The sequence below is a fragment of the Mauremys reevesii genome, linkage group 6 (genome assembly GCF_016161935.1).
Source record: "Mauremys reevesii isolate NIE-2019 linkage group 6, ASM1616193v1, whole genome shotgun sequence".
Taxonomy (NCBI): Eukaryota; Metazoa; Chordata; order Testudines; family Geoemydidae; genus Mauremys; species Mauremys reevesii.
The window spans coordinates 11,383,980-11,920,672 of NC_052628.1; the positions used below are offsets into that span (position 1 = coordinate 11,383,980).

A 536,693-nucleotide genomic window follows, 5' to 3' on the forward strand; every position below is an offset into this window, starting at 1 on the left:
CGTCTGTTAGTCTATAAGGTGCCACAGGACTCTTTGCTGCTTCTAGACAAAGTCAACTTAATTATTCAACTTACATGTATTGGCCTTATAAATTATGCCACTTTGAACACCATTTTTTTTCACATGAGACAATGAGAGTGTGAAACAGTATAACATGAATTCTTCACTTTTTTTGCCAATGATGTGATTGTTTAGCACATGCTTTGAGAGTTGATTTTTAAAGGTCTTAAAGAGTCTGCTTTAATAATTCATATTGATTCAGTAAGGGATAAAAATTCTTGACATGTTAGCAGAGTCGCATTTATATTGTGTACATCTTAATTATTGTGTTTGTTAATGCTGTTTCCTTTATAAATAGTAGAGAGCAGAAATTAAAGAATTCTTAAAAGGATATTGACAGACTGAAAATGTAGTCTCATAGACTTTAAAGCTAAAAGGGACAATCATGGATCATCTAGTCTGACCTCCTGTGCATCTCACATCACAGAACCTCACCCACCCACTGCAGTACCAGGCACATAACCTCTGGCTGAGTTACTGGAATTCTCAGATTTTGATTTAGAGACTTCAAGATACAGAGCATCCACCATTTGTTCTAGTTCAAACCAGCAAGCGACTTCAGCCCCATGCTACAGAGGAAGGCAAAACAGCCCCAGGGTCTCTGGCAATCTGACCGGGGGAAAATTTTTTTTTCCCAACTCCAAATATCATGATCAGTGAGACTCTGAGCCTGTGGGTGAGATCAGCCAGATACCTGGGCAGAAATTCTGTGTAGTAACTCAGAGCCCATCCCATCTAGTGTCCCGTCTCTGCCCATTGGGGATATTTGCTAAACGCTGATGCAATTGTAGGCAACCTCATCGTACCATCCTCACCATAAACTTATCCCGCTTAATCTCAAAACAGAAATTTTGCCCCACTACTCCCTTTGGAAGGCTGTTCCAGAACTTCGCTCTGATTGTTAGAAACCTTTGTCTAATTTCAAGCCCAAACTTGTTCATGTCCATTTATTCTTGTGTCCGCATTGGTGCTTCACTTAAACAACTCCTCTGCCTTCCTGGTATAAAGTCCTCGGATGTATTTATAGAAAGCAATCATATTTCCCCATGGCCTTTGTTTTGTTACGCTAAACAAGCCAAACATCTTAAGTCTATACAAAGAACGTATATATTACTAATTCTAATATTAGAAATATTTTCTTTTTTTTTCATTTAAATGTCAATGAGAAAATGTATTTGTTTGGGTCTCCTGCATTGATTCGACTTCATACTGCTATTTTGTTTGATAGCGTCAGAGAACTGGGGGGTGAAAATAGCTAGAAACAACCCTGAAAGTGGCCACTTTATTTCCACTAACCTACTGTAACCCACTGGTAAATGTGGGTTCTAGGTCTCCTTTGTTATGTTCATGGGGCACAGAGAGAAAAGTTAGATAAAAACATACTATACCTTTGCTGGAAGGTTGCAATGTAACACTTAGAATTCAGAATGGTAACATACAAACCCCCGAAACCAGAGACAAAGCAGGCTGCTTCTGACGGCAGAAAGGCCCACAACTTTCCCTAGGCTGGCTATCTGCAGACCAACTGCTGCTATACCCAGATCAGAGGCTTTAGCACAAATGAGAATCCTGCACATGATTTTAATCTGGAGAGTCCTTTTAAAATAAGTAAAGTCTGCAAGGTTCCATTTACAGCAGTGCAGGTGCAAAGAAGTGTTGTTAATGGAAACTGAGTGGGTGAGGAAGGAAAGCTAAGAAATTCAAAATTAAGGCTGAAATTCCAGACTGAACTAATTCTGTTGTGGTTACATATTTCACAAGTCATTCATTATATTTAAGGATGGGTGGCTATGTTTGCATTCAATAAGATGTGTCCTGAACTTTCAACCAAACCTGAGTATGAACCCTGTGATAGACCCAGGCCAGTTAGGTACAGCAGAAGGCAGATATACTGGCCACTGGATCAACAGTTTTCTGTTCCCTGACTGACCAGAGCAGGGGCTGCTCCAGGCTAATGAGAACACCTGACTCTAATTAACCTGCAAAGAGTCAGGTGAGGCCATTAAGCTAATGTGACCACCTGACTCTAATTAAGGCCCCGCTGATACTATAAAAGGGCTCACTCCAGTCAGGCAGGGGAGAGGAAGTGTGGCTGAAGGGCTGGTTAATGAAGACACCCTCAAATCATCAGTAAGGGAGCCCTAAGGTAAGGGAGAAGCAGGAGAGCTGTGGGGAAGTGGCCGAGGGAAATGTAGTAACTCTGGCAGTGAAAGGTTGGCTGCCAACAGCTGCTACCATTAGGGTCCCTGGGCCAGAACTCGGAGTAGAGGGTGGGCCCTGGTTCCCCCCAACCCACCACTACAGGAACATCTCCTGGGAGGGGAAGTCAGGCCCCTGTCAGGACAGGAGGCTAAACTGTTCTGAAATAAGCCCCCAGGGACAACAGAGACTGTGGGAGTTCTCTCACCAACCTCCTTGCTGGCCTATGATGAAAAGGGCTCAGTAGACTGTAACCCTGGCCCTAGAGAGAGAAGGGCTACGTGGAGGGTCACAGTGAGCCACTGAGGCTAGCGTAAACTGCCTAGAAGCGCAGGACCCACGGGGGGCAAGGTCAGAGCTCTGCCACAACCCAATCTTTTATGAGGATCATAGCATTTCAGAGGTCTTAAAAAATCATGTGCCTTTGAGTTTCCTGATTTTGTTCTGATCAGTTCTGATAGGTGTTTTGGGAGGGTGGGGTTGAGGGGGAAGAAAATCTTCTGGTTTCTTCCTGGCCCTGATTCAGGAAAGCATTCCCATTCAGGGCAACACTTATTAAGCACATGGTGACTTTAAGTGTGTGCCTAAGTCCTATTGGAAACAAAGGAATTTAAGCACATGTTAAAAGTTAAGCAAGTGCTTAAAAGGTAGCATGAGTAGGGATGGACATAAGCACATGCTTAAGTGCTAGCTTGACTCTGGCCCTGAGTTTGTACACCATATTTTGTTTGCAATTAACTTCTCTGAAGTGCTGGGAAGCAAGCAGTGGAGCGGGGCAAATTTTTTTGAATGAATAGCTTATTCACTGAAAAATGCAGTTTCGGTCAACCTGAAATTATTCATGAATTTGATGCGATAGTATCTGCCAAGGAAAAGTTTTTTTTTTAGGGCCAGAAAACCATGTGTATTTGTGCATGTCGATGCACCCACCTGTTCCCCTAGTGGTTAGGGCATGTCCCTGTGATGCATAAGACCTAGCTTTAAATACCCACTGGGGAGATTTGAACACAGAACTCCTGTCTCAAAGGTGACCATCCAAATCATGAGGCCATAGATGATTCTGGGGGTGAGTACTCTCACTTTCTCCTGTTGAAGCTGTGTTTGTAGCCGAGCTTGAATACTCATTGGGCCAGAGAGGGAGGGAGAGAGCGAGAGCTAATCTATCATGGCAATTAAGACACTCACCTGGGAGATAGGAGGTGGATTCAGATCTTCTCTCTGCCTGATTCAAAGCTGGGTCTCCCACATTCCAGGTGAGTGCCCTAACCTGTGAACAAAAGGTTATAAAGGGGGACAAATGGGCACAAACAAGTCTGGTTTGCTGGGCCTGAAATAGACTTTTCCAATTTGCTGACAAATTCCAAACACTTTCAGAACTGAACCGAATATTTTCCTAGTTTTTTTCAGATTGCTGGCAGAGCTGGCTGAACTGAAAAACCAATTATTTGGCCAGCTCTAGGGTACGATATGAAAGGGTTGTTAACCTGGGGCAATCCGTGGACTGTAGGACTAAATCTAGAGCTAACTCTCTAGTGGGATGAGTGCTTAGCTAATCAGATTGCTTGCATTTAGGTCTGAGTGACTGTCCCTTGTGCTTCCTGTTTGGTCTGGGTACTAATCAGCAACTGGACTGGACCTCTGCAGCATTTAGCTTCTAAGGCGAGATAACACGTGAGTAGGAGAAACAAACAGAACATATTGAGATGATGAAAGTTACACGGCCTAAGTGAGCAGCAGTAATTCCAGAATCTTGTGCATTCCCAGTTTGACATGTGTAGATTTTGGGGCTTGTCCCTTGCTAGCATGAAAGTCCCATGTATAGAGCTGAATTTTTGTGTGTGCTCAGGGTCCCCTAAACTTCAGAAGATCTTTACCCCATTAAAACCGGCAAGAGCAAAGGACAGTTGTTTCCCAATGGTTTTCCATTTCCACTTGAAGTTGGTATCCTTTTTTAAACATAATCTGTGAAGTAACTGAAGTGAATATTGAAAATATTCAGTGGTAAATATATACATTTAGCTCAAGCGACAATTTCCTGCTTACTAGGCTGTATTGCCAGGAGATATGGACAAGGGAAGGAAGAAAAGTAGAAACCGGACCTCGAGAATCTTTTTTTTATTGCAGGAAAAAATGCACGGACTGAATTTTCTAGCTTTCTAGATTGTCCAATTATAATACTGGTACAAGGTTTGCTCAGGACACACATTTGGTGCAATTTGAGCTAGAAGTAGAGTGAGCAGCGCACATAATGAGCGTGATCCGAGCTAGGCCCAGTCTAGACTATAAAGGTGTCATGTTGGGATATTGTCTTTTAATCTGGTAGTGCCCCAATTGTGTTATCATCTAGCAAGTTTTGTCTTAAAGGCCTGGGCTGGACCGACAGGAATTTGGAGCTACAGGAGCACAGCAAAAACAAGCCCTCCTTGTTTAAGTATTAAATCTAGATTTAGGCACCTGACTTTAGACACCAAAATATGGAAGTTTTAGCCAAACTGCCTAGCTTTTACCCAGGAATGCCAGAACACCGTGTTCCATTCATGGCAATTACTGACAATGCTGGGCAGGGGGTTCCTTATTCCATTTTAGGGCCACTACTTGCAAGGTGCTGAGCAGCTTGCTACTGGGAACTGCTGAGTGCATTCAACTCCCAGTGTAGTTAGTAATGCCACCCATTGTTTCGGGGAAACAAATCCTTATGGAAAAATTACAATATTTTTAAAAAATTCTTTTAATAATTATCTATCAAATTCTATACTATTATCTCCTTGCGATAGAATTATGTAGCTACAGGAAGGAAATAATTCTCTACTAAATTAATTCTTCCATTTTTTAGTAAATCCAAGAATAATTTCTTTTAGTTTCCTATTCAATTCTAGAAAACTCTTCCATAAGGCCTAGACCTCAAACACAAGTCTTCACAGTTACTGACAGGGAAAGACATTTTCAAATTTTTTGCTTTAAAATATTTTTATTTGTATGTGTATTTGGTTAATAATGCGGAATCTGAGCTTTTTCCCCTTGCTTTTTTTCCCTTTCATCGTTTTCAGGTTTGTGTTTTGGGCCATGTTTTAATCAATGCCTTTAAATCTACACCCGTAGCTTTCTGAGTATGTGTTCATTGGTGCATGCTGAGCCCACTGGAGTGCACAAATGGAATGCTTAGAACATGATTAGTGCAAGCAAACCTGGGTTTTGCATATGCAAATTAACTCAAAATTCCAGGTGTAAACATGAGTGGCAGTCCTGCAAGCTTGTATGCACGTGACTAACATTACACTTTCCAGTTGTCCCATAGAATTCAGTAGTGCTGCTCACATTTGTAAGTGTTTGCAGGGTGGGGACCTTAGGGGCTGGATCAGGGTCTCTAAAAACTTGGTCCTTAAACATACTCTCTCATGCACACAGGTGCTGAGTCTAGCTATTTTCTTTATTTTGAGAACACTGCTATTGTGCTTTTCTTTAGCTCCTGTGTCAATGTCTCCCTATATTAAAATGAAGTAGAGCTACAGTATTCCTTTGTCTTCAGTGGTACATTCAGACTAGTCTTCCAGAGTGATTTTCTGCCTGGCTTTGTTTCTTAATGCTAACTTGCGTTCTCATCATATTGTGTTTACTGCAGAAGAGTACATTTTAAATGAGCCAGCAATGTATCAGGTGGAATATCCGCTTCATGTCACTGTTAGTGACTCAGAATAGCAATTTGTCTTTTTCATACTGCCAATGCCTTATTGATTATGAGTATGACACTGAAAATCAATTTCTTACCCATTGTTTGTAATCTAGAATCTTGAATTCAACTGCTATCAGCCATGTAACCTGCTCTTAAGTATTATGACTTACTGGGCATGATGTTGGAATGTCCACTGACTTCAATGGGAGTTTGGGTGTTTTGCACATTATAGGGTCAGCCAGTACATTGCTAAATAGCAGGAATGGGGAAAATAAAAAAAAAGAAGTTTATGAAAGGCATATTTCCTTACTCCATCATCATATGCTTGCTGATTGGTTTTAAAGGGGCTGTTTCTCTAGTTTGCTTGAATGTCCTGTATCTGCAAAGAAACTCATTTTCTAAGTATATGTTCATATGTGTATAGTCTTACTGGGAACACAATCTCATTCGCAGAGGCTAATTTTTATTGTGTCGTAGAAACATGATGCCTGATTCTAGGGTATATAGAGGCAACCAAAGATGTAGTTCTGGATACAGTATATGTTCCTTCTGGGAAATACCTACTTGCAAAAGTACCAGATGTATTGCACTCTTCGGAATCTGTTGAAGTGGGGAGTCATACATGCATCATATTGTGTGTGTATGTATGTGTACCTACATATATTGATATATTCATATCTCTCTCACACACACACACTCTCTCTCTCTCTCTCTCTCTCATATAATGCAATATATCTACATATACATGCACAGCTTATATAGTCCTGCTAACTCGGGGCTAGATTGTGCATTGAGACACATCTCTGAACAAAGCATGGTGCACAAATTTCACCAATTAATGAGCAGCCATTGGAGGCACTGTGCCTAAGGGCTGCCCCCTGAGTCACAGTTGCTTCCCTGCATCCTACTTGCCCTGAGAGGTACTATTTTGCAGCTGGCCTGTACCTGCATCAAATGACTACTGCGCAGGTTCAGCTACACTGGCTGTCACATTGAAGAGGTGGAGCCAAATTTCCACCAATTCCCAGCCCCTCCTTGCATACTCCTTACCTTTCTGGTTGGGTCTGAGCGTGCCCTCACTCAGAGAATGTGCTTATGCCCTCAGAGCCAAGATCTGGGTAGCCCCTGTAGGGGTGCAAAGTAATGGCTTTTTTGTGCTATGTAGTCAAAGCCGCAACGTAGTCCTCTTGGATAATAATTTTAGGTCCATTGGTTCCAAAATCTAGTTGACTGGAAACAAGTGAGTTCAACTGTGGCTTTCTCTCCTTGTTTTCCCAATGCAGTTACATTTCTTTGAAGAGTCTGTCGTGCAACTACAGGTACACCTCTACCTCGATATAACACCACCCGATATAACATGAATTCGGATATAATGTGGTAAAGCAGCGCTGGGGGGGGGCGGGGCTGCGCACTCCGGTGGATCAAAGCAAGTTCAATATAACGTGGTTTCACCTATAACACGGTAAGATTTTTTTGGCTCCCGAGGGCAGTATTATATTGAGGTAGAGGTGTATGTTGGAGCTGCATGCACACTACAGAAAGAACAAATAGCTGTAATATTCATTCAAATCTTTAAACCGCGTCATTTCAACTGGCCGCTCATCCTAAACAGGGGCGGCTCCAGGCCCCAGCGCGCCAAGCGTGTGCTTGGGGCGGCATGCCGCGGGGGGCGCTCTGCCGGTCGCTGGGAGGGCGGCAGACGGCTCCGGTGGACCTCCCACAGGCGTGCCTGCGGTGGGTCCGCTGGTCCCGCGGCTAGGGTGGAGCTGCAGGACCAGCGGACCCTCCTCAGGCACGTCTGCGGGAGGTCCACCGGAGCCGTGGGACTGGCGACCGGCAGAGCACCCCCCGCAGCGTGCCGCCGTGCTTGGGATGGCGAAATCGCTAGAGCTGCCCCTGATCCTAAAAATAAACTTGTCAGGTTGAAAACTGCAGGGCTCATCCAGTCCAAGTCATGGCAATAGCAGAAGTGCTGAGGGTCCCCTTGAAAATAGAGTTCGGAGCTTCAATAAACTTACCTAGCCTGTGTGCACTGGCTTGGGCAATTGAGCTGCAGCAATGTCTCAGCAGCTTTTTTGTCTAAAATAAATGGTGCATAAAGGAAATGTAAAGTAGCTTGGTGGACAGGATTAGCTATGTGGTTACTGCTCTCACTGCTCTTCCTTTGTCTTTTTTAAATATTTGGTTCATAATGACATCAATAGCTGCATAATGTGTTAAACCTGAGCCTAACCAAAGGTTTGTATGAGAATGTGTGTACTTGGTCTTTACATCTAGAACAGAAGGCTATTCTGGCGTAAACTAGGGAAAGTTCGTGCTGAAGTGAAGTCACGAATAATGCTGTTTTCCTTGTTCTAACAAAGTTCCTTGTTCAGTGTTAGGGAATCACAGAATGATTACATTTCTTCTATCATTCGCACATAATACTGCATTTATTGTTTTTGTTTTCCACTTGCTAACTTGTGTGCACGAGCGCACACACACACGCGTGCGCGCACACACAATTCCACACTTCTTTTTTTGCTATTTTCATGTCCATTGACGGCCATGTTGCTATGCATTGTGCTGTTGCCATAACATGCTGCTGATATACAATGTGTTTTATGAGGAATCAAATCAATGCTTATCAGTGCACTGTCACTCAATCAATAGCACATCAAAAATTCATTCAGTAGGAGGGAAATGAAGGACTTCAGATTATGATGGCATTTTTTTCCTTAATGCTTCATAAACTTTTAACACAACAAGTTAAATGGTTTAATCCACAAAAGGTTGAGAGATCTCTGTGGGGTTTGCTTACTAAACTACAGTGACACTGAATTCTGCTAGTGCAGCTTAACATTGTTACATCATAGTGTGGGAACAGCAATACTCCCCCCGCCACATAGTGGAGGGAAATGAAGACTCAAATCAGTCTTCTCACCCCTCCCTTCAAAATTTATGAGGAAATCAACTGCCTTTCTGCTTCCCAGTAACTGCATGAATGAATCTGTGGGTTTGAAATGCACCTCCAGGACAGCTCATTTTCAGATGGCTCCAGCAATATTAAGTGGTCATTGTGGATGACACAGGGAATTCCTTGTGGTTTTGAAATACAAGAAAGAGTATCCAGGAAACACAGTGCATGGTCTCTTCTTATCAGGGAAGAGTGTCCTCTATTGATTCGTTTTCATTGCTCAGGTTCAATAAGGCTTTTATTTATGATTACATGGCTTATGCTTACTTATTTATCTGCAGTGTGCAAAGTGAGGTAAGAATCAAACCACTGCCTTATTTTGCCAGATAACAGGATTCTTTTCTTGCAGAAGTTAGACTCCTGGAGGTGCTACTGGAAGCTGGATCACTGTGTCAGACACAAACACAGCGCAGATACTGTGCGAACAATGAGCTGCTAAAAATGGCTAAATTTGACATACCTCCTCAGGGATGGACTGGGAGGCTCACGGGCCAGTACACTATGCTGCAAGATAGAGCTGGGTGATATTTTATGCAAAAACTTCTTTCACTGGAAAATGCAGATTTGGGTTGACCAAATATTTTGCAAATTCATGTCAATTCCTTCAAATTGTTTTGGATGGAAAAAGCTTTTTCAGTTAAATAGAAATGTTTCATTTGGCCTAATACAATTTTTTCCCAACACCCCACCCCAATTCGCTTCAGGTTAACCCGAAACAAATTTTTATTTGTGATTTTTTTTAAAAAAAAAATATTGCAAGCACACGGAAAATCAGATATTCACACAGCTCTAGTACAGACACAAGCTAAAGCAGACATACTTCCACCACTTCCTGTATAGATTTCTCCCCTACTTCCTCAGTTATCTCCTCTCCTGCCATTACTCTTCTCCCACTCCACGTAACTAACTACTCTCCTCCAGACCGATATTCCCCCGCCAAGGCACAACCCCCCTCCCTGCCCCATTCCTTTGTTCACCCAGTGTAAATGCTAGTTGTAGGTGGTGTCCAAAGAATGTTAGTTGCTGTTGGATTCTGTCCTGCTTTCCTCCAGCAAGCTTTTGGTAGTTTCAATTCACTCTCTACAAAATTGTCCACTAAGGGCTTGTCTACACTGCAAAGTTGTCCACAAAAACGTTTGTCTTTCATGGGTACTGAAAAAAGCCTCCCTCTTCCCCCGCCCCCGCGAAAGACAAACATTTTGCTGACGCAAGTGGCAGTGTGAATGTGGCTTCATTGGCAGGAGCACTCTCCTGCAGACAAAGCTAACGTCGCTTGCAGGGCTGGAAGTATTTTGTCAGCAAAAGTGCCGACAAAGTACCAAAAAAGAGCATTTACACACACTGACTTTTAGCGACAAGCCTTGTCTACACCACGCAGCTTTTAGCGACAAGCCCTTAGAAACTTTCTTCAGCCTTTATGTATTCATGGAAGGTGGAGTCCAGAAGCTATTACCTTAGAAGTTATCCCTGCCCAATTCAAGTTTAATCAGTGCTCCTGTTACAACAGTAAGTTGTTACTTGGGGGTTTTCATATAAACCAAATGGAAGTGAACATACATGATGGCACTCACTTAAGCTGATCTTGGAAAATCCATATTAATTGAAGTGACGTAAAACAATATACTGGAAGCCACATTACAGAAATGTAGATAAGAGCAAAGTAATTGCTCTATACATTAAGCAATTGGTAATAACTAAAACTGAAAAAACCCTTTAATTTTCTGATTCATATCTTTAATCAATTGCAGCATAGTATGACTGGATGTTTTATCTCTAGTGTCTCAATCGTTTGCTCAATAGAGGTTGCTCCCCTGCATTTGACTGCCATTGGATTTTTATTGACATTTACAGTAGTTTTTACAACATTCAAGGTGCATAAGTTAAACAGAAATGTGACGTCGTGACATTTCTGGATGGAAGTTGGCCATAAAGATGGACGGCAGGTGTAATATTCAATTTACAATAGTAAGAAATTACAGATTATGTACAACCCACTTTGCCTGTTTAGTCACTTTTATTGCACCATGTTTTCACATGACATCAGTAAATCATGCTACCTATACATACCATAAAAGTTAATGAATGAGAGGTGGCAAATATTCTACTACAATTAAAATGAGGTTTAAGCTGTTAAATACAGGCTATGGTATCTCCTTTCCACTCTTCAAAAATCATGGACTGGTAAAGTGTCTGCCTAGCAAAGTTTTTGTTTGTTTTTGTTTTTTGTTTTTCTGTTTCACCTAAGGTGTGAATTTAAAACAATATAGTTGTACTGGTATAATGAGTAACATATAGATACATATTTCAGTATAAGTTTTTTTTTTTTCAGTTTAGCTTAAACCCCTTCCACTGGTGTCATAAACTAAGCTGAAAAAAGGCACTGATACCACAATAACAATGTCCACACAAGGGATTACACTGGTATAACACCTGTATAAACATAACAGTAAATCTTTGCCATGTAGAGAAGGCCTAACTTGCATTAAGCAGAAGTGGAAAATCCATGCTGTTCCTTGGAACTGTGCTTTACAATTCAGATTGGTCAGTGGAGAGAATGTCATTTAAAATTCCATCTGCCAGATGCTGAAGGTCCTCTGCTACTACTGCTGCACCCTGCAGGATCCAATCCTTAGTGGTTATAACAGGTGACTTCTGGGTTCTCTTCCTGGCTCTGCTGCTAATTTTTCTGTGTAACCTTGGTAACTCCCTTTCTTGTGCCTTAATTTCCCCAACAGTAAAATGGGGATAATATTTTACTGACATCTTTGGGGGCTCATTTAGGGCTTGGCTATATGGAAAACCAGTGCACTTCAAGCCAGAGTAGAAACCTTAGCACTCCTCTCTGCCACACATTAAGTCGATGTGTGCACCCTGGTACCATACCGGTTTTTAACAGCAGGTCAAAGGGCACTACAGAACTTTTAATGTACGGTAGCAGGGTCCACATACCCAATGAGCAAGCAGCAGGCGAGAGCCCTGATGATTCATACTCCTGCTTGCTGTGCCTTTAATTCTGTGTATAGACATGTCCTTGGTTAATGTTTGTAAAGGCACTCTGGCATTAGAGCTGGTCAGAAAAAAAATTGATCAAAACTTTTTTCCCAGTGTAAAATGCCTTTTTGACAAAATAGAAATGTTTGATTTTTATTAACTCCTCCCTCCACAATTCATTCATAAAAAAGCGGTTCTACTACAATGTCACTACTTGTGTTAGAGTAGCATCTAGAGGTCACAACTGAGATTGAAGCTCGTTTGTGCTAGGTTCTGTACACACACCCCAGTAAGAGACAGATCCTGCCCTTAAGTAGTTTACGGTCTAAATTGATAAACAGTGAAAAGGAAAACAAGGGTACAGAGTGATGATGTGAGTTGTATAAAGTAACACAGTGTGTTAGTGGTAGATCTGGGAATAGAACCCAGGCCTTCTAACAGTCAGTCTAATATAGTGCCCACTAGTCCACACTGTTTCCAATAGCAAAGGAGATCCATTCTGAAGTGGTTTCAAACCAGTCTACAGAATTCTGCAGCAGGAATATAATACTCCATTACATTAGTATAGGTTGATCAGAAAAAAAATCTATCTGAACATTACAATGGCCTATTAAATTCTATAGGACTTTTCTACAGGTGATACTGAGGGCTCCACTTCTCAAAGTATTGTGCTGATTAAGTATTATTACTTGTGTTCTTCTCACATGGGTATCAGCGTGACTCACAGGGCTGCCCAGAAGGGGGGGCAAGTGGGGCAATTTGCCCCAGGCACCACAAAGGCCCCCACGAGAGTTTTTCAGGGTCCCTGAAGAGGGGTCCTTCACTTGCTTCGGGGGCCCCGGAAAACTCTCGCAGGGCCCAGGCCCCCGGAGCTTCTTCTGCTCTGGGTCTTCGGCAGCGGACGGTCCTTCCACTCTGGGACCCGCCGCCAAAGTGCCAGGTCTTTGGCGGCAATTCGGCAGCGGGAAGACCCCAAGCTCCCTGAATCCTCTGGGTGGCCCTGGTGACTCACTGTATAAGAAAAACATGGCCACAACTCTCCCGCTCACTGCTTGCCCCATCCTGCCCCACCCTATGCCTATCATCAAAATTGCCTCTTCATTTAATAATCTCATTACATTGCTCTTGGTCACAGGTTAAACTCATCAATGGATGATCTCACCACACATAATCTGGTTAGTTCATGGTGTGGTTTCTTTACTAGATAACTTATCATTCTAACCCTTAGGATGTGAAGTAACTATGGAGGTGACCTGAGAGGCGTTTTAGTATTTCTCAAGTTGATGGAGAATTTAACATTTAAACTCCAACTCTCCAGACCCACCCAAACAAAAATGTGGGCCCTGCTATAGTTAGAAAGCATGATGAATCCCTAATCTGCACTCTGTGCAATCCTGAACATAGATGGTATTTTGATAGGACCTACTCACTTGCACAGACAGACTTCCACTTTTCCAGAACAAAGGACTTTTGCTCATGCTAAGACAAAAAGGGATTTCATGATTGGTTATAAAGTGATAATAAAAAGTTAAAGGATATAGCACCAAAAAATAAAGCATTTGCATTGGGAAAGGCGAGTTGCTAGTATCTAGATGATCTAGTGATAGGTGACATATGACTACCTAAAAAAGATAGTACACATTATGTAGAGGCACAGGTTTTTTTTTCTTTCAACTTTAGTGAGGGTAAAAAAACCCTAATCTGTTTTGTTGGAGATGCAAAGTTTTCTGACTCTTGGTGTGTTTTTTAAATTGAATTTAAACAGAGGAGATGTGTTGGTGACTGCAGAAATTAACTGTCGGTGACCCTATTCTTTGACAGTTTTCAGAGTAGCAGCCATGTTAGTCTGTATCTGCAAAAAGAACAGGATTACTTGTGGCACCTTAGAGACTAACAAATTTATTTGAGCATAAGCTTTTGTGGGCTACCAGCCCACTTCATCGGATGCATGCAGTGGAAAATACAGTAGGAAGATATATATATACACACACAGAGAACATTAGAGTGTATATGGTAACACCCATTGTTTCATGTTATGTGTGTGTGTGTATGTGTGTGTGTGTGTATGTGTATATATATATATATATATATATATATACACACACAGAGAACATTAGAGTGTATATGGTAACACCCATTGTTTCATGTTCTGTGTGTGTGTGTGTGTGTACATACATATATATATATATATACACACACACAATCTTCCTACTGTATTTTCCACTGCATGCATCTGATGAAGTGGGCTGGTAGCCCACAAAAGCTTATGCTCAAATACATTTGTTAGTCTCTAAGGTGCCACAAGTAATCCTATTCTTTTTGCCTGTTCTTTGACTCACTTGATGTAACAGAAAGCACATACTCCTGCTTACATATCTTGCTTATATACGTTTAAATTTTGAGAGAACAAAAATGTCTAATAATGGATCATGCATCTAACCATTGTCCCCTTTTCTTTAGCCACCTGAAATATTATTAAATTACTTTTCCTTCAATCAGTTTTTTTTTCTGTGAAGAAAACTATTTGAAGAAGGGCTTTGCTAAAATACAAGGCAAAATTCAATATGTGAATTCTTGAAAGACTGATTCAAGATGGAGGAAGTTTTGTGTTCCTACTGATTGATAAATTCTGGAATGTTAACAGACTGAGTTTATCTTAAAAGACCTTCCCTGAGTTACTGAGGGAATACTTTTACCTCCAGAAAAACCAGACGTGAATCACCTACAATCACAAGAGGAAAGCGTACTGTGAAACTGAGTTTTCCTGGTGAGTAACTCAAAGGAACCTGGTTTTCTTGACAAAAGAGTTTATCTTGTACGGTAACTGGGAAGGATTAGCTCTTTTGAATAAGATGAATATGGTCACAGAAGAACACTGGAACTTTGCTCTCCTGTTTGTTTGAGGTCTCCTTATTTGTGAGTATTTGAACAGCCATTGTTTGCATTCATGAAACTGTTCTCTCATCCCCTGACTTCCACAAACTGATTCATCTGAATATTCATGTGTCATTCATGATTCATCATTGGTGGTCAGAAAGTTCCAGTTATCCAGTCACTGGTATCTTGGTAAACTTTAGTGACCTAATCGGGGACCGGAAACAATGCCATGAGAGGTAGATGACACACCATGCATAATGCATGGATGATAGCAAGTAGCCAAAGGTCATGAATGATCTCTAGTCTAAAATTTGTTCATCCAAACTACTTAATGGCTACTAACAAACAAATACATTTTCAGAAATCAGTGAACAATTCATGATCACGAAAAGGGCGACTTTTGCAGTGGATGTTATTAACCATTATAGTTCAACCAGCACCACGTAGAAGATTCTCCTTTTTTGAATTAAAATACTGCTTGAACAAAAAAAATAACCTGTTTTCTGTTGCAATGTCTAGGGCCTATCCCGTTTTGGCTTCATCTGTACACTTGGAATTGGACTAAGATCTCCAACTAACTTCACCTAATAACTATGCAGTCTTTTCTTTCATTTCTTTCCTGTGTCTTTTGTTGTTTATTTGTATTGCAGTAGTGCCTAGAAGCCCCAGTCTTAACCAATGACCTCATTATACTAACATTCTTCTCAGTCCCCATCCTGTACATCTTCCTTACTCTCCTTCTCCAATTGCCTTCATGCCTTCTATCATATGCCAAGAGCCCTCTCATTCCTCCTTCAAATTGCTATTTAAAAACCACTTCCAGGAAATCCCTCCTTCTGTCTTCTCCTAGCATGAAATTCAACCCTCTTCAGAGGACCAGCACAAGGCCTAGTACCACTTAATTCCCACTTAAGTCCTATTTTGAGAACTTAAATGGTACACATCTCCTCTGAGAGTAAATTTCACCCATAAGCAGTAACTCCTATGTGTTTTGTACTAATTTTCAAATAGGCAGCCAAAGTGCCATCTGGATCTGATTTGAAAGTTTTACATGGAGGTGAAACCCTGTATGCTGTGTCCCATAGCCTGTGCCATCAACCATCCAGTTCAGCTCAAAGTAACACGGAAAGATCTGTGCAAGTTCTCACAGTCTGAGAGAGGCCGGGATTTTTTTTGAGGGGGTGGGGTGGGGAGAGGTCTGTTAATTAGCTGTATTAATTACCGTTGCAGTAAGGAAAACCAGATCAGTCAGGATTTCATCTGAAATACAGCGGTTCTCCATAAATGCATTTTATGACCCTTATGGCAATCTGATGCAGTCCTAAGAGTTGTTTATCCAGTAAAAGGCAGCAGTGCAGTATGTTCTCAGGAACAAGCCCAGCAGAGATTAAAGGAGTAATTAATGACCAAAACCTTATGCTACGTGCTATAAAAACCTTTTAACTACGTTGGCTATGGTGGAAGTTTATATTACAAATAGAATGAAACTCCGCATTGGCTTTCCGAGGCACTTTCTTTTTTCAGATATATTATAGACTTGGGAGTTTTTCTTGGATAACTTCTGTACTTCAGTTGATCCAGCCCTTAGCCTCTCTGCCTTAGTTTCTGCATTCTGAAAATAAGGACAGTGCTGCTAATTGTTTGCCAATATCACAGGACAGCTGTGAGGATTTGTAAATTGTTTTGAAAATGAAAAGTGCAATGTATAGGTAAGCGGTAAATAGTCAGATGCATCTACAAAATGCACAAGGGCAAATTTAGCTTTTGCCCAGTCATTTGGTGATGTAGAACAGGTAACCATGCGAGTGAACATCCTTTACATGTACACTTGTCAATTATGGGTGCCCAGATATCCATTTTTATATGCAACACATCATCGTCTATTGGTTAGAACCTGGAACCAGGTGTTAGGAGAACTGGATTCTGTTTCCAACTCTGCCACTTGTTGTGGGATCTTGGGCAAGTAAGGTAATCTCTTTGTGCCTCAGTTCCTTTATCTGTACAATAGGAATAATACTCGTCCTTTCAGAGCCTCCGCGGAAAGGCACTAGATACATGTAAAGTATTAGTATTGTGAAATATGGAGGTACACGTCAGCTGTACAATTTGGCCTGAAATATTCCTTTTGGGAAAAGACAATAGCTGCCAAAAACCCTTCAAACCAGAATCCCTTTCTCTTTTCTAAATTCTGAGAAAAAGTAAATGTTTTGTAAATATGTGGACTATTTTTGAAAAGTCACACAAATACACACATGTGCACATGCACGCACACATATGGACCTCCATGGAAATCATCCCATGTGTAAAGTTCAGCAAGTGTGTCTTTGCTTGATCATTGAGCAGCGCCTTCCTTTGTAAGCTCTTCATGGGAGTCTCTCTCTCACTGTATTTGTACAACACCTAGTCCTATTCAACCCTAAAGCTGATGAGGGTATTATACTACCATAATACAATAAATAGTAATAACACAGGAGAAGTTTTATATCTAAAATCTTTTTGATATTAAAAACATTTCTATCCATGTTTGCTTATTGGAAACCACATTTTTTGCACAGCCCTACAATTGACAGTGTCTCTTTAAATAGGGGAAAGATAATTTCTCCACTTCAGGAATCACTGGGCAAAACTCTGCCCAATGTTGTGTAGGAAGGTCAGCCGAGATGATCATAGTGCTCCCTTCTGGCTTACAAATATATAAAACTGAGTATTACAAATGTGAATGTCCCTTGTGCCTAAACAAAAAAAAGACCTGGCTATGAGTCCATTTATAGGCTAGTCCAGTACAACTAAAAGCAAGCTAAGGTCTGAAATGAGGATTGGCTTGATTGGAAATAGAATGAAAGCTCTTGGAGAACATGTAGTTCAGGCTCATTAGTTACCATTAATATGCTATGTACACCTATGGCATTAAATACAGTAAATGATCATTAATAATGAGTAGGGCCCGACCAAATTCACAGCCATGAAAAATGCATCATGGACTGTGAAATCTGGTCTTTTGTGTGCTTTTACCCTATACCAGTGGTCCCCAAACTTTCACTGTGGCAGGCGCCCAATGACTAGCCGCCAAAATGCTGCTGAGGAGCGCGGCCGCTGGACAAGCAGCCGCCGAGAAGCAGCAGCATCAAGAGGCATTGCCGCCGAAATGCCACCAAGAAGCAGTGGCATTTGACGTTGCCGCTTCTCGGTGGCGTTTCGGCTGCTGCTTGTCCGGCGGCTGTGCTCCTCGGTGGCGGGGCGCTCTCTTGTCAGTAGGTGGGAGCACATAGATGCCCCAACGGGCACCACGGTGCCCGCGGGCACCACGTTGGGGACCACTGCCCTATACTATGCAGATTTCACAGGGGAGACCAGTGTTTCTCAAACTGGGGGTCCTGACCCACATGGAAATTACAGGAGGGTAACAAGGTTATTTTAGGCTGGTCGCAGTGTTGCCACCCTTCCTTCTGCGCTGCCTTCCGAGCTGGGTGGCCGGAGAGCGGCGGCTGCTGACTGAGGGCCCAGCTCTGCAGGCAGCAGTGCAGCAGTAAGGGTGGCAATACCATACCATGCCCTTACCTCTGCACTGCTACTGGCAGTGGCTCTGCCATCAGAGCTGGGCTCCCGACCAGCAGCCGCCACTCTCCAGCTGCCTAGATCTGAAGTCAGCACAGCCGCCAGCAGCAGCAACACAGAAGTAAGGGTAGCAGTACCGCAACCCCTCCACCAATAACCTTGTGAACCCCCACATACAACTCCTTTTTGGGTCAGGGCCCCTATAATTACAACACTGTGAAATTTCAGAATGAAATAGCTGAAATCATTAAATTTACAATTTTTAAAATCCTCTGGCCGTGAAATTGAACAAAATGGACCACGAATTCCACAGCGCTCTAATAATGAGTCCGTTAGGATTATTAGACTAAATGGTCTAGGACAGGGGTTCGCTACCTGGTGGTTACAAACGAGGGTCTAGGGATTGCTACCACCCTGTTCTGTGGGGGAATTCATGGCTAGATCCCACTTAGATGGGAGGGAAGGTCCTGACCTAGAAAATGCTGATAACCGTGGGTCTGGAACTATTAGACTGTTGATAACATTCACTTCCTTCCAACATTCATTTTCTTCCTTCTCTTCTAGACTGAAAGAAAATGACACAGCCGGGAAAGTTAGTGCATTTGCACAGTGTGTAGAGGGGGGAGAAAGTCAATCCCATCTTGTGGCTTTTCTTAGTTGCTCATTTGACTCTGAAGCACCCTCCAAAATTGATGCATACCACTTTGGATAGCTAGTATTTTGAGGGGCCATTATAGGAGGGGGAAAATAGCCCACCAGGCAAAGGAACTGGTCTGCAAGTCAAGGGAAATAATCATGCCCTATTTAGAAGTTCACTAAGAAGCTCATGTATTCATTTTCATATCAGCTCAGTGGAACATTGTGGGAGGCACAAGCACATGGGAGGGCTAGATCGCCCCTAGCAAGCACCTCGGCACGACTCTTGTTCTCCTGGATTATGTGTAGAAAACTTGCCTGTACAACTGTTTCTTTTGGCTCGAGGCTCCACAGTTCTGAAACTTCTTAACGAAAAAAAAATCATGTATCCCGAAAGGCCTAGGTCCATGATTTGAAAGCCAATTTTTAACAGTACGTCTAACTTTCAAGATCAGATGCCCTGAAGCAAAGTACAGTTCAGAAAGTTTGTTTTCACTCCACAGGAAATGTTTGGAACTTCCATTAAATTGTGTGCAGCAAGTTAGTAAGGGAGTGACTGACAGAGCAGCTAAAATAGGAAGAAAGGAATGTCTCTCTTGGGGGAGCGGAGGTGTCAGACAGCTGCAGCATAGATGGGACATATTTCAGCTCTGCAGTCCCATCACTCACATCTCTGAGAAGCTTCAAATGACAGACCCCTTACAGAAATATTAAGTCTGATTCAGATCTCACTTGCACCTGTTTTAGAGTGGTGTAAGTAACTGCAGTCACTTCAGTGGAGTTGCTCTTGATTTACAACATGGTTAGTGGAATCTGATTCAAACCTGCTGCCAGTCATTCTGGGACAGTTGTAATGTTGTATTATCCCATATTCATATAAAGATTCTTTCCCCCTCCCTTTGTTGGATCATTTCTATTCTATTAAATCCTCAGTGATGACAGTGGAAGTAGGTACTTTCCTCTCCTTGGCCCTAAAGATAAATAATACAGCATATGAATGACCTCATAGCCATACATGGATGGCAAATTTTTCCCCTACTGAACTGCAGGATGGAAACAATGTTAGATGACAGTTGTGGAGAAAGTTGCTTGGAATGTGAGGGGGAATATTACATTCGGAACTTAGTTCAACCTTTAATGGCATGCCAGTCTTTGTGAACAGTTACATAACAATGCTTGCAGTATATTAGATAAAAATACCATATGAGAGTATCATCACGTACATGTACTACAATATATCAGACTGGGCTCCAAGGGAGTTGCATGTGGACTGAGTTTAGCCCATTATAAATATATGGTACCCGGATGCTGGATCATTCCTTTGTAGTGATCTAATAAGATACAATTTGGCAACTGATAAGGGAACAGAAGGTGTGAGGCAGCTGTCTCTTCTTTAGGGTGGTGCCGTTATTCTTTGTATTATGGTAGTGTCCACAGGCCAAGACCGCATTGTGCAAAGCACCATACAAGACCTTACAATCTAAGTGTCAGAATATAAACAACAGGGAGAGCAGAAGGAAACGATGGTTCAGCTTGAAAAACAGTGGTCATGGCAAACTGGATCACTAACCATTGTTGAATGTTTTTATAGGGGTATCACAGCAAAGGAGAGTTTTCAGGAGGGACTACTACATAGGAGATAAGCAGCACAGAGGGGATGGGCTACGAAGGGCCTTAAAAGTAAAGACAAGTAGTTTGTGTTTCATGCTTTGGAGAAGAGGGAGCCAGTGATGGGACGCAAAGACAGAGGTGATGGGGTTGAAGGGACAAGCCGGGAAAATGACCTTTGCAATGGCATTTTGAATGGATCTCAGCAGAGTACAATGGGATTTGTCCAGGTTGGAGAAGAGGATATTGCAGTAGTTGAAACACAAAGTTAAAGCTAATTATTGATGGGCGCCACAAGTGTACATGGCTCTCCTTGGAACATGGAACCCTTCATCCATAGAGAGATTTTGAGTAATTCCTTGAATCTAGGGCTAGAGGGAGCTTGGTGCATGTTAATTGGGAAGGATCTATGAGATGCAAGAGGTGACATGAAGAAAAGCACAGAAGTGCATGGAAGAGGAAAAAAGCAGGGAGGCAGCAAGCTTGGGTCAAAACTACAATGGAAGAGGACCTAGGCTTATATATGGACAAGGGCTGTAGGTATGAACAGCTTTGAATATGCAGTGAAGAAAAGTGGGAGCCAATACAAGGATTCAAGGAAGTATAGACATAAGCAAATAGCATAGAGCGAATGAGAAACATTGAAAAGAGAATTAGTTCAAAGATGTTTGCTTGGAGTGGGTGAAACTTACCGACATGCGTGGGGACACAATAGGCCTTTGTGTTTCCCAAAGTAACAGAGTTAGGGTGAAAATCACAGGTGGGATTTCAAAATGCTCAAGACTGGGAGTCTTACGATTGACTTCAACAGGAGCAGGGTTAGGCCAGCACTGAGTCCATTTGAAAATAAGACACCCCATTGCACACGACACCTTAACTTTAAAAAGTCTTTGTTTCAATATTTTGAATCTATATTTTTTTATAATTTACACTGCTTGATTACTTTTAGCATTTCATTCAGGCAGGGCAATGAAAAAAAGCCTAGTCTATTTCATGTTTGTTCTTATTGATTGCTATTATTTATTCATTAGTTCATTTATTTGTGTAGTGCCAGCAGTGTGCATGGCACTTTACAGACAGATAGGAAAGCACTGACAATCATCATGCAAATGGCAAAAGAGAGCTTAGATTCTTCTTCTTCTTCTTAGTGTATGCACAGCATGCCTTAGGTGGTATGGGACCAGGATTTCTCACCAAATTTGGTCTGCTGGTTGGATCATTAGCCTCCCCAGCCCAGGCCGGGTACTGTTGGGGAGCATGACATGAACGTTGATCCATGCCCTCCCTACCCGCTGTTGAGATTCAACAGTGACCTGACTGAGCATGTGTCTTGCTAAGTGCAATATGTTAAGATTTTTAGGTCTTTTTTTTATTCTTTCCCAGACACTTGTCTGAGAGGAGGACTAGGGTTTGGCGGTTCTGATCAAAGTCCATGGCACCTATGGCGACAATCTAAGGGCCATTTGGAAGAAGTGTGTTATAAGGAGAGACTTTTATGAGGGAAGGATAGAAGCAAGGGAAGGATTCACAAAATCATTTCCTTGGATTTAAGCAAGGTAGTTAACAAAGCATGAAACCACGGAGAACAAATGTAGAACAGTATCGAACTATTAAAAGTACAGTACGTAATATTTAGATCCTAGCAATGCCGAAAGACTCTACATGGCATTGAGATCCTGGTGCTGTGGCAACATAGGCCACAATCCTTTAAAGATTTATGTGCACACTTAACTTTTATGCATTGTGGGTACTCGCATTGAAGCCAGTGGGGCTACTCACAGTATGTAAAGTTTAGCCCACATGTAATTTTTTGCAGAATTGAGGCTACTGTGGTAGATGAGGCCACTGAGAAATATTGTAAAGATGGTGAGCAACATGAAAATGTCACTAGGGGAACAAGACAATCAAATGTACGCAATTTTTGTAGTCACAGTGACATTTTGATATACTTTTGTTAGGGTTTTAATTACATCAGTAAAAATCAACTTTCCCAAATTGCCCCTTAGCTTAGGCATTAAGCCTCAGCTATTAATTGTATGAGTCATGGCAGAAGTTGTTCTTGAAGGCCTTGGTTTCTGACTGACCAGCATTTATATTATAGTCCACTTTATCTTTTGGAGTCTCTTGTGCGTTCAGTTGGAATGCACAACTTGAGACTCTTTAGTCAGGCCATATTTTCAGAAAGGGCTAAGCAGTTGCCCTCCAAAAATCATGCCCTTTTAAAGGTGTCTCTGGTTACAAGAGAACATAAGAATGGCCTCACTAGGTTAGACCAGTGGTCCATCTAGCCCAATAACCTGTCTTCTGGTAGTCGCCGGTATTGGAAGGAATTAATAGAACAGGGCAATTATCAAGTGATCCATCTTCTGTTGTCCAGTCCCAATTTCTGGCAGTCAGAGGTTTAGGGACAACCAGAGCATGGGCTTGTGTCCATGACCATCTTGTCTAATAGCCATTGATGGACCTATTCTCCATGAACTTATCTAATTCGCTTTTAAATGCAATGATTCTTTTGGCCTTCACAACGTCCCCTGGCAACCAGTTCCATAGGTTGACTGTGTGTTGTGTGAAGAACTACTTCTTTGTTTTGTTTTTAAAGCTGATGCCTATCAATTTTATCGGGTGTCCTCTGGTTCTTGTGTTAAGTGAAGGGGTAAATAATACTTCTATGTTCGCTTTCCCCACACCATTAATGATTTTATAGACTTCTATTATATCGCCCCCCTCATCATCTCTTTTCCAAGCTAAAAAGTCTCCTTAATCTCTCCTCATATGGAAGATGTTCCATATCCCTAATCATTTTTGTTGCCGTTTGCTGAACCTTTTCCAATTCTAATATATCTTTGTTGAGATTGGACAACCAGAACTTCATGCAGTAGTCAACGTGTGGGCATACCAGGGATGTATATAGTGGCATTATATTTTTTATCTTATTATCTATCCTTTTCCTAACATCCTGTTCGCTTTTTTGATTGCCCCTGCACATTGAGTGGATGTTTTAACAGAACTATCAACAATGACTCCAAGATCTGTCTTGAATGGCAACCGCTAATTTAGACCCCATCATTTTATACGTATAATTGGGATTATGTTTTCCAAGGTGCATTACTTTGCATTTATCAACATTGAATTTCATCTGCCATATCGTTGCCCAGTCACCTGTTTTGTGAGATCCCTTTGTAACTCTTTGTAGTCACCTTTGGACTTAACATTCTTGAGTAATTCTTTGTCTTCGAGGACATGTAGTCATGTAGACATGTATTCCATTTAGGTGTGTGCACGCCCAGCACATAGGAGTCTGAGAGATTTGCGTAGCAGTTCCCTTAGAGGGGTGGTGCTTACATCTTGTGTCCATAGCCCGTCCTCTGGCTACATGAGGCAGCACCACCACAACCCTCTCTCAGTTCACTTGTACAATCCATGGCTGGAGTCAGAGCTCTGTGGGCTTAAGCTCACAACTGCTGAACTAGTTGAGTTTTTCCCTTGTTGTATGTAGTTAGTATTACCCTTAGTGTTAGTTAGAATAGTGTTAGTTGTAGTTGTTTGTTTCCCTTGGTGATGCCCTCACCGGGGTTTAAACATTGTCCTTCATGTGCGGGAAGAATCCCCAGCTGCAATCTTCACAGACACTACTTGCTCTGTCTTGGCGAGGCCCACATCAAAGAGCACTGAATCATCTGCAGATCATTTAAGAAACAGACCCAAGTTGCTTGGGACTTTCTCCTTAAGCAACACCTACTCAGACAGGCCAGGCAGCCTGCTTTGGTGCTGAGGCCCTCATCAGGTCAGAGATTGCCCTCAGGTTCCAGGAGCGCTGCTGCTTCACATTCCAGAGCAGGTGCCTCTCTGAAGAAATGGAGGAGCTGTTTCCCATCCACTGTGTCCAGGAAAAGGTCACCATAAGAGCAGTTGAGAACCCACTCCAGGTCTCGCAGTGACTCTTCTGCCTTCCCCAGGAAAAGTATGGACTGGCACAGAGTTGGTGCCGGCACGCAGGATGGCACAGGTACCTCTAGCCCAGGGGTTCTCAAACTGGGGGTCAGGACCCCTCTGGGGGTCGCAAGGTTATTACATGGAGAGTCACGAGCGTCAGCCTCCACCCCAAACTCCACTTTGCCTCCAGCATTTATAATGGTGTTAAATATAGTAAAAGGTGTTTTTAATTTATAAGGGGAGGTTGAACTCAGAGGCTTGCTATGTGAATTACACCATGATTACCATGAGGTCTTGGCAGATACCTGCTGGGCAATCTCTTACCTTACTTATGGTTCTAATGAGAGAATGAAGTAGTATCCTATGTGAAAGGGGTCACCAGAACAAAAATTTGAGAACCATTGCTCTAGCCCTTTCCCAGTACCAACTAGGGAGGTTCAAAACCCTGTACCCTACAGTTCTAGCCTTTGGGTGTCTGTTGAATCAATTACTGATGAGGGAGGTGCCAGGACCGACTGTTTGCATGTCGGCAGCATACCAGAGAGCTACAGTCCTCCTCTGCCCTTTGGTCCAAGACTTTGCCAAGGCTCTGTCATCTATAGCTCCATCAATTAAACAAGTGGCTGAACCCTCAGATCTGTTGGCACTGCACCCCAATGGTCCCCTCCCACAAGTTGTGGAAGTAAGAACGGTACTGCGATCAGTACGGGGGAATCTTCTCCGCACCACTGCAGTTGGCACCGCAAATGCTTCCATTGTGGCTTTCACCATCCTCAATGTTGGTACCATCAGACACTCCAGTACTGCTCACTTAGGAACGAACAATGATTCTGGCACCGGTATGCTCAGTACCAACAGTATCACTTTCATTGGCAGTGATGCTTCCTTCCTCATTTTGGGTGACTGACAAGTCAGACCAGCTACTTGCTCCCTCTGGTTTTGCTTTGCCCTTATCTCCAGGACCCCACGGCTTCTCTGCATCTAAGTAGGGATCTTAATCCTCTTGCTGTCCATCACCTGAACAGCATTGGGGGCCATTGATGGACCATTATGGGTACCAGGGTTGGTGTGTGTGTCCCGTGGTGAGCCCCTGGTCCAGCACCTACTGGCCGCCAATGCTTTAGCCATGTCAGTGGTCTCCAGGGAATCAGTTAGACACCCCCGAGTTGTGTCTTACTTGAAGGCACAATCAGGTCTGCTATGTGACTGTTGATCCACAGCAAGACCAAGTACTGCCAACCTGTCACCCTGTTGAGCATCCAGAGTTGTCCTGTCTGGGTCCATCAGCCCTGAAATAGCATGTGGTTTTGGCTCAGTTAAGGGCCTTGTTTTCATCTCCAGACAATTCTGTGCTGCCTGGCTCATCCTTCTCTTTGGTAACGAAGTATTTTAAGGCATACTGTGATCTTTTGTGGGATGTAGCTGCTTCCCTTGGTATCCAAGCAGAGTTCTTGCAAGAGAACACCCACAAATTAGTGTATATCTTGCAGCTGTCTGCCCCTTGGAATTGCTCTCCCTATCCATGATGTGCACTGACTAAGTCCCTCTGGAGCACATTGGCTTTGGTACTGCCAGCAGCTAAGCACATGGAAAAGTGTTGTTTCATTCCCATGCAGGTATGCAAAGGGTTTTACTCCCTTCCAGCCCCAAATTCCCTAGTTGTAACTGCAGTGAACAACCACAGATTTAAGACTAGCCCTAAAGACAGATTCTAATGACTGGACCTCACAGACAGGAAGATTTACACCTCCTCTTCCTTACAGATGCGGATTGCTATCCTGCAAGCCTTGCTGTCTAAATGTGATTTTGTTAACTGGACAGCTGTGTCAGAGTTCACAGACCAAATCCCCAAGATCTTGCAAGAGGAATTTCAGGCATTTGTTACTAAAGGCTACTTGGAGGCTAAGATGTCTTTGCTAGCCATTGTGGACATCTTGGCCATGGGGATGGACTCTTCAGTCACCATGAGGAAGGCTTCCTGGCTGCAGAATTTGGGCATTGCCCCCAGTATCCAGCAAGCCATTGAGAATTTGCCCTTTGATGGCCAAAGGCTGTTTTTGGAGAACACAAAGGAGACACTGCACTCTTTCAAGGAATCCAGAGTTACCCTGTAGTCTTTGCAGGTGTACATGCAGGTGGTGCAGAAGCACCAATGTGGCATTCAATGACAGCAGCAGCAGTACTAATCATAGCATGCAAGCGGCCAGCCTTTCCCTCCTCCAAAGCACCTGGACTACCCCAGAAAGAGGGCTAGATCCCACAGGAGAAAGCAGTCCACAAGCCCTCTCCTAGTGCTCTCCACGCACCCATTTTGATGCCTTGGGCCAGAGCTGTTCCAGTCATTGCTCCTCCCTCCTCATCCCCTCCTTTGGGGACAGGCTGGCCCTCTTTCACAATGCTTGGGGCTCAATCACCACTGACAGCTGGGTCCTAAGCACCATCAGGTCAGGTTATACCATCCGTTCCTTTGCATACCTCCTCCCCATCTCTCTTCAGGGACCCCTCTCACGAGACATTGCTCCTTGAGCAGGTCCACTCGCTACTGGCTCTGGGAGTGATGGAAGAGTTTCCACCAGGGGCACAGCTTCTACTGGTCCTTTTGGTAGCCAAATCCAAGGTAGGAATAAGACCCATCCTCGACTTTTGCTGCCTCAGTAAATATATCAGGCACAGGAGGTTCCAAATGACCACTCTATCAACTCTCCTTCCTGCATTGTCTCAGAACTACTGGATTGCTGCTCTGGACCTTCGGGACACCTACCTTCATGTGGTGGTTTTGCTGAGCCATGGAAAATTCCTTTGGTTCATTGTGGCTGAATGCCACTTTCATTACACAGTGCTTATCTTCAACCTCTCTTCTGCCCCGTGGGTTTTTACCAAATGCATGTTCATTGTTCTGGCATATCTCAGGAAGAAGAGAATTCATGTCTTCCTATATCTGGAATACTAGTTACTGAGGGGCAGACCCAAAGAGGAAGTTGTTGGTCAGGTCAGTACCACACTGTGCTTGCTTGACTGTCTGGGTCTCATCCTAAACAGTGGTTCCCACTCAGAAAATCGAGTTCGTTGGGACCCTGTTAGTCCATGATGTCGAAATCATTCTGCCAACTGACCATTTTCAGACAGTTTGCCACCTATGCCTCATTCTGCAGTTTCAGCCTTCCATAACACTTCAGACAAGTCTGAGACCATTGGGCCACATGTCCTCTTGCACACAGGTGGTCCAGTTTGCCAGGCTGCACCTTCACCCCCTTCAGATGTGGCTTAGGATTGTTTATTGGCCAACTCTTCACCCTCTGGACAGAGTTGTCCATCTACCTTCACTAGTCTTTGACTCCTTGCAGTGATGAATGAGTCCAGGGAATGTTTCCCAAGGTATTCACTTTGTCCAGCCCTCACCAAATAAGTCAGTTGTTACCAACACCTCCCGGGTGGGTGGGGGTGAACGTGGGGTCCCTGAAAGTGCAGGGACTATGGTTGGAGAAGAAAGCTTCACTCTATATCAATGTGGTGGAGCTTTGGGCCATCTACAATGCATGTCACGATTTTCAGGACCATATTAGAGACTCAGTGGTTCAGATATTTACTGACAAAACTGCTGCAATATAGTATGTGAATGAACAAGGGGGAACAAGGGAACAAGGTTTCTCTGCCTGGAGGCGATTGGACTTTGGCAGTTCTGCGATGAGGAGAACATTACTCCAATAGCAGTTCAGTTGTCTGGGGTTCAGAATCATCTTGCGGACAATCTCAGGAGGTATCTTTCTCTGATTCATGAATAGTCCCTGAAGATGAGTGTCCTTCAAGTCACTTTCACAGCTTGGGGCATCCTGATGATGGACCCATTTTCTACAAGGGACAACAAGAAATGTCACCTGTTCTGCTCTCAAGGTGGCCTCCGGCCAGGCTCCCTGTCTGACACTTTCCACCTCAGCTGGCAGTGGGTTGTCCTGTATACCTTTCCCCCCGATCCCAATCATCTCTCAGGTCATCCTCAAGCTCAAGGCAGCTTGGGCCAAGCTCATTCTCATTGTCCTGGCATGGCCAAGACAATGCTGGCTCTCCAACCTTCTCACGCCATCTATTCAGCCTCCCATGCCACTTGCTTCCCATCCTGACTTACTCACTCAGAACCAAGGCTGCAGATCCTGCACTCAGCTCCCTTCATCTCCTGGCCTGCCCGCTGCATGTCTGAATGACAAGGAAGAGCAGTATTCAGCTGCTGTCCAACAGGTCCCCCTTAACAATACAAAGTCCTCCACCAGGATGGCCTATTAATCAAAATGGAAGTGATTTTCAGCATGGTCATTAGCCCACAGAATCCAACCAATGCTAGCCTCTACCCAGGATATTTTGGAATACCTGCTGCACCTTCAGTCATTGGGGCTTGCATTTAGTTCATTGAAAAAGCATCACCTGCATGTCATCCTGAAGATTAGTCTTCTCCAGTACCACGTTAGCAAGATTCTTAAAAGGGCTCTGGTCCAAGAGCTGGTTCCTCTATGGGACCTTACCTCAGTCCTAGCAGCCTTAATGGGACCTCTGGTTTAGCCATTGGCATCTCGTTCCTTTTCACTGCTGTGTCAGAAAATTGTGTTCCTACTAGTGACTACATATGCAAAGAAAGAATGTGAGTTGCGGGCTCTGATATCAGAGCCTCATTATACACAATTCTTCAAAGACAAAGTGACTTTAGACAAAATTTGTGGATCCGGTTGTAATGTGGTTTCTCAATTTCATTTGAACTAGGAGGTATATTTACCTGGGTTCTTTCCCAAGATGCATTTATCTCTGGAGGAGTAGGGTCTCCATGCCTTAGAAGTCAAGCCCTTTAGCTGGACAGGACTAAACTGTTTCATGCTTTGCCTCATTTGTTTGTCATATACAGATTGCATGAAGGGTCAAATGCTGTCTTCACTGACTATATCTCCAAGTGAATAACATCCATCATCAAGACTGCATGTGAAATAGTTTCTGCTACACCCCTGTAGTGGGTGCAACCTTTTTCTACAAGGGTGCAAGCAACCACCATTGTACTCCTCAGTGATGTTTCCATATTGTATATTTTCAGGGCTGCTACATGGTCATCGATACATATGTTCACAAACCATTATGCTATAACCATGTCTTCCAGGGCAGATGCAGGCTTTGGTACAGCGGTTCTGCAGACCTTGTTTAGGTAGACTCTGAGCACTGCCTCCTGTGGGGGGTACTCCTTGTGCGTCGCCTAGAAGAAATACTTAGCAGCATCTACTCAAAGAAGAAGGAATGGTTACTTACTGTAACTGTGGTTCTTTGAGATATGATGCAGACTTGTATTCCCTGATCCACTCTCAATACTCTCTGCATTGGAGTCTCATTTCCAGGTGTTCAGTGTGAAGGAACTGAGACAGGGTTGTGGTGGTGATGCCTCATGTAGCCAGGGGAGCAGCTACGGCCATGAGATGTGAGCACTGCCCCTGTACAGATATTGCTAGGCAAATTTCTTGAACTCCAGTGTGCTGGGCATGCACACACGTACATGCCCAAAGGGTTCCAAAGAGGATGGAACTCGGCTGTTCTCAGTGGTGGCAGATGACAGAACAAGGAGCAATGGTCTGAAGTTGCAGTGGGGGAAGTTTAGGTTGGATATTAGGAACACTATTTCACTAGGAGGGTGGTGAAGCACTGGAATGGGTTACCTAGGGAGGTGGTGGAATCTCCATCCTTAGAGGTTTTTAAGGCCCGGCTTGACAAAGCCCTGGCTGGGATGATTTAGTTGGGGATTGGTCCTGCTTTGAGCAGGGAGTTGGACTGAGGTCTCTTCCAACCCTAATCTTCTATGATTCTATGAAATACCCATCTGCATCACGTCTCAAAGAACCACAGTTACACTCTGTAACTGTTTCTTTTGTATCGTCTGTAAACTTTGCCACCTCACTGTTTACCCCTTTTTCCAGATCATTTATGAATATGTTGAACAGCATTATTTACCCCTCTCTACTGTGAAAACTGACCATTTATTTCTATGCATTGTTTCCTGCCTTTTCAGAAGTTACTGATCCATGAGAGGACCTTCCCTCTTATCCCATGACTGCTTGTTTGCTTAAGAGCCTTTGGTGAGGCATCTTGTCCAGGGCTTGCTGAAAATCCAACTACACTATATGTACTGGATCATCCTTGTCCGCATGTTTGTTGACACCCTCAAAGAATTCTAGTAGCTTGGTGAGGCATCATTTCCCTTGACAAAAGTCATGTTGACTTTTCCCCAACACATTGTGTTCATCGATGAGTCTGATAATTCTGTTCTTTACTATAATTTCAGATGATTTTCCTGGTTCTGATGTTAGGCCTGTAATTACCATGATTGCCTCTGGAGCATTTTTAAAATATAAGTGTTACATTAGCTATCCTCCAGTCATTTGGTACAGAGGGTGATTTAAGCAATAGGTTACATATCACAATTAGTAGTTCTGCAATTTCACATTTAAGTTCCTTCAGAACTCTTGGGTGAATTCCAATCTGGTGACTTATTACTGTTTAATTTATCAATTTGTTCCCAAACCACTTCTACTGACACGTCAGTCTGGGACAGTGCCTCAGATTTGTCACCTAAAACGGATGACTCAGGTGAGGAAATCTTCCTCACATCCTCTGAAGCGAAGTTGAGTTTGGTTGGACAGCCAAAATCTTCACTCACTCCAAATGGCCCAAATCTTTGAAAGTGCACAGTGAGTTTGGTTGCACCTAAAGGGGCCTGATTTAAAATAAATCAAATGGAAATAGTTCTATTGATCTTCAGTTTTGTAAAGGGTTATTTTTATAAAACTTAAATTTGGGGCCAGATTCAACCTGACGGTGTCTCTTTTCTGTATTGCCAACTTTCAGTCTCATTGCAAGTCTCCTGATATTTGATATTTTTCTTCAAGCCCTAGCCCTTGAAGTAAGTGAATATAACAGAATGTGAGCTTTCATTTTTTTTTAAAAAAAGTACATTTGTGGCTCTCATTGCAGAGAGAAGCTTGAAAATGTGACCCTTAAAGGTTCAATAGGCAAATAAACCTCCAGATGTGTATTTTTTAAAATCCTATGATTGTAAACCGATCTCCTAAGTTTTGGGAGCCTGACTCATGATTTTTGAATGCTTGGCCTTAGCAGTCCTACTTTCTACTTTGCCTTAATGTCTTGGATGTTCAGCATTCAATTCCTTGCTCGGCCACAGACTTCCTGTATGCCCTTGGGCCAGAGATGACCCATGCCTGCCGATAGTTGGGGGCTGGGGGGCGGGCAGAGAGAGGGCAGCCGACTTTGACAGCGCACAAGCCAAGCAGCAAATCTGGGGGGAGGGAGGGCATGTGACCCCACTTCCCCCCTGCCATGCGTTGCCCCTGCTGCCTCTGTGCTTGGTTGCCCATCTGAAAACAACAGGGATAATAGCACTTCCCTATCTCAGAGGGGTGTCGTGTGGGAAAGATTGTGAGGCACTTGGATGCTACAGTAATAACGGCCTTACAGATGTCTAGAAATAAAACAATTGGAGGGGGATGCAAATTAGCTGCTCGTCAGTCTTGACAAATGACCCTTTTAAGCCCAACTGCCAAATCGTCATTTGAACCTTTCCTTAGAAAAAAATATGCTGCAGGATATGATTAAATTAAAATCTAGTGTTTCTTCCCCAGAACGCTGTACCAAGCAAGCAAACAAGAAGGAAATCTATAATAGTAAATCAATGCTGTCCAAAGCCAGTAGGCACAAATAGCATTAGAGGTTTTTAATTATTTTTTCTTTACTAAATAGGAATGAGAATGATACTTTGCACTGATTTTTTGAGGGGAGGTGGGAGGTGGGGAGAAGAATCTGATGTGATATTTTTTTCTTAAGAACAGTAACTCCTAGATGTTTGATGAACTGCTGAATCCTGTATTTGGCTGAGATGTTGCTTGCTGAGGAGTATTGCTTGTAGATTTACTCATTACAGGGTTTTATTTTACAGTTAAGACATTAAATTAATATGCTTCCCACAATACCACCTCTTTGCACTATGTGGCTGAACAAGATGATGAGGAGGGAAGAAAAGAATTAAACCATCGCAAACAGATGTAGAAGTGTAGGGAATGGTTTGATTCCTGACTGGTGATTGTGTGTTTCATCTCAAGGCACCTATGTGTTGTCAGTGGAGTTACTGACAAACCTGGTTTACAGAGATGTAGGGACTGATTTTTCCAGAGTAAAATCCAGATAAATCCAAAGTAACTCCATTGACTTCCATGATATTACACCAGCAATGGATATGTAACCCAAGGGCAGGAATTACTGAATAGGAGGTGGCGTGCCCTCAAATGACCAGCTTTTAATATATAACCCTGCAAAGCTTCCATGAAAGTTCATCTTAAACCTTTTAAAATCCTCCTGCAATTTTGGTTGACCTCTATAATTCTTCTTCGCTTCCTGACTTGAACTGTTGTGTACATTACTGTGCCATTCAAGCTATGTCTACACTTGGAGCTAGGGATAGGATTCCCAGTTTGCATCGACATATTTGCACTAGCTCAATGAAAACTAGCATGCTAAAAATAGTTCTATGGTAGCACAGGCAACAGTGAGTGGCTGGGTGGGCTAGCCACCCAAAGTATGTACTAATGGGGGCCAGGCGGGTTTGTACTGCTGTGGCTACACTACTATTTTTAGTATGCTAGTTTGCTGACAGTATGCCTACGCACGCTGGGAATTACACCCTCGCTTCAAGTGTAGATGTAGCCCTGGTCAGTTGCCACATTCCCTCTCAGAGGTGGCCACATCTCAGTAGTGGGTGAAGTGATCTATCTACTTATCTGTCATAGCAATAATTTTGACCTTGCTTTAAGGAAGAATGTTGTTGGCGTGTAGGGGGAGAGAACAGGCCAAGATTTCCAAAAGTAACTAGGGATTTCTAGTGTTGAGGGCTAAAGTGCTGAGTTTTGAAAACCAGAACTACGGAAGGCATTTCAAGCTGGGCTCCCCAGAATCCAGCCACCAAGATCATTTGAAACCCTTGACAAGTGTCCCTTGGGACTCCCATTGTAATTACTGCTTTTTCCTATTTTCCCAGTTACATGCGGGGCCTTTTTTAGAAGAACCTGTGGAAATATGGCCAATGTTAATTATTATTACTGGTTATGTCACTCGGACACCACCATAACCTGTTCATCTCTATCTCACTACCTCTTACAACCCTTGCATATTTATAGATAGTAAGCCAAATTTGGAAGGAATAGTTTAGGGGGTGTGACAGATCTCTGAGTGAGTCAAATAAGCTCTATGGCATGCAATTGTAAACTCTTTGGACGAGCATTGTCTCTTACTATGTGTCTGTACAGCACCCAACACAATGAGGCCCTGAGCTTCATTATGGCCTGTAGGGGCTACTGTAATATAAATAATAATTACCCTCCATAGGTTGTCAGTTCAGATGGAAATAGGCCTTTAGAAAGGATATGATGGAGGAGTTGGCAGTAGCTTTGCGTATCCATTTAGAGGGGTGCTCTATTCATAAAGGGTGATGCAGAAATGCAAAGAAGTAAGTGGGAGGAACAAACAACTATCTGAGAATTGCCCGCCCCACCCCCGAGCTATTTAAACTGAAGGATGGTATTGGCACAAGAACAAGTGGGAATAAACAGGCCATGAATAAATTGAGGCAGGAAATTAGAAGGTTTTTAAACATCACAATAGCAAGGTTCTGGAATAGTTTACCAACAGGAATACTAGGGACAAATGACTTCACTCGTTTTAAAATGGAGGTTGATACATTTATGAATGGGATTATGGACAATATGATGGGATTGCCTATAGTAGCAGGACACTGGATTTGATGTCCCAGAACCTTGCTTCCAGCCCCATGTCCCATGTTCCATGAACCGATTAATATTTATTCTGACAGGTGCTGCTGGAACAAACAGGATTTGTTTTACCAAAACACTCTGAGCTTCACTAATTTCTTCCCAGAGTGGTTAATGTGTTCTCTCTTGGGGGCCTCACTCTATTCTTTCCCTAGGCCATTCTTGTAAAGCTGGGTCTCCCTGCTTCAGTGTCAACAGATGCTGATTTTGAAAGTAGTCATTGTCATGTGACCCACTACACAAAATTCATATTCACCAATATTGCCCCCAAATACTTCTGTAACCGTGCCTTCTTGGGCCACTACGGAGAGTGCCAAATTCAGGACCAACTGCTGAGAAATAGGGCAGATACACCCCAAGACTGGTAGTTAATCCCCCATAGGATATACCGAACCAGCAACAAAAGTAAACTTCTGTTTCACCACACGGGCTAACAAGAAGTCATAAAAGCAGTTTCCTTAGGCCTTCCAGTCCTTCTATTACCACCGAAAACACTAGACTTAGAGATGAATGGTTTTTTAAAACCAATCTCTTCAAATAAAAGGTTCTTCTGATCCCAAAGAACCAATCACACACCCAAGTCAATATATAACTTAGATCTTACCCAAAAATCACACTGATGCCAATCCTTTAGTATCCGAAATCTAAAGGTTTATTTATAAAAAGAAAGAAAGGTAAGAGTTAAAAATTGATTAAAGGAGTCAAATACATACAATAAATGCAAAGTTCTTGGTTCAGGTTTGTAACAGTGATGGAATAAACTGCTGGCTTAAGTCAAGTCTCTGGTTGCTTCCAAATCATTGGAATGTCCTCGATCCCTTGGTTAGAATGCTCCCATTAGTATAAGTCCATAGTCCAGACGTTTGAGCAGGAAAGAGGCAAAATGGAGCTGTTTCCAGGGCCTGCCGTGTGGAGGGAAACCCATTGTTTCAAACAGAGCCCTCAGTATAGCCACTGGAAAATCACGAGTGACAAGATGGGGTTTTGAATCACATGGGCAAATCACATGTCCATGCATATTTTTGCTTAGTCACAGCGCAGAAAATTATCGTTATCTGTAGATAGGCGTCTCCCATGGTCCATTGTCAATTAAATGTTCTTTTAATGGGCCACTCAATTGGAATAGTTCCTCCAAGATGTGCTGGCTAACTACCTTGTGGGCGTTGCTTAGTTGGCCTTTCAGTTATAACCACAGAATTAACCTAGTCTATAGTTTTGTTCTGCATTCTCAGTTCCCAGCTTTTCCACATTTTCAAGTTCATTTTTGCTTTATCTCTTAGGGCAAATGGAATTTGTCTTCGTGGATACTCACTGTAGAGACCGACTTGTCTACTGTTAATGCAATTTTCTCATTCCAAACATTGTAGGTCTTGGTATACATTGTAAAATCTTTTATTATGTTGTCTATGCTCTATGGGTGAAATTCAACTCTGTACAGAAAGCCAACATATGGTCTTCAAATGGAATCTAAGTGGTGCATAGACCTTTTCCTGGCCCTGACTACAAGGACCAAATTTACACTGTATGAGATTCTGTTGCATTTACACTCTGCAGAAGCGGGACCACATTTTGTTATGTGTTTGTACTAGAGCTGTGAGAATAACTGATTTTTCATTTCACTAACTGAACTGAAACACTAAGAGAAATTGTTTCAGATTAACCCGAAATGAACATTTTTCAATTTTTGTAAAGAACTGAAAAAGTTAAAAAAAAATTGTTTTAGGGAAATGAAACATTTTATCAACTCAGTGAAAAGTTTCATTTCATTTTTCAGTTTTTAAATTTTTTTTAAAATAAACAAAATTTGAAATAAAAAGTAAAATCAAATTTCAAAAATCTGTCTCTGAAAATGTCAACATGAAATGTTTTGATTTATCTATATTTATGATTATCAAAATAATTTGACAAATTTGACAAGAATTTGCTAAATATTTTGAGGGTGGACCCAAATCTGCATATTTTTGGTGAGAACATTTTGTCCAAAAATTTTCACCCAGCTTTAGTTTAAACAGCGCCGAGCCTAATGCGGCCCTGATCCTTGACTGGGAACCGTTGATACTGCTGCAGTACAATTAAATGATAATAATATTAGTCTTTCAACTAACTTGCTTTAGATTTCTATATTCTCTCTTTAGATACATTATATATATTTTTCTTGGAGAGAGATTGCATTGTGATCCTTTGTCCAGTTTCAAAGCTATGTATGGTTACCCATATTTGTCAATCTGAGGAAATTTCCTCTGCTGTCACTGTTCCCCAGAAGGAGATCTGCATCACTTGTTGTTCTCCAAGCACATGACCACCCTTGACTATAGTTGTATAACACTGTGGAATTTACGATATATTTAACCAAATGCAGGGCAATTTCTTAGTTCCTGCTGTTGCCAACTCAAAGTGAAGAGTTGTTTTAGCTTGGTAGAAAACATTCCAGTCCTATTTTGATACTTTTTTTTCTTTCATTGCTAGATTTCTGGTTAGGAAATGATGCTACATACACTCATCCTCAATGAGGGTTTGATCCAAGCCCCATTGAAGTCAATGGAAGGACTCACATTGACTTCAATAATAAGGACTGATCAATTAAAGCCTGAATTTGTATTGAGTATCACTGAGTCTGTAGATGCTTATGAGTAGGACTCTACTAAATTCATGGTCTATTTTGGTCAATGTCATGGTCACAAGATTTTAAAAATTGTAAATGTCATGATTTCAGCTATTTAAATCTGAAATTTCATGGTGTTGTAATTCGTAGAATCATAGAGGATTAGGGTTGGAAGAGACCTCAGGAGGTCATTTAGTCCAATCCCCTGCTCAAAGCAAGACCAACCCCAACTAAATCATCCCAGCCAGGGCTTTGTCAAGCCAGGCCTTAAAAACCTCTAAGGACAGAGATTCCACTACCTCCCTAGGTAACCCATTCCAGTGCTTCACCACCCTCCTAGTGAAATAGTGTTTCCTAATACCCAACCTAAACCTCCCCCACTGCAACTTGAGACCATTGTTCCTTGTTCTATCATAATTGTAGGGGTCCTGACCCAAAAAGGAGTTGTGTGTGTGGGGTCACAAGATGATTGTATGTGTGTGTGGGGGGGTATGCGGTGCTGCTACCCTTGCTTCTGTGCTGCTGCTGGTGGCAGCGCTGCCTTCAGAGCTGGGCAGCTGGAGAGCAGTAGCTGCTGTCCAGGAGCCCAGCTCTGAAGGCAGAGCCAGCACCAGCAGCAGCGCGGAAGTAACGGCATGGTATGGTATTGCGACCCTTACTTCTGTGCTGCTTCCTGCAGAGCTGGGTCCTCATTCAGCAGCCGCTGCTCTCCAGCCACTCATCTCTGAAGGCAGAGCAGAAGTAAGGGTGGTAATACCGCGATCCCCCTAACATAACCTTGCGGCCCCTCTGCAATTCTCTTTTGGGTCAGCACCTCCAATTTGAGAAGTGCTGGTCTCCTGTGTGAAATCTGTATAGCATAGTGTAAAAGCACACAAAAGACCAGATTTCATGGGGGGAGACCAGATTTCACAGTCCGTGACACGTTTTTCATTGCCATGAATTTGGTAGGGCCCCACTTACGAGGTCGGTTAAAGCTGAGTCGGTTTCCTGCAGCAGTCAGCTCCTCCTTTAGTCCTTTTGTATTCTGCATATAATCCTGACTTTTTTTATTAAAGACTCACATTGTTGCCCAAATTCCCATCTTGGAGCTTTACCAAACACAGATGCATCAGCCGGTTCACATTGCCCTCGGTTACAAATGAAGTAGACTCCAGGTATTTTCTTAAGAAAATGCTCTTTGAGTTAGAGAAGCTGTATCCATAATCGGTGCCAAATCCTCCCCTTCTTCTCTCCATCTATAAGCACTTTTCATCTGCAATACATACCTGTAGGTCCCAAATCCATCACCCCTTTTGTTTCCCCACCCCAGGAAGGAAGTATTCTGGGAGTTCTAATTACTGAAGGGGCTAATAGGAAATGCAGGCTGACGGCGAAGCTTTGTGGGGAAGGATGAGTAGAATAGAATAATTTCTCTTCCTGACGCAGCAGAGAGACCTGGAGATTGGCGTTGTTAAAGTAGAGGTTTTCCAACAGACTTATTAATATTATTGTGCATTTACCTTTCATCCTGGGAGACCCTCGGATGCTTTATACTGACTACTTACATATAGCACCAGTGAGGGCAGGAAAGATGTCTTGTTCAGGATTTCTGAGCTTTTTCGGCAACCCCGTTTGACATTAAATGTTTTTGCTACCCCTTTACATTTACTATAAAAGTAAGTGTAAACAAATAATAAGCCTATTACATTTTTGTGTGTGTATGTTTTGAGAGATGGACACCTGATCTTGAAGAGTAAAGACATACAGGGAGTGAGAGTTTCTTTGCAGTAGATTGTATTAACATTTTCTATCCCTCGACACCCGCCCTGATCCCCCCGACTGCATTTTGTGATCACCCTGGGGGTTGTGACCCTCTGTTTGAGAAACAGTGACCTAGTGGGTGACCAGGACTCAGGGGAGCCGGGTACATTTCCAGTTCAACCACAGACTTCCTGTGTGAACTCCAGTGTAGCACAGAGGTATTCGCTAGGTAAGGCATAGGTATAAATTAAGACTGACACAATGAGCCTACAAGTCTCAAGGCCTCTAAGACAGTAGTTTAGCTAAACTAATCGAGGCATAAAGCCCCCAAAACCCTTCTCGTATGCATTTAATCAGGAGTGGCCCTAGATCATAATATATCACAAGATAGAATGTTGTAAACAAGTATAACTAAACAAGTATAACTAAATTGCTGACAGGTAAGCACAAGATGCCAGCTGATAACAGCTTTAGATATTTTTAAGTTAGGAACATCAGCAGATGTCCCACCCTGTCACAGGGTCGGTGCAGGCTCTCCCACTTTTGTGCCTGCACCCTGTGTTTAGGCTGGAATAATAAAGAGTCTTCCACGCCGTGTTTTGCTGGCTCACCCAAGTGTCTTTATTTACATGTTTGTGCAGTTCCCCAGTCTCCCAACAGCTAGCACCCCACAGACCCTGCCCACACACCCTCCCTAACTAATCTGTATAAGTATTATACAATCAACAAATTAAACAACATTGGGTGAGTCACTTAATGTCTCCCTGCCTCAGTTTCCCATCTGCAAAATGGGGATAATGGCATTTCCCAGTCTTCCAGGGGTATTGTGAGCATAAAATGCATGAACATTTGTGAAGTGCTCAGATACTATGATGATGCTGGTCATGTAAGTACTGATAGACACCAAAATACGTTTGCATTGAGGGTAGGAAAGCAGCTAACTAAGCAGGACATTGCAAAGCAGGACATTTTTGGTCAAAGACTTCAAGGCAAACCCCCTGCTGTTAAGAGATGGGCCTTAGCCACAGAAGTTCAGACCTGAGTCCAAATTTCCCCAAAGGTTGAGTATGCAGAGCCAAGATTTGGGTTCACACTCATCTGCAACCTCCTACTGAAAGGAGTGTGTGTGGGGAGGGGGTTGTGATGACATAACTCATTATGTGAGAGAGACTGGAAGACAGAGCATTGAATGGACTTGAGTACAGCAACTGTCATACCAGTTGAAAGCAAAACCAAAAGGTGGAGATGAGGAGGTTGCAAGAGAAGCAAGAAGGCTGTGATTTAAATGTTAAGACTCTGTGTATTGTGTTTTTGCTGAATAGCTGCAGTGAAGGGCAGACAGGAGGAATGGAGTAATAGGTTCATCATAATGGTAACTTGTCTTTTCCTGCTAGATGGTAAGTTCTTCAGGGCAGGGAGAGTGCCTTTATCTTGGTGACTTCTATCTCTCTGTGCATACTGGCAGTGTTAAACAAATACTAATAATAAAGAGTGGAGTTCAGAGTAAATTATACAGTAGAATAATAGAAATGTAGGGCTGGAAGGTACCCCAAGAAGTTGGTAGACTAAAGAGAAATGAAAAGGCTGAATCCTCTGCTGCATGGAATCATAGAATCATAGGACTGGAAGGGACCTTGAGAGGTCATCTAGTCCAGTCCTCTGCATTCAAAGCAGGACTAAGTATTATTTACACCATCCCTCACAGGTGTTTGTCTAACCTGCTCTTAAAAATCTCCAATGATGGAGATTCCACAACCCTCCTAGGCAATTTATTCCCTTGCTTAACCACCCTGACAGGAAGTTTTTCCTAATGTCCAACCTAAACTGCCCTTGTTGCAGTTTAAGCCCATTGCTTCTTGTCCTATCCTCAGAGTTTGAGAACATTTTTTTTCTCCCTCCTCCTTGTAACAACCTTATATGTACTTGAAAACTGTTATCGTGTCCCCTCTCAGTCTTCTCTTTTCCAGATGAAACAAACCCAATTGTTTCAACCTTCCCTCCTAGACTTTTAATAATTTTTGTTGCTCTTCTCTGAACTTTCTCCAATTTGTCCACATCTTTCCTGAAATGTGGCATCCAGAACTGGACACAATACTCCAGTTGAGGCCTAATCAGCACGGAGTGGGGTGGAAGAATTACTTCTCATGTCTTGCTTACAACACTCCTGCTAATACATCCCAGAATGATGTTTGATTTTTTGCAACAGTGTTGCACTGTTGACTCATATTTAGTTTGTGATCCACTATGACCCCCAGATCCCTTTCCGCAATACTCCTTCCAAGGAAGTCATTTCCCACTTTGTATGTGTGCAACTGATTGTTCCTTCCTGCATCTAGCAAGGGTGGTGGTGGTGGAGGGGAGGTGACTTTTATTCAGCTATTCACTTCTCTAATCCAAGGCTGCTATAAGGCCAATTTTTTTAAGAGTGACTAGTGATTGTGGGTGCTTTGAATTTTGGAAAGCCCAATTTGGGAGCCCCTTAAAGGAACATAATTTTCAGAGGTCAGATCCTCAGCACTTCCTGGAAATCAAGTTTCTTTAAAGTGTCTCATGTCGGGCACCAAAAATAAAATAACTTACGCTGATTTTGAAAATCTTGCCAAACTACTCGGTGTAGCAATCCCATTGCACTCAGCCAGAGGACAAGTTCTATGTGCAATCCTGCTGTCTCATCTATCATAGAGTTGTTTCTAGTGAGGTTCTGCAGAGACTGGTACTAAGACTCATAGACTTTAATGCTAGATGGGACCATTATGATCATCTAGTCTGACTTCCTGCACATTGAAGGCTGCAGAACTTCACCCACCGACTCCTGTAGTAGGCTCATAACCTCTGGCTGAGTTACTGAAGTCCTCAGAACTTGATTTAAAGACTTCACCATTTATTCTAGTTCAAATCAGCAAGTGACCCATGCTGCAGAGGAAGGCAACTCTACCCTCCCCACTCCAGGTCTCTGTCAATCTGACCTGGGGAAAATTCCTTCCTGACCCCAAATATGATAGTCAGTCAGACCCTGAGTATGTGGACAAGGCCCACCAGCCAGAGACCTGGGAAAGAATTCTCTGTAGTAACCCAGAACCATCCTCATCTAGTGTCCCATCTCCAGGCTTTGGAGATATTTGCTAATAGCAGTTGTGAATGGGCCTTATGCCATTGTAGGGAATCTCATAATACCATCCCCTCCATAAACTTCTCAAGCTCAGTCTTGAAACAAGTTAGGTTTTTTGCCCCCACTGCTCCCCTTGGAAGGCTGTTCCAGAACTTCACTCTTCTGGTGGTTAGAAACATTTGTCTAATTTCAAGCCTAAACTTGTTGATGGCCATTTGTTCTTGTGTCCACATTGGTGTGTAACTTAAATAACTCTTCTCCTTCTCCGATATTAATCCCTTCGATGTATTTTTATAGAGAGCAAACTTATCTCCTCTCAGCCTTTGTTGTTAGGTTAAACAATCCAAGCTCTTTAAGTCTCCTCTCATAAGGTAGGTTCTCTGTTCCTCTAATCATCCTACTAGCCCCTCTCTGCACCTGTTCGAGTTTGAATTTATCTTTCTTACACATAGGAGACCAGAATATCACACAGTATTCCAGATGAAGTCTCACCAGTATAATGGTAGTAACACTTCCCCCTCTCTACTGGAAATACGTCACCTGATGCATCCTAGGACGGCATTAGCTTTTTTCATGGCCACATCATATTGGGGGCTCATAGTCATCCTGTGATCAACTAATACAATGAGATCTTTCTCCTCTGTCGCTTCCAAGTAATACATCCCCAGTTTATAACAAAATTATTTTTGTTAGTCCCTAAACGCATGATCTTGCACTTTGCACTATTAAATTCCATCCTATTTCTGTTACTCTAGTTTCAAAGTCATCCAAATCTTCTTTTATGATATTCCGGTCCTCCTCCATATTGGCAATACCTCTCAACTCTGTGTCATCTGCGAATTTTATCGGCACACTCCCACTTTTTGTGCCAAGGTCATTAACGAAAATGTTAAATAAGATTGGTCCCAAGACCAATCCTTGAGGAACTCCACTAGTAACTTCCCTCCTATCTGTCAGTTTTTCTTTCAGGGAACATTGAAAATAATTGGGTTTGAACACTGAACAGTTTTTCAGCAGTTTTTCTTTCAGGGAACAGCAGGGGAATCACACTTCTAGCTTGTAGTGTAGACATAGCCAATGAATCATCCCATCGTGATACTCCCTTCCTCTCCTGTCTCTGTTAGAGACAGGTATGCTCTTTCTATACCACCTGAGGATGCCAGGAAAATCCCCAGAGGATCCCTTTAAGTCAGTTTTCTGACTGCTTTCATTGCCCAAGCTGTGACCAGAGATCTGACCCAAAGATTATAAAGTGATATTTGTATAGAGGAAGTAGGTCAGTGGCTCAGACCAAAGAACAGAAGAGGGGTGTGTGTGTGGGGGGGGAAAATCCAGGTGGATGGGGAATGCACAAGCACCATTCTCCAGGTGAGGACCCTCCTGAGGTGAGGGCTATCCCAGGAGGAGTGAGCTGAGAACAGAGGGGAAGAGCACAGGGCTGTGAAGCCAGAGTGGAAGGAGCCACTGGAGAGAGCTGAAAACCAGGAGAGTCATTTTACATAACATTGCTGGAAGCACTAGCTGCCTACAGTAGGGTAATTCCAGGCCAGGAATATGTTGTAACTAGGGAAAGTAAAATAATAGCAGTGAGGCCATAATTCCTTCACTAATTGAAAGTGGTGTCTAGGAACTTTTTTCAATCTGGTGAGTACGTGAGATTTTCTATCTGTAGTTTATTAGGAGGATAATTAAGGATGAAATTAACATTAAATCATCATTTACTAGATAAGTGTGGGTTTCTTTTTTGCCTGACTCAAAAATGGGACTGAACTTTTGGCTTAGAGTCTTATCTCTCTACACCAATGGATTTTTGTTTTGAATCCTGCATTGAAACCAAATGCATTTTCACTTAACACTTGTTTGTCTGGTCACCCTGAATTCCTTCTGGCTCTAGTTGGACAGTAAGTGATTTCTGCTCGGTCAGAAAAGAAGAATAGTGCACATCAGCAAGCTGAAATATGCAGAAAAGTAACCTATTAACTCTAATTCGAGCCCTCCCAGTCACAGGCTGGGGTAAACTTCGGCTAAGAGCCACAGGTATGTTTGTCTGCTTTTAATCAAGAATGGCTCTGCTATTGCACTATATGAAAGATTGCCTCTTCAGCCTTGTTAGCTTATGATGATCCTGAGTTCCCCAATTTTTCACAATCCCCCTTTCTTCTGGTTGAAAATGTTAAGATGTTACTTACAGCAGCTGCCCAATGGGTGCATTTAAAATAAAGCACCTTGGTTAAAAAAGCAAAGGGCCTGGGTAATGGAGAGGTGTGGAACAGCTGGATGTGGACTCCAGTGTAAATAAGCCAAGGAAGTTTTCTGACTGGGTTGTGAGAGTGGTGCAAACCTCGCAACAATAAGGCCAGGATAGAGCAAACCTAAATGGATAATTAAGAAAAATCGGAGTGGGGACGACAGAGTGGTGATCTGTGACAGATACCAAAATAAAACAAAATATCCCTCTTGGATTTCAGTTGAGCAGGGAGGAGTAAGAATTCCTTCCCCCCCGCCCCAACCCCGATGGTTTAAAGAAGATGTCTGTGCTGTCAGGGGCTGATGAAGTGCTTCCAAGCCACAGGGCAGGGCTTCACGCTGCCTTCACACAGGGAAAGTTTTCTGAGCTTGTCTCTGCAGCAACACACATTCTCTCCGATTAATTCCAGCTGTGCGGTGCCATGCTGGCAGAGTCGTTATGTATTAGTAATGCTATCCGATTTGAGCAAATGGTCTCCCCTTGCACTGCTCTCTCTTTCTCACTAACATACTCTTTCTCTCACACACACTCAAGCCTTATTTCCTTTTCTTTCATATAATATGTACATATAAAAGAGCCAATATTCTTTCCTAGTAGCTTCCTTAAAGGAAGAAGATTTCAACGGAACGGCCTGTGCTTCAGATACAGTGTCCTCTTTCACATCCCCTGCAAACAACGTTGAGCATGTCTTTGCTGACAGTCTGGTCATTTACAGCCATGAGGCTGCAGGCCAGGGTCTGATGCCAGCTCCCCTGGTGTAAATCAGGACTCAGTCCATTGACTTGGAGTTGCTCCTTAATATACTCCAGCGTGAGTGAGGTTAGAATCAGGTTTTGTCTGTGTAGCTGCTTGTTATGAAATTTCAACACTGATCCTTAATTTGTCAGCACGCTCAGAAAAAAAGGTCAGCTTACCTTACACAGAGTTTGTATTTTCAAACTTCTAAGCTTTGTGTCTTACATCTGTGCTGTTTTAGTGATTTGCCTCTCATCTAGGAGCTTTGTAGAACAACATCTCTGTTCATGATCACATATTTATTTTTCCACAGTGGCATTTGGTAGATCACATGATGGTCATTTAATTTCCATGACTGACATTCCACAGGTCTGAGATTTCAATCCTCTGGGAGTGTTTCAAATAGTTGTGGTTTTACCCAGCATTAGAAAAATACATATACGTATTTTTAAAATAAATTCCTGAAACTTCATCACTGGTCGGGTGCTTAGTGGACAGCCAGCCCTCCACCCAGCTGTCCTTTGACATCTAAGATGAAGAGACAGCAATGGTCTTATTTTTGAGTCTTCTGAGTCTTTTAACTCTTCTTTATTATGTATCAGTGTTTCTTTTATTAATGTTAATATCCTAATCTTAAATGTCCATATACTCAACACAGTACATCACCTATGTTAATAATAGTTAGTGATTTTCATCCACAGATCTCGAAGCACTTTTATAAATCAGGGCAAGAATCATTGTCTTCATTTTATAAATGTAGGTACAGGGACTTCCCTGGGGTTATAGCAGGTCAATAGCACAGCTGGGACAAGAACCCAGGCTTTCTAATGTCCCTTGGCCGGGCCCTGGCCACTAGACCACACTGTCTTTCAACCCTGTTTTTGTAGCCGTTCATTAGCATACACTAGCACCAGTGTTATGAATTTGCAATCTAGGATGTGGAATAAGTTGATAGTTTTGAGTTTGGCTCCTCGTGGATAGGAGAACACACAATGAAAACCATTGACACAGAAGCACCCATTTCTTAGTGTCAAGGATCAAATGGTGCTGCAGTCTGATATACTTGCAGCTCCAGCAATGTTGGCCAGATGGTTTAAGGAATCTTGAGTTTCCAGTGCTTTCTTTGCACTGCTTTGTTTATCCAAGCTTGTCAAACTGGGTCCTTCCATCAAGGTTCAAATGGAATGTTAAAACATATTTTTAAATATGGACCAAAACTAATAGTAATCATAATAAAAGGGGGGAATTAATTTCAGCATTTAGGGGAAGCAGTGTGGCTTAGTGGCTAGGGCATTGGATGGGGACTCAGGAGATCTGTATTTTGTTCCCAGTTCTGCCACTGGCTTGCTGGATTGCCTTGGGCAAGTCACTTCACCACTCTGTGTGCCTCCGTTTCCCTATTGTAAAATAGGTATAATGATAATGATCACCTTTGTAAAGCACCTTGAGATCAACTGATAAAAATCTCCATATAAGAGCAAGGTGGTATTGCTCATTCCATGGTATGGTGTCATTGTGTGAGGAAGACCTGTGTTCAAGTCCCTGCTCTGCCACGGACCTCCTGTGCAACCTTGGGCAAGCCACTTAGCCTCTCTGTGCCTCAGTTCCACATCTGTACACAAATGATGATAGCACTGCCCTACCTCGCACAGGTGTTATGGGGATAAATACATTAGATTGTCAGGGGCTCGGATACTAGGGTAACGTGGCCATAGAACTACCTGATGCGGTGGGGCAGATGACACCTCCTCCCCTAACCAACTGACCAAGGGTTAAAGAATTCCTGACGTCACAATCAGCCCCAACCTGCTGCACCTGTGTGTCTTGTCAGGGCTGGGAGGGACCTCAGTGCAGTGAGGCATGGTACTTGGAAGCATGCAGAGGGTTCAGATCTTCCAGCCTGGGCCCCTGCGGCATGAACTAACATCTGGCTTGCAGATGCTGCCTGCCTGCCTGAGCCCTCTGAGGAAGAACACAGGCTGGCCTGTTGTCCTTTTGTTGATATCCCCAGGACTAGGTCCTAGCCTCTAGTCACACAAAAGAGGAGGAGCCAGAGGCTGAGATACTGGTTCCCTCTCCCTTGCACGGGAAAGATGGCCTGGCCTTGTGAAGACCATGGGACTATTTTCCCTTGGTGTGGACGGTTTCATAACCGCCGCAAGGGAGTGGACTTCTTACGAGGCGGTAGCCCAAACCCAGAACCAGGCCACCAGCTTGCTGCTGCCCAAAGAACAATGTGCAAGGGAAGTGAGGTGCTCCTCTGCACCCCACGGGAGCAACCTGGGGACACAACCTTGGACACGGGGATGGATGGATGATTAATTCCATCCTGAGAGTTATAGTGTCTAAGAATCAGTAAATGGCACCTGTAGCTAGTTTATCTGAGGCTTGTATTTACTGCCTCTCAAGGACCCCAGAACCTTTTGTAGAAGTGGGGGAGGCAAGGCCAAAGTGCCCCCCCTCTCTCTGGGAGGGGCTGCTCTGGCAGGGAGCCAGCTGCCTTCTCTTCTGGAGCCAGAGCAGCCCCTGGTGGGTGAAAGGTGTAACTGCAGTGCCACTCCTGAAGAATCTGTTATTCTATGGCGGGGAAAATCTGTGGGGGACATGAATTGTGTGCTTACGTTTCTTTTGTTAAAAAGTGGAGGCATGTCCCTCCCACTTTTAAAAATGGGGGGGGCCTTGCCCCCCAGTTCCAGCAGCGATGCTGCCTCTCCCTCTGGAAGGTAAGCACTGACACCTGCTAGATCCCCTGTAGCTTAAGGTGTGGGTGGATAATTCATTCAACTTAAAATGTAGAGCCCCTGTTGCTCCCTACCTCAATGTGCAGCAGTAGGCGTGAAGGTTCAAAGTACACGGTGCACCACAGGAAAATGGACAAGTCATTGTTATGCTGGATAGCATGCATTGTACCAAGGCCAGCAGTCCGTGGCCCCGAATGAGGAGAGCACATAAGAATGCCTTGACAGTGAGAATATGTATAAGTCCCATGCTGGAAGTTAAATGCTTTCCTGAATTGGCTCCTATGGTAGCAATGAATAACATACATGGAACAGGCAAAGTGTGGGTGTGGTTATGGCAAAAGGAGGCATGGCCAGTAGAGAGTAAAAAGAAATATATTCTTCTCCTGGCATCTGAAAGCTCATTGTGAAGAGTCACTAGGACAGCACAAGGCAAAGCAGTCCAACCAGCGTTATCTTACGAGGATGCAGTAGGGTGGACATTGTGCTGTTGGGTGGGATCTTGTGGCCTGTGTGATTGCAAGCTGTAGGCTGTCTGGTATCATTAATATTCGTAAAGTGCTCCGAAGTGGAAAAATGCTATACAACTGCTAAATATTAAAAAGTTGCTCAATCTTGTCCATTACAGTGCTGAATTTCTGACTTCTTGTTGGTGTGGTGTGTACTGTGAACCATTTCCTGGGCCTGTGATGACACAACTTCTGACGAAGTGGGTATTCACCCATGAAAGCTTATATTCTAATACATCTGTTACTCTATAACGGGGGTCAGCAACCTTTCAGAAGTGGTGTGCCAAGTCTTCATTTATTCACTCTAATTTAAGGTTTCGCGTGCCAGGAATATATTTTAACGTTTTTAGAAGGTCTGTTTCTGTAAGTCTATAATATATAACTAAACTATTGTTCTATGTAAAGTAAATAAGGTTTTTTAAATGTTTAAGAAGCGTCATTTAAAATTAAATTAAAATGCAGAGTCCCCCGGACTGGTGGCCAGGACCCAGGCGGTGTGAGTGCCACTGAAAATCAGCTCGTGTACCGCCTTTGGCACACGTGCCATAGGTTGCCTACCCCTGGTCTATAAGGTGCCACAGGACTCTTTGTTGCTTTTTACAGCTCCAGGCTAACACGGCTACCCCTCTGTAACTTGTGCATGTGTGTGTTGACTGGGGAACTGCACCATACCTACTTGCTGTATATACGTTTTAGGAGCTGCTGATTTAAGCATTTTCAGTTTATTCAGATTCACATTAGTCATAGACTATTGAACAGGATACTTGAGCATTCATTTCTGTTCCTGATGACCTGTGGGTGCTGTTCTGCTCCCTCTTCCGTAATACATGATCAGGTTAATTACTGTTTCTAACTGATTTCTGGACTGAGAGTGAGGTATTTTTAAGCTGCTCCATCAATATCCCTTTGCCCTCTTTGGGGCATACTACATGCTCCCATGGCTAGGTGTATTCACCTGCATTCTTGCTTCTTAAGGAGCTAGGGGTATATATCTGGTGAATTATGCCTTTTGTTTTAGTGCATTCTTGAAACAAATGGTTCCTTTTTCTTTTTTTAAGGTGAGATCAAAGCCTTAGAAATTTAAGGTAGGTCCAACAGGAATAAAGTAAAACCAAGACAATGGCACAAGGAGAAAAATAAATGCTGGTGCTCTTTAAGGTGAGGAAATAGGTTTCTGAAGAATAAAATTAGGTTATAGGGTGCCAAAACCTGCCGGGTTGCACTGAATAAAAACGGCCTTTGTAAAAATGATGCTGAGGACAGTGACAAAATAAAGTGCGCCAACTTTGTGGCATTGTATTTGGCCAGAAATAGTTTAGAAGCTCATAAGAGGAGGAGACACAAAGAGAAGTACAGGTGACGAGTAAAGATAAGAATTGTTCATAAATTGAAAGATGATAGTTTTCTTCTTCTATGGAATAATGCATGCAGTAATGTAACAAGTGCTTCTTCAAGGGCACCGAAGGAGTGTTGCACTTCAGATACTGAAAATAGAAAAGCCAAGAAGAATGTAGCCAAAATGCTTGAAGATGAGGGTAATAATATTTTATTTCTTTAGTAACTGCCATGCATAGGAGCACAAATTGACTCTGAAGATGTATTCTTGGAAACAGGAACAAAGGAATAAATAAAGGTAATCTGCAGAAATGAATTGGCAAGAAATTGTTCATATCAGTAGCAAAAGGAGGGCAAAAATATTGAAGCTTCCATTCTCTTTAGCTAGGTTCTGGGAGCTGCAGCCTTTCTTTAAGATGTGATCTCAATGTAAGGAGAAAAGTAAAGGTCTCCGGTGATGCTGCCAATGAACTGATTATTTAAAATGGGTTGTAATGAATGTATTTATTATCTCTACATTCATTATACATGCATGTCACTGACAAAGCTGTGCAGAAGATAAAATAGGCATGGGGCCAACCTGAAATCTCAAATATAAAATCTTGGCAAAAGTTTGGATTGGGGCTGAACTTTGAAGTTCAGATCCAGTGCAATTTAAATATAGAAATAGCTAAGGTTGCCACTTAATGATGGAAAATGATGAAGGAAAAAACCCCTGCAGTGACACATGTACCATTCATAGAATATTTGGGTTGGAAGGGACCTCAGGAGGTCATCTAGTTCAACCTGCTGCTCAAAGCAGGACCAATCCCCAGACAGATTTTTACCCCAGTTCCCTAAATGGCCCCATTGAGGATTGAATTTACAACCTTGGGTTTAGCAAGGCCAATGCTAAAACCATTGAGTTAACCCTCCCCCCATTGAGGAATGTGAGAAGAAAGGATGGCCATGTGGTTAAAGCACTGACTGAGGAGATCTGGGTTCAAATCGTGGCTCTGGGACCCAACCCAATGTGATTTTGGACAAGTCATCGTATCACTCTGTGTCTCCGTTTCCCTTTTGTAAAATAATTAAGTAATAATACTACTTTCGTCTGACTGAGCAGTAAGGTTGCAGCCTCAGCTAGGGCTAGCTGGAGCAAGAGAATTCCATTTTGAGACAATTTCAGCGTTTTGACACTTGTTTCCATTTTGATGCAGAACAAAACCAAGATGTTTTGAATTTATTTATTATGGAGAAAGAGAACGACCCCAAATTAGACAGAGCAGTGATTCAAGCCTAGGGCTCCAGCTCCTAGGTGAGGGCCTTAAGTACCAAGCTATTAGCTAGGCTGTGTTGGAAGAGCCTGGTTCAAGTCTTTGTTCTGATTGTTTTGAATCAGGGCATTAACCCTGGGTCTCCAACAGCCCATGTGAGTACCCTGACCACTTGGCTGTTCTTGGGTCTCTTTCTCTTTCTTATTTAGACCACAAATTCCATCCTGGCCTTAGAATTTTTCATCCAAAGCAGTCCTTTTCCATGAAAAGTATCAAACAGCTCTAATCTCTGCACACCCGCCCACCTCCCAACTACAGTTGGCAAAACCCTCACTTTCTTCCCCTTCCGAGCTCCTTCCTCCGTGCCAACAAGCTGTGAATTCATAAGATCAATAATTAACTCATCTAATTTACTTCCAAATGTGTCCTGTGTTCTTCAGCTTTATATTTTAGAGGGTAAGCTCCTTAGAGTATGGGCACTGCTCGTCTTTGTCTTGTACAGGACTGGACACGTAGCTGATTGAAAAATCACCTTGTATTTATTTACTAAGGCCCCAACGGAACATAAGCATCTTGTTCCCATTGACTCTCAATCAGAGGTGTGCCTCTTACTCCCATTTCTGCCCTTGACAATCTCCCCCATAAATAATAGCAATATTTTTTTTGTAACTAGCTGTTGTTTCTGGTAACGTTGCCTGTAATGGTTTTGTTAATAATCCGGGCTGAACTCAAAAGACTATGAAAAAAGGCTGGATCTCCCTTTTCAATTAATCAAATGCGTATTGGCCCTTAATATCAGTTTCCTGTTCAGTACTAATATGTGCTGGGTTGTGATCTGGGCCCCAGACAGTGTCAGCTTTTGAGTCCCTTTGTTCATTAAAAAGAATCCTATGCAATTCTGATTTTGGTCTCATGTACAGGATATGCTTTTATAATAGTAAAAATTCCAAAAAGGAATATTGTGGTTTTTCTCAGTGAATACAAGACGTCATTGAGAAGAAGGTTGGTCCAAGTGCTTAGTGTTTTAGTCCAGTCCCTACTCCATGTCTGTTCCTCACGCCCCACAAAATGGGGGTAGTGCTTCCCTACAACCGAGGGGTGTAGTGAAGAATAGGTATGTTAAAGATCATGGGGCTCTCAGATACTGTGCTAATGGTGGTCGTATCTGTGCCTACTACAGGAGCTCTTCTATTAAATCCTTGCTGAGAAACCTATATGCACTTGAAAAGTAGGCAGACTAGTATAGTTACTTAGCCCTGTCCAGTCCAGGTATGTGAAGATCTTCAGAGAAAAGGTGTGCTAGAGATCGCTTCAGTGAAAGAGTTTCACCTTGAACATTATCTCGTTTTTCAATTTGATCTTGCATCTCTCCTTGCCAAGCTCATGTTGCAGGATATTTGTTCACAACGTTTCATTTTAAATAGCAAAGGAATTTCTGAGTAATAAGAGATTTCAAAAATTCCTGATCAGATTTGGGGTAATATACAATTTTCCTCGCAGTAAATATTGTAAAGTGGGTGATGCACTAGGAAGCTCTCTTTCCTCTGAGTCATTACTTACCCACTGCATTGCAAACGGATCCCACGGTGCTTCTAGGTACCACATTTAATGTCCATATGTAGCCTAGTGGTTCCTGAAACTTCACAAGGAGGCAACATTGTCTAGTGTTCAGAGCAGGGAACTGGGAATGAGAAGAAAGGGTGCTATTCCCCACTCTTCTTGACTGTGTGTGACCAGGGATGTCATTTAGCCTCTCTAGTATCTCAGTTCTCTTTATAAAGTGGGGATAACAAAACCCACCCATGTAAAATCATAGGAGCTCCACAGAAGAAGAGTGGTGGATATCAAAAAGCCTTATGAAAAGCCTCACCAGTTTCGTAATGTTCTTTCTGCACTTGGATCATTTTAAAAAATGTGTTTGGGAGCCCCGTGGCTGTGAAGTCACTGGGATTGGTAATGAAATGAAGCTTCTGGGATGGTTTCATCTTTCAGAGTCAGAGCCCAAAATTGCACTCAGAAAATTAAAAAAGCCTCGGGATTTAAAAAAACAACAAATCTCACAGTCGAACATTTTCTGATCAGTTCTTTCCAGCTATCATGGATGTCTAGATTATGAACCAAACCTCCTCATGTTACTGCCTTTACCCTCATTGTCAGTGTAAACGCTCTCCCCTGTATTTGTCAAAACACCAGGAGTATTTCTCTGCATATATATGATCCTCCCCATCTGTCCTGCCAGCACTCCTCCAGATTTATTTTACCTATCACTTCTGTGCACTTTCTATATTTAATTCCAAGTCATTTTCCCAAGCTTAACCATGAGTGCATATGCTATGCATCCAATTCAATCATCTTATTATGTATGCTCCTTGCATTTGTATACATTCCTTTTAACTTCAATACCAGCATATGCTTCATTACTTTTCCCTCCGAGTGCCAGATGCATTAACTTGTTTTCTTGTTGCATAGGTCTCCATGTTTATATAGATAAGTAATCTACTGAACTGAGGAGTGGAATCTTTCTTGGTCTCTAACGACCAGCTATATAAATGTAGAAGAATGTGGAGAAATTGCAGTTTTTCTTTTTCCTGCATTCTTTCTAACCAGAATGTTACTGGTGCGAGCTGACAATATGTTGTGAATACTTAGCAGGTGTTCATCCCCACCCTTCCCTATTACATAGTGACTGGGGTATAGAATGACATTCATGACAGACAAAACACACATGGGAGTCTGTGGTTTGTATTAATACATAGCAATGTTTTGAGATAACTGCTCAGAGGAAGCATATTGGTTAAGGAATTCCTAAACGTAGGCTACAGACCTGCAAAAATTTTTAAGGCCTTCCCAAATAGATCTTTTATTTCTTTGACATAAATCTAAATATCTGTGGAACCCTAGCACGGCTAAAGGAATCAATACAACAAGCCACTAGGCTTGATTCCCTTCTGCCTTGTGTAGTTACCTACTCCTGTGCAAAGCAAGTGTCCTGTCAGAATGATAGTAATAATAGTATAATATATGGAGATATACCTATCTCATAGAACTGGAAGGAACCCTGAAAAGTCAAGTCCAGCCCCCTGCTTTCACTAGCAGGACCAGGTACTGATTTTGTCCCAGATCCCTAAGTGGTCCCCTCAAGGATTAAACTCTCAACCCTGGGTTTAGCAGGCCAATGCTCAAACCACTGAGCTATCCCTCAAAATCTTATCCTTACTTAGAACAAGGGTCAATAACACGCGATGCCATGTGGTGAAGCACCAGGCCTATTGTGTGTTGAAGGTAATTTAGAGCTTTATCCCTCCTCCGTGGGGGGACTGCATATCTTTCCAATTGGATTGTGTGCTCTTTACTTGACTATGGTAATTGACAAATTAGGAGAACCAGTCTCCAAAAATGCTAAGCAAAATGTCAATGGTTGGCACAAGTCTACTCTTCCCTAAAATCTCAGAAGACTGAAGTTGCAGAGTTTCTTGGTGATGCTGAGTTTCAAGGACAGGTAGACGCCGAGGTTTTTTTTCCTCTCTCCAACTAGCAGAAGCTAACAAAGATACTGAAGCCTTGGACCACTTGCCTTTGAACACTGCTAAGGTTATTCCACTTCACGTAAACGCCTAGTGTAAATGTTGCTATCTTTAGGCCACCCTCCCTTTTCATGCAGGGAGGGCACAGGTCAATTGCTTTCGTGCTCTGATCCACAATTTTTCTGTTCCAGTCTGTTGTCTTTGAGACTTGTCATTTTTGTGCCTTCCACTGCAGACAAGACTGATCTCTCAAAATGTGGTAACGAACTGTATATTTATTAGTACATTTTCCAAGCTTCCCATTATGTTCTTTATGTGGTTATGAATTCCAGTTCGTGAAGATCCCATCTCTCTGAGAAGTATTTCTCTCCACAAGCTATTCGGGTCAACAGTTTGTGGTTTCATGTTGCTATTTAACTGAAGCACATGGCGCATCACATAGTTCAGGTCCTGTCTGGTGTCTGCACTTTTATTCTTTGTGGGGCCAAATCCTAACTGATGCTGAATGTCTGAATTCCTATGGGCTTCATTGGGAGGTGCAGATTCCCAAGTCTGGGATATAATGACTGATGTAGCATTTATAGAGCAGTATATTGGGTGAAAGAGTGTGTGTTAAAAGAAATGACTGGGAGTCAGGAATCTGTGATTCTCTTATCAGCTTTGCCTACTGTCTTGATTGGTGACCTGGGGCAACTTGTTTAACTTTTTGCTTCAATTGATTTCTCATTGAAATGGGCATAACGATATTTACTAACCACACAATATTGTCCGGGAGTCTTAGTATAGCAAATCAATTGTAATGATTTCTTTATTTGCACTTCACTCAGCCACTAGATGCCTCTGTATCTAGAATTCTAGGCAGTGCAGTTCCTGGTAAACAATGTGTGGGGGAGTTGGAACTCAAGGTGCGCACAAGCTTGCTTGTGTTGGTATTTGTAGCTGTTTTCTTCAATATTGCCTGTTTAAGAAGGTCTGAGTTTCCATCTATTGTAACATTAGTGAATGACTGTAAGTGTACAAGGTATAGAAATGCAGTATATTATTGAAGGATTTTTGTAGGCAAGGGGAACTTTTTCACTTAAATATTGAATTATTTTGTTCATTTGAACATGCTGGAAAAAAATCTGCCTCTCAATTACACCAGAGTATGTCTATCAGCTTCAGTGGCGTTACTCTGACTTTAGACTGGTGTAACTGATCTCAGAATTCGGTCCACTGCTTTCTGTTCTGAACTGGACTGTTGCACTGCATAGGAAAGTAAGACAAGGTGTATAAAGTGTAGCCTCACCACTCTCACACCCACTTTGTGGCTGGGCATGGCGTAGCAGTTTTTCCTTGTCTTTCACTCCCTGCCCATGGCTGCTTTTGACCTTGCAGTGGTGGTCCTCTTCTCATGACTCAGCCCTCCAGCCAGGTCATGTTTTAATCCTGCTCCTTCTGGGTTACAAAGTCCAACAAATAAAAATCCAAAAGGTCTTCAGCCCTAACTCTGGGCCCTGTGGTCCTCACACCCTTTTCTTAGGGCTCTCCATTATCCTGGTCCCCTTTTCAGGGCCTCAGACCACATTACCAGTGGCTGGTAGAGGATCCCAGGCTCTCCCACTCCACTGGGTTCCAGGCCAGAGACCCTAGGACAGGCAGTGAAGGTTTACTGCACCAGACTTCTTGTTGCAAACTCCCTGGACTTCTTCCTAACAAGCCTACCACAGGCCTTCTCCTCCACAACCTCTCTAGGTTCACCCTACTTTCAGGTCTGGGATTCCCTGAGTCTTCTCCTGGAATCCCTCCAAAGAAACCCCAAGCCAACAAGTATTAACTTAAATCCACTTCTGCTTTCCTTGAGGTTGTTCTTTGCACCCCCATTAATTCCCTTAGCTCTATTCACCATTTAAATGCCTCCCAGGCCTCTCTCCCTGGAAGTCCACTTCCTGCCCTTATTTCAGGGCACACCACCAGAGCCTGTTCAGTGGCTGCTTCAAATCGCTCCTGGCCTCTTGTCCGACTTTCCAGCTTAGGAGAGGATCCCAGAGCCAACTCTCCTTTTGGGTTTCCTCCTTGGCCCTCCTAATCTCTCCATTTTAGTCCCAGAGTGATTGCTGAGTTCCTCCCTGCAGCCCCCGATTTTATAATAACCACTCAGCTCCTTCTCCATCTGGGCTTCATCTTTAATTACGTGTGGCTCACTCTCCAGGTGCAACTAGGTAGCATAAGTAGCCTCTCAGACCCCCATTAATCCATGCTTTGCCTGTGTGAGGTGCACACCCCATCACGTAAGGACAAGTATAGAAACACAGAATCATAGAAGATTGAGCTTGGAAGAGACCTCAGGAGGTCATCTAGTCTAACCCCCTGCTCAAAGCAGAACTAACCACAGCTAAATCATTCCAGCCAGGGCTTCGTCAAGCTGGGCCTTAAAAATGTCTAAGGGTGGAGATTTCACCACCTCCCTAAGCAACCCATTCCAATGCTTCACCACCCTCCTAGTGAAATAGTTTTTCCTAATATCCAACCTAGACCTCCCCCACTGCAGCTTGAGACCATTGCTCCTTGTTCTGTTATCTGCCACCACTGAGAACAGCCGAGCTCCATCCTCTTTGGAACCCCCTTTCAGGTAGTTGAAAGCAGCTATCAAATCCCCACTCTCTCTCTCTTCTCTTCTGCAGACTAAATAAGCCCAATTCCCTCAGCCTCTCCTCATAAGTCATGTGCCCCAACCCCCTAATCATTTTTGTTGCCCTCCGCTGGACTACCTCCAATTTGTCCACATCTTTCTATAATGGGGGGCCCAAAACTGGACACAATTCTCCAGATGTGGCTTCACCAGTGCCGAACAGAAGGGAATAATCATTTCCTTCAATCTGCTGGCAATGTTCCTGCTAATGCAGCCCAATATGCTGTTAGCTTTCTTGGCAACAAGGGCACACTGTTGACTCATATCCAGCTTCTTGTCCACTGTAACCCCTAGGTCCTTTTCTGCAGAACTGTCACTTAGCCAGTCGGTCCCCAGCCTGTAGTGGTGCATGGGATTCTTCTGTCCTACATGCAGGACTCTGCACTTGTCCTTGTTGAACCTCATCAGATTTCTTTTGGCCCAATCTTCTAATTTGTCTAGGTCACTCTAGACTCTATCCCTACCCTCCAGTATATCTACCTCTCCCCCCAGCTTAGTGTCATGCACAAACTTGCTGAGGATGCAATCCATCCCATCATCCAGATCGTTAATTAAAAGCATAAGTCTAAAAACTCAAAAGGTCAGGTTCTGATTTAATTACTGGTGTAAACCTGAAGTAACTCTGTTATTTTCAGATTAAGATCAGTCTCTGTCCCCAGAATATAAAATTTCCACACAAGTCTGCAGTATTAGACATCCTAGGGACCCAAGTACATACTGTGTAGGTAAGAAAAATTCAGACTGAAATCAATGAAAGTTTTGACGGTATAAAGTTTGGAAGCGAGTTTTATGCCCAGACTATAGTCTTGGGTTTATTTTTTCCCAGCAGTGGCAATGATCATACCTGCATGGTATCATCTGTGTTATGCTGTATAATGATGATACACCTGTAAGTGATGGCATATATTGAAAATGATGAAAAGGCTATGCCAAATTAACAAATCTATACATGCATTATAGCAAGATTTCAAGTTTCCAAATGGGGACCTGAAAAAAAATGTCGATAGACAGATGCTGATTTATTGAACAGGTTGTCCAGCCCATGTGTAAAATCACCGTGACAACAAAATACATCACGGTGTTCTGCAGCTCTAGCAGAGTTTCCTCATTGCCTACTGGGAAACATACCATACTTGTTCATTACCACCTCTTCTTTCCTGTGAGATCCATTTGCAAGTTGTCTCACTTTTAGAAAAACTGAGACAGAAAATTCTCTATCAGTTTTTCCCCCTTGAATACACCTAGTATAATCTTGTTTTGCGTGTGCTATGAGCTGTTTTGTCATGTGCATCATAGCAGCTGTGTGCAAGTATTGAAGGTAAGATATTGAGATGATGGAATTCTTTACTGGCCTGTATAAGGGAGGTGGGGGACCAGGTTGTAATGCAGGGGTTCTCAAACTGGGGGTCGGGTGTTGCGAGCTGTCAGCCTCCACCCCAAACCCTGCTTTGCCTCCAGCATTTATAATGGTGTTAAATATACAAAGAAGTGTTTGTTTTTAATTTACAAGTGGGGGTCGCACTCAGAGGCTTGCTGTGTGAAAGGGGTCCCCAGTGCAAAAGTTTGAGAACCACTGTTGTAATGAAACAAGAAGAGAAATGGATGCAGCCTCTTAAAGGTGTGCACACACCCTTACAGCTTCTCACAAAGCTGTAGAGAGGTAGGATCAAGGCTTTCCCCTGATCCAAAGGAAAGAGTCTATTGTCAAACACAGGTAGACTTGCTTTCCCGGCTGAGGACAATCTTAAGGGAGAATAAGCACTTGCTGTCACAGTGGTACTCCAGCTTTTCCAAGGACATGTACAAAATTAATGTTTATAAAAGAATATTTTCATTCAATTTTTTTCCCAGAAAAAAATGGCTTTTTCATCAAATTGGAAACTTCTGCAGGAAATGTCTGTTTTCAAAGATATTTTTCCAGTTTTCATTGAAGACCCAATTTTTTTAATGAAAATCCAACAAATCTTTTTGAAGATTTTTTTTATAAAAATGAAAAGCTTTTCAGTTTTGTCAATTTTTAATAGGAACCCACCCCCCACTTCCTTACCAGATCCAAACGTTACCCTGCCCCTGAAGACAAGTTCAAATGAACAATATACACAGCTCTGTAAGGAGTCAAGGAACCAGTCAGGATACAAACGTAACTCTGAATACAAGGCACTAAGAGATTATTGGGGAAAGGAACAAAAAAAGGCAACTCTAAAACTTCATAAAGCAAGCAGAAAATTGTTTTTTTTCCCCACAGCTTCCTCCCATGTCACCAGCCAGATCCCTGAGTATCAAAAGGTGTTACTAGTGGTCCTACTAGAAGATGTCTGCACAATTAAATGTCCTCTACTTCTCTCTTCAGGTCATGGGCTGGAAGGTGCAGCCAGTGTATAAGGAATAGTCTTAAATAATTACAGGAATCAAAATGCAAATGAAAACAGAAAGTGAGTGCTGCTTCAACACACCGTCGCACCCAGATCCCCTATGCTGAAGGGCTGGGTATCTGGGTCCTGTGCAAAGCAAAGGGTCCAAGCTGTCCTTCCCATGAAGAGTCTCTGAACCTAACTAGATGAGGCTTGCAAGTGCATCACTGCATTCATTCATGCAAGCAGCTACTCTATGCATGCACAAGATACTGGTCTCACAGTTCAGGGTAATTGCACCTGTATTTCCCCTTCCATGGTCCCTCAAGGGCACCCAGTCTAGGCTCCCAGCTCCTCAGCCATTCCTTCTCTTGAGTGGAGACCCCTCTTTCCCCCCTGACCAGGGTTTTCCACACTGTATAGTTCCCTGCCTACACTGGGATAGTCCCAGGAAGCCAGACTGCCTAACCAGGCCAGAATCTGTGCTTTGCTCTCCCTTCACAGTCTAATTGCCCATACCACACAGCTCTTTATAAGCAAACACATTTATCCTTAGGTGGAAGCATTACTCGGAAAATATATAAAAGAACCAACGGGCATGTTAAAAAGCTTATCCAAGGTCACTCAGCTTGGGCTGTGGTAGGTATCCATCCTTCAACCCTCCAACTGGGTTCTCCCCATGGCTACAAGTTCCTGACTGCCTGATTCAGATCCAGAACAACCATGAATGAATCCAGTCTTTCCTTTTTACAGCTTGGGCCTTTGACCGTGGCTTCATGTAACAAGTGATGAGCAGACAATGGCCAACCCCTCTGGGCATAACCGTTGGTGGGAATTTGCATTCACCTTTCCCTAGATATTCCCCAGGAAAACCACAGATCAATCCATTCTTGCCTGGCACGTTGTTCAATATGGTCCTTTCAACCCCCTGGTCACATCTGTTGATCTGTCACATCTTCCCCCTGAAGAGGTTACACACAATCCCGGCCCACAATAACACACAAACGTTCATTTAATGCAATGGACCCCAAAGATGCTCAAACAAAATTCAACAAGGTCTCCCAAGGACACTGCAGGCAACTGCCACAGCCGGAACAGGAGCTCACTGGCCAGCCCTCTGCAGGCAGCTCACTCCAGTGCTCGTTCACAGGCTAGGTAAAACTTCCAGGGACTGGACTAGTGCGTCAGATCTAAGGCAGATTGTGCTGTGGCAGCATCACAGGCTTTGCACTCTCTTCTCTCCTCTGCTGGGGAAGAGAGTGTGTTGGGCTGGTAGACACAACAGGATGAGAGGGGGCTGAAGAGAGCTGCCTCTGAGATCTGCTCCATAAATCTGATCAGCCATGTCTGTCCTTACTGGTTGCCCTGTATCATCCCACCCCCAGACACAGCACTGCCTGAAACAACAGGTTGCAAGAGCAAAGGGCCCACACTTTGGAGAACTCTGCTGCTTTACATGAGTGCTGCCTGTGCAGTGCCTCTCGCAAGAATGAGACGTACTCCAAGGGGCTACAATCCCTTTTCCAAATGACATTAACTGCTGATTCCCTCCTGCTAGAGCTACAATAAAATGGAATCCTTGCCATTATTTACTTCCTCACAAACAGGCTCATTGAGAGCAACGTGGGGCCTTTGTACATCGTATGTGCTCCCCCCCTTCACCCCAGTTACAGACATTTTGGGCAGGGTCCTGAGCTCGGGATCCCAGTACAACTCATCAGCCCTGCTCACCATTCTTTTAAATGAAAGAGTAGATGATATTGAGCCTGTTGTGATCCCACCCTGGTAAATAGCTTCCGTGAACCCACGTTTGCAAACCGCTGCTCGAAGAGAGTATAAAGCATTTGTGCTGCTGTCTTTGTGAGGGAAGGGACAGACTGAGATGATCTGATGACGAGCTACTCTGCTTCCTTCCCATTTAAATCTTGGGAGAGGGCAGAGGGAGCCCCCAGAAATTCTAGTGTAAATAGTTTTAAATCTTCCAATGTGGCTCATGCATAAAGTCACTAGAGATTGTGCTTTTAAGGAGGGATTTTTTTTTTTAAAGAAAATGTTCATTTAAAGGGCTGCTGTCGGAGCCTCGACCTGCTGAATTAGGAAGACTGTTCGGTCTGATATAAGTTGTTTATTCCTGCTTAGGGTCTTCAATGGACTAGCACTGCCCCTGGAGTATGTTTGCCTCTCACCCCCGAGTCAGCCCCTAAAAAATACTAATTGCATTGTTTCCACAAACCAAAAGATATAACCACACCACATGCACTAATATTCTTGTTTAAAAGTCCACGTTAAAAAAAGATGAATAGTATTTTGGAGATAAGGCTAAATTAGGGGTCCCCTTGAGCTTTTTGAGGCCCCTAACAAGTTGTCTGCTTGTGCCTCACACCACCTCTGGCTTACACTTAAGGCGAGACATACCATAGCCAAGGGTGAGACCCTTCTTCCTGAGTGGAAATGAACAAACCCCTGGAGTTCTTTCTGAGAGCTCTGACAGATCCACAGCTGCTGGGAACTCACACCTGGGCGCTTCTTTTACTTTCTGTCACACCATTTTCAGCCGACGTGACTGGGAATGAACCAATTGCTGGAAACTAAATGAAATTTCTAGTGGGCTGAGCGGAGGTTTGAATGGATAACTTAGTGCTTATCAGATGCACTCTGACAGAATGCGCAACCAAAATGTTCTGGGGGACATATTTAAGGGGAAATAATTATGAAAATCTTTAATTTCCATTTATAATTTAATTCTGCTTGACCTAAATTTGCTTAGTTTATGTAATATTCATACCAGAAAAAAATCCTCTCCGATAGCTCTTTAAGTAGTAGTTCCACTCCACTGTAAGTCTGAATCAGTAGTAGAAGGAAATACTGAATTGATGAATAAAGCCACGTGAAATATTCATAAGGAAATTCAAAAGCCTCATGATTTAAGCTTTTTTACATTGGTCCAGTTTTGCAAAATGTCCTATTAAAATATCATGAGGGAGGGGAGGCTCCCCTCAGAAACAGAGCTATTTTCGTGTTAATTCCTATCTGTGTGTGGAAAACCTTGATTTTTTTCCTAGCTCTTGAATTCTGAGGCTCAAAATTACATTTTGACCACGATCAATTTTCACATGGAAAAAAAAATCACCTTTGAATAGCGGAATTGCTGTTTCTTGATAAAGTTGTGAAAAGCAAGATTTTAGGACTGCAAAATTGCCTAGACTGAAAGTGTGAATTTTTGTGATCCTTTTCCCCCCTAAATTAAATTTAATTTCATTTTTGCACAACTCTCAACCTGAATGAATTGTAGAGTTTAGACTGTGGTGTGAAGCTCCCACATCTCTTCTGGTTCTTGAAACTGTCTCTCAATACATTATAGGCTATTACCTCAACGTGTTTAATTTGTTGTAGTTCAGTTTAAGTCAATAGAGTTAGGATGGTATCTACTAGCTGAGGATCTTATCCTATACATTGTCTATTGGTCAATAAACCTAATCTTACCTGTCTATGAATCTATAATGTGTTCATGTTCATGATACAGAGCATGACCAACATTATCACAAGCAATCAGGCTGTATGACAATAGTATTCTCCATGCCTTATGTCTTGTCAAGGAAGTGAGCAGGGTCAATATTTTTCTTTGTATATTTTCCATCCTCAAGAAAATGATTATTGTGGGTAGCAGATACAAACGGATACATCTTATGGGTTGTGGTGAAGGTGGTTGTTCCATTACAATGAGGAACACAACAAAAGTTGAAATATAAACATATAGGCCAGTCTTTCCTTCAGATATGTATCAGATCCTCTTTGACATTTGATTGCATTTTGATTTTTTGCTTGACATTTTCCAGCATCCTTTTGACCTGAGTATTTAGTCAAATTCAAGGCTGTTCCAGTTAGGAAAAGAAATTGATAGTCAGAAATTTTCTTAGGTGCAGTCCTGTTTCCCTGGACACAGTAGAAATCAAACAGGAGATCGTTTCTTTGGTCACTGCGCCTGAAACGCTTGCTCTCTTAGGCCTGGTCTACACTGGGGGCGGGAGGATCTACCTAAGATACGCAACTTCAGCTACGAGAATAGCGTAACTGAAGTCAATGTATTTTAGGTCGACTTATCTCGCGTCCTCATGGTGCGGGGTCGACTGCCGCCGCTCCCCCGTCAATTCTGCTTCCACCTCTCGCCACGGTGGAATACAGGAGTTGACGGCAGAGGGATCGGGGATCAATTTATTGCGTCTACACTAGCTTTCTCTTGGGGCCACATGACCAGCACTCCTGTTACTGTCTGCTTAGAATTCTGTCAGCTTCTGTCTCTGTCACAGGAATCCTCCGTCACTACCCGGTGAACTGCACTGCCTGGCCAGTTCAGGTGGTTTCACAGTCACAAACACACACCGGGTTGTTATCTTGCACCAAGGTGTGAATTTATTCTTTTACTATTTAGTAACACTGTGCAATGCAGGCTTACTGCAAAGGTAGGCTTTCTTGCAGCCCCTAATCCTCAGCCCAGGCTCACTCTTTGAGCTTCCTTCTGAGTTACCTTTGGCTTCCTTTTTCTTCCCTTATATTCTCCCTAATTACCCTGTTAGCCCCGTGATTGCCATCCAGGTGCTCACAATCTCCCAACAGAAAGTGTCAAATTGTCTCCAGCTGAACCTGCAATATTCTTCAGGCTGCAGCAATATCAGTGACAAGGGTGCTGCTGATAGTGCCCTGTCCCACTCTTATACACACCCGGACCCAAACAATGCCCAGCCGAGCCCCTGCCCTGTTCAGATTTCTGAGTCGCGTGGCATGTGCCATTGTTTTGGAAAGAGAAAGGGGCCTATGTCTGGGGAGGAGGCCACATAACCACCAGATTAGAATGGCTTCTTTACATGTATCCAAGGCAGTGGTTACGTCTGTCCCATAACAGCAAGGTTTAACCATCCCAGAACAACAGCAAACTGAAAGGTGAGATGGGTCCTAGGACCTATGGGTTACAGTAGACAAGAAGCTGGATATGAGTCCACAGTGTGCCCTTGTTGCCAAGAAGGCTAACGGCATTTTGGGCTGTATAAGTAGGGGCATTGCCAGCAGATCGAGGGACGTGATCATTTCCCCTCTATTCGACATTGGTGAGGCCTCATCTGGAGTACTGTGTCCAGTTTTGGGCCCCACACTACAAGAAGGATGTGGAAAAATTGGAAAGAGTCCAGTGGAGGGCTGGAACACATGACTTATGAGGAGAGGCCAAGGGAACTGGGATTGTTTAGTCTGCAGAAGAGATGAATGAGAGGGGATTTGATAGCTGCTTTCAACTAGCTGAAAGGGGATTCCAAAGAGGATGGATCTAGACTGTTCTCAGTGGTAGCAGATGACAGAACAAGGAGCAATGATCTTAAGTTGCAGTGGGGGAGGTTTAGGTTGGATATTAGGGGAAAAAATTCACTAGGAGGGTGGTGAAGCACTGGAATGGGTTACCTAGGGAGGTGAATCTCCTTCCTTAGAGGTTTTTAAGGTCAGGCTTGACAAAGCCCTGGCTGGGATGATTTAGTTGGGGATTGGTTCTGCTATGAGCAGAGGATTGGACTGGATGACCTTCTTAGGTCCCTTCCAACTCTGATATTCTGTGATTCTATGGTGTTAATGTTAAACATGGGGGGACACTGGTTTCAGTTTTGCAAAAATTTATCAGTTGGGTGTTGCTTTGTAAACTTTAAAACAAAATTAGGGCTGGTTGCAAATTTTCCATTGTAAATGTAAGACTGGACATTTTTTTTTCACAAAATACACTTTCAAGCAAATGGTTTGTTTTACATGGGAAATAATTATTTTTTGTTGAAAGGTGGAATGCCTGATACATGAAAACTTTGATTTTTTGGGGTGAAAAACAAAATATTTAAATTTTGAAGTACCATTAGGGTGGAGCTGTAGTACAGGTGCATCATACTTCTGTTGTTGTCTGTGGGCATTTCCCATGATGTGCCGTGGCTATGCAACCGCCCTGATACACCACTTCCCCTACCAAGAGGAAATACCGTGGTGCATCATGGGAAATAGTCCACCCCAGGGAGCCCAGTTTATAGAAGAGACTGGAAACATCTGTCTCCCAAACTACAACACCCATGAGGTACCACAGTGGCATTTCATACTCAAAATATTTCAGGTTTCCACCCCAATGTTTTGGATTTCAAATTTTTTGCCGTGAACTTCAAATTTGTTGTGAACATTTCAGTGAAAACTATATTTCCCCCCGCATTTTTGTTAACATTTTCCATGGGGTGGGGGGACGGACCTATTTTCTGATCAACTTTGCACAAAACCGAGGATGTTTCCTGTCTAGTTTCCTCTGGGGAAGTGACTGGTAATCTCTGATCTCACCCCTTTCAGGGAAAACCAGAATTTTTATGGAATAGTCCCAGGCGCTCACACTAGGTTGACTGTCCAGACTGAGTAGTCCTTCTGGGGTCTTCTGGCTAGTCCTCCCAGTGAGGTTGTAGGGGAAGCCAGTCCCTCCCTCTGTCCTGGGTTCCGTTGTGGCAAGTCATTAAGGTCTGTCTTGTCAAACCTTTTGCTTCTTCCCTGGGCCATTTCTCACAATGTGTCCACCTTCTCCTCAGGGGGGCTCATATTGACAACAGGGGTCTGCCCCAGTGCCTAGTATCAGTCTTCAAAGAAACAAAGGACAAGAAACTAAATGAACAGAAATAAAAAGTGGCTCCAGCTTCTTTGTTGTACCAGGATCCTCCAGATCTCTGTCCTACCAGACTGTGTTCACAGTCAGCCTAAGATCTGTCCACCTCCCCCGCCTTCTGAACTGACCTTCTCCCTTTTTGAGGATCCTTTTCCTAAACTGGCATGCCTCATGGGTGTGGCGGCACAGGTGAGGAAGGGCTGCGTGAGTTCAAAGTTGCTCTGACTCCCCTTCTTTCCTGGTGTGGGTTTTGTACAACTCGTCACAGTTCCACTGTCTACAAACCACCAGAGTTGTTGGGGAGCAGAGAAGAGTTCTTGAAATGTTTCTGATTTGGGCTGATCTTTAATTAAACCTTCAGTAGCGAGGAGGAGAAGCTGTGTAGTTTCTTCTCTTGTGTGCTTCCCCCTCCCTCCCATTGCTTTTAGAGAGTCTTCTCATGGGAATGGAATTCCTTCAAGTAAAATCAAATTCTCCCCTTGGTCAGAGGCACTGGAATTTTGCTGGAAACAAAGCTCTTGAAGTTATTTCTCTCTCTCTAAATGGTTTGCCCATACACTTTAGGAAGGCAATCCCTTTAATGTTTCACAGCACTTCTTCACTGGCAGCTACACTGTGTGCACTTTATTAGAGCATTTTTTCCCCCTAGATATAATGGCACCAATTAAATTACCTTCCAGCCTGACCTTAATCTGGCAGGAATGATTATTCCATGAAACAGTTAGGGCTCTAATTGACATGAAGTGCCTGCAAAATATGTCTTTTGCAGCAGCCCCTGTCAAAGTCACATTGATATGCTAATACCTATAGCTGGCAGAATCACTTCATAAAGAGAGACATTGAAAATTGAATTATTTCAATTTCAGTACCTAGGAATCTAGTGATCTGTCTGTATATGTAACTAAGTAGGTGCAGTACTTTATATGGGTAAACAGCTGTACGCGGATGTTGCCATGGAAACTGCTTGACTCATGACAATTGTGTTAGTGATGAAGTCATTAGTGGTGTGAAATGTACTTTGAGGTTGTCAAGTGTACACTCCAGGAATATTTCAACAGTATTAGTGGAGCCTTTTCATTTGCATAATTTTGGCTTTCGCATATGATCTCATTATGGGGCAAGGAAATGGTACAGCAAGTTGGGAATGCAGTTGTGCTCTGTGCAAATGAGTAGCCCTTGTGCAGTGTGGTGATGAAGTACAATAGATCCCCAAAATGAAAAATAAGTCTCTTTTTATATCATTTATTTTTCTACTAAATAGTTTTGAAACTTAGCACTGTCAAAAGGATGAGCTGCTTAAACTTTTATACTTCTAAAGGTCTAGAACTTGGGTCTGACTCTCATCTTTCACTGGTGTAACTACTGGTTTCAACGGAGTTACTCTTAATTTGCCCCAGACCACTGCATGCAGATTCAGGACCGTCATGTTGCTTTTCCCTCAGCTCGCTGTCCGCTATATATCATTTTATTAATGGGATTTCCTGTGAAATAACACGGAACAACAGACGCGGGTGGCCTTGAATTGGAACCGTATTACCCTATTTTTAAGGCTTTTTGTATTTCAAGCCCTGAGAAGCTTTCCCCTCCATTGGCAGGGAGATGACCTGTGAAGCATGCTAGTCCTTTGATTTGGTTCTCACCTAGCTGACTGAAGGGACTTATTTTCCTGTTTTTTGTTTTTTTTACTGAAATCTCAGTGCTGAAGGTAAAGGTGCCATTGGCTCACCCCATCCCAACTTCTTCTCCTAGCAGGGTAGAAGCCATGGAGGGGACTTAATGCTGCTAGAAGCAGTATCAACTTCTCCATGGGGTTTTCCCAGAAGCAATCCACAGACTATGAGAGGGAGTGCTTAGTAAAAAAACCAACAGCTGAGCTCTGACACCTTTTTAGTCCCCATTTGCAGAGCCTCCCAACCACATAGGGTCAGTGAAGTGAGACTTCCATGGGCAGGAAGGGAGATAGTGAGCATTCGGTGTGGAATTGCTTCTATCTCTTTCTAAGCCCAGGTGCCTCTGCATTGGGAGTGGAGTGCTGGGGACCATTTCAGATGTAAGAAATAACATTCAATGTCTGGTGTGATGGGTGGCACTCACTTATCTGAGTGCTCCTCTGTGCCCAGGTATGGTGCTGTCATTTTCTTCAGTTCCTTGCACCCCCTGCAGGCTATCAGTCAGCCTTGGTGGATCCCTTGTGTGGTCTTCTGGCCTGGTCACACAATCCAAACCCCTTTCAGGGTAAAACAAACTCAAATAGAAAAAGTTCCTTGCCCTTCAGGATCAATTGTAACTAAAATGATTTCTTACCCATCTAGCCTTAATTCCCTTTCTGCAATTAACTCAGCAAGGCTCCTCTCACACTCATGCCCTTGATTGTTCCCAGAAATGGGCCCTGGACTGGTTCCTTTGGTGGTGGCCTAGGGAGCATCCTTCTCCACTCTACTAGCTCCAAACAGGAGCTGTTTAGCTAGCAGCAGGAAGTTCCTTTTATTTTGGTCTACTGGGTCTTGATTGCCTGTTGCTGGTCCCCAGTCCTTCTTAGGGTACGTCTATACTACCCGCCGGATCGGCGGGGTAGTGTTCGACGTATTGGGGATCGATTTATTGCATCTCATCTGGACGCGATAAATTGATCCCCAAATTGACACCCGTACTCCACCACGGCAGGAGGAGTAAGCGTAGTTGATGGGGGAGCCACGGCGGTCAACTCACCACCATGAGGACGGCCAGGTAAGTCGAATTAAGATACTTCAACTTCAGCTGTGCCAATAGCATAGCTGAAGATGCGTATCTTAGTTCGAACTCCCCTGCTAGTGTAGCCCAGGCCCTAGTTGCTGGAGGACCAGATCTCAATGGTTCCCCAGATGCCTGCTCCTGGGATGCCTCCCTAGGCAAGCCCGGATGTCTAATATTCACTGTGCTTTTCCTCTCAGAGAACTATTTCCTGGGGCAGGGTGCAGCAGTGCAGCGGGGCCTCCAATAGAGGGCCACTACACCCCATCACACATGATTTAAAAAATTTATATTAAAAAGGCAAGATTAACTAATCAGTCTACACACACACACACACACACACACACACACACACACACACACACACACACACACACACACACACACACACACACACACACACACACACACACACACACACACAAAATGTCTCTGGAAGGAAGAGAGCAGAGCAAGAGCTCATGATTGTCATTTAGATAAGTTATCAGTCTACTAATACCAGACCTGGCTAGGAGATCTTATTTCTTGAAGGTGCCTGATCTATTGAAATGCAATCTAATGCTGTATGTTCACTCTATATGTTCAGCCTAACACTGTATAATCACCAGCCTCTTATGTATTAATTACAGCTTAGCTTTACAATGGAGATGAGCAGAAAAGTAAGCATGAAATCAAAGCTGGATTTGATTACCATACTTTGACAGGATCTTTACTAGTGAAGAGTATCTTTAATATTGTATTTTAAGTGTGGGTGTGTGCGGGGAGGGTAGCATTTCAGCAGAGCTGGATAACACAATAACAAACCATAGTAAAATATCAGTTTGAGATTTGAGTTATTCATAGAGTTCAGTGGCTTTCTGAATCAATTTGTTTTCCTGTCCAAAGTCTACCTAGCTCCCCTCCACCTGGTTAAAATGGCACACTTTCCCTTGGGAATTGGATGTATTTTCTGTCGTCGTTTAAAAAAAAATCTTTCTTCTTTTTTAAATTTGATATGATCTATAGGCATGGGTAGGATAATGAAAAAGTGAATAGAATGTGCAGATGAGACTATCTGAGCTTGACACAGCCAGTTCCATATTAGGGAGTGAGATCATACATCAAGGCACATCTCACACACCTGCGTTCCTTTCAAATCTGATTCCTTAGGAGAGAAAATTTGTCATGGGTGTCATGAAAGTCAGTTTTCATGACTTCCTAGTTTTTCTTCGCACCCCAGGACCCCCAGAAGTTATTGCTGTTGCCATGAGGTTCTGGGTAGGAGGGAAGATTTTTCCACTTCTGGTCCCTTCTTAGCCTCATCCTCCCATCCATCACAGGGTGGAGAAATTGAAAGTACCTCCATAGTCCTGAATGGAAATTTTTAAAATTGTGACAAAATCTGTGAATTTTTTTTGCCATGACTCCTAAAATTTCTCCAAATTATTTCCATGCCAGATTTGCTTCCCTATTTTCTCAGCAGCAACAACTTCGGAAGCTGGAAACTTGGTTTTTGGGGCCCAATACAACTGCAAACTGGAGACAGTGAGCCAGATCCTCTGGCACGTGAAGGCTCTAGTGGTGCAAAGCAGCCCTAAGGCCAGCTTAACGAGCCACTTGAGAATTCCCCATGTGCAGAGTGATCTCTAGGAGGCATATAGCTGCCATCAATCCTAAATCTGCAACTACATGACCACTGGCAGAAGATCCCCAGCAATCCATGGCTATTAAAACATCTCCTTGAGGCTATGCAGACCTGAAATGAAGTCCAGCATCAGGGGACAATCACCCAGCCAACCTAAAAAATGGGTGTGGAATGAGAAGCAAAGATTGTTTGACAGTATCTTCATACCTCCTACCCTTCCTGGATTGCACTGAATACAGCTTAGAATCTGGACCATTTGCAAGGGCGGTTTAGATTGGACATTAGGAAAAACTTCCTAACTGTCAGAGTGATTAAGCACTGGAATAAAATGCCTAGGGAGGTTGTGGAATCTCCATCATTGGAGATTTTAAAGAGCCCATTAGACAAACACCTGTCAGAGATGGTCTAATACTTAGTCCTGCCCTGAGTGCAGGGGACTGAACTAGATGACCTCTCGAGGTCCCTTCCAGTCCTGTGATTCTATTATCCCACAAAATACAGAGTGCAACTCAGAAACACCAGATTCTCCTTTTTCTCAGTAAGTAGCTCTTCCTCATTTGGCTGCACAGGATTCTGATTCAACTTCTTTCTGGAATGTGTTCATTGCAATGAGACACAATCCTTCCTGTCATGTTTTCTCACTCGGAGCCAAATGCTGCATTCTATGCTCAGTCAGAGCTTCCATTGACTTAATGGTTGGAGCTTTGCTGGAGGAAGGACTTAGAGATGGTGACCCCTCCAGTCACTTCAGCTCCCTATGCATCAGGCTTTGCAATGTTTTAATTTATTCTTGCCAGCATGCATGAGCTTTTAAACAGATTTTTTAACCTTAACTTTGATTTAATACAAAAATAAACGGTGGTGCGGTTAAGTGGAAAGAGGAATAGTTAGAGAGAGAGATTGTACTGTGGTGGACAAAGAAGGTGAGCACTGCACACTGAGGACTTCGGGCATGTATAAAATGACACTTTTGGCAGATTTTTAGGCTTTCCCGTCAATGAAAGCCTGATGGTTGAGTGGAAGTGAGTAGAGAGAAGCTTGATCATCTATTTTCAATCCTCTGGAGGACAGCTCTCTGCAGCAGTGATGTGCCTGTTTTTGTTGTTGCTGGGTTGTTTTTTTTCCTTCTCCCTATAAGAAACAGCAACAGAATGTTAACAAGCTTCATTTTCTGTACTCAACAACTAGTGAGTGACCTTTGACCACTTCCCTGGTTGTTTGTGTTCTTGATGCTGATAGAGCTGAATTTTCACAAGACAGACCTGGATAATTTTCATGGCAGTAACACTGTTGCAAACCAATTAACAAGCCAGTTTGATAGGGTAAGGTTGTAGAGATGCCTATGGCTACTTTAATAAACTTTCTTGTGTATCAGTATGATACTATTGATTTTTCTTAACTGTTGGACCAAAAGACTAAGGTTCAAGCTCCATAGCAGGATATTGGCTGAAAAAGCAAAAACCATAGAGATTTCATGCTGTTTATAATTATTTAGTCTTTTTTTAAAAAACAAAAAGATATATGCAGGCATCCTTTTGCTCTCACACATTTGTTTAACACTAATGTAAATAAAGCATTTTTGCACCAATTATGATGCAGAAGCATAAAGGTCATACTTTATTATTGGCATGGTTACCAGCAAGGTGGTAGGCACTTTCCGAACTAATGGGAAGACAAGGTCCCTGAACACCAAGACCTTGCTCTCTAGATAGACAATGTACAAACCCAGTGGGGGTTGGAGCTGGCAAAAGCAGTGAAACTAAGTAGGAAAAAAAGAGCAACGTTGGGAAAGGCTGGTGGTTTTCATCATTGCGTTACGGGCAGGTAGATGTGGATGGAGCTTGGTGACCAGAAGACCAGAGAGGAGGAAGATGCAGTAGGCAATATAAGAAATCATCAGGGGCTGGACAAAAGGGTTTTATAGTGGGAATGGAGAGGAATGGGCAGATTTTGGTGGTGTTGAAGAGATAAAACTGGTAGGATTAAGAAATAGCATCAATGTGTGAGCAGGGGCAGAGAGAACTTGAGTGGAAAACTTGCCACCAAAGGTACAACGATAAGGCATAAGGAAGGATGTGAAGTTTCCATTGGCAATATATAAAAGAGGATGTGAGCTGAAAGATGAGTTCAGTTTTAGACAGGATTAAAGAACTGGTAGCGAGACACTCAAGAAGAGAAGTCAGAATCAGTGGAGATACAAGCATGGATGGTGAAGGGACAGAGAGGTGGATCTCTGAGTCCATAGAGGTGGGAGTTGGAGTCATGTGATTGCATTTGGTACTCCAGACATAAAATGAGGTGAAAAGGGGCAAGGGGAGACTGTGATGGAGAAAGAGAGAGTGAGACTTTTAAAATCTGTGTATGGTATGAGTGTTTGAATGCACACATCTAGGGTGAGGGTTCCTGTCACCTTGGTATATAAATGTGTCTGCACCCCCCACCCCCAAATGCATTCAATTCTTGGTCCCTCAGTGCCAGAAACATGCAATCAAATACGGGGGCATTCAAAGAAGGACAACGTAGCTAAGGGCCTGGAGGAAAGGATTTCTGAGACTCAGTAATGGGATAAAATTAAGAAAAGAAAAATGCAGAGTGAACATCACTAACAAATTCCCAGTGGTGAAACCTACCAGTAATAGACTCTCTCAAGGCAAGCGGTGCAGAACCTATTCACTTGAGACATTTAACACTAGATTAGAAAGCAATAGACGATACAACCCAGGCAATAATCCTGCAGTGGTTGGTGGGATGGGGCAGACTGAATCTATAACATAGTAGATCTTTAGTTTTTAACGTCTATGGTTGTGTTTTTTGTTGTTGTTGTTGGACTATGGGATGATTCTGTGTGCTCGCATTTTGAGGATGTTACTCCACATCTTTCTCATCTCATGGGTGCCCCGTCATCTCTGGTTGCAGTGTTGCATGGGGTCCTTGTCTCTAATGCCTTCTTCTCAGACCTACAACAGCCTTTCTTAGCCTGCATCTTCTCCTGACTCCCTCTCTGGACTCCATTCCAGTCAAGTCACATCAAAGTCTAAACTCGTTCCAGGGTAGCACAAACTAACAGTCCTTCTGCCCCACTTAGGCTTCACTGTAGTTCCCTTGTTGGTTCTATGTCAGAACTTCCCCCTCAGGAGCCTAACCTGCTCCTGTAGCATTCTTCCTCTGATCTTTCCCGTCCATTAAACCTTTTCCCAAGGCTTCTCTCCACCAGAGAGGCCTGTATCCCCACAACTGTGCTCTCTTAGTCTACTTATAAGGCTTAGCTCCACCCCACATGTGCAGAACATCACCAATGGGCAGCATTGCCAGCTCCAAACACTCCAGAATCATGAGTCAGACCCTAAAAACCACGAGATTTTGAGAAAATAACAAATGCTGGGTTCTTTTACTTTGCCTTCTGAGTTTTCAGCCTTGAGGGTGCACTCTGACCATGTTTTCAAACTTTTTTCCTCAAACACAAGGTCTAGATACTTACAAAAAAAAAGAAAATTGAGATTCTTATGAAATCATTTGATGCCAGGAGCTGGGTCTGGAAGAAGAACAATCACAGGTGTTAGCATCATTGCTTAAAGAAGGGTTTTTTATGATCTAAAATGCCTGAAGGGATTCCCCCCGCCCCGCCACACACCCCACTTCCAGATGCAGGATTCATGAAAGGAGCCTTCCTTTGGGGAAAAAGGAATACTTTTAGCTCAATTCATTTATTTTGATTCTGCCATCTGAAAATTCACTTGGCTGAAGTCTATTCCAAGAAGGTGAATTCAACCTGATCTTAGGTGAAGTTTTCTCTGCTGTGTAGCCTTCTCCGAGAGGTAGCTGGCAGGCAAAATGTCATTTTTACAGCCTGCAATTTATGATATGCAGCTCCTCAAGCAATAGCAACCGCAAACGTTATGGATTTGGGGTAATCCCTACAAGATATTAGTTCCATAAACAAAAGTAAAATTGGCAGCTGCTGAATAATTTTGCCCCCACATATACTGTGCTACTTTGATGTTGTATTCTTTAGACCTTCATTTCAAAATTGGGAATGGTAAGAACAACATCTCAATGTGAATAAACTCAGAAACCTCTATTAAATATAATGTTGAACAAACATCTGCTATTTAAGGACCAGATTCTCAACTGGGGGAAATCAGCATAGCTCCACTCTCTTTGAACTATACTGTTTACAGCAGCTGAGTATCAGAATCTCATACTTCTTAGCTGACCAAAATGACAGAGTTCTGACTGTATTATAGGGTATATTGCCATTTGCAAAAGACTTTGGAAGCTACTTTCTCAACATGTGAAAGGGAAAAAAAGCATTCAGCAGCCTGTAGCATTTCAGTGAAGGGAAGGCATGCCATATGTTGGTGGAGTGAAGGCATATCAGATAACTGTTTTTCCACTGAATCATGTTACCCAAGATATGCCACAAACAACAGGTGTGTGAGTGTCCTTTCATTTCACTAGCACGAATGTAACATGCCTTATGCTGCAGCCTGCAGCCCCTACAGAAATGCCTGGAAGATGTAACATTCAGGTATATTTGATCGTGGTCTAGGTGAAAGAGAAAACATATGCAATCTCTATGCAAATATTGTATACATAGCCTACACTTTAGATTGGACTTTATGTGATCCTCTATGGATTTATAGACAATAGCAGCCCTCTTTCACATACTGTAGTTCCTAGATATATATGTAACATATAAAAATATGACATTTTCACCATATATCATTAATTATTTGTATCACAGTACCGCCTAGAGGACTGCCTGCATTGAGGCCCCAGCTAGGTCAGAAATCAATGGTGCTAGTCACAGGTGGGCTGGCCCTTTTAAGGGACCTGTGCTTAGCCCCACCTGCGCTTAGTTACCTGCCTTCCAGGTGATGGGCTTGATTTCTTATACCGGCTCTTGTGTGACCATTACATCACAAAGTCACTGATGAGGATATTAATACCTGGCTTAAAATGTGACCAGAAGAAGAGTTCTGTGTAAACTTTGAAAGCTTGTCTCTTTCACCAACAGATGTTGGTTCAATAAAAGATATTACCTCACTCACCTTGTCCAGTTTTTATATAGGACTTTTTACCGGTAGATCTCAAAGCACTTTGCAAAGGAGGTCAGTAGCAGGATTTGATACAGAATTCACTATAATTGGACAGGAGAAAAAGGAATCCCAGCCCAGATGTTTACAGAATAACAGCAGAATACAAAGATTAAAAAACAAAACCTTCTGAAATGCAAAAGATGACCACAGCAAATAACGAAATGCACACAGCTGCTGCTAATGGCACACTTGCATCGTGGTGTCATAGGGAGGGCTGGCCCTTTAAGGGAATAGGGCTTGGCCCGACTTGTGCCTCGTTATTCGCCTCCCAGCAGCGGGTTTGCTATGCTCTGATGCACCCCAGAATAGCAATCCAAAAAACCCACACAAATACACACCCAAAATTAAGCAAGGCACGCAGGTAAGTTATTACAGAACATGTAATAACCATGAACTGGTTAAGTCAGCAACAGTCTGAACAAAACATGGTAACAGTCCAAACAGCAGTTATGTAGCACTGGGCTGCACCCAGTCAATGCTGTGTGAACACACGTATCCTTAAACAGGAACACTGAGTTCAGGGAGCAGGAGCCAGGAAGGTAACACACATGCCAGTCACCACAAATTTCCTTGTCATCTCCCAAAAAGTTTAGTGGTAACTGGCCAAAAGCCCCAGGTGATGCCAGGGCCGCAGGTTAGACTTCTGATTCAGCCTTCTGTGCCACCACTCTGCCGCCACAGCAACACCACCCGGTAAATTATACCGCCACAGTGACAGACCATTACTAAGAGCAAGTCTACACTACAGTACAGCTGCTCCGCTGTAGCACATCTGCTGAAGATGCACTATGCTGATGGGAGATTGCTCTTTTGCTGACATAGCACCTGTGTGGACAGTGCAAAACTTGTGTTGCTTGGGAAGGGGGGTGCTTTTTCACAGCCCTGGGTGACATACATTAAATTAACTTAAGCAGTAGTGTAGACCTGCCCTAAATCTTGGTCAGTGGTTTTGGGATGGGGTGACCCTCAGATGTATTTCAAATGGTAAAACAATAACCCCTGAAATGAAAAATCTTTGTTTTGTTAGCCTTCCCGTTCCCTCTGGTTGCATTTTATGATCGAGCCAGAGGGCTAAATCCTTCAGAAGCACCGTGTTTGGCTCATCCAAGAGTGGGAGAGTAAAATGTCTGGATTTGGAAGAGGGGAAAGGGAGGCCTGGAGCACCTAGTATCAAGACGATCATGTCACAGCCTGTGCAGACTTAGTAAAAGACATTCCTTCTCTGAAGTGGTTATTGTCTTGTCTTAGCATGAGATGTAACAGATGCAGGAAACAAAGAAATAAAAAAGGGGGTAGGAAAGGATGGGGCAACAGTAATACTATACAAGCATTTTGATAGATTGTATAATTTTGTAGTTAGAGGATTTGGAGAAGAGGGTAATTGAAGCAAATATACAGACCAGTAAACAGTAGTCTCTTCTCACCACTGCTTGGTCAGCACTGGCTGGCAGTGTTGTCTAGGCATTTGGGGTAAAAATGAGTCCCGAAGGTAACTAAAGCATCCTTCAGTCCCGTCATCACTTTTGAGCTTAAGGCACAGAATCCCTGCAGCAAAACTGAGAAGGAGGCAAGATGTTTCTAGAGTCTTTGGAATTTACCATTGACAAACTCGTAGATGGATCAAGGACCATATGTAGCTCTATATCCATGCCTGCATTGCCAGTTGAAATCGGCGGGAGTTGTGTCTGTGGATGGAGGACAAGTTATGGCCCTATCTCCTGTAGTCTTTCCTCATGCAACAGACAGAGTGAGATTTTCAGGCATTCTGTAGTTGTGCATGCGTCTTCTAGTTCGCTATTCAAGTGTAGCACCCAAGCTTTTATAAATAACAAGTAATATCTTAAGGAAGGGACAAAAAGCATTCTGCCTTTAACTGTGAACATGTGTCCTAACTCTCAGCAGTCACATGGTGATTACTGTTTGAGTGGCTTCCTCTTCCTTCATCTGCTAAAAGCATTTGCAGAGCTGTATGGAAAATGTAAGTGATGGCAATTGCAGAATCTCATAATCTTCCCTTCTGTTAGAATCTGCTCTGCTCCAGACTGATGGACATTAGTGTTACTGAGCTACACAGCCAGCCAGATGCACAGGGAAAGGTCTGATGATAATGAGGAGGGATGTTTCTTCGGAAAGTGGCTAGCAGTGGTGAGTTTCCACATGTGGCCTGGGTTTGCATTGTCATCTTTTATTTTCTGAGTTTCTAGAAGGTGAATAATGATAGAAGGCAATGTAATTTTCCAAGTAATAAAAAAGGTCCATATACAACGGTCAATTTAGTCATCCTGCCAAGACATTAAGTATTTGGTTGTATTGGGGGGGGGGGGGAAGAACCTCCTTCTCTCCCAAAATATGGACACGATCCAGAATGCTGATGCTACCAGATGATACTTCACTTATGTGCGGCACAGAAAGAGAGGAGTGAGAGGTTTAAGAGAAGATGTTGGTGAGACATTGCTGATCTGGTGCTCTATTTCATGGGGATTTAGTAAAGAATGTGTAGGTTGGTCCTTAGGCCTTCAGATGTTCCAACACATGATCAGGTTGAACAGGATTAAGTGAAATGGTATCAGGGAAAATAAAATAAGAACATTCCTTTACCCCCTTTTCCAAACATTTGGTCATTTCTGAGATGGTCTCTTCTTGAAGTGTCTTACATTTAAGTTTCTCAAGGATCTTCCCCCCCCCCGCCCCCGCCTTTTATTTTTCATATACCTCTTTACTTCCTGGTTCTGGCCAATTGAGAACTACAACAGCTGCAATGCTATGGAAGAGGCTGCTCTTGCAATATTCACAGCCCCCAGAAGTAGAACACATGGGAGAGCCTCTGAGATGGCCTGTTTTCATGGGATTCCCTGGACAAATTTGAAAACTAATTTTGGAGCAGCTTCAGATAAGCCTCTGAACTGAACCTGACTGTGCTACCCATCATAGATAAGGCAACAATGCTGATGATAGAGAGGTGGCACACTTGGAGAAAGACAGAACTGGGAGCCAGTAGGTGTGAGCTCTGTTGACTCCTGCGCTTGAGCTGGCTGAAAAAGGAGAATTCCTCTCCATGAAATTTTTTGTCTTTGAAAAAGAGTCCCATACCATTTGGGGATGAAATATTAAACGTCAACATTTTTGTGGAAATGGATTTCAAGAAATATCATATCTTGGGAGAACTGAAATGAAATTTTTTGGCTTCTTGGATGCCCTGAGGGAAGGATCTTGACAAGATCCTTCCATCCCGCCACTCGGCCTCCACAGCAACACCACTAACTCCAGGAGCGAGAGGCAGAATGCCTTGGCACTGTGCCTCTGCATCCCCAAGAATTAGGCGGTAGGTGTGAAAACCTGCCTGAGTTTTAATGAAAGATTTGTCAAATCTGTCATAGATTTCAGCAAAACGTTTCATTCTACCAAACTGATACTTGCATTGCAACCAGGTCGTCTTTGGACAAGTCACTTCACCTGTCTGTGCCTGGGTATAATACTTACCTTCCTTTGTGAACCACAAGATCATCTTCAGAAGAAAGGTGTTATGGAGCTGTAAAATATTATTATTGCTCATGGTGATGAAGGAGGAATCCTCTGGCATTTCCCTATTTCTCCTCCTATTGACTTCTTGCCACCCACATCAATCCTACTTGGCTGGTGGGAAGGATGCTGTTTTCCCTAATGCCCATTAATGCTCCTTGAATCACCAGCCAGAACAGGTTCTGTGAGTTTGAGGAGGCAAACTTTTTCTTCACATGGGCTGGGTACCCTGCATTCACAGGAGAGCTGTGAGATTCAGCCACATCCTCAGTCATAAGTTCTGTCAATAGTGTTTTATTTGTATTTGTTCTTATTTTATTGGTGGAGTGCTAGTATTGTGGTCGGTGCCATGTAAACTGCATAGACGACAGCAATCCATAGATAAGTACTGTGTCCTTAATGAGAGAGAACTTGAGCTGTTCTGAATCCAGTGTCTATCACTAAGAGCTCAAGGATGTCTAAATCATATGACCTCCCATGAAATTAAATGGCAGACTGTCCCACAGCCAAAATATACAACTCTCAGTCCTTGCCAGTCCACCAAGATAGATTTCTTAGCTGTCACTTGAGTCCTTTGAAAACAACCTCTTTGTCAGCTGAAACGAATGGGCAGAAGAGACATATCTCTATTGTAGCACGCAGATTGATGAGCTATTTGAGAGAGAGAAGTTACACAAGCACGCTAGTTACAATCCCTCATAGTTATGAGGCTGTCTGTCATCTTTGCTTTCAGGCCTCATGGGACACTCATGGGCTTTTGCCAAGCCAACACACTCATTAGAAAGATTTGATAACTGGGAAAAGTAGATCTGACCTACACACAGGTGTTTGCAGAGTTAAAGGAAGATTCTCCTCCTCTCTATTTGAACAATTGGCTCAGCAGGCACCTCTCCAACAGCTGGCAGAGCAGTCAGCTTCCATCTCCAAGTGAGATTTTCTATGTGTCTGAGCTGCAGGTTGGTTAACCCAGGGTTCACAGTTAGAAATGTGAGACATTGTGGGAGGGAATCTCTGGAATCAATGCGACAAGCAAATAAGTGAAAGTCACTGAGAGATCAGCTGCTCCGGTGGCATCCTGTTTCTTCAGGAACAGCCAAACACACTCATCACAAGCATCCCCTCTGAATACCGGAGACTAGAGAAATTAAACCTCTACGGATTTTGATTTCTTTTAAATGGTATTGGATGAATACTAAAATCACTCTTCATCTTAGAAATAACACAGGTACTGGGCATTTATCTCTCTACATAATCCAGTAGTTGTACAGACATTAACAATTTGATTCATTCTCTCAACAACCCTGTGAGACAAATTAATAAATATTGTCCCAGTTTTACATATGGAGAAATGATCAGCCCACTGCCTTGCTCCTCATATTGCCAGTCACATCTGTGCAAAGTGATTGTAAAACGCCACCAGACTGGAATTCTCCATTCACAGCTAGGATAACGTGTCACACTCACGTTGCACAGGGGTCGATATGTGAACAAAGGGAAAGCGGTGGAGAACCAGGCCCAGTGTCAGAGCTGGGATTAGAACGGAAAAATCCTGCCTCTCTGTGCTCAGACTCTGTCTCTTTCCGTAAACCTTTGAACTTTTGGGTTCACGACCTCAGGCTTATTAGAAGTCCAAAAATCACCAAACTTAAAAGCCCCATTGGCTTCAAAACACATCACTCCGTCTACCCAACAACACAGGCCACCGAGAATATATCACCCTAGTGCTCCGTTTTCTTCAGTGGCTCCCCGATAAATGCCAGGTCAAATTCAAAGTTTCCATCCTCATCTTCAAAGCTCTTTAGGGTATTACCTCAGTGATAATGATCTTGAAAAATCGAATCTCAAGAGTGGAGCTGGGTTGGAAATGTCTTTCCCATGACACAAGAACTTTTGAGATTTTGAAAAGTTTCCTATCCTGAATTGGGACAAAAACTCAGTCTCAAATTTTTGTGAACTAAATATTCTCCCCAAAATGGAACTATAAGTAGCTTAATTTTCAAAACAAAATGTCATTTGGAATTGGAAAACTAATTTTTCATTTTTCAGCTTTTTTGCAAGTAAAATAAATTGTCAAAATCGACCCTTTGCTGTCAAAAGTTTCTGTTTTGACGAATTAGCATTTTTTCAGTGAAAAAGTGTTTCATCAAACAATTCCTGACCTGCTCTACACAACAGTGAGAGTCCTATGCTCAAGAGAGAGAGTTTTCTTGGTGATTGCCCAACATATCTGGAACTCACTTGCAGAAGAGAACTGGTTGATCATGAATTTCAACATCTAAACGGCAAAGTACTTCATTTCCTTTGTGACCAGGTGCCTGGAATGGACCACACTGATGATCTACTCAAGGCAGACTGCACGAAACAGGGTAGACAATTCTCAAAGACTGGTGGTTTATGCTATAATTAGATTAACCAAACCAATAAAAAAGGATCTTCTGTAGCACCACACTGGTAAATGAAAAGCCAAACGTAATCCCCTTCAGGCATTCCAGCCCTTGGCTCCCACCCAGACTGACTGGTCTAATCTAGTGAGAGGTTACTGAAAACCCTGTTCACCATATCTGAGGTTCTACCAATCCCAAAGGCTTAGATGCTTACCCCAGGTGAATATATATTTCAGATCTTACCCAAATATCTCGTTGTCAGTCCATCCTTAGTAAACTAACAAAAGATTGTATTAAGAAAAGAAAAGAGTTGTTGAATAATTAAGGAATCATATACATACAAGTGATTATCAGTGTTCATAGACCAGGATCATACTAGTGATGGAATAGACTGCTGGCTTGCCAAAGTGTCTCTGGTAGCTTCCAAAAGATTGGAACATCCTCAGTCCATAGTTCAAAATATTCCTTTTAGCTGTAAATCCACAGTTCAAAGAATTGGAGTAGGAATGAGGCAACATGGAGATGTCTCAGATGTCTTTTATACCCTCTGCCATGGGTATGGAAATTTACTGTCCCAAACAAAGCCCACAGCCCCTGTGTATGGAAAGTTACTGACAAAGATGGAGCCCAAGGTCACATGTCCATGTCATCCGCCCTTAAATGTTTTGCTGAATCATAGGGATGACCAATGGCTCCTTTTTGTCTGAGACGGTCCTCAGAGCTTTCTGGAGAGTGGATTCTTCTAAATGGCCCATTAAGCTTGAATAGTCCAGTCACAATGGGCTGGCAAGACTAGATGTAAACTACCTTATGGGTGTCACCCCAAGGCCAAACACATTTGAGATACAAATACATAGCCAATATTCATAACTTCAGATACAGTGATGATACATGGATTTAACCAGGATAATCAAACTTGATTGTAACTTTTCCATTGACACCTTACATGATACGCTTTGTATGAGATTTATTGCAATTGTATTATAGTGGTAGCAACGATACAAATGTTCATCTTCAGTCATACAGCATCACATCCTCCCATCCATTTTCTTGTCTATTTGGATGTGAGGTTGTTGGAGCAGGTATTCAATCTAAACATGCATTTGTATCACAAGGTCTCAATCCTTGATTGCGGCACCTAGGCACGACTGTAATACCATTCCAACTCCTTCCTGGATTTATCCTTCTCAAATTTGCTCAAACAAACCGAGACCATGCAGACTGGTGGGGGTGAGAGAGAGTGAAATCCTGGCCCTTTGACATCCTTAGGAATTTTGTTGTTGACTTCACCCTGTATCTGTGTTTACACTTCATAATGTATGCGGCATCCAGCTGTCACGGTGATGAGCGCTGCATTAGAACCTAGACACAGCTGTAAGGTTGAACCTGACAGTCCCTACCGTTAAATGACTTGGGCCAGGGGGCAGGGCATTCTCAGTGCAGTGCTCTGCAATTTGCTCCCCTTTTGGTGCAATGCAGCCCAAGTTTATTGACCGCTAGTGACATGATGGTTGGTCCTGATTTAATCTACATCTGTCCTCTTGCTCCCAATTACAGGCGCCAGCTCTCCTTCAAGGTCACTTCTTTTTTAATATTCCAGGCCTTGCAGTTTTGTTTTGTTTTTATTTTATTTTGCCACTTCACAGATTCAGAAAAATCTCAGCCCTCTAGCGTGTGGGTCTTGGGTTTGGAGCAATGCCAATGTTGTGCAGAGGGAGACTGCCCATCCATTGCCCCACTGGAACTCAACTGAGACACCTCTGGAAATCCTCTACCATGCCACTCTACTCCTGCGCCTCTTCCTGCCCAGGCCAGTAGAAGTGGTGAAAAGAAATGGAGGCAATGAACGTCTTTCAAATCTTGATGGGGCTTTTTAATGGGTCTTTGGAAATAATCAGGTTCCATTTTCTTAGCAGCAGTATGGACGTGGAGATGACTTTTTTCCTTGCTGCTAAATGTCTTCTCAATCTTAATATTGTTCCAAAGCCATAACACCTAAAACTGCATTTTTATGACTCCAAATGACCTTCAGAATTGAAGTCAAGGCTAACTTCTGCTTGACTAATATTTTGGATCATTAATTTCACTAGATATTCTGAGTTGTAATTTTATTAAGTTTCAGAGCATAACCATTTTTAATATTGCATTTCTTTCTAAACAGGATGGTCCAGATCCTAAACTGCTGTGAATCAGCATAGTGCCATTGAAGTGGCTGGAGCTAAGCTGAGTATCTGGCCCTGTGCTTTTTGCTTAAATTCTGATTTCAGTCAGTCGTTGACCCAAATTCTTGTAACAATCTATATTAAACATCCTATTAACCTTGGATCATGATATTTTGGTAGGAAGGATCGGATGCTCTAGTAGATGGAATGTTGTTAATAGCCTCGTGGTTGGAAATAATGTACATAGCAATGTAAATGTACATCCCCTTTACAAAATGATGGCCAGATTCCGTCAGGTCATGTGTCTTCTTTGCCCCATGTCAATTTGAATCTGTCCATAAGGACGGCATATCTAGCCCTGGGAAGATTACTCCTCCCCACCCCAGAGTGATCTCCTGGTTGGATAGCTATCTAATCTACCTCTGTATTCCATGAAGCTTCTATGTAATTTAGGCAATTTTATGGTCCCCATAGTATATGAGCACCTCACAATTTTTCGTGTATTTCTCCTCTCAAATGCCACTTAATGTGGAGAAACTGAGGCCCAGAAAGACTAAGTGGCTTGCAAAAAGTCTCACAAGAAGTCTGTGGTGGAGCAAGACACTGTATCTGGGTCTTCAAGTCCTAGGCAAGTGCCCTAAACACTGGACCATCCTTCCTTTCTAAGACAATGTGGCTAAAGAAAATGGGGATTTGGCCAGGATGCCCCTATGCTGTGTTCATCTCTGGCTGCAGTTTCAGCCCCATTGGCTGCTGGGGCACTAACCCGGTGCACAGTGGTCCCAGGATCCGGGGAGTGCAGAGCCAAGTTTTATGACACTTGCATGCATGCGCATCAGCCGCAGCCTGCGTGCTGCTCTGTAGATGTGGCAGAGTACCCGGCTCATAGAGTGAGGAACTGTCCCTGACTGAGGCACTACGCGTCTAAGCAAGCAAGGTAACCCAATGCAAGCCAAGACATGGAGCAATCACTCAGAGGTGGGAGGGTCTGGTTATTACTGGTGATGAGATAATGAGTCAGGTTTGGTGGCATATACACTATCAGAGGCTTCTTATTCAATTATCTGATAAACAGTAGGAATTTTATTTGACCATCCACCTTGCATTAAGCTGCCTAAATTGCATTCTCGGCCCTTCCACATAACTACAAGCAAAACTAATGGGACCAGAGCCTGACGTTGCACTCCTGGTTTATATCCTTATTTTAGTCCATTTGGGGGATGGACGAGTTGTGGCACAGATTTGTTAGGAGACATGGGAATAGAATCCATGAGTCCTGACCAGTAGACATTGCTCCATCTCTTTATCTCACCAAGGCTGGTTATTTCTTAGCAGGTACAATGTTCTTTATTCAGCTGCTATAAAGTCGTTCTGAAATCCTACTGTGGGCTTCATTGTCGATAAATGAACATGCCTTCAGTGTTACTTTCTGACCTACACACTTCTTGCGTAGAAAATTCTTCCAGCACTTCTTTGCCATTCACCCCTTCTGAGAGTCTTTGGTTTATTCCAGTAAGTTTGCTAAACCTGGTGATCCTTGTACAGAGCAGTGTCCCCTGGAGAAAAAACTGAATGAGTTTAGAAGCTTTTGTAATCTGGTTGAGCTGGCATTGGTCTTACAAACTAATGTCCTGTCTTCTATATTCACAATTTCAATTGACACATCGACATTTCTCTCCTCTTCTTTGTTAATATTATCAAGTTCAACTTGAAGTCGCATGTCTGCCAACGATGCTTTCTGTTTCCAACTCCATGACGAAACTATCCTACTTCTCAGGTGCAGCTTTTCCCTGAAGGGAAATAGAATGTGGTGTGCAGATGCTTTTCAGCTGAGCTCTATGCAGAGCTTTGCTGGTTTGATACATTCAGTGGAAATAAGAATGCGTTGCTTTGAATCCACAGATTTCAGAGGACTTTGCAAAGGGTGCTAAATGTTATTTCAGGGCTTGGTTGTTGAGGTGGACAGAAAGTTAAAGAGAATTTCTGGCAAGCGACATGGATGTCTAGAGGTTTGTGCGTTGGATTAAAGGTATGTATCACTGCAGCTGGAAAGTGTGAGTCCCAGCATGGATGGATAGACTCATGATAGCTCGGCTCAAGCTAGTGCACTAAAAATAACAGGCTAGTCCAAGCCACCGCCTGTGCCACAACATCCACACTGCTATTTCTAGTGCTATCTCAAGCTGAGCTAGCATAAGTCTGTCTACCTGAACTGGAAATCACACCTCCCAGCTGCAGTGTAGCAAAGAGCTCCTGTCGTCGGTAAGATTCAGTACTCACAGTGTTCTATAGTGGTATAAAGTTTGCAATTTAAAGTTGATCAGGGTGGGAGGAGAGAATTCACAACTTAAGAAATCTTGCTATTGAAAAGATAGTCTGAAGCTATGAGATAATTCAGTGCTGAATGTCCGATTCATCGTGTGGATCTTATCTTGGTTGATCTTGAGCTAGTTTTCAATACTGTGAAGAGAGTAACAGGTGATAAAAACCCATCTCCCTCAGAGCCTACTATCATACTCATGCTTTAGCCTGTGAGATCACCTAGATGCAGAATAACTACTGAAGGTAGCCAACACAGCAAAAAAAAAAAATTGGAATTCCAGGGTTGGAGAATTTCCTGCAAGAAAGTGACATTTGCAGGTCACACCTACGTTTTCCAAGACAACTGTGAAAAGAAAAACATCCACTGCAGCAAAATCTGGAGAAGCACAGCAGAACTGGACGTCTGAAGCTGAGCAGGTTAGAATAAGACAATCATTGTCGACTTCAGTCACCTTTTGTTTAGTTCTGAGACTCACTTAGCTATGGTACCACACAGTGGTGGAGCTAGGTCTGTAAAGGGCTTTTCAATCTTCTGATAAAAGGTTTAATATACATTCAAAATATTTATTATTTTATGTACAAGTAAGTCAACTGGATTCAGCCCCTTTTTCATTAACTAGCCACAAAGAAATTAGGTTTAACTTTTTCTGCAGGTTTTGTCTGGTCAGTCATCCAGTTGGAGTAACATTGTGGCCTGGATTCTCAATTGCCTTGCATGTGGAGTAGCCGTTTACCACCTGTGTGAAGAGGGTGTTGGATGGTGCCATTCTAATCTGTTAGCATTTTACACTTCCCTTGCACAGGTGTAAATGACTGCTCACAATGCTACTCAATGGTGAACCAGCTCCTCTTTGGACAGTAAGCTGGTCAACATTTGCTATATGTTCAATAGACTTTTGAAGGGAAAATAGGGACACAAAGCTAAGTGGAGCATAACACTTTGTCTTTGCAGATGGTTATCATTTCATTTCATTTTTGTTTTGGGTTTTTTTTTCTTCCCACCCTCCTCTGCCCCTGCCTGTGCAAACCACCAAATTTCACCTGGCTTGGGTTTAAAGCCACCAGGTTTATCCATGTGCCAGGTGGTTGCTTGAGATGTTCCTGAATACTAAACCATGTATCTGGAAATAACCCACTCACCCTTCACTAAATCCCCAACCCCCTTGGAGATGCAAGGGTTAACGCCCAGGAACAGGCACTTTCAACAATAAATCAACACTTTTATTTAAACTGGGTAATCCCTCAGTCAGTATCAGGGCAATTCTAGGAGGAGACCCCCTATAGGCAGTTACATATACACATTCCCCAACAATAGTGCAATATACCCAGCCTCAGATGCCTAAATATACAGATTAATGCTCTCTAAACCCATTCAGAGTCCTAGCAGCTCAACCCAGCCTGCTCTGTACCATTCAGGGTACAAACCAACCCTTTGCTGAAGTCATGGATGCTAGGGTGCTAAATCCTGCTTGCTGCTTCCTGGACTTCCCACTAAGGTCCTGCTGACCCTGGGTCAGACCTTTCTGCAGCAGCTTTCAGCTGTCCCCTTGTCTCTCTCTGTCTCCCCAAATAAAATGAAACTGCCCAATGCAATAGTGAACCTGGGCCAGGTTTCGTTTCTGGGTTGAAGCTGGCAGCGAGCTATGTTTTTCTTGGTTTGAGGGTTTCTTGTAAAAGTGTCATGTAATTCTAGTCAATTCATGAGGCTGGTCAAGGATAAACTTGCTAAAAATAAATGGATGGATGGATGAAGACCATTTAGAAAGATTAGCAATGTGCTCCTGCAACACTTCTACGTGTGTCTCAGGAAATGGCCCAGGGTACGCGATCTTTTAGCCCTCCTACTTCCTCAAACAGCACCACTGGCTCCCCATTCATTTCAAAGTCTAGTTCAAAACCAACCTCTTTGTCTTCAGAACCTTTTCTAGATCACACCAGCCTACTTCAGGGATCTTTTCTCTTTGTACCCTTGCTCATGTCTTGATTTGTGTAGATGGCCTCTGCCTTTTTCACTTTGCACCATCACAATATCACCTGCTGTGGATGCAACAATTTTCTCTTCCGCTCAAGCTTTGTCTCTCCTTCAGCGTCTTAGATTTCAACTGAAAGTGTAGGTCTTTGTCTATACCTTTTAATCTCAGTCTCTCTCTCCCCCTCCCTTTATGCTCTTAGTTCACTCTCTGTTATTTAACTCGGGGTTCAGTTTGAAAGATGCTACATAAAATAGTTGCATTGCATTGTATTTCTAAGGGAGCTTTCCGTGAAAGCTTTCCGTGAATATTAGGTTCAGGTTTCCAACTATTGGCATTCACTCTCTCTCAGAACTAGATGGGGGGAAGTATTGCCAATTTAGCTAATTTCTCATTTGGATTCCATGCCTTCCAATACATAGAACAATAATTAATAATACACTAGTGAAACACATCCAGAGGAATTTAGGAACACTCAGTGTTCTTTCCCAGATCATAGCAATGAATCTTAAGAAACGATCCAAGATTGTCTTGGCACTGAAAATGAAATATGTGATACTTTAGGTTCTAGAATGTCCTTTCATTAGTTTCCTTTGCATTTGCTCACGGATACTTTGGGCCCAAACTCAATTAATACTTTTCAGGGCAACAGATGGATACCCTTCGGAGTTAAAATCCTTGTTTATTTTTTATGACATTAACAACTACTTCTACAGAGCCCTTATTATTTGAGCTATGTGTCTTGCTGCATTCATGTCATTTAGCCTTTTTAAATGGTTCTTGCTTCCAGAAAATGTATGCTGCATGACTCACTCATAGATTATTTTACTAAATAGCACACTGTCAACTATCACCAGCATTATGAAAACTGTGGTTTCATTTGTACCCCGCCATGGGAAAACAGAATCTTTGAAGTCCTGAAACTGTATACATTATTTACTTTTTGTGTAGGTGAATAAATAACTTGATTGAAATGCTAGTTGTAAAAGATTCGGATATGCTGGCAGGCTTCCAAGGTTAGGATGGGGTTGGTTTTCAGCAGCAGTACTGCAGTTGCATTAACAGATGACCAGAAGTAGGTTTGGACTTGTAGCAATAAAGGTCCGGAATGTGATGCTGGGTGGAGGAGATGTTCTCTTGAAAGCAATAATTATTTGGGAACTTTGTGAACCAAGAAATTGAATGTCAAGATCCAACAGCAAATTGCCGTCACTGTTGCTTTACAGCAGTTGGTGTTCATATTGCAAATCCTTAAAAGGGGATTTCAATACTAGCATGAATTTGAAAGAGAGTATCTATATAGAAAGTAATTTCATTGACTAATCATTTAGTGTGCTCTCTGTAGTAATAATAATACTTTGCATTTATTGCTTATTTTGCACTCTCATCTGAGTCTCTGAAAGCATAGTTAAAAGATTATAGGGTCACATCCTGGTCCCAAAGAAATCAGTGGAAGCTACTGGTGATGAAAAATCAGGCCACTTATTTACATGTCTAAGGAGCTTTAGGCACACAAGTTGGAAAACTGGGGGCTACTTTAGATTGTGCAAGGTGTCACAGAAAAATGGTGGTACTGTCACACACAGAACCCTGGAACTCACTCCCTATTTCCTGCTGTAAGCAGCAAAGTCCATCCAGTCTGTCTTTACTCTTTCAGAGTTGGATCTGTTCACACACCCCAATCCTGGGGCCAGCCATAATTGGTCCAGTAACCCGTATAACTTGTGACCGCTTCCAGGCTGTTCTTTCTTAGGCCCACAGCCCCACTGAATCATTCCAGTAGCTGGGGATTGCCGAGGTGTAGGGACGCTCCAAGAACACCCCCAATGCATAGGTCCATTATGCTGAGTTTCCCTGTAAAGTAAGGATTCCTCCCTACAGACGAAGAATTTGTTAGGGAGTCATTTAAGCTTCCATCAGAGCTGCTTTGTACCACTGGAACAGCACAAAGCAGCCTGAGCTGGGTCCAGCAGGAGAAGATGGGCTGGGAATGAGCAGATTGCTGCTTAGCAAACATTGTGAGAAAAAATATGATACAAAGGAGAAAGTCTACGCAGCCTGGATCCACTCTTAGAACAGTCCTGGTGGAAACAGCTCCTAGGCTTCCTTGAGCAGCAGAAGAAAATCATCTTTGTGTTCTTCAACTGAAATGCTCCATCTGCTGCAGTTGGACCGTGTTTGGTAAGTTACCACTCACTGGCATGAGACACCACAGATTCCCTCTCTAGTGAGAATAGAAAATGAATGTGCCGAGGGTGTTATATCGGCTTGGCAAATGACGACCTTTTTAATGGAAGACAGAATTATTACAGATCTCCTAAATTGTTGGCTTCTTGGGTTTCATTAGGTCTCTCAACAGTCCTGCTGGAGAGACAGCAGTGGAAAAAATGGGTTGTCTTCTGTGTCAGGCACAGGAGAGCCTGAATCTAAGTACATCAGCAGTGTACAGGTCCTAGGATTCAGCTTTGTTCCCATTAGAGCATATGGAAAAAAAACCTATAGACCCCCTAAAAGCCCCAGTGAAAGCAGAGTTGTGCTCCGAGTCGGATCCACACCACTCAGTCATATTCTTGTTTGTACATATGATTTGAAGCTTTTGAATGTAAAGTCAGCCTGCAGGAAGTTAGGAGTCAAGAGGATTACGAGAAAGGAGCTCAATTGTTTATCCAAACTTTAATGTAAACTCAGTTACCAGAACCAACTACACCACAACAAAGAGCTTAGTTACTCTTTCAGCTAGTATTTCACAGAGCTTTTAGCAAAGCCACTTCCAGAGCTGTGTCACAAAGAGCTCTGCCTTACCTACTTGAGAACAATGGAGATCAGACATGAATGAGAGCAGAACCTGGCATTCTCAGTTGAAATGGGAACCATGGCAATTCTTTGCATGTATAGGTGAAAGAGTAACTAAGCTCTTTGTTGTGCTGCATATAATATGTTTAAACACGTAGATACCGAGATATAGATGCATGCAGTGGGATATTCACAGGACTTGTCTACACAGGGACACTCATGAATATTCATTCAAATTAACTTTGAAAGTAGATTGTTAAACCACATCAAATCCCTGTGCGGATGCATAACACCAACAGGTGGGATCGAACCGGGGACTTCTGGAACTTAGTGCATGAGGCTCTATCCCATGAGCTAAAAGCCAGCTGCTTGTTAGCTAAGGCAGTAGAGCAGACTCATTTTATCTCTCTAAGTGGTCGTGGTGCACTAGATGGGACAGAACACCACACCCAGTAGGTGTGTGGGCTACAGATGCTCTTATTCAGAATTAAATTGGCCTGCATTCTATTTAGCTTAATTCAGAAGTGAATTAAGCTAAATCAAATGAAGGACTTTTTAATTCTGACTAAGAGTGTCCACACAGGGGTTTAATGCAGTTTAATTAATCCAGTTTAAATTCACATCTTTAGTTAATTTTGAATAACTTTCCGGAGTGTCCCTGTATACACAAGCCCTGAGTGAAACACTAATTGTAGTGAAGGTGATTGTAAAATGTCACTATGACAGGCAGGTTTTTCCAGGTAGGGTCTCTTCTATGTCTTTACCCCAGGAATTGAGGCAAGGCCAGTGCTTAATTTGTGCCAGGGCTGAGCCCTGGTATCTTTAGGTTTGGCAGTTCATAGCCCTGGCACTTCTGGGCTTGTCACATCAGTTATGAAAGTAAATAAATTGCTTGAGCTCTGGCACTTAATTGAGCTCTGACACCTCGGTCATTACAAATTAAGCACCGGACAAGACTTATCCCTCACCCCTTGCAACTGCAGAATGCAGACACATCTGGGATGAAGGGAAACATCTGGGATGAAGGTCCAGCCCAGCCCAGCTTGTCTTCACTCTCCACTGAGAGCAGCTGCAGCAAGATTGGGAAACAAGAATTCTCTTCTCTTCATACACAATAGCACCTGCTCTGCTCTGCTCTGCTTGGAGAAAAATTCGAACTCTGTAATTGCTTGACCATATTAAATGATATGAGAAATGTATGTGGATAGTGAAGTTGTATCACTAAAAGCAATATCTGGGTGAAAATTTTTATTTGAATTTTTGTTTCTAAAAATAAAAGTTGTTTTGGTCCAAATGGACATTCAACAACAATTTTCATGTTTTTGTCCAAAACATTTCTCTCCCCCCGCCCCCAGCTTTTCACAAAAACAAAAGAGTAGATTTCATTTCCAGTCACTTTTTTCTGGTTGTCAACACCCAAAAAATAAAATCAGGCTTATTTTATGGAAACCCAAAAGCTTTGGAAGAAAGGTATCAATGACAACACACTTTTTTCTTTGTTTCCATCTATTTTTGGTGGGAACAAAATCTGTTTTAATCTCTGTTACGAACTTTGTACTGTGAGAGCAGAGGAGAAAGGAAAGGTGAGAGTGACGTCTTAGCACCGTGCTAGAGCTCAGGGCCAATATCAGAGCCACTAGAGGAAGCTCCTCTCTGTGTAAGGTGAACGTCCACTGGATTGTACTGCAGCAATCTGAGACTTTTACTCCACTCTCATACGTTTCACAACTTATTTTTCTTCACTGGATCTCTTCTTCTTACTGAATCAAATGAACGCTCCTTGTCCTCATGTGCAGGGGCCCTACCTAATTTTGCCCCCTTTTCATTTCAGTTCTCCTTTCCCCGCTCTTCAATCAATCTCTCTTCCCTTTTTCTCTCATCAGTAACCCCCACACCTTTGCTCCCCCAAACTGTTGAATTTTGTCTTGCATTTGTTCATCTTGTGTGAAATTCTAGCCTCTTGAAGACAATGGCAAAACTCCCATGGACTTTACTGGAGCCAGGGTTTCATCGCTTGCCTTGATCAGATTGTGGGCATGTTTTATTTTGTATTTGTTTATCTTGTCTGTGTTAGAGCGTAAGCTCTTTGGAGCAGGGGACATGTCTTATCTGTGTTGGTAAAGCATCGTATAAAGTTGTGCTACTATATAAATGTTTAATAATAATTAATACAGAAGATTTGTCATGGCGATATGAAAATGTGTTTATAGCTATAAATGAAGTTAAATTCTATATCTCGTGCCCATCTGCAATGGAGGCAGTTAAAAATGAAGAGAGGAAAACATTGCTTCCGCTATGAGAGACTGCTTATAAACAATGTTAACCAAATTATACTGCACTGTAAGAGCTATTACAGGGAAACGCTGATGCAGCAAGAAGTAAAGGGGATGAGTGACTGCAATGCAATAATAACTCAGGCAGGCATAATGCAAAGGGAAAATAGCACCTGTACCAAATGGACAGGAATTCTGTGGAACCTCCTTAGCAGGAAAAGAAGGTGCATGGCATTGGGCTTGGACTCATGAGATCTGGGTACAGTTCCCAGCTCTGCTAAAGACTTCCTGTATGACCTTGGGTAGGTCACGTCATCCCCATGTGCCTCGGTTCCACATCTGTAAAATGGGCATAATAATGTTCCCTTTCTCTCACACTGTGTCCATCTTGCTTATTTAGACTGTAAGCACATCAGGGCCAGGATTGTCTCTTAGGATGGGTCCCTGATCTTGGTTGGGTCCTTTAAGCAATATCATAATGCACATAATAAAAACTGATCTGTTAATTTGCCCAGAAACTTGGCAAGGGAAATAGATTCCTGTTGTTTTTGAGGCATTTTAAACTAAACTGAAGAGTATATTGTTGGGAGCTGTGGGAGTGAAGTAGAAGCGTCCCATAAACACCATAGACTGACACATCCAGGTGCCAATTAGCCAGTAACTCTTCTGGACTATGTAATAGCTTTAAAACGTGCATTCTTTTTGCCCTCCGGGAGTGCTAGAAATGGGCAGGGTCCATTTGAGAACATTTTCTAAAGCATCCATCTTACAAAAAGCGAAGATTATTTCTCTCCTGGAGGGTGCCTGGGGCAAGATTCTGATTCCGTCACTGTTGTTAAATACCTCCTAGCAACACTGTGAGAAATAAATTGGATGTGGCTTGAGAACTCATGGAACGAAGTAAGAACTTCATTGAGTATTGTAGCCAGCTGGATACAATGGTTTTGGGATGAATACCGATTCTAGTTCATAAGGTAACCACTGTGTGAATTCAGAACTTGTGAAATAGACCAAATCGACAGCCACAAAGCCCAAAGTCCTTTGTTTATCATAGCCCTGGTTCACTCTAAGATCCACAAGCCTGACCTGAAAGGAACATCTCCAGGGAGAATAAGATGCAGTTTTGTTGCCTTGGTTCAGTCAATCCATCACCTTTTTGCTTAGGCTGCCAACAATGACCCACTAGTGGTGGAGTTACTGGGGGTGGGGTCAACATTTGTCCATTGGCAACTCTTACTCTGTACAGCAACTGGCTCAAGGGGGCTATTGATCTCGGTTGCGGTCTCTTTGTGCTACTGTAATATATATATTAAGAACTGAAATGTAATGATCAATGTCCTTCCATGTGGCCAAGGATCACAAACCTTATTACATCAGATGCTAAGTACTGGAGGAGGCAAATAATTATTAACTAGTAACTTATTTAGTGCAATTTTTTTTCCTATTGGGAATCCTCTGCTAGCAGACTGCAAAATCTGCATATTTATTTGAAATTATTTAATACTTTTATTCTCCCCCCCCAAAAAATCTGTCTGCTAGAATCAGGGGTTCTCAAACTGGGGGTTGGGAACCCTTGGGGGTCACAAGGTTATTACATGGGGGGGGGTCACGAGCTGTCAGCCTCCACCCCAAACCTCCAGCATTTATAATGGTGTTAAATATATTAAAAAGTGGTTTTAATTTATAAGGGAGGTCGCACTCAGAGGCTTGCTGTGTGAAAGGGGTCACCAGTACAAAAGTTTGAGAACCACTGTGCTAGATCATTAAAAAGAAACAACTCGTGCATATTCAAAATTCATACTGTTAGTTACCTATATCATGTAGTATTGTTTCTGTTCCCAGTTAGTGCAGGTATCCAATATAAGGGTGAATTTCCAATTGTACCATTGGCTGTAAAGTTTGCAAATGAAAGTTGGATCTGAAAATCCAGTAAAGCTGATTTTCTGCAATATTTATGGCGAGCAAACACAAAGGAGGCACAGATTGAGCAGAAGGGAATTCATTAAATCTTCCTATTGACTATGCACAGAAAATGTTTCTGAGGTCCATGCCCAGTATTAATAACTGCTTTTTATTACTACCAAATCAGAGCTGCACTGAAACTCGCAATAGCAAATCTTTTTTTCACACTATATTTGCCTGGAACAAACCTCAAGCAAACCATTAGAACAATAAACCACTAAATGAAAATTCCTGTACAATAATAAATATTAGCTAGCAAAGGCTACTGCATTTTCTTTAAAGTATTTTCAAATGTGGAACACAGGGATGAGGGGAATACAAACAAAAATGAAGTAGGATCTTTGGACTGAGATATTTTGTGTTGCAATACACTGGAATATGTTGCAACACCGTAACTTGATATATATTTACCAAATTGTTCGGCACATTCATCATGTCCCCAGGGAATTGTTGGAGGGAACTAGCAGTACATTTTTCACTCCTTCCTTGTGCATTAGCAGACATAAGGTCATACTAGTATAGCAAAGATGGGTGCAGCCTCAGGCTCATTAGCTCTCAGCAAGCTAGCCAGATGAGACAGTGTGGTGTTTTCTTTTCATCATTCAAGCTTGAAAGGAAACTGTCGGCAGCCACTTGCTCTTAAAACAATGAAAATTTAGGTGACAGCAATCTCATTAGCTGAAGGGTAGTGTTCAGTGGAGATGAAGATTTCTAGGTAAAGACCTCCCTCTTCTGTGGCACACGTGCACACAAACTTAGCAGCAAACTGTATCCTTGAAATGCAAAAACCAACCAACCAAACAAAAAATGTAGAAAAGGAACAAATAGTTCTTTCTAAACTATTGACACCATGCATCTGTGAATTATAGTTCATGCAGGCAAATCAATTTATGGATGGATGCCTTGCTAGCAGAATAGGTGTGTGTGTGTGTGTGTTTATGCACCCACACACATACATACAGAGTACAGCAGCTGAATAACTCACCTTTGCCACCACGTTGATAAATTCCCCACAAACATTTTCTTTGTCTTACACAGAATCAAAACAGCAGAAAATAGAAAAGGACACTCATGCTGTTAACAAGAGTTGTCTGTGTTATGGTAGCAATGTGGGCGTAAATTGTAAATACATCTTGCCTCCTAGTTACCGTACAATGGCAAAAATATTTTATTTGTGGTTTAGGTAAATTTTTTTTCTTTTTTTAATCTGAATGGAGCTGGGCCCCATTTGGATTTCCTGGAGTCACATTTTTGGAGTTGAATTCTCTGGGTACAGAATAACAAATTGGTTAAGAGCCCTTTTCTTCATATATCACATGTGACCAATCACAGCATTAACAAGTGTTATAAACTGATCAGTTGTCTTCAGACTGGTTCTCAAAGATTAAGGGGAAGATTTCCAAAGGAACGAAGACCACTTAGGCGCCCAGATTCTTTTTGACCCTAACTCTTTGAGGCCCTTTGATGATCCCATCCTAAAGGCCTGAATTTCACCTTTACGTTACCTTTGTTTCGTATATCTTTTCCTTTTCTTAGCCTAACCACGAATGACATTTAGCTCCATCACAGATGAAACCTTAATTTTATGCCGCAATGACCTCCTGCCTCAACTGTTATATTTCCATCTTTTATGAGCTTCCTAATTCCTTTCTCTAAAGTTCTGTAGGGTGCAGTCACTCTCCAGGAAGCAGGAATTAATACTAACATGTATTATTTGTATTGTGATAGTGCCTAAGACCCCATTGTGCTAGACGCTTACAAACACAGAACACAAAGACAGTACTAGGAACGTACCACCCGAAGACCATTCGCGATCAGTGGCTTCCCAGCCGTCCAATTCAAAATTGTCATGTTATTTTCCCAAGCTCACTGTATACTAGCATTGCCCTGCTTCTCTGTCGTCTGCTCTAGTCACTCTTCCCTCCAATATAGGCCTGTTTTTTTTCTCTGTCATACAGCCTTGCACTTTGTGGGTCACGTTTTATGGTGCAGTCCCCCATCTATTTGACGCTTTGTGTCGTGCTCCTTCCAAGCTCATGACTCACTTCTCTTCAGACTTCTTCTTGAAACCATCCTCTCATCTTTGGCTTACAATTAATTTTCCCTTGATAGCATTTTATAAGATTGTTTCTTAAAAGCAAAGGCCAGCACCTACAGGGCTTACTCACCCAGTGCTCCCCTTTGCTTCACTGGGAGTTTTGCCTGAGTAAGGACAGCAAATTGTGTTCCAAAATCGATTGCAATGATAAGCCCAGAGCATTTTGTGTCAGCCTATCCATTAAACTCCTCATGCAAACTACACCAGTGCATAAAATAACCTTAATTGCCCGAATGCTTCAAAGAATAACAGACTTGGGAAAATGACTGCAACCAAAGAAAACGAGGTCAAAACAATGTGACTAAATGATTCCAAAATAATCGTTGGAAAGAATCAAGTTCACATCCACAGGGTTTATGTGAACAGATTGAAACCTGCCAGGCACCCAGCACAGCCACTCATCATAAGGGCAGGATTCACCATTGTTTTAAATGAGTCATAAAACCGGGCTAGAAAACAGTTTTCATCTGCTCTTTAAAGAGGTTTATCTGATTCACAGTAGCACTCTATTGATGCTTTAATAGTCAATTTGTTTGCCAGATTGTGTTCAACAGTCACACAAACTTTCGACACAGGCAGGCATCTGATAACTGGCAGAGCCTTTAAGACGCAGATTTAAGTGGGAAAACGGGCCTCGGAGATGAATACATTACACTTTTTTTAACTATACAAAAGCTTATTTGACTTTATAAAGTTATTTATTTAAAATCCTTGTGAGCCACTCATCACATGTTCGTCAGTTTCTCAGGGAAAGTAGCCTTGTGTCTTATTCTAGCAAAGAACAGTGAAACCGAGTTTAGGGCCTGCTCCAATTTCTATTGCGGTGAACAGGAGCATTTCTACTGATCGCAGCAGGACCTGATCAGCACCCAGAAGGCAGGACACAGTTAAAAACATCTGATAGCCAATGCTGAGTCGTGACAAGTTTGCATTGTTTTACGCTGAGGAGGCTTCACATAATAGCGAATTAAATATTTCTGAAAACCAAACAAGGAAGGTATCTGTGGACCAAGTACTTATTAACCTTGTGAGGGTCGGCCTACATCTGCTCACTTGGTGGCAATTTTCTGTCCATGCATACACACCAATCTCCTTCTTTTGCAATAAGAAAATATTAGGCTACGAACAACGTAGTTCAAGCCTTTCTGATTTTGACTTGGTTTCTAACTTGAAGGCATGATGGGTTCTCTTCATCCAGTTATCAGAGGTCTTCTGCATTTATGTCAGGTCAGAACCAAAGCCCAAGATCCCAATTCCCACCACCAGAGCTGGGGAAGATTATATCTGGATTTGGATCCAGATTCCATAGTGGACACTGTTTTCTCTCATGGGGCAAAATGAAGCTCTGGATACAAACGCTTCTACATATAGGAAAGTTTGAATTTGAAAATTAGTGGCTTATTCTGAATTTATATGGCACCTTTTTGTCCAGAGATCTTTGTTGCTTTACAAATTTTTATTTAAAGTCAGAGCACTACTGTGTGGTAGGTAAGTATTATTACCGAATCTAGCTATCTAAAGTACCTTTTATGTCCTCCATTGTGGTAATAGCTGAGCTCTTCATAATCTTGAATGTATTTAGCCTAATAAGAGAAAATTAGCCTGTGAAAAAATTTTATGCGATTATCCCCATTTTACCAATGGCAACTGAGGCACAGAGAGGCTAACTGACTTGGCCAAGTTCACACAAGAAATCTGTGGTGGAATAGGGAATTGAATCTGGGTCACCCTGATCTTAGGCTAGCGCCTTAACCACTGCACCATGCTTCATTTTTCTTTCAGGCAGGGAAACTGAGGCACAATAAGGTTCAGGAGTTACCTAACCCTGTAGTCAAAGACAGAACTGGGAATAGCTCTGGCTCATGCTCCACAGAGTGCAGAGATGGCAAGAATCCAGGGGCCTAATTCAGCTCTGCTTTAAATTCATTGCCTTCACTGGGCTTGAATGAATTTGGCACCGTGACTCTTTGTGAGATTTTAAGAGAAGCTGATGAAGGTGTCACTTCACAAAGAGCACTTCCCTGGGCTTACTTTTCATTTTTCCTGAAGGAAATATTTTCCAACGTGAAAGAACCAAAAAAGGGTATTTATTTTTTTCATATTAGAGAAAAGAAACAAAGAAAAAAAAGGAAAATCTAGAGACCTTCTGTGAATCCCACCCTGTATTTCATATTTCTCCAGTGAGGCTCACATTCCTTTATTCAGATTCCAAATGTAGAGAAAATTTGTTCCAAATGTTTTCAAAGCCGACCAGAAGCATCAACTTACATTCTTTCCAGAGTTTGGAAAAAACTGTGAAATCTTCTAAATGCTAATGGAGCATTGGGGAGTGAGGGGCGGGGAAGAGAGGAAGGGAAGGAAAGTCAGAGAGAAGAAAATGTAGAAAGAAATATTTTGATGATCTATTTGCTTTTATTGTTACAGTTATGACCCCTTGAGCAGGTCTGGAGAGACTGTTCCTTTGCCAATAACATATTTCCATTGGCAAGGTAGCCGGCAGTTCTTAGCATGATATTATGTAGCAGATTATGATTGAGAAATAGGCCGTAAAATTATATATTTATTGCAAGACTGTCAGTGAGATTTTTTTAGCGAGGCTAACTATATAACTCCCTTTGTGTTGCGTGTCTTGAACAAACTACCTATCTGCTGCAGACAGACATGTAGCCTTAAAATCTGGACAGATGTTACCTGTGCAAATAAAGAAGAAAATGCTCCAATTTGTGTTCTGTTTAAATATATACACAAACCCCCACGGTTGCTGAATGACTGCCTTTGAGAAGCAGCATGGTGTGCCAGACTCAGCTGAGAGCTAGGAGCTCCTGAATCCTGCTCCCAGATTTACCACTGTTTTTGAAAAGTAATTTAATCATCGACTTTGCCTTTTGTAAATTGGGGGACAGTCATTCGTACAGTGTCTCCTTTTGAGGGGTGTTGTATGGATTAATCAGCTATTTGTGTGCACAGTGTTCTGAAGATGCAGGTCTAGAAACTCATCAGGTATAAATCAACAAACCTCTACTGACTTACAGAGAGGTACACTGATTTGTATCAGCTGAAGACCTGGTTCATAAGATGCTAAGCAGCATTATGACTCTGCTGATCAAGTTTCCTCGGGAAAGGCTGCCAGTCCCAGTACATGGCAAGACCTTAGAAGTGGGGAAGGGAAGAGAAACAGAGCTGGTTTCCGCCAGATGAGAGAGTCACTCATAGTTAGAGTGGCTTGCACAGCTTCTTTTACAAGTGGATGGACAGTAAATGGCTGGTAGTCTGGGCATGTGTTAGTCCTTATGCTTTTGAAAGCTCTAATTAAGCCTGGCTCTCATTCTAAATCCCAAATGGAGAGAGCTGTTGTGCATTTGTTTTTTAACATTTTTTAGAAGGCTGGGGAATGCTTTGCTTAACTATTTCAGGAAGGAAAAGAAAATAAACTATTTGAAATGCTGGTAAATGACCATCATTCCCACAATATCTTGGAAAGTTCTGTTGCTTACTAGAGGCCAGGACTTTTGAACAACCAAGGAGACTGCTCCTGTAGAATTCAGAAATAGGGCCCTGACAGTTTTAAGTAGTGATCTATCGTCCAATTAGGATGGATGTATTCAACAAGTCTAATAGTTGTTTACAACATAGTGTATCTTTGTCTATTATTTCCAAGTTCCCAGTAGTCTAAGAGATAACACTGACCTCCTAAGCAAATCTATGTATCTATCAAAGAGTTGTGTAGACACAGCTCTGTCTGTTCCGCTGTTTGGACAGAACTGTTTAAGGGGGCTTATGCTAGCCATGCTGAATTGGTTTAAAATCGCACATGCTTTTGCTCCATGTCCTTGCTACTGCTATTCTACACTTTCAACATATTCCAGTGCATTCTGGGAGATTTCACAAGGACACTGGGGCATTGTGGGGCAGCAAAGGGATGGTTAATTTCTTTCAGCAAGTCTGCAACCACACTGGGACTAAAACACTTTGGACTGAATTGTTTTAGACTGAATTTGTTCTTAGACCTGCTAGAAGTGATGTTTGTTCCATATGGTTGGGTTGCTGGAATGCAACTTGTTAGATCACTGTTTCTGTGGAGTCAGAGTGTTTTATGAATCCCTAGAGAGGGTGAGGATGAGTCTTTGAATGGTAAATTCCTTTAGTGTAGATAAGGTTATGGGATTTCTGTAGCACCTGTTACTATAGTGCCTAAGCTTTTAGAGAAGTTTTAAAATTGAAGTGAGGAATAAATATATAGACCTGTTTGGAAACTGGTTTTTTTTTTTTTCTCCTGGATATATATAGGGCAGCAAATTTATAATACCAACAATTTTGTAATCGTGGCATCACTGATGCCGCGATTCTACCAATCATAGAGCGAATTGAAACCATCAACGATGGCACAACACCATTTAGTAAACATACTCATGAGAATCCTAAACTGCACCGGACCCCTGCTTGAACGCAGGATTTTGGATCCATGCGTGGTCCCACGCTATAAGCAAAATCGCGCTATGCAGGTGCACGTTCAAGCGAGGGTCCGCTGTACTTGTAATTTTATTTATAATCAAACTTGTAAATGTTCAATTATTTTAATGATATTTGGATTCATTTTAGTTCAAACTAATTTGTAAAAAAACTAAAACAAGTTCATATGGGGCCAGGAGCAGCAATTATTTCAGGGCCGGGGATGGCAAAATCATTAATCCGCCACTGACCAGTGGTGAATTAAATTATCTGATTGTTACCAATGTAGAGGCATGTTGCAAATGAAAAGGTTGCTTGATTAATATATTCCTTCTGTCTTTGGTACCCTTCCCCAAGACTGTAACAAGGATGAAGGAAATTTCTGAGGTGATTTGGATGATACTCGATATTCATTGACCTGACCTAAGGTCACAATTTAAAACAAGAAGATATACTTTATAAGGCCTGTTTTCTAAACATTTTAAATTGGCTACATAGTTTTTTTATTAAATGTATTTTTTTTGTGGAAAATTTAAGTTTATGGAATTTTTCAATTTTTTGTCAATAAACCAAAAACATGAAAAACAGAAAATGCTCAGCCAAAAGTCAAAAATTTTGTTTTTTGGCCAAAGATTTTTCAGTGTTTAGTTACTAAAAACCAAAAATAATGTTCAGTTTGGGTTTATTTTCCTATATCTAGGCCTAGGTGATAATATGCCGCTGCCACTGGTGGTAGCAACAGTGGATGATGTAATGTACAGAGGGCTCAGACCTTGACAACCAGGTAGTCTAGCCCAGAATGGACAAAACTCCTGAGCACGGTGTAGCGGTAGAGCTGGTAGGGAATGTTTGCATCTAAATGCTTTTGTGTTGCAAAATGCTGATTTATCTAAACCAATAATTTTTTTGTCAGAAAGAATTGATGGTGTTGACAAAATTTTTGATTGGAAATTTTTTTGAACAAACAAGGTTTTGAAATTGTAAAAAAAAGAAAAAATGTATGTTGATGTTTTCTAAACAAAATGTTGGCTTTCTAGTTTGAAGTAACTTTTTATTTAAAAAAATTAAGAATGGTCAAAATCAAAACATTTCAAAATGAAATATCCTGATTTGTGGACTGAGATTTTTGGCTTGTGAAAATTTCCAGCATTGGAAGTTTTCATCCCAGTTCAGGACTGGAACTCTTTTCATGTCTCTAGTCTAGTCACTATCCCATGTGGAGCTTCACTTGTAGCAAATTAGTTCTTTCTTAGCACCCTAAGAGAAGGAACCTCCGGGTCAGTAAGTGTCAGGGACTACAGGTCTTGAACCCTGGTCTACAGGGCTCACACTAGCTAATAAATTGCCATTTGCAACCCAGGAATCTGCTGAGAGTTGATGGAATCAAAGCTCAACCCCAACAGAGGACTCCAGTACTGGAATCTGATTGGCAGAATGCTGACTGTCCTGATTGGTTCACAGCGTCTATATAAATCCAGTACAAGAACAAGAAGCTGTCTATGCAACTGAGTTCTCCGTCCTGTGGACTGTGATACTTGCCTTTGCTGCTGACCTCCCAGTAACCTGACTTGCCTCCTGACACCTGATTCTTGGTTTGCCTTCTGACCTGTCTTGGACTCTAAACTCCTGGTATCTGACCTGACCCCCACCTCCTGCTCTGACCACTAGGCAGAGGTGAAGCATGGGGGGAGCATGGTGGGTCACATGCCCCCCCAGATTGCTTGGTCACATGATGTGGCTGGGCCCCCTCCTTTTGGGGCAGCTGAGCCAGGGAGCTGCAAGCTGCACCTGACAGGGAGAGGCAGAGGCAGGAGGAACAGTTGGGAGCTGCTTGGGGGACATGAGCTGTTCTGGGGTTGTGCTCCCCCACGATCAGCAGGCATGGGTCGTCTCAGTCACTAGGTCAGACCCCTTATGTCACAGCTGTGACAGTAATGGGGCACACTGGCAGAGTACTGCAGCTATTTGATTGCTGCTGTATCTATCTTGTGTATAAACATCAGAGGTCAGTTTTTAGGACTGTCCCTTCAGTGCCTTCGACTGGAACTAACTTCATTAATAAAGATTTCTAAAATCCTACGTGGCCAAAAGTCTTATTGTCCATCTTTCACAAATAAATGTGTAACAGGCAGGGCTGCCTGGTATAAAGGTTGCCTAATGCTTCCCAGTATTCGACTCTGTTGTCAGTTGCAAATAACAATCATAGAAATGTAGGACTGGCAGGGACTTGAAGAGTTTATCTAGTCCGGCCCCCAGTTCTGTGGCAGGATCTAGTATACCTAATACCCTGACACGTGTTTGTCTAATCTATTCTTACAAACCAACAATGATGGACTTTCTATAACCATGCTTAGAAGCCGGTTGCAGAGCTTACCTACCCTTATAGTTAATTCCCCCCCTTATAGCTAACCTACTGCAGATTAAGCCAATTATTTCTTTTCCCACCTTCAGTAGATGTGGAGAATAGTTGAACCCCATTCTCTTTATAACAGCCCTTAATATATCTGAAGACTGTTATCATGGTGTCCCATCTCCCTCAGGTTGTTCTTTTTTTCAAGACTAAACATGCACAGTTTTTTTGTTTTTTTTAAACCCCTCAGTTCTGGTTTTCTAAACCTTTTATCATTTTTGTTTCTCTCATCTAGATGCTCTCCAGTTTGTCCACATCTTTCCTAAAGCGTGGCCTGCAGAGCTGAACACAGTACTCCAGCTGTGCTCTCGCCTGTGTAGAGTAGAGCAGGGTAATTCCCTCCCGTAACTTAAACATGACACTCCTGTTAATACACCCCAGAATGAAATTAGCTTTTTTTGCAACTGCATCACATTGGTGACTCATCTGCAACTTGTGATCCACTGTAACCCCCAGATCCTTTCAGCAGTACCTCTGCCTAGCCAGTGAGTCCCTAATTTGTAGTTGTGCATTTGATTTTTTTTTTCTTTCTAAGTGAAGTATTTTGCACTTGTCTTTATTGAATTTCATCTTGTTGACTTCAGGCCATCTCTCCCATTTGTCAGTTTGCCAAACTTTAACCATTTGGGCTGAAATCTTACATACCACACGTCTGCCTTGAAGGAAGCTAGGGAAAAATGTTGATTTTGCCCATGTTAAAAAAATTCTGATGGCCTTTAATTTGGACAGCTCTTGCACCCCCATGCAGAGACTTTAAATTTGGCAGGGGCACAGCCGTTAAGTCATCAATTTGCCCTTTGCCATTCCTGTGGAAATCCACCCCAATTTGACCAAGTGAAAAATGACAGGTTGCACATGCTCAGTAGAGACTTCTTCAATTTTAGCAGCTAAACCCTCTGAAGCATGCTCCAGCCTCCCTCAGCTCCTGATGCTGAACAGACTGCATGGCTCATGCTCACAGACCAACTGAGCATGCTCCCTCCAGCCCAGGGCTACAGGTAGAGCAGCTGAATTTCTGTTTTGTGTGAGATTTTGACATTTTCATTCAAAACCATTTTTGGAATTGTTTTGCTGACTTACTGCTGCTGACCCACACAGAGACACACAGCTGTATATCAATCCACTCCCCTTTTTCTGCTATCACTAAACGAAGAAACATTTACCTGCTCCCTCATTTATGCTCAGTTAAAAGGTGGCTATCATGCCCTCCAGCATAACAATTTTGTCTTCAGAACAGCGTTGAATAGTGTGCAGTAAATAAGGCCTTGGGCCACATGTTGAACAACAATGATAAAACCAAACATTGATTTTATTAATTGAGCATTGTTCCTCCTATGCACTGAATGAGGCAGGGAACCTGTGGGGAAAAAAAGTATGTGATCTTGTCATTAAAGAGCATCTCCTAATGGGGGCCTAATTAAGGTTGCACAGGCAACCTCAATTATAGCATTTCCTAATTTTTGTGTGCTTGACTTTGCAACCTTAATGTTCTTTCAACATAAGTTTTTTGTGTCAATATAAATATTTTTTTTTTGTACAAATTAGAAAAGACTCTGCAAAAAAACTTAAAAACAAATTCACCAGCTAACTACCTCTTGGATTCTTACATTTGAAAAGGCAGAACAAAAAAATATATTATAGCTATCAATTAATTGCAGTTAATGCTAAACAAATTAACTAGATTTATAAAAGCATGATTAATCACAGTTTTAATTGCACTGTTAAACAATAATAGGTCAATTTAAATGTATTATAAATATTTGTGGATGTTTTTCTACATTTTCAAATATATTGATTTCAGTTACAACACAGAACACAAAGTGTACAGTGCTCCCTTCATATTATTATTATTACAAATATTTGTAAAAGATAAACAAAAGAAACTGTATTTTTTTCAATTCGCCTCATACAAGTAACTGTAGTGCAATATCTTTATTGTGAAAGTGCAATTTACAAATGTAGAATTTTTTTAACATAACTTCACTCAAATACAAAACAATGTAAAACTTTAGAGCCTACAAGTCCATTCAGTCCTACTTCTTGTTCAGCCAATTTTGTTTACATTTATGGGAGATAATGCTGCCTGCCATGTGGGCCATTTAACTGCCTAGTCTGCACCTGGAGGAGGAGCCAGGGAAAATGAGGATTAATTAGAGATGAGGCCTGGCTGGGCTGGAACAGGAGAGGCCTGTATAAGACCAGTAGCTGAGAACAGCTGGGGTTTGCAGAGAGAGAGAGAGAGGGGGGGGGGGAAGGCTGTAGTCACTCTCAGAGTGAGAGAAGACAGGGCAGGAAGTAGTGTAGGTATACAGTAGTAAGGTTCAGGACTGTGATGATCTTGGTTGCTTGTTGTAGGGTGCTAAGGCTGGAACCCAGTGTACAGGGTGGGTCTGGGTTCTCCTCTTAGCTGCTGGGGGAGTAGTACCATTAAGAGACAGTGAATGGCAAGACCTCTGAGACAGCGGGTCCCAAGATACTTTGATACATGCGCCTCCCCTGAAAGAGGAAAACGACAGTGAACTGTCTCGCTGGCCAAGTCCTGAAGAGAAAGCAGCTGACTCCCCAGTGAGTGAAAAAGACAGAGAGAGAGAGAGAGAGAGAATGATGGAGTGCAACTGCCAGTAGGTAAATTGGCCTGGCAGAGCTAATCTACAGATTTGACCAGAAGGAGGCGCTCCAATGGTGAGTCGGGCACCCCATGACAGGCCACCCCAGATATTTGTGGGGTTTTAGGATTGAGTCAGATCTGAGAACTTGGCTCTTTGATGCCTGGTATAATAGTACACCAACCGTGCTTGCTCTGGTTGCCACAGCAGGGATTCAAACTCTTTAATGTATGAAAAATAGTAACAACCTGGGAGGTAGGGGAGGGGGAGGGACTGTAATGTGTCTTTAAAAAAAGTTTAATTTCATCTGGGACCAAAAATACTAAAATGCCTTAATCATATGATGATCGCATGATGTCCCTACAGGGCAGGGTGAAGATTGTTTGGGTGCCCTAACTCTGCATTTCAACACCTTATTGTGTTTAGATGTCTCTTAAGTTTTACCTTGATGTTGAATTTTCTGATTCATCTAATACTTGTTTCTGGAGAACTACAAAATCCCTGTAATATATTTCCCCTAAATTACTGACAAATATTCTCAGCCTTAACTTCATCTTAACATAATTTTTATAAGGGAATTTCCTTGTATTTATATTTGGTTTTGCTGCTTTCTCTTAATTGAAGTTCTTAGGAAAAACTGCTAAGGATCTGGATATAAGAATGAGTGTCATCTTTTTCTGAGACTACCCAACTGCATGAGGGCTTTGGGTACACTTAATAATACGGTGCATTTAATTGTACTGCAGTTTCACTGCAATTCCAGTGTAATTACACTGTGATTAGGCTTAACACTTGTTACCTCTATAAAACGATAACTTTAACTATATGACTGACTTTAGGTACACAAACAGAATTGTAATTACTCTGGAGTTATTCTAGTTGATGCTTATTGTGGTAGGTATATAAATATATTGTAATAGAAAATAAGACTGAAATAATTACAGTGAAATACCAATGTAATGCGTGCACTCAGATTCTAAAAATGAAGCAAGTACATATGTCAGAAAGTATAATTTCAGAGTAATATCAGGATAATGTAATTAATCTGAACCTGAAAATGATGCTTCATACTGTAGATAACCTTCCTTTTTATATGAATTTGTAGTAATTACCAGTATCCAAAAACATAATTACTTTGTATTTATACTGGTATTCAGGTGTAATTACAGTGTAATTGAAGTTACTGCACTGTAAACTTTTTTTTTTAAATGTCTGGGTCTTTCGTTGGTCTCATTGGACTACAGAATGAAAAGGACTCCGAGAAACCTGAAGATCGGATTAAAGACCACATATAATTGTGTATACTAAAGTATGAGCTCTATCCAGCTTTTTCTAAGCATCTTAAGAACAAATTTGAAGTCTTAGGGACCTGATTCTGCACTGTTTGCCTCTGGCATAGCTCTATTGAAATAAGTGGAGGTTTTTCCTTTGTATACATCAGTTTGACAGAGTGGAAATCCAGCTATTTTGAGAACAGCTTATGAGGCTTGTTGTACTTCTCATTTATGACCAGGATATGGAAACCACAAGAACAGCATTCTTATGGTTAATAGCTGTCTAATATCACTGGTGATATAGTTCTGAAGTTCTTAACTGTTTGGCCTCTTACAGTTGGTATGGCTACTCCCACCGTTTCATGTTCTCTGTAGGTATAAATATCCTCTTTCTGTGTGTTCCATTCTATGCATCTGATGAAGTGGGTTTTAGCCCACGAAAGCTTATGCTCAAATAGTCTCTAAGGTGCCACAAATACTCCAGTTCTGATGTAGGTATTTCAATACTTAATTTCCAGTCTCAGAACTAATGAACCGTTAGCTGTGAGCTTCATAACCTTATGATGTTTGCTTATCTCCCTGATTCTCTTAGGAGGACGTAGTGTCATATTTTGAGGGTGATATCAGAAGGCAACTTCCCTTCCCCAGATGCTTTGTGGCTGTTCCTTAGAATTATAAAATCCTGTTAGGAGTTCAGATGGGCAGCCCTTGCTCATGTTGAGTAGGACTTACGTGAGTTGCTCCATTGACTTCAATGTATGTTTTGCCTGAGTTAGTGCTACTGTCTGGGCAGATTACAAACTGATCCAAACCAAAGAAAACTGAAATAAAGCACTGTAAGGTGTAGGGGTTTCTTTCTTTAAAAAACATTATTTACATAAAAGTATATAAGAAACCGATAATAGAAATAGAAGTGAACTCTAGCCCATAGACAGTGAGACCCTAGTCCTGCAGTTGGATCCATGCAAACGGACCCTTTCTACTTCCCATCCTGGATCCATTTGCAGGATTGACCCCTTGGAGGACATTGTATATAAACCTGACTCTCGTTTTCTGTAAATGTTTTTGCAAACAATCACTCATTCTGAATATTTTTGAAAGGCAAATTAAAAAGGCCTTGCGTACGGTTCAGTTTTTATCTTAACAAATGTTTTCAATTCATATGTTTTTGCAATAAATGCTCAGTTTACATCCAGGCTTAAACACTTGGTTTTCTTCCTGTGCTTTGCATAGGAGGTAGCAAAAGTTGGATTATTGATGGCTTCTGCTATCTTTAAACATTGAGCTCCCAGGCCCTGATCCTGCAAAGAAAACTGCCATTTTGCGTGGCTATTTCACTGGCCCTCTGCATGGGCTCAGGGAGAACCCACCTTACGCTTCCCCCCCCACACTTCCAGTATTGGGGTCTTAAATTGAAACCATAGTTTGCACTGAGTGCACGTGTAGATTCGATACCCCCGAGCTTCATAGTGGGGGCAAATGTGCAAGTAAAGCATAAGAACAATTGAAGATACTATTGTTTTATTAAGGAAGCTGTGGACAAGTGGTTAAAGGAGTATCGCTGACTTAAATCTCACTTCTGAATGATTTTCTGATTTTCTTTCTTTCTTTCTTTTTTCTTTCTGCTTTTCAGTAGATCACCTAAGATTGCTGTAGTAGATAGATATTTTCTCACAATTCTTTCCAATTTTCTAGTTTAATTTGTTTGACAGTACTTCAGAGCTGTCAGTCAGTTTCCCTTTGTGCATGGATCTTATACACAGCAAAGGGGAAGGTGGTTTTTGTTTTTGAAGGGGGAGAGGGAGACTGTACAACCACAACCATTGTGTGTGTGTGGGGGGGGGGCAGAAGGGGAATGAGGAGCAGGTGTATTTCCTGAAACACTCTCTCAATAAAGATAACTATTAAAAACAGAAGCAAAAGGCCAGCCAATGTTAATACTGTATCTGAGCTGGGAACCTGGTTGCTGAGTTATGGCCCTCCTGACTTATGAATGACCTGAGAAATTGGGTTTTATGATGGAAATAGGAACTGACCCTTATTAATGTCTCTGCAATAATGACTATTTATAGGGGGAGGGATAGCTCAGTGGTTTGAGCATTGGTTTGCTAAACCCAGGGTTGTGAGTTCAATCCTCGAGGAGGCCACTTAGGGATCTGGGGCAAAAATTGGTCCTGCTAGTGAAGGCAGGGGGCTGGACTTGATGACCTTTCAAGGTCCCTTCCAGCTCTAGGAGATTGGTATATCTCCAATTATTACCTTAATGCAAGTTGTAATAGTTAAGAATCCCTTCCAAGAGTGGGGGAATCTGTAACTCCATCTCTTATCGATGTTGTTTTTACCTAATAATGTTTTTACCTACTGTTTTGTTTGGAGAAGCAGTCTGGTCTGGTGTATGGGACTGTGGGCTGTTAGTTAGGAGATCTGAGTTCTAGTCCTGACATTAACCTACTGGGCTAGTCTTATCTGTGAGGTAAGGCCATGCTGTTATCCCTGTTTTTCAGAATGGGAGCTGAAGCACAGACAAGTGACTTTCCCTGTGTGACCTTGGGCCTTGACCCCAGCTCTCTCAAGTCCTAGGCGATTAGCCTGACTGCTGCACCATCCTTCCTTTCTGTGCATCTTTCCCATCCCCTCTTCAGGGCAGAGACCATTTCTTACTAAACCTAGTTTGTTTCACGTCTGAACTTAAGTTTATGGAGTGGGTGGTATGACGTAGCTGCCAACTATGGCATATGGCCCATCTGCGACTGCTATTGGCAAATATCATCTCTGGCAGCCAGAGATGGGACAATAGATGGGGAGGGCTCTGAGTTACTATAGAGAATTCTTTCCCGGGTGTCTGGCTGGTGGGCCTCGCCTACAAGCTCAGGGTCTGATTGATTACCATCGTTGGTCTTAGGCAGGAATTTTCTCCCAGATCAGATGGCAGAGACCCGGGGAGGTTTTATGTTCCTTTTCAGCATGGGGCCCAGGTCACTTTCTGGTTTGAACTAGGGTAAATGGTGGGTTCTCTGTAACCTGAAGTCTTGATCTGAGGACTTCAGTAACTCAGCCAGAAGTTATAGTTCTGTCACTGGAGTGGGTGGGTGAGGTTCTTTGGCTTGTGATATGCAGGTGGTCAGACTAGATCATGATGGTCCCTTCTGACCTTAAAGTCTGAGTCTCTTTTTTGAGTTTTTATGAATCTGGGTTTTTATGGTGCCTAGCACAATAGGGGTGGGGCCTCTGGGTTCTACCATAATACAAATACATAATACCAGAACTTGTTCCAGGTCCTGGACAGGTTGGCTCAGTAGCTTATGCACAGTATGTTCTGTATGAGCTCCAGACTCTTGTTCCAGCCAGTTTTTTTCTGGATCTCTGCCATGTCTTTTCCTCACTCCATTAATGTAAATGTGGTGTGAACACTATTTGAAAGAGCTATTTAGAAATCTCACCCTTGTGTGAGCAAAGGGTTTTACTAGTTAAAACAGAGTAAAGCAGTGCAAGGTGATCTATATAAGAGATTCAGCATCTTACACTTTTTTTTAAATGCGTCTGGCCTAATTTAATGAAAGGTGGTAAATAGCTATACCTTCTCTCTAGAACCACTTGGGGTGGTGTCCGTGGGAACCATTCCAGTGGTGTCCGTGGGAGTTGGCTGGGTGAAAAAGGGCAATTATTTTTATAATGTCCTCAATGCAAACTACAGCCTTTTGCTGCTTCTGTTTCTACACAGCTACACCCCCTTTACTTTAAGGCATTTGTTTGGGCAGCTAGACTCTAGGAAACCAGCATGACTTGGTTTGGATCAAGAATGAAATTCTTTTCTAGCGTGACAAAACCAAACAGCCTCTCTTAAATCCACCCATCTCTGCAAACAAAACAGGGCTCCAATATGCTTTTTGGTGAGGGAGAAAAATGCTCGCCTAATAGGCTTGCAATTAAAAATGTTATGGGAACTTGGTGGCTGAGAGTCCTGATCTTTTCTTATGTAACTAGTTCCGTCAAATGACTGTTCAATGGCTTACCTGAAATGAACTGGTGGTCTCAGTCCAGTTCTTAATGGGTTTACATGACCAATATTATGCTTGTTACAATTAATACTCTGGCTGATCTCAGAAGGCAATGACTAAATAGGGAGGAGAGAGCCAAATATGCTCTCACTGCAGAGGAGGAAGTTCTAGGAGACAATTGTGAGGTAGTGGCAGGATGGCTTCAGGACAGATTACAACGCCTTTGCTCAAGCAATATATATTGAGTAGTCTGAGGTCCTTCCATGTACAACTAACAGATTATGAAACAAATTAACGATACTCAGCACTTAACAGCTCTGCACATCAACATGCTGTACAAACATGTAGTAATTCATCCTCCAACCCCACTCTAAGGTGGTCATGTAACCTTTACCCACATTTTATAGAAGGAGAAAGTGAAGTAGGTAGGTGTGACAATCAAGGTCCAGCCACCCCAAGAGGCAAACAGAAGGATTAAACCCCTAGAATAAACAGTTAAACCAACTGATTGCATACTATAGTATCATAATATACAAATATATCGAGTAGTCTTTTACAAAAGCTTGCCATATTCTAAAAGTAGCACTTATACATATCTCATAAAGGCTATGACTGTGAATGTGTTTGTATCTAAAGACACTGTCAAGAAAACTGTGCTCACAAACTGTGGTGCAATTTCAGCTCCACCTCACAGCAGGGCAGCCAGCGCCTTCCAAACTGGTTTATTTACACAAAACCATATGCTGTCCAGACCGGGAAAAGACAATGGTGGCCAGTGGAGTTAATGGAAAGACATTGAGACAACTCAAAAGTGAAAATACCTCAGCTCTTGACCATCAAGTCAGAGGGAGTTTTCCCACTCTGACCAACCCTGAGTCACGGTGGACTGGAAACAGAGAAAGGAACTTGAGACAGTCCCACTCTGGAGGTGGGAGGTTGCCCAGAAATACTGGATTCCTTCTATAACTAGGGGCAGGGCGGGTGCAAGGATGTTTTGCACCCTAGGCGAAACTTCCATCTTGCGACACGCCCCCCTCCCTGAGCCCTGTGGCAGCTCCCTCCCCCACCCTGAGGTGCCCCCCTGCAGCAGCTCCCCCCTCCATCCTGTGGCATCCCCCCCAACCCCCCGGTGGCAGCTCCTACCTGCCCGGGGAACCGTGCAGCAGCTCCCTGCCCCAGCTCACCCCTGCTCCACCTCCTCCCCGAGCACACCGTCGCCACTCCACTTCTCCCACCTCCCAGGCTTGCGGTGCCAATCAGCTGTTTGGCGCCGCAAGCCTGGGAGGGAGAGAAGCAGAGCGGGGCGGCGTGCTCAGGGGAGGAGGCGGAGCAGAGGTGAGCTGGGGCGGGGAGTTCCCGTGCGTGCTGCGCCCCCCGCCTTACTTGCTGCAGGCTGCCCTCCCCGTGCGCCCCTGCTCCAGCTCCCTCCGCCTAAATGGCAATGACGACTGGGGTGGCCGAAGATCTGGCCACCGCGATCACCACCGAAGGACCCAAAATGCTGCCCCCGAAATGCTAGCACCCTAGGCGACTGCCTAGGTCGCCTAATGGGTTGCACCAGACCTGACTAGGGGGTATGCTGAGAAACGGTTTTAAGGCAATCGGTAACTCTTATTCAAAAAGGGATTTTAGCTAATATGAAAGTGTAAAGCCTAAGGTTGCATTTTTGTTTCCTGTGTAACTTACATATGTTTGCTCTCCCTTACAATTTCATCTTTGAATCCCTCATTTTTCTGTTTGAACTTGTTTATTTCCATCCCAAGCAGGGATCTGGTGTGCAAACTGTCTGGAGAGTGATGCCAAAGTGAGCTGACAACTCAAGGGCTGGATTCACACTTTTGGGGGTACACACCAGAGGGGAGCAGTCCAAGTGTCTGATAATTAAGAACTCAAGGAGGGATGCATTTGGGAGACCCAGGACTGAAAGGGCTGTTGATATATAACTGGAGAGCCAGGGTGAGACCTTTACTTGTGGGCAGACTACTGGAGTCAGGGAATTGAACCATAGATGCCCAGCATGAAGGCCCCTGAAATACAGGGCAGGCAGTGACAGAACTCGTTACTAGTCTGGACCCCAAAACATCACAGTAGGTTCAGTGGTGCGTGACCTTACAGGCAGTCAATAGTAGAGCAAAATTAGAATTTGGACATGCCTAGTCCAGTCTTTCTTGAGCTTCCCAGGTTAGAGCTAAATCAAACAGGATCAAAGCACTCTAGCTGCTGTGAAGGTTATAAATGGACCAGGAATTGTATTTTATCTACCTGAAAAGATTAGCCTTAAAGTTTCTAGAGAGATTCTAATAAATGATGAGAGGTAAGTGAAGACTAGATGTTACTGCGGCATAGAGTTTTGTAGCTCTGAGTTCCTGTTTCCTCTTGATGTTCCTAAGACTGGACCAGCTGCTACTCAGACTAATTCTAGAGCAATGGGGATTTTCTGCCTAAATGCTTTCAACCCCATGAATTCTTTCCTTCCATCTGGGAAGCTAAAATGCAAGAAAGCAAGAACTCCAATCCTCAGACAAAGCTGTTCTCCAAACCTGTAGCATGTTTGCAAAATTGCTTCTGGGATGTAAGCAAACCAGTCTGGTATCTTGAATGCTGCAATGTCTTTCTCGCACAACAAATCCCATCTTGCCCCATTTATATCTATTCAGACTGTTGTTGCAAAGTTCATTTTACTTGCTTGTTGCTTCAACCACATACCACTCTCCCCCATCCCCATCCTTCCACTGGCTCCCCCTTCTCTATGCATCAATCACATGCTGCTTGTCTTCACTTTTAAAGCTCTTTGTGGTGCGTACCCCACCTTACACATCTCTTATATGCCATCAATGTTGATTCCCACCTCCCTTCTGTCAATGATGCCAATTTTGATTATCCTTTTTGTTTTGCTTTTTGCAATAAGCACACTTTCTCCCATGTTGCCCCATGTGCATGGAAGGCGTGCCCTGTAAACAGCCAAAAGCCACCTCATTGTCCACCGTCAGAATCCTCCTTAAACCTGTCTGTTGCGATGCGCACAAAAAGCTCTACATTGGTTACACAGCTGGCTTGCTATGACCACTCTTTATCCTGCAGCTCATAATTATCTATGAATGTGCGTTTCCTCCATCTATTTGTTATAGATCCACCTGGTGGTGGTTGTTCCTATTTACAAGTATTCCCCTCTGGGCAAGCTTTTTGGGGCAGAGACTGTCTTTTTGTCTTTCACAATGAAACCCTGATCCTTAATTGGGGGCCTCTAGGTAACAAGCAATGTAGGCACTCGTATACTACAGTGATGGTGGCAATATAAGAAATTTATATAATTACTCAGTGTCTACGAGTTATGACCAAACCCTTTGACTACTGGTTATCTGCAACACAGTTTGAGATGATGCTATCCATTATTGTTGCATTGAAATCAATAGGAGCTTAGGAAGCGCCATGCCTGATGCTGCCAATAGTATGACAAGCGTATTTTAACTGGGATTTACTCAAAATTATAGGTTGATAGTAAGGCTAGTTAGAATCTTGCAAGAAATTAAAATTATACTTAAAAAAAAGTACCCAAATACAGGGGCGGCTCTAGGATTTGCGCCGCCCCAAGCAGAGCGGCACGCCGCGGGGGGCGCTCTGGTGGTCGCCAGTCCTGCATCTCTGGTGGACCTCCTGCAGACGTGCCTGCGGGAGGTCCACCGGAACCGCCTGCCGCCCTCCTGCGGGACGCCGCCCCAAGCGCGCGCTTGGCGCGCTGGGGTCTAGAGCCGGCCCTGCCCAAATACAACCTTTAAAACACATGTATAAGATTTACAATGGTGAACAAACATTCAGTAGCAGAGGAATAGATGAGGAAACCCTAGTAGTTTTCTTTTCTTTTTGTGTGTGTTTGGAGGGGAGTTAAGAGCTGACTGAGTTTTTTTTTTTTCCCCCCAATAAAACCTTTTTTATTGGGAAATGCTAATCTGTCAAAACTGACACTTTTTTTCACAGAGAAGTATTGGCTTAGATGGTGGTTTTTTGTTTTTGTTTTTGTTTTGTTTTTAGGTTTAGGATGAAGGGAAGCCCAGAATAGGCACTAGTCTGGTGTTTATGGCACTCACCTGGGATGTGGGAGATCAATGTTCAAGTCCTTGCTCTACCTGATTCAAACACTTTCATGAAAGAGTGTTTCACAGTGACCTAAAAAAACTTCAACCAGATCAAGTCTAGATGAGGATTAGGAAGAAACATCTCCCAGGTGTAGGTGTTCTTCCCCCCCCCCCCCAATTGTTGTCCACTACAGGGACTCTTACACCTTAGTCTGAGGAACCTATTGCTCAGAAACCGAATACGTGACTGGATGGACCACTCCAGTTCTGGTATGGCAATTTCTATGCTCCTGGACCCCTTCCAATGAAATCTGTAGTGATCAAACAACCATAAGCAGAAGGTGTAGAACCATAGAAAACAGATGTGAATCTATTTGAAGATGACAGGTCTGAGAAGTTACATCACCTCAAAGGTAAAGGGCTGCCCCAGGAGTAGAACCAGGTAGCAAAGGAATTTCATAGATGATACACTTCCATCCTGGAAATACATCTGGTGATGTAGTCTCCGAAAAGAAGAAATTGAAGCCCTGTAGCTCAAACTAGATTGGAGGATGAGCTGAGACAGTATATTGACAGGAGATGGGTAAGGATACCTGATGGGTATTTACTTTTCTATGGATGAAATCCTGACCCTACTGAAGTCAATGAAAGATTTGCCATTGACTTTAACAGGACCAGGGTTTCACCCTAAATCAAACACCATCAACCCAAGTGTTCGGAGATGATGTTTACCAACATTTTCTGAAGCTTTTTCAGAGTGGTCAGGCTTGGTGGTTTTAATTTTGAGCCAGTTCCTATGGCACCCAAGCCAGTTTGCTTACCCACCTGGGACCCTAATGACAGCTGGCGTGCCACCGTTTGCCACACTTATAGGGAACCTTGCCCATTGCAGAGTTCAAACTACATTGCAAACACACAATTCAGACATCTCTAATTTGAGCATCAACTGGACTTTGCATCGTCATGCTCTTTATGAAAAAGCAGGTTCTCCTTTTATGCTGCTGCTGCAGCTGAAAAAATAAATGAGGCATTCAAAGGGGAATCTTTAAACGTGTCCTTTTCTTCAGAGTCTTGAAAAATAAAAGGTTACCAAACCCTTGATACCTGCTGTTGAGGGTATTTGCACGTTAAATAAAGCAGACAAAAGAGATAAGCAATTTTGTTTTGGCCACATTCTAAATGTCAGCACCACTGTTTATTGTGTCTCGAAGTAATCAGTTGCACGGGAGGTCCAGCAACTATGGCTGGCCCTATCGATTGAAAATGAGAGCCATGGTTTCTCTTTCCTTAGTCACCTTATTACCTTCTACAATGACCTCTGCCTATGCAGTTGTAATGACAGAGCTTTTGAAGCATGGATCTAGTGAACACACATTCAATGTCTTTTCCATCCAATTAAATTTTTTTACTATCGTTCCCCTTTATCTAGCCTTTGTAATTGGATTCCCAGTTTCTCAATTTTCATGGCAGTGAGGGGGAAAATGATAGCTAGTAGCTGATAAAAATAAAATGCTATAATTTAATTTTGCTTAAAGGGTTCTTTCTTTCTTTGAGCTCATTTTTTTTTTAAATGTTCCATAGTTGGTGACCTAGTAAGATGTATCCAGTAGCTTTTATCTAATCAAAATATCTCCTATTCTGTAGGTATCAGGAGACCATGAAAATATACAATAAGCCACCAGGATTTTGTCATTGTAAAAAAAAAACCCAAGGAGGATCATAAAGTTTAAAGTCCGCAGCTGAAGGAGCTCTGTAGGTAATTGTGGAGGGAGGCGGCAGGAAAGTCAGGGCTCTTGGGACTAGGATCGAGTATGAACACCATCATAACAGGCAATACTGATTGCTCACTACTCTACCTATTGACTCCCATACTCAAATGCACTTCATTTTGTTAAATCTCTGTCTGGCCTTTAAGGCAGTGCAAAGGCTACAGGAAAGGGTCAGTTCTTACTGTTCTCTCTCTTTTTTTTTTTAAACTGCTTCCCTGAGCCATGTGCACATCAAGTGATCTTGAAAATGCAAAGATCAGCACCCCTAAATCATTGCCATGAGAACTGGTGTGTCGTCATTGCCAGTTCTTAGTACAGGAATGGCAAAGTCTTAATGCCTGCGAAAGTCAGTAGGAATCTGTAATATTTTCTGTTTCTGAGGATACCTTTGGTCACCCAAAATATTGTCAGTGTGTGGCTTCTGTCTTAGGGGGATGTACAAACACTTTCTTGGGACATGTCCAAGAACTCGGTCACCCTAAATAGTGTAAAATTATAAATGCTATGAAATCTTGTGATGTAGGGAATAAACTGATCACCACTTCTGTGGCTCAGAGCAGTCTTAACTTAGTTGGAATGAATGCATACTTCAGTATTCTCTCCCTGTTAGGGACCAGGGCATGGGAAGTCAGGCCTAGTGGTCAGAACAGGAGTCAAGGGTCAAGAATTGGAGCCAAAGGTCAGAACCAGGTTACCTAGAGTGAGGCATCTTCTCTGTTTTTCTCTCTCCAAGCTACAGGCTCCTTGGGGCTACCTTCAAGAAAACCTTAGTGTTTCCATTCATCTGCATCTCTGGCTGGGGTGCCAATCTTCTTTATAAAAGAGAAGGATGGATCTCTGTGACCCTGTCTGGGCTACAGGGCACTAAACAAGGTTAAAACCATAACTAGTACCACCTGCACTTATCCATTAGCTTTTTGAATGACTTTGGTGGAATAAAGTCATCTTGAAGTTAGACCTCAGGAGCATGTAACCTGGTGCTGATTAGAAAGGGAAAGAAGTGGTGATCAGTTTATTCCCTACATGTCATGGGGATACAGTTGATTGTCCCAGCCAGCAGACTTTTACAACACAACGCCCAGAGCAAAGTCTGACAAATTGGCTTCTGCTGTAAATGGTTTTGTGGGGTCCAGATGGGCACCCTGACGAATCTTTTAGTACAAACATTTTGAATATCTAGTTATGCTTTTTGGTCTGTACAGTACTCCAGCAACCTTCCAGCACTTCATCAGTGTGATAACTTCAAAATGTCCCTGACGATATCTACCTTGAGTATATCCTCTTCTTCCCCCCGCCCCAGAACATACACAATCCTCATGTACGCAGTGTCCTGGAGAGACTTTGTCAGAGCCATCTGGATGCTAAGGCTGAGAAGTGCAAGCTTGACCTGAGATACAATTGAATTCCTTGGGAATATCATCTCTCCTAAAGGGCTAATCATGGACACATGGGAGGGCAGGGGGGCATATCTAACTGGGCCACATCAAAGGACATGGACAGGGCATAGCAAGTTCTGTGCTTTGCCAATTTTTACTTATCAAGGTGTTCTAGCTCAGTTGCCCCTGTGATTTCCCTTCTTTGTATGGGAGTCCGGTTCCCCTGGTCCTCAGAAGCCCAGTCTGCCTTTGAACAATTAAGAGATTCACCAGGGTGCCCATCTGGACCCCACAAAACCATTTACAGCAGAAGCCAATTTGTCAGACTTTGCTCTGGGCATTATGTTGTAAAAGTCTGCTGGCTGGGACAACCGACTGTATCCCTATGCCTTCGTATGCTAACCCAGGTGGAGAGGAACTATGAGTGACAAGGAGCTGTAAGCTGTCAAGGCAGCCTTTGAGGAATTGCACCATCTGCTAGAAGGGACCAGATTCCCAGTCAGGTCCTTGCAGACTACAAAAGAACCTGGAATATCTCTGGGCAGCCAGGCACATTAACAAATGTCAGATCCACTAGTCTGTTGTCTTTGCCCAGTTTGATTTTGTAATCACCTATCATCTGCGGACAAGAAAAAGGCCAATACTCATCCTTATGGGATAGGGTATCTTGACTCTGGTAGGAGAAGTCCTTCCATGGGTCTTATTCCATGAGACACCATTCTTTGGTCACATTAAGACCTGTAACTTGGTGTCAAGCACTGTTAGGATATAGATATTCAGGCCTGTCTGCAAAGGCCTATACTTTAAGAATTTAGGTGTATTCTTATCACTTAGCTAGTTATAGAGGTATAAAAGAGAGAATCAAAACTCACTGTCTGTCTGTGTAATGGCCTTCTCTTACTGTGACAGTCTGAGGCCTGGTTCTTCGGCTAAGCACAGAGGCCAGCCATAAACTGGGAAATGTATGGTCACATTCCAAACTAGTCACATTGAAATAAGGTGCTATTGGCTGTTAGGAATACAATCCTGTCCTGATATTCCATCACCTCCAGAGAAAGGGAAGAGCCTGGAAGATGTGAAAGGAAACTTAGTTTGATAGCATCCTGTCTGGCAAGAACTAAGGAAGGAAACTGGAATCATGCTTGCTGGAAGTTCACCCCAATAAACATCGAATTGTGTGTACCTTTGGACTTCGGGTATTGTTGCTCTCTGTTCATGCGAGAAGGACCAGGGAAGTGAGAGGGTGAAGGAATAAGCCCCTAACCAGCACTATCTGCTGCCCAGGGCTGTGCACCTCTATCAAAGTATGAGTTTCTGTGATCTGTGTGTGTACCAAGACCCTCACTCAAAACTGCTTGGTCTTCACCAGTCCCTACCTATCCCACCTCAGCCATGGGTCACTGTCCTTGCAGACATCCAACAAAAATGGGGAGGTTGCTGTTGAATATAAAGGAAATAGAGAAACTATCAGGTATTCTAAATACTGAACCTTTTCTATGGTGCACAACTGTGGCCAAAAAGTCAAGTAACGGGGTCCTCCTACTAGAGATATAGATATATAATTTTTTCCCCTGTAGCAAGAACTTCCCAAACTTTTGAAATCCAGCAGTCCCAGGTAATGCAACCACAAGCGCTCCAGTTTCATTGAGTAACAGAAGTTATCTAATAAGAACAGCCATACTGGGTCAGACCAAAGGTTCTTCTAGCCCAGTATCCTGTCTTCCGACAGTGGCCAATGCCAGATGCCCTAGAGGGAAGGAACAGAACAGGGAATCATCAAGTGATCCATCCCATCACCCATTCCCAGCTTCTGGCAAGCAGAGGCTAGGGACACGATCCCTGCCAATCCTACCTAATAGCCATTAATGGACCTATCCTCCATGAATTTATCTAGTTCTTTTTTGAACCCTGTTATAGTCTTGGCCTTCACAACATCTTCTGGCAAGGAGTTCCACAGGTTGACTGTGCATTGTGTGGAAAAAACACTTCCTTTTGTTTGTTTTTAAACCTACTGTCTATTAATTTCATTTGGTGGCCTCTACTTCTTGTGTTATGAGAAGGAGTAAATAACCATTCTTTATTTACTTTCTCCACACGAGGCATGATTTTTTTTTTTAGACCTTTATCATACCCACCCTTAATCATCTCTTTTCCAAGCTGAAAAGTCCTAGTCCTATTAATCTCTCCTCATTTGGCAGATGTTCCATATCTCTAATAATTTTTGTTGCCCTTTTCTGAACCTTTTCCAATTCGAATGTATCTTTTTTGAGATGGGGTGACCACATCTGCACACGGTATTCAAGATATGGGCATACCATGGATTTATATAAAGGCAATATATTTTCTGTCTTGTGATCTTTCCCTTTCTTAATGATGCCCAACGTTCTGTTTGCTTTTTTGACTGCTGCTTCACATTGAGTGGATGTTTTCAGAGCACTATCCACAGTGACTCAAAGATCTTTCTTGAGTGGTAACAGCTAATTTAGACCCCATCATTTGATATGTATAGTTGGGATTATGTTTTCCAGTGTGCATTACTTTGCATTTATCAACATTGAATTTCATCTGCCACTTGTGTTGCCCAGACACTCAGTTTTGAGAGAGCCTTTTGTAGCTCTTCAGTCTTCCTGAGAGTAACTATCTTGAGTAGTTTTGTATCATCTGCAAAACTTGCCAACTCACTCTTTACCCCTTTTTCCAGATCATTTATGAATATGTTAAATAGGACAGTCCCAGTACAGACCCCCGGGGAACACTACTGTTTAGCTCTCTCCATTCTGAAAACTGACAATTTATTTCTATCCTCTGTTTCCTATCTTTTAAACAGTTACCAATCCATGAGAGAACCTTCCCTCTTAACCTATGACTACTTTGCTTAAGAGCCTTTGGGGAGGAACCTTGTCAAAGGCTTTCTGAAAATCTAAGTACACTATATCCACTGGATCCCCCTGGTCCACATGCTTGTTGCCCCCCTTCAAACAATTCTAGTAGATTGGTGAGGCATGATTTCCCTTTACAAAAACTATGTTGACTCTTCCCCAACAAATTATGTTAATCTGTGTCTGACCATTTTGTTCTTTACTAGAGTTTCAGCCAGTTGCCCCAGTACCAGCCGGTAATTGCTGGGGTTACCACTGGAGCCCTTTTTTAAAATTGGTGTGAGGTTGGCTATCCTCCAGTCATTTGATACGGAAGCTGATTTAAATGATAGGTTACAGACTGAAGTTAGTAGTCCTGCAATTTGAGTTCCTTCAGAACTTGGGTGAATACCATCTGGTCCTGGTGACTTATTACTGTTTAGTTTATCAATTTGTTCCAAAACCTCCTCTAATGACACCTTAATCTGGGACAGTTCCTCAGATTTGTTACCTAAAAAGAATGGCTCAGGTTTGGGAATCTCCCTTGCATCCTCAACCGTGAAGACCAATGCAAAGAATTGATTTAGTTTCTCCACAATGGCCTTATCGTCCTTGAGTGCTCCTTTAGCATCTTGATTGTCCAGTGGCCCCACTGGTTGTTTAGCAGGCTTCCTACTTTAAGTACATCAGAAGTAATAGCAAAAAAATTTTTGAGTCTTTGACTAGCTGTTCTTCAAATTCTTTTTTTGGCCTTCCTAATTCTACTTTTACACTTCAATTGCCAGAGTTTATGATCCTTTCTGTTTTCTAATGTGGTTGTTCTTATTTTGTCACAGTTAACATCAAAAAGTTCCTTTTGGTTATTATTGTATTCCAAAGTCCTGGTTGGGGAATCTCAAGGGAATGGTTCCGGCTATTGTGCTGCCTCCTCTGAGGGGGGTAGAAGAAGAATGGGGAAATTCTGCACCACTGTGTATATGCAGAATTCATATCCCCCACAGACTTCTTTGCTTCCTTGCAGAAAAATGACTTTCTGATAGGGAAGTTGTAAGAGTGGTCACATGTCCCTCTCCAGCAGAGCGGGTGCATCTTTTCAGGCATCCAGAGCAGCTGGAAAATCTGGTAAATCACAGAAGGTGTTGGGGCTGGGGATGCCCCGGCTGGTGGCTCCTACCCTGTGCTGGGCCCAGCTCCTAGTCCTGGCTGGGCTGGGTGTGGGGGTTCCTCTTCCTCCTGCAAGGAGAAGCTGGAGTCAGGTCACACCCATCCTCAGAAACCTTCTCTGGCTGCAGGAAGCTCTGCACCTCCCCTCCACTTCCTATCCCATCACTCCTCAGCTGCGGGAGCAGGGGTCATTGTACAGGGATCTGTTCCTCCTGCCCGCCACCCATGCATCTGGTCCTCCCTATACCCAGACGCCACTGTCAAACCTCACCCCTTTCACCCAGTACCCCCCACTGATCACTCCCCCAATCTGACCCCCCACCCTGCTGAGCCTCACCCCCTGAATCCAGACCCTCTCGCTGAGCCCTCCACACTGGACCCCCCACTAAGCCCTACCTCCCTCATACCTAGACACCCCACCCCCGCTGAGCTCCAACCACCTTCACCTGGCCCCCTCTGTAGAGTCCCATTACCCCTGCACCCCTCAATGAGCCATTGTTAATCCAGATCTTATACTTTCTGGCCTGGCCAGCTGAAAACACTTCAGCATACTTAAGTTCTTTGCTGCCAAAGCTAAATAAATCTGACTAATTAGACTGGCTGTAACCCTCAGAAATAATTTATTCAAGTTTGCAGAAGCTTCAGTATCCCCAGTAAACCAGTTCTACTGTCATGCCATTAATATGCTGTATTCCCAATAAAACTCTTGGGTGAATTAGTCTCCAAAAAGTTTACTGACATGCGTCATGTTGATTTCCCGGGATTAGTGTGCTACAGTACATGCTCAAATAAAAGTAAAAACAGTCCCGTGTCTCTTGTCTTGATAAGAGGCTGAATCCCACAGTATCTCACCTTTTGCGTGTTCATTTTCAAGTGCAGTGAGCTCAGTATTTGATGCAAAAATTCACATGCTTGTAAAATCATTTTCGGGGGGGGGGTTGGTTTGTTTTTGTTATTAGACAAGGACTAGAAAGCACTGCTGACTGAAAACATTTGAAATTTTTTGATGGGAGAAAAGGGACATTTTCCAACACTTTTTTTGTCTGACCAGCTCTGTGAGACTGATTATTTTCCTCCTCTGAGTTCCAGAAAAAGATCTACAAAGGCCCTTGTGAATGAATTAGTGACAGGAGTGTGGCCTGAAGGATGAGGAACTGGGAGTCAGGAAAACTGGCTTCCCTTCCTAGCAGGGCAGTGACAGAGCCATGATTTTGGGCAAGTCACTTCAGTGTCTTTCCTTTTCCAATCTTTCTGTCTAGTGTATATATAAGTATTAAGCTCCCTGGTGTCTTTTACTGTGTAAAAGTACTTACTGTGTAAGTACAATGCCTAGCTAAATGACACCCAGTTGTGGCTTCGAGGTACAACTGTACTATGCATAACACTAAAACTGAGAATAAATGCATGGTCTTCTAGCTACCAAAGTCTGACTAAGGCAGCATTTTCAGTGGCTCCCAAGTCAGCCATCGCTCTTCTATGCAGACTGCTTCTAGTTCTTCCATGTAAACAGGACCTATATTCTTGAAACCACTTTATGGAGGTGGTGGAGGCAATTAGCTTGGGTACTAACATGACATTTTTGAAGCCCATCAGGCTCCCCATGAAGCACCTTCTGACCACAGGAATTTGGCATGGCTGACACCCTTGAGCACGCCAGCTGCTCCGGAAGACTCTGTAGCTCTGTGATTGTAGTGTAGCTGCATTCAGCTGAGTGCCATGTAATTCTCCACTCAAGTTAATTGAATCTGAATATACTTAGAAAAAACATATTAAATCAGACAGCCCGGCAATAGAGTCAGATTAGTAGTTAGGACTTTTGGATAAAGGATTATATTATTGAGTTACTCTGTTATTTTGATTCCCCGTTTAGTTAACAATTTGTTGTACGGCATTTTAGTCAAGTCTACAGCAGGCTCCCTGACGGGCCTTATTCTAATAAGTAATGCAATTTGGAAAGGTAGGAAATTGCAGAAACTCGTTTAGTTTCAGTCATTGTTACTAGTTTGCAATTCTATATTGATTTTTTTTCTCTGTCCTATTATACATATGCTGTGTTCTCTAATGGATTTACAAGTTTGCTGATTAATGTGAGAAAAGAATCATACTTTGTTTTATTGTAAGGTAAATAATGTCTCAACTACAGCCTTTTCAGAGCATTAATGTGATGTGGCACCATCACAATCAGGCTGGGGGAATATTCACTGACTTTTTTTAATGGATTTCCTTCAGCAGTGATCACACTCTCTTTGTGTGACAAGTTTTGTACATCTAGTTCATTCTGATGAGAACATTCACTGACAGTGAGTTTCAGAGTCCGGGGTGCAAATTTGCATAAACCCCATTTTAAGTTCATCTGCCCAATTATTTGGACAGACCTGCTGTTGTGCTCGCATACAGTCAGGGAGCAGAAGCGATGCTGTGTGACTTTTTTTTTTCTGACCAATCTCAACTAAGCACTGCAGCTTAAATAGGGAATATTGAATAACTTCAGGGAACTGTTGTGGAACACTGAGGATGCTAAGTACCATGTAGGAGCATACTGCATAGATCAGGCATGGCCAACTTGTGGCTCTGGAGCCACATGCGACTCTTCAGAAGTTAATATGTGGCTCCTTGTATAGGCACCGACTCTGGGGCTGGAGCTACAGGTGCCAACTTTCCAATGGTGCTGGGGGGTGCTCACTGCTCAACCCCTGGCTCGGCCACAGGCCCTGCCCCCACTCCACCCCTTCCCACCCCCTCCCCTGAGCCTGCCCTGCTCTCGCTCCTCCCCCTCCGAGCCTCCTGCATGCCTCAAAACAGCTGATCAGGAGGTGCAGGGAGAGAGGGGGAGGTGCTGATCGGCAGGGCTGCTGGTGGGTGGGATGCACTAGGAGCAGGTGGAGGGGGAGCTGATGGGGGAGTGGGGGGGGCTGCTGACATATTACTGTGGCTCTTTGGCAATGTACACTGGTAAATTCTGGCTCCTTCTCAGGCTGAGGTTGGCCATCCCGGCATAGATCATATGTAGTATTCTAATGATGCCCAGCCAAACCAACTTTTGATGTTGCCAAAAAAAAAAAAGTTCCCTCATGTGCCTGTTTTATCTTGCAACAGGAGGCCAAGCCCCAGAGAGGGATTACTAAAACACCATTTGTCCATGCCCACTGCTATGCCTTTCCCCATGTACATACCATCATCAATAGCTCTCAATAGTAGGAATCCAAAAATCATAACAAGAGATGGTTTCTAGAGCTTGAACCCTTTAAGCTGTTAATCATTCAGGGTAGGTGAGCCCAATACACACACTACTGCAGGGTCTGTTGGTGTGTAAGCCTGTAGCTCTTTGCAGAGTCACTGAACTTTTCTGTATTGATAATTAAGTCAATAGGGCCAGATTCTGTGGATTTAGTCAATAGGGTTGATGTGACGACACAGTAACTGCTCTGAAATCAATGGAGTTGCTTGGGATTCGTGCTGGTGCACATCGAACTGTGGTGACTGGCCCATGTGTTATAACCTTGGAGCTAGATTGTACTGCTGCAGGACAGATTTACACCAGATGAAGTCAATGGAGCAGTACCAATTTACACAAGCTGAGGATTTGGTGCCTGTAACACACTTTGGCAGGGAAAGCCATTTTTGTGAAGTGCTTTAAGAATAAAATGTAGATGTGGGTAAAATAAAAAGTTTACAGGATCTACCAAAGGCTTGTCTAGACAGTTAGTGCATAGCAGGTTGGGGGGTAAATCTGCAGCATGCTGAGTGCCAATGGTCGAGATGGGCACCAGAAGTTCCCAAGTGCACGTTGAACAGGAGTAGTCCAAAGTGCATGAGGGAGCTTTCGGTGAGTGGTAGCAGGGTTCACACGGACACTTACTGTGCAGCACAATAGTGCATAGCAGATTTACTCCCCAGCTTGCCGAGCACTAACCTTTTGGCTAGACAGGCCCTAATGGACTTTCCATTTTCTTAAAAATTTCGGCTGACTTATTTTTTCATGTGAACACGCCACACTGTGCTAGATGCCTAGCTACAGGTGCAGTCTGCTAGTGCAAGGGAGCAGGAAATTGACACTAACAAAAGACAGAAGGTGAAATTGACCAGCCTAGATTCACTGACCAAGCAGAGTGAAGAGCACAATTGGTGAAAAGTAATTTTAAAAATCTGCATTCTAGTCTAATGACATGAAGATTTAACACAACTAAGAAGGCTTTATTTTAAACGTGCTTTTAAATACGATACGTGATTATTTTTTTCTTCAAAAAGAACAGGAGTACTCGTTGCACCTTAGAGGCTAACAGATTTATTTGCGCATAAGCTTTCATGGGCTACAGCCCACTTCTTCGGATGTTCCATTCTATGCATCCGATGAAGTGGGCTGTAGCCCATGAAAGCTTATGCTCAAATAAATTTGTTAGCCTCTAAGGTGCCACAAGTACTCCTGTTCTTTTTGCGGATGCAGACTAACACGGTTGCTTTTTTTTTTTTTTTTTTCTTGGTAGTTTCCCTTTAAAGTCTGGTCTCTAGTAATCTAAACGTGCTAAGGACTACCTTGCAGATTTCTGCATTTTGGATTATGTTCTTGTCCTAAAAAGAAATCTATCTGATGCTTGCGATTTCTCAGCCACAGTGTAGTGGCGGCAGCAGCACCATAGCTTCAGTTATCCCCTATGGTGATGTGACTTTTTTCACCCCCCATGCAACTATTCTTCAAAATGAGGGGGGTGAAAAAGGTGTGGGGGGGGGCTTATTTCCAAAACCCATTTCACAGCTTCTTTGTTTTATACAGTCTCCCCTCCGCACCCAAAATACCTTGAATAGCCCTTTTTGTCATCTCACTTTTCTTAAAAAAAAAAAAAAAAACCAAAAAAAAAAAACTACAGCTGCTCCTCTGAAGCCATCCAAATCTAATTAACTACAGAAGCTGAAGTTATATTAAGCTTCTCACTTTCTTGGTCTTAGCATCTCCATTCATATCTTCATTCAACGTGTTCACAAAAAAAGGAATTTCTAATAATTGTATCTATAGTCTTGGCAGAAGAAAGCCACTAATAAGTAGGCCTGTGAAAGCCGGGAGATCAGAACCTTGCTTGAACTTGGCAGGCTGGCCCCTACCAGCTTGCAGACAAAGAGGCTGGGGGAGCTGAAAAGCTTAGCTTTGCGTCTAAGAGAGCTGGTGAGAATTTGTTCAACCGCTGAATAGAGATCTTAGTTTGAGTTCTAAATTGTACCAGCACAGACTCATTGAAATGCCTTCTCACAGGGAAAGAGGGAGTGGAGGGAGGCAAGGGAAATTTGTTGAATATAAATGAGGCTGCGTGTAGTTGAAGAGCAAGATAGGCGCTCTTCAGAGATTTGTTTCTGACTGACGTACAGGACCACAAAGGAAATAAAATGTGTCCTTGGCAAGTGGCTCTAACAAGTAGTAAACCTTAATCTTCAAGGAACGAAGATGGTGTAACCTACCTAAATGGAAAATACTTTCTGGTCTGTAGAGTGCATTTGTTAATATATCTTTAACAAATTCTAGGCAGGGCAGAGGATACAGCCTGCTATCTCTTCATGTTATGAGCATCTGATACATGCAGTCTGCAGAGCCAAGAGAGCAGGCTAAAATATGTATCCTCAATCTTTTTCTCAGTGGGGTGGGAGGAGATGGACATGTCTTATCCAAGTGAAACTTATGTGGCCTTTTATTTTATTTAAAGTGAATTTAGTAACATGGTATTACACCACCATGGGTTCAGCTCTGGTGGCTACATTTTCAAGCTCTATAGTGTTAAAGTCACCTCTGCTACTTGCTTCGGACTTAGAGCCTTTAGGAACACACACAGACCGAGGGTAGTGACCACACAGACATTCACAAGTGCAAGGTCTGGTCTCTTTTACACGTTGGTTATGATTACCCGAGCATATAGAAATAGCATGAAGACCAGTGCACATGTTACAAATATAGTCCTACTCACACATCCTTAATGAAATTCTTAGGGTCTGATGGATGCCTTGCCAAGTGATCATCAGTAGAGGGATGGTTCTTGCTGGAGTTTTCCCCCCAGGGAACTCATTTAATCCCCCAAGAATATTGGGGTATACTGTTTTTCATAGCTTAGTTATAGTTCCTTTTATTCTCATTAGCATTTATGCACAACGTATACCCTGCGGTCAGGGCACATGTTAGAAGTATGTGACTACTGGGTATCTTGTAGGCAAAATTACTCTTGCCGTTAATTTTTTGCAATATCACCCATTGATGATATCACCTATTGATACATCTTTTCCCATAATCTTGTGGCATAGGGTCAGGCTTTGTTAAGCCTAAGGCCTAGTATGGCCGAGCTAAAATCTTACAGGCCTCAGCCTGTAGGCCTTGCATTTCAGCCCTACTTACTTAGATACCTAATGCATACTTATCACTCCAAATATTTATCAATCTTATAGTTATATAATCCTACAGTTTGAATCTTCACATTCATAATCATTGTAATATTGAATAAATAAAGTAATTGGCTACACTTCAGGGTCTGAATTCTTCTGCTCTGTAACTCCACAGAAGTGAATGGAGTTGCATCAGAGATGGATTTTTGTTCAGAAGTCTTTAAAAAAAGACCTCCATCCGAGTTAATTTAAGATAAATCAGATTCAGTACAGCAGCTGTACAGTCTTAGGTCCAGCTTCTGATACCTTTTACTTGCACTAACACTTTACACTGCAAATAGCCTTCTTGAAATCAGTGGGACTAGTCATGGCATAAGGTGCTATTTGAAGTGAATAAAGGTAGTGGAGGCTGGCCCTTACATTTCAGCAATGGGTGCCTTAGAAGGCCCTCAAATGGATAGAGGAAACTTGCACCAACAAGGCACTTGGTGAACCAAATAAAGATAGTCCCTGGACTTGAGTCTAAAAGGCAGACCCAGAGAAGAGGACTCATTGAAAAGGGGACAGAAGGATAACTAGAGATTGGGTTTGGTTTGTACCTATTGTTTGACTACTTGTGGACTGTGCCTCCTCTCTGTATAAAACATAAAATACCTTGGTGCCCTCTCTGAAAGAGAGTATTCACCAGGTTTTCTCAAAGGTCTGGAAGCCTCCTCCTCATAAGCTGTGGTTGAAAAAGATGCCATGCATTATAGCTGTAATGTTCAGGACAACAATGTTGTATACTGAGTGGAGCATGGCCTAGATACTATCACTTCTGGGGATCTATTCCTCGCTTTGCCATTGTTCACCATTTGACTTTGGGCAAGTCACTTAACCCCAGATTTAAAGATATTTAGATGCCAAACTCTATGGAAATTCCATGACAAATCTGGCCTTTAAACACTCGGGTCCTCTGTTTTACGCTCTGTAAAATGGTTAAGTGATGAAGACTTTGGATGAGAGGTGCTTTGTTAATCATGTTCTGGTTAATCAAGGTACCATAAGTATCCGATCGTACTGGAAGACCTTTTTCAGTGCATTTTTGGAATGTGCTGTATATTTCTTTTTTTTTTAGTTGCTTTTCTTCAAAGTGAGAGAACTTTCCTTTCTCATCTAAACCATCGCCTGCACAAACAATGGGTAATAGTGATAAACCAGTTCTGGTTTGTGAAAAAGTAGAGAGCTAAGTTCCAAGTCCCCACTGCTGCTGTGTTAATATTTGAGGGGTATTATCTAAGAGATGAGCATAATGGATTCTGTGTGATTGCCTTGCATCAGGTGTTTATGGTGTGCTAATCTGCCATTTAGTCCTAATGGCAGGACTGAATATTTCAGGTGATACAGGGTAAACTGGACCCATAGAGGTATAAGCCTTTTTTCTTCCCCCAAACTTGAAAACAGTCCATGGTGTTAGGCTGATAACAGCTTTGAAGTTGGCCTCATTGTGTATAGGCATTCTACTTTTATTTCATGTCTTAAGAACAAAAAAAACCCTCAGCATTTATTTTTATTGTCTGCTATGGCTTTTCCCATACATTAAAAAGAAATTGCAACTTTCCGTGTCTCTTCATTTTGGAGCCATTTTTAGCTCTCCTATATCCATGGATTCTCTTACATAGATAAGTAAGTTTACAACAGATACAAATTTCATTACTGTATGGTAATTGCATTTGTTTTGCTCTGCTTTGATGATAAATGTAAAGTACCCTCAGGCTATTTCATCCAACATATTATACAAATGTTGGTTATGGTTCCTGTTATCAAAAGTCAGTAGGCTACACTCAGACTCATCTGGAGTAACTGTGCACATGAGGCACTTTAAAGGGCTCTTTAGGGCTTTTGGTCACTTATTTCTGAGTGATGCATTATGCCCTATACCATTGATCATTACCTCCTCTGTGTTGATCATCCTCACAGATTCTGTAAACTTCTGAAACAATCTTGATTACCATATGGGTGAAAACAACTGCGAGTATTTTTTTTTCTGACTTGTTCATTTAACAATAACGTTGCCTATCCAATTAAAACCAGGACCAATGTTGCTCTCTCTTGCAATTTTAGCATGAGTCTCATGATATGTGGTATTTTTCTTAACATGACTCACTCCAGGAGCTGAAGTTCTATTTCATGAGAATCTCAACTTATTTTTCTTCTATCTTCTAAATAAAAGTTTGAGGCCCTCTTGGTTATGGTGAAAAGCTGAAAAATGTGAAAGGCACATTAAAAAACCCCCCAAAAGTCCATTTTAAAAAAAATCTTGTTTTTTTTAATATAGTTTCATAATTTTGGGTGGCCCAACTCATGATTTTGGAATGTTTTGGGGTTGCCAATATGGCAGAAAGGAGACCTCTCATTTGGTTAAAGAGCAGCACTAGAGGTGGTTGGATCTGGTTCCACTGACAGCATGTCAAACAGAACCATAGAATCGCTATGGATAGAAATTCCATGCTTTAATAAGAGGATAGCAGGAGGAATATACCACTAGCCCAGATACTGATGGCGACTGTGGAAATATTCAGGGATATTAGAGAGGCTACAAAAAGAGACAACTCAATAATAATGGGGGCTTTACGCTATCCCCATATTGACTGACTGGGGACAGTACATCCCATACTGAGGTGACGAGAGAAAATTCCTAGACACCATAAATGACTGCTGCTTGGAGCAGTTAGTCCTAGAATCCACGAGGGGAGGGACAATTCTTCATTTAGTCCTACAGGATCTGCTCCAAGAAGTGAGTATACTGAACTACTCAATAATAGCGACCATAATGTAATTGCAGCAAAGAATCCTGTGGCACCTTATAGACTAACAGATGTTTTGCAGCATGAGCTAAGCAGTGGAAATTTCCAGGGCAGGTGTGTATATATAAGCAAGCAAGAAGCAGGCTAGAGATAACGAGGTTAGATCAATCAGGGAGGATGGGGCCCTGTTCCAGCAGCTGAGGTGTGAAAACCAAGGGAGGAGAAACTGGTTCTGTAATTGGCAAGCCATTCACAGTCTTTGTTTAGTCCTAAACTGATGGTGTTAAATTTGCAAATGAATTGGAGCTCAGCAGTTTCTCTCTGGAGTCTGGTCCTAAAGTTTTTTGCTGGAGGATGGCCACCTTAAAATCTGCTATTGTGTGGCCAGGGAGGTTGAAGTGTTCTCCTACAGGTTTTTGTATATTGCCATTCCTAATGTCTGATTTGTGTCCGTTTATCCTTTTCCTTAGAGACTGTCCAGTTTGGCCGATGTACATAGCAGAGGGGCATTGCTGGCATATGATGGCATATATTACATTGGTGGACGTGCAGGTGAATGAACCGGTGATGGTGTGGCTGATCTGGTTAGGTCCTGTGATGGTGTTGCTGGTGTAGATATGTGGGCAGAGTTGGCATCGAGGTTTGTTGCATGGGTTGGTTCCTGAGCTAGAGTTACTATGGTGCGGTGTGCAGTTGCTGGTGAGAATATGCTTCAGGTTGGCAGGTTGTCTGTGGGCGAGGACTGGCCTGCCACCCAAGGCCTGTGAAAGTGTGGGATCATTGTCCAGGATGGGTTGTAGATCCCTGATGATGAGTTGGAGGTTTGAGCTGGGGACTGTATGTGATGGCCAGTGGAGTCCTGTTGGTTTCTTTCTTGGGCTTGTCTTGCAGTAGGAGGCTTCTGGGTACACATCTGGCTCTGTTGATCTGTTTCCTTATTTCCTCGTGTGGGTATTGTAGTCTTGAGAATGCTTGGTGGAGATTTTCTAAGTGTTGGTCTCTGTCTGCGGGGTTAGAGCAGATACGGTTGTACCTCAGTGCTTGGCTGTAGACAATGGATCTTGTGGTGTGCCCGGGATGGAAGCTGGAGGCATGAAGGTAGGCATAGCGGTCTGTAGGTTTTCGGTATAGGGTGGTGTTAAATGACCACCACTTATTTGCACCGTGGTGTCTAGGAAGTGGACCTCCCGTGTAGATAGGTCCAGGCTGAGGTTGATGGAGGGTGGAAGCTGTTGAAATCATGGTGGAATTTTTCTAGAGTCTCCTTCCCATGGGTCCAGATGATGAAGATGTCATCAATGTAGCGTAGGTAGAGAAGGGGCGTGAGTGGACAGGAGCTGAGGAAGCGTTGTTCCAGGTCAGCCATAAAAATATTGGCATATTTGCCACTGATCTGGAGATATATATTGTCATTAAATTTGAAATAGTTGTGTGTGAGGATAAAGGCACAGAGCTCAGCAACCAGTTGTGCTGTGGCATCATCAGGATACTGTTCCTGACAGCTTGTATTCCATCAGTGTGTGGGATGTTTGTGTAGAGAGCCTCTACATCCATGGTGGCTAGGATGGTGTTCTCTGGAAGGTCACCAATGCATTGTAGTTTCCTCAGGAAATCAGTGGTGTCACGGAGATAGCTGGGAGTGCTGGTAACATAGGGTCTGAGTAGGAGTCCACATATCCAGACAGTCCTTCAGTGAGAGTTCCAATGCCAGAGATGATCCAGGATTACCAGGTTTGTGGATCTTAGGTAGTAGATAGAATAACCCTGGTCGAGGTTCTAAGGGTGTGTTGATTTGTTACGGTGTTAGTGTAGGGAGTGTCCTGAGTAGATGGTGCAGTTTCTAGTGTATTCCTCAGTGGGATCTGAAAATTTGGTATTGGAGAGTTGTCTGATGGCCTCCTTTGGTAGTCAGACCTGTTCATGATGACAACAGCACCTCCTTTATCAGCCTCTTTGATTATAATGTCAGGATGGTTTCTGAGGCTGTGGATGGCATTAGGTTGTGAGGCAAGCGATGTTGTTTTTCCACAATTTCTGCCTGTGAGCATTCAATGTATAGGTCCAAACTGTCATTTCGACCCTCAGGAGGAGTCCATGTGGAGTTCTTCTTCTTGTGCTGTTGGTGGGAGGGTAACTGTGTATCAGTGCGCTGTTCAGTGTTGTCCTGGAAGTATTCTTTGAGTGAACTGTATCATGTTGGTGGGGGTGGCAGGGCAGAAGAGAGTCCCGAGATAGGACAGACTGTTCTTCTGGGCTGAGTGTGTGGCTGGATAGATTGACGATATTGCTGGGTGGGTTAGGGGTATCACGGTTGTGGCCCATGTGGCAGGTAGGAGTTTAGACAGCTTACAGTCCTTTTTCCTTTTAGAGAGGTGAAGTGGGTAATGTAGATCTCCTGTCTTATTTTAGTGAAGTCCGTTTGTATGGAAGTTTGGTTATTGATGAGAGTCTCTAGGTTGGAGAGCTCTTTTTTGATGTTTTCCTGTTTGCTGTATAGTATGCTGATCAGGTGGTTCCTCAGTTTCTTAGATAGAGTATGGCATAATCTCTCACTGTGGTCTGTGTAGTATGTAGATAGCAGTGGATTTTTTACCTTTAGTCCATTAGGTATGATGTCCATCCGTTTACATTTGGAAAGGAAGATGATATCCGTCTGTATTTGTGCAAGTTTCTTCATGAGGTTGATGGATTTCCACTCCATACGGCTAAATGCAGTGCCTTGCATGGTGTCAAGTATCAGAGGGGTAGCCGTGTTAGTCTGGTTCTGTAGAAGCAGCAAAGAATCCTGTGGCACCTTATAGACTAACAGATGTTTTGCAGCATGAGCTTTCGTGGGTGAAAATAGCAGATTTTAAGGTGGCCATCCTCCAGCAAAAAAACTTTAGGACCAGACTCCAGAGAGAAACTGCTGAGCTCCAATTCATTTGCAAATTTAACACCATCAGTTTAGGACTAAACAAAGACTGTGAATGGCTTGCCAATTACAGAACCAGTTTCTCCTCCCTTGGTTTTCACACCTCAGCTGCTGGAACAGGGCCCCATCCTCCCTGATTGATCTAACCTCGTTATCTCTAGCCTGCTTCTTGCTTGCTTATATATACACACCTGCCCCTGGAAATTTCCACTGCTTGCATCCGAAGAAGTGGGTATTCACCCACGAAAGCTCATGCTGCAAAACATCTGTTAGTCTATAAGGTGCCACAGGATTCTTTGCTGCTTCTACAGAACCAGACTAACACGGCTACCCCTCTGATACTTGACACCATAATGTAATTAAATTTAACATATGGAGCGGGGTGGGGAGGATAGTAGCATTTAACTTCAAAAAGGGGAACTACACAACAATGAGGATAGAAATTAAAAGGAACAGTTACAAGGGTCAAGTGTCTGCAAGTTGCATAGAAACTTTTTTAAAAACCCTATAGCAGACTCCAAACTATATATAACCTAACCAAACAACAAGAGTATTGAAAAAATGCTACCTTAGCTGGAGGCACCGACTTTCTGTGTTCCTGGGGTGGTGCTTGGCCCTGCCCCCACTCCACCCCTTCCTCCAAGCCCCCACCCCTGCACCACCTCTTCCTATCCGTGCTCCTCTCCTTTCCTCTCCGCCCAGCACCTCCTGCACTCTGCTGAACAGCTCATCGAAGTGGGTGGAAGGAGGGGGAGGAGCTGATCGGTGGGGCTGCTGGGACCAGATGGTATTCTGAAGGAACTCGGATGCGAAATTGCAGAAGTACTGACTGGAATGTACCCTATTGCTTAATTCAGCCTCTGTACCAGATGACCAAAGGATAGATAATGTAATGCTGATATTAAAAAGGCTCTAGAGGCAATCCTGGGAATTACAGGCCAGTAAACATAACTTCAGGTCCAGGCAAATTGGTTGAAACTATAGTAAAGAACAGCGACTCAGATTAGACACATAGATAAACGTGAGATACTGGGGAAGAGTCAACATGGTTTTTGTAAAGGAAGATCATGCCTCAGCACCATAGGCAGTGTGGGACTCTTGCATGGGGGGAGGCTGGGTGCGAGCATTAGAAGCATCCTAGAAGTGTGTGTGTGTGGAGAGGGCACTGATGCCAAGACCATGGCCTCACTCTGCCCTGAGGCCCCACCCCTGCTCAACCTCCTCTTTGCCTGCCACTCACATCTCCTCGCCTCCTCCCCCAAGGCCCTCTGCCTATCGCTCACTCCCTAGCTGAGTTTCTCCAGCATCAGCCCTGCACTGGCTGGCCCAGCTGCAGGACTCCTGAACGGCAGAACCACTTTTAAAAGTGGTGGGGCCATATGGCCCCCCTGGCCCTCCCCATTCCGGTGGGCAAGGGGGCTGCAGGGGAGGGAGTGGAGAGAGAGGCGGGGGGGGGACCATGATCTGGGCACTGGTGCCCTCCACCCACTTCTCAGGAGCTTCTGGCAGCAGCGCTCCAAAGGCAGAGGGCCGGCACACCTCAGATGTGTCACATCCAGCTTTTCTTGCCCTGTTTGGGGAGGCTTAGCCTCCCCAGGCCTCTTATACCCACCGCCCAGGCTCGCCAATCTACTATAATTCTCTGACAAGGTCAACGAACATGGATAAGGGTAATTCGGTGACTATAGTGTACTTGGACTTCTAGAAAGCCTCCGACAAGGTCCCTTGCCAAAGACTCTTAAGCAAAACAGGCAGTCATGGGGATAAGAGGGAAGGGCATGTCATGGATCAGTAACTGGTTAAAAGACAGGAAACAAAGGATAGGAATAAATGGTCAGTTTTCACATGAGAAAGAGATAAATAGTGGGGTTCCCCAAGGATCTGTACTAGGACCAGTGTAATTCAACATTCATAAATTATATGGGGGGAAAAAGGGTAAATAGTGAGGTGGTAGTTAGCAGATGATACAAAATTGCTCAGGATAGTTAAGTCTGATGGCAGAGAGTTACAAAAGAATCTCACAAAACTGGGTGACTGTGCAACACAATAGCAGATGAAATTCAATGTGGATAAATGCCATGTAATGCACCTTGGAAAACATAATCCCAACTATACATGCATACATACAATGATTGGTTCTAAATTAGCTGTTACCAATCAAGAAAGAGATCTTGGAGTTTACAAAATGTGTAAAAAATGTAAATTTAAAAAATGTACAGAAAAATCTTAACTTTAAATGAACAAAAAAGTACTGTATTTTTTACATTGTGGATAGTTCTCAGAAAACATCTGCTGAATGTGCAGCAGCAGTCAAAAAGATAACAAAATGTTATCATTAGGAAAGGGATAGATAAGAAGACAGAAAATGTCATCATGCCTCTATATAAATTCATGGCACACCCACACCTTGAATACTGAGTGCAGTTCTGGTCACCGCGTCTCAAAAAAGATATATTGGGACTGGACAAAGTACAGAGAAGGGCAACAAAAATTATGAGGGGGTATGAAACAGCTTCCATATGAGGAAAAATTAAAAAGTGTGGGACTCTTCATCTTAGAAAAGAGTTGACTAAGGAGGCATAAAATAGAGGTCTATAAAATCATGAGTGGTGCAGAAAAAGTGACTCAGGAAGTGTTATTTGCCCCTTCACATAACACAAGAAGCAGGGGTCACCCAATGGAATTAGTAGTCAGCAGATTTAAAATAAACAAAATGAAGTACTACTTCTTCACCCAACACACCATCAGCCTGTGCCATTCATTGCTAGGGGATGTTGTGAAGGTCAAAATTAAACTGGGCTCAGAAAAGAATTAGTTAAGTTCATGGAGAATAGGTCCATCAATGACTATTGGCATAGATCAGCAGGGATGGGAGTCCGTGTTCTGATTGTCCCTAAACCTTTGACTGCCAGAAGCTGGGAGTGGATGACAGGTGGACTTGATGACTTCTTAAGGTCCCTTCCAACCCTACATTTCTGTGATTCTATGACATGGGATGGGTCACTTAATGATAATTACTTTGTTCTATTCATTCTCTGAAGCATCTGGCATTGGCTGCTGTCAGAAGACAGGTTACTGGCCTGGATGGACCATTGGTCTGACCTAGAAAGGCCATGCTTATGTTCTTGTGTCCTGGGAAGCAGTGACTTTGCAAAAGATTTGGGGATTGTGTTGGATAATCAGCTGAAAATGAGCTCCCAATGTGACACTGTGACCAAAACAGCTAATGGGATCCTGGGATAGATAGGTTATTTTACCTCTGTATTTGGCATTGTTGTGACCACTGCTGGAAAACTGTGTCCAATTCTGGTGCCTAGAATTCAAGGATGTTGATAAATCAGAAGAGCTACACAAATGATTAAAGGATTAGAAAACATGCTTATTGTGATAATCTCAAAGAGCTCAATCTTCTTATCATAACAAAGAGAAGATTACAGGGTGACTTGATTACAGACCATCGGTATCTACATGGGGAACAAATATTTAATAGCGGGCTCTTCAAGTTATTAGAGAAAAAATATTATACAATCCACTGGCTGGAAGTTGAAGCTAGATAGACTGGAATTAAGGCTTATTTTTTTAACAGTGAGGGTAATTAACCATTGGAACAATTTTCCAAGGGTTGTGGTGGAGTCTCCATCACTGAACATTTTAAAATCAAGATTGGGTGTTTTTCTAAAAAATATACTCTAGGAATTATTTTGGAAGTTCCATGGCCTATGTTCTACATGAGGTCAGACTAAATGATCACAATGGTTCCTTCTGGCCTTGGAATCTATGGTTAGTTTCTGTTACAGTCCTTGGGGAGGTGGGATTAAGGGTTGGACACCTGGACGATTTTTGTGAGGAGCAGGTGTACATTTTCATAAAAATTCATTTTAAATAGTCTATAAGGAAAACCTAAACAAGGCGTCTTGTTAAGCACAGTTTGATTCTTTGCCCAGTACGGATATAATTGAAAATATATACATACATATAATATGAATTTACTTTCCAGAAGAGACATTTCTGCAAATATTTCAAGTGCATGAACACCAAGGATAGTGAAGAAGAGGAAGAACAGGAGAAAAGCGAGCTATGGAAAGTTTTTAAGATGTGCTAATGGTGAGATGTGGTAAACTGTGGAAAGTCTGCAAAGAGAAGTGGTGGAATCTGGCTTTATCTGAAGGATTTATAGCTAAACTGGAATAAAACCCTTTGTATAGACATTGTAGGGAACAATTTGACAGCAGTGGTGGAGAGAGAAACACCATCACACAGATCTTTTTCCATTTCTAATTTGCGTAATTCTATTTAATTTAATTTTCTGAGTGTTTTCCATGTATTCACTAATACCTTCTAATCCCTACACAATTGAAATATCGATGCCAGGCTTGTTAATGTCCTAAATTAAATCTGATTGTAAAATATGGCTGCAAATGTCACTCTGTGCGTAGGGTGCATCCAATCTAAAGGGCAGCAGTGTTTGGAAGTGCCAACATTCCTTCTGGTGCAATGTAGCGCTTCATTTAAAAAAAAATCAAACCTTTTGCGTTCTACGGCAAGCAAAGTCTGCAGCTGAGCCCAGCAATGATTAGGTTAATAATGGCCGCCTCACTCCATTCCCCTCGCTCATCCTAACATAACCACCAGACATTCTTCTTGTGGGTTTTAGTATGTCCCTTGAATGCCAACAGATGTTTTAATGCATATACCAATAAGTATTGCATACATCAAAACCACTTTTTATTAGTACTACTTGCCAGTACAAAGTTTACTACCAAGCTAGTAAATATTTTGTCTCTGACCACACTAAGGCTGAACCTGGCTTTTTCTTTTACCACTTCAGGTGTGTGGTCTCTTCTTACACGTTCATAGAAAGAAGGGGTATTACCCCTCTGGGGGAAATGTCTGCACTGCAGCTGGGAGGTGATTCCCAGCTCAGATGCACGCTAGCTCAAACTTTTTTAGCAGAGCTAAAAGTAGCAGTATGGATGTTGCTCAAATCTAAGATCAACTGATCCCCCTGGGTCAGAGTTTGGGTGCTTACCCTGCACGGCCACAACGTCCAGGCTGCTATTTTTACCATCCTAGCTTGAGGGGAGCTAGTGCAAGTCTGTTTACTGCCGTGGGAATCATACCTCCCAGCTGCAGTGTAGACATACCCTGACTAGAGTAGCATCTTTGTCTTCTAGGTAGACCGTGCAGCCTAGACAGAGACCACCAACTCCCTTCACGGTCTGTTGGTCACCAAAGAGCTACCAGATGGTAACATGTCTATCTCAGGTACTAACATGGCCCCTATCTCCATTGTATCTGAGCTCTTCACAATGTATTTTTTTTCCTCATAGCCTCCCTGTGAAGCAGGGAAGTACCATTATCCTGATTTTACAGATGGGCAATTAAAACCAGTGTCACCCTCAGCCATATGCATGTTACACACACACACAGTGTAGACCTTCTGGCAGGGCAGAGGTAGAGACCAGCCATTTCTGCTTCTTCTGGGAAAGCTCTGTGGCTGCAGGAGAGCTCAGGAGTGGAGCATGATACTTCACTGGGGCAGGCCAGACTAGAAAGTAGAGGCTGAGCATGGTGTGGATTGGGCAGCTGCAGGGATGGTTCTGTAGGGATTGGAGGTGGTGCCTAGGATCTTCCCTGCTCCTCCCGTACAGGAGGCTTCATGGCCGCCACTCTGCTCTCAGTGGATGACTCCATTTGTTCTCCTTGTTCCATGCAGGAGTTTTGTTAGAGAAGAAACTTTGGGCTGGAACCCACAGAGGTGCTGTGCACTGTGCATATCACATGAAAAATGTCTCTGAGTGCCTCTGTGAGGCACAGAGAGATTAAGTGGCTTGGCCAGGGTCACATAGGAAGTCTGTGGTGGAGCTAGGATTTCAGTCCTCCATATTTTGTACCGATGTGACCATTGCTGGAATATTGTATCCATTTCTGGTGTCCACAGTTCAAGAAGGATGCTGATAAGTTAGAGAAGGTTCGGAGAAGAGCCATGAGAATGATTCAAGGATTAGAAAACATGACTTCTAGTGATGGACTCAAAGAGCTCAAATTAGCTTAACAGAAAAGATTTGGGGTGACTTGGTTACAGTCTATAAGTACCTACATGGAGAACAATATTTAATAATAGGGTCTTCAATCTATCAGAGAACAGTATAACACTAGCCAATGGCTAGAAGTTGAAGTTAAACAAAATCAGACTGGAATGAAGGCATATATTATTTTTTGAGGGTTAGTAACCATTAGAACAATTTCCCAAGAGTCATGGTAGATTCCCTATTACTGACCAATTTTAAATCAAGATGGAATGTTTTTCTAAAACATCTCCTGGGATGAGTTCTCTGCTCTGCCACAAACTTCCTGTGTGATCTTGGGAAGTCACTTAGGCCTGGCTCCTCAAAGATATGTAGGTGCCAGCTCCCACTGAAACTAATGAGAGTTGGACACCTAAATACATCTGAGGATCTGGGCCTTAGGGTCTCTCTGCTTCAGTTCCCCATCTGTAAAATGGGTATAGTAGTACTTCCCTACCTCAATGGGGTGTTGTGAGGCACATACATTAAAAGATTGAGGTGCTCCAATACTGTAGTACTGGGGGTCATAGAAGTACCTTACATATATTGTTGTCAATAGGGCAGAGAGCGCTCAGCCGTTAGGCATATCACAGGATCAGGCATTTTTGTCGTAATTACAGCATAACTAAATTTTTGTGATCAGCATCCAGAAGTTTATCTTCCCCTGGAAAAATGTTTTTTAATTGGTATTTGTTTTATTATTCTGTGTAAGAATGAAAGCCCTAGATAAATTAGACATTTAGAAAGATTTTGAGGTGACTCAGGACTGATAGAGAGAAAGTAAATCAAGTCAACAGTATCGTCTGCTCTGTGGAAGTGGAGGCTGGGGATGTGTTCTGCTCTTTTCAGTTAACAGATGCAGGAGAGGAGTCTGGAAAGGTCAGAGATAAATGCAGCACTCACTTTGTACTGCATATTCACCAGGGCGGCACTTGAGAGACCAAAAATATACCTCTTACTGTCGGGCAGGATGCTGCAGAGATGGAAATGACAGAATAATTATGGGCAGGTCTGAGAGAGAGTAGCACTCGAAGGGTGGAACCCAAAATAATAAAATCGCAACCAACTCTTCTCCCTCCCCCTCACACACCCTCAGTTCTGTCTGAGGAAGTAAATCTAGGCCATCAGAGCAGAGCTATAGCAGCAGCATATTATCTTGAGAAATCACTCCCAGAAGGGAGCAGAAGGTTCACGAGGAGAGTGCCAAAAGAGGAGAAATCGCAGCACTGTCATTGGATCCGGCTGCGGTTGGAAGGCAGCCAAGTCTCCAGCACCTCTGACATCCTTGTGCATAATCAGAAATTCCTTTCAATTATGTGGGAAAAGTATCTTCACATTGTCAGCCCAAATGCCCCCCTGAAGAAATAGCCTGCCACAGAGCCTCTGAAGAAGGTCATGACAGAATAGTATCCATTCACTACAGCTTAGGGAGAATGAGGGAAGCGAGGGGCGGTGCGGGGAGGAGATTTACTATGCATTTTTATAATACTGTCTCTTCTAGCACATTTAATCTGGGGATCTCTAAGTGCTCAATTGACTAAGGCTCATATCACTGCTGGGAGACAGGCAGAGACCATTATCCCTATGTTATAGATGGGTAAACTGAGGCGCACAGAGAAGTTAAGTGAATTGCCCAAGGTCATCCAGGAAAGTGCTGAGAATAGGACCCCTGAGTCCTGACCGCCAGTGCCTTACACGGAGCATTAGAGGCAACAGGCACTCAAGGGGTGGGATAAAGGAGAACAGTTACCTGACTCTTCCTCTTTGAAAAGCTGCTGGTTTTGCTGTCTGCTCTGCAGTCAAACTGGATGCACAAAGATGCTCTGTGTGGAAGCTAACCGAGTGCTGTGTATGAGGCTTATCAAACCTTTGTTTAGATTGTAAACAATAGAACTGATTGAACATGAATTTCTTTCCCACGGAAAACTTTGACTTTTTGTTCAGAGAAAAAAAAATCCCCTCTCCTCCCCCACCCATCTGAAAGGGAACAAAAATCCATAGCAAGCAGATACTTTTCCAGCAAAATTACATTCAGTCAAAACCCTGTGGGTTTTTTGTTTTGTTTTTTTTGTCAGAATTTCTTTCAAAAATTGTTTGACCCTAGAAACCATCAACCATGTCACCTCTGCCAGACCTTGCCCCCTGCCCCCTCCCCCAGCTCTGCTTCCATCCGGAGGAAGAAGTGGCAGGAGTAGCTAAACCCCAGCAGGAAGCCAGGTGCGCTACCAAGAACTGAGACACATGTGGCACTCCCTCCTCCAGTAGAGCAAAGAACCCGCACTGCTTAGAGTGCTACTGTCAAGTGACCCTGTCCCACCTGAACTGAGACATGCCTTTTCCCCAGTGAAACTGATCCCCCCCACCCCAGACTCTCAGCTGGCTTCAGGAGCTAGTCTCTGATTCAAGGTATTGGCTGGCTTCTGTCCCTCTGCCAGAGAATCCTGCTGGTGGAACCTCCCAGCATTTGCCACCACTGGATGAGTCTAAGAAAGAGGCTTCAGCCATGCTGGACTGCAGAGCCAAGAGAGGTACTTCCATCCCCGTACCCAGGGATCTGCAGTGGCAGGTGTTTCTCAACACACACAAGCATGCGCACACGCACACACATGTTCATGTAAGGAGGAGCACAGGAGTCCCTGCTGCATTTCTTTATTCGGGCGGGGAAGATGGGTGAAGCATACACGGGCAGCTGTGGTGAAGCAGATAGGCTGGGGCACGGAATAGAGGAGGGTGATGGCTTTGGGGTTGAAAGATGACTACAACCCTTTCGCCTGTTCATCAGTCTACATAGGGTGTAAGTAGAGCTGGGCAGGAGCCAGATTACCCGCTTCATGGGCAGTCCTGTGGTTTTGAATTAACAAATTGAAATTTCCCATGAAAAGAAATTAAAAAAAAAAAAAAAGGCTTGGTCAATCAAAACATTCCATTTTGATAAAACCAAAGCACTTCATTCCAATTTTGACCTTTTTAACAAAAAAAAAAAAGTTGATTGTTTTGAAAAGCTATTTCGAAACCCAAAACAGAAATATTCCATTCCAAAAATATGCAGATGGGGTGTGTCGACATAATCAAAACACCCCGCCGCCCCCAACAAAACTGACACCACCTTCTAAACATGTCAATTTAAATGCAAGTAGCATTTTCCATTGAAACACCATTTTCACAATAATTTCCAGCGAGCGCTAGCTGTAAACTGGCCAGAGCAGGGATGGTGATTGGGCAGCACCTACAGAAGTATTTATGATGGTTAGACAGCTGGTGTGCTGTGACTGCTGCTTTTCATGCTGAGCAGTTTTTTGTCTCATTGCTTTGTGCTCCTTTTGTCTGTCTCTACCTGTTGTCTTTGATACATCGATTGCAAGCTCCTTAGTCCAGGGACTGTCTTTTCATTATGGATTTGAATAGGCCCGAGCACAAACTTATGGTAGGGTCCTTAGGCACTACCGTCATGCAAATATTAATAGCAACATTGCATTGTAGATGCTTCCATGTTACACATAACTAACAATAGTGATTACAAGAAAAAGAGCAAATACAGTAGATGCCATTTATTAGCAACCTCTCAGTTCCTTGCAAATGTTGCTCTTATCTGAAGGTTGCCAATAAGCGGAAAGCAGGTTTCCAGACCTGCAGCTGGGGGAGGAAGCACAGGGACATGCCTGCTCTGGCTGCAGCGCCACAAACCTACCTGTGGAGCTGCGGCCAAGGCAGGAAGCACTGGGACATGAAAAGAACCTCTCCCTGAAGCCCACAAACCTGCCTGTGGCTGTTGGGGGCAGGCTGCAGGAAGGGCGGCTTGCAGGGCTTCAGCCAGAGAAGGAGGTGCTGGGACATGCCAAGAGCAGAAAGGTAGTGTGCAGCCCCATGGACCTGCAGCACCCTTGCTTCCTGTGGAAAGCCCCAACATCTGGGCTGCATGCCCTGTCCCCACTGCTCCCCTTCCTGTAGCCTTCCATCTCGTCTGTGAGGCTTTTGCCAATTGTCAATAGGTGGCATGCCTGTTGCGAATATCCGAATCCTATTAACATTAAAGGATGGGATTGGTTCCTAGCAAAAATGTTGCTATTAGCTGGAGGTTGTTAATATTAAGTGGCACCCAGTGTAGTGCAACATTGACATTGGCCAAAGTATCAGAAGCACCTAAGTGGGTTAAGAGCCTATATCACTCTTGAAAATGGAATGTGTGCTCCAATGTCTCTAAGGGTCTGTCTACACTGCAGATGGAGGTAGGCTTTAATCTAGTTAGCATGGCTAAAAGTAGAGGTGAGGACAGGACAGCAGGACCCCAGCATAGGCTAGGAATTCAAGTACATACCCAGGGTTCTGGGCAGGGCTGGTACAGCCCACACTGCCACTGGTTATTCACTGCTATTTTTAGCTGCACTAGCTAGCTCGGGTATGTCTGCTGGAGCTGCAGTCACATTCCCACTGCAGTGTAGATCTACTCAAAGGCATCTTTGAAATCTTGACCCAAAGAATGGAATGCAATCAAGCCATGTATATCTTTGTCAGTGGTCCTTCACTATTCTTCAGCTAAAAGAGCTCATCCCAATCAGTGCTTAAGTGGCGCCATGGTTGGCAATTTTCATCCAAGAGGCCAAGGATGGAATACATAGAGAGAGAAAACGAATTTAGATGGTTCTATGACTGCTGTGCCCAAAACATGGGATTGAGGTACGCTGGTGGTGCAGCAAGTTGGCTGTTTTCCCATTCCCTGGCTAAATTGAGACTTCTTCAGGGCTGTCACTCTGGAATCTTTCACCAGAGAGATCCTCATTTAAAATAAATATATAGGAGGCTAGCCACATGCGGGAATGACTGGAATGCCAATATAGTACATAGCTAATAAAGGTACTATAGTGTACATTGCACTGGGTCCTGGTTTCACTTGGCTGTTTTCCATGAAAAACAGAAGTGACATTGAGTAACAGTGAATTGAAAATCACTTTAAAAAGAGGAAGAGTGTAAACCCTGAAAATACACTCTGTGAAGGTGTGAACTATGTTTATAAGCTGTCAATTAGATCTTTAAATGATTAACCCAAGGAAAGTATCTTGTTCCGTGAAGTGTTAGCTTTGTTCTGGCAAGGAATAGACTTGGAGCAAGCTGCTCCCTATAAATTCAAATGCTGATGTCTTACATGAACTAACGTTGACCCAGCAGGGCCACATGGACCCAGGAGAACTCTGGGCATTGCTAAGATCAGTTCACATGCACTCGGGTTGGAGTTCATAAGGGCACAAAGAAACAGCTATTGCTTTGGAGTAAGTGACTGGAGTGGCTGCCATATTGGTCCATTTATTTCTAATGTAACAAATCTGTGGGCAACAAGGACTTCATGGCTGTTACAATACTGCAAAATACGGTGACTCGGAATTCACACAGTCAGTGGGGATAGTGATTGGATCCTCCTGATCCAAAAGCAAAAGTGCACATCATTTGAGCTAAGGGGAATCTGTGCTGCTAGCAGCTAATAGAAAGCCTCTGACACACCACTGGGCAGATCTGATTCCATCCAGTAGAGGGAAGTAGTGCATTTACACACTAGACTTCTGAGATGTTTTGGGGAGCCAGATGGGGGACTGGGGAAAGCACGTGGAATTTTATGTAGTTGGATGCCCAACCAATTCATTGATAAACTGGGAATCGTGGTGAGATTTAGCTGTGCTGAGGAGGAGGAGGGTGGAATGTGGTCCCGAATTCTACTTCTGTTAACCAGTTACCTGGGAACGAATCACCTCAGCCTGAAGAAAATGGAGCATTACATGGATACTAAATGGAGTCAGTGCTCAAGTTCTCAGATTTTTTCATCAGATCTTAATAGAGAGACGAGCCTATCGGGGTCAAATAGATAGGAGGGAGCTAAATTGTAGAAGGCCTGGAAGGTGAGAGCTTCCCTCCTGAAGAGTTCCCAGAGGCTCTGTTCTCACTTATCTATTATACAACATTTCATAAGGACTGTGAGACCCCCCCCCCCGCCGTTAGGAGTGATTCAAAACACTGACTCTGAATGTTTCTGAATTGAGGAGGGTTGAAATCTGGTTCCCCAAATCTAAATTTCCTGGGCTTTTAGTTTAATCCCATATCTAGTTTTGATGCTATATGAGATTCACCAGGATTAACAATAGAAGGAGCAGTAGGGTACACCAAGTGCCGGATAGCCATGGGCATTTTAACCACAGTGGTGTGCAGACCGGCTTTCAGCAGGGTTAGGAGACATGGTGCTTAAAATGCCACCCGCCACTTGATCCTTGTGTAGAAAGAGGCACTGTGAGGCAATGCAGACCTGGGTTCTATTCCTGGCTCTGCCACTGGGCAGCCATAAGACCTTGGTCGTATCACACCACCTCTGTTTTCCTTCCCACTCTTTGGCTATCTACACGTAGAATGAGAGGTGAGATTTCCAGCCCGCATAGACATACTCCCGCCAGCTCTCACCGATCTAGTGCGTAGAAAATAGAAGTGTGTCCATGGTCGCATGGACCACAGTGAGCTATGGCGCATGCTAACCACCCTCAAACATACCCATGGGGTTCACACTGGTTTTTAGTCAGGTATGATGGACTTCACGTATGATGAGAAAATACAAAGACTAGGATTGTTTAGCTTGGAAAGAAGGATAATTATGGAGGGCTTAATTGACCTATTTAAGATGATGACTATTATAAGAAAAGCAGATCGCCCTTCCTCCTTACACTGTGTCATAATATGAGAACAAGGGGTCATGTGTTAAAATAAATGGTAGGAGCATTTACCTTTGTTTTAAATTTACCGTCTTCTAGTAGGCAGGCTGCCTGCAGAATTCACTGCTGGAGAGAGTCAGTGGATTTAAAAATGGCCTGGAGACTTAAACGTTTGCTGTTACGCATGCTGCCTTGAAGGCCCTGAGCCGTTTGACTCAAAGAGGATCTGGCAGCCATACTGCCAGTGCTTAAGAGTTGCGACTTGAAGGCCAACATGCTTCTCCATAGCACCCCCGCTGCTCAGTGAAGAAGCTGCACGTTCTCTTCCACCAGCTAGCAATGGCAGCAGACACACCAGCCTCCCAGCCATGCCTCCAAACCAGATCCTCAACTGGGTGTTCAATGGAAGGTTGGCTTGGAATCCTGTCCATTTGTTCTGAAGGGACATGGAAGTATGAGAGAAAAGGCTCCCTACATTCAATTTTTTCTCTATTGCCCTGGTTCAATATAGGGCAGCATTTTGCCCTAACACAGGAGTAATCACAACCAGTCTTTAGGCAAAAGTGGCTGCAGGCACTTAAGGAGGAACTGTCTCCCCATGTTCAGTGTGGCACAAATGGACAGGTGAGAGTGGGATGTTTTGATTTCCTTTGTTGCATCAGCCATTGCTTGGCATGGGGTGCAAGTCTAGATGAACCAATGGTCTAATCAGGTGTTTCGTATCCTGCGTTCCTCACCATAGTGAGCTTCATGACTGAGCTCCCTGTTAGCTTGCAGTAATGTCTCGTCATTGCTACCATACGTTAAAGTGCTTGGTGAACTACACAAAGGAAAAATCAGCACTGTGTTTTGCCGTCCAAGTTTCTCCAGCCTATATTATCTGTGAATCACAGTGCTGAGGCAAAATAGAAGTAATTGGATGGAGAGAACATCAGGACATAGTAATTGTTTTCCTCTGAGGTGAGGAAAGAAGCTGCAAAATATGTGCACTGTGAAATCTATTCAGACATGTTAAACAAGCATGATAAACTTGTGGCATGCAGAGAGAGTTGGGATAATTTACTGTTCTAATCATGGGGATGCATCCTCAAAGAAGACATTTATCTTTAAGCTACATTCTAATTCAAATCAGTTCACCACAAAAGTTGGATTAGTGCTACCAGTCACAAAAACAGTCATTATTTTACAGACTAAAAGAGCATTTTGGGGGTGAAACAGCAGGGTTTTTCCACTTGTGAACATGAACATTTATCTTAAACTCAATGAAAGAAATAAAGGCCAGAAGGGAGTAGTAGATCATCTAGTCTGACCTCCTGCACATTACAGGCAATCAGATTTCACCCAGTTATTCCTGTGCTGAGCCAGATAACTTGGGTTAGACTAAAGCAGGGGTCTCAAACTCAATTTACCTTAGGGCCAGTGCCAGTCCTCAAATCCTCCCAGTGGGCCAATGTCACTCATTCCGCCCAGAACCCACCCCCCCAAAAATCTCTGCCCCCCACCTGCCTAAGGCTCTGGGACGGAGTTTGGGTGGAGGAGGAGGTCTGGGGTAGGGGATTGGGGTGCAGGCTCTGGGAGGGGGTCAGGGGTGTGGCGCTTACCTGGGGCTCCAAGGCGGGGTGGGCTGGGGGGGCCTCCGCGTGCTTCTGCCCCAGGCACCACCCCCACAGCATCCCATTGGCCACTGATTGCCATTGGCCACAGGGGCGCTTGGGGCGGGGGAAGCACATGGAGGCACAGTCCCGCCCTGCCCCTGGGCCACAGGGAGGGGCCGGCAGCCACAGGCAGGGGTGGCTCTAGACATTTTGCCGCCCCAAGCAGGGCGGCATGCCGCGGGGGGTGCTCTGCCGGTCCGCTGGTCCCGCGGCTTTGGTGGACCTCCCGCAGGCACCGGACCAGCGGACCCGCCGCAGGCACGCCTGCGGGAGGTCCACTGGAGCCGCCTGGCGCCCTCCCAGCGACTGGCAGAGCGTCCCCTGTGGCATGCCACCCCAAGCACGCGCTCGGCATGCTGGGGCCTGGAGCCGCCATTGGAGTGAGCAGGCAGATGCCACTCAGCTCTGCTGCGCTGCCGGGGCCCCTGAGGGGGGAACGCCTGGGAGTGGCAGGTGGGGCCAAGCGAGAGACCCAGCCCTTAAACTGCTGGACCCCACGAGCCGCATTGGGGAGGCTCACAGGCCGCAGATGGCCTGTGGGCCAGGAGTTTGAGACCCCTGGACTAAAGCATTAGTCCTCCAGGAGACTAAACAAGCATAAAACAAGAATAACCCAGAAGCAAATGAAGCCCTACACCTTTTATATGCGGAGATGGCAAACAAAATGTATAAAATACCTTTAAAAAAATTTTAAAACTGGGCATTATTTAAAGCACATATTCTCCTAAAGCTCTGCCTGATTTGCTTCCATTTGCCTTTTCTTGTGTTTTTTACTTCATTGTATTTTCTATGGCTGCTTTCCACTCGTACTCTTGTCAAAGAAACCATGCTTGTGATCCTAGAGACCTTACAACACTTATTCCATCCATTTGGCTGTCCTGCCACACTCCCTCCTCCTTGGAACAGTATGTAGTTTGTACAGAAAGGATCATTCCTTTTAATTCAATTGGTCATTCCTCTCAGCCTGAAACTTACCGGAATGTCTCATGGCAACATCAAAATATGTTAACTGCTAGAAATGTGGAATGCCTGGTTGTTGTTTATATTTTTTTAATTTTTTTTATTTCATGTCATGCCATAACTTTCAGTTTATCATGATTATAACTATACAAAATAATTATTAATCTGCTGCCTGGAGGCCCTACCCAAGACTGGGACTACATTGTGCAAGGTGCTGTACATACACATCATCAGAGACAGTTCCTGTCCTAAAGAGTTTATAATCTAAATAGACAAGACCGATTAAAGAGTTTGAGGGGAAACAGAAGTGCAGAGGTGAGGTGATTTGCCCAAGATGACTCAGCAAGTCCATGGCAGAACAAGGAATAGAATCACTGACACCTGAGGCTAGGAGCCTGCCTGCAGGATTTTTGTATATGAATAATCCATCAGCCATCCAGATGAGTTCTCATAACAGATAATCATTTGGCTGCTAGCTGACAAAGAACTTAGATCAATTTGGGAAGAAAGGTGTGACACCAAGTTACTACTGTGAAAGCACATAGTTTCTTACAATAAATAATTGTGCTAATTTGGAATTCATGCCTCTCGATCAGAATACTAGTCCCTACTATACGGAATGAACTTAGGCTGTGTGCATTTTGAAAAGCAATGGGGAAACGGGTCAGCCATAACTGCTGTGTGTTCTAAATCACCAGTGTTGTACTGCACAGGTGTGAATTTATTCCACTCTCCAGAGGTTCTCCTCTTTGTGTCATTCATTAGATTTTTGGATCATGGTACCTTTGTCTTTAAATCCTTGGAAAGAGCTCTGTGTGCTCCTTTGTTGGCACATTTTTGCTTCCCTCTTGAAGCAAATCCCTGAGACTCAAAGAATTACTCATTTTGATCACTTCCATAAAGCTGGTTTCTGGCAGCAATTAGGCCTAACACAGAGACTTACTTTCTCACACTGACAAGTAAGAACATTTGCCACAACTGAATTTATTCTATGGACTGTGTTCCATATCTATCTCTACGAACGCAAGTAGCAGTAACATGGAATCCAAGTCCCTTAACTCACTTAAGGAGTCTAACAACTGCTGCTTCTGGGAATAAAGATAGATGTTATCCTCAAGTTTCTATTTACTCTGAAGACCTGTGTGTCTACATTTCCAAATGGTAATTGTGGGACAGGGTCCTAAACTCTGTGATTTAAGGGCTAAATGTTGAGCTCTAATTTTTTACCAGTGCAACTCCATTGCCTTTGAAGGAGGGTTCATGCAAAGGGTTTCAGTGGACTTCCACTGGTGTAATGGAGAAAGTTTTGGCTTTTGAATCCAAAGTAACTTCACCAACGTTGGTAATTACTCTGGACTTGCATCTGTGTAATTGAGAGCAGAATCTTTCTCCTATTTTATGTGGTTGTCCTGGAATGCTTATTAGCAATGGGCAAACCTCAACAGCTTCTACATGAGTGGAAGTTTCTGGGAGCCTCCATAGGAGTGCCATCAGGTGCCAAAATCCTACGCAAAGATGCAAGAGTTATTTTTGGTGACTTGCATCAGACTAGATGATCATGATGATCCCTTCTGGCCATAAATTCTATGAGTCTGAGTCCTACCAGTTCCAATCCAATAAAAGGGTATAGGTGTCCCTGGTGAACAGTAAACCAGGGACAAAGAAAGAGTGGGTTTTGCAGGGAAAAGCCCCAACAACAGCCAAGCTCAGCAGAAAGCTTAGGCTAAACTTTAACTTGTATCTTGTTGGGTAAGTGAACTATAAAGCCAAACCCCAGGAAGGGGTAACTTTGGACCATGTCCAGCACGTGAATGTTTTGGATCAGGGTGAGGGTTGTACCTGCTTATGGGACGCAGGCCAGATTTGTGTTGGATAAACTTAAGCACCTAAAAGTCTTGGTACTTTTCCTATGTAACTAGACCCCTCGAGTCTGCAGAACTGGGCTAGAAGTCATACAAGACTGTTCTCATTAGATGGCTGGTACTTCCTGCTTCTGTTCAGGCAACACATCAGACAAAAACAATGTTTTTCATGGCATTTCAGTCTCTGCTGAAAACAGGGGAAAGTTTTTAGTGTTTGGGGGTTTTTTGGTGGAGGGAGGATTGTTTTTGGGTTTTTTTAAGTGTGGCCAGTAGGGAAATTAACCAAATGTTTTTTTACTTTCCAGAAAGTTGGGTTTAATTTTCCTTCTCTGGTAGTGGTGGTGAAGGAGAGCACTTTATCAATTCAACATCCTCTGTCCCTAATTAGAACAAGCCACATATGGTAAAAATGCTGAACTCTTAGGGCAGTCAACAAGGGGGAAAAAAGGGGGAATGGGGAAGGTTGTTCATCAAGACCAGACCAAAATAAGACTGACCTTGTATCTTTCCAGCATCTGATCTGTGTTTCTAATATGTCTCATGGTTTTGTTATGAATAAAATGTATGTTAAGAAATGGTGGGCTACTTTAAGATATGAAAACAAACATGATCTGAAAACCACGTCTTGTCTAGCGATTGGTTTTCATTAATTGTTCCCTTCTTTAAGTTTCCAAGCAAAGGGTGAAAAAATATATATCTGGGCAGCAAGTCAACATTCCTTTAAAATGTGGGGTATTTTTTAAAATTTATTGCACGTTAACGTAGCAGAGGTAATTACAGCCAGCTTTTTGTATTATTTTTGACATTGAGCCTAAAGTTTAAACTGAGTCCTGTGAAGGATTTGACATCTATAAAGCAGAGTCAAAATGATGGTGTTTTCCTGTAATAGGTTATGAAGTTGGAAGCCCTTTGAGAAGCACCATTTCTTAGCTGGGTTTCTTTTCAACTAGATCAAGTCATTCAAAACTCAGACCACAAGAAAACACTGTTTCTCTGGAGTTAAGGCAGGGACCTGGGAAAGAGGACAGCTGGGTGTATTTTCTGTTTGAGCTTGGGCTAATATTGTCCAAAATGGCCACTGATTTTTTGAGTGCCATTGTTTCAAATTAGACACCCAAAATCTGTGTGTGTGTGTGTGTGTGTGTGTGTGTGTTTTAATTCGCGCTAAAGCATTAGACCAGGGATTGTCAACCTTTGGTTTCCCGCAGCCCGCATTGGCCTGGAATGGCAAACCGCGGCCAGTGGGAGCTGCGATCGGCCGACCCTGCGGATGCTGCAGGTAAACAAACCATCCCGGCCCGCCAGCAGATTTCCCTGATGGGCCACGTGCCAAAGGTTGCTGTTCCCTGCATTAGACAGTTCATCTGTAAAATGGGTACTTTTACATATACTAGTCTAACAATGGGGGGAAAAGTATTTTTTTCCAATAACTAAATAATTGATGGAGAAAATTCTAACAAATACATTATTAGTTGACCAGCTCTAATATTTACCTGCTTCATAGGAATGAGTCCAAGTCCAGTGGTTTAACCACAAAACCATCTTTTATCTCTAAAAACTCCTATTCTATAATTTGATTTTCAAGTGCAACACAAACCATATTGAACTTTGTATATTCACTTTTTTTGCTTTTCCCTTTTCTTCCATGTCCATTTTTCCCATGGGGTTTGACTGCTGCTGAGCACATGGACAATATTCAGAGAAAGATTCATAGCAATGCTCTCTAGCTAAGCAGTGTAAAACGAAAGAGGACTGTTAATGAATGGTTGACCAGGAACTCAAATTGGACAACTAAGTCAACTTGGTTATTAGGGGCCAAAACCCTAATATCCTATAATCTAATCCTGTGTCAAAGTGCACTAGGAAATTTTTAGTGCACAGCAGCAAGGTCCACACAGACCTCAATTTGCCAGGAAAGAAGGGTTTGTATAGACAACCTCTGCTGGTGGTTTCAATCCAGCTCTCCGTGGACAAGGGTCTACTACAAAAACAGCCACTGGGGAAACTAGAATGGTCCAGGGAATTACAGTTCGGATATAGAGCCCTTGTTTTAATGTTAGAGCTGTTAGCAAATGTTGTCACCATTTGGTGGCTGTATGGTGACATACAGTATTTAAAATGATCGTAATGGTCTCAGTCGAGCTCCATGTGGACAAGTTTGCCAGACTATGTGTCAAAATCAGTCCCAATTATGATGTTAAATTGTGCCCTGGCTGGCACACTGGGAGCACAGAGATTGAACTTTGTTTTTTCCTGGAGGTGATCCCATCAGGAATTGGATGGGTGCTGCGTGGGAAGCTCATTCTGCCTCTCTATATAGTTCTTGTAGAAAGAACTTTGGTCTCCTCACTGAGTCTTTTTTTTTTTTTAAAGTAGATTTCCCAAAATATTAGGATCTCAGATTCCCCACTCCCCATTCTGGCTACTATTAAAGTGGAGCTGTATTCAGCATGGAAGGGACCATGGAAGAGCCCTAGACTTAATTAACTCTCTACTGGGGCCAGACCCAATGTGCAGCACGCTCCACCTCTCCTCCCTATAGCCCTCCATACACAAATCCCTGACCCCATGGAACCGGCTTTGCAAGGACAAAGCAGTGGGGGGTAGCTTAGGTGCCTACCACACAGGAAAAGGGAATCTCTGTGATGAAGGAATCCTAGCCGGGAGGAGGGATAGTGGTTTGAGCACTGGCCTACTAAACCCAGAGTGGTGAGTTCAATCCTTGAGGGGGCTACTTAGGGATCTGGGGCAAAAATTAGTACTTGGTCCTGATAGTGAAAGCATAGGGCTGGACTTGATGACCTTTCAAGGTCCCTTCCAGTCCTAGGAGATATTTATAAACAGACAGATTGGAGATATACCTACTTGTGGTATTTTAGCCTATGCTGCAACACACATGAAACTGACAGGAAAAGCAGCATCAGAATAAAATGTCACACTGAACAAGGCTTGATCTTCAAGCACAGGGCACCAAGGTGAAGCTTTTAAATGATGGGCAACTATTAAAAAATAAATAATTCAGGCTATTCAAAAGCTTTTTCATATATTGTAGTCCTGAATGCATTAGATTCCTGCAGGCCAGGGAGTTAAAGGTCGAGGAATCTGTATCCAATCCCCCAGGAAAATGTTCCTCTTCCTAATCATCTATAAAAGATTGTCTTCATTTTAGTTAATTTTTCCATATGAAGTAATTTTAAAGAATAATCAGCTAGTTCAGTGATGATGCATGTTTCAGACCAGAACACAAAAGAGATAATAAAAGACCCAGCCAAACCTCCTCCTCCACATCATTAGTAGGTCCCTTACATCTCTATTTGTTCTCATATTTTTGTTTGCTTAAAATTAATTGCTTCTTTTTCCTCAAGAAGTTGTATTACAACTCAGCCACTTCTGAAGACTTTCATGGTGTTTACCAGGTTACTGCTCTCACACTCTGAACACAAGCAATTACTGCCAATTAAAAGAAGATGATGTGTGTGGACAAGCCCACACAATACAATACTCAATTAGCATCACTTTGCCCAGTTCAGTCCCCCCTCCCCCATATTAATTGTAACTATGAGAATGTGTTTCTGGGTGTGGGGGATTTGGCCTTTAGAGTGGGAGGCAGATGGGTAAGGTGAACAACCTTTAAACTCGCTGAACTTCAGTATGAAACTTGCCAATCCCCTGTCCTTTGGTAAGCTCTGTATTACTAATAATTCCATACACATCACTGGCATTATTGCCATACTGAGAAACAGGAGTGTAGCTCAGGAGACCTCAGTTCTAGCCTCAGCTCCTGCCACTGGCCTGCTGAGTGACCTTGGGCATCTATCTCTGCCTCAGTTCCCCCCTCTGTAAAATGGACTGACCTCTTTTGTAAAGTGCTTTGAGATCTATGGATGAAATGTACTTTAAGAGCTAGGTGGTGGTATTATTTATTATTATTTTATTATATTCATAAGCACTGCAATCAGAAAATGAAACGAAGTTGAAAGCTTAAATACCACCCTGCCATGCTGTGCCTTAGACTTTTGGTCTTAATTTTTGTCAATGAGTAAGAAAAATACCACAATACCTATTGGTCCTTCTTATACAACTTTCCATTCAGTAATTTACCTTACATACATTCTTCCAGATTGGCTCAAATTTTTTAGGTAGCAGTGAGCTCTGTAAAAAAGTCAAATTTGGACAAAACCATGTGGGAAAGCTTTATTTTTTAACAAATCCAGAACCCAAAAAATGTCTGAGCAGAATTTATGATGCTTTCCTAATAAAACTGGCTCTGGGCTGAGACCAACCATGACAAATTTTAACCCAAAAATAATATCTTTGCTAAAGTTATGATCAGCTGGAAAAGGAGGCTTTACACTGAATGTTTCATTTCAATGCCAGGCAATAGCCATCTGTAAGTCTCTAGCAATAATATTTGTCCTTTGTAATAAATAGCACCTTTCCTTCCAAGATCCCAAAGCACTTTGCAACATTAGCTAATAAACTATCACAACATCTTGTGGGGTAGTTACTTGTAGATATTTTTATTGCCCTGTTTACATGCGAGTAAAACTGAGGGTGTGTGTGTGTGTGTGTATATAGGCTAAGGTCCACATTTTGAAAAGTGTTCTGTAATTTGGGGGTGTATATTTTTGGGTGCCCAACTTTGGGCACTCAAATTAGTGGACACTTTTATAAATTTGTGTCTAAGTGTCTTTTAGGTAATCAGAGTGAGACAGTAGCAGATTTGGGAACAGAACCCAGCAGCTCAAACTCCAGTTTTTCCACTCTAGTCATTAGTCTACACTGCCCCATGCAGGTCTTAGGGTACTAAATGAACACAACATTCAATTTTAAATCAATGGCTCACTTGTATTTCAAAGCTGTAAGTGTGAGATTCATATATGTTCCTTCCAAATTGCACTCTCTGAAAATTCATCCTTCATGCTCAAACCTCATTTCATTGCATTTCCCTGTCGTTCCATCTCATGTTTGCTTAGTAATTACAGGACATAACTTTCCAGTTATCCAATCAAACTGCACTAATACAGGCCTGTGTGCACCTCCGTGTGTAAGAACCTTCTCTCTACCCGTTGGGAGCTCATTATTATACGTAATGTTGTATTTTTATTAGTCAGTCCTATGATTTGTGTGGTAAGGGGATTTGCAATATTGTTTCACGTACATCAAAGGCTGCAACGGAGTTTAACAAGAGCCAGCAGGTTATCTACAAGCCCCAGAACACTTGTTATAGGTGTGACTAGCCCAAACCAAACCAGGCAGCGAGTGTTTGCAGAAGTTATTCCAATTCCTTGCAGCAGTCGGCCCAGCAGCGATAAAATGGGAATTCTTTGTTTAAAAAATCCATTTCTCAAATATCATTTCAGACAAGATTTGAGTCAAGCAGCCCTTCTCTTTCTTGGCTCTGCTTCATTGGGGGAAATGAAGCATGCATGGTGACTTACGCAGCCCCAGCAATTTTCATTCATTTCATTCTCTACCTTTTCTAAAATAAAAATTAAAAAAAAAAACTGGAAAAAATTCTTCCAGCTTTTAGTTTGTCTTCCCAATTACATTCAGAGCAAATGAGCTAAAGGGAAAGAGGTTGGAAGGGACTTCGGGACATCATCTAGTCCAATCCCCTGCTCAAAGCAAGACCAATCCCCAACTATATCATCCCAACCAGGGTTTTGTCAAGCCTGACCTTAAAAACCTCTAAGGGAGGAAATTCCACCACATCCTTAAGTAACCCATTCCAGTGCTTCACCACCCTCCTAGTGAAAAAGTTTTTCCTAATATTTAACCTAAACCTCCCCCACTGCAACTTGAGAGCAATAGTCCTTGTTCTGTCATCTGCTACCACTGAGACCAATCTAGATCCATCCTCTTTGGACTACCCTTTCAGGTAGTTGAAAGCAGCTATCAAATCCCCCCTCACTCTTCTCTTCTGCAGACTAAACAATCCCAGTTCCCTCAGCCTCTCCTCATAAGTCATGTGCTCCAGCCCCCTAATCATTTTTGTTGCCCTCCGCTGGACTCTTTCCAATTTTTCCACATCCTCCTTGTAGTGTGAGGCCCAAAACTGGACACAGTACTCCAGATGAGGCCTCACTTATGCCGAATAGAGGGGAATGATCCCATCCCTCGATCTGCTGGCAGTTCTCCTAGCCTTCTTGGCAACAAGGGCACACTGTTGGCTCATTTGTCATATCCATTTTGACTAATGCCCAACTAGAGGCTCTGAAATCCAGAGTTCTAATCCCAGCTCTGCCATTCACTTGCCAGGTGATGTTGGACAAATCTTTCAACTAATCTTTTGTCTCAGCTTCCATATCTGCAGACTGTGGCTCATGATATTTCACCTGCAGGATTTCACTGCAGTCAAGTTGTCTGGATTATTTAGTTAATGTCAGTTAAACAGCTTTGAAAATGTAAAGCGTCCATCATTACCATCTATTTAAACATGTGTATGTCTAAAGAAGGGTTAAAAACATCCCCAGGTAATTATATCCCAATCTGGAGGAAAATAGCATGGGGAAGGGGGAATGAGCAGTCCCTTCAGAGTGAGTGACTATCTCCTCTTCTCTCTCTGTTTCTTCCTCATTCTCCGTATGCTGAAGTCTCCCAATAGATCTTTCTGCCCTGCAACATGTGGTAGGGTGAAGAGAGAGACTGTTTGCTAGGTTTTGGGAAAGAGAAGAGCGTGAACATTGTATTCTCTTCCAGCCTTACATTTCTATTATTCCATGATTCTTTCCTCCTGCATGCTCTCAAACAGAGGTATCAGAACACTGAGCAGTAGCCAGCACGAGTGGCAGGGATATGATAGCTATAGTTATTGGTTAAATCATCATAGCTCCATTGCAATCCATGGAAGTATGACCTTTTCACAGCAATTGAGGATCTGGTCCAGTTTATTTAATGCTAGAATCGCCACCAGCCTGCAATGCTTGAATTGCTACCAGCACCTCTAGGGTTACAGTCCAGCTCAATAATGCTACTAGTGTTAGCAGCCAGAGCTGTGTTTGGCATCTAACCATAAGAAATAAGTCATTAAACAGAACAGAAAATTAGTGGACACCACCGAGAAAATGTGGTGAAGATGTAGGAATTTCTTCATTAGGCGTATTTTTGGAAGACACTGCATCATCTAATTTTGATTAAGTCCTTACTCAGTGTCAACAGACACCTCTATCTGCCAGTGGATCTCCGTTCTTCCAACCTGTATTTTTCATACTGATCCTTCAGTCCTCAGCAGATTCTGAAAGTCACACTTAACCCTGGGGTGACTTCAGTTCAGCCACAAATTACTGGGCTCAGTGCAGGCATCACTGTGTGAAATTTCATGACCTGTGTCATGCAGGAGTCCAGAATAGATGATCACAATGGATGGCCTTAAAAGTTATTAATCGATGTGGACAAATGTTAAGGGATTAAGCTGAAGCTCCTAAATTTATTCTACTTGTCAACTAAGGATATGTCTGTGCTGCGATCACAGGGTGAGATTGTGGACACACCACAGCCGGCTTAAATCTAGCTAGCTTCTGCACCAGAGTTGTGAAGCTGCCCCATTCTGAGTTTCAACACAGGCTAGGCTGCCTAAGTAATTACTCGGGCTTCAAGGGTGTCACTGCTCCAGCGCCTGAGCTAGCTAGATTTGAGCTAGATCAGATACAGTAACTCCTCACTTAACGTTGTAGTTATGTTCTTGAAAAATGGACCTTTAAGTGAAACGATGTTAAACGAATCCAATTTTCCCATAAGATTTAATGTAAATGTGTGTGGGGAGGTTAGGTTCCAAGGAATTTTTTGGGGCAGACAAAAGGCATTATATACTGTACAGTACTGTACTGTACTGTGGTTGGGAGGTGCTCCTGGCTTACCTCACACAGGCACAGCCCGCTGCAGGCAAGGACACTAGGAAGCACCTTCACACCAGCAGTGGCAGCTTCCCCAGAGAAGAACAGGCACTGACTTTGCCGGGGGATGCTCCAGGCCCGCCTCTTCCCAGCCCTGCTCCACTCCAGGCTCTCCTCCTCTCTGGAGCATGCCACATCCCCGCTCCTTCCCCCCACCCCACCAGAAAGTCCAGCTGTTTGGCGGTGCTTAGGACTTTCTGGGAGGGAGGGGAAGGAGTGGAGATGCAGCACTTCCCTGCTCCTCCCTCTCCCTCCCAGAAAGTTCTAAGCACCACCAAACAGCTGTTTGGCGGTGGGGGAGGAGGTGGAGGAGGTGGAGAAGAGGAACTTGTGCAGTGCTCCCTTGTAAAGTCCCTGCTCTTCCACAGAATCTTACAAGCAGTGGACAGAGCAGGCAGCCAAACGACCTTATAAGGGAGCATTGCACAACTTTAAACCAGCATGTTCGCTAATTGAAACAGTGTTAAGCGGGAGGACGTTAAGTGAGGAGTTACTGTATGTCTACATGAGCTATGGTCAGATCTGTGACTGCAGTATAGACATACCCTGAATAAGATTCGATCACAGGTCTTTAAAGCTGAAATGTAAGTACTCAGACATCAAACCCTGAGTTTCATGGGTCAAACTAGAGAACTTCGCTGCCTCAACTTGGACTTGTGTTTTGCAATTTCAAAACATCCCTGCTGTTGGGTGTATACTCTGCTCCACATGCTGAGGGCTCGGTCTACACAGTACTGTAAAGTCTTTGTTGACTATTCGATAATTAGTTGTGGTTTAATAAGGTGTGTGTGAAGAAATTCTGAAGGCTGTGATTGGAAAATGAAAGAATGCTGTGTCCTGAAACTAGTGCCTCAAGATATTATATTGTGCTGCGGTGGTTTCTTCACTCAGCAACATGAGGCGACCTTGCCACTTGGGGGGAATGGGCAATTGTGTCTTGCAGACATCTGCTTTTGTAACTTCCTGTTTCCCAGGGAGAATCCACTTAGAGGCCCAAGTGAGAGGCCTCATGGTAATCCCAGGCCCTCTAATACTTCAATAGAAAGAGTTATTTCTTTAGACTGCTCATGTTTCTGCTGAATAAAAGCATCTTTTATTCTATCTGGTAATGGAACTAAGGAAGAACTGTGTGCAGACATGTATGTAGTTCTTGGCATATAGACCATTTCTTTAACATACAAAAATGTAGGTGGGGTGTTGTGTAATCTTTACAAGGCCCTTTGGGTCAATGTGCATTTTGAAAAGATTTTATTTTTTAAGAGTTTTTAAAACTCCTAATTTGACTGGCCTTAAAAAAAAAAGTCATTTATGGTGGTAATATTCCTTTGGATACTAAATACCAGCTAACTTTTTTAAAACAGGGGATCAGATTCTACCCCTGATGATGGGAAACGAAAAGGTTCTCATGGTTAAAGGGATAAGAAGATCTGGATTGTATCCACTGTTGCCACATCCTTCCTGGGTGACCTTGATGATCCCTGTGTGCCCTCCCATTGAACTCTCACTGAGGTCAATGGGATGTGAACATACTTATCTAGGGCAACAATTTTATGAGTTGTTTTGTAACAGAGGTTTCAGTCAGGACTGGAGCCTCTTTGTGCTAAGCTCTGTTCAAACGTGCAGTGAAAGGTACAGTATTTTGCAATCTTCAGAGACATTGGGTCTTCATTAAATACTATTTAAGTGCTCGGAATGCCTTGGATGAACAGTGTCGGGAAGTGCAAAGTATTGTTGTTTACTATTTTGGTGGGTCCCGCAAAAAAAAAAACCCACAACCATCTTGGTCTCCTTCTTCTGAGTTTTCATGGGAATGTGCTCCAAATGCTGAAGATGTCTTTTCTTCTTTGGTTAATGGAATCTGCCATACTGATTTCTGCTCCTTTCAAGCCACAATGGGAATTAGTTTTCCCAGTAAGAAAAGACATTTTCTTTTCAGTAAAGAATAGAGATCTGCAGCTTCAGCCCTGCAGATCTTTTGTATGCCCAATCTAGAAAGGATGGAAGGCAAGGACCAATTTGTTGATGGCCCTTGACTCTAGAACGCTCTTCCCTTAACTATTCCTCAGAGCAAATCTTCATCACCCTGCAGCACAAGTTCTTTGGTTTCATTTGTAGGGGAGTGTTAATTATGGTATTGTTTATTTCTTGGGGTTGGGTTGTTGGTGCCTCTCTGGACTCTTCTGGTGATTCATTAGGTGGCTTTTTACCCTCTCCGCCCCTCCATCAATTCTGCATGATGGTGGTTATAGATGCTATGTTGTTGGAAGCACTATCTTTCAGAAGAAAAGTAACTGATGACCTTTCTACTTGTTGTCATTAAAGATCCCATGGTCCTTTTTTGCAAAGGTACCTGTAGCAGATATTTGCATGGTGATCCATTCCATTACAACTCCGTCAATTGCTGGCCAAAAATCCCACCTTCCATCTTAATTCTATACTGTAGGGGGTTTTGTGCAACTGCATCCCCTCACCCAGAAATGACTGTGGTTCAGTGGCAGGTAAAGTGATCCCTGAGTGTAATTTGTAAACGGGTCTTCTGAGATTAAAGCAAATATACATAAACATAAGGGGTGAAATTCTAGCCTTGGTCAATTACAAGTCTGATTGACTTCAGTGGAGCCAGGATTTCACACAAGAGATTATCATTTTATTATTACAAATTGAATTTTTTTTAAACACAAAGAAATGTTAATTTGCCACCAAAAAGGGATCTATTCCCTTGCTTCTATTTGAGTTCACTCTCAGTTTTATATCAGTCCCATGTTTACATTACAGTCCCATTCACTGGCTAGCGGCTTTTCATTCTCTGCTGCATGTATCTGTATTTTCAACAGCTCTTTAAAAAATTGGATTGGCCACCACCTAATAGAGTGTGTGTGTGTGTGTGTGTGTGTATATGTATGTATGTGTATGTATATATATAATAAAAAAAATTTTTAGATTTTTTTCCTAATAAAATGGTTCAAAAGGCTGGTTGCCTCCAACTTTTTATTAGTTCACCCACCATGTTACTGGAGGGCAATACCTCCATTTTGTTCAATTTGCTTCATTCTAGAGTTATGAATTATTGCCAAGTGGGGTAATGTGCTTTAAAGTCTCTTTTTTTTAAAAAAAAAAAAAGCAAACCTTATAAATCATCACTATCTTCAGAAAACTAAACAGGAACTTGGAGGATTCCAGTGGCATCCTGAATTTTATTGTTTTAACAGGTCTCTGTCGTCTTGGTCTCTGGTATCCTCTTGTGAGCTGCCCTCTGGTGCTGAAATGCAGATCAGCATCACCCTGCTGACCTTTTAGCAGTAGAGGTGAAAATAGGAGTTTCTTGTTAACTTTTCCCTCCCGGTTTAAGTTCTCTGGCGTTTGCACCCCCCTGAGCTACTCTTTGAGTTCACTTTGGAGATCCAGCAAGGAGGGGGAAAAAGTGAGATGCGCCAAAGGCCTGGATCTTTTTGTTTTAAAGCAAAATATTTAGTCACCCTGCCCGGAGAGGGAGATTTGCTAGTGAGTTTGTCGTCTCCGCTCCAAGTGACATCAGACTGGGATCTCTGGCCTGATGCAGCCACATTTCAGCTCCCCAATCAACAGTATCTGCCAAGAGAGCATCTTCGGGTCTTAATTCTCTCCCCAGCTGTGGAGAAGCACATCGAGGAGGCACTGAGCATACTCTGACTCCCCAAAGGCCCTCCAGCACATGTGGCAAAGTCACATGCTTTTCCTCTGGAATGGGACAAAGGGCTGACAGCAATATAAGCATTATGGACCTCCCCGGGATGTGTTTAGCACATGCAGCTGTGAAACCCCTAAGGGTTCCATGTGGCAAAGACAGACTCTCTCGCCAGGTTTGTACAATGTCTTTTTAGCTTGTTAGGGAAACAAGTCAGCCTGCTTTTAGTACTGTGGGCTTTCAGAGGTGTTTTAAATTCTCTTTAGAAACTGGCAGTCTCCCATTTTCCTGCTATGGGATAAGCCTGTGAGTGCAACATTTGCCTTCCACCACGAGACAGCTTTGTTTGCGCTGCTATGACACGGTGCACATGGTAACCAATGCCTCCTTATGACACATTTGACTGCGTCCCGTAGACCACACACCAAGGTTTTTGTGACTGTCCAAAAATTATCAGTGGTAGTAAAGTAACATGTTTTCTCAGCGTAAGGTGATAATCCCTTTGGGAATGCTCCATTGCACTAAAAACATGGCACTGTGGCAACTTGGCATCTTAAGAGCTGGTGGTATAAAATGAACATTCTGCATAAAATATGTTATAATCCCTGCACAGCTGTTAGGCCCAGAGAGCCAGTCTTTAGCACCAGTGGGAACATGTACATTACATCACATAGTTAACCCCAATGCCAAAGGGATTTGGACACAAAGAGTTACAAAGTGGGTGTTGAGGACCACTGAGATTACACCCCAGGTGCTCACACACTGTGATGGATATGGGTGGTCAAAGGAGGATTTGGGAGAGATTTCCATGTATGAGGCAAGTTCTGATCATCTCTGGACCATCAGATAGGGTTGGGATGCCCACTCATGGATTCAAACTGCATACAGGTAAGGTGAGAACTCGTGGGCTAATGTTTCTAGACCATGGGATCCAGCCATGACCATCTGCCACCAGCCTCTGCAATGAAATGTAGGTCTAACTAGTGATATTGCTGACCTCAATTGGTGAATGAACTCAGCTAGACACAGGGACCCAAGGTCTCAGCAGCATTGCAACCCTGCTTGTGCTGAGCCCATGTTGATTCATCTTGTTTCCAGTCAACTGTTTGTCATCCTTCATATCCATCCAGTGCTTCAGATGCTTGCTGCTAGAAGTTTTTTGGAACTGGCGCTGATGCGACAGAGCACCACACACCTTGATGGACACATCTGGGCTTTGAGTCTTGTGGTTTCTGGTTTCAGAGGGCATAGTTTCCCCTCTCATACACTCCTTCCAAATTTCCCTGGTGCTATTCTTCTGATTTCACGCGAGCCAAACTGCAATACCCTGTGCCTCATAATAGATCATGACGGGCTGTGCTGTGAGATTTGCTGCAAGAGGTCACTATAAGCAATCAAGGCCTACACAGGGAACCTCAGAGCTCTCCTAGCCTCCTCTGACATTTCATACAAGTCTTAATTAAAGATGGTCAACAAGACCTCAACTGCCTTCAACTTCTGGTATAGGCAACCAGCTGCCCTAGCTCTAAGTGCCAGTAGACTAGATTATTGATCTGAAGAGACAGATGGAATCTGGATCAAGAATATTCACTGCGGCTGCAGAATTTGCTTCAGAGTTTCCTTTCTATTGTCTTGAGACTGTGCTCAAATTCAACTGTATCTAGAAGAGAATATCTCCATGTCGGGTGGTAAAAAGGTCCTTGAGGTTGAATGTAGTTTTGAGTGTTGGGTGAGAGAGAAGAAGAGAGCTGTTCTAGTGACAGCCTGAGACCCCAAAAGAATGGCCCATCCTGAGTCTTGGAGACCTCACTTCTTTTTTTTTTTTTCTGGAGAAAGAAGCATTCATAATGGTGTCTATCGAAATAACCATAGAAAAGTGCCCAATCAGGTGCTCTGGACCTTGTGGACATGTACATGGATATAGAGATACGTATCCTTAATAGCAGTAACATTTCTGAGGATGCTTTTTGAGGGGAGCTACAGGCGGATCAGGGACATAAACATTGGTATCATCAGGGCCGGATTAACACAGGGGCTGCAGCCCAGGGCCTCGGGCTAAGGGGGGCCCTGCAACAGGCCCACTGACAGAGAGGGCAAAGGGGACAATTGCCCAGGGGCTCAGGCAATTTAAAAGGGCCCAGGGGCCCCGGCCACTGCTGGCAGTGCAGTGGGGGTAAGGCGGCTTCCTGCCAAGCCTTGATCCACGCCGCTTCCAGAAGCGGCCCGCACGTCACTGTGGCCCCTGGACGGTGAGGTGGACTGTCTCCGCACGCTGTCCTCGCCCCAAACACCGACTCTGCAGCTCCCATTGGCCAGGAACTGCAGCCATTGGGAGCTGCGGGGGTGGTGCCTGTGGGCAGCGATGCGCTGTGGAGACCCCCGACCCTCCCTCCTAGGAGCCGCTGCCAGAGGGGTGTGCCATTCACTTTCAGGAGCCACCTGAGGGAAGGGCCAACCCCTAGCCCCCCAGCCTAGAGCCCGGACCCCCTCCCAGACCCCACATCCCCTTGGACAGGGCCCCACAAAATCGAATAGCCCTGGGCCCACAGGAGAGTTAATCTGGCCCTGGGTATCATGGGAATTCACAAAATGCTCTTGGATTGCATCTCTCATTGATGTGCAGTAGCAAACCTTAACTTAAAGGCCATGTCCTGGCCCATTCAATCCAACAGATGTCTCCAGAAGATCCCACTTGCTTCCAGCCAGGAAGTTTGAAAGGAAGTCAAATGGAGTTCTCTACCCATATTTGTTAAGCACTGTTACTTGGATCTGACCTCTAGACAGTAGTCAATATCTGGTCTACTGAGTTACAGAGCTACTTTCCTGGCCAGGGCTGTCCAAAATTGTCTTTCTGCCTCTATTAATTTTACTTGTCAACATACCCAATAGGAAGTAAATTATAAGTTGTACATATTTTAAAAGCCTCTAAACATTACTGCAGGTCTTTTTTCCCCCTCGCTGCAGACACTAAATGATAGTGTTCTTCATCTGTTTCTCATTCTTTATTGTTATACGGTATCTTTGAGTTTAGAGAGATACCTGGAACTTTTTAGTCTCCACAATTGGTGATCAATAAGGGTAAGATTTTGTCATGGTTATTTCTAGTAAGAGTCATGGACAGGTCGCAGGCAATGTCATGGAAGTCTGTTACCTGTCTCTGACTTTAACTAAATAACAAGGGGATGGGGCTGAGCACTGGGCCAGGGCTGAAGCCAGAGCCCCATCTGGGGTGGCTGACAGCTCCGGGGCCCCTGCCGCAGCCGCGGTGCACTGCTGATGCCAAAAAGTCATGGAGGTCTCTTAACGTCACAGAATCCGTGACCTCCGTGACAAAATTGTATCCTTACTGATCACCAACCATCTACTATCCTCCTCATGTAGCAGAAGGTTCTGTAACTTTGGGGGCATTCTCTCAATATTTTAAATAGTCCTTTGTATCTTCTTGTGGAAGTAACGGGTCTTTGGAGCATTAGGGAGAACATAAATTCTACTCAACACAAAGGATGGCAAAAGATGCCCTCTGGTGGAACAAACAACTTTGAGTTTTCAGTCTGGAGATTTCCCACGTTGGTTGTATGCAAGATCCTAGAGCAGTATCTATATATAAGCAATTCCACATAACAATAATACTTTGTATTTTCCATGTGAGGATCTCAAATGGCTTTATAAAAACTAATGACTTTAGCCTCATAACAAATATCTATATATGTATTTCTAGTGCATCACTCATTGTACAGTCTATTGTAGGTGCCAAATACAAGATTTAGAAAGTCATACTTATAGGATCATCTCCTCTATAGCCCCCTCGGGGCCAAACTGTACCATGTAGACAGAGCCCTGCATTGGGTAGAGATGCAATGGCCCAAGGAGAGCTTAGGAAGGCATTGTGCTTGTGGGAGTGGTCTGGTGCTTCCCCCTTACTCAAGGTGGAGGTAGGTGCTTTTACTCCCGGTTCCTATTTCTTCTGATGGGGGCAAGGGACTATCACTGTCATCTTACCCCTGTGAAGTAGGAAAACCTCCACATTTTACAGATGGGGAAAACTGAGGCACAGAATTTAAGTAACTTAGTCACACAGGAGAGGTTGATGGTAGCTGGAATGGAATCACAGATCTCCTTCCTCCCAATCCCATGCCTTTATCTCCAAACCACCCCTTCTTCCCCTTCAGAAGTAAGCAATCTCTTTACCTTTCTCTTGAAGTTTATCATGTGCTTGACAATAAGATAGCCTAGGTTTATAATTTGCTATGGGGAAGGGCCTTTTATCACAGCCTACTTGACATCTGACTCCAGAGTGTTTCAGCTAATCATTTCTGGAACACACAAAGAAAGAAAGAAAGAAGGTTATTTTTAACTTACACTCAGCTGTTTGCCTGGGTAACAGAAAACAATCAATAAACTGAGGCTCAGATTTTCAACAGATTTCTCTTTTTTGTCATGCTTGATATTAATGGTGACCTGCACTCTCTCCCATAATGATTGTCTTTAAAGTCTCTTTGGCTTTCAAGAGAGTGTTTCAGCTTTTTGAGTGCCTTTCTTGTGAAAGAATATAATACAGGGAAGTCTATTACCTTAGAATTTTTTTTTTGTGACAGTCAATACTGGAAATTAAACTGCTTGAGTTGGCTTTGTATTTTTTGCATACACAGCAAGGATAACTACACATCAGATTTATGGGCATTGTGAACAGGTTGCTATGACAACCACTCTAGCCGCTGTACACCAAATAACCTTGTCATGTGAACGTTTATCACAAGCACATCAAGTACTGGATTGCACTGTATGCTCTTTGGCTAAACAGCAGGATTTTTCTGAATAATAATTGGTCATGGGCCTTTTATACTATGAGTCAAAGTTAATCAGCCTCTAGATCTGAAATTGTGTCAGATCTGTGGTTAATCTGAGCGCAGCTATTCAGAATTTTGATGCTTTGTTTGAGGAAACTTATTGTTCTTTATAAAACAAAACTGTGACTTTTTTTTATATAATTGCCAGCCTTAACTTGGAAAGCCTGGGTACAAAATGACAGACCATGTCTGCATGTGTGGAACATGTTGTTGCACTGAGAATGAAATATGATTTTTCAAATCTTTGAGATATAAAGAATATTTTAAAAGAACCTCCTAAACCCAGATCCAACATACTAATTCTACACACCCACTTTTTTTTTTTTTAAGGAGAGCCCATGCACCTGGCCCTCAACTGAACCAGTGGAATGGCTTTGTATTAGTTTTAACTCCTCCCTGTATACCCACAGTTTAAAACCAGTCCCAGACTTAAAATATGTTTCTAGTTTCCAGTTTAGTGGGAAAGCTTAGTGATGTATGAGGGATCTGTGTATATGTCCTGCCAGTAATTTTTATGCAACAATTATATCATGAGCAAACTCCAGGCTCACAGACATAAGCTGGGAGTTTTTGCTTAAAAAAACCCACAGCAAAAAACCCATAAAACAGTGGCTGTAAGAGAGTTTGCAGAAACCTGTTTCTAATGTATCCTTTGTATTTTTAAATACTATGGTAGTGGGTTTTTTGCCACGTTGATTTAAATGCCTAAATCCATCAGAGAGCGAGAGAGTAGTTTTGCAGGTGAGTTTACAGAATAGCAACAGCAGAGTAAACCAAACGTTGGCAAAGCCTTAATGTAGCATTAATGAAAATAAATAAGGCCTTGGACTTATTTTTGTTCCTCTATTGTTATTAATTGAATGTCTTAAATGGTGGTCTAACACCTACAAGAGTCCCAGAGACACAGGGCCTTCCGCAAAGTTCACTGAAGTCAATGGAAAGACTCCCATTGATTTCAATTGGCTTTGGAAGAGGCCTATTTGGTACAGTACCTTTATGATGGCTATGGGCATAGTAACACATTGGTAGGGCTTTGGATTAGTGCCCATTCATATGGGATATTGAAAAATAGGAGGTGATGCAGAGAAGAGCCAAAAAAAAAAATTTGAAGGCTGGAAAAAATGTCTTACCAGGAGAAACTTTTTATCATAAAAAAGATTGAGAGGTGACTTGATTGTGGTGTATTTTCTCCCCAGGAAGGTACTTAGCCCATATACTAATGGGCTCTTTAATTTAGCAGAGAACGACAGAAGAAATCCTGGCTGGAAGTTAAAATTGGACAATTGCAAGTTATAAATAGGTGCAAATTCTTAAGAGTGAGGGTGATTAACCACTGGAATAAACTACCAAGCAAGTGGTAGATTTTTCCATCTGCTGAAGTTTTCAAATCAAGAATGGATGTCTTTCTGGAAGATGGGCTTTAGACAAGCACAAGTTATTGGGCTTAATAGTGGAGTAACTGGTGAAATTCTCTGGCCTGTGTCATACAAGAGATCAGGCTAGATGATCTAATGGTCCCTTTTTTGGCCTTAAACTCTATGATTCCATGAATACGTTATGTCTCCCATAATACAGGCATCCAGATTTTGTATTTTCAAGTTAAGACAATTATATGTGTAATCAAATCTCTGGGAGTTCTGCCAGATGCAACTTTGAAAAATGTTACGGAATGCAGCCACTCAGTAGCTAAAGACTAATCCAGCTGTGCTTCAGTTACCACACATACATACATTATAGGGGGCTAGTAACAACCCTGGTTATTAAAGTCGCCTAAGACTCCCCATTCATTCATTATTAAGGAGATAAGAATGTCCATATCGGGTGAGACCAATGGCCCATCTAGCCCAGTATCCTGTCTTCCAACAGTAGCCGGCGCCAGATGCTTCAGAGGGAATGAACAAAACAGGGCAATTATCAAGTGATCCATCCCCTGTCGTCCACTCCCAGCTTCTGAGAGTCAGATGTTTAGGGACAGCCAGGCCATCTTGGCTAATAGCCATTAATGGTCCTATCCTCCATGAACTCATCTAATTTTTTGAACACCATTATACTTTTGCCTTCACAACAACCCCTGGCAATGAGTTCCACAGGTTGACTGTGTTGTGTGAAGAAATATTTGCTTTTGTTTATTTTAAACCCTGTTGCCAATTAATTTCATTGAGTGCCCCTGGTTCTGGTGTTATGTGAAGGGATAAATAACACTTCCCTATTCATTTCCCCCACACCATTCATAATTTTATAGACCTCTATCATATCCTCCTCCCCTTAGTCATCTCTTTTCTAAGGTGAACAGTACCAGTCTTTTTAATCTCTCCTCATATGGAAGTTGTTGTCAATATCCTCATTTAATACCAGGCATTCAAATTCACCCATCTTAGTATTTAGACTTCTAGCATTTGTATATGAATTTCTCAATATTTAGAAGTTGGCCTTCATGTGATGTAATTGACTAGGACTCTTTCATTTGACTGTTTCCTTTCTTCTCCTACCTGTGCTTTTATCAACTTCTATCCTCTCCTCTTTACTAGGATATAGAGTATGCTCTTTAATAAATCCTCCCCTAAGGAATGACTGTCTGAACGGCGTGCTTCTCTGCACCTGTCAGCTTTCCCCCACAGTTCTTAGTTTTAAAAACTTCTCTAATGACCATTTTAATATTACATGCCTGCAATCTAGTTCTATTTTGGTTTAGGTGAAGTCCACCCTTCCTCTATGCTCCTCCTTTCCCAAAAGGTTCCGCAGTTTCTAATACATCTAAACATTTCCACCCTACACCTTTGTCTCATCCTTGCACTGAGTCCCTCCAGTTCTCCCTAACTGGCTCCTCATATGCAACTGGAAGCATTTTTAGAGAATGCTACTATGGAGGTTCTGGATTTTGATCTCTTATCTAGCAGCCTAAAATTGGCCTCCAAGACCTCTCTTACCTTTCCCTATGTCACTTGGTACCTACATGGACCATGATCATCAGCTTCTTCCCAGCATTGCTCATGAGTCTATCTAGATGTCTCAAGAGGTCTGCAACCTTCCAGGGCCGGCTCCAGGCACCAGCTTATCAAGCAGGTACTTGGGGCGGCAACTCTGGAGCGGGGCGGCACTTTCAGGTATTCGGCAGCAATTTGGCAGAGGGTCCCTCACTCCTGCTCGGAGCGAAGGACCTCCCGCCGAATTGCCACAGATCGCTATCGCGGCTTTTCCCCCCCTCTTTTTGGCTGCTTGGGGCAGAAAAAACCCTGGAGCCAGCCCTGCAACCTTCACACTCAGTAGGCAATTCACCATTTGGTTATTCTAGTCATCACAAACCCAACTATCTATATTTCTAACAATTTAATTCCCCATTACTATAACCTGTCTCTTCCTGATAACTGGGGTCCATTCCCCAGGCAGGGTCTTCTCAGCATAAGAGGATACCATGACATCATCTGGAAGAAGGCTCCCAAAATGGGATTAGTTTCCCTCTGCTCTAACTCAATGTTCTCCTTACTTGAGACTTTCATTCTCCTCAACAGCACAGAGATTGTCAGACTGAGGGTGGGACTGGTCTATTGTGTCCCTGAATGTATGATCTATGTACCACTTTGTCTTCCTTAGCTCCTCCAGGTCAGCCTGTCTGGTCTCAAGAACCGTGGTCTCTGAGGGCCATGAGTGGCTTGCACTGAATGCACACATACGCCACCTGCACACAAGGCAGGTAATTGTACCTGCTGCATTTAATGCTATAAACAGGATAGGCCACTCTGCTACTGGTCTACTGCCTGCATTATTTTTACTCTCTCAGTGGGGCTTACTGTTTGTTTCGTGTGGCGTTACATCCAACAAACATACTCTAAACTATCTGGCTCTCACACTTCCTCTCTAAACTCCCTAGCAAAACCCCTCTGTTCGCTATCTTCTCTGGGAATTTAAGAGCTGACTTTTTAAACCCCAGTTCTCCTTGAGTTAGTCCCCAAAGGAATCTTTAAAGGATTAGAGATTAAAGAATGGTAGGCTAAAGCCTTATTAATAAATTCTCAGTCTAGCCTAGAAGGCTTCTTGGCTCAGCCCATTGGCCCCAAAACAGACCACACTATAAACTTCAAACAAGCAAACACACAACAAACTAACCAGCAGACAACAAATTCACCCCAAGGGTTGCGTAGTCACTCCTACTTCACCTGGAGAAGTCCCTCACAAAACTCCTCCATTTGCTGCTCCTGTTTGCTGGAGGATTCATTACAGAATTAAAGAAATGAAATGACTGGTTATTTTTCTGGTAATCAAATTTTAAATATCTGCAGTAATTCTCCAACATTTTGGTTCTGTAGGATCATTTCACAAGAGCTTTACTGACCAGTCCCTACAATCAGAGCTGCTAGCCCTGTTAAACTCAATAGAGCTCCAAAGAGGTGCAGGGATTCTAGCACAGAGCCCTGCACCAAATATAGGCCCATTGATGTCAACAGGGCTTCAGCCAGATGCAGGTGAAGATCCAGTTGCAGGATCAGAGCTCTGAGTTAGGTTTTAACCAGGGCCTCAGAGGTGATGAACAATGGATCCTACTTGCAAGATAGCGGATTGTACTACAAGATGTATTCCACTTCCTGAAAGGCAGTGAACAGAATGCAGTTCCCATTCAGCTACAGAATGTTACGTACCTTGACATTACATGAAAGTCCAGGATGGCTTGTGCAGTGGTGGTAGCAGAAAACACTTCTTTCTGTCTGTTTGCCCAGTCAAGCATGTGCACTAATTACTGCAAACCATCAGTAAGTTACATTCATAATGAATTTTCTTTTAATCTATATTATTTCTTAAATGTATTGCTGAGTCTGGAAACTAAAGTCATCTATTTCTCCCTGAAGTAAGGGAAGCACAGACAGGAGTGTAATTTTCTCCCCGAAAATTAACTGCAACCTAGACCAAGAGCAGCCACCTCCAGGAGTTAGTGACAAATCCAGTCTTCATTCAAGTCTGGCCTTTCCACTGGGACTATCAGCAAAGGTGTCAATTAGTGCCAAGTATGGTCGTCCATTTTGGTGGAAATGGACTGGTTCTAGGCTGCATCCAGAAAGGGGAGGGGCCTATTTTCCATTTCCAGTATGGCTGGTGTATTTAGCCCAAGATAGCAGAAATGTAATGAGGTCAGGTGATCTCATGGTTTTTCTCCATCTTGAGTTGAAAGCTTATCAAATCAGCATATGAAATTTTGGTTCAGTCAAGTCCAAACCTTAGCCTAAACACCAGTCACCCCCATCCTAGTTCAAATGACAGATTTTCTGAGACCTAGACTAAGATGACCAAAGTCAATTCACACAGATTACCGAGGAGTTGATCAGATGGTAACTCTCACGTACTAGGTACCAATCTAGATTGGATTTATGACCCACTGGTGAGTGTGTGTTACAAGTCCCACCCTGTGCCTGACTTGCAAAGAATATGAGTTTGTTACAGTCCCTTCTAGAGAGTGTTCACTCTTTAGCTCAAGCTGAAGCTGCCCACACTTTTAGCACAGTAGGTCCCTGCGTCAAGCCCCGGTATGTTGGATAAGCAGATGGCAGGTGTCAGTCATACAGTAGTCAGGAGATGAAAAGTTCCCCATTACATTTCCAATTCCCAGAGCTATTCAAACCTCTTCCAACCATAATTGGAAAGGGTTTCACAATTTTACTCTGAAGGAAATAAATGGCAATATATTGATACCTGTTTTCTCACGTCACTGTATATAGTCTGAATAATTAAGGCTTGTGCTGCTATTTTCCAAGCAGACTTGTGCTAGAATTCTGTACCATACTTACAAATTACTAGATTCTTTTAATGCCCTAATGTTTTATGAGCAGTTTTACAGTCCTTGTGTTGTGTTGTCATGTCCTTCCTGAGAGCTGGTTGTTTGCACTGGCAATTGAAAGTCTGGATAAACTATTTGAAAGATAGCTCTGTTGCAGTTAGTGGGAGCTGCTCTTTAAAATAGTGGGTATGTATAGATGGCATGTCTGGAAGGAAAACTAAAAAGTTCATATGTTTAAAATTGTACAGAAGACAGCGAAAGCATGAAAGGTTAATATGCAGAATACATCAGAAGAACTATCATGAACTAAAATGCACAGACAGTGACCTAATTCTAAGTAGATGTTTTATATTAAGAAAATAAGTCCAAGTAGGAGTGAGGAGAATTTATCTAATTCCCTGTCTTTGTACTCAAGTGCTTCATTTTAGACTTTCCTTTTTAGTGTTAATCATCTCCAGTTAGATTTATAGAAAGGATGGAAAGAGGGGTTTTATTTTTTTTTGTTTTGTTTTTTTTACTTTTACTTAGCAACATGAGACAGTGGCTGGACCTGTAAAATTGCCCAAAACTGCAAATGTTTTCCCCAAAGGCTCCCAAATCCCTGGCAAACACAACTGCTTTCTAGTTTATTGATAGGCTGCTAGGATTTTTTTTAAAGAGCTTCAGTTAGGAAACCAGACGCTAGGAGAACACGTGAGATTGTCAATACGTTCTAAAACAAGCACATTAAGGATTTGGGAAAGAGCATTGGTGCCAAGATGCGATTTCAGTAATATTGGTGTAAAGCTGGAGTCATTCCATTAACTTCAGTAGAGGTGCACCAGTGTAACTTAGAGAAGAATTTGATCCCTTTGTGTCTGGGGAAAGGTGAGAGATACTGCAAGAGGACAGAGCGTCCTGAGAAGAGTATGCAGGAATGGCTGATGAAAAACATATGGAACGAGAGAGAAATGAATGGAGAGGGATGCTAACTAGCTGAGCTTGGTAGCTTCATCTTCATATTTCACTTGCTTGATGGTAATCTGGTTTTAGTGGTCATAGTGTACGCATTCTCAATTTCAGCGTAAAAAGGAGCCAAGAGGTCTTATGCCAACGCTCAAAAATCTGTGTAAAATATTGGAACTTTCCTTATGTGAAAGTACATGGCATTTGCTATATGGGGCTGGGGGAGCCTATGGCAAAGCTAACATCCAGAAACTGCAAGGATAGAATATCCCTTTGGGAAGCTACCAACAAGGTCAAATCAGTGCTGATGAGAGGATTGCTAATATATTGTCTGGTGAGTGGCAGGAGAAATCAGGAATAATGCAGAGTTTAGGTATATTCTTAGCACAACTTGGTGGAATTTTTTTTAACTCTGTATACACCAGGACAAAAATGGCAAACATGCAATCCCCTCATTCAGGAACCTCAACCCAAGCACCAATGCATGGTTCCCATGGAAAAAAATCTGCATTAAAAAATTGACTGTAGTTAGAGAAATTAAAGCAGAGAACAAACTCCCTTGCTGTTTGCCACAGCTTCCCCAAACAGAACCCACATCACAAAACTAACAGTCCAGCATTTATTGAGGCTAAACAGCACTTACCTGTTAGAAAAAGAACCTGTAGGACTATATGCAATCAGTGACTCCCCCATCACAATATATAGTGCATACATGCACGTCTATCCATTGCAATCTATATCTTACATTGGATATAAATTGACCTAATTCTGCACTCAATCCATTTTTCCCCTCCTTGACTTCATGGAAGCAACTCCTGACTTCCACCGGAGTAAGGGAGAGGAGGATAAGACCCATACAATACAGCTCAAAGACAATGGTGAACTTTTGAGAGGCACAAAGAGTTAGGAGCCCAACTTCCATTGATTTTTTTTTTCCAATGGGATTTTGGTGCCTAACTGCTTTTTGTTCCTTTGCAAAGCTGCCATAACATTTATAGCACCCCTTTGTTTGCCTTATGTGTTTAGGTCTATGGGGCAGGGAGTGTCTTCTCCTACGTCTATGTACAGTGCCTAGCACAATGGGGCTCTGATTTCACTGGAGGCCTGTAGGCAGTCCTGTAATACAAATAATTTTAGCCAGGGTGGCATAATATGTTCCAATATAATCAGTGCAGATAAACTTTTAATCAAACCATTAGTTATTCAGCTTTTATTTTAGTATCACCCTTAATAGTATTCACTACCCAACATTTGAGCAAAGTCCTCTCTTTCGGGGGAGCTGGTTGGCTTGAAGGATTAGCGAAGGCATATGGAGTAGAATGCATTTCAAGTCATCTATGAATATTTTTTTTTAAATTGGATATTTTTTCTATGCCAAATGCACTAAATAGCGGCAGGACATCCGGCCCATAACTCATTGAAATGAACATTTCCGGTCTTGATTTCAGTTCCCCTTAAATCACAAAGCCCTGTTCCCACTCCACTGCTGGGCTCCAGCCTCAGCAGGTGGTGATTTCACAGATGCTGGATGAGATCTGCTGGAGCTGGAGCTGTCTCATAGGAGCTTAAGGAAGCAGCAGTTTGGTTACATAGTGCAGTATTGTAGTGTTTCTATTCCTGCACTGTTTTCTGTCCCAAAGGTTATAAACTAACCACATTAAAAATCCACTTTGGAAAACTGCTACATAAACTGCTGTGGGCTGACTCCATTCTCCGGCAGGGCTCCGTGGTATCTATTGAGATTCAGGGCTGAATCTCAGTGCCTTATGATATATAGCCTATCCCTCACCACTGCCTTCTGCTGGACAGAATGAGGTCTGCTCAGTGTGCATTATCAGCCCTTATACTAGGGTAGCTAAATGAGATCTTCCTTTTGTTCCAGATGTATGGTACTCTGTTTTCGGAGCCAAATGTTCTAGGTTCTGTTACTGATGCTGCATGTGTGCCGCTTAACAGATGATTGGTTCCCATTGTTAGTAGTAGGTTACAACATGTATAGTGCACTTTGGGGACTTCATCTCCAGGATCCTGCCTCCAGAGCACAGGGTGAAGAGAAAATCTAGGGGCTGGCCAGAAAATCTCAAGCTCCTCACCTGTCAAAATGTTCTCACAGGCCCATGAGAAAGCTTTCCCAGCCTCCCCAGATAAGTGGAGTGTTGGACATTGATGATCTCCCTTGCATCTGACTTTGTACAGGGCAAAACTAAGTCTGCACAATTAGATGTAGGCTGAGGGATCTCATGGAGCTAATGTGACTTCAGAGGTGCCACAAAGAGAGGGGGGAATATTTTTTGTGCTGGATGCTCCCACCAATTTTTGCCATTAGGAAAGAAGTTAAATAAAGCTGGGGGATTTTGCAATTAAACTTTTTATTGGTCAGAAAATGTTGACTTGTCAAAACCAAAAGTGTTTTGGGGAAAGGGTCAGTTACTGTGAATTTCCTGTCCCCCCCCCCCCCCCCCGCAGTCAAAACTTCCTGTTTCAACATTTCTTAAATGGAAAAAGTAAAGGGTTTTCAGGTTGAAATGAGTTTTTGCTTCAAAATGTAAGTTAAAGTATAGTAAAAAAAAGGAAAATAAGGTTTGAAATCTAAATGGAACATTTTGATTGACCCACTCACACCTGGGTTGGGCCAACCCTGGTGCTCAGCCCCAGGTGCCAATCACTTGGGTTAATTTTGCAGGGAAGACGTACGCTGAGGGAGGAGCAGAGGCAGTGAAAAAAGGCATGTGGGGAAGGGTTTTGGGTTACAGGTAAGGGGTCAGCTGGGTTGCCCCAGGCAATCCTTAATATAAGACTCCATGAAAGCTAGTCCTGGCTTTGGACAGTAGTACTGCAGCTTAATGTATGTCTCTTCAGGTTGAGTGATCCCCAGTCCCAAATTCTGAATTCATAAAGTAACACACGAATATGTAGCACCCCGTGACGCCCATTCTTGCACAATATTAGCTGTGAACACGGCCATCTGCAAAACGGACTCTAAAAGGCTAGTGTTATGTAGACAAAGTTCACTACTGTAGTACATTGTGCTCCCTAGGGAGATAACATATTTTACCAGGAAAATACCCAACCAAAATAAAACAAATTCTTTATAAGGGAGTGTGTCATTTTTTGGACTGTTGAATATAAATTATGCATGTTTAAGAAGCTATAAAACTGGGACCACCGCGTGTAACTCTAAATGAAAGCTCCTCTGTGAAGAACTGTACCAAAAGAAGGTAAAATATTGGAATTAAGGAGGACAGAATGCACTAACATCATCATAAAGCATCAGGGCAGTGGTATATTTTGTTCCCAGATGAAAAGGTATTTTCTCCTCTGAACAGAATTTAGATTTATGTTCCTCTCTCCTATTAACCTTGTGAAGAGCTGTGTGTGGGAAACACCTTGTATCAGGACTGGAATACAACTCTGGTATTTAGCAGTACTGAACACATTCACCTGTAGTTTTATGAGTATGAGCGACTTAAATAATCCTAATTGCTTAACTCAGTTCCGTAGCTCATTTTCTGGTGGCTGCAAAATAGGAAATAGTCTTGCACCACAGCTTTCTGCAAGCGCTGATGGAGAATCTATTTGCACAATCTTAGCTGTGGAGGGGAAAGGTTGACTGTGTCTAAAGTGCAATGATAAACATCCTTTCGGTACAGAGTCATCCAAGGCATGCAAGCCCCCAAAGGCTCTTTATGCTAATCTTGTGGAGTTGACCTTCTCTAGCGATGCAAAAGTTCAGCCCACCACAGGAAGTCAAAACCACAACAAATGGAAAAAGTTTCAAAATGAGGGGTGTAGATCTGCCTGGGGAAAAGAGAGCTCATGTATCTGCTTTCTGAGACAGATTGATCCAAATTGAACATAGTGTTCCACATGAGAGTGTACTGTCAATGTGCATAATGGTATAATATTTTGGGATTTTTTTTCTATTCCTCTATTTATACCTGCTAACATATTGGTTGCTTCCCCCCCCCACACACACACAATGCTGATGCATGTTGAGCAGATGTTTCCACTGAGCTTTAATGCAGTGATATCCAGGTCTCCTTCATGACTGGTTATAGCTAATTTACAACTCGGCAAAGTAGAGAGGTAGCATTACCTTACATTTGTCAACACACAATTTAATCTTTCCATCATGTGATCCATTGGCCCAGCAATGGTAAGTCCTTCTGAAGCTCCTAACAGTCTAGTCTAATCTTAAGTAACCTAAATAATGTTCTCATTTGCAAATATTGCCATTTCACTTTTCCAAATCATGAACATCTTAAACCCTTGCATGGAAATTTGGGCCATCCCACAATTAATCTTTCGCCATATTTGAAAACTGTCCATTTTTTCTACTTTTTGTTTTAGCCAATTTCTAATCCATTCTGTTACTTTACTTCTCACTCTATAACTACTTTCACTGGTCACCGTGAAAAAGTGAATTCCGTTTCTAGAAATATTGCTGTTCCCAGTGATTTTCCTCTTTTTTTGAGTGTAGAGAATCTCTTTCAAATCAGCAGCATCTTTCAACATGCTCTCAATATTTTACACGTAACCCCTGCAGTTTCCTTTATCCATTATGTTATGGACACATTCAGAAACTTCTAGCACATTAGAGGGGCTAGCACATGAGAAGCTATAAGCGGTTTGTCTCTATCATATCATGGTCATGTGGGTATTTTGCTGTTCTTTTTTAATGATAATTTCAACCAGTTTTCCCAGTTCCGCAGTAAGGCTCACCTGGTCTGTTAATCCCAGAATCGTTCCTAGCCCCTTATCTAAAGATAGGTATAACATTTGCTACCTCCCACTCCTTGGGTATAGTAACTAAGGTGGTGATAAGGGAAGAGGAGCTTGTTCCCAACCTTAGTCTCTCTTGCTTTGAGAAGTGACTCTTTTTTTTCTCTTGTGTGGGGAAGGTTATTTTTAGCCTTCCCCTTTCTTTTCTCCTGTCTCCCTAAATGAACCATAGAACTTTTCTCCAAAGAGAGTCTTCTCTGGGCTATGGCTTATCTCAATTCTTCCCTTGCTCCCCAAGCATTCGTCTTTAGCAAGTCACCTGACCTCATTCCCCTCACACTGATTGGATTGGAAGTTCCTGGGAAGGTGGCAGGCCTAAGTGATTGTGGAAACCCTAAACTAGCATGAGTGATTTGCTCTTAAATGGATACCAACTCGTTGGGGAGACAGGTTGCTCCGCCTCATGGGTGACAGTGAGCTCTCATGATCTGAGCCTGGGACTAGGAGCCATGGAGTCCTGAGTTCTTATCCTGGGTCTACTAATGATTTGCTGTGTCATGTTAAGCTAGACCCCAAACCTTGCTGCCTCTGTTTCCTAGTCTGTAAAATGGGGATAACTTAGAGACAGCACTCTTTATCTTTCCAGCTCAGCTTTGCTTTCCTGTCCCAGGAACTGCAGAGCCAATTTTCATCCGTGCAAATTCTGCCATCAGATAAATACCCTCAAAAGCCAGTGTTCTGTGAGTTCCATTATTCTATGTGGAAAAAGAAAATGCATTTGTGAGTTCTCTAAAGGTAGCATATATTTTTACATCCTGGATTCATGTGAGATCGCATAGTGTATTGACTTGGGTAAGAAGCAATACAAAGGCACCCCCTTTCTGATATTAGGGTTTCACGCTCATTTAACTCATGTGAAAATAGATGACAACTCAAACTGTCTATGGGTCACATAACTGCTTTTAGTTGCATCAGATTTACAGCTGTGAAACTCCAGGTACTTCAATGTACTTACCACAGTTCATTGCAGGGACTCAGGAGTACACAATGGCAAATCCACCTGTGAGATTGGGGCCTTTATTTTATTATTATTATTTGTTTTATATCTTTTGCCAGCTATACACAATTACAGCAACCTGATGCTCACAAGCAATCACTTGTCTCACCATGGCATTCATATCACTAATGATCTGGCTACAGCGATGATCTCACTTAAGGTCATGTGTGGCTTTTGTCAATGCAATTTTACAAAGCAGTGTGAATAGCTTCCTTAGGGATGAGTCAGCATGGATTAAGATGGTGGTGTTCTTGCTCTGTATCAGAATTGAGGGTCTTTTTACAGGCTTCCTTGAACACCAGAGCATGTCCTAATTATCTTGCCTCACTTCTGATGCTCATTCGGTCCTCTCGGGTGAGCGGGGATAGGGTTTTTTTTTTTATCACAGAGCTTAGTGGAGCAGGAGGAGGAGTGTCTTCAATATTATTGCTTCTAAAGACAAAGGTCTGGTGAGGTTGAATGGCTAATAACTGACGGAACAAATGTGTGCATGTTGACTAGCAGGAGTAGCAATGCTAGACACTGAAGTCTCTGATATTGTATGTTCTGATAGTGCAGAATATCTAACAGTGTAGTGTTCTTAAATAGCGCTTTCAGAGCGTAGCCTTTTTGGGAAGGATCCTTACTAAGGGGGAAAGAATTCATGAAGAAATTGTGTACATTTCAGCGTAGATTTTTAAGGCCTGAAGAGACCATTATGATGATCTAGTCTTCCCTCCTATAAAACACAGGACCTAGAACCTCACCCAGGAATTTCTGCACTGAGCCCATAAATTCTGTTTGAACAATAGCATATATTTTACAAAGATGTCTGGTCTTGGTTTAAAGACTGCAAGTAATGGAGAACCCATCCTGTTCCAATGGTGAATTATTCTCACTGTTAACAAAAACAAAAACATTGCACCTTTTTTCTACTTTGTATTTCTTTAGCTTCAGCCTCCAACCACTGGATAATGTTATGACTTATCTAGTATCAGAAATAATTTCCCAACCTAGGCATTAGTAGACAACGATGAAGTCATCTCTTAACCATCTCTTGGGTAAACTAAATAGATTGAAATTCTTAAGTCTCTCTCTTTAGAAGATGTGTTTTCCAGAGCTCAAATCATTTTTGTAACTCCCTTTTCTGAACCCTTTCCAATATGTCAACATTGTTTTTGAAGTTGTTGGCACCAGAATAGGACATAGTATTCCAGTCATGGTCTCGCTGCTGGCATGTACAGAAGCAATACCATTCTTTACTCCAACCTGATATTTCTCTGTTTGTTCATACAGCATTGCCTTGACAGCACATATTCAGTTGGTTATCTACCATTACTCCTAAGTCCTTTTCAGTCTCATTACATTCAAGAATACAGTACTCCCATCTTGTAAGTGTGGCATACATTCTTTGTTCCTAGATGTGTGACCTTGCATTTTGCTGGGTTTAAAACTTTTGTGGTGTTCAAATGAGCCCCCCTTACCAAATGATCCAGATGGGTCTGCATTGATTTGTTCCCATCATTATTTACCACTCCATGAATTTTTGTCATCTGAAAATTTTACTAGCAGTGACTTTACCAATGATCTAGAAAAAAATATCAAGATATTTGAATAGCACTGGGCCAATAACAGATCTTTGTGGACGATGATTTCCCCCACTTTAAAATCCACCACGATAAAACATTTTTTCTTTATACACAAAAAATGTGGAATGAGCTGCTTATCCTCTTCTCTCATCTGATTCATATTTAGAACAGATTCCCCCACCCATACCCTATCTTGCAACTTTGGTTAGAACATTGATTCATAAGTACTCCAGGTTCTGTTCTTCTGAATTGTCAGTAAATCTAAAGAAGGCAATGATATCTTTGAAGTGGATTCCCACGTTCTCTCCCCCTTCTGCACATGTGGAAACCCACCACATGCGCATGCACACACATGGCTGGGATCATGAATTCGCAATCCCATGAAGTCTGAGGATCCACAGGGAATCATGTCCTCATTCTGTGGATTATGGGGCATCAACAGCTATGTCTACACTACAAGTTTGAAACTGCCTGCAATTGGTGGGTACATACCCAGCATGGCTAAGCCATGCCTCTGTCGCTGCTATGCATGCAACCACAGCTACACTGCTATCGATACTCGCATGAGTATGTGTACAGGAGCAGGACTGTCACTCCCTAGTTTGTAGTGCAGACATAGCCTCTATCAAGTGCCAATGATGGCCTGCACTGGCCCAAGCAGAGCTGGACGAATAGTGGATTGTTTGGTTCTCTAGCAATTCCAAAAAAATAAAAATAATCGTTTTGGGTCAAAATGAAACTGAAATTTTTCAGGATTTTCAGTGAATTGGAAACTAAAAATAGTTGTGGATCAAACTAAACATTTGGTCTGGCCTGAAACAAAATGTTCTGTTTTGATTTTGAGTGTTGTTTTTTGTGGTGTGTGTTTTGTTTTGTTTTGTTTTTTTTTAAATGTAGTTGAAGAAAAATGTGAAATCAAAAGACTTTTTGAACAGGATGATCAAAATGTTCCATTTAAAAAATGTGGCAATGAAACGTCTATATTTTGGGTTTGGGGGTTTTTTGGTTGATTTTTTGAAACAATCAGCAAAACCAACACACATTTAAAATCTCTTTCAGGGTCACGGAATCTGCATCTTTTTTTTCCTGAAAAACCATTTCAGATGAAATTTTTCACCCAGCTATACTAGCTTTCCGGCAGATTCCCCGGACCATGGTCACAGTGTCTTAGGCAGACAAGAATACAACCCTGCCTTTCAGTCCATGGAGGTAAGCCCCATCCTTAAACACTTACACAAGATCTTCATAGTGCTTTTACTAAAATTATGTATAGTTCTCAAGCAAGCCTCAGGAACCCAGGGGGGAAACTGAGGGTCAGATGATCAGAACTGCCTTCTAATATAGCATGATTCCATTTCTGGGGTGTTCAATTGTAGATAGTGATGTGATTCCATGTTGCCAGTCTCATGATTTTATTGCAAGTCTCATGGTACTTGATGTTTTTAAAGCTCCAGCTTCTGGAGTCACGTGAATATGTAAAATCTCAGCTTTCATTATAACAAAGTAAAAGTAACTGTGAGGGTTGGAAACGTATGGACAAAAGCTTAAAAATGTTACCTGAGTGCACCCTAAAGGCTCAGAAACCAGAAAGCAAATTAAAAGAAGCCAAAATGTGTTTTTAAAACACCCATATTTTTTAAGCCAATTTCACAATTATAGCACATAGGACTCATGACTTTTTTTGAATGCCTGGGGTTAGTAATACACCTCTACCCCATTATAACGCCACCTGATATAACACAAATTCAGATATAACGTGGTAAAGCAGCGCTCCGGGGAGGTGGGGCTGGTGCACTCCGGTGGATCAAAGCAAGTTTGATATAACACAGTTTCACCTATAATGCAGTATGATTTTTTTGGCTCCCGAAGACAGCGTTATATCGAGGTGGAGGTGTACTGGTTATTTACACAGGGACATGCAGAGTGTCAGGATTATGACTGGAATTATAATGCTTGAGCTATTGGCTCTGAATTGTGTTCTTCTGCCTGCGTGTTATGCTGTTATAAAAATGTAGCTTTAGTAGGTCACTAAAGAACTGCTTATTTGTGCCTCCATCCAGCCCTTGTCTCTGGATGCAGGAAATCCGATCCCCCCGGTGATATACTTGGAACATGATATAAATTGATATTACACTGTCAAACTTAACACAGATATAGCTGGGCAGGAAATGTTTTTTGTGTTTTGTTTTTTTTGCTATCCCAAATTGGGATGTAAAATTGAAATCTCAAATTTTCACAGACCAAAATTCTATTTAAAAAAACAAAAATCCGTTTGGGTCATTCACAACGTTTCAGTTAGATAATTTTAAACGTTTCATTCTATGTCAATCTTTTCAATTTTTATTTTTTTTTTTACTATTATTTAACTTAAATTTCAAAACAAAAAGTCATTTCATACTCCTCCCCCCCCCAAAAAAACTATTATTTTTGGAAAAGTTTTGACAATTTCAAAACATTTTTTTTTCAGTTTTTTCTCAAAACAGGAAATTCATCCAAACCAACGCTTTCCTGTGAAAAGTATCCGTTTTTAATGAATCTGCATTTTTCAATGGAAAAACTTTCATCAAAAAATTCCCAGCTAGCTCTAGTCACAGTCAGGGCTTTCAATCCAGCCTGCAGGATTTTCAAAGAGGCCCAGGTGAGTTTTAGGCGTTCAACGCTCATTGACGTTCAGTGGGATTTGGGTGCTTAACTCACTTAGGCTCCTTTGAAAATCCTAGACTATAAGAGAGTAATTTAATCGAGGAGCCCTATAGACACATTCATTTCTAAACACTCAGTTCAAACCCAAGCCAGATCAGTGGGTCCTGGGCTTGGGCTTGGCAAGTGGCTGGGTCATGTGCCCAGGCCTCATATGATGATAACTTAGGGGTGACACTTCCTATAAAAGGCAACCTGCTCAATGAGACAGATTGACAGAACTGCAGGTAATGCTGCGCTCAAGAGAACCTGAAGAAGGTCTCTCCAGAGAGTCCCAAGCTCTGGAGCAGGACTGGCTGAGCTCTCCTGTTCATAGGAAACTGGAGAGGTGAGAGAGACAGGATCTGCAGCCCTGCTACAATGGTGGATGAAGATATCTTACTGCAAAGTGTATTGAGAGGCCATGAGGAAGGGTGTTTATAGAAGGAAGTAGCCTGGATTGGACAGCATGGAAGGGAGTTGATGCTTGCACTTGCTTATGGGTCCAGGGGGGAAAGAAGTCCCTTTCTATTGCACTGAAACAGCAAGGCAAAAGAACTGCTGCTGAGCCCAGGAGGGGTGTGGACAAAGAGCTGAAGCCTAACACGGTGAAAAGAGTGTGTGAGGATCCACTGTGAGGCTGCTGGATATGTGTTTTGTTGGACATTTTGTTTACCTCCTGGAAGTGGGGATAGACTCCATAATTTGTCTGGACAACTTAATTGCTAAGAAACATGAGAATCAGTGCATACAAGAGAAGGTGATGGAAGGGCCAGGAGGCCACCAGAGCATGACATAGTGAGCTGACCTGAGTGGGTAAAATGAATCAGCAGCAGGGTCCAAGGTAGGATTCCTGTCAATATTTATTGTATTAGATATTAATATTCTATTCCCTTAAGCCCTTCTTTCCCTTCTCTCAACCTAGATCCTCTTTCATAGGGGCACAAACTGGTTCACTCTCCCTTTTTGTGGTCTTCCACCCTCAGGCTAGCAAAATAGATGCATGTGATTGGAAGATTTACACTCTTTACTCTTATGGAGTGAACATAATTCACACCAATGAGGACCTGAGGTCCCAGAGGTGATAGTTTAATGTTGTAATCGCCAACATACCCCGACCCATGTATCAAAGTGGTTAAACAAGTGACTTCAGTATATGGGCCGTGGGTGTAGAAGTCTGCCCTCTTGGCAGTGCTATACGTTAATTATTCAAGCGATATGGAGGAACATGTTAAGGGGAGAAAATGCTACATAATGGAAATTCCCTTCTGGTCTGACAGCAAATATGTAGACTCAATGTGTATTTCTAGTCAGATTGCAGGTACAGAGCAGTGATTTGCCACATTTTACTCCAGAGAGTGCACGTGCTATTGATGCTAAACAAGACTCTTGTATTTTCAGAGACTCAAAGGGCTCAATTTTTATATACACCTGATTAAGCTGCACTCACAAAGAATGGGTGTGCACTGGAACCCCACATCTGCATGTTGCCATGTATTTAGCTATGGGATTGTTATGCCTTGTTTTCTGTGTACTGCACCTTCAAAGGCCACCTAACCCTACGTATGTACCAATAGCAGCCATTTTGTATCTGTTTGAGTGCAGAGTGAAAGAAGGAGGATGCACATACCGTACTCTCTTATGGACACCATGCTTTTGTTCATAATTGTTTTTCTTCTTTTACTGTAAAGGTCATTCTGGCTGCAAGTATATGGTGGTTATTTGCATGCAGAAAATACAATACACATAATACCCATTTGTGCATGTAATTAGGCTATTTGCTCATGCTAAATAGTGCTTCTAACCTATCTAGGTCTCTTTCTTTGTCCTCAGTGGGTGTCTCAGTGTAGTATCATCCAAGCGCTTCAATTTTCACCTCTCTTCTTTTTAAACAGCTGTGGACAGGGGCGGCTCCAGGCCCCAGCATGCCAAGTGCGTGCTTGGGGCGGCAAGCCGTGGGGGGTGCTCTGCCGGTGCCGCGAGGGTGGCAGGCAAGCTGCCTCCAGCGGCTTGCCTGCGGAGGGTCCGCTACTCCCGTGGCTTCGATGGACCTCCCGCAGGCGTGCCGCCGAATCCGCGGGACCGGGAACCTCCTCAGGCAAACCGCCGGAGGCAGCCTACCTGCCATGCTTGGGGCGGCAAAATCCCTAGAGCCGCCCCTGGCCGTAGGGAACCCATTTCAAAGGCAAAAGAGAATTTTAAGTATAGAAACAAAAAGTCAAGGGAAACAAGAAATACTAATGAATAAGTGAATCATTTCGGTAAAATCAATCAGAAAGGAGCCAGAAAGGATCAAGACAGGATATAACTGATGCAACTATCCAAGGATGGAGAGTGCCATTGAGGGAAACAAAGTGAGACAAAATATCAGTGACTTGCTCTCAAAAGAGCCTGATGCCTTTATTTCCAAAGCATTCCTGTTTAAGTTTCCACTTAAGGACTAGCAAAATATATTCCTCCACCCTAAGCATCATGGATGGTGCCATGCAGCTTTCCTTGCTATTATGCCCTTTCCCAGTCATCCTTGCCATTCCCCTGTACTAAAATAAGCTGAACCTAATGGGTGGAAAATACAACTATTAAACTTTTTTTTCCATTTTACAAGCTCTGCAATAAATTAATGCCAAAGCTGGCATTCTCTGTGCCTGAAGCTATAAAAAGCGTAGAGTAGCATCTGTAACAGCAGTTGCATCATCTGGAGGGGGGAAGGGGAAAAGAGATAAAAGACGTGCAGATGGATTAGACAGTAAGAGGGGGAATTTTGCTAGTTCTAACCATTGTCCTTCACCAGAGGGTCAGTGCTTCATCTGGGTTTGAGCCAAGCCGTTGCTCCCCATCTTGCTCACCCACCCTTTCACCCTGCGTACATCATCATCTTTTTTTTTTTTTAATCCTTTTAAATAACCAGTAACTCTAGGGAGGAGGTGGTTTGGGCTGTAATTAGTGGGGCACGTATGGTGCCAGTAGCCAAAAGTTCTTCAAAGCTTGTGGTCTTCAGAAAAACAAAAAAAACCACTTGGTCTGTTTTTGCAATTCATTCACCAGAGAAGAGAACATACAGTGAGGCCCTTAATGGTGCTTAGCAGAATCCACTGCCTTCCCAGAAAGTACTGGCGGTTGTGGCAACATAAGAATGCCTGGTAAGGGGTGACTAAGGACCAGGCCGAACTACAGGCCTGGGGACTGGGAGGGTCGTGGAGTTATTTGCCATGATGTTGAAGTGAGGGGAGAGTTGGGTGGGAATGTGGGAAGTTCTGTTTTTGCCCTGCTGAGTTAAATGGATGGCCGGATTTTTCCAGGAACAGCTGTCCAAGTGGCAATTGTCAATATGGGATTGAATGAAGTTGGAATGGCCAGAGAAAGAGGGGTAGGTTTTGGAAATCTCTGTCTTGACATGGTAGCTGAGCCAAAAAAGGTCACTGAAGGAATAATATGGGTAGAAGAGAAAAGCAAAGATGGAATCCAGTGGGGATGGGACACAGTGGGGAAAGTGTAGCTGGAACTCTGAGAGTTTCTAGGGACCATAGATAAGGGCCTGATGATGCTGGGTGCTGTACATACACAAAGTCAGACAGTCCGTGCCTAGGGTGACCAGATGTCCCAATTTTATAGGGACAGTCCTGATATTTGGGGCTTTTTTTATATGGGCTCCTATTACCCACCCCCCATCTCAATTTTTCATCCTTGCTATCTGGTCACCCTATCTGTGCCCCAAAGAGATTACAATCTACGTAGGCAGCACAGAAAAAGTATTAGTGTCACCATTTTACACAGGCAATCTGAGGCAGAGCCAGGATTTGAATTCAGATCTCCTGAGTGCCCATTCAGGCTCTGAGCCACAAGAACAGCCATCCTCTTTAAATAGACCTAAAAATACACAACTGGAATGTGCCTTTTAGCTTACCCGTATCCAAGCCCTGCTATTAAAATTATATATACAAGACATTTGCAAGAGCAAGCTGGTTACCTATTAAAAGTTAGTAACCTGAAAAAATTGTCCTCTATTTAAAACCATAGGGCTCACCGTGGCTTTTAAATGGGCATAAAAGTTTATTTGGGTGCATAAATACTGTACAGTTTTTCCAAGGGAAAAAACCCCTGTCTGCAAACTGCTGAATGAAGCCATTAGAGTCAGCTGCATAACCTCCCATCCAAGTCTTAAACCAATGCCACTATAAACCTGATTCTTTTCACTTTAATAGAGAAACCACTGTTGTAGAAAGGAAACCCACTGTGGGGCAATTTGTTCTCTCGCCACACGTATATTGGCTACAAAATAGTCAGCAGCACTTAGACATTAGAAGGACCCCAGAGAAAGTTAACACAGATGATTAGCCCTAAAGGGCCTGTATGATGATGAGAAGCTGAGTGAATTAAATTTATTTGCCTTAGAGCGAGTCAGTGGAGTTGTGTTCAGGTTTACATTATTTGCATTTGGAGATCTCGCCGCATCAGTATAATGGGAGAGGGGATTAGTTTGCAACAGCAAATTTTGTGGTGATTATTTTTTTAATTCATTTTTTTTCTCGCTGCTGCTAGCTGATTAAGGAAAATAAGGGCATCTAGGATTCTAAGTGTTTGAAAAGATCCTTCAATGACTGCGAGAGACACTGGGCTGCTCGAAAATGTCAGCACTTTACACTTTATGTGGGATTGAACTGATTGCGACAGTGAAGAGAACAGGAGTGATTCAAAGGTGAACCAAAGGTCTCTGTTTGATATGTGAATGCATGTAGAACAGCGGCATGGGGGGAAAGGAGACTGGCTCTATAAAAGGTTGGGTTCGTTCTAGCAACAAAGCATGGCAGAGAGAGAATTTGATGTGTCTGATATTTGTTGCATCACCGCAGCACGTGGTGAGTTACCACTAAAAGTGAGAATAGGTCTAAATTGGGGTGGGCAGAGGTGCGTGTGTCACATGGTGTATGAGTAATACAAAGTAACCGTATTTGGTTTGGTCTCTGTGAATTTCAAAATCTGGGACAAAACACTGATCTTGTGTTACTTAGCTTACATATGGTAAGAAAGTGGGGACAAGTTAGTGGCTAAGGCAGTTGTTCTCATACAAGCAAATCACTTAGCGTAACATTTTCAAAAGTGATTTAGGCATGTAGAATCTGAGGGCTTCTCTATACATGCCAAATTGTACCACTTTAACTATCTTGGTATAGTTAAACCAGTACAAATCCCTTGGCCAGGATACAATTATACTGGTATAACAGTGTCTTATACCAACGTAATTATTCCCCTTCTTTTACGGAGAACCCCCCACTAGGAATTGTACTCACTTGCCTATTTTAATTAAAAGAAATCACACCCCTAACCAGAATAGTTAAATCAGTACCATACTTAAGTGGTGAACAGGGTAACATTAAGCTTGGAAGTCACTTAGGTGCTTTTGAAAATGTTACCTGTAGTTTCTCTCTGCCTCAGTTCCCCAGGTGTGAACTGGGGAAAATAGCACGGCCCAACCTCCCAGGGTAAATACACTAAAGATTATAAGGTCCCTAAGAAAAGTGCTTCAGTGTGATGTAAGAAATCTATGTTGAGGAATGTAGATAACGCTCAATGGTGGTTTTGTGCAACTGACCAGGATGACAACCATATTCAGAGCAGTACAGGACATCACAAACCATTAAGTGGAGGCTTTTTTTTAATCTTACTGATATTATTTTACTACTCAGATCTCAAGGGAATTAACCGGTTCCACATTTATTGTTTCCCATCAACTAACCATCTGCAGGCAACACCTTTTTAACAACTTGCTGGAATACATTTACTGGACATTTTGTCATCGTAGTATATTTGGGATATCAAAAAAAACAGCTGGTAGAAGGCCATAAACAAAGACTTTATTATATATTGTTTATATCATCGCTTTAGTTTTGGAAGGCTGACCAAGAGTGTTAATGCATGGCAACGTTAAAACGTATCTTTATTGTTGCCCGGAAGGCTAAAGGTTACTTCACTAATAATATGCAAATGGAGCCTTTACTGCACATAATGAATAATCACTTCAGATTAAAGGCAGAAATTTCCTTTAGTAGTACTTGCAATAAAACCCTTTGCATGAAGTTAATTATTAATTTAAAAAATTATCACTTCAGTGAGCCTGGATATATTATTTATTAAAAGTAATTAAAGTATTTATTAGGCAAGTAATAAATGATGGACAACAGCAACAGGGTGGCTTTACTGTTTTATAAAATAACCTTGGCCAATGTTTACAAGCAGTGACAGTAGCCCTCCTCTATTGTTATAACAGATTCATTATCTGCAGGATGACGGATGTAATTGCTTGCATGTGTCAATGATTTTAACTGGGTGGGGGAGGAAGAATTGGGAGTACAATAACTGGAGGCTTCATCAAGCCAGTGGTCTGAGCTTCTATTTATCAGTGATAATTTGCTTCTCCTGATGGAACATGAATTAAGGTTTCACATGACTCTATCCACCACTGACAGCCTCAACCTGCCCATATGCCCAGAGTACTAACTGCACGTAAATCAAACCTTAGGGTGTTTCCAATGAGAATGGCATTGACTCTCATTGGCAGCAGTGACAGTAGTTTCCATTGAGCAACCAACCAATGTTTCTCAAGCTGTAGCTTAAGTGTCTTGTCAAAAGAGTTAGATTTTATAGAAAGGAGAAAAAGGAGAGGTGGGGGGACAGCCACAGAGAGCAATGCTACCTGCCTTTTTTTATATTCCTGGAACAGTCCATCATGTGATCGATGGTTAAACTGTTTAAAGATAGTAGGCTCATGGTTAGACCAAGGAACGGGGAGCCAGGACTTCTGGGTTCTTTTCCTGATTCAGCCACTTACAATGTGAGCATGAAACTGTTATCCTTACGTGTGTTGAGTAGTACTTTTTCTTCTCAAGTAGGTCCATTAATATAAAGTCTACTGTACAAATGTAATTTCCCCCCTGTGTATGACAGCCTAGAATCAAGCATGAAGAGGGATTGAAAATTATTAAAGCTGACTCAAACATTTTAACAAAGATTTTTCATTTTTGTCAAAATTTTCCATGGAAAACTTGTGATTTTTTTTTTCAGCAAAACATTTCAGTTTTGCAACAAAATATTAAAACTTTTCTTGGGAAAACAGATACTTTTCATTAGTCAAACTCAAATTTTCATGAGAAAACAGTTTTAAATGGAAAAATGTTGACCAGCCCTAAAAATTATATTGGGTTAAGGAACAGAGCTTGCTATGTTGAGGGGTTTGCAATGGTGTTGCAGCCATGTTGCTACTAGGATATTAGAGAGACAAGGTTGGTGAGGTAATATCTTTTATTGGACCAATTTCTGTTGTAAAAGAGACAAGCTTTTGAGCTGCATAGAAAATGTGAAGGTTTCCCCCTTCATTCCATAGTGGAGGATGAGGAAAGAGAGCATAGGATCAGCAAGGGACTTCAGCATTCGGGATGGCATCAGATAGGCACCTGTGACCCAAACTGTCTCTATGCAAGTGAGCAAGGAGCTCACTGGTATCTGGTTGTGAGTTTCAGCTGGCCTGACCAGTTCAGTGTACCCCAATTCATTTAATGTCAAACTGTATCTGTTATGCCTCATGCAAAGTATCAATGGAAAACTAATACCATACTAATCATGAATATTCTTGCATGGTGTCAGGGCCAGTGCAACCTATTAGGCGGTTGCCTAGGGTGCTAGGATTGGGGGGGGGCGGCATTTTCTTCGGCAGCGACCACGGCGGCCGGATCTTCAGCCGCCCCGGTCGCTGCCGGCATTTAGGTGGAGGGAGCTGGGGCAAGGGGGTGTGGGGAGGGCCACCTGCAGCAAGTACGGGGGGGGTGGCATGCAGGGGATCTCCCCGCCCCAGCTCGCCCCTGTTCTGCCTCCTCCCCAAGCACGCCGTGGCTGCCTCACTTCTCCGGCCTCCCAGGCTTGCGGTGCCTAAGCTGATTGGCGCCGCAAGCCTCGGAGGTGGGAGAAGTGAAGCAGCGACAGCGTGCTCGGGGAGGAGGCGGAGCAGGGGTGAGCTGGGATGGGCAGCTGCCGCACGGCTCCCTGGGCCGGGGGAGGGGGAGCTGCCATGGCGGGGGGGGCACCTCAGGGCGGAAGGGGGTGCAGGGAGCCGCAGCAGGGCTCGGGGATGGGGGAGGGCGCAAGGTGGAAGTTTCGCCTAGGGCGCGAAACATCCTTGCACCGGCCCTGCATGGTGTATGTGCGGTGAACATCCCAGGGACAATGCAAATATGGAGGAAATGTCAAGCTAAAATTTGTTTACCCAACAACTCTGGGAAGTGGGTAAACAGTTTTCTTACAGACAAAGGATAAGCCAGTGCTTCCAGACAGGCATCATCAGAGTCCACTAGCAACCACGTGTCAAGTGGCCATTCATTTAGATTGGAGAGGGCAGGAAGAAATCTATTTTTTGCATTATAGCAAACTCCGGCAGGGGAAGAAATCAGCATAGACTGTCCTTTGCCACCAGACTCCATGTTGTTTTTCTCACAGCTTGAATGAACTTTATGTGGGGGGGGTGCATCTTCAAAAGATTCATTGGACTATAAAAGAGAGAAACAAAGAACCCTGTGTCAAGTATCAGAGGGGTAGCCATGTTAGTCTGGTTCTGTAGAAGTAGCAAAGAATCCTGTGGCACCTTATAGACTAACAGACGTTTTGCAGCATGAGCTTTCGTGGGTGAATACCCACTTCTTCGGATGCAAGCTTGCATCCGAAGTGGGTATTCACCCACGAAAGCTCATGCTGCAAAACGTCTGTTAGTCTATAAGGTGCCACAGGATTCTTTGCTACTTCTAAAGTACCCCGTGTTATCTTTCACCTAGGAAAATAAGGAGAACCAGCACCCTGTACTTCTGTGGTAGGTCCTGACTGAGAGACAGTCAGCCATGCTGGGCAAAGAGGGATAAATGAGGGGAAAAAACCTCTTAAACCAAAGCCGTACCTTCCCAGCTTAAGTTTTAGACTTTCCGATGCATGTTTTTCACTTTTATTTGCATGTAACCATCTCTCATTTATTTCTTTTACTTGGCCTCATTTAAAATCCTGTCTCCTTTTGTAAATAATCTGGTTTTACTTTTAACCTAAACCAACCCAGTGCTGTTTGAATGGACAGCACTGTTAACTCCAGTTAAAGTGATAAGCTGTGCAGTCTGTCTCTTCAGAGGGGCAAATGAGTCTTATTATTCCCCCGATGATCCAGGAAAGGGCTGAACTTTGCAGAGCAAATGGTTTGGGGAAAATTCAGGACTGGGAGGTGTTGGAGTCATCTTGTCAGGTGTAACCAAAGCTGGTGGATACCAGAATATGGCTGGGGTGTAACGAGCAGATTGCTGGAATCAGAATGCTGAGCCAGAGCTGCTGAAATGCACAGACGCTCATGCACGCTTGTCTGCTAGCTGTGGGTGTACAGGGCGAGAGTCACAGCAGCAGAGCATTTAAGGCATCCAAGGTTACAGGGCAGGTGGTGACCCAACCCCTCAATGGTCTGGATTGCACCCCAGAATGTGACAGCACCAGCCTCCTTGATTTTGTTTCGATGTCTTCTGTTTCTCCAGTATAATTAACCCTCAGGGAAGGCTATAGTATATGAGCTCAGTCAATATGATATAGGGTGTTGCCTTAGGTGGTTGCCAACTACTTGCTATTTGGTGGCCTTGTCATAGTATTTCTTCTGTTCTAGTTTTCTCATGTGTAGTTCTTCTGTAGCTATGTAACTGCTTCAGCATGAATTGTCTTTAATTGGCAAAGGTTTCTTTAACTGTCATCTCAAGAAGCTATTAGATGTTGGCACTAAGGTTTTTGTCCTTCAGTCTATAAGTCTCTCTAAACTGGTGGTCCTCGAAAAGCATCATTTTGTGTTGAGAGAGTCCCAATATTAAACGTGAATCCCTTGAATTTACTAGGTCTTTTTAATATCAAGTTCTTTGCTGTTTGAACTGAGTATTCTGCTAACCCATTTGATTGTGCATAATTTGATTGGATTATCCCAAACCAAGCAAACTGCAATGTGCATTGTTTTATTCCGTAGTCGCTTAATGTGTTGTGTAACAGTCCTGCTAAGAAGTAATCTTTCCCATTTAATTCAAATAGATCTTTGCTAGCCTTAGATCATGGGCTATCAGGAATCTAAAGACATTTCAGTGGTTCTTTTGGATTCTATTTCCCAAAATAGATTACCATTTTCTTGGTGTTCATTGAAGCCTGGGCAGAATAGGCTATGCCTGGCTGTATTCTTAAATTTGTCAAATAATCAGGTGGGAACTCTGGAGCATTTCTGACCTCATACTGTGTGATATTTTGACACAATGTCCCACTATTATGTAAAAGCAACAAAGAATCCTGTGGCACCTTATAGACTAACAGACGTTTTGCAGCATGAGCTTTCGTGGGTGAATACCCACTTCTTCGGATGCAGAGGCTACCCCTCTGATACTTGACACTATTATGTAGTAGTTTCATCTGCATATTTATTCTTAGATATCTTTTGGGCACCCGTCTGAGGTTACTTTCTCCAGATTTAGTAAGGTTGGATCATTTTGAATTTCTTGTTTGAAGTGACTGGTCAAATTTTGTTTTTGGAAATAGGTGGTACTTTACTTCAAACTTCTCTTCTTCCTGCACCTCCTTACTCTTACTGTTTTATAACTGCTCTTAAAAATATTTCTGTATAAGAAACTCCTTTCACATTTAATTGATTCTTTCACAATTTCACAGTCCTTTGCTGAAGTCCAGCTGTTGCTTTTTCATGTTGTTTTGTTTAATATGGCTTTCACAGTTTCCTAGTCTGTTATTATCTTGACCAATTTTCCACCACAAACATTTTGTGAGACCACTCATTACCAGAAACAATTGCGTAGGAGCTGATGGTGCAGAACATTGAACTTTCTGTATCAAGATGAACCTGCCAAAACCCTTGACTTTAGATGCAAAACTGAAAATACTCCTGCCTTTTGAAATCTAGACATGACCTCCTTATTTGTTCTTGCAAGGAAGATGTCTCATAGGAAACCCTCCGGGTTTTTTGTATGTTGCACATACCATTAAACCAGTCAGATGTTTGCATTCACTGAGTCACAGCTCATTTTACCATCTGGTCAACTTCAGCTTTTTACTTTCTCTCTGTACTAATAGGCCTTCTTAAGTGTGTCTATCTTTTGGCAGCACATGTGTATCTGTATCAATGTGCATCCTTAATGCATCCCTTTCTGTTAAACACATGATCAGCATCTTTAATGTTCATTGTGATGGAGTTTACCAGCCACACACTGAGCCAACGAGGAATAATGAGCTGCTGTGGTCCACTCAAACCCTCCCTCTGACACCTGCCCACCCTGTCTGGTAATGAAGGGGCAGCTACAGAGGGAAGAGAACAGACGTCCTATCTTTGCTCCTTATGGAAAAGACTAGCCTAGAATCTCTGTAGAGGCTGTTGATTGCCAGAGCCCTCTGGAGGAAGGTAAGCCTGACATAGGACTGTTGAATTTGTTTTGGGGACTGTTTCTGTTTTGCTACCTAAGTACTACCTAAATACTGCTGTCTGTGCCATCTGGGACAGGCCTGCAGGGCCTAATGAGATTGCTTCAGGGACCCTCCACCCAGGAGCTGTGCAGAGAACTGCCTCAATAAACTTTTGTGGACTTTTTGCATCCTACTTGAGTCTGTCTGATAGTTGATCTTAGACCCTGAATAGTATGGTCACAGTCATACTTTATACTAAGGGTACCTTCATAAATAGCTTACACAGAGTTATTAAATGATCATTTTAATAAACGGTGTATTATTAGTCAATTGCTTGCTAATCAGTAGGTTGTTTATAAACATCTATGACGTATTTTACTGATGTATTTGTAACCATCTTTATCATGTTAAACATGCCTTCAACATGCTTTTAACATCTATTAATCATTTATTAATCCTTTATTACATATTTATAAATGTACCCTTAATATAAACTGTGACCTTTTTAATAATACTTTTTGCTTCCTGTAGTTCAGTAGACTGCTCTTTGATTATCTGCATTTGAAGACTGCTCTTCCTCCTAATCATAGACTCATAGACTCTCTCAGGGTTGGAAGGGACCTCAGGAGGTCATCTAGTCCAACCCCCTGCTCAAAGCAGGACCAAACCCAACTAAATCATCCCAGCCAGGGCTTTGTCAAGCCTGACCTTAAAAACCTCTAAGGAAGGAGATTCCACTACCTCCCTAGGTAACCCATTCCAGTTCTTCACCACCCTACTAGTGAAAAAGTTTTTCCTACTGTCCAACCTAAACCTCCCCGTCTGCAACTTGAGACCATTACTCCTTGTTCTGTCATCTTCTACCACTGAGAACAGTCTAGATCCATCCTCTTTGGAACCCCCTTTCAGGTAGTTGAAAGCAGCTATCAAATCCCCCCTCATTCTTCTCTTCTGCAGACTAAACAATCCCAGTTCCCTCAGCCTCTCCTCATTAGTCATGTGCTCCAGCCCCCTACTCATTTTTGTTGCCCTCAGCCAGACTCTCTCCAATTTATCCACATCCTTCTTGTAGTGTGGGGCCCAAAACTGGACACAGTACTCCAAATGAGGCCTCACCAGTGCTGAGTAGAGGGGAATGATCACATCCCTCGATCTGCTGGAAATGCCCCTACTTATACAACCCAAAATGCCATTAGCCTTCTTGGCAACAAGGGCACACTGTTGACTCATATTCAGCTTTTCGTCCACCATAACCCCTAGGTCCTTTTCTGCAGAACTGCTGCCCAGCCATTCGGTCCCTAGTCTGTAACAGTGCATGGGATTCTTCCATCCTAAGTGCAGGACTCTGCACTTGTCCTTGTTGAACCTCATCATATTTCTTTTGGCCCAATCCTCTAATTTGTCTAGGTCCCTCTGTATCCTATCCCTACCCTCCAGCGTATCAACCACTCCTCCCAGTTTAGTGTCATCTGCAAACTTGCTAAGGGTGCAGTCCACACCATCCTCCAGATCATTAATGAAGATATTGAATAAAACCGGCCCCAGCACCGACCCTTGGGGCACTCCACTTGATACCGGCTGCCAACTAGACATGGAACCATTGATCACTACCCATTGAGCCCGACCATCTAGCCAGTTTTCTATCGACCTTATCGTCCATTCATCCAGCCCATACTTCTTTAACTTGCTGGCAAGAGTACTGTGGGAGACTGTATCAAAAGCTTTGCTAAAGTCCAGAAATAGCACATCCACTGCTTTCCCCTCATCCACAGAGCCGGTTATCTCATCATAGAAGGCAATTAGGTTAGTCAGGCATGACTTGCCCTTGGTGAATCCATGCTGACTGTTCCTGATCACTTTCCCCTCCTTTAAGTGGTTCAGGATTGATTCCTTGAGGACCTGTTCCATGATTTTTCCAGGGACTGAGGTGAGACTGACTGGCCTGTAGTTCCCTGGATCATACATGGGACAATCCTATTACTCCTTGTACAGACACATCAGTGTGGTTTTGCCACATGGGCTAAATCTGTGCCTGCTATACTAAACAAGTTTGATTTTCCGTTTTAACATTTGGCGGTCAGTCCTTTTGTACATGCTCAGTGTGATTAAGTTTCATCAAAGGTGTCCAACATGGAAGGAGAATGATGTCATGTATGCTAAAAAGCACCCGTCTTGCAAAGTTATGTCAATCGCAGTGTCAGTGGCTTTTTAAAATTATTACCCAAATCAGAATACATCCATGGGTCTCTTAATAGCCTTACAAAGTAAAACTCTAAAAGAGGCTGGTTGTGACTCTGAAAATAAATAATCAAAACATGGAGGCAGTGTCAAATGGTAACAGAGTTGAGTGCAATTTAATCACAAGTATCCCGTAAACCAATGATTAGTGACTACCCAATGTTAACATAGAAAAATAAGCTTGATTCATATAGTAGGCTCGCCTCCTGAGCACCATACACCCATAAAACACAATCCCCTTACAAATCCCACTTTGACGTACTATGTCTTGAACCACCTAGCATGCTATTGGTGTTGTTCAAGGTGCAAAGCGTAAGCTGAGTTGCCTGCAGTGACTCAAGAGTGTGAGTACCAACCTCAGGGCAGACTGTTAGGAAGCAGGGCACAAACCCCAAATTGGTTGTGAGTTCTCTACTTAGATTTCACCCACCAGTTATCAAGTGTGAACTCATCAGGCACTGCAACAGCCTTAATGTGGAGTCACAAACCTATTGGATTACCCCAGGGGACGATCTCACCACCAAGAAAGCATACCTTTGTGTTGGTTCCTTTAACCAACAATCACAGCAATATTCTGTGATCCAGTCCCAAAGGACCAGTCACTTATTCCCAATCAGTTGCCCCTTAGATTTTACACCACAGACAACACTTATAGCCAATCCTCTAATAAACTACATAATGATTTATTACATTGGAAAAGGAAATGAGTTGTTTACAAGGTGAACATAGAAACACAAATGAATTGCAATCTTGAGTTTCAAAAGGTAATAGAAGCTTCCATAATAAGCAAGCTCTAACTGTCCTTTAGGTCTAACCCAGTGTTACGCCTAGAAAGCCTTGACCACCAGAGTCCAAGCAGCACAGAGATCTAGTCCCTTCTTGTTAGAGGTTTTTATTTTCCCTCCTCCTGTGTGCTGAGAACTCGGCTGACATGAGGAATCCACTTGCATGACTCATCTTCATGGAGGGGAGGGAAAAACAACAAACACCTTTTGTCCTCTATAATGTCCCACAACAGTCCATCTGGTGCCGATGGTTCTTCCCTGTTGGGCAGGACAAAGCACCTTCTGCTGGAGACCAACACTTGGCATTAGTTAACGTCTCTCTTGCCTGATGAATTACAGAGTCACAGAGGCTTACAGTGAAATTGCTCAATGACCTTACAATATGGGGCACAGATTTTATAAGTGAGATCAATGCCGGCAGCAACTCACAAGCATTCAATAAAGTGTAAACATGAAACATTCTTATACTCCCAGTCCCTATTTTAACAATACCAACACACAGTTGAGCCAGACTGATTGCAGCTATGTTTTTGTCATTATTCCATTGAGACATGGGGGCCTTGGCATGAGTTAGCACCCTGCAGCGTCACAATAAGATTGCTCATCTGATAAGGTCTGCAGGATCAGGCCTTATATGAGCCATTCAGCTTTACATGCTCCAGTAATATCGGTCTTAAATGCATTCATCCCTAGGGTACCTGGGATAGCTGAGCTTTATAACTAGCTCAGCCATGCATCATAGGGAGGACTTCAGTCAGCCTGCATTACTGCAGTCATAATGAGGCTTATATACCAAAGGTCACAAAAGTTTTGCAATTGACTTCACTAGAGTCAGGATCTCACCCCACAGTACTAGTCACACAAGATAAAGGGATAAAGTGGGAAATAGTCAGACATATGGACAGATAGTGAGTTAAAGGATGTTCTAAAAATGGCCTTCGGTTTTTCTCATATTGTGAAAAAGCCATTTGTCATGGTTTTGATATGACAGACATTAAGCCTAGTCCCTTGAGCCCAGCATTCCTCTCAAATTTGACATTCTTCCACTAGTTGGCAGAAGGATGTTTGCTTTGTCCATCAAATAACTAAAATACGTATATAATATTTTTCACCTGCTTTAACTAACACCCTTCCCTTTCTCCCACACTCCTTCCACTCCTGAGTCTGGATTTCTTCAATCACTTCTCTAAATATTTGTCATGTAGAGTTTCCAGGAAGAAAAGCCTTAAACAGACCCAGAATTAGTTTAGAAATCGATTTGTCTTTTAGACTGTTTAGAAAGCCTTTACTGTGAGATGAACGTTTTTGTTATATATCATGCACACACTTGCACTGAGGCAGCCTTTATTTGACCTCTTAATCAATCTGAGTGCTGGCCCGGGATGGAGGGGGAGGGGAAGGAGATGCAAGATAGCTTCTATAAACGCCAAGTTGGCTCTGTTCCCCTGAACCATCTGCACTTCTCGCTATGGTCAGACTCAATGTCTGCTAATGGCCCCTTCTTCTACGATCCATTTATACATCTTCTTTTTTAGTTGAAAACAAATGCTGTTACTGGGCCTGCTTTGCTTCACTGCAGCTGTGAATTGCAGGCCTGGAAAGCCGGCCAAGTAGAAGTCAGACAGCTCAGTCTTTCTCCTTAGAGGAGAGAGTCCAAAACTGCTGATTTGGCCTCATTTAATCCTAACTTTTTATCTATAAATTGTAACATGATCCTGAAAGGGGGTATCTCAATATGATGTACTTTCCATTTCTCTTTTTCCCCTTTCTCCCTTCCTAGGACAGGAGGCTTTGCTAGGTTATAGAACTAGGCTTTGACACTTGTTAATCATTCTGCAGACGGGATGATACTTGAAGTCTATGAACAATGATGTATGGCTGATAAGAATGGGGCTGGGAGAAGTTTCCTGCAGGATGAGGCATTGTCGGGCCCTTAAGGCAATAATTCTTGTTGAGGTTTTGATGGTCATTGAAGGGCCCCTGAGTCCATGTTTTACCTGATTTTTCAAAAGTGTTGAACACTCAGCATCGCTCTCTGATGTCCGAGAGCGGGTGAGTGCTCAGCACTTTTGAATGCCAAGCCGCTTATTAAGGTTCCCAAATACGGATACTGGTCCTTGTCATATGTTGGAGCTAGGAAATAAAAACCAGTCATCTACCAGCACTGCTAGCTATCATACCCTTATTCTAGTACAGGGCCGCCCAGAGAATTCCGGGGGCCCGGGGTCTTCGGCGGCGGGGGGCCCCCGCTTAGGGGCGGCTCTAGACCCCAGCGCGCCGAAGACCTGGGGGGCGGCATTTGGCAGGTCAAATGCGGCAGGTCGACCGGAGCCCGGGACGAGTGACTGCGGCGGGTGCCGTGGTCCCGCGGCTCCGCTTGACCTGCCGCAGTCATGCCTGCGGGAGGTCCAGCCGAGACGCGGGACGAGCGCCCCCTCCGCAGTCGTGCCTGCGGCAGGTCCACTCGTCCCGGGCTCCGGTGGACCTGCCGCAGGCATGCCTGCCTGGAGCTCAACCGGAACCGCAGGGGCCCCAGAAAACACTCGTGGGGGCCCCTGCGGGATGCGGGGCCTGGGGCAAATTGCCCCTCTTGCCCCCCCCTCTGGGCGGCCCTGTTCTAGTATTGTTGACTACACTAGGTTTGTGACTAGCATGCTACAACCAGTGTGTGCCAATTCAACAAAGCCACAGCAGCATTTCATTTGTGATTCAGACTCCTAGAGTTCTCAAGCCTATGTGTGAGGACAGGGAAGAATTCAGGAACAGGAACAATCCTTTGCTACACTTCACCTTGTAATCAGTTAACCTTGCAAAAAAAAATTATTTTTTTCTCCTTTTTCCCCTGAGCAAGGATTTTTGGGGGAGGGGTGTGACCTTTTAGTGTGTCTTATTTACTGGGCAAAAAGCCAAACGCTACACTTCCGTCTCAGCTGTGGGCTGATCTGAACCTTGCTAAAGACAGTGGGTTAGAGTCATCACCAGTATAACTCCACTGACTTTGTCAGTCTTACACTCCAGGAGGATTTAAAACTCAGGTTTATTTAAAAAAAATAGTCAATACCCAGACCCAGTGCACCAAGCAGTGGCAGCTTCCACCTTCTAGCAAGTTAAGTCCTAATACGAAGTGGGTGAGGAAGGGCTCACAGGCCTGCTGTAAATGAGCCTTGCTGAAGTAAGGCTCATCAGGCTTTTCTGTGGCAGGTGTGCATTTCCCGGCAGACCCCAGCCTGCAGTCTATTCATGAGCTGTTCTCCCCACACCCTCGCCTGGGAGGCCCCCAAGGCCAAGTTTCAAAATTGCTTCCTTCAGTTTAATCCTGAACTCAATAGAACTAAAACAACAATAGAAATCTCGGTGGTGTAAAGTGCAAAAGCAAATTGCCGGCATCGCTTAGAAGTTAGAGATCAGCCGTGTCTCTTCCTCATCGTCTGTTCTCTTGAAATTGGGGAGGCTGTTTTATATGTATAGGCAGATCTTTGCTTGCAAGAGAAATCACACGCGCTCACGTTGCCAGGAATAACACTGTTATTTTTAATGGAAATAAGTCATTCATGACCCAAAGCTCTGAAATTGTTCCACACAATGTGCTGAATACATAAAGTCTAAGGTTTCTTTTTAATGAAATATGCTGGATTTTGTTCCACTTTTCAAAAAGATAGGAGCCATTGTATTGGGCTCTCTTCCTTATGGAAACCCGCCTCCTGGAGCTGTAAAGTGCTGACTGTAAAAAATGCTGAGGCAAAATTAGCAAATATATCACAATAACGTACAACTAATTGTCACCAACGAATGGTTATAACCATTGCAGGCACCAGCTCATAAGCACATTGAGTCAATCTGCTCAACACATCACTGTCTTTTGGAGTTTGGCCACTGCCAAAATTTGAATTACTGTGGTTTTCCTATTGGGCTTGAAAGAAAGAGGCCCCAATCCAGCCCTCAGGTACGTTGCCTGAAATCCCCATACGCATATATACAGGATAGCTAGCAAACGGCAAAACAGGCCAGGTGTTTCTAGGAAGCTGCGGCTTAAGGATCAGGTCTTCTGAAAGGTGTGCTTGAGCAGGAGCAGATAGAAATGCACTGTAGGAGAAGAGGACTAAACCCAGAAGCGCTATGAGTTTGTACTAGATGCAGTGGGAGCAGAATCAAGCTCTTTGTGACAACCTAGGGCCTGATCCTCAAAGGTATTTAGGTGCCTAATTTGATTTCCATAGGAATTAGGTGCCTAGATTCCTTTGAGGATCTGGACCCTAGTCCTTGGGCCCTGCTTTCCTTTTACTATCTAATATTCTTGTCCAAAGCTATATGCTGTGGGAATGGTACTCGGAGTATATTTCAGCGTTTGTAAGGGGACTACCCACTTCTTCGGATGCAAGACTTGCATCCGAAGAAGTGGGTATTTACCCACGAAAGCTCATGCTGCAAAACGTCTGTTAGTCTATAAGGTGCCACAGGATTCTTTGTTGCTTTTACAGATCCAGACTAACACGGCTACCCCTCTGATACTTGTAAGGGGACTGTTCCTTCACAAAATTGCCTCAAAATGTTGAACTGGCAGGAAACCTGTTTGGTTTCCATCGGAAGATACACTGAAAATGACAGCTCCTCACAAACCATTGTGCTTTCAACAAACCGACATGATCTGATGGAGAAAAATGTTCCAACCATTCTTTCCAGTAGGTCTTGGATTTATATCCAGCTTCCTGCAGAATACATGAGACCATGTGGTAGTGTCAGTTATTGTAAATATTATTGTCTACCTTGAATTGCAATAACCATGTTACTCAGCTGGTCTGATACTGATTTCTTTTGTTTGTCCATTTTGCAGCTTAATTGATCCAACAGGCTGCTTAGATTCCAGTGATTTCAATTCTCTACCTCCTAGAATGAAAGCAGGAGGAGAGAAAGGGACTCGTATCTGCATAGCAGTCTACCTTTAACCTCCACTCACCCAAACCTTACTGTATGCACGTAACCTAGTTATTCCATGCCCTCTTCTAGGGGGATCATTATGACTCAAAAACGGCCTTATTTTTGTAGTCCTCATTCATGTTGGTGAGCGTTTACTCTGCAAGTCACCTCGTTGAAGTCCATGAGATTAAGTTCAGGAAGAAGTGTTCATCAGTGATCATGTTGCACAGTCTGGCCTAAAGTCTGTTTATTGCTTTGGAATATTTCAGGATGAGAGCTTTGATATTCATGTAAAATGTCCTTCATTGTTCAAGGTGACTACCTCCCAAACGAAACCCCACACATAGCGTTTAAACATCACTGAGGCCTTGGCTACTACTTGAGAGTTACAGCGCTGTTAGTGGCTTTATAGCGCTGAAACTCACTCCCCGTCCACACTGGCAAGGCACATACAGCGCTGTATCTCCCTGGCTACAGCACTGCTTGTACTCCACCTCCATGAGAGGAATAAAGAGTTTGCACTGCTGCTGCAGTGCTGGGGTGCCAGTGTAAACAGGGAATAATCTTAGTACGCTGTAACTGACCTCTGGAAGCTTCCCATAATCCTCTTAAGTAAAGATTATTCTCTTTGTTTTGTTGTGATGCCTCTCTTTGTTTTGTTGTGAACTCTGGGCTCCCGAAGCTGCTTATCCAAAAAAACAAACACAGCTACTGTTTGCTGTGAATGAGCAGAGGCAGGCAGGGGGCTCCCTTTGGAACACCCACAGCTAGTGTTTGCTTGAAGAGAGGGGGAGGGAGGGGCTTGAGGAGAGAAGTGGCGTGGTAAGCGGGAGGGAGGGAGGGAGGGAGGGGGGGTCCATTTTGGTGAGGCTGCTTATCAGCTGCTGTTTGCTTTCAGTGAGTGAGAGAGGGGTGGGGGAGGGGGTTGGAACTTGCAAGGCAGCTGCTGACAGTGTCAGCTCCAAAAATCCACTCTCTTCCCCCCACGCTCCACCCCACCCCCCTCTTTTGAAAAGCACGTTGCAGCCACTTGAACGCTGGGATAGCTGCCCATAATGCACCGCTCCCAATGCCGCTGCAGATGCTGCAAATGTGGCCACGACAGTGTGCTGGCAGCTGTCAGTGTGGACAGACTGCAGTGCTTTCCCTACTCAGCTGGACGAAGACAGGTTTAACTCCCAGCCCTGTACAGCTGCAAGTGTAGCCATACCCTGAGTGCTGAGAACTATGGCTGTATTACAATAGTGCCTTGAGACCTCAGCTGAGATGGGGCACCAGCTGGATGCTCTACATGCATGTAGTAAAGACAGTCTCTGCTCCAGCGAGGTTAGTCTAAATAGACAAGACAAAGGCTGGGAGAAGCAGAGAGGGGAACTAACTTACTCAAGGTCACAGAGAAGGTCAATGGCAGAACTGGAAATTAAACCCAGGTCTCCTGGCCCCAAACCCAGTGCCTGATCCACTAGATCAGGCTATCCCCTGTATGTGTATATGATAGTGTGTATGTCCCACATGAATATATATTTCAGATTACTACCGAGATCACTACCAAATATGGAACAGCGTAGTAGGGGATCAGATACCATGTTAATGAGCTTGCTATAAAATCCTTGTTAGATGAGAGAGCGACAGAACGACCTTTAAATCCATCTGGTTTTATTTTGGTGTCTTATCAGTGTGTTAGTTATTCTTAATGTCTGACTGAGCAGCTAGTTTAATGATGTTTCACTTTAGATACTGGACCAACATATAAAATATTCAAGAGATGCATGTTCACATCCTGATGGTTTGGGAGAAGTCTCTATTTTGGGGCATAAAATGCGGGGATCTGCAGCATACGTTTTTGGTGACTTAATTGGTCTTCAACATCCAGTGCCAACAGCCATAGCACTTCATTCCTGTGCTCAATATGTCTCGTTGATTGTTACAATGACTGTCCTCGGTTTAGTGAGAATCAGAGGAAGCCACTTCTATTGCTGGTCAGAACCAGCCCCTGAATCCTTTCACATCCTTCTAAACATCCTGGACTCCCTTCATGTCCTTCTGAGAGACTGGCCCTTTCAGTTCTTTCTCCTTTTACTGCAGGGGGAGAAGGCAAATTAGCAAGAATTAATGCACTTTATTAAGAGCCCAACCATGCCTCTTTGAGTTACAGCTGTATTGTGGTGTGCATTGCTCAGGCATTTTGGCTGCAGAGCACAGATCAAAGCAGAACGCATCTCACGACACTGGCAGAGAATGCTGGAAAATAGCACTGATATCTCCTTTTCAGAGATTCAATTTCTACTTCCCCTCTGCACCAACTATACTCTCCCAGTAGGAATATTTGAAGGAGATGCAGAATAGGGCTATTTCCCCAACCTTGTTATGTTCTGGCCTGTAAAATGTATGTAAGTGCTCAGGACAATCAATTAATAGCTTTTCTAGGTAGCTTGATCCTTTGTGCAACCATGAAGTCAAAAGTTGACATCTTTCCTTTTATTTTAAGGGTACCGCCTATAGGCTTGGTCCCATGCTCTTCTTACCTACAACACTCCCCTTGACTTAAAGGGGGTGGTGAACAATACAGGAAAACAGCACGTAGTAGTAGTAGTAATAGTAGTATGTTTGAATCAGGGGCATCTGACGAGTAGCTAATGAGACATGGATGAACCAAGTCTGAAACAGTGGATCCTCTTGCACATTTGGTAATGCAGATTCTAACCTTAGGTACACCTGCCTATTGATGGAGTCACCTTGATATTGTAACATCAGAGGTATCTGAAGGAGTGAGGCAAGGCCACGTTATCTAAAAATCCAACCAACTTTTAATGCAGCTGAAGCCCTCACACACAGCAGCACCTGCCTCCACTAGAACTGGCAACAGGAAGCACCACCCATCGAAAGGACAATTTGGACTTGTCTACACTTCCCCGCAGTTCATAATATGGGGACACCAAATTGCCGGGCACACCAAATTGCAACAGTAACTCCCCTGTGTGGACACTTGAGCACAAATGAAAAGGTTCTTAGTTTGTGTCACTATAGTCCTCTTCAAACAGGACTGCATTAATGTCAAATAGGAACCTTTGAGTTCACAACTGCAGCATTCACACAGGGGAATTACAGCACAATGCTTTCGTGTGCATTGTTGTTCGTACCCCCGTAGTATGAACTTCAAGGCAGTGTGCCCTAGTCCCTTAGTCTCTCTCAAACCCAGCTAATCATAAAACTGGAAAGGAGCTCAAGAGGTCATCTAGTCCAGTCCCCTGCACTCATGGCAGGACTAAATATTATTTAGACCATCCCTGACAGATGTTTGTCCAACGTGCTCTTAAAAATCCCCAGTGATGGAGATTCCACAACCTCCCTAGGCAATTTATTCCAGTGCTTAACCACCCTGACAGTTAAGAAGTTTTTCCTAATGTCCAACCTAATGTCCCGTGCTGCAATTTAAACCCATTGCTTCTTGTCCTATCCTCAGAGGTTAAGAACAACAATTCTTCTCCTTCCTTCTTGTAACAACCTTTTACATATTTGAAAACTGTTATCATGTCCCCTCTCAGTCTTCTCTTTTTCCAGACTAAACAAATGCAATTTTTTCAATCTTCCCATATAGGTCATGTTTTCTAGACCTCTACTCATTTTTGTTGCTCTTCTCTGAACTAATGGGGAGGGGACAATATTACAATATTTTTCATCATTCTGTTCTAGATAGGTTTTTATACCATGCTCATCACTGTAGTATCTGAGCATCTTCCAGTAGTGCATTAAGTAACAAGACTAACATCTGTCGTATGGTGTTTATTCTTATCCTCTCACGTGGGGAGGAAAGTTGTGCAGTGGAGCATCCGCCAAAAGTAGAACATTGGAATATTATGCTTTAGTGTCTGAAAAGTTCATTGATTGGTGCAGTATTTTCTCAGCAGAAGGAACTATGGGCCTGAACCAAAGTACATTCTCCATTGACTTCAAACTCCTGTTCAAGTCAGTAGGTTTTGGATTACATCCTATTCCCTTGTGCTGATACCTATATATTGCAGTGAAAGAGAGGTACTTTTGTGAATTGTATCACAAACTCGACTCATTGTCTGTGATTACTTATGGTAGGGAGTCATGAATACAAGTAATTGTGTGGCTATTTTGATTCCAAATCATATGTAGTGTTGGCTGCAGAAATCTTAAGACTCTTGTTAAGCAATGTGCTGCTGTATTAATCAGCTTCAGTTGCACATTTTATAAACCATTATTTAACCATGCCCTTGATATGAAGAGCTCTAAAAACATGGTGGTCTAAATTCTCTTCTGGCCCAACACCACTGGTAGAGTTAAACTGGCAGAAGATGTAGGCTGTTATCTGAAGCCTTGACTACACTGGTATCCAGACTGCACTAGCTATGGTTGTGTTGTAATCTTCTTAGCTTATGCACAACATGTTTCAAGTGGCAAGTGACCAGGATTCATCACTGAATTTGGTCTGCTGGTTGGATCATTAACTTCCCCAGCCCAGGCCAGGTACTGACGGGGCGTGCAACATGAACACTGATCCATTCCCCACCCCCATGCTGTAATGATAATAGGGCAGAGGAGGAAGGTCTGCAAATATTTTCTCCAACTTTGAAAGCAAATTTTAATTCAGACACATGCCCAACCTTTTCATGTCCACACTCTGACACCTGAACTTTGCTACAATGAACACTTGTAAATGTTAAGATCAAATGATTGCATGTTCCTGCCGCAAATTGCAAAATGAGTCTTTGATAATATTTTTTGAAATGTGGAACTGAATTAATTCAGTGCAAAAGTCCATCCAGTCAGGGAACAGAAACAATTCCACGTGACGTATGGAATGAGCCAACACAAAGTAATCAGGCTCTAGGCAGGTGAAATCTACGTTTCCCTACCCAAGATGCAGGGCAGCAGTTCCACTGCCTCAGCATGTGGGCTGAATAACTGCCTTAGCCCATTTGTGTTTTGTGTTATGACCCCAAAGGGTACAGCTACAGGGACACCCAGAGAGATGGGTTATGGTTGGAACCCTCTCCGGATGGCACCCCCATTATTATAGCATCCGATCCCTGAGGTCCCTTCCAACCCTGATATTCTATGACAAACATCTGAGCGTTTATCCTCTCAACAACCCTGTGAAGGCGAAAGGTGCTGTAGACGGGCACAAGGAGACTAAATGACTTGCCCATAGGAATTCTGTAATTCCTCTGATTAGAGTCCATCTACTCCAGCTCAGATCCAAAATTGGTGATTTGGCATAGATGAAGCCTTTGTCCCAATACTGACAATAGAGAAATGATACTCTACTTAAAACAAAATCAGGGAGTCAGTCTCTGGCCTGCTCACGAGTTTGTAAAATACATGAACACTTTATTCTTCTACCTCAGCTGAATACAACTGCTTTGTCTGGACCAACTCCTGCTCCACTGAGGTCACTGGCAAATCTTCCACTGGCTTTGGTCTGCTGAAAACAAATGTATTCCCGTTCATAGGCAAAATTCTTCTCACAGAGCGGCCTGTTGGTGGTCTACAGTCAGGTGACCTTGTTCTGTGGTTCCCGTCAGTTCTCACAAATGTAGTGGGGTCAGGCCAGTACAAAACTTGGAGGGGGAACATTGCCAAGAATAACTTGGGTGAGGAATGACCCCATAACAATATTATAAGCAACATTAGGTCCAGGATTAAGCATGTGAAAGCTGAGGACAAAACGGTCTACCCCTAAATTCCAACCATACTACCCCAAAAAAGAGAGAGAGCTAATAAAACCTAAAGAATTAGTCCCTAGCCCAAGTAGAGTTTTTACCCAAGAGGCAGAGACTCCATGAAGCACCCTGGGGACTTCACTGTTGCTAATGACTTTATGTGGAGGCACTCCGGTACCACAGTCATGGGCAGCAATAGAAAACCCTGAAATATAGATAAAAGGGATGTCAAGTAATTACATTCACCTACCTTGATTTTCCCACAGTTTCATTTGTATACAGTATTATTCAGCACTTTCTTTCTTAAACAATTGTGTAGTGTTAGAGTGCATCCATCATAACAGGCAATAATTCGATTATACGCTTTCCACCCAAAGAGTGAACTAGAACGTGACAATAATTTGGAATTAAAAGGGGAGCATTTTAATTAAATTGTGTACTTCCGTTTCTCTGAGCTTACTCTCTTTGTCACTGAGTTCTCTCTGGTAATAGTTCATAGTGGATTAAGTCTTGCCAAAGTGATGTATTCTCAGAAATACCTGGATATTCAGATTCTGAATGTTTCACTAGTTTAACAAGAATGTGTCAAAGTCTGGGGAGTCAGCTTTTCTGAACCTATGTAGCCTGAAGTTTTAACATGTTGAGGTCTTCATGCCCTAATCAATTAAATGAGGTGGGAAATGGGAGAAAAGCAAATTACATGTTGTACAAACTGACTAAGAATTACTTTGCAAAATATTAGCAATGAAAAGTGTTTAAAGAGTTTCACCAAGCCACATTTACTGTCTTCCTGTGACACTTCACATAAATCCCCAGGATTGTCAGAGTATTTACATCACTGTTTGCAGTGTAGTTATAGCCGTGTTGGTCCCAGGCTATTAGAGAGATAAGGTGGGTGAAGTAGTATCTTTTGTGGGATCCACTTCTGGTGGTGGAAGAGCACCTCAAAAGTTCGTCTCTCTCAACAACCGAAGTTGGTCCAATATTACCTCGCCCACCTTGTCTCTCTTCTAGAATTTACAGTAATATATTTTGTCCCCTTTTTTTCTGGGAGTACTGGATTCTATTCCAAACTCTCTCACTCATGTTGTGGCATTGTAGGTGGGACAGTTGGCCGTTTGGAGGAGAATAGTGACGTTTACCTACCTATCATGATGGTTAGAGATAACCTTGAAAGCCTCCAATCCATGTTTTATCACCAAAGTACTGTGTATACCAGAAAATAGAAACATCTTAAAGCAAACCATTTTCAAAAACTCTTGAAAACATTTTTTCCCAGTGATTTTATACACACAGTGAGACTTTTTTTTTCCTCAGCTGTGGTCAGTATGGTCCAGCCAAGTTGTAGTGCTCTGTCATAGCTTTGTATGATAGGATTAAGACTTTAGAGACATACCAGTCTATATAGGCACCGACTCCGTGGGTGCTCCAGGACAGGAGCAAAAGATAGTGGGTGCTCAGCACCCACCAGCCACAGCTTTCGGCCATGCTGTTTGGTGGCTCGGGGAGGGTGGAGAGCAGCGAGTGGGGGGAAGGCGGGAGCCTTGGAGAGGAGATGGAGCAAGGGCAGGGTCTTGGGAGGAGGGGGGGAGTGGGCACAGGGCCTTGGGTGGAGTGGGGATTGTAACACCCCCAGGGAAAAATAATAGTGACCACCTCTGCCAGTATAGGTCAACTTTTTCAAACTTGAGTGCCTAAAGTGAGACCTTTCAATCCTCATTTAGGCACCTAAACAAGTGACCAACTTTCAAAGGTCCTGTGCACCCACAGCACCCTGTACTGAGGTGCCCAGCTATGGATTTAAATGTCTCACTTTAGGCACCCAGGTTTGAAAACGTTGCCCAGGCTGCTCTCAAACTGAGTCTTAAACAATAAATATAAAACTAATATTGATATAGCTCCCAGAGTCCTCAGTAGATTCTTGAGCTCTGTGCTTACAGACACAGTCAAAGAGCCTCGAGGAATTTATAATCTAATAGTGCATCAGTGGGTGTTGGCCATCTATCCAAATGGAGGTTTGTGGCTATTACTATGCCACTGCTCCTTTACCACATATGTTGTATACTGCAGCCAGAAGGTGTAAATCTATTCATTAGAACAGAGGAAAGATGAATGAATTAAACTCAAACCTTGATTCACTTCCAGTCCCTGCCATCCAAATTCTGGCATTCACACAGCCCCAACCATAAAGGCAAGTTCTCGCCATTGGTTCCTTTAATTTCAAATTGTATTGATGAGGTTTTGGAAATTCATGAGGTTTGTCACATGATGTCTGTTCCATTGCCATTAATCACACACAGTTGGTTTTTCTCCCAGTATGTCAAAAAAATCAGAGTTTAACACACACACAAAACAACCCTGGGTTTTATTTGCTCCCAACAAAATGAGGTTGAAATAAACATCATCTGAAGAGTGGAATCCTTCTTGAGCACATTCTATGATGAATCAGGGCTTCCTGCCTTCACTCTGGATTCCTCTTGGCCCCCTCTTACTTTCCAATCACCTCTTGCTAATAGAGCTAGTTGTCAGACGCCTTTTTGAATTTCCATATCTCTCTTTTTAAAATTAAAAAAAGAGACACCCATTGATACAGACAGCATCTTCCCCATGGCCAAATAACATAGGAGGCACCGTTGAAAGCTCCAGAGTGCAGTATGCTTGACAGGAATTCTTCACACAATATTGTAACAGACAAACACGCAAGGAGAACAACAGACTGTTACTGTGTTCAAAGAAAGCTTGATGATTTAAAAAGCGTGGGTGGGGACTGACAAATTACACACCAGGGCTGGGAGTAACGATAAACTATCTTGATCAAATACACTCAGTGTTATCGGAATATGGAATGAGTCCTTTTGCGGAGGATATATATTTTTATTTTTAAAGGTCTGTTATTTTGCTGTTCTTTGCTTGCATCTGTTAAATGCTGGAATGTCTGCAGGGATGTTTTGAAAAGCTGCACAATGTCAATTAAATTTGCCGAGCAGTATATCTTTTTGGAGTACGTGTGACCTTTTCTGTTTGTCATTTCCTGGGCACCACACCAAGTGATCCTCTTAGGATGCTAGCTTTGTGGAGCAGGCCCTGAGCAGCAGGGCTGCAGGAACTGCAGGTTTCTGGGATCGCTGCCAACCTCCAGATAATTGCCATCAGCAGGAAAGAGCTAGAAAAGCTTGGCTGAGTCCATCTTTTACAGATTGACCCCTTTCTGCCACTGTGGAATCACAGTCAGAGAGAAACACATCTCCAAAAAGAGAGACAGAGCGGGAGAGAGAAGGGAGGAAAACAATGATTATGGCAGGAAAGCTACATCTGCTCCAAACAAGGGTGACTGGGAGGTTATATGTACCACTTCAGCCTCACTGATAATTTTAGCATTGCCTGTGTTAAGACAGACAAACCTGAGAATGAAGATTTAATGTTTAGCTCTGTAATAATGAATTTCTATAAAACCCGAGCCAAAGAGAGGGGAGTTTTAAGTACCTGTTATTTCCCGACAGATGGATTAAATAAAATCTTCACATATATACAGAGAGAGATGTCAGGTGCTGGGTTGGGAGAATGGGGAGGGGTCGTGTGGCAGGAGGTCTGGGGGCAATAGAGGGAGAACTTTAGGGATCAGAGAGAGCCCCACTCCTGATCTTATCAAGGAGCTGAATGTGCAAAACTAAGGGATAGAGTGAGCACTTGTCCCTTATTTTAAGGGACCATCCTTTATTTCACTGATTTCCCCCCCCCACACACACCTATTTAAAGATGTATTAAAACCAATAATAAGTACCATTTTTAAATTTAAATTGAAGCTTATGAAAATTGCATTGTATGCTTGAGGGAAGTAGGAATATACACTTGAGAGAAAAATACATGGCATGCTAAAGGAAATGGTGTTTCCATAAAATGACCCTTAAAATAAAGCATAGTCCCTTATTTTTCATGTGGCTTTCCCTTATTGCCATCCAATGAAGGTGGTCACCCTGCTAAGGTTGCTTAATAGAGCAGTGGTGGACTGGGGTCTACTGGGGTGGGGCCAGGCAGCAGAATATGGGACAGATTTTTAATCCACAATAATCTCCTTCTCCCTGCCTCCTCGCTATGCAGATTTTAAGGTGCACTGGCTATCTTTGATCCCTTGGTGTCTCCCGGGTCTTTCTACCCTAAAAGTAGGGCTAATGTGCTGCAAAGGACATAAGGTATCTGCTATAAAACCTTGCACACCCTCTAAGGGATCTGATCATGCTTTTGAATACTATGAAGGGAAATCTGGAGCAAACGTCAAGAGGTTTGGAGAAACAACCCGAGGCTTGTCTCAGCCTCTTGCTTGAGTCTCAGGTCAATGGGACACTATAAAGGCAACATCTACACTGCTATGTTTAGCCATGCAAGTCCCAGCCCAATTGACTCTAAGACTCAGCACTGGGTTTTTCTTGGCAGTGTGGACATACCCTGTATGACAGAGGGTTACAACGGCGCAGTTCTCTTTGCAGGATCAGGGCCCTGGCCTGGAAACTGCATAAGTAGAGCTTGTTGAAAGTTACCAAAAGTGCATTTTGGGTGGGGAGGGCACTGAAACAGTTTCCAAACTCGGGGCAAATTCAACTAATCGTTTCAGATTAAATGAAACATTTGGGGAGGAAAATTTGAAAAAGTCCAAACAGTTTGTTTCTACCATTCTGAAACAGAACACTTCATTTTGAAATGACATTTTTGTTTTGGAAAAAAAAAATGGGGGGAGGTGAAAACACCCCAAAATTAAATTAAACACAAACCTGGAAACAAATTATTTTGCTTTCAGGTTTTCTCTTCATTTCATGTGTCTCTTGATCTGAACCAAAATGTTTGTTTCTTTTGTTTCAGAAGACAAATTAAAAAAAAATCAGTTTTAGTTTGAAACAAATCAAAAATTTGTTTGGATTTTTTTACTTAGTGCCCACGTGGAAAACTCCGTTATATTCGCTCGGCTTTGCTCACAAGCATAAGCTTTTCTAAGGAATTTCCCACGCCAGAGCTGTGGGTCGCAGACTGTTTTGATGACTCTGGACTGTCTTGCCATGTTTCAACACACCTGGTTCTGGTAGCAGCCTAAACCTAGATCTGGATTTTAAGCCGTGGAACCAGACAGCCTCAAACTTAGAAAGGAGATGGCAACCAAAATCCAGATCCAGATCTACCCAGTGGGAGAGACAAGGAGTCTTCCTTCCACCACACCTGAGTGTCCCAAGTAATAGGTCAGGTGGAAGTGCAGTGTTTGTGCTTTGATCACCCCTGAGCGCACACAGCTCTATTTACCCACCACCCAGTGGAGTTCAGTTGCTACAGGGGAAGAAGTGGGCTGCAACACCCCCCCCCCCAAATGGGTGCAAAAGTGGGTGAACCCAGGAAGCTCTGAGAGAGACAGTTCCCGGTGCTCCCTCTGGGAAGGAATCCCTTTCAATGCCAAGTTGTTTGATAACTATGTAAAGCTAAAGTAACACTCAGAAAAAGGTCACTGTAATGGAGCACCCAAGCCTGCAGGCAAGGCAGGAAGGGGTTAATGGGCTACTGAAGGCCCATTTATTCCAAACTGAGACACCTGGAGCAGGAGCCAGAATGCAAGGAAGAAGGTACAAAGAGCCCTGCTCTGTCGGAGGGGGAACAGTCAGAGAGGGAGGGAGGGAGCAGACCAGAAGAGGGTATACCCCAATCTGGAGAGTCACAGGGAAGCTCTCAAAGGGAGAGGGTCCCAAGGAGTCCAAACCAAGAAATGCTTGGGAGCTACCAGGGCCCTGGTCAGTCCTGAAACCTAGTGGAAACGCTTCTAGGGGTGGCTGAGGAAATCCAGTGTTGTGCTTCAAATGTGCCAAGCCTGGGAATATCAGCTGAGAATCATAGAAATGTAGGACTGGAAGGGACCTTGGTAAGTCATCTAGTCCAGTCCCCTGCACCCCGGACTAAGTATTATCTAGACCATCCTGGACCAGTGTTTGGAGGTTTTTAAGAACAGGTTAGAAAATGACAGAGATTCCACAACCTCCCTAGGTAACTTTTCCCAGTGCTTAGCTACCCTGATGTTTTTCCTAATATCTCACCTAATTCTCCCTTGCTGCAATTTAAGCCCATTACTTCTTGTCTTGTCCTCAGAGATTAGGAAGAACAATTTATCACCCTCTCCTTTATAACAACCTTTTATGTACTTGAAGATTGTTATTATATCCCTCCTGAGCCTTTCTTCACCAGACTAAGCAAACCCATTTTTTCCCCAATCTTTCCTCATAGGTCATATTTTCTAGACCGTTAACCATTTTTGTTCCTCTCCTCTGGACTTTCTTCAATTAGTCCATATCTTTCCTGAAATAAGGTGCCTAGAACTGGACACAATACTCCAGTTGTGGCTTCTTCAGTGCTGAGTAGAGTGGAAGAATTACTATTTGAGTCTTGCTTACAACTCTCCTGCTAATACATCCCAGAATGATGTTTGCTTTTTTTGCAACAGTATTGTGTTGACTCTCATTTAATTTTTGACCCTCAGATCTCTTTCTTCAGTACTCCTTCCTAGGCAGTTGTCAGGGTTCCCTCCCCACTCTGAACTCTGGGGTACAGATGAGGGGACCCACATGAAAGACCCCTAAGCTTATTTCTACCAGCTTAGGTTAAAAACTTCCCCAAGGCACAAATTCTTCCTTGTCCTTGGACGGTTTTGCTGCCACCACCAAGTGAGTTATACAACAATTCAGGAAAAGGACCACTTGGAGTTCCTAATTTCCCAAAATATCCCCCCAAACCCCTTCACCCCATTTCCTGGGGAGGCTTGAGAATAAAATACTAACCAGATAGGTTAACAAAGTGAGCACAGACCAGACCCTTGGGTTTTTAGGACACTAAAAACCAATCAGGTTCTTAAAAGCAGAACTTTATTATAAAGAATAAAGTAAATGAAGCACCTCTGTAAAATCAGGATGGAAGGTAATTTTACAGGGTAATAAGATTTTAAACACCAGAGGATTCCCTCTAGGCTCAACTTCAAAGTTACAAAACACAGGAATAAACCTCCCTTTTAGCATAGGAAAAATTCACAAGCTAAAACATAAGATAAGCTAACGCATTTCCTTGCTATTACTTACAATTTTTGTAAACTTGGATGCTTATTTCAGGTAGGGTTTTAGGAGATGTTTTTTCCTGCCCTGGTCCCTCTCTGTCCTGGAGAGAACAACAAAGAGAGCACAAACAAAAACCTCCCCTCACAGATTTGAAAGTATTTTCTTCCCTTATTGGTCCTTTTGGTCAGGTGCCAACCAGGTTATTTGAGCTTCTTAGCCCCTTAAAGGTAAAGGAGGGATTTTATGCTACCCTTAGCTGTATGTTTATGACAGCAGTCATTTCCCATTTTGTATGTGTGCAACTGATTATTCCTTCCTAAGTGTAGTACTTTGCATTGTTCCTTATTGAATTTCATCCTATATATTTTGGACCATTTCTCTAGTTTGTCAAGATCATTTTGAATAATGACCCTGTTCTCTAAAACACTTGCAACCACGTCCATCTTGTTACTATCCACAAACTTTATACGTGTACTCTCTATGCCATTATCCAAATCATTTTTGAAGATATTGAATAGAACCAGACCCAGGACAGATCCTGCGGGACCCCACTCAATATGCCCTTCCGGCTTGATTGTGAACCATTGATAACTATACTCAGTATGATTTTTCCAATCAGTTGTGCCTCACCCTTCTTCTTGCATCCGAAGAAGTGGGTATTCACCCACGAAAGCTCATGCTGCAAAACGTCTGTTAGTCTATAAGGTGCCACAGGATTCTTTGTTGCTTTTACAGATCCAGACTAACACGGCTACCCCTCTGATACTTGACCCTATAGTAGGTTCATCTCAAGTATATTTTCCTAGTTTGTTCATGAGAAGGTCATGTGAGACAGTATCAAAAGCCTTACTAAAGTTGAGATATACCACATTGACGGCTTTCCCCCTATCCACAAGGCTTGTTGACTTGTCAAAAGGAGGATATTAGGTTGGTTTGACATACTTTATCCTTGACAAATCCATGTTGGCCATTACTTGTCATCTTATGTCTTCTAGATACTTACAAATTCATTGTTTGATGATTTGGACTATTATCTTTCCGTGTACAAAAGTTAAGCTGACTTATTTATAATTTTCTGGGTTGTCCTTATTCCCCTTTTTATAAATAGGTACTGTATTTTCCCTTTTCCATTTCTCTGGTATTCTCCTACCCTCCATGAGTTCTCAAAGATCATTGCTAATGGCTCAGAGATCTCTGCAGCCAGTTCCTGAAAGTATTCTACAATGTATTTCATCAGGCCCTGCCAACTTGAAGACATCTAACTTGTCTAATATCAGAGGGGTAGCCGTGTTAGTCTGGATCTGTAAAAGCAGCAAAGAGTCCTGTGGCACCTTATAGACTAACAGACGTATTGGAGCATGAGCTTTCGTGGGTGAATACCCATTTCGTCTGATGCATGTAGTGGAAATTTCCAGAGGCAGGTATATATATGCAAGCAAGAATCAGGCTAGAGATAACGAGGTTAGTTCAATCAGGGAGGATGAAGTGTCAACTGCTAGAAGAGGGCCTCATCCGCATCCTCCCTGATTGAACTAACCTCGTTATCTCCAGCCTGATTCTTGCTTGCATATAAACACCTGCCTCTGGAAATTTCCACTATATGCATCCGACAAAGTGGGTATTCACCCACGAAAGCTCATGCTCCAATACGTCTGTTAGTCTATGAGGTGCCACAGGACTCTTAACTTGTCTAAGTAATTCTTAACTTATTTTCCTATTTTAGCCTCACATACTACTCCATTTACACTGATGTTTACTATGTTAGTCATCCAATCACTGCTAACCTTTCTGGTGAAAACTGAAACAAAAAAAGCATTTAACACTTCTGCAATTTTGTGTTTTCTGTTACTGTCTTTCCCTCCTCTTTGAGTTGTCCTTAGTCTTCCTTTGTCTTCTAAGGTATTTTTAAAAAGTTTTCTTGTTACCCTTTATGCCCCTAGCTAGTTTAATCTCATTTTGTGCATTTGACTTTCATTCATAATTTGACTTAATTTTCCCTTCTGTGTGACTTTCCAATTTTAATTTCAGGTCATTGAAGATCTCCTGGTTAAACCAGGGTGGTCTCTTATCAAACTTCCTATCTCTTCTATGCATTGGGATAGTTTGTTCTTGTGCTCCTTAAAAAAAACTTCCCCCTCTCCTGAACTCTTTTCTCCCCCTTAGTTTTGCTGGCCACAGGATATTGCCTACCAATTCTCTGAGTTTGCCAAAAATCTGCCTTATTGAATTCCACTGTCTGTGGTCTGTTGTTTTCCTTGCTACCATGCCTTAGAATAATGAATTTATCATTTCATGATCACTTTCACCCTAAGCTGCCTTCCACCTTCAAATTCTCAAACAGTTCTTCCTTATTTATCATAATCCAATCTAAAACAGTTTATCCCCTAATTACTTTCTCCACCTTCTGCAATAAAAAGTTGTCTCCAATGCACTCCAAGAACTTATTGAATATTTTTTGCCCTGCTGTATTATTTTTGCAGTAGATGTCTGGGTAGTTGAAATCCCACCGCACCACGAAGTCCTGTGCTTTGGATAATTTTGTTAGTAGTTTTGGAAAAAAAGCCTCATCTACCTCTTCTTCCTGGGTGGGTGGTCTACGGTAGGCCCCTCTCATGACATCCTTGTGTTCTACCCCTTTTATCATGTCTCAGAGACTTTCAACAGGTCTGCCTCTCACTTCTATCTCAACTTCACCACAACTTTGATATATAAGCAAAATCTCCTCCCCTTTTCCCTGCCAGCCAATGGAGAATGATCACCTGGGCTGCTGTTATAGGGCCGTTCCTTGCAGATAGTTATCAAAGCCATGTAAAGTAGACTCGAATCTTTAACATATTTGCCTGAATTGCTAGAGAATTAAGAGTAGATGCTAAGTGTATTTACTTGTGTTTAAATGTGGAGGAAAGTAGCACAAAAAATGGTGGAGAGGAAAGGCGTCATGAATCTAGACTGACAGCCTAGGGGGGAAGACCAACCGTTGATCAGAAAAGGAGTGGAGGAAGCTGGGTGTGCAAGTGAGAAAGCTGAAAGGAAGCTCCTGATCATCTTCAGAGCTTATGAGAACAGCTGAAAGACTGTTGAGAAGAGCTGGAAAACAGAAGCATCTCCCAGCAGAAGATTATTGAGCAGATGACAAAATTGGAGCAAAAGATAGCACCATGTAGGGTAGTGGAGGGGGTGTGGGAAGCAGCAGTGCTTGATGCTGGAGCAGGAGTTGACTGTGCTCCAGGCAAAGGTTGCCAGGAAGTGGAAGCTCATGATAGGCTGGAATGGTGTACAGTAGAGACTCAGGCAGCTCCTTATATAGAAACAGGAGCTCTGTGAATGACTACAGTCCCTCGTCAGCATGCCAGGGCCTGGGTAAGAGGCCAAGGAAGAAAGGGCTTTTCCCTTGAGGAAGGGGAGTCAGAAGACACCTGCAGTGTGGGTCCCATCATGAAGGGTCAAGGGCTGCAACGAGTAGCCACAAAGCACAGACAGCAGATTACCCTTTTAGAAAAAGGGCAGCTGGCTGAGGACTGTTGGGCAACTCAGGAAGAGAGAGATCACAGGGTAGTGAGCGAGAAGGAGAGCTGGAGACCTTGAAACCCTGAGGGAAGAGAACCTATGTACCATGACGGGGGCACTAATAGGTGAGAGGGTGTGTAGTGGGGTGTGCATGCCTCCATGCAAGGTAGGACAGGGTTAATGGGCCAACGAAAGCCCAATCACCTGGAGAAGGAACCAGTTTGCTTGGGAGGCGCTTAACAGGAAGGGTCCTGCTCAGTTGGAGGGGGAGGCAGAGAAAGAGCAGATGTGAGGCTCTAAGTGCAGGAGAGAAGGCTGGCCAGGGACGACAGGTGCCCAGCAGATCCTCCTGGAGGAAAGGGAAGATTTGGTTTACGTTGCTTTGTACTTGCGTTGGACCTGGAGTGCCCTGGAAGGGGAAGAGCTGTAAGTGGCCTAGGTCCAAGGACCAAGTCTCTGCAATCCAGAAGGTGTTGGAGACTGGACAGAGCAGTGGAAAAGCAGCTGGGACATGAAGGCTCAGTGGCTGCTGCACCACACAGTGACAGAAGGGGGCGCTCTGGGATGAGTCACACACCCCCAAAGTCAATCACCAGTTTCTTTCTCTCCCTGGCAGTCCAGCCCAGCCCATCGCCCACAAAAACTGCCTGCATCAACAATTTGTTAATTGTTTTATGGTAGCACCCACAGGCTGCAACCAGGACGGGGCTTGATTGTGCTAGGCACTGGCCAAACAGATATGAAGATCTGGTCCTTTCCCCAATAAGCTTCACTAAAAATATACATATATGCAGCAGCCATGAGCGCTGTCCAGGTGGCAAGCCATAAGCAGTATTCCTCACTCCAGAGAGCATGTTCATTGTGACAAATGTGTGTCCTACTTTTGTACGTGACATTGAATCTGAGTGAGTGACGCTTCACAGATGACACTTTCTGAGCACAGCAGGTGCTGCTAACGAGGTCTATATTTAAATTGTGGTTCTAAAAATGGCTTTGTGGGGCACTGTGTTTATTAGGTCTTGGCAATTTCCGGATCCAATCTGATCACTTTACAAGGCCTTTTCTCCACCTCCTGTCCATGCAAACTGACTCTGGAATCAGAAAAACAAGCTGCGTTCTGTGGTTTTTCTGTCGTCTATAATAACCCCAAACAATTGCTGTGTGAATATATATCATTTTTTTTATTAAGGTCAATGTCAGGATGACTCATAAAGCAGGCAGTATAGCCTAGTGGAGACTGGACTGGGACTCAGGAGACCTGGCTTCTATTCCCAGCTGTGCCACTGGCCTGTTGAGTAAAAGTCATTTCCCCTCCCTGTGCCTCAGTTTCCCTGTCAGTCAAACAGGGATGATGACACTGATCTGCTGAAGGAAAGTCCTATATCAGAGATTGATATTACCACTCTCAGTTACAGGATATTGTTTAAGAAAACTGGCCACATTAGTGCTGTTTGCCACAGTGAGCATCTCTGCACCAAGCCCCAAAGTGTCTGTGTGTCTCAAGCAGGTGGCTCCTTTGCATTTTGGGGGACCCCCATGGCAACGACGGTTTCCTGGGAAGTGGCGATGAGGGGCTAACTCAGCCGAATGCCCCCTTGGGGGGCATTGTTCTTGAGAAGACACACATTCATTTCTTAGTATGCCTCATCAGGTTGGTGTTCTGTAACTGTCAAATCCAGGAGCCACACTGAGACTGCCAGCTCAGGGCAATCTGCAAGGAATGGGGGAATCTCCAAAACTGGTGGTTTATTCTATAATTAGATCCACCAAGCCAATAACCAAACCGTTTCTGTAATACCACACTGGTTAACCAGCAGCCAAATGCAGTCCCCGACCACTGCAATCCAGCCTCTGGCTCCGACCTAGACATCCAAGTCTAATATAGTGAGGGGTTATTGAAAATCTTATTCACCATATTTAAAGTTCTACCAATCCCAAAGGACCGGACACATTGCCCACCAGTGCAATAAATATTTCAAATCTTACCCAAATACATGCTTACAGCCAATCCTTATTAACTAAATCTAAGACTTATTAATCAAAGGAAAATGAAGAGGTTATAAATGGTTAAGAGATCAATATACATGCAAATGTGTATAAAGCCTTTAGGTCCGTTTCATAGAAGAGATGGGGAGGCTGCTGATTTGCAAAAGTCTTTCTGGAGTCAATTTAAAAGGTTCTAGTCCAATAGGCAGTTCAAATGTGGAGTTTGTTCAAATTCTTCCATGAGAATTCCAGGGTAAATGCAGAGTAAATCTGGAGACCTCAGTATTGTGGCTTAGACCGTCCCTGTCAAAGTTTAAGCAGACCTGAAATAAAAAGGGTCAGGTCTGAAGCTTCCTTTATAGTTGAAGCAAGGGGGGGGGGTGCTGATAGGTAACTCCACCACTTGGGCTTTGATTAAACCAAGCTAATGGTGTGATCTCCATTCAGTGGGTCTTTTCTCAGACAATACATTAAGCAATAGCCATTCAAATTACTGAAACAGTTCACAGGTAGTTTACTATGTGGAATTACAAGTTTCAAAGAGAAATGAGGACAATATTGTTATTACGCCACAAATCCCATCTAAATGATAATCTCCCCTTTTGATCTCTGAATCAATAGAATATAATAATGAAGCATTATGAGACGGGAACAGGATTTTAGCATTTCAAGCTAATTAAATCACATTGTTAAATTCTAACAAGATACATGTAAACACAGGCAAATACGCTTAGCATCTACTCTTAATTCTCTAGCAATTCAGGCAAATATGTTAAAGATTACTATACTGAATAGTAGTATACTATCTACAAGGACCGGCCCTCTTTACCATTTCAATATCCTGTTGATATGTGCTTGTTGATTATTTGACCTGCTCAGGGTTACAGAGGGAAAAGGGCCCAGAATGTTTTAAGGTAGAGCTCCCTGAAACTCAAGAAATCTGGGGCTCCGTCTTGCAAATACTGCATCATATGTGCCACTTTATGAAGTCCTACTGAGTTCAATGGGGCTAGTCACATGAGTAAAGTTATTTGAAAAGCATAAGAATTTGAAAGATCAGGCCTTAGGTTTGCAAGGTTTCAGTCCTTACTTTTTCTGAATTGCCCTCCCAGTTATACTGAAGCTTCTCCCAGCTTGGCGCCTCTAGTTTCAATCCATCTGGAATATGAACCCTTTCACTTCCACATTGAGTTTCAGGTGAAGAAGATCCCATGTGTTTAAAGCAAAACTTAGTCAAAACTAGAGGTGGCCCTACACTAATCCATAATATCTGAACATCCTAATTTTGTGAGTGTGTGAAACATAGAGTTGCCAGCCCCCCAGGATTGTCCTGGAGTCTCCAGGAACTAAAGATTAATAGTCAGTTAAATATTAGGTTGTGTGATGAAACCTCAAGGAATACATCCAACCAGAATTGGCAACCCTAGTGAAATGTGGATCTGAATTTTGCACATTTGTATGGTTTTTAGTAAACATGGTTTGAAACTGAAAGTTTTCCATGTTTTTTTGTCCCAACTCTAAACCTTTACAAGTCAGCCTGGGTTCACTTGGAACTGGTGATGAGCCTCTGGAAGCGTATGAGACTTTTAACTAGTTTAGACTAAGTTTTGAGTTTGTAATGAAGCCAGAAATTAAATGAGCGCTGTGTGGTTTTGTAATGTAAATTTCACACGGTTGTGTTATGAGAAACTGATTATGCTGTAGTCAGGCGGGAAGACAAATACAACCAAATGTGTGTGTGTGTGTGTGTAATAAAACAATCTCCTCATGATTCACGTCTAATTCTGAATTGAATCAGATCATGAGCTAGTGACACATTTTTTTATCCATCTTGAAGCTATATATGAAGTCCTGACCTTATTGCTTCCATGATCTTAACCATCAACCAACCCCCAACCTCCTAAAAAAGCCCAAATTCCATTAAAGGCTGGGATTTTGGAATAACGACCAGAGACAAAGATGGAAACCAAATTACCAAAAAAGCAAAAGCAAAATGTTTCTTCTCTAAATGCAGGGGGAGGAGAAGTTTTAAACCAGTCTTGGTGGTTTTGTCCTCTGAAAACACTCATCTGAATTCACAGCTACCCAAGGAGAAAGCTACCAGCAAATCTTATGTGATTGGAGCTACAGAAGCCTGTCTGTGAGCAAAGTAACACTTAAAATGTGATTGCTATACCTGCTAGTAACCAAAGAGGTCTTCTGGAGAAATTAATTTCCTTGGATATATCTGAATCCAATCACGCAAATCTTGGAGCCCCAGCCTATGCATTATCCAGTATTCTAGCACATGAAATGGCATGAAGCACATTGTTTTCCAAAAACAGTCTCTCTCCTTTCCATCTATCACTTAAACAGTGAAGAGTTAAATAAATTCCACCTTGCTTGGTTTTCTTTATTTATTCACCTAAGACACAGGAGTAAGTTTGACATGGCTGAGCATGTTTGCAGGCTTATGAAAAAAAAAATTTACTAACCCAGTTTATTAGCTTTTCTGTCTGATGCCACCAGGAGTATGCAGAGATGTAAGTTTGCCCTGCAGTTCTGTTCTGACTGGAGCAGCATCTCCTGAAATGTAAATGTTATCTTAAGGTCATATGCTGATGAAAACCAGTGTTTTGCCAAACTTTAATTTCTTGGTCATTGGACAAAGCAGCTGCTATGCAGCTATATGGCACAAAGAAAGCTGTTAAAGATGGATGAGCTACATGTTTGATTTGCATATATTATACCACTTCCAAAGAAAACAAGTCACGGGGACTATTATTTATACAGTTAAATCAGATAAAATAAGCAACTTCTCAATAATATATATGGTACTTTCCTGCTAAGTAAAATTACTATTCTCCATTGTGTGTGTGTGCACACACACGCTAAAGAACCAAAGGAAATATTTTTAATGCCATGTTTCACTAATTTGCAGAAATCATGGCTGTAGAATATTATTGAGGAACTTACATGATTCAGAGGAAAACATAATTACACACCTGTATGAACTGTGTAACAACAGCATCTGCAGCTTACTGTGTAAGATAAACATTACAAGTCTTATCAAATTAACAGCTGGAGTCAGTTGATATATTATTGCATAATTTCCTGGTTTTCTATACTTTTTGTCCTCTCTAGAATATCTAGCATTGATCACTGTCAGAAGCGTGATATTAGTAGATGTCTTCTGTTGTGACAATGCCTAGGCGTATGTGTAAGGAAGCTGAGGTATTGCTTGTTTAAGAAACTTCGTTATGGCAGGTCTTACTAGGTGGCACTGTTACGCATAAAGAACAGGAGGCCTTGTGGCACCTTAGAGACTAACACATTTATTTGAGCGTAAGCTTTTGTGGGCTACAGCCCTCTTCATCAGGTGCATAGAATGCAACATATAGTAAGATATACACATACAGAACATGAAAAAGTGGAAGTCGCCATATCAACACTAAGAGGCTAATTAATTAAGATGAGGTATTATCAGCATGAGAAAAAAAACTTTTGTAGTGATAATCAAGATGGCCCATTTCAGACAATTGACAAGAGGTGTGAGGATACTTAACATGGGAAAATAGATTCAATCTGTGTAATGACCGAGCCATTCCCAGTCTCTATTCAAGCCTAAATTAATGGTATCTAGTTGGCATATTAATTCAAGTTCAGCAGTTTCTCGTTGGAGTCTGTTTTTAAAGCTTTTCTGTTGCAAAATTGCCACTTTTAAGTCTGTTACTGAGTGACCAGAGAGGTTGAAGTGTTCTCCTACTGGTTTTTGAATGTTATGATTCCTGATGTCCGATTTGAGTCCATTTATTCTTTTGCGTAGAGACTGTCTGCATTGGCCAATGTACATGGCAGATGGGCATTGCTGGCACATGATGGCATATATCACATTGGTAGATGTGCAGGTTGAATGAGCCTCTGATGGCATAGCTAATGTGGTAAGATCCTATGATGGTGTCACTGAGTTGGCATCGGGCTTTGTTGCAAGGATAGGTTGCTGGGTTAGTGTTTTTGTTGTGTGGTGTGTGGTTACTGGCGAGTATTTGCTTCAGGTTGGGGGATGCTGTCTGTAAGTGAGGATAGTCGCATAGTTACGCAGTCTCCCAAATTGATTTTCTTAGCACTTGGGGAAGTTTAGACTCTGAGGAAGACATGCGGTGGGGTGATGGTATTTTAGGCTATGCAAAGTAATGTACGAGACAGCATCAGGAGAGAGGGAACTGTATGAGCAGCAGGAGAGTTTGCTTTCTGCTTTGGGCTCTGATTGGAGTCAATTCTGGAGGCAGAGTTGCTCTCTGGGAATAAGACTCTCTTGGTGCTGGGCTGAAATGCCTGGAAGAAGGGATTACCCCGCATACTGTTTGACCACCTCGGTTCAGGACTGGTGTACACGTGTAAACAAAGCAAGTTAGACTTAGAATAAACCAAGATAACCGATTTCTCCTCTACAGTGGTGGTCAGGGATCACTCGGTGCTTGCAAGTGGTCTGTCTTATTGTGTGTGGTTGCCAATTGGCTGTGCACATCAAGAGCCGCAGAGTTTGACATGCAGACTCTGTCTGGAAGCTTACCATAAAGGCACAGTCCCCAATACCACAGCAAGGCCCCAGACGTCTGCTATCACTCAGTCGACAGGTGATAGTGCTGTGAGAAAGGGAAACCAGAGTTAGGAGAAGGCAATCATTTGCTCTTCTGCTGTCAGGCTAGTTTGCCATTTGAATTGCCATTTATAGAGGTCAACAGATGAATTTTGTAGAAAGCTGGCTGAATTTACATAATATTCTATAGAATTTTATGTATACTATGTACTATAAATTGGAACCAGACTAGAGTTCAGGAGATCTTGATTCATTTCTTTTGTGACATTGGGCAAGTCACTTAATCTGTGCCTCACGTCCTCATCTGTAAAATGGGAATAATGTACCTTTTTTTTTTAACCTTGCCATTGCCTGTCCTGTCTGTCTAGATCAGGTCTCTATATCTTACCTATTGTACGCTCTTTTGGGAGGGACTTTCTCTTTTTATACACGTGTGTGTATATATAGTTCCTGGCACAATAGTGCCCAAATATCAGTCGGGACCTGTACTGTAATAATAATAGTAAAGTATTGCTGCTCATATTTGTCTGTAAGCTGAATATAATTCACATGCTGAGGTTTACTAGACTTTGACTCTTTGAATTTGCAGTACCCACCTAAGATGCATGATCTGTGATATATAATTCTGGTGAAATTTGTTAGTGCTTTTAAAAATAAATAAATAATGGGACCAGAATTCATTACTGAAGTCGAGTAAGAGTCCAAGTGGAAATTCAACAATAAAACACCTATATCATATTATAGTAAGACATCAATATTTGCAATAAAACTTGGTCTGATAGGAGACAGGGTAAAAATAGTCTCTCCAGTTCCTAAAGTACAGTTCACCAGTGACAAAAGCTGAGCGGAAAGGCAGTTCCCAAAGTGCCTGCAGCAACTTGCTCAACCTCAGCGCACTGCCTTACTTACAAATAATTCCACTTCGCCAGGACCCCAGCCCTTTCCCAGAGCTCAGGCATGCAAAGGAGAGATCAGGAGAAGGACCAGCTTATACAATGAGGCTTATGAACACGTACATTGTGCAGAAGGGCTTTATATAGCTCTTCTTGTGCTCCCAGAACATCCATTAAAATCTACTGGCATTTTGCGTGTCCAAGATGCGTGATACTGCACTCCCAATAATTGTCCATCTATCTCTAATTGCCCTGGCACTGTAGCATTTGGACTCTGATCACATTCATATTTACAGGGTCTCATATTTATATTTGTATGCTCTGGTCTCCTAGGCTAGATGGCTATAACTGAGATGATTGGACTCACCGTGGGTATTGCAGATATTTTGCCTAAGCTGGACTTTGAAGCCTTTGAGCTGAGGTACCCATGATCATCAGAGCTGGCCTTTCTAACACTAAAAACCACTTGTAATGTTTGAATATTGGCATAAGTTGATGACAGCTGCAGAAGACGTGGGCAGGGAAGGGGAGAGAAAGAGGGAAGCTGCACCATTCTGTCTAGACTTGGCAGAATTTGATTTTTTAAAAAGAATTTTGACATAGCAATGTTTATTTCAAAGCTTTTTCATTTTTATCAATTCAAATTCACAGTTGCAGGAAATTATTGGGGGTCAGATAATGAGGGAGGTCAGACTAATTATTTAATACCATGAGACACTGACATTCAAAAAGTTAAACTTTATAAACATTAACAAACAACTTGACAAAATCACACATCAAAATATAAAAGGCAAATATCCTTAAATCAAACTCTACTAAGTTCTCAAGCAGCATTTTTCTTACTTCACCTATCTGTAAATTTCATTTATTATGGGTGGAAATATTTTTTTTGGTCCATTTGTGTGTGTGCGGTGAGATCAGCATTTACTCACCTTTACCTACGAAAACCAAATCCTTCCAAGTCTAATTATGTCTTTGTTATAGATAATGATGGTGCAGGAGATCCTGCAAAGAATAGAGAGCCAAGTTCAGACCCTGTCTTTTGGGGGGATTTTTTTTTTAACTACATAACTGGCAAAATAAATGCAACTGTTCTTTTGCTCTTGTTGACCTTGCAGAGCCAAGGCAGCAAAGAGGGAGTGAGCTGGATTCTATTTCTTGCCGTGTAACACCATTAGAATGGATTAATACGTAGGCTAGTCAGTTGTGCCTGTGAAGCCCCACTGATACCAATGGGGGTGTCTCTGTGGTCCTAATTTGCAGAGAATGGGGTTTCACAGGTGCCACTGAGGATTTACTTTGAAGAAAAACATGTTGCACATCTGGCATTGAGGACAGAATTTTGTCCCGCAGAACCTCTAGTCCAGATGATGATGCATGAGCTAGAAAGACCCCAGATTTCTCTCCGATCCAAGGCAAGTATGCAAGTTCAGGAAAAGAGGCTCTTTTACTTGTAAACTGAGCGTGTTGGATACAGAAATCAGAGATGACACACGCAAAATCACGCTCTGCTATTTTTAGTCTTTCAGTGCTGAGCAGCACTGCATGGTTACCGAAGCAGTTTGCTCCTTTTATTCTGACCCAGCCATTGCAGCCTCCACGCAAAGACCTTTTCAAAGGCCTCTTCCTTTGGGCAGCCAAGTCAGGGATAACACATGCTAAAATGCAAGAACCATTTTCCGTTGACTCTAAGCCCTTCACCAGAACATATATTTGCTAGGTCCCTAGCACACAGCAGACCTGTCGAGTGCCCGTCCCAAAGGTCTGGCAATGGATCCCTGTTGTCTAACACAGTAGAGCTAGACACATTAGACACATTCAGAAGTGATTTGGTCTGACATCTGTACTACCTTACAATGGTGCTGGTGATTTTATATGCTTAGCTACTGGGTGTGACAAATTATTTGATGTTATAGGTGAGCTAATCCTACAGGGCCTATTTTCACAAGATGGCTGCACATCTGGCCCCACAAAACGTGCACTTTTACACACCCAGTTGCACACTTTCTGCACATACTTAATGTCCTTGCATGTCAGTTCCCCTCAGTTTGCTGTGAGGCTTAGTTCACATTTGGAAAGCATTTCGAGGCCATCTGCTCAGAAATTGAGGAAGAGAAAAGTGCTGTCATGAGTGGTGAAAACGACTCAGCCCTTTCAAGGATCCCGTCCTCGTCTCTGGAAGACCCCGTTATAAACCCACATCTTTATACTTGACCTGTTTCTCCCTTTTACATGGATTCCATACCGAGAGCAGTCTTTGATACAAGGGTTTCCTTTCCACTTGACTATTTCAGTGCGTGCACAACTTTGCTTTCATAACTAGGTTCATTTCAGCCTTCAAGTCATTTAAGAGTGTCATCAGCAGCTTGAACATAGCACTCCGCCCTCTGAGCCAATAACAATGTGCTCAACGGCCCCAGAGTGGGTCTTGTGCTCTGTGATGTTCTGGATTCTCATCCTCAAGGGAATACATTACCAGCTACAGTAGCAGAATATTTTTCCTCTCCCATTAATAATTGTCTTGGGAAGGGATAATTAAAACAGGTTTGGAGGCTATGCGGGACCTCTGTCCCATTCTCCCCTCTCCCCGCCCACTTTTGGAGCTGAATGAGAACTTATATTCATATTTTCAGAGAACTCCTGAAGGTTTTTATACCCTTGTTATGTTCTTGTTGTCATTAAGTAAGAATTAATTTTCTCTGTTTCATTTTATTATACTGTATGGGGCAAACTGATATGTGGTGCTGGAGTTGCACCAGTTTTATTTTATGAGACTGGGCAGGGACCTGGGAAATGTGGGTTCAATTCCCGATGCGGTCACAAACTTCCCATGTGACATTGATCGAATGATTTTACTTCTGTGTCTGTTTCTTATCTGTAAAATGGGGATATTTCCTTTTCTCTATTCGTTGTGTGTCTGTCTTAGACTGTATGTTCTCCAGGGCAGGGAATCTCTCTTATTATGTGTTTGTACTGTGTCTAAGACAATAGGGTTCATTTCAGTTCAACCAACTATCTTTGTTGGAATCTCTAGGTGCTACTATAACGCAAGCAGTAATAGTGACAACTGGCATCTAGTGCTATCACCTGACTTGCTCCTGAAAATGCTCAGCCAAGGTAGGAACCCTTTACTCCAACTGGAGAACACTTGACTCCGGTGAGTCACCTCCTTGGAACTGACAGACTGCTCATGAATAGCTGTGAATGAGAGGTCCATAATCTGCACTGTTGAGAGTCTGATTTTTCCCCAGTTATACCAGTGTAAATGCTCCTTCCTCTGTGACTTAGTGCCCTGTCTCCATTTGCGTATCCATTTGTGGGTTTCGCAAACAGAAGGTTGCATGTGCATCCACAGAACTTGCCCTTCTGGCACCGAAATTTCGGTATAAAATGGCCTTTAATAGATATCCTTCAATTCTGAATTTTAAAAGAATAAACGAAGCAGTGGAAAATAAATGCATCTCCCATTTTTCAAAACCCAGTATTTTTTAACTAAATCTTATATTATTCATAAGCTGTTTTTTATTACTGTTCATTTGAGCTGCTAGAAATCATAGATCAGTTTCTAAACTACAGTGTCTTTATTATGAACACATAAATCATGCATGGAAAGGCCCTGACAGTTGATGATGTAAACTATCAGGAAGCAAAGCCCCCAAGCAGTGTAAAAAATGTATGTCACAAGCAAAGAAGTATGTCATCTCTCTCTTTCTTTTCTTATGGGTATTCTTGTCTTGTCGTTATCAGGGAAGATTTTTTTTTGCCCTTGTTTCCTTTATTTAAATGTCGTTAGCACCAAGATAATTTGCAGTGGTGTTTCAAAAAAAGGCAAGTGGAGCACAGCTTTCCACATTCGTGTGCACCCCCAAGAATGAGTATATTGTTTACACTACTCTGGCTTAAATAGCAGCTCTGTTGTGACCCCCCCACACCTTTGATCTCACTTATACCGATGAAAATCAGGACTAACTCAATGTCAGTGGAGTTTAGCTGGCACAAGACTAGCGTAAATGAGATCAGAATCAAACTCATTCTTTTTATGATGCCATTGAAAAGTACATACTTGAGTCTGACTTTTTTTTGTTTTTGGAAAATACTTGACTTTTCATAAAAAATCGGAAAACCAAAATGTTTCAACATTGAACCACCAAAAATCAAGAAACATCAGCCAAAAACTGATTTTTGGGGAGCCAAAACCCCCAAAAGCGGGAGGGGGACCAGTTGCTGGCAAAAAATGTTCAGTTCTTCAATAAAAAAAATTCTTGAGGAAAGCAGCCACTCGGTGGGTATTCAGTTAGTCAAAAAAACAAGTTTCTTTTGGTGGGGGAGGGTCATTTTAATGGATCCTTTTTGTCCAGGCCTATTGCATGATAGAGAAGAAATGAGAGCATCAGTAATGAGGTATTAACCTGTGACCGTTTGCTTAGCATACAGAGTGGGAGTAAAAGGAGGATGTCTGAATTTGGCCTAAAGAAAAGTTACCAGTTTTGCTAAACTGCTTTCTTGTGCTATGTACATACACCAATCTTTTGTGTGGGGAGGGATAGCTCAGTGCTTGGAGTATTGGCCTGCTAAACTCAGGGTTGTGAGTTCAATCCTTGAGGGGGCCACTTAGAGATGTGGGGCAAAAATCAGTACTTGGTCCTGCTAGTGAAGGCAAGGGGCTGGACTCAATGACCTTTCAAGGTCCCTTCCAGTTCTGGGAGATAGATATATCTCCAATTATCATTTTAAAAAACAAGTGCCTAAAATTAGGTTCCAAAGGTAATATATAGGCAGCTAAATAAATGTTGAGGACCCAGCAGCTCCACAGATGTCTAGATTTGTGTACACGCTTACTAAAGTTGTGCGAGCAAAACAACCTAATCACCATACCTGCCTGCAGTTGCACTAACCACATGGGGCAAAACTAGATTCACAAATGAATGCATAACACATGCATGCATACTTCAAGTGAACAAGGGATGTTTGAGTGTTCAGGACTCCTGAAAGCCAGGTCACTTATTTAGGTGTCTAAGTATAGACGAAGGAGCCTAACTGTAAGGGTCATCCACTTTCCATGCACTCCATCATGACCTAAGGTCATGCTACAGGCAACCTGCCTCAGTTTTTCCTCTGGGATTGTTCAGTAAACTCAAAACACTTTTGTCCATTCCCATCTTTTCTTGGGTTCTGCTTTGTCAAATTGACAAATGTTCAAAATTAAGTTGAAGTCCATCCATTCCCTGCAGGCCTTTCCTGCCTGTTGTCTCACTCCCCAAGTTTCAGGTTTCTCTGCTGGAACCTACTTGCTGCCAGAAGCCTCTGTACACCCTGAAAACTCTCTCTGTGGGGTGCTTCCTGATTTAGCCAGCCACTCCCAATCCTGTCTGTCTGGGGCAACTCCCCAGGCCTCATTGTCTCCCTTGCAGGAGCTTTCTCACTCTCTAAAATCTCTGCAATTTCCTGAGTAATCTCCCTCTCTACAGCTTCCTGCTATTTTTTATATGGAAACAGCTAATCTCCCCCAGGTGTGCATCTTTAGGAATGAGGGTTTGTTAGCCCCAAGCCCACCCGCCTTTAATAGATGAGCTGCCCCATTATTTTAGGCACCCATTCTTGAAAACCTCTATTTTTTGGTGATTATATGGAAGTCTCTGCTAGGATACCAAGAACAAACTGAAGTCCGGCCAAATTCCAGTGTGGTCATTTTGTTTCTCTTCTGTAGTTTCAACTGATTAAGAGCATCATAAGCTGTTTATGTAGCATTGCTGTGGCCTGGTAAACAGCTGTCCCATTCCGTCTCAGAGATGGCAACATTTGAGTGGAGGACGATGTTATACTTGGTATGGTGTCTTGATGGTGTAATTTGTGATGTGTTTTCAGATCCTGAAAGGTGCTAAGTTATTGTCCTCATTGGCTACATCTATACTGCTGCTAGGAGTGTGCTTTCCAGCGTGGATCAATGGCCACGCGCAAGTTCTGCTCAACCTAACCCACTAAAAATAGCTGTTGATTATCCCATGCTATTTTTAGCATGCTAGCTCGAATCTGTCTACCTGTGCTGGGATCAAATGTGTATCCAAAGTCACACAAGAAGCATGTGTCAGAGCTAGAAATCAAACGCAGATGTTGTTATTCCCAGCCCAGTATCTCAACCTCACCACCCTCCTTCCTCACTGTGGACCTGCTTCTGCCACAGCCACCTTCCCTGAGCTGATCTTCATGCACAATGCCCTCTTCTGAGTCACGGCTCTTTTTCAGGTGCACCACTATGTTATGCCTAGTGAGCTAAAACAATTCATTTACTGTAATTCATGTATCCACAAAGGAGAAAGCTCTTTCTTCTGTTGTCATTGTCTGCCATCAATCTTGCTGAGTTCCTGTGTCATCGTATTAACGATTTCTCTTCCCTACTGTTTTGTTGCCAATTATGTCATGTCTAATATTAATCAATTGTAAGCTCCTTGGGGCACCTTCTTTTGGCTTTGGGAGGTGCCTAGTACATCTTTGGGTGCCATTAGAAAGGATTAATAATAATGAAAACTTGGGCACACAACTGAAAACGATATGGGCAGAGCTGCATCAATCTAGGGTGTGAAAAAGCGCACCCCATCTGATATAATTGTGCCAATGGAAGCGTGCCTCCATCAGGTAAGCTAATATTGTTCAGGAAAGAAGGAGGAGAGAAGAAACTGGTACACATGGAGATTCCACTTTCAACTTCCCCCTTGAACACGTTTTGATCGAAATTCCCAGCCGTTAGTATTAGCAGGAGGGCAAAACTTGAATTTTGACGGCTACTCAAGCGTTTCTGCACTGACTAAAAAAAACCTTCTGTTGGTGTCGGCTTCATCTACATAATGGGGATATGCCAACATAGCCATGCCACTATAGTCTTAATAGGCTGATGTGAGTCCACCTTATAAAAGGGGCAGTTGGGTAGCCTGGAAGGGGCATGAAAAGAAAGAGGATACATCATTCTGTATGGCAGAGTAGCCGTCAAAATTCAGGTTTTGCCCTCCTGCTAATACTAACGGCTGGGAATTTCGATCAAAATGTGTTCAAGGGGGAAGTTGAAAGTGGAATCTCCATGTGTGCCAGTTTCTTCTCTCCTCCTTCCGAAAGACAACTGTGGATTCTTTTTCATTAATCATTTTGCTTCATCTCATCTACCGTGTTGATTTACAAGACAAAAGCAGGTTAAATGCCAAATCAAATGTTGCAGCTCAACTAGTAAGATAATTAGTAGCTGATATGTAAAGAGGAAGAATCCCAAGAAGCAACACTAAAAGCATGTGCATGTGATTCGTGACAATATTAATGGGAAGCCTCAATCCAGTGAGAATCAGCCACGCTTGCATTTTGTCCTTTCCTTCTTGCATTCTGTGAAATTTCTCCTAGGAATGCCCTTTACCAGGAGATTTCACACTGATGAAGGAGCTGAAGCAAAGAGGAAAGAAAAAGCAACTTAAAGAGATAAGCTGCTTATCTGTTTTTAGTTGAGTTGGATTTGCTGCTAGGCGGAGGTGGATGGCATCTGAACAAGAAGTGTAAAAGCTTGCAATGCTAGAAAAGTTTCTAGATGTGCATCACTGCCAAATACCCCATACAGCACATCACTACACATTTGTGAGTTGCTGTTAGACAAATCCAGCTATATTTCATTTTGCATCTCTAAGGCTTATCACGGTTTGGTTTTTGGATTCAAGGGATTGGTCAAGCATCCATTAAAATTAATGGGAAGATTTTCATTGACTTCAATGGGTGCTGGATCCAGCCCCAAGTCTGGATAGAGATGGACTAAAGCAACAACATTTGAATCCAGATTCTGATTTTGAACTGCCCAGCGTTTGGGGATGTTCAGAGCTGAGGTTTTGGTTTAGCCTATTATAAAGATAGACAGCCCTTTGGAAAATGAGGATCCAGGTTTGGACTTCTAATAACTTGAACATACAGGGAAGATTGAATCCAGGGTTTTGGTTCAGCTCATCCCGGTTGAAGAACGGAAATGTCTGATGCACTTTTTATGATGCATTAGCAGAAAAATATGGGGGGAGAGATGGAATTCTAAAACTGATCGATAGTGGGTATCTTTACAATTCAGTATGCACTGCCCAAAGTACCTATGGAAATCCGAGCATCTTCCTATGCTTAGATTAGAGGCGATGGCAGTACCTCAGCCACCCTGGAGCAACAAATGTTCAATTTTTAATACGTCTTACTTTTGAATGGCTCAGACCATCTTTGTTCTGATTGACTGGCTGATGGATACTCCTTCCTTTTGGAATTATCCCCCTGTGAAAGCACATAATGTGGTTACTGTGTGTAATCTCTTAATTAATTCATGAGGCCACACTCTTTAGAAGTAATGAAGATAATAACAACAACTCTTACCAGATGATAGAGTTCCCATTGTGGACAGAGAATATACATCGTTAACATCTCCATTTATGCCCATCTAAGTATCTCACTTTAGGTTGATTGTGTTATTAGTCAAACAAACAGTCCACCTAAGCTTGGCTGTTCCTAAAGTTTTCCCTGTAAGACCTCTCTACGCCAGGAGGAATAGCTCAGTGGTTTGCGCATTGGCCTGCTTAAACCCAGGGTTCTGAGTTCAATCCTTGAGGGGGCCACTTAGGGATCTGGGGCAAAATTGGTCCTGCTAGTGAAGGCAGGGGGCTGGACTTGACCTTTCAAGGTCCCTTCCAGTTCTAGGAGATTGGTATATCTCTTATTATTATTTAGATATTTAACCCTAACTCCCTTTGCCACTAACTGAGGTTCCTACTCCTCTTATCCTGGTTGGGAGCTAATTGAACCCACCTGCACGGATGAGTTAGCAGTAACTGCACTGCACTCTTATGAAGCCCCTAACAACATAGTGACTAGATAGATATGACTCACCTAATTATGCAGGTTCCTAGAGTCTGCCAATCTGTTACATAGCTATAAATCTCTTTATGCTGGCATTAATGCAGGGAGTATTTATCACTGTGCTGTGATTCATGGATTTTAAGGTCAGAAGGGACCATTATGATCATCTAGTTTGACTTCCTGCATGACACAGGCCAGGCTACATTTCACCCAGCGGTTCCTGCATCTAGCCCAACAACTTGATGTGATGCATCTGTAGTATAGTTACTACGCGAGAGAAGTGTCAGATTGATAGAAAGTCTCTCTTCATCCACGCAGCAGGTACAGCTCAAGCTTTTCCCCAACACTGCTCCTTGATCCTCGTAGCCAATGGTAACAACACTCAGTCACTGCCAACCAGATGTGCCTTTGAACCAGAGAAAGTCTCTGTCTCCCTTAATTAATCATCTGAGCCATTAAGATCCCATCTCCATATTTTTTTTTCTTATGCACTTTGTAGTGTCCTATGTTGTGTCATTTCATAGGGAGGAAGATCAGTCCTTAAAAGTGATTCCAAAGTTGCTTGAAAGGTAGGAGTTGTTTTACCACGGCTCTTCCCCCTTTAAATATCTTATGCTGAAACTCAGTAAATGCTGAGGCAACTTGAACCGCATTCCACGCAAGCTGGAAAGGAGCTCAGCTGCTGGGGATTCACAGAGGTCCTCTTCTGAGAGAATTAATTCCTCAGGTCAGCCTGGCCCTTCACACTCTTTACATCTACTCAACACCCTGAGTTCTGCTTGGGCCCTAAGATACTTTGCCTATCCCACTGGTGAAGTTCCTATTCAAAAAACCATTGCTCCTGTCACTCAGTACGGGGACTGGGCTGCCTTTTATGAGTATTTAAAGGGATCCTGTCAGGTTACAAATAATGGGCCAGATTCACTGGAGCACTGCTTAGGTGACACCAAAAAGTTGTAAACCCAGGTTCACTGGCTGGCTAACTCACGTTTGTAGCCGCTTTGAATCAGTAGAATGGCCCAAAGTAGCCAAAACGTATTGGTCAACCTGGCCTTAAATATGTATGTGTAATCTCCTTATATGGTGCTTTGTGTAATTATGAATCTGTGAGGCCTTTATTTTGTGTACTGCACCTTTATATTTCCAAGCACTCTTGCGTGCAGAGAAAGCAACCACGTTATAGAGAAGACGCATACTGTCCTCTGTCAAGAAGATGTTATTTTTATGTTACTATTTTCCTGAGTCTATACAAGTTATTGTAGGCTGACAGCGTGTGCTTGCTGTATGTGTATGGAAGAATAGAACATTTTGCTTTGTCAAAAGTAGCACCTCGGTATATGAAAACCAAACCAATTTGAAGAGTCATGTTTCCTTTTCGTCCTTTATGTGGTTGGCTTACATTTTGCCTCTGGCCCATCTTGGATAATGAAAGCTGGGCTGATCAGTTTGATACTCTAGCTCTCAGGTCCGTCACTTCCTGACTCTCGTTCATTTGGAGTGTGGCCTCTCCACATACACTGTAAGAAAGCTTCTCTCCTCTCTGCAATTCTTCACCATTCAGCAAACTTCTGCACAATGGTCGGTGCCAGCAGCATTTAGCCTTAAGATAGCCAGGCCAGCCCTGTAGTACTGTGAGCACTCTGGCCAGGATGGGCTGGGAATGGGACACTTCTCATTGAAGTTCAGCCACTTTGGAAGCACTGCAGGGCAAACGTCAAAGAAAAATGCTGCCGAGTTTCACAGGCAGCTGGGTGGCTTTAAGCTGGCTTTAAATCAGAAACAATAAGTGAAAGTGGACTGTGAAAGGGAGGGACGTAAACTACAACCTCATACCGAGATGGATACTATCCACGAGTCAGCTCAATCCAGCCTGTGGCAGTGACACGGAGGATTTGCAAAAAAAAAAAAAAAGGGCGGGGGGGAGCAGCAGCTCAGGTCTTCAGCCCTCGCATGGCATTTTCTGACGTATACACTCTCTTTCTCCCAAGGTGTTTAACCTTGGCTATCCGTAGTACAAAACAAGCAACATAAATGCTGTTTTGGAGCCTCAGCCCATAATCCTGCCTTTTCTTGGTCAGCCTCTCTGGTGCTCTTCACTCTAAATCAAAAACCAGCCGTGGAGTGCTGCTTTGAGCCCCCAGGCATGCCCCACTCCTCACTTCTCTCCATGTCTCCCTAGCACATTAAGGAATCAAGCCTTGGGCTTGCCATAAATAGCTGTGTGGAGTGCTGAAAAACAACCACCGTCAAATGGAGAGAGTGAACCTGCTGCAGAGATCTCGTTCGGAATATTAACAATAATGACTTTATACAGCACCTACCAGTCAAATATATCCCCGAGCGCCTCACAGTCTCATTGTACAAGCCGACTGTGCTTCCAGCTTGTCATGTAGTCGATGGGAACCACAAGTGTGTATTTGCAAGTAGCATTTGGGGGGGTGGGAGGTGTAACAAAAAAAGAAAGAACACCCTAGAGAGAGAGAGAGAGAGACATGGAGCAATTGTTTTATCTGCTGCTGAAGTGGCCACCCTCTCCAGGGTGAAATGCAGCAGCTGTTTTAGCGTGCAACAGTTTATAACTGGGAGCAAAGAACCCTGCATACAATAGAAAATGCAAGGAGAATTTAGGTAGATGGAATGCGTCCATCCACGCTGTGACTGGGCCAGGGCACTCTTGCGAGAAGTGCACGGAGTTTCATCTCTGTGGAGCAGCTTGACTGCAGCTGTTCAGTCTTTCTTCTATGAGCTGTTTTTCCTATGAGCTCTCTCACAGATGAAGCAGGGTTGGCTGGGGTAGTTCTTAGATGGACTATGTTTAAGGAAATCTAAGGTGCCGCTGGGAGCTGTGCTGGTTATTCAGTCGATTATTCGGTATTGGTCCAATTCCTCGGCATGGCATTGTAACTGTATTACAGCTAAGTGATGTGTTCACTTTTTAAGGTGGTATAACAAACATAGACTGGGACATCTGGCAACAGGACACTTGCCCAGTGGGCTAAGTTTTCTAGGCCCCAGAGCTGTTCCACTCACTCTTGTATGTACATTTCCAGACAGCATCCACCACGTGGTCAGCTGTTGACAAGCCCAGTGATCCCACTCCCATTCCTGACCTGCGAAGAAGGCCAGGTGAGATCTCACAGCCCAAACAGTTATCATATATAGTAGATCTTGTCGCTGGGTAAGGAGGGACTGGCAATAGGAAAGATTCGTTGATGCTGTAACAAGGTGGGGGGGTGTCACATGTATAGTGAGGTCTCATGTTAATGTGATGGAGTAGGGTATGGGGGGAAGAATAAGGAGGCATGCAGTGTGGAAGACAGGCATATGAATGAACAGGGAGTGTGGATGGTGGGTGGTTGAGACCAACCAACCAGATAGTGACGATGGGGAAGGAAAGAGAGTGTGCATAGTGGAAGACAGAAGAGATTTTAAAAGGTAGAGAGCAGATATGAGAAGAGAAAGAAAGGAGTGGGAGAAGGAGCAGGAGAAGACATGGATGGGAAAGAAATAAGAGATGAAAACAGAGGAGAATCAACTAGTAAAGGAAATCAGATTGAGCGAAAAGAGTCATGGGGCAGGGGGGAATACAGCATGAGATTGGACGATGTAATGAAGGAAACCATTCAGTGAAGGCAGGATAGTGCAGAGAGAATAACAGAAGGAAATGCAGTGAGGGTTTTTTAATCTTCTAGTTTAATACCAAAAATGTAGTAATAAAATAACAAACAATGCCATGTTATCTAAGCGCATGATGGGACAGTTCCTTAGCCATTTTAAACCAGTATAGCTCCGTTAACTTCAGGAGAGCTTTGCAGATTTACACCAGCCGAGGAATTGGCTCAATAGGTGTATACATCATGGATGTAATTGCAAGCCTGAACAGGTAAAGTGGTTTTCAGGATCAGGGCCAAAATCTCTCCAACTGGGCGCTACTTAAAACATTAAATTCACATAGGAAAAACCATTCCTCACCAATCTGGGAAGATGCTATTTCAGGAGTCGGCAACCTCTGGCATGCGGCTCACCAGAGAAAGCACCCTGGCGGGCGGGGCCAGTTTGTTTAGCTGCCATGTCGTCCCAGGCCAATTGGGGGTGGTGGGAAGCGACGGCCAGCACATCCCTCAGCCCGCGCCGTTTCCCGCAGCCCCCATTGGCCTGGGACAGTGAACCGCAGCCAGTGGGAGCCGCGATTGGCCGAGCCTGCCAGTGCAGCAGGTAAACAAGCTGGGTGCTTACCCTGGCGAGCTGCGTGCCAGAGGTTGCCAACCCCTGTGCTATTTAAAGGTCTGACCATACCACTTGCATACAGACCTAAGTGTAGTGTGCAGATCCTGGTGCTGGAGGCAACTCTGGGGAAGCCTTGTGCCTTGGATGGAAGCAATCCCTTAACAGCTGGTTGAATTTTTCAACAGATTTTTTTAGTTGAAATTTTGCTTTTGGACTGAAAAAAAAAATTGCTGATTTCCTACAACCTATAGAGCTGATAGGAATTTTTCAATTTAAAAAAAAATTAACTTTCAAAGATTTGAATGGTGGTAGTGTTGTGGGTTTTTTGGGTTTTTTTTTTTAATATATAGTAATCATTTCTTTTTAATTAGGGATATTTTTAAAACCAGTTCTACTCTCCTGCTCTCCCTTGGGTCTTTTGGAAGCAGCTCAGCTGAGAGTAAGAACTAGGTTCACATTTTCACTGAAAACTTTAGTTCGAGTTCATTACATCAGTGTTTTTCTAAACTTTGGCTAGTTGAGTTCCTCCTCCTGGAAAATGAAAACAAGCATGTCCACCCATTTAATCCCCATCATGTGGCATTAAAGGATTATGTTTATTTTAGATTTTCATAATGTGATGCATCCTCCTCTTCTTGACATTTCGCGTATCGTCATTGGTATCATATATATTGTGATTGCATCTACGTAGGCAATCAGGTCAAGCGTGTTGTTCTAAGTGTCTTAACCATTCAATAGCTGAGGGAAGGGCAGCCCTTGCCCATGGGTGCAGCCTGCAAGTATGTAGCCTACATCTTCTAACTGGCTACATCAGCAAAGTGGGGAGTTCTGAAGGACCCACTTATAGACATTAGCAGCACATCAGAACAATCACGTCAGATATGAAGTGAGCTTTACCCAAAGATGGCGTGGAAAGTCAAAACCAGGGAATGGATCGTCAGATCTGTCATGGGATAGGCATTGGCTATGTCTGAAGCTTGTTCTTGCCATCTAGTATGCTGTCTGGAGGTGAAATCAAAGTTCCTTACGGGAATTGTTCTTTGAAATGAATGGGGAAGTTCATACCTTGGAGTTATTGGTTTCGGTCTGTCTGCAAACCTAGGCAGATGCCATTTCATCCGTTATACTCATGTCATGTTTTGAAGGTTATTTTCTGAACAATAAGAACTCAGAGCTGAGACTGCAGAACAGAGTTCTCTCTGTGCCCCTCAACTAGCTCTTCATGTCTCCCTGGGGCACAGGCCCCACACTTTGGGGAATGTTCCATTATTTAATGCTAGTTTTTAAATGCTTCTATGATGACCCCAGGGATGAAGCTGGAACATTTCAAGCTCTATTAACGGAAGAGACTGCTGACCACGTTGTTCGTGGCTGAAGCCTTATTCATCCATAAACTTTGCTTTTTGATAGTTCTACTTGAAATAGAAATTAAAATGTGAATAGCGTTTGAAAAGGGAAAACAAAGTCATGGGAATCCAATCATCTTTAGGCTTTGTCTAGGCCAAGGAAATAGGTCATGTTTAAAAAGAGGTAGGCTAACACCATTTTAAACCTAACTTTGCACCCAGTGTAGACACCATTTAACACTTTAAAAATGGGTTAGCTGGCTGCGGCGGCCCTAGCCTCTCTCACTAGGGTCCACACGTTAGTGGGAGCTCATCTTTGCGAGATAATCTTTTATTAAAAGCATGCGGTAGCTTTCTACAATACATTATAACAGCACCGTTACAAGCAGTATATATTCAAATTAAACGGGACTTTATAGGCACGCCAAGCCATATAAGTAAGGCCACCATATTGAGCACAACGGCACTTTTTGAAGTAAAAGACAATGGTACTTTGGAACCTTGTCCTCACTTAACAAACTCCCAGATTGCATCATTAGGAGGGATTTATGGAACTGATCTGATGAATTTACTGGAGAACCATGGGGTGGGGATTTTGGTTCGCAGTACAGTATCTTTCTTTAATTCTCATTGAGTGGGCAATGTCTCTAGGGAAGAGCAAAATAGTGTGTCCTGTGTTTTAACAAACAAACAAAAAGCTTAAAAAGGTTTTATTCTCCTCGGTCCATGAGAACTGAAGGGGAAATTACTGGTTTGGGAATATGCCCAATATTTCAGCCATTATTCCAGTTTTAGTTCTGTGTTTCCTTTTTTCGTTCTTAGAAAAAAAATGCGTTAATAGTTCTAAGTGCATTCTGGCAGCTGTGGCCTGGGGCCTTATCAGACCTCACAGGTTAAGCATGGATAAACCTTGTCAAAATATAGATGGCAGATGCTATAGGAAAGCAGTATCAGTGATTCAATAGTTGGAACTTTTCCATCTCACTCAGTGTTGAACCAACACCGAAGCATATGCTGCTAGTGGTGCCTTCTTTCTAATGCAGCAGAAGCCTGGGGTGCTGATTACTTGTAGTCCGTAAAGATTCCCTGAGAGTTTTTGCAAGATAGGTGGTGGTAATATGGATCTGAGCAAAAGTACAGATAGTTAATTATATGTTTCTTTAAGTTCTTCCTATAGTTAAAGCTAACAGTGCTGGTCATGGAATAAAATTCTAGATAGAATAGAATAGGTTCAATGAAAGATAGTATTCTTCACTTTCTGTCCTAAACTGCCATGTAGTGCTGCTATGTGTTGTCAAACAATTGCAGTGTTCCATCCCTGAAACGCATGATGTACCTGTATGATTGCGTTCTACCATGTCACATGAAATTCTGCACGGGGGGGAGGATAATAGAGTGAGTTTTGACTTGTGGAGTTGCCTTTAGATTACTCAGATTATTATTGGAACGGAAAGAGCATCGTCCTGGCCGTCCAACTAGCAGGTGGTTCAGCTCTTCACAAGGACAAGAGCTTCTGCACAGAGACCCAGTGTCTCCTCACTGCTCCTTTGGCTCCGCCTTCCCCTTGGACTATTCCACCATGCAGCCTTTTCTGGAGATTGTACCAAAACGCTCCTTAAAGGGTGAAGATGAAGTCCACAGCAGTATGGCAGTGCAGTTGCTGAGGTGGCTGATGGATGTTGTATCTTGATAATTAACATACCTTATTGGGTTTCTCATGCTTTGCCTTTGGTTCTTTCCTTTGATCTCCCTTCATGCACACTAGCACTAAGAGTAGGGGTTGTTAGGCCTTCCAAGAGAAGTATATTTTGAGGAGAGGGAGGAAACATTGTAGGTTGGGCCAGAAGGGGTTGTAGGGAAGGAGGCCCAGAGATGAAGGGTTGATTAGCTCTGCAGCTTTCCTGGAGTGGAGGGGCAAGATGAGTGAAAGACGAGGGCAGTAAGGTAGGAAGAGGCTACAATTTGTAAAGCTCTGAAAGCTAGGAGAAGGACTGTAATTTTGGGGTAGACTGAAGAAGTCTAAGGTGGGTATCGGGAAGGAGAAAAATATGTTGCTTGCCCTTACAGAGATGGGTGCTCTAGATATGAAGTCAATGAGTAGTTTAAATTGACCTTACGGCTACAATGCTGGGAAAGCTAGTTTGTAAAACTTAGTGAAGTGCGAATTTCAAGTAAATTTGTAATGAACCAGTTTAAATGCTGCTGACTATTAGACTGTACATTCGCAGAAGGGTTTAATCCCATACCAATATCTTACCTTGGCATAATGAGGGGCTTTTCCTCAACGGCTCTCACCAATTAGCAATGTTTTTTATTATTGGGGTCATGCAGAAAGTACAGAACCGCAGAATGATTACCATGCTACATGGCAGCTTGGCCGTGCATTAAGCCGATTATTAATCAAGCTCCTAACAAGCCTGTTAGCCCTATTCTTTCCAGTAGGCCGAACATCCATCAATGAAGACACTCTCTTAAGTGTCAAGCTTCCAATTGCAACTGTAATAGTTATGAGATAGATTGAAAAAAGGCAGTGCTCAAGTGTATAGAAAGATGACTATTTATCTAGGGTCCACTTTTTTTGTAAAGCTAATGCAGAGGGGAAATAGGTGCATGGGGCCTTTTTGTTGGTTTTCTCTCACTTGCAGCCCCATGCCTTTTATATACTGCCTCACACCTGGGGAGGTGTCCTCTCTTTCCTCCTTTGAATCCATCTGTAAATAATCTAGGCAAAATATTCAACTGATGTACATTTTTGTAGCTCCCTTGACTTCAAAGGGGCTATGCTGATTGACACCGGCCGCAGAGCTGGCCCTTATTTTGTCAAACACAAGCGACATCACAATAACCATACTCGTGATCTAGATTCTTTGTGAATAAAGCTATGCTAAGAGCAAAATTCTTTTCCCTTCTTGGGGCTAGGGTTACAAGGGGTACTTGGGTATTGCAGCAGCTAACTTTTAGGAGTCCGGCCCCCTGGTAGAATCCACAGCCCCGGTTAGGCCCCCAGGCCCCCAGTACAACACACAAGGAGAGTTAGGCATCTAAGAAAGGGATTCGCTGAACCCAGTAACCAAAGCAAAGGGGCAGGGCTTAGGATCCAAACTGAAGGGAAGGGTGTATCTCCATTTGGGATTCTCAGCTGTGAACCCTCTCCTGGAGTTACTCACTGAAGCCAGGTCAGCCCTTTCTCATGGAAAAACTGAGGAGGTGGTGATGTCAGTGGGGGCAGTCCCCTTATAGCCATCTTCTCTTCGCCTGCCTTTGAGCACGTCTACTGGGTCAGCACAACAAGCGAGGGAGATGGAGGAACACTTTGTGAATCCCACCAAAGCTTAGGCAACCAGCAGCTCAGCCATGTCAGCATGTAGGCTTCTTTGCATATGCCCACTGGGAGGAACTAAAGCACCTACAGGGTTAGGCAGCAGCTAAGCAGTAGCTTTGTGAATGCCAGTGGCACCTAATTGCCCCTTTAAACACTTGAGTGCCCCTTGCAAATCCAGACTTTGCTGTTCTCTACCCTCACGTCCTGCTCCCCTTACTCTATTGTCATTGTTATTTACCTTCTTTCGATCATAAGCTACTCGAGGCAAGCACCTTGTCTTGTGCCATGTACTCTAATGGCATGTTTGTAATGTGTATTGTGTGTATGTATTCAAGGCGATGCAGAAATAGAGTAAACAGTTCCTGCGGCCCTGTAAAATGCCTCACAGATAGTTCCTGAGGGCAGAGCAAAGATGTAGACAGGGCCCAGTGTGTCTAACACCAGGCTGACGTTACACTGGTGTAAATGCCTCTGTGAATTTTACCCCGCACAGAGATCCATCACTGTTTGTGGGGGGTGCAAAGTTCCTTCCTAGTAAATTCACGACTCCACAAAGCAGATCATTTTTCACTTAAATCTGTTTTGAAATCCCCTCCCCCGTTCTCTGCCTTTTTATAAACAAAATATTTTCCTAGCAGTTATATATAAAACCAGTGATAGTTCATTGTGGTAGAAGATAATGATCTACACGCAAAGAGACAGACACATTTATAGGAAAGTGGAGATAACAAAGAGGCTGTGTTACAGGTCAGTGCAGGGACAATGAGGGGAAAATAAACTATCCCATATGAAGTTATAAAAGACACAGCACATTCCTGTGGCTGAAGTGCTGTGCTCTGCCATCTTAAGAACTGGGCGGCCTTCTTTTTCTTTATTCATCTCTCTTTCTTTCACTGGAGACCTGTTTGCATCACTGACTCCCTTTAGAATAGCAGGGCAGTAACTGTGTTACTGTAAATGTCTAAGTGATAGTCCTGGAGTCTTAAAGTTCTCCCTGAGCTACTCTGCAAGGTGAATTCCACTGACTATCACTGGGTTCCTGTTAAATAAAAACCCTAGCCTTCCTGCAGGACCACAGAATGTTTTTGTAAAAGTTATCTTTAAGGGGGCACTAGGGTTGATAGGTCTTGAAGGGTCATAGGCCAGTCTCCGAACCCCACTCTACCTTACAGGTCCCCTGCCACTCTGGTTGTTGTTACTGTGAGCCATCATTCATTATTATCTGGTTGGTTATTAAAATGATTATCAATGATACTTTTTATATCAGTCATTCTCCCCATTCTTCAGATTAGCTACTAGATGATTCATCTATACCAAGGATATCTTGTGGTGTTCAAAGTTTTTGTTAACTTGATAGAGTCATCAAGTTTAAGGCCAGAAGGGACTGCCAGATCTAATCTGACAGCCTGTATATCACAGGCCATCAACCCCACCCAGCACCCACATAGAGTTAGCTCAGTGAGTGGAGGGATAATTCAGTGTTTTGAGCATTGGCCTGTTAAACCTAGGGTTGTGAGTTCAATCCTTGAGGGGGCCATTTAGGGAACTACAGTAAAAAAAAAACTGTTGGGGGATTTGTCCTGTTTTGAGTAGGGGGTTGGACTAGATGATCTCCTGAGGACCCTTCCAACCCTGATATTCTATGAACCAGACAGACCCTTAATAGTGAGTGCTAAGATCTAAGATATTGTGAAGGCCAAGACTATAACAGGGTTCCAAAAAAACCCTAGATATGTCTATGGAGGATAGGTCCATCAATGGCTGATGGGCAGGGATGCAAAACCATGCTCTGAAGTGTCCCTAGCCTCTGTGTGCCAGAAGCTGTGAATGGGCAACAGAGGATGGATCACTTGATGATTACATGTTCTGTTCTTTCCCTCTGAAGCACCTGACATTGGCCACTGTAAGAAGACAGGATACTGAGCTAGATGGACCATTGTCTGATGCAGTACAACCATTCTTATGTTCTAAGATTGGCACCTAAGACTTCTCATGTGAGAGGTCCCAGACTAAAAGGCAACTGTTCAAACTTGCCCCTTGCTGACCTGGCTAATGTGTCTCCATCCTGACTTATGGAAGACATCTCTAGTGGTGTCTTGTGATAAAGGAGGATATAGATATAATAGGCATCACAGAAACCTGGTGGACTGAGAGCAATCAATGGGACACAATCATCGGGTACAAACAAATATATCGGGACAGACAGGACACAGGGGGGGGGGGAGGGCACTATATAAAAAAAGAAAGTGTAGATCAAAAAAAAAAAAAAAATTTAAGCGAATCCACAGGTTCCTCTCTAGTCTCTATGGATAAGAAATTCATAAATAGTAAAAATAATAATAGGGATCTATATTATCCACCTGACCAGGACACAGTAATAGATGATGAATGATGAAATGGAAATTAGAGAGGAATCAAAATTAAGAAAGATAATAATATAGGGGGGATTTCAATTATCCCCAATTTTCACATCACTTTTACTTCAGATGCAGAATGCAGAGATAAAATTTCGATTAACTTAATGCTTCATGCAGCAGGCAGCTGAGTAAAAGGAGAGGGAGAGAGAGGGGAAGATTTAATCCTGAGTGGGAGGATGGAGAGAGAGGAGAGGTAACTATATAGCAGGACCGCTTGGGATACCATAATACAATAGAATTCATCATCCATGTGGTGGTGGAATAATGGGAAGAACATCTCAACTGCCCTGTGGCCTTCAACTGTAAAAAAAAAAGGGGAATAAGGGGAAAAAAAAAAACAAGTTACAAACAAAAAAGAGAAACAAAGTGAAGGAAGTTTAATCCCTGGCCCTTAAGTGGCCCCCAAAGAATGTGATAATAGCCCATTAAAAACACAGTAAAAAAAGAAAAAAGAAAAAAAAGAAAACAAAAAAAAGAAAGAAGCAGTGAGAGATAAAAAGTAAAAAGAGAAAAAGTGGACAAAAAAAAGAGTTAAAAGAAGTGGAAGTCAAATACAAAGGGGCAAAAGAAAGGAAATGAGTGTAAGAAAAAAGAAAGCAAGAAAAGTGCAAGAAAAGCCAAAGAAGAGTTAAAGTAATAACCAGCCAAAAAAAGTACATCAGAAAAAGGAAGCCTTAAAACAAAGAAGCAGGAAGCCTGCTTGACAAAAAAAAAAAAAAAATTTGAAGATAAAAAAAAAAAAGGAGGAGAAAAAGACGAGCAAAGTCATTGCTGAGAAACTAATGTTAGAGATTCCCAAAGGATTCCTGGCTTTTGGAGTTTTGTAGGAGTCTTCAAAAGTTGAGCTGGTTTAGGTGTACAAAATGTTTTGGAATTAATTGATTGATTCAACATTAACAAGTCACACTTTTTGATTCACTTCCACCACATTAAAAGGTCAAACTCAAAACCAGAGAACTCAGTTAAGAACTATTAACTAAGGTTTCAAATGTGAAGTTTAAAAAATCTACCAACCCAATGAACTAACCTGTACAAAAAATAATGCACCATTTAAAAAGGGCTCAGGGGTTAAAAATGGCTACATTAAAAAAGGGCCTATTATGATCCGGGCAATCTAAGATCGTAAATAAAAAATAGACAAATTGTATAATAAAAACAAAAAAAACAGAAAAATAAAAAAAACATGGTTTCAAAAAAAAAAAAAAAAAAAAGAAAAAACAATCTTAAATAGTCAAAAAAGGTTCTCAAAACAAACACAAGGGATTACTAATCTATGGTGTAGTGTGATTTCATGTGGACAACATGGAGAAGGGGGACAAGTGGAATACGTGTACTTAGATTTCAGAAAGAAAAAAACCAAAGGTCAGGCTGAAGGTTGTTAAAGAGGAGAAAGAGAGGAAAAAAGGTAGGGATGGTTAATGGAATGGAACAAGGGGTAAGGGAAAGGAAAAGGGGAGAGGGTAAAGGGTCAGATTCCCTTAAGGGTCAGTTAATTATCCCTGGAGAAAGGGGGTGAGGTAAAACAGTGAGGTGGCAGTGATGAGATGGAACTAGTCTAGATAAGTAGAACATACAAAGAACAGTAGAGATGATAGAAAAAAGATCAAAACTAAGAAGACTAAAAAAAAAAAACAAAATGCAAAAAAATGAAAAAAAAAAAAAAAAATGCATTGGAAAAAAAATAAAACCAACTATACATACAAAATGTGATGATAAAAATTAGCTACAACAAAACAAAAAAAATTATGTATACAACATAGTGGGGAAGACTCTGAAGAGTCAGAAAGATCGTGGATAGGCACGCAGAAAAAAGAGCAGGATGTAAGGTTCATAGAAAAAGGAAATAAAGAAAAAGATAGAGAATATATTAATATAGAATATTAAATATTAAGTAATCTCAGAGACTGTATATGATCTCTTATTGTGTCTCCTCATAAGCTAACACCTCAAAAAGGTATTCTAGAGAGAAAGAGAAATCAAAAAAAAAGAAATTCTAGCACTAGAAAAGGTTCAGAAAAGAAGAACTAAAAAGATTAGGGGTTTAAAAGAGAGAACTAGGGAGAAGGAAAGACTAAAGAGGGAAATCATGGGTGATGATAAGAAAGATATAGATGGATAGAGATATATAAAGTCAACAACTGAAGAACAGAAGAATAGAATTATAGTATTTAAATATTAAATAAAAAAAATAAAAAACAAATAAAATGTCACCAGCAACAATCAACTCTTGGAACTCCTTTCCTGAGGAGGAAGGCCTTCTTCTATAACAACGTTGTGAACTAAAGGGGACTGGATAAATTCATGGTGGCTAGGGCTATAAATGGCTATGGGTAATAATGATAAATGGTGGCTAAGCTGTGTCCCTGGTGGAAGAGGATGGAGATGGCTGGAGAGAGAGATGGTCTGGATGGCTGCCAGGTTCACTCCGGATGGAGCAGGAGAGATCACACACTGTCGGTGATCAGAGGCAGGTGGGCAGGGGGGACTGGGCTGTGCCATATGTGGGCCCTTAGATATTTTCCTTTCTTTATGGTGAGTTGGTGGTTCAGGTTTCATCCCCATTTGGTACTTGGCTGTTCTGCTGAAACTCCCATGAAGGGTTCCAATTAGTACCAGATGTGATGATGGTTTTGTGACAGGGACTCCTTCCCATTGGGAACTGGAGTAATTTTTGCTATCAACCTTGCACCATGGGAGCTTGGACACAGACTTCAATGGAAGCTAGATCAGACCCTTCTGATTGGCTTGTTGTCATGTGCTTGACATCGGGCTACCCCAGAAGGTCTCTCCAAGTCTATATCTGAGACAGCAAAATTGGCAGTAAAGAGAATACATTATACCAATGTTCCAAAGACTTGCACTGGGCCTCATGATTTTTCTCAATGCAATTCAAGGTGTTGATATTGTTCTATAAAGCTCTATTTAATCTGAGTCCTACGTGAGGTCAGCCAATGAGCTTTAGAGATTTGATGTCTGAGGACTGGAATCAGGCCATGGACATCACTCTACCCCTGACCTCACTTCCCTGTTTGGTCTAATATGAGAGCCCAAATTTATTAACCTGCTTTGCACAGAGAATATGATGCATGTGACGAGAGATAATATGGTTAGTGAATGTTTAGAAACTGAAACCTACATTTCTCTTTGACCACTAAACAGTTATCAGATGGCAGCACCATGCCATCACTACCAACAAAAGCTGGATTAGAACAGGCAACCGATGCCAGGCAAAGGATATGATTTGTGAATGTTTTGGGCACCCATTACTCGCACTCATTTGAAATTATGCTCCTAAATCTCTAGTTCATTACCAACCCCCTGGCCCAAGATCTAGTCTTGTTCAAGAATTAATTTTTAACATGGTCCTTTTGAGGATCAGGAACACTGGGGTTAATTAGGAGGCTGGGGGTTGGGGAATCTGTTTGTGCAGCCTTCAAAATATAACCTTAAACTTAGTTGTCCATGCTTACTTAGTGAGACAAGGTGGGTGAGGTAATACTTTTATTGGACCAACTTCTATTGGTGAGAGAGACAAGCTTTTGAGATAGACAGAACTCTTTTTCAGATCTGAGACCTACGACCTGAATCCACACCCTGAGTGACCTAAATTATACCAATCCAAGCGCCAGTGTGGACAATGGAGAGCTTCTTCCACCAATATAGCTACCATCTCTAGTGGAGAAAGGAGTTAAGCTGACGGAAGAGCTCTCTCCCATCATCTGAGAACCTTTTCACCAGAAGTGCTATGGTGGCACAGCTGCTACAGTAGACATAGCCTGAGTACCTTTCCCCAATATGAAGGAGAGCTCTGTGTAGTTCAAAAGCTTGTCTCCTTCACCAACAGAAGTTGGTCCAGTTGGACCAATAAAAGATATTACCTTACTGACCTTGACTCTCTAATATCCTGGGACCAACACAGCTACAATTCTACATGCTTAGTGGCTATCCTCACTAAAAAATGCCACTTGATTACTTGCTTCTGTGATATTTTGGGCACCTTTTAAAGATTAGGTAAAAATTAACCTACAACTTCATACAAGAAATGGTTTTATGGATTCTTTATGGTATTTGCAAGAGTTTATAGCAAAGCATAGCTCAGGTTTTTTACATTCTTAGTGCAGCAATACTTCCAGCTACAAAGCCTTTAGTAGGCAGTAGCTCTGTGGCTTTTTACCCTTCTCTGTGTTCCCTGATATGCCAGGCTGCATTATTACCAGCTGACATTTCACAAAGGCCATTTTTCACACTTTGGATTCAGCACACCTTCTGTGATCCTCTAGTGTTCCGACTGGAATCTGCAATGTTATACAAAACCTTTCCCGGATCTCTTATTGTTTTTTATACTGATTTAACCTTGCTCTTCAGAAAACTGTGTGTGTGTTTATTGTTGGGTATTTTTTAATGCAAGTAGTAACTTTTTTCCTAATGTGATTGAAATTATAAATAGATTCAGGTAAAATAGCACCTCTTCATACACGGAAAAATGTTCCCACATTTAAAACTGAAAAGATCTTTTGGAAATGTTGAATGATTTTTTGCTCCAGGTTGGGGAGAAGTTGAAGCAGAAGTTCCAAAATCCTGCAAGAAAGGTCCGTCTAGTTGGACTTGTCATGATAAAAAGATAGTCATTCCCAAGTGGTATATGAAAGGATCGTCAGGGTTTAGCGCCTCAAATAAGGATATGATTGTGGGCATGTTATGGGGCTAGGGAGTCCTGATCTGTGCACTCATCCATGTCAACCAATCAAACGTCCTCCGTCTTTAATGCTAGTAAGTATAGACATCCATGGCATGTATTGACAGAAGGTCAGGCTCTGCTGACATGTCCCTTTTGTATGGCATGTCGTTTTAGGTTGCATCAATCTCATCATATTATCAAATGTGAGGCTGGACTCCACAATGTGAGTGTAACAACCTGATGAGACCCATGAGCAAGAAAATGAAGGAAGTGCTCTTCCCCCTAAAGCTCAGCTGTACAAATTGCAATGGAAAGGGAATTCTGTTCTTTAATAAATGAGCAGATTTATGTACACGAAAGATTTAGGTTTGGACACTTACCACTCATATGTTTCTTAGTCAGCAGGTGAGATGCCAGCGCTTGGAAGTTAGTGCCTTTAAACCAAAATGCTAAGTAAACCTTCCTTAATGAAGTCTCATGACCCCCTTGCAGATGTGTGAGTGTTATCCCCATTTTACAGACGAATAAACTGAGTCACAAAGGGGTTAAGTGGATCAGAGGCAGTGTCTTAAAAAGAACCCAGAAGGCCCAACATCCACTCCTCTCAAATCACAGTCATGAATGCTACTCACCCTGCATTAGCATTAAATGTGCATGTGTAGCTATATGGGGCGAGGAGGGGAGAAAAAGGAGTGAGGGATCACATTTTGGTAATGGGTTCCAATCCAAAACATTTATGAGATATGAGAATAGTTTTCTTCTTTCTCTACAAATTTATGACAAATATAAAGGCTGATCTGCAGCAGCTGTAAATCAACACAACTCCCTTGACTTCCAGGGAGCTCAGCCAATTGACGCTAGCTAAGGATCTGGACCATAAAAAACACGCGATGTATAAATACCCTACATACCACATGATGAGGTAGAATCACTCTTAAATTTAACAGTTCCTGCTAATCGTGTACTATACATATATCCTTTGTTCCACAAAGTCAAACCACTGCAGATCCTGTTTTTAACCAACAATTACTTGTCTTGCCAGTGTCCCTTCCAAATGAATGTTCCAGAAAGTTATTAAAATAAGATTCTCTGCATGTATATTTCGTTCACACATACCCCCAAGTCCAATTCCCAGATGGCATTTCTGAGTATTGACCAATCCTGCCAAAAGTAGAATCTGAATGAGTCCAGCTCACATGACTTATGGTTTCTTCTCTTCTTGCAAAGACCTTCCGAAGTGCATTCATGCTGTTAAAGGCACTTCCTTAGTGATTGTTGTCTTCCTCCCACCAAGCATGATTTCTTTGTTTCTTTGAGAGACTATTTTCAATGCCTACATTTAGGGAGTGGTTATTAGAGGAAGATTATTCCTTTAAGGAATAGAACTCCACTGTAGTAATAGCTTTGAAACAGGCTACGCTTCTCTGTTTTGACCCATCTTCTCTTAGACTTTAAGTAAATAGAAAAAGTCTATGACATCCTGTCAGTCCCCCACAGTTTATGCAGCACTGTCCAAGTTAGCACAATCTCATATATCATTGTTGGGAACAATCATCTGTCACAGACATAATTTGACTGTGTGGCTCTCTCCCGGGTACTTCAGAGTGGAATTCCAATCCAGAACTGGATTTCTAGTCAGTTTTGCTAGTTATAATATAATAATAACTATTAGTACTATTGTATAATGAGGAACAATCAATGTGTGGCTGAAACTTCAGGAGCGAAATGTCTGGTCTCTTTTCTGGTCTGCCAACAAGTGAGCTGCTCTACTCCTCTTTTAACTCTTCCTCCAGCCTGTGCATGTCTTGCAGGTGTGGGGGTGGAGCTGCCAGAGCCCAGAACAGCTCCTTAACCCCTTGTTGTCCAGCATGGGATTTGTATACCCCCTCACAGCCATACTGTATAGGAAGGCACAATCCCTACCTAAAAGAATTGAGGATCAAAGATTGATCTAAAGTCTGCTGAAGTCAGCAGAAGCTTTCCATTCACTTGAGTGAACTTTGGGTCAGGCCTTAAGAAGACATGCAATGTAAGAAAAGAGAAAGGCAGGAATTAAAACAGACATTTGAAATATATTCAATATATACATTATATACCTTGGAGAAAGAGAGAGGTATAGGTATAATATCTCTATTATCCCCTCTCCTATGACATTGTTTGTTGACTAATTTTTTTGTAGGCTTTGTGGCAGAAAGAGAGTCTCACACTTTGGAAAACTAGGCATTGCTCAGAACATACCCAGGAAATGACAGTATGTTCAGTAAAGCTGATCCCATAATTTAATATCAATTATCAGTGCTTAGATTCAGGGGACTATCAGTAACCTGGTAAGCCACAGGACTGTTGGTTCAAGGAAGCGTGAGTGCAGGAAGAGTAAAGGAGTGACAATGCAAAACGTAAAATTTAGGCCGATCTCTGTTTCTAACATTGAGATCCGTGAAGCGGTGGAATAGTCTCCCAAGGGAAGTGCTGGAAACCTCACTATTCTGAGACATTTAATGCTTGACTGTACAGAGCACTGGAAAACATACCTGAAGGGACAATTCTATGCTTGTAGGGGAAGATGGGATTCCATCTTTTCTATTTTTAATATCTGTGATTCAATGATAATCTGTCCCTGACCTTACAAGTGGATCTTTTTCATTTTTATCTTGTCATGCTATTCAGGTCATTTTTTTTTCTTTACTGTTGGGACTGTGAACAAAATGACAGTACAACAAACACCTTTAGATGGTATCTTTAGTTGCACTATACTCTTTTTCCCTTGAAATTACTGTTCCCATCCACTGAGATTTCTCTGAACTCCCCATTTTTTCCACCTGATTACAGAGGTGTGTGTGTGTGAGAGAGAGATCTTGGAGATAAAACAAGGGTGTAATGGGAAATCAGTGAAAGAGGAGAACAAGTTCCATTTTGAAACTTAATAATTGATGAGAGAGATAAGATTCCTTAAGTGCGGTGTCTCTCTCAGAGCACCGAGCAGTAACATAAAACTTGCATGTGTCTGTCTCTCTTTGCTTCTAAAATTTGTCATGTAGATTTGATTTAGGAAACTCTTCCTTGGAGAATAAAATTGATCATGAATCATTTTTTTCCCCAACTGGCTTTCTGTCTGAGCAGGGCCGGGTGTGTCTCATGGGCTTTGAAGGGAAAGGTGAGTAGGAGGAGTAAGGGGATAACTAGAGGTCTTGCAGTTATGATTTGGAGGGAAGCCTATTAGAATATATTTATTGAAGGTAGTTAACACTGTGAATTTTAATTTATTGTAGAGGTGCCCAGAATGTTAGATGGACACCTATTATTATTTTTATAAATTCAAAAAGAAAATCAACATAGTCAAGACCAGGGTGACCATTGCTGATATTCAGAAGGAGTGTGTGTGTGTGTGTGTGTGTGTGTGTGTGTGTGTGTGTGTGTGTGTGTGCGTAGGGGTGTCTACAAAAATGCACATGCACACCCTAAAACCTGTATTTACACAGGGAAATGGGAATTTGTGTCTGAAGAATAGTTAATTGGGCAGAAATCTGAGTCTCTGTTCATACACACCGTTTTTTCCTACCTCGTACATCATGGTTGGGAATGTAGTAAATCCTGCAAGCACACTTAGGTCCCTAATAATAACAACAATAATAGTAATTAACAAAAAGATCTTAGAAACTCACAGAATTACTATAAAATAATCTAAATGTATTCACAAAAAAATCAGTATAACAACTGTCTGAATTCACATGAGCACTCACACTCTAAGGATTACATTAGTAAGGCTTTTTTAAAAGAATTGAATAGATTTACACATATGAATTTGCCTTATATTTCAGGCCATGAGCCAGCCACTAACTAACAGTGGTTTTGACTAGTAGTAATATTTGTATTACAATAATACCTGTAGGCCTTGTTCATAGTTCAGGGCTCCATTGTGCTAGGCACACATAAAAGACAAAGGCAGTTCATGCACCAAAATGCTTACAGTTTATGCAATTGCAATTATCAGTCTGTCAAATACAATCTATATAACTATAAATCTATACGGAGGCTAGGCAGAGAGATTCACTGTGGGTGAGTTAATCCCCTAGCTGCCTGCTTCAAGGTTTCTTGTATCTTCCTCTGTAGCATCTGTTACTAGCCACTGTCAAAGGCAGGAGGCTACACTAGATGGACTTCCAGGCTTATCTGGCATGTCAGCTCCTGCACTGGGGTCCCGACCTATGGAAACATAGATACTCTCGAAAATGGCAAGTTCCTGCTCTGAATGATCACGTCAGGTATCTTGGTTACAATGAGTCGTGCCATAACACTTTGAAATTCTGTACAGCATTTGTTAGCCAAATGCCAGCCAAGTGAGTCAGTGCTGGGATAAGAGAAATGGCCTCCTTCATTAACTTCTCATAAGATTCAGTATCTCATTTAAGCCTTTCATTGTTTACTTGGCTATCATTCTAAGACATTCTGAGACTCAGTCATAGATCCAAACCTTTGCCGAGCAGATGACTTCAGCTTTGGCAGTGCCCAATCAGATAATAGAGGCTTATGTAATACGTGCTATTTGTTTCCAAAACAAATAAAGTTTTGATAACACTTGGATGTTACTTTCCACTTTGATCTAAAGAACTGTCTGCTCCTAAGTGGTCCCAAAAACTCCTCTCAGCTGCTTAGAAGATTTTATTGTACTCCAAAAAGTGTTGCCAAACTCCAGCTAGCTGAAATGACAAACCTTATTTAAACACAAGTTGTGTATCTCTAGTATACTGCAAAATATAATCACCATCGCTGTTTCCAGTAGTACAGGCACTAACATTGAAGCACCAAATGAAGCAATCTCTGCCAAAACACTTTCTTTGCTGATCTTAACCATATGAACCACTGCTCAGCTTCTCGCCACAACTTTGACCTCTCAAGTGATTGGTATTTGGAGTCCCAGTTATGAGGCTGGCCTTTATGCTTTGAATCTGCAGGCTGAATGCATGCCCTCATTAAATATACAACACTGAACAGCCAGTTAGGTTTGGAGAAACATAAGGACTAGCAGATAAAGCAATGGAGTAGGTCTAAGAGTCAGGAGACCTTGGTTCTGTTCTCAACTTCGTTACTGACCTGCTGTATCACTTAAAGACAAGTCATGTCACCTCTCTCCCTTTGTCTTATCTATTTAGAGTGAACTCTCTTCGTGGCCAGAATACCTTTTACCATTGGTCTGTAGAGTTCCCACCACAATGGGGTCCCAATAACAGCTGGGGCTTCCACGCTCTACTGCAATACAATGACTAATAATAATATGTGACTTTTAATGGTCTCTATTTAAATGGGAGATCTAGGAAGTAAATAGCCTATAGCCCCTTACTAGTCATCTGAGAGATCCAGTCTATTCAAGAACTGCTTATCGCAGCTTTTTTGACGATTCTCCTTACTAGATAATTTTATTGCTCTGAGAAAATTGGTGGCATATGTAGGTCAATGGGCTGAAAGATGAAAACATGTCATCTTCCACTCAGGATTCCCCGATTGATACCGATCAATTTCCAGACATGGATCCCAACATGTGGGTAAGTTCACTAATTCCTATTATCCTCCATTAGTTCTTGTAACTCCCCCGTTACTGGAAGGTTAACCATTAATGCAGATGTGCCTCATTGTTCCAGGCAAATTTTCTCTGTCTCCTTCTCTCCCATGGGGGCTGACTGTACATTATCACCCATGTCATATAAACTTGCAAAATTTGTCACAATCAAATGCATCTTAAGTCACTGGAATTTAGAGGTTGGCAGGTAACACTTCTTCTGGCTGTCTCCAAGCAATCCAGCAAAGGAAGTTAACCAAATAGTTCCCATAAACAACGTCACCATACCCAACTCAAATTGCTTGATATTCTTAAAGAACTAGTGTGCAAGGTTAGCCTACACTAAGAAAGTGTGGGTCTTTGTTCCCCTCTACTGGTTGGTCCATAGAAGAGGTTTATGAGTCCCTTGGTGTCTTGGGCTGATGAAGGTTAGTCCTTTAACTCAAGAAGTACCGGTACATGCTTTGACTCTGAGTCTTGGGCTCAAACCCCGTTGAATGTCCAATCAAGATTTGTTAGGCAAGCTACAACAGGTGTGAAGAGTCTCAACACCCCACATCAGTGGGGAAGGTGCTCAGATATGTAGGTGATGAGTGCAATATAAATACCTAAACAAACATCTTCAATAGTTATAAGTCACACTTTAATTAGGAGAGTTTAAATAGCTCTTTTTGTTCCTACACTAAAACTGGAAGTGACTAATTCAAAGTATAAACCCCGGAACAAAAGCATCTTGCTATCAAAATAAAATTTTTTATAATATTTTTAATCTCAAAGCAAACAGTCATACTCAGGGAAAATATTAATTTATGAAGACCCACAATACACTTGTTAGGTGGGAAATATTGTCGCCATTTTACAAATGGACATGCAAAGAACAGACCAGGATAGACCATGATGTTAGAACCTTGTTCACTCTGTAAGGTAACACAGGCAGGATTCAGATTCAGAAACTGAGTCATCAAACAGGATAAGAGGCTGGGCCAGGGTCACACAGCCACTCAGGGAGGAAGACAGAACCCAGCATTGGCCTGACTCTGTTCTCATTGAGGACAACGATCAAACTGCCAACACCGAAATCCTGCTAAAGAACCTGACTTTCCATCCAAGAGCTCTGCTTGAAGCTTATGGGAGCTGCTGGGAGCTCAGCCCACTTGAAAATTGGTCACTTACTTAGATACCTAACACAGACATAAGAGCCCAACTTTAGGCACACATTTTTTAAAATCTTGGCCAGGGGCCTCTGAAAATCTGACTCTGCAGATAAAAGAAAGTTAGTGCCTCTGTATCTTCCAAATGCAATGGAAAGGAAAGAAAGATGATCCATCACTTCTAGGCCAACAAGAGATACCAAACATGTAGGAGTCCAGCTCAGTAGGATGCAGGAAATATAATGCACAATCTCTAAATGCAAATATTTGGGTCTTTTGGGGAATCTCTGAATATTAAGTGTATACATCCATTTACAAAATAACAGTGTGCTAGAGCATATGCACACATTGCAACTGCAAACTAAAATAATACCAAGAGAAATAATCATTAAAGCAAAACAAACAAACAAAAACCCTCTCCAAAAAAACAAAAATTATATTAAGAAAATAAAATACAGAATGTCATCCATCTGCAGAGTTATATCCTTAGGGGTAGACCACAGACTGTATTAACAAGCAAACAGATCCATGTATAAATGAACATCATGCTGTGAAGGCAACAAAAGGAATGGGGTAGGTGAGGGCGTTTTTTGCAGATTAGCTGCTTAAGAACCAAAAATAATTCAATTTGGTCATTTTCACATGGATATGATGAGAGGACTGGAAGTTCTGTAGTGTGTTCCTACACACTCGAAAAACACTTCCTCTTTCTAGCTCCTCTCAGGACATTTGAACAGAGGATCCCATTCAAAGTCCTCTGGATCAATTATTTTTCATGGGCCTTAAGGCATGGGAAGCCAAACTGGGAGTTAAATGCTAATCATCTTGGCTGATGATGTGAGGCACTAAAGCCCAGATTTGTAAAGGTATTTAGGCATTGCTGCACTCAGACTAAATCCTATTGACAGTTGATGGGATTTAGGCTCTTAAGTATCGAAATCCCTTTTGAAAATGAGATTTAGGTTCCTAAATCAGTTAGGCATTGCAACGTTGAGCACAGCAATGCCTAAATACCTTTACAGATCTGGGCCTAGAGGTCCCACTCAGATTATGATGCTGCATTGCATGTTGGGATTTATAGTCTCCATGGAATAGCCTTACCATAGGTTTCTTACTAACCTCCATCAGTTAATGGTTGGCTTAGTCCTGAAGCACAGGGGGTTTGTATTAATTACATTGTATCCTATCTAATGTGACTATGGATGTTTTCAACTATATAAAAAAGTCTAATACATTTTTTTTATTTAATCTTCTAAACTCTTGGCCTCAATGTTATCTTGTAGCTGTGAGTTCCTCTGGTTACTTATGCATTATGCAAAACTAAATCAGCCCCAGGTTGAACAACACCTAAAGAGATAGAAGAATCAGCACCCTAGGAAAGGCAGCACTGCATTTTGGCACACAGGCCTATCTCCTGTGGAGACTTCAGACTCACCGAAAAAATACTTTCCCCACATTTGAGAGACAGTGAACGTGGGGCACTTATGGGGAGAACTGCACAGAAAGCAATTGAATGTACATGTAGGTGAAATGAAAACTTATGTGTCTATTTTAAGACCTGCTACATCTCTGGCTTCCTTTTCCCACTATTTCTGTGGTAGTCAGATCATCCTAGAGCCCATCAGCGAATAACTGGTATGCAGCCTCTGCCCATAGGGAGGGGCTGGCGCAGGCACACCCAAGTTTGCACCATACTAGGCAACATTTCCAAGCAGTGCTCCATTTTTACTATATCAACTAGTCTGTTTGGGTCCCAGGCTTGAGATAACCAGCCCTCCAGTCAGCTAGTGGGCAATAGTGCACAGCCACTTGCCTATCTCCAAACTTCTGTAATTGCATCTCTTTGCAGACCCCCAGCTTCCTCCGTGTTCTCCTTTTTGCACAGAGGGTGTTTAACACCAGTCCTCACACCATATGTTGCCCGGTTGGAATTCCCAACATGCTTTGTGCAGCATTGTATATCATCCAAATCGACTCACTTCCTGAGGTTTGGTAATGGGAGCCAATGCTCCGGTCAATGTCAATATGGCAACATCTGTGCTACAATAACAAGATGGAACCATGAAATTGCTGTTGCCTCAGAAGTCATGGTGATGACAGATGTATTCGAATGAAGCCATTTTAATTTTCTTTAAAATCTTAGATTGCAATGTAATTTGACTGGTGGATTGTCCATCATTTGAAATCTATAAATCAAGATTGGATGTCTTTCCAAAAGATCTGATCTGCCACAGCCACAAGTTATTAGGTCTGATGCAGGAATTACTGGGTGAAATTCCAAGGCCTGTATTATACAGGAAATCAGACTATATGAACATAGTTGTCTGTTCTGGCCTTAAAATCTATGAATTCTTGGCACAAGTTTCTTGAATATTTACCTGTTTTCTTTCTTTCTTTCTTTTCTTTCTCTTTAATGTGTTATATTCTAAGACTAGAGAGCAACAATTTTTGTGTTTCTCTGAATAGTTAAAATAAAGCTGCATTTATTGCCTGCAGTGCATAAGACGTTTTTGTGCACATTAATGAGTAATTAATTATGTTTGTTTAATAGATGCCTTGCAATATAGATTACATTCATGCATATTTTTTTTTCTGTTGCCACATCTGCATGATGTTTTGGCTGCATTTCCAGCAATGCCCCAAAAGTGCTAGGATCCTGGAAACAGAAATGGTATATAACCCTGCAAGCTTAGTACCGTGAGATCGTCAGCTGTTCTCCACTGAAGCGCATACTGCTGAGGCCACCTGGTGTACAGAGCAAAGCTGCAGTCCACTCACCATCCTCATGCTACTCCTTAGCAAAGCATGTCCAATGTAATTACACACAAAACCCCCACCAGGCTTAATAAGGGCTTGACTCGACTCCTTAAGAGCAAGGGTTGAGGCTGAATGTCTGTGCTCTTCAGAGGAATGTGTGAGACTGTAAAAACTAGTGGCAGGCAGCAGTAGTAGTAAGGATAATTTTTTATGTTAGTCTCTATCAGGCAGATTCTGGAGAGCATCTGAAAGGTGCAAGACCTGTAAAGCAATGCAGAGCTTCGGAGAGGAAAAGATTTTACTTTACATATATTAAAGAATGCTCAACTACAATTACATCGTGACAAAGTGCTTTCTTCCCCTCCCCATCAAAAAGCCCACGGGGCTGACCTGCCCTTCCAGATAAAGAGGGCTAGATGCAGCTTCTACTGCCATTCTTGGGCTGCCCTGAAGGCTGTTCTTCAAGATATTCCTTCCTCTGCATGAGCTGATTAGGTTTCCACTGCAGTGCTGCCCTCCCTTGCTGGCCCAAAGAGAGAGAGAAGGATAAAAACCCAGTTGGGTTCCTCAGTCCAGTGAGTCATTGATGTTCCAGATCTGGACTATGGACAAAACTTCACTTATGAGTAGGTTGATCCATGCTACTGACTTGTCATTGGTTTTGGGGTGGGGGTTAAGCCAGCTAATCACTTGAAAGGATATTTTGTGTGTCTGCCTGGGGTTGATGGTAGCGTTGCCCCTTTCGACATGAGCGGCAAGTCAAAATTCAGGATCCTGGGGGATGTTCCAGTTGGAAGTAGAAATGGGTGGAGTCTGGGTTTGGTTTTATTTATTTTCAAGAAATGTCCAAAGTCCTGCTTCTTCGAAAGCAGGGGGGGGGGGACCGAGAGCAAAAAGAGCAGTTTCTTAGTTTACAGCCCGAAGCATCTTCAGCCAACAGACTCAAAAGTGCTATCTCTCGCTTCTTACACTTACGCTGAGTAGGGCGACCAGACAGCAAATGTGAAACATCAGGAACAGGGTAGGGAGGTAATAGGAGCCTATATAAGAAAAAACTGGGACTGTCCCTATAAAATCGGGACATCTGGTCACCCTACGCTGCGGTTACACACAAACATACACATACATACACACACAACTCCAGTCACGATACCCACTGGAAACCCCCATCCACCCCACCTGGTGCTAGTTTCTGGCCAGACTCTATTAGGCCTTCTTTTAGGTGTGGCTCCTTAAATGTTTCTTACAGCTACCTTCAGTGAAGGGTGTGTTCACACCCTGTCTCAAAGAGGTTTGTGATCCAAGGAGTCCCTCTCCGCGCAACAGCAGAGACCCAGTATATAGCAGAAAGTGCAAAGAGTAAGATGAGCTTGCTTCATTAAAGACACAGCCATTCAAGAAGAATCTTGTGCTGTAATCCCTTCCATTGCTTTGCTGCTCAGTCCCAGCCAAGAAATGGCTAGGGTCAACCCAAGTAGAATAGTTTTGAACAGCTTCCCACATTTTGATAGTTCGCTAGGAGTATGAGCCCCCTGTATGTCATCTGCTCATTTGTTGAAACCACTCTCATCTACTTATATTTCAAAGCACTGGCTTCCAGCTCCGACAGCCACATCAGCATCTTTTATCAACATCAGTGTTTCCCAGCTAGGGATGTGTGGAGCTCAGCAGTTTTGTTTCACGAGGGGTTGTGTGAAGCTTTATGTCTGATTTTTTTTTCCTTTTCTTGTCTTGGAGTTCCTTGAGTTTCTAGTTGTGATGCCTCCTGTTTAGTACCCACCACTTTATCAGACATACAAGCAGCTAATGCACAAAGACAACCCAAGATGATTCAACAGACTCCATGACCACAAATGAATCCAGCGGGCTGAAATTCCTAGGGTATGCCACTACTAGGTCTCCTAAGGACACAGTCCACTACAATGGTATGAACAAACCCCAGAACACAAAGTGAAACTCAATTGAAACTACTGTATCTTTGCTTGACTTCAACCACACCCTTATGTTCTCCAAGATTCACTTGAAACTTGGGCCAGATTCTCTCGGACTCAAACCAGGCTTGCTGAGAGATGCACAGAACTTGGATATGCCTGCCCTGAGCTTTGATCTGTATATTGTATCACTCTGGCGAAGTATGATGTGCCCCCTATAGTATGTGGTAAGCAGAGAGCCTACAAACTGATATTGTTGCTACCGTTCGCTCAAGCAGTAGCCACCTTTGCTTTTGATACTGAGAGTCGGAAGTTCTGTCACAGCTGATGGCTCATGGTGGAGCTTATTACATAATGAAACCTGAATTCAGCCCATTAGTTTCCTTATGAACATTTTAAAATATTTATATAGTAGATTAACACTTATCACAGAAGGAGTATGGCCTAGTGCATTTAGAAGAGACTGGGAACCAAGAAGGGTTGCTTATATTGTAAGCTTTTTCAGTTAGGATGGTGTGTCTGTAGACAATGCCTAGGTGCATTATGCTCATTACTAGAAGAGATTCATTGATTCATAAATTAAAGCCAGACGGGGCCATTATGGTAATCTTTTCTGATGTTCTGAATGCCACAGACCATAGAATTTCACCCAGTAAATGCTGCATCAGGCTTATAACTTCTGTTTGAGTTATAGCACACATTATAGCAAGGTACCCTATCTTTCAATGAAGACTTCAAATGATGGAGAATCCACTACATTCCTAGCAAAGTGGTTCCGGTGGTTAATTACCCTCACTGTTAAAAATTGGTGACTAATTTCTAGTGTCGCTTGTCTAGTTTCAGCTTCCAACCAGTGGATCCTGTTGCTCTTTTTTTCTGCTAGATTAAAGAGCCTACTAGATTAAACTGTCAGAAATCTCTTCCCCATGAAGGTACTTGTAGATTGTAATCCGGTCACCTCTTAACCTTCTTGTGGATAAACTAAATAGATTTAGCTTCTTAAGCCTATCACTATTCAAATCATAGATAATAGCTCCTGCATTACTATCCTGGTTCTGACACTGTGTTGCGGCATGCTCTTGAGAAAATCACATAGGTTAAGTATTTCCAAAACTGGGTGACTAAAATTAGGCAGATGGATATATATTTAGTATCCTAAATTAATAGTCTGATTTTCAGAGGTGCTGAGCACTTTCTGTTCCCATTTAACTCAGTCTTTAGGCACCTATGTCTCCTTTTCTCACAAAATAAGAATAATACTTATCCAGCTCGTAATTAAGTTAACATTAACAATGGGTCCAAGTGGAGAAATGTAAAGCCAGGCCTGCACCTTCCATCGGTTCAACGGTGTTTGGTTCTGGGGTCTGGATTAGGGCGTGTCTTGTCGTGAGTGGTGTTACCAGAAAAACTTGTTGAGATGGGAATATAATGTATATTTATAATTTTTTTTTCTTTCTAAGATAAATAGGTCAGAGCATTCAGTTTAGGAAAAACAAACCCATCTTGTAAGGTCAGTGAACAAGTACTGGAGATTGATGCTGATGTTCTCCAAGTGCTGGAATTCATTTTACAGAGTTTGTCACTTTTCTAATTGAAAAGGCTGCCTCTGCAACATTAGGTAACTAAAAATACCGAGTGACGAAGCACAAAAAAGCCAACTACTCAGCAGCAGACATCGAGCACCCAAAGTGTCAGGGTTTGACAGCAATGGCAGTGAGAAATGGAATGCTGAGACCCAGCTGTAAACATGCTCTCACAGGTGCTCTGAAGTCCTGAGGTGTAGTATCTATTTGCTATAGAAGAAGAAAAGCAAGTGAAAGCTTGCAATCAGTGGCTGAGTATGACTATGTGGGGAGGGGGTTTATGAGCACAGACAATAACTGTGCATACAGACGAGAGGTAGTTACATCTAATACTACAGACTATTAAATAGAGACAAGGTGAGTGAGGTAATATATTTTATTGGACCCACTTCTGTTGGTGAGAGAGACAAGCTTTTGAGCCACACCGAACTATTCTTCAGATCTGGGGAAAGTATTCCCAGCATCACAGCAAAATACAAGGTGGAACAGATTGTTTAGCATAAGTAGTTAGCACATATTGCAAGGGACCATTCAAGGCACAGTGGCCTTTTCTTTCTCACGAACAGACGCTGGTTCAATAAAACATATTACCTTACCCACCTCATCTCTCTGATATTCTGGGACAGACACAGCTACAACTACACTGCATACAATATTAAATAGATAATACATGATGGGGTCCAGGCAGCAAAGTTGAGCTTTCTGTCTGAAATTCCCCAAAGCCTATGGGAAACAGCTCTGGGGATTTGGTTCTGTTCATCTCTATTGCACAAGAAAAATCATTTTACTCCATTTAAATTCTCAATCCAAAAAAATCATTTCTAAAACCAGAGGAGGTTTCCAAGCAGGGTTGATTGGGAATTTGTGAATGAAACTTTTTTTTTTCCAGTGGAAAATGCTGATTTATAGAATGCAAAACATTTTGCAAAAATTTGTTTTTCACAAAACTTTTATCAGAAAAGTTTTTCAGGTTGAGAGAGCTCCATCCTCCCTCCAGACTAGCCAATAGCCTGGTGGTTGGGCAGTCTGCTAGGATGTGGCAGATCAAGGTTTGAGTCCTTCAGCTGTGTGATTTTAGAGCAGGGACCTGGCTATTCTGGGGTGTCTGTTGCTCTCTTTGTAACACTGATTTGCAAAATCTTTTACAATGGTCTGTTTTGTTCCAGTGCAGAATGAAAATAAATTTTATTTTCACAAAATGGAACTGTTCTTTTCTGACCCACCCTATTGCCCAGAGACAAATCTCACCACTGAGGTAGCCCAAGAACTCAAAAGCAACAAAATCAATATGTAAAGACATCATAATTCATGCTGCTCACACAAGCAAATTATTCTTATCAAAGAAAAATAATTCATATTTCATCATAGTGTAACAACCGTTAACTCACCAAAATTAGACTAGTCTACAAAGTATTTTCTACATTTGGGTTTTTAACATCTTTATGTGGCTAAATGAAGAGTTGTTGGTTTTTTTAAAAACTTACAACCAATATTCTTCAAACACAGTCAGCACATGACTTTTCAAGATTTAACATTGTGGGACGTTTGGAAGGTAATTAAGAAGCCATTTTTGTGTGAGATGGAATCAGAGAAATGCTAGGCACAAGAGAAAAATTGAAATCAGGGCAATTTTTAATAAGCTGTAACTCAAAAAAAAACCAAAACAATTTGACATGATTTTCGTCAAGCTTCGCAGAGAAATTCTCCTTTGCATTCAGAACAAATCTGGCAATTTTCAGACCCAACTGATTTTTCCAAGCCAACATTAAAGGGGGATGAAAAATAAGTCTTGATTATTGAAGTTGGTTGCAATCTGTGCAGTTTATCATTAACATATTGTTGTAGCACCTAGAGATAACCCAGGTTGGGGCTTTACTGTGCTGGGTGTTATACAAACAGTAAGAGGCACTCCCTGCCCCTCCAAATTTAAAATCTGAAATAATTCATTGTTTGTTGGTATTTATGCTTTTATTTATATTTGATCTGATTTTGAAAAATGTAACAGTAATCAGTGAATAATGACCCCTATCATGGGACAGGTTCTTATCCTTTTCTAACCCTAACCTGTGTCTGGAGACTTTGGGTGTAAATATAGCTCATTCTTTCACCATCCCTCCTGTGTTTCACACTTTTAATACCCACAGCACTTCGTCATCTACACAAAAGTACAAAATGCCAACTACAGAAACATTGCCAAGGTCTTCCCTTCATTCAGCAATGAGACATTAACATGCCTATAGCCAACAGGGGAAATTTACAAGCAAAAGGAAGCTGTCATTTTTACCCCTTGACCTTAATGATATAGGACTGGATGACACCAAAATTTCCAGATAAATTTGTGACAGATAATATACTTGAAGACGCAATACATAGGAAGAAACATCATTTCTCTGACTACTGGTGAGAAATGGAATGAGACTCATGTTATGGACCTTGCATCGCACAGAAAAGCCTATTGCTATGTAACCTTTCTGCCAGGGGCTGTTGGAGCGAAAAGGATCCTGTTCAAATATCTAGGGGTTCCTTATGGAAATGTAACAAATAACACCAGCCAGAGCCCCCACCCAGAAACATGGGAAAACTAAATACTTCCCCGGGTGCCCTTGACACGCAATCCTTACCCAATCACAAGCACTGAGTCCAGAGGTTCAAAACAAAGATAACTTTATTTGGGGGAAAAGGGGACACACACCTGGGAAAGCCTGCAATATTCAATCAAAAATATTTAAACAGACCTATTAAGTAAGACTTCCACTCCCTCGGAGTGTCTTGGCAAAGTCTTAAATTCAAGGTCCGTGTTCAATAAAGCAATGCTCACTATAGGCACTTTCTTCTTCTGCTGTTTGTTGTCCAGAGTTTGTGGAGTCCAGAGTTCGGCCAATGTATCTCCAGCCCCTAATGGAGCGGCTGGCTGGCTGCCCTGCAGTTTTACCACCTATCCCAGCAGTAGCAATTGCAGCTTTTATTTATTGCTGGATAGGGGAGCCCTCGCCAGAGTTCTTCATCTATGCTGCTGTCTTCTGTGGCCCCGGAGGAAGCCAAGTGCAGTGAATTGACGTAGACCCACTGAAATCAGTGGCAGCATGCCAATTTACACCAGCTAAGAATCTGGCCCATTCTATCTACTATAACTCTGGATGGTCTCATTTGTCCATGTAAATCTGTAGACCTTTGTTCATCTTACTAAACTCTTAGTCTCCGTGATATCTTGTGACAGTGAATTCCACAGGTTAGTGATGTGTAGTGTTCATAGACGCTGACTCCATGGGGGCGCCAGGGCGGGAGCACCCATGGGGGAAAAAATGGTGGGTGCTGAGCACCCACTGGCAGCCCCCTATCAACAACTCTCCCTCTCCCCCAGTGTCTCCTGCCCCACAGTGGGCCCCACCAATTAGCTTCCCCCTCTTCCCCAGAGCCTCCCTCCCGTCAGAGGCGCTGGGGGAGGAGGAGGTAGAAGTGAGGGTGCAGTGCGCTCAGGGAAGGTGGTGGAACTGGGAGGGAAAGAGGCGGGGCGGAAGCAGGGCGGGGTGGGAAGAAGCAAGGCGGGGGTGCAGTATTGGGGGAAAGAGTGGAGTGGGGGCAGGGCCTGGGCGAAGCCGGGGGGAGCACCACGCAGCAGATTAGAAACTCAGCGCCTATGATAGTGTACAGCATAAACCAATACAAATTCCTTTCATCCATCTTATTTGTGCTGTCTTTCAATCTCATAGCCTTGCCCCATATACTTGTTTTATGAGAAAGGGGAAGCAGCCTGATGCACTTAAATGAAATCTAACCTAAAACAAAAAGTTAACCCAGCTTTTTTTTCAAACCTCCATAAAAGACTTTTGTCCCAGTTTGGCTCACATGGGGGAGGGTGGAAGGTTCAGGTCAGTTATTTCATCCTGCCTCTCTGGTTTACTTATCCCGTATCTAAGATGGCACCATTGATCCTGTCCTTTTTAAAGCTTGGGTCACAGCAGCATCTCCTAAAGTTCCAGGTAGAGCCATCTCAAACAGAACTTCCCTACTGTTCCTGAAATCAGTACAACTACCCTTAAATAAATATATATCAAATACAAAATAATAATCTCAGGAAACCTGCAGACTTGGCAACACTGCAGTGGAACTGTACAGAGCCTGAAAGATGCTAACAATGGCCATGGCTTTGACATACTGCTGATTTCTCCATCTCCCCTTTCCCTGTGCCCCAGTGGTGTCATTTCGAAATACATTACAGCGGAAAGAGTTTGGGATGTTTTAATTACATGTGACTAAAACTAGCTGTTGGTAGAATTAGGGAACCTGTGTTTACAATTTATAGATCTCAGCTTCTACTCTAGTGAGGCAATAAATAACATGAAATGGCCCCTTAGTATTAGAAAATTCACAGAGAGAGAGAGAAAGAGACACACGCACATGAACCCTCATAAGGTTTGTGTCCAGTGTGATATGAAATACAATACAATGTAAAAATTGTGGGGTAGCGGACAGAAGAGTGGTAATAAAATTTTTATCTACAGGGTGAGAATTTTGAACCTTCCTGCAAAGATTTTCCATTGTTTTACTGGGGGACTCACAGCATTGTGAGGTTGATCCAATTACTAATGCCTGTTTATTCTTAGCATGTTCTTTAGCAAATCAATGCCACTGGTAAGTATTATGTCGTATGATTTTTTGATGGGAACTACCTATTTCAAATGTACTGGTACAATGCTAACAGCATATTGACCAGGACAATGGGTGACTTGTAGAGGGTTTGTGCAGTCTAATGGAGAGACTAGTGAACTGGCAGCCAGGACTCCTGGGTTCTTTTCCTGGCTCTGTGGCTGTGTTGCTCAATGGACTTGCAGCGGTTACTTAAGGCTCAGTCCTGTAAAGCGCTAGATATTCTCGCCCTGATCCTGAAAAGTATTTAAGCATGGACTTTATTTTAAGCATGTGAGTAGCCACATTGACTTCAGTGAGTTACTCCTCATTTACACAGCTGCCAGTGAGAGAAGAATCAAGCCCTATGCGTCTCAGTAAAAGGGGTATAATTACACACATGCTGGAGTGCGGGGATGTAAAACGAATTAATTTTTGGAACGTGCTTTGAGATTCCTGAATAAAAGACACTACGGAAGTGAAAAGTATTAATATTAGAAACAGAACTGAACAAATAATTCATAGCAAATAACTATATGAATTTCACCTCTTTCTGTTTGTGGGTGAACTGTGAGCAGTTTGATTTTTTCCCCGAAGTGTATTCATTGTTTGATATTATTCCCCACATTTCTGGGGGAAAAAAAAAAAGTCTGTAAGTTGCTCTTAAGGAGTTCACTGCCAGAATTCATTTTCTAAAATCTGGACTTTGAATGGGAGTGGTTGGTTTTGATTTGAGACACAGGTCACATGATATTCTGTACCCTGACTAGATGAATATGCCTCTTAGAATCAGGTGTGAATATCAGGGGCGGCTCTAGGAATTGCGCCGCCCCAAGCAGGGCAGCACGCCGCGGGGGGCGCTCTGGCGGTCGCCGGTCCCGCGGCTCCGGTGGACCTCCTGCTGCCCTCCCGCGGCACGCCGTCCCAAGTGTGCGCTTGGCGCGCTGGGGTCTGGAGCCGGCCCTGGTGAATATTCATGTCTATGAGTTCAGCATTTAATTGCCATGTTCTCTAATATTCATGTACCATTCGCTGTTTGCGCAAAAAAAAAATCTATTAAACTTGTTTACTAGCATGTTCATGGAACACAAACAAGACGCACATTCATACGCCCACTGAGAGTGAGAGGGAATGTTACATTTCAAACGAAAAGTGGCAGCTGCCTGGCAAATGAATAGCTATATCATCCCCACACCAAGTTCATATATCGTAACTATCTGCGGGGGTCAATCTACAGGAGGAACACAAGACAGCCAAACAAAGCAAGGACGATATTGGCTGCATGTTCCTTGAAGAGAAGTCGTCATGTGCAGACAGAAGTGATAGGCCCATGAACAGGTCACCAGTCGCAAACAATGAAAAGCCTGGGGAGCAGCAAGCCCAGCTGCCAGGTGGGGGATCCACCTCAGCGACTGACCAGGCAACTGCAGAAGAAACTGCTTTGGGAACAAGAAGTGGCCATGTGAGCAGACAGGCATTGAGGTTCAGGGTTAATAGTTACTGCTGTGTCCAGTAAGAGGCAGAATAATCACCTTCTCATTCAGGAGTTTTTGTCTCCATGGATACCTGTCCTAGGTGTCTCAGTCTGAGGTTTTTACTAACTGACAGTTAGTTTGTGGTGTTTCTTGTTCGATGTTATTGCTGGTCAGAAAATGGGCCTTTTGGCTCTGGAAAACGTGGACTTTTCACCCTCCCAAAAATAATTTTTTTCCCAGACAAAATCCAACCTGTTTCTATTCAGAAATGTGCCCTGGTGCCTCTCAATAATTGTAGTTTAGGTGCCCCAAGTTCTTATTCTCCTGTATTGGCCAGGCTTCCTGGCTGGCCATGTCCCATGTTGCACTCATGGTGAGCATAGCCGGCTTCATCATGTGATTCCTTGGCCATGGTGCATCATGGGAGATGTAGTCTGGCTGGGGAGCCCAGCAGACAAAGGGGATATGAGGAAATAGAAAACTACCATGAAGCACTATAGCAGGATATCCAAATCAAAATATTTTGTTTTTTGGGCACAGGATTTTTGTATGAAAAATCAAAACTTTCTGCAGAAAGTTGACGTCAAAACCCAGTTTTGTGTGGAAAAAGAATCTGTTCAGAATTTTTGAACAGCACTAAATGATATTATGTTTTATCTATGTTTGATTTTTTGGAAAACAGTATCCGGTGAAGTCAGCTGATACTGACCCCCTGCCAAGTAACAGGAGTATCAACCTTTTAAAACCTTCAACTATGTCCTAAGACTAGGGCTAAGAAGGAAAAGAAAAGGCCAGTTTCTTTCTTTCCAGTACTCCAGTGTGCCATACCCTTATTACAATGATTACAACTGCTGTCTGGAAAGGACCTTAGGGACTATCTATCTGGCTAATTTTGTCATCTATAATCCAGTCCTATTTGTGGCTTGCACCAGCTGTATTTATTTAAGATTTCCCTTTATAAATCTCTTAATAAAAACCCATGGCAGAGACATAGAGTAGCTTTTGCACTGTAAAAAAGATCCCTGGTGGGGTTATAATTTATATTTTTAAACTGAAACCCATTGTCTGGGTTGTAAATTTTTAAACTGTGTAACTCTGAGCAGGTTCTATGATTATAGCCACTACTGTTCGCTTAGGATTCCTTTTTACTTAAGAAGCAGCAAAGAATCCTGTGGCACCTTATAGACTAACAGACGTTTTGCAGCATGAGCTTTCGTGGGTGAATACCCACTTCTTCGGATGCAAGAAGAAGTGGGTATTCACCCACGAAAGCTCATGCTCCAATATGTCTGTTAGTCTATAAGGTGCCACAGGACTCTTTGCTGCTTCTACAGAACCAGACTAACACGGCTACCCCTCTGATACTTTTTACTTAAGAGTGTCATGTTTTCATGGGAACAATTAAAACAGAGAATACAACTGTGATTTGTATAAGCATCTTCAGACAACATGAAAGCTTTCTAGAGTTAAATAATAAAATACAAGCTGAGAGAAGAGAAATTAAAAGAGCAAGGATCATCTTATGGTTCACGTGTTTGATTGGAACTTGAGCTCTGGGTTCTATTCAAGTCTCTGCCATAGTTGTCCTGTATAAAATTAAGCAAGTCACTTGGCTTTGATTCAGGGAATATGTGTTTAACTTTTAAACATCGGTTTACATCCTAGTGGCATCAATGGGGCTTAGGTACGTGCTTATGTGCTTCCTTATTCAGGAAAGCATTTATATTCTAGGGTCACAGTTCCACATCCATATAATAGGGATGATAATCCTTCCTTTTATCTGATCTGTTTAGATCATGAAGTCTTCCGCGAAGGCTATCTTATTATGTGTTTGCACAGCACCCTGGACAGTGGAGTCCCGACCTTGGTTGCCACTGTAATGTAAATAATAATACAGAATGATTAAATATTACTTCAAATGAGATTTGAAAAGAGTGAGGGAGCTGATGAGACATGAACAAAGTTTCATGTGGCAGGAGATAAGATGAACACTCTTGCTAAAACTGTAACAAGCTTTTTGTGAAGGGACAGAGATGAAGCCAGTGCTAGATGAGATGAAGGAGCAGAAAGAAGAAAAGAGAGGGAGGTGCTGCGTGGTGGGTGTTGCGTCTCCACAGAGGGTTCTAACAGCAAGGAGGGACATTTCAAACTGGATCCTGAAATGGATGGAAAAACCAGAGGAACTGCATGAGAAGATGCCAGTGTGGTTGTGCTCCTCTGTCCTTGTAAGAAAGTGGAAGCGGCACTCTGCACCTGCTACAGCCTGGACTCCTGGTCTTGCAGAAGCTGTGAAGAAGGAACTGGCAGTAGTTGCAGTTAGGAGAGGGATGAAGTCATGGGAAGGATTTGATTGGCACTGCAGTCCAAGCAATGGCGTGTCTGAGCAATGATCCAGAGGTGGAGCTAGGCAGACTTACAGATATGTGAGGGTTAGGTGATTTTAAAATCCCTTTTTAAATTGAAGGGGACAGCACCCATGGGGGAAAAGTGCACAGCTTCACTGACTAGCAGTATCCCATCCCATGAGAAAGAATCAAACCTGGCAAGATTTGGAGCCTGACTTTGCTGCTCTCAAGGTCACATGAAAGACTAACGCAGGCTGTTAGGAGTTTCTAAATTTAAAACAGACCCCATTTACCACATGGAAGGCAACAGAAGCTATTTATCCACTTTGAACAGACAGAGCTACTTAATCCTTCTATGATTAGAGGCTAGTGAAGTTAAGCTAATTCGGCTTCTGCAGGCGCTGCTCTGTTTGATGGAGGCAGGCCATTTTAGGGAAAGGCCTGCTGTTGCTCTGGCGAAACAAATAGTTCTCCCCTTTGAGCTAAGAAAAACTTACTATTGATTTTGGCTTAAGAGTGATAAGTGGTTTCTTTATGATTCTGATCATGTTTACAGAGCTATTATTTTGGACATTGGCCTCATATACAGTTGCGGAAGATTCAGCGCTACAGTATGTGTCACAGAAACTTACTGAGAAGTTTCCAAGATCTCTAATTTTTTGGCTCCAGAGCCAGGAAAAGTAGGCTGAGTATATGAAATTGTATCTCCACTGGCATATGGTTTAATAGGCCTGACAGCCTGTAGATATTGATTGTTTTGGGAGAAAGGTCAGGAAAACACAAGAGCCTGGCTGTTTTTCTACTTACGACCAAAGGTTTGGTTGATCATGAAAGACCGCATAGCTATCATCTAAATTCCTCTTTAAAACCAACAGCCACACAGGGCTGTGAGGCTGATTGCAAAGAGTAACAGTTGTTTTTTTAAAGCAGCTTATACGTTGAAATGTACAGAGACTCTGCAAGTGCCGGAGGGCCGCTGATTGGGAAGCCTAGTGTAATGGTCACAGTTGGCAGTAGTAGGCACAAACAACAGAGGTAGAAAAGCAACATAGGAGACACTGAGTGGCTGTTTTGCACTTGGAACATCAGTTTCCTAAGGACCAGTCATGCAAATACTTACTTACATGAGTCGGCCTATTGAAGTCAGTGGGCCAGTTTGCGTAAGTGTGGACTACTCGAGTGAGTAAGCGTTTGTACGATCCGCCTCTGGGACAATATATGGGGCAGGGAGAGGAGGGATGTGTGAATCCACAGCTCTGGGGTCTATTCCTAACTCTGCCTCAGGTTTCCTGGGTGATCTTGGGCAAATCACTTAACCTCTCCTACTTACCATTCTGTTTTTGTAGCTGTAAAATAAAGATATTAATAATTCCCTTTAAACAGCAATATGTTGAAGTTACATTAGAACTAGTAGGAAAACTGACATTTTTCCAGCAAAGAAATTGAACAAATTTTTTTCATTTGAAGTTTTTTGGACAAAATATTTGTTTTCCTGTGGGAACTTGCCAAACAATTTTTAAAAACTCACCCAGTATCAACATTTCAAAATGAAAGAACAAACTTTTTGACTTAATTTGTCAGTTGGTTTTGGTGTTTAAAAAAAATGAAATGACATTGTAAGTTGCAAAGAAACAAAACATTTCCTTTCATTTTGAAATGCGGACTTGAAACAAAAAGTTTCCTTTTGAAATTTCCATTGGGAAAACAGTCTTTTTTTCTGATTTGGTGTTAAAAATGACATTTTCCTGCCAAAATTAAGGTTTTTATTAAACTGTTTGGGTTCGGATGGGGGGTGTTGGTTGGTTGGTTGGTTTGTGGGGAAAAGCTTTGCTCACAAAAAAATTCAACCAGCTCTAGCTGTGAGAAATAGAACCATTAAAAGGAAAGAAGGAATGGAAAAGCAATGAACAGATACAGCAAATGGTAGAGTAAAAAGTCCTCTCAAATCAGAAAGGAAAAGGGAAGAAAGTTTGAACAAATAAAAAATCCTTAGAGTTTTCAGGGGAAAGGAGCAGTTCAGACCCCCAGCCATAGAACTTCCATTAGTCGTCATTTATTTTCAGTATTATGGCTGGTGTTTAGAATAAGTTATTCATATATTTCTCCTGTCTTTGAGTAGAATATTTCAGTCTGCCCTCAGTGGTCTACTTCAATCTCTTAGGCAGAATGCAAACTGGCATTTGAGTTCCTCTTGAACTGCCAAGTCATCTTCCCAGGGCCTAATGAACTCCATGATTGGGTGGCCATGGTATTTGGCATTTTCACAAGGTACCCCAGAATTTAGCATCCTTGTTGCAGAATTCAGTATTTAGCTGAAGCTGGCACTTTGTTGTCTGTCTCCCTGCCCTGCTGGGACCTGCCTGCAGCTGCCTCTTGCTAGGTCCCTTTCCTCCCGGGGTGGGGTGGGGGGGGGTGCTGGTCTATAGAACCAGTCAGGAAAGAGGGCAAGAAACCAGAGCTAAAGGCCAGTTTGCAGATTTCTTCCTTTCAAGTCACAAAGCCGGACAAGAGGGGTTGTCTTGATAGCATGATATTCATATGTACCAGTGTCAGATTCTGCAACCCTTATCAGTTGAGTAGCACTTACTCCAGTGAGCAGTTCCACTGCACTCAGTGGGACAATACTTGTGAGGAAGTGCTACTCAGCACGAATAAGAATTGTAGATTTTGGTCCTTGGAATGATAATTATGGGGCTAGTCAGGAATGTTCCGACAAAACGATTTTTCTTGGGAAATGTCAATGAAATGTTTCACAGGAAAGGGACATTTTTGACTAAACTTGCATTGGGAAGATTTCTCAGATCCAAGATGGAATTTCTGGTCCAAACTGGGTTGCAAGGGAAGAAAGGGAGAGAGAGAGAATATGGTCAGCTACTATGGTAATGAGGGGCACATAAGTACCTAAGATAGAGAAATTTAGCCAAGACATATTAATGAAACATTCTTGATTCGGGTCCTATCTTGCTGCCTCTGTCATGTGTGTAATCCCATTGTCATTTACTCATTTGAGTAAAGAATGTTCCTGTGAGTGAGGATTGGAGAATTAGGTTCCTAAATAATAGGTTCCCCTTGCTACATCTCAGGGGCGAGGGGAAGCAGTGCCCCATCCTAACATTGGATCATAGTCCTTTCCTCTCTCCACCCGGTCATTCTCCTCCCCAGTCCTGTCCCCAACCCTGTCCGCCCACCTCCAGTGCCTAGGAGGCACCAGGAGTCAGACACAGCACCTTCTCCCTTTGCTGACTGCATCTCAGTTTCCTAAGAGGACTCATTGAGCTCCATGTTGTTAAGGGGCCATGTCATCCTTTTCTGAATGTTAGGCCTTGATCATAGGAGCTGGATCACTTCTCTATCTATGCAAGAACGGTCACTTGGCACAAGAGAAAGCAATGGAGACAACAAACCAAGATTTTCAAACACGGGTGCCCAAAGATAGACTCCTGGCTGCTGGCTTTCCAAAGCATTCAGCATCCAGACGTTCATGCAGACTTGTAAGGGAGCCACGAGACGCTGAGCAGTTTTGAAAATCGGGCTATACTTATTCAGGTGTCTGAATGTGGATTTAGGTGCCTAACTGCAGGCCCTCATTTCTGGAAATCATGGTCCCAGCCTTTAAGTGTTGTATTATTTAGTGAGTAAGGTTTCAACAAGTCTGCCACATTGGGTGTTGCCTAATGGTTCGAGCATTGGCCTGGCCTGTGGGAGAGCCAGGTACAAATCCTGGCTCTGAATCAGGCAGAGCAGTTTTCTGTTATGCAGGAGGTCAGACTACATGATCACAATGGTACCTTCTGGTTTTATAATCTATTAATCTAATCTCTGAGCCTGCAGCAAGAATGATCTTTTCTGCAATCCAAACTGAAACGGAAAGGCAAGGCAGCTGAGAAAGGTTTGTAGCATTTGAAATTGCATCAGTTCTAAGTTTTCCTTCCCTACAGCTGCCTTGCTGGTGAAATCCAAGATTCTTGTCCACTGTGTATGCTTAAACCCTGCTGCACCATTGTATGCTCTTCAGCAGGAATTCTAGCTGAATCAGCCAGAATTCTCAGGGGGGTTGCACAGCAGTACTACTAATCAAACCCTCCTCCAGCATGGGCAATGGATTAAAAGCCACAATCTGACCCTTGTGGTCAGATTTTCCAAAGAACCCAGGGCCCAGCTTCTCCCGCTGTTCTTGGGGCTGTTGTCAGTGGGGATGGCTGGGTGTGGAGGAACACTTTTTAAAATGTGGCCACTTTACTTAGAAACCAGAACGGGAACATGTCTGAAAACGTGGCCTGTAATTTTTAAACTCCAGGAATTTGAGGCAGAAGTGGGGCTAAGGGACATATGGATAGTTAAGGTGGTTTGTCATTGGGTCCATAGGCAGTCTGTTCAATTATAGATTTTTAAATTATGTTTTGATACTATGGGTCTTTAAAACTATTAAAGTGCCCAGAACACTGGCTAGAGGCTTGTGGCCATTTGGGGGACTTTTGCTGGCCTTCTGCATAGAGATGAATTTCACCACAGAACTGTAAGGATTTGTATGTAATATGGAAGAGAACAGGTGTGTGTGTGTGTGTGTGTGTAAAATTTACATTTAAGAGTTACATTTTACATAAAAATGTAGAACCAAATTCATTACTGGCACCGTAGATATATCTCTACAGAAATCAATTAAGAAGTGCCCATTAAAATCAGCAGGACATTTGCCCTATAATTTTAAATCCTGATATGTCCTACCGGATCTGAAAGTCAGGAGAGTTACACATTAATGATAACAAAAGAATATGCAGTGTCTAATTGTGCAACCAAATTCAATATGTAAGATTGTCATACACAAGAGAGAAAGTAATATGTACACATGTATTAAAATCTATAACTTACAAAAGTGACTAGCATCCATGGAACAGGTACACAACCATTCTAAAAATCAATCCAATGGATTAATTTGCAAAGATTCAGTTTCTTTGTCACTTTCTTGACCTTTAAGGTAAAGCCTAATTCCAATTACTTCAGTTATAAAGTCCATAATTCTTGTAGGTTCTGCAGTGTGCAACACATTATCATTTTACAATGTTCCCCTGATTTGCAGCACAAAACATGCACTCCTTATGGGAATTTGTTGGCAAGCATTTGAGGCAGCTGGAAGTGATCACAAAGTGCAATTACTGTCTGTACATATCCACATCTGGAAACCAGTTCTTTGCAGATTTTAAAATAGCCTAATGAAGAATGGAACCTTATACTTGAAGAGATGGCAAGGGCGAAGGGGTCTCAACGCCAAATTTGTTAGAGAGCTCGAATAAAAAGAACATACTGTACAGAAATAAAAAATAATTAATGGAAAATTAATTATTGTCCAAATTGTTTGCGATCCTTCTTAGTGGATGGTGAAATATCATCCCTGGGCAAGGGTGCTGTGAGGTTCCCCATTAAATGAAATATTTAACTTTTACCATTATATGTTTAACACTGGCATTGGCGCAATGAAGTCCATTGGCTGATGTGATTGTCAACATGTAGACACATGGAGGAGTGGGTAGAAAGATACACAGGTTGGAGTGAAACTAGTTTGGAGATGTACTGAAAAAATGGAGAAGCTAAACTGGAAAACTAGAGGCAATCATTGACTATTAGCAGGAACATAACGAAAATGCTTACAATGGATTCCCTGTGACCCAGAAGAGACCCATTGTGTAATTTTTAATCTAAATGTATGGAATTACCTACTTAGAGGTGTCTTTACTCATACACTTCCCAAAACAAATTCTAGCTTTTCCTCCCAGTTTTTTCTGGCTTTGGTATATGTATTTAGTTTATGTATGTAATACAGTGATTTTTACTTCTCTCTGGGATGAGACATAAAACCACAGTTTTGACCACACAAGAGCATTAAAGATTCCATGGCACTTTTTGGAAGAGCATGTCCTGGCCCATATTCCCACTTGAGGAAATACATTCTGCTGACCTAAATTCAGCATATAGTTTCCTGTGGATTTATGCTTCACTCCCTGTCCTGTGTAGTCTCATAAATGCTATTAAACAAACGCAGCATTCCACCTTGAAGGTGGCTGCATTTCTTTGATTAGGTAAATGATCTGTGTGAAGTTTGTAAAATTCTTTGGAATCAGTCTGGATGAAACATTTTGTATCATTTCATTAATTCCTCGCTATTATTTCCCTGACTCCTTCTCAAAGAGCCCATATAAAGCATTGAGCCTTTCACTGATTTCAAAAAGAGTTGTGTGAGCACTTCTACCTTTGAATGAATTTTAATTATGTTAATAGTCTCAAACAAAACAGTGCATATATAAAACATAAATACAAGCAAATGATTCTGTACAAATATAAGATAATAACGGCAATGGTTTTGTAGCCATTCTAAGATGTCTTTTTCTTTGAAGGGTGGGGAGGAAATGGATGATGATTAAGGCGATGAGAGGGGATGATCAACCCAGAGTAGTTGGGTTTGGCATGTCAGAGTTCTGATATCTTGAACTACTGTTATCCATAAACTTAGGCAGGCATCGACTGGCTAGGTCAGAGGACAGGATGCTATGTTACAAGCATAAGCCACGGTAGACATGCACATGTCCTGCCCTCAGATTTCCTAACCCCTCATGACCTCAGTTCAGATTCTTTCAGGCAAAAATAAAGGCCATTTATGAGCTAGACCATGCAGGTTTTCATTATCCCATGCATGCTTGGTCAGTCCACCTCTGTACTGGGGAGCAGATCCCAAGACATTGTGTCATGACCTTGCTTAAAAAACTAAAGTTCATAGAGTTTGAGTTTGGCTTGGCAGAGCTCAGTGCCAGGGGAAGTTTGCCTGAGTTGCTTACTCATCTGTTCTCCTTAATATAGTCCTCTTCCTTCAAACCACAGTGACTACTTAAAGCTGGGTAGGGCTCCTCTCGCTGTATTCTTATTATGAGCTAAATTTAGATTAAACAGTCACATTAAAGATTAATAGACTTTTAAGGCCAGAAACCATCTACTCTGACTTCCTGCGTAAAACAGGCCACAGAATGACACCCAGTAATTCCTGCATCCAGCCCATAACTTCTAGTTGAGCTACAGCTTATTAAGAACGCTTAGAGGGATTACTTCTGAATCAGATATCAAAGTAAAGTAATGTGTTGCTCTGGGAATCTCTCTGACTTGAAATGACATTAACCTCCTTTCTCCCCATTTTGGGACATTGTACTTGAATCCACACCACCATTACTGCCAGCAATTCAATGAGCTTTGTACGACAAGCGGCTGGTATAGTAGACACACACAAGGTAACAGCAGTAGCCTGACTTGTTCCTTTTGTTTCTTCACCCTCCTTAGCCATTGCCTCTTCAGCACCTGTGACATGAACAACAACAACAAAATTCACACAGAGAGGGGACAGATCTAAAATCACGGCTCACTGAGACAATTTCCGCTCTCAGTACACCTAATTTAATGGGACGTTTATCCTTTTATTAATATTTTTACAGCAGGGCCTAGAGTCTGTTAATGCGTATATACATAATAAAAGTCTCTCCATTGTAGACGAGATAGACAAAGGGTTGGAGAAAGGAAGTAGTGTTGTTAGTAGTGGTTGAAAAATTTTCATCCAAAGTATTTTTAAATGGAAAATCAGGTTTTTGCAAAAAGAGGCTGCTTTCCATGGAAAACTTTGATTTTTTTGGAGGGGGGAGGGGGTCTAAATATTTTGGCCAAAAATATGAGTTGTTGTGCCGTGACATACCAGGGTACAATCCAGATCAAGGCATAGCCATGTCACCCCTGCCTTGTAACCTGGGGTGCCCTTTACAATGCCTTGCTTCTGTAGCCTCCAGAATGAGAGTCCCTCTCAACTATGTCTGTGTGCTACAGCCAGCCAGGTGGCCACACCTTGTCTCTTCCCACCCTTAAAGATTGCCATAGGGGGAACCCGGCACACAGAGGGACTCCAACACACTCCCAGTCTCAGATTTCCCCCCAGCAGTGTGTCTCTTGTACTGCCCAGCCCTCTCCTGGACAGTGCAAATATATTAAGTCCATTATTCCTTTAAGGGAATAATATCCACACAACTTGTTACCTCAAATGGAGACACTTGAACTTGAACACACTGAATTAGGTAAAACAATAAAACAAGTTTCTTAACTACAAAGAGATTTTAAGGGAGTACGAGTAATGAGGCATAAAGTCAGAAATGGCTACAAGAAAAGTAAAGATCAGATAGACACCAATAAGTGTTTGAACAAACTACATTAGATTCAAAGCAAAGTTTCGTCACTACATGCTTTCAGCGGTCTTACTGACCAAGCTCTATAGATCAGGACCCCTGCCCTCGAGTCCAACGGCTGCTTCCTTTGTCTCTCCAGGTGCAGTGAATGCAATGGCCAGGGAGAGAAAAAGGGGTATCTCCATCCTTCTTTTTATAGTCCCGTCCCTGCTTTGAGAAGCATTTCCAACTGGGAGCAAAGCAGCAGGCAGTCTGTGTGGAAGGGAACACCATGCTGTTTCTTTGCTAAGATGTAGAATTTTTTGTCCCTGCCCTCTTTCCTGCCAAAGAATGGCCACTTAGCATGTTATGCGCCATCACACGTGTTTACACATGGCTGAGGCATCAGCGTACCCTTTTTTTTGTTTGTTTTTTTTCCTGAGGAACTGGTTTGGCCAATCCCCAGCCTTATCTGGTCATAATTTCAGCTTATGTTTATAACTTCACATATAACACTGCTGCATGCATTTTGCCATGTTATTATTGACCAGCAAATTATGAGTTTTAAATTATACCTCACAAGGCATATCTTCTATAAACATCATTACAAAATGGTGCATAGGGTGTGAACACAGGGGTATATTCTGCCACAAGTGCTTCATGGGAATTTGCTCCTCATGGCCCCATTCTCCTCTGGTCTAGGCTTCCCAGCTGGACTCCATCTCCCAAGCTCAGTGGTTTGAGCATTGGCCTGCTAAACCCAGGGTTGTGAGTTCAATCCTTGAGGGGGCCATTTAGGGATTTGGGGATTGGTCCTGCTTTGAGCAGGAGGTTGGACTAGATGATCTCCTGAGGTCCCTTCCAACCCTAATAATCTATGATTCTATGCCTACCAACTCCATGAATGTACATCTTCCCCTCCCACAGAGGGGAAATCATGTTGTATTATGGGAGATATAGTCCAGGTTGGGATCAAGGCCTACAGGATCTCTCCTATGGAGAATGAGGCAAAAAGTAAAATTTTCATGAGGCCAAAATAATGTGGGTTTTGAGTTTTTATTGAAAAATAGAGATGTTTTTCCATGGAAAATTTTGATGAAACAAAGGGTTTTTTCATAAAAATCTCTGCAGAAAAACATTTTAAGGCCATCTCCAATTATTATCTCACTTTACAGATGGTAAAACTGTAGAACAAAGAAATTAAATGGCTTGCACAATATCACAGAAGAAATCTTTGGCAGAGGAGCAACTGAGCTAGAGCTAAGTGAAACTTTTCAATCAGAACTTTAAAAAAAATGATTCAAGCTCACTGAAACATTTTGCGAATATACGTCAATTTTGCCAAATTGTTTTGGTTTAAAAAACTTTTAAAAATCTACAAAAGTCTAAAAATTTAATTTCAACATTTTTTAAACAATATGTATTGACATTTGGATTTAAAATTTTGGTTCAAAATTTCCTTGAATGTTTTTTTTATTTTTAAATTTACAAATGTGGTAAAAAAAATCTCAAACTCAAAATGGGGTTTGGATCAAACAAATCTTTTTTTTTTCAATTTGTTGCAAATTTTGAAATATTTCATTTTCAGCTCAACCAGAAACAACCTTTTTTTTCCTTCAGAATTTCCATTATTCACACAGCCCTAAACTGAACCCATTTTCCGAGTCCGTGTCTGATGCCTTAACCAGAAAAGCATTAGTTTATCATGGATTTCTGTCTGCTGGGACAGGAATGTGGCTATTAACTCATTGCACATAGATCACCAAACAGCTGATCTAAGGTAGCAATTTTTCATCACTTTGGACATGAGATGGATTTGAACCAGTGATCAGGAATTGAAAGTAGCGGTATCTCATACCCCGAGGGAGATGTAACCCAGCTGAAGAGCCTGGCCTGAAAAAGAGACTGAGGCAGGAAGCACCAGAATTATAACTCCCCTAAGGCACTGTGGCACCCTAAATAAGTGTTGAACTGACTCTAAACAAAATGTTTTGGTTCAGTTTAACAAAACTGACCCAAAACTAAATATATCATTTTAATTTCACCAATGGAAAATCTAAACATTTTGGGAAAATGGAAATTTTTCTGAAAAAAACCCCAAGATTTTGGGTATGTTCATCAAAAATTATTTCAATGAAAAATTCCTGGCCAGTTCTAGTCTCATCCTAATCGAGATTGTCAGAAATCGTGAAGAATAAGGTTTTACATCCCTTCCAAAACTTGGATATTCTTGTTATCCATATAAATATCCAATCCCTGTGTGAATCATGTTGTTATTTATCTCTAGAACACATTGTGGCAATGAGTTTCAAAGTCTAATTTGTTGTGTGAAAAAATATTATACTGAAAACACAGCCTTACAGTGGCATTGAGGAGAAAATGATTTATTGTATCAAATTATGTGAAGAAATTAAATATATGTAGCCATATCTCTCTGTATCTTTTTAGAGAAGAGGTACAAATATCTAATAAACGAGGGTTGGCATGAAATTAATGACTTTAAAATTACTGAGATACTTAACTCCTTTTAAAATCTGTCTTGAACAGTGAATACAAGGAAAAGCCATTTGGATAATTAGAAAATAATGAAGACCTTATAAAAATAGTTATTTAAATAAAGCATGTGAGGGAATACTTGGAAAATATGAAAAATCAGTGGGTCCAAATGATATGTATTGTTGACTAATAAGAGAATTACTAACACTCATTAATTATGGCTAACAAAGTTATTGAATCACTACCAATTATTATGATAAATCATGAAGAAATGGTGAGAGTCCACAGAACTGGGGGTGGGGGGAAAATTACCACCAGTATGCAAAAAAAGGAAGGAAAAGGGAACCTGGTGATGGCTCTCATTATAAATCCTGAGCAGCCAATCGATTCCATTGTGTATTAGTCACTCGAGGGTAATGGCAAAACCCCATAATGTGGTTTTTACAAGCAGACTGGATAGAACGCAATGTGGGGAATACTCCTGGATTAATAATAATTACTTAGTACTTTACACATTCGGAGCACTTTACAAGGTTCCCCTAACATGCTTGTGAGGTGGGGAAGTAGAAAGGGCTCGTCCACACAGCGATTAGGTGAGAGGCAAGGTGAGGTGTAAATGTACAGCACTCCCCCTGGCCATACACTAACTGGCTGTGTGACCCCTGCGACTGTGCACTAAACTGCCATAGCAACAAGCCCTGAGTGATGCTACCCACATTTTACAGATGAGGAAAGTGAGACAACAGATTAAATGCCCAAGGCCACAGATAGAGGACTAGAACCCAAGTCACAATTACTGTCCTCCTGTATTTAGTGACCCTGTTTATCATCTCCAGGGACCAAATCCACCCTCAGTGCAACTCCATAGACCTCAGTGGAGCCCTTGGTTTCTAAAATGTGCAGCTGTAATGAGCAGTTAACCTGGTTAACTGAGTCGTCATGCAGGCAGGGTCTGAATGTCAGTTCACTATTTGAATCTTTCAGCCAAAGCTACCTTGATGCTGTTCACTCGAACAAATGCCTGTTGGACTGGTGACGTTAACTCCACATCCTTTGTAACTCCCAAGTCTGGGCTTCAGCAGGCCTCTTTAAGGTATGTCTCTACTGCAAAAAAACAAAAACAAAAAACAACCTGAGGCCGCGCGTCTCGGAGCCCGGGTCTACAGACTTGGGCTGGCGGGGCTCGTGCTATGGCGACAAAAATAGAAGTGTAGACGTTCCCGTTGGAGCTCAGGCACCAAAACTCAGCAGGGGTCTCGGAGCCTGAGATGCAACCAGAGCAGAAATCTCTACGCTGTTGTTATTAGCACCTGTGAGCCCAAAGATGTAGGCCCCTGCCCTGAGACTCGTTGCCCAGGGGATTTTTTTTTTTGCATTGTAGACATACCCTTAGTAACAGACACACACTCAGGAGATTTCAGCTATAACTATACTGACTGTGTGCTCTCTGTCACACACACGCACACAAACATGCAAAAATTCCACTGCCCTTTGGTTGACCTTGAGCCCCCATGTCCCCAGTCTTAAAGGAATGGTCTCAAATTACAGAACACAAAAGTAGGCTAACCCAGGCTTGTTTCTTTCATATTTTAGTGGTGTTGATCCCATGTCTTTTAGAGTTTGATAGACCTTTTGTTTTCCCTTTCTTACTTCCTTTCCTGATATCCCACTCGCCAGGGAAGAGTCACAGTGCCATTTAAAAGGCAATTATTGAGAAGAAAGATAGAAAATTATTTCCTACTTGGAAAAAGGAAGTTCATTTTTCTGGAGCTTTGGGATTAGTCATTTTACTCAATGAAAGAATCATTCAGTGACATCAGTGGGCCTTGGACCAGACCCACAAGCAACATGCAGTGGCCGAGAAGCCAGCTTCCAAGAAAAGCTACACCTCTCTCCCTTGGTGCTGCCCATTCATACAACACCGCTAGGTGCTTTTTTGCCCATGTCATCTCTTGCATTCCCTGTCCTCACCAGTCACTCTGTCAGATCTAAATGTCAAATATCTTTGTCCTCAGCCATTCGGGCATGGTAAAAAGCATTTTTGTTCCTTATACATGCTCTATTTTTGGAAAACTTCTATTATCTCACATGATTTAATTCTGGCCTTTACATTTTAAATTTTGCCATAATTTCAGGCCTTTTTTTAACCTCCTCTAAGTCAAATCATCCATTTTTCATCCTTGGATTTTCCTTCAGATCAGGTGTTCTCAGAGTGGTAGAGAGAAAATGGCCCAGATCTTGGGCTGTACTGCAGATGCTTTGCATAGCATCGCCAGTGTAAAACACTCCTAAACTCAGCTTCAGGAGCCCTAGAAGGATAACACCACCATAGGGAGATCTTTCAGTGACACGGAGCTAATGTAACAGCTTCTACACCTCTCCACCTCACACAGTCACAGATGAGGCTTTCTTGTGCACCAGCAATTTCCAGTGGCCCTTGAGGCCATTAGCTGCCAATGAAAGCTAGAGCACTCTTCAGGTTGCTTTATCTTACCCTGGGGACTGGCCTGATGCACAGCTGACCCAGGATGAAGCAAACCTGGAGGTACTTTTGTGTCTTCCCTCACATGCTTCTTGTCCATCGCTGAAGATCGTGGCTAGACCCGGTTGAAAAATCATAGCACTTTCCATCAGTAGATCTGAAAGCACTTCACAGACTTTAAGGTATTTATCTTCACAACACCCCTGTAAGGAAGGGCAGTGTTATTATCCCCATTTCACAGCTGGGAAACTGAGGCACAAAGAAGTTAAGTGACTTGCCCAAAGTCATATGGGAAGTCTTTGGCAGAGAAAGGAATTGAAGCCACATCTCCCAAGTCATAAGCTAGTGTCCGAACCACTAGACCATAAGTTTGGTGGGCACAGTGCAGTTCTTAGCAGATGATATCCATAACACACAAATCACCACCCTTTGCCCTGCTTGTCACCCTCCTGAGCACTGAGTGGATAGGTGAAGGAATGAACTAGCACAGAGACTGAACTGTCTTCTAGAGCGATGGTTCCTCCAGGTTAAAATTTCAGACACCATGACAGGGCAGCAAGAGGTCTATGTGTTACTCTCAGAGCTGTACATGTTTTCTGGTTTAAAAAAGGTTTCACATTCCAGGGCTGTCAGTCAAACCCCTTTTGCCAATGAATTAAAAAAAAATTCACCCACGCCCCAAGTGTGTGAGAGCAAAAGAACAAACAGTACACTCATTTTCTGAAAAGGTCCTCCATTCACAGATTTAACTTTCATTGCTGTCATTGGTAGCGGCACATATTTAAATTAAGGGCAGTACTGCATCTGGCCCTAAACGTTCAAGTCCTCTAGATTAACTATACTCACTTAATATGTTACTTTTTATGCCTTTAAAGTAAGATTCTACTCTGAAAAGTGACTTTGAAAAAAAAAATTATTTCATTGGACTCCATGCTTATTAGGTCTCCATGACCTCAAATCTTCTCAGTTTACATGGAGAATGTTTTTTTTACCCTAGCTGCCAGCTTTGCAAACTGAAAGTCAAACACCGTTCTTCCTGGCTCACTCATCCCCATTAATAAAGATTTTGCAATCAGAATGTTGTTTACACATTGATTCATTAGCCCCAACAGAATCTGGTTTACTCACCCAGAGCAGTGTTGGTCCTGCAATCTGCAGAACTAAAAAAATAAAAAGTACAACATAGTGTAAACTTTTTTTAGTTTGAAAAATAAGCAGATATGACTGAAAACACACACACACAAGGAGCAGGACAATTGCTTAAAAAGTTTGACATCGTCATTTTTCCAAGTTGTCAGAAAAACTTAAAAAATACACTGTAACTTCAGTGCATCTCCAACTCAAGCCAGCTAAAAGAAATAGTTCATTAATTTTAAATTTTGTTTTACTGAGGCAAGCCTATATTTTGGGAGGTATGTTCCAGATGGATTTCTTTTTGATACAGGATATTAAATACACTTGTAGAGTCAAGAAAATTTACTACTCAAAGTCTGGTATGCCAGGCAAGCTTTACTAATTGATTTCAGCTGAATTTTTGCCATGTGGCTTGCACCTAGTCAGTCATCTTTCCTATACCAATTCCCACAATCATTTCTAGAGACCTTCTGAGACCTCAGCAACAGAGAGTAATAAAGTGTCCTGATGGTGATACAAAATTGTTTGTTTTCAAACCAAGATTCTGAGGAACTGATCTTTACGGCCCTCATTCAGCAAAGCACTTAAGCACATTCTCAAGTGCAGCCCTATTCAGCACAACACTTTAGCACTTGCTTACGGTCCAGATTTTTAAAGGTATTTAGGCATTGCTGCCCTCAGCACAGCAATGTCTAACTGAATTAGGAGCCTAACATCTCATTTTCAAAAGGGATTTAGGCACATTGAAGCCAAAATTCCATTAGACTCCTAAAGCAGTTGGGTGTTGCAATACTGAGCACAGCAACAGCTAAATGCCTTTAAAGTCTAGGCCTGAGGGATTTGCTGAATTGAGACCTGTCTGGTTTAATGACATTGGTTGTAATTGGTGACTAACTTTAGTTTGTCAGGAGAGTCACAAATCTTGCAAAGCACTGTAATTTTATAAAGAAAATCTCACCACCAACAAAAAAGGCAACTGCTCTAAATAGACTTTACTATCCATTTAAATTAGGTTAAATAAGATTATGGTAAATTACCAAGTGATTATTCGCCACATTTTTATTCTAGCATGTGTGTCCCTCTGCAATAAGAAATATAAATCTATTTTAAATTGTTGCATCTCAATAAATAAGATCTTAATAATTGAGTGGTAGCAATCTCATTAAATCTTCCAGAGTCATTTAGTTGCACAAGTCATTGTTCGCTAGTTAAATTCCAACTGTTTATTAAAACATGTTCATTGAGACTCAACAGCTCTCTAATGATGATTCATAGCTGTTACATTTCAGTCAACTTATTCTCAGCACAGTAATTAAATGGTATTTCATTATTGTTCTTATTATAATTGGCAGGTAATAATGATACTGTGGCCTGCAGTTGTACAGTATCACATCAGGCTGTGATCTTGTCAAATCTCTTAAGATAAGCAGTGCTAGATATAGTTTGTACTTTTCAAGAACATCTAGGTGCTGCAAGAAGTGATGTGCATGACTGATATGCCTTCCTCCCAGTCTGTACTGAGCCAGAGCTATAGCAGCACGCTAGGAGGCAACGTGGCACTGTCTATCAAATGAGATTTAAAACTAAATGCATATACACAATACCTGTGGGTCAACTCCAGAGAAATCCTCAGCACCCCTAGTTCCCACTGAGCAGTTGTGGTAAGGAAAAGGTAGCCAATAAAAGTCAAATCTCGTACCTTTCTAGGTAAATGTTCTGGATTCATGGTATGATCAATTAACGAGAGATGTTTTGGTGACTGTAATGTTTCTGTCCGATGGCTCATTGACTGACTATGGCATCATTCAATACATTGCCAGAACTCAGTTCTTCATGGAGCTTAGAGGAGACTCCATCTTGATTTTGTAGTTTCAATTAAGATAACTCGAATCTAAAGGAGGATTTTCAAATATGCTCAGCTCTGGTCTGACTACTCCCCCTGAAGTCAATGTTGACACTTCCTTTGACTTTCGTGGCAATAGAGTTAGTTCTTAATAAAATCAGCTGCTTTTTAAGCTTATCTCCAGAGTCTCAGATGTGTATTTCCAGCCACTCTGAGGCTTGACCGCCCCTTTTTAACCAGGGTTTCCACCCCAAAATCACGCACTTTCCCTGGATTGATGTTTTCAGTTAGCTAGTTAGAGGTGTAAATACTCAGATTTGTGCCTGCAGTTCAAGAATCTCACCCAAGTAAGGGAAGCCACCCTTCTGAAAATATGTCGATGGGGTAAGTTCCACAGCTGGTGTAAATCTTCATAGCTTCAGTGAAGCCAGCAGAGCTACACCAATTCACACCAGCTGAGGATCTGGCCCATATTGTCTATTGCTCCATGTATAGCAGAGTAAATGGGCCAGATCCGGAGCTGGTGTAAATCACCATAGCTCCATTGCCATGCTGATTCACATTGCCAGCTGAGTATGGCCTCTTATGTTCTAATATTGCAGTTTTAAATAAAAAATGTAAAGGATCTGAGATGACAAAATTGTGCATCTTTTTTTCTTTTAAGAGCAAACATTATGTGATTAGTAAGAATCAGACTCCGATGTCACTTACATCAGTGTAAATAAAGAGTAGCTCCTTTGAAATCAGTGCAGACTGCGGTAGCTAAATCGGGCCGCATGAAATTGGAACATTTAAAATAATCTGACAGGCCTACGCATAGTGATATGTTAAAAAGACAGATGCGAAGGACAGATTTTGGAAAAGAACAAAACTCCAAGCTGGATGGGAATTTTAAAGCCTCCCAGAGGTTTGCTCCATTTGGATCCCAGGTTTTCATTCCGTGTTGCTGTTGTTTTATTTAGCACTTGGGACCATGATAAGGACGCCGTTGTGCTAGGTTCATCTTTAGTTAGAAGTTAGCAGTAGGACTCCAATTCTGCATGGGGTCAGGCTCTATTAAGCGAAGCATTTAAGCACATGATTAAACTTAAACTATGTGCTTCTGTGCTTTGTTGAACAGGGGAGGACCTAAGCACATGCTTTGCTGATCTGGAACCTAGGGAACTGGGTTGTAGTTAGATAGTAGGCTGTGGGCAGAAGGAAGAGAGAAAGAACTGGACAATACTTTGATTCTTTAAAAAAAAATCATCTGAATTGGGTCAGAACCATGTTAAGGAATCACTTATTTGCTTTTCCACGGTTGTCTTGTAGTAACATTATAGCATTAATTGTGAAGTATCCCCTGCAGCCTCAGTCGAGTCAGGTTACCAGTGCTGCCGGGCAATCTCCTGGGCTTTCAGATTTTTCTTCTTGTAATGATTCTGCAGCCAAGTAGGGTGTGACTTCTCGAAGGGAGTTAGGAACACACCTCGGCTGCTGGCAGTGTATGCATGCAGACAGCTATTTGGAGATGGACGGGTAAAGGGAAAAGAGTGCAGTCCTTGCTGAGCTAAAGTCAGGGGCGGCTCCAGGCACCAGCACGCCAAGCCACTGGGGGGCTGTGCCACTCACCGCGAGGGCGGCAGGCAGGCTGCCTTCGGCGGCATGCCTGCGGAGGGTCTGCTGGTCCCGTGGCTTCGGCAGACCCTCCGCAGGCAAGCCGCCGAAGGCAGCCTGCCTGCCGTGCTTGGGGCGGCAAAATGCCTAGAGCCGCCCCTGGCTAGAGTGCACGATGCACTCAGACTCTCCATGGAGGAGCCTCTAGAGAAGATCCAGGAGGGAACAATGTGAACGCTGCTCATGGAGCCAAAGCTGGGAAAGCTGCTAGTGAACATTCATTAAAACCTTTGTGCCAGAGAGCAACAAACAGCTTCTCCAGCCAGTAACAACAGGTTCCGGCTGCTTGTACTGGACAGGTCTAGCAGTCAGTCACTCACACTCTCACAGTGGTGCCTACTGAATCGCCATGCTCTAGACTTGTACAACATGTATGGAAGCCGGTGCCTCTGTAACCTTTGTACAGCTGTAGTGAATGAAAAGGACGGACTTGGGTTAAATCTGTTCTCCACAGTGTGTTCAGCAAGCTGAGTTCCCAGGGGCCATCTCTAAGTGGTAATAATCCATCCTTCTCCTTCCACTGTAGCCTGGGCAGATGTGTGTCTTGGCACCGACTGATTTATTTTTAAATTTATACAAGCAGAAGGCTGGTTTTGTGGCTGAGGCAATAGGGTTGCCAACTTTCTAATCGCACAAAACTGAACCCCCTGCCCTGCCCCTGGCCCCGCCCCCTGCTCGCGCCATCCCCCCTTCCTCCATTGCAAGCTCTTCCACGCCCTCAGTCACTTTCACCAGGCTGGGGCAGGGGGTTGGGGTGCAGGAGGGGGGTGAAGGCTCCAGCTGGGGGTGTGGGCTCTGGGGTGAGGACAGGGGTGAGGGGTTTGGGGTATGGGAGAGGGCTGGGGTAGGAGGTTGGGGTGCGGGGAAGTATGGGCTCTTGGCTAGGGTTCTGGACTCCAGGTGGGGCCAGAAATGAGGGGTTCAGGGTGCTGGAGAGGGCTCTGGGCTGGGGCAGGAGGTTAGGGTGCGGGGGGTGAGGACTTTGGCTGGGGGTGCAGGCTCTGGAGTGGGGCTGGGGATGATGGGTTTGGGGTGCAGGAGAGGGCTCTGGGCTGGGCTCAAGAGGTTCAGAGTGTGGGAGGGGTGCAGGCTTTGGCTGGGGGTCTGGAGGGGGGCGGGGGATGATGGGTTTGGGGTGCAGGAGAGGGCTCTGGGCTGGGCTCAAGAGGTTCAGAGTGTGGGAGGGGTGCAGGCTTTGGCTGGGGGTCTGGGGTGGGGATGGGGATGAGGGGCTTGGGGTGCAGGAGGAGGCTCAGTGCTGGAGCAGAGGGTTGGGGTGTGAGGGGCGGGTTGCGGGGGACAGGCTCCGGGAGGGAGTTTGGGTGCAGGAGGGGACTCTGGGCTGGGGGAGGGGGCTCAGGGTCCTGGTGGCACTTACCGCAGCTCCCAGGAAGTGACCACCAGGTCCCTGCAGCCCCTAGGCACATGGGCAGCCAGTGAGGCTCCAAGCGCTGCTCTCACATCTGCAGATGCTGCCCCTGCAGCTTCCATTGGCTGGGAATGGCAAACCACAGACACTGGGAGCTGAGGGGCTCCATGCTTGTGAATGTTCCAGGTAAACAAAAGGTCCAGGCCCGCCAGTGGCTTACCCTAACGGGCCAAGAACCAAAGTTTGCCAACCCCTGAAATATAGGGTCGGCTTATGAAAGGGTCATTCGGTTTTTGCTATTTTTACCTAACCATCTTGGGGGGGTCAGCTTATAAACGAACAGGCTAATGAATGAGTATATACGGTAATTGTTTAATAATTTGTTCCAGTATCTTTTCAGGTATCGAAGTTAGGTTGACTGGTCTATAATTCCCTGAGTCCTCTTTGTTTCCCTTTAGGTACTATGTTTGCCCTTCTCCAGCCCTCTGGGACTTCATCCGTCCTACACGAGTTCTTGACGATAATTGCTAACACTTCTGAGATTGCTTCAGCTAGTTCCTTATGTACCCTTGAATTTTATCAGGCCCTGCTGACTTGAATACATCTAATTTATCTAACTATTCTTTAACATGTTATTTCCTTGTATTTGTTTGCATTCCTTCCCCCTTGTCATTAATATTACTTGTGTTGAGTATCATCTTTCTCTTGTTTCTAATGTATTTATAGACCCTTCTCTTACTGCCTTTTATGTCCCTTGTCACATCTGACTCATTTTCTGACTTTGTCCCTAAATGTTTGTGTTATTCTTTTGTACTCCTCCTTAGCAATTCGTCCATGTCTCCACTTTTTGTACAATTTCTTTTTGATTTTCAAGTCATTAAAAAACTCCTGATTCAGCCATATTGGCCTCTTACTATTCTTCCTGTCTCATCAGGACAGTTGGCAGTAATGTTTTTAATATTGTCTCCTTGAGAAACTGCCAGCTCTCCTGAATGCTTTTATCTCTTAGGTCCCATGGAAAGAAAATCTTACCTACCAGTTCTGATTCTACTGAAGTCTTCTTTTTTTTAAGTTCATTGTCCTTATTCTGCTACTCTCACTCCTTCCTTTCCATAGAATCATGAAATGTATCATTATATGATCACTTTCACCCAAATTTCCTTCCACCTTCAGATTCGCAACCAGTTCCTCCCTGTCGGTCAGGATCACGTCTAAAGTGGCTGTCCCCTGGGTTACTCCCTTCACCTTCTGAAACCAGTATATTCCAAGAACTTATTGGACATTTTGTATTTCGCCGTGTTACTTTTCCAACAATGTCTGGGTAGTTAAAGTCCCCCAATGGTACCAGGTCTTGTGTTTTGGATAGTTCTGATATTTATTCTAGAAATGCCTCATCAACCTCCTTCTCCTTATTTGGTGGTCTATAGTAGACCCCTACCATGACACCACTGCTATATTTGCCCCTTTTATCTTTACCCAGAGTGTTTCAACTGGTCTGCCTCTCACCTCCTTCTGGACCTCAGAACAAGTGTGCATATTCTTGATGTATAAAGCAACATTTCCTCTCTTTTTTCCCTGCCTGTCCTTCCTGAACAAGCTTTACTCCTTCCTCTATACCAATATTCTAGTCATGAAATTTATCCCACCAGCCTTCATCAACCCACCCCCAAGATACACAGCAGGAGCAACATTTATGTCTCAGAAACACCCCCTCAGAGGCACAGTTCCTCCCAGGACTCCCCCAAGGAGGTGTGTGTGTGTTGGGGGGTTATGAGGCTCATTTTTGGTGGGTGCAGAATACTCCCCACCTGCCTTGTCAGCCACCTATGCTGACCAGTGCAGGAGAGGTAGAGCTATGGCATTCGCTGCTTCTCTCCATCCCATTTGCTCCCTGCAGGGAGCATCAGGCACATAACCTCTGCACTAACCACGATACCCCAAGCTAAGGTCCGAGTAATCTAAGATGGCCGTGTGTGGGGAGGGGAGATCCTCACCTCCATCTCTTTGAGCATGTAGCTATGGTAAGTATTTAGGGACAAGGAAAGTAACAGAGAAGGTTCAAACTGAGAATAGCAGCCATCCACGGGTACTACCTTAAATCTCAGTTTTGTACATGGGCACTTCCATTTGATAGTGGCCACCATATTTTGTCATTTCCAGTGGGAGATCATCAACCAGTAGGACTTATTCCCTACTGAGGTATCCTTTCTGAATAGCAGGGTAATTTGAGGAGTAGGGTCTGGAGAAGGCATGGCCAAGTGGTTGAGCTGGTAAAGCATCTGTCTCACCTGCAGCCTTTCAGAACAGGGTCCTCTGATAGGAGAGGAACCAGTTTGGCCCATTCCCCATTAGGATCAGCTCTATGCAGTTTCATGTGGAAAGTAGTGTCAGATTTCCATCAGTACCCTTCGGTAGGCAAAGCCAATCACTTATGAGCCACTGAGCAAGGAAGGGATTCCTTAAGTATGTTCAGGAAGATTTTTGGCCGTGTCTTGCCTGTTTGTGGGTAATGAACAAAAAATAATGCATCCAAGTAAAATACATTAGCGATTTTGTACACACCAATTAGAACCCTCCTAACATATTATTCCCCTCTGCTCACCTGAATTTTAAAAAGGCTAAGGCCTTTAAAAACACATGCTATTGTATCCCATTCCCTTTCACATCAGTTAGCCAAGTTGCCCTCTTCCTTATCTTCTTTAAGTGTTCAAAGGTAATTTTAAAGAAAACCTCATTTAGCTTTCATTTGACTTTGTTCAGCCTGTGCACAAATCAGAGCTGAAAGAGAAACGTGGGAAGGTCTGAGCTAATCAAAGCTCAAATCTCTACAATGTTTAAATATAAATCAAAATAGTTGAAGGCTCTCCAAAGCTTCAATTTTTTCTGAAAACACTAGTTCTTCTCTTTTCATGATGAGCTCTCAGTTTCATCCTCATCCCCTGAAGGTATTTTTCTAAGTATATTTTAGCCATTTTCTCCGAGACATATAGTTGAGCGGTTCAAGAATGATATTAAATTTTGACCTGTAGGTGCATTGTTATTGCTTCCAAGCAGGAACCCTTTGTCCAAATTAAGGTTTTACGGTTCAACTCCTAAACTGAAGTCTACTAAAGACTTTAAGGCTAAAAATGTTACTAGAATCTATTAAAATCATGACTCTGATCATCCATCCCATACCACAGTCACTGCTACATGCTCCATATGTCAGAAATGATAACGGGCTCTCTCCTCCACCTTTTGCTTCCGAAATCTGGAAGTCTACGAAATTAAATCTGCTTACCTGTCTTTATCACATCTTATAGCTCTGAAACGCAATATGGGTTAGGAAAGTTAAAAATATAAGCTTATTTCATACTCTTCCTATCCTTTTTTCTTCCCCAGTGTAGTTACTGCAAAACAGATCCCCACCCCAAAAAAGGGGCACAGAATGAAAGATATATTTATCCCTGGAGTCAATCATGACAGTAATTGAGTTTCCTCAATGAGGAGTTTTGACTGAAAAGTTTGGGCTCTGATTCTTCCCAGTATACGTTCTGTTAGTGCATGACACCAGGAAATAGTTTCTCTAAGGCTATGTCTAACTGGCACTTTTGTTGGTAAAGCTTTTTTTGGTCGGGGTGTGAAAAAAACACACCCCTGAGCAACATAAATTACACCGACAGAAGCACCGGTGTGGCCAGCGCTATGTTGGTGGGAGACGCTCTCCTGCCGACACAGCTATCGTCCTCATTGAGGAGCTCTCTCCCATTGGCATAAAGCAGCTACATGGTACGGCCCTGCTGCTGTGAGGTCTCTTGTGTAGACACAGCCTAAGAAAGCCAAGTTTGCCATAAATATTCACTGCTAGAAAAATAAAATTTACGCTCTATGTGCGCATGTGCTGACTTACTCTCACACACAATGTATATATATGAATCAGTGATGTACGTTCCATTTGTATCTGATTTGTGCATGCTGTGTAGAGTTCTGTAAATCAGGATTTAAAATAATGCCATACTGTATTTAAATCATCAGCTGTTTTATTAGCAAATGTTAATGGGCCAGATTCATCCCTGATGCAACTCCGTTGAAGCCAGTGGAGTTGTATTATAGGTTAATTTAGCTTAATATGTGGAAACTGGACATTAACACTAGGCTAAGGCCTAATTCTAGCATCCTTACTTCTGCTGAGTAATACTTCACTCTATGAGTAATTCCATGGAAATACTATTCGTCATATGCAATGAAGGCAGAGTCTAGTCCTAAATGACTTGTTCACTTTGTGTGCTTATGAAAATGGACACATCCAAGATAGATGTGTAAACTAAGGAATTGGAACACACCGGGCCAGATTCTGATGTCAGTTACACCACTGGGGCTGAGATCAACTCCACTGAAGTCAATGGGTTTTGCTCCAGAATATCTGAGAGCAGTGACTGGCCCCTTCTTAATTGTTTATACACATGTGCTGGCCTTCATACATAAAGTGAGTATGACACAATTCTAGACTGCTCGTTTTGAAAAGAAATGTAGTGAGAATGGGCTGTATCCATAAAGAATCCAGGCCTGTCTCTCCGGCTACAATAAAGTGTCAATTTTTAACAGTGAGGGTAATTAACAATGAACCAAGAGTTGTGATAGATCCTCCATCACTGGCAATTTTTAAATCAAGATTGGATGTTTTCCTAAAAGATCTGTTCTAGGAATTATTTTGGGGATGTTCTATGGTGTGCAGGTGGATAGGATAGGATAGGATAGATAATCACAATGGTCCATTCTGGTCTTGGAATCAGTGACGATATGTGTGTAACAAATCCCGCTGACGATGCATTTCCATGGCAGTTACATATGTACCTCTTATGGAAGGTACATATGTAGGTCAGAACATTTCAGGGAGGGGACGGAGTGGGGGCAGTAAGAGGGCCTTAGGGGAAGGGGTAGAATGGGGGTGGGGCCTCAGGGTGGAGTGGGGGTGGAGCACCCCTGGGGAAAACTAAAAGTCTTGTAAAAACAACAAGGAAAGTTTGTGGCACCTTAGAGACTAACAAATTTATTTGGGCATAAGCTTTCGTGGGCTACAGCCCACTTCATCAGATGCATGGAGTGGAAAATACAGGAGCAGGTATAAATACATGAAAAGATGTGATTTGCCTTACCAAGTGTGAGGTCAGTCTAATGAGACAATTCAATTGACAGCAGGATACCAAGGGATAAAAAATAACTTTTGAAGTAGTAATGAGAGTGGCCCATTTCAGACAGTTGACGAGAAGGTGTGAGTAATAGTAGGGGGAAATTAGTATTGAGAAAATGAGGTTTAGGTTTTGTAATGACCCAAGCACTCCCAGTCTTTATTCAGGCCTAATTTGATGGTGTCCAGTTTGCAAATTAATTCCAGTCCTGCAGTTTCACATTGGAGTCTGTTTTTGAAGTTTTTTGTTGAAGAATTGCCACTTTCAGGTCTGTTATTGAGTGACCAGGGAGACTGAAGTGTTTTCCTACTGGTTTTTGAATGTTATGATTCCTGATGTCAGATTTGTGTCCATTTATTCTTTTTATTTCTTTTCTATTTAGTCTTGTAAAACTTTTTTTAAAAAAAGTAAACACTAAAACTCCTCACACCTTCTATGGGCCATCTTAATTATCACTTCAAAAAGTTTTTTTTCCTCCTGCTAACGATAGCTCATCTCAATTGATTAGACTCTGCCTGTTGGTATGCATACTTCCACCTTTTCATGTTCTCTGTATGTATAAATATCTCCTGTCTGTGTGTTCCATTCTATGCATCCGAAGAAGTGAGCTTTAGCTCACGAAAGCTCATGCTAAAATAAAATTTGTTAGTCTTTAAGGTGCCACAAGTACTCCTGTTTTTTTTGCGGATACAAACTAACACGGCTGCTACTCTGAAACTAAAACTATGATAGACAGCACTTTTCGGTGGCAGTTTCTGTCTCAGATCCTTGACTTCTTTCGGTCAGGGCAGGAGTGCTTTACGTGAGGATGGGCAATGCAGCAAAAATCAGATCTGTAAAAAGGTCACTTCTGCCCCTTCCATAGCATTAGCCTATGATACAGCCAGCCACACTGCAGCGTGTCACCAAAATGTGAACAAATGACTGACTAAATACTCACTAATCAATGGCAGGTATCAAAACTATAATCTTCTTATTACTGTGTGGAACCTAGGTAAACTGCAAACCATACGTAGAGTCTCTGACAGGGCAGACAATACAGGGCATTGTATTCATCAGCCCTTACACCAGGTCCCATGGTATCTGGAATATATTAATTTTTAATGAGAAATGTTATCCTGTATAGCCGGCTATTGCAATGGGATCATTTATCAAGGCTGACACCAACCAGATACACTGTGAATTGCTAAGAACCGTTGTTAAAAAGAGGGGGGGAAACCTAGTGTTTATAAATGTCATGATTTTTAAAACACCACTACTTACAATCAAGTGCCATTACCGTGCATTTCAAGGAGTATTACGGCATTTGTATTGCCAGTTTGCAAATACAGCGTCTTAAGAAGCCCAAATGGATTTTCACGTAATTATTGTCATTAACCTGAAGGGATAAGTGTTCAGCCCAGAGGCTTCTTAGAGACAGCAAGTGCAGAAATGTCTCGTCAATGGAACCTTTGCGGCTAGCTCCCCACGCCACCTCTAAAAATGTACCCCATCGATGCCAAGAAGCTCCGGTGACATAGCGCCAGCTTGCCCTCTCCATAGTGTACCTGAGGGATGCCCAACCCAACGGCTGTACACGACCCACCAGAGCATTTCATAAGGCCCGCGGACTGCTTCAACACAATATACTAACAGCCGATGCATTAGCGTTTTGTCATCATGTTTACATCATTTCAGGTTGCACACGTGTCTAAATAGACAATACTGTACATAGAAACAACCTATCTAAATACATACGAAACAAGCTGAACTTAAAATATCTATCAATACCAGTGACTTTAAATCTTATTTTAAAATGTAGAATCTGTTTGGCCCACACAAGAGTGTGCTTTATGTGTCTCTCTTGTGTAATAAGGTTGGGCACCATTGGTTGTAACCCTTTTAGACTGAGCAGTTAGCCAGCATTTGGGGTCTTGCAGGCTGTTTCCATTAGGAGGAGAAATTGATGATTGAGTCAGGTATTTCTTTGGTGTGCTTCTGTTTTATTTACAAGGCATATACACAAAGTCCTGTTTGTCTGAACACAGTAGGGTCAAACAACAGGAGATAGTTTCCTTGTTCACAATTCCATGCCTGTTTTTCCAGTCAGCATTCTGCCAAAAAAACCTCTCTGTCTCTCCTGGCTTTTTCTCAAAGCCAAACTACTAGTACTAGTTATCTCCTAGTTTTCTGGCTGATTTCTAGCTGCTTCATTTACGTAGATATACAGCTGCAAGCAGCCCCTAAAGTCTGCATTCAGGCTATGGCTACACTTAAACTTCAAAGCGCTGCCGCGGCAGCGCTGGCCGCGGCAGCGCTTTGAAGCGCTAAGTGTAGTCAAAGCGCCAGCGCTGGGAGAAAACTCTCCCAGCGCTGTCCGTACTCCAGCTCCCTGTGGGGAATAACGGACAGCGCTGGGAGCGCGGCTCCCAGCGCTGGGGCTTTGATTACACTGGGGCTTTGTAGCGCCGCAATTTGCAGCGCTGCAGGGGGTGTGTTTTCACACCCTGCTGCAGCGCTGCAAATTTGTAAGTGTAGCCAAGGCCTCAGTGTAGTCTTTGACCAATGGATTCCATTGTTTCAGCTATCAGTAAACAGAGAGGCATTTTGATGTTCCCTAATTTAGTCTAAATGGAAGGTGGTCAGCATGCCCATCAGCTCAACGAGGTATTTGACCACCCATAGATCAACAACACATTTGCTTGGTGTTACCCTGCCTCCAGTATAACAATAGATTTCTTCTTGGTGGTTATAGTCTAGAGGTTAATTCTTTCAATGATTTTGGAGCTCAGGTCAGGACTTGGGGGGGTAAGAGAACCAGCGAAACTTACAAGATTTTGTCTGTCCAGCATCCATTTGTTTTTTGGGACCGGGGTCTGTCTTTTTCTACATTTCTGTTTGATAGTTATCCATAGCATGTAAACAGAAAATCCCACAAGATGTTTTGTATCCAGATCATCCTGTTATTTACTTTAAAATGCACATTATGCTCATCACCATCACATCTGGGTGCCTTTACAGATTAAAAACAACAGTAATGAATGGTTGTCAGCAACCAACAGCAAACACAACCCATCTCCACTGTAATCAAACCAAAATAACTACCCTTCACACAAGGCAGGTGAGGTAATATTTTTATTGGACCAACCTGTGTTGGTGAAAGAGACAAGCTTATGAGCTACAGAGAGTTCTTCTTCAGGTCTGGAAAAGGTGCTTAGGCCTGGTCTGCACTATAAAATTAGGTCAGTATAACCAGGCGTGTGACAAATCCATACTCCTAGGCAACACAGTTAAACCAACCTAATCCACAAGGTCAACAGCACAAGATCAGCAGGAGAATTATTCCATTGACCTAGATACCACCTCTTGGGGAGGTGGATTACCTCTGCTGACAGGAGAACCCCTCCCATTGTCATAGGGAGCATCTTCACTGAAGCACTGCAGCTGTGCTGCTGCTGTCTTTTAAGTGTAGACAAACTCTGAGTGTCACATCTCAATACAAGGTGGAACAGATTGTTTAGCATAAGTAGTTAACAAATATTCTGAGAGACCATTCATGGTGAAGTGTCCCGTTAACATCTCTGCAGTCATAGGACCAAAAGAGAGGGGGTTTGTGGGTTACAGATTGTTGTAAAAAGCCATAAATCCAGTATCTTTATTAAGATCATGATTTTTAGTGTCTAATAAAGTTATGAATTTAAGCTCCCGGGCTCTTTTTTTGAAAGTGTTGTGCAGGTTTCCTTGGAGGATGAGGACCGAGAAGTCAGATAATACTTAGGCCTACCTTAGTGCAGGGAACTGGACTAGATGACCCATCTAGGTCCTTTCCAGTCCCATATTTCTGTGATTCGATGATATGGACTGAAAAGTGAAAAGTGTTCACCCATGGATGATATGGTGTTTTTGTCTTTTATCATTTTCTGTATGAGTTCATTCAAGAGTGTAGTGATTGGTTTCACCCACACAGCTGTTGGGGTATTTAGTGCACTGGATGAGGACCTTGCAAGGTGTGTTTTTGAGAGTATTGATCATCATAGCAGTGGAGATGTTGTCTGCAGTTTTTGCATCTGTAGTTATGGCAGGGTCTGGTGCTGCTTTGAATTGTTGGGTACTGTTCTGGAGGGAACTTGCTTGATGAAGGTGGTAATCACCCCAAACGCACCAAGAAATCTGTTATCTACAGCCAGGCTCTCAGCTACCACAGAATATGTTCCAAGGAGAAAGTCTGGGATATACATCTTAACACATTTAAAACCACCTTCACCAAATAAGGACAGTCCACCAGAGAAGTAGATCGCTTCATGGAACGGGCCACCAAATACCCTGAGAGAACCTGCTTCAATACAGAAATAACACCCGCTCTGGCCACTTGCCCCTACCTGTCACCTACCACCCACATGGGTGGTATTCCAACCCATACTCAATGGGGACCACATCCTGAAAGAAATCCTTTCCAAACCCCATCTTCTGGCCATCAAACAACCTCACCAAGCTCATCATGAGAAGCAAGTTCCCCACAGACAAGGACCTACCATCTCAAAACGACATCAGACTCTGCCAGAACAACATCTGCATTGCTACCATAATCAATACCCCCCACAACACACCTTTCAAGATCCATGGGTCCTACACATGCCTATCACAACATGCGGTGTACCTCATCCAGTGCAATAAATGCCCTGATAACAACCGTGTGGGTGAAACCAGACAATCACAATGCTTTCAAAGGAACTTGCACAGAAAAATGAAAAACAAAAACAAAAATACTCTGTCACCTGGGGGTGAACATTTTTCATTCCATATCTGACCTCTCAGTCCTCATCCTCAAAAGAAACCTGCACAACATCTTAAAAAGGCGAGACTGGGAGCTTAAATTCATAACTTTGCAAGTCACTACAAATCGTGGTCTTAATAAAGACACTGGATTGCAACAGTCTGTAACACACTAACTTCCCCTTTGTTTGCCTTATGACTGCAGAGGTGTTAATGGGCCACTTTACCTTGAACAATCTCTTACAATATATTTTAACTACTTATCCTAAACAATCTGTCCCACCTTGTATTTAGCTGTGACATTCTGATTACCTTTCCCACCATTGAAGAGTTCTGTGTAGCTCAAAAGCTGGTCTCTTTCACCAACAGAAACACTGGATTTATGGTTTATTACAACAATCTGTAACCCACTAACAGCCCTCCCTCAGCTGCTTCCCTCACCCCCCCCCCCATCTCTCTATGACTAGAGAGAGGTGTTAACAGGCCATTTCACCTTGAATGGTCCTTGAAAATATGTGTTAACAACGTTTGCTAACAAATCTGTTCCATCTTGTATTTAGCTGTGACACTCTAGTTTCCTGGACCTGAAGAATCGCTCTGTGTAAGCTCAAAGGCTTGTCTCTCTCACCAACAGAAGTCTGTCCAATAAAAGATATTACCTCACCCACCTAGTCTCTCTAATAGGGTGACCAGATGTCCCAATTTTATAGGGACAGTCCTGATTTTTGGGTTTTTTTCTTATATAGGCTCCTATTAACCACCACCCCCCATCCTGATTTTTCACATTTGCTGTCTGGTCACCTTACTCTCTAATATCCTGGGACCCACACGGCTGCAACACTGCACACAACATGTCTTTCCCACACATACACCCAAGCAATAGGACTAAATTATGAGAAATCAAAAGTAAACATGCATTTTATATCCTAACCTGATGGACACCAAATGCTATGACAGACTTTGAGAGAGAGAGGTGAGGTCGTACTGCTAGGAACTGTAAATGTTTGCCCAAAATAAGATTAGTTAAGTCTTGCGCCAAAAAAGCCCCTCACTTATAGATGGCATTAAATTGACTGTTTCAATGCCCCACGCTCAGCACTAGGGTGCTTTCTCTCTGACTTCTAGGATGCCTTCAGTCATGGTCCCAATGCTTGCCTGGTGACCACAGAGAGAAAAATTTCCTCTCAATGTCTGCAACAAACAGGTCCTTGTTCCAACCTGATGTAATATGTACTTTCAGATTGCCATTCACAGTCTTTGTTTAATCCTGAGCTGATGGTGTCAAATTTGCAGATGAACTGAAGCTCAGCAGTTTCTCTTTGAAGTCTGGTCCTGAAGTTTTTTTGCTGCAGGATGGCCACCTTAAGACCTGCTATTGTGTGGCCAGGGAGGTTGAAGTGTTCTCCTACAGGTTTTTGTATATTGCCATTCCTAATGTCTGATTTGTGTCCATTTATCCTTTTCCGTAGAGACTGTCCAGTTTGGCCGATGTACGTAGCAGAGGGGCATTGCTGGCATATGATGGCGTATATTACATTGGTGGACGTGCAGATGAATGAACCGGCGATGGTGTGGCTGATTTGGTTAGGACCTGTGATGGTGTTGCTGGTGTAGATATGTGGGCAGAGTTGGCATCGAGGTTTGTTGCATGGATTGCAAAGAATCCCCTAGCTACCACCTGAGCTGGAACAAGAGCTGTACCAGGGGAAAGGATTGTGCCCAGGCCTGGAAGGTGTCCAGTCTGAGGAAAAAACTTACTGAAACATCTCTAAGGGTGATTGTCTCCAGTGGAAGAACAACTGACAAACCCTTGATCCAACCTTTAAATGAAGGAGAATAGTAACTGCACACTGCACCATAGTAACACTAACTCAGGAACCAATCCATGCAACAAACCTCGATGCCAACTCTGCTCACATATCTACACCAGCGACACCATCACAGGTCCTAACCAGATCAGCCACACCATCACCGGTTCATCATGCAGCAAAAAAACTTCAGGACCAGACTTCAAAGAGAAACTGCTGAGCTTCAGTTCATCTGCAAATTTGACACCATCAGCTCAAGATTAAACAAAGACTGTGAATGGCTTGCCAACTACAGAACCAGTTTCTCCTCCCTTGGTTTTCACACCTCAGCTGCTAGAAGAGGGCCTCATCCTCCCTGATTGAACTAACCTCATTATCTCTAGCCTGCTTCTTGCTTGCATATATACACCTGCCCCTGGAAATTTCCACTACATGCATCCGATGACGAAAGCTCATTCTCCAAAATGTCTGTTAGTCTATAAGGTGCCACAGGACTCTTTGCTGCTTTTATAAGATACATAGAGGAGACTCCCTGCTACATATGTTATAAGTTGGGCAGGATCACAGGTATTTCCATAAACAGCCTGTTTCTGCATGCACTGAAGCAGACATGCCAAACCCGCGGAAAAAATGCAGAAATTGGGCTTGTTTTTGGCTTAATTGGCTTGTGAGTTGTTTGTTGGCTAGTTTTTGGCTTGTCGCTTGTTGCTTCTTTTTTTTTTTTGATCGGCTCCCGGCAAGCAGGGGCAAGGGTGGGAGAGAGTCAGGGGTGCACAGTGGGCCCACCACAGTCCCAGACTGCAGGCTGAGGGGATCTAGTCACATAGAGTGTTGGGGTTTTTAGGGATTGGTTTGTGTTGGCCTTGTTTTGAAATGGGGTTAGCTTGATTTTTGGCTTATTGCGAAAGTCGGGGTGCTTATTTACTACGTGAAAGTTGTGCACTGAAGTCTGTCTGAAGAGAGTATTTTGTATGTTAACCACTTTCTATGTAGATCTGAGCTATGATACCAACCTAATGATGCAATTAGTGCTGTAGTTCCCGACATTAGTACAAACGATTGCTTTGCATGTAAGAAAGCAAGTGTTTTAACGCTTATGAGCTGGTGGCTACTGGAAACTACTTATTTATGCAAAGGTCTGTATCTTCACTGAGACAAGGTGGATGAGGTAATATCTTGTATTGGACCAACTTCTCTTGGTGAGAGAGAGAGACGCTTTCGAGCTGACACAGAGCTCTTCTTTAGGATTTGTCTTGTTTCCCAGACCTGAATCAGAGCTCTATGCAGCTGGAAAGCTCGTCTCTCTCATCAATGGAAGTTGGTCCAATAAAAGATACTACCTCACCCACCTTGTCTCTCTAATATCCTGGGATCAGCACAGCTACAACAACACTGCATACATCTCTCTTCACTGTCACTTATGCAAGCACTTCTATTTCTCTGTGACAAAATCTGTTGTGCCTGGTCTTTATCCTAGTGTCCCAGTAAGAGGGCTAGATGCACCTGTGTCCCCTTTCTGGTCTCCTTGTGTGCATCCATCCACCGCCAGCCACACCACTGGAGTGTTGATAGTCCTCCAGTGCCTTCCCACGATTGCCCCTGTGTGCCCAGCAGGAAAGATAAGTTCTCCCCCATTGGGAAAGAATGATAGAGCGGCTCAGCTTACTGCAGCACAAAGAGCCATGGGGTTTGCTCACAGACATCCTAGCAACACCAACGGGTGAGTGCAGCAGCACTGAGGGCACAGTAACTCGAGTGCGGCCACTCACACCTGGGCTAGGGTAACCTGGGTGCCCGAATCTGGGTGCCAATGAACCGTCTTAACTCTGCAATGAAGAGTGACCTTGCGTGTGTTGCAGTTCTCTCAATCAGACCCACTTCGTTCAGACCGGTTTCTGTCAGTGCTTAATTTGTGCCAGGGCTGAGCCCCGGCACCTCTGGGCCTGGCAGTTCAGAGCCCCAGCACCTCTGGGCCTGGCAGTTCAGAGCCCCGGCACCTCTGGGCCTGGCAGTTCAGAGCCCCGGCACCTCTGGGCCTGGCAGTTCAGAGCCCCGGCACCTCTGGGCTTGCTGCATCAGTTATGAAAGTAAAAAAATTGCTTGAGCCCCGGCACCTCTTCCATTACAAATTAATCAGTGGGTTCTGTGCTCCCCAAGGAAGGTGGGCTAGCACCATTAAGGCTACTCACTTTGAAACTGTTTTTTAATGATGCTTAAGTGTAAGCTGCCTGACAAGTATTAGAAAGGGCCTCCTCTCTCTTCCCTGCGGAGGATAGGCTCTGCTATCAAGTCAGTCCTTTCGGTGAAATATTGGCCCCATTACAGTGCACTCGCCACAGTAGTGACCGAGCCAGATTCAGTGTTTATTAAAGAGTAACCCCACATTTCACACCTAGATTGTGAGCTTTCTAGGGCAGGAACAGTTGATTCTTCTCATTTGCACAATGCATAGTACAATTAGGGTGACCAGATGTCCCGATTTTTATAGGGACAGTCCTGATATTTGGGGCTTTTTCTTATATAGGCTCCTATTACCCCCCACCCCCGTCCCGATTTTTCACACTTGCTATCTGGTCACCCTAAGTACAATGATGTTCTGATTGGAGACTGTATGCACTACTAAAGTGTAATTAGTATGGTACCGCAACTCTGGTTTTAACACTTTCTTCTTGAAATGACAAAAGAGAAAAGTAACCAGCCTGATTATTTCAAATTATAATTAGCAGCAGCTTTTAAGTTAGCTTTTGTGAGCTTTAAAAAAAAATACCATGTTAAAACTGTCTTACACTGAGAAAATAATTTTTATTCACTCTTCCGTAATGCAAAAGCAGATTTTGTTTAAACTTTCCAGAATGATTCCTTTCCTGGCTGAGACCAATTGTGGCAAATTTCAACCCCCCAAAAAAATTCTGTCAAAAAAAGTGAAGCGCACATGAGAACAGGGGGATTATAATGGAAGTAACATTCCCAGGGGCAACTTAACGGTAGTGCGTGCTACCAGATTTCTGTTATAATGCTTTCCAACTGCCTCTTACATAGCGTAAGGGCTTGTCTACACTGCCTTGCAATGTGGACTATGAGGGGGTGAAATGCAGAGCGCACTGAAGTGTTGCACTCCAACTGTTCCATGTGGACACTGCTGGTGCAAGCTGAACAGTTGCTAATTCTTGTTAACATAGTCTTCTTTCAAACTGGACTACATTAACGCAAATGAGATACTTTTTAGTTTGCTCCGGGAGCATCCACATGGAGGCACTCTCACTTGCAACTCTGGTGTGCTCTGCAATTCACACCCCTGTGGTCCACACTACGGTGCAGCGTAGACAGAGCCGTAGGCTTAGTCTACACTGCTACGTTTTGCCATCAGAGCTAGCTCAGCTAATCACGTTGTAGATGCAACTATGCAGCCAGAAGATTGCGTCTGGTGGCTTAGCTAAGGTAGCTTGGGAAGTGATGAAGCTATGCTTGCAGAACTCTTTCTGGCTGTTTCTGCTGTGTCACCACTAGGGGGCTCTGCCAGCACAGCTATGCTGGCGTAGGCTCTGTGCAGCAGTGGTTCTCAAACTTTTCATTTCACCAACCACTTGAAAACTGCGGAGGGTCTCGGCGGACCACTTAATGATCTTTCCAAATGTTGTTTGTACCGATAGCTAACTATTGTAAAGCGGTTTGGATAAAAGCGCTATATAAAGAAAACTTTAATAATAATAAACGTTTTTTGTTTTATAAATAAAAGCACACAACTCATATTTTAATATCAGTAGTCTTATCTTTCTAATGCGATGGATGTGCCCTCTCTCCCTTCCCCCCACTGCAGTAGCCCCCAAGCTGGGGCTGGGAAGGAGAGGGGTCTCTACCCTGCAACCGCAGCACTGGAGCTGGGGAAAGTCGCCTCTTTCTCTGGCTGCCGCAGCCCTGCACATCCCAAATTCCCCCACCCCTCTTCTCACCCCACTGCCCTCTCTCATCTACCCACAATTCCCCCCCAAGGCCACCACCTCACCTTACATGTGCGTCTTCTCCAGGGTCCAGGCATCTAATTAGTGGAGCCACGCCTGCGCGGCTCCACTAATTAGGTGGGTGGCCCTTCATTCTCTTGTGTGCAGCCGCCCAGGTGTGCACCTTGGAGGGAACTGTCCGCAGACCACTTGAATGGAGCTCGCGGACCACAGTTTGAGAACCTCTGCTGTGGAGTACATGAGCCTTGGATCACTCTGGAGGCATCTTCTATGTGTCTTTTAAGACTCAGTCATTGGGGAATTTAACAGTGCTTTCCCTTTAATCTTTAAGGTAGTCTCAAACCCCTCTAAGGCTATTTATATTCTGCCTTTTCCTTGTCACTCTTTCCAACCAAACATCTCCTTTGTATGGCTGCCACAAATGACTAGTAATTTTTGGTTGTCCAACTAGAGACGATTTTAAGGGGGCCTGGTTTTCAGAAACAGCTGAACACCAACCTCCTGAAAATTAAGCTCCTTTGATGGGTCTCAAAGTTGAGTGTCCAAATATTAAGGCACCAAAAGCCCAGAGTCGTCTTTCACCCAAGGTGTCTAAAACACAGAGCGTGGAATCAGTTGAACACTCCCTATAAAGCACAGCTATTTGAATGGAGCAAACTTTGTATGGTGCCTGAATGCAGACTAAACTCCCTTGCTATTTCACATACCAATAAATACTCTACAGTGCTCCATGCACTCTCTTTATGGATTCCATGCCACGTGCACTCGGCTTATTAATTAAAACATATTCTTTACTGTTTTCAATACATTAAATTGAACGCATCTAATGAATATCCAGCTGCACTTTTCCTTCTTTCTACACAATAATTTAGACTCATAAATTGCACTCGTTCCAAACCGGGAACATTTTGTCCATTATAAGGCTGCATTTGATAATGTATCAGGCAGCAATAATGAAGCTTGATTTTCATAAGCTTGGTAAATGGGAAGTGCTCAGAGCTACATGTTTTGATTAGCAGACTAAGCAAACCATGACATGAGCATCCTTATTTACATAGACTACTAAGGCTCCTTTTCACAAAGTGATTCAGTTCACCAGAGGAACACGTTAAGCTTATCCAGCCTGCCCTAGCTGAGATCTAGATCACCTCACAGTGGACATTGCTGACTCACCATACCTTGGAACGATTGCCTGTTGGGTACAAGAAAGTCAAAATGCTCTGCTCTGCTCTGCAAGAGATTTACCAAGATAAGCAAGGACACTTTTTTTTATTTGTTTCTTCTAATGTTCAGTGTGTGGAACTTCCATTGACATAAGTTAGACTCCCACAAGTGGAGCTAATGCAGAACGTCCTGGACAGAGCCACACAGCACGTGAGTTTAGAATTTTGCCCCAAAAGAAATGGGACATTTCATTTCTGCCCTCACCCTCTTGCCCAACCTTTTTCCACACCAGCTCCTAGCTCTTGCAAGCCCACGTCAATTTGCCACCACCCTCTCCTCATCCTTGCCCATGTCACCTGACCCCTGATAGCCACAAGAACTGGAGATATATATATATATATCTTGTGATATATAAAAATGCATCCCACTGACATGTTAAATTCCTGTTGTGGTATTTCCAGTGAACTCTGCCTATTCTGTCTTAGATTATAAACTTTTCTGGGCAGGGACTGCCTCCATCCTCTGTCAAACAAATACTTAAATGTTTAACAGTAAGTCAATATCCCATTTCCCTTACACACCAGCCAGTTACTATTACAGTATTGTATGTCTAACCTCTACCAGATGGGATCAGAACTTCTAGTCTGTATGTCATAGGCCCTATACTGCTAACTTCTAATAGAGAGTCTTCTTTAGATGAAGCAGTAGAAGCCTGTGCTTTTGGAGCAGGAGGTTGTGAATTATATTTGGCCTAGTAGCTGCCAGGGAGCTACACAGGGGGCACTCCATTACTCCCAAAAGAGTCAACAATTCCAGGTTTGGAGCCTGTTCCAAAGTCCACTGACATCAGTGGAAGCGACTGGGAAGTTGGCCACATAGGTTAAGGAGAAGGATAAGACAGACTAGGTGAGTAGGTAATGGGTGCGGATTGAAAACACCTCACAGATGAACTGACAGAAGGGGGTGAGGGTTGGAGGGAAGATATGACAGAATCACCAGGGAAAGATGGCACGAAAAAGGCTATAAAGAGTGAGGGCCCTACAAGACGAGCATCAAGCATTACTTTGGTCTCTTTATAGTTGCTTTCCTTCCCTGACCTTTGTTTTTTTGTCTGCTTAGTTTGTAAGATCTTTGTGGTTAAGACTTATCTAATTACATAGCTGTAAAAGGCCTAACTCGCTGCTGGGATCTCTGTTAATAACATTTCCCTGTCCCTGCGGCGACGTTCCGAGTTCTCAGGTTTGTGGCATGTTGACACCCGCACAACGTAGGTGGCTGCAGAATTGTTACCGTATGTGTAACAGCATTCCAGGTGGCCCGCTTAGCCTCCTGGCTTCACTGAGCCACATTCCTTTTCAGGTATGTATGCTGTAAGGGTGTTCCTGGTGCACCAAAGTTGGGTCACAGCCGTGCATTTGCAGTACAGAGTAACTGCTGGTTAAAAGAAGTGTTTAGAAAAATTCAGCCCAACATCTCCACTTCTTTTGGTAAGTCAGGTTTCCTGCCGAAGAACCAGCAGAGGGTATACAAGTGGGCAGAGAGTCAGTATGGGCCAATGGTGCACTAGACAGTGAGTCACGGCACTAATTTCAGTTCCTGGCTCTGCCACTGACCTGTTCTCTGACCTTGGGCAAGTCAGTTCACCTCTGCTTCCCCTCCCATCCTCAGTCTGCCTTTTCTCTTTAGAATGTGTTTGTACAGTACCTAGCATAATAGGTCCCTGATCTCCCGAGTCCCAGTCCAGTGCTCTAAGAACAGTCTTAAACATATGCCCAGATCTGGGAGTTGGAAGAACTGTGTTAATTCTGGCTCTGCTACAGATTCTTCTACATGGTGGGGAAAGTCACCGAGGGCCGAATTTTCAGCCGGGTATGGCTGGCGCTCTGGTTTTATTCAGAGACTTAAGTCATTGTGTTTAAAGCACTTTGGCTGGAAGGTCCTAGTGAAGTGCTAAGTATTATTATAAAACCAGGTATTTAGAATCTAAAGGGCATTTCTCAAAAGATATACAGTGTTTGTGATCAGTTTAATATGTGACCTGAACGACCTGATTGTGCACCTTTAACTGTTTACCCATGATCAATGTGCAGCAAAAATATGACCCCCGGTTAGACTCAGAGAAGCACTCAAAAGTTCAGTGGTGCTCCAGACATTATCTGAACATCCTGAGCATCTGCAAAATTATGCTGGAAATTTAAGGAGACTGGGCATTTCCCTCGCTTCTGGCTGGAAATGCCTTGACAACAGCCCATCTCCCCATAGTTTGGTTCCAGAAACCGGAAGTGAAAAAACATCATTCCAGAGCCTTAATAAAAGAAATCCAGTATAGTCAGAAAGGGAGCAGCTTATCCATCATGGGAACCGATGGGCGCCTTTATCTTCTTTCCTATGTCTCTGAGGTTTAGAGAGTACCTTGCAGAGCCTTTCCAGAGATAATCTGGCAGTCTTGGAATGTTTACAGTCCCATGTTTTCTGTTTGCTCTGCTGTTCCTTCCAAGGAAAACAAGATTAAATCCATCCCTGGGTATAACTCTGCTGGAGTGAGTGAAGTTAGCACAAGGGATGAATTTGGCCCACTGTTAGTTTGAGCTAATGTAAGTTGGATCTTGTGCTGTGTGTAGCTTGAAATTGTTATGCCTTTGTTTAACACCTTTAAATTCGAACAACTCTACCAATGTGGAGCTACAGTAGCCATGTTTTGTTGTGGTTGTGTTGCTGCAACCTGTACAGAGGACACACTCACACAGACATAGTTTTCCTGGCTGTAACATAAAAGTCTTTGGATAAACGGTTGTTCTTTGAGTATGAAAAATATAGGAAGCCTGACTGTTATACATGGGCAGATATTAACTGAGACCATTAAGTATTTTCTGTCTAGGACACAGATCTCAGACAAGACAGCATGGCACCTACCTGTTCCTCTGAGGCTGTATCTGAGTTAAGAAAGACTTGTAACTAGTACTGTGATTCAGGGGACACACAGACCAGGTGATGGTTAGTACTGCCACCAAAAACCGGTGGTCCCATGGCATAGAGTGGGAATTCCAGGTGGCCTTTCCATTTGGTTCAAGTCCAAAACAACACAACTTCTTTTGCATAAGTTATGAGACTGTGGACTCGTTCCATGGCCCAAGTTATTTCTGTATCTTATCACGCGCATCTAGAAAACCAAAGCATAATCTTTACAGCTATACATGTACTGCCTGGCTCTTCACCCCTCTGGGACTTGGAAGCAACATCAAAAACGTTTCTTAGGGTGACATGCAAAATTCCATCCCCGCAACTTCAGTTTCTCCGGCGTAATTGAAAACGGGCCATAGACCAGCTATAACATAGGGAAAGAAATTATCCAGATTCCCTGATGGGAGTGAGCTGTAAGGATGCTCTGGAAAATACAGAACTCCTCCCAGGAAGCTGTTACAGGAAACTCATTCAAACAACCATTTTCCCAAGCTTTGGTGCTCATTTCCCTGCTCCCATCACCTCCTACTATCTATTTATCACATTTTAAACTGTAAAAAATAAAATCAAATCACTATTTGTTTTAGAGTAAGGGGTGCAAAGAACAGTCATCTCCTTGGTTGGAGACCTGGTTATTATTTTTTTTTTAAGTTCGCTTAAACTTTGATAATTGAACAAAAGCAGACAAAAAATATTGCCGTTATCTGACGTACAGAAGTGTAACATGAAGTCTGCTCATTATGGGTAATATTTATGGCAGATCATAACATTAAATTACAACCTAGCCGCCTCAGCCAGAAATTTGTAACACCGCACATGTGCTTCTAATTATGGGCTTTTGAAGTTGTCCTGGTTATTTATTTTCAGGGGATTTAGTGCACAGGGCGATTAAAGTTTGCTCTTGTTAGGAATTCTGCAATCTTTAAAAAAGAGAGAGAGCGAGAGAGACTGCAAATGAACCTCAAATGATTATATAGATATGTGTGTGTGTGCGTGTGTGCGTATTCATATATTTTAAAAGAAACACAAAAGGGCCCTTTGTTTTAAATGCGGTTGGAGTCCAAAATTTGTGACCATAATTTTGTTTATAGGAAATCCCTTATAATGCTCGTTTAGTGTTTCCATATGGAATTCTCATCGGACTCTTTGCTTCCCCCCTCCCTTTTTTTTTTTATTTGGATAAGGAAGAGAAAAGTGAATGTACATTCCAAAGATGCATAGTCATTCCGGATCAAATTCAATGGATTCTGGCAAGAGTTGAAAAACACAGATGCAGTGTTTTAGGTCTCCTGCTGTGCAGCCTCCAGCTGTGAGTGTCTGGTTGAAGCACTTTGTAAAATCATGAAAACCCTATTAAATTCATGAAATATGATATACTGTATTTTCAAGCTAACTTTCCATTGAACTGTCCATGAGGATGGAATGTATCTGGCTCGCTTGTATATCTAATGCGTATATCTATAAACAACAAACCAACAGACATGTCAGGAGTTTCTGAAAGCCCTATTTTTCTCCACTTTTAAACTTGTCGTCCTTTCTGAACCACAGAAGAACCTGAGCTGAATTTTCTGGGCATAGTTCTGCCTGAGTCCATTGTACCCTTTGCGTCACTTGGCCATAAACATTAACTCTGTGCAATTAAAATCCAAAAAGGGCTCTGACGTTTCGGTGAATGAAAGTTAGCCTTTGACCTTTGGGAATGTGGCATTCTAGCTGCCTGCCTTTGACTGCCCCTTCCCAGGCAGGGGGAAAAATCCCTTTCCTAGGAAACTACCCAACTGAAAGCAGTTTGATATTCTGAGTTCATTTCCTATTGGACTATAATTCACATCATAAAAACATCACTTGTTTGGATTTGGGTTGGGTTTTTTTTTAATGGAAAAGTGAGAGAAGTCCCCTGAGGTGAATCATTTTGTTGTTAAAATTGTCCCTGAGACACAGGCAACTACAGCCTCTCACGTGCACAGACCACAATGTATAATGCATGGCAGGGTGAGAGAAGTATGTATTTCAGTAAGACTAGTCTGGCCTTGTTTACCCATGTGTCTGGGCACCCAACTGAGTGAAAGTTGTAACCAGGTTAATAAAATGGACTCTTGCTCATTGTACCACTGCTGCCTTTGTGTGAGGTTTTCTTTACCTCTGCGTAAGCCAGACAGAGCCCTCCTATAAAAATATGTTGTACTTCTAAGCGTCTTCCCCTTTATCCAGTAACTGGGGTCAGGTTGCCGGATCAGTTTTTTCCTAGTTTGCCAATCCAACGCTTCATAAAATCATAGAATCTCACGGTTGGAAGGGACCTCAGGAGGTCATCTAGTCCAACCCCTGCTCAAAGCAGGACCAACCCCAACTAAATCATCCCAGCCAGGGCATTGTCAAGCCTGACCTTAAAAACCTCTAAGGAAGGAGATTCCACCACCTCCCTAGGGAACCCATTCCAGTGCTTCACCACCCTCCTAGTGAAAAAAGCTTTTCCTAATATCCAACCTAGACCTCCCCCACTGCAGCTCGAGACCATTACTCCTTGCTCTATATCCACTCTGTCCTCCCTTACACAGTCTATCCTTCGTTTGGTTGGTGGTTTCCTTATTCTTCTCCCTTGAGCTCTGGTCTCAAGTGCCTGCCTAACAGGATTCCCTTCCTCTATCCATCATACACGCCCATACCATCTCCTCCCCATGCTGTGAAGCCCAGTGCAACAGTCTGGGAGCTGACCTTGTTTGTGAAGACGTCGCAGACCTTGGTCTCACTCCTGATGACATCGTTCCACGTGTGGTCCAGTGATGTCACCCCTCTTGTGGCCTTCAAACATCTCATTTCAACAGCCTCTCAAGTGCCTCTCCTCGGTCACCCATCTCTCTGATCTGTACAGAAGAACTCGTCTTGCCACAGTTTTGAGTAGTTGTCCCATAAATTGTCTGGGCATCTGTTCACCTTAAAGCGTGCCATGTATCTTGCACCTAAGCTACATCAGTCTTTTCCCCTCTAAAAGCAGAAAGGGTGGTGATGTTCTTATGCTTTGTAGCCAGAGCACTCACCTAGGATGGCGGGGACCAAGGTTCAGATCCCTACTCTGCCTGATGTGGGGACTTGAACCCAGCATTCCTATTTTCCTGGAAAGTGCACTAACCGCTGGGTTAGAGGGAGTCAGGGTGGTTGCTCTCAGTCCCTCCTGTTGAAGCTGCTCCTCTTTGTATGACACATTTAAATATTCATTAGACCAGCGTGGGAGTGACTCTATAGCCCAGTGGTTAGAGCACTCTCCTGGGAGACCCAGCTTCCAGTCCCTGCTCCAGAGACTGATCCAGTAGGCATTTTCAGAGCACACCTACCAGATCAGACCCCACAGGCAAGAGAGTCATTCCCTCGCCTTGTCTGAGGATCCCAACATGGCTTAGGTGTGAACGAGGTGCCGGGTGTCAAGACTGAGGCAGCTTTGTGTATTCCCTCAAGTAGAAATTAAGACACCTAGGGTACTTTAGCAGCAGAAATTTTAGGCACCAACAGGGTTAGGCAGCAGCTGAGGGCAGGGGAGGGGTTCAAGGTCTACATTTTGGATTTAGGTGCTTAAAATGGCAGTTAGGTGCCTAAATGCCTATGTGGATCTAGCCCCAATACTCTTTCGTCTGGAAACCAGGCTTGAAATTTCAGGATCTGTCTCCAGATCTCAGGTACTAGTTGATTCCAGATGTGTCACAATGGAGACAATGCGAGAGCAGCCTTTACTGTGGTATTTTGGTGCCTTCTACTTCCAGTCCAAAATTAAGACGTGTAGAGGAATGTGGATTCACTTCTTTTCTTTTTCTTTTTCTTTTCCTTTTTAATGTTTACTTTGTTGATTGATCTGTTGAACCTGGAAACATTCTAGACCTGGTGTTTGAGTTGGGGCTAGAGGTGCAGATTACCCCATAGCCACAAACTAAGGTCAGGGGCCCTTTTCAATTGAGATGAAGGACCTATTTTCATGATGATCCATTAGCTGAGTTTTTTTCTCCCTTAAGCCCAAGGGTGCAAATGTCCCTCACTCTTTCCATGGGATGTGCATGGTTGAAAGAAAACTCTTTCCATCTGCCTGAATATCCATATTAGGATAATCTGGCCTTAAAGAAAATGCAAGAAGAATGGTAGAGTGGTGGTGTATCTCTGCTTTGCTGGACACCGTTGTCGTGGGTTAAGTGAAATTCTTTTAAGGCCCACAAAGTATCACTGATGTTATGATTCATGGTAATAAGACTAAGCTGCAGTCTTGATTTTATAAAAACAGTGCGTCGTACGCTGCCAGATGTCAAAGGAACATTAATTAATGAGGTTTACGTTAACAGACATCTTGAGAGGATTAACGTGCAAAAATTAGATAACGAAGTGCATGCCATTTAGGCTTAAAGTGTAACTCCTGCTGGGTTATGTGAAAATGTTATGCATAAAGACACCTGTATTCTCTATAGTGCAACAAAATAATGGGGGATTTATTAGGCTTTACTAATTTGATATACGGAGTGGCAGCTACAGTATGCACATGGTTATTCCAATGTATTGCTTTCCGTGTGGCAGAGGTTTGTGCTCAAAGGAAAACTTTCAGGAGATGCTCTGGGGATGTTTCATGTGTCCTGTGCAAATAGCTTTTATTGTTCGCCCTCCATGTGCTGCCTCTACCCACTTTTCATTATATGGTTCTGGCCTCCCAGAATTCACAATTCTTGTTCCTCTCAACCCATTTGTTCAGTGTGTCCAGAATGTAGCTGCAATCAACCACCTAGCCTACCATTCTGACCATAACAAGCCTCTCTTCAAACCATGCACTGACTCCCAGCCCTGGTCTACACTGGGAGGGGGGAATTGATCTAAGTTACGCAACTTCAGCTATGTAAATAATGTAACTGAAGTCGACATTCTTAGATTGATTTACAGTGGTGTCTTCACTGCAGTGAGTCGACTGCTGCCACTTCCCTGTCGACTCTGCTTATGCCTTTCGCGGCGTTGGAGTACAGGAGTCGACGAGAGAGGACTCAGGAGTCGATTTATCACATCTAGACTAGACGCGATAAATTGATCGTCTCTTTCCACAGTTGACTACAGGGGTCAGCTAATGCCAGTTATGGGGCTAATAGTTTTCTGCTGTGGACATGTGTCTGCTTCGAGCTGGTCTAAGACGCCATTTCACTTCATACTGGCCACTGAACAGCCACCAGACTGACTCATTGTTTCTTTATACTCCCCCATTTATCTACATCCACCTGGTGTCTCTTGTCTGAGAGGCAGTGTAGGCTAGTGGAAAGACTCAGAATATTGAGAATCTGTTCCTGGCTCTGCCATTGGCCTGTTGGGTGACCTTGCACATGTCTCTTCACCTCTCTGTGCCTCACTTTCCCTATCTGTAAAATGGTGGTAATAACGCTGACCTCTTAAGTGCTATGTAAGAGCCACATTTTATTATTTGATTATTATACTTCGATTGTAAACTCACGGGGGCACAAACCTTTTTCTTCCGTGTTTGTACAGCACCTAGCATAGCGAAGTCCTGGTCCAGGCTCCTAGACACGATGGTCGTACAAACTATAATAACAATGATGATTTCTGGCCACTAACGATTTCACCTTGATTTGAGCAAGTAGTGAAAGGCTCCAGAACTCCTTGCTACCAGTATCCGGAGTTACTTACTGCCCCCAACTCAACACCTGGGCACATGCTAATGTTGTAAGAGTGGGTTGGTTTTTTTTATCACATCTCTTGTAGGCTGATCTTGCCTTCTCCCTTCCTCCCCAAGGAGAATGAAATATCAAAATGGAACATAGTGCCTACCAGTTCAACTCAGTGCAGTGCTGTGTCCTAGGTACCGTGGGCCAGAGCCCAAATTCTCTCAGCTTTTACTGAGGCAAAGCTCCCCGGGGTATTTGGCGGGGTAAGAGTGTTTCCACAAAAAATGCCATGACAATCTATTCTGAATCGCCCTCTGCCTAGTCTGTATTAGGGCGCTGCAACAGGGCAGTAGGGATACACTTGCACATTGCTAGTGGTTTCAGAAAAATCCCATTTTCATATTGATAATATATACATTTTAATAAAAGCAGTGGTCAGGTCGAGTAGAGTTCCCCAGTCCCACGGCAAATCCCAAGTGGCAAAAAAGTAATAACAACAACACTGATGATTCATCCGGAATTAATTAGAATTTCTGTATTGTTCTGAAAGCGCTATTGGCAGGAGCAAGGATTGCTCTATACGTTCAATGGCGAGGAGGAGAAGGAGGATTTGTATTACCGTCGTGCCTAGGAGGCCTTGTCATGCACCGGGACCGAATTGCGTTAAACTCTGTACAAACGCAGAACAAATAAGACAGCCCCGGCCCCAAAGACCTTATGAGACAAAACACAGCAGATGGAGCCAAACAGTGGAGTACAAAGAAACAGTGAGACACGACTGTTCAGCGTGCTAGACAGCCATCACAGCACACCAGTGGCCTAACCATTGTCTAGTTTAACGTTTTTGTGACTATTAGAACATTGGGCTAAACTTATCCCTGGCTAGCGTCCACTTGGGACAGTAGCATTTCATCACCCAGGCAGGGCCGGCTCCAGGTTTTCGGCCACCCCAAGCGGGGGGGGGGGTGGAAAGCTGCGCCAGCGCGATCACGCCGCTCCACTCTTAGGTGGCAATTCAGCGGCGGGGCCTTCTCTCCGAGAGGGACTGAGGGACCCACCACCGAATTGCCGCCCCTTAGCATTGGCCGCCCCAAGCCCCTGCTTCTGTAGCTGGTGCCTGGAGCCGGCCTTGCACCCAGGATAAATTGACCCACTAAGCCTAGAAAGCAATTGGATCCAGAAGGAAGAGGAAGGAGGGCTAGGAAGTAGAAGTTACCTAAGACTTGAGGAGCTATTCCGAGTCACACCTCTGCCGTGTGACAATGGCTAGTCGAATGGCAAGCGGAGGTTCCCGCTGACTGTGTCAGAACATGCTCCTTTACTGCAGTCTTCTCAATTCCCTCTCAGCCTCTTTTTGTCCATTTCATGGACTCGTTGTGTCCTTTCATAAACTGACTAAATGTAGGCCCACTGGGGCTGTCTTACTTGGAGAGAGCCTAGCACCCTGGGGCCCTGATCTTTGATTGGAGCATCCAGGCACAAAATATAGTGTAAAGAATAAGAATAATAAAAACAGTAGTTACAAATGGCTGAACGCCTAGTGTCAGTTCTTCCTCAGTACCCATTTTCCATAGTAAAAGAACAAATGGAAGAAATTAAGGGGCAGTAAAAATAGAACCTATGTAAGAAAATATTTCTTTACAGAGACTAAAGACCACCAGTGGCTGAAAAGCACTGGCTTCTGTTATGCCCATTAGTAGCATTTGTACTTTAGCGATGCAAGTTAAAGCCCTGATCCTGCAAATACATACGCACGTTAACTTTACACATATTTGTCATGCCAATGAAGTTAACAAGATGACTCACATGCTTAAAGTGAAAGGAGGAGCTTAACAGCTTGCAGGATTGGGACCTATTGGTGATGAGTGTAAACAAAGCTCATACTTGGTAGCATAAACTGATAAAACTTGCCAGCGTATCTGTGCGGGATTAGCTGGTGATACCTACTGGGGTCCAAAAGAAATCCCTGTCTTTCCATGTACAAACTTACTTAATTAACTGGGGATTAACATTTTCAAAAGCACCTAAAGGAGCCCGGCACTGAAATTCACTTTTGAAAATAGGACTTAGGCTGCTAAGTCACTTAGGTGCTTTGAAAATATTCCCCTAGGTATTTAATTGGGGTAGGCAATCACCTTCCTCTAAGAATGTATGCTGTAAAAAGCAAGAATGCCTTTTATAAGCACCCCTCTTCTTCCTTCCCTCCACCCTTTAGTAATCAATGAAGCTAATTCTAATAGGAGCAGTAAAAAATACTGATAGATTCATGACTATGTGAAAAAATTCTCCATTGTTGGGTTTGACTGTTCTTAAAAGGGACCTTAAGATGCAACATTCTCTTCCTTACAAATTACTGACCTCAAATTGCCATTGCCTCTGCAGTTCACCTTGCTTTATGCTCACTATCACTTGCCTGCCTTCTTGTGTTAGAATTTCCCTTGCTCCATGAAAAGCATTTGAACAACATCCAAATCTGAATATTCCTCTGCACTTCTATAGCGCCTTCGATGCACAGATTTCAAAGCACACCTATAGACATAGATTAACTCAGCCCCGCAACAACACTGTACTGGTGTTATGGACAAAGGATCCGATCCAAAATCTACTGAAGTCAAGGAAGAACTTTCCTTAACTTCAATAGGTTTTGGATCAGATGCATGAGGACTGATTCCATTTCCTGGCCTGTCAATCTGTCCCCTTTCATGAACACTAATTTTACTCATTTATTTTTTTAATGCAGCTCAGCTATCACTCAGATCCTTTCAGACCTGCCAAGTCATATGGATTTACCGCATGCCATGGTCCATAAAAATGAAAGGTCAGCTATTAATTGGTTTCAGTTTAGGTTTAGTGACTCCAGAAAAGTCCTTTTCACAGCCACCGTCCTTAATTTATATTTATGTTTTTTTAGACTTGTTTATTCCAAAAACATAATTCTCTGCTTTGCAGCCATTGATTTTATTAATAAAAAGATAATAAAACTGTAATGAGTCTTGAGATGCAAAAGTGGAAATGACACAGAGGAAGAAAAATAAACATTAAAATAGAAATATAATCAGATCTATAAAACCAGCCCTGGAGACAATTGCAATGTATAATGTAACTTTTATACCTCTTACTTTGCAATGCATAACTTTCAAATAAAATTAATTTAATTCTGCTACTAACCTTACCTAACCCCAATCAAGTAATAGATAGTAAGAAAAACAATTATATACCTGTGCCGTAAGTGTTCATTTAGTTCAAGTGATGATTCAAGTATTCTGAGTGCATAATAAAGACCTGAAACCCAAGCCCCAATCACAACAGTGGGAACCCCAGCAGCTCGTTTGAAATGATACCTCACTTAAATCGCACTTGAGCCATGTAAATAGAGTTTAAGTGGGACATCATGTTGCATAGACCTTGTGCTAACTTCTCTGCACAGAGGCAAATTTCACCAGTTACCCACAGACCCTGATTCAGGAAGATGCATTAAACACAGAATCATAGAAGATTAGGGTTGGAAGAGACCTCAAAAGGTCATCTAGTCCAATTCCCTGCTCAAAGCAGGACCAACACCAACTAAATCATCCCAGCCAGGGCTTTGTCAAGCTGGGCCTTAAAGACCTCTAAGGATGGAGATTCCACCACCTCCCTAGGTAACCCATTCCGGTGCTTCACCACCCTCTTAGTGAAATAGTGTTTCCTAATATACAATCTAGACCTCCCGCACTGCAACTTGAAACCATTGCTCCTTGTTCTGTCATCTGCCACCACTGAGAACAGCCTAGTTCCATCCTCTTTGGAACCCCCCTTCAGGTAATTGAAGGCTGCTATCAAATCCCCCCCTCCACTCTTCTCTTCTGCAGACTAAATAACCCCAGTTCCCTCAGCCTCTCCTTGTAAGTCATGTGCCCCACCCCCCGATCATTTTCGTTGCCCTCCACTGGACTCTCTCCAATTTGTCCACATCCCTTCCATGGGGGGGCCCCCCAAAACTGGATATAATACTCCAGGTGTGGCCTCACCAATGCTGAATAGAGGGTAGTGAGAGTAGTGCAACTGAATGGGACCACTCACATGCCTAAGATAAGCACATGCTTAAGTACCTTGCTGTTTTAAGTCCTTGCACTGCCAGGGCCCCAGTAAATTCTCCCCTATGCAGAGGGCTCAACATATGTTCTATACACTACTTAAATCTCACATAAACCCTATTTTAAGGGCTTAAGCAGTGCATAGGCTTTGGGAGGGCCCTCACCAATGTACTAAGCAGGAGTGTCAGAACTGAGCCCTAATTAATAAATCCTTACAAGATGCCTTTGAGGCAGGTAAGCATTATTATTCCATTTTCCACGGAAAAATTGAAGCTCAGAGATTTTATGGTCAACAGTTTCGAATATGGGGGGTCACAATGCAGGCACCTACATCTGCACATAGACATCTAAAGAAGTGGTCTGGCTCTTCAGTGCTGCTGACAACAGCTGGCCAGAAAACAAGAACTCTGCTTCATGAAAAAAAATCTGGTGGTTTGAAATTTGTTTCCATTCTGATGCAGAACAAAATGGAGGTCTTTTGAAAACTCGAGAGAGCAAACACGAGAAAACCTGGGGAAAGTCAATAGCCTAGTGACTGTGGCACTCCCTTAGGGTATGGATGACCTAGGTTCAAATCCCTGGCCTCAATCAGGCAGAGAAAGGACTCCCTTAGTCTCCCACAGCCAAGGGATTGCCCTACCCATAGGGCTATTGGTTATTCTGGGGTGGCACACTCTGTGGTTTTGACCGGAAATTCCATCCTGGACCTGAGCAACTTTCCTGACAAAAGTTTTGTCGAAACCTGTCCGTTTCCATGAAAACTTTTGGATTTGACAAATCAGCATTTTCTGATGAAAAAAACGTATTGTTGAAAAGTTCCCAACTGGCTTCAGCGCTGAGTGCCAGAATTTCACACTGACTTCAGTGGAAGGTGCTGTAGGCCAGGACCTCCAAATACCAGGCCATTATTTAGGTGCCTGACGATCAGTTCAGTGCTCACATTTGACCCTTAAATGCTCCATGGCACAGTTTCCCCATCTGTAAAATGGCAATGATCGTACCAGTCTCGGTGTTTCAGGATTAATTCATTATTTGTAGAGCACTTTGAGATCTTAAATGGACGGCAGAAGCACAAAGTATTATTCAAAATCCTAGGATGAAATAAGCTACGTACTGAGGAAAGTATCATTAAAATACTTAGAGAGACCCAGATAAAATTAGTCTAACATACACTCCTACGGAGTTCACTGGGCTTTGATTCAGACCCGTAATGGGTAACACAGAGGTGACCGCGAAGAGTAGTGATTTCTGTGCTAGATCATTTAATCTGTATATAGTAGGTATCAATAAAGCACTTTACAGAATTACAGTCTATAACACTTGCTGAAGGTAATATATACAACTCAACCAGTAATATTAATAATAGTTGTTGTTATTATGAATTATAGTTTCACTTGATTTTGAAAACTGACAAAAAGCCAGGTGTTTTAGCTACCTGGATAAATGTTAGTTTCTTTGATACTATGGTGGATGGATGTTGAAGTCAATGAATCTTTCCATTGATTTCACTGGGGTTTGATTCAGGCTCTATGTTACTGTCCTTTTCAGAACTTCAAAACTAGCTCCTATTTCCAGATTCTCAGCTTCTTAAATATTTTCAGCCTAAACACTTATCTCTCCCATTACCTCAGCCAACTTGTTGATATGTCAAATGAGAAACATGCTGGTAAGTTGGCTGCAAATGTTTCTTCTTCTCCTAGTGCATCCAAAACATACAGATTACACCATCTTGAACTCACATAAACCCTGATTGGGTTTATTGCAGGGCTGTAAAGCTGATCTGACTTTGCAAATTGATTTAGGGAAATGGAAACAAATCACTTGACAGCTTCCAAGTCAGCTTCTGCCGCCCAAACATCTTTCCTCCTTGAGCATTAAATGTGTTGGCCCTCAGTGAGCATCCACCAAATGGGCGTAAATGAGAACAAGCCAGGCAGGTCACACTGCTCTCACATGTGTCCCTTAGGGCGTTTATTACTCAAATGTTCCTCCGATCAGTTTTTGTTATTTGCCTTGTAATTCTCTGGCTTTCTCTGATGACATTGACTGATGGACACCAGTTTGTCCATTGACTTCAGTGGGCTTTGGATCAGGCCCCACAAGGCTGCCTGACCATCCTATAACCTTTTCTTCTAATGCCTATTGCACAGGATGGGAAAGATGATTTGCAGTCTCATGGCATGATTCATCCAAAGATCTCAAAGTGCTTTACAATCATAAGTTAATTCTCACAACAACCCTTTGGGGCAGGGGATATATTATCTTCCTTACGGGGGTTATATGGGCAAACTGAGGCTCAGAGACTTGTCCTAAATCACAGAGTGAAACAGCAAGAGAGGAAGGAATAGAACCAATGTGTCGCCAGTCCCAGTGGGCCTGCTCCGTGCTATAGCCCATAGAGGTAGCTTAGCATTTTATTTTACTTAGCAGTAATGCAAGGAACGTACAGGCCCGAATGCTGTAAAACATTGGCTTAAACAGATTAAAATAAGTGAAGCATAGGCCTATAATCTTTAGCACATCTTAAAATAGCCTGGCAGTTACCCTAGATTTTGGAGAACTGTGAATAGCTTGTTTAAGAGGGGAGCTGATACATAATGATGCCAGGCAACCGCAGGAATATTGACCTGATACTAGGCTTAGATATTTTAGGATTAAATTGTTTAACCACAAACTTGCTTTAGCCATAGTTGAGATATATGGTATTGAGCTAAAAGGCATTAATATGTTAATCTGTAGGATAAAGGCAGGCCAGTATTATTAGGGTGAGGATGTTAGATATGGGCATGGGAGGTGGGGCATCTGAATGAATATTCATGATAGTCCCCCAGGCTCTATAATAGGCCAGACCACCATGTAAGCGATAGTGAGTTTTTCATCATTGACCCTTCAGCTCTTCATTGTCATCATCTATCACCAACCTTCAGGCATTGGGGTCTGGACCATCAAACTCATTTGACATGCCAAATCATTTGCCTCTTACCAGCAGATCCCCAAGGAAGGGTAGGTGTATATAAGTATATGAGCATATGCAAGGAAGGATACCAAAAACTGTACTACTTCTGTTTATCTGGTTTGGCACTTTCTTGTCTTTGCTAGTTGTGTTAATAAAAGTTAGCTAAGGCTTTGCTTTGCGCTCCATGTGAGTGTCTTCGCTAAACACATCAGGGTTCCCCACAAGATATTGAACTTGTCAGTTTTAATTCTGTTGTCTGATTCTGGGACTAGCACCCGATTACCCCCAGCTCATTAAATTAATGTTAATTGATAACCAGTACAATTATTAACCATTAAAGAATGGGGCTACAGTGCACTAAGCAGCACTCTTTATCCGTTAACCACAGGGTTCATTTACTGTATTTCATTTATATGGCAAAAATAAAAGATCTGGGTGGAAAAGAAAGATCAAGCCCTCAAATCTGTGATTCCTGGCACCTCCAGATACATTTCTGTGTAGCTGGGTTCTTATATTGACCCCCACCCCCATCTGAGCTTTTCTTAAGAGTAAAAAGCAGGGTGCCTAGCTGTGTTTGTTAGGCTGAGAAATGAAATCATCTTGGCCTGATCTAAAGCCAGCGGAAAAGCTCCTGTTGACTCCTGTTGACAGGCTTTGGATCAGGCCTGTCGTAAGGAATTCTAGTCCTTGTCAAACACATAACTTGTATGCCAATTAAAAATATTTAGCTTCCAGCTTCCCTTTCCCAAAGCATTATGGGATCAATCCAGTTCCCAAAGAACTCAGAAGTCTCTCCATTGACGTTAAAGGGAGCTAAATCAGGCTCTATTCCAAGAAATGCATTTATCTTGATCTAACCAAAAGCAAGGTTCTTCTTCCTATGGCTGATGTAAACGTAGAGCAACAACTATAATTTTACATTCAGATGGTTATGCCAGATAATTGCGTATGGAGTAGCAGAGTGTATTGCTGTGATGCTTCCTTCGTATTTGTGAATCGGGCATTATTCCATGGTCTGTTCTGGGTTCACACACTGGAGAGTCTTTAATTTTCCATTTGTGCAGCAAGTATCCGCATCTGCCACGGCTTGTGTGGATATGATTTAGGGTTGCTCCTGAGCTTCGTGGGAGGTCAAAGCCAGGGATCTTCTGCATCAGGTCTTTCACGAGGTGTTTATTTGTGACTTCTTGTGAATTACATTTGGCTTTCCAAGCTTCGTCAGGACAGAAGTTGCTTTGCTGAAGGTTAATTGCACCAGTTCACGACTTCGGTGGTGGTGAGGAACATTGTTAAGGTCCTGGTGGATGGGAAGATGTTCGTTTTCCAGAAACCTCTGGAATTCCCAAAGGGTTGTGGCATCGCAGCAAATGGATGGGGGAGCAAAGTGCGACAGCACTGGTAGCCAGGGTTAATTGATTCATAGATGTGCCTTGCAGCTGTTAGTTCTGAAAAGCAAGAGTTAATTGATTCATAGGTTAAACCCCCTGTAGCTGTTAGTTCTGATGCAGTTATTCAGTAACTGAACACCTGGAAATAAATAATTGTAACAGTTCAGGAAAGTTGCCACCTATTTTGTGAAATGACTTCTAGGTTTTCCAAGTGGCTTTAACAGAGAGAAAATATATCAGATTTTACCTAATCAACTCAATAGAACCAGGGTGACTGAATTTTAGGGACCTTGCATCATGTCTTCAGTCTCCACAGGAACAACAGGGTGGAATCTTATTGTGGCTGGATTAAATCCTAAACCTCCTCATTTGTCTCAAGTTTAAACCGGGCCTTTCGCTGAAAACTCTTTCAATATTTGATTTGACTTTGGATGTGGACAGTATTTCGGCCCTATCTGAAGGCAAGTTACACCTGCCCAGTAGAACTATCCAGAGAGCAAAAAAGTGTGAATTCCAAGAGACTTGCTCCACTCCAGTAAGACTAACCAGGACCAGTCGTTCTCTTTAGTATCATTGTTGCTGGGCTATCCGTACCCCATGGTGTCACAATACTAATGCCCGTGTAAAGGCCAAATGCACCACAGCAGTGCTCAGCACACCCGGGCACAGAGGGACATAGGTGGCTTTACATCATCTTTCGGCCACTCCCATTCTGAGACTGCTGGAGCCTAAACTCGGGCCTGAATGCTGCTCTCATTTGCGCAAGCAAATAAAAGCTCCCAAGGAACCATCCCCCAGCCAGGATTGCCAGAGTACATCATGCTCAGGCCCTCCCCAGAAGTGCCACTTTTGCTACGTTGCCAGGAGCAGTTGGCCTTGGGATGTCAGACCAAAGCCGGGAATCCTCAACTTCTGCCTTCAGGCAGCTTTAAGTTCTCTTCACACTGCGCTAGTCGTGGGGCGAACGGAATGTTGGGGCTGAGAATCTCCTGCCTTTTTCACTGAAAATGGCTGTTCCTTATTCTACTATCAAGGCTCTCTGCAGAAAACATCCCTTCCTTACAGAATGGTGGCCTGCTGGGGCCCCATTCGGACATCTGTTTCACCTGTCCATAACATCTCCTCCATAATATACAATAGCAAGTGGCTTTTCTGTCCGCAAAGCTATAGACAAAAGCATGGTGACTTCCTATTGGACTCCTTCAACAACAAATAAAAGGAAGTTCTTCTTCACGCAGCGCACAGTCAACTTGTGGAACTCCTTACCTGAGAGGGGAGAGGGGCTAGGACTATAATTTTTGTTTAAACTGGATGGATTAATGGGGGGCTAATGAATGCTATGAGATGGGATGTAAGGGAAATGGTAATGGTCCCCTAGCCTCTGTTAGGTCAGAGAGATGGATGGGATGGAGAGAGAGAGAGATTGATCATTGCCTGTTGCTTTTTTCCCTCACTCTCAGGGCACCTGGCATTGGCCACTGTCGGTAGACAGATACTGGGCTAGATGGACCTTTGGTCTGACCCGGTACGGCCTTTCTTATGTTCTTATGTTCACTTTCACTATCAGAAACAACCAGGTGGCAATGGCAGGAAGCACAAGGCCATTTCATGGTCTTTTTCTCTATCCAGTATTAGATGCTACACAATACTATTTAGGCAGTAAAGGAATTTCACAAGGAGACACAAATCAGGAAGGTCTAGATGTATAGAATTGACCTGCACCTGGCTGTGTGATGCTCGGCCTGTCCCTATGTCAGGCTATGGCCTAAGCTGTTAGGGAGAAACCAGCTGTATATCTCACCTGCTCTTTTAGGATAAAAACACATTAGTACAGTCAATTGATACTGCGTGAGGAACATTGGAAAATGGCAGCTGAGTTTGAGTTATTGACATCTAATGCTGAATGACTAGCATATGAAGAACACTAAGGCTACAGAAATAGACTCATTGAAATGTAGGGCTGGAAGGGACCTCAAAAATTCATCAAATCCAGCCCCCTGCACTGAAGCAGGACCAATGAAACCTAGACCATCCAACCCTGACCAAGGTTTGTCCAACTTGTTCTTAAACACCTCCAATGATTGCGAAGGCTATTGCAGAGCTAACGAGAAAGTTTTTCCTAATAGCTACCCTAAATCTCCCTTGCTGCAGGTTAACTCTATTACTTCTTCTCCTACCTTCAGTGGACTTGGAGAACAATTGATCACCATCCTCTTTATAAGAGCCTTTAACATATTTGAAGACTGTTCTCAGATCACCCATCAGTCTGGTTTTCTCAGGATTAAACATGCACCGTTTTTTTAACCATTCCTTATAGGTCAGATTTTCGAAACCTTTTATCGCTTTTGTTGCTCTTCATTGGACTCTCTCCAGTTTGTCTATATTTTTCCTAAAGAATAACAAGGAGTCCGGTGGCTCATTGTTGTTTTTGTGGATACAGACTAACATGGCTACTGCCTGATATTTTCCTAAAGAATGGCACCCAGAATTGGACACAGTACTCCAGGTGAGGTTTCACCAGTGCTAAGTAGAGCAGGACAGATATATCCCTGACTTACCTACAGCACTCCCGTTAATACATCCCAGAATGATATTAACCTTTTTTGCAATTGCATCACATTTTTAACTTATATTCAATTTATGATCCACTATAGCGCCAAGATCCTTTTCAGAAGTACTATGGCATAGCCAGTTAGTCCCCGTTTTTGTAGTTATGCAACTTTGACTTTTCCTTCCCAAGTGAAGTACTTCACACTTGTCTTTTATTGAATTTCATCTTGTTGATTTCAGTTCTCCCATTTGTCACGGTCGTTTTGAATTCTAATCCTGTCCTCCAAAGTGCTTGCAACTCTTCCCAGCTTGGTGTCATTTGAAAATTCTATAAGTATACTCTCCACTCTATTATCCAAGTCATAATGAAAATATTGAACAATACGAGACCCCAGCTGCACAGCAAACCATTAATAGCTTCTCTTTGAATATGGTCTTTCAACCAGTTGTGCACCCACCATATAGTAATTTCATCTAAACTACATTTCCCTAGTTTTCTTATGAAAAAGTCATTTGGGACTGTGCCAAAAGCCTTACTAAACTCAAGATTTATCATGTCTACTGCTTTCCTTCCTACCCCCGTCCACTAAGCCAGTAACCCTGTCAAAGAAAGAAATTAGGCAGGTTTGGTGTGATTTGTTCTTGACAAATCCACACTGGCTATTCCTATTATCTAAGTGCTTACAAATTGATTGGTTAATAATTTGTTCCAGCATCTTTCCAGGTGTCACAGTTTGGCTGGCTGGCCTATAATTTCCCAGGTCCTCTTTGTTCCCAAGAAAATCAATAATTAAAGTGGCCGTAGACTTGGACAGTGTGGTTACCCAGGGGAATGTGCATAGGTTTTGATAAGGAACTAAACTTTCAGGGCTAGAAGCTCAGCTGGTGTAAACTGGCATAGCTCACTGAAGTCAAAGAAGCTCCCCTAATTTACACCAACTGCAGATCCAACCTTTAAAACTTTTCGAAGGAACCTCCTCAATTGTACCTAAAAAACACCTTATGGGTAAGTACACACTGACGTTTCATTTTGATTACTGCATGTTAGTGGAATCCTTTGTAGCCAAATATGTCACCGTGCTTTACGAGCATAGGCCTGATAAAACCTCTGCTACAATTTACAGTCCAATTTACGGCCTCTCCAGTGCTTCTGCTGCAACAGTGGCGATCTGCATTGCCCTTTATGTAGGGCTAGGGTTTGATAGCATAAAGCTAGCCCTCAGTGTTAGTGAAACTCCCCGGTCTCATTCATAATAAAATGACATTAGATCAATCTTTGTATTTGTTGTTTTTCACTTGTTTCAAATTGTCTTTTTGTTGGATTCTATATTATAATATACAATAAAAAGCTAAAATGGAAATACAGTGTTTTGATGTTGTCAAAACAAATGTTTCAAATGAACTGAAATTATTTCCCCCGCGGTTCCCGCTCCCCTCACTGCCCCCGAGCTTTCCTTTGCAGAAAATGTCAGCATTTTCAGGTTTTACTCCAATTCGGAACAAAGCCGAATTTTGAGACCCCTCGTGAAATGAGGCATCCGTCCTGCAGCCAGCTCATGGAGAGCAACGTGTAAACATACTTGACAATGGAGAGTTCAACGGTTTAAGCATGATGGGTGTTTGCTCTGCTTCACAACGTGAGCCAAATGCAGTGATGATGCAAAAGGTGGGGGAAGTTAGCTGTCAGTTACAGTGAGTGTCAGTGGCCTAACCATGGACTGTTACTCTGCACTGATTCGGTGCTCTGTATTCGCACCTGGTGTAAGCAGGCCTACTTCCCATCAAAGGGGCCAAACTCAGCTTGCAAGTACATCAGTGCAAATCTAGAGTATCTCTATAGAGGTTGGTGGATAATATCAATTACACTAATGTAATCACATTCAGTGCTGAGGATTCACGCCTGATATGCATTGGTGAAAATTGGACTCTGTTGAATTACTCTCTTCTTATACCAGTATAAATCCAGTTATGGGCCAGTAGAATCATGCCAGTTTAGGCGGAAGGGAGGCAACTGTGCAGTCAGCTAAATAGAGCTTACTCTTTCTTACACCCTCCTGTGTCACTTTTCTTGTTCTTCCCCCCTTCCTCCATGTTAGTGTCCGATGCAAAGCCCACTGAAGTAAATGGGGGTCTCTCTACTGAATTCAGTGGGCTTTAGAACAGACCCTGAGTATGTAAGTTCCATTCATGTTGCTCTTCCAGTAAACGGCAAAATTACCTATCTGGATTTTTATACCACCCTTGGCACTATGGTATCAGAATGTCTGTGCAAGTTGCAGTGCTTTTTTCCATTTACACAAGTCTGTAACTGGTAACACTGGTAGCACTGCTGGGGAGTTTGACCCATTGTCTACAACCTTTTGAAATATAAAGCTCAGTTGCATAGGCAATATAGAGGAAAAGGAATGTCTGTGTTATATGGGGCGCAACGTTGCAGACTTCAAAGGTTCAAATATTTAGCTTCTGTTGCTTCTTAAATATTGTCACCTGGGTGTCTCGAAAGCTTGCTGAGACTGCACCCAATACATCAAGATAAATGCATGCTTTGATCTGAGTGATAAAAACAACCGCTTTTCTGCATGTAAATGTTTATGAACTTGTGGGAAATTATGTCTCTGCCAGAATTGAAAATAAAAAGATTCAAGGAGTTTGCTTTATATTTGCCCTCTGCAGTTTTCTATTACATTTCTGTAACCCAATGGGGTTTTCAGGGAAGGCTCATGGTGTTGTAGTTACCAGGGAAATATATATTAAGTTGTTGCAATCTAAAGGAGAAAGTTCCTATTAACTTTCTATTAAGAAGTAGGTGATGTGAATTAATAGACGCGTTACCTGGATGGCTACTCTATTAAAACATTGAACTTATATAGCTACTTTCGTCCAACTTCAAGGAGCCCAAAGCACTTTCTGGCCAGATTCAGCAAATAGTAGTAGTTGTGAAGTAGAATACGCCTGGGTGAGTAGGGGTGGCAGAATCTAACCTGTCACAATCTAGACTGCACTGCGAGGCACAGTCATGAGCACCCGGTGGTGCATTGAACTGAACCAATCCAGGAGTAGCCCCAGAAACAGACACCATGTGACCAACTAGCAAAAGCCCAAGTTTAGATGCAGTTAAACTGGTAAAAAAAAATGTCCTGTTCCTGCTATAGCTTATTATATTCCAGGGAACTGGTAGAAACTATACCAGCAAGAGAGTTCTTTGGCTGGTATACACTGTGCCTACACTAAGGGGGTTTGCCAGGATAGCTATATCAACAAACCCTGTACCGTTCAGACAAGGCCTCAGAGATACCTCCTTTGGGCAAAATCCCTTGTTTTCTCCTTGCTCCAGGGAGTAGTAATTTACTGCTGACGTTTAGTAGAAGAAATTTACAACATCCCTTACATCAGCCCAGCCGCACTGGCTGGCAAGTGGAGCCAAGTCTCCACCCATTCCTCACTCACCTGCTCTGGAGAGCAGGAAAACCTCATAGCCCCACTTACTTCTGCATCCCTGCACTAAGAGTGTGGGTAGCCCATGTAGCAGTCTAAGGGGGTTTCTCACTCTCTTGCACAGGCACTTAGGCCAAGTCAAAATTAGGCCCTGGATTAAGTCTCAGAACCCTCATCTGAGGCAGGTTAAAAAGTATTATCCCCATTTAATGGATGGGGCAGTATAAACTGAGGCAGAGAGGTGTCACTGGTAAGTGACTTACCCAAGCTTTCCTTGTGAGTTGAAGAGAGGAGAACCCAATTGTGACTCGTAACCCACTGCTCTAACAGACCTTTTTCCCTCCTCGTCCTTTCAGCTTATCTTCTTTGATTAAGAAAGGCATTGATTTTGTTTGGCACTGGTGTCTGCATGTTGTCCGGAAGAAATGGACCTTGAGAGAAGCTTCTTTGCTTCAGTCATTTGGGGTCTATCAGTGGCATCAACAGGTAAAATAATGGAACAAAAGTCTTATTTTAGTAAGCTGGCATGAATGGCTGAAAGGTTGTACTGTTTTCTCTCTGTCTCTTTTTATTTCCATTTCATTTTTGCTGGTTTATTTCTTAAGGTCCATGTCTAAAACAAGCAGGCTTTTCTCGTTAGTATTCTCAACAGATTTAAGAGAGAGAGCGAGCGAGAGAGAGAGAGAGACCTATAAAGCCAAAAACGAAATAGAGAATCCAAGCGGAGAGGTATGCGTTATTGGACAAGTGTTTAATTTATGGAATTTGGCCGGCAGAACAAGTGTTTGAAATGGACTTCAATAAGTGTAGCTCTTAGTATAAATGTGGCTTGTAAAGTTGTTTTACAATCTGCCTTGCAGAGCGGTCGACGCCTCATGGAAAATGCTGAAAAACATTCTATTGAGCATCGCTGTGTTTATATTTCATATTTTCTCTATTTGTTTTCCCTTTGGTTTTCTAACTAAGACCATATGCAGAAAACAGGATCTTTGTGCCTTAAGATACCCACTCGGCCCTGCTACTTTATTAATAGAGAATATCTAGCAGCTAGAAAATACTTTGTACCTTCCACAGCTCTGTTCAAATAGGAACTAATTAAGCCTTGTTCTATTCTCTGTTTCCTGCCCTGACCTTGGGCAAGCCATTTCGTTTCTCTGGCCTCAGTTGCCTGTCTGTAAATGTGGATAATGGCACTTCCTCACCTTCCCTGGGCTGAAGTTAGGATAAAATCATTTCAGGATTCTGAGGCTACGGTTGTGAGATACTACAGCTGATGCGTCAAAACTAAAACTTCTATCAGAAACGTGTCAGTCTCAACAAAAAAATTTGTTAGGAAAATTCAGGTGCAAGAATGAGGAGGGGGACACATGGCCAGACTGACTAGCCCACCCCAGAATATTCAGGAGTCTGATGCACTCACCTGGCTGTAGGAGACCTAAGTTCTAGTCCCTGCTCTGAAGCAGGAGGTGAGTGCCAGGATCACTTGGCTGTAGAGTCAGTCTCTCCTGTTGGAGCCGTTCCAACATGTGTAAATAACTAAATATCTGTTGAGCCAGAAAGACTCTGAGTATGTCTACACTAGAATAAAAGACTCAGTGGATTCAAGCTGCGCGCTAGATTGCTGTGTAGATGTTTGGGCTCAGGGCATAGGTGCTGACTCTGTGGGTGCTCCGGGGCTGGAGCACCCACGGGGAAAAATTAGTGGGTGCTCTGCACTCACCGGCAGCCAAGCTCCCCTCACCCCCCCCGTCTCACCTCCCCTGGGCATGCCACGTCCCTGTTCCTCTGCCTACCTCCCAGTGTTTCCCGCCCAGCCACCACCAAACAGCTGTTTGGCAGCGTTAGCACACTCTGGGAGGGAGGGAGAGGGAGGAGCGGGAACATGGCACGCTCAGGGGAGGAGGCGCGGAAGAGGCGGGGCTGGGGCGGGGATTTGGGGAAGGAGTTGGAATATTGGCAGGGAGGGGTTGCAGTGGGGGCAGGGAAGGGGTGGCAAGAAGCAGGGCCTCATGGAAGGGGTGGAGTGGGAGTGGGAGTGGGGCTGGGGCAGAGGGAGGGGTCGAGCACCCACCGGAAAGAGGGGAAGTCGACGCCTATGGCTCAGGGACCCTCACCCCTCATGGGGTCCCACAGCCCAGCAGTCCAAGCCCTGCAAGCACCAATCAGCCGACCTTGGTTGCTGTGTAGACGTACCCTCTGTGGGCCAATGGTTAGGGCACTTGTGTGGTCTCTGGGAAACCCAAGTCCAAGGCCTGGCTCTGATTCAGGCAGAACCAGGACTTGAATAAGAGCAGAGACACCGCTCTTGGTCTCCCAGGTGCGTGCCTTTCCCCCCCAGGCTATTTGCTATTCTGGGCATCTCTTGTTTTTTTGCACGAAACATTTCCAAAGGTCTTGGTTTTGTTCCAGTGGAGCACAAAAAACAAACATCGAAGCCTCAACATTTCTCACAAAACAGAATCCTTCTTTTCTAGCCAGCCTTTCTCTGATAGTCATATTTAGCCACCCAAGTTAAGACGGCCTGGTTCCAAACTCTGATGGGTGGCATTTGTCCTTATACAGACATGCCAGCTTTGCTACATGGGTTTATTTAATGCTGCTTGTAGGAAACAAGCTCGGTTTTTTAGTTTAAGAGCTGTCACTAATCATTCTGTACCCTCTTGATTGCATTGCACTCAGCTCTAGTAGCTATTTTGAAAGTCTCTTTTTTGTTCTTTTATTTCCAGTGTCACAAACCAATCTGTTGTAGAGCCCTTGCTTCGTAGATTCATTATGACTCAGCCAAGCACTCTGTTGCTGTACCGGAACTTTGCCCTCCAGCTGTGCATTCATGAATTTTGCTTGCTTTTGTTTTCCTTTGCAATCTGTGCTGAGAGCAGCACCCTTTTACAGAATGCTTTCATTCACCACGTCCCTTGAACTTTTTTTGCCATGGTGTCCACATTTTAGGTGTTACTAACTCCCATGATTTTATCACGAGTCTTATGATATTTTTGAAGCCCCAGCTCCTGGAGTCAGGTGATTACACAAGAATCTCATTATAAATAAAGTAAGTTTTCTAGTCCTCATGGGTGCAGAGAAGAGCTTGAAAAGATGATCTCTTAAGGCTCAGATATCAGTAGGTGAATAAAAAGAACCCAGCATTTATTATTTTGTAAAATCGCATGATTTACAGGCCAATCTCATGATTTTAGGGGTCCTGACTCATGATTTTTGAAAGCTTGGGATTGGTAATACTGTTTGTTGCAAAGAAAAGCCATTTGTTCACTCTTGTGCTCTTCCTTAATGCCTTGTTGTGTATTTTTAATTGAATGCACTTCATTACTTTTACTTTCATTAACACTTTCATGTGGGAGAAACAGTTTTCATGGGCTCTCCAAATAGCCTGCTGTTCTCTGCAAAGTCTCCCAGTAGCCCCCATTTTGACCTGGTAATCGTTTACACTACAGATGATCCAATCTCTAGTCCATTTTTTAACTGTTCAAATTCCACACGACTTCGCTTCATTATGTAATAGTTCAGTAGCATAATGTTCAAGCATCTTACCTGGCTTGTTGGGAAGAAGCAGTGACATTCCTGCGTGGGTCACAATATTTCAAACTGTGAATAATTTATCTAGCTGCGAATAATGCATCCCCTGGGCTGCTTCTGCTGCAACATATTGCAGTTTGCCAGTGTCTCTGGGTCCGCCCTGCATTGTAATATGGAGAATTTCCCAATTCTCTGAGTTCTCTTCAGCACCATTTCCTTCCAGGAAAATTTAGACACTCTACTGTCATCTCTCAGTTCTATCCTTGGTTCCCTTCTAGAGGAAGGGATTCGTGTGGTTTCATTTGCTCTATTTTGGGACTGAGTTTCCTTTTGACATGTTGTAATAAAAAGATGACACACAGAAATGCTGGGAAGAGACTCATTTTTATTTCTTGGCCTCAGTCACCTGACATAGTTACATTGAGGGAAGATGGTCCGGTGGTTTGGCCATTAGTCAGGGACTTTAGAAACATAGGTTCCATTTCTGACCCTGCCGCTGACTTCCTGTGTGACCTTGGGCCAGTCACTTAATGCTTGTGTTTTGCTGTTTCTCAGGTGTAAAATGGGAAGGAAAGCACCACCCTGCAGTGGTGTTGTGAGTATAAATTCATTAGAATGGCTGAGAGGTGCTCAGATACCTCAGATATGGTAATGGGGCAGGTTAGATGTGACCATTTTAGGGGTCCTGACAGGTGATAAAATGGTCATGGGGCAGGTTAGACGTGACAGGTCAGTATTCACTGGCTCCATAGGCTGGCTGCAATCTTCCACATGGTGCAACTGCATCCGTAGTAAAGGGATCTGTGAGTTTCTGGTAGTATACTTTACACTAGGATATATCGCAGTGCCTGGAAAGCCTCAGGAGTCCCATTCTCTTTGGATTAAGGACCTTATGGCCTGGAGGCTCATCTGAAACGTTTACACCTGCAAACCATGGCTGGAAAGTCTGGACAGAACAGCCTTATCCAGAGATTTCCAGCACCTCCTGCTTCTGAATGGACTTGCAATACCACAAATGCAGTATGAACGGTGACGTTTCTACCGCTGTTGGAACCATGCTGGGCAGAGACATGCCAATCTGAACAACAATGAGGTTTGGTTTGCGTGGGCAATGGCTTTAGGCAGCTGTTGTTTTGGCTAAACCTCTCCCTAGTAGTTAGGCTCATCGGAGGGCTCTTCTGGGAAAAGGCATTAGCAAAAAATATTGTGATCGATATTTATCTTTGACACGTTCAGTGCCTACAAGACACAAGCCTATATTAATTTTGTTGTGGGTGAGGACAACCTCGGTGATATGCCCTCCTTTGGATTGTCCTGTGTCTCTCCTCTGCAGCTGCCCTCTAGACCAGGGGTTCTCAACCATTTTCTTTCTGAGGCCCCTCAATATGCTATTAATAACTCCAGGGCCCAGCAGTGGGGAAGAGACTCAGGGCTCTGTCCAGGGGTGGGACCCTTGGGCATAGGCGTAGTTTGACTTCTGTTTGCGGGGGCAAGGGCCAGCAGGGCTCGGGCCAGCTCCACACAGCAGGTCCAGGTAGGGACCTCCACCTCCACCCCAACTCACCTCAGCAGGCCACCCACCTGTCTGGGTTTGTGTGCCAATGGCTGATCCCCAAGGGCTCTGCCGGCCCTGGAGCCGGGTCCCCGCCTGGGCAGCTGACCGGCTTTGTGAGCAGTCAAAGAGGGCTGGGAGCTGAGGAGCAGCTGCAACCCCAGGCACCAGCAGCAGACAGGGGAATGCCCCGGCTGCCCACTCCATGACACCACTAGTCAGAGAAGCAGCTGCTTCTCACTGCCTGGCTCTGGCTTCCCACCTATGACCTGGCTAGAGGGGGCCTGAGGGAGAGGAGAAGGTGGGGGGATGGAGCTTCCCCCAGGACTGCCCCACTCTGGGTAAGGCACTGCAGTTTGGGGGGGCAACACCCTCATGCCCCCTCAACTCTGCCAATGGGCAGTGGGTGGGAGGAGGAGCTTGGGGTTTCAGGCCGTCGCTGCTCCCAGCTTCAGCCCCATGTGGGGGCACCAGGGATGGGGCTTCAGCCCCGTGCCACTCCCAGCTTCAGCCCCACAGGGGGCGCCAGAGATTGGAGTTTCAGTGGTGTGGCCCCATGGTCCCCCTGAATGGGCTCGCAGACCCCCAGGGAGCCACAGACCACGGGTTGAGAACCACTGCTCTCGATGAAAAGGGACGGAGCCTTCATTGGGGTTTGGCCCCTTTACACTGTTGCTGGGTGTAAACACAGCAGATCTTGCCACCAGCACATGCCTGCAGCATAGGGGACAAGTGGAGGATGTGGCTGGAGAAAAGGGGTCCGTCCCTACTCGACAACTGTTTTGGGCTGTCAGATTGTCCTGGCTATTGGGTTCATAAACAGCCAACTGCAGATTACTGTAGTTGAGGATACTCTAATTTGTACTAAGGATTGACTCAACCCCAGGCCAGCCCGAGATTACAGAGAGAGACTCTCTCCTTCCACTCCCAGGTCTTGTGCTAAGTGGACTTTGGCTGGACCTGGGAATAAAGCCTTAAACTCTTCAAGGCAGTGAGCTATTGTAGAGCAGAAATAGGATTTGTGCGTTCCTGCCACTCACTTGCCGGCTCCTCCTTCCACATCACACTGCTCATTTTATAATCTGCCTGATCTTCTTTTACCTTGAAGGGCTGCTGAGGCAGGTAGATTAGCCTTTCTGCAAATTGAGCATTGTTTTGGTTTTTTTTAACAAGTTCTACAGTTATTTAATTATGTTGCTTACATCAAGCCCCAGGCCAAATGAAGGTCATTAAGTTATGAACAATCCTGATGCTATGTTTGCAAGCTGTCACAAGAGGGAGCTAGAGCATTAAAGACAGACCTTTGCAATAAACTTCCAGTACCACATTGAACATTGGCATTTTTCTAGAGGTGGATAAATAGGCTGATATTCAGATACTATTCACATTCCTGGGTCGTCTTATTAGGAGATGCAGACCCACAAATATTTTTATCATTTACTATTTCCCCTCCCCATGCAATATCCCTTTCTCCAGCAGTATCTGAGGCCTGATTTCCTCCTTACGTAGACACATGGACTAGGCTTGTTTAATGGAAGTGCAAAAATGAAATCATCCTCTTGTATGCTAAGAGCGTAATTATCAAAGGGCACCCGACGGTGGTGCCCACACCCCGCAAAGCCAAGGATAAGCATTTTCAAAAACAACCAACTTGGTCAATAATTGGAAACCTTGCAGCCCAGCTAAAGAAAGGATGAAGCATGAAACTCCTGTGGATGGGGTGTGAGAAAGCATTTGTAGAGGCACGAAAATCCAGCATTAGAAAGTGGTGTAGGCAACCTGTCAAGTGATTAGAGCAGAGATCAGGTCTTTCAGGACTCTTGAGGGCTACACATGAAGTTGTATCGGTTTAACTAAGGCCTGGTCTACACTTGGGGGGGAGGGGGAATTGATCTAAGATACGCAACTTCAGCTGCGAGAATAGCGTTGCTGAAGTCGACATATCTTAGATTGACGTAGATTGACTTACTTCGCATCCTCGCAGCGCGGGATCAATGGCCACCACTCCCCCGTCGACTCCGCTTCCTCCTCTCGCCCTGGTGGAGTTCCGGAGTTGACGGGGAGCGCATTCGGGGATCGATGTATCACATCTAGATGAGACGCGATACATCGATCCCCGATAGATAGATAGATAGATCACTACCCGCCGATCCAGTGGATAGTGTAGACATACCCTGAAGGTGTGATTTAAAACCAGTTTAGTTAAATTGGTTCGATTTCATGTGTGGACATCCTTCAATCCATTCAAATCTGGCTTATATTGGTTTCACTCACCCCTGTGAATTCGCCAGTTTTAAGCCATTGTAAATGTGTCTCCACACAGAAGTTTGCACCCATTTAATAAAACCAGTTTAATTTTAAACCAATGCAAGTTTGCGTGGAGACAATCCCTGAGTTGTATTGTTGTTTCTACCACTGACTCACAGCCTGACCTTGAACCTCTCTTCTCCCTTCACTGAAATTCCGGCTTCACAAGGGATTTGTGAGGCTTGTTGTGTTCATTTAGATGGAATAAATGGGTCAAAGGTGTTGATATAACCCAGTGACAGTCCAACATTAAACAGTGTTAAACAAGGTTTAGGGTTTGGTATAGGGACCTGAGCCTGTTTAGTACCATGGCAAACCCACCATTAAAAATTCATGTAACCTTTTAGTAAAGATACAGAAAAGAAGGAAAAGCAGTTAAAGTATTTGAAATGTAAAATATTAAGTAGAGTTTACATTTTAACAACATCGCTTGTTTCCTTTCCCTTTAGCTGGAGAGAGAGTTTTAGAAGGAAAATTCCCCTTGTATGAAGTCTCAAAGATGGCAATAACTGTCCTTTTGGGTATAGAGAAGAAGTTAGCTGGAGCTGGAGCTGTTGTAATTTGCTGCTGCTGCTGCTGTTAAAGTCTAGTCCTGTTTCATCTCAAGTGATGATTGGGATTCCACTGGAGCTGATAGGGGTGGTGATGTCATCTGGATCCCGTTCTGTGGCCGAGTCTGGTCAGGAGATCCCTCAGGATTAGCACCAATGTCCCTAGGGACGGTGGAGTTGGCAGCCATGATGGTGAAGCTTCCTCCAGTAGCCTCCCTCTCTTCTTCACTGCTACACCTCCCCCCCCACAAAGTCTCTTTCCTTAAGGACCCACAAAGAGAATGGTGGGTAGAATAGGCCATCCCCTCATTATTTTGTCCACAAAATATACCTAGACTAATTCAGTCTTTCTGTCTCCTTTCAAATCTTTTCCCATCCACATAGTTATGGGGTTTTGTGACATCTTATGAACTTCCAGATGCTTTTTACAGTTGAGCTCACAATTAGAGTAATTTGTAGGCCCAATTATCACAACAAACTTTGATAGTGAATGGGGACGAAGAGTAGAGCTGGGTGAATAATGGGTTTTCTGGTTCACTGGCAATTTTGAAAAGTTAAAAAAAAAAATTATTTCAGGTCAGACCAAAAATGAAAATGTTGGCAAATAGAAGTCTACAACGTTTTCATTTTGAATCAAATAAAACATTTCATTTCGTGAAATTTTGTTTCAATTTTGACCATTTTTAATGTTTTTCTCATTTTTTAAAAATACTGAATTAAAGGAAATTTTGAAATGAAAAGCCATTTCAAACTGAAAAAGAGATGATTAAGGGGGAATAGGATAGTGGTCTATAAAATCTTGAATGGTACAGAGGAAGTGAATAAGGAAGTGTTATTCACACCTTCACATAACGCAAGAACTAGGGGTCACCAGATGAAATAAATAGGCAGCAGGTTTAAACAAACAAAAGGAGGTACTTCTTCACACAATGTACAGTCAACCTTTGGAACTCGTTGCCAGGGAATGTTGTGAAGGCCAAAAGTATAGGTGGGTTCAAAAAAAGAATTAGATAAGTTCATGGAGGATAGGTCCATCAATGGCTATTAGCCAAGATGGTCAGAGATGCAACCCCATGCTCTGGGCGTCCCAAAGAAGTTGGGACTGGACAACAGGGGATGGGTCACTTGATAAATTGCCCTGTTCTGCTCTTTCCGTCTGATGCATGTGGCATTGGCCAGTGTCAGAAGACAGGTACCATTAGCCATTCTGGGTCAGACCATTCTTAGTTTTTTATGGAAAATATGTGCCAGCTTAGACCCAGTCTGCCACTCCCATCATAGCGTTTTAGGAGTCCCACAAGTGCAGCACAGAGGGCCTCACACAAGCCAAGCCAATACGTGAATTCCACTCTGAGGGACTGTCTTTGCACACATTTCTTACACAGGTTTTAGCTCACATATATCCAATATGATTGTATGCAGAGGTAAGGATAATTCTGGAGGCACGTTACATGCAGTGCAATGTATATTCCACTAACAGATGTATGAGCATACATTGCACATATGGGCATTTTGATGTGTGATGCTTTACAGCCGAAATTAACGATCCTGTGACTCTGCCTGCAATTAAGCATGTACTTTGCCTACCTATTACATGCTGTGCTGCTGTGCATGTTTTCCTCTTCCTTATCCATGGCTTATATCACTTGTGAAATGACAGGAAGGATGAACAGATGTTCTCTGAGTGATATTTGTGATGCATCCAGTAGTTTTCTCTTCACAGACACTTTCCTGGTTGGCATTAAGCTCCACCATCACTGAGTTTAAGTACCACGCCTTCCCAGCACACACCAAGATCTCCCTCCAAGTGTGCTTCTTTGGGATCTGCTGGAAGAACAGGTATGCGCAGCTTCCATTCAGTCTTCATCTGGGGGTGAAATAAGTCCAGGCGAAGGTGATGGAAACGGGTTTTGAGGTATATAGTTCTTGCCTCCAGGAACGTCTGAAAAGTGCCCTAAAATCATTTCCACCTGCTGGCAGATGGATGGTCTATGTGAAATCCACTGTGGGGATGGAAGTCCAGTTCCTAGTGGGGACAGATCTACCTTTAAAAAACACAATAATCTTCTCAAATGGCACTATTTACAATTCTGGTTGGCCGTGTCAACAGAGAGACCAGGGTGTGCATGCACTATGGAGACTGAAGTTCTCTCTGCCCTCTAGACAGAGTCCCCCACACCAAGCTAGAGCTGAGACAGAATGTCTGGTGCTGCTCCCCTATCTAACGCATTCTCTGGATAAATAGGGGACGTCTGTCTCCAGTACTGTTAAGCTGGAGGTGGCACCTTTCATCAGTCCTCCTAAAACAATGGGAAGTGGTATCGCTGCCCAGAAAAATGTGGGGTGGTCTAACTGCACCAGTAGGATCACTCTTGAAGGCCCTTTGGATGTCGCTGGGCCTGGCCATCCTCCTGTCTTGTGCAATCTGTTTTTCATATGGTCTCCATATGAAGCCACACGAAACACACCGAAGGTACCAAAGTGCAGCATATTGTGCAGGGATAGCACAGCAAAACGACATCCATGCACAGCAAATCAGAAAAACATTGCTCAGCTTCAGTGATGTTATTACTTTGTTTAGCAGTGAGGGATTGATTTAAGATGAAGCCTGCAGTTCTGGTCTCCAAACAGGGAACTATTGGAGCTCTGCTTGTGTTTCTAAAATATATATATCTTGCATTCTTCCATCCGCTCTTACTGTCAGTCAAGCAATGTTCTTGATATTGTGACCAGTCCAATGAAAATCCAGCCTAGGCCTTTCGGTCTTAACTCATGCCATTATGGGAAAATAGATGCAAAATAATGATTTAAATACCTACTTTTCAGAATTAGCTTAACTCCTTTTCATCCTGGATTCCAAAGGCCTTTGAGTCTGATATTAATAGCTGAATCTCCATTTGGTGTCAGGTTTCCGTCCACAGCAAATGTTTCCGTTTGAGCCTTGAGAACCAGGGAAAGGGATTTCCACTTCAAACTCTTCAAAAATTCAGAATGAATTGGCTCTGTTAACTTTAACAATGTTCTGCCTTTAACAGTTAAACACTGAAGTTCTTCTCTTGGAGTCCTGGGGCATGGGTTTAAGGATGGATAAAGAAGTTTGGAAACAAGAGCTAGCTTCATAATTCATTGTGATGTATTTCCTCTCTTACCAACCCACAGCACGCCTTTATATCTTGATGAAATCCCTCTCTGGAGCTCATCAGGTGTGGCCACTTCTAATGAGCCAGCTGCCTGGGAAGGGAGTCCCCACATTCTGGAGCTCCTCTCTCTAAAGGGAATAAACCATGGAACATTCTAGACATGAGCATTTAAACTAGTGTGATAGCCACCACGTTAGGTGATATACTGGGGATTTCCACAGCTAAATGCAGGAGTTGCTACATCTTGAGCTAAAGATCGTTAGCTGGGGCTGAAACAGATTCTAAATCTCTGTAGATCACACACAAAAGGGGGCCTGTAACACACCCCTATCAGTGGGTTACACAAGCGGAGGCATTGCCGTGCCTGAGAACTTACTAAAAAGCATTACTAATGACAAGTGGTGAGAACTGAGAGGGAAGGACAGATTGACTTGGGGTGCAAAAGTGGAAGCAGAGTTGGGATGCAGGTTGCATTAGCAAGGGGGAAGTGGAGCAAAAAGAACTCAAAATTTCAATCACATTTAAACATCTCAAGGGCTTGTTCTGGACTAAACCTCCCAACTCTTTACGGTCCAGTCATCACAGTAAGTGATATGTGCCCATCTACCAAGGAACATGAATTTATCCAGCCAATCTGTTCCTTCCCTTCTTTAAGGGCCAGATTGCCACACCCATATTCATGTTGGGTAGCACCTTACTCCGCCAGTGGTCTCATTGACTTCAGTGGGGTTTCTCAAGGGGTAAGACTCATTTTTCATAATGAGTAGTGAATCACAGTCTTTCCCTAAGTACAGAAGAAATTTGCTGGTGCACAAGTTAGGAGATTGAAAGCAAATACATCCGAGAACCGTTTGAGAGTTGTGATCCATTGTTCCCTTTCCTCGATTCCTTAAGCTATGGAAGACAGTGAGGTTGTTAGAATCAATAATAACGGAGAAAGGAAGATGTACAATGAAAAGAGCACAATAAACCAGAGACCAGTGGGAAGTGGCAAAAGGAGAATCTGCAAAACACTTGGATATCTAACAGGAGAAATGAAAGCATGTGGAGACTGGCTGAAAGGTAAAGTCTTTGATTATCTGAAAAGCACCATGGATAATACATAACAACTAGCTCATTACACCAACAGCAATGTGCACATTTTCTGGGTGCATATATTGGGCATTAATCCATCTAACTCCCTGATTTGTGTACTTGGAGGCATGTTCAGAGTTTGGGGTGTACATTTTTTTACTAAGCATTTCATTTTCAGAAAGGAAGATCTTGCCATTACCATGACTGCCCACACAAATTGAGCATTTGCACATGCAAAAGGCCATTTAGACACCTAAACAACCATTTGTTATTACTATTATTTGTATTATAAGAAGGACTCATCAGGATTGGGGAACTAATTTAGATTGTAAGCTCTTTGGAACAGGGACTTTCTTTTCCTGTTAACAAGTGGCTACAGCACCTAGAACAATGGGGCCCTGATTCCGAACTGGGAGCTGCTAGGTGCTACTGCAATACCAGTTATTAATAAACAATAATAATTGTGATGAGTGCTGTGCAAATGTAACACCAACAGACCCTGGTCGCCAGTGACCTAGATCGAACTGGGGACCTCTGGAGCTTAGTGCATGAGCCTCTACAGCATGAGCTAAAAGTTAACTGGCTGTTAAGCAGACTCATTCTCTCTCTCTCAGTGGTCTCAGTGCCACTAGCTAGGCCAGAACACCACACCCAGAAGGTGTGTGGGTTACACATACATAAAATAAAAAGCAGTCCCTGTCTGAATACCATGAAGGACAGAAGTAGATGTCAAGGGTAGTATTAATAGAAATATGAAGTTGCATATAGTAGATGCATGAACAACTTGGAAGCTTTGTGGCATGTTTTCAGTGGTTTGGTTTTAGATAAAAGGATAAGATAAATTAACTAATCTCCCCTCTCTGTACAATAGTCACTGCAGTTGCATAAGCAATGAGTTGGCATTTTCTGTGAGCTCCTTGCATGCTTGTGCAGAGCAGTGTAAATATTATTGTGTTTAGCCCTCGGGCTTCTTTTTCTGAAAATGTGGAACTAAAGGATTGTGTGGGCCAACATGTAGTTGGACAGAAGTGTCAGGAATAAAGATTTAGTTCAGTACTGCTTGTGCTGATGTACATAATATGTCTTGCCATGAAGGGGCACATTTTCAATAATATTTAGGCACCTAATGACATATTATGGGATAGTGGGGTTTTCAGCAGTATCTAGGTGCCTAACTTCCATTGATTTCAATGGGAGGTAGATGCTTAGACACTCCTGGAAACTCCCGCTAGACATCTGTTCTTTAGGTGCCTAAATATCTTTAACAATCTGTCTTATGTCCTATGAAACCTGTGCCTCAGCATCCTGTGTCTGCATTTTTTCTATGGTAAAAGGGTTGTTCCTTACTAACGTTTGCTCGTCCATCTACACACTGTTTTCAGCCTTGCCTAAAACCCATTCGGCAACAGAGTTACACGCAGAAGTGGTTTAGTTTTCTCATTAAATGTATAGTGGAATCCTTATGCTGGCTGCCCTGCAAGAAAGACTAGTTGTGACTTTCATAAACTCTTCTTTAGTAATCTGGCCAAGTGCTTGATAGTGGTGAACTCTACCAACTGCAATACATCTCCGTTAGCTTTTCATGGGCCAGATGCAAAATATGTCCAGGCACCAATAAATCACAGACGAGTTTTACAGTCTTGTTGATACATTGCTGGCAACAGAGTGGAGGCAGACCCTGCGAAGCTAAGTGTGTTTCAAGAAAGCCATGCTGGAATGATGTCTTAGTCCCAGAATTTTTATTTGATCTCCTTCAGATACACCTCTAGTTGTTCAGTTTATTGACTGGGTCCTGCGGGGAATATCCCAGGTGATGTTTGTCAACAACCCGCTCAGTGGGTTACTTATTCTAGCCGGACTGTTGATCCAGAATCCTTGGTGGATGCTCACAGGCTGTTCAGGAACAGTTGTCTCGACATTAACGGCACTTATTCTGAGCCAGGACAGGTAGGTTTGGCCTTTGCATTTGGAATTTTTAAATAAATTGGCAACTGAACTTTAAAATATTGTGCTACCCATTAGTGGTGTCTAAGGCCCGTGTTTGAGCAGATCCATTCTTTGGTGATGCTGAACAGTGAGTTCAAGCTTTTGCTCGCATTACATAAACCATGGTTATTGCGCTGACTGGCCTATAATCTCTAATCCAGGAGACATACAGTCTAGTGCACTAAAAGCACTATAGACACCTCAGGTTCTAATCCTGGCTCTGGCACTGTCTTGCTACGTGGCAAGTCACTTACCCTTTGCATCTCCATTCCCTTGTCTGGTAAATGGAGATAATAACAAACATCATGATAGGGCTGTGAGGTTAAGTATATAAAAGCAGTTTGAGAGCCAGTGGATGGACGTGTTATTTGAGCTGTTACGGGCATTTTATCTTGGAGATCCAATGCTGCCCTCCGCTATTGTACCTGAGCACCTCACAGTGTTTAATGTATTTATCTTCACAACACCTGGCTGAGGTAGGGCAGTGCCATTACGTCCATTTTTACAGAAAGGGAACTGAGGCACAGAGATACTAAGTGATTTGCCTGAGCTCACACAGGAAGTCTGGGGTAAAACAGGATAAAACTTGGGTGTCTCCAGTCTCGGGCCAGCACCTGCACAACTGGACCAGCCTTCCTCTCCACAGGTTTTGGTTGCAGTTACATGAGGGAAGAATTGTGGCCCAAAGGTTCAGGTAAAATAATCAATGAGGAACATGACTGTTGTTTTGGGCCTCAAGTAGTTTAGTGAGCAAGGAGGGGTAGCTTTCTGGTTATGTGCAATCTAGAACAGATTTCTTTTACGTTCACATTTTCTGGTTCTGTTACGATGCAGTGTCTGTGGGGTATTAGAAATGTGCTGGGTACCCCACGAACTTTCAGCTGCCCTCTAAACATGGGGTACCAACCAACACCATTGCTATCGCACCAATTGTGCTAACCCCAGTTACTTACTTGTGTGAGTGGTCACATTGTTCACCAGCTCAGTATTGTCACTTTGCTAGATGTAGGACTACTGGAAATTGCATTTCAGTACAAGAAAGAGTGATTCACTGGGATGCAGCTCTAGTGCATACAGGGCCTTCAGGGCCAATTGCTTTCTAGTAACCATTTCAAGTCAACTGTCTTTCTCCCACAGATCGGCCATAGCAGCAGGACTGTTTGGCTACAATGGAGTCCTGGTGGGACTGCTCGTGGCGGTGTTCTCTGACAAAGGAGACTATTATTGGTGGCTTCTCCTGCCAGTTGTTGTTACATCCATGGCTTGGTAAGTGATACTGGTTTTATTTTCTGTAGACCAGGCTAAGTATTTCTAGTTCTTCTTTTCCTATATGGCTCTCAGTGAACACTTACTGATTCTAACAGGAGTTTTGCAAACACTTCAAGCACTTAGTTTCAGATTCTTTCTGTTAAATCCCACCCTATAGTTTCAGTTCTGATATTCACCACTTTCTGTCCTAAACTGTGGTGCCATTTTGCTGTGGGATGTTAAACAGCTTCTGCATTGCACCTCAGAGGCAGATGCACTTTTTTGTTTGTTTGTTTGTTTTTAGGAGTTATTCCTGTATGTGCATAGCTTGTGGTGAGCTTTGGCATGAAATGTAAATGGTTTTTAGTGAACCTATACAATTGATTACAGCGAATGGGCAAAATGCTTCCCCAGCTTACAACCTGTGCAAATGCATGAGGTCAGTGGACCAAATTCACTGTTGGTATAATCATGCCCACCAGTAAAACTATGCTCACTTGCATCACTAAATCTGACCCAGTGGATTTTCACAGGACTGAATTTGATCCTGCCTTTCTTAGGTCTTTAACTAATATGCCACAATATTAACCCATGTAAGTACACTTGATTCCAAGCAATGTATTCTTTAAAATTAAATTTAGCTTTTAATTGTGGTTTTTAATAATGTTACAGAATCAATTTTAATATAAATGTTTTAATCAAAATTAATTCAAGATTTTCATTTTAATGGCTTGTCTTAATAAGACGTAAATCTGTGTTGCCTTGTGCTCCTCTTACAATGCAAGATTGTGCCATGTTTTATTTCTATAGACTTCATAAATGAAGGTCTCATTGTACCAATCTCTTGAAACCCAGAACATTTTGCGGAATGTTGTAGCGTTTCTTAAATGCAGCCACCGGGGGCTTTTCTTGTGGCCACGCAACCTTCTGGGCAGTGATTGGCAGGGAGGGTACAAAGCAGCACCCCGTCCCCTGGGCCACCAGGAGGAGTTGGGCCCTGCCGGTCTGAGTGGGTGGGGCTCAGACGTCCAGCTTCGGCCCTGGGTTGGCAGGCAGAAGTCTCTGGCTGCGCGGCGGTGGGGTCCAGCCACGGGCTCTGACCGTGGGGCCTCGGGCTCTGGGCTTTGCCTGAACAGCGGCAGGCTCCATTCCCCAGTCTCAGGGCTCCATCCCTGGGCTGACCACCCCCCTTATCGCCCCTGGCCCCCACTGCCTCGCCTGGGCGGACCACTCCCCTCATCGCCCCTGCTGCCTTCCTACCCACCTCCCCATCCAAGGGTTAAGAGCGGGAAGAGGTGGGGCAGAGGCAGGGGCTTGGGGGAAGTAGGCAGGTGGGGGCAGGGTCTGGGGCTGAGCGGGGGGTTGAGCACATCTGGAGGAAGCCAGCACCTGTGCCACTGGAGCTGTTTACTGTTTCAGTGACCCACCTTAATCTTCCCCCACTGTGTTTAGTTTCTGGAGGAGCCGTGGTAAACTTCCCCCCGCCCCATAGAGTAGAACACAGTCACACAGAACAGAAGCCATTCTTAAATGTAATACAAAGGTCCCCAAAGTTACTGGGTTGCTATATCTGCCACAAAGCTCTTTGAAAGATTTTAAAATTTGACATTTCAGCGACATTTTTGTCGAAATTTCAAAGTTCAGTTTACAAAAGAGCAACGCTTTTTGTGAAAATACGATCCTACTTTTCAATCAGCTATAGAGCTATGGAGAAACATTAGAAATGTTGCATTTCAACAAAGAAAATGGAACAAACTTTTCACGAAAGCGCTGACCTCTTTTTTTTTTACTTGTTCTAGCAAAGGAGTCTTCTGAACATTGCTCTGATAATTGAAATCCTTTTAAGAGAAACGGCTTGATCTGAGATTGAATAGGGATTATAGTACAATGCATCTTTTCTATTGATCATAGCCACAAAAGGGGACATGGGATATTGCATTAGACATGCCAAATGTTTTTGGTTAAAATCAGCAACCAACTGAAAATCCCTCTAACACCCAAACTCACCTGTTAACTATTTTTTTTTAAATATGGGCTACATTGAGCTCTCTGCTAACTTCAATCGATTTGCACAGGTGTAACTAAGAGCAGAAGCTGACTGTGCCCGGTCCTCAGCTGGTATAAATTGGCATAGCTCTGAAGCCAATAGAGAAACACTAATTTCCACCAGTGGAGGATCTGACTGGCCTAGACTTTCCACGTTCTTTTAGATTTATTGATTCCAGTCAAGACTGGGAGATGAATTATCAATATGCCACAAAAAAGACTGTTTGTATGATATATTCATCTAGACTGAAAACCAGGAGGTCTGGAAATCTCCCAAGGAATCCTTTTCTTGTGAGATCTGTTGCCCAATTTCCTGCCCAAGAGGTTTGGACAAGGTTATATTAAGCATCCAAACTTTTGGGTGCTTCTTAGTAATGGATCTCCTAATATTTTGTGGCTCACTCACCACTGCTTTACATGCCAGAAATAAACCTAATTTATTAATCTTTTTTATAAGAAGGAAACTTGTACTTTACTTTAAAAATTAATGCGGCCTGGTTGAAGTGGTGCTGAGCAACATCAATTCTCATTGGTTACAGTTGCTCATCTGGGGATCAAGCCTTTAGACGGTGCTAGGTCACATTTTGTGAGTGCTTATCTCATGTAGGTTAAAATGATGTGAGAGATTCACTGTTTGGAGTCTCCTAAGGAGATTGGAGTTTTCTGAGTTTCACTGGGACTTTGGACTGAAATGGTGGGGCTATTTTTCACCATTCCAGCTGAGATGAACAAGTTGAAACTTTCTTTTTATTCTTCTCTTTTCAGCCCACTTCTTTCCAGCGCTTTAGGTTCAGTCTTCAGGAAATGGGACCTTCCTGTTCTCACCCTGCCTTTCAACATTGCGGTGTCTCTTTACTTGGCTGCCACTGGACACTACAACCTCTTCTTCCCTATGACGCTCATTCAGCCTGTAACGTCAGTGCCCAACATCACCTGGTCTGAAATCGAAGTGCCACTGGTAAGGTCCACTAAAGAAAGGAGAAATAGTCCACACTCTTGCAAAAGATAATACATGGGCTCTCGCCTCTAGGTAACAGGCTCAAATACAGCACAGGTTAATAGCATCTGAACTTCCTGAGCACAGAGTCATAGAATATTAGGGTTGGAAGGGACCTTAGGAGGTCATCTAGTCCAACCCCCTGCTCAAAGCAGGACCAATCTCCAACTAAATCATCCCAGCTAGGGCTTTGTCAAGCCTGAGCTTAAAAACCTATAAAGGAAGGAGATTCCACCACCTCCCTAGGTAACCCATTCCAGTGCTTCACCACCTTCCTAGTGAAAAAGTTTTTCCTAATATCCAACAACTCATAAAATGAATCAGTCATCTCTGCCCAGTTCTTAACAGAGGAGTAGCCACTTCACAAAAAAACTCCACCAAAATGGCATGATGCCCAATATTGGTGGTTTGGTGGAAAGATGAAGGATTCAAACTGACCATGGACTTTGACCTACTCCCTCTACTTAGAGGTGGGCCTCACATGACCAGATCTAAGGGTATGTCTACACTTACCGCGCGGGTCGACACGGTGAGTTCGACTTCTCGGAGTTCGAACTATCGCGTCTAATCTAGACACGATAGTTCGAACTCCCCGCGTGCTCCGGTCGACTCCGGAACTCCACCACTGCAAACGGCGGTGGTGGAGTCGACCTTGGAGCCACGGACTTCGATCCTGCAGCGTCTGGACGGGTAAGTAGTTCGAACTAGGGTACTTCGAGTTCAGCTACGCTGTTCACGTAGCTGAACTTGCGTACCCTAGTTCGACCCCCCACCTTAGTGTAGACCAGGCCTAAGGCAAGTTGCGGAGACAGCTTGAGGAAAACTTGCACTTCAACTGTGCTTGTCCTGTGGTTGAATAGACACTGTCAGTCAGACACCTTTCACCAGCAGCTGACCACTATATTTGGGGTCGGGAAGGAATTTTCCCCTGAGTCTGTTTGGCAGAGACTCTGGGAGGTTTTATCCCTTCCTCTGCAGTCTGGGGCATGGGTCACTTGCAGGTTTAACCTAGAGTAAATGGTGGATTCTCTGTAACTTTTAATCTTTAAACCATGATTTGAGGACTTCAGTAACTTAGCCAGAGGTTATGGGTCTGTTACAGGAGTGGGTGGGCAAGTTTCTGTGGCCTAGAAGGTCAGACTAGATGCTCATTTAAATCACCCAGGCCCCTAGGCAGTAGCTGCCTTTCCCCCCTCCCCATTGGCAGGCATGTATCCTTCATTTCTTGCATGTGTCTGCTTTAGTGTCCAGAGTCACGGGTAAGAATGCTCCCTGGCTTTCTCTTTTTCCAGGATTCCAGAAGATATTAGGGGGACCTAGTAAAGCTATGCTGACTCAGTAGATGCATGATGAAACTCTGGGTATTTTTTCAATTTTTTTTTTCAAATTTGCCGGTTTTATTTAATTAAAAGTCTGAGGAATTATTACAGTATCTAACACCATGCTCCAAATTCTAGAAGGACACTGAACATATATACCTGGGAGGAAACCCACATTCTGCAGAAGGAGCTATGATATTCTAGGGTGCAATCCAGACCAGCGAGAGGCTGTGTCATCCCTGCCCTGCAAACTCAGGTGCCTCACAATGCTTTACTGCTCTAGCTCCCAGCTGAACCCCTCACAAACAGCCTGCCAGCATGCAGGTCACACTCTGAGTGTCTGTGTATTGCTGCAGCCTGCCGGCCACACATCAGTCACGCACTGGCTTTCACCAGCCTTGGTTACCATTTGCAGTTAACCAACACACTCTCAGTCCTGGATTTCCCCCCAAACATGTATTCTATACTGTCTAGCCATCTCCTGGACAGTCCAGGATATATTACCTCTGTAGCCCCTCTAAGGGGATCAATATACAACAGTCTGCTACCATAAATGAAGTTACCCAAACAATTCACCACACTGGATTGGTTTTAATTGAAGAATAAAACAAGTTTATTTAACTACAAGGAGATAGGTTTTAAATGAGGACAAGTATAAGGCACTAAAGTCAGAGATGGTGATGTGAAATAAAGTTCCTAGCACTAAACTTAACAAACGAGACTTGGTTCAAGTTGATGTCGCTTACCACATGTTTCCAGTAACATTGACCAGCATCTGCTCCCAAAGTCCAGCGTCCGTATCTTTTCTCTTCTTAGCTCAAAAGGAGAGAGATGTATAGAAAGAGATAACTGGAGATGGTTTTGCCTGACACTTCTATTTCTCAGTCACCCTTTGAGATGCATTTTCCTGAGGGTCACCCCTAGGTAAAGTTCATTCCCGCTCTGAGGTTGGAGTCAAAGAGTCTGAAGGTGAAAAAGGTTCCATGCTGTTGTTTGCTAAGATGCAAATCTCTTTGTTCTTGCTCCCTTCCCTTGCCAAAGAATGGCCACTTGACTTGGGATTGCCTATCAACTTGGATGACACCTGACTAGTGGCATCAGCTTGTCCTTTGTCTTTGGGAAACACGTTTATCCACTTCCCCAACTTGTCTGGTAAACCCATTTCAGTCATGAATTCAGCTTATGTTCATAACTTTACATATAATGTTGCTACACACATTTCACTATGATATTACTGAGCAGCAAGTTATTCGTTTTCAAATGATCCCTCACAAGGCATATTTTGTACAGATATTATTACAAAGCTGTGTAGGATGTGAATACAGGGGTGCATTCCGTCACAGGAGCATGGACTGAAAATTATCTGTGACAATTCTGGTTCTTCCTTAAAATGAAGGAGATTCCAGGCTGTAGGCTATCCATTGTTATGAGCTATGGGGAGACATTCTGAGGCAAGGATGACTGGTCAGTTGGTGTGGCCTACATGTTTATAGGGATACTCCTCAAGGGTGGTCCTTTTCCGTGCACAAGAAGTGGGACTAGCTTGCAGAAAGGATCGTCACAGGGGAACTGTGTCAGAGATGCTGATGACTAAACCATGGGGTACGTTGTCACTGGTTTTGCACAATATGTCCACTACAGCTGGTTGGAAAATGTTTGTCAAAATAGCTTTTCAACAAAAACTGCCATTTTCAGCTAAGTAAAAACACTTAGCGAAATGTTTTTGATTTTTGCTGAACATTCCCAGAGGAAAAAAAAACTATTTAAAAATGAAGAAATTCATTTCTGAACATTCTTGTTTGGGGAAGTGTTCCAAAATTTCATTTCAAATTTTATTTCTATTATGTGTACATTATTTCACAACATGTGACTAGCAGTAGTGCATAACATGCACTACTGCTAATGAAATGTCATAATAGGATATCATATAATAGTTGAAAAAGTCTATTTTCATTTTATTTTATTTTTAAAATAACTAAGGGCAGCTGCTGCTTAGTACTGACTGAAACTAAGTACTGACTTATCCTCTTTTCTAGTGCGAAGTGTGTCCTGTTTGTGTTGTAATGCCACAGTTTGACACTTTGACCCCCTGGCTTTCTAACAAATAGACACTGGGAAATAATTGCCATTTTCCCTGGGTTACAATAATATAATAATGTGTCCTTTTCAAACCAATGCTGCAGCTGCTACAATCCATTCCGGTCGGTGTCGGCCAGGTGTATGGCTGTGATAACCCCTGGACTGGTGGCATCTTCCTGGTTGCTTTACTCATCTCTTCTCCACTCATTTGCTTGCATGCTGCAATTGGATCAGCAGTGGGGATGCTGGCAGGTACTAACCAATGACCATGACTTACCAAGGTTATTTTTGTCATTTCTTACATTTACCAGCACCTTGACTCCAGTTATTACATTGTTCTGTCCAACACTTTGTGGCTGGGTCTGGACATGGTTTTGATTTGCAGTCACATCCTTGAGCTTGGATCTGAATTTTGGGTTTTATTCAAACCCACTATGGCGAAGGCAAAACTCAGAACAAAGGAGTAGAGTTCCACAAGAGCTCTATTCATTGTGTATGGGTTTGCAAGATTTTGTGTTCTACCAAGGAGACCTGCTGTAGCTCTATGACCAGTTGTCACTAGTTATGTTATGAAACCAAGACGCTCATCTTGGAAAATGTGTACCCATCCAGCGACGGCAGTAAGTTTGTGTTGTGCTTTGGACCCATACGTGTTTTGCAGAAGACTCAGGCCATTTTCTTTCCATATTTCATCTGGTCTGGGATGGTTGCACAGGTCTAGTATTAATCCAAGTGATTCAGTAGGTTTTCCTACAGGGGAAGGTGAGGAGCGGAATGGGTGGGAGAAGGGGAATCATAAACAAGAAAGCGAATGGAGGCATCACAGTGGGAAATGGTTTAGTCCAAACAAGTGGTGATATGAGCATCCAAATTCAAGTTATCAGAGCTGATAATGTCTCAGGGTGGCCTGGTCGCCAGAGGTTGTGCTGCCCTGTTTGCTGATGGTGCTGAGGCCAGTGAGAAAACTCCAAGGAGCTCTTGTAAGGCCAACCCAGGAAAAGACCCTTAGATGCTGTCCTGCTGGTGAAAGCCCGTGTAGGTGGAGACTGACTGGGTCCCAGCATGCCTGACAGCTTGGGGCCATGGGAGATTGGCTAGGACATCCTGCTTACTTCACCGTTGCTGCCTTGGCTACAATTGTGCCAGGACTGGTTAATTTTCTTGAGCCAGAACGCCCATTGAGCTTAGAAAGAGTTTTGCCTGAGTGAGAACTTGAGGACTGGTCCAAATTCTGGACTCTGTTACATCATCATAGATATGGAATAAGCATAGCCATTGACTTCAGCCTATTTCCTCCATACTGGCAATGGTGTGACTGAGAACACAGTTATCTTTTAGTGCAGATATAATGGGAAAATAATTCTGTGTTGATGCCAAGGGATTTGTAAAGAATGATATCTGAGATCTAAAACTTGGCTAATGGCTAGATATCATAAACTGTGCCTTTTGCCTTACAGCGCTGACCATTGCAATGCCATTTGACAGGCTCTACTTCGGCTTGGGGAGTTACAACTGTGTGCTTGCTTGCATTGCAATCTGAGGCATGTACTATGCTCTTACCTGGCAGACACACTTGCTGGCACTTGCCTGTGGTATGTATCTGATGGGATGTGGAAAGCAGAAATCCAAAGCATACAGAATAGCTGTGGGAATTCTGCAGATTTAGTGTCAGGGTTGTGGCCGTGCTGGCAAAAACGCGCACACATCCACCCATGCAACAGAGACTTTGCAGGCATAATCTGCATAATTACACCCACAGTCAGATGTTCAAGCAACTGATCTGTGAACACAAGTCCATTTCCACACTTTTGTTTTAGCTTGAGGAAAACAAAAGCAAGAAAGAACAAAGGTAAATTCTCCATGAGAGAGCACAGTGTGTGTGTCTCCTCTGTTACAAGTTGCAGCAAGTGCAAGAGCAAAATGGCAAATGTAAGCATTCAGTACATAGCAAATAAAGGTGTGTCAGCTTCATAAACTACGTATATCCAGGAGTGTCACTTGCTATGGAGCCAGTGGGCCAGTTGCCCCACGCCAACTTAATTCTCTGCTCCCCCAGGACTTTTCATAGTCTGTATCAGTGTCTCTAAACCTTTCCAGACTACAGGAATCTGATTTATCTTGCATATCTCCAAGTCACCTCACTTAAAAATGACTTGCTTACAAAGTCAGACATAAAAATACAAAAGTGTCACAGTACGCTATTCCTGAAAAATGGCTTGCTTTCTCATTTTTACCATATAATTATAAAATAAATTAATTGGAATATAAATATTGTACTTATTGTAGTCTTTAAATCATGATTTGGAGCATTCAACAGCAGAGTCAAGGGAGAGAATTAGTTCAGGAGTGGGTGGATCGGCTTATGTGGCCTGCATCTTGCAGGAGGTCAGACTAGATGATCATAATGGTCCCTTCTGATCTTGAATTCTATGATTCTATGTACTTACTTTTCAGTGTATAGAGCAGAATAAACAAGTCATTGTATGAAATTTTAGTTGGTACTGACTTTGCTAGTGCTTTTTATGTAGCCTTTGTAAAACTAGAAAAATATCTAGATGGGCTGATGTACCCCTGGAAGACCTCTGCGTACTCCCAAGGGTACACGTACCCCTGGTTGAGAACCACTGATCTATATGATCCATTATGTCAGCCACTTTTTGCATCAACAGACTTTGCAGGGCTTAATATAATTGCATATTAAGTCCTAAACACAACTTTGCCCACCCCCAGCAGAATTTTTCTGAAAGACGCCCCTGCAAATGTGCTCGTTGAGGTGAAATGCTCACTCACTATCCATGCAAATAGAGCAGATGAGGCCAAACTAGCCTTAATGTCAGAGCGACTTCATACTTCACAGAGGAACAAATATAAACCACCTGCACGTGGGATTTGGACATCCTATTTAGTAGCCCTCCTGAACCAGAATTCTAAATCTAATCCTTATGCCAGCTAACAGTAAGTAAGCAGTAACTACTTTATAGTGTAGTTGCAGAGAGTGGCTGCCTCTGCTAATTTCATTGAGCAACTTTTAACTTGTTTCATAATCTCTTTGTTCTTTTCACAGCATTATTTTGTGCCTATGCTGGAGCAGCTCTTGCTAATATCTTGTGCGTGGTAAGTTTATATGAATTTTGGTTTTGTCATAATATCAGAACACAGAGACTTCTGTATTATAACAATGACAGTTTTGACAGCAGTGGAGTAAGAATTCTGCAAGCCAGTAGGGTTTATTGTATAGATTCTGTCTGGTGTATTGTGAGATTACAGTCTCTACTGCTGACAGTAGGAGTTCAGAGAACTTCAAGCCATGCTATCCTCTATGTGTGCACTTGTGTATATGATTGAATTCCAACAACCATTTCTGGAATGAGATACAACTTTTATTCTACCCAGACAAACTCCTTTAGGCAGATATTTTCTTTCTTTGTTCCCAGTTTTTCCTTGCTTTGTCTCAGTCCAATCATTTTTTTAAAGTTTGTTGCAGTCATTTTCAAGGATTGTTAATATATGGTAAAAATATAAAATGTATGCTCATATAACTCAAAAATAGCTGAAATTGGAACCATCAAACTATGCTTGTGTTTTAGATCTTACTTGGGGGATCAAAACTAAAGCCAAGTTTGAAGACAATAGGTTTGGTAGCTTTAAATATATGAATGTTTAAAGACAGCAATTTCATATATACATATTAAAATGTACCCATCTGGTTTCTTTGTTAATGCATTGTATCTAGAGTGGTTTAGAGCAGAAGGCCTGTATAAATAGGATGCCTCTTTTACATACACCTGAATTAAAGGTGTATCAGGAAAAGGATGGTTGGACCCAGTGTCCTCATTTTTAGAAGAATGCAGTTGGAGAGTCACAAGGACCCTAGAGTAATCTTGGTCAGATACATTTATGTACCAATTTAATTTTAGGCTTTTAGAGTCTCACTGGAACTTGCTCCCTTTTTTTCCCTTGTAACCTTGCCCGGCTTTGTATTGCTATCTGTGCCGCCAGCAAGGGGTAGGGATATGAGTGTGTTTGGGGGGAATATCGGGAAGGAGATACGAGGAATCCCAAAGTGCATCTTAGTTGTCAAAACTGTTCTTTGAGGAAGTACATTCTTCTCAGGCTTCTGACTAAAAGCTGGAGAGTTAAGCAAAGGGAATAATAAAAATGTGATATAAAATGCTGTCAACACATTCTTTTTCCCCTACCCAGATTGGATTACCAGCCTGCACCTGGTCTTTCTGCTTCTCTGCACTTCTCTTTTTGCTCCTAACTACAAATAACTCTGCAATCTACAAGCTGCCACTCTGCAAAGTCACTTACCCAGAAGCCAACCGAGTCTACTACCTGAGAATGAAAAGAAGAGAGCAGAAACCCACTGGTGATTAGCCAATACAAATGGGAGACACTTTGTGATCCCCAATGTAGCTGCACATACTGATCTCAAAAGCACATGAATCAGAAGTTTCCGTACTATCTGTCAAACACACACACACGTCAGCAATTCATGTCTTCAACAACTAGGTGTTATGCTATGAGGGCTGAGGTTATATATATCATATTTTGGAGGAAATATTTGTTCCTGTTCTGAGCCTCAAAAAATGCATTCAGGTAACATAATGGGTGTATGATACTAATTTGAAACAAATTATTATTATTCATAGTAATAATATTGTAGGAGTTGACTTTTATTTTACATTTGCATGGTAGGACAATAAGAACCCAAACCCAACTAGGATTTTTGGATGCTGCCATAATAGAACAATAATACTGTGCGAAGAACCTTGTGATGAGCTGTGGTTAAAATCAAGAAGAAGTTTGTTTGTAAATGCAACAGAAAGACTGACTGACTGATTTACTCTTTTGGCAACACATAAATCTTGTCTAAGCCCCCAAATCCCATAAATAAATCCATAATATAAATTGTTAAAATACTTTTTAAATTCATCATCTTTCTCTGTAGTCTGCTGTCTTTTCCTTATTGTACATTGCAGTTAAGATATTCATATTTTCCCTCTATCATCAGAGTAGGGAAATGACTTACTGATAATTGTGTTGGCCATTAACACCATCTTCTCTATCATACAAACAGGAAAATAACAATCCCCAACGAAAAACACAAAAGTATGTATCCATCTTACCTGTGTTGTACCACACATTCAGCAAGGAGCAGCAGAGGGAAGAACAGGTACTTGGAGGAAGACTGTGACAAATGCAGTTACTGTTATATCTTTTCTCTCTACTGTCCTATCAGGACAGCAGAGGTAATGAGCAATAACCAAGTCAAAGATTCCCATTGGATTGGTCCCCACAGCTGGCGGACCTACTTAACCAGATGAAGCACTGAACTTAGTGCCAGTTGTGGGATATTCCCTGGACATGGCGCTCTATTGCACTGTCCCTTAGAGTGATTATTTATGTGAGTGCAAAATGAGCGGAGAAGAGAACTGGTCTGGATTTTTTCAACGCAACATTTTTTGTTGGAAAATGCTGATTCATCAGAACCAAAACTTGTTGCAGAAAAGGGGTCTGTTTCGATACATTTTTCAACTAAAAAATTTTGAGAAATAGAGTTTGGAAAACCAGAATGTTTTGTTTCAATATTGTAAAAAATGCCAATGTTCTGGTTCAAAATGACTCTTTATTTCAAAATGCACACTGATTGTAGTAAAAAAAAAAATTTAAATTAATGGTCAAAATTAAAATGTTTTGAAATTATGAAAAAATGCTTCACATGACCAAAAATATTTGGCGGGGGGGTTCAGTTCATTAAATTTGGAGATTTCGACTTTTTGTTCTGATTCATGATGGAACATTTTGCATAATCTTGAAAATGTTCACAGGATAGGAAAACCATTCCCCTACCAGCTCTTGTCAAGAACTCTACCAAAATAGAATGGCAGCATTTTGGACCTGCTTTGCCCTCTCTTCACTAAAAAAGGCTTTGTGCCAAGCATAAACATGGACCCAAGCGGGCTTAAGGACTAAAGTCAGATCCTTCAAGATAAAGCTTCACCTAAAAACTGAAGAAGCATAAGGCTTAAGTGAAATGAAGAAGCGGAGAATGAGCTGATCTCGTACACCTCCAAATGTACTTGAAGACGAGGCAAAAGAAGAAAAATCCCAGAAGGTTTCTGACAGAGTTAATCAAAACTCTTCTGTCATAGTTGGCCAAAGAAAAACTAAGACATATTGGCTCACACTCCACCTGACATACCTCCCACTGACATTACATTCCCCCTAGCTGATATCCCATCATAATTACACAACTGAAAACTTAGCCAGCACGCTAGGGTTCACATGGCAATAGTTGCATGGGCTCTTTAATGTTTGTAAAAGATCCAGACTTCTGGCTTATGTCTCTCCCGCAAGGCAGAACCTCCAGCATCACAGCACTAATACTGAGCTGGTTCAATACCAACTCAGCTGGCAGAGTGCCACCGTAATGCTGGCAGACCTGGTGCCAGGTCTTGCCACGGTTGTAGGCCTCAGCCGAGCACGGACAAATTCATTGCAGGAAACCAGTTTCACCTGTGTGTTAGCATGATTCAGATGGATATTGGGCTGGTAACAATGTGTTTAGTGCTTAGACTTTTTGAAACACTTGTAAGTTGCTGCAGGCATTAATCTTAGTTATAATATCTTTATCACATGCTATAATGTAATATTTAAGTTTGGCTCGATAACTGTAAAAAGTTTGCTGTGAAACCCAGTCAGTAGGGATCATTTCCTGTCCATCCAGAGAGCCTATCAAAACTAAATGGGCTATTGTGGGATATCACAATACAAATAATATTAATTGTCCCTCACATCATGAAGAGGCTACATGCAAAAGGGCTTTTCCCATCTTCTTGGATTCTGGAAGAAGGAATTAAAAGTAGCTGACAAGAAAAGTTTTCATCTTTTGCTGTTTGGACTTTTTTCTTAATTAATTAAACTTTAGATTGGCTACAAGAGTTGTCTTTGGTGTGAGAACTAAGGTATGAATTGATGCTGGATAAGTGACTGGTCTCTTGGGACTGGGAGCAACCTGAATATTTTGTCATCTTTGGCGCAAGGACTCCAACTATCACGAAGTCCCCCTTGCCTGGGTGGCAAAATAGACTGGAATGCCAAGGGGACTGTCTGTGTCTCCCTGGTAAGACTGGTATAGTGCTTCAGGAGTTCACGCTTGTTACCAGGCCGGTGAAATCTAATTACAGAACACACAACCAGCTTGGGGTCTGTGTCCTGCTTCTTGGCAGTCTGCCCTGAGGTTGGCACTCCTGGTCGTGAACCACTCCACACAATGTGACAGTCACGTCCTGCAGAAAGCTAAGTTTGGCATTGAAGTCTCCCCTGCAAATCCTGACAGCTCTGCCTAGCGGCTGAGTTCTGATGAGATCCTAGGCTAGATGGAGCTACAAGCAGGGAAGCATTTCTCCAAAAAAGGAAAAAGCATATTTGGTAATTTCAGCCCCAGTTCTGCAAGGCTATAAGCACATGAGTAACTTTAAAGAAATATGTGTCATCTTGTTGAAGTCCATGGAGTAATCACCTCTATAAAGTGATTTGTGGAGCCAGGGCTTTCAAACTCTTGGCTAAGGGCCTTTTGACTCAAGTATTATCCACATGTTTGTCAGAGAGCCGAATGCAGTATTGTTGTAGCTGGGTTAGTTGCAGGATATTAGAGAAACTAGGTAGGTGAGATAATATATTTTATTAGACCAACTTCTGTTGGTGAGAGAAGAGCTCTGCATAAGCTTGAAAGCTCATCTCTCTCACCAACAGAAGTTGGCCCAATAAAAGATATTACCTCACCCACCTTGTCTCTCTAATATCCTGGGACCAACACGACTATAACAACACTGCATATGACGCTAGAAAGAGATTGACAAGTAAGAGATGCACCAGAGGTTACATACAGGTGACAATAGCCCACTTTAACAGTCAGGAAAATTGATGGTTTACAGGATTTGGACATTGTTAGAGCACTTAAATTGAGATATATTTACATGTCTATGAAAGCTGTTCATTTCCAGTGTTTAAACTGAAATCTACAGCACTGGAAAACTGTGTAGTAAAGGAGAGCTTTCTAACAGCAGGATGTTGGGCATCTGAAAGGCTCAGAGTGCTCTCAGCTCAGCACCTCGCAAGATTCCCTTATGCCTGCAGGAAACCAAAAATGACCAGAATTTCACTGCTAGGTCTGTACACTATGAAAGGCACATATTTGATAGCAGCACTGAGGAGCACAAACATCACTTAGTGAACTCTGTATGAGATTCACTTAATAACCCAGTGGCATCTCCCTCCCTGTGGCCCCAGCCCAGCAGAACATTTGTGATTCTTTCCAAGACTCCTGTGCCCTGAAATGTTCTGGATCGCAGTCCAATGGCAGGCTAGCTGGTTCTGTAAGAAGACTGGCCTGCCAGGGAAGTTGCATCTGTGTAGAATATAGCATGATGGCTACTATCAGCAAAGCCACCTGAGAACTGGAGAATTCAGTCCTGTGGTGAAAGGATGCCAGTCCCCTTAAAGTAATGGAATTTCACTGAGGCTGGATATGGCCAATGATGTTTGGATGCAGCCTATTTCGACAAATTCCCTTCCCTCCAGGTATGCAGTGGGATCGCAATTTAGAACTCAGATATACACATACACACAGAATACTCGGTATGCCAACGACACTAAAAGGTTACTCAGAATGAAGAGAGAAACAGAATGTTATCGTTTGTCATGTACAAAGCTTCCTACCCAGAGCAGTGCAAGAATCACTCATTAAAAGGTGAAAAGAAGAGAGAATAATGAAGGACCCTACTGAGGAGGAAAGAGGTCCGAGGAAAGCAAATAAGCCTCTTGAGAGGAGAATCCCAGATAATTGCCTTAAAGACAAAGGAGAGCACCAGAATCGCTGAGAGGAATTACCTGATTAGAGGAGTAGGAGAATTTAACTAACACCTGTTTTAGTAGTTTGTTCAGCAATGATGAGAGGTAAGTGTATGATCTACTACAAAGAGCACATCTCTGGAATGATGTGCTGATTAGCTGTCATTAACATCTTCATATATAGATACATGCTACCATTGCTCCCCCAGGTCTCCCCGCGATCGCCCACCACCAATGCAATGCACCTGTGTCCTGCACAGCCTTCTATCCCAAGGTGCTTTGCCCCAGGTGAAAAATGCAGCTGTGAACATTTAAAATAAAGCACCAGCAAACCAAGAGAGAAGTTAAGAGCTCCAGGCAATGGAGGAAAGAAAGCAGTCTTCAGCTGAGATTTGAAAGGCGATGGAGAGCGGATGTGGAAAAGAGCTACAAGGAGGAAGTTCCAGGTTTCAGAAGCTAAAGAGAAGGTGATTCGTGCCCCAGGAGTTGCTAAAACAGGACGAGCTTGTGCTTCCTTCAGACGTGAACTGATACAGCCCCAGGCCATCCAGGGATGCCAGCACAGAGGGACAACTAGAACAGGGAACAGTGATACTGCACCACCTATGAAAAATACCCAAAGCTGGAAGTTTTCATGCTACTGAGGCAACTGGCTGTGGTTTCATAGGATGATGGGGGAAGTGATGAAGAAGCTGTTGGGAGTGGGGACGCAAGGCAACAGTCTGACAAAGTGGGTTGGACTAAAGGCCGAACTATAGGTGAAAGGGGGGTGAATCCTCTTGAAGACTGAGGGAAAAGCCAGTCTCAGTCACATTGGCAGAGGGATGCATTACAGTGGAATTGTGTTCTTCCACCCAGGAGCACAGGGAAGGGATCATCTCAGTTTAGTGCTGCAGACAGAGATGCTTTGAAAATCAAAGGTAGGTTTCCAAAGGCCTAAGTGGTACTTAGGCACCTGACTTCCACTGAAAGTCTTGTACCCTTGAAAATATACTCCTTGATTCAGCCACAGGGGACCCATAACAGCCAGCCCCTGGAGTATGTGTACACGCCTATGGAGTGTAACCCTCCACTGGGCGGGTCTACACCTGCCCCTGAGACACCCGAGGGGCCTCTCTTTTCCCTTGCACTTTGGACACACTTGCACAGCTTGTCATCCCAACAAAGCATCATTGAACTGAACTCGATTGGAATTGCACCTGGCTCTTCCCATCCTCAAAGCACTTGACAAGCATTAACTACTCAATCCACGTCACGCCTCTAGGAGAGAGGGACTCAGACGCCCATTCTGCAGAAGATGAGAACTGAGTCAGGGAGGTCAGTGTCTTCCTCACAAGGCCAACGAGGGACTGAGTGCAGGAGATGGAACTGAAACTCCACTCCAGTCAGAAGACCACACCTCTCTTCTGCCTGATTGTTCGTTGCATGTTATTCTTGCATGCTTCGTCTCACTGCATCACACTCTAAGGGTTTCCCTACACCGCACGTGTACCTTCTGTTCCCCTTTTTTAAAATGCTACTTTCTGTAAGTAGCTACGTTTTCCCTCTGTGCCTTTTCCTCGGCATTAGACAGTCCCAGCAGGCATTTACCTTCTCACGTTGCTTTCTTTTCTTGCCCATCAGATGGTGTTATGGAGGAACATTCAATTGTATTGGAAGCAGATGAGTGCCAAGGAGATATCCAGCCAAAGCAGAGGAACATGTTTCAATTCGAACAGCAGTCTACCCGCTGGCCTGTGCGAAGGAGAAGTAAAGGTTCTGTTCCATCTCTTCCTGTCTTTCCTCTCTCACATGATCCTGGGTAGCCTTAATAACAGAGCTTGAGATTTTGCAAGCGTAACCCAGATATGTTTATATTTTTGAGGGGAGTTCATAAAAGGAGTTGAGTTTTTCTAGATCTCTTCCCCATAAATTCTGTTAAAACAACACTTCTCTATGGAAGTGGGAGCCTGGGCTGTCTGAACAATCAAGGAAGCCATAGTAACCAGGAGGATGAATAACAAATTTGGGTGAATTATTGAGTGCTCAGTTGAAGACACTTTCACGAGCCAGGTGCTCAGCACTTTCTGAGCATATCAAGTTGTGTTGTTGCCGTGTTGGTCCCAGGATATTAGAGGGAAAATGTGGGTGAGGTAATAAATAATAATTACATCACTCACCCAGGTTCAGCACCTAACACCACTAGTTGCTTGAAACCCTTGGTCCTCATCCAGATGCCTTCGAAATTAGGTGTTTCCAGATTGCTCTGCAAATTCATGTGCTCTACCACCTTACACCTCCTCAGCTTTCTGATGTTCTGTAATCGGCAGGATAACAAAAGTATCCTCATTTTGAGGGTGGGCTTCATTTGCTATTAAAGATCCCATCACAAACAAAGAGGATTGTTTCAATTTAGATGAAAGGAAAGCGTTTAAATGGGACTGTAGCAGGGTGGTCCCCTGCTCCTGCCCTGAAGGGCTTAAACAGCCCTGGGAAGGGGCTGTGGCTGGGGCAAGAAGCCTGGGCTGATTGGGGGAAGCAGGCTCAGCTGTGGCCATGCCCCAATCAGGCCCAGCTGGCCCCTATAAGAGGCAGTGAGCCAGAAGCCCAGACAGTCTCCCTCTGCCTGTAGAGGGAGAAGGGCCTGGCTGCAGGGAGCTAGAGGCAGGGTACCTGACTGGAGCAGGGCTGGGGAAAGGCAGAGGAGCTGGGGAGCTCCAGCCTGGAAAGCCCCAGGCTGCGGCCTAGCATTGGGCTAATAGGTACTGGGGGTTGCAGAGGGCAGCCCAGGGGTAGGCCAAGGCAGCAGGTCCAAACCCTCCTTGCCAGTGATGAGTGGCTGATACTACAGTCTGCCCCAGGACGTGGGGCTAGACAATGACTGGCAGTGGCCGTATACTGAAGCAAGGTGGGGATAGTGGGTGGGGGTTCCCCAGGGAGGGGAGACCCAGATTGGTGGGGTACTGCCAGGGGGCAGCACCCCGGTTAAAAGGGCACCGGGGTCCAGGGAGGGGCATGGGGCCCGAGAGGACAGGCAGATCACCAGCCTGCAGAGGGCGCTCCTGGCTGGAAAAAGAGCTAATTCCCAGAAGGCACCAGCAGGAGGCGCCGCAGGGGTGAGTCTGCTCATCTACAGGGACCCACAGCCTACTCAGCTGTTACTAGCTTTGGAGTTCATAGGAGTCTCTTGCAAGCAATACAGATGTTGCTGCAGCTGGAATTCCGAAACCGTATCCTATTGACAGGATTGGTCCATAGTAATCTTACCCCTGAGAGATTTTCATGGACTGCTATGAAAGGGTATAGGTGCAGCAGGGAGGAAGTAGAAGTTTCTCCCATCAAGATGTTCCCACTGGGAACTAGCTACCTTGGGCCATCAAGGTTCTCAAGTACCTGTGGCTTTTCGTATGAGGTTTTGGAGAGATGAACTCAGATGATTCATCTCTACTAAATTACAGAGACAAATCTAGTGTGGAGAGATGTCTGCAACCTGGGAGGGAAATCCCATTTTGATTCTCTCACCTGCTAGTATGGCTACAATGCCATGGATATTCCCATAGCTCAGGTACTTTTATGGGGCTCCTACTCCCGTGATAGCACTGAGATCCAACCCCCAGTATCTTCACTTACAGAGGTAATGGGGTAGTTTCTCATAGGGATGAGGGCTGTCCTCCCTCTTCGGTGGGCAAAATTTGTGCTTATGAACTTAGCAGACTTGGTTTGTGCAGCTGAGATGAACTGCAAACATGATGGAAGCGGGGGAATGGTCCTGCTATTGTGGCGAACTTTCCTGGCTTATACAGTAGCCCAGTGAAGTGGGCTAGCGAAAGGATCTGAGTCCTCGCTCCTACTCCCTTTATCCAGAGGTCTGCCTGACCTTGGGGGCTCCCCTTCCACTCTCCTGTGTGGCAGAGTCCTCGTAACCCCAACAAGGCTGGGCCCAGGATTCCTGGGGGGCTCAACCTTGTCGTGGTCACTCGGGGCATGGGCTAGGGTGTCTCCACTCCGGGGTGCTCTCTCTGCACTGGATGCTTCCCTGACCCACTGATCATTACATACAGTTCAAAGCAAATACAATTTATCAAGCAGCAATCAATTTAATAAAAATAAGAAAATACATGGGAAAGGTTAAAGGAAAACTCGTCACCCTGCTCTGTGGCATGGAGACATCCCAACCAGCGTCTCTGAGATGGAAGGGAAGTTCACAGTCTGTTCCTCACAAATCTCAGGCCCCAGCTGTGCTGCAGGGATCCTGTGGGTCAGACACTTGTTATGTCGGTGGCCACAAGCTCTCAGGCTGTAGGTAGCAGGACCCTTCTTCCCAGTGTGGTCCCTGCCCTGTCAGGGTTACAATCCCCCTCCAAGTCTGGCCTGCAGGGCCCCTTGGCTGGAGGCATCTCCTTGCACTGGGCCCGCTGCCCAGGGTCCCCCTCGCTCTCCACAGCTGCTCACCGCACTCGACTCCAGACTGCTCCAGCCCCAGCTCCAGCTCCATCACTCTGCCTCAGCACTGCTGCTGCTGCTCTGCCTCCAGCTCCCTGAGCTGCTTCTCTGGCCCCCTGGCTCTGGTTGCTGCAGCTCTGCTCCCAGCATAGGTCTGCTCTCTGGGCTGCTTCTGTGACTCTGCTCCCAGCTCTGACCTGCTTCCTGGGCTGCTTTTCTGTCCCCTCTCACTGGCACAGCTCTGTTCCCCAGCTCAGCTTGGGCCCCTGCTGTCTCCTTAGCTCTGCCCCACTCTGTCTGACCTCGGCAATTCCAGCTCACACGGAGGACAGGACTCCCGCTGGCCTCCTGACTTCCTGATTTGCCTGCCTGCCCTGTCAGTCAGGCTGACCTGGAGTATTGGCCTCTCCCCATTGTTCCTGGGGACTGTCAGTCTCAGGGTCCTGATCTCCCATCGACCCTTCCCCTTTCTTTTGGTACTGGGAGCTAGCCAACTAAACACCCCCACTGAGTGTTAGTAAGGGGACAACAGTCCCTTTACAATGAGCACCTGACTCAGACCCCTAGGCAGAGGCACAAGTATTCAGGTTTGTGACCACAATTCAGTTGCAGCTGCAAATTGAGTTGCAGATGGAAAATGCAAATCTAAAAATATAGGCTGCCATTTTGAATATGTGGCCTAACATGGGGCATTGAGGAGACAATATCTTTAAGCAGGGGCGGCTCTAGGAATTTGGCCACCCCAAGCACGGCGGCAGGCTGCAGGGGGTGCGCTGCCGGTCGCCGGTCCCGCGGCTCTGGGGGACCTCTTGCAGACGTGCCTGCGGGAGGTCCGCTGGAGCCGCGGGACCAGCGGACCCTCCGCAGTCATGCCTGCAGGAGGTCCGCTGGTCCCCCGGCTCCGGTGGACCACCCGCAGGCATGACTGCGGAAGGTCCGCTGGAGCCGCCTGCCGCCCTCCCGGCAAAAGGCAGCCCCAAGCGCGCGCTTGGCGCGCTGGGGTCTGGCGCCGGCCCTGTCTTTAAGAAACCCCCTAGCCCCAATTCCAGCCTCCAAGTCCAGTTAACATAAAAACATGGGAGCTCTTAGGTACCTAGCTACCATGCCCAGACTTGGATGTCAGAAAATATCATGAGAAAGTTAGCCAGGATATAAGGATTATCACCTACTGTTTCAGAATATACCACTAGGTCTTTAATCTTCATGTGCATAGTCCCCCAAATATGGGCAGAAAAGATTTCAGTTTAATGTGAACAGAAACCTTAACTGTGGTGACATCTGTTAATAAATCAGCCATATCAACTATGGAGACTGGACATATATTCTTTGCACAGCCAGAATGGCTGCTGCTATCAGCTCATTTTATAAATCCAGAAAGAGGTAGCCAGAGAGCCCTTAAAATACAGATCAGATTTATAGAGCTGGTCAAAAATGCTAATTATTTTCACGGGAAATGTTTTTAAAATGATTTCATTTTAAATTTTCCACCAAAAAAATCTATCTTTTGATGCAGCCTTTAAACCAACACCCCTGATGTTTTCTGTGTTCAAAAACTGAAGGGAAAAATGGTTTTGATAAATATTTTCAGTTTTTAAAACCAAAATTTTTTCCTGAAACCAGAGCAAAGCTTTTTTTCACTTTTAGGCTCTGATTTTGTTTTCACTGAGAAACTAGAAAGTTTCAACCAAACTGAAAGCTTTCTGAAAGAATGTTGACCAGCTCTAAGGGTGTAAATGATCCTAGAGATACTCTCTGCTATTTAGGTGCAAAGATAGTTTAAAAGTTCAAGATCAGGGCTATCCTCCCTGGAAAGAGAAATATTTTACAACAACCATCCTGAAGGAAAGTTATAATTGAAATGCTATTGTGATATACCAGCGGTTTAACAAGTAACAATGCATAGCCATTCTGAGTGACTCCGAAGGTGTGCAGTCTATGCACACCCACCATAAGAGGGAGGAATTTGAGGCGCGGTGAGCAAATCTATTTCTTCTGTACCTACAGTTTTGGGAAAAGTTGAACATCTGGATAGACAAAATGAGGATCAGTTTTTCCCTCCACAGCACCAACAGGAGAATGAATCAGCTGTAAGTACTGGAGCTACCACTTTTCTGCTTATTAAATCCAAGTAAAATGAGTGCAGAATTATTTGTGGGGTTTTGGTTAAAAATGTATTATGTGGGCATGAAATCTAAAAAGAAACTGCAAACATTTTTGCTTAAAACCACACTTTTCAATTTCACAAAGCCCTGAGTTACACTGAGCTTTGCTACTCAGTCATTTCAAAGCTTTACATTGTATTGGTGGTATCCCATTTGAACATCAGTGTCATCCCTCTGCCAAGCGGTAGTAGATGTCCAGGGACTTGCAGGCCAGCTTCCCAGTGGAGCAGAAATCAGTGGCCTGGGGTCTGAGTAGAGTGTAAGGCTACATCTGCACTATGAGCTAGGGGTGTGATGCCCAACTCACGTAAACATACTTGTGCTAGTTCAAGTATAAATAATAGCTTAGCCATGCCAAGTACAAACCCGCCTGAACTACACAGGTACGCTTCCCGTGCTACTGCAGCTGCACTACTAGTTACATGCATGAGATGGGAATCATATCCCTAGCTCAGTGGTGAGCTGGAGCCGGTTCCCACAGGTTCCCAAGAACCGGTTGCTAAAATTAGACCTCCGTGGAGAACCGGTTGTTAAAAGGCCAGGGAGTGGGCAAAGAACTCCGGTCCGCGGGCTGGGCCATCCTGTTGCTCCCAGGATTCCCAGCTGGGGAGGCTGAGGCTCCCCCAGCCCTTCCCCTGCTTCCCCCCAGCTGCAGCATGGCCAGCCGCCGGCACCAGCTGGGCAGCTCAGCTGAGCTCCTGAGTCATCCTGCTGCTTTGAGCTGCCGGCAAGGTAATGGGGGAGGGGGCTGCAAGCTCTAGGGCTGCCGAGGGGGTAAGTGGGGCAATTTGCCCCAGGCCCTGCAGGGGCCCCCAGCTCCACGAGTATGTCTCCTCCTGCCCTGGCCCCTCCCCCGCTCCCCTCACTTAAATCAGAACTTTTTATAGGGAACCGGTTGTTAAGATTTTGGCAGCTCATCACTGCCCTAGCTCATAGTGTAGCATGTGTCTCAGAATGTAAGAGATATACACCTATATCATAGAGCTGGAAGGGACCCCAAAAGGTCATCGAATCCAGCCCGCTGCCTTCACTAGCAGGACCAAGTATTGATTTTGCCCCAGATCCCTAAGTGGTCCCCTCAAGGATTAAACTCACAACCTTGGGTTTAGTAGGCCAATGCTCAAACCACTGAGCTCCCTTGTAGCCAAAGTGTAATATACACACCACTCCTGAAATGAGATGGTCAAACAGCATGTAGGGCAATCCCTTCCTCCAGGAATCTCAGCCCAGCACCAATGTCTGGTCCCCAGCAAGCAACTCTGCATCAAAGATTGATTCCAGTCACAGAGAGCAAACTCTCTTGCTGCTCACAAAGCTCCCCTTCTCCTGAAGATGCCTATAAACCTAACAATCCATAATGTGAAATTAACCCAGAATTTCTTCCCATAAACCAAAACTTGCTCATACGCCAAGAAAAAGAACTTGCATGATGGTATATGTCAGCACCCCCTGATGACTCCTGCCATAATATTTTAAAATAAATTTAAAAAAACTTATCGGTGGCTTTGAAAACAAAACAGCTTGCCATTTGAGAACTGTAATAACATTCTCTCCTTTCATGAAGAAGGATCTGAAGGGCAACATGGTTCCTGAAACCAAAATTACTGAAGATAAAAGCACGAAAAATCAGAATAGAGAGACAACAGGTGTGAAAAGCATCAGCAGAGCTGTCTCCTATATCATGGGAAGAACAAACATGTCTGAAGGTGAGTCTAGAGGTAAAGCAATTGCCAGTCACAGCTATTGACCAGTTGTCTGACTAGACTTGTACTTCATTCTTAAAAATGCTCAAGAGACCAGATAAGCACCAAATGTATTGTCTAAAGATAAAGCAGTACAGTATGAAAAGGAGATCTACATACCCTCCTGCCAGGTAGCAAGTTCTCACAGCATGTTCACCTTATGCAGAACGTGTGCTTCAAAGATCTGCATCTCCGCTAGTAGTATTTATAGTGTGGCTTTACAAGTTGCCAACCTCTTTATGCATCACTGAACTTTAAATTTAACCCACATGTTGTGCCTATACACCTCTACCTCGATATAACGCTGTCCTCGGGAGCCAAAAAAATCTTACCGCGTTATAGGTGAAACCACATTATATCAAACTTGCTTTGATCCGCTGGAGTGCGCAGCCTCGCCCGCCCAGAGCACTGCTTTACCACATTATATTCGAATTTGTGTTATATCGGATCACATTATATCGGGCTAGAGGTGTACTTTCCCATCCCTCATTTGAATGCTACATTCCACTGATGAGCCATAACCGGGGTCCCTAACTGTGCTTGGTACAAAGTATTCATGAATCTTTACTTTGACAAGTTTCCTATTTTCTAATGCCAAAGCTGACTTCAGCTTTGCAAAGTTCTGTGGGATGTTTGACACGGGTGAACAGAAATGGTGGGAAGAGCATAATGCGTTTAATTAATGTAACCTTGCAATACCTATACATGTAATAAACAGTATATTAATACCATCCACATAATATCTATCAATGTGTATATTACATCGAACATATACGTATGGGCAAACACAACCATTGTTGTTCCAGAGCTGTGGAGTGGTAATTGGTATCTTCTTATTGGCTTGATCATACATGTAGCATGCTCTTAATAAGGGGAGATATGTTGGTGCAAGTCTCTAGGGGGAGCATCTTCAGTCTTTGCATCTTATAGAGTCCTAGGATTGAGACTTGCAACACCCTTTTCTGCCTTCAGTGGTAGCCACCTCCACCGGCCAGTGAGTCTAGGGGACAGAGTCAGGGCTGCACCTACTCCCTGCCCCTCCCTGCCCAGTTACTCCCAAGGAGAAGCATCTGGAGCACAAATGTCATGCGCTTTGGGCAGCCCTCGTGGGCTGTGAAAGGCGTGGGAGAGGACAATCTTTACCCCTTCCTATGGCCCTGCACAGGCACATTAGCCAGAGGCACAACCTAGTGCTACACCCACACTAAGGTCCTTTCCTGCTGCTCTTGCTCAAGTTGACTAGTCCTGTTAGCATCTGCAGTTTGACTTGCATATTTCCATACTCCTCAGCCTGAATAATGGTGGTATTATGGGGTCCTAAGTGGCCCGAATTGCCAACAATCAAGCACGCAGTTTGAGTGCACAAGAGCACCCATGCAAGTGCATGCCTAGTCTGTGCCTGCTCCCCTTAAAACACAGGCTTGTCCATTTGTGCAGGCAGGTAACTGATTTGCACACACCCACTCATGGTAATTGAGCATGGTAGCCTCCCATATCATAGCCCAGAGAGGTAGATCCTCCATGATTCTTACATAGCTTCTGAGCATCTGTGACAGTCACTGCACATATGCCTGGGTTGGCTCATTGGGTCTTACATGCCTCTAGCATCTGAGGGCAAGTCTACATTACAAAATTCAGTTGACCTAAGTTACGTCGACGTACAGCCACTGCAGTAATTGGATTGGTTGTACGTGTCCATGCTGTGCACCTTGTGTTGGCGGTGCACATCCTCATCAGCAGCACTTGCACTGATTGAAGTGCCAGTGTGAGACATTGTGGGACGGTTTCTGAAAGGCAGCAATAGTCGATGTAAGCAACGCAGTGTCTACACTGACACTGCATCAACCTAACTACATCGACTTAAGTGCTGTGCCTCTCGTGAAGGTGGAGTTATTAAGTCATTGTAGTGAGCAAGTCACATCGATGGCAGCTACATTTTAGTGTAGATGCCTACAGAATTAGGTCAACGTAGGCTGCCTTAGGTCGACTTAACTCTGTAGTGTAGACCAGGCCTGATACATTTCCTTCCTCCTTTCATTGCAAACGGGTTCTGCTTTTTTCATTATATTTTCCTAGAGACTTGTTTTAACTTTACCTAAACTCCAGTGTATAAATGAATGAGTAAGACTCTCACCACCATCTGCTCTGCAACTTTGTGGACATCATAAAATAAGCCAGTTTGTACAAGTATATCCCAGTGTGCTTTATAATAGGGAACTCTGCCAACTACACGCTGGAGCAGTTAGTTTTTCCCATGCCAGATCTAACAGTTGTCCTAGAATGTGATAAATCTGAGATGGCTTTTCCAGTCTGGCTGATACATTGTCCCAGTTCTACAATAATTGCTTAGGGCATTTTGAGAAAAGCAACATCCCAGAATTGTTTGCATCATTTACATTGCTTGTAAGCTCTTTGGGGGCAGGGATCGTCTTTTCATTGCGTTTGTTGTCCCTGGAGACTTAACCCACAGATGTGTGTACAGCACCTGGAATAGCGTGGCCCCAATCCTGACTTGACGCCTAGATGCTAAGAGGGCCAGAGAAAATGCCTTTCAGTGAGGGACTTGAAGAGAGCCGCCTGTTCAGCTTATCAAAAAAGAATGAGAGGCGACTTGTTGTTACATTTGGAGGTTGAATGCTATTCCCGAAGAAGTCAATGACAAAACTCCCATTGACTTCAGCAGAAGCAAGATCATCCCAGTATGCTTTTAGAAAATGAATGGACATTGTAGCTAGTTAATTTGGAGATAAGGGTCAGATTCTCGAAGGTATTTAGGCACCTGCATCCCATTGGGAGTTAAATGCCTAAATATGTGTAAGGATCTGTGCCAAAGTACCATACTTTCTGCTGCTTTGCTTACTGCTAGAGGCTGACCTGATTGGTGGTAAGTGACCACCTGCAATACGAGTCACTTCTAAGGACAGGGAAGGCTGTTACTGTTCACTCTAGTCATTATAAACCCTAAAGGTAAAAGGAGGACACAGAAAACAACCCATAGGTAACAGATGCCATCACAAGAGGTGGACAGATACATCTATGAATAGGTTGTTCTCCTTTTGGGTTCAGCCAGTTTCAGGTGAAGATGTTTACCACCACCCTCACTGGTATGTAGAATTTATCCCTGCTGTCTGAAAGAGCTTGTTGTTCTCTTTTCAGCCCCATTCTTTCCAGTGCTTTAGGTTCAGTCTTTAGTAAATGGGTCCTTCCTGTTCTCACCCTGCCTTTCAACATGGCGGTGTCTCTTTACTTGGCTGCCACTGGACACTACAACCTCTTCCTCCCCACGACGCTCATTCAGCCTGTAACGTCAGTGCCCAACATCACCTGGTCTGAAATCGAAGTGCCACTGGTAAGGCAGAATCATTCCACTCCATTGCAAATAGTGTCTGGGAAAGAAGGGTATTAAATTCTGCATAATCCCAAAACATGGAGCACAGAACTACATGAAAGGGAACTGGAATGGGTTGGGCTGGTGCCAGGGAAGGTGCCAAACTGATGGCAAAGCAAACTGATGTCTAATATTTATCTACAGAACAGGTGTATAGTGTGGTCAGTGTGGCAAACCTCTTTATTGTGGGGCCACAGTGCTGAATCGCTCCCAAAATTGGAACAAAACATTGCAATTCCCTATGAAAGGGCATTTTAAAAAATCCATTTATAATGTAACATCAAATAAAATTTAAAACAAAAAGTCATTTCAAAACAAAAATTAAAACATTCCATTCCAATAAAGGGAAAGTTTCAATCTTATCAGAATGCGTGTTCCCCCCACCCACTCCCAATGTTTTCCAAAATGAAATTTCATTGAAATTGACATTCCTAGGGGAAATTTTCATTTTGGCAGAACAGCATTTTCCAACAGAAAATTTACTCTCGGAAGATTTCCAACTAGCTCTAATAAAATATCATGCTACATCCCCTGTCATTAACTCTGGCATGTCATTTTTTTGTAATTGATTTTGCAGTTGCTAAAATCCATTCTGGTGGGAATTGGTCAGGTGTTTGGTTGTGACAACCCCTGGACTGGTGGCATTTTTCTGCTTGCTGTGTTTGTAGCATCACCACTCGTCTGTTTATATGCTGCAGTTGGATCAGCAGTGGGCATGCTGGCAGGTAGGATCTACACTTTACCCTGAGATGCTCAGCTGGTGTAAACAGACAACATTCCAGGGATTTAAGTGAAGCTATGCCAGTTTATCTCACTGAGTGCCTGGTCCTACACCTTTAGAACTGTTTTTATTTTAAGTCATCCTATAAATCTACCAGCCTGATTTAACCAGCAGGGTTCTCTATCTGGTCTGACCATTTGCCAGTTGTAATACTCATAGAATATCAGGGTTGGAAGGGACCTCAGGAGGTCATGTAGTCCAACCCCCTGCTTAGAGCAGGGCCAATCCCCAGTCAGAGTTTTGCCCTAGATCCCTAAGTGAGCCCCTCAAGGATTGAGCTCACAACCCTGGGTTTAGCAGGCCAATGCTTAAACCACTGAGCTATCCCTCCTCATCTCAACTCTGCTAGTAGAGAACAACAAATATATCATGGTCTGCAACTCCTCTAAACACAAGTATTGATGTGATGACAGTCACTTTGGCTGGCACCAGTATTGAACTGGGGGCCTTGGGAGCGGAAAAACATGAGTTACTGAGCTTGAAGAAGTGAAGAGTCAAGCGGCGTGGCTGATGCATGTAACTGTAGAGGTTACAGAGACCCAGGATGCCATGGTTGGTATGAATGCAAGACCGTCTTTATTTCCTGCTTACACAGACTCTTACCGTCTTACCATATGACCCTCAGTAGCCATCCTGAATTGCAGCTCTAAATATTAACAATGAACAGCACAATAACGGACTTGGCTCTTCTGTGGATCAGTTGTAGGCAGGGACACATAACACACGGGCAGGGAACAAGGGCTTGGGAAATGGAGACCCAGTTCAGTAAACAGCCTGTGTTTTCCAGGTACAGATGAGCTGTGGTCACCAAAATGCAGCCACCTTTGGGGTGGGGCAGCAGATAGCTGCATAGCAGCAATGTTCAGAGTTCATATGCCTGGAGTAAGAGACAGCCGCCCTGTGATTGGGCAGATAGATAATAACACAAAGTGAATGGGGAGCCTGTGTCCTAATGCAGCCACGGGTGGATTTAGGGGAGGAGACAGAATGGAATAACTGAAGGAGAAAGTGCTGAGGGATCTTTCATGACAATGTGGGACCAGTGAGTTGGTTATTTCTGATAGGCAACTCAGCACTTGCTGCAGCACAGCACCCTGCTGGGGCGTTGGGGTCAGCACTGACTGGGGGGAGAGCGCCTCCTACTGAGCACCCATCCCACTCTCTGCAGCACTGGCCCAGCCACTGGGACCCCATTCTGCTCCCTTCAGCACAGCATCCCCTACTACCAAGCAGAGGCACTAAGGTAGCACTGACTGTGACAGAAGTGCCTTACCCCACTCTCTGAGGCCTCTGAGGGCTTTCTGACGCCTTCTTTCTAAATCCTGCACATGCCAGAACCTGCTTAGCTTGTGAGATCCACGCCAGGGGAGTGCCTGCCTCTGAGAGTATGTGGTTGGCTTGGCTTATAATCATTATTGCCAACTCTGAGTATATTTGTTGTTTCCAGGTGACGGGTTTGGAATTGCCCTAAGGTCCCTGAGTCACTTCATCAAAGTCAGTTGGCAATAGGGGTTCTGTTATTTCTACTTGCCTAAGGTCACAGACAAATTAAGTACCTAGGTCATATTACTCCTAAAGATTCACCACAGACTTCTAGTGTAGCCGCCTGGGGGAGAGGAAGGGCAGGCTTTGTGGGTTGGGTTCGAGGGACGCTGGCTGAGCTGTGTGTAGCGGAGGGAGCCCAAGGCTGGGATAGCAGGGGGCTGTGGGTCAGGATTGAGGGGCACTGGCAGAGCTATGTGGGCAAGTGGAACTCTGTCAGGGCTGAGGGGCATCGTTGGTGCTGGGTGTGTTGGGGGAAGTCCAGAACTGGAATAACAAGGAAGTGGCCTGCCAGCATTCAGGATGGGTGGTATAGGGGGGTGGTGCTGAGAGCCATTAAACTAAACTGGAAACCCTGTATATGATGGAAACCACTCCAAGCCAGGGGGTGCAGCAGCACCCCTAGTTCCAGCATCTATGGCATCAGCAGTGCCGGTTGTGGGAGAGCTAAGGGCTGAGTACAGGGGAAGATGTGGTCAAGCTTGAGGTGCATCAGCGGAGGGGAAGCCCAGGGCTGGAATAACAGGGGGTTGCAGGCTGGGATTGAACAGGTGTCAGGTGCTTTTTCGCTTGGGGTACTTTATTTATCCCCGTTCTGTTTATTCTCTTGTTGATCCAAATGAGCGGGGTCACTTTCCCTGCATGCATCCCCTCTGGGAGAGTCCAGCTCGGGGAGATCCCCAGGCCAGAACTGAATCTGTCGCCTCCCAAACACTCTTTAAGCCGAGAAGCTGTTGTCTCTCTGCACAGAGCAATGCTCAGTCCCCTGGCCCAGCATCTGCCTGTAACCCAGTGGAGCCAAGCATGGCTTGGGATCTGCTCCTCACAGCCTCTGCCCTGCTTTGCCTTGTGCTGGGCCAGGGGGAAGTCTTGTGGACGGGTGACACAGCTTGTGCCATGCAGAGACTCTGGGGCAGCTTTGACGTCAGCTGGCTTGAACCCTAGGGGCTGCAGAGAGATTCTGTTGCAGTTTCTATCCCACAGGGCTGAGCTGGCTGCAGGGGGCACTAGGGAGAAGGCTGGGTACAGATGTCTTCCTCTACCACATTCATCTGTCTGCCTACCTTCCTGGGTACTCCTGCACTGCACACTAAACCTGGGCTCTGACTGAGGTTTGAGCCCACACATCCCTTCTCTGTCCACACACAGCAGTCTGACTTGGGTCAGCAAGCACGCTGAATTCAGGTCCTAGGACCCTGCTAGGGGGATAGGTCAGAGCCACTGTGACTTGAGTCCAAGCTCTGTTATTTTGCAGTGTGGACACAACTCAAGCCATGGACCCAAGTCAGAAGGTCTGTGTAAAGCACAGCTATGAGACCCAGGTCTACAATGTGGTGTGTGTACTCCAAAACTGGATTGGTAATATGGATTCCGCAAGCCTGGGTCCCACAGAGCCAGCTTACAATGCAGGAAGGACATAGATTCATAGACTCCAGGACTGTAAGGGACCTCGAGAGGTCATCGAGTCCAGTCACCTGCCCTCATGGCAGGACCAAATACTGTCTAAACCATCCCTGTTAGACATTTATCTAACCCACTCTTAAATATCTCCAGAGATTGAGATTCCACAACCTCCCTAGGCAATTTATTCCAGTGTTTAACCATCCTGACAGTTAGGAACTTTTTCCTAATGTCCAAACTAAAGCTCCTTTGCTGCAGTTCAAGCCCATTGCTTCTTGGTCTATCCTTAGAGGCTAAGATGAACAAGTTTTCTCCCTCCTTCTTATGACACCCTTTTAGATACCTGAAAACTGCTATCATGTCCCCTCTCAGTCTTCTCTTTTCCAAACTAAACAAACCCAGTTCTTTCAGCCTTCCTTCATAGGTCATGTTCTCTAGACCTTTAATCATTCTTGTTGCTCTTCTCTGGACCCTCTCCAGTTTCTCCACATCTTTCTTGAAACGCGGTGCCCAGAACTGGACACAATACTCCACTTGAGGCCTAACCAGCGCAGAGTAGAGCGGAAGAATGACTTCTCGTGTCTTGCTCACAACACACCTGTTAATGCATCCCAGAATCCTGTTTGCTTTTTTTGCAACAGCATCACACTGTTAACACATATTTAGCTTGTGGTCCACTATAACCCGTAGATCCCTTTCTGCTCTACTCCTTCCCAGACAGTCTCTTTCCATTCTGTATGTGTGAAACTGATTGTTCCTTCCTAAGTGGAGTGCTTTGCATTTGTCTTTATTAAACTTCATCCTGTTTACCTCAGACCATTTCTCCAATTTGTCCAGACAATTTTGAATTATGACCCTATCCTCCAAAGCAGTTGCAATTCCTCCCAGTTTGGTATCATCTGCAAACTTAATAAGCGTACTTTCTATGCCAATATCTAAGTCATTGATGAAGATATTGAACAGAGCCAGTCCCAAAACAGACCCCTGTGGAACCACACTTGTTATACCTTTCCAGCAGGATTGGGAAGCATTAATAACTACTCTCTGAGTACGGTCATCCATACCCTCTATGTCCTTTCCAAATCCCACGCCACAGTGGGTCCTTCAGTGCCACTGGCTGTGCATTCCTGTGTGCATGCTGTCTATTCCAATGTGAGTCCGAGACACACACACACACACACCCTTATATGCCCTGATTTACATACGCACACCCAGGGTCATCAGCAGGGAGCAGAACCTGGGGACCTTCAGCACCACAGCAGAGACCTCTGTCACTTGAATTAAAGAGAGACCTCTGTTAGCGAGCAGCAGTGGTAGAGCTGTTATCTGATGAGGAGCAGTCACTGGGAGGGGGGCTGAGTGTGTCCGTGCTCACGTGCACAAACACGCTAGAGGGGTAGAGGATTCTGTGTGTTTGTAATAATCATCCCAGCCACTAGAGGGGTGTGGGTGTGAGGGTGGGTGTGTGCAATGCTAGCTGCTAGAGGGCTCTGTGTGCCTGTATTGCCCAACCCTGGTGCTGACATCTTCACCCTAATCCCAGTACTGACACGCCAGCCCTAACAATGACTCCCTCGCCCATCCCCAAAGCTAACCCCACCTTCTAGTGCTAGTGCCCGAACTAGGGTTGCCAGGCGTCCAGTTTTCAACAGAATACCCGGTCGAAAAGGGATGCTCCCTAGCCCGGTGAAAATGAGCAAGTGAGGGTGGAGGAGTGTGAGTGACAGAGGGAAGGGGGATGAGGGAGTGAGCAGGGCGGGGTCTTGGAGAAGGGGCGGGGCAAGGGTGTTCAGTCAGAAAGTTGGCAACCCTAGCCCAAACCCTGTCACAGAACTCTGACCCCATTACTCCCATGCTGATGCCTGGATGTTAATGCTGGCCTCCTAACCCTAAGGGTGCCTCTCCATTGCAGCTAGGGTGTGCACGGCAGCTTCAGTAGCCGTACTCACGCTGTTACACCTATTCAGCTATAGGGTTTCAACACAACAGTTATACTTTCATACTTCAGCACACACACGTCAAAACACGTTCCCCTCTGATCTTCTCGCTGAGCTGACATCTCAGTCTCAATCGTGTGGCCATGGTACTGTCGGGTGTGTCACCTGGCCTCTTCGGAGCTTGAGAAAAAATGCACCAGCTCAGTTCTTTCAAACACTTCAGAACCCTGCCAGCAAAGGAAGTCTGGGGATCCTCACAGCTAGCAGCATTCCAGCCCTTGGGTCAGTTGCAGATTGCTCCTCTTAGGGTATGTCCACACTGCGATTAAAAACAGCGGGTCCGTATCAGCTGACCTGGGCTCTTGGGGCTCGGGCTAAGGGGCTGCTTAATTGCAATGTAGATGTTTGGATCAGGCTCTCAGACCCCATGAGTTTCCCTGCCCTGCTCGCTGCACAAGAGCCATGTTCCCTCCCCATTGCTTCTCTCCCTTTCTTTGTGCCAAAGCCAAATGCCGCAGTATAGAACATGTGTGTTACATCAACACCAGTGACCATTAGTCTCATAAATGGTTAATTAAACCATCAAGAGATGCACACACCTGAACTGGGTAACTCTGTGATCTTCATGCTCCAACCCTGGTTTTTCCTCCCATCCCATCCTTCTTGTTTGTTACCTCTTGTCACTGTGGCATGTCTAAAAGTCAGGCCCCAATGTTGCACACACTTCTACCAGCATGGAAGCCCACTGACTAGATGATCTGACTTAGGGCTTGGAACACCCTTAGCTTATAATTTGCATAGATGGTGACTCCTGCGCTTCCCAGAGCAGATATCTCCCTCTGCTCACAGCTTTTTACACTCACTTTGCCCTGGGGCAAATCACCAACCTGTTACTAGAGTTCTGTATAAAAGATAGGCATATATATAGGCATACATGGTAGATAGCTAATGTAAGAAGTGCCATCTACCAGCATGGAAGATTAGGTAACATTGCTCAGCAATTTGTAGGTTCGATAAAGCCGTTGTTGTTGTGCACTGTGAAAGGGTTCCCATGTGCAAGAGGCATGGGGATGCTTGGGTCTTTGGTGCTCAGAAAACCTGTGATCAGCAGAAATGCTTCCTTGGAACGAAGGCAAAAGTTACAAATATCAGCCACAACTCTCCCTTTCTCCTACCCAATGGTAATAAAACAATTAACAGCTGGTTTTAAAAATCCTCCTGCAGAGTTTGCAACCCATATATTGCAACATTCTATTCTATTGTATTCTGTGTAGGTTCTTATACCACCCTCACTGCTGTAGTATCTGCACACCTTCCAGTAGTGCATTAAGTGACATGGCTAATATCTCGCATATGATTCAGCTCTCCCCGCCTCCCTCCCTCCTGGGGGGAGAATTGTGTGTGAAGTGCAGTTTGGTTTTGTAAAGGTCCACACTGCTCTACGTTGGTGTTAGAGAAGGCTGGTCAAAGAACTACACCTTTGGATTTTAAGCAGGTGATGTCAGAGATAGAATTCATGATTGTCCTTAGCTCCTAAGCTCATATTTAAGAAGCAGAAAGTGAAACTGATCATCAATCTATTTTAATTACCTATGCAACGTGTAGTGCAAGGAGTAAACGTGCAGCAGAAAGGGTGGCAGGCCATTAGAAGTTTGAATACTTTGAATGTCAGCACTAGTAACAAAGAAAAAGAAACCAGTTCTGTTAATAACGAGTGATTTTTTTTTTAACACAAGTTTCCCTTGATGTGTCTCCCTTCCTTTACAGGCTTGACTGCTGCAGCACCCTTTGCTGAGATCTACTCTGGCTTTTGGGGCTACAACAGCGTCCTCTCCTGCATTGCAATAGGAGGCATGTTCTACGCTCCCACGTGGCAGACCCACTTGCTAGCAGTGGCCTGTGGTATGCCTGATACCATCCTTCATTTTAAATGCACCTAGCACTTGTGAAAGATGCTAGATGTGTGACTAGGGTGACCAGATGTCCTGATTTTATAGGGACAGTTCTGATTTTGGGGTCTTTTTCTTATATAGGCTCCTATAACCCCCACCCCTTTTCCCGATTTTTCACATTTGCTGTCTGGTCATCCTGTGTGTGACCCAAGAGAATGATTGATTAGCTAGGGCTAAAATATCCCATTTGAGCACCAGCCCATGTTTTTCAGGGAGAGGGAAGATCCACACGCTGAAAAGAGACCTCAGGGAGAGACCATGCCTCAGGGAAGTTCAATCTCACCCCAAGCTGCCCACTGCACAGAGTGTGTGTGCACAGCAGCCTGTTCCCACAGCATGCTCCATGGGTAGTGCTGGTCAGAAAATAGGGGGTTTTCCTCAGAAAATGTTGACATTTCAGTGAAATATCAAAATATATTTTGGCCGAAAACTGAAATATTTTAATTCAAAATGGCATCACCATGCCCCATGGGAATTGTAGTTTAGTTGCCTCATGCTCTCATTCTCCTCTATAGGCCTGGACTACATGTCCCATGAGGCACCACTTTCTCCCATGTCGGTGAGGGGAGAAGGTGCATCATAGGGGTCATGACACTTCATGGAAGACATAGTCACTGTGAGAGGAGAATGGGAGCAAAAGGCACCCACACTACGGCTTCCATTAGGCACAGCAGCGCCATTTTGAATGAAAACATTTCCATTTTCAGTGAAAACTGTAAACTTTTCTGATTTGGGGCATTCCATTTTTCGACGAAGTGTCGAAATTTCCCATACAGAGCAGGTGCTCTTCACAAAAAAAATCAATTGAGTCAAAAACCCAAATTTCTTTTGGAAAACACTTTCAACAGGAAATTTTAAATCAGCCTTATCTACAGGGGTGTAGAGAGAAGGGGCAGATCTATGGGCCTACCTCCCCATTCCCTTTGGGAGAAATTCATACACAACACAGTTTTAAACCAGTTTTTCATTCTGTAAGCTCCCTTTCATGCTCACACACAACATGGCAGGATGCAAGGTAGGCACAGGAATGTGTCCTCCATCAGTGATGAATAGAAGTTACGGGCACGATGCAGGAATCACTGGGTGACACTCTATGACCTGTTATGTAGGAGGTCAGACTAGATGAACATAATGGTCCCTTCTGGCCTTAGGCTACGTCTGCGCTACAGCCTATGCTGGCAAAACTTATGTCACTCAGGGCTGTGAATATTCAACCCCCTGAGCCACATAAGTGACACCGACATAAGCACTCGTGTGCAGAGCACTATGTTGCCAGGAGAGTTTCTTCTGCTGATATAGCTTCTGCCACTTTCAGAGGTGGGTATTTTTAAGCAAACGGGAGAGCTCTATCCTGTCGGGATAGACCGTCCTCACCAGACGCACTGCAGCAGCACCACTGTATCAGTACAGCTGGGCTCCTGCAGCGTTGTACGTATAGACAAACCCCTTAAAATCTCTGAATACCAAACATTTGTGCCTGGCATTGATCCACAGAAAAAACAAGGATGCGTGTCTGTGTATCTATAAGGAGGTGCAATCAGGGGATCTGGGATTGTGGTGTAATTTTTGCTAGCTGTCTAATGCTGCAATAAATGCATTTTAACCTGAAGTTTCCTATGTCCTTTTCACAGCCTTCTTTTGTGGCTATCTGCGAGCAGCACTTGCTAATTCCCTCTCTGTGGTAGGTATTTTTTTAGTGTTGTTTTCTAATTTTCAGTTCCCAGGACTGTTCTGAGGCTGCCAGCAAGTACGAGATATGGACACTAGAGAGGCAAGGTGGGTGAGGTAATATCTTCTATTGAAACAACTTCTGTTGGTGAGAAACAAGATTTTGAGCCACACAGAGCTCTTCTTCAGGTCTGGGAAAGGTACTCAGGGCAGGTCTACACTTAAACACTGCATCGGCACAGCTACAACACTTTAATGAAGGCCCTCTAAGCCAGTGGGAGAGAGCTTCTCCCACTGGCTTAGTTAATCCTACTCCTCGCAAGGTGGTAGCTATGTCAAGAGAACAGGGCTGGCTCCAGGCACCAGCTCAGCAAGCAGGTGCTTGGGGCGGCCAAGGGGAAGGGGCAGCATGTCGGGCTCTTCAGCGGCAATTCTGCGGCAGGTCCCTAGATCCCTCTCGGAGGGAAGGACCTGCCGCCGAAGTGTCGCCAAAGAAGAAAGAGGTGCAGTGGAGCTGCCGCCAATCACGATCGCGGCTTTTTTTTTCCCACCGCTTGGGGCGGCAAAAACCCTGGAGCTGGCCCTGCAAGAGAAGATATTCTCCCGCCGACATAGCACTGTCTACACTGGCACTTAGGTTGGTATAACAGTGTCGTTCAGGAACTTGGATTATTCAAACCCCGGAGCAACATAGGTATACCCAAGTAATTTTGTAGTGTAGACAGGGCCGGCTCCAGGTTTTCTGCTACCCCAAGTGGCAAAAAAAAAAAAAAAAAAAAGCCTGTAGGAGGATAGGGAACCACGGAAGATTTTGTTACGGCCTAGCTTAGGCAGTTCCGCTTTCTCAGCCTCCGGTTATTGTAGGACACGGCATGCTAGTTTCAACCTGCCGTAACCGGCTGGAATTGCTGCCTGGCAAGCCCCTAGGCTGTTGGCCAAGGGGGCGGCCCCGGAGGGTGGAGAGTTCCTATTGCATTGTGTATGAGCTGGTTTGCTGCTGTTTGTATAAATATGAGCGTGCTTTGTGTTTGCTTTTGGACTCCGTACCAGACTGAGCTCCAGGGCGCTGGGTTCCCCACCTCCGTGACAGCAACGCTTGGAGTCCCCGTTGCGGATGTGTCACTTTACCTTCATTAAAGCCAATAACTCACAGTGTGTGTGGGCCTCGTTCTTACAGAGCACCCTGGGACGGCCTACAGCTCCCCTGGAACATAACAAGTGGCGCAGCAAGCAGGGTGCTCTGGGAGACGATGCCGTTTTGGCCGAAGGTAGGGGAGGTAGGGAAGCTGTCGCTGTCCCTACAGCGCATACCAGGGTGGCCCCAGACAGAGCACTGGGGGCCGGTAGCGCAGGTTTTAGCCAGATGGGCTGCCTCAGCCGACTGGCCGGAGTTCCAGCAGGTGGCCGGGGTCACTCCCGGGCAGCCACTTGAGGGCTTACAGCGGTTGTAGGCGAACCAGTGGTCTGGGACGGAGCGGCGGACGATGGGGGAGCTAGGGTGGCTCCTCCTAACTGCCCTTCGGGCCCAGGATGAGGAGGTGCTCCGCTGGCAGCAGGCCCTGGACGGGAAGACGTTGGAGTGCACGGCGCAGGCAGAGGTCCGTGCCGTGGCCCCGGAGGTCGTTTGGACCTACAAGCGAGTGAGTTGTTTCGGCAGGAACCTGGAGAAGGCGTCCTACGCTGGCTGGTCCGAGTCTGGGACAATGCCGGGAACACCGTTATGCTTCTCCGGTATGAGCTGCAACAGCTGGGTGTCCTGACACAGGATGCGCAGGTTAAAAGAAGCCAAGAAGGGAAGGAAAAAGAACAGAATGAGTTAACCGAAGAAAGCTAAAGATAAGACACTGGCCCCAGTCAAGGACACCGCTCACAGCTAAGACTCGGCGGACAACCAAGAAAAAGGGGGGCTTGACTGTGCCCAAGCAGCTATGAGAGCTGCAAAACCCTGCCAGCCACTAACGGAATGTGTTAGCTGTCTCTTCTCACAGGTAAGGAAGAGCTACCCAAAGACCCTAGCAGCCCTGCCACTCCTTGGAACCAGGAGACTGGATCTATGTAAAGGTCCACCAACGAAAGACTGCTTTGGCTCCATGCTGGAAAGGCCCTTATGAAGTCCTGCTGACTACCGACACCACTGTGAAGTGCCAAAGACTGACTGCTTGGACCCAGGATTCGCCCTGCAAAAAGACCCTACGAACACTCACTCCACTAAAATTGCCAAAGTCCAGGAATTCCTGACTAAAAAGGACATTAAGAACTAACCCTGGTGAAGAAACAAAGAATTATACACTGGCAGGAAGAAATTTGTGGGACCCATGCTTGGGAATGTGGTATTAATTGGATTTTGGAGTTTATTCTACAGGCTGCGCCCTGTGTTTTGGATAAATCCTTCAGTATGTATTGCCCTCCCTAATTGGATTTTAAATAACATTGCCCCTATCCAATTTCTTATTTCTGGAGCTCCGCTAACCCAAGTACAGGCTGGAGTAGGTGAGTTACATGTCATTTCCACCCCTCCCCAGCATGTGGACCGGTTAGTGGGGTGTGGGCTCCCCAGTGGTGAGCTGCAGCCGGTTCCCACTGGGTCGCGAGAACCGGTTGTTAAATTTAGAAGCCCCTTTAGAACCGGTTGTTCCTGGAGGAACAACTAGTTCCAAAAGGGCTTTTAAATTTAACTAAAGCTCTAGCAGCTCTCTACCCTTCCCCCGGCCCCAGCTCACCTTACTCCGCCTCTGCCTCCTCTTCGGAAGCTCCTCCGGCTTCTCCTCCCCCTCCCCAGCTTCCCGCAAATCAGCTGTTCGCTGTTGACGCGGGAAGCCTGGGAGGGCTGAGAAGGCTTCCACCAGGTGAGCTGGGGCCAGAGGGCGGGGGTGCCAGCGGGAGGAGGGCTCCAGGCGCCGTGCCACCTGGCGAGGTCGCGGCCGGACCCTGGGGCCGGGCGGCGCGGCTCCTGCCCGGCCCCCGGGTCCGGGTCCGGCGGGGTGGCGGGGCTCCGGGGTCCGGCCCCCGGGTCCAGCCAGGCGGCGCGGCTCTGGCCCGGGTCCGGCGGGGTGGCGGGGCTCCTGCCCAGCTCCTGGGTCCGGCTCCCGGGTCCGGGGCTGCTCCTGGGTCCGGCGGGGCTCCGGCCCAGCCCCCGGGTCCAGCCAGGCGGCGGGGCTCCTGCCCGGCCCCCGGGTCCAGCCCCTGGGTCCGGTGGGGCGGCGGGGCTCCTGCCCAGCTCCTGGGTCCGGTCCACGGGTCCGGCGCGGCTCTGGCCCGGCCCCCGGGTCCGACCCCCGGGTCCGGCGGGGCGGCGGGGCTCCTGCCCGGCCCCCGGGTCCAGCCCCTGGGTCCGGCGGGGCGGCGGGGCTCCTGCCCGGCTCCCGGGTCCGGTCCCCGGGTCCAGCCGGGCGGCGGGGCTCCTGCCCGGGTCCTGGGTCCAGCCGGGCGCGGGTCCAGCCCGGGCGGCGGGGCTCCTGCCCAGCTCCAGGGTCCAGCCAGGCGGCGCAGCTCCAGCCCGGCCTCCGGGTCCGCCCGGCCCGGGTCCAGCCGGGCAGCGGCTGCCCGGCCCCCAGGTCCAGCCGGGCGGCGGGCTCCTGCCCAGCTCCTGGGTCCAGCCCTGGGTCCGGTGGGGCGGCGGGCTCCTGCCCAGCTCCTGGGTCCAGCCGGGCGGCGCGGCTCTGGCCCGGCCCCCGGGTCCAGCCCCTGGGTCCGGTGAGGCGGCGGGGCTCCTGCCCAGCTCCTGGGTCCGGTCCCCGGGTCCGGCGCGGCTCTGGCCCGGCCCCCGGGTCCAGTCCCCGGGTCCGGCGGGGCGGCGGGGCTCCTGCCCGGCTCCTGGGTCCAGCCCCCGGGTCCGGCGGGGCAGCGGGGCTCCTGCCCGGGTCCGGCCGGGCGGCGGGGCTCCTGCCCGGGTCCTGGGTCCAGCCCCCGGGTCCGGCGGGGCGGCGGGGCTCCTGCCCGGCTCCTGGGTCCAGCCCCCGGGTGGCGGGGCGGCGGGGCTCCTGCCCGGGTCCGGCCGGGCGGCGCGGCTCCAGTCCGGCTCCCGGGTCCGGCACCGACGTTGGCTGGGTGGCTCTGGTCCCATCCCCAGCCCAGCTCGGCCCCCACCTCCAGGCAGCGTGGTAAGGGGGCAGGGAGCGGGTGTTGGAAGAGGGCAGAGGAGTTGGGGGGGTGGATTAGTGTTGGAGCGGTCAGAGGGCAGGGGAATTGGGGGATTGAATGGGGCCAAGGGTCCCGGGGGGCAGTCAGAAAGGAGCAGGGGTTAGATGGGGCAGTGGGGGGCAGTTAGGGGTAGGGATTCCAGGGACAGTCGGGGACAGAGAGAAGGGGTGGTTGGATGGGGTGTAGGGGTCCTGGGGTGCCATCAGGAATGAGAGAAGGGGTTGGATGGGGTGGCAAGGGGCAGTCAGGGGCCAGGGAAGGGGGGTGGATAGGGCATGGGTCCGAGGGGGCGGGGGCTGTCAAGGAACATGGGGGGGATTGGATGGGGCAGAAGTCCCGGAGGGGGGCATGACCCCCTCATGTGGTGAGGAGGAGGGAACCGGTTGTTAATATTTTGGCAGCTCATCACTTGGGCTCCCACATATCGAATCCTGCCGGGTCCATGGGGAGGATGAATGTGGGACTGAGTCATGGTCAGTGCCCCTAGAATAACACCTGACATTTTGGATAGGAATAGGGAGTCAATGGACATTTTGGCTGTTAGAATCCCTACAGTCTCAGTGTATTTATAAACTGAAGCCAGGGGAAGTTGTCACTGTTCATGACAACGTTTGCTGGAAGGGTAGAGGACAAGGAACTATCCTGACAGAGCACCTACTTGTTTCCAGAGTAACACGGCTACCCCTCTGATACTTTTTTCACGTTAATGATAGCTGTGTGTGTGTTAAAACCACATTTTATGTACTACGTGTGCTGTATTGTGCTTTGTGACTAAACCCCACCATATTATTGCTATGGGAATGTTAGTAGTGCCTGTATTGCTATAAATTAGCTCAGGATTATGCTGTTGTTGTAACGGAGCGCTTGAGAAAGCGAGGGGAGGAATGTAGGAGGATAGGGAACCACGGAAGATTTTGTTACGGCCTAGCTTAGGCAGTTCCGCTTTCTCAGCCTCCGCTTATTGTAGGACACGGCATGCTAGTTTCAACCTGCCGTAACCGGCTGGAATTGCTGCCTGGCAAGCCCCAAGGCTGTTGGCCAAGGGGGCGGCCCCGGAGGGTGGAGAGTTCCTATTGCATTATGTATGAGCTGGTTTGCAGCTGTTTATATAAATATGAGCATGCTTTGTGTTTGCTTTTGGACTCCGTACCAGGCCGAGCTCCAGGGCGCTGGGTTCCCCACCTCCGTGACAGCAATGCTTGGAGTCCCCGTTGCGGATGTGTCACTTTACCTTCATTAAAGCCAATAACTCACAGTGTGTGTGGGCCTCATTCTTACAGAGCACCCTGGGAGGGCCTTCAGCTCCCCTGGAACATAACAAAGCTGATTGGCAGATCACTCGTGCCGCTCCATTCTTCAGGGGCACTTCGGCAGCAGCTCAAAGAGGAAGAGAGGTACTGAGGGACCCACTGCCAAATTCCCACCGAAGACCCAGCTGTGCTGCCCCAATAGCAGACAGAGTGCCACCCCTTTGTATTGGCTGCCCCAAGCACCTGCTCCCTTAGCTGGTGCCTGGAGCCGGCCCTCAGTGTAGACCAGGGCTCAGAGTGTCACCGCTAAATACAAGTTCAAATAGATAGTTTAGCATAAGTAGTTATCACATATTCTAAGAGTCCATTCAAGGTGAAGTGGCCTGTTAGCACTCCTGAAGTCATAGGACACAATGGGGGGTTAGTGAGTTACAGATTGTTGTAATAAGCCATAAATCCAGTTTCATATAATGTGGGAACATGAGTCTATTAGGAGCTGGATGAGACAGCCAACTCATTTCACATTGGACACTGAGCAGCCGTTTGGTCAACAGAAGCCTAAGGCTCTGTAGCCCACCATACAGCTTGTATGCTACAGTCTGTGTGAGTGCGCACGCACACACACACACACACACACACACACCTCCGTCCCTCCCTACCTATTTAACAAGGGGCTTGTTCTGAAGCTCCGTGGTTCTTTGCTTTGCATCTATCTAAGGTTGAAGAATTAAGAAAATAGAACAGTCAAAATTGTGAGTGGAATGATCAAGATCCTTTTCCTTTCAGTTTGGATTACCAGCCTGCACCTGGCCTTTCTGCTTCTCCGCATTTCTCTTCCTGCTACTAACTACAGACAACTCTGCCATCTACAAGCTGCCACTCTGCAAAGTTACTTACCCAGAAGCCAACCGTGTCTATTACCTGGCAGTGGAAAGAAACAGGAAGGCAACAGTGATGACAAAATAGCAGTCTAAGGCCTGGTCTACACTGGGGCGGGGGGGTCGAACTAAGGTACGCAAGTTCAGCTACGCGAATAGCGTAGCTGAACTCGAAGTACCTTAGTTCGAAGTACTTACCCGTCGTCACGGTGCGGGATCGAAGTCCACGGCTCCCCCGTTGACTCTGCCATCGCTGTTTGCGGTGGTGGAGTTCCGGAGTCAACGGGAGCGCGTTCGGAGTTCGATATATTGCGTCTAGATGAGACGCGATATATCGAACTCCGAGAAGTCGATCGCTACCCGCCGACCCAGGCGGGTAGTATGGACGTACCCTAACGGCTTCCTAATGCAGTTCATAGTTCTGCTCCAAATATGTGAACTAAATCCTCCTTGGGACATTTCTGAACAAAACAATACTGCATTTTGTTTACTGAAGATGATGGTTTTCTTTTGTGTATCATGAAATGGATGATATGTAAGTTCTGAATTGTAATGGATTTCATTTTAGAATTAAGCTGTCTTGCTGTTCGCTGAGCCTTTACACACTCATTTCCTATAACACAGAGAGCGGTAAGAATGGCTGAGTTATTGGAATGCTGATTAACTGCTGACCCAGAACATTCGGTCTGTGTCATGCACGGAGATAGGTGAAGGAGATGATACTGGATGGAGCTGTACTAGGTTGAGATTAGCTTTTGTGGGTGCAAGCATTTGGGCATAAAAATGGCTGAAATAGCCCAAAGATCCACTGGTCTCAGGGGATGGTGTAAAGCTCTTGCCTTTCTGAGGTAGAGCAGTAAAATAGAAAATCTTCCCTAAAGCCAAAAGGACAAGAGTGATGCTGTACGATTGAATATAACCATTTATATTGCCACTGTTATATAGTCGCAACAAATCGTGTACAAAGTATGTCATGTAAGGTGTCAATGGAAATGCTGTGATTTGCTAAGTATGAATACCCTGTTTATATGCATGTATCAGTGCCCTAACAAGGGCGAGATGAGTGAGGCACTTGCCTCGGGCACGTAAAGTGGAGGACGCAGCTCTACCGTGATCAGCGACGCTTCGGCAGTAGCTCTACCACCACCGCTTCTTCAGCAGCAATTTGGTGGCAGGTCCCTGAGTCCCTGTCGGAGGGAAGGACCTGCCGCCAAATTGTTGCCGCCGCCGCTTCATTCATTCTTTGGCGGCAATTCGGCGGCAGGTCCTTCCCTCTGACAGGGACTCAGGGACCCTCGGCCGAATTGCCACCGAAGAGCCTGGAGCCGGCCCTTGCCTCGGGTGCAAAAATTCCTTGTTATGGCTCTGGCATGTATCATCTTTGTATTTGAAGTTGTGAACATTGCCTATGAACTGGCATTATACACGTGTGTTGTATTCCTGGGTAACACCCACCTGGTAAAATTTACATTAAGGCCAGACAGCTATGTACTGAGGGCCCATCAAGAACATTTAGCTCTCATAGTGGCCCATAGAAGAAACTCATTCCACCCAGATAGCTCTTCCTGTGGATACCTCAGACTCCAAGGGACCAATGGCCATCCTTTGTGAGTCATCAAGCCATGTAAGGACATGTGATATGCTCATGTGACCTTGGACTCCATCTTGGGCCAGTAACTTTCCACAAACAAAGGCTGTGAGCTTTGTTTGAGATAGTAAATTTCCAGATACATGGCAGAAGATACAAAAGACCCCTGAGATATCTCCATTTTGCCTCTTTTCCTGTCCTGATTCTATGGATGTACAACAAAAAGGAGCATTTTGAACTATGGACTGAAGACCTTCTTACCAGAGAGACTTTACAAGCCTGCTACAAACCTGATATAACGACTTTGCAATTATTTTTATGTATATGGTCTATTAACCATTACTAACTCTCTTCTTTTTTATTAAACCTTTAGTTATAAAGGATTGGTATCAGCATGATTACTGGGTAACATCTGAGTTATATATTGACCAGGCTAAATGGCTGATCTCTTGGGATTAGAGTATAGGCACCGACTCTGTGGATGGTCCAGAGCTCAAGCACCCATGGGAAAAAAAATAGTGGGAGCTCAGCACCCACCAGCCATGGCTGCTCAGTGGTGCCACTGATCAGCTGTTTGGCAGCTGTGCTCCGGGGAAGGCGGAGAGCAGTGGATGAGCGGCAACAGGGGGAAGGAGAAGAGTAGCGGCGGGGTTCACAGTGGAGGGGGGTTGAACACCCACAGGGAAAAATAAAAGTCAGCACCTATGGATTAGGACTATATATTTGATTAAATTTGTTTTTAGTTACCACTCAGAGAGTCCAGTGTCTGGCTGGTGAGTCAAGAGCTGGAATACCTAAGGAGACTGCATTTTTGGCTTCTTGTTAACCAGTGTGGTGAGACAGGCATTAACTTTTGTTACTGGTTTGGTATAATCAAATGCTAGAATAACCACCAGTTTGAGGCGAGTCTGCCCTATTTCTCAGCAGTTTGTTCTGAATTTGGCATCCTCAGCTGTAATCCACCAAGGCATCACCCCTGTGATGAGGGGCATTGAATTCGCAATTCAGAGTTACACTGCAGAGTTAGGGTGACGCAGCTGTGGGACTCTGGGGGTGGGCTGCAACACCCCTCTCCCCCCCCCCTGTTTCAGCAGAAGGCTCAAACCGTGGGCTTGAGCCCCCACCCCAGCTCCAGCCGCAGGGCTCCTGGGGTGGGCTTAACCCCCTTCCATTCCCCTCCCGGCTCCAGCCATGGGGCTCTGGCAGCAGGTCTTCAGACAGCGCCATGGTCAAGAGGCAAGGAGCAGGGTGAGTCAGAGGCAGCGGAAGGTCCCTCAAAGTGGGGGAGGCCACTAGCGCCTGACCTGTTCCGCACCCCTGCATCACTGTTTCTACCTGAGGCCCTGCCTCCCACACCATCCATTTCCCCAAGGCCCCACAACCACACTGCCTCTTCCCCCCAAGGCCCCAACCCCCCACCTCTTTCCTCTCTGCCCCCCCCCATCACTCACCCTGATGGCTGATAAAAAGTGATGGAGCCACAGTCCCCTGCCCACCCCAGTTCTGGTGAGCCTGGGCTGCGAGGCCATGGAAGGGAGCTCAGGACAATGGTGGGGAACAGCAGGGCCCAGAATAGTGATGGGGGGCTGGCGGGAGGCAGGGAAGGGCTAGAGGGATCTGTGGGGGGAAGCAGGGGCCAGGGGCACCAACATATAACCGTACAGTATTGTTGTTATTGACTCTGTAAAAAAAAACAACCTACATAAACACTGGCAGATTAGCCACTGGGCCAACAGGACCTATGCCCAGTGGCCCAAGCCAAGTGGGCAGCCACTGGAAAAACGGTCACGCCCATGTCCTGACCATCTGGTGCTCCTGCTGGCGAGTGGGGGAAGCCTCCGTGCCCCAACCCTGCTCCTGACTTTATTTCCCGGCAGGACCGCTGGGGGAGGGAGTAGGGACCACAGCTTGAAGGGGTAGGAGTGGGGCCTCCACTTCCTCTGGCCCAGCACCCCAAAAAACCTCTAATCTGCCTCTGTACATAAATAAAGTACAATGATTTGGCCATGTCTGTGTGCAATTTTTTGTTTTGTTTTGTTTGTCCTAGAGTTAAATTAAGTATTTTAGAAAAAGTTGTCAAAGAGGCCACCCACCAGAGTTGGTGGCCATAATCTGAGGCCACCAAAGCTTTTGTAGTGTGAACCTCTGCTCTCAACAAATCCAAGACCGCCAGCCTTCTTTTCTAAACCTCCAGTGAAGGGGCATCCACAACCTCCTGAGGCATTTGTTCCATTGTCCTACTGTTCTTACAGTTAGGAAGTGCTTCCTGTCATTTAGTCTGAATCTGCTATGCTGTACTTCAAACCCATTGCCTCTTGTCCTGCCCTCTGTGGGCAAAGAGACCAATTTTTCTCCATGTTTATGGCAGACTTTCAAGCATCTGAAGCCTGCTATCAGCCTGTTCCCCTTAATCACCTCATTTACAAACAAAACATACCTGGTTCCTTCAGCCAAGATGTTATTCCAGACTCACTTCCACCAACCCCATCCATGAGTCATCTCACTTGGGATGATAAAAAGCAGGCTGATACATGTTCACACGGCCCCTGTAAGAAGTATGACAAAGTTCCTCCTCTACCTTGGTGGGTTCTGCACTTACTGGCAGATTTGCTCACCTCAGAGATCTTCCCCACAGTCTGGGCCAACTCCTTCTGTGTCTGATCAGGAGTTGGGAGGTTTGGGGGGAACCTGGGCCTGCCCTCTACTCTGGGTTCCAGCCCAGGGCCCTGTGGATTGCAGCTGTCTATAGTGCCTCCTGTAACAGCTGCATGACAGTTACAACTCCCTGGGCTACTTCCCCATGGCCTTCTCCAAACACCTTCTTTATCCTCACCACAGGACCTTCCTCCTGGTGTCTGATAACACTTGTACTCCTTAGTCCTCCAGCAGCACAGCCTCTCAGCTCCTTGCGCCTCTTGCTCCCAGCTCCTCACACTCACTTCCTCTCCTCTGGCTCCCCCTCCCTGACTGGAGTGAGCTTCTTTTTAAACCCAGGTGCCCTGATTAGCCTGCCTTGATTGGCTGCAGGTGATCTAATCAGCCTGTCTGCCTTAATTGGTTCTAGCTGGTTCCTGATTACTCTAGTGCAGCCCCTGCTCTGGTCACTCAGGGAACAGAAAACTACTCCTCCCGTGACCAGTATATTTGCCCTCTACCAGATTCCTGTACCCCACTGGTCTGGGTCTGTCACAGAAGTTATAGCAAGTCAGTAGGGCCTGTGCCAAGGGATACGTATGCATGGGAATTGTGGCTATGCCAGGAGTGGCGTATCAGCATTTACACAGCCACGCACCAAAGGATTTCACAGTGGCTCATGTTGCTATTTTTAGAATATGCCACCAGAGGGAGCCAAAACATCAGAGCATAACAAGACTACTTTAAGATTGATATTTGTTTAACTACACTAGATAAATAAATAGGCAATAATTGGAGAAATACCAATCTCCTAGAACTGGAAGGGACCTTGAAAGGTCATTGAGTCCAGCCCCCTGCCTTCACTAACAGAACCAATTTCTTGCCTCAGATCCCTAAGTGGCCTCCTCAAGGATTGAGCTCACAACCCTGGGTTTAGCAGGCCAATGCTCAAACCACTGAGCTATCCTTCTGCCCTGAGCTAGCCCTCTGGAATGGAGGTTGTTGGTAACTCTGAAATGTTCCTAACGCTGAACAAAACAGTATGTTGGTTCTTTCAAAGGTTTACAACTGAACATTGATTTAATTCAGTTTTGACTCTTTACTATGAAGAAGTAGGGTGACCAGAAAGCAAGTATGAAAAATCAGGATGGGAGGTGGGGGGTAACAGGAGCCTATATAAGAAAAAGACCCCAAAATTGTGACTGTCCCTATAAAATCGGGACATCTGGTCACCCTGTTCAGACAAACAATGCTGCTTTTAACCATCTTTATTCAAATAAAACAAGCACAGAAACAGTTTCCTTACCTTGCCAAATCTTTTATTTAAACACATATACATGGCTTTTTCAAGCCGGCAGGGACCATTATCGTTATCTAGTCTGACCACCTCCGTGACCCAGGCCACAGACTTTCACCAAGGCCCGGGGTCTTAAAGGTATTAAGGCATTGCAACACCTAACCCCTAGGCAGCCTGCTGCCCTCCGGCGTTTTCAGCCCAGAGCTAGGTGCGCAGGCTCTCCATTCAGTGCATGGGGAGAGTTAGCCAACCAGGCAGAGATCCTCAAAAGCCAACCAGCTGAATGGGGAGCCACCCACGGTAACCAGGAATGCAGTGCCGAGAAGACAGGCTGAGCTGGCTGAGCTGGTGCATCTGGCTGATGGGCTGGAGCTAGGTATCTCCCTCTGCTCAGAAGCCTCAGTTGTGAACCCTCTCCTGGAGTTAGGCCCTAAGCCAGGTCAGCCACTTAGGTAGCCCATGTCCTACCAGCAGAAATGTCGCCCTCTCTCGCTCTGTCTTCTCCCTACCCCACCCCTCCTCTCACCTCTATCATGCATGCCCTGCATTTTCCTCTTCCTACAGCTGTCTTTTGTGTGGGTGCTGGGTTCCTTCCCTCCCCCATCAACCAGCAGCTTGAGTCCGGCCCTCCAGCTGCCAGGTCTGACTGGTAGAAAGTTAAAATGCCAACCAGCAGGAAGCTAGGGGGCTTAGGTGTTTATGAGGTTAGGCAATGGCTCTGAAAATGCCGGTGGTACTGAAAGGGTAGAGTTAGGCACCTAGGGCCTTTCTGGTTCTGGCCACAAGTGTTTTCTGCATCAATTCTATGCTGGCTGGCTGAGCAAAAACTGATCTTTTCAGACAACATCCAACCTTGTTTAAAGACCCCACGTGAAACTAGGTACGTTGTTCCAGTCGTTAATTACTCTCCTTGTGCACCATATTTCTAGTCTAAATCCCTTAAACTTCAGCTTCCAGCCACTGGATCTTCTTATATCTTAATCTGCTAGATGGAAGAGCTGGCTACAGTTGGAAATCTCTTCCCTCTGAAGGAATATATAGACCACGATCAAGCTATTCTTTGAGAAGATCTTTTATTTGATAGCTAAACAGCTCGAGTCTTGCAAAGACATGTATTACAGGCATCTGATCATTCTTGCAGCGCTTTTCTGAACCCTTTCCAGTTTGTCACTCTCCCTTTTAAAATTCCTAACTCCAAAATGTCCCGAACTCTGAACAAAACATTTTGTTGGGTCTTTCAAAGGCTTACAACTGAACTTTGACTTAATACAGTTTTGACACTTTACTGTGCAGAAAAACAATGCTGCTTTTAACCGTCTTTATTCACATAAAACTAGCGCAGAAACAGTTTCCTTACCTTGGCAAATCTTTTATCTAAACTTACCTTTTATTTTGTAGTAGTTTACATTCAACACAGTACTGTACTGTACAATATATGCTGGGGGGGGCGGGGTTGGCTCTTCTGCTGCCTGATTGCGTACTTCCGGTTCCAAGTGAGGTGTGTGGTTGACCGATCCGTCTGTAACTCTGTTGACATGTTGCATCACTCATTGTGGCAGCCTGACCTGCCCCCTCAGATCTGACCATACCACAAGGCCACAGAAAATGACCATCCATGTAGCTATTTTGTGGCATTCCTTAGCGTTCCACTTCTTAGGGGTCTGACTCCATCTGAGTCACATGGGGCAATGCTTTAGGCTAAGTGGGCTCATAGTGTGCACAGTAATACAGCCAAAATGTGATGTCAGCCCAGTCCAGTGGAAATCTACTGCTGCGTGCACCTCTCGGAGCTGTTGGTAGCTAGGTGGGATGTGGCAGCAGAGCACTCAGCCCCAAGGGAAGAGATCACAGCACACCTGAAGGAACAGCATTGATGGCATCTGGGGGGGGCGAGTGGAGCAGGCTTTATTAACTTATAGCAGGGCACTGTTATAATGGGTCTTTGCGAGCAGGGGATTTCACCTCCTCCTCCTCCCTCCAAAAGCGTCTGAGCGCTAATAATTTCAAGTAAAGCCAGTCACCCCTATGCCCCCGATGATCCAACCGGTGCCTGTTAAACTGGCGGCTGTGGGGCTGCAGAATGTACTTGGTACAGTCTCTTGACACTTATGGGATTGGGGGTTAGAATGAGCAGCTCCACACTGGTTTTGCTCTTCCTTACTCTAGTCTAATGCAGGAGTCAGTGGAGTTATGATGGGGTAAAGCTGGCACAAGTGAGATCTGCATTCACATATTCATGGCTTTTTCAAGCCGGCAGGGACCATTATCGTTATCAAGTCTGACCTCCTCCATGACCCAGACCACAGACGTTCACCAAGGCCCGGGGTCTTAAAGGTATTAAGGCATTGCAACGCCTAACCCCTAGGCAGCCTGCTGCCCTCTGGCGTTTTCAGCCCAGAGCTAGGTGCCCAGGCTCTCCATTGAGTGCATGGGGAGAGTTAGCCAACCAGGCAGAGATCCTCAAAAGCCAACCAGCTGAATGGGGAGTCACCCACGGTAGCCAGGAATGCAGTGCCGAGAAGACAGGCTTAGCTGGCTGAGCTGGTGCATCCGGCTGATGGGCTGGAGCTCGGTATCTCCCTCTGCTCAGGAGCCTCAGTTGTGAACCCTCTCCTGGAGTTAGGCCCTAAGCCAGGTCAGCCACTTAGGTAGCCCATGTCCTACCAGCAGAAATGTCGCCCTCTCTCGCTCTGTCTTCTCCCTACCCCCCACCCCTCCTCTCACCTCTATCATGCGCGCCCTGCATTTCCCCCTTCCTACAGCTGTCTTTTGTGTGGGTGCTGGGTTCCTTCCCTCCCCCATCAACCAGCAGCTTGAGTCCGGCCCTCCAGCTGCCAGGTCTGACTGGTAGAAAGTTAAAATGCCGACCAGCAGAAAGCTAGGGGGCTTAGGTGTTTATGAGGTTAGGCAATGGCTCTGAAAATGCCGGTGGTACTGAAACGGTGGAGTTAGGCACCTAGGGCCTTTCTGGTTCTGGCCACACGTGTTTCCTGCATCAACTCTATGCTGGCTGGCTGAGCAAAAACTGATCTTTTCAGACAACATCCAACCTTGTTTAAAGACCCCACGTGACAACTAGGTACGTTGTTCCAGTTGTTAATTACTCTCCTTGTGCACCATATTTCTAGTCTAAATTCCTTAAACTTCAGCTTCCAGCCACTGGATCTTCTTATATCTTAATCTGCTAGATGGAAGAGCTGGCTACTGTCGGAAATCTCTTCCCTCTGAAGGAATGTATAGACCACAATCAAGCTACTCTTTGATAAGATCTTCTATTTGATAGCTAAACAGCTCGAGTCTTGCAAAGACATGTATTACAGGCGTCTGATCATTCTTGCCGCTCTTTTCTGAACCCTTTCCAGTTTCACTCCCACTTTTAAAGTGTGCCTTCACCTCCGGCAAGACCTGAACATGGTATGTCTGAATTAGCCCTAGAGATTTTTGTTCAGATGAGCTTGACCAGGAAGCTTGTGGACATTTTGTTGAGAAGTGCATTTCCTTCTTAATCCGCCTTAATGCTAATTAGCGTCTCGTGGCTTCGGGGGCCTGGGGGTCATTCTGCAGGGGCAGTCCAAAGGAATGAGGGAGGGGGTTGCAGCATCTTTGTACTCTAGCACATAGTACCTAGGAGGCCTGGGGCAGTGCAAATATAACAGAGAGTAATAGAGAGCCTGCTTTACATTACACCAGGAGCCAGGTTTGCATTTGAACACCCCCAAAATGTGGGAAATACAAAGATGGCTTAGAGGTCAGGTCCTGGAACAGAGGTTTCGGGGTCAAACTCTTTATATGAGGACCGTCTGCCCAAATCCTTTTCCTTCCTCTGAGCGCCTGGTGTTTGCTGAACAGGAAAGAAAAGTAAAGGGTTCAAAAAGAGTAACAAACAATGAGAAAAGGCAAAAAAAAATATTACTGGGAACTTCCTAGAATAACATCACGTTATCTTATATAACACATGGGCTGTGAGCCGCAGCTTCAGCATGGGCTGGCAATGTCCCAAGGATGGTGCCTGGGAGATTAAGCAGAGACCAGCTCACACTGATGAATTGAAGCTGACAACTGCGAGCGTAGACCCAGCTAAGAAAAAGTAAGAGCATTCTACCGTTAAAAATGTCTTGGTCAGAATACGGTGCATGTGATCCGTAGGCATTCCAGGGATGGGCATCTACAATATATATACATAGAATACTCTCCTTTCAGTTACTGCACAGCAAGAGCTTGTATTTCTACAGGTTAGGAAGCAAAGCCAGAAAACCAGCTGTGGTCTATATTTCAACTACAAGCTGGTGAGCTCGATGCAGGGATCCCCTGGTGAGATTCTATGGTCTGTCTTCTTCTGGCTAGATAATCATGATGGTCTTTTGTGGCCTTCAGATCTATGAAGGTGGGGCTTTAATTTGCATGACAAATATCTAAGCAGAGCTGGTTGGAATTTTACATCCGAAACTAAGAGTGTCAGAGAATGCTGATTCATCAAACATGAAACCTTCAGCTAATCAAAGGCGCGGTTCCATGGAAAACCTGTCAGCTCATTGGGGTGCTCAGGACCTCCGTTTTCCAGGAAATGCAGCTCTGAGGGGACTTGCAGTGCTTTCACACTCCCTGACATAAAGTTAGGAACCAGAAGCCCTGGGGTGGGCTCCCAGGGTCAGCTCTCCTAGAGCAAATCCACCATGCAGACTAGCCCTCGATAACAGCAACCGTGAAATTCACAAGAATGTAAGTTTCACTCAGCAGCTGTGGGGAGTAGCTTTTGTGTCAGAAGCACCAAGTGTCAGTGTTTCTTAAATGAATTTGTTTTTGAGATTTTCAGTTTGCAGGAAATGTTAAAAATAATAATAATAATAGATTTATTCCCTTTGGCACTGAACCAAAGCAAAATTTCCTGTGAACTGCAAATCCTGCATTTGGCAAGATCTAAGTTCATGGGGTTTTCATTGTCCTTTCTTGCACTATTCACCCTTCCTAGATTCCCCTCTGGTACCCTCTTTCTACCTTTCACAACTATGTATGTTTGCCTTATAAACGTCTCAAAAATGCCAATGTTCTACTATGCTAGATTCCTCCCACAGGCCAGGGGGTCCCGGTGAAAAAAATAACTTGAATTTCTCAAGTGACTAGGAAAAACCCAGTTCACAAAGTAAAGGTCATAAGTGGGCTAAGCACCTGGAGCAGAGGTGCCGCATGTTACAGGATTGGGCTCATGGAATGCTGCTGAGAAGCAGATATGAGCCCAAAGCAGTTTCCTATGGCCTTAGAATTTAGGGTTAGGGTGGGAAGGTTTCAAAAGCCAAATCCCTATATCGTAACTGGGTCTTATCATTGGACTTGACCAAAGTGAAATCCTGGCTCCGATTCCCTCCTCCGGCTTGGGGGTGTTGGATGGTTCAGATTTTTGCAGTTGACTCCCCTCTCTGCTAAGCAGCCATCTACACTGATGTGTGTTTTGATGCATTAAAACGGACAATCATTTAGTTCTTGGCCAAAGAATTACCATAGAAATAGTCAGCTCGGACTCCTCCGGATTCTTCTTTAGTGACTTAAAAGGCAAAGTTGCACAATTAAATAATTGAATTTTAATGTGGAGTGGAAAAGCGTAGGCTTGGTGAAAATGCAGAAAAGCAGCAGGAAAGATGGGGTTTCTTAAGATATTTGGCAAGAAACCAAGACAAAAGGTGGAGCAGGTGGCTACCACCTAGCAGTTCTTTCCAGTCCAGAGTGTAACATGAAATGGTAGGAGGAGTGCTCTAGTTTGTTGCGTTATGATAGGAGCTGTTCTAGCTATATAAACTGGTGGGGCACTTGTGCTACTCTCTCCTGCTCAGCACACATTCTTTAATAGATAGTCAGATACTGCATAGCAACAGCTGCCTTGCTGGACTCAGCTGGAAGGTAAGAAGGGTTTGTTTTAATGCAGAGCTTGAATTTCTTATAGATCTGTGCATTTTTTCCCATGAATAGGAAAATACAGACAGTTAAAAAAACTCTTGAATGGAAGTAAATGAAAGTAAATAAAACAGATCAGAGTAAGTGAAACAGCACCTGGGGACTGCGCCTCAACCATATTCATTACCAGCAGTTTTCTGGTAGGCATTGTAATTACATATACTAACCCGACTGACTGTACCTTTGATAAATGCATCGCTTCTCTCTTATCTATTCTGTTTACTGCCTTTTAATTTCGCAAATGAAAAATGACCAGTCAAAATTGATCAGGATTGTCTGTGATAGCAAAGCCAGAGAGATTCTAATATTGGACAGATCTTTGCAAGTTGAACTATGGATGGATTTAATGTGTGTTTGATAGCCACAGTTGAGCTACATTTGAAATGAGTGTTTTAAGAAGGCATTTATCTATGAGCAATGTGCTGGAATTTTTAATAGGCAGCAGGTTTAAAACAAAGAAAAGGAAGTACTACTTCACACAATGCACAGTCAACCTGTGGAACTCATTGCCAGGGGATGTTGTGAATGCCAAAACTATAACTGGGTTCAGAAAAGAACTACATAAGTTTATGAAGGATTGGATCATCAATGGTTGCTAGATGGTCAGGGATGCAACCCGATGTGCTGAGTGTTCCTAGCCGCTGATTGCCGAAATCTGGGTGTGATTGACCGGGGCTGTATCACTGGATGATTGCTTGTTCTGTTCATTCCCTCTGAAGCAATTGGCATTGGCCATTATCGGGAGACAGAATACTGGACTAGATGGACCATTGGTCTGACCCCGTATGGCCGTTCTTATGGGAAATCACCAAACACAAATTTAACCATAAAGTTCTTTCTTTAATCCAAAGGCCACATGATACTTTATGCAGTAGCTCTAATTATAGCTAAGAACCTAAAAATGAGCAGTCACCACACCCAATACAGTAACAGAGCATTCTTAAGTATGTGATCAGTATTCTTACAAATAGGCCAGCCCTTGGGCTGACCCTCTCATTCTGGTGTACTCCAGCCAGTACCCGGGTTTACCATGGCGCCACTGGCATCATAGCGCCGGGCTCAGGCTCCAAAGGGGCCCCCAGCCCAGCCCGCACTGCTTGAAACGCTCTTCTCTGCCCCCCCCCCCCCTCCCACCACCGCTCTCCCCTGCAGGGGCAGACGCTTGGTCCTGCTGACTCCTGGGGCTCCTGCTGCAGGCAGGCTCCACCCGCACCCACCAGCAGCGAAGCTCCCACCCCTCTTCTCCCGAGCATGCCACATTCCCACCCCTCCCTCCCACCGCTCCCCCCCATGGAACAGCTGTTTGCCAGCGCTCCAGGAGGGAGGGGGAGGAGCAAGGCTGCAGCGCACTCAGGGGAAGAGGTGGAGCTGAGGTGGGGGCGGGGCCTTGGGGAAGGGGGTGGGATCGGGCAGGGCGGAGCAGGGCGGAGCACTCCCCTATCACATACCCCACCCCACTGTGAGCCGCTCAGGGCAGGGGGCTAGGAACAGCCCACGACCCCAGCCCACACCCCATGACCCCTGCCCTGACTCCGCCCCCCACACACACACACATCCCTACTCCCACCCTGAGCACCAAACGGGAGCTCCTGCACCCCCCCCCACACACACATTCCCACCTGCACCCCTCGCACCAAACAGGAGCTGCCCCAGGTAAGCGCTCCACACCCCAACCTTCTGCTCCAGCCCTGAGCCCCCTTCTGCATCCTAACTCCTGGCCAGACCCTATACCCCAGCCCACTCCTGCACCCTAGCTCCCTCCCAGACCCTGCACCCCCTGCCCTGACTCCTGCACCCCCCCACACACACACACATTCCCACCTGCACCCCTCGCACACTGCCCCAGGTAAGCGCTCCACACCCAAACCTCCTGCTCCAGCCCTGAGCCCCCTTCTGCATCCTAACTCCTGGCCAGACCCACTCCCCCCGCCCACTCCCGCACCCAACCTCCCACCCCGACCCCGCCCCCCCTGCCCTGACTCCTGCCCCCCCTCACACACTCCCCCAACCCCACCCCTGACTTCTGCCCCCCCCCCACATATCCCGCCCCCCCCACCCCATGCCCGGACGCCTGCCGCCCCCCACAACCCCACCAGCACCCCTCGCACCAAACAGGAGCTTCCCCAGGTAAGCACTCCACATGCCAACCTCCTGCCTCAACCCTGAGCCCCCTCCCTCCCCCTAACTCCTGGCCAGACCCTGCACCCCAACCCTCAGCTTGCTCCTGCACCCCAACTCCCTCCCAGACCCTGCACCACCAATATTTGGAAAGATCACTAAGTGGTCTGCCGAGACCCCCAGCAATTTTTTCAAGTGGTCTATGGAAAAATAAGTTAGACTACAAATCAATCAAGGTACCGCACTTTATTTCCATTTACTTGCTATCACTTATAGGAGGAGGTTGAAGAAAAAAAGAATGAAAAACGGGCAGGGGGAGAGACAAGAGAATGTTCTTTTTCTTGGCTGGGTCCCAAGGAGGCACCCCAAAAATGAAGCTGAGCACAGGGCCCCGCTAACTCTAAATCCGCCACTGGGGCTGACCCCTCCCCCACAGCTCCCCATACTACAGCCAGGGGCTGACCCCCCCATCCCCCTCCCTGAGCTCCGCATGCCACTGCCAGGACAGGGCCTGACTCCCTCCCTCACCCCAGCTCTCCACACCCCTGCCAGGGGCTGAGGCTGGCCCCTAACCTCCCCAAGCTCCATTCTGGCTGGGTCTGGGGCTGACCCCCCCCCCCAAGCCCTGCTGCGTGACATCTCGCATCGCCACCGTGCACACACACACACGTTCCTCCAGGCCCTTCAGGGGGGAGGCACCCGATTTTGTTGGTAAACTGGGCATTTGTTCATCAGCTGGCAAGAGCAAACAGGATAAATGCCCATTTTTCTCAAAAAAGTCAGGATGCAGGGACAGAGCTTAAAAAGGGAACTGTCCCGGCCAAAGGGGGATGTATGGTCACCCTATCGCCAGGCAAGTGGGTCCTGAGGGAATCCGGCCAGGGTGGGGACAGACCCTGGCCTGGCTAATCACGCCACTCCCGAGAGGCCGGAGTGATTCCCCGCCCTGGCACTGGACCGGCCCTGGCCATGCTGCCAGCTCAGCCTGGCAGACACTGTCACCTTCCAGCAAGGCCAGTGAGTGTGGCCAGGGGGCAGGGAGTGGGTCTCTCGAGGTGGGGGGCAGGCTTCTGGCCAGTGGGGGGTCTCTGGAGGTGTGGGGAGGTCTGTGTGTTGGGATGCTGGGCAGTGGGGGGTCTGAGTAGGGGGCTGTGTAGTTGTGGTGGTGGGCTGTGGGGAAGTGCATTGGGCAGTAGTGGTGCGGCTGTCGGGGGGGTACTGGGCGGCGGGGTGTGCTGGCCTCTGTGCATTTGTGGTGGAGGATCTGTGTGGGGGCGGGGCTGCTGGCATAGCAGTTGTGGGGGATGCTGGGCATAGGGAGTCGGGGGCTGTGTGGCACGGCATGGGCCCACTCCTGAGGGGAAGGGGCATGCTGGCAGCACAGGGCTGGGCGGGCCAGTGTGTGTCTGGCAACCGCCGGTTTGTATACAGTGCCCTTGCAGTGGGCTGAGTGGAGCGGGGCCAGCCCCACCATGCCATGACCCATTGCCCCGGGCTGGCCCCTCGCTCTGGGGACCGACCTCCCCACGCCATGCTCCTTTGCCCCGATGGGGGCCCACAAAGATGTTTGGCGCTGGGCCCACAAAAGGTTAATCCGGCCCTGACTCCAGCATGATCAGGTAGGGTCTGACCAAGAACTTTCCAATTCATGGCTCTCTTGCTACCCTTCAGCTAACGTGATAGCTTTAACAAAACCCCAGTTTGAGACAGTTTATCCTTGCCACTTTCCCTCCTCCAAGCCTCCCTTTCTTGTCTTCTCCCCCCAGTCTTGCTTGCCAGCAGAACAGTGGAAAAGTTTGGGCTTGTTTCTTTGAAGACGATTTTTCTTTGTCTTGTTTGTGCAGCTCTTTGTTAGTTTTCGAATCACACATTCTTCCCACATTACTAATTATTCTCATGGCATGCTTTTAGTTGATTTTTGAGGCCCTCTCCATATTAGCCAGACTCCATAAAGCAATTACATTATTTTCTTAACCAAACTTATTCTAACTGTAATTGTTTAATTTCATAATTAACCTACATTCACCACCTTAAAACTCTACAGAGTACAAGCATTTTAAACATACATCTATGATTTTGCAACATCTCGTACAACTAACAAACCTGACGATACAAAATCAAGATTACACTTACCACAATCGCGCTGATAACTATCACAGCTTTGAATGACAATCATCACCCTGGATGTAATTCCACTTTACATGCTTGGTCCCACCAGGTGGAGCTAATTAACTGCCGAATTCTCTGTGCCTGGCTATTAAGCTTTTAAGATCCAGGCTCAAGTGAGGACAGAATGTCCAAACTTTGGTATTGCTTTTAAAGCATCGTCCTGTAATCTGAATTCAGCCTGTCATTCAGTTATATTATGGAAAATGGGTATGGGATGTAAAGTCTTTCCATTTATCACTGCAGTGAATTTTGGTGGGGTACAAAACATGGCCAATCAGAATAACAATTTTTGAATCTATACCGAAAGTGATTATTTCCAGCCACCAAGCAATGTTTACCATTCCCAGCATAAGCAGTTTTTACTTCACCAGGTCCCCAGCATCTCAATTGCTCCTGCAGAGTGAACTCACACGCCAGCAACTCTGTCTGTAAGATATTACACGGGCATATGTGGGTCTCTCCCAAGGGCGAGCAACAGGACAACTCCAGGGTTTTCCAGACCTTGTCCTTAACTTGCAACAGTATTTGAGGAGGAGAAACAAAACTCTTTTCAAACTTTATGAGTTGCCCTATCTTCCAGTACTCCGAGAGGTTTAACAAGGGTTTGAATGACCTGATGTTCTGCAATTACTGGGCTGGGTAGCGTAAGTGGGACAAGGAGTCCTGTATTCTTCTCATGGTATTGGAGCCTGGAGAGGTTTTGTTGTTATAGTTTTACACCAATCAGACTCATCACATTTTCAGTTTCTCTGAGGTTATAAAAGAGGGCAATTTCCCTTATTCCATATCAGTGAGAGTGTCCTTGATTTTGTCTAGTACATTCTCTCCCGGCGTAGAACAGGGTATGGCCCTGGCCACTGCCCCGCTTTGATAACCTTAATTGGGTTGGTTAGCTTGTTCATTGACTTTGTGCTGTACTTCCTTAAACAAACTGCATATTATATACATTCAAAAGTTAGTGATTAATGAGTTCTTTCCTGTGCTCAGTCCTTGGGCTCAGGCTGTCCTGGCGTTGGAATGCTTGGTCATGTTTCCACAAGGGCTCAATGGCTGCCTGGTTTCAGACTGATGCTCTGGCTCCAAACCACCCTGCTACATCACCGGCAGATAGGTTCCATCGGCTTCACCTCTGAATTGATTCAGGTGCCTTTACTTTGTATCAACAAAGTCTTCCCAATAGTCCTGTGTCATTTTGCCATACAATTAGCCAAGCTCCGGCAGACAGAATCCTTTTGGCAAAGGCAACGAAATCAAATTAAACGCAGGTACACGTCTACATTGAACATCATTGTACAGCACTTCTTTAAGGGGCCTTAATACCAATCCGTTCCCGGGTCCTGCCTCTGCCTTGAAGCCAGGAGTGGCTCTAGCCATTTCGCCACGCCAAGCACGGCGGCACGCCGCAGGGGGCGCTCTGCCGGTCGCTGGGAGGGTGGCAGGCGGCTTTGGTGGACCTCCCGCAGAGGTGCCTGCGGAGGGTCCGCTGGTCCCGCGGCTTCGGTGGAGCATCTGCAGGCAGGCACGTCTGTGGGAGGTCCACCGAAGCTGCCTGCCACCCTCCCAGCGACCGGCAGAGTGCCCCCCACGGCATGCAGTCCCAAGCACGCGCTTGGCGTGCTGGGGCCTGGAGCCGCCCCTGCTTGAAGCACTCTGAGTTTTTCTTTTCAATGTACCTTTGTGCCACCCTTATTTCGACCCTTTTCGATGCCCAGAAAGGTACATATTGATAAGCCCTTGTTTGTGTAAATTTTACAGGAAACACAAAACCTATATAATGTCCCTCATGCCTAGCATACCCATATGGAAAATTCAAGGTACCATTCCCTAAATAGGGATTGATGCGACACCTGTCAATTCTTACACAGTTATCATGGTTTGCTTGTTCTTAGACCACTTACAGAATTGAATGCGATATCCAGTGGCATTGTTTATTTCACCCCACAACTGACCTGGGCTTCTGGCCCTCACCTCAATGACAGAGACTTCCTCAGAGCCCCAAACTTAGATTGTTATTTCTGTGTTTATTTAGTTGCTTTTTCCACATACCGCAGCAGTAGACTTCTTATGCGCGATGACACCAGCTTCACCATACACTGACAGTAGCCTGAAAACTCCAACCCAATTTCTGGTGTTCTCTTGGTGGGAGCCTTTGTGCAACTTTAACTGAGCAGCAGGTCGCCATCGATCCTTGCTTTTAGGTCCTGCTTCTATTTGTACCAAATAAACTGCAGGGCTGAGTTCTTGTATTATATAGTATGGACCTCCCCATCCAGATGCCAAAAATGGGGGGGTTGTCTGGGGTTAACTGCACCATCACTCTGTCCCCTGCTTGCCAATCTACATTTTGGCAATCTACATCTTGTTTTTAAAGCATGATCCTGCCTCCGCTGCTGTGCAATACAGACATGTCGCATACATTTTCTCCCAGCAGTCTTACCGGCTGATCGGTGACCAACCCTTCCTTCATTAGGTTTGGCAACAGGGTCAGTGAACAAATGTTCTGGGAATCTCATCTCTCCACCCATCCTGGCAATAAAAGGAGTGACACTGGCTGGTTTACTTTGGCTTCCCCCTCTTAAATCCATAAGAATCAAAGGCCACTTTTCATCCCAGTCTTTGTCTGATTTTGTTTTGATTGTTCTGTTTGTCCTTTCCACCAAGCCAGAAGCCTGGGGCTGGTAAGGTATGTGACATTTTTCCCAGCATGATGAATACACCTTTCATAACCGTCCCTGTGAAAGTTGTTCCTCGATCCCTGTCTACAGCCAGGGACATTCCCATCTAGAGAAGACATGCGCCACCAATAGGCTTGCTGTAACAGGTGCAGTGGCTTTTCTAGTAGGCCAGGCTCCTATCCGTTTAGTAAAGGCATCAACATGCACAGGCTATGGCTACGCTACAGCGCTTACAGCTGCGCTGCTGTCACACTGCCGATGCAGAGGCCAATGAACAATCGCTTTCCCACTAACGTAGCGCCATCCACACCAACACTTATGTCAATGTAACTTATGTGGCTTATTCACACCCCTGCATGACATTGCTTATACCAGCTTATGCTGTTGTGTGTACCTAGCCACAAGTAAATATTGGTTGCCGCTTCTTGTAAGTGGGAACTCCTCTGCATAGTCAACTGGCAATCTTTCCAAGGATCCCTGAAGTGCTGGGCCTGGATAAATCCACCTTTTGTTTTCCTTGATGGATTCTTTTTAGCAAAAAACATGAAGTTTTACATTTGTTTTACTATTGGGCCACCTTACTTAGTCGCTGATAAGTGGAATCAGCGTTTTGGGAGGCCCCGATGGCACATCATGCACCAGTCTTAACATTTCCCTTTGAAGGGGAAGTGGTGGAATCCAGACTGTGTCGTGTAAATCATCCTCTTCATGAAGAAACAAGTTTTCCCTGACAAGGAGCCATTAACCCTTCAGCTGGCTTAGCTCCCCCTGCGTTACTTTGGGTGTAAAAGTGGATAGCCCTGGATCAGACTCTTGCAATGTTACTAAATCACTATTTTCTGCTTGCGCTCAGGTGGTACCAGCAAGGACTGGATAATTAGGGCCTGGACCCACCCAAAAAGCAAATCCTGGGCTTAATTGTGCTGGGGCTCAGCCCCAGCACCTCTCAGCTTGGCAGGTCATAGCCCGGCACCTCTGGGCTTATGGCGTCAGTTATGAAAGCAAAACAATTGCTTGGGCCCAGCCCCTAATTGCTTGAGCCCCTTCTTTCATTACAAATTAAGCATTGAGCAAATCCTGTGAGTGGGTCCCAGCCTACCAGGGTGCAGCCCTTCAGAAGTTAGATTCTGTACTGCAGTGGGATAAAAAGGTGAGTCCCCCCTTCCGCCCCCCCCTGCCCCCCCGAGAGGGAATTCCTCCAGGACACTCCTCTGGAGCACCATCAATTAATAGTCCCATGCTGGCAAAGGTGAGGGGTCTTTAAGAGGCCAGACTGCGCAGCTGTGTTAAACTAGGACTAGATACTGGCCCGGCATTACAGTTTCACGTGTCCCAAGCCCACCAGACATCTGAAATGTGTCCCGGCCCACCGCACAGCCAATACGTGTTTTTCACAGAGGCTCTACTGCTTTTCAACTCCCGTTCAGTACTCTGCAAGCCTAAGCAATAGGGTTTTCTCTGCCGTGATAGATGGCCCTGAGTGAACACGGCTGAAATGGCTGGGTCCTTGGTTGCTACAAATAGTCCAGAAAGTTGTATATAATTTGGGGCATGGGGGACTGGAGCTGGTGTCACCTCTTTGAAATGATACACTGCCTGGATATGCTGGAGGCTCCATTCCCATTCTAGCTTTTTCTGCTGCAGCGGGGAGGGGTGTGTGCCGCAATGGCTGAGGTAGTTAGGGACAAAAATCCCAACAAAAGCATGTCAAGCCGAGTGCTGTTTCTGAGGTAGGATGGGGCAGCTCCAAAATCACTTTAATATTTTGTTTGTCTTGAGCAGTGTTTCCCAAACTTGGGACGCCGCTTGTGCAGGGAAAGCCCTGGGCGGGCCTGGCCAGTTTGTTTACCTGCCGCATCTGCAGGTCCAGCCGCTCGCGGCTCCCACTGGCCGCGATTCGCCGCTCCCATTGGGAGCTGCTGGAAGCAGCGTGGGCCGAGGGACGTACTGGCCGCTGCTTCCAGCAGCTCCCATGGGCCTGGAGCAGTGAACCCGCAGCCAGTGGGAGACGTGATTGGCTGGACCTGCAGACGTGGCAGGTAAACAAACCGGCCGGCCCAGCAGGGGCTTTCCTTACACAAGCGGCGGAACAAGTTTGGGAAACACTGACTTAGAGCTTGCTGGCTGGGTTGCAGGGTTACTCCCAGGAAGGAAACTTCCTGCTTCACTATCATGACTCCTCTCTGGAGCCCTCATGGGACTTTAATTAAGTCGTATGTTTTGTTTACATTTCCTTTACCCCTGCATATGCTGTCGGGAAATGTACATTCCTCCATAATTTACCATACACTGTTTATTTGCTATAAGATTATAATAGCCATAGCAATATTCACATGAAGTATAACTGCTTATTTTGTGCTCACAGAATTTCCATAAACCCTTATCAACATGACTGTCTGATTACCCAGAGTCACCTTAAGGCCCAGTGTTCCTAATTGCCAGGGCCGGCTCCAGACCCCAGCTCGCCAAGCGCGCGCTTGGGGCGGCATTTTGCCGGGAGGGCGGCAGGTGGCTCCGGCGGACCTCCCGCAGGCATGACTGCGGAGGGTCCACTGGTCCCGCGGCTTCGGTGGAGCATTCGCAGACATGCCTGCGGGAGGTCCAACAAAGCCGCAGGACCGGCGGACCCTCCGCAGACACGTCTGCAAGAGGTCCCCCGGAGCCGCGGGACCGGCGACCGCCAGAGCTCCCTGCACTGCGCGCCGCCCTGCTTGGGGCGGCAGAATTCCTAGAGCCGCCCCTGCTAATTGCATCGCCTCTGTACCTCACCCCTGCCATTGCTCCAGAGGGGCACTGTTGTTTTAATTTTTCATTCTTCTCCTGCAGCTCTGAACTGCTGTTTTATTACTGAAAAAGGATTCAGAGTCTCTCCCTGCTCTCCTGGGTCTGGCTGCCCCTGCCACAGCCATGACTGAGCCACTGAACTTTATAAAAACACTGAGATACCCAAAGGGTTAAATGCTAAGTAACAAAGCCAAACAACACTAGCTACCTGTGTTTGGCAAAAAGTGTCTATCAGTGTTGCAACTTTGAATGAAAGATTCAAGAGGATTTTTAGTGGCATTTTTAAAAAAGCCAATTCATTTTAAACATACAAAATGGTGTTTTGATTGGTGTGTTGCTTTAGGTCCTTAAAAGCTTACATATTTACACAAATAGAGTTTAACATTAAAAAAATTCTCTTGCTTAACATCCCTGGCTCCACTCTAATTATTTTTACACTGTTGTTCCCAGATCACTTGCCCTTCTTCTACATTCAGAGGCAGTCAAGTTCCAATGGAAAACCCTGATTTCCTTTTAGTGACTTTGACGAAATCGTCCATAGTCCAATGATACGAATCAGACTGTCTCTCTGCCTGCAGCCGCCATTTACGATTGTTTATTTACAGGCAATTCCTTTCGGAAAAGGCCCCACTTTCCTTCAGAACAGCTGGAAAGATTCCTGGGGACAAAAGCATAGTGGTAGTCATTCCTCGCCTCCCGCAACCTCTCCACTCCCTTCCCATATAATTTGTTTGCCTGCCAGGGCTCCACCCGGCATGACTGTCCCGAGTTGTACTGCCATAACTGGGTTTTATTATCAAACCAACCATTCTCTTCTTATAACACTTTCACTCTACCATTTCCACAACCCCCGAATCGTTAATTCCCTCCAAACTCTGTAGTGTAACTTGTGCAAAAGCTCCTTTTAACTCCTCACGCTCTTTCCTTAAATCTCCTTACTTATCTCCCACAGAGACACACATTCACCAGGCGATTTCTCTCAGCGGCACCGAACTTATTTCTGGGCGTTTTTGCACGGCAGACTTAGCCACCGCGTACAGTCCCTGAAACACAGCTCCCTTAATCTGTGCTTTCTTTACCTTCGGATTGCTTAAGAAGGCAGTATTGATATTTGTCTCCAGGGTCACCCAAGGGTCTTATTCTTTAAAATTTCAGCGGCATTTAATGGACCGCTGTTGCGCTCTGCCAATAATGTATCTATTTACAGCATTCACCAGACCTTTGCAGGGTTCTTTCAGCAGACCTCAGCCATGCTCTGCCAGGCATTCTTTTACAGCGGTATCCAAAGTCCCTCCCTCTGTTCCCCTGGTGTTACTGAATTTCTCTTTAGGAGAGAATTCTATATGGCCCCCGAGGATAGATCCCTACCCCTTCACTCTGGGGGTTTGCAGCACCTGAAATTCATGTCTGCGGTCCCTTAATGGATCACCAAAATGTTGGCATAATGAATAATAATATGAGAAATCACCAACCACGAATTTAACCATAAATTCTTGAATTAAATCCAAAGCCCAAATGGTACTTTATGCAGTTGCTCTAAACATGTCTAATAGCCTAAAAATAAGCAGTCACCACACCCAATATAGTATTCTTAAGTTTGTGAGCAGTATACTTACAAATAGGCCAAACCTAGGGATGACCATCTCATTCTGGCGTATTCCAGCATGATCAGGTAGGGTCTGACCAAGAACCTACAGTTTCATGGCTCCCTTTATACTCTTCAGCTAACTTGTTTGTTTTAGCAAAAACCCAGATTGAAGCAGTTTATCCTTGCTAAGTCCCTTCCTCCAAGGCCTTCCTTTCTTATTTCTCTCCCCATCCTTGCTTGCTTTGGGCTTGTTTCTTTGAAGACAATTTCCCTTTGTCTTGTTCATGCAGCTCTTTATTTTATTCATGAGTTTTGGAATCATACCTCTTTCCCACATTCGTTATTATTCTCACAGCCTTCTTTTACTTGCTGGTTGGGGCCTTCTCCCTACTAGCCACAAACAATAACGCAAATAGGTTATTTTCTTAACCAAACGCAAGCTAACTCTAATTTTCTAATTGTGCATTTATCCTACACAGTGGAGCATGTCTAGCAAGCATAATAAATGCATTAGAAGCTTGCCAACATTTGGGATTGTGTGCGTGCACAGACGCATGCACATCACAAAATATGCATTTTGTACTTAATATTGAGCAACATGAACTTAGATACATGGGAACAGATCTTAATCAATGTCAATGGAGCTGCATTTATTTATGCCAGCTCAAAATCTTTCACAATAACAATCCTGGAAGAAGTCAGATATAATGAATGTAACTGCATGCGGAAATCTGCTGGAATAAAAAAGGACCGCACGGGGCTTTAAATCCTCTTAAAATTATACAGAAACTTGAAAATCCTCAGGGTCACATTGGCAACAAGAGAAATTCTAGTGTAGAGAAGAGAATACCTGATTACTTTTCTATCTGCAGACTCGTAGGTGAAAATCAACTCCCTCCTCCCCGAAGTTGGAATCAGCATTATCTGTGAGTATTGAGCTAATAATTCTAATGAAAGTCTCTGATCCTTTACCAGCTACAAGTAGATACAAGTAAATACAAGTAGTGTATTATAATGTATATTTTCTAATGAATGGACTCCTAGATGTACCATTTTATTTCAACATGTGAAATAATATTTACAACCCATGCCAGCTGTTCCAGGATTCAAACCCCAGCATCCACTTCACCACTCTTCAGCTTTAGTGGGTCATTACTGTAGGTGTGGTGGCAGCAGAATGCTATGGTTGCAATGTACAGCAGAATGGAATTGACTTGATTTGGGGAGAGGATATATCTATGCAATACCCAGAGCTCCATTATAAGACATGTTGGCTCTGGATAGATGAGAGAGAACAATCAATTGGCTTCTCATTCACTGAAGAAGAATCACTGCTGTAGCTTAATTTTTGTACATCTGAAATTCATGTAGGTTTTTTTTTCTTTCCAACAGGCTATTTCATTATAACGATGAAATATTTTAACTAAACAGTATTGTTCTTCTAAAGGCTATAATTTACTTAAGGCTACAGTGAGATATCTTATCTGACAGCTCAAAATTCTCAAGGCAAGGGGAATCAAAAAAAAGCAGTTGGAATTATTGGATAATGTAAACAATGCACCTACTTTGTGTAAATCAGCAGTAAATAGAGTAACTCTGTGATGTGACAGGTCAGAATTTGACAGGACAGTTCCTTGCATCCTGATCGCTTTCTAAATGCAGTTCTTGGGTGTTTATCTCTCATTCTTGAGCTGTATAAAATAAAAGTTGGAGCAGACCCATACATGGAATTGTATCATGTTCAAAATGAAACTCCCACAAAATACACATCAGGAATATTCCTTAGCTCATCTACTTTTATTGTAGGTTCTATAGATCAATCAGCAGATTTTTTTTTAAATGGTTTCATACCAAACCAGTAGGGAGTACATGTTATAAATTGTCATTGTAGATCCATAGAGACTAATGGAGTTACTCTGGAGTTACAGTGGCATAATCAAGAAAAGAATGTAACCCTTAACTGAAATCTTAGCGCACACACACACACACACACACACACACACACACACACACACACACAAATTTCACAGAATCATGAGAACTCAGAGAGAGACAAAAGAAATTGAAGCCAATTATTCCAGTCACATGTCACTGTAGAATTGTCCCCTGATGTACATTTTCTAGTTCCTCCCCACCTCTAATTTAAAATACTCATTAGAAGAGTGGAAATCAATGTTAATTTTACTTTAATAGCATATTTTTTTTAAAGAACGAACTGCGGGCCTGAGTAACTACTATGAATTCAAGAGACTTACTCCAGATTTACTCCCATGTAACCTACATCAGAATGTGGCCCTGTGAGCACATTTTTCAACTTAAGATTTCATGTCATTACCTTATAGTATTGTAGACTGCAATGAAAACCTCTCTAAGTCTGCCATTTCATTAAAAACATTCAAAAATCTCCTCTGTCAGCCTCAATTTTTCAATGGGTCAGATCTCACTTCAGCTTTCCTTTGAGCACTAGATGGAGTCATCACATTTTAGCTTACACCTTGCAGGTTGTTCAGAGTTCTCTGTCCTTTTGGGTAGGGGCAGGGTTGTTGCTGAGGGAGTAGGAGAGAGGCTCATCTTGTTCTTTATTAATATATTTGTTTATAAGAATATAAAGACCAAATCATACAAGAGTCTTGGGCAAAATAAGCTGATTTCCCCATCCTCCGGCAGCAAGCATACTGCTAATATCATGGCAAGAAAGCCGAGATACATTACATAGCTATTTTGATAGATGAGCCATTACATACAAGAATAAGCCAGTAATTCGGAAGCCAGGCTGTGATCTTGCATCATTTAAGTCAATGAGAACAGGATCTGGCCCTTAATAATCCCATGACCCTTCCTGAGATTAATCATGAACTCTGCCTATTGCAAGCCATGCTGCTGTGGGCATGTTTCCTACTGATTTCCTTATGCTTACCCTTTATCACACATGACACGCTAGGAAGAATGAACAGCTGTGCTCTGAGCGATGTTTGTGGCATCTCCAGTAGGCCCCTCTCGGCCGACTCGCCTCTTGATGGACACAGGCCTAACGAATCTGAGTGTAAGCACCACCTCTGGCCAGCACACTCTCCAGACCTCCCAGCAAGAGTGCCGCTTTTGGATATGCTGGAAGACCAGGTAGGCATAGCTTTAATGCAGCCTTCTTCTGAGGATGAAGTTCAGGCCAGGACAGTGGAAGGGCACGTCCAAACAAATGTCACATTCTCCTCTCACTTTGCCTCACTGCCCCTCACAGAGAACTGAGGCAATTTCCCCTCTCAATTAGGCCCATGAAAATCCAGAGCAATTCCACTCAATTCAGTGGAGTCCCCCAGATTTACACCTGCATAGCGGAGAGCAGAATTTGTCCCATAAGATCATTGTGTTCAAACTAATTGACTGTCCCCTTAAGCGTTTCAGAATACATGAACTGACAAATAACATAATGACTAGGTCCTCTTGGCATTCACACACACGCTCTCTTACATTTAGAACTCCATATCTCACTGAGGTTTAAAGGATTACTGTGCCAGCGTTAATCTATAGCCCAGGGCAAGTGTTCCTTTGAACAGAGAGGAAACTAGTGGAAGCTGCCCTACTCATTTTTTCATCACAGGGCAGGTTCTGCATAGAAAGTAAGCACCAATAAAGTTTAAATTTCACTATTAATTTAGGCCCCTATTCAACAAAACACTTAAATCCCTTTTTGGCGTCAATGGAATAAGCCCAATCTTAAATTCCTTACTGAACAAGAATGGATTCATGCATGTACAGAGAGTTAAATATGTGCTATCTTGAATTTCGGCATTAAGCATGTACCATTTTCATCTCTACTATACAATTTACCTGACCAGGTATGCAGAACCTTCTTCACTGAGACATTATGTTCCCTACTGTGTAACATTTCCAAATTACTATGATGTAAACAATCTCAGTTAGCTTTCCAGCTGCAAACCATTATACAGGCAATCATAAAATCTGAGTTTTACGGCCTCATTGGTAAATGCCTCGGTTTTGCTGCCAAGTAGTGTGGCATCCTTGTATTTCTCCGTGTGTTTTAAAAAACCCGTGCTGGACAGACCATTTTATTTAGCAAGTGTTTACAGCACAATCTCTTTCAGAGAAACCACTCATGTTTCGGTTTGTCAATTGGGTCCTGCAAGGGACATCCCAGGTGATGTTCGTCAGTAACCCTATCAGTTGGCTTATCGTGTACACAAATACCTAGTTACTCAATCAGAATGCAAGGAAGCATGTGAGGTATGCTAAGCGCTGAATACAGATTACATTTTTCTGCCAAACCCAGAACACACTTTCTATTGGTTTTATGAATTAGCCAATTTTTTTCTGCATAATAATTAACAGGGAAAAAATCATTCTTTTTTTTAAATGCTAAGTCATTTGTCTGTACATTCAACCATTGTCCACAAGCACTTTTCTTGGATGGAAAATTCCGATACTTGATTTTTTATATTGGAAGTGGCCAAGTACACCCCCCATTCTGAAATGAAAGATTTAAAAAATAATAAAAGTACAAAGCATTTGTTGCAGCGATTATGCCTAGGAAAGTGAGGAAGGTTAAACAAAACAAAAATGAGCAACAGAACCATTGAGATATGTATGTACAGGCCGTGCTGCACTGAGTAACCACATGATCTTATTACTGTCATCGTTTTCTTCCTTTTCGCTCCCCTTACTTGTCTGTTGATACCCCTTATTTGTTGGGTCCTGCACCTGAAGTAAGATTGTACGCTCTCCTGGGCAGGGATAACATCTGCACTTGTTTTGGTGCAGCACCTACACTAGCATAGTTTTGGTTTTTCAAAAAATAAAGTTATTTGTGTATGTCTGGGCAAAAATTGATTTTTATACTTTTTTTCAAAGTTGTGCCATGGTCTATGGCAGTAAACTGGTGGCCAGTGTGTGCATGTAACCATGTGTTCCTCCAGACTGAGTCAGAACTGCTCAGCTGTGTGTTATAGGCCCTAAACTGCTACACCTAAGGGAGATTCTCCTTTAATGTAAGTAATAGGGCCTGTACTTTTGGAGCATGAGTTCTATCCCTACTGCTGCCATGAAGCTCCAAACGACCATAATGTACAGCATAGTTTTAAGTGTTAAGCCCTAAATGGCTATAGACTTCTTATAATCTTTGTGTGTAAAATCTAGTGCCATATTTAAATTATCTACTCACAGTCTTACCAGTAGGGGTGCCCTACTACATTTTGCTTCCTGTGTAGGCAATAGTCCACCAATCAGAACAGATGTAGCTTTAGTTTGCCATTCACTGCAATGTCTTCTTTTCCTCAACAATTGGCCTGGATGGGTCCTATCGCTCAAAATAGTGAGTGAATTCCAATGAAAGCTTTGGGGATTTTGAGCTCATGGTGCTAAATTAGGAATTGCCCCCTAGGCACTTGAGACAAGATTTTCAAAAATAATGCGTGTGATTAGGATCCTACATTCATAAAGTCTTTCCAATGACATCAACAGGTCTCGGATCAGGCCCCTAGTCTCTTAAATAAGTGCTGAGCACTTTAGAAAATCAGGCATTCAGGCTGAGAACCGCAAAGCCATTTAGATGCCTAACTCCCATTGATCTCCATGGGAAGTAGGCACCTACCTATCTTTGAGGATCTGCACCTAAGACCCTAATTCAGCCAAACATATAAGAAAAAGCTTATCTTTAAGCAAGGGAATAGTGGTGTTAGGCCTGTGTTTTTGTGATTTGCTGTATTTGACTTCATTTAAGTGATTAAATATGGACATGTGGTCCTAACTTTAAGCACTCACTTTTGATGGTTGGAAGAAACAGCTAGACGAATTCAAACCAAAAATAAGGTGAAAAAAATGTTAGCAGTGAGTGTTCATATCCATTGGAACAGCTTCCCAAGGGATGTGGTGGATTCTCCATAACATGGAGTTTTGGGACTAAATCTTGGCTCCACTGACGTCAATGGCAAAACTCCCATTTTCTTCAATAGGGCCATGGTTTCACCCTTTAAATCAAGAATTGATTTAGTTTTAGAAGGTAGGTTGTAGCTGAACCACATGTTATTACTGAGTGAAACTATGGCCTGGATTACGCCTCAGGTCATTCTAGATGACCATGGTTCCTTCTGGCCTTCAGATTTAAGAAACTATGAAAATCTGGACCTTGGGTATTGTGGTGAGGGGCAATACAGAGAACCTGACAGAGATTAAAGACATGACCTTCTCAGCCAAGGAAGAGCGATACTTTAAAGAAAAGCAGATAGTTCCATAGTAGTTAGTTCCACCTTCTCTCGAATTGCTCCCAGTTTCAGTGTGCAATAAATACTAAGTGGCAGAGGGAATTGGGGCATCGTAATGCATTGTCTCCTTTCCTGAATTTCCTTCAAAGGCTCTGAAAGCACCCATGGAGGGTGTTGAAGTCAAGAGAGAAACAAAAGGGGGAAAGAAAACACAAAACCAGTCTCCAGTGAGAAAATGTGGGAAGGAAGTCTGCAAAGCCGTGGGCTATATCACAGGAGACATGAAACAGTTTGGAGTCTGGCTTCAAGGTAAGCCCATTTCAACTGAGCCAATTAGAGTACATCAGAAAAGCACTGGCTAATAAATAGCAACCAGTGTGTTCCATCTGTATTAACTAATTCAAGGATGATCTGGCTTACTAAACTGCAGAGCAGAAATGATAATACTGAACCATTCCTACATTGTAAGGGAAATGTCCCCTTGTGCAAAAAGCCAGCCCAAGGCTCATCCACCACCCAAGTCCAGAGGGTGCATAAGCTGAAATTCACCCCATGTGCCAGCCCCTCCACAGAGGAGTGAATTTCATCTTGTGAGCGTAACAGAGGATGTTTATTTCAATGTTGGGTCGTTCCTTGTCATGCTCCCCTTTCTTTCCATAGACTAATGTTTGTCATGCCCAAATGCCAGTGTGAAGTTAAATCATTCATCCACGGGTTTTGATTGCTCAATAAATCAACAGCGAGATACTCACCTAATCTGCCATCCCAGATGCAGACATCATACATAAGCCAGTTTGTATGAATCTGGCCCAGTATGCTTTAGAATAGGGAACTCTAACAGCTGCACTGTTAGTCTCAGTTAGGTTTTCAGCTGCAAACGATTTTACAGGCAATCATAAAATCTGAGTCGAGTTTTACAGCCTCGCTGATACAGGCCTTGGTTTTGCTGCCAAGCAATGTGGCAGCCTTGCATTTCTCCATGCATTTCCAGAAAACCATCCTGGGCAGACCATCTCATTTATCAAGTGTTTACAATGTGATCTCTTTCAGATAAACCAGTCCCATGTCAGTTTGTGGATTGGTTCCTGCGAGGGATATCCCAGGTGATGTTTGTCAATAACCCGCTCAGTGGGCTTATCATGGTAGTTGGGTTCCTTGTCCAGAATCGTTGGTGGACGCTCACAGGCTGTTTAGGAACAGTTGTCTCGACGTTAACAGCACTTCTTCTGAATCAGGACAGGTAGGTTTGTCTTGTGATTTAAAATATTGTGATAAGTGAGAAATAAGATTCACGTTCAAATATCTGCCCTTTGATGTGCTGAGTAGCTAGTATTGCCTTAGCTTAACATATCAATAGAAAGAAAATGTGCTTCCTAACCTATTCTTATATAGGTTGTTATACTCTGAAACATAACCGCGGGGGAATGCTGTCTTCACTAAGAAATACATTTTTCCTACACCTTCAAGACCCGAGTTCGTGAAATCCTAACTGAGGCAAAACAAGCCCAGGAGTTAGGATATGTACAAAAGGAGAACAGAAGCCCAGGGAAGTTAAATGACTTGCCTCTGGTCACCAAGAAGCCTGTATCATAGGTGGGACTTGAATCCAGATCTCTCAAGGATCAGTCTAGTACCTTAACCACAAGACCAAGGAACTGGGAGCCAGGACTTTTAGGTCCTGATTCTTCTCTTACACTAGTATAATTCCACTGATAGACAGCACGCCTGGAAATTACATTCCAGCACAGGAAGCATTGATTCACCGCAAGTGAAGGGACAGAGTTAAGTGATGATGCATTTCAACAACAAAACCTTCAAGTCAATTGTCTTTCTCCCACAGATCATCCATAGCAGCGGGACTGCATGGCTATAATGGGGTCCTGGTGGGACTGCTCATAGCAGTATTCTCTGACAAGGGAGACTTCTATTGGTGGCTTCTACTGCCTGTTGCTGCGGTATCCATGACATGGTAAGTCACACACTTTTAGGCTTCTGTGAAAGCCTAAACACTTCTGTCGTAGAATTTAAGGGCAGAATGGACCACCAGATCATCTAGTCTGACCTCCTGCATATCATAGACCACCAACACCCACCCACTAAACCCAACAACTGAAATGAGACCCAAATATTACAGCCCCCACAGACTAGGCTCCTACATGCCACAGGCAAAGAATAAGAGGGACTGAGGTCCACCAGTGCTTAGATTCTCATTCCTTCTGTTCCTGAGACATTGGTTGTCATATGTTGTCTTGCATAGATTTTTAAACTAATGAAATCATGCTACTACTACTACTCCTGGGGGAATTCTGGGCCACTGTGCACATGCAGAATTCATGTCCCCCACACATTTCTTTGCTTCTCTGCAGAAAAATGACTGACAGGGAAGCAAAGGGAAGCCACAAGAGCGGTCATGCGCCCCTCCCCAGCAGTGCAAGCAAGTCATTTCAGCCACCTGGAACAGCTGGCAGAGAAGTAAATCACTGCAGCAGTGCAGGGGTGGAGACGCCCTGGTTGGTGGCTCCTACCCTGTGCCAGGCATGACTCCTCTTCCCCTGCAAGGAGCGGCTAGGGCTGGGTCAGAACCACCCCCAGAAACCAACTCAGGCTGCAGGATGCTGCACGAATGCGCACACACACATGCTTCCTGCCCAAATCACTCCTCAGCCATGACTCTCCTCGCATCCAGAACCCTCACTACCAGCCGCCCACCCCACCAAGCCTCACCTCCTGCGTTCAGAGCCTCCTTGTACCCAGATCCCCCGCCAAGCCCCACCTCCCCAGCCGGACTCCCCTGATCCCCGCCCTTCCTGCATCTGGACCCCCACCCCTGCACCCAGACCATGCCCCACTGACCTCCCTGCACTCAAACACCTATCTTGGTGAGCCCCACCCCACCTGCACCTGGACAACCCGGTGCACTAAGCACCCAACCCCACCCCACCCCACTAAGCCCCAACCAGCTGCATCCAGACCCCCACCCCACCAAGTCTGACTCCGTCCCTAAGTCCCCCACACCCAGAACCCCTCTGCTGAGCCCCAACCACCTTCACCTGACTCCCCCTGCAGGGTCTCATTGTCCCCCAATGAGCCTCTGTGCATCCAGATCCGTCCCCTGCACCTAGACCCACCCACTGAGCTGCCCACACCCAGATTGCCCTACCTAGAACCCACTCACCCTACAGCTGTATCCCCCGAACTAAACCCTTCCATACTTGGATCCTGCCAGGCTGAGCCTCCCCAGCCACACCTGGTGCACCTGGTGTGAAGGAGCAGGTGGGTCGGGTGCAGCATCACCACCAAGTCCAGGGTCAGGGCCCGGGGGCTGCAGGGTGATCTCCCACCTCTGTGCAGCCAGTGGCCTCTGTTTCCCACGGCCATGTGGGAGCCACCACATTTATTTATTGAAAAAAATTGCAACATTTTAAAATATTGTGAACAGAATTTTGTGGGAGAGATGCAGAATTCCCTCTGGAGGATACCACACATGCATTGGCTTCTAAAGCAGTGATTTTTTTTAGTATTATTTACCCTTATACATTTTAGATTAGTCCTTTCTAAAATGCATTCCCAGTTTACATGTAAATTCCATGTTTAACTGAAATTAATTCAATGTCCTAAATGTTAGCCACATGTCAGTTGCCCCCTGTAATATGAACAGCAACATTCTTTTCACCATTTCCCTGCCCTTGTAAACCACAAGGTTTTCATTTTTTCTTTTACTTGTATAAATGGGTATTGTAAAAATGTTATAAAAATTTACCAGCCCAGGCACAGAACCTACTCACCTGCCCTTAACCATGATAATTGATGATCATGAAAACAACTAATGATATTTTACTGGCCTATCAAACAACGATGTGCCCAGGCAGATTGGCAATTGGTCTTTTGAACTCAGGACATTTTGCTGGAAAGGGCTGAAACGCATAGATTCTCATCTGCCTGAAGCTCAGGTGGCGAATTATAACCAGTTTTGTTGCTGTAACTCAAATGGTCATAGACTTTGTCTATTGTTTTAATTATCCAGGGTCCCAACCCAATAAGCCGGGATAGACTCCAAGCTTTTTCCCAGGGGCTTCACTCTGGTCTGATTTGGGCCCCTCTCTAGCACTAATAAATTAAGGGCCAGATCCTCAGCTGGTGTAAATCAGCTTCGTTGAAGTCAATGAAGCTTCACCAGTTCACACCAACTGAAGATCTGTCCCTAAATATGTTTAGGGTAATGAAAGCAGGGAGGAAATCTGTGTATTGCTGATTGCAATGCACAAGTATGGACGTGGGACTTGCAAGATAACCTAAAATAAATCTGATTGTATCAGAAGGACCTCTGGAACTCAAACAGTTCCTAACGAAAACCAAAAGGCAGGAAGAGTATGCATTTCCCATATTATTTGTCAGGATAATGGATAGTTTTTGCCTGGCCGAGCGATCTGAGGAATTAATCTTCACAAGCTTCTAATGAGATCATTTTGTTTTTCTCTTTAAGCCCAGTTTTCTCCAGTGCTTTAGGCTCAATCTTCAGTAAGTGGGATCTTCCTGTTTTCACCCTGCCTTTCAACGCAGCAGTGACATTATACTCTGCGGCCACTGGACACTACAACCTTTTCTTCCCTACAGTCCTTATCAAGCCTGCAACAGCAGTGCCCAATATCACCTGGTCCACCATTGATGTGCCAAAGGTAAGAGTCACTAAACGTTCCACGCCTGTTACACAGTAAGCCAATAAAGAGCCATGTCCTTTTATTTTATATGACAAAGACAGAGCCCCACAGTATAATTCTGTATTTCCATGGTAACAAGTAACCGATATGTAATACTTTACTATGGCAACTGTGACTTCAATTTTAGATTTTCTAAGTATCTTAAGCACACAACTGGACCTAAATACATGTTATAATCCACAGTGAATCTCTCTGGATTCTAATAATCCATTACCATGGAGACACTGTTCATGGGTCCATAGTTCTGTTCCAATTTTCATGTAATGCCGGGATTACACCTTTGTATCACATATGATTAATATAGTCTATTAAGTTTTTTAAACATCACCTTTCTGTTAAGAAATTGGCACAGACACTATCACAAGGGTATGATTAGAAACTCATGTTCAGGCAGACATGCAGATTTTTTTATAGCCAATATTTATGCTGGAGCTACACCAAAACAATCTTTTCTACTCTAGTGGCCACCCTACTAATAACCAACCAGGGCTATTTCCAAAGTTGTGCTGCCATCATTATTTAATGCCAATGTATAAAAAAAGCTTGTAGAAATGGGTATTTCCATTTTAAACTTGTTAATACAGATAGGAAAAGGAAATCAACCTTTGCCAAGTGGAGAACAAACAAAAAAACAACCCAATGATGACAGATGTTATTTATAAGCGTCTTACAAGAATTTAAAATATATAGAGAGCAATAAAACAAAGTACAACTCCAGAGGGCACATCATCAAACGAGAGCCACAGAACCAAGCCAAAACTGAAAATTACCACATATACTTGTTCATAAGCCAAATATTTTTGGTAAAAAAATGCCGCATCAAAGAGCGGGGGTTGGCTTATAAACAGGTCTACACCCAAAATTGATGATTTTAAACTCTATGGAATCATTGACTATCTAATACATTGTTGTTTTGTTTACCTGGAGGGTCTGCAGGCATGGAGCCCCTCAGCTCCCTGTGGCCGCAGTTCGCCGTTCCCAGCCAATGGGAGCTGCGGGAAGTTCCCATTGGCTAGGAACAGCAAACCGCAGCCACTGGGAGCTGAGGGGCACCGTGCCTGTGAACACCTCAGGTAAACAAAACGTCCAGGCCCGCTAGCAGCTTACCCTAATAGGTCAGAAGCTAAAGTTTGCCAACCCCTGAAATATAGGGTCGGCTTATGAAAGGATCGTACAGGTTTCGCTATTTTTACCTAACCATCTTTGGGGGTCGGCTTATAAACGAACGGGCTAATGAACAAGTATATGCAATACTCTATATGTGGCCGGTGACCTCCCCAACACTGCGTTCCTTGCACACCTCAAATGCCTATTGATTCCAAAGAGAGTTTGGGGTGCAAAGGAAAGAACAGATTCTCTGGTGAGGGGACATGAGTAAAGCTCCTTTGAAGTGAATAGAAGGAGGCCAATTTATGACAGCAAAGAATTTGGCCTGGGCCTTTACTTGGAAAAATACCTTCATTAGAGACCACATAAACCCGGCTTCAGTGGAGATTTATTAATATTAAAGGAAAGAATTAGAAACATCTTCTTATCTTCACAAATGACTTGAAAGGTGAAAGAGAAGATCATCTAGAAATGCCAGCTGGCTACCCAAAACTGTAAGAATTATCTGCTGACAGGCTTCAAAGTAGCAGTCGTGTTAGTCTGTATCCGCAAAAAGAACAGGAGTACTTGTGGCACCTTAAAGACTAACAAATTTATTTTAGCATGAGCTTTCGTGAGCTACAGCTCACTTCTTCGGATGCATAGAATGGAACACACAGACAGGAGATATTTATACATACAGAGAACATGAAAAGGTGGAAGTATGCATACCAACAGGAAGAGTCTACTCAATTGAGATGTAAAAGCAACAAAGAATCCTGTGGCACCTTATAGACTAACAGACGTTCTGCAGCATGAGCTTTCGTGGGTGAATACCCACTTCTTCAGATGCAAGTGGTGGAAATTTCCACCACTTGCATCTGAAGAAGTGGGTATTCACCCACGAAAGCTCATGCTGCAGAACGTCTGTTAGTCTATAAGGTGCCACAGGATTCTTTGTTGCTTTTACAGATCCAGACTAACACGGCTACCCCTCTGATCAATTGAGATGAGCTATCATCAGCAGGAGGAAAAAAACTTTTGAAGTGATAATTGAGATGACCCATAGAAGGTGTGAGGAGAACTTTACACTAATCTATTTCCCTATGTTATGACCCAACCATTCCCAGTCTCTGTTTAAACCTAAGTTAATTGTATCTAATTTGCCCAGAAGCCACCTACTACAGGACAGGCCCAACAAAGAAAATAACAGAATGTCATTAGCCATCACCTACAGCCCCCAACTAAAACCTCTCCAACGCATCATCAAAGATCTACAACCTATCCTTAAAGATGATCTCTCACTCTCACAGATCTTGGGAGACAGGCCAGTCCTCGCTTACAGACAGCCTCCCAACCCGAAGCAAATACTCACCAGCAACCACACAACATACAACATAAACACTAACCCAGGAACCTATCCCTGCAACAAAGCCCGATGCCAGCTTTGTCCACATATCTATTCAAGTGACACCATCATAGGACCTAATCACATCAGCCACGCCATCAGGGGCTCGTTCACCTGCACATCTACCAACGTGATATATGCCATCATGTGCCAGCAATGCCCCTCTGCCATGTACATTGGCCAAACCGGACAGTCTCTACGCAAAAGAATAAATGGACACAAATCTGACATCAGGAATCATAACATTCAAAAACCAGTGGGAGAACACTTCAACCTCTCTAACCATTCAGTGACAGACTTGAAGGTGGCAATTTTGCAACAAAAAAACTTCAAAAACAGACTCCAAAGAGAGACTGCTGAACTCGAATTAATATGCAAATTAGATACAATTAACTTAGGTTTAAACAGAGACTGGGAATGGTTGGGTCATTACACTAATTGAATCTATTTTCCTATGTTAAGTTCTCCTCACACCTTCTATGGGTCATCTCAATTATCACTTCAAAAAATTTTTTTCTCCTGCTGATGATAGCTCATCTCAATTGATTAGACTCTTCCTGTTGGTATGCGTGCTTCCACCTTTTCATGTTCTCTGTATGTATAAATATCTCCTGTCTGTGTGTTCCATTCTATGCATCCGAAGAAGTGAGCTGTAGCCCACGAAAGCTTATGCTGAAATAAATTTGTTAGTCTCTAAGGCGCCACAAGTACTCCTGTTCTATATCTGCTGACAGAAAGAGCCATTTCCATGGAACTGATGCTCATTAAAATGAGGCCTTTTGGGGAGGTGGGGGAGGCCAAAGCATCAGATTTCAGTTTATTCTGTTATCGATATCTGAACACATCAGTCGTGGAAAAAAATGTTAGGTTGGAGACTTTGCCTTGCAATATCTAAGTCCGCAGACTAAAGCAAAATAAAGTGAAAGCTGTCAGTGCTTTTGAACAGGTGACTACCAAAGCTCACTGTCCATGTGGCTTGTTTCTGGATTACTGATTAACACATCCCTTGGTTAGGTTTGCACAGAGCGAAAAACCCTGCAGGACAATAAGAGGCACATGCGTAAGTGACAGAGAGTCACGATCAGGCATGTCAGCCCCCTGGCACGGCCTGAATAGAATTCCCAAAATAATTGCATTGTCCCAAAGTGAAAGGAGGCTGATAAGTATGAAATCACAGAGCCTGAATTTGACAGGAGGTCTGAAGGAGCTTTGGCCTAGTTACACTAGGATAATTTCTCTCCCGGGCAGAAGAAACAAAAGGCCAAAGAGAATGTTGAGGTGCTGACCTAGAATGCAGAAATTCAAGGGCAAGGGAGGGACTAACAACAAACAGCCTTCTTCAACTCCAGGGACCATGGGCCTGATCCGACGCTCATTGTGGTCAATGGAAAGACTCCTATGGACTATAATGGGAAATAGATCAGGTCCTATGCTATCAGATAAAATTTAAAATCCCCAAGAGATCCAGGTGATGGCAGCCATGGAACATAGACTGGTAGTAAGCACTGGGAAAGCCTGAGATCTGGCTTTGAAATACTCCACTGTTTAAGTTTCAGCTTTGCTGCCAGGATTTCACTATGACTAAACTCTCCCATAAACTTTCATATGGAATTTTTTTTTGGCGGGGGTGGTGCTTTCTGGTGCTTTTTCTACAACAACACAGCATGCACTGAAGCAGTTGCATTAAGACTGAGAGCAGCAGTTCCAATGAGAGACTTAAGGAGCTCAATCTGTTTAGCTGATCAAAAAAGAAAATCAAGAGATGGCTTGATCGTGGTGTATAAGTCACTTCATGGGAAGAAAATACCAGACGGTAAAGGACTCTTTAACCTAGTGGAAAAAGGCATAATAGGAATCAATGGCTGGAAGTTAAACCCAGACAAACTCCACTTAAAAATAAGGCATAAATTCTTAGCAATGAGGTTGATTAATTACTGGAACAAACTACTAAGGAAAGTGGTGGATTCTCCGTATCTTGATGTCTTCACATCAAGACTGGAGGCCTTTAGTCAAACACAAGTGATTGTGCTCAATTCAGCAGTAACTGGATGAAATTCTATGGTCTGTGATAAAGAGGAGAGCAGACTAGATGATATAATGATCCCTTCCAGTCTTAAAATCTATGTCTCTGTGAAGATCTGCTGCATAAAGGAGGACCCAGCACAGATAAAGTCAAAATCCTATCCTCTGTGCATCATGGTTAAAAATTACATGGCTCATCACAGGGGTTAAAGGAAGTGGATGGGGCAGAAGTGTGGCCACTCTCGGATGCATAAGGCCCTAACAGTGAGGATTTCCTCCTCCTAATCCCTGTGTCGTTACTATGGGAAGTCCCCATGCATTTGGGTTTTGTTTGTATGCTCAGAAAAATGAAATAACAAACTCTTTAACAAGCTGAGACACAAAATGGGTGAGATAATATTGTTGGACCAGTTTCTGTTGGTGAAAGGGATACGCTTTCAAGCACCACAGGGTTCTTTCTCAGACCTGGGAAAGGTAATTAGCAGACATGTTTACACTGCAATTAACTGCCTTCAGCTGCACCCAGTCTGCTGATTCGGGCTGCGGGGCTGTTTAATTGCTGTGTAGACATTTGGGCTCTGAGAGCCTCCCGATTTGCGGGGTCCCAGAGCACAGACTCCAGCCCATCTGAATGTCTACACAGTATACAGCCCCAGGGGCAGCTCCAGACCCCAGCACACCAAGCGCATGCCTGGGGCGGCAAGCCGAGGGGGGTGTTCTGCCCATCGCCGGGAGGGCGGCATGCCTGCGGAGAGTCCTCTGGTCCCGCGGCTCCGGTGGACCTCCCGCAGGCGTGCCTGTGGAGGGTCCGCTGGTCCCGCGGCTTCGGTGGAGGTGCCTGCGGGAGGTCCACCGGAGCCGCGGGACCGGCGACCGGCAGAGCGCCCCCCGCGGCGTGCCGCCGTGCTTGGGGTGGCGAAATGTCTAGAGCCGCCCCTGTACAGCCCCATAGCCCAAGCACCCCTAGTCCAAGTCATCAGATCTGGGCCAGCCACAGGCACTTAACTGCAGTGCAGACAAACCCCAAGTGTCAGCGAAATACAAGGTGGACCTGATTGTTAAGCATAAGAAGTTAACACGTGTTGCAAGAAAATATTCAAAATGAAGTGGGCATTAACACCTCAGAAGTAGGTGCAATAAAATATATTACCTCACCCATCTTGTCTCTTATATTCTGGGACCAACATGGGTACAACAACACTGCAAACAATATACCAGGCAACAAAATGGGCAACAAAATGGCAAATGAAATTTAATGTGGATAAATGTAAAGTAATGCACATTGGAAAAAATAACCCCAACTATACATACAACATGATGGGGGCTAATTTAGCTACAACGAGTCAGGAAAAAGATCTTGGCATCATCGTGGATAGTTCTCTGAAGATGTCCACGCAGTGTGCAGAGGCGGTCAAAAAAGCAAACAGGGTGTTAGGAATAATTAAAAAGGGGATAGAGAATAAGACTGAGAATATATTATTGCCCTTATATAAATCCATGGTATGCCCACATCTCGAATACTGCCTACAGATGTGGTCTCCTCACCTCAGAAAAGATATTCTAGCACTAGAAAAGGTTCAGAAAAGGGCAACTAAAATGATTAGGGGTTTGGAGAGGGTTCCATATGAGGAAAGATTAAAGAGGCTAGAACTCTTCAGCTTGGAAAAGAGGAGAATAAGGGGGGGGATATGATAGAGGTATATAAAATCATGAGTGATGTTGAGAAAGTGGATAAGGAAAAGTTATTTACTTATTCCCATAATACAAGAACTAGGGGTCACCAAATGAAATTAATAGGCAGCAGGTTTAAAACAAATAAAAGGAAGTTCTTCTTCACGTAGCACACGGTCAACTTGTGGAACTCCTTACCTGAGGAGGTTGTGAAGGCTAGGACTATAACAATGTTTAAAAGGGAACTGGATAAATTCATGGTGGCTAAGTCCATAAATGGCTATTAGCCAGGATGGGTAAAGAATGGTGTCCCTAGCCTCTGTTCGGCAGAGGATGGAGATGGATGGCAGGAGAGAGATCACTTGGTCATTGCCTGTTAGGTTCACTCCCTCTGGGGCACCTGGCATTGGCCACTGTCGGTAGACAGATACTGGGCTAGATGGACCTTTGGTCTGACCCAGTACGGCCGTTCTTATGTTCTTATGTTCTTATGTACCGTATACTAACCTCTCCTTTAAAAATGTCTGTAGCTGTTACTATCCATTCCAGTCGGCGTCGGCCAGGTGTATGGCTGTGATAACCCCTGGACTGGTGGCATCTTCCTGGTTGCTTTATGCATTTCTTCTCCTCTCATTTGCTTGCATGCTGCAATTGGATCAGCAGTGGGGATGCTGGCAGGTATTACAGATTTCTCTCTTACAGATGTCATACATGATCACTTAGAATGAAAAGAATTAAAGCCAGTGGAAACATTTGCAATCTATAAATGGTTTTCCTGATGGAAAAATGGCTTTTTTGACAAAAATGAAAACTTTTTCAAAAAGCACTTTGGTTGAAGTTTTGAGTTTGTGATGAAAAATTTCATGATTTCAAAAAAACCCATTTTGTTGCAGTGAGGGGGGAAAGCTACTTTCACTTTTTCACTTCTCCTCTCCCCTTTATCAATGGACAAACAGTTAAAAAAAAACAAGCGAGAGAGAGAGAGAGAGAGCACAAATGATATTTACACACCATAATGAAACACAATTTTTCAAATGTCTTTTATTTTATATTTTGTTTAGAAATTTTTCATTGAAAACATTAAATATATTTTGTGGTAAAGTTCAAATAAAACAAAAAAAATCAAGAAATGTACCGACCTTTTTGACCAGCTCCACAAAGAACAAGAGATTTCTGTGGTTCTGAAATGTAGGGCTGGGAAAGCATTTAGGCCCAGATTCATAAAGGTACCTAGATGGCTAACTTCCCCTGGGTGTTAGGTGCCTAAATACCTTTGTGAATCTGGGCCTCACAATCCAAATCTGCCTTCATTCATCAACTTCCAGTGAGTTCATAGAGGCAGGGATTCTGTCCTCAGTCACCCCAAGGAAGTCCAGAGTAACTCCACTGGCTTTGGTGGAGTAACTCTGAATTTACACCAGCGGGAGTGAAATCAGAGCTTGGCCCAATGGGAGTGATACCCCTGAGCACAGAACTGAACTCTTTACAAGTCTGATTCATTCCAGTTCTTAACTTCTTTTATCCCCTAAGCCCAGCAGTGACATTTTTCTGACTTCCTTTACAGCACTGAGCCTAGCAGCACCTTTTAGCAATATCTATGCTGGCTTATGGGGCTACAACAGTTGCCTGGCATGCATCGCTATCGGGGGCATGTTCTATGCTCTGACATGGCAGACCCACCTGCTAGCAATTGCCTGTGGTATGTACCTGATGGGTGTCTATTGCTGGGGTGACTCCTTATGAAAACAAAAATACAGGAGGCTTTTGTACTAGAGAGGAGTGAAGCCACAAAGTTCACAGCTAGGTCTGCAGATGAACTTAGGCAAGGCTGAAGATTATCCATCAAAGATGTTGATTAGGGGCCATCCCTCTAATTTATGCTGTCAAAACAAAAATAATACCTTTGCCTTCAGCCATGCCAAAGGAAGAGCTGTTTACCTAATGACTGTGACTTATCAATAGATGTTCTGATGTATAAAATGTATCTATTCAATGCTCTTCAACATGTCATGCTGGTATAGCTGAAACTAGGGATGAACCCAAACTATTTCCCCAGATATGGACATGCCTAAACTCTGGAGACAATCAGCACCAGACTGATCCATCTCTACCTGAAACTACATTACACAACTTCCTATCCCTATTTAAATGGAGAGTGGAATTGTGAGTTAGCACAGAGTTCTTTCAGAAATGCCTTTATAAAGCAATTCCAGGTCAGGTTTCAGTATATCTGCATCATGTAGATCTCAGAATGGACCCTTTGCTCATTCAATAAATGAGATTTGATTTCTTCACTGGCTCCCATTATAGTCTGGCTGTGTCCTTAAGACAGAAGAGATACAGGGGGAAACAGTGCTTTCCATCTCATACCAGCCTTCGAGGTGCATCCTTGCAATTTCAGCAGACACATTTCCAGTGATTCTCTTTCCACAGTCACACTCTGAGACTTGTAAACTTTAAGGGCAGAAGGAGCCGTCGTGATCATTAGTCTGAGTTCCTGCTCACCTCATGAACCTCACCCGTCCACTCCTGTAATAGGCCCATAACCTCTGGCTACGTTACTAAAATCCTGAAATCTCAATTGAAAGACTTCAAGTTACAGAGAAGCCACTACTTATGGTAACTCAAACCAGCAAGTGACCCACCCTACAGAGGAAGGTGAAAAAAACCCAGTGTCTCTGACCTAGGGAAAAATTCCTTCCCGATCCCAAACATAGCAGTCAGTTGAGACCCTGCGACAAGGTCATTAATTAACATGTTAAATAAGATTGGTGGCAAGTCTGATCCCTGAGGAACTCCGCTAGTAACCTCCCTCCAGCCTGATAGTTCATGACCCATTGTCGTCTCCCATTTAACCAGTTCCTTACCCACCTTTCAATTCTCTTATTAATCCCCCTCTTCTCCAATGTAAGAAATAATACCCCATGTGGGACTGCTTTCCTGAAATCCAGGTAGATTAGATCTTTCCATTGTTTCATTTCTATTGCTAGGCACGACCTATTGTGCCTGTTGCATGGTTGGAAGGCGCACGCACTCTCTGTGAAAAGTAGCATTCAGAATGAGACTAAACCTTATGCTCTCATGAATCACAGGAGGAGGCGACTGTAAAGTGTAGTGGCAGGGCTTGCCCAAGAGCGCTGTCCTTACTCATTTCTTCAGTGCTGTGAGTAATCATATTTACCAGGAATTGTCTGTCTGTCTTTTCACAGCATTCTTTTGTGCCTATCTGGGAGCAACTGTAGCCAATATGTTTTCCGTGGTAAGTTTTTAATAGCTCGGGGCCAACTAATAGGAAAGTGAGATGCATTTCTGAAGACAGATTTAAATCCTTAATATTTAGTTTCCTAATCTCCAGTGTGGTGTAAACAGGTTCTATATACAGAGCCATCCCATCCCATTGAGCAGGAATCCCGCCGGAGCGGGAACAGGTTTTGCCACCTGGGACAGTTGCATTGCTCATTAAAATATATTATAAATAACTTAGAACTTTTCATCTTCAAAGTGCAGGCGCTACATGAACCAATCATCCCTCAAGGTAGGGCTCATTCGCCATATTTTACAGCTGAAGACACTAAGGCCCCGCTCATCAAAGGTATGGAGGCACCTAGCTCCCACAATGAGAGTTAGGCACCTGAATGCCTTTGAGGATATAGGACTAAGTGACTTGCCCAAGTAGACCATCTTAAGGACCTAGCCAGAGATTGATCCAGATGGTGCTCCATTTGCAAGGAAGCCAGGTCCCTTTGGGATTTGTCATGATGACAACAACAACTTGCCCATAAGGTGTTGGTGCAAGAACCAGGGCAGAGTTTTTACTAGGCTGGCTTTTACTCCTGCATTCAGAACTATAGCCTGCTGGCTACATTCTGCCCTGCTTCACACTTGACCTCACTGGAGTTGCATAGGTGTGACAGAGGGAAGGATTTAGTCATACACCATTCTTGGTGAAGCCTGTGCTCATCGTATGGGACAGGTCCCATAATGTTGTTATCATCCCACAAGCAAATGGCTATGCTTTGGTAAAGAGGAAAAAGGCAGCTACCCACTTGGGAAAAAAGACTCCACTGAGAAGGCTCATCGCAGACCTCCTAGCTTTGAATTATGTTTAAGGCTGGAGGATTAAGTTAAGAAGGGCCACAGAATGATTAAAATGATGAATTTTCTCTTCTTTTCAGTTCGGATTACCATCGCTTACCTGGCCTTTCTGCTTGTCTGCACTCACCTTTCTGTTACTAAACACAAACATCTCCGCCATCTACAGGTTACCTCTCAGCAAAGTCACTTACCCAGAAGCCAACCGAGTGTATTACCTCACAATGAAGAAGCAGCACCAGGTTTACGATGGCGCCAGTGGTGCCATGGGGCCAGGCCCAGACTCAGAAGGGGCCCCGGCCAGCCCGATCCCTCAGCCAGCTGAGCCAGCCAGGAAAGCTGTCTCCGCCCCTGCTCCGCCCCCACCCCATCTCTTCCCACCCCTGCTCCGCACCAGCCCTGCCCCCACTCCATCCCCTCCCCTGAGCTATGCATCTCGGGGGACTGCAGCAGGGGTCGGGCACACCCTGCACTCAGCGGGTGGTGGGAAGTGGAGTGATCCAGCCCCAGCTCGCTCCACTCCACCAGCTCCCAGCCATGCTGCCGGTGAGTGCTGGGTGGCAGTTACCCCCTACCCCACAAATCCCAAGGCTGGGAGCCAGGGGATCAGAGCGGAGCGGGGTGGGGCCGGGTTACTCCACTTTCCTCCACCCCGTGAGCGCGGGGTCGGGCCCACCCTGCAATCACCGGGTGGCAGGAAGTAGAGCGACCCAGCCCCAACCCGCTCCGCTCCACTGGCTCGTGCTGGGTGGCGGTTTACCCCCTGCCCCCCAAGCCTGGGGAGGAGATGGAGCAGTGGGGAAGGGGCATGGGATGGGGAAGAGAAGGGGATGGGGGAAGCGGGAGCAGGGGGGAAGCAGGGGCAGGAGGGAAGAACGGGGGTGGGATGGGGAGGAGATGGAGCAGTGGCGAAGGGGCATGGGATGGGGAAGAGAAGGGGATAGAGGAAGTGGGGGCAGGAGGAAGGGAGGAGATGGCATGGTGGCAGGGGTGGCTCTAGGATTTCCGCTGCCCCAAGCAGGGCTGGACGCCGCGGGGGGCGCTCTGGCGGTCGCCGATCCCGCAGCTGCGGTGGACCTCCCACAGACATGCCTGCGGATGCTCCACCGGAGCCGCGGGACCAGCGGACCCTCCGCAGGCACGTCTGCAGGAGGTCCACCGCAGCCGCCTGCCACCCTCCCGCGGGACGCCGCCCCAAGCGCGCGCTTGGCACGCTGGGGTCTGGAGCCGGCCCTGCGTGGTGGGGAAGGGGCATGGGATGGGGAAGAGAAGGAGATGGGGGAAGCTGGAGCAGGGGGAAAGAGGCAGTGGGGAGGGACGTGGGTGGGATGGGGAGGAGATGGAGCTGTGGGGAAGGGGCATGGTTTGGGGAAGAGAAGGGGATGGGGAAGTGGGGGCAGGGGAAAGAGGCAGTGGGAAGGAAGTGGGTGGGATGGGGAGGAGATGGAGCGGTGGGGAAGGGGCATGGGATGGGGAAGAGAAGGAGATGGGGAAGCTGGAGCAGGGGACGGAAGGGGGGGGGATGAGGCGGCGAGGGAGCGGTGGGGAAGGGGCATGGGATGGGGAAGAGAAGGAGATGGGGAAGCTGGAGCAGGGGAAGGAGGCAGTGGGGAAGGAAGGGTGGGATGGGGAGGAGAAGGGGATGGGGAAGTGGGGCAGGGGAAAGAGGCAGTGGGGAAGGAAGTGGGTGGGATGGGGAGGAGAAGGGGATGGGGAAGCTGGAGCAGGGAAGGAGGCAGTGGGAAGGAAGGGGTGGGATGGGGAGGAGATGGGACAGTGGGGAAGGGGTATGGGATGGGGAAGAGAAGGGGATGGGGAAGTGGGGCAGGGGAAGGAGGCAGTGGGAAGGAAGTGGGTGGAATGGGGAGGAGATGGGACAGTGGGGAAGGGGTATGGGATGGGGAAGAGAAGGGGATGGGGGAAGTGGGGGCAGGGAAGGAGGCGGTGGGGAAGGAAGGGGTGGGATTGGGAGGAGATGGAGCGGTGGGGAAGTGGCATGGGATGGGGAAGAGAAGGAGATGGGGAAGCTGGAGCAGGGGAAGGAGGCAGTGGGGAAGGAAGGGGTGGGATGGGGAGGAGAAGGGGATGGGGAAGCTGGAGCAGGGGAAGGAAGGGGTGGGATGGGGAGGAGATGGGACAGTGGGGAAGTGGCATGGGATGGGAAGAGAAGGATGGGGAAGTGGGGCAGGGGAAAGAGGCAGTGGGGAAGGAAGTGGGTGGGATGGGGAGGAGAAGGGGATGGGGAAGCTGGAGCAGGGGAAGGAGGCAGTGGGGAAGGAAGGGGTGGGATGGGGAGGAGATGGAGCAGTAGGGAAGGGGCATGGGATGGGGAAGAGAAGGGGATGGGGGAAGTGGGGGCAGGGGGAAGGAGGCAGTGGGGAAGGAAGTGGGTGGAATGGGGAGGAGATGGGACAGTGGGGAAGGGGTATGGGATGGGGAAGAGAAGGGGATGGGGGAAGTGGGGGCAGGGGGAAGGAGGCAGTGGGGAAGGAAGGGGGTGGGATGGGGAGGAGATGGAGCAGTGGGGAAGTGGCATGGGATGGGGAAGAGAAGGGGATGGGGGAAGTGGGAGTTGGGGGGAAGCTGGAGCCCAGCATGCAGATCCCTTTGGCAGCAGCTGGGGCTCCCCTGTTAAGCAGGCCCATCGAACCCTCACCCTGCATCTGTAGCACCCCGATGAGCCCCCCAGACACCCTCCCCACTGACCCACTGAGTCCCAACAACCTGCACCCCCACCCAAGTGAGCCGCACCTCCCCTGCACCTAGACCTTCCCGCTGAGCCCCAACCCCCTTCACCTGGATCCCCTGCAGAGTCCCACTGCCCCTGCTCCTGGAACCCTCAATGAGCTTCTGTGCATCCAGATCTCCCACTGAGCCGCCCACACCCAGACTGCCCCACAGAGAACTCTCCTTCCCCCACCTGGATCTCCCCACACTAAGTCCCTCTGCACTTGTATCCTTCTCACCCACACCTGGTGGGTTTTTATGAGGAGCTTCTCCCAGGTGTGAGGGGGCCACATGGGAGAGAGCACAAACGTATTTGAAAATGTAGCAAGTGGGCAAAGAAGGCTGATACCTTGGGCCGACTGGCGGCAAGACTCAGCATCTTGAAAGGGAATGAAAGAGGCGAGGTAGGGTGGGGATAAGCTGTGAAGGGCCTTGAAAGTGAACGCAAGTAAAAGTCAAGAGCCAAAAGAGAAATAGTCAAGGTGACCAGGCAGTATTTTCCTGCAAATTTTGTATTGATTTTTCAAACTGGAATATTTAAATATGAACAATGCTTCAAAAATCACTTGAGACATAATACCGTTTGCCATGTTTTACTTGCTGAAGCTCTGCACAGCATTTTGAGGTGTAAATAAAAAATTGCACATCTAGGTTTCAGGGTTTCATATATGCATTTTCCTTCTCTGTTTAGTCGCAGCATTTTTTCCAAAGGTGCACATTGTTTAAGGGATTGTAAAGATAGCAAATAGACTAAAAAGAGCTTGTAGAAGTAAGTTTTATGTGAAGACAAGCAACAGAAAACTCAGCTGCTTTCCAGATTTTTAGGAGATTGTAGCCAATGCCTGATGCAATATTTAGGGTTTGATTTTACAACTCAGACTCTATTTGTGCTTGTGCAAATTTACATCTGCAATTAATTGCATCTAAATTACAACGGTGCCACACAACTCAATGATTAGCTGCCCAAGTTCTCGTGTTCGCACCTGCAGCTGTGAACACAGTTAGCTGACGGCCGGGAGGCTGAGATGAGGTCCTTAATATCAGGGCATAAGAGTCCACTCCAATTCTCTTTGAAGTCAACAGGTCCCTTCAATGGGTATTGGATTGGGTCATATTTTCTCCTGAGGATGTGTATGTTTATATTTCTCTGTATATCTATATTCCTATGGAAAATGTTAGCTATCACTGTTTGAACTGAAATCTACCTTGTCAAGGCAATCTGCACCAGAGAAGGTAAAAACCACAGAGGAAAGGCGAAGACCGGATTTCACTGATATTGCAAAATCTAGAGAGTTATATGGAGCATACATTTTAAAGGCCTGATCTTCAGCTGGTGGAAATCAGCCTCGTTACATTGACTTTGATGGAGTTATTTCAGTTTATACCAGCTGAGAATCAGGGTTATTACAGCAATACTGAAGCAAGTCAATCGGGAAAAAAAAGAAACGAAGTGTGTTGTCTTAAGTCATTCATAAGATCCTATATGTTGCTTATAGTGAATTGTGCCTTAGACGATATATATAAAATACAGAACTGGCATTTGTCTCGCTATGACAAACAGTCTACTCCACACTGTATATATTAGACAGACTTTAATTTCAGACAAGTTATCACAGAAATGTTATCCAGGAATCCCTGCCATTCACTGTTGTAGCTACACATACCTATTTTGTCACTAAAAAGAACAGGAGTACTTGTGGCACCTTAGAGACTAACAAATTGATTTCAGCATAAGCTTTCGTGGGCTACAGCTCACTTCTTCGGATGCATAGAATGGAACACACAGACAGGAGATATTTATACATACAGAGAACATGAAAAGGTGGAAGCACGCATACCAACAGGAAGAGTCTAATCAATTGAGATGAGCTATCATCAGCAGGAGAAAAAAAAAACTTTTGAAGTGATAATTGAGATGACCCATAGAAGGTGTGAGGAGAACGTAACATAGGAAAATAGGTTCAATTAGTGTAATGACCCAACCATTCCCAGTCTCTGTTTAAACCTAAGTTAATTGTATCTAATTTGCATATTAATTCGAGTTCAACAGTCTCTCTTTGGAGCCTGTTTTTGAAGTTTTTTTGTTGCAAAATTGCCACCTTCAAGTCTGTCACTGAGTGGTTAGAGAGGTTGAAGTGTTTTCCCACTGGTTTTTGAATGTTATGATTCCTGATGTCAGATTTGTGTCCATTTATTCTTTTGCGTAGAGACTGTCCGGTTTGGCCAATGTACATGGCAGAGGGGCATTGCTGGCACATGATGGCATATATCACGTTGGTAGATGTGCAGGTGAACGAGCCCCTGATGGTGTGGCTGATGTGATTAGGTCCTATGATGGTGGACAGGATAGGTTCCTGGGTTAGTGTTTATGTTGTATGGTGTGTCTGTGTGTTCCGTTCTATGCATCCGAAGAAGTGAGCTGTAGTCCACGAAAGCTTATGCTGAAATAAATTTGTTAGTCTCTAAGGTGCCACAAGGACTCCTGTTCTTTTTGCAGATACAGACTAACACGGCTGCTACTCTGAAACCTATTTTGTCACTGTTTCCCAGGATAACAAACAGCTCCATCCTTACTTACAGAAGTAACTTACCTTATTATTGAAGCTACGTTGTTACATTTCTCTGTGTCATTTATACCAAATAAACTATACTTGGAGTTCACAAATTGTGCGAGTTTTCAAGCTGCCTTTTGCATTCTCATTTTTTGACACTGAAATATGAGCAATTCTGGAATTGTGAGAAATGTCTCCAGGGACATTGGGAGCTGTTCACACTGAGAGTTTTCTGTTCTACTCCTTCTTACACAGCCCCCATAGCTGTCAATATCACATCACAAAAACCCCCAGCTGCATTAAAAAGTGGCATTTGAATAAAATTAGAATGTTTTGCATCAAGTTCTGCTTGATGACAAAAGTATTCCCATCTTCTCTCAAAAAACATGGATGCCAATTAATTAATTGTGTGTCCCCTAATTCAGTCTCACATGTTCCCCCCTGGCTCTTGTCCTACATCCGTTTAATTCTGCACCACTGTCAGATTAGCTACCTCTGAGACCTCACCCTGCTCCCAGCCCCACATAAATGATCTCTGCATCCCATCCTAGACAATAGCCCCACATCAATGAAATTTGTGACTCCCCCAAACCAGTAACTGCTTCTGTCACCCACCACATCACCGCTCCTGCTGTCAGTTGGCGGTTCTTCAATAAACATCCAACCTCCTTCAGAAGAAGGGGGACACTTCTTCCCACGCCCCCAGTCTTAAGAGGCAGGTGAAGGCACTGACAGTCATTGAGCGTGAGTGGACACAGGGCCAGCAAGGAACACAGCTGAGTCTGAGAATACAGAGATTAGTGTTTTGGTAGCACTCCAGCCCTTTGCATGCATGTAAGAGGAAATAGCCTGCTCTGCCTGCTGAGGCAGGAATCTACCCCTGGGGAAATACTGTAAGTGCAGGAACCACCCAGGCTGGTTAAGTGGTTCCTAAATCCCACACCTCATGCCTGGAAACTCCACTGACAGCGATGCTCTGTACCTCAGGGGGACACCCAACACCCCCATGTTCATCCTTGTAAAATGATTGTGTGGTATCCAATGTAAAGTTTGTCATGTTGGGTGTCTTCAGAAGGCTCATGATGCACTGAGCATGGTTTTTATAGTGATGTTATAGGTTATAATGTCATGTATATAGTTATGAGGATGAAAATGTATCCTCACGGCTTAAAGCAAGCCCAGGCAAAACCTCTCCAAGAACAGGGGAGGGATAGCTCAGTAGTTTGAGCATTGGCCTGCTAAACCCAGGGTTGTGAGTTCAATCATTGAGGGGGCCACTTGGGTATCTGGGGCAAAAATCAGTACTTGGTCCTGCTAGTGAAGGCAGGGGGCTGGACTCAATGACCTTTCAGGGTCCCTTCCAGGTCTAGGAGATAGGTATATCTCCAATTATTATTAACAGAGGGGCAGTTCACACCTTGTCAGGGCATGGATGGGACAAACCCAGCCCAGCCTCTCAGGAACAAAGGATGCTGGCCTAGGCAACAACAAAAGGATCTGTTAGACTCTCAAGTGAATCAGCCCCCTTCCTTTGGTCAGTCAGGGACTAGGATGAGGTAATGCTCACCTGACTCTGACAGGGGGCAAAGCCAAGAGGGAAGAAAGGACATGATAAAAGGGAGAGACATTTGACAGGCTCTTCCACCTACATCTCCAGACACCACCACCAAGCGACTAAAGCGCTGATTGAAGGGGAGAGCCAGGCTGAAGGGCAACCAGCCAGCCTGTGGTGAGAAGCATCTCAGTTTGTAAGGGCACTGAAAGTGTTAAGATCAGCTTAGAATGTGTTTTGCTTTTATTTCATATGACCAAATCTGATTTGTTATGTTTTGACTTACAATCACTTAAAATCTATCCTTACAGTTAATAACTGTGTTTGTTTATTCTACCTGAAGCAGTGTGTTTGGTTTGAAGCGCATCTGAGACTCCCCTTGGGATAACAAGCCTGGTACATATCAATTTCTCTGTTAAATTGATGAACTCATATAAGCTTGCAGCATCCAGTGGGCATAACTGGACACTGCCAGATGGAGGTTCCTAGGATCGTGTCTGGGACCAGAGATATTGGCTAATGTCATTTGGTTGCACAGTCCAAGAAGAAACTTACATGCCAGAGGCTGTGGGGAGTGGGGGTTTTCACAGCAGAGCAGGGTAAGGCTGGCTCCCAGAGTCAAGGATTGGAGTGACCTAGCACATCACAGTCCAGATAACACCAGAGGGGAACGTCACAACCTGAATTTCAAGAAGCAGGTGAAGGCACTGGGTGTTATTGAGTGTGAGTGGCACAGAGCCAGCAAGGAACACAGCAGGCTCTGAGAATACAGAGATTAGTGTTTTGGTAGCACTCCAGCCCTTTGCATGCATGTAAGAGGAAATAGCCTGCTCTGCCTGCTGAGGCAGGAATCTACCCCTTGGGAAGTACCATAAGCCCAGAAACAATCCAGGCTGGTTAAGTGGGTCCCAGATCCTATGCCCCATGCCTGAGAACTCCACTTGCCTCGGACTTGGCCTGAACCCCATTGGGACCCATCCACAGCCCTTGGGGTCAGTGGCACTGGAACATATTTAGTAGTGGGGGTGCTAAAAGCCAGCCCCCTTACCCCTGTCCCTCCCCCACCCACAGGCTGGGAGCAGGGCTGTGCCTCGGGGAGGGAGGGACTCAGACAGGGAAAAGGGGGCCAAGGCCACAGCTGGGGATGGGCATGGGGCCAGGAGCGGAGCCCCAGGCAGGCTCCGGCAGCCAGGACCCCACGTGCGGGGCCAAGAGCAGAGGCCCAGCTGTGGAGCCGGGCGCAGGGCCCTGGGCACAGGGCCAACAGCCGGGAAGCTGGGCCTGCGGCCCAGACCCCAGAAGCAGAGACCCGGGCACAGGGCCGGGAGTGGGGCGGGCCGTGGGAGCAAAGACCTGGGAGGGGAGGTGGAGCCGGTAGCCAGGACCCGAGCCCCACCTAAAATGAGGGGCGAGGGAGCAGAGTGCGGGCGGAGGACCAGGAGCAGGGCATAGGCACAGGAAACACCCCCAGGTTTTATGTGCGGAGCCAGTGGCTGGGGAGCGGAGCATGGGGCCAGTGGCCCTGCATAAACCCCCTGCAGCCCTACTTCCCGTGCCTATGCTTAGGGAGGCAGGAATAAGCCCCAGAAACAAAGGCTGCCAGAACAGTTTCATCAGAACAGGCAGGCTCCGGCAGCCAGGCCCCCACATGCGGGGCCAAGAGCAGAGGCCCAGCTGTGGAGCCGGGCGCAGGGCCCTGGGCACAGGGCCAACAGCCGGGAAGCTGGGCCTGCGGCCCAGGCCCCAGAAGCAGAGACCCGGGCACAGGGCCGGGAGTGGGGCGGCCGTGGGAGCAAAGACCTGGGAGGGGAGGTGGAGCCGGTAGCCAGGACCCGAGCCCCACCTAAAATGAGGGGCGAGGGAGCAGAGTGCGGGCAGAGGACCAGGAGCAGGGCATAGGCACAGGAAACACCCCCAGGTTTTATGTGCGGAGCCAGTGGCTGCGGAGTGGGGCACGGGGCCAGTGGCCCTGCATAAACCCCCTGCAGCCCTACTTCCCGTGCCTATGCTTAGGGAGGCAGGAATAAGCCCCAGAAACAAAGGCTGCCAGAACAGTTTCATCAGAACAGAGCAGGCAACGAGGTTTGTTAACACCACTGGCCATCATATACAGCCCCTAGCTAAAACCTCTCCAGCACATCATTAATGATCTATAACCTATCCTGGAAAATGATCCCTCACTCTCACAGGCCTTGGGTGACAGGCCAGTCCTCGCTTACAGACAGCCCCCCAACCTGAAGCAAATACTCACCAGCAACTACACACCACACCACAGAAACACTCACCAGGAACCAAACCTTGTAACAAACCTCGTTGCCTACTCTGTCCCCATATCTACTCTAGTGACACTATCAGAGGACCCAACCACATCAGCCACACCATCAGGGGTTCATTCACCTGCACATCCACCAATGTGATATATGCCATCATGTGCCAGCAATGTCCCTCTGCCATGTACATTGGCCAAACCGGACAGTCTCTACACAAAAGAAGAAATGGACACAAATCGGACATCAGGGATGGTAATATACAGAAGCCAGTAGGACAGGGGTGGGCCACATTGGGGTTGCAAAACTGTATGGAGGGCTGCGTAGGGAAGGCTGTGCCTCCCCAAACAGCCCCCTCCCACTTCCCGCCCCCTGACTGCCCCCCTCAGAACCTCCAACCCATCCAACCCCCCCGCTCCTTGTCCCCTGACCGCCCCTACCAGGACCTCCGCCCCCGGGACCCCACCCCATATCCAACCCCCCTGTTCCCAGTCACCTGACCCCTATCCACACCCCCATCCCCAACAGGCCCCGCGGGACCCCATGCCTATCCAACCCCCCCGTTTCCCATCCCCTGACTGCCCCTCACCCGCAGAACCTCTGCCCCATGCAACCGCCCCCTGCTACCTGTCCCCTGACTGCCCGCCCGTACCCCCACCCCTTATCCAACCCCAGCCCCGGTTCCGGCCCCCTTACCATGCCGCTCAGAGCAGCATGTCTGGCAGCCGCACCGCCAGGCCGGAGCTAGACACGCTGCTGCTGTGCTCAGCGGGAGCTCAGAGCCCCGCCGCCCAGAGGGCTGCCCGGGAGCTCAAGGGCCAGGCAGCACAGTCCCATGGGCCAGATGTGGCCCACGGGCCATAGTTTGCCCACATCCTGTAAGAGAAACTTCAGTCTCCCTGGACATTCTATAACAGATTTAAAAGTTGCCATACTTGAACAAAAAAGCTTCAGAGACAGAAACTGCAGAACTAAAATTCATTTGCAAACTTAACACCATTAATTTGGGCTTGAATAGGGACTAGGAGTGGCTGGCTCACTACAAAAGCAAGTTTCCCTTTCCTGGAATTGACACCTTCTCATCAATTATTGGGAGTGGACTAATCCACTCTGACTGAATTGGCCCTGTCAACACTGGTTCTCCACTCGTGAGGTAACTTCCTTCTCCTCATGTGTCAGTATAATAATGCCTGCATCTGTAATTTTCACTCCAGGCATCTGAAGAAGTGGGTTTCTACCCATGAAAGCTTATGCCCAAATAAATCTGTTAGTCTTTAAAGTGCCACCAGACTCCTTGTTGTATTTGTGGATACAGACTAACACAGTTACCCCCGATACCTTAATAATATAATATCACCACATGTAATCAGTTGATGTAACTGATTATTCCTGGGGTTTAACACTCCCTGTCCCAGGTTAATTCCTGGGGTCCTCCCTTTGGGATGTCTGGACCCTCATTGTCATAGGAGTCCATATTACCAGCAGCCCCAGTCTCTCAGCCCCAAACAGGGCATCTTCTGCCCAGGAACTGGCCATAGAAGCAATGTTGGCACCTCAAGCTCTCAAAAGTCATGAGCCAGACACCATAAATCATGAGTTTAGGTTAAAAAATAAAGAAAACCTGAAGTTGCATTTTTTTCGGTCTGTCTTTTGATTTTCAACTTCCCCCTGCCCAGCTCCAAAGGGTTTGGCTGCCAGTCACTGGTGCCCATGTGTCCAGATGTATTGAGTCAAGACATTTCCAGCTCCTGCTGCAGAAGCTCTCACCCCCACATCTGCCCATCTCCTGCCCAGTAAATAATTCTGCTTCCACCCAGGCTCTCTCTGATCAGCTTACCTGCTGCCCTTCGTCCATTCAGCCCTCCCCTCCCCGCCAGCCTCACCTCTGCTCCTACTGAGGTTCTTCACCCCCATTCCCAGGTCAGGGGGGAGGTGCAGCAGGGTCTTCGTGTGACATTCTATACCTTGGGGGAGTGCTCTGTAACCCCCGTATTCCTCATTTATATACATGGTAATTGATCTTGCATATCAAGCAGGCCGTGTGAGGTATCAGGGGAAAGGTTATGATCTGCTGAAAGTCATTTTTCTATCTAAATATGTATATCATCAATGCATATGAAGTTATGAGAATGTGTTGTATGGTTGTCACTAAAATACGCTGTGAGTTTGGGAGGTGTCCAGATACTAGCTCTCCAGAAACAATGACAAGGGAGGTAACCAACACCCGGGTGGATGCTGAACAGCCATTGTCCAGCAAAGGAGCTACAATTCAATGACTCACCTGCATAAGGCCACACCAGGGGAATTGCTCAACCTTGCCTGGGGACTCAGAAATGCCCACCAGTTATGCCTGGACTTGTGTTCTCCAAGCACATGGGACTGAGGGGATAAAACAGAACACAGTGGCCACATGCTGGGCCTTTCTCCTTCCCCCACCTATGCTGCAAGCAACGAGGACACTCTGAAGACTCCAACAGAGGCGACTGGTCCAGGTTTCAAGGGTGAAACCTGTGTACTATGAAGTGCAGTAACCAGTAGGGTGAGAAAAACTGCTTAATCTAGATGTTGCCCAGTCTAATAGGTGCCTGGGACTCTCTACTCAGACCTTATGTTACCAGCACTCCCAGCTATCTCCGTGACACCACTGATTTCCTGAGGAAACTACAATGCATTGGTGACCTTCCAGAAAACACCATCCTAGCCACCATGGATGTAGAGGCTCTCTACACAAACATCCCACACACTGATGGAATACAAGCTGTCAGGAACAGTATCCCTGATGATGCCACAGCACAACTGGTTGCTGAGCTCTGTGCCTTTATCCTCTCACACAACTATTTCAAATTTAATGACAATATATATATCCAGATCAGTGGCACCGCTATGGGCACCCGCATGGCCCCACAATATGCCAATATTTTTATGGCCAACCTGGAACAACGCTTCCTCAGCTCCCGTCCACTCACGCCCCTTCTCTACCTACGCTACATTGATGACATCTTCATCATCTGGACCCATGGGAAGGAGACTCTGGAAAAATTCCACCATGATTTCAACAGCTTCCACCCCTCCATCAACCTCAGCCTGGACCTATCTACACGGGAGGTCCACTTCCTAGACACCACGGTGCAAATAAGTGGTGGTCACATTAACACCACCCTATACCGAAAACCTACCAACCGCTATGCCTACCTTCATGCCTCCAGCTTCCATCCCGGGCACACCACAAGATCCATTGTCTACAGCCAAGCACTGAGGTACAACCGTATCTGCTCTAACCCCACAGACAGAGACCAACACCTAGAAAATCTCCACCAAGCATTCTCAAGACTACAGTACCCACACGAGGAAATAAGGAAACAGATCAACAGAGCCAGATGTGTACCCAGAAACCTCCTACTGCAAGACAAACCCAAGAAAGAAACCAACAGGACTCCACTGGCCATCACATACAGTCCCCAGCTCAAACCCCTCCAACGCATCATCAGGGATCTACAACCCATCTTGGACAATGATCCCACACTTTCACAGGCCTTGGGTGGCAGGCCAGTCCTCGCCCACAGACAACCTGCCAACCTGAAGCAGATTCTCACCAACAACTGCACACCGCACCATAGTAACTCTAGCTCAGGAACCAACCCATGCAACAAACCTCGATGCCAACTCTGCCCACATATCTACACCAGCAACATCATCACAGGACCTAACCAGATCAGCCACACCATCACCGGTTCATTCACCTGCACGTCCACCAATGTAATATATGCCATCATATGCCAGCAATGCCCCTCTGCTATGTACATCGGCCAAACTGGACAGTCTCTAAGGAAAAGGATAAATGGACACAAATCAGACATTAGGAATGGCAATATACAAAAACCTGTAGGAGAACACTTCAACCTCCCTGGCCACACAATAGCAGATTTTAAGGTGGCCATCTTACAGCAAAAAAACTTTAGGACCAGACTCCAAAGAGAAACTGCTGAGCTCCAGTTCATCTGCAAATTTAACACCATCAGCTTAGGACTAAACAAAGACTGTGAATGGCTTGCCAATTACAGAACCAGTTTCTCCTCCCTTGGTTTTCACACCTCAGCTGCTGGAACAGGGCCCCATCCTCCCTGATTGATCTAACCTCGTTATCTCTAGCTTGCTTCTTGCTTGCTTATATATACACACCTGCCCCTGGAAATTTCCACTGCTTGCATCCGAAGAAGTGGGTATTCACCCACGAAAGCTCATGCTGCAAAACGTCTGTTAGTCTATAAGGTGCCACAGGACTCTTTGCTGCTTCTACAGAACCAGACTAACACGGCTACCCCTCTGATACTAGTCTAATAGGTTGAGAGTTTAGACTGCGTTCTTCTATTTTCTTTTCTTTTGGCAACTAACTCTGATGTTTTGCCTAGCACTTATAATCACTTAAGATCTATCTTTTGTAGTCAATAAACTTCTTTACCAGTGAGTTTGCCTGAAGTGTGTGGTAAATCTGCTCAGGTCTGCAAAGGCTGGTGTATAGCCACTTTCCATTGATGAAGTGGTGAACCTATTAATAAATTTGCGCTGCTCATCTTGAGCAGTGCAAGACAGTACATTCCTGGGGTACAAGGCTGGGAGCTAGGGGGATTTGGCTGGTGCCTTTCTCTTTGATTCATAAATGGTTCTTGGAGCATTCGTGCAATCTAGCTGGGTGTGGAGCTCCACAAGCTGGTGGTTGAGTGATCACAAGGCCTGGAGGGGTTTGCTGCTTGTCACTAGCAAAGCATTGTGAGAGACAGCCCAGGCTGGAGCGATAAGGGGCACAGTGGTCTGAGTGTCCCAGGCTGCCCCCCAGGGGATCCCGTCACACCTCTCCCCCCTTCCAGGGTGGGGCAGCTCCAGGGGCTATTTACTCCCCTTCCCGGGTGGGTGTTGCAGTGAGGGGAGGAGGGGCAGGAGCAGAGGAACCATCCTGTCCCTGTTGCTCAAAGGATGGGGGTGGAGCAGAACTGCCCAGAGCTGCTGGGCGATTCCTGCTCTGCCCTCTGAGTTTGACTTCAAATTGCTATGGGGAGCGAGCCCTTCCTTCTGCAGCTCTGATTGGTTACTCTGCCCCAGGAGGGCAACCAATCATAGGGCCCAGAGTCACTAGTGGACTGACACGTCTCATATTATCATGAGACCAGCCCCAGCCAAAACTCTCTCACGCGATAAAATGGCATGTGCAAGCGGTGTGGGTGGCACTTGCCTGAGGCAAGAGCGCAGAGCGCCGAGGCCTGGTCCAGGCTGCAGTGACTGGCTTCCACCCCCATGGTCACCTGTTGGTCAGGACTCCTGGACTCCAGCTGCAGCCTTGCCCCCGGTCTGTTCTCTTGGTCAATCCCCTCCCCGCAGGTTCAGGCTGTGTTTGGGACTGCTCCCCCCAAGACAACAGCAAACAACCACCCCATATGCTCAGACCTTAGCATCTGTGTTCATTCGCTAGCCTGCTCCCTGATCCAGCCAATTTACCCAGAGCCAATCCAATGCCCTGCAGCCAGTGCCCTGTCCTTGTTTTGGAGAGAGATTTCTCCCCTCTGATGGGCAGCAAGAAGTCAGTGGGTGGTGTTTCCACCATCTTCTCGAGGCCCAGCTCCCCTGTCTGCCCGTGCCCTCACCAGTCAGGGCTCTGGGGGACAGAGCTGACCCTTCTGTATTGTAGCCACTCCACAGCAGGATTCTGGGGGAGGGCAGCAATTTCCTCATAGCTGGATGGGCTTCCCCACAGATCTACATGAGCCTACAGAGGAAGCCTGCAGTACTGGTAGGTCTGCAACCCAGTTCCCTTGCACAAGCTCAACAGGGCTCTCACCCTGCAGTCCAGACACTGCCCTAGGTTTATTACCCAGCCCTTGTGGGCTTGATCCTGCAGCTCCTCCTGGTGCAAAGCTCCCAGTAAAATCAAAGGGAGTCTGATACGCACAGGGCATAGACATGCCTTAGCAGCACTGCTATAAAAGAGAGGAACACTCAACTCCCACAAAGAGCTCAAGGAATCAGACACTGAGGTGATGAAACATGCACGCACACACAACACAACACACACACTCCTTTGGCAGTGCAGCTCTCAGGATAGCTGTTCCTGTTATCGGCAGTTCCTGGAATTAGGAAGGCTCCAATTGTGATATTCCCTCCCACACACGCGTCTTCACTAGTCCTCTCTGTCCTAACTTGTCAAAGTCAGGGTGTAGCCTGCCCACGCCCCTGCCAGGCAGGCAAGGAATATGGAGGACTGCCTCCATGGCTACTCAGCCAGGGAGACCCACCCAGTGCATAAGTACCATGGAGGCTCTGCAGCATAAACGGGATTGTTCTACACACTCCCCATCAGTGGATGGATTTAATCCAGAGGGAGCATGAGTTCACAGGACCTGGACACCAGACCTTTTAAACCAAGAGGCTATCCTCGGGAATCCCACGTTCAAAACCTCTGTAAGAAGGCAGGTGTGTGGGAATCAATGCAACATAAACATGGCTTAAGTCCCGCCATCCCCTCCTCTTAGCTTGGGGTCTGTGCTCTCTCGAGGATTTGGGCGCTAAAGCGCACATCCTGCATTTGTTAGAGATAGGCCCAAGCCACTGACTTTCAATCCAGATCGCAATTTCCCCAGACCTTGTGGCTGTTTGTATCAGGGCTTTTGATTTCACCCAGAGACAACATGTACCTGCCAACAGTGGGTGGAGGGGGTTGGCAAAGTGAGGGCAGCGGCTTCAGCAGACATTACTGAGCACACTCAGTCCGTGCAAGCATGATCGGTACAAGCCAAGCAGCAACTTGCGGGGGGAGGGCACCCCCCACCCCATGTGCCCTCTTCTTCCTCCCACACACTCCCCTCTGATTTAACCTATTGCAGAGTTTGAGTCTTGCCGGGAAGTTCAAGCCTGTTACCGAAGAACTGATGGCCCAGTTCATTCCTGGGAATGGCTGCAGAGGAAAGTTCATGGGAATTGGCAGCCAATGCTGTTTCACATTACTTCTTGCAATAAAGTTGGGTAAACAAACGACGTGCAGGCTCCAGCCAGAGGCTCCCAATTGGGACATCGTTTAAGGCACATGGAATTGCTGGCTGGACACAGGGCTGTGACTGAAATAGGTTAGCATGAACTCCATTAATGGACATTTTAAAATCAAGATGGGATGTTTTTTCTAAAAGATCTGCTCTAGTTCAAACAGGAAGTTTTATGGCCCATGTTATTCAGGAGGTCAGACCAGATGACCAGAATGGTCCCTTCTGGCCTTAAAAAAAAACCTATGAGTGTATGAGCGAAGAGCAGAAGTGGGGAAAAGTAGAAGATACACACATGGGGAAATAAGGGGTAGGAATACTGTAGAGAGACGACAGTTGGGCTGGAATGAGACTCCTGACTCATGACAACATGGAATTTGCTTTTGTGGTACTGAGATATTGTTATTTTAGAGAGTGCGAGAGCACGACCATGCATGGTAGCCCATGTCAGGGTTTCAACAGCTTCCACCCCTCCATCAACCTCAGCCTGGACCTATCTGAGGTCCACTTTGCCTACCTTCATGCCTCCAGCTTCCATCCTGGGCACACCACAAGATCCATTGTCTCAGACAGAGACCAACACTTAGAAAATCTCCACCAAGCATTCTCAAGACTACAGTACCCACATGAGGAAATAAGGAAACAGATCAACAGAGCCAGATGTGTACCCAGAAGCCTCCTACTGCAAGACAAGCCCAAGAAAGAAACCAACAGGACTCCACTGCCATCACATCAGTCCCCCAGCTCAAACCTCTCCCATCATCATCAGGGATCTACAACCCATCCTGGACAATGATCAGACAACCTGCCAACCTGAAGCATATTCTCACCAGCAACTCATCACAGGACCTAACCAGATCAGCCACACCATCACCGGTTCATTCACCTGCACGCCCAAAGGATAAATGGACACAAATCAGACATTAGGAATGGAAACCTGTAGGAGAACACTTCAACCTCCTGGCCACACAATAGCAGATTTTTAGGTGTGGCCATCCTCCAAAAAAAAAACTTTAGAGACAGAGAGAGAAACTGCTGAGCTCCATTCATTTTTCATTAAGTTTAACACCATCAGTTTAGGACTAAACAAAGACTGCAGCTGCTGGAACAGGGCCCCATCCTCCCTGATTGATCTAACCTCGTTATCTCTAGCCTGCTTCTTGCTTTTATATATACACACACCTGCCTGGAAATTTAGCTCATGCTGCAAAACATCTGTTAGTCTATAAGGTGCCACAGGATTCTTTGCTGCCATGTCAGGGTTGAGGCCTCACAGTGCTGGGTGCTGTACAAACACATAGGAAGGCATGGTCCCTGCCCCTAAGAGATTGCAATCTGGAAAGACACCCCCTAGGTTGGGGTGACAGAAGAGGATACGACAAGCAAGCACAGTGCCGAGGGGAGTTAGGCACGAGGCATAATTCTTTAAAATCTTGGTGGTTTCAGACATATTTATTAAGCTCTGTGGTTTGGGGAGCTGGGAAGAGAGGGGGTGGATAAAGGGAGAGAGAAACTGATATGAGAGAGGTACATGGGCAGGAGAACAAGGCTGGGCAGCTGATGGGATGTGGAGGTAGGAGAGGGGTGGGATGAAGGGGGCCAGCAACCAATGATAATATAGCAAAGGGGGAAGGGAAGGTGGAATCCAGAGTCCAAGCTTGAGCTAAGTAAGTACTGATGTAAAGTCTCCTTCCAGATGCTACTTCCTACATGGAGTGAGGGAAGGGGAGGAGGAAGGCATAGGCACGGAAAGCCACCATCGGGATCGGTGCTCTACTGTGCAATAAAAACAGCTCTAGAAACAGACAGGAAGACATGGTCCCACTCTCTGCCCTGAGGAGCAATCCAAGGCCCATCTTCTACAATTGTGGATGGGACCTATGGTCACTGTATCTATCTACCTAAGATAATCCATCTAATTTGATCTGATTTAGCTACTTATAAAATGCCTATCAACTTACTACCCCTGAAAGTCGGTGAGGTGGCCTGATGAAACACACAACTCTCCTGAGTGAGAGCTTCAGGATCAGATCCATAACATGGACTTCTAGAGTGATTTTCATACAAAGATCTCAGACTACCTTTGAATTATTGTTCAACTAAGCCTGGCACACACCTATGAAGTAGACAGTAATAATGGTAACTCACCTAATAGCTTTCTCTGGCAAGATAATTAGCCTCATGGATGTGGGGAGAGTGGTAGATGTGGTATATCTTGACTTTAGTAAGGCTTTTGATACTGTCTCAGATGACCTTCTCATAAATAAACTAGGGAAATACAACCTAGATGGAGCTACTATAAGGTGGGTGCATAACTGGTTGGAAAACTGTTCCCAGAGAGGAATTATCAGAGGTTCACAGTCAAGCTGGAAGGGCATATCGAGCAGGGTCCCACAGGGATCAGTTCTCGGTCTGGTTCTGTTCAGTATCTTTATCAATGATTTAGATAATAGCACAGAGAGTACACTTATAAAGTCTGCAGACGTTACCAAGCTGGGAGGGGTTGCAAGTGCTTTGGGGGATAGGATGAAAATTCAAAATGATCTGGACAAACTGGGGTCTGAAGTAAACAGGATGAAATTCAAAAAGGACAAATGCAAAGCATTCCACTTAGGAAGGAACAATCAGTTGCACACATACAAAATGGGAAATGACTGCCTAGGAAGGAGTACTGCAGAAAGGGATCTGGGGGTCATAGTGGACCACAAGCTAGATATGAGTCAACAGTGTAATGCTTTTACAAAAAAACCAAATATCATTCTGGGATATTTTAACAGCAGTGTGGTAAGCAAGACATGAGAAGTAATTCTTTCACTCTATTCTGCGCTGAGTAGGCCTCAATTGGAGTATTGTGTCCAGTTCTGAACACCACATTTCAGGAAAGATGTGGACAAACTGGAGAAAGTCCAGAGGAGAGAAACAAAAATGATTAAAGGTCTAGAAAACATGTCCTGTGAGAGAAGATTGAAAAAATTGGGTTTGTTTAGTCTGGAGAAGAGAAGATTGAGAAGGGACATAATAGTGTTCAAGTACATAAAAGGTTGTTACAAGGATTAAAGGAAAAAATTGTTCTCCTTAACCTCTTAGGATAGGACAAGAAGCAATGGGCTTAAATTGCAGCAAGGGCAGTTTAGATTGGACATTAGGAAAAACTTCCTAACTGTCAGGGTAGTTAAGCACTGGAACAAATTGCCTAGGTGGAATCACTGTCATTGGAGATTTTTAAGAGCAGGTTAGACAAACACCTGTCAGGGATGGTCTAGATAATACTTAGTTCTGCCTTGAGTGCAGGGGACTGGACTAGATGATCTCTGAAGGTCCCTTCCAGTCCTATAATTATATAGTGTCTTTGATGCCAATGCATTTTAAAAAAATCCTTAATAAACTGATATTCAATTTATATCCAGGGACCACTAAAACACAGCCATTTCTAAGGTGAAACATGATAGTTACACAACGTCTACGTTTCTTGAACTCAGAGTTAGCTATCACAAAAAGTAGCATGGCTAAGAAAGCATTAAACATGAATGTGCCTCTCACATATTTTCAGAAGGGTTCCAGAATGTATGGTTTTGGTTTATAAAATCCTCCTTTTATTATAAATACTTTAGCTTGGCTTGAGGATTTATGTAAAAAAGAACATAGGGTAAAAATTTCAAAAGTGCCTAACTGACTTCAGAACCTAAGTCCTCATTTATTTTCAAAGAGACTTAGGACTAGATTTTAAAGGTATTTAGGAGCCTAAAATGCAGATAGATGCTAGTGGAATTTTCAAAAGCGCCTAGGTGCTTAACACCTGTTGAAATCAAGCATCTATCTTCACCTTTAGGAACCTAAATACCTTTAAAAATCCAGCCTTTAAATTCCTAAATGCCTAAAATCACTTTTGAAAATGGGACTTAGACTGCTATCTCACTCAAGCCAATCACAGCAGTAGTCAGTTAACCCAAATATCTTGGTTATATTTGTTTGTGGTTATGGTTTTTTGGGGGCATTTTTAATTCCACAGGGAGTCACTGATGGAGCCAAAATAGCATGAGATCCATGTGGTCTGTTCACAATATTTACACCAGCCAGGAACTGAAATACCATGAGGAGAGCCTGATCTCATGTTTACTTTGGGTCCCTAAATGGCACCTTGATACATTAAAGATGTCTATGACAAAACGATTACGAACACGAGAGCCCAGTCTAAGTTCAGGCCTTTTCTTCAAGGTACTCCATGACCTGGGGCTAAAAGATCACCTAAAACTCTGGGATAAAGATTGTGTTCAACCACTCTGCTCCTAAACCATAATGGAACTTCCGAGCATACTGGTAAAACTCATCTGTGCAAGAGATAGAGCTTTCCCAGGAGCTGGGGTCCATGAAAACCTCACCACTTTCCACTCCAAATGCAAGGTGCATTTCTTTGCCCTGGCCTTCTCAACAAACATGGAGACACCTGCGTGTATATACACTAAAAAAATGAAATTCCAAACCAAAATACTCCCCTGCACATACTTCTCCCCCTGGAGAAAGGATGAGAGAACAAATAGCATGTGAGGGATGTCAGTCATGTGGCCTATTACTCAGTGATGATCGTGGTATAAGAATCTATACAGAATAGAGTGAGTAGTGATTTCAGCATCAGAGCAATTATTTGCACTTGTGGGCCTGGATCCTGCAAACTTGAATGAGGTTACTCATGTGAGTAAAGTCTGCACATGCACGCGTGTCTGCAAATTTAGGGTCTTAAACCCAAACATGCTCAGTGAAAAAAATGCATTTTCCTATCTTTTGCCCCAAATAAAAATATAGACATTGGAAAATTAATGGGAACTCAAAGACTTGGGAAAAATACATTTTGCCACTAAAAAGCTCCTAGATTTAGATTAATCTCAGATCAGACCTCAGTTTAATCAGATAAGTATGAGAACACTGGGGTTCAGGGTCAGATTTGTTGATAGTATAATTGAAAAAATAATGCTAGAAAAGTGTGCTCTTGGCAACTTGCTCTGGAAAGGAAAAGCAAAGTTTATGAGTGGAATTTTCCAACTTTCTTTGCACATAGTTTCAGTGCCTCAGAACCAAAGGAAATTTTCAACTTGCTATAAAACATGTTTTCAGACACAAGCTTTCTGTGGTACGGTAGCCCCATAACAAAGGTTTGCTACAACAAAACGGCCATTCAAGACTAGTTCACTCCAAAAAGGCCTTGTAAATGGAGCCACTGTTAATACCAAAATATTGGAGACAGCAGTAAGTCTGCAGAGTGAGAAGACCAAGGGGATGTGTGGGTTTCTAAGTGAATTGCATGACGCCTTTTAATGATCTTCTAAAAACAGATTCCTTCTGATTTTAATAACAGGTAAGTCAGGAGGAAAAGAGACACCTCCTTCTTACCTTTGGGCTACCAAGCAGCCCTTTAAGATGTCTCTCTCCAAATCCTGCTTTCTGCAAAGCTTGCATCGATTACTCTATAAAGATGATTTACCGTTCCATATGCACTTATTTGGAATGAGACCCAATGGGGAAACACTAGGATGCCTGTAAAATAAAACCAGGCCTTAAAATACCCCGTAGGAAGCTATGGGGAAATTATTAAATGCTATGAATAAAACATTAACACCTAGGCCTGATTCCCCACAGCCTTGCACATTGTGTTAACCCTCACTCTTGTGCAGAATGTAAAACCTCCCCCAGTCTGATCTGGTGGCATCTGACATCTGTGGTGCCCAGACGTGAATGGCCACGTAAGGTACAAGACAGTGGAGAATCATATTTATAGAACAAAACAATTAGGTACTTCTATATAAAAGGTATGGAAAATCAGATACCTTTAAATTTCCCAAGAAAATAGGAACTTCACTTGCAAAAAAGCACAGAGCTTGGCATATAACAACCTAATAATTAATAGGCATCCACATCTAAAGCCCAAGGACTAATCCACAGATGAGAGAGAGAATTGAAGGATGTTCTTGTGGCTAAGACTCTGGACTGATCCTCAGGAGATTCAGATTCAATTCCTGGCCCTGCCACAGAATTCCTGCATGACTTTGGACAAATCTCTCTTTGATTCAATTTCTCATCTGTAAAATGCAAATAATAATGCTTCCTTTCTCCTGACATTTGCCTGTCTTGTCAGTTTCGATTGTAAACAGTTCTGGGCAGGGATTGTAGAATACCTAACACAATGGAGCCTGGAGCATGGTTGGGCCCGCTAAGTGCTAAAGGAAAAAATAAAAACAATATGATCCATGTAGTTTCCTAAAAAAATAATGGCTCCTATCTTGTTTCCTGTTGTGACTCAGGACTTGGGTTCTTTGAGGAACTAAGAACGGCCATATTGGGTCAGACAAATGGTCTATTTAGCCTGGTATCCTGTCTTCTGACAGTGGACAGTGCCAGATGCTTCTGGCAGGTTGAGGTTTAGGGGCACTTGGAGCATGGGGTGACCATCTTGGATAATAGCCATTGATGGACCTATCCTCCATGAACTTATCTAGTTCTTTTTTGAACCCAGGTATACTTTTGGCCTTCACAACATCCCTTGGCAATGAATTCCACAGGTTGACTGTGAGTAGGGTGACCAGACAGCAAGTGTGAAAAATTGGGATGGGGTGGGGGGGTAATAGGAGCCTAGATAAGAAAAAGACCCAAAAATCCGGACTGTGCCTATAAAATCACCCTAACTGTGAGTTGACTGAAGAAATACTTCATTTTGTTTGTTTTAAACCTACTCCCTATTAACTTCATCAGAAGATCCCTTGTTCTTGTGTTATGTGAAGGGGTAAATAACACTTCCTTTTCCACTTTCTCCGCACCACTCATGATTTTAAGGACCTCTATCACATCCCCCCCTAAGTCACCTCTTTTCTATGCTGGACAGTCCCTGGCTTTTTAATTTTGCCTCATCTGGAAGTTGTTCCATAGCCCTCATCATTTTTGTTGCTCTTCTCTGCACCTTTTCCCATTTTAATATATATATTTTTTGAGACGGGGTGACCAAAACTGCTCACAATATTCAAGATGTGGGTATATCATAGATTTTCTATTATCTAATAGTTCCTAACATTCTGTTTGCTTTTTTGACTGCCACAGCACATAGAGTGGATATTTTCAGAGAATTATCCACGATGACTCCAAGGTCTTTTTTTGAGTGGTAACAGCTAATTTAGACCCCATTATTTTGTATGTATAGTTGGGAGTAACTCCACCAGAGAGGTCCTTTGGGGCCATCTGCCTGTCCCAAGTCAGGGTAAAGGAGGAAAAATCAGCTTGCTACAGAAACGCCAACAATAGAGTTAACAGAGACTTTTAGCCTGGAAAAGAAGGGTCTTCAACTCGAAGATGCATGTGCAGCAGAGATGAGGAGCAACAACCTGACCCTACTAGGCATTAGCGAGACATTAATAGCTGCCTCAGAAGGATTCTCCAGATCCGCTGGCCAGACACCATCAGTAACATCCACCTCTTGGAGAGGACCCATCAACTCCCAGCAGAGGAAGAAATTAGAAGGAGAAGGTGGGGCTGGATAGGACATACACTCAACCAACATCACCAGACAGGCACTGCAGTGGAACCCCAAGGCAAGTGGAAAAGAGGACCTTCAGGTTGATAGCATACCTGGAACCAGCTAGAGCGAATGGCCCAGGATAGAAGACTATGGAGATCTGTTGTTGGCGGCCCATACCCCGGTTGGGGTGACGGGCATGAATGAATGAATGAATGAATGAATGAATAGTTGGGAGTATTTTTTCCAGTGTGTTACTTTTGCACTTATCAACATTGAAGTTCATCTGCCATTTCATCGCCCAGTTACCCAGCTTTATGAGATCCCTTAACTATCTTGAGTAAGTTTGCATCAGCTACAGATTTTGCCACCTCACTGTTCCAGATCATTGATGAATATGTTGAAGAGCACAGGTCTCTTCCTGCAAGGAAAGAAAACAGAGGTAGAAGATTATGTTCCCTTGGACATAGCAAGAGAAATATGTTAAAAGATGGGAAATGTGTGCGCTCATCTAAATAGAATTAGGTGGTGGAAACAGTGTGTCTTTATTGCCCTTCAAACAACCAGAATTACCTGCTTGTAAAAATAAAATGTTGCTTGTTTTTATAGACGGGGGGAGTAAAACCACATTGATTTCTTCCCTTTCAGATGTAAGACCTAGCACCTGAGATTCACAGCAGCCAGGCTGAGTTTTTCCAGAGGATCTCTGATGATATGAGGGTTCTGTCACCTGATCGGCAGGCTGCAGATGGCATGGGGGATGTGCCACATCCCTTGCTAGCTACAGCCGCAGCAGCTGCCACTGTGACACTGGGACCAATGGGCCTACTTTCATCATGAGTAAAAACTATTCATATGGGCAAAGCAAGTGTTTGTAGATCAGGTCCTTAGACTGTTAACTCCCCAGGGTGAGAGCCTGTCATTTAATTGTCTGTAAAACCCTTTTGCACAAGCGCTATATAACAAAAATAACCAATAGTAGATGGCTACTCTGACAATTATCTCATAATGAAGGCCATGCTGCCTATGTATTCTTGTGTCTCCATAACTGATTCATGCTGCAATATACTGTGAGATGACTCAGCGGAAACAAAATCAGTGTGTGTAGGATCCTCTCCTAGTACCAAACAAACAGTAAAGCGTGTCTCTCTGCTTTTTTATGATTATTTTCATTGTGGAGAGAGACCGCCTGGTTTTTTGCTCCAGTCACTCAGATATTTACAAGCACTCTCTGTCCCTGACTCAGTCCAGGAGCTGGATGCAGTTGCAGCTATTGGCTTTAAACATGCAGCTGTAATTAGATGTCTTAGACTTGCTGTCTCTCCAGAGTGCAATGCTCTAGAGAAACAAGGAGCACGAGAACCTGGTTCTAAAACATCTTTGGACACAAGCGTGCACAGGAATTTAAACTGGACCACTTTTGGAGGGCACGTTAGAGTAGCTGCCAGGGCCTGGATCAGGGCTGAGTCAACAGCTGGGGCTGAAGCAGCAGGCAGGGGTTGGGGATGAGCCTGAAACTGGGGGGTGGAGCCAGAGAAACAGCCGGGGCCAGAGCCCGGGCAGCAGCCGGGCTGAGGCCAGAACAGCAGCCAGGGCTGGGGCTGAGGCCGACGCAGCGGCCGAGGTTCAGGCTAGAGCCAGAGCAGTGGCCAGGGCTGAGTCAGCAGCCAAGGCTGGGTCCGGTGCCGAAGCAGCAGCCAGGGCAGGAGCTGAAGTCGGGGCTGAGTCAGCAGCCAGGGCTGGGTCCGGAGCCAGAGCAGTGTCTGGGGCAGTGAACAGTGGTCAGCGATCACGGCTGGAATAGCGGCTGGGGCTGGGACCAGGGCAGCAGCCGGGGCTGGGTCCCTGCCGGAGCAGAAATACATATTTTTAGATGAATATGGAGGTGTGGCCCTGCTTGCCCCCCTTCTGCACGCCCCTGTTTGCACATATAAGAGTTGGGGATAGGGAGCTATCAGCTGTTATGTTAAAAATAGAGATGGATGAAAATCTTCTGTCAAAAAGTTCTTGAACCAAAAATTCTTCTTCAGTTCAATGGAATTTTTCATGGAAAACATCTCTTTGAAATTAAAAAAAAAAAAATATCAGATTTTCATAGAAAACTTGGAAAAAAACCATTTTGGCTGAAAACAAAAATGTTTAGGTACTTATGAAATATTTTCTGTAGTCTGGTTTTCAATTGAAACCTCAACATTGTGAACAAAAAATGTTGATGACAATGAAACCATTTTCAATTTCATTGACATTTTGGGCAAGAAAAACATTGCTTGACCAACTCTAGAGTCAACCCTAACCTCCACTTATCTCTGAGACCCAATCTGTACAACTTTTCCAGAAAAACAACGAGGAGTGTGGTGGCATCTTAAAGACTAACAGATTTATTTGGGCATAAGCTTTCATGGGTTAAAAAAAACCCATTTCTTCAGATGCGTGGAGTGAAAATTACAGATGCAGGCATCAATACACTGGCACATGAAGACAAGGGAGTTACCTTTGAAGTGGAGAACCAGTGTTGACAAGGTAGGATGTGATTCACTCCCGATAATTAATGAGGTGGTTAATTAATGAGGTGGTGTCATTACCGAGAGAGGGAAAATTGCTTTTGTAGTGAGCCAGCCACTCACAGTTCCTATTCAAGCCCAAATTAATTATGTTAAATTTACAAATGAATTGTAGCTCTGCAGTTTCTCTTTCAAGTCTCTTTGAAGTCTGTGGTAATTGTTGAAATCCAGGTGGAATTCTTCAAGGGCCTCCTTCCCGTGTGTTCATATGATGAAGATGTCATCAGTGTAGCGCAAGTAGTGGAGGAGTGCTAGGGGACGAGAGCTGAGGAAGTGTTGTTCTAAGTCAGCCATAAAAATGTTGGCATACTGTGGAGCCATGCAGGTACCAATAGCAGTGCCGCTGACTTGAAGGTATAAATTGTCCCCAAATCAGAAATGATTGTGGGGGAGGACAAAGTCACAAAGCTCAGCCACCAGGTGTGCCGTGGCCTCATCAGGTATACTGTTCCTGACAGCTTGTAATCCATCCTCATGTGGAATATTGGTGTAAAGAGCTCTACATCCATGGTGGCCAGGATGGTGTTTTCAGAAAGATCATCAATGCGTTGTAGTTTCCTCAGGAAGTCGGTGGTGTCTCGAAGATAGCTAGGAGTGCTGGTAGTGTAGGAGGAGTGTCCAAATAGCCAGATAATCCTACTGTAAGAGCACCAATGCCTGAGATGATGGAGCGTTCCAGGGTTTCCAGGTTTATGGTTCTTTGGTAGCAGATAGAATACCCCTGGTCGGGGCTCTAGGGGTGTGTCTGTGTAGATTTGTTCCTGTTCTATAGCAGGGATTTCTTCAAAAGGCCGCAGTCCAAGCTGCAGCGTACAAGGTAGTTGCAGACTCAGAACATCAGTGGAGGAAAAAACAATGACAACTGCAGAATACTGGCAGACAGCTGGCACCTGGGACACAGGTCAGGACCAAGATGACTCAGAATGAGCCTCAGTCATCAGCTGGCCTAGTGTAGAAGAGCCAGCAGCATGGGGTTTACGGACAACACAAAAGACCACAGGAAACTGCTCAGTTGAAAGAGGGCAGCCACAGGGTGGCAGCAATTCCTCCACCAACAGTGGTAACACAAATAAGGAATGGGAGACCCATTCACAGATCAGCATATCTGAAGGAATCTGAGGTCTAAGAGACTGTAATGAGATGGAGGTAAAGGCTATGCCCCCATGTGAGCTATGTACTGGGATCCTCTCGCCACAGCAAGTCAGCAAGCTCTTGTGAAAAAGGCAGGCGTTTGGGATGGAGTAGCACATCTTGCAGGATGGAATTGCACTTGGAAGTTAGTCTGTGTACACATGACTAGAACACTAAAGTCCAGTTACAGCAGCTCTGCAAATAGTTGCTTTAATAAAGAGCCATTACCCAGCACATAATACATAAACCGCACCTTCTCTACAGCCCTTTCAAAGGCCAAGAACCTCCAACCACTAGCCTTAGTCATCCAATTGTCAGTGCATAGGGCATCATGGAGAGTGGCATCCCATCGTCTTGTCTCTTCTGGAGCACTCTGGCTGAAGCTGCCACTCCTTCCTGGCAAAGGTTGTGAGTCATTGCCTTCGCTCTATTTGTTTTGGGTGCCAGTTTCAGTGGGTGGCTTTTTACTGGTGTGTCATATTTTACTGGCCTTGCACTGCATTATGTTGTATTGTGTATGTTTTATTGTACTGGCTTTTTATTAATACAAAGCGCCCCAAGCACTTCATGGGGGAGCTACAGGTGTGCATGAGATATAAAATTTTGCTGTTACAATTGTATACGCGCTCTCCTTGAACCACAGCTTAGCCTTTCAGTAGCAGTTTTCATGTGGGACCTTCAAAAGCACTCAGCATTAGCCTAACTCAGTTCCAACTGGAAGTTATTGGTAAAATTCCCATTGACTTCACTGGGAGTGGAGCAAAAAACAATGCTGAGCCCATTTGAAAAAAACTACTTTTAACGTATGTCTCTGGTCAGTCAGTGAGTGTTGTGCTCCCATTCTGTGCCTGACCTGCAGAGGAACTGGAGCTGTTACAACCTAAAGCTTTAACTTCCGCTTAAGCTGTAGCAAGTTGTGCTTTTAGCTCTGCAAGTCTCCGGTTCAATCCCCAGTATTGGCCAAGACGGTAGTCACCAAAAATGCCCCTTCTGTAGGACTTTTGAACGCAAGTCAACTTAGGAGTTTGGCTATGGGAGAGAGACATCTTAGATCCACCCTACTTCATATATTCTTGCCTCACCCCAGGTCATTATTGACTTTCAGGGAGGACATGAAATAGCTTGTTTCACATCTTTCTCCACATTATGTATGAACTTATCTCATTCTTCTTGGGAAGAATAGGGCAATAAGGAAACTGATAGTCTGCCAAATCACATTTCCCGGGTGATTTCGGTGGGATTGCAGGGAGGGCACAACAGGACAGAATTCAGACCACAGTACATGGCTTTGGATGGAATTATTATGGACACCGTCCTATTGCATTGCAATGGAAGTGGGGGGAAAGCCATTGGGCAACTATATTTTGTCCCAGACACGTCACCTTAAAAAATATTTTTCCTTGCATGTTCCCCATCCTCACCATCTCTCCTTATTCTTCCCTGTTTCTACAAGGTCCCTCTTCTTCTAATCTCTGCTGCTCATATCCAATCTCTGCTGTTCTCGCACAGCTTCCTCGTACCTCTGTTTTCTGTGCTTACTCCTACTGGCCTCTGGTGACACCTGCCCTAACCTTATTCTTCCTTGGAAAGCCAAACTTTCCCCTCTCCTTCCCTTTCTCACCTCCTTTGGCTCCTCTCCCTCTAATCATCACAACCTCTACTGTCCCACTGCTCTCTGGGATTCCCAATGAACGTTACAATCCATGCCCTTTTCTCCAATCCATCTGCTGGAGCTCAACAACATCTGTATGGTTCTGACCCAGTTTCTGGGGCTGCTCTCATTCTGCACCCTAGAGGTCACTGGGGTTGGTTTCCCAGTAAAGGATAACTGCTGTCTCTTAATATTTTCACATGTGCAGATGCTCCAGGGATGCGATCATTAGAAATGCCTGGAATAATCCTAATGTTTTAAAATCTGCTGATGCAGTGCATTTGATTAACTCGGTTTCAACCACGCCCTGTTCTGTTACATCCAGGGTCAAGTGAAAGCATTGAATGAATCCCAGATTTAGGGTGGAGTTGGGTTTATTATTTGTTTGCAACGTTTATTGCAGCAAAACTGGATTATAACTTTATATTTCTTTGGAGAACTTTCAAACTGTTTGTAAACAAAAAAGTTACAAAGTAAAAGGAAAGTAGTATATGGCACATGTCAGTTTTGGTTTGGTTTTTGGGTGGAAACTTAACGTGAGTTCTACCTAAACTGCCACGTAGCACAAAACTGCCTTTTGGTGCCATTTACAAGAAAGCTGAGATTTGTTTTAAATGTGAGACATGCCAGTCAGTCAGTGTGCTGACGGCAATATTTCTAAATGCATTTCAACACAGGAGCTTGTACCCGAGTGAGAGAGGTGATGCTCCAAACACCAGAACTCTTTAATCTCCACTTCATGCCCCCGCATTCAACACAGTTTCCATGCGGGCTTGCCTATGTTCTTATATTGATCAGAACGGAATAACATAGAAAACTATAAGAAAATAGCTCCATTTGAGACAGAGAAGCAGAGGTTAACTGATTCAGCTTTTAATATTTGGGAGGCAACTGATGTAGTTCTTAATATTTTGGCTACCTCAGTACTATAGCAATGGGAATACCTAGCCCCTAGCAGTCCCAGTCCTGGACCCGGACGCCTTTGCGCTATGTGCTACACAAATACAGAACAAAAAGACAGCCCCTTGCCCTAAAGACCTGACAATGGAGTTACAAATGCATGGACTAGTTACAATATCAAATACACAAACACAGAACAAAAAGACAGCCCCTTGCCCTAAAGACCTGACAATGGAGTTACAAATGCATGGACTAGTTACAGTATCAAATACACAAACACAGAACAAAAAGACAGCCCCTTGCCCTAAAGACCTGACAATGGAGTTACAAATGCATGGACTAGTTACAATATCAAATACACAAACACAGAACAAAAAGACAGCCCCTTGCCCTAAAGACCTGACAATCAGAGTTAAGAACATTACAAATGCATGAACTAGTTACAATGTCTTTTTAAATCTGGCCATGCTATGCCCTTAATAAGCTGTTTTTGATGGAGGTCAGTGCCGTTCCTCACATCCAGGGTTAAGTGAGGACAGATATTGGATCCTAGGTTGGAGTTTGGAGTTTGTTTATTTTCTTTGCAATGTTTATTATAGCAATTAACTGTGTCTATTTTTTGAATGCTTTTAAAATATCCCTACACAAAACACACACAAACAGAAAGTAAAAGAGCAGCAGTACAGGGCACACGCTTTTTTAGTTGTTTTTTTTTCCATTGCATTCACCTTGTAGATTTTCTCTCTTCATGGTGCAGTAGAAAGCAAGCTAAATCCAGCCACTTGCATGCCTTCCACAGACACACCCCCTTCGTCCAAGAATAAGTTTGCACAATCAAGTTCTCCTCCACCCACATGAAAAGGAAAACAAACAAAAACCGCAGTGTCTCCCAGCAATCCCAGCTTTCTCTGGACTCTCAAATGCCAGATGTGTTCTCCTTCTAAGCATGAGCTGGAGGTCCCTGCATTTCCTTAGTAAGGTAAAAAGATATGAAACAGCAACCTCCTCCACAAGGAGGAGCCAGAACGATACTTCTGGAACTGGAAGATGATACCCCTCTAAAATCATTGTCCACCTTTGTTATTCACACTAACTTAACACAATATAGCGCTTATCCTTGAACTTATCAAAAGCAATAGGATGACTCAGCCTTTGGTCTAGTCTCCACTTAAAATTTAAGTTGACATAGCTGTCAGTCAGGGGTGTGAAAAACCTACACCTCTAAGCACCATAGCTATGCCAACCAAACCCCCAGTGTAGACAGGGCTAGGTCAATGGAAGAGTTCTTTGACTGACCTAGCTACCACCTCCCAGGGAGGTGGATTAACTTAAATGACAGTAGAACCAACCATTGCTGTAGTGAGTGTCTACACAGAAGTGCTACAGAGGCACAGCCGTAGTGTTGTCAGTGTAAACATAGCTGAACAATTTTAGTAATGAAAGGGACTTACTTACCTTCCAGTCCTCTGCTTCCCAAATATGTTGGGCCCTGGACTGAAGCATGGTGCTAAAAATTGTTATTGGCCAGTTATCATACTGCACCACATAAAACAAATTGTGGTCAGAGAGGATACATATGCTACTGTATGCTAGTGCTGCAACAGAGCTAAACCGCACTTTGGGTAATAAAAGGAAAATACATTGCATTCAGCCACCATTTTATAACATAAATGATAAGGTATTGGGATGGACCTGTTACTGTTAATAGACAGACAGATTTTTAAAGCTATAACTTAAAGTTTATATGATGCAGTGGCAGATGAACTGTTTAGCTAAGCTGGGCAGGAAAAGGTTTTCCTGTCCCATTAAAATTTTGAGAGCTGGAAAATTTTTACCGTCTCAAATTAGGCCAAAAAGTTGAAATATTGAAAAATGTTCACAAACAGGACAAAAAATTGGTTCATATCAAAGCATTTAATTTCAATAATTTCAAAATGTTTCATTTAGATTTTGACCCTTTTTTCCTTTTTTTAATATTTGTTCAGTCTAATTTAACTTAAATTTTGAAAGTAAAAGTCATTTAGAACCAGAAAACTGGATTTTTTCACTTAGAAAATGTCAAAACTAAATGTTGACAATTTAATATTCAAAAAAAAAAATTGTCAGGAGAGTCAGGGAAACCAATCCTGTTTTGCCAACAGTTTACGTTTCAAGAAATCAGCATTTTTCAACAAAAAAACTATTTGTCAAAATAAGAATGGCTATACTGGGTCAGACCAAAGGTCCATCTAGCCCAGTATCCTGTCTTCCGACACTGGCCAATGCCAGGTGCTTCAGAGGGAATGAACAGGATAGGTAACCATCAAGTGATCCATCCCATCGCCCATTCCCAGCTTCTGGCAAACAGCAAAAATATTCCCCAACTAGCTCTCCTGATTAGTTCTGATGTTACCTGGAATTTTTAGAACCCAAAATAGTGGTACTTAACTGTTTTATTCCAGGTGGTGTCAGGAATAAATCAATGGGAAAACAGCAAGTCTGTCTGATAAATTATTAATACATGTAAGCATGCTTTTATTTAAATCTACAATTTATTAGATATTAAGCACACACAGACATAAGAAATAGGTTTAGGACATCCCAGAGATAGTTACTCACAATCTGAGATGGCTTTGAGCAATTACCAGCCGGACTTCCAGGGCCCTCTTTCTGTCCGGCTGATGAGGAGTTTAGATGTCAGCTCCATGCCGGAAGAAAAGCTTCCTCAGACTTCTCTGAGGTATTTACTTTTACCTAATTTTTTATAACTAACTTTAACAAAACACATAACCTGTAGTGACTCGTAATGGGTCAACGTAATAACCTTTAGTAGGTCACTAATTCTTTTAATTTCAATAAACTATTCATTATGTTAAAACATTTTGAGCATTTCTAGCCATAATAGGTCAGAGACACCTGAAATCAAGGTCGCTATTCACTCACTCTCTTCCATAACTTTCTGTCCCATCCTCCCATTCTGATTAACAAACTGCAAGGATGCAGCTGTCTGACCTTGCCTCAGAAAGGTCTAAGATTATTCCTAGCGATGTGATGTTTGGTTTGCAGCCGGCAGTGGCTGAACATACAAAATGGCTGACTGCAGTACTGTCAAATTCTGAGGTATACACAGGAATATCAGTTTCTGGGGCTAACACTTGAACAGGCATATACACAGCTAACAAGGTGAACAGAAAGATGTCATGAATTGGAGATCATGCTAGGGCCTGCAAGTAGAATAGCAAGGAACTGACCAAAAAAGGACATGGATTGCTTCACCTCTTTCTCCTCTGGCACTGAGCACACATACCCTGATGGATATCCATGTACATTGGCTGTAAATAGATCACAGAACTGGAATATTTCAATGGTTTGTGTACCTGGGAGATGCACTGGTTTTATGGCTGGGTGTTTGGGTTTTCATCAAAAACTATTGTAAGTTTTATGGTGGAAGAGTTTATTTTTTAATGTTTTGTGTAAACAAACCAAAGTCTCTATTTGTTTGCATTTTACAAGGAAAGTATGGCACTACAACATCAAAGAATGAATGAAGTTGGCAGAGGCTAGTAATCTCTATGGTTCCAATCTAAATTATTCCAAATTTATGGTCTGGAGAATGGGCATTGTTTGTTGATAACACAACACCCTAGCAACTCTTTTCAATATGCCTTAAAATCATTGTCACACGCATTTATTGCCCAGCACCTAGTGATAATGCTGCATAAATCGAGTGATTTGAAGCCCAGCCATATGAGGCTTTCATGTGTCTCCTATTAAATACAGACAGACACACCAGAAATGGGAAATCATTCATGCTACTACACATGGCAGGCCGAAAGGCATTGGAGGTCTACAATACATTCTAGCACCAAGAAAAGGAGGGCTAGCTCCTAGACAAAGTCATTCACAAAAATCAAGACAAATGTGGTCCATGCAAGAACATCACTTGGGAAAGAAACATTTCCTTTATGAGGAATCAGCTGGGAAAGGAACATTTCCTTTATGAGGAATCAGGTAAAACCATTGATTTGTATGTTACAGACCTATTGTACTTAATAAAGCTAAATTGTGTGATTATTTGTGATATAACTGATAACCAGTCAAGGCAAGGTTATTGGAAGAAATGGACTGGACCGTTCAAAGAATAGTGGCTATTTGCTAGACTAGTGAAAACTGTGCTTTCCAGATTAAAGTGCAAAGAAGCCGTGGAAGAAATGAAGCGCATCTAAACTCCTTAACTGCAAGGAGAGGAGGATCAGGCCTTGCTGGTATGCTCATCAGATTTAAAATTTTACACACTTCATGCACACCAGGGCAATTAGCAAGCTGTGCTGGAGAGGATGTGATACAAAAGCTGCTTTCAGATATGCAATGGAACCATCCAAAGAGTAAATTCTTCTGGGCACTAATCCAAATACACATTCAAGAAATAACCGAGATGCAATTATCCATTCAATCTGGAGAGCTTTCACAGAATGATCAAGCAATAAACTACTATTTACAAGAGATAAGCTTTAAAACAATAGCAACACATGGAATGTATCCATTCCTCCCTCAGGGAGGAAAGGTGACATGCTACCTGATAGAAACTGCAGGCTCACTGTACTCTTTCAACACCTTATAGAATTATAGAATTGTAGGACTGGAAGGGACCTCGAGGGACTAAGTATTATCTAGATCAGTGGTTCCCAAACTTTTTGGCATCACGCTCTCTTTTTAATTTTCGAGAACCTCACACTCCCCACCTATCCTTTACCATCATTCAACCCCCCCGATCCTTGTCCCCTGACCGCCCCCTCCTGGGACCCCACTCCCTATCCAACCCCCGGCCCCCGGTCCTTGTCCCTTGACTGCCCCCTCCTGGGACCCCACCCTCTATCAACCCGCCCTGTTCCCTGTCCCCTGACTGCTCCCCCCGGGACCTCCTGCCCCTTATCCAAACCCCCCTCCTCCCGCTCCCCGCCCCCTTACTAGGCCGCTCAGAGTGGCAGGACTGGCTTATTGGAAAGCCTGGGAGGTGGGTGGGGCAAGCCGCGCTGTCCACGTGGTGGCATAACTACGGGGGAGGGTGAACAGGAGGGGAGGGGCCAGGGGCTAGCTTCCCTGGCTGAGAGCTCAAGGGCCGGGCAGCCCCATCCCCCCTTGGAATTTCTTCATGCCCCCCAGGAGGGCGCGCCCCCCATCTTGGGAACCGATGATCTAGATCATCCCTGACAGGTGTTTGTCTAACCTGCTCTTAAAAATCTCCAATGACAGAGATTCCACAACCTCCCTAGGCAATTTATTCCAGCGCTTAACCACCCTGACAGTTAGGAAGTTTTTCCTAATGTCCAAACTAAACCTCCCTTGCTGCAATTTAAGCCCATTAGTTCTTGTCCTATCCTCAGAGGTTTAGGAGAAAAATTTTTCTCCCTCCTCCTTGTAACAGCCTTTTATGTGCTTGAAAACAGTTATCATGTCTCATATCAGTCTTCTCTTCTCCAGACTAAACAAATCCAGTTTTTTCAATCCTCTCTCATAGGTCATGTTTTCCAGACCTTTAATCATTTTTGTTGCTCTCCTCTGGACTTTCTCTGATTTGTCCACATCTTTCCCAAAGAACGGTGCCCAGAACTGGACATGATATTACAATTGACACCTTAACAGTACTGAGTAAAGTGGAAGAATTACTTCTTGCATCTTCCTCACAACACTCCTGCTAATACATCCCAGAACGATGTTTGCTTTTCCTGCAGCAGTGTGACATTGTTGATTCATTTAGCTTGTGGTCCACCATGACCCCCAGATCCCTTTCTCCCGTACTCCTTCCCAGGCAGTCATTTCCCATCTTGTATGTGTGCAACTGACTGTTCCTTCCTAAGTGGAGTGCTTTGCATTTGTCCGTATTGAATTTAATCCTATTTACTTCAGACCATTTCTCCAGTTTGTCCAGATCATTTTGAATTTTCCTCCTATCCGCTTGCAACTCCTCCCAGCTTTGTAATGTCCACAGACTTTATAAGTGTACTCTCTGTGCCATTATCTAAATCATTGATAAAAGATACTGAACAGAACCAGTCCAAGAACTGATGCCTGCAGGACCCCACTCAATAGGCCCTTCCAGCTTGACTATGAACCACTGATAACTACTCTCTGGGAATGGTTTTCCAATCAGTTATGCACCCACCTTATAGTAGCTCCATCGTTGTATTTCCCTAGTTTATGAGAAGATCATGCAAGATGGTATCAAAAGCCTTACTAAAGTCAAGATATCTATCTAACCTTTCTATCTAACTCTCAGTCTAAGGTACTTATCCGACACCCATTACCCTACTACCCAAGCACCGAGCTGTCTTTAACGTATGTATCCTGGGAGATAGGGAAGTGCTGTTGTCCTTGCCTTACATGTGGGAACTGAAACACAGTGGGGCTAAGGGGCAGATTTTTAAAGATATTTAGGTACCTAGCAATGCAGATTGGCATCAAGTGGGGTTTTCAAATGCTGAACTCCCATTGAAATCCCTGGATGCTCTTGACACCAACCTGCATCTTTAGGCACCTAAATACCTTTAAAAATCCTGCCCTAAGAGACTTGCTCAAGGACACCCAGCATGTCTTTGGTGCAGCAGGGTACAGAACCCAGATCTCCTGGATCCCAAGTTCGTTCTCTTATGTCAAAGGATGCACCTGCCCTGTAATGCCCCCTTCTGGCCAAGTGTGTCTCTGCTGAGGCATGCCTCACTTTCCCCATTCACTCAGGCTCCCTTAAAAAGCCTGCACAGTCCAGACGTTCAAAACATTCCGCCTTTCTGTGGTCCAATTTACTGAGTACTGCCAAAAGTCTTTCAAAAAGAACTCACTCCTAAAGCCATCATCCCAGGTTCAGCTGAGCCCAGTCTCTCCCTGAGAGTCAGTCTTCCTGCTCTCCCTGTACCTCTCGCCTGAAGTTTGGGCCTTCTCTACAGGCCTCCCCTGCTGGTGTCTTCTCCCGGCTAACTCAGGGCCCTCCAGGAGCCTAGGCTACATTCAGAAAATGGGGAGATTTGGGGGCATAGGTGAAAAGAAGGGGTCAAACCCAGGGAAGGGCTAGCAATGTATAGAGAAGTTCCCACTCTACCTGTGGTATTTATGTAGCCACATCACCATAGTATCTGGGGCTGCACCTCACAATGTCTAACCTATTTCTTCTCACAGCCACTCGGTGAGGTAGAGTAGTGCTGTTCTCTCCATTGTACAGATGGGGCACTGAGGCACACATAGACTAAAGGTCAGATTTTCAAAGGTATTTAGGTGCCTAATGATATTAGGGGGGAGGGATAGCTCAGTGGTTTGAGCATTGGCCTGCTAAACCCAGGGTTGTGAGCTCAATCCTTGAGGAGGCCACTTAGGAATCTGCGGCAAAAATTGGTCCTGCTAGTGAAGGCAGGGGGCTGGACTCAATGACTTTTCAAGGTCCCTTCCAGTTCTAGGAGATTGGTATATCTCCCTTTATATTTTCAAATGCACTTTGAAGGTTTGGTGCTTTGTAAACCGCACTAGATATCTAGCTGCATCTTTGGGTGCCTAAAAACCTTTGAAATTCTGTCCTTAAAGCATTGGCCAGACAGGAAGTCTGTCTGGGGGGGAGTAGAACCCAGGTCTTTCAGGGCTAGCTCCCTATCCTGCAGCCCAGCCTCTCTCTCTGCTGCTGCATGTTGCAAAAAGAGAGGACTCTGATCGATGGGAGCAAAACCAAGGCAGCCAGTTCTCTGAGATTCCAACAAATGGTCCCAGTAAGGATGTCATGGTTGACAGCATGAAAAGCAACAGAGAGGTCAGACAGGATGGAGAATGAGAGTCAGATGAGAGGAGCTCACTTAACTCCCAGGAGGTGGCAGGTTCTGCCCCATGCTGAGTTGTAAAGCAACGGCTGCTGTGCAATTTTACATTTTAACTGAAAATCTTTTTGTTGTCATTTTTTGTTCTGAGTTAGAGAAAAGGAAGGAATGAGAAAGTGTCATATAAGTATCAAATGTGTTTATGCCTCAAATTCTTAGGGTTTCAGCTGTATTCAGGCCAATTCCAGAACAAAGAACAGAAACTGCATCCACAGAGTCCATAAAGTCGATGATTATTGTAGTGATTTGCATTATTCATTGGGCACCATCTGTGTACTCAACACTGTTCAGAATATGCCTGAAAATCCAGTCCCTGAGCCAATGCATATAAGATGTGTAACTCTGGATAAGATGGCTCAGATATCTAAGTATGAAGTGTATAATTATTGATGACACACGTTGTCATACGTTCTCTGTGATGTTTATATCTGAATGGAGGCACTGATGGCAACAGAAGTTTTAGTTGATTAAGGACTAGAAGATTTGACCTTCCAACATTCTCTCTCAAGGAAGAGATGCCCAGAGCTCCTGTGCCTGTTTGTTTTCCTTTCCTGCCTGCAGTGGCCCTGATATACCTCAGAAGTCTCAGGGTTTTTTCTCAGTTTAAAATATAGCATTTTCTTGGTGTTTTTGTTTGAAATATTCTCCCCTGAGAACTGCAACTCAATCGCTGTGGTGTTGTGTTTAAGCGCCTCCTGAAAAGTAACTAGCCTTTAAATAGAAGTAAAAGCAGTGTTGCCAACTCTCGTGATTTTGTCATGACTCTCATGATAATTTTTTTCCTTAAAGCCCCAGCTCCTGGAGTCAAGTGGAGATGTGATGATTTCAGCCTTCATTCTTAAAGAAAAATAAAGTTTCTAGTCCTTGTGGCTGTGGAGAAAGCTTCAAAATGTGACCCCAGTGCACCCAAAAAGCAGAAGGCAAATAAAAAGAACCCCAAATCTGTTATTTTTACATAATCTCATGATGTTAAAGCCAATCTCATGATTTTTGGTGAGCCCTGATTCATGGTTTTTGAACATTTGGGATTGGCAATACTGTGAAAGTGACTTGAAAGTGTCAGTTTCAAAGGTTAGTTTCTAGTCTATTCTTTGCAGTGAGGTAACACCCCTAGAGCCCCAGGCAGGTGCAGTATAAACTCATGGGGCCCTGCCCTCGTAGGATGTTTCCAAAGTTAAATGATCTATTCCCAGCTTGGTGAACTGGAAAAAGAGTGATAGAAAGTCATCTAGATTTTTCTACGGCTGTTTCAATTGTTGTATTCAAGAGTTAGTAACAAAGAATATACATTAAAATTTTAAACCTAACCAGTGTTCCTTAAGTGACTTGACATAAGATGTGAGAACATGTTAGTATTGGAGTTGAGTGGGTCTAATATTTATTAAATCCTCTTTTTTTATATAGGAATTAGATACAGCACCCTATCAACTCATTTCTAAGTTATTATCTGGAAAAAAAAAACCACCCTAGAGTTTTCAGATGCCTATGTAGCCCTTGGAATCATGGTTGAAGTCCCCCCCCCCCCGAAATCGGAAATGGAGATCCTGTCCGGGATATACACCTTAACACACTCAAAACTGCCTTCACCAAACAAGGACACTCCACCAGATATGTAGATTGCATCATGGAATGGGCCATCCAAATACTTCAAGAGAACCTGCTTCAATACAGAAATAAAACCCCTCGGACCACACACTCATAGTTATCACCTACCACCCCACGCTGGAGCCCACATGGGGTATCATCAAACAGTTACAACCCATAGTCAATGGGGATCCAATCCTGAAATAAATACTTCCTGAACTCCCTCTTCTAGCCTTCAAATAACCCCCCACCTCGCCAAGCTCATCATCAGACGCAAGCTCCACACAGCCCAGGAGACACCAACTCAAAGCAGCACCAGACCCTGCCAGAACAACAGAGGCAAAACCTGCAGACACATCTCCATGGCTACTATGATCAACACCCCCACGACACACCTTTCAAGATCCATGAGTCCTGCACATGCCTATCACAACATGTGGTGTACCTCATCCAGTGGTACACTGCCCCGATAACAACTGTATGGATGAAATCAGACAAACATTATGCTCTTAAATGAACTCACATAGGAAAATGAAAAAAGACAAAAACATCCTATCACCTGTGGGTGAATGCTATTCACAAAGCAATCACTGTCTATCTGACCTATCAGTCCTCGGTCTCTAAGGAAACCTGCACACAACACTTTCAAAAGACAATTCTGGGAGCTTAAATTCATAACTTTGGTAGACCCTAAAAATCATGGTGTTAATAAAGACACTGGATTTATGGCTTATTACAACAATCTGTAACCCACTAAACCCCCATTTTTATCCTACGACTACAGAGGTGTTCGTGGGCCACTTCACCTTGAATGGTCCCTTAGAATATATGCTAAATACTTACGCTAAACAATCTGTTCCACCGCGTATTTAGCTTAGTACCTTTCCCAGACCGGAAGTAGAGCTTTGTGTAGCTTGAAACCTTATTTCTCTCACCAAAAGAAGTTGGTCCCATAAAAGATACGTCACCAATGGGCAGCGGGTGAACCCCCCTTTGGGGAGACTAGCCCCCTGGCCCACTCCCGCCTACTGGAGCCCCAAGGCCCCGCCCAGGACCGGAGGAGCCCCAGGCTGCCCACCCCAGCTGCGCTGTCCAGCCCGAACCCCAGGCCAGACCAAGCATCGGGCGACCAGCTGGCCCATGCCCCAGCCCAATCACCGGGCTGCTGGCCAGTCCAAGCTGCTGTTAGCCCAACACTCAGGCCAGCCTGAAATGCCCTGGGCTGCTGGTCCCACTCCCAGGCCAGCCTTAGCTACTCCAGGTCACCAGCCTGACCCCCTGGCCACCAGGCTCTGGCTGCCAGCACAGGCCCAAACCCCAAGCTCCAGGTCCCTAGCTGGAGCTGAACCCCCGCTGGCTTCAGGGGAGCGGGGGAGCGAGGGCAGGGCCTCAGAGCAGAGTGTGGGCAGGGCCACAGCCTGGGTTAGGGGAGGCTTGGCCTCCCCTGGCCTGTGATACCCACCGCCCATGACCATACCCACCATGTCTCTCTAATATCCTGGGACCAATATGGCTACAGCAACTACATGGAACATGGTGCTACATGGAATGGCATATACGGTCCCTGTGTAACAAAGGGATGAAAGTCACGGAAGTAACGGGTTATATCTTTAACACCATGCATCTGTTTTGTCTGTTTCTCTCAAAATCAGTGCTTCCCGTGCAAGCAAACCTGTGCAACCTCAACTCGACTGTCCCGGATTTACTGGGATCACTCTACACCCCAGACCATTAGGGTTCCAGGAGGGTGTCCGAAGTACCGTGCCTTGGAGGCAAGCAATGCAGCTGCTTCAGCAGCTAGGCCTTGTAGGTCTTTGCCCTGGTGGCTGCCAATAACCACTCAGACACAGTGACTAAAGGAAAAGTTTGTACTAGGGCAGGCAGGAAAGGGGAAAGGTTTGCACTGGTTCCCTGCCCAGTGGCTGCAGCTCCCCTGTAAGTCCCACCAGACCTGCACCCAGCTGTATCATCCGGCATTTCCAGCCTGTTCCACATGCGGCTCTGTTTACATGCGGCTCTGCTGCTGGGGTTTCCCTCCAACTCCCCGCTGCCCTGCAGCCCCCATGCCCAAACAGAGCCTGGCCATGCCCCAGCGCAGGACCTTGCCCCTTACCTGGCCAGGAGAAGGGGGGTACAATTGGGGGAAGGCTGATGGGTAAGATTGAAAACTTTTCAATGTCTGAAAACTGGACACTACAGCAGGAGTGCTGGAACCTCCTCTCACCTTGCCTCTTTCCCCAAGGCCCCACCACTGCTCGCTCATCTCCCCCACACCCCCGTTGCTCCCTGCTTTCCTCACCCCCCTTCTCCGTCACTGAATCCTCTCAAGCTCACCCCCCAGGAATTTAAGCAAAGTGAATGAAGGCACAATATGCTTTGCCTTTATGTGTCCATATACTTCCTTTCTGCCAAACAAGAAAACAATCATGTGGACCAATTATCCCCTTCCAAGAAATGCAGGCATAGCCATGCATGAGACTTTTCCCTATAAATGAACCTAGTTTGATCCTTTATAATCCAGATAATTTTTGACCACTCAGTGCATGGCACTTTCTAAAGCCAGACCTTAATTACATTTATTACTAAATCGTGTCTTAATCTGATGAATGAGTGTTTAATTTCTTTGGCATCCAAAAATGAAAGACTTCTGGACATGGCAACAAAGGCTACATAATAGTCAAATTATAAAACAAAGCTATATATTGTGCATATAGCAGAGCAGGATTAGAATTAAAATCCTTGAGATTTCAATATCTGCAGAGAAGATAAGATGCACAATTTCCAGTAACTCCAGGAGAAAAGTTATGTTTAATGCTCTTAAGAACATAAGAACATAAGAACGGCTGTACCGGGTCAGACCAAAGGTCCATCTAGCCCAGTATCTGTCTACCGACAGTGGCCAATGCCAGGTGCCCCAGAGGGAGTGAACCTAACAGGCAATGATCAAGTGATCTTCCTCCTGCCATCCATCTCCATCCTCTGACGAACAGAGGCTAGGGACACCATTCTTACCCTCCTGGCTAATAGCCATTTATGGACTTAGCCACCATGAATTTATCCAGTTCCCTTTTAAACACTGTTATAGTCCTAGCCTTCACAACCTCCTCAGGTAAGGAGTTCCACAAGTTGACTGTGCGCTGCGTGAAGAAGAACTTCCTTTTATTTGTTTTAAACCTGCTGCCTATTAATTTCATTTGGTGACCCCTAGTTCTCGTATTATGGGAATAAGTAAATAACTTCTCCTTATCCACTTTCTCAGCATCACTCATGATTTTATATACCTCTATCAGATCCCCCCTTAGTCTCCTCTTTTCCAAGCTGAAGAGTCCTAGCCTCTTTAATCTTTCCTCGTATGGGACCCTCTCCAAACCCCTAATCATTTTAGTTGCCCTTTTCTGAACCTTTTCTAGTGCTAGAATATCTTTTTTGAGGTGAGGAGACCACATCTGTACACAGTATTCGAGATGTGGGCGTACCATGGATTTATATAAGGGCAATACTATATTCTCCGTCTTGTTCTCTATCCCCTTTTTAATGATTCCTAACATCCCGTTTGCTTTTTTGATCGCCTCTGCACACTGCGTGGACATCTTCAGAGAACTATCCACAATGACTCCAAGATCTTTTTCCTGACTCGTTGTAGCTAAATTAGCCCCCATCGTATTGTATGTATAGTTGGGGTTATTTTTTCCAATGTGCATTACTTTACATTTATCCACATTAAATTTCATTTGCCATTTTGTTGCCCAATCACTTAGTTTTGTGAGATCTTTTTGAAGTTCTTCACAATCTGCTTTGGTCTTAACTATCTTGAGCAGTTTAGTATCATCTGCAAACTTTGCCACCTCACTGTTTACCCCTTTCTCCAGATCATTTATGAATAAATTGAATAGGATTGGTCCGAGGACTGACCCTTGGGGAACACCACTAGTTACCCCTCTCCATTCTGAGAATTTACCATTAATTCCTACCCTTTGTTCCCTGTCCTTTAACCAGTTCTCAATCCATGAAAGGACCTTCCCCTTTATTCCATGACAACTTAATTTACGTAAGAGCCTTTGGTGAGGGACCTTGTCAAAGGCTTTCTGGAAATCCAAGTACACTATGTCCACCGGATCCCCCTTGTCCACATGTTTGTTGACCCCTTCAAAGAACTCTAATAGATTAGTAAGACATGATTTCCCTTTATAGAAACCATGTTGACTACTGCTCAATAATTTATGTTTTTCTATGTGTCTGACAATTTTATTCTTAACTATTGTTTCAACTAATTTGCCCGATACCGACGTTAGACTTACCGGTCTGTAATTGCCGGGATCACCTCTAGATCCCTTTTTAAATATTGGCGTTACATTAGCTAACTTCCAATCATTGGGTACTGAAGCCGATTTAAAGGACAGGTTACAAACCTTAGTTAATAGTTCCGCAACTTCACATTTGAGTTCTTTCAGAACTCTTGGGTGAATGCTATCTGGTCCCAGTGACTTGTTAATGTTGAGTTTATCAATTAATTCCAAAACCTCCTCTAGTGACACTTCAATCTGTGACAGTTCCTCAGATTTGTCACCTACAAAAGCCAGCTCAGGTTTGGGAATCTCCCTAACATCCTCAGCCGTGAAGACTGAAGCAAAGAATCCATTTAGTTTCTCCGCAATGACTTTATCGTCTTTAAGCGCTCCTTTTGTATTTTGATCGTCAAGGGGACCCACTGGTTGTTTAGCAGGCTTCCTGCTTCTGATGTACTTAAAAAACATTTTGTTATTACCTTTGGAGTTTTTGGCTAGCCGTTCTTCAAACTCCTCTTTGGCTTTTCTTATTACACTCTTGCACTTAAGTTGGCAGTGTTTGTGCTCCTTTCTATTTGCCTCACTAGGATTTGACTTCCACTTTTTAAAGGAAGTCTTTTTATCTCTCACTGCTTCTTTTACATGGTTGTTAAGCCACGGTGGCTCTTTTTTAGTTCTTTTACTGTGTTTCTTAATTTGGGGTATACACTGTGCTGAAGAAAGGGGAGGGTTGGGGGCTTTTTGTTTTATTTTTATTTTTGTTTTTGTTTTGCCTTCATCTATCACTATTCCTTAAGTTCTACTTTGGGATTTGCTAATTCTGATAACACTGAGAGAAGTCAAAATATATCAGCATTGTGCCAGGTTGCATATTGTGCTAGCTATCTAATAGGAAACTTTACAATACAAATATAGAATGACTGAGATGAAGAATTCCTTTATGAATTCACTGTGGCAATTTCAATCTTCATTTGAGTCAAATGGAGACCCTGTTCAGCAAGAGGAAATTTTGCTGTTTAAGAAAGCTGGCAAAGGTTAAATAAGTTCAGCTAATACTAGCTGAAACTGCAGCATTCTGAATTTACAAGGGTTATTCCTGACATGTGCCCTTAAAGAGTTGTGTTCATGTTTGCTCTTGCTTGCAATCTGAGTTACATAAATTGCTATCCAGACACCAAATAATGTTTTCAAAATGATTTATTGGCCCATTTGTCTATAGCACTATACTCTGCCAGAAGATCGGGGGAAAAAAACTTTATTAAGCTATTAATGTCACCTCCCTTGGGCATACAAGGTGCCAACAACTCAGGCCGATCAAAAAGAGGACCTGGCCGTGTCTGGTCAGCATGGCTGACAGGACACTAAAAGTCCGGTTCCCAGTGTACCTCCAATCGGTCTCTGCACCAGGAAGGCGGGAAGAACAGCTGCAGCTGCCTGGAAAGGCTGCAGCTCAGCTGGAGACATGGGTGTTAGAACTAGAGGTGCTGCAGCACCCCCTGGCTTGAAGTAGTTTCCATCGTACACAGGTTTTACCGTTGGGTTCAATAGCTCTCACCACCCTCACTATACAAATTCTTCCAGCACCCCTGGTTGGAGAGAGAGAAAACTGGCTCCCAAGGACCCGGTTCCAGCAGAGAGAGATAGGTACACCATCCCGGAGGTGATCCTGTCCCCTCCCCAGCCCTGCTGTGCTTCCCCCCAGTTCCTGCCTCACTCTGGGGACCGACCCCCCTTCCCAGCCCACCCCTGGCACAACGGATGAACTTTTGGATACATATCCGAGCCAAATCTTGAGTTTCATCCATCCCTCATTATCATTTGTGGTGGACTATTTGCACTTTAAAGAAGAAGCTACTTAATAATTTCAACACCATTACTGCTGTAGTGATAGAGCACAGGGAAACCAAAGAATAATAATAACTGCTGTGAAATGAGTTATAGCCTTTCTACATTTATAAACATTATTGGTTTGTTACACACTCTCTCTCATTCCAGTTACATTCATCTTTTCCACACAAGGAATGCAAATTTAGACTATATTTTCCAGATGACCTTGCTTCTTTCTTATCGCCTTTCACCACATAACATACTGTGGCTGTAATAAAATTAATGTTTCCAAGTATAAATGTTTGTCTGAGTTAGCAAAGCTAGTACTGAGTTGGTGACACCTTTTATGCTCAAGGGTGATGACAGTCACAGTTTACTAACGTTTTTTTTTCCCCCAATCTTCCGGCAAATTATAGTGCGATAGATAAATGGGCCAATAAATCATTTTGAAAAATTTTCCGCTTGCATAGCACCTTATGTAACTCAGATTGCAAGCAAGAGCAAACATGAACACAACTCTTTAAGGGCACATGTCAGGAATAACCCTTGTAAATTCAGAATGCTGCAGTTTCAGCTAGTATTAGCTGAACTTATTTAACCTTTGCCAGCTTTCTTAAACAGCAAAATTTCCTCTTGCTGAACAGGGTCTCCATTTGACTCAAATGAAGATTGAAATTGCCACAGTGAATTCATAAAGGAATTCTTCGTCTCAGTCATTCTATATTAGTATTGTAAAGTTTCCCATTAGATAGCTAACACAATATGCAACCTGGCACAATGCTGAGATATTTTGACTTCTCTCAATATTATCAGAATTAGCAGAACCCAAAGTAGAAATTAAGGAACAGTGATAGATGAGGGACACCCCCACACACAAAGAAGCCAAACCTCTTCAGCGCAGTGAGAAGAGAATTAGACATGACTTTTCTATCGTTGTTACTGGAGGTTGTGCATTTTATCCGCTCTGCAGATGTTAAAATCTCAAGGATTTAAATTCTAATCCTGCTCTGATATATACAAAATATATAGCTTTGTTTTATAATTTAACTATTAGGTAGAGTTTGTTACCATGTCCAGAAGTCTTTGACATTTGGATACCAAAGAAATTAAGCACTCATTTATCGGATTAAGACATTATTTAGTAATAAATGTAATTAAAGTCTGGCTTTAAAAAAGTGCCATGCACTGAGTGGTTAAAAACCGTAGGGGGTTGTGAAGGATCAAACGAGGTTCATTTATGCAGAAAAGTCTCATGCATGATTATGCCTGCATTTCTTGGAACTGGATAGTTGGTCCGCATAAATAGGTTTTCTTCTTTATGAGGTTTATCAGAAAGGAAGTATATGGAAATATGAAGGCAAAGCATACAGTGACTTCATTCACTTTGCTTAAACCCCTGGAGGGGGAGGAGAGGGAGAGAACCAAATGATGGAGAAGGGAGGGGGGGAAAGCAGGGAGCCACAGAGTTGGGCGGGGAGAGGAGCAAGAAGGGGGTGGGGCCTCAGGGGAAGAGGTGGAGTAGGGGGGCAAGCACAGTGGGGCAAGGCAGACAGAATCCCCACCGGGACGGCACAGTGCCGGTACCTACCTCTCTCCTCTGGAACCGGGTCCTTGGGAGTCAGTTTTCTCTCTTTCGCTGAGCTGAGCTGCAGCTACTCCAGGCAGCAGCTGCTCTTCCTGCCCTCCTGGAGGAGAGGCTGATTGCGGTTACTCCATAACTGGACTTTTAGTGTCCAGTCAGCAATGCTGACTGCAGACTGCCAGGTCCCCTTTTTGACTGGACTTTCCGGTCGAAAACTGTTTGCCTGGCAACCCCACTGATGGGAAATGTAGTCCCTGCTAGCCAGTAGAAAGGGGACGTACAGTGGGGAGGAGGCTGATGGGATTTGTAGCTCCCGGCTTTGCAGAGCCATCGCAGTGAGTTTAACACCTGGAAAGAAGAAAACAGAAGCAGGTCCCCACTCTCTCCTAGAGATCCCCTTCCTGTGCAAGCAAAAATGACTCCTTCCTCTGGGCCTCCAAGGGCACTAGAGGTTCACTCCTCTCCATCAACTTTTTTGGCCTGCTGGGAACTCTGAATAATAATTTTTAAAAGATTGTTTCTGGTCTGTTGTAGATTGTACTCTAGGGCGCCCCTTGAGGTGAGGATGGGTGTTTCTCTCATCTCAGGTGTGGGTGCTGCTGTAAGCCTGGTTTGGTTGTCCCCGTTTTCCCAGGATGGTCCCTTTTTTTTTAGGGAACCGTTCCAGGAAATCCCTCCATCTCCCCGGGACATCAGAACTTTTTGTCAGTCACCCCCTGATGGCTCCTCCCAGCCACTAAAGACAGTGGTGGTGGGAGCCAGGGGGTAGCGGCACCGGGGCAGAGGGAGCTCTGGCTCTGGGCTGTCTGGGAGCCATGGGGATGGGGCAGCTCGGGAGCAGTGAGCAGGACAGGGAAAGCTGGGGGTGGGCAGTGCCCAGTCACCACCGCGGAAGTATTGCCTGCACAGAGGACACTGCTGGATGGGAGCAAGGTGGATCCAGCCAGCACTGCATCCTGCTTGGTGAGGTTGGTGGGGGGCACGTGGCTGTCCCAGTGTTTTGCCCCTCAGAGATGACAACCCTCGTTCGGAATGCAGGGCTGTAAGCCGCCACTGCCTTATCGACATGGCTGCAACCCAAAAGAAGTAAAAAACAAACAAACTAATCCTGCAACCCACAACACAATCCAGGCTCACGCATTTCTCGTAAGGCAAACAATAAATATTCTCGGTGAAGTGGGCAGGGTTCCTAACCCCTGAGCGTCTGAGGGCCCCAGGCTGCACACCCTGGACTCTACCCAAAAAGCAAAGGAAAGCTGGTTCCTCAACAGCAGCGTTCTGGGTAAGCAGCCCCTGCTCAACGGGGCTAGGGAGCTCTGTTCTGTACCTCTGCTTCCCTCTGAGGATATGTCTACACTGCACACTAAGCCCAGGCCGTCACTTGGTTTGAGCCCACGCCCCTTTTCTGTCCACACACAAATCAGTCTGACTTGGGTCAGCAAGCACTCAGGACCTGAGTCCCAGGACCCTTCTGGGTGGCAATGGGTCAGAGCCAGAGTCCTGCGGTGACTCAGGCCCAAGCTGTGTAGACGCAGCTCAAGCCATAGACCTGAGTCAGGAGGCCTGCATAGTGCAGCATGGATGTGTTAGCATGGCTGTGAGACCCAGGTCCAGCAATTGCAAGCACCAGTTTGGAATACCAAGTGCGCAAGCCCAGGTGCCACTGACCCGGGTTTACAATGCAGTGTAGACATACCCTGAACACCATCCAACACTGAGCAGGGATCCTCCCTTGTCAGGGCCTGCCTGACACTAGGCTTGAAAACCTTACAGGTATGCCGGGTTGAGGCAGATTGTGCCCAGAGGAGCTCTTTAACTCTTCCCTGACTGAGGTGGGGAGTCTGCCCCATCAAACTGAAAATGAACATTTCAGGAGTTTTCGGCACAGCACAAAGTGAAAAAGAAGTCATTTCACTCCGAACAGCCCATTTTGTTTTGACCACATCTGTTAGAGAGCTTATTCCTTCACTCTCCCACTTCCCTGGTCCTTCTCGCATGAACAGAGAGCGACAATACCCGAAGTCCGAAGGTGCAAACAATTCGATGTTTACTGGGGTGAACTTCCAGCAAGCTTAAATTCAAGTTCCTTTTTCCTTATTTTCGAATCCCAACTTACTTCCTGTTTGTCCCTAATTTATATAGCAATATTCTCAGCTATACCTTAACCAATCATTCTACTAAAATTTACCTAACCAATCCTAACGTATTGTAACATGATTAGCTAACCAATTATATCTCACCACCTTAATTAGTTTACACCCAGCAAAATTAATTATACAGCAGACAGAAACAATCACAGAACCAGACAGAGACCATGCAAATAAACATACAAAACAATACAGAAGTGAGGATTTCACAACTACATTTATACAGACATAAGGGTTCTCCAGCTGTGTCTATCGATAAGTGAGTTCTTACCAGACAGAAAACTATCAAACTAAATTTCCTTTTACATGTTTTAGGCTCGTCCCTTTCTCTGGAGGTGATAGATCAAATCACCTTCCTAACAGCCCCAGATTGCCTTATTTCAGTATGATTAGTTTGGAATGTGAGGATGTGACCATACATTTTCCAATTTATGGCTGCTTAGCTGAAGAACCAGGCCTCAGACTGTCACAGTAAGAGAAGGCCATTACACAGACAGACAGTGATTTTTTATTCTTCCTTTTATACCTCTATAACTAGCTAAGTGATAAGAATACACCTAAATTCTTAAAATATAGGCCTTTGCAGACAGGCCTAAATATCTATATCCTAACACTCCACGCCTTTTTTTTCCTCTTTTTTCTTTTGGGATCCTCCTGCCCAGGTATCCCTGGAAAGGATAGGATATATGGCAACACATTTCCTGATAGGGCCAGGCATCAAGGTGGAAGGTGTCGATATTCCATTTGTTCCACTGCCCCTTGTGTAGTACCGTGTTATTTTCCAGGTAGATGGGTATGTTTTTGCAATAGTGGATAAATATGGGTTAGCCTCACGATTAAATACTGAAGGCCATTGTTCCGACCAAGCATCTTTTATAATATCCATTAACGTTATCAACTGAGCATTTTGAATACCCACCACATCAAAAAGCTTCATTGAGTCGGTGGCCATTTTAAAACATTTTGGACAGTTCTTTAAATAAACATAAAGGACGTTTTGAAATTGAAATTTGTTTCGAATCAAAAAAATTAAAACATTTCATTTCGAAAATGTCAAAACAACACGCAGATTTTTGTCTGAATTTATTTTTATGTTTTGTTTGTTTTTGCAACTGAAACAACTCAGCAAAACTGACACAAATCTGCAAAATCTGCCACCAATCTGCATCACCCATCCTTGTGACGGTCACTGACATAGGGTGGAACTGGCTCTTTAAGAGGAATGAGGCCAGTGCTCCTGTGACTCAGCTGACCCCCTGGGCTTAAAAGAGGGCACCTGGGCCTTAGAGGGGGTGAGACCCAGTGAGTCAAAGCAGACTGTTTCAGTCAGGAAAAGGGCAGGTCAGAGCTGTCTGAGACAAGGCAATGGACCCCAAAGGAAGCTGTAGGGGGTTCCTGTGGGAAGCTGAAGGCAGGAGAACAGCAAGAGGGGTTTGCCAGCTGATCTCCCCAAGCCAGAGGGCCAGGGTTGGAGGGCTGAAGGCAGAACAGCGGAAGCAGTTGTCTGCTGACTCTTAAGCCAGAGAAGGCTGAAGGTAGGGGAGGGCTGCTGACATCTCCAGCACACTGGAGCCAGAGGGCCAGAGAAGGCTGAGGGCCAGGGGGAGCGAAGGATGCTCCACCAGTGAAGATGAACTTCCAGCAGAGAAGCTGCAGGGCTCCCAGCTGGGAAGAACGGGGTTGTACTCCAGCTGGAGTGGCTGTCCTGGTGAAAGGATCAATGAGGGCCGAAAAGCCCAGGTGAAGCAGAAGACACCAGAGTATGGTACGGGGCGGGAGGGGCTGAGGGATGCAATATTTGGAAAGAGAGCCTGATGTGGAGTTAATGGGGACTCTGAAGGAGGGAAACTGAGGCAGGCATGTGTGTTCTGCTGCGGGAGGGGGCTCAAGGCCCGGCTGCCCTATAACAGTCACCATACAGATTCCATTGCTTGGACAAAGCTGCTCCCAGTGTCCTTTCCTCTTACCTTTCCCGGCACTGAGCAGACCTCATGTGTCCTGTGTGTTCTCGTACCACACTGACACCCGGAGAACTTGATGCTTTACCCAAATACAAGTTACTGGGCTCAACAGAGGAGTAAGTGGGTAAAATTCTATGCCCTGTATCATACAGGAGGTCAGACTAGATAATCTAATGGTTCCTTATGGTGTTAAAAATCTATAAACCTATGCTTTTATGTGATCTCTTCTGAATGTATCTGCTTGGATTTAAGTAAAATAACATAGAAGAATGCTAATCCCTTCCCCCCACATACCCACTAGACAGCAAAACCTCTTACAAGTTCAACCAAATCACTGTACCCTTGTGTTCACAAACTGTATTGTCAATGGCTTGACTACACTTTGATTCATTATGAAATAAAAACAAGAAACTAAATACCGCAATATTAATTACTTTTATTGCTGCAAGTCAACAATGGTATAAAGGTTCAATACGATGTCAGTTTTCAGGAAGACAATTTGTGCAGCGTTGTTAAATTCGCCTGACACGAGTGCTTTCGAAGTTGCACACCTCAGCTAGGAGTATTTATTTGATGATTTTACAAGTTATATAACTTTTTATATGTTGCTAGAATCCAATTTATTAGTTTGTACCAGTGCCTTAACTTGTTGTGCTCTACCTTTACCCTCCCTAGCTTTGTCTTGGATACTAACATTCAAGGTACTGGTCTGTGAAGGTACCTCCCCAGTTTGTATTGAACCATAGAATAAACATATTTTGATTTGGACAATTTTCCTATCTGCGTATGCCAAACACTGAGTTGTACTGTTGCAGGGTATTGTGGGATGTAGCTTAGCATGAGTGAACAGAACTCTGGGAAAAAACATAGGCCATTTCAGCTCTTATAACTGCCAGGCATTTGTATAATGTGGAATATGCTAACCTAACATATATGTGCTGGCTAACACCTTGCATTCCTTAAATCTCCGACAACAACTCAATCTCACCAAATGCCTGGAAAGCCAACACTGTATGGTTCTGCCTCATACTGAGAAAGTCTATGGCTGCTGTAAAGACCCTGAGCAGGCACCTGCTTTAATATGTGTGCTCAAAGACTAGCGCTAAATCAGAGTTTTCATTTTCAATATGTTGTTTCTGTGGCAAATGGAGGCAGAGGGAAGTCAAGAACCTCATTCTGACATGGACCTTCATGATCACCAACTCCCAGCTGTCAAACCCAGCTGCGGCCTACAGAAAAGCAATCTGGTCCTGGCCCCTCAGTTGGAAGACCAGCCCCAAACGCTCACCCCAAAAGCCTAAGTCTCTGTGATGGGGTGTCTACTTCACATATGCCATGAAAAGGTTAACCGTTCCAATGGAAGGCTGCCAACCCCAGACCTAGGCACAAGGTTAATCTAGGCATGTACAAGAGTTCACCAGGGCTCGACCCTCTCCGGGGCGGTGGGGAGCCACACTGGCTTGCTACATCCCGTTGGTTCCAGGGAATTAGTCCGGCCAGGGGTCTCCCCTCGGTAGCCCTTGCTGTCACCGGCCGAAGCGCGGCTAGCCCGGCCCTGGCTCAGGGCAGGGGCAACACTGCTAAGTCTGACTTCGGGCCCTCAGTCAGGGCGGAGCAATCTTAGTACACAGTATTAAGCCCTGGCGGGGTGACAACCACTGAATCCAGGAGCTCAGGCCCTCAGGCAGGGCTGAGCAGTATGTACAAGGTATTAAGCCCAGGCCCTAGGTCAGGGCGGGGCAACAAACGCTGAGTCAGGGGCTCAGGCCCTCAGGCAGGGTTTAGCAGGAACAATAATTAAGCCCCGGCCCTAAGCCAGGGCGGGGCAACAAACGCTGAGTCAGGGGCTCAGGCCCTCAGGCAGGGTTTAGCAGGAACAATAATTAAGCCCCAGCCCTAAGACAGGGCGGGGCAACAAACGCTGAGTCAGGGGCTCAGGCCCTCACTCAGGCAGGGCTTAGCAGGAACAATAATTAAGCCCCGGCCCTAAGCCAGGGCGGGGCAACAAACGCTGAGTCAGGAGGCTCAGACCCTCGGGCAGGGCTGAGCAGGAACAACAGGTTCCAGCCCCTTCAGGCCGGGAAGAGGGGGAGTCTGCCACCCAGGAGGTGGGTAGCAGGGGGCCGCAGACCCTCCCACTCCACTGTGTCCCAGCCCGGGGCCCTAGCAGCGGCTGAAGATCTGCTACTTAGTCAGTGGGGATCCTGGCCGCAACACATCGACATAGGCTCTGGTAGTGCTGCAGCCAGACTCGGGTTGGCTGCCCTCGGGCTACTTCCACACTCCCCCGCGGGCCCTACCTGGGTCCTGGTCTTGGCCTCTGGGGGATCCAGGAGCATGGGTTCTTCGGGGCAGGGGTTGGTCAGCACATCCAGTAACTCCTCTGGATAGTTGGCACAGGGTAGATCCAGCAATTCCTCTGGATAACGGGCACAGGGCAGGCCCGGCCAGTCTGGGCGGCCGCCTCGGGCCATAGGAGCTTCCCAGTCGTGGGCTCCACTAGGGATGTCTGCTCTCTCCGGTGGCTGGGCTCCTACTGAGCTCTGAAGGCCAGCCTTTATAGTTCCAGGGCGCCGCCTGACCCTCTGAGGGGTGGGCTCAGAGCTCCCTAGCTCCGCCCACTCCGACCTCCGGAGGGGCTCTTCCTCCTCCGGGGCAGTGGGGAGCCACACCACCTCACTACAAGGTGGGAGAGCAGGGCTTATTTCTAAGGAGAGTAGAGTGAGCTCATTTGGAGTGGAAGGAGACTCAGAGGAGTGGAGGGACAGAATCATGGAATTATAGAAATACAGGACTGGAAGGGACCTTGATAGGTCAGCTGGTCCAGTCCCCTGCTCTGAGGCAGGACTAAGGCCTGGTCTACACGGCGGGGGGGTGTCGATGTAAGATACGCAACTTCAGCTACGGGAATACCGTAGCTGAAGTCAACGTATCTTATTCCGACTTACCTCCCGTCCTCACGGCATGGGATTGACGTCCGCGGCTCCCCTGCCGACTCCACTACCGCCGCTCACTCCGGTGGAGTTCCGGAGTCAACGGGGAGCACGTTCGGGGATCGATATATCGCGTCTAGATGAGACGCGATATATCGATCCCCAATAAATCAATCGCTACCCGCCGATACCTCCCTAGGTAATTTGTTACAGTGGTTAACTCCCCTGACAATTAGGAATTTTTCCTAGTGTCTAACCTAAATCTCCCTTGCTGCAATTTAAGCCCATTGCTTCATGTTCTGTCCTCAGTGCATAAGGAGAACAATTTATCACCCTCCTCTTTATAACAACCTTTTAAGTACTTGAACACTGTTATGTCCCCCTTCAGTCTTCCCTTCTCCAGACTAACCAAACCCCATTTTTTCAATCTTTCCTCACCGGTTGTGTTTTTTAGACCTTTAACATTTTTGTTGCTCTTCTCTGGACTTTCTCTAATTGTCCACATCTTTCCTGAAATGTGGCACCCAGAACTGGACACAATACTTCAGCTGAGGCTTAGTCAGTGTGCAGTAGAGCAGAAGAATGACTTCTTGTGTCTTGCATACAACACTCCTGCTAATACAGGGGTCGGCATGCCAAAGGTGGCACACGAGCCGATTTTTGATGGCACACGGGGTGGGCTGAGGCACTCAGCCCGCCGCCACTCTGGGGTTCCCGCTGCTGGCCCCTTGCCAGCCAGGATCCCGCCACCAGCACAACTCAGCACCCACTGCTGGCCTGGGGTTCCTTCCCCCCAGGGTGGCAGCGGGCTGAGACTCCAGCTGGCAGGAGCCGGCGGTGGAAACCCCAGAGCAACAGTGGGCTGACCCGCTCAGCCTGCTGCCACTCTGGGGTTCTGGCTGCTGGCCCCTTGATGGTCGGGGTCCCCGCCACAGCCCTACTCACCTTGCTTCCAGTTGGAGTTCCAGTGCAGGCCTCCTGCCAGACAGGGTCCAGGCCTCTGGCCCTGCTCAGCCCTACCAGCCGCCAGCTCCACTGACCTCAGCTGCCCATCTGGGGTTCCAGCCGGTTGACAACTGATCACTCAGAAGTCTGTGTGTAGCTTAAAGTATCCAAATACGTGTCACCAGACATTGGAAAACCCAGCAAGGAAAAGCAAAGGCAAGGATCACACTAAACTAATAAGATCTGCATTTTAATTTAATTTTAAATAAAGCTTCTGAAACATTTTGAAAACCTTGTTTACTTTACATATAACAGTAGTTTGGTTATATATTATAGACTTATAGAGAGACCTTCTAAAAATGTTAAAATATATTACCGGCACGCGAAGCCTTAAATTAGAGTATATACATGAAGACTCAGCACCAGGGGTGGCTCTAGGGATTTTGCCACCCAAGCACGGCAGGCAGGCTGCCTCCGGTGGTTTGCCTGCAGAGGGTCCGCTGGTCCCGCAGCGTCGGTGGACCTCCCGCAGCTTGCCACCCCAAGCACGCACTGGGGCCTGGAGCCGCCCCTGCTCGGCACACCACTGCTGAAAGGTTGCCGACCCCTGTGCTAATACAGCCCAGAATGATGTTTGCTTTTTCTGCAACAGTGTGACATTGTTGATGCTCATTTAGTTTGTGATCCACTATAGCCCCCAGATCCTTTTCTGCAGTTCTCCTTCCTACGCAGTCATTTCCCATTGGGTATGGGACTGTCTGGGAAGCCAACAGAAATAATGCTGAGAAGGAGAGTAGAACAGAATGACTGAGGAGGAGAGAGGCTACTCTAGGGCGAGCTGAAAGTCTGACTGGAGAGGAGTTAGAGCCAGGGGCGGCTCTAGGGATTTTGCCGCCCCAAGCACAGCAGGACCCTCCGCAGGCAAACCACCGGAGGCAGCCTGCCTGCCGCCCTCACAGCACCAGGAGAGCGCCCCCCGCGGCTTGCCGCCCCAAGCACACGCTTGGCGTGCTGGGGCCTGGAGCCGCCCCTGGTTAGAGCACACCTGATTCCCGGAGTGAGGGGAGAAGCGTGCCACGCACTGAGCAGTGAGGTTAATCAAGCTACAGAAGGCTGTGGTTAGAGCAGGGGACAGTTTAGAGTCGCAGATACAAGCCTGCCATGAGGTGCTTGACAGCTGAGTCCAACTGGGTAAAGGCCTCGGGGTCCTCTGAAGGACAGGACTCCATAAAGCAGTCTGGCTGGAAGGCCAGGACATGCCTATGACCAGAGTAGGCCAAAAGAAGATGGGGGAAAAGTGACACAAGGTTCTGCAATGCTAGGAATGGGCATGCTGGGGTGGCAACTTTGCCCACTCACAAGTACGGCCACTGAAAAAACAGTAAAAAGCAAGGAAATCAGGAGACTTCACAGGGCCTGATATTTATTATCTGTTAAAGTGTGGTAGCACCTAGAATTCCCAGTCATGGGCCAAGACTCAATTGTGCTAGGCACTGCACAAACAAAATAAAAAGTTGGAACCTGCTCCCAAAGAAATTGCAAGTGAGTGTAAGACAAGAGACAACAGGTGGCTACCGACAGACAGTGGAGCACAGAGAAACAATAAAACAATATTGGCTAACGTAATGGGCAGCCGTCACAGCACACCAGCTCCCCAATCGTTTTCAAAGTTTCCAGCCAAGGGCAGATTATAAGGTTTGTCCTGCAGGAAAGGAGGAACTCTCATTACCTTCATAGGAGTTATTGATACAAGACTCAAGTGGGCCATTGATTTCACTGTCAATATGTCTTAGATGGTGGATTCTTCACGGAACATTCTGTATCGATGGAGAGTGCAGTACCAGCTGATGGTGACTCCATCTCAAAACAATAGCAGTGCTTATCAAAACTATCAAGTCAGGCTCGTTTTGCCCATTTGTCTGTACTGATCACAGGGAAGCTTTGTGCCAGCACCCGAGTCCAGGCTGGAAGTGAGAAAACCTGGGGTCCTATTCTCAACTCTGCCACTGGTATCCTGTATGACCATGGACAAATCACTTAATCAGTTTCTTCATCTGTAAATCTGATGTCACCTCCTTTGAGATGTACAGAGAAGAAGTGTAAATCTCTTTAAATTATTAGTAGCATTCACTCAACAGAGAAACTTAAACCAGATGAACCCCTGCAGGCTAACTCCAAAACACAGCAGCAGGGCTGGGTGATTACTCTCTTTGTTGTGATTGTTCAAAATGCACTTAATCCAAGATACAGACAATTCATTTGGATTAGACTGATGGGTAGGTTTATTGTCCCCCTTTTACTGGGTTGGTCTGAATATATTTTCCAGCCAAACTCGTTTACTGCATGCATAAAAGAGTCATTTTTGAGCACAAACGGCTCCCCCCGGGCTCAGATTAATTCTCGCTATCTGCCACACACATTTTCTCTGAGCAACTTTTCAACATTTTTCAATCCAGAGGAAATAAATTACACAGGAATGACTGCTCTGCTTGGCACGCAGGTCACGCAGGTCATTCAGCTTGGGGGAGAGACAAAAATAGAGAGTGAGATCTCCCCTGTGCATCAGCCTCTCTCTCACACACACACAAGCACACACACAAGAGCCATCAGGGGCCAGAAAACACAAACAAGGAACAGGTGATTTTGATATGATGATCAAGCACTTGGGTAATAGGGAAGGGAACTTAATGAGGTCCTCAAGTCTATTAGGAATGCCATAAAAACATGTGTTGTTCTCATTTCATCAGTATTTTTAATCCTGTTTACTTGCTGGGACAGAATCCATGTCCCACTCTTCCAGGGCCAATGTGCACATATGCTTCAGTGAGTACTTATACAATGCCCATCCCCACAGCATCTGAGCAACTTCAGTGTATTCAGCCTCTCGACACCTTTGTGGGGTAGGGAAGTGCTATTAACCCCATTTCACAGGTGAGAAGCGTAGCACAGAAAGAGTAAGTGACTTGCCCAAGAGCACATAGGAAGTCTGAGGCTAGACTATGACTTTCATCACTGGTCCATGTTTCCCACGTCTCTCTCTCATTTGTCCACTTCCTTCATCTCTTCTTCTCCTTTTACTCCCAAGGCATCATCTCTCTGGCTGCCCACTTCATAGCCTTCGTTGTATTTCCATGGTCTCTCTCTTGCCCTCTCTCTACCTTGAAGGTCTGTCTCCCTCACTCAGCCCAGTACATCCTGGGGTCTAACACAAACAGTCTTAACTCTGCCTTCTTATGCAACATTATAATATAGTTTATAATCACATACCCATGTGCTGTTCACCAAAACCATATGCAAAATACCATTTTTCTGCCTTCTTGCAAGATGCATCTTGCACATCAATGCAGCACCTGACAAGACACGGCATGATTTGGAGCATAAATTGTATTCTTTCCCTTTTGTCTGTCTGGCATGCACAGAGTAATTCAGTTTGTAGGAAATGCTGTCCACATATAGCTGAAGCTGTTGACAAAATCCTGTGTGCAGGCTATCTATCTTAGATCGTTATAGAGCAACCAGCATTGTTGTTGTTGTTGTTGTTTTTTTTTGCAATGGTAGCTGAAAGCTATGTAAAGTTGTGTGTGTGAAAAAGCCAAAAATGGCTGAGAACTTAAAAATTGGACGGTAACAGATGACGAGTCCCAGTGATGACTGACTCTAACAATACTCGTAAGGGAATTCTGAACCACTGCACACACTCAGAATTCATGTGCCGCACAGAATTTTTTTTCTCCGCAGAAAATACATTCTGCCGAGCAATGCTGTAGTTACGCCTTTCACCCACCAGGAGCTAGGCACTAGAACAGAGAGCAGCCACTCCCAGGTGGAAGCAGTCCCCACTGTGACTAGGGAAGAGAAAAGGCTGTGTTCCTCACAGTGCTCTGCCAGTGGGGCCAGGACAGGAGGCATGGGATATGAGGGGATGGACAGCGTGGGGCACATGGCGCTGCTGGGGGGTCACAGACTGGGGTTCAGAAGGGCTAGTGGGGTGTCAGACAGGGGGACTGAATGAGACTGGGGGTGTAGGGACACATTGGAAGGGGGCTGGCTGAGTTGAGGTTCATGGACACATGGGGGAAGAGGGGCTTGCTAAAAAAAACTGTCAGGCATAGTACTTGGTCCTGCTAGTGAAGGCAGGGGACTGGACTCGATGACCTTTCAAGGTCCCTTCCAGTTCTATGAGATAGGTAAATCTCCATATATTATTATTATTATAAGGGGTTGCTGAGTAAGGGTGCAGGGACACATGGGGACAGTGGCAGATGTGCCTGACTGAATGAGAGAGGCCAGGGGTCAGCCAGGGTCTGCATGGGGGAATCTCCCTAACAATCCCTGCCTCCCCCCAAAAAAACTGTCCCATACTTTTCCTACCCACACCCAACAACCCTCCAAGTTCACACCTAGGCTTCTTCCCAGGAATAACTTCCCTCTCCCTCAGCTCCTCCGTTACCGCTGACTCCCACAAGCCTTTGCACTGCTTCTGAGGGGTGCGGGAAATATGTTTCTGGGTTGTAGTTTAATGAATTATTACTCAGAGTTCTGTATTAATATGCCTAGTATGGAATCTGTTTGCCAAAAAACATTTCCTGAATCTTTTTTGTTGTCTGTATTGTTACAGACTGAAAGAAGTTACCAACATAATTGAAACTGGCGTGATTATATTAGGTTATTTTGTCAAATAAAATATGAAGAATTTTAAAATCTTGTGCGCAGAATTTTTGGGTTCTTTGGTGCAGAATTCCCTCAGGAGTGAAACAAGGAAATCCCTCAGCCAGGCTCAGAGCTGCTCCCAGCACTTCACATTGACTAAGCAGAGATCCTTAGCTTCAGAGGGGCAATCCTGGAATCTTGGTGTACAGATGACAGTAACTGCTAGGGGCCCCAGCTGAGCGCTGTCATGGAGGAAGGGGTGAGGGTGCTAGCTTGGGACACAGGACACTGGGGTTTAAGTCCCTGCTCTGCCATGGACTTCCAATGTGACCCTGAGCAATTCACTGAGGGGAAAGATTTCAAAAGCACAGAAGTGGCTTAGGATCCTAAATCCTTTTTTCAGATGGGACTGATTTAGGAGCATAAGTCCTGGCTACGATCACTCCTGCCTTGTTGCGCACCTGGCCATCACTCTAGGTTACCCAGTGTTGACCTCTGGCTCTGCTTTCTGACTTACGCTCTCGCGCCTGGCTTCTGACTCTGGTTCTTACCTTAGGTTCCAATTTCTAACTTCAGCTCTGGACTCTGACTCCAGCACTCACCCTGGGCTCCAATTCCTGACTTCTGCTCCAACCACTAGGCAGGAGCACCTATATCATGGTCACTGACAGCCTGGTTGGCATGAGCCACATACTGCGATGAAACGTAAGGAAACAAAAGTACAAACCCAATAGCCCATTACTAAGGCTAAGATTTTGTCACGGATGTTTTTAGTAAAAGTCATGGACAGGTCACGGGCAAAAAAGAAAAATTCACAGAAGCCCTGACCTGTCCGTGACTTGTACTAAAAATATACATGAGAAAATGGGGATCTGAAGCAGGGCAGCTGCACAGGGGCTAGGACCTGCCTGCAGCAGCTGGGGGCTGCGGGATACCCCTGCCACCTGCAGCTCTGGGGATCCCCCACTGCCCATGGGGGCCAGGAGCTGTGGGGTGTTCCTGCCTTCCATGTCAGCCGGAAGCTGTGGGGTACCCCTGCCGCCCCAGCTCCAGGGGTCCACAGCAGCCAGGAGGGCACATGGAGGCCAGAAGCTCAGGGGTTCCCCCACCATGGCCAGGTACTCTGGGGGTTCCCCCGCCACCCATGGCAAGGGGAACTTCATGTGTTCTTTCTCTCCCTCTCCTGATCACTCAGACCACTTCCCCCACACCTCAATCAAATCATCTTGATTGAACAACAACCCTATGGCAACTATGTGACAGAGGGAAAGCTTTACTGTACACTTTAGCTTCTTTGAATGTAATTTAGGTGGTGGAAACAAGGAAGAGGAGACAGCCAACCAGCCAACTCTCTGCAGACCATCAGCAAGTGTGTCCCCACTGACTAGGCTAGGATGGCATGACACTGCAGTAACTCCATTGCAAGCAGGAGGCTTTTCGAACAGTTTTGGGTTGTTGGTTTTGTTAAAGTAAAAGGCTGAAATGAACAACTGCTGTCTGTGAGCCTTTGAACCCTGTGAATTTCCATTTTGGATCAGCCCAGAGTGGACGTGGCACAGACTGTGTTCCGTGACTGTGCTAAGCTGCAGTAGGCAAGCTCAGCACCACGTGCAGGAATGCTGGCTGACCTGCACTGCCACAAGAGGTTTTTCTGCTTGCACTTTTGGTGCCTCATATTTCTCCAGCTGTGTAAGGATCAAACAAACACACAGGGCAGATTGGCAGCTCAGCCTTAGAACCATAGCAGGGCTCTAAATGATTCAACACAGTAGCCTTGGCTGACACTGGTAGGGAAAATTCCCTTGGCCTGTTGGATTCACTTCCCAGCTACCTCAGAGGTCCAGTCTCCTAAGGGAACCAGGCCAAATTTTACAGAACATACGTTTTTTGCCTCTGCATTTGTGGATTGTCACATGAAAGGGGGAATGGCAGGATCTTTACATGCCATTGAAATAATTAAAGTAGAAGACTGTGGAAAGATTAAGATTCCGTGAGAAAAGGGAAACAAACAACATTCAACGCTCCACTCTGACCTTATGCTGCACGGGAGTGCATTGCCAGCAAAGCCACAGGTGTGTACACGAGCAGGGGAAGCATTATTATTTGGAAGCACAATGCATTTATCTTAACCCCCTCTCCTACTGCGGCCTGTGGTGTGTGCATACCCTGCTGCCCTCTGCTGGACAGGAGATACATGATTATTACTGTGACTAACTATTGTACTACATTCACCGGTGGTGAAAAGCATCACCTTAAACACTCAGAGGGAGTAGTAGTCAACAAGGAGTTGTTTGATAAGGAGTGAGCATTCGAGGGGGTATCCATGGAGGGATCAGCCCAGGGGGGTTACACACTTGTGAGTCTCCCTGCAGACTCTAACACCATTCAGCATGAGAGGCTGCTGGCTTCTCTCAGAGCCAGAGGTTAGTTACCTCCACTCTTTCCTCATAGACTGTTATCCAGATGGGCAACTGGGGGATCCACAAGGATCCGTTTTGTCCCCTCCTATATTCAAAGTCTGTGTCAGGACTTAACAGATGCCACAGCCTTGACAATGTCTAGGCTGCTAGTGAGTTGAGACCAATGCCTATTGTATTGACCAGTATTGTCTCATTGTTTCCTTGTACTCCCCATTGGTCTGTCAGTCTCCATCCATTGTCTCTTGTCTTATACTGAAGCAGTAAGGACAAAGACTTTTTGTTGTGTGGTTGTACAGCACCTAGCACAGGAGAGTCCTTGTCCAGGACTGGGGTGCCTAGATGCTACAGTAATACAAATAAAGAAATAAATGCTAGCAATAAGCAGATAACCCACAAGGTCATCCATATCCACCTCAAATCTCCTCCTGAAGGCCAATATCGACAAGAAATTGGCCAATTCACCATGGAAAAGAGTAGGAGACATTAAGGATAGTTTGTATGGCTAATTTAAAAAAATGGATTAGCAAGGTGCAGCCAGTAACCACCTTCATCAATTAATGTGTGGGTTATACTCCTTCCCCCACTACCCCTTGCATATCTGATTGTCTTTTTGGACTGTAGGCTGTTGGGGTAGGGATTGTACCTCACCATAGATTTTACAGTGCTCCTGTATCATAACTGCAGCATAAAAAATGGTTGCATATCTATTCTGTAACGGTTGTTCTTCAAGCTGTGTTGCACATGTCCATTCCACTTGGGATGCGTGCACGCCCAAGGCACCGAAGCAGACATTTTTTTCCTCATAGCATTACCCATCGGGACAGCGCATGCCCCCTCCACATGCTCATGCCACCAGTCAATGGTATAAAAGGGTAGGGCTGCCCACAGCTCCCCTTCAGTCACATCCAGTAGGCATAGACTCTGAGACAGAGGGGAAGGAGGGTGAGTCGTGGTATGAACACAGTGCAACACACCTCCGAGAACAACAATTACAGACCAGATAAACAACCATGTTTTCGTCTTCCAGTGACTGCACATATCCATGCCATTTCAGGAGACTCACAAGCCGTTCAGAATGGAGGAGGGTTTTGGAGTCTACTTGAACAAGGACTGCAACATCACTGTAATTACATTATACTGAACTATTTACAAAAAGTACTTTGGGGGGAAAAATTCTCCTTAGAGGACAAGAGAGAAGTTGTGTGATGAGGCACCCATGCTCCAACTACTAACCACAGGGGTTGAGAAGAAACTGAAGGGAGTTAGCCCTTTATACCATCAGTTGGCAGCGCAAGTGTGTGAAGTGCGCATGTGCTGCTCCAATGGGTGCTGCTACAGGGAAAATATTTGTGGCTTTGATACACTGGGTGCATGTGCACCTGAAGTGGAATGAACATGTACAGTTGAAGAAGACTAATTAAACCCACTTACACACCTCCTTCACCTCAAGAGAAATCAAAGCATCGCCCATCTGTCCCAGGGTCTGAAGGGATCAGCTTCTGGATTAGAATCAGCTGGATGAAAGTGAACCCAGGAAAGCCCAGGGTGATGCAAGTGGCTCAGGGAGACATTTTATAGAACTAACCAGCATTACACTGTAGGTGCCACTGCCAGAAACATAGTGAACATGCTAAAAATGTGCTTTTTAAACTGGCCATTTATTTAAAAATATCTTCTGTGATGGGTTCCTAAGATGCAACCTGGAACTGGGGTACTGCTGAGCCCTCTGGCTCACCAACAGGGGCTCCCTCTCACATTGTGATGCTGTGACATGCTGCAAACCTCTGCAGGTACTGCACTTACTCAGCCATCCACAGGCAGGGACACACCCAGCTGAGTTACATAAATGCCTTCATCAGTCACTCATGAACCAACAATAGAGAGGCTCCAGCCAATTTCCATCAGGGAAAACCCAGAAACCTTGATTCCCTGCTTCTGACTAATACCTAGTTCAGCAGACATGGTGTTTTTCCATTGCACAGGAAAGGGCCAGGAATTGGAGAGCCCATGTAACCAAGCTCTTTGATTATTTTCTCTGCAGGAGGCAGGATCGGAGGACAGAACAGTGGGTATCGTGACATATGAAGCTACAGTCCTTCTTTAGAAAGGGATTATTAGGGAGCTCAGCAACTGTGATGAACAAAACAAGATGGCTTCCATCTTACTCTGGGACTGGAGACTAAGCCAGGGGTTGGCAACCTTTCAGAAGTGGTGTTCCAAGTTTTTATTTATTCACTCTGATTTAAGGTGTCGCGTGCCAGTAATACATTTTAACATTTTTAGAAGGTCTCTTTCTATAAGTCTATAATATATAACTAAACTATTGTTCTATGTAAAGTAAATAAGGTTTTTTAAATGTTTAAGAAGCTTAATTTAAAATTAAATTAAAATGCAGAGTCCCCCGGACTGGTGGCCAGGACCCAGGCAGTGTGAGTGCCACTGAAAATCAGTTCGCGTGCCGCCTTCAGCACCTGTGCCCTAGGTTGCCTACCCCTGGACTAAACCTTTTATGGAACTCTCAACAGGGCACAGAGACATCTAGTGGCCAAACCTTAGAGCTGCAGATAAATAAGACCGCAGGAAGACCAGATCCATGAAGAGCATTGATTGAGTGGTAAAAGACTGCAACCATTTCTTCTACATACATATTCAGCCTGACATTCAGTTTGGGCTCTACAGAGAATATTTTCGTGGGTGTCTGGCTGTTGAGTCTTGACGAAATGCTCAGGGTCCAAATGACTGCGATATTTGAGGTCAGGACAGAATTTTCCCTTAAGTCAGATGGGCAGAGACCTTTCGGGGCGGGGGAAGGGATCACCTTCCTCTGCAGCATGGGGCAAGGTACGGGTCACTTGCAGGTTTAAACTGGTGTAAATGGTGAATCCTCTATAACTTGAAGTCTTTAAATCATGATTTGAGGACTTCAGTAACTCAGCCAGAGATTAGGGGTCTATTATAGGAGCAGGTGGGTGAAGTTCTATGGCCTGCAATGTGCAGAAGGTCAAACTAGATCAGTGGTTCTCAACCAGGGGTACACGTATCCCTGGGGGATATGCAGAGGTCTTCCAGGGGGTACATCAACTCATCTAGATATCTGCCTAGTTTTAGAACAGGCTATATAAAAAGCACTAGCTAAGTCAGTACAAACTAAAATTTCATACAGTTACTTGTTTATACTGCTCTATATACTATACACTAACACATAAGTACAACATATATATTCCAATTGATTTATTTTATAATTATATGGTAAAAATGAGAAAGCAAGTCATTTTTGAGTAATAGTGTGCTGGGACACTTTTGTATTTTTATGTCTGATTCTGTAAGCAAGTAGTTTTTACATGAAGAGAAACTTGTGGGTGCACAAGACAAATCAGACTCCCGAAAGGAGTCCAGTAGTCTGGAAAGGTTGAGAGCCACTGGTCTAGATGATCATGATGGTCCTTTCTGGCCTTAAAGTTTATGAGTCTTTCCTCCTTGAGCGTCACCGACAGTCACACAGGTTCTCTGTAGGCCCACCCATTTCTGCCCTGGGTAACCTCCTTGCAGCCAAATTGCATTTAATGGGTTTGCACAAATGTAACAGAGTGGAATTTAGTAAACAATTCTGTTGATGTTGCACAGGTAAGAAAGGAATCCAGCTAACTCTGTCTTAGCTGTGCTGTCAGGACACCAGAATAAAATACTATACAAATTAGATATCCTTTATGGATGGACCATTTTATCACTTATACTAATAATGTTACTCTTTGCTGTGATTTGACTCCTCAGAGTGGGTGTCAGATTCCCCCATTCTGTACTATTATTGGAGGGGTGGTATTTGCAAAAAAAATTGTATTTTTAATACTCTACACATCATTTAATTAAACCACAAATCCATTGGTTTTGCAAAGAGGTGTGACTGGATTTTAGGGATGGTATATTGTGTTGCCAGGATCTCTCATAAACCAGAGCACGGATCTAGCATTCCGAATCAGTGAAAGACATGACGGCACCTGGCCATTCAAAAAAGGCGTAGGCAAGGAGAAAGAAGAACAGTTAAAAGTAAATCATTTCCTTTTATCTACATTTTTGGTCAAAAAACAAAGATTCAGTGAAGCACGGATGCACACAGCACAAAGCAGCTAAGCAAAGTGCAGGGGTCTCTGTGGAATGCTCACAAGACAAACAAAGTATCAGTTACAGAGCCTCAGACAAATGCCTAGTAAAACCTATCCCAAATATCTTAACTTGACCTACAACTAGCCTCTGTTTACATCCCAAGACACAGCACTACACACACTACAGTATTTCAGCTGTTCAACAAAATATTAACCCTTAATGACCACAAAGCACACTCTAGGCTAGAGGTTCAAAGACACAATATTGCATAGCTTGTAGTGAGCAGAGCTAGTCAAAATGTTCAGAACAAAAAAAAGAGGTGTTAATAAAAATGGGCAGGCCTTGATTCAAATACTTGGGGGTTTTCCCCTCCAAATTTCTAATTTTTCTGAAATTTATTATAAAAACTTTTGATAAAAATGGTTCCTTTGCCTTTTCTTTTGGTTAGTTTTCATTTTGTTGTTTGCTGGTTGTTGGGGAGGGCTGTTTGCTTCCTTGCTTGTTTTTGTTTTGTTTTTTTAATTGACAATTTTTAGAAGTCAGTTTAGTCACATGGTAGAATTTTTTTCAAAATTAAAAAATATCATGTTCCAGTGTTTTTTATTTTAAGACTGAAAAAAGTTTTGTTTTCAAAAGTGAAAAATATTTCAACAAAATTCCATGGAATATTTTGAGAAAAGAAAAAATCAGTCTGTTAAAAAAAACAAAAATGCTTAAAAACTTTTCGCAAACTTTTGTTTTAAGTTTTTGACGAGCTCCAGTAAAAACTTACAATTTTCAGCGGGAAATTCTGGGAGCCTAGAGTATTCTACAACAGTGATCTAACACACTTGGGACAAATTCATTCCCACGTTAACTCTATTAAAGTTAATGGCATGATGCTAGGCTAAAATTTGGCTCCACAGCACAATATAGCAGTAAATAATACTTTGCCTTTCTATATTACCTTTCAGCCAAAGATTCCTAAGCATTTTATAATCATTACGGGCCTGAATCCAAAGCCCTTTGATGTCAATGGAAGTCTTTGCAATAACTTCAATAAGTATTGGATCAGACTCTAACCCAGTGGTTCCCAAACTGGAGTTCGTGAAATGTTACAGGGGGTTCTCAGGAAAAAAATCCCTAATGGCGGACACAGCTGTCCCTAGGGACCCCGGGCAGCATGAGGCCAGCAACCCAGAGCCCCTGAACTTCCCAGAGCTAAGCAGATCAAATCAAGCATATCTATCAAACTTCAAGACTCCTTATAAGAAATGGAAAGGGAGGTGGATATTTTTTGCTGTTTTTAAAATTAAATAGGCAGCTAGTATTGTTTTTAAAATTATGATGAAGAACAAGTTTAAGCTTTGTTGTAATGTGCGTTGTTTGCCTGGACTGCTCAAGACCTGAATGCTTGTGTAGGAGGAACTCTTTGAGTTGGCTTCTTAAATACCTTCATGCTGTTTCACATCTGATACTCCTTGATGAAACATAGGAGCCTTGTCTTATAACAGGCTTATTCAAAGTGATACAAGTGACTAAAGCGAGATCTTGGAAGAGAGTTGCAGTTTTCATAATGTAATAAAAATACTGTAATGATAAATAATAATAAATAGTGTATAATAAGCAAGTCATAAAAACAAATTTTATATTTCCAAGATCACTGCTTTTATAATTTATATTCCGATAAAGGAGAAAATCCCTGGAAATATTGATTTTTAGGATATGTTCACGAGACTTGACATTTTAGTGCAAGGGGTTCACAGGTTGTTAAAGTTTGGGAACCACTGCTCTAACCAATAATGCTGCACGACAAGCTATAAGATAGATATGGGTGATATAGTCCACTTGTCTTGGCTATGTCTACATCACAAGCTGCAGCTATGCTGCTGTATCACAGATGCTTCCTACGTCAACAAAAAGGAGGTTTTCCATCGATGTCGTTAATCTGCCTCTCCAAGGTGCAGTAGTTAGGTTGACAGAAGAATTCTTCCAGTGACCTAGATGCATCTATGCTGGGGGTTTGATTGACCCAACACTGGAAATTAAGTCAACCTAAATACAGCTCTGAGGGTGCAAAATTTTTCATGTCCCAGAGCGATGCAGCTAGGTCGATCTAATTTTTAAGTGTCGACTAGGTCTTGTACAACTACCAAATTTCAGATGTTGGGCTAAATCTTAAAAATAAAGAAACTGGAAATGACAGGGACTTTCAATTGGTCACTTCAGCCTTAATTCTGCAATACTTACAGTTAAGCAGAGGTTTAAATGTATGTACTTAAATCCAGTTGAGATTCGTTGTACAAATACGTAATAAAGAGACAGTCACTGTCCCAGAAAGTGTCCTAAAGAGGAAACTTCAAACAAAGGGTCTGAAGGGAAACAAACACTCATAGGTGAAGTCACTTACCCAAGGTAACAGTGGCATCACTGAGACTAGAATGCAGGTCTCATAGTTCAATGCCCCGCCCACTAAGGGCTTGTCTACATTATCTGCTGGATCGACGGGCAGTGATCGATCCAGTGGGGGTCAATTTATCCCGTCTAGTCTAGACACAATAAATCTACCGCCGAGCGCTCTCCTCTTGACTCTGGTACTCCACCAGGGCGGGAGGTGCAGGCGGAGTTGACGGGAGAGTGTCAGCCATTGACTTACCGCAGTGAAGACCCCCCGGTAAGTAGATCTAAGTACGTCAACTTCAGCTACGTTATTCACGTAGCTGAAGTTGCGTAACTTAGATCGATCCTCCCCTTCCCCCAGTGTAGACCAGGCCTTAATCATGTTGCCTCTGTGACTCAGATCATGTGATTATTCAATCTAAACAGGCTGAGTTTTTAAAATTATGACTCGACTCATTTCTTGCAGATATCACTGAAGAAGCAAGTCTTGTTTTAGTTTTAGTCTGAGTTTGGGACTGTGTTCGTACAGCATCTTGCTCAATGCGGTCCTGGTCCGGGACTAGGTGCTATTGTAGTACAATAAATAATAATAATGAATGTGAGAATAGTTACTATGCTGTGTTGCTGTACTAATAGTCATTTGTTGAAATATTACTGCCCTCTGGTGGTTATTTAGCTACCCATATCTACCACACACACTAATAATAATATTATCTACATGGTATCAGAACCTTTAGCAAAGTGCTCAGGGCATTGTATAACAATAAAAATAGAGAACACATCCCTTTAAAATACAAACCCATGAAGATCGAGGCGGGGGTCCACTTTTTAAAAAGAAAAGAAAGGGATTGGAAGGAGAGAGAGAGAGACTAAATAAGAGACATCAAATCTTCAAATCCCTTCTCAAGTAGAAACAATGAGGAGTCCAGTGGCACCTTAAAGACTAAGCTTATGCCCAAATAAATCTGCTAGTCTTTAAGGTGCCACTGGAGTCCTCACTGTTTTTGTGGATATAGACTAACACAGCTACCCCTCTGATACTTGGCTCCTCAAGTAGCACTCTCAAAAGAGAGAAATAGGGGTCAGAGGATCTAAGAGGAAGAAGCTACAGGGAGGAAGAGATTGGAAGAGAAAAAATGGTTACTCACCCTTTTTGTAACTGTTGTTCTTCGAGATGTGTGGCTCATATCTATTGCAGTTAGGTGCGTGCACATGCCGTGTGCACAGATGTCGGAAACTTTTCCCTAGCAGCTACCCGTCAGGCCAGCTGTGGAGCCCCTTGGAGTGGTGCCGATATGGCACTCTATATATGACCCTGCCAGCCTGACACCCCTTCAGTTCCTTCTTGCCAGCAACTCCGACAGAGGGGAAGGTGTGGGGGAATGGAATAGATATGAGCAACACATCTCAAAGAACAACAGTTACAAAAAGGGTGAGTAACCATTTTTTCTTCTTCAAGTGCTTGCTCATATCAGTTCCAGTTAGGTGACTCCCAAGCCTTACCTCGGAGGTGGGGTCGGAGTCAAGGTATCGCAGACTGATGTATCGCTCTGCCGAAGGCCGCATCGTCTTGTGATTGGTGGACGATGGCATAGTGCGACATGAAGGTGTGCACTGAAGCCCATGTGGCAACCCTGCAGATTTCTTGGATGGGTACATGTGCCAGGAAGGCTGTTGATGAGGCCTGAGCCCTCGTGGAGTGAGCCGTAATAACAGGCAGAGGGACCTTCGCCAAGTCATAACAAGCGCAAATACATGACGCCGTGATCCAGGAGGATATCCACTGGGAAAAGACCGGCAAACCTTTCATCCGCTCCGCTAGAGCGATGAACAACTGGATTGTTTTGTGGAATGGCTTTGTTCGGTCTATGTAGAAAGCGAGCACCCTTCTAACGTCCAGCAAATGCAGGCTGGCGTACAGTTTTGGATAAAAAACCGGCAGGAAAATATCCTGGCTGACATGAAAGCGAGACACAACTTTGGCAGAAAGGCTGGATGAGGCCTAAGCTGCACCTTGTCCTTATGAAAAATGGTATATGGGGGCTCGCATGTGAGGTCCCGTAGCTCAGAAACACGTTGTGCTGAGGTGATGGCCACTAAAAAGACAACCTTCCAGGAGAGGTAGAGGAGCGAGTAGGAAGCTAATGGCTCAGAGGGAGGGCCCAAGAGACGAGAAAGGACTAAATTAAGGTCCCAGGCCGGGACAGGGGACTTCATTGCGGGATGGATCTTTTCCAGTCCTTTTAGAAAACATCTCACGATGGGTTGTGTGAACACCGAGCACCCAGAAACACCCGCGTGAAAAGCCGAGATAGCCGCGAGGTGGACTTTAAGAGAACCGAATGCCAGGCACTGGTCTTTCAAGTGCACCAGATAGTCCAGGATGCATGGGATTGAAGCCTGGAGTGAGAATACCTGCCATTGAGCACACCAGATAGAAAAACGTTTCTATTTTGCTTTGTAAGTGGTCCTGGTAGAAGGCTTGTGGCTTTCCTGGAGCACCTGTTTCACCGGGTCCGAACAGGCGAGCTGTGCCTGGTTTAACCATGGATCCTCCAGGCCATGAGGTGGAGTGACTGAAGGTCCGGAGGAGACAACCGTGATTCTGGGAGATGAGGTCGGGAGGGAGAGGTAGACACACTGGAGGCCGGACTGACAGGTCCAAGAGGGTGGGGTATCAGCACTAACGAGGCCAAGCTGGGGCCACCAGTATGACATCCACTTTGTCCCTGCAGACCTTGAGAAGCACTTTGTGGATGAGTGGGAATGGTGGGAAAGCGTAGAACAGTTGACCAGACCATGGAATCAGGAAGGCATCTGCAATTGAGTCCAGGCTGTGACCCTGGAAGGAGCAAAAGGTTGGGCACTTCCTGTTGTCCCATGTGGCGAACAGATCGATTCGGGGAAACAGCCAACTACAGAATATGGAGTGGATAATGTCCAGATGAATCTACCATTCGTATATAAGGAACCGTCTGCTCAGGCTGTCCACCAGTACATTCTGAACACCCGGCAGGTGTGAAGCTTGGAGAAGGATGGAGTGGGCTAAACAGAATTCCCACAGTAGGAGGGCTTCCCAATAGAGAGGAGATGATCGGGCTCTGCCTTGCTTGTTTATACAAAACATGGCCGTGGTATTGTCCATCAGCACTGCTACACAATGGCCCTGCAAGTGGGACAGGAACGCCTGGCACACGAGGCGGATTGCCCTGAGCTCTTTGATGTTGATATGCAGAGCCAGGTCCTCTACTTGCCATCGGTCCTGAGTTGTCAGGTCCCCGAGATGTGCTCCCTAACCCAGCGCAGACCCATCCGTTACCAGGGTCAGAGTGGGCTGGGGAGAGTGGAACGGAACCCCGGCACCCACCATGTGGGGCTCTAGCCACCAACATAGGGAATCGAGGGTATGCCCCGGAATGGTCAGCAGCATGTCCAGACTGTCGCGGCTTGGGTGGTACACAGATGTGAGCCATGCCTGCAGAGGCCTGAGCCACAACCTGGCATGCTGCACCATGTAAGTGCGGGATGCCATGTGGCCCAACAGCTTGAGACACTGCCTTACCGTGGTGGTGGGAAAGCTGTGAAGGCCTCTGATTATTTGAGTGAAGGCTAGGTGTCAGGCCTCTGGGAGGAAAGCTCTCGCTCGGTTCGCATCCAGGACCCAATAAACTCTATTGATCGGGTTGGGGTGAGAACAGATTTTCTGACATTGAGAATGATGCCCAAGTGCTCGAACGTGTCTCTGACCATTTTCACCTGTGATTCTACGTGCTGGTGAGATCGGCCTCGTATGAGCCAGTCGTCCAGGTACGGGTAGACACGCACGTGATGGCGGCGAAGAAAAGTTGCTATGATCACCATGCATTTAGTGAAGACACGAGGAGCCATGCACAGGCCGAATGGGAGGGCCATGAACTGATAATGCATCTTGTTCACCATGAAACAGAGAAACCGTCTGTGAGCTGGAGTGATCAAAATGTGAAAATATGCGTCCTTCATATCGAGGGCGGTGTATCAGTCTCCCGGATCCAGGGAAGGGATGATCGTGCTCAAGTAGACCGTGCAGAACTTCAAGCTGATGATGTACTTGTTGAGTTCCCTGAGGTCTAGGATGGGCTGTAGGCCCCCTTTTGCCATGGGGATGAGGAAATAGCATGAGTAGAAACCTTTGCCTCTGAGCTCTTGGGGCACCTCCTCCACAACTCCTAGAGCGAGGCGGGACTGGACCTCCTGGATGAGGAGTTGCTCTTGAGAGAGGCCCCTGAAGAGGGATGGGCAACGGGAATGGGAGGGTGGGAAGGAGCAGAAGTGGATAGAATAGCCCGCCTCTACCGTGTGGAGAACCCACCGGTCCAATGTAATAAGGGACCATGCACGGTAGAAGTGGGATAGACAGTTCAGAAAGGGAGGGAAGCTGGCCGGGTTGTGGACTGTTAAATTGTCCTCGTGCACATCTTCAAAAGGGGCACTTAGGGCCCAGAGGGGGCTTGGACAGTCCCTGTCACTGCCCAGGAGGAGGGCACGACAGCCTACGCCGAGTGTATCTATTCCTCCTGTGGGAGAAGTCCTGCCTGGGTCTAGCGGGGAAAGACCGCTGTTGGGTGGGCTGGGGTTTGAATGGCTTTCTTTGTGTCGCCGGGGTATGCATGCCGAGAGACTTAATGGTGTTAGGTGGGTCTTTCAGGGCTATGCAGGCTGGAGTTGGTTTGTTTAGCGAAGAGGCCCTGATCATCGAACGGGAGGTTCTGGATCATTTGCTGAACTTCCAGTGGGAGACCCAAGGACTGAAGCCAGGTGTTGTACCGCATGGTGATACCGGACACCAGTGTACGCACTGCCACATCCGCGGCATCCAGAGAACCCTGGAGAGAAGTCCAGGCCACTAGTCTGCCTTCCTTGGCAATGACTCCCAGCTCCATCCGTGACTCAGATGGAAGAAGCTTTTTGAACTTCTGAACTGAGACCACGAGTTGTAACTGTATCTGCTAAGGATAGCGAGATGTTTAGCGCTCCTCAGGGAGAGGCCACCTGTAGAATAAACCTTTCTCCCAAAGAGATCCAGGTGTTTTGTATCTCTTGGTTTGGGAGTGGACCCCTGCTGGCCCTACCTCTCTTTCTCGTTCACCACCTCCACCACCAGGGAGAATGGGGGGAAGAGGGGAATGGGTGAAGAGATAACTGGCAGAGCTACCCTAGAGGGCTCTTCCAGTGTCAGAATGTCCACTATAGGGTCCTCTTCCTCAATGACGTCCTCCACCATAACCAATTCCTTTGCTGTACACTGCCTTTAAACTGAGATACGTACATGAACCTGGAGGTTCATGTTCAGAGCCACCTGTCGGAGAAGTTCCTGCTGGGCCCTGTAGTCCATGGGTGGTGGGCTGGATGTGGATGCACCCGCCACCGCCTTGAAAGGGGATGACGAAGAGGACGTGACCAGCAAGGCCAGATCTGTGACAGCCTCCTGATCTGCTGGGTCCGGTTCCTCTTGAGCACCAGGTGTAGCCACCACCGGGGGAGGGGCTGGGTCCTGAGTTTGTGCGAGGTCCGGAGGAGGGCAACTGAGGGTTGCCTCAGGGAGACAGGACCCCAAACGTGATGGCGGAGGGATGCCGGGAGGGGTGCCCTGGGCCTGGTCGTATGCCCAGGGGTCCAGAACTGCCACTGGGGCTGCCAATGGGACTCTGGAGCTGAGGTTTTCCGGACCCTATTGGGGTACTTCCAATGTTCCCAATGCCCTGACCAACCTGAGGGAGGGTGACTGGGAGCAGGATGGCCAAGGAGGGGCAGTGCGTGATTGTGCCAGGGAGGCCTCCGCATCCTCTGATGGGCAGAAAGGGTGCCTCAAAGAATGATGGGATCCGGACGGTGACCGGGAGTGCTGTTGTGGAGAACGGTACCAGGAGATCAACCGGCATCGAGAAGTTGGGCTTCGTCTCAATGAGGAGCAGTGCCGAGAATGTGATCGTGATCGGTGCCACGCCGGGGATCGGTGCCACAATGGGGATTGGTGCTGCATCGGGGAGGGGTGCCATGAGGTCTCAGAGCAGGACCTAGACCTCGAGCGGGACCACGACCTATCAGCCGACGACCACCTCGAGCGGGAACAGCTCCGAGGGTCAGAGCTGCAAGACCAGTGCTGCGAGTCAGACCGGTGCCGTGAGTCAGACCAGTGTGGAGCGTAGGTGCGGTGCCGGGACTCAGAGTGGCGCAGAGATGCTGGTCTGGGAGCAGACGGCCTGAACCTTGCTGGTTTGCCTCTTGATGGTACCGGGCCACAAGGTAGTGGAGGCCGCGAGACTGGGGAATTGGCGCTGTCATTTCAATGAACCCCCTTGCGGCCTGAAAAGTGTCCGGTGTGGAGGGTAGCATGACCTCCTCCACCTGCAGCCGTGGGGAGTCCAGGAGCGCGGGGCTTCCCAGGGAGACGGGGGCCCGGGGAGGTTAAGCCTAACCAGAGGGTCTGTCAGCCATAGGCTCCTGGTCTGCACCATGCCCTGCCAGGGGTGCGGCATCTGCATAGCATCAAGCCGTTGTGGAGGCTTATCCATAGTCTGCTTCTTGAGGGCAGCCAGTGAGTGGGAGCAATGTTGGGGGAACGCTTCTGTGCCCTGTCGGCCCCTAGGAGGATGTGACGAGTCCTTTTTTGGTGCCACGGACGGCACCGCTGGAGGAGCACTCCTCACTGAGGCTTGAGGCCGGGTCTTGTGGCGGACGGAGACTCCATGAGGAGTTGTTTCAGACGAACGTCTCTCTCCTTTCTAGTGTGAGGCTTTAAGGCCTTGCAGATCTTGCACTTATCTGACTGATGGGCCTCTCCCGGACACAGAAGACAGGAGTTGTGGGGGTCGCCTGGGGACATAGACTTACTGCAGGAGCTACAGGGTTTGAAGCCCTGGGTCGGCATGCCCTGGACGGCATGCCCTGGGACGGCATGCCCATGGGGCACTCATTGAAGGGGAAGTTCCTCCACCTGCTAAAGACTATACTTAACAACTAAAGAGAACAATTAGTAACTATATTCAAGATAAATTGAAGAGCTAGGGATTAGTGGAGCACTTGTGAACAAGGGACCACTGTTCCAACAACCGTCACTGGCGGTAAGAAGGAACTGAAGGGGGGTTGGGCCAGCAGGGTCATATATAGAGCGCCATATCGGCGCCACTCCAGGGGGCTCCACAGCCGGCCCGATGGGTAGTTGCTAGGGAAAAGTTTCTGACATCCGTTCACGTGGCACGCACTCACTTAATATGATATGAGCAAGCACTTGAAGAAGAATTTAAAGCTCCTCCAATGTCCATGTGATTATTTTTGTAACACAGAACAAAGGTGCGTAACAGCATCAAAACACCATTATGCAGAAAGAGGTGGGCCATGGTAAGTGTGGAGTTGAAATGGCAACACAGTTACTAAGCAACGTCTGTTGCCCTTAACTATGAGCACCCCCTAGTGGATAATTCCTCAGTCATAGTTGTCTGAAGATTCATTGCAACAAGAGGAGTTGAAAAGAATTAAACGCAGATGGAATTGGTGAGGGTGGGAGCCTTGGGGTGAGGATTTTGAGCAAAGCATGGAGTTCAGTCTCAAACGGTTTATTTCAGATGACCGATAACAGCAAGGAAGGACAAAAGGACAGTCTCCATGAGTGAACACAGGGCGTGTCTCCTCTCTCTCTGATAGTCTGCAATGAACTGAACACAAGCAGGCCATATCTCTCTAGACAGCAGAGCTCTTTCAGATTTAAATGTGCATCACCAAATGCATTGCAAATGATAAAAAGACCACTTCAAATTCAGACAAAACCAGTGCGTGTGGTTCCTAACAGTATTTAAAACTCATAAGAGTCATGTACGTATCTCAGTTTAAAGGCAGTGTACAGCAAAGGAATTGGTTATGGTGGTCCAAGTGTGTTGTGGTATGAAATAGAGCAAAGGAAAATGAGATTGGTAGAATATTCTTCTAAGGAAAGTGGTGGCAGCTCTCTTCCTGGGTCATTTAAAACAGGACAGAGCACTGGATGTTGGGAACAATTCTGTGTTAGCAATGACTGGGTTTGATTATTTAAAGAGCTCTTTTCCATCTCAAACTGCTATGATTCATCAAAGTCATAGACAAATTCAGATACCATGTTGCTGTGCATAGTGGTGTTCGAAACTGAACAGCTGTAATAATGTGGGGTTATTACCTGAAAAGTGATCAAAAATTGCCCCCCCATACTTGGTACTGCAAACATCTGATCCCTAGCCATGTCTGTTTCAAATCACATCTTGAATTGACATAGAGCAGGATTTTATACCTAACAAAACAGAGCCATGAAAGCCATGGAAGATAGTATTCTTCCTCCATCATCAGGAACAGGGCCACTGCTACGCTCATTTAAAATTCTCTAGCACTGGTTTAGCAATTTATAGATTTTAAGGCCAGAAGGGACCACGCTAACCTCTTGTATAACACGGGCAAAGAATTTCACCCACTGAGTCCTGCCTCAAGCCCAATAACTTGTGGATGAACTAGACCTCCCTTTCAGAAAGCTGTGATCATGTACAAAGTGGAGAAAAACAGGGTTATTTCCCACCAGGATTTTCCAACAATAAGTAGGATCTGTAGGGCTGGTAGTTGGAGTAAATAAAATTAAGAGCCAAAGACACTGATAAGAAACACAGACCAGCACGATGTCATTGCTAAGGCATCCTTCTAAACCAGAGATCCCCTTCAGCAGATCTGTGACACTGAGCAGAATCCAACCCAGGGAGACATAGTCCATATTCTCCTAGACCCTCATGCTCCCAAAGCACTGATCACTGATTTCAGTCTGAGGAGGCAGCCTGAGAAGGAGAGAGATTGAAATAATGAAAAACAGCTACATATTGTGAAAGTGCATTCTGAAAAGCAACAGCCGGCTGTGAGGGGAAACAAGGGTCTTTGATGCAGCTACGCTCCTTCACCTTCTGCCGCACAATGAATCACAGCAGAGTTCCTTATGCGCTCCCTTAACTATCTCCTCACTCCTCCCTGCAGCTGCTCCCTGGGCAAAGCGAGTCGTACAAAGAGATTATCTCAAATGCGGCTTCAGGCCACAAAACTCATCCTGAAAGGCTTGAGACCAACAGTATCAGACAGACAGATGGTTCGGGGTTAAGAGAGGGACCTCCGGGATCATTGGGTCTGAGTCTCTGTTATTTATTATTATAGTTAGTGTCTAGAGACCCCAACCAAGACGGGAGCCCATTGTGCTGGGTGCGGTACACACACGGAGTAAATCCACTTTCACTAACCCCACTCGCACACTCTCTCTGAATGTCTCCAGTCATGGGGACCTGATTCCTGACCACAGTGATTTATTTCATTGTCAGATCCTCCTGACCCCTCTTGTTAAGAAACATTTCTAATATGGGATATAAAGTGTCCCGGTTTTGTCTTTTTAGGTGACTAATTTCCTTAGATCTCCACTCTGTAAACAGCTAGTGAAATATCTCCCCAATCTAAGCAGCTTTGTTCCAGTTTACAGCCCTCCCAATAATACTTTTGCATGTGTTGCGTTCTCCAGTTCTCACTTGACCTGTCTTTGTGTTCTCTCCAAACCTTCTCATGGTCCTTCTGTGGTCTTTAACAGATCAGCTTCCCCAGCCCTCTTCACCGGTCTCCTCCCAGTCTGTCCCACTCCTCCTTCCCGCGGAGCCAGGCCCATGCTCCGAAGGGGCCCTGGCCTGCCCCTCTTGCACTGTGCCCCAAGACCCCACTCCTCCCTGCCCACCACTTGCTCCTCTCGGCCTGCCGGCCAGCTGGCCAAGGGATCTTCTACATCCCCTGGCCCCACCCCCTGCTCCTTTCTGCCCCATGGCAGGACCCCAAGTGCACCTCTGGCTCCAGGCCTGTGGGGCCCTGCCTGTCTCCCCGGAGCTGAGGTGCCTGGGACCGGTGCTGAAGCCTGGCCAGTCTCAGCCGGGAGGTAGAGGGGGGAGAACAGCCCCCTTCAAGCCACAGGAGCCAGTGTGTCACTTGTCAGACTCTTATAACTTCCCCATGGGTCAATGGGTTTGGAGCACATAGGTCCTTTGTGACTTTGGCTCACCCATGTACAATAAAGGTTACAAACGGAGATGTTCAGCAGAGATTTCTTGGCCCCTCCCACTGGTGGAAAATGATCAGATGTTGAGCTCCCTTTGTGTTTTCCACATGACTGACCACAAAAGTATTTTTAACCAACCCCATCGCCAGCTCTGCTGCACTCACTCATTCCCTCCAGAGAGAGGGAAACCACTGAGGCTTCCATTCCCCAGCCAAACAGCCTGGGACTACACGTCTGACCACTCGGCTTTGGCGTTAACAATGCTGGTTTGCTGATCCGAAATCCGCCCATAGTGAGGAGAACCAGAGAACATGAAAGGGTTTGGGCTATTTCTCACGTGTCTACTTTGCATCTTCAAGAAGGGTGAGTTCTGACTGCTATCCCTGCCTCTGTTATCACTGTCGGTCTTCTTGCTCAGCTGAGATGCCAATGGACCTGATCGATGCAATTCATTCGATAGGAACTGCAGATCCAGAATGCTGCTTTATAGTGCCCTGAAATTCCAGGTGGCAATAATTACTAAAAATGGCTAATAACTTATGGAAAAGACCAACGTTCTGACTCTTTGCGGCCATGAGAGAGACCAGGACTCTGCTGACCATCTAGGGGGCTTAATCCCAGTATCACAGCCAAATTCCAACTCAGGAGTTTATATTTACCTAAATTCCCCCTGCATTTTCAGCCGATTACAGCATTTTTCTCTGCCTGCCCCGCTGTTGTGTAGCGTTCCTGGGAGCTATTGTACAATGAACATAGTTTCCTCTAGAGTTGACTGCCTTTCAGTGGCAGACAAAACTAATGCGTGTGCACGCGTACCCACCACCCGCACGTACACGGCACTGCAATGCAATGCTTACACCTGGGATTCAGAAATCAGCTCATCAAATTTAGGATTCCTATGGACGGAGGACATTATGGCTCAGATTTAGCAAAGCTTTAAAGCACATGCTTAAGCACATGCTTAAAGTTAAGCCTTTCTTTAAGTGTCTTCTTTTCTGGACCGAGGCCCATCTGAGTATAAGATTGTTATCAGTGTGCAAGGAGATCTCTTTTGCCTGATCTTTTCAGGATCCAAGATGAATATGAACCAAGCTCATCATCATAGGTATTGATCTGTAACCTCAAAATTAAGGGGTTGATCTGTAACCATTGACAACACAGCAGCCACTAAAATATAAAACCCTGTGGGCCAGAGAGGGGCAATCTACAGGAAACCTAATAAAATAAATAATAATTTGCATCTATACTTGCCCTTACCTTGGCTTTTGCCCCTCAGAAAGCATTCATTGGCTGGTGCTAGTTGTACAGTCCCAGCGATAGCTGCCGGGTACCGTGGAAGAACATCACGTGTGTAAATAAAACAACCTGTAGTCTCTACCTAACCTAGCTAGGCAGTTACGCTGTGTTCACTAATCCACAAATCCCAGGGAACTCAAGTGGAGCTGAGAGTGCTCTGCCCTTTGGATACCATTCAGTTTTTCCATCTACCCCAGTTTCCGATACTCAGGGAAAAGTTACATCTGCAGTGAGCTGTCAGGGAAGATCTATAGCAGAGATGGGAAAGCGATGGCCCTTCAGACATATTAATCTTGCCCTTGAGCTCCAGCCGGGGAGCAGGGTCGGGGGCTTGCCCCGTTCTGTGCATGCCGGGGCTCTGCTCGGCTCCCAGAAGGAGCGGCATGTCCCCACTCTGCCTCCTACACGTAGGAGCAGCCAGGGAACTCCACACGCTGCCCCCACAGCTCCCATTGGCCAGCAACAACAGCCAATGGGAGCTGCAGGGGCAGCACCTGTGGATGGGGCAGCACGCAGCTGCCTGGCCGTGCCGCCACATAGGAGCCAGGACGGGGGACATGCCGCTGCTTCCGGGAGCTGCTTGAGGTAAGCACTGCCCGGAGCCTGCACCCCTGACCCCCCACCCACACCCCAATCCCCTGACCCTGCCCTGATCCCTCTCCTGCCCTCCAAACCCCTTGATCCCAGCCTGGTGCACCGTCCTGCACCCCCAACCCCTCATCCCCACCCCAGAACGCACACCCGCAGCCAAAGCCCAAAGCCCCTCCCGCACCCAACCCCTAATTTTGTGAGCATTCATGGCCTGCCATACAATTTCCATACTCAGATGTGGCCCTCAGGCCAAAAAGTTTGCCCACCCCTGATCTATAAGATACTGAGCCACATGTTCCTGGAAGCATTACCTGGTGCTGCAGCTGTTATTGCTTCCACCAATATGAAGAACCGACAGCAGCCTTCCCAGAAGCTCTGCTTGTGGCAGCTCAGTTATTAGCTGCCCATCAAGGTAACAACTTCAGATTCTGACACTTTTATGTGTATTCCACTCAGGTGAAAGCTGGTTTTGTGAAGAGGTTTCAAGAGAAGGATTATCAGACAGCAAAGATCAAATCTGGCCCTGGCACGGAGGAATTGCAGTTCCCAGTAACTGCAACTAGATTTGTATCAGGGCTGGATTTGGTCCAGAGAGAGGGGTTTTTTTTCGTTTGTTTCCTGCAACACTTCTGTGTGGGGAACTCACGGTGTAGTTCTGGGGAAAGGGACGGTTTACAGAAGTTACAGGAAGCTGTAGGGTAACATTCCACTGCTGTTGTGCCAGTGCTCTGCCTCTACCACTGACTGCTTTCCTCTAACCCTCAAAGACTGTCTCTCTCCTCCAAGACACTTGGGGGAAAGTGCTGGGAACTGGCATGCACACTCCAGCCTTGCCATGTTCGTTAGATCAGTATTGCCAGCATCTCTTAAGTCTGCCTTTAGAGCCCATCACTGTGTGGTGACTCACAAATAACACGTCCCCGTGTCGACAAGAAGGTGGACTTCTGGAAATGTCAGAAGCCACAACCTCCCTATGGAGAATGCTACCATTCTAACTGAGTGTGCAATGAAGAAGGCAGCATATTAATGAGTGCGCTCCTGTTGGAGCTGCTCAACCCATTGGGTGAAAGGGCTTGATCACCCTCAAAAGACAAAGGCATAACATAACCTCCAGATCTGTGAGATGGCTCCTAGCACAAGAAAGAGAGGATATAAAATGCACGGACCCAATGAAGTATCTATAAGCTCACTAAGGATGGATCAGGTAGGACTCAGGGTAAGGAGAGGATCTCTTGATTTATGGGGGAAGAAGTCATTCTTCAGGTTTGGGACATCAGTCTTTATGGTCTATTCAGGTTTCTGAAGCCAGTTCCTTTGGTTCCAGGTTTGCAATCCAATGGCTGGTCCATTCAGGTTCCATCAGATGCTACTGGTGAGATTGGAAAGGGGGTTGTTCTGGCCTGTACTTTCACACACCCCCACAAAACATATGACCGGACTCTCACAACCATTTGGAGGATCAAGGAACCTTACGATGGGATGGTGGTGTTCAAATGTGTTACTCACAGCTCGAGCGACCTCTGTAAAACTGCAATTAGCTACAAGAACAAGTACAAACTGATTGGGAACCCCAGGCACAATAACCTCTCCATCAAGATCGATAACCTGACCTGGAGTGACAGCAACAGATACTTCTGCCGGGTGGAGTTTTCTGGGGATCTTCATGACAAGTACGAAAGCAGGACTGGGATAAGACTCCATTTGATAGGTAAGAGAACATCAGCTCTAAAGGTGCTACCGACAGAGGCTAGAGAGCTGGAAGAATGTGGAAGCTGGAGGGACCACTCCATGCTAGTTGCCACTGAACTTCACACTGAGACCTTGTCTACCCTACGGGGGTAAGTTGACCAAAGTTATGCAACTCCAGTGACATGAATAACGTAGCTGGAGTCGACATAGCTTAGGTCAACTTATTGCGGTATCTACACCGCGCTGGGTCAACGGAAGACATTCTCCTGTCTATTTACCTTACTCTTCTTGTACCGGGGTTGACCAGACAGTGATCTGCTGTCGATTTAGCGGGTCTTCATTAGACCCGTAAAATCGACCCCCAGTGCATCAATCGCCGGAGTGTCAATCCAGCAGTAGTGTAGACATAGCCACAGCGTTGAACCAATCTAGTCATTCCTGAGGAGCCCTACAACATCAGTACAGGACATTTTCCTGAACATCTAAGTCCTCAGATACTATACTGACATGTACAATTTAAGAACCAGAAGAGAATCTAGGGGGAACTGTGGCAGAGAAAAGGCCTGGCTTCTGGCCACCAGGAGTAAGAACCAGATTGGGACACCTGGATAATGCCAGTCTTGAACTTCCCCGCTTTCCCCTCCACAGTGTGAGATTTGCTCCACCTCCCCATGCTGGGGCCCATCCCCTGCCTCATACTGGGAAACACGGTGGGAGGATAGCGGTGGCTCAGGGCAGTCCAAGCAGATAACAGAGGACACTTTGTAAAGCCCAGAAGCTGCTCTGTGCAGAAGATGTACCAGGTGGGGAGACAAGATGGGGCTCACCATCCACTGGGATAACCCTCTTTGTTGGGATTTGTAAGAGCACCAAGTGGGAGCTAGATTGGAGTGAGAACAGTCTTTCAAGAAATTGCAGGGGGGAAGAGTGCAGAAGGAGGCAGAGCTGATGACAGGGGAGCAGAGAGCCAGGAGCTGGGTATATTTACCTCCTGATACCCAGATCAGGATTCTAAGGCTGGACAAACTCGTCCTTGGGGCAATAAAGGTTAAGTATGAAATGCGACATGATGAGAGCTAACGCTGATTGGCTGATCAATGATCCTGAGAGCTGGCAATTGCAAATTAACACCTTCATGGCGGTCAGACAGCTGTACAGAGCCATTCACTCTGACACCACTGCTAATGTCCTGTCAGGCTGTCCTGGGGTGTCTACCATGATGTGTGAGAAAGTTATTTCACCCTTTAAAAAGAGGAGCAGGCCACAGTGAGGGCTAATTTGCTTCCCTGAAATATTAAATCCACAACTCAGCAAGACGGATGAAAAGGAGCCTGCACTGGGCCTCGTTTCTAAGGGGTGTAGCCCTTCCCCAGTTCGAGCCCCGAGACTGCAACGAGCACCAAGCAGTAAGACCCTGCACTTGTGCAGAGGTCTGTTATTTATACTTGTATTACAGTAGCGCCTAGAGCAGGGGTGGGCAAAATGTTTGGCCTGAGGGCCACATCTGGGAATAGAAATACGTGAATAAGGTAGCTGCAGTCGACATAGCTTAGGTCAATTTTCTGCAGTGTCTACACCGCGCTGGGTCGACAGGAGACATTTTCCCGTTGACTTACCATACTCTTCTCGTTCCAGGTGGAGTACCAGGGTCAACCAGAGAGTGATCTACTGTCGATTTAGTGGGTCTTCATTAGGCCCGTTAAATTGAGCCCGAGTGCATCGATCACCGGAGCATCAATCCAGTGATAGTGTAGACATAGTCACAGCAATGAACCAATCTAGTCATTCCTGGGGAGCTCTACAACATCAGTACAAGACATTTTCCTGAGCATCAGATACTATGCCAATGTGTACAATATAAGAGCCAGAATAGAATAGAATAGAATCTAGGGGGAACTGTGGCAGGGAAAAGGGCTGGTTCCTGGCCACCAGGACTAAGAACCAGATTGGGTTTGGGGTGCAGGAGGGGGTGAAGGCTCTGGTTGGGGATGCGGGCTTTGGGGTGGGGCTCGGGTTGTTTGGGGTGTAGGAGGGTGCTTCAGGCTGGGATCGAGGGGTTTAGAGGGCGGTAGAAGGATCAACAGGTTGGGATGCGGGAAGGGGTTCAGGCTCCGGCTGGGGGTGCGGACTCTGGGGTGGGAATGAGGGGTTTGGCGTGCAGGAGGGTGCTCTTGGTGGGGATCAAGGGGTTTGGAGGGCAGGAGGGGGATCAGGGCTGGGGCATGGGGCGAGGCTCAGGGGTGCAGGCTCCAGGTGCCAGTTACCTTAAGCAGCTCCCGGAATCAGCAGCATGTCCCTTCTCTGGCTCCTATGTGGAGGCACGGCCAGGCAGCTCTGCGCGCTGCCCCATCTGCAGGCACCACCCCTGCAGCTCCCATTGGCTGCAGTTCCCGGCCAATGGGAGCTGAATGGGAGGTGCTTTGGGCGGGGGAGCAGCATGCAGAGTGGAGGCCCCTGGCAGTCCCTATGTGTAGGAGCCAGAGAGGGGACCATGCCGCTGCTTCCGGGAGCCATGTGGAGCAGCCCCCGACCCTGCTCCCCAGCTCCCCGGATTAAAATGGCTAGCGGGCCATAGTTTGCCCACCCCTGACCTAGAGCCCCAACTGAGCTTGGGGACTCATCATACCAGGCTCTGAGCAAACAAATAGTAGGAGAGAGTCCCCACCATGATGCGTCTGCAATCTAAACAGACAACAGGAAAGACGGGAAGCGGAGACCCAGACAGGTGAAGCGATTTGCCCAAGGTCACATGGCAGCTCAGTGTCAGTAGCAGAACCCAGGTCTTCTGAGTCCCAGGGCCATGCCCTATCCACTAAACCATGCTGCAGCCATTGAAATCAATAGGGCTTTCATGGATGCAGGGTCCAAATGTACAGAGCTCGCTGCAGTATCAGGGCCGCAGTTCTGTTAGCTCAGTGGTTTTCAAGGTTTTTAGGCTGCGTATCCCTTTTCAAAATCTACCGTGTACCCCATCTGAGATAGGGTCATAATATACCTAGGCTCAGCTTGCCAAGCCTAACTAAACAAAGTGCATTGTCCGCCATTACAGGGTTTTTCTCAAGTACCCCTTGACAAGATCTTGCATACCCCTAGAGGTACGCATACTCCCGTCTGAAAACCACCATTGGCTGATAATCCAGCTGAATAACACCCCTGTCTAGTTTCTTCACTTCCCTTGCGGGGTGCAGCACTACAGGTATGCATTAGCAGCAGTATGCACCCCCAAAGACTGTCCAGGGTTCAGCAATGGATAAGTGATCCCTGCCTGTGGCACGCAGTCTGCAAAGCGTCTGAGGCTATTTTTAAAAAATAGCAGTAATACCTTGGAAAGAACGTATTTGTCTGCCCCTGGGTGACATTTTACATCCGAGGAAGGCACTTCACACCCATTAATTCATTCACACAGCTCCTCCACATACGGGATACACTGAATTTGCAGTCCAGTCACTGCAGGCATAAGAATCAGGCCATGAAACTGACCGGGCCCCCTCAGGGTTCCAAATGCACTAATTATTGAGGAGCAATCTAGCTTTCATGTGCATAAAAACAAGTTGCGAAACTTATCAAATGCCAGAAAATTTACAAGTGTCTAAATCTGAGACTCCCCTTTGAGCTTAAGGCCCAGGCCAAATGGCCCTCCTGGGCCCCCCTCCGACTGGCCTTGAAACTGACTAGTCTATTTTCACTGCTCAGGCCGCAGGAAACACTAACAATAAATAAACCAAACCACATAGAGAGCGAAGGGGAAATTAGATTGACGACATTCTTTCTATTTTTAATCACCCCAATAGCAACAGTCATAATAAAACAGGGAAGGGACTCGGATCCCCTGACTCCAAGGCTTGTGCCCTAGTTGCTCGAACCTGGTGCTTCTCTCTGAAGCCCAGGGGTGATGAGGAAATCAAGAGACAGGAAATGTTGAAGGAAAAGGAGCGATGATCCCGAAGTTACAAAATCCCAGCAGTCTAGGAATCAGTTCAGGCCAACAAGGGCACTAAATGCTTTGAGCCCCAAACCAGCGAGGGATTTGAATCTTCATTTGATTTTATCCCTTCTTGTGACCCGCGCAGCTGCTCCCAGGATTGTTAACATCACCATCGGCTCCAACCAGGACCGTACCTTCAGAGCGCAGTGTACCGCCGAAGGGGAGCCGCTGCCCTCTCTGACATGGACCGGCCCTCTCTTCAGCAATGCCACATCGGTCACAAGCTTGAACCACCAGATAACCAAAGAGTTGCACTATCTGACTCACGATGGAAAATACACGTGCACGGCCGTTAACAGCCACGGGCGTGCGGAGGGAGCCGTGTATTTCTATAAATTCAAAGCAGCAAGCGGCTCCTTGATTCTGATCCTGATGTATGTAACGCTAGGAATAAAAGTGCTGCTGCTGCTGGGGATATTAGGAATCGCTGTTTTTTGGAGGGCAGGTATGTACCGTTATTTATTTGCTTTCATACCATTCACTGTGTTCAATCAGACTGTTAACTCGTGGGGTGACTCAGCGGAAAGAAAAAGATGCAATCAGCCAGGATTTTCCTCCTCAGAGGATGTTTATAACTGAAAATCCAAGCAAAGTAACATAAACAAAGAAGGAGAAACGCAAAACTCCCCAGTTGCTAGTTACGGGGTTGCTGGACTGGGCCCTTGTATTTTTTTAAAAGACACAGTAAACAGGCGTTTCCATATGTCTAACACTATGGGTCTAGGAAGCAAGATGAATGGCTGGGAGGTGCCATTTTAAAACAGGCTAATTATTAATGCTTTGTGCCTAGACACCGGCACAGCTTGCCTTCACAGAATGGTTTAATCCTCACAGTATCATCATCCTCGTTTCCCAGATGGCAAAACCGAAGCAGAGCGGTTAAGGGACTTGCTCAAGGCCACAGAGAGTGCAGCTACCCAGCCCACGGCAGTGCGTTTCAGAGCCCAGCTCGACAGACTTGGGCTCATGGTACAGCACTAAAAATAGCTGTGCAGGTGTTGCAGCTCAGGCGCTGAAGCCCAGGCATGGGATGGGCTTCAAAGCCCAGACTCCAGCCCAAGTGGCAATGGCCACACAGCTATTCCTAGCGCCGTAGATCAAGCCCGGTTCTGAGACTTGCTGCATAAATGTACCAGGGAGGCAGAATCACTGTCTGTCTGGGTACTCCCATGGCCCTTGTCACCGTATTAGCTGAGTGCTTCACAGTCATTCATGGATTTTCATCCTCACAATGCCCCAGTGAGGCTGGAGTAGGGACGTGTTATCCCCATTTTACAGGTGGGGAATTGAGACACAGGGTCACTCAAAAAGTCTGTGGCTGTGCCAGGAAAGTCTCCCAAGTCCCAGGCCAGTTCAGCATCCTTATTATCAGGGTCACCCGGGGGAGGGCAAGTGGGGCAATTTGCCCCGGGCCCCACAAGGGCCCCGCGAGCCCTGCCCGAGAATCCCTTCCCTGGCTAGAGGCGCCTCTTTAATTGTTACGCACCCGGCAGCAGTCCAAGTCGTCGGCGGCACTTCAGCAGCGGGTCCTTCAGTGCTGCCGAAGACCCGGAGCGAGTGAAGGACCCGCCGCCGCCGCAGACTCGGCACGCCGCCCGGTGAGTACAACTGCCGCAGCAGGTGGCGCCTTTTTTTATGTCCGCTCCCCCGCTTTGCTCCAGGCCCCCTGAATCCTCTGGGCGGCCCTGCTTCTTACGCTGCGTCAAAGCCAGGACTAATCTGAGGAGCCCACCGCTCCCAGTCAGAGCTCAGAGTAGATCATGCTGCACTCTGACTCTTGTGGCTATGATGACACTTTCTTGTGCTGAAGATGTACGGGAGCCACTAACCACCTTGAAAGATAAAAAGGAAATTACAACAAAGCAAATCACATCTAGGAAGGAGCAGCGAGATGCTTTGCTCTCTGCATTTAGACGTCATTCCCACTATATTGAAAGACTAACCAGAACCTAAGGAATTTTTTCCCATTCCTTGTGGTTCAGAAACCCACCATCAATGCTGGAATCTCAGATCTTCCCAAATGAAATTGGCAGGAAACTAATTTGCGTCTTTATTCTCACCTCACAGGTCATGTCACAGCCCCGTCCAGACTGTCCAGGTAAGAACATAATGTCTTCTGTCACGTTAACCCGCTTGGACTTCCTTTTTAAGCAGGGAACTGCCACTGATCCTTGACTTGGTAACAACCTTAGAATCTAAGGGCTGGTCTACACACAGTTTTTGTTCCAATGAAGCTATATTGCTTTAGAAATAGACTTGAATCAAGGCAGCCTTCTACTGTGGACTGTTACACCAGTATAAAGGTGCTTGTATCAATTAGAGAAGGAGAGGAATTATTTAAGCTTAGTACCAATGTGGACACAAGAACAAATGAATATAAACTGGACACGAGGAAGTTTGGACTTGTAATTAGATGAAGGTTTCTAACCATTAGAGGAGTGAAGTTCTGGAACAGCCTTCCAAGGGGAGTAGTGGGGGCAAAAGACATATTTGGCTTTAAGACTAAGCTTGATAAGTTTATGGAGGGGATGGTATGATGGGATAGCCTAATTTTGGCAATTCATTTGGCAATTGACATTTGATTATCAGCAAGTAAGTATGCCCAGTGGTCTGTGAGGGGATGTTAGATGGGATGGGATCTGAGTTACTACAGGGAATTCTTTCCTGGGTGCTGGCAGGTGAGTCTTGCCCACATGCTCAGGGTTTAGCTGATCGCCATATTTGGGGTCGGGAAGGAATTTTCCTCCAGGGCAGATTGGCAGAGGCCCTGGAGGTTTTTCACCTTCCTCTGCAGCATGGGGCACGGGTCACTTGCTGGAGGATTCTCTGCAGCTTGAGGTCTTCAAACCACGATTTGAGGACTTCAATAACTCAGACATAGGCTAAGGGTTTGCTACAGGAGTGGATGGGTGAGATTGTGTGGCCTGCATTGTGCAGGAGGTCAGACTAGATGATCATAGTGGTCCCTTCTGACCTTAAAGTCTGTGAGTCTATAATGTACCAAAATAAGCTATACTGATTTAAGCACCTTTATATCAGTATCATGGTCTGCACACTAGAGGGGTGAATCATTTTTATTGCCTGCGACCTGTCCGTGACTTTTACTAAAAACAGCCATGATGAAATCTTAACCTTACTGATTGTCAGTTGGCTCCAGGTAGGTAATGCAATTTTTAAGGCGAATTTGGACACTCCCAAAACACTTGTTCCAGGCTGAGGCTTGAAAGTAAACCACAGACATCTGTAGCCTGGAGGAAACTTTGGGGGGTAAACTAGTCTTTAGAAATGTGGTAGCTGACTTCCATTGAACTCAGGTGTACAGCTAGCCTGACAACATGGTAAATATTATGGAAAACACCTCGCTGTGCCAGAAACAGCTTCCAACCCTGCCAGGAGTGACTCATCCCTTGACCTTGTTAAGGTTGATGAACTGGATCCTATGCATTTGACTGTATCTGTGGGCTTGGTCTACACCAGGGGCGGGGAAACAGTTTGGCCTGAGGGCCACATCGGGTTTCATAAATTGTATGGAGGGCCGGTTAGGGGAGGGGGCCGTGATCCGGCCCCCACCTCCTATCTGCCCCTCCCCACCCAGGACTCCTGCCCCATCCAACTTCCCCTGTTCCCTGACAGCCCCTCGGGGACCCCTGCCCCATCCACACACCCCCGCTCCCTGGCCCCTGACCGCCCCCAGATCCCTGACCCCCATCCAACCCCTCCTCTCATTCCTGCTGGCCCCCCAGGACCCCTGCCCCATCCAACCACCCCTTCTCCCTGTCCCCTGACTGTCCCCTGCCACCCCATCCACCCTCCCCCTCCTTCCTGACTGCCCCCCCATGACCCCTTACCCCCAATCAACCCCCTGTTTCCCCCCAACCCCTATCTACACCCCCACCTCCTGACCACCACCCCAAACTCTCCTACCCTCTAGCCAAGCCCCCCTGTTCCATGCCCCCTTACCGCGCTGCCTGGAGCACCGGTGGCTAGTGGTGCTACAGCCACATCACCCAGCTGGAGCCAGGCCACACCACCGTCACCGTCACCATGCAGCACAGAGCACCGGGTCAGGCCAGGCTCTGCAGCTGCGCTGCCCCAGGAGCTCACAGCCCCACCGCCCAGAGCATTGCACCGGCGGCGGAGCGAGCTGAGGCTGTGGGGGAGGGGTCATGGCTAGCCTTCCAGACCAGGAGCTCGGGGGCCGGGCAGGATGGTCCCGCAGGCTGGATGTGGCCCGTGGGCCATAGTTTGCCCCCCTCTGGTCTACCCTATGAAGTTTTGCTGACATAGCTATGCCAGTTAGGAGCCTGGGGAAAAAAATCACACACCCCATCTGCCTTCTCAGCCCACATTGTTATGTCAACAGAACCCTGGCACAGGTGTAACTGTGCCAAAAGAAGAGAGCTTTTGTCGACATTGCTAATGTTGTTCGGGAAGGTGGTGTAGTTATGCCGCAGAACAACTTTTGCTGGCATACTCCGCATCTCCACTAGGGGGCTTGGCTGACATAGCTCTACTGCCAAAAGCTCTGTGGGGTGGAAATGCCCTGTGTCACTTTATCAAGTATTGGGGGGTAGCCGTGTTAGTCTGTATCCACAAAAACAATGAGGACTCCGGTGGCACCTTAAGGCTAACAGATTTATTTGGGTATAAGCTTTCGTGGGTAAAAAAACCCAAAAAATGGGATTTTTACCCACAAAAGCTTATGCCTAAATAAATCTGTTCGTCTTTAAGGTGCCACCGGAGTCTTAATTGTTTTTGTCTCACTTTAGATGACAGCTTAAAAACCCAGGTCCTGGATGCTCCACATGAATATTAAAGATCCCATGACAGCTCTCATGGGTGGAGAGGTTTGTCCCTGTGGTCTGAGGCTCCGAAGCAGCTGCCTGGCAGTAGTGTTGTATGTATATAGTTTGTGAAATGCTTTTGGATCCTTGAGAATGAAAAACACCATGTACAAACATATGAAACTTAAAAAAAAAAGAGAGAGAGAGATGGTAGGACCAATTTCAAATAAAATGGGTTATCATCAGGTTGATTCTGATGCCCTGGAACTGTGATCTGAAATCAGCTGAGTTCTCAAAGATCGCATCATTTCTGAAGCCCTGCATAGGGAAGCCAGCATTTATATTTACCGCCAACGGACACACTAGCCTTTACCATTCTCAACTCTTTTGTTGGCAGGCAGCAGGCGCAAGACTCTACATATGAAAATCTTGACCGCAGAAACAACTGTGTCAGTCAGAGTTTGCCGACAGAATGACCTGCAGCAACTTGGCCTTTGGAATCTGGACCACATCATTTTCACGTTTACACATGTTGATCTACTATTCATTACACGTAGAACAAAACAGGTTATGTTTGTGTGTCTTTTCTCCAACAAGGTGCATATGTACTACTGGGCTCTGATGCATGGAATGTCAGACTGGTCATGCGTGAGCAGGTTGGCCCCTACTGGCTGCAACCTACCAAAAATGTAAGCTGTGGGGAACGAAAAAGGAGCAGTAGGTAAAGAGAGTGAGAAAAGGGAAGGAATATCCAGGGCCAAGGAGAAGACGAGCGACTTTAGATGTCAGTTCCAACCAACCTGCATATTTTCAGCCTGTACCGCTCAGCAATCAGGCCACGGTTAAAAGTCAAATGTCCTCCTGCACATTCCAAAAAAGTCGTCATCCTGCATTTTCCAAAAATTATTTTAAAACCATTTTAAAACCACTAGAACTTAGCAAAACATATGCAGCTTATTAAAGACAACAAAAGGACTGAGGTTGCATTTCAAACTTCAGCCTTTCTTCAGATGTGAAGAAAAAGGTTGTTGAATTTTTTTTAAGTGGTAGGGAAATGTATTTTTTTATATCTTATATATATTTACTCTTTCATCTTAAAAACTGCTGAAAAAAGTTATTCCATCTTTTTAAAAAAAAAAAACCCACCATCTTGGCCTCCCTCTCCCAAAAAATACTTCCCTTCTGGCAGAGACTAACCATGTTAGCCCAAGAGGGAACCGTATTCAGAAAGCTGTGGGAGTGGAAAACAGGAAATTGGAATGAGAACTCGATTGCAGCCTTAATTCTAGCAGTTGCTGTTAGTGGATATTGTATATAAACACACACGTATATGTACATTATATGAAGTTTCCTTATGATAAGAGGCTCCACAGACTACATCGCAGTAAAACTTGTGTTCGCTATATCAGGGCCGCCCAGAGGGGGGGCAAGTGGGGTAATTTGCCCCAGGCCCCGCAGGGGCCCCCACGAGAGTTTTTCAGGGCCCCTGGAGCGGGGTCCTTCACTTGCTCCGGGGGGCCCAGAAAACTCTCGCAGGGCCCGGGCCCCCAGAGCATCTTCTGCTCCGGGTCTTTGCCGGCGGGGGGTCCTCCCCAATTACCGCCGAAGCGGGACCCGCCGCCGAAGTGCAGCCGGGTCTTCAGCGGTAATTCGGCGGCAGGGGGTCCTTCCGCGGGTCTCCGGGGCACTTTGGCGGCGGGTCCCGGAGCAGAAGGACGCCCCCCCCCCTCCCCCGCCGAAGACCCCAGGCTCCTCTGGGCGGCCCTGAGCTATATTATCAACCCGTCTCTCTCTCTCTCTCTCTCTCACACACACACACACACACACACACTAGATTATAGCTGGTTAAAATTTTTCTGTCCAGCTGTTTTTACAATCGAAAATGGCTATTTGACTAAACAGAAATTTCTGCAAAAAGCTGTTTTGGTTTTTATAAAAAATGTTCCAGTTTTTGTGGGGAAAAAAACCCAATCACCTGGAAAAAGAATTGTTTCCAGTTTTCAGCCACTGAAAACCAACATTTTTCAATGTTGTCAAAAAAAATTCATTTTTCTATGAAAACCCCAAAAATATTCTAATTTTTTTTCCAAAAAGAAAAATTGCCAGCCAACTCTCAGATGTAGCTGCGTTATGCAGAAAGGTTCCTTCAGCATACTCACCCCACACTTTATATTGTGCTCTATGGTGGTCACTATTAAAGAGTCGTCATTCGCCAACCATTACCACTGACGCACCTGTTTCTTGTTACTACATTTTGATATTCTGATAGCATATCAAGGCCTTGAATGAGGCTGAGGATGCCAGCATGATGGCTGCTGTGCTAACCTGCATAAAGAGCGTCCCTGTTGTGGATGGCTTAGAGTGTACACTTGCAATCCTGACGTGCTATTGCACTGCATGTAGATGCACCCAATCCAGCTTTAATCTAGTTAGCTCAGCCGAATGGGCATCACCATGGCTAGCTGCATGAGTGATTACCCGGGGCCAGGTGGGCTCGCACAGCCAGCCTGCAGAGTCACGCCCCTGGTGCCCAAGGTAGCTCTGCTCAAGCTGCAATCACAGCCGGGGATTCCAGTAAGGACACACTCGTAAAGGCACAAACAGACGACAGGTTGAGGCTAGGGAATAACAAACGAGTTCACCAGACAGGCACTGCGGTGGAACCCCAAAAGCGGAAAAAAAGAGGCCGTCAAATAATACCCCCTGGCGACAGACCTTCAGGCTGATAGCACAAAAATGGCCATACCAGAACCAGCTAGAGCGGATGGCCCAGGATAGAGGGACTCTGGAGATTGGTTTGGTGCCCCCCATACCCGGGGGGGGGCATGAGGCATGAGTAATCACCATGGTGATGACAGGCAGTTTTGTTGCTGTTGGCTTTTGCTGCTTTTAATTGAGAGTAGAGGGGAGGTAACAACAGGATTCTATGTATCTAATTACATGGCCTCCGTTACTGTGGTATATGAGCACCTCACAATCTTTTTTTAAAGCAAAGTTATAACAATAATAATTACTGGAGATATATACCTCTCTCCTAGAGCTGGAAGGGATAGTCATGGAGTCCAGCCCCCTGCCTTCACTAGCAGAACCAACTGCTGATTTTTGCCTCAGATCCTTAAATGGCCTCCTCAAGGATTGAACTCACCACGCTGGGTTTAGCAGGCCAATGCTCAAACCACTGAGCTATCCCTCCCAATGAATCATTAACATACAACATTGCCCATGACCTATTCTGGATGAGGTTAATATTCAAAGAACTTGGCTAAAGATTCGGGCTTGCCAGCTTCTCCTCTGAGTATCCCACACACCCCTATGGGGCAGGGCAGGGCTGTAATCCCCTTTTGACAGCTGAGGAACAAAGGCATAGAGAGAATAAGTGATGTGCCCAAGGTCACACGGAAAATGGGAGGCAGAGGAGGGACTTGGAACCAGGTCTTCGAAGTGCTAGGCCAGTGCCCTAAGCACCAGGGGACTTACCAGGTGTAAGGGAGATAGAAAAGACAGGAATGGGAACAGCGATAGTCACAGCGGGTCACAGGACCCGGCTGGGTTTTGTAGGCACCACCACAGAGTGGTGTTTTAAGGGGGGCTGTGCAGGAGGATGAGGTAGTTGCTGTACAGATATTAATTGGGGAATTTTCCCCTTGGATAAAGGGCATCATAGAAGAACGCAGGGAGTTGTGTGAAGAAGCCGGTTGAGGAATAAAGGCTGGGAATGTTGGCAGTGTGAAGGGGGGTGGGAGAGAAGAAGGGGTCGACATTGCAGTATATCACTCTTTCAGGCCTCATTTCCTGCAGTTGTTTCCTTACCTATAGAGCAGGAACTATCTGCAGGATCTGATGCTGCAGTGTGGAAAACGGGGATATTTTGCCTTAATGGTGACCACCGCGCAGCAAACATTGAATTCCAGTTTGGGGCTCAATCCTGCAGCCATTCGAGGCAATGGGAAAACTCCCCAACATCCACAGAAGTGGGAACAGGCCTTAAAAATTGCAGCAAGGAGTTCAATCTTGAGTTCTCAACCTGGCCACCTTCCTACCAGTCCCATATTGCTAAATGGGACTTAATAATAGGAGATATACCAATCTCCTAGAACTAGAAGGGACCTTGAAAGGTCATTGAGTCCAGCCCCCTGCCTTCACTAGCAGAACCAACTACTGATTTTTGCCCCAGATTCCTAAGTAGCCCCCTCAAGAATTGAACTCACCACCCTGGGTTTAGCAGGCCAATGCTCAAACCACTGAGCTATCCCTCCCACCTGGGACAAGGCCTTTATATGGAACAGACCTTAGACAACCTAACAAGACTGTGTATAAAGTCCTATCTAAAACAGTTCAGAAATACCTGTCCCTGGTTCAGAAGCTCCTTTTGGTGAGCGATGGCTACTGCCACTTTAAATGATTCACCACCTGAGGGGTTTTTTTTTAATCTTTTCAGCCATCAGCTGTTCAGAGGTACTCCTTCTTCATCTTTGGCTGATGCCATTTATCTTTCGGCGTTGCCCGGGAGTTGCTGTGGATTCATGAGCAAAGACGGTCAAATTAACAAGAATTCAGGAAATCTGAGTTCAACATCAGGCTCAGCCACAGACTTCTTGTGTCACCCCTGCGCAGGCCACTTCAGTCGAGCCCGGGCCTCGGTTCCCCATCTGTAAAATGGGGCTAGCTCATCCCTGTTTGGAGGCTAAAATCCATTCATGATTGCTAGATGGTCAGATACTATGGTGATAAGAGCCACATAAGTAATTGCATAGATACCCTTGCTTTAATTAATGTGTTTAACAACAGCTTGAACTCTGTTTTCAGATGCATAGAATTTACTTTCAGTAACTCTGAAACCCTAATTCCCAACGGGGTCTACTTCTTCCAAGCCCCACACTGCACCTTCCTCTTTGGTAATTACCCTCCATAACATTCTCTGTGACTGACTGCAATAACCTACTGTTTGTAACTGCAGTGACTAGAATGGTTGTTATAGTGGGTTTCCCTATTAAGCAGTCAATTAAATCTGAAGTACAGGGCGTGTTTGCTAGACTCTCGTGCCGGAGAGCGGATTAGATCTCCTTTACTTCTGCATCACCACCCTCTCCCAGCAAACAAAATTCCAGGCAATCTGTCTGCAGTGCATTCACTCTCAGCACTGCGTTACAGCAGGAGATGCAACAAAAGGCTCCTGCAGTGAGAGAGCTGCCGCGTAGATACCTACTGGATCTCATTTCCTTCCTCACCTGACTCTAACAAGGGATAGAAGGAATAAGGAAAGGAAGCCTGTCCATCAGGTGGGGAACTGAAGCGCACACACATTTTGGGAGAGGGACAGAGGAAGCAAATCAAATGCTTTTCCGCACTCACTGGAGAATCCTCCTCCTGGAGTGGAGGTCCTGGTTCTGGGGTCCTGGTTCTGGGGTCTCATAGAAGGTAGACTAGATGGTGCCTGTATTTTGCTAGCTAGTGAGTATACAGTTCTCTGCTCTAAGCAGATTGCCAGAGCTACTCGGGTAGGTGATTGTGTAACCGTCCATTGCCATTGCAAGCCAGTCCTTGGGCTCAGGTACTTTTGGCTCAAATAGAGGCCTACGTTTTTGGAGCATAAGATCCAACTTTGACTCCTAGGGTGCACAATTTAAATGACATCCAATATCCACACATTGCCGGGGCTTTGTCACAACCGGCGGTGGAAGATTCTGACTGCTGAGTTCAGATGGGCTGTGTAGTTTAATAGCTAAAAATGGGCAGCTGTTTGGAAAAAAAGTCTGTAGCTCCGCAACAGGCAGTTAATATTGTACTTGGCTTTGTTTATGTTTGTGTTTCTAATTAGAATACAAGCTGCATTTTGTTCCTATTAAAATAATAGTGTCAGAAATTGGAGATGGAAATCAGCTACCATGTTCACATTATCCTTAACCCAGCCCAGAACAGGATTGTTCCTTAACAGGACGAACTGGATCTTGAAAAATACTTCTTCACCACGACTGTTTCTTTCCCGCTTGCACCCTGATCCCTCAAGCTGATCTGCAGAGGGAAAGGGCTCCACTGGCGTTCAATAAAATACATTGAAAAGGGGGGACATACATTTTCAGATTATTTCCATGAAGTATAATACAGTAGTTACTACTGACTCCGTTTTTGCAACAATCAACACCTACCACATATGCACTCCTACTGCCTCCCTCTTTCTTAGACACACATATTTTACTAGAATTGTTTGTTGGGGAAATGGACATTAAATCATTCAGCGTGACTAGTAAAAGTTTCCATGAATCTATCCTCTCCTTAGACATGCAAAATATGTAGAGTCTGGAGCAGTGAGAGAACAGGACCAGGTCATAGGGAGCTCTATTCCTGGCTTTGCAATGGACTCCCTGTGCACACTTGCAAAGTACATGGAGATCTGCAGATAAAAACATTGTACGTAAGTATTATGCTTCATTTTTTCTACTTCACTGCATTATCGCAAGTTACTGCTACTCTTAAATTAGCACTAGTAATCAAGGTACCAAAGGACATGGAGAGAAGAAATTCTTTAATTGCCTGTACACCAATGCCTATACAGGCTGAGTAACAAACAAGAGGAATGGGAATGGCTCGTTTATGAGCATAAATTCAATCTACCGTATATACTCGTTCATAAGCCGAATATTTTTGGTATCAAAGAGTGGGGGTTGGCTTATAAATGGGTCAACACCAAAATTTGATGATTTTAAACTCTATGGAATAATTGAATTGAATATCTAATATGTTGTCATTTTGTTTACCTGGAGCATCTGCAGGCATGGAGCTCCTCAGATCCCTGTGCCTGCGGTTCGCCGTTCCCGCAGCTCCCATTGGCTGGGAAGTTCCCATTGGCTAGGAATGGCAAACCACGGCCACTGGGAGCTGAGAGGCTCCGTGCCTGTGAACGCTCCAGCTAAACAAAACGTCCAGGCCCGCTAGCTGCTTACCCTAATGGGCCAGAAGCCAAAGTTTGCCAACCCCTGAAATATAGGGTCGGCTTATGAAAGGATCATTCAATTTTTGCTATTTTTACCTAACCATCTTGGGGGGCCAGCTTATAAAGGAACGGGCTAATGAACGAGTATATACGGTAGTTGGTATCACTGAAACCTGGTGAGATCATTCGCACGATTGGAATGTTAAAAATCAGTGGTTATAACCTAGTCAGGAAGGATCAAATGGGACAAAGGGGAGAGGGAGTGGCACTCTGTGTCAAAAATGGCATTACTTAATCACTGATACCTCAGAAGAAAATGATCTTGAATGCTTAAGAATAAAGGTCCTACCAGATGGGGTATTAATTGGTGTCTGCTACAGGCCACCAAATCACACTGAGAACAGGATGGCCACCTTCTAATACACCTATCTATATGGTGTAGGAAAAACACCTGTATGAGCATGGGGGACTTCAGTCCGAGGGACACATTCTGGAAGTCTCGTGCTGTCAGTATTAAAACATCCTTGGAATTTCTAAACATTACTGATGAAAATTTCCTGACTCCAAAACAAAAACAAACAAAAAGTGTTGCTCCCAACATGGGAAAATTCCTTTTTAGATCTTGTCCTAACATATAAAGAGGAGCTGATCACTGAACTAAAACTTAATGGTAGCTTAAGCTGAAGTGGTCATGGCTGGGGGATATGATACAGGTCTATAAAATCATGCCTGGTGTGGAGAAAGTAAATAAGGAAGTGTTATTTACTCCTCCTCATAACACAAGAACTAGGGGTCACCAAATGAAATTAATAAGCAGCAGGTTTAAAACAAACAAAAGAAAATATTTTTTCACACAAGGCACAGTCAACCTGTGGAACTCCTTGCCATAGGATGTTGTGAAGGTCAAGACTATAACAGGGTTCAAAAAAGAAAATTAACTAGATAAGTTCACAGAGGATAGGTCCATCAATGGCTATTAGCCAGGATGGGCAGGGATGCTGTCCCTAATCTCTGTTTGCCAGTAGCTGGGAATGGGTGATAGGGGATGGATCACTTGATGACTACCTGTTCTATTCATTCCCTCTGTGACACCTGGCATTGGTCACTGCAAGAAGACAGGATACTGGGCTAGATGGACCTTTGGTCTGACACAGTATGGCCGTTCTTATGTTACTGTATCACATTTATAATGTGCAAGCAGAATAAAGTTCATTCAGTAATATATATATTTGAGCTTTAATAGGGCCAATTTCAAAAAGCTGAAAACAATTATGAGCCAGATCAGCTGGGAGGAAGAATTTAATCAGAAAAATGTGAATGATAATTGGCAATTATTTAAGAAAACCTTAATGGATGACAAAACCCACAAATATTACAATTGAGGAACAAGGCTGTGTTGGTTTAAAAAACTGACCTGATTTAGAGTGGAAGTGAAGGCAGTGATAAAAATTTTTAAAATGGATAAACCAGGAGTTAGGAATTGTATAATATTGATAAGGGAAGCAAAGGGACACAAGGAGAAATCTATGGCCAGCAAAGTTAAGGACAATAAGGATTTTTAAAAAAAATATACTAAGCATAAAAAGAATCTTGACAAAGTATTGGTCCATTACTCAATGGAAATGGCAGAATTATCAATAATAAGGAAGAAGAGACAAACTTGTTCAATATATATTTCTGTTCTGAATTTGGGGGAAGTTACTAATGTTAGATATTTTTAAATCAGCAAGTCCAGATAATTTGCACCCAAACATTTTAAATGAGCTAGCCGAGAAGCTGGCTAGACCGTTAATATTTGATTTTCAATAAGTCATGGAGCACTGGGGAAGATCCAGAAGACTGGAAGAAAGCTAATGTTGTGCCTAATTTTAAAAAGGGGTAAACGGGATAAGACCTGTCAGCCTGACCTCAATCCTGGACAACATAATGGCGGGCTTCTATGGGACTCAATTAATAGAGAATTAAAGAAAGGAAATGTAATACAATATGGGTTTACGGAAAATGATCCTATCAAACTAATTTGATTTCTTTTTATGAGATTACATGTTTAGTTGACAAGGGTAACATTGTTGACACAACCTGTAAGGCATTTGACCTGCCACACAATAGAGGTCTCTATACAGCGCCAGACAATATAATTTTGGGCTTACACTCCTGAGAGCTGGGCAATTGCCCGAGCTGAGTCTTCCCACACAGAGCTGGTTGCAGACGCTGTGTGATTCTACAGCTGGGTGTGTCCTTACCTGTGAGTGCGCCTGCAGCAGGACAGGGTGAGGGAGCCCAGGCTGGTGGAACAGGCTCCGTGGGACCTCAGTACATCAGTGGCATCCTGGAAGAGGGGTCCAGCCTGTCACAATCTGCTCTAAGAATTCTAAGAGTTCTGTGGACGGTGCTATACAGGAGGTCAGACTAGATGATCACAAGGAGTCCAAGGCTGGAAGGGACCAATGACTTTCCCCTCCCAGCCTTCATTTTCTTAATAGAAATTAGGCTGCAGTCCAGCAGACCACTCACTTTATTGCAATGGACACCGTACAGTTCAAGTTTTCCAAAAGCCACAAATACTGATACTTTAGGGATCAAAACTGCACAAATTAACTGTAAACAGCTTTTATTTACAATATTGTAATAAATATTACCATGAAGAAAAAGCAACATTCTTGCCATTCTCCTCCTGGGCCTCTCTTAGGACCTCTGCCAATCATATAACATGGTCGTACAACGTGCATACAAGGAACAGAGTCAGGAAAGGAAACTAACCTAACTTGAAGACTTCAAACATCCAGACAATACCTTCATCTCCCAAGAACAGTGTGGGATAATACGGCTGCTTCTAGTGGCTCAATGGAATTATCGGGACCTTTACCAGGAGTTACTTGATTTTCATTTATTTTTTTTATTTCATATGGTCTTTGCAGGCCTCATATATTATAAACCCACCATCTGTACAAACTCAAGGGCAGACACAATGGCTTTTCTTTTAAAACCTGCATGTCCAATATATACATAAAAGTCCTGTGTTTTCACATTTTTTACACAACTGAGGCATAACATTACATCTAATAAAAGTGCTAAAACCAGTGTCTTAAGTCTAAATGACAAAAGCAGCAGAATTTATTTTTCCAGTTGCGAAGTTCCCAAAAGGGCTGGTTCAAAACATGCGGTACTGATGGCTGGCTGATGCACAAAACCAAGTATGGTCTGGTACATACAGAACAAAACTGCACGCCCAATTGGAGATTGGGTGCTGTCTGAAGTCCAAACTGACGTGGTTTGCATAATTTGGCAAGACGACAAAGGGAAATTACAAA

At 44.3% G+C, this 536,693-nt stretch overlaps 4 protein-coding genes across 4 annotated transcripts; all 4 read left to right on the plus strand.

Moving 5' to 3' along the window:
* The first annotated feature begins 3,849 nt into the window (after window positions 1–3,849).
* LOC120408134 (urea transporter 2-like) lies at window positions 3,850–360,275 on the plus strand. The gene is given in 10 exon segments (XM_039544737.1): window positions 3,850–3,930; window positions 183,544–183,693; window positions 345,542–345,709; window positions 347,479–347,668; window positions 348,845–348,973; window positions 351,767–351,959; window positions 355,501–355,648; window positions 356,854–356,988; window positions 358,461–358,510; window positions 359,600–360,275. Coding segments are annotated over 8 exon segments (1,188 nt in total). The 5' UTR covers window positions 3,850–3,930; window positions 183,544–183,693; window positions 345,542–345,543; the 3' UTR covers window positions 359,777–360,275.
* Window positions 360,276–372,421: 12,146 nt separating this feature from the next.
* On the plus strand, window positions 372,422–391,622 carry LOC120407973 (urea transporter 2-like). The gene is made up of 7 exons (XM_039544386.1): window positions 372,422–372,545; window positions 374,019–374,022; window positions 375,738–375,930; window positions 376,547–376,694; window positions 383,398–383,532; window positions 385,214–385,263; window positions 391,427–391,622. The coding sequence occupies exons 1-7, from the start codon at window positions 372,422–372,424 to the stop codon at window positions 391,604–391,606; spliced, it is 834 nt and encodes a 277-aa protein (XP_039400320.1). The 3' UTR covers window positions 391,607–391,622.
* Window positions 391,623–401,025: 9,403 nt separating this feature from the next.
* Window positions 401,026–436,233, plus strand: LOC120407974 (urea transporter 2-like). The gene is made up of 11 exons (XM_039544387.1): window positions 401,026–401,124; window positions 415,190–415,243; window positions 417,259–417,437; window positions 420,682–420,841; window positions 421,583–421,772; window positions 422,373–422,501; window positions 425,016–425,208; window positions 431,968–432,115; window positions 433,002–433,136; window positions 434,647–434,696; window positions 435,613–436,233. Exons 3-11 carry the CDS (start codon window positions 417,264–417,266, stop codon window positions 436,231–436,233), a joined length of 1,800 nt encoding a protein of 599 aa, XP_039400321.1. The 5' UTR covers window positions 401,026–401,124; window positions 415,190–415,243; window positions 417,259–417,263.
* Window positions 436,234–514,417: 78,184 nt separating this feature from the next.
* SIGLEC15 (sialic acid binding Ig like lectin 15) lies at window positions 514,418–527,096 on the plus strand. The gene is made up of 5 exons (XM_039545450.1): window positions 514,418–514,469; window positions 517,318–517,701; window positions 521,753–522,112; window positions 523,735–523,765; window positions 526,849–527,096. The coding sequence occupies exons 1-5, from the start codon at window positions 514,418–514,420 to the stop codon at window positions 526,925–526,927; spliced, it is 906 nt and encodes a 301-aa protein (XP_039401384.1). The 3' UTR covers window positions 526,928–527,096.
* The last annotated feature ends 9,597 nt before the right edge of the window (window positions 527,097–536,693 follow it).

Coding starts and splice junctions, on each gene's coding strand:
- LOC120407973 (XM_039544386.1), top strand. CDS start 372,422: ATGGTTCCTGAAACCAAAATTACTGAAGATAAAAGCACGAAAAATCAG. Junction 375,931..376,546: donor CTGAAATCGAAGTGCCACTG/GTAAGGCAGAAT, acceptor TTGATTTTGCAG/TTGCTAAAATCCATTCTGGT. Junction 385,264..391,426: donor TTGCTAATTCCCTCTCTGTG/GTAGGTATTTTT, acceptor TTTTCCTTTCAG/TTTGGATTACCAGCCTGCAC.
- LOC120407974 (XM_039544387.1), top strand. CDS start 417,264: ATGAACAGCTGTGCTCTGAGCGATGTTTGTGGCATCTCCAGTAGGCCC. Junction 417,438..420,681: donor TGGATATGCTGGAAGACCAG/GTAGGCATAGCT, acceptor TTTCCTTCAAAG/GCTCTGAAAGCACCCATGGA. Junction 421,773..422,372: donor CTTCTTCTGAATCAGGACAG/GTAGGTTTGTCT, acceptor TTTCTCCCACAG/ATCATCCATAGCAGCGGGAC.
- SIGLEC15 (XM_039545450.1), top strand. CDS start 514,418: ATGAAAGGGTTTGGGCTATTTCTCACGTGTCTACTTTGCATCTTCAAG. Junction 517,702..521,752: donor GATAAGACTCCATTTGATAG/GTAAGAGAACAT, acceptor TGACCCGCGCAG/CTGCTCCCAGGATTGTTAAC. Junction 522,113..523,734: donor CGCTGTTTTTTGGAGGGCAG/GTATGTACCGTT, acceptor CTCACCTCACAG/GTCATGTCACAGCCCCGTCC.